The following is a 576,716-nucleotide window of genomic DNA, read 5'->3' as shown; positions in this document are numbered from 1 at the left end:
GTGAATGCATTGTTGTTTCTTCAGCTTAACACACAAAAGATGAGGCAGATGTTATATTGGGATGTTTTAATAGGAATATCATATTTAGAAAGATCAAAGTGTTTTTCCTACTCCACTCTGCTTGGTTTAAGGATGAATTGAAGTACTATATGCCATGTAAGGTACCATTAAAAATAATTAAATGGACAGAGTTCTGAGAGATTACAGAAATTAAGAACTGTAAGGAAAGGTTGAGAGGATTGGCCCTACTCAGACAAGACACAGAAAAGATTTAGTGGCCACCTATGTATAGGTTGATGAATACAAATATATCCATGTAGATTTAAGGGGGGGAGGGGAGGAGGAGGAAGAGAAGAGAAATAGGGTCAGTTAGTCAAGAAAGACAGAACAAAATAATAATCAGCCTTAGCTGCAACAGAGAAAATTGAGGTTATGAGGAAAAAACAAAAACATTATTTGAACAGTTAAGCAATGAACTAAACCAGCGAAGGAGGATGTGGGGTCACCACTACCTGATATTCAAACACAGAGCTGACATCCTCTTTCAGGGATAACGGTCACTTCTGCCATTGTGCAGGATGATGGACTTTAAGGAGAACCCATTTCAAGACTTAGTGCAGTTATATTTTGAACACTAATGCTGCCTCACAATAGCATTCTAAAAAAAAAGAAAAACAATTGTCTTCTACAAAAGAGAGTCACAAGGAAGTTTCAGACAAAATATATATATTTTAAAAATGTTTTACAATAAGTCAGGAAACATAGGAGCTTGCATACAAAGTTTATTATTATAGCTCAATTCTCAGCTCCCTACAGCTCAGATAACCCTGGTGACAGTGTGTACAACTTCTAATTTTTGCTTTCATAACTTTAAAGCAAACAATACATTGAGTGTATTTTACTCTGTGCAAATAAGACAACTTTTGGAATCCTTCAGAGGAACTATCCAAGATTCTGTTTGCAGAGGTCCTTTGTTTCTCAAAGATGATTAATTAGTGTTTTTGTTTTTTTAAGATAAAGTGCTCCTGTCCAGCAGAACCCAAAGGCCTTTGAGAGTTATCCTAGTAAGTTTAATTCAGATAAAAAAAGTTGGTCATACAAATTCCAGCTTTCCATGCCCGCTGTACATTCCCCAGTGGACTAATGAAAGAATTTTATCATTGGTGAGGTCAGTCTGTCTCATTTTATCACAGGTCATGCAGCAGTTCTCGTGACCAGTTACTGGCACCATGCATTCCAAGTCTAACTTTGCCACCTGCCCTTTTTTCGAATGATGTCCATGAAAACTGTAGTGCAAACGGGAGAGCATTTGCTGTCGTTGATCTTGCAGTCTTTTGTTTTCACTCCTGAGCATCCGCAAAGCTAGCATGATAAGAAGCACTAAGATCAGCCCACCAGCTATCGGAACAGCAATTACAGCTGCTCGGAACCATAATTCTTTTGAAGAGGTCAACTCCTGAACCTTAGTGATGAGATTTCTGCTGTTGTCATGCTGATATCTGCTCCCCTGTCCTGAAAAAAAGAGTTAAAACAAAGATGTCAAGTTTATTTCAGTCTCTGCTGAACAATTGTTTCAAATTCCTTAAACCACACACATTGAAAGGTGCAGCTAATCATTTAACTTCATAATGGAAAGTTTTTACAAACAGTATCTCTACAAATTGATCTGAACCTTTTCTAAACAAGTTAAGATTAGAATATATTTATTACACTGGCATTTGATCCAATATGAATGAGTACCACTGTACCATTGCCTCAGAAATATTGAAAAGCAGGCATGACAGACATCTAATGCTAATGCAGACATAAGAGCTACTCAGCCGAGATACATCTCTGCATCCATCTCGCCACATGCTTCTCCCTCTGGTATCTCTAATTACATTAACAACAAATCAATAGCAGACATACAAGGTCTTGGCTGTCACAAGCCTACAGATCAGAGAAGGGATTTAGTTGAAACTGCTTTCCCTACCTGAGGTCTCACCCTTGGGAGGAGAGAGAACATCATGCAGTCCCCTATAATTGCACATATCTTCATGACAGCATTCCAATGTGGGCATGGTGGTGCCAGAGTGGTTTTGTGCCTGTTTAGCTTGGCAGATGTCTGCTGCGCTTGCAATAGAGTCCAAGCAGCCATGAGTAAGTGGGGAATTCGTGTTCTGAGGGTCAAGCAGTCTGGAGAAGCAGGCATTAAGCTCAGATTTGCACATATAGCCAGTTGCAACACAGTGTGCAGCATCACAGTAGCATCTAATTTCACCTAAAAAAAGTCAAGTATTTTATTCCTAGTTAGTACATAAATTCACTTGCTACCTCACAGATTAACTGTGGGTGATTACAAAATGAACAAACTCAATAGTGCTAACTTTTGGTCACTGTAGATTGTAAATCCTTCACAGCAGCCTTGTCTGTTTTGTCTTTGTATAGTGCCTATCACCCTGGGGCCCTACTCCCCATGGGGTTTTTTGGGCACTATCACCATACCAATATTTGCTACTACTACTAACTATGAGATACTGGATTAAAGCAGAAATAATTGAAGTGTCACACTTTAAACTCCTTACGAAGACTAAGGGGTTTGGGGTCATACTGCTAGATAAGACATACGTAACCACATCTGCATACCAGCTAGGTATTTTTTCTACTTACTAAATGTCAGCATTCAACATGTAATAAAATCCGTCCTTGTTTAAGAGGCACAATCCCCTTGTCCCGCCCTGTCTCCCACACACCCCCCAAAAAACCCTACTGTTTGAAACAGTGTTGCCACAGTGTTTTCAAATGAAGATCACTATTGTTGAAACTATTGTTTTTATTAAGGTAAGTTTGCATTACTCCTTTTACTTGAACAGAAGTACACAGCAACATTTCTAGAGGTTTTTTTTTTTTATTTTTTTCATATCTATTTAATCAGAACTCCAGAACAGTTTACTATCTCTTGGGGCTATGCCATGGTTTAAGAGTTTTAGCTAACACCCTATAAAGCTATCAGCTAGAGCCATTACAATCTAGCAATTCCAAGTCAGGAAGTCTTTTACAATGTGAAACTGGGCAGCTATTTCTGACCTCTTCAGAAAAGGAACTTTTTCTGTAAAGAGCTTTTCGTGCAACAGGGCTTTTTAAGTTAGTTTTATAAAACCAGGAACTGTGCAGTTTACAATTAGTGGTTTGTTTGCCAAAGTCAATTTCTTTCAACCCAAATGGAAAATCATAAGAAGGGGTGCTACTGCAAGGCTGAAATCTCCTCCCCCAAAACCCCTTGGATTTTGCACTCAATCCAACATGTGGTCAAAAAAGGGGAAACATTTAGACTGAAAAAATCTTCTACCGGTTGTATAAAAAAAGCTCTCTCAGGAAACCTCAAAAATTTCTGAAGGAAGCGATAAAAAAAAGTTCCCTTCATAAAACGCTTCATTTTGTGCTCTCCAAACCACTCTTATGATTATACACGTCTTGTGCTGTTGGAAAAATGTATTCTTTGTATTCTTTCTAGGCACGTTATAACTCAAATCTATTTCAATGTGCCATCAGCTCAGAGAATTAGAGGAAGGCAGATTCTGGAACCATCATTACAAGTGTGGATTTACTGAAATGACTTCCAATTCTGTTAGCTGGTGTACTTCCTACCACAGAGGCAATGAGCCTTTAAAAGTCAGTTGAATTGTCAGACCTCTTGCATTAGAAACATTGAAAATAAACCCTAGTAACTGCCTTTTAACTACCCTTCCTTTGTCCCCACTTCTTAAGCTTAAAGAAACTCCACCAGTTGGACTGGGAAAGGACCCTCAATCAAATTAGCTTCCAGGCTTCAGCCCACCTTCGGCTCAGCTCTCCCCATCATGCTGCTGGCAGGCTCTGGGCCCTGAAGTCACTACTGCTCTTTGATAACTACTTAGAGAAGCCAAATGACAGAGCCTCTCTCTCCAGTCTACATTAGCTCCCTTGAGCCTCTAGGCCAAGGAGCCCAACTTTCTTTGGCTTCATAAAAGTTACCCTTCCAATATATTGGTGAACTGGTTTTCTCTGCTTTCTTATGTACAATCTCTTAGCTTGCTACCTTTTTCCCCCTGCAAAAAGTGTCCACGGCAGCTCGAATTCAGTTAGAGCAAGTTAATAATAAAAAAATGCAAACAGAAAGAACAAAGTTGACTGTCCTTTCACTACTCTAAGCTCAGCATGGGGAGGAAAATGAAACAATAAGCACGCTTCTATTTTAACTGTTTATATGACCCTGTTTAAAATTCTACATTTAATTGACCTAAGACAGTCTTATAAACAGAATCTGACAGGCTAGTCATCAGGTTATTACAACTCCATTTTAATTAAAGCCACATTTTTTGGAAGAACAGAATCAACTTTGTATTACTGTATTAAACTGTATTTCTGTCAATTCATAAAGTTTCTTCCTGTGCTATGCAAAAGGCCAGGAAGGGTATTTGGTATTTTGAATTGAACAATGCCCTTCTGTTCCCTCCTCTTTCTTGTTACTGTATATAGCTATTAAAGAAAAATGTCTGCTTTTAGTCAAGATGGCTACAGGAGAGACTCCAGGCTTCTCTTAAAGCTTTTGAAGTCAACAGCAGCCAGAAGTCTATGATCCCCTAATTATATCATTATCAGGCACATAGTTTCAGTATCTGTGACTTCACATCACTCAGTCACTCCCTGTTCTGCCTGCCTTTGATGGGGCCAGAAGGCTTCCCTCTGCATGCTGCAAGGGCTGTTATTTAGGATTAATTACACCCTTACTTCCAAAATAAATAAATACTGTAGCACATCATCACTGTGCTAGTTTATCCTTTAACCTCCTCCATGGATCTTGGCAATTATAGGGAGCCAAAAAGGTGACCTTTCCCCTTTAAAAAAGGCCAGCTAAGCAGTCGCTGAACTGTATGGAGATATTTAGATTAAATTAACACTGTTTAAACTTCAAATCTATTTACAGGAATGTAGCATGTGCAACAGGAAGTTATACAAATCTTTAATCCACTACAAGTTTTAAAAGTATTAGAGACGGGGAGGGGCGAGGCTGGAATTAGTTCACTCTGATTTACCTTCCTTGGTTTTTTTGTTTTGTTTTGTTTTTGGGGGGGAGGGGGAGGTTGTTTTGTTTTTTAAAAAACACACACAGACAGAAGTGCCCGTGTTTTTAAAAAACAAACAAACAAACAAGGGGAGGTGAGACTATCTGCCCTATCCAGGCATTTGGGGCACCTCTGTTCCACGCAGTAAACCTGGCCAGGGTTCTAACAGGGGCAGTGTGTCTGCCTAAGATGGCCCGGCTCCATGGCTGGAAACGTTCAGAAGTTCATTAAAGACAGACTAACAAAAACATTTTGACAACCGCTTGCCCTTAAGGTCTGACTTATTACATCAATGAACTAGGGCAAGGATCTAGCTGCGAGGTGGGGACCGGGAAGGGGGGCAGAAGCAAGCAGAGGGAGAGAAAAAACCAACCACTGCTACTTCCAAGAAGAGGCGAGCTCGCCCTAGCCTGCGAGGCTCAACAGAGGAGGAAACATTACACGCTAACAAAGGCTTGGCAATGGGCTTCAAAGCCAGCTCGGAGAGTCGGAGCCCTCCGCATGGAGCTCCCAGCGGAGCCTGGGAGAGGAAACCACGTTCGGCGGCGCCGCTCCGAGGAGGCAGCCGGGGCTGGGGGAGCGGAGCAGAGCTTCTCGGGGGCGGGGGGGCTGCGAAGGACCCAGTGCTACTGAAGTTTCTTCCCGCGGGCACCGCAGGTTCAGAGCCGCCTCCCGCAGCACCACGCGCTGAGCGAACCTAGCCCGTGGCAGCGCCGCACCCCGACACCTAGCCCGTGGCAGGCCTCCGCCTGCCACCCCGCGCACCTAGCCCCGCACCCCGCCAACTTAGCCCCTGGTAGTCGTTACCCCCACCCCGCCCCCCAGCCACCTAGAGCTCCGGACAGCCCCGCACCCCGAGCACCTAGCCCATGGCACGCCTCCCCCGGCACCCCCGTCTAGTCTGACTTGCCCAGCACCCCCGTCCTAGGGGCACCCCGCTACTCCCCACCGCACCCATTGCCCCGCCCGCCCGCCAGTGCCTGCGCGCACAGCTCTAGCCCCCCTGCCCCCACGCAGCCCCCTCACCTCTGGTCAGCAGGATGGCCATGGCGCACAGCTCCAGTTGCAGCCAGATGAAGCTGTAGCTGGAATGGCGATCCATTTAACCGCCCCGCCCGGCCGCCCCCCAGCCGGCCGCCCGGGGCTCCCTCCAGGGCTCGCTTCAGCGCCGCACCCGAGCGCCCGGCCGGAGCAGGCAGCGCCCGGACTCCAGCTGCCCGCACAGCCCACCCGGCCAGCCTCGGCAGCGCCGGCCCGGCCCCGCACAGCTGATCACACGCGGCGGGGGCCGCTCGCCAGCCACAGCTGCGGCAACATCTGGGAGCGGGGAGAGTCCACAGCTGGCTAGCAGCGCTTCCCCCGACCCGGCTCTACGCGCCGCGGGCGCCGCTCTGCCCGGCCCGGCCCGGCCCGGCCGAGGCTTCCCCGCCTCCTACCCCCGGCACCGCGGGGCCAACAGCAGCAGCGCGCCGCTCCGAGCACCACTGACTCCGCGCCGCTCCGACACTGGGGCAGGGGAGCCTCAGCCCGGCGCTGTAAATAGAGCAGCCCTCGCCTAGCCTGCCCCGGCGCCCGCCCCGCCTCCCCCCTCCATCGCCGCTCTCATAGGTTACGCTCCTCTGCCACTCACAGCAGCCGGGCCCCGCCGCGCCTGGGACTGGCTGGTGGCGGAGAGGCTGCGATCGTCCTCCCCCCCCCCTCCCGTTTGCAAAGGGGGATTGGTGCGCGTGGGGGATCTGCAATGAATGCCGAGGGGAATGAGGGGCGGGGCGGAGGAGGAGTGCACCACTGCCCTGCCTGCCTGTGTCTGTCTGTCCTAGCAGGGCAGACCGTCGCCGCGGAACGCCACTCACTCACCTCACCCCCAGCCTGGCCCAGATTCCTTGGACGCTCTTCCCCCCACACGTTTTCCAACCCACTCCAATACTTTGACGTCCCCGCCCCCCCCTGGCTACTCACTACCCTGATCAGAAAACTATCCAGAACCCAGCTGCCTGGGGAGGACAGGAAACCTTCCCGAGCCTACATCAAGCACTGTCTCACCTGAGGAGGAAGGGTCTGGGCAGTACAGCGCCGTTCACGGGGAAAGATCATTAAAGGCAACGCCAACAAAGTAAGCCGCTGGCTGCGGCGAGTAAGACGCGATCGGAAGAGACTTTGCTGTGCTAAGAGACACGGCAAACAAGCCGGCCGGGGTGAGACAGGGGCGTATCGTTTTCATCTTTTATGTATTTATTTTTTCGTGATCAATACAGCCCAGCCAGCCAGACGGTTGGCGAGGAGGAGCGCCGGGCTGCTTGTTGGGCTAGATGTAGTGGGAGTAGCCGGCCAGAGACACTTAGCGAAAATTAGCAAATCCAAAAGCACCAGGCGCCAGTGAGACGACACAGACAGAGACTGACACTCAATTATCCTCCAAACAATCCCAGGCAAACACGCTGATCAATATCAGCCTCAAAGTGATCTCCTTACTGAGATGCTAATTCATTTATTAGTACATTGTCTGAACTCAGCAAAGCAGCCCCAACCAAAGCAGGTTCGCTATTCCCCTCCCCGCCCCTTGAAAACTTTGAAACGTTATAGAATCAAACTCTAGACAGTAGATACCGCTCCTGAAAAACTACAACTGTATGTATTGATTTACAAATGTAATGCTGTAGCATCTATTTTATGCACTTATAATACTTCCATCACAGTGATGTAGGCGCCACATTTAATGTTTAGGTGCCATAAGCCAAAGTCGTGCTATGGACTCTCTTAACAGAACAGGGTAAACTCGGGAGACATCACCCCGCTCATTTGCATGCTTGGCTAAGGGGTTTGCAGGAGCTCAGAGAGAGGGGATAATCCAGGAGTACAGACAAAGCTCTGAAACGAAAAAACTGAAAGAATTGAAAAAGTTGGTTAATAGACATTGCCCTGCATTGCATCCCGCTGTTTCCAAAGAGAGAGACCTCGAAGGACTGTATGTTAAGTCATAGGAACTAGGGGTGTTGTCGCTCCCCCTGGCTTGAAGTGGTTTCCATCATATACAGGGTTTACAGTTTGGATCAGGGGCTCTCAGCAGCCCCCCATCCTCCCCCCTACAAATTGTTCCAGCACCCCTGCAGAAGTTAATGCAGATGTTTACAATTATTACAGTATATTTACCATCTCTAGCATTAGTTGCATCTCTCTAGGATGTTCGTTTTAGAACTCAAACATTGGTTCATTTTAAATTCCACCGTTTCCAACCAGATGGACTAAAGAAGAAGCAGGGGAGTTTTCAGGCAAAATCAAGGACAGGTAAGGGGAGGAGGGATGCTTAACACATTGAATGTAGTAGGATAGGGGGTAGTCAGGGCAGGCAGTGTGGTACAGTGGAGTTCAGGGCTAGGACTCAAGAAACTTGTGTTCCATTCCTGCCTTTGCCACTGACCTGTTGTTTCAGTTGGACAAGGCACTTCACCTCTCTGTACCTCTTATGGCCCGTGGGGATCCGTGGGGCAGACATTCCACTTAGGAGAAGGAAAAACTCCAATTTCAAACCAAAAAGGCCAGATCCGGCCAGCAGGTTTGTAAAAGGCTGTGCCAGTCACACACGCTATTCAGACACTACCATGGATTATCCTCTTTGCTTTATAAACAGAAAGACATATTCAATGAAGAATTAATACATCTGTTTGTTTAATGGTCAAATGCAAAGTTTAAAACAAAATGAGCTAATCTCCAGTTTCTGTGTTGAATACCCATGCTAACCAGGCTGCAGAGGAGAATTCAGCACTGAAATAATTCTTAACTGACCTTTTAACAAGTTCTTTTCCTTCACCCGCACTTCCTCTTTCACCACAGTTATCCTAGAATGCATAAATCTGTCATGGTCAGCAATGGACTACCACCAGCAAATGGATTCCAAAAGTTTCATTGTATCAAGCTTTTTAAAAGGCTAGTGAGAAATCTATGTTTGCTTCATGTCCCTCACAGCTAAGAGGCAAATCTTATTTCCATTGAAGTCAGAATTTTGCTATCCACCAGTATTAGGAAGACGCTTTCCCTAGAAACTGGCTATTTCATAATTGTCCACTATGAGATTTCTTGCACCTTTCTCTGAGGTGTCTAGTGCTTGCCACTGTCAGATAGGATACTGGTCTAGGTGGAATACTGCTCTGATCTGGTATACAGAGTTGTTTTAGCCGTGTTGAGCCCAGGATATTACAGAGACAAAGTGGTGAGTTAATATCTTTTCTTGGACCAACTTCTGTTGGTGAGAGAGGGAAGCTTTCAAGCTTACAAGGAGCTCAGGTCCTAAAGAAGAGCTCTGTAAAAGCTCAAAAGCTTGTCTCTCTCACCAACAGAAGCTGGTCGAATAAAAGATATTACCTCACCCACCTTGTCTTTGTGATCTGATATGACAGTTTCTATGCTTCATGTGATTTCAGTGGGAGCAGCAGCAGGCCCTGGTTATTGCATTCAGCAAATATAGCTTCAATTAACTCAGTTTTCCTTTTAATTTTGCCAGCTACATTTTTACAGAGATGCTGGAAAAGGAAGTTATAATAAGAAATTATATTCAACGGAGGTCATAGTTTTTCTGTAAAGAAATACTATAGCACACACTGAGTTTGGATCGTTTTCCTTCACATATTGTTCTGAAGGCTGCCTCACAGTTGAAATATATTTACTAACTTTATTTTCTATTTTGCCATTACATTTTATAGCCCCTTATTTCTACAGTATTTGTACACTGACCGTTTTATTTGCCATTTATTGGCAAACTGCTCTAAATATTTGGTTTTACAATTCATGCATGTACGCTGGATGATACATGAATAATAAGTTAATGGCAAAAATTACGTTTGAACTCTAAATTTGAAATGATCTGTAAGTCCTTAAGGATGTTTTAAATTCAGGATATAATACCATGTGCAACAGAATCATTCCTCCCCTGAAAGAGAAAGGAGGAAATATGAAATATCAGACTGAGATCACTCAAATTAATTTAGCAGGAGGGGACAAACTGAATCTAGATCTAATTGGTGATGATGCTATCATATATTATAATGGTTTTATTTAAAGTCTCTTAGGATTTTCATATGTATAATATATTTGAACATGTGTTGTACCACAATTTTTACAATTCTGCAGCACGTATTTGCAATCTACCACAAAGTAATTTTCTAATGTTAGTTTCTGTTTAGAAATTACAACACACCAATTCAGCGATGCCACATCACCCACTAATGGCATTACAACTGAAGCAATGTGCTGCTGGTGCCTTTTATTTGCACACACAGGAAAATCTCAATTTGCCAAAGTAATTTATAATCTTCTAGCTCAGTATTTCCTCTATGTTCTCAGTGCTGATGACAAGTGTATTTAGCAGGCTTCGCTCTCATGTGTGGCACCTATGCTCTGGAGCAGGTTTGTGTTCATTAAGTCACATTGTTGCACCAAAGTAATATGAGAGACTATTTCTGAATATTACAAATGTTCTGTCAAACTGAACATGTATAGACTTTAATATCTTGTCTAGAGGGCAATGTATTTGAAATCAATTTTAAGAAGCAAAATTTCCTCAACAGCTGTCATGTTTGAGTTGTGATCTAACATTTACTATAAAACATGTCAACTTCTGTTTTCAGGCTATACACATACTTGCAGTGCCACTGCTGGTAGGGAATTGCTGGGTGCAAGTACTATTCCCCAATCTTCGCTCCCTGGAAACCTGTGGAGTTAATTCCCCAGTGCAGCTTGAGCCATGAAAGGATATGTCATGAGGTATGGCTTTTGATTTACTCGGGACTACCACATTTCTTCCCTGTTCTGATTACTAACACAAGCATTCCGCATAGAAAAGTGTGCAGGGTTTGTGTGGGGTCCCACAACAGACCATACACACACACAAAATAATTCAGCTTTTGCAACACTAATTTGCTTCTGTTTTAGAGGCTAAAGCAAACAGGGACAGAACTGGCCCATAAAAAGGACAGGAGACAGGCCCAGCTCAAAGCAACAATAATGACATGTTCTGCAACAAGAAGGAATGTGGGATAATAACTACAAGGAACCAGCAAGCAAAGGACCTGAGGCAGCATGATGTGTCTGTAACAGCTATGAGAGAGCAGCCTGGAGCCTTAACTTGTAATGACTATGTAGCCCACATATCAAAAGGCTCTCCCACCAACACACACAACTACAAATACAATGAAGTCCTTTGAAATGAATACTGAATAAAGGAATAACAGTTTCAAAATAAACTTCCAGTGCACCTCAAGGTAAAATATAATAGAAATCTGACCTGATAAGCGTCTCTGCCTGTCAAAGGAATACATTCCATCTGGTCCAATTCAAGACGATATGCAGAGACATTCACACAGCAATTGTAAATACAGGGATACCAATCAAAGGAACAGGCCTTTTCAGAAAAGCACACAAATCACATGAACTGTGTTTGGGGTTTTTTTTGTATTGTTTTGTAGGCTGATAACTTCAGCCCCAAGTTTCAGCCAAGGCTGTTTAAAAACAGCCATCATATAAAGCAATGATCAGTTAAAAATAAGCCCCTAGATGCTATAACACAACATTTGAAGCCCCTTGCGAGACACAAAGGTCCTCCTTCTACACACAGTAGCCCAGATCCTGGTCCTGCTTCCCCTTAGCTTTGTCCTCAGATGCAGGAGAAGGCCCAGCATCTTCCATCAGGAGCTTCTGGACAACTCAGTCTAAGTGTCTCTCTTTCATCCTGGGGGGTTCCCAAGTGGCCAGATCCCATACGCTCGTGTTGTGCAAACAACCCGCCCTTGACTCTTTAGTTTTAACAATCTCATTGCTTTCAAATCTACCGCCATCTGGCATTTACATCCCAGAGAGCACTGCCCTATTATGAAATTCCATCCCACAAATTGTACATGTACTCCGATCCTTTTCGGAAGCCCTGCTTCCAGAGAGACCAGACGCAGGCATTGGAAGGTGACAAAGTGATAAGGAAAGCAGTAACCACCGGACTAAAGAGAAAAGCAAAGCAAGTGAACTTAGAGACAGAGGCCAGGCATGGTATTTTTTTGACTTGACAGTGTTTACAAATCGCATCTCTTATTCCTGAAGAAACTACCCCTTCCTTCCTTTTCTGCATTTGGAACGGAACGACAAAGACATTTCAGCTTCTTCAACACCCTCCTTTCTTCTTTTCAATGTAAAACAGCTGCAGTGCTACTACAAGGGCTGGATTTCCAGTTCAGCACAGTAGGCACATGCCTACAGGTGCCGGCATTCTAGGGGTTCCTAAACAGTGGCAGATTACCACACGAGCCAACAGGGTCCCTCTGCTCCTCTTTCTTTCTCCCAGGAGCCAACCGCCCTGCTCCTTCTCTTCCCCCTGAGGCTTCGCTCCCTGGCCAGGCTGGAGCCAAGCCAGAGCCCAGGGATGAGCATATTCCCTCCCCTGCCCCGCCGGAACTGGCTGAGCCAGTCACCCCAGCCCCTCTCTCCACACACACATATACACACACACACACACACTCCACCCTGTGGAGCTGGCCCAGCCAGTTCCTCTTTCCCCTGTGGCTCCCTCCACCCCCGCATGGAAAACACAAAGGTCATCTGTAGAAGTGGGGCGGGGAGGGGGAGGGCTGAAGATGCTGTGCCTGTCACCAGAACCTATAAGCAGCCTTGAAACCTGACTAAATAAAGCTACAATGAAATTTCAGTCTGCATGTGCCCCTTGTTTATTTTGGGTTTAAACTATTGTCTCCTGAAAAGTCCTTTCCGGTTGGAAATTACTCCTTCATCCAGCAGTTTTTGACATTACAACACACTCCTGGTCATTTTTTAAACTTACTGAATATTGGCAATTTTCCACTCTTAGCCCAAATATTTAGACTTAACCTCTCAGTCTAACTTGATTAAATAGCAATTGTGTCTACACAATATTTTGTATTTGTTGAGATGAAAAATAAAACATATTCCAAGTAACAAAATAAATTGATAGTTGCAGTTTACTATAAACACTCTGAACAATCATCATTAGTTATCTGATTATTATTGCAGCGCTGCCTCAGAGTAAGTTGCATTCCTACCTATGCAAATACAATATTTCCTTGTATATCTTCCTGTGCCACAGCTGCATTTGCCTGTATTGCAATATAAGGAATTAACTTTATCAGCAGAGAAAGATTACTATGTATTTGGCTGATTAAAATTAGCATCAGAAAACAATCAGTAAACAAACTGTACCCTTTCCCTTTTCTGCCCTGAAATTATTTTTTGGGGCTGGAAATCTCATCTGTGCTGATGCTAAAAGTAAACAAAATGCTGGAGAAATGCTTAAAGAATCATTGGTGCAGCATTTATTAAATTACTACCTCCGTTATCCACTTTAGGCAATTTTTTCCTCTTGTAACATATTACACAGAATGGGAAGTCCACTGCCTGCAATTTCTGTCACTACAGGAAAAGACAGCCTGGCACAGCTGCCAAAGCAGAGATGATCACTTTTTCTCCAAAATCATCCCTTCCCATTGAAGAAATTCTAGTCAATGCCCTCCTGACATCTCATCTAGAGTATTGCAACTTTCTACCACCTCCAGTCCATACAACACTGCAACCAAAGTCACTTCTCTTGTTTGCTATACTGATCATGTTACCAGCACTCCCCTTTCCATCTCTGCTAACTTCTTTCAGTCAAGGTTCTGCACAAAGTTGCCCATTCCTATATCTCAGCTTTTGTTTCCTACCCACACATGCCATCTGTTCTGCTAACGTTTCCCCACCTCACCAAATCCTTTGTCTCCCCCTAATGGTAATTCCATGCCATCACTATTCTTGGGACACTTCTTTGCCCAAAGCTGTATTTCTCTACTCTAGGCCTATACTAAAATCTCACTTTTGTCCACTTATAAATATAAATACAATTCCCATAAATGATTAACAGTACACTACAATTATAGTTAAAAAAAAGACTCAAAACACTTTCAAACCCTGCAACCAGCAAGAAGGCTGCATAAAGTAAACAATCCAAATCACATGACTTGATGTCATGTGTTCCTTTTCTTTTCTCCTGAACATTGTCTAATTTAGGGCCTGACTCTGCAAAGTCCTACTCCTATGAAGTCAGTGGGGCTAATCACATGGACCAGGACATGGTCCTTACATTGTAAGCTCTTCAGCGCAATATCTGTCAGTTATGAATTACCTTCATCAGAGACTCTAATTGCTGTTATAGGCAGAATATTAAGGCTCACAGCTGTCAGTATGGCCTAGCTGTGCTCAGAGCGAGAGCTGGAGCTCGGTGACTCTCCGCCACCTTTGGGGATTCCTACTTCTGGGTCTCGTCAAGGGTTAGTTCAGCCAAGTAGCCGTTCCAGCAGCTGAGAATAGCCAGAGTGCAGAAGTGCAGAGCCACACCTTCTTTCTCCCAGCCACACCTCTTATGCCAACAGCCTTCAGGGAGCAGTAGGGCTTCAGTTCTGGCTGCAGGACAGCCCTACAATGCAAGCAGAGCAAAGGAGCCAGTGAGAACCTGGTAATTGTGCCCTAGCTAATTTTCAAAAGGGTGACTGAGTTTCATGTGGTGCACACTAGAGCGTTGGTGTCTGATCCTGCAAGGTGCTGAGGACTCTTGTCTGGCACTGCGCCTCACAGGATCAAGCCCTTCATGGCTCTATATTTGCCATCCAGATGGCATCGATCAGCTCTCCTCACTGCCATCCCGCTTAAACTGAAGTAATGAATTATCCCACGAGGAGGTTGGAGAGAAGAGACTCTTTAAAGATTCCAGAAAATGAATAATTTGCCTGAAGTGCTCATCGATGTACGTTTTCCATTTCAAACTAAAATCCCAGCTAGCACCGGCGCACTTTGCTTTTGTCCTCATGGAGGAATCACTGCTGGGAGCTGGGCCAGGGAGATCGATGGAGGGAAGCCGGAGTGAGACTGGAAAAAGAGGCAGCCTGAGAGATTCCCCCAAGGGGAAATGTAAAACACTGGAGAGAGACAACAAATATTGTAATTGGAGGTAATGAGGCTGAGGCGCCAGCTCCAGGTCTACTTAGCATCACTCAATACAGAGAGAGAGACACACACACACAGGAGACTCCTACCCAGCCCAAACTCTCCCTTCTGCAACGCAGCCCTAGTCGCCTTGTTCCCTGCTGGCAGCCCACATCCAACTTTCCCCATTGTTGTGCCCAGCCCCTGATTACAGGTTTCCTCTCTGCAGCTCCCTACCCAACTGCAGCACAGCCACTCGCAGGGCAGGTGTCCCTTTCCTGTGTTAATTCATTGACACTGATTTTGCCCGAGGTTGTGGAATCCAGAGAATCCAAAGTGAACTGGGGTGGGGAGCCAGTTAGGACCCACTTCTCTGTAGGGCTGCCAAATCCTTTCTAGCTTTCTTTAGGTAGTTGTATGTATGTATGTTGTTGTATGTAACCCATCAAGTATCTGAGCACCTCACAATCTTCAATGTATTTATCCTCCCAGCACCTCCATGAGGTAGGTATTATGATCAGCCCCATTTTACAGATAGGGAACTGAGGCACACAGTGACTTGCCCAAGGTCAGGCAGCAAGCCTGTGGCAGAGCAGAGAATTGAACGTCATTCATCATCATTAGCTCGCCTAGACAGCAGAGGTCCATAGCGACAATCCTCTATGGCCTCTACCTATGGCTTTGTGCCATTTGCAAGCATGTCATATAGGACCGTATGTCCCTACTTTGCCAGCTTGAGGCAGAGGGGACAGGAAGCACAGTGACTGAAGCCGGTTTCCTAACTATTAGTACTTCACCTTCAGCTATATGGCCACCATTGCCTTTGACCTGGTGGGTTCATCCATCACAGGTGATGAAGACACTGCTGTTACCCGATCATCACCAGAGCCTTGTTCGCCAATCATTTCAGGGTTCATGACAGGCCCTCATGGGTACCGTAACAGCTCAGGGGAACAAGCCCCACCATACTTCATCCTGCCAAGCAATCCCCTACTTTGGTCGTTGCCCACTCCCCACGAGCCGGGTCATGAGGTTGGACTTTTGGGGTAGAGAATTGAACCCCCGTCGCCAAAGCTGCTGACCAGTGCACCATACTTCCCCTCAACCCCTTTGGGTCAGAGAACCTTTCTCTTTCCCTGCCTCCCACAACCCTGTTCCTCTGGTATTTATCTGGGACTTGGGGAAGGCTGTCATTTGATCTATGTCAGGAGCAGACTACTTCTAGAGGTGATAGAGGCCTAAGAGACTGGATTTCACTGGCCTGGGCATTTATTTTGTGACACCAAATGCATCAGTATCTGCATCAATATCTTATCAATGCATATGCAGTTCAGGTAATAGTGCGGCGATCACAGCAGGTCTTACTCAGGTCTCAAGGGGAAAGCTATTTGTATTTGCACTCTCGATTGAGTCTTCATGGTGCACAGAGAAGCCCTCCAATTTTTGTTTTAGCAAAGGAATTTTTCTCCTTGTTTTACATTGTGTTGGGGGCCTGATTCTGCTATCCCACCAATTTTATTCCGAGGCACCTTCTTTGACAACTGTGCAGTTACTCCACATTGATTCCAACAGGACTTAGGGCTAATCTACACTTAAAACTTACAGCGGCACAGCTTTATCAATAGAGCTGTAAGAGCACATGTGTAGCTGTGTTATGTCAATGGGAGACAGCTCTCCCGCAGACATAATAAAACTACCTAAACAAGCAGCAGTAGCTATGTCAGTGGGAGATGCTCTTCCACTGACATAGCGCTGTACACACACGCACTTATGCCAGCAAAACTTAAGTTGTTTAAGGGGGTGTTTTTTCACACCCCTGAGCAACAAAAGTTTTGCCAGCATAAGTGCAAGTGTAGACAAGGCCTTAGGGGAGGAAAAGATTTTTTTGACTTTCCTTTTTCGCAGGACTATTTGTAGGAGTATAGAACTATGGGAAAATGGAATCACTGAAGCCTGAAAGGCTGCCGTCATTTAATTCTCATTTGAGAGGAAAGAGGTACTTAATCAGACTAACTTTGTTTTGTTAAATCCCACTTAACTCAAACTCCTGACAAACAATGGGGAAAACAGTATTCTGTGAAAGTTTATCACTCGCCTGGTCTACACTTGAAATTTAGGTTGACCTACCTACATCAGTCTGGGGGTGAAAAATTCACACTTCTGAGAGACATAGTTAAGCCAACCTAAGCCCCAGTGTAGACACCACTAGGGAGAACCCCACCCACTGCTGTAGTGTCTAGGCTAAAGTGCTACAGCAGTGCAGCTGGAGCTATGCCACTGTATCATTTTAGGTGTAGACACAGCCTTAGCCTTAATGTCTACTTCAACAGAAAAAGTTACAGCTCAGCTAGCAGCCTGATGTGGTGACACATGCCTCCTCTAGCTCTCCAAAGATTCCTCCAGCAAGTACAGGGAATTTAAGACTTGACATTACTGATCTACCTAGAATAAAGAATAAGCAGATTTTTTAACATTATGAGGTTCTCTTGTAATAAAGGATCAATAAAAGCCACAAAGAAAAACTCCTTCATAGCTGACCTTTAAGACTTTGTTTGTGTGTCCATTAGAAGTTCCTAATTTATAACCACAACAACTAATAAACTTTGCCATATAAGTTCTTGTGTATTGAAAACTGTATTAAAATTGCAAGCTATCATTTTAAATTCTCTGGGGTTTCCTGGGCCTGCTTGCAGGCTGTGGGGCTCTGTAGGGAAGTATACAAACTGAGTTTTCCACTGTCAGGCTGCAAAGAGCCAGCCTAGAGCAAAGTGACTGGAGTTGAACCACTCTGCCCTACAAAGCAGCCTGCTTTGTCTCTCTCTGTTTTTTGGTCAGTTGTGTTAAGGTTCTGGACTCTAAGACATAAATAGTGTTACATTGCAAACTTTCAGAAAGAATATTTTATGTTTTTACCTGACTTCGCTGTTTGTAGTTCATGAACATAACAGGTCTCAGTTTAGAAGGCTTTAGTTTATTGTTGTTACACTAAATCTGATTTAAATATTGCAGCTGTGGCTGGAAGATGGGCCTGTGATGTCAAATTTAGATTCCTAGATTACCAGTCCACCAAAAGTTTGGGCATGGTTGGATCCAGGTTTTGGCTCTCTAATTATTTTTTAAATTACAGAAGTGCAAAGAATATTATCTGTTCTGGGATCCCATGTGCTGTTCTGTGCTCCTTTAATTCAGAACTAGCTTTATATGAACTTTCTTGCCACTTCATTGTAGTCTAGGTGTATTGTGTTAGATAGTGCTTGGCACAGAAGAGCAACTTAACAGCCCAAAAGAACCGTCCATATTGAATTTCCAGGCTTTTTGTGGGTTTAAGTCAAATCTTTAGTAATACCTGAATGTATTTGTAAGGGAGACAGATGATGTTAAATGTATTGGCAGCTTATTATTGTTAATAGTACAACACCACTTTGAGGTCCCAACCAACCTCATGGTCTCATTGTGCCAGGTGCTGTGCCAACATATAGTAAGAGAGGTTTCCGGCTCCAGAGCACTTACAATCAAGAACGACAAAGGGTGAAGGGGGGAGGCAGAGATTACAGTGACCCAGGGACCAGATGTGGAATTTAGAAAGGCAGGCAAAATGACTGAGCTTCAGCTATGATGCTGGGGTCACAATTAAGATTTTAATTAAAAAAACAAGTCAGTTTCAGCATGATTAGACAACACAAGGTCTGCATGGTCTGAATATAGAAGAGGATTAAATACTGCAGGGAACTCCCTGACACTTCCTATACAGGGACCAGGCAAGGCAGCAGTCTGTTAGACACACCTGTTAAGTCCCTCATTCTGACTATGAAATTTCTGTTTGGGGCTTCTTTTTGTGTTGGTCCTTCCAAGAGCATCAGTCTCTTGCTCTAGCCAGCTGCAGCCTGTTGGCAGAGGTGCTGCCAGGCCTCAGCTCAGGAGAGGTCTCTATGATTACAGTCCTCTTGACTGGGAAGGACTTCAAGTTCCACCTTCACCAGGAAGGAAAGGCTACTCTCCTGGATCAGCCAGAGGGGGGTCGCCATTGAGTATTAGGAAGAGCTTCCCATCTCTTTCCCATTCATGCTGAGAATGTGCTCTCTGCGGCAATGCCTCCTTCAGAGAGAGAAACAAGGACCTTGAATCAAACCTAAGTCTCCTCACAGAGCATCCTCCCTGAGCTGCTCTGGGTGTTTCATCACACCATCGAGCAACACAGCCAATTCTTTTCCCCGCACAATACCAGCTTTTAAACAAAGGAATTTTCAGTTGCTGCAGGTGCCTTTGAAAGGTGTTTGACAAAATATTTCTTTGATAAATGTTGTCTGGCTCAGACAGTGGAGCCTGTTTAAGGAACCAGCAAAAATCTGTTTGCCTCTCAACGGTGATTTCTAGCTAACGGTTGAACAAAACAGCACAGGAAGCCTGTGGGATACTTTAACGGCCACTTAGGACGGGGGGCTGCGGGTTGGAGGTGGCATCAGTGCATTGTATTGTAACCAATTCTTGAACTGTGGAAAAAGCTGAGGAAACCAGCACCACTGTAGGGTATTTATTTTTGGTGCAAGCTGCGGCCAAGACATTGCAGTCATTGTCATTTGGTTTGCTTGGGGGGTAGGTGCTCCTAAAGCATAAAACACACAAACATTTCAAAGTAGCTGTAAGTGTTTATTATCTCAGCTGTGCAGTTGGTCTCATGGACAGCCAGATCTGTCAGTTCACACCATGTATGCTGTGTTATTGTAGCCATGCTGGTCCCAGGATATTAGAGAGACAAGGTGGGTGAGGTAATACCTTTTCTTGGATCAACTCCTGTTGATGAGAGAGACAAGCTTTCGCGCTTGCACAGAGGTCTTCTTCGAGCGTCACACCGTGTGTGTTTCTTGCCCTCTTGTGGTGAGATGAGTGCTGTCATTCAGGCACGATTTCAGAGGAGGGCTGGAAACTGCTGGTTGTAGCAAGAACAATGCCATGTCAGAGCAGGCTGATGTATCCAGCAACCTTGTGGATGAGATCAAAGCTATCTTTAGTGCTTATTTACAAGTAAAAGTGGTACCACTGGTATGCGCTGGTATAGTTAAGTGGTACAATCTTCCTAGCGTGGATGCAAGTATAACACTATAAAAGTGCTTTATACTGCTACAGCTATTCCTGTATGGGAGGAAGAATAACTTGTCCTGGTATAAGGTACCTTTAGACCAGTAGGACTGCATCCAGACTAGAGGTTGTACCAGTACAACTATTTTGGTAAAGATCACACCCCAACCAAAATAGTTATAGTGATACAAATGCTATGTGTAGCCAGATTATTTTCTCCCTTGCAGAGAAATTACAATACTTCAGTTCCCATATGCAGTCAGAAATTAACTTTGGGGAATCAGACATCAGCTCATAAGATAACCAAATAAGGTGTTATGTGTCAGAGTTCATAAAGTGCATAAACAAAGTTATGCACCACATATCAGAGGTAAGACATGTTATCAGGTGTCAAGAGACAGGCAGTAACAGATATTAGGAGACTCACATCAGATAGCATGTTCCATGACCCAAGCATTAGACTTTAGCTGTGAGAAATCATAAGCCATACTGTGGGCATGTGTCTAGTTGAGCATGGTGTTAAATGTGGAATAATGACAATGTTAAATCTGTGGAAATTCTATGGACAAAAGACTACATGCTTTGGTCACCATGAAAAACAAGGTATAACTCTTGGAGCTCAAGTGCCATTTTGCTCAGGCAAACTTTTGGTTTTAAAACAGGGAATCTCTAGTGAAAATTAGTCATGCAGCAAGATCAAACCGATTACATTGGTATATGAAGAAATTTCTCAAAATCCTTATGCTCATGTTTTTCACCCTCAGATATTCATGACAGGGAATCAACACTCTCCTCAGATCATATTGATCTCAAAAGAAAATTCCCTCAGAGGAATTGTACTTGTTAGTCCAAACCTAGTGTTTGCTCTAGGGACCATGCAAAGATTTTCTGTGCTCTTACAAACACATTGCTTGCAACCATGCCAAGATGGCACCTCTAAAAGCTTTCAATGCTTTGATTAGTTGGGATAAGGGAAGGCTCACTAAAGTTATATTATTACAGTAAATGTTTACTTTCTTGCCTGACTTCCGCTTTCCCCTCCATGCTATACAATAGTTTATTTCTCTACAATGTATTTCAAAGCAAAGTACCCAAGACACTTCACAGTCTGAGGGCTTGTCTACACTTAAAATGCTACAGGAGGACAGCTGAGACACTGTCGGGCTTCAGTGTAACCAGCATCTAGGCCAACAGGAGTGGATCTCCCATCAGAATAGGTAATCCACCTCCCTGAGGGGTGAGAGCTACGTAGACAAAATAATTCTTCCATCAACCTAGCGCTGTCTACACAGGGACTTCGGTCTGCTTAACAGCGCTACTCAGATATGGTTTTTTTCTCACCCTGACCGATGTAGTTAAACCAACCTAATTTTCTAGTGTAGGCCAGGCCTATGAAAATCGGTTCCTGCAAACAGAAGTGATAGAGTCTGTTATGAGAGACTGGGCCAGATTCTCAGCAAGTGTTAACAGGTGTCACTCTATTTTAGTTTATGGAGCTATGCAGATTTATATGGCTCTGTACTCAAGTGGCATTTGCAAGGGACTTGGGCTGGGTGAAGGAGTATAAAAGCTAGATCTCAAAGTGAATGACTAAGTCAAATGGGGAAATGGGAGCCTCAAAAAAGAGTAGTTCTTGTCTGTTTTGTTACAGAATTAATAGTTGTAGTCTGAAGAAATGGGATTTGAAGAGAGTAAGGGAGTCCTTTAAGTGCAGAGCATCATGAGACAAAAATCTACCAAAACTGTGGTGACACAAAAAGAAGGGGCATGTAGAAGTTTGGAAATCCAGGGGCATGAGGAATGGGGGGCAGAGTAAAAAGTTCAGGCTTGGCTGGGGAAGCCCATGGAGGAGTATTTATTAATGTATTCCTAACTGGACAGGAAGTCAGCAGAGAGACAGTCATGTGCTCCCTCCTCCGGTTACAGGAGAAGACAAATCATCACATTTGGGGCAAACTAGTTTTGAGAGCTGGGCTTTAGGGAGGCAATAAAGTTGGGAATTACAGAGAGGAGATGAAGATATAACTAAGATTTGGCAGATACAGGAGGTTAGAGCTGACAGTGGAGATACAAAACGCTCACATTAGCTGAAAGATTACATCTAAGAGGACACTGGGAGATGAGATGGGGAAAATATGAGAGGATGAAGGGATAGTGTTGGCAAAAGTGATGTAAAATTAAATGGAAAAACAGCAAATTCCTCACACTTGGAGTCTGAAAAGGAGATAGGTGGAAGCAAGCTCAGGGTATTAAAGAGGGAACAAGGTTTGCATACCAGTGAAATTACGTGACACACTGAAACATAAGGATAAGTTCAGCCTGGTGTAAGTGTGTGCAACTCCTATACTCAGTTACCATTAAGGAGAAGATTACAGTGTGACAGGCTGCTAGACTAATAGATCAAGCTGAGAGAAAGTAGTAATGATTATTCTCAGTGCATTTTTTATTATCTTATTAAAATCACATACTTTATAGCATTAGCATAACAGTCAGCGTAACAGCAGAATTGGTCTAATGCATAGCCCTTTCCCACAAAGTTTACAACACAGATCTAAAGTCACTTGCATCCAATTTGGGGACAGAAAATATCAGTTATCCTACACAGAGTGTCAGCTAGTGGTACTTGAAGAAAAACTGTGCACAGAACTCGATCCATTAAAGGCAACCACCTCTCTGTGATTTAATTTCCACATCTGTAAAATAGGTATAGTATTTCCTCTCATTGCAAAGCGTTTTAAGAAATACAGACAAAAATATTATTATTACAGTTTAGCGACCTGTAAAATAGAGATAATGTTATTTACCTTGGATATTGCAAAACTGCTTTCAAAGCACTTTCAGACCCTTAGATGTTAGGTGCTTTGTCAGGGCAAAGTATGATTTTATGTCCTAAAATGTATGCCCTAATAGATGCAAATTTAGCTAGAAAAGTCAGTGACCCTCTCATGACTGTTTCTGGGACCAAATTCTGCAGCAATGGACGCTGTAAGCTGTGGTGTGAATTGCAACTGAATGTAAAATGATCAGAAAATGAGTGTCGATATATTTTATTGTACAGCTTTCTTTCTTACAATAAATCCCCTTCTACCCACTCAGTGTGTACGTTACTCATTTTTCACACCCACAAGTTACCACTTTCACTTCAGTTTGTCTCTGGATTTATACCACCATTGAACAAAGATGGACTGAGTTAACTTTGTTATTGGAATATTTAACTCTCGCCTTTCCTTACTTTCTGTAATAAACTGTGCACTCCTAGCATGTCCACACACTAAACTCTAAAACCCATTGATGGAGAGGGAAGATAAGAAGCCGAAAGGAACCATGTTACAGATAATGTTACAAGTGGTACTGAGGGAGGGGAATCCTTTATGTAAATCTGGCATTAACTTACCTCCCTTGCATGGGACTTGTGGTGGTCTAGAAATTGTAGATGGAACACCCTACTCAGATCAAGACTAATGACTTCTGTTTTATTATCTTCTCTTAGGATACCTTAACTTACAGAACCCTAATGCGCAGATTTAAGACCATAGACTAGATCTTAGCAGGTGTAAATTGGCATAGCTCTGGTGAAGGCCATGTAGCTATGCCAATTTACAGCAGCTGAGGCTCAGGCCTTAAATGAAGAACCCAATAGGCAACTCATGTTTATCTCATGTTTATTGCTAAATTATGCTACTTCCATCTATCTGTGGGCTGGCCTACATGGTGGGTTAGCTCACATTAGAGGAGTGTAAATTTTAGTCTGCACTAGTGTGTTGAGCACTAACTGGCCCATCATGGACCCTGCCGGCATGCACTAAAAGATCCCTAGTGTGTGTTAATATAGTACTGTTTGAAATGGGAATACATTAATGCACACTAGGGAACTTTTAGTACACACTGTTATGAGTGTGTACCCTAAAGCCCTGAAGCTAGTATGGGCCTGAGAGGTCAGTTATGAAGGGAAAGCCAGGCTTAACGGAGCATGAAACCCAGCTGAGCAGGAGTAGGCTGGTTAGCATAAAGTCAAGAAGTTGAGAGCAGAAGGGGACTGTGAGAAGAGAGTCTGCAATCACTCTCTGGGAGCAGAGAAGTGGGGAGGAAAAGACCCATGAGGGGGAATAAGCCCTGGGATCCTAACCCTGGAAGGATTAACCCCAGAGGAATGTTGGGGAAAGAAAGCCTGAGAGGGTTGGGTAGGAAGAAGCCTAAGGAAACAGCAGCAAGGAGTAGGACTAAGAAGACCTTGGCTGCTGCTTTAGGGTCCCTGGGCTGGAACCCAGTGTAGCTGATGGGGCTGGGTTCCTCTAGCAGCCACAGAGAAGTGACACAGGACTCTTGGTGATGCCATCTGGACAGCTGGTCCAGAGGGACTTTGTTACCATGGAAAGGGAGGACCAGGTTACAAAGAACGAGCGCCCTGAGTCCTGGAGAGAAAGAGGAGGAGTCACAGCTAACCAATGGAAGGGGGTGCCACGCTGGTCGAGAGCTGATCCCCAGGTGCAGCAACAAAGGTACCTCACTTGCAATGAGTGTACCCTGTCCCACACACCAGTAAGGTCCATACTGGCCACTTAGTTTGCAACATGATAGTGAAGACTAAAATTTGCGCCCCTCTGTTGCAGACTAAGGCACCATGTAGTATATCATCACACTGTGTATGGTATTCAACATTAATACATGTTTTATAAGAGCAGGAACTTTGTTCATCCCTCGTGCCCACCAACATCTTAATCACCTAGCAAGTTTTTGTTGGCTTTATTGGACACTACTGGTAGGAGCAGCTTGTCTCTTCTTTCTCCAGCACCACTGAACCAACAGTGCCTCTTAAGGCTAGATGCACAAAGAATAATGAACAGAGTTTTTTCCTGAATGGATATATAGCATGTGAAGGCCCTGATCCTGCAATGAGATATGTGTATACAGAGCCCTGTGCCTGCATAGTACACTATTACAGTCAGGGGGCTACCTACAAACATCATTGCAGGACTGGGGCCTTCATCCTCCCCCCCGTCTATATTTTAGTGTTGATGGTTTAATTTCTATATTTTTATAAAACTGACTCTCATAAGTATTTTATGATGATCTGTGCATTTATAGAAACCCATTTTTCTGCTGCAGAAATGGGTCTTTTCTCCCTTTATTCCAACTTTGGGATTTTTCACTGTGTATAGGAAACAAGTCTCATTCATGGCCTACTGCATTGCAGGAACATTTGGATGGAGAAAATTTTACCATTGCTTATTGAAACTGACTTGTTTTCTTTTCCAATTAAAATGACATAATTTAAAAAAAATATACACACAAAAGATTTGGCTTTTTCAAAAAACATGTTCCTTTTCCTCCTGCTGACCCAGCCAGCTGGGAATGGCCCTAAATACAGGGCCTGTGTCAGAGATTTATTTCATTTGTGTTGAAAGAAAAGGGTTGTCAGGAATCTGGAAACGTAAGCTTTGCCAGGTCCCACCTTAATCCTTAAAGCTACACAGCTGCTTTACAGTCTCATAGTGCAGATCTCGTAAAAATACCTTAGTATGTAAACGATTTCCTACCAACAGCTAGTAGAGATCGGCAGATAATCTCTTAATAGATATTTTTGATTGATATAGCATGTTTCTTCCAAAGGATTCCTTAAGCCCAGGACAAACGTAAGCCAAAATGATAATTAATTCTTAATAAGTTACTTTACTACAGGCTAGTCTACACTAGCAAGTCAAGTCAAGTCAAGTCAACATAACTATGATGCTCAGGGGTTTAAAAAACTCGCATCCCTGAGAAACGTAGTTAAACAGACCTCAGCCCTAGTGTAGACAGCACTAGGTCAATGGAAAAACTCTGTTGAGCTGCCTACTGCCTCTAGGAGAAGTGGATTTACTACAGCAACAGAATAATAGAATCAGAGGGCTGGAAGGGACCTCGAGAGGTCATCTAGCCCAGTCCCCTACACTCATGGCAGGACTAAGTAATATCTAGACCATCCCTGACAGGTGTTTGTCTAACTTGCTCTTAAAAATCTCCAGTGATGGAGATTCCACAACCAGTGATTAACCACCCTGACAGTTAGAAAGTTTTTCCTACTGTCCAACCTAAACCTCCCTTGCTGCAGTTTAAACCCATTGCTTCTTGTCCTGTCCTCAGAGGTTAAGAAGAACAATTTTTCTCCGTCCTCCTTGTAACAACCTTTTATGTACTTGAAAGCTGTTATGTCCCCTCTCCATCTTCTCTTCTCCAGACTAAACAAATCCAGTTCTTTCAGTCTTGCCTCATAGGTCATGTTTTCTAGACCTTTAATCATTTTTGTTGCTCTTCTCTGGACTTTCTCCAATTTGTCCACATCTTTCCTGAAATGTGGCACCCAGAACTGGACACAATACTCCAGTTGAGGCCTAATCAGCGTGGAGTAGAGCAGAAGAATTAGTACTCGTGTCTCACTTACAACACTCCTGCTAATACATGCCAGAATCATGTTCACTTTTTTTGCAACAGCATTACACTGCTGACTCATATTTAGCTTGTGGTCCACAGTACTCTTTCCACAGTACTCTTTCCTAGGCAGCCATTTCCCATTTTGTACGTGTGCAACTGATTGTTCCTTCCTAAGTGGAGTACTTTGCATTTGTCCGTATTGAATTTCATCCTATTTACCTCAGACCAATTCTCCAGTTTGTCGATATCATTCTGAATTATAATCCTATCCTCCAAAGCACTTGCAACCCCGCCCAGCGTGGGTGCAAGAACCCTTTCCGGCATGGTAGTAAGTGTCAACCTACAGCAGTGCAGCTAGAGCACTGCAGCTGTGCCACTGGAGCATTTCTAATGTAGACATTTCCCTTCCCACAGTGATGGTGTGGGTGACAATACTGGGTAGAAATACATGTGCCAGAACTGAATCAGGTGAATACATGGAAATATGTCCATTGATTTTAAAAAAATATTATATATTAAAAAAATATTATAACATACTTAGTCCTAAATCCTAACTCTCACTGTAAAAAACTTTATTGAATCTTAACCAAGAGCAGATATGCAGCTGACTTAGCAAGCACAGTAACTCCTCCACAAGCTTCTCGTTTCTTCAAATTCTAATAATTAAGACGGGGGTTTTCAAAGGCCAATGGAGTTAAGCACCCATTTTCCAAGGAAATGATTTATTATTTACCTTACTATAGAACGTAGGAACCCCAATCCTGGACTGGAACCCTATTGTGCTAGTCACTCTACACAACCAGAATTGTCCCTGCCCCAAAGAGTTTACAATCTAAGTAATTCAGTGGAGTTTACACACCTAACTCCTTAGGCTCCAAGAAAATTCCAGTTTAAACCATAGTTATTCCAACATATTGTTTACCTTGGTAATAAACAGGGCATTGTAGGCAAAATGTTCACACATTTGGAAGCTTTAGGAGTCCAGCAGATCTTAACCAATTGGATCTGCTTTCTACTGGCTCTCTTGAGCAGCAGACACCAAGAGTACATCTACACTATGATAAAAGACTGGCAGAATGGCAGCAGGGCCTGGGTCAGCTGACCTGGGCTTCCAGGGCTTGGGCTGTGGGACTACAAAATTGCAGTGTAGACATTTGGGCTTAGGTTGGGCTCTGAGACCACACGTGGGGGGAGAGTCTCAAAGCCTGGGCTCCAGCTTGAGCCCGAATATCCACACTGCAATTTTATAGCCTTGCAGACCAAGCCCCACAAGTCCGAACCTGAATCAGGTTCTGAGACTCAATGCCGCAAGTTTATTGCAGTGTAGACACACCACAAGCAACCCAGTAGAAAAGTCTTGGGGAAAAGGAGTTGTTTTCGTGTGGAAGCAATTTGATACAACTTGTTTGCCTCTTCAGTCTAAAAGGGATGGAAGCAGTCGTGAACTAGATGTCACAAAAGCAGACTTCAGAAATTCTTCGTTAATATAGAGTGCTGCTCTGCCTCAGGCGTCAGCTGCAGAATATGAAACCATATGTGAGGTTTGTTGACTGTTCAATATCCAGAATTGAAGCCATCCACTCAACAGATGTTGGGAATGTTTATAATCTTCTGGTGGAGATGTAGATCTCATCTGGACGTGACACTGAGGAAGCTGGAAGATGTTTCAAAGTCTCCACTGCAGCCATCGTCATCTGCAGAATCAGAAGACCCATGATGGGAGTCCTCAGAAGAGAATCACATAGGGATGATACTCCTGTGAAGTTGATAAGGCTATCCAACTGGTAAGGAGAAGAAAGATTCTGGTCCCACAGATTTTTCAGCTATATGGGGAGCCCCTGAAGGCTAAACCCAAATAGACCCTGTTTCTTTGGATTGCAAAGACTACAAGAGAATGGTGATTCTGCATAATCCCCAGAAACAGCCATCATGATCATCTAGTCTGTCCTCCTGCATATTGCAGGCCACAGAAACTCACCCTCCTACTCCTGTAATATACTCATCACCTCTGGCTGAGTTACTGAAGTCTTCAAACCATAATTTAAAGACTTCAAGTTACAGAGAATCCACCATTTACTCCAGTTTAAACCTGCAAGTGACACATGCTCCAGGCTGCAGAGATAGGCGAAAAAACCCCAGGATCTCTGCCAACCTGACCTGAGGGAAAATTCCTTCCCACCCCAAATATGGTGATCAGCTAGACCCTGAGCATCTGGGCAAGACCCACCAGCCAGACACATGGGAGAGAATTCTGTGTAGTAAGTCAGAGCCCTCCCTATCTAGTGTCCCATCAGCGGCCTAGAGTGTGAAGCCCAAGAAGGAATTTAGAGCTATAGAAGAAACCCTTCACCATTTTCTAGAAGGAATAGGCTTTTTGGCCATAGGTCCCACATAGATGTGAGAATCCCCAGAGAAGGTTTTAAACTAACTTCTGGATGGCAATGATGCTGACCCAAGAAGATCTGCTTAGCTCCACCACAGAAAAGCAAGAGAGTTACTTTATAGGCTTAAACCACCAACTAACTTCAAACCCAAACCCAAAGAAGATCTGCATCCACATGCCCAGCTGTCAGTGAGAAGGGACTCTTCTGCAGAATAGCACTCAACATGTTCAGTATGTTCCTGTAGGCAGAAGTGCCAGACAGACTGACTTTTCCAGACACCTGTCGGTAGTGTCCAGCTCTGTGATTCCCTCAGATCCATGCCAGGATGTGGAAGCCTGGGGTGCCTGCACACCAAGGTTTGAGAGTCAGTGCAGAGGATGTGCTTGTGCTAGGCAAAGGCAAAATTGCACACTTTTACAGTGATTCTTTGGGAAATGGCAGAACTTCCCCTTGTATCAAGCTGATCAATTCAGCAGAAAGACAGCCTAGGTTTCCCCATTGGAGCCATTTTCTTTCTTTTAGGCAGGCACATACACATCTCTCACCTGCTTACAAAGTGTATCTCATTTTAGACTCATATTTCCCTCCATCCCATGCACACTGTGTGTTTGCTCACTGCTTGTTGCTAAAAACGATTGACAAAAGAAAGACTATATCACAAAAGCAAGATGGTAAGAGACTTCATGCACATTCAGAAAAATAATTCCACTTTATTTCAACTACTTCTGTGACTTTTGTTGGACATACACTGCAACACATTTTGAGATGTGAGATTTGAGAGATGTGTCACGTAGCTGAAAGCTATGAAAATGAAAGGCTTTACTACAGTGCTCAATTTTTCAGGTTGGAAACAGTTGATTAAGATTAGGGGATATACCTCCCTAGCATGACTGCGGATATAGGACCAGCCTTACAGACCTACGAACAAAGCATGCCAGGGCAATGCCATTTTCAAAACAGTATATACCCCTGGCATTTTTGTGGGATATAAAATTATCTCCACAGAAATGGGGATAAGATCTCAATTTTGCACCTCAACATCAGGGGGCAGTGAGCAGCAACTGTACAGGCTCTGGAATCTCTGATCTCATCAGTACAAGAGTCTATGCGCCATTTTGTAGGGTTCAGAGATAGATTGCTGAGAGAACAGACTGGAAGGGTGGGGGAGAGTAAGGCTGTAGGGGATTAGGTAATGAACAAGAATTATATATAGGTAAGTGGGGGTTTCAGGGCTTGAGGGTTTGGATTAGGCAATGAGTGAATGTGTAAAAGTAACCAAAGAGAAAAAGGCTCGAGGACACAGGCTTGCACTATCCTGGAAGGTAGGGATAGGATACAGAAGGACCTAAACAAACTGGAGGATTGGGCCAAAAGAAATCTAATGAGGTTCAACAAAGAAAAGTGCAGAGTCCTCCACTTAGGAAGGAAGAATCCCATGCACAGCTATAGACTGGGGACCGATGAGCTGGGCAGCAGTTCTGCAGAAAAGGACCTGGGGGTTACAGTGGATTAAAAAGCTGGATATGAGTCAGCAGTGTGCCCTGATTGTCAAGAAGGCTAATAGCATAGTGGGCTGCATTAGGAGGAGCATTGCCAGCAGGTCATGGGAAGTGATTATTCCCCTCTATTCAGCATTGGTAAGGCCGCATTTAGAGTATTGTGTCCAGTTTTGGGCCCCCCACTACAAAAAGGATGTAGACAAGTTGGAGAGAGTACAGCAGAGGGCAACAAAAATGATTAGGGGGCTGGAGCACAGGACTTATGAGGAGAGGCTAAGGAAATTGGGCTTGTTTAGTTTGCAAAAGAGAAGAATGAGGGGGGACTTGATAGCAGCCTTTAACTACCTGAAGGGGGTTCCAGGGAGGATGGGGCTAGGCTGTTCTCGGTGGTGGCAGATGACAGAACAAGGAGCAATGGTCTCAAGTTGCAGTTGGGGAGGTCTAGGTTGGACATTAGGAAAAAGTTTTTCACTAGGAGGGCGGTGAAGCACTGGAATGGGTTACCTAGGGAGGTGGTGGAATCTCCATCCTTAGAGGTTTTTAAGCTGCGGCTTGACAAAGCCCTGGCTGGGATGATATAGCTGAGGTTAGTCCTGCTTTGAACAGGAAGTTGGACTAGATGACCTCCTGAGGTCCCTTCCAACTCTAATATTCTATGATTCTATCCCCTAGAAGATGCAAATGGAGGAATTCAACATCTACATATATTGTTAAACAAGATGAATATCCATTTGGCCTTATTATTGTAAAGGTCCTTCTTCCTTCCCCTGCCCCATCGTTTGTTGCTCTCACTGTGTCTTTTTTTATAATAGACTAAGATCTTCAGGGCAGGAGCTGTGTCTTTCTTATTTGTTTGTGAAATGCCTAATACCCTTTTTAGTGCTCAGAAATAATACATCATTCTCAGTGAAAAATTATGTGGAGAGTTTCCATCATGTCTTTCCAAAACCAGATGAAGAACAGGTGGCCTAAGCAATGATTAATGGTCCTTTACAAATTTAAGACAAGAAAGACGCTCGTCACCCATTCTGGAGCTGCTATTGCATAACTATGGCTATGGCTACACTTGTGTGCCTATATGGGTAGTTGTCCATGTACTGCTAGTGCATGTACCCTGTAGCCACATCAAGTGTCCGCATATGCTATGCTGGGCACAAGTACACACAGTGTACACATGTGGAATCACATCCACATTGTCCTTTGTTGGTTCATGATGTTAGCTCTAGCATTCCAGGAATGTTTCCCAGAGTTCTGTGCATCACCGGAGGTGCTCTAGGAATGAGCCTGCTGCATGTTGCTGGAACTGTCTCATTTGGTGACAGCATTCATTCACTTGGTGATGGCAGCTACCATTCATGTGTCCCTTCTGCATGAAGATATGGCCAAGAAATGCACAGACACATGGGCACAGTAACAGTTGGTTAATATTTTATGATAGTACCCAATAACTGCATAACAGTGATTTCTGGAATTTCAATAAAATCATTGATTTACAGTCATGTCTTCCCTGGGGACCATTTTGGAGAGGAGCAGAGTGGGGGCTGGGTTTCAGGGATGTAGCACTGGAGCAAGAGGGGATATTGGCAGGGAGGATGAGGGCTAACTGTAAAACTTACTAGCCACAGATTATGGTTCCTGCTGCAATTTGGGGTTCTCCGACAGCTCCTCAATGGGGGGTTGCTCAACCAGCTCAGTCGGGCAGAAGTGCAGAATCACATGGGACTCCCGGGGCTTCCACCAAGATCCCTGCTGCCTCCTCACCCTGCCCCACATTGGAGTCCCATTGTACAATGAGGATGGCAGGGTTGAGGATGGTCATGATTAACTTCAGGCCCTGTACTGGAAGCCCTAGAGATCACCTAGTCCAGCTCATCATAGCATGGGCATGTACCAGGGTCCCTCCCAGAGCAACTGTTTGAGTCCTTCACCTTTCAGTTAAAGAATCTCAGGTGCTTCATCCATTCCTGGCAATGGGACAGCCCTTGTGAAATCTCCCAGGAGAGGTGAATGATTTTGCCACTTAAAGCCAAGTCATGGATGATGGTGTACTGTGACCCCACATTGGTCAGCACCCAGGCGTGCTAGGTTGACTAAGTGGCAGCTCTTTGAACATGATCCATGGTAACCTGTGCTGACCAGACTGTAGTGGAAAACTGTTCAGAAGTGGTGAGCACAGCTCACTACTACCACTGACAATGGGGGTCCAGGGACCTTTATACCTTGGGTTTGCATAGTAGGGAAGAAAGGGTTCAATGCATTGTGGAAATGCCTGGAGGACTATAGAAACTCGAGATCTGGTACATGCCCTCTTCCCCCATCTACACTGCACTGTAGCACAGACATGGGGCCATGCCACAGCGGAGGCATGCACATAACCTCACCCCTCAAGCATGCTAGCTTCCTCACTGTGCATTCTTCTTCACACACATGCTGCAAGGGTTCAGTTGTGGACAACTGGGAGGTTATGGCAGAACACCACAATACTCGTTGTGCTGCCAAGCAGATCTGGTCAATATATTAGTTTTCCCTTAGATATACATGCTAGTGCAACTAGCAAGCTAGACTGATTTTTCACCTGTTCTGGGAACCATAGATGGTGTCCTAATAAAATGTTATCTCATTTAAAATATGTTCTAGTTAAATGTATTGTGTGGAGCAAATTCATGTAAATCAGAGGGTCAACCGACCCCAGTCGGTTACAGGGTGTAGTTGTGACCAAATGTGAATTTTGAACTCAGGGCTTCAGAGGTAAGATGTTCGTGTAATAAGCCACCATGCTACAAACTCTCTCTGGCCAATCAGCAACTAATATCTTTGTATTAGTTTATCATAGTGGGAAGTCCTGGCAAAGTGGTGTTAACATGTCAGGATAACCACAACAATTAAACAGTACATGACAGCCCAGTGCAAAAGCTGTCAAGTGCTATGTGCCTATAAAGTGCAACTCACATAATCTCGAGCAGTAGTAAAAGAGCTGTTAACAATTCTGTAATTCTTTCTCTTTAAGCTTGTAACAGCTTTAAGGTCAGCTGGAAGTCAAGCTGCATTTCTTTGTAGCAGAGATGGCCAGGCCCAGGTTGGCCATTTGCTGTCCTTTCCCTGATCCTTCAGGATCATCAGAGGGTGAGTGTCACACCTTAAGGCGTTATTCTTCTCACTGTTACTATAGAGAGAATGCAGATAACATGTGAGCAGAAAAAGAAGCAGGTCTTATTGTAGGAATGTCTAAGGGGATTGGTGGGGATAGATCTTTCCATTTCTCAAATTTGGAATATATTAGCAGTGATCATAAGCAACTATTACTAGATGGCTACTTGGTTGGCTGTATGAAATGAGCTGGTAGTCTCAGATCACTTCCTAGTGACTCGGCAAATCATTTAATTTAATTGTGCCTCAGTTTTCCCATTAGTAAAATAAAAATGAAAGTACATATTGACCTTTACAAAGTGCCTTGTGACCTTTGGATGAAAAGGGCTATGTAAGCATAAACAAAACAAAACAAAAACTACTTTAAGGTAGAACTAAGGAAAAAACTATTACATATTCACTAAACAAACAGAATCTCTTTAGACCATTGTAATTAAAAAAAAGAGTGGCCAGGATGTGGCTGCCTTTGGATTGATACTCACCAGGCACAACCTGCATGCCTTTCTGAGTGTGAAACATGGGACTAGACTGAGGTAACTGTGCTCAGACACCTAAGAAAATTAGTTGAGGAAATAGGCACAGAGGAAAATGGCAGGTAGAGAGGAAAATGTGGTAAAACAGAAGAAAAAGATTAGTCAGCATCCCACTATCACAAGGCATTCATTCTCTAGCCTGGCATCTGGGAAAAGGTGGCAAACCTTTTGTATATTTCTCTAGCATGTCTAGGTCAAAAGTCTCTTTATTTAAGTCTTAAAATTTAAGGGGGCAGAGTGGCCAATGTTTATCACTAAAACATCTGAAATACAAACATTTGTTTCCTTGGCCAGTCATCATGGCACAGAAGTTATCCTAGAATGTCAAGTGCTCCCTCAGAAGGCATCTAAACCTAGGATCAAAACCTGCTTCCACTAACACCAATATAACCAAAGCAGTTCCCATGAATTCAGCAGTCATTGCAAGTTGACTCTGGTGCAACTGGGGGCAGACTTTGCCCCATATTTATGAACAACAACTATAAAACGTATATAAAAGAGTCTTTATCATCTTAACACTGGTATCTTTTACTGAGACTGATCATTGCAGTTTCTTTATCCATTTCTTCAGCTGTAAAAAGTGAAAAGAAAAAGGGGTACAGGCCTGCAAAAACAATACTAACATGGGCTTTAAAATCAAACATCTGCTCCAGCACAGTCCAAGTGTCTCCAAAGCAGGCCCCTTGCTAAGAGACTGCTGCTCAGGATTATTTAGCAGTAGCTGAAGCCTAAGTCTGCAGAGCCCAAGTCCCCTCAGTGCAGAAAGGAGGAAACTTATCTTTCAGATCTATCTGCAGCAGCACCCCGACCCCAGCAAAGACAGTATCACAATTCAGGGCAACTGCACCTGTATTGCCCTTCTCTGGCCCAGCAAAGCCACCCACTCTAGGCTTCAGGATCCCCTGGCTGTCACCAGTCTTGCGTGGAGACACACATCTCACTCCCTTCTGGATGGGGTATTTCCAGCCTGCACAATTCTCTGACTATACTGTGATATCCCTGCAAGAGACTCTGCCTAAGCAGGCCTACTTACTTTCTCCTCAGAAAGCAACAACAGAGTAATTGCCCACATTTATAAAGCACTGCACAGCACTTCCTGTGCAAGCCTCTTTCTTTCTAAAGGTAAAAACCCTACAGAGACAACAATAAAAGAACCTATACATATGCTAATACATTTAACAGAGATTGCCCCAACCCTAATTTGACCACAGACAGGAGCCGCCCTTCATAACACCACCCAAAGGGTTTCCTTGAGGTTTCAAATTCATCACAGCTTCAGCTTAGAACATGCTCAGAGTCTTCTGGGTCCTCAGTAGGCCCAGTCCTTCCACTCCATCCCTAAGGATTGGGGCCTACATTGAACCAGGGATCCATGATCCAGCAAACAGACAGAAGAAGGCCCTGAGCCTGTTTAAAACCAGGCTATTTACCCCAAAATCCTTTCTTTGTCTGTTAGTCCTTGGAGAATCCAGTTTGAAATAGTATATGCGCACCTTTCCAGAGGGTGGCTTCAAAGGGCTGAGAACCACAGCAATCACATTAAGCCCCCTTCCTCCTAGAGCAGTTCAGAACTGCATTTTAAGTACAAAAGACCACTATGTATTAAACCTAATTCAATATGGTTTAACTTAATTCAGTAAAGATTATCTTAATTCTAGGATATTATCAGTCTGGAGGAATACAAAGCACTCGCCTTTCCTTTCAGGAATGTCAAATGCATTTATACCAAGAAAAATCCAGAACAAGCAACAGACATGACTGCAATCTCTCACACACACACACAGGTTTAGTCTACACTTACCTCCGCGATTTGGCAACAGTAGACGGGAATTACGCAAAGTATGCAAAGAACTTGCGTAACTCCCATCGACTTCTGTGCTTCTCTTCTGCGTGCCGTCTTCACTGCACTGCGCCAACAGGAACAGCATTCCCGTCGACACAGCGCTACGCCACTTGTGGGGGTGGATTCATAATGACGACTTCTGGATCAACTGAGCGGGTCTTCACTGACTGCTCAGTCGATCCAGATAAGACGATCTGACGGTGCCGTCAGTGTATACATAGCTACACACACACACCCCTTGTGCAAATTCAAAAAATCTAAAATCCAGAATTCCCAGAAAGTTCTCAGATAGAATTGTGCAGAAGTTTATTTTTGTAACGTTTTTATGCTTCCGCAGAAACAAACAGCCATGCAGCACTAACTCTTTCAGCTTACTTACTTTAAACAGTCTTCTAGAGAGAAAAATAATTTAAGACCCAATCCTGCAATCATTACTTAATCTTTACTTAGGCAAAACCCTCACGGAGTTCATTGGGTTTTTCCCCCTGAGTAAGGACTGCAGGATTACAATAGGCCAATTGTAACAATGAAAAGAATGTTGGGTTTTGCCAGTGGGAATGAATGGGATTTTCAACTGCTAGAGAGACACAATGTTTCTAATTAACTACATCAGGGATGAATTTAGGCACAACATTTCTGCTTTCTCTTCTGCCAAAATCCCATGGAAGTGTGACAGAGGAAAAACTCAGGAGCTGAAGGTAATGCGGATTGGAAACAGTGCAATAGCTCAGAAAATAGAAACCCTTCCGCACAGCATTTAAAACTGTATTGAGTCTTAAATGAAAGCCCGAGGGACACTTGCTTAACTGGACCCTTCAGTTTTGCTGGTTGTTCCAATCACAGAAAGAATTAATAGATTTGGCATGGACACAACTCTTTCGCCATTCTTTTGGTGAGTAGGTGCTGGGGTAGTTAGGACCTTGTAGATTAGACATCTGACCAGATTCTTCCTTCTGGGGTCAGGTTGAAGATCCAAGGTATCTGGCATTCTTTTAACCACGTCAAAATGACCAAGAGACAAAGCAATGACACAAATAGGAAGGAACCAAAAGGAGACAGATAATCTACATTTTCTTCTACTTGGCATCTGTGCATTTTTATGTTGTTTTACTAAATCCTTAACAAACTAGTGACATCTAGTGGCTTTGTGATATTATTCACTGGGCTTAGAAAGAATACATTTGGTTTGCTTGACAGGTAACAGCAAGGCTGGCAAAATACCCACACAAATATCATTGTATATAATAACAGGGTAGAGACTGTCTGGGTCTTGTACAATGCCAAGAATACCAGCACTTAATAAAGTATGCGTCAGAGTCAAATTATGTTATATCACTGCAATCCCACCCCACTGATTTAAATAAGGTTTTAGCTGTATAACTAAAAGGAGAGTTAGGGTCTTTATTCAGTAACAGTGATCTATTTCTGTATTGTAGCATTTAGGATACTGACACTGGATCAACCAGACACGGTTTGATTTGTTTGCCTATTTTCCAAATCCAGTTGTTTTTTTGTGGCATAGTTTGTCTCCTAATCCTTCCAAAAAAGGAGCATGGTCACAGTTTTAGCAATTGAGAGTTTGGCGGTCACTAGTTCCCAGGCCTGCGATCTGTCTGTCTATCCAAAGACTACCATGTGTTTTGTATCAGAGGAGTAGCTACTTTCCTACCACCTGTAGAACTGACATGGCATGTCTATACATGGAAACTCAGGAAAATTAACATGAATCAACTAAAGGTGTGAAGTCAATGAGTGTAAGTTGAGGTGTGTTAAAACCCAGTGTGGCTGCTGTCATTTAGGAGTAAAGTGATCTTAGTTCTCTGTAACAAAAATCCTCCTCTGATTTAATGTATGCATATTGACTCTACATCTTAAGCTGATTCCCCTTAACTTTCCTATCCCTGTGTAGATGTGGCTTAAGTGAACTGATTTAGGTGTAATGTTAGTGTGGTTATGTGCACGATGCTTGGCTCTTTCCAGCATTATTAATTTCACATTTCATAAGTATCAAATTAGCCCAGCAAATTTAAATGACATCCAGTCTCATGGCCTGTGTTTCAGTGACTGCAGGAATGACCTCTCTCATTCTCTAGGCCATCACTGTTTCTTCGTTCTTCTCCCATATAGTATATTAGTTTATAAAAGCCTCCCTTGATCTGCTCTCACTTTCTCTCATGATAGCTGTTGTTTTTGAGCTTCTCCAGGTAACACAGCAACTTGGTATATTTTCTCTTGTCAAGGAGCTGATTCTCTTGTCAAGGTAACAGGAGAGGCAGGGCTCCAGTATTTGCAGAAGTAGAACGGATTTATGGAGATTTCCAAAGTATAACTACAATTATAAAAGTGAGGGTGAAGAAAACTGAAAACTCAGGATGCTCATAACTGAACATTTCATCTCTAGGTCACTGCTACAGGTCAATAATGTCTGAAACCGATGACTGTTCACCTTGTTTCACACTGGACACTGGTGATTTCAATCCACATTCTACTGTACAACCATCCATGTGATATAAACCACAACAAGTATTGGCATCCCCATCTTTAAACCTGCAAGGAGAAGTGAATTGTAAGTATTTTGGGGAAAAGAAAGTGATTGGTCTAAAAAGTCAACAGTATCTCCAAGAACACGTATTTTTCCGTTAAAAATAAGTGAATGTAGTGCTAGTGAATGTACCAGATTGACAGCATTAGAGATTCAAACCTTGTTTACTCTCAGAACAGGGGCAACATGAGCAGTTACACGCTTTCTCACTAATGTGCCTTGGCCCCAGACCTGCAGTGACAGGCAACACAGTTAAAACAACCTGAATAGTTGAGAGTTTCACAGTCTTCAAGCTCATTCTCTGACTACCAAAAAAGGGGCTAATTAGTGCTGATCGGGATAGTAGTTTGTGTGATGTGGACTCTTGTTCAATAAGCCCAGGTAAAACTTTTAAATTACTTTCCTTCACCTTAAGATAGAACAAAATTGCAAAATCTGGATTTATGACTCCTTTTGCCATTTTTCTGGGCCAGCCAAGACCAAGATGCAATGTGAATCAAGAAAACTAATCCCTGTCTAAAACAGACTACAAGATGGGTTTCTATGAATGATCACAGAATTTCTCTAATTGGGAGAGAAGATCTAATTAGCAAAGAAGATCAAAAGACTTTCCTTTTTCACTGAAGAACAGAATGACATGATCAAAACGTTAGGTAAAGATGTCTTTTGCCACAGCATATTTTATGGATTGAAAGTGGGGCAATGTATGTGTTAGGGAGGCCAGAGAGGAGTCATTAAGACAGTATGCAATGTGTATTTGAAGAAGAGATTTAAATGTGGAGATGGAAAGAAAAAGAACAAGTCTTAGAGATATTAAGGAGGAAGAAGTGACAGGGTTTGACTCTGGCTTGGATGTGAGAGCTGAAAAAATTTGCCCAGAGGTGCCCAGAGGCCTCAGAAAAATCTTTTCTGAGGTTTAAAAAAAAGTTTTGTTTTATTTAGGTGGGTTTGTAATCCCTGAGTTTTAGACTCTACTGAAAGGGTCAGACTCAGACTCAAATAAACCTGCTGAATTTTTCATGATTTCCGTAAGGAACTAGAAAGCCTTTTACTCACTCCAGGAAAGCCCAGGTCTGTTTGAAGAGTAGAGGGGACAGAGACAGAAAAAAAGGAAAATCCCATGGGGCAGGAAGAATATTGTCTTGAAACTCAGCCCAAATGTACTGAGTTCAAACCTGAACAGAGTTTCAGGAATGTAACAAAACAATCAGACAAGTCTGACTTAATTTCTAGTTTTGTTATAAGAAAGTTTCACAAAGTTCTATGTCAAATTGCTTTTCCAAAGCTGGAAATCCAAAGCTGGAAATTTTAGGATAAATATAATCTGTCAAAAAGACATTTTTCCTCATTCATTTCTTTATTCTTCTTAAAATAAATAAATGTATTCCAAAATGTCCAATAACTTTAAGGCAGTATGAAAAAATGTTATATATGTGTAAAGACACTCAGGTGGAAATTCTTCTCTTTGAAGAACAGGATGTACAAGTGAATGAATCTCTCCTGGCTACATGGAAAATTGTCTCCTGTAAGCCCTAGTGTAGAGAGTTCCAGAATATAAGAGCATGTTAACTGTTATTTGTCCAATAGTAAATGAGCACCTGTTGGAAAATCTGTACAAAAAGTTTTCCTTCATAGAAAAGTGCAACAAACACTCGCTATTTTTTTCTGCATTAAAATGCATATTGTATAAAAGAGCAAACTCTTAGCAAATGAGATTGGACTATTTGAAAGAACCCACCTACTTAAGAGATTAGTAGCAAGTTCCGGGCTGGTGATGCCAGACTGTCTGAAACTATTTGTGTTCATAGAATCATAGAAGCTTAAGGTTGGAAGGGACCTCAGGAGGTCATCTAGTCCAACCCCCTGCTCAAAGCAGGACCAACCCCAACTAAATCATCCCAGCCAGAACTTTGTCAAACCGCACCTTAAAAATCTCTAAGGATTGAGAATTCCACCACCTCCCTAGGTGTGTGTGTATATAAGACATTCTCTGCCACAGGATAACATCTTCAAGTCTTTGATGCTTCTTGTATTGGTATTTTCCACTGGATGCTCAGGTTTTCACTGCTAGGAACTGAACACACTAGATCGGAGCACATAAAATTCCTGTTAGTGATAACTAAAAATTTGAAAGAAAATGGCTGCAACTCATTGATTCCAATGTATTTATTTTTGCATCAATGCATAGGGATGGGAACCAGTTTTTAAAAATTTAGAAAATATGTGGGTGTATTAGATAACCAATATAAATTAAATACATGCTATTATTAAACAAGAGAAAAAAGTATTCAGCTAGGTTATAGTTTGTATCCTATACATTTCATTACAGATTTCTTTGAAACCTGTACCTGCTATACTTACATGCTACATATGTGATGGGAATATCCCTATATTAAATTGCAAAGTCATGTGACAAACCATTTATCATGGATCTTTTACCATTTCACTTGCCTTCTGTTCACTAATTCATTAGGATTTGTGCCAATAGTCCAGACTTCTGAGTAATTTGAAACAGTTGTTATTGTTTTAAAAGTCAACCTCCTAGAGAAATGTTTGTTTCTCTTCCACCAAGTGGCACACAGATATTATTATAAATACCTACATGGATAGAAATGTAAAAGCACCACCTCCAATCAAAATTCACGGTGGCCATATACCCAAGATGAGCAATATTCAAGTTCTGCACCAGTGAATTGATTGAGCTCTAATATTTCATGACTTTGGAGAGTTAGAAACAGGAGCTTTATACAAGTGGAAAGAGGATGCGTGACATTCACCATTAGCCCAGGAAGGTCTCAAGACATTAAAATTTATAAATGTAATTTTGATCATTTAAAAATATATACATTTCCCCTCTAGCTCCAACGTCTGTACAGGTGGATTCTTGATATTAATGCACCTGACTTTGTTGCTGAAAAAAATACAGAAAGAGTTCAATAATTTTTTTCAGTTATTTTCAAGTATTTCTGCAATAGTTTTGCCAACATGTGCAAAATACATGATAGCATGGTAAATGTTTTATCAGCACTCATTTGAAAGATCTGCATAACTTTCTTGAGGCTTCTCTGTTTTTGAATAGTGTACGTATAAAACCTTCCTGCATTCTCTATATACACTTGACTATTACGGAACAAGTAAGAATAAAAATACATATTTAAAATATCCAGTTTCTAAGAAGCAAACAGAATAAAAAAAAAAATGCAGGACAAAAGTAGAGGTAGGCCTGTTCAATCAATCACACACATCCTTCTCAGTTTTGCATCAGGACAGCTTAGCTAAACTGCATCAAGAGCTTTCCTATTTGTCTACTATTTGACTGGCATTAAGATTTCCATCATGCATATTCAATCTGGTTGACTTTGCAGATGGCCACTGGTCCAGCCCAATTCCACCTGGGCTCTTTTCCTCTGAACTGTAGAACCTATTTCCCTTTTGTTTATGTAGAAGCTGTGCAAACAGTCTCATCACCTCAGGAGTTACAGTAACATTGTAGGAATCACTGTAGGAATATAAAACAACCTTCCATCACCATCTTCCCAGCCAGCATTTTTACTGCAAACTCTGAGTTCTTATAGTTTTAAAGTCACGTACTGTGTACCAAGACTTTCAAGCAGAATTGTACTGACTATTCGCCTGTTAATACATATGGATAAGTACAATACCGTATTCTTTGATCTTTGCTAAAAATAAGTATTAAACAAATATGCAAAATAAAGTATCTATCGACAAAACAATTTTCTGCAGCTATAATAAAGTTGCCTGTACTATTTATGCCATTTTAATGTGTAACCCTTCTGCCAGGTAGAGTCGGCAGCAACAAGGGCCAGGTTCAACATTCAGGGGTCCCTTTTAATAATACAACACAGAACCGGCTCAAACCCCACCCAGTAATTTGGGAAAATTAAACATCACCTTTGGGCACCCGTAAGAGGCAATGCTTCCCCTCGCTGCCCACTGAGTCTGTGTATAGAAAAAAAAACCCTTTTAATAAAAAGGAAAAAGGACCCAGCATTAATTTGGGAAAACACCACACTCTTGATTTGAAAGCATATGACCACAAGCAAAACACCCAGGCCAGAGCATGTTGGGCAGCGTCCTTTGCCTCACTCTCTCACTTTGTGGCATGAAAGTCCAACAAACAAATGTTCCATTAAAACACCACTCCCCTCTCCCTCCAATGCAACCCACTCACAGTTGAAGACCCAGAGTTCAGAGGGCCACCATTCACTGTGCCAGTGCTGTCATTCACTCTGCCACTGTGCCATCACTTCCTCAGCTGCCACCTGCCTCTACTGCAACCTCTGAGAGGCCATGTCTCGAGGTCCCATCCAGCTCAGTGATTTCAGCAGTTAGTGGGGGAACCTCACTGCTACTGCAGGCTGGGCAGTCTTTCATTCAGATGCTGTTCCACAGCAGGTCTAAGACTTTCAGCTCCAGTGATCACTTAACAAAAGAAAAGTCTCATCAAATCTGTCTAAGCAGTGGTGAAGGGGAGAATCAAATGGTGCCTAGTATTCTTTAGGCAGAGCCCACACCACCAGATAGAAACACCTGTCCCCGCCCTCTCTCCCCTTTTCACTGGGATTTGCCATCCCGACCCTCTGGTTAATGAGTGCAGCTGTTCAACTGAGGGTGACCATCTCAATCAGGGCAGGATAGGCATGGTTCTGTTGCCCTCTACTCACACAATAAAGAAAACAATATTTAATTACACCTGTATTGAATACTAAAGTCATTTGTAATCCAACACCAGCCAAAATTGATCTCTTTAGCAATACAGCTCTGTCTGCTGAATACCTAGACAGATTAGGTGTGTTCGTGTAAATACAATCTGGCCCTAAAGTCTTTTCCCCCCAGCTCATCACTAGATATCAAGGGAGAGCTTATTCAGACCCTGCTTACAAATGTTTACCTTTCACTCAGCTTCAAAAGTTCAAGTAAATCAGTGAGTTTCACTTTCCAGTTCACTTGCATTAGAACATGTAGAGATTCACAATGCTGGAAGGAATGTTTTCATGAAAATTTTCTGCTAGGAAGTGTAACCGTTTCACTATTCCCCAATTTCCCCCAAAAAACAATTTTAAGTCCTACAATTATTTGACAGTATCAATAGAATACAAATTTAAGAACAAAATACGTTCCAAATTAATGAAGGTATTTTAAGAACCACCACACTGGAGCGGGGCACAACATATGTGTTTATCTTAAAAGCATATGAGAAACAGTCTCACAAATGAACACAACATATTGGAATTTCCAGTCCATTCTCCTGACTTTGAAGAACTGTTCCCTACTCTCTAGTGCTTTCACCACTTCCCTTCGAAGACTATGTCACAGCCTAAAATTTCAACAGGAGATGTTTTTTGATATGCAGCACCCATCAAGTATATGCTTAACTTGATAGCAGCAAACAACATAGCCGCTACTGGCAGGAAATATTAACATGTGATTTCTCCAACAAACTGAAGCTATGGCCTGGTCTACACTGGCGACGGAGGTCAACGTAACGTAACTTATGTTGATCTCCGAAAGCCTGCGTCTACACTGGTACAGCAGTTCAGTCAACTTAAACCACGGCAAAAGTCGACGTAATAAAACCACCTCCACAAGTGGCGTAGCACCTAATTCGATTTTATTGGGTCGATTTTGTGTCAGTGTAGACAGAGCATAACGTAATTCGACGTTAATGGCTTCTGGGATGTATCCCACAATGCCCTGTTGTGACCGCTCTGGACATTCGCGCTCTGCTGTTACGTGGTCACGCTACCCAGAAATGGCCCCTCCCCCCATGCCCTGGGAAAATTTGAATTTTCATTTCCTGTGCAGCCAGCATGGAGAGAGTTTTGTCGCTGGACTCCTCATGGTTACTGCAAGGCCCAAACGCGCTCCAGCATGGAATCGACCAGAGGTCTTAGATCTCATCGGTTTGTGGGGCAAAGAGTCCGTTCTGGCTCAGCTCAGAGCCAGCAAAAGGAATTTGGACATTTACAGGAAGATATCCCAGGGCATGCTGGAGAAGGGACACAACAGGGACACGCAGCAGTGCCACATGAAGATCAAGGAGCTGCGCCAGTCATATCAGAAAGCCAGGGAAGCTAACAGCCATTCTGGCTCCTCGCCAAAAATATGCCGCTTCTACTATGAGGTGCATGCAATTCCGGGTGGCGATCCCACCACAGTGCCGCCCTGCAGCATCGATACCTCCGCTAGGTCACAGTCCATGGACAAGGATGAGGACTCCATGGATGAGGAGAAGGAGGAGTTGAGGAGAACAGGGTGCAGGAGAGCAGGGTGTCCGTTCTTCCAGACAGTCAGGACCTATTCCTGACCCCAGAGCAGTCCAGCAGCACACAGGACAGCAATAATGATCCCAGGGAAGGCACATCTGGTGAGGTTTTTTTTCTTCTTAGCAGTTCTGTCCTTTTAAAGGGGTGAGGGGGTCCGGGAATGGGATTTCAGGCGTTTAGCAGACTTTACTGGGGGTTTACCCTGGAACAGATTACTTATGTGCAGAGAGATGCTCCGAGAATCATCAGTTGATATCTCACGGAAACTTTCATGTAGGTAATCAGTTATCCTTTGCACAAGGTTTCAGGGGAGGGCAGCCTTATTCCTTCCTCCCCAGTAGGATACTTTACCGTTCCACGCTGCAATCAAGGGAGCTGGCATCATTGCGGAACACAGCACAGCGGCATAAGGGCCAGGCCAGTACCCCGCTGCATGCAGCAAATCTTCCCTTTCCTCGTGCGTTACCCTCAGGAGACTGATATCGTTCATGGTCACCTAGGGAAGACAGTTCATGTTTAAAATACCCGAGATGTACAACAGATACCCTGTACCTCTGTATTCCCCATTGTAGTGACCTAACAAGTCACTTTATTTTGATTTGGTATCAGAAGAGACTATTAACTCCCCAACACTGTCCTCAGATCCCCTGTGGCCACCTCATGACAAAACGGTCATCCAAATTAAACCATGTTGCCCAGGCACCTCTCTAATACAGGGCATTTGAAATGAGTTTTTCAAAGATCATTAATTCTCTCTATAGCACAGTAAAGTGCCCCTGGCTTCCCATCTCTGTAACGGCACACCCAGTCGACCCTTCTGGGATGTTAGGAATGGAATGAGGGTCTGGGTTTGCCTTGTGCACTGCAAGGGAAGTATTTTATACCTTGTTGCAGTTGTTTCATTTTCCTGCGTCTGCTAACGATGGCAACCTTGTGCATTTCTTTTCATTCTGTAGACACCTTGGCCTTGACCCAACCCTCTAGAAATGCTGCAGAAAGACTATCGCAGATTAGAAAGAGGAAAAAAAAAATCAAAAGATGACAAGTTTGGCGAGCTCAAGAATGCCTCCGCGACAACAGAGACAGAGCTCCAAGCTTGGCGGCTTGTACCAGAACATGGACATGGACAGGGAGAATCACAGAGCAATGCAGGAGCATACCACACAGGAGATGATGCGAATCATGCGCAACCAAGGAGACATGCTCCAGCAGCTTGTGGAGCTTCAGGAGGTGCGGAGGCCAGACAGAGTCTCACTGCAGCCCCTCCATAACACTCCTCTGCCTATGGCTTTGCTGCCCTGCCCCTCCCGCACCCCCAAGAGGCCTCAGAGGAGAATGGCTGGCTGCAGTACGTGATGCACTCTACCCCGGTGGAGGTGAGCAGAAAGCCGCAGCGGCCCCGCTGACAGCTGGCCTGCAAGAAACCACGCTACCCCTTGAGACTGTGAATGAACACTACCGCCCCTACAACTTGAATGCTCATAAATAAAAGTTTGCATAATTTCAACACGTTTCTTTATTAATTCATATCTTGTTTGGAAGGGATTTGGAGGGTACTGGTATCGATGATGGGGGGGATGTTGAGCAAAGGCAAATAACATACAGGAACAGAAATCACTCTTGCATCTCATCGCAGAACCTGGTTTTCAATGCTTCCCTAATGCAAAGCGCTCCACGGTTAGCTCTCAGCGTATTGCTGGCATCTGGCTGCTCAGAATTGGCAGCCAGTCTTTCTGCCTCCACAGCCCAACCCTGGGGGAAACTCTCCCCCTTCGCTTCACACACATTATGAAGAACACAGCACGCAGATATCATTGACTGGAGGTTCTTTTCACTCATGTCCAGCCTAGTGAGCAGAATCCTCCATTTGGCCTTTAAACGCCCAAACACACATTCTACAACCATTCTGCAAGTGCTTAACCTGTTATTAAAACACTCCTTGTCACTGTCAAGGTGCCTGGTGTACGGCTTCATTCGCCAAGGGAGCAAGTGGTAAGCAGGATCCCCCAGGATCACTATTGGCATTTCCACACCCCCAGTGTGAATTTTTTGGTCAGGGAAAAAAGTGCCCACCTCCATGTTAGAGAACAACCCTGAATTCCAAAATATGCTCACGTCATGCACCTTCCCAGACCACCCCACATAGATGTTGATGAAACGACCCCTGTGAACCACAAGGCCCTTTAGGATCATGGAAAAGTACCCCTTGCAGTTTATGTACTCTGTTGCTAGATGGGCAGGCGCTAAGATAGGAACGTGCGTCCCATCAATGGCCTTCCCGCAGTTTGGAAACCCCATCGCAGCAAACCCATCCACTATGTCCTGCACATTTCCCAAAGTCATGAGCCTTCATAACAGAAGTCTATTGATGGCCCTGCACACTTGAATCACGGCAGTGCCCACTGTAGATTTACCGACTCCAAATTGATTCCCAACCGAGCAGTAACAGTTGGGGGTTGTCAGCTTCCACAGAGCGATGGCGACTCTATTCTCCACTGTCACAGCTTGTCTCAAGCGAGTGTTCACGCGCTTCAGGGACAGGGCCAGCTCTGAGCAAAGTTCAAGGAAAGTGGCCTTTCGCATACGAAAGTTTTGCAGCCACTGGTCATCATCCCACAGTTGCATAATGATGCAGTCCCACCAGTCTGTGCTTGTTTCCTGGGACCAGAACTGGCGCTCCACAGACTGCAGATAATGTGTTATGGTCTGCAGCAATCAGGAATTGTTCTGCTCAATGGCTTGTAGCAGGGCAGCCTCGGTGGCATCGCAGTTGCCTGTGCTTCAGCTTCTTGCTGTACTTCGAAAATACTCAATGATAAGCCGCGATGTATTTGTGATGCTCACAATAATAGTGCAGAGTTGAGCTGGCTCCATGTCTCCGCAGCAATGGCGAGCACGCGGCATAAACAAACAGTGTGAAAATCGTTTTCCTGTTTGTTTGGGCGAAGAAGGGAGGGGGAAGGAGCGTTGCATCATGGGATGATGAAACTCGTCCCAACAGCCACCGCGGCTAGTTGCACTGTGGGATAGCAACCCACAGTGCACTGCTTTGAATGTCGACACAAGTGTGGCGAGTGTGGACACGAGTCCAGTGCAAAGAATGTGATGTATACATGCTCCAGCGACTTCTAAAAATCGGCAGGTGAAAGTCAACTTCACTCTGCAGTGTAGACATACCCTCAATGACCTATTTCAAGAATCTCCAAAGTTAGAAAAACAGTGTCATTAGAAAAATCTATGCTAATTTCACAAGCAATTGCAAGCACAACAACCCCAAGAGTTGCAGGAGAGGACGCCTCTCTTATGATCCTTACAGAAATAGACCCCAGAGATAAATATAAACTCTCCTTCCCATCCATCTCCTACTCTTTTTTATCATATTTTCCAAATATTACTGTACTTTGCAGCCCTTTTCCACTCTAGACATCACTGCAATGACTACACTCCACAAGCATGAGAAAAGCGCTAATTATTTTTGACCCAAGGAGATAACATGCTTTTAAATTAGGAAGTGAGAGTTACCACCAGGGAAGTAAACTTACAGTTTAACCATAGCTAAGAACTCAAGGAAGGCAAAAGTTTGTGATCCTATTTCAAACATGCAAAGATTATGTGATTTCAAAGTCTGGCAAAACAGTTCACCCATATCTAACAGTGAGATGCTGGTGGACACAGTGAAATCCATCTTCTGGAATATACAGCAGGTATCTGGTGTACAGGGTACCAAGTAAAGCTTGGTTACATAACTGCAAATGAAACATTTTGTGTCCTACGTTTACCAAATATTAACAAGTCCTAATCTCTTAACAGTCAACCCTCTCCCCTTTAGAGGCTTCTCCTGCCAGAGACATTTCTTTAAAAAAAAAATAAACACAAAGATATGGCAAGTCCTTCTGAGTTCAGGAATACAAGACAGTTTTGATTTAAAGAAAGGATAAGTGAACTAGCCATTTCCAATGTTGTGTCTTTCAGGCTTGGAGTTCTTGCTCCTTGGACTTTGCTCCCCTTTGCCTGGGTCATTAATTTTAACTCCTTTGAGCCTCTTGCCCCCTCAAATCCAGATCTATTGAGGTGATTTATTTGAATTTGAATGGGTTATATTACAAAATTACCAACAGGCTTATCAGCGGTCAAGATCCAGCACACGCCAGGCTGAAAATTCACATAACCGTTAATACAGTGATGTGTTAAGTACCTAGATACAGTAACTTTAAGGTTTGTTATCAATCACGCGACTAAAAAAATATTTGTATCTGTTTCCTGACCATTTAGATTGGGAGTTTAAGAGTAAACAACATCTAAGGAAGTCCTGGCCATAAATTAGACATTTCTAATTTAAAATTTTCAAAAGATATTCAATACATATTGACTTCAATTTTCCATTGTCAAGTTTTGTTTTTTATAGCAATATTGACCTTGGGTTTGCATCAGTGAATATTGAACCTACGTCAAAAAATCTTGGCATTCACCTTGAAAGTCACTGTCCATCTGTTATTTTATTGATGATTTTATTGATGATTAACAAGTTAAGAATTCGGGTACTGATTAAAAATAAAATTGAAGTGGTCTGAATTAACTGCACAATATAGTTAAATATTTAATGTGATTTTTATCCATAACACTTCAAATACAAGAATGTAAGTTAATTAGGAAAACCAGCATATCCAAACCACACACATTGTCGGTTTAAGCCCTTACCTGTAGTTGGTCTATTATGTATAGTGAATTTTCAACATTAGAAATAGTTCCTTCAAGTTTAATTAATAAGGACAGAACAAGGAAAGAATAGTTAATGGCCTTTTATTAACTGTGATTCTTCAAGATGATGTCATCCATGTTGATCCCACTCCACGCGCATGCATCAGAGATTGGAATCTTTTGAATGGCACTGTCTGTTAAATTGTGCCTGCAACCTGCATGTCCTCATGCTCACCACTTGAGGACATAAAGGGCAGATCATCCACAACTTTCCCTCAATTTCCTTGCTAATTCAGAATGCCAGACAAGGAGGACTCTGAAAGAGCAGGGATAGAGGATGGGTCATGAGATCTACACAGATATCATGATCTTGAAGAACCACACTTACTATAATGTAAGTAAATGCAAGTTACTTACTTGTAACCAGAGTTCAAGATGATTCTTCATATTCACATTTATGGGTATTGCACTGCCTGGTGCAGCCCAATGTTAGGAATGTCTCCAAGCAGAGCCTGTTAGTATACATAAGCACCCTTTCCTTCCCTTCCCCCCTCACCATCTCTGAATGTTCTCTGACTTCTTCATAAGTCTTCTAACCATATACTACACAAACAATGATATACCATCAATCAATGCATGCTAAGCTGAAAAGAGCCACCGGATGAATTTTAAAATAGGAATTAGGTAACCTTTCAGATTCTAAGTGCATTAAATACTTTAAAATACACGGGATAGAAGCTGTAACTGGGGAACCAGACTTTCCCCACATCCAAGAAACAAATATAGTCATTTCAAATAACAATGCTTCCTTGCACAGTGTTTTCTTGAATGGAGCAATACATTTTGAACTAACAAGGAACAGGATTGTTCAATATCAATCAAGGTCCAATAGCCCAGGCTGTCAAATGAAGAGGCTGAGGATCTGGATGACAGATCCTGCCTGCTGCTGTGAAACAGATCTGTTAACAAAGGGAGATGCTTGCAGACTCTGCCCAACAGTGGAAGCAAGTCTGTGTACCACAGCTGCCTTGGCCACCCTGGGGCAATCAAGATCATCCTTGTCCTGTCCTGGTGTATCTTCACCACTTTCTGAATTAATGGAAAGGGGTGAAAAGCACACAGAAAGCCCCCCATTGTGACACAAAGGCCTACTTGTGGTTCACTACTCTGTGTATGTAGCTCTGTCAGGCCTGACATAGTGAGTACACCTAACACTCTGTTACCATAGTTTGTATCTAAAAGGTGGCATGTAAAAGTTTACTGAAAAACTAATAACTCACTGATCATTAATGTTCTTGCAGGATGCACGCACAGGGGTGTACAAAACATTATAAATATGTGCTAAAGTTATATTTTTAAATACATTTTGCAGGCAACACATAAACATAGTCAAAGGCATGTGGGTTTACCTCAGTTTACCTATAAGCAGTAAACAGAACTATCAAACTATCAAGGAGGAGATTGCTAAAATGCAAATTGTTCTGTTTCTAACAAACACCAGTGAGGGGGTGAAAGAGCAGGGAGTTTAATTCACCACCAGACTCCATGTCACCTTCTTCACTGTTTGAATAAATTTCACTTTGAGTGGGTGACCTTCAAAAGAATCCATTTCAAAGGTTTACTGGTCTATAAAGACTGGAGGGCTGAATCTCAAACAATAAGCAATTGAATCAATTGATTATACACAATATTACTATATTATAAAAGTATAGAATGAAGTCTTTTCTAAAAGCTAATGACACACTGATGACACATAATATCATTGTGAAATGTATGTATTAATACTATAAGAGGAAATATGGATCCTTAAAGATATTATGCTTTAAAGTCTGTGACCAAACAGGAGGAAACAAGTTCCTTCCCAGACAAGAAAGAAGGCAACTATTTAGCTGTCTCCTATGTAAATTAAGCCTGGTGTAATCAAAACAGTGGAAGCCCCATTTACATAAGGAGGATGGGAAGTCCACAGGAAGGGAAAAAGAGCATGAGGACATCTTGCCTCTTGAAACAATGTAATTGAACTTTGGAAAATATAAGCAAAGACAGAAGCCTTCTCTGGGATCCATCACTAGACAATCACAAGAGGTCAGAGCTCTTGCAAGCTCTGAAAGATGCATCCTTCAACCACGGAGGGGTCGAGGTCTCTGGAAACTGATTATAGGTGAGAAACCTGCTTATGCATAGACCTTTCACCTAGGAAGAAAAGGGAAGCCAACACCTTGAACTTCTGTGAAGGCCCTGACTGAGGGAAAGTCAGCCATGGATGGGAAGAAAGATCACCGGTGAGCGTAACCATTATGAACAAAGCCTGTACCAGGCTAGATGAATTTTTAGACTTAAATGCATGTTTGCACCTTTATTTACTTGTAACCCCTCCCAATATTATTCCTTTTGCTTGGCATCACTTAACATATGTCCTGTTAATAAATTTATTTTTATTTTTTACTATAAACCAATTTCATGCTGTGTTTGCAGGGAAGGGTGTATTGACTCCAGTTAAGTTAATACACTTTGATGTGCTTGTGACATACCGGGGCATAATCCAGACTAATGGTGGGCTGTGTCACCCCTGCCCTGCAACCTTGGGTGCCTCACAATGCCTTGCTGCAGTAGCTCCTGCTTGGGCTGCTCACAAACTGTCTTCCAGCATGCAAGCCACACTCTGAGTGTCTGTGTGTAGCTGAAGCCTGCCAGCTACACCCTTGCTCTCACCAGCCTTGGTTATACTGCAGGGTGACCCCAACATGCCCCCAGTCCCAGATCTTCCCCCATAAATGTATGTCCTCTCCTGGACAGTTCAAATATATTAAATCTGTTATTCTTTTAAAGGTATAATAGGTCATCTTATTGCTTTAAATAGAGTTGCCAAGCCAGTTCAACAAAAACACAATGGATTAGATAAAACAGTAAAAAACAAGGTGGTTTTTTTTATGCACACCTCGGGAGTTTCAGGGGTGGGATGATCGAAAGGTCCAGCAACATGCTGAACCAATGCTGTCTCGGCCAGGCTGACTGATTAGTATGATGTCCGCTCTGTCCCTCTTCATTTTCAGAGAGACCCTGAGCAGGAGCAGAATGGGTGGGAACATGTACATGAGGCTCCCCATCCAGTCAATGAGGAATGTGTTGGAAATTGACCCGGTCTCTCGACCCGGGAGAGAGCAGAACCTTGGACACTTCCTGTTCCAGGCTGACGCAAACAGGTCCACTTGGGAAACACCCCACTTCCGGAAGATCATAGATGCCACCTCTGGGTGTAGCAACCTGTTGTGGTGGGGTAGAAACAACCTGCTGATGCGATCCACCTTGTCGTTCCTCACTCCCGGAAGATGAGAGGCCTTCAAGTGGAACTCGTGTCTCACAGCAAAGTCCCACAGGTGGATAGCTTCCTTGCAGAGGGCTGAGGAGTGGGGTCCCCCCTGCCTGTTTATGTAAAACATGGCTGAGGTGTTGTCTGTCAGCACCTGCACCACCCTGCCTGACAGGAATTGGAGGAACACCTTGCATGCTAAGCGAATGGCCCTCAGCTCCTTCGCATTCTAGTGCAGGTGCTTCTCTTCCCTTGACCAGATCCCGAGTGCCTAGGTTGGCGCTGATGCAGGCCCCCCAACCTACGTCCAAAGCATCGGAAATTAGGGTGACCAATGGGACCAGTTCCTCGAATGGAGCGCCCTTCAGCACTGCCCAGGAGGTCCACCACCAGTCTAAGGACCCTAGGATGGGCGGGGGAACTGTGACCACCCCGTCCAGTGTGTGTCTGCTCGGGACATATACCGAGGCTAACCATGCCCAAAGTGGTCTGAGTCTCACTACGTAAGTGCAGGCAGCCGTGTGACGTAACAGCTGCAGGCAGTGCCTGGCTGTTGTCGTGGGGCATTGGTGCAGCTGAGAGATGATGGAGACCATTGCCTTGAATCGTGGTTGAGGCAGGAAGGCTCTGGCCTGGGAAGCGTCCAGGGTAGTCCCAATGAACTCTATGCGTTGCACTGGGGTTAATGTGAACTTCTGTTCATTTATGACTAGACCCAGCCTGTGGCACACAGAGCAAATAACGCTGTTCTGCACTTGGGACCTGGACCTGCCTCTGGTCGACCAGTCGTCCAGGTAAGGAAAAATGTGCACACTTTTTCGTCTCAGGTGGGCAGCCACTACCGCCATGCATTTGGTAAACACCCTCAGAGCTGAAGATAGGCCAAAGGGCAGGGCTGTAAACTGGTAGTGGGAGCCAGACACCATGAAGCGAAGGAAGTGCCTGTGGCTGGGGAGAATAAATATATGAGATCAAGGGCAGCATACAAGTCTCCTGGATCCAGGGAAAGGATTATGGCGGCTAGGGAGACTATTCGAAACTTGAGTTGCTTGACATATTTGTTTAGACGACACAGGTCTAATATGGGCCTTAGACCCCCCTTCACCTTGGGGATGAGGAAGTACCTCAAATAGAACCCTCTCCCCCTTTTGCCCTGAGGGACCATTTCCTCCGCATCCAGGCCAAGGAGGGTGTCCACCTCCTGTAAGAGGAGTTGCTCATGAGAGGGGTCCCTGAGGAGGGACAGTTGTTGAGCCTGCTGTTGCGTAGCTTGAGACCATGGTGCCCAATACTAGCTCTGCAGGTAAAGCAGATGGAGAAATGCCATGGTGCCATCGAAACCCTCTGGTAGTCATGCTGCATCATCCAAATCCGAAGAGGCAGAAACCTCACCAAATGGTGCCGCCAGAACCATTGGAATGCAAGGCAGCAGGAGCATAGCAGGCAACAGGTGCCTTCAACTTGGGGGTCATGGGGAGTGTACTCCCTCCAGTGCAAATAACATGTGGGGACCCATGGTGCTTCCAAGTCTCCCAGGGATCAAGAGTATGTGTTCCGCTATAGGAGTTGGTATCGGAAACTATGTCTGGATACCGCTGGTTTGTGAGACTGGTGGAGTCACTGGATCTGTGACTGGTACCGGTGGATCTGGCAATCAGTGTGGTCGTTTTTCAGCCTTGTGGGAGTTGGAACACATGGCTCCTTCGTGGCTGGACCTCGTGGATGGTGCCAAGTCCTTCTTGGACTTAGAAGACTTATTGCCACACTTATGTGCATGCTTCCTTGGTTTATGGGTAGGTCCTGGTGTATGGTCCTAAGCACTGGTACCAGTGGAGCCCGACTGAGATTCTGTAGCAGACAGGGTGCTTTTTGCCTACTCAGGCCAATGTATGGGGGGGGAAGGGTTCCCCAGCCTGGGTCGGACATGGATCTCATGGCAGACTCTATAATGTGTTTCCTGAGGTAAAGAGTCCGGTTCTCCCGAGTACGAGCAGGAAAGGAGAAGCAGATACTGCATCTGGACGCAACGTGGGATCCACCCAAGCAGTACTAACAGTACTGGTGCTCATCCCTGATTGAGAACAAGTGAGGGCAGGAACCATAGGTTTGAACGCTGGCGTCTTTGATATAATCCTGATACAAGCCTTGGTCCTAGAGCTGGTACGAAGTAAGAATCAAACAAAAATAATAATAAATGCAGAAAAAATATGAAATCTAAACTATGAACAGTACCAAGGATAGTTTTTTTTAAAGTTTTGGGAAGTGCTACAGAAATGTGAGGAAAGTAGCAGCTCCGACTCGAATCATGCAGCAGTGAGAAGGAACTGGAGACACTGTCAGCCTGCCACACCCTTTATCACCTTGGGCAAGACCACAAGGCACTTGCGTGGACCACCAAACAGTATTACTTCAAAAGCTCCAATTCCAGGCACAAGGTGCATAACCCTCAGTGGAATACAATAGGGACCATCACTAGAAGAATTAAATCATGGCAGTACAGGCACTGTTTGGAGGCTGAGGGCTTTGAATCTGACATTTTTGTGCCAATAGAGGTGCTAAGTAAAACATTATTTTTTGGGGGGTATGACAATATAAGATAAAATAGTAAAAAGCAGGTTGAAGGAAATAAACCCCAACTAATCACTAGGCTATCAGATGGTTCCATAAAGGGGTAGGGGGAAAATTCCACTACTTCTGTCTCACTGCCACAGGTGGCAAGAGGATAGTTGCAGTTGCTCTTCCCTTTATGCTCTTAAGTCATGAAGAGGATGGGGGTCAAATCCAAGAACCAAGGCACAACACTTGGAGCAGAGCACCTGGCCCAACCCCACAGGACAGGAACTTCCAGAGTGTCTGCTGCAGAATGAAGGCAGGACACCAGCTCTACCCCTGCAGGATACCAGCAGCAGGCACCACTGCCTGATGTGAATGAAGGATGGGCTCACTCCCCCACCCCACCCCGTGCCTCCCCTTGTCATTGGGTAGGATTAAGGTCACAGTGTCTGGGTGGACAGTGCTGCAGAGGGTTGCCAGTGAGCCCTAAGTGGGGCAAAATGGGCATTTTTAACATAAAAAATCAGGGAGCAATTAGTCAATTTAGCAACCCATTATTCTTACTAAAATTACCATGACTGCTCCCTTATTTTTTATTTAAAAAGTGCCATGACAAATCTGAAGCATTAATTACAAGGTAAGTAACCTTCCTTTCTTCTTTGAGTGCTGCTATCTATGGGTGATCAATGTGTGCAACTCACAAGCACTACTCATTGAAAGAGGAATGTGCAAGAGGACACATGAAGCCCGACCGATTGCAGGACAACTGTTTCCACTAGATGAGAGAAAAAAGACTTACTTTCCTCTTGTAACTGTTATTCTTCGAGATGGGTGCTGATGTCCATTCCATTCTTGCACTCTGGTGGGATGGGCTGTGACAGTCTCCCAGGGAGATAAGTTCACTTGCTTGTAGCAAAGCCTGATGCAGGAAGATATCCATGAGGCAATCCTCTGAGAGGAAATAGGTCATCCCTTCATCCTTTCTGCCACTGCAATGAAGAGCTGTGCGGTCCTACGAAAGTGTATAGTCCTCTCAATATAGAAGGCTAATGCCCGCCTAACATTAAATGTATGCCATTTATGCTCCTCACTGGAGTTATGCGGTTTAGTGTATAGAACACTGGCAGGAATGTAGCCTGGTTGTTGTGAAACTGGGATACTATTTTGGACAGGAAAGCTGGATGGGGTTGCAGCTGTACTTTATCCTTATAGAAAACATGTACGGCAGTCCTGAGGTGAATGCCCTTATCTCAGAGAGACTGCACGCCGACGTAACAGCCACCAGGAAAGCCGCTTTCCAAGAAAGGAGCAATAAGGGATAAGTCACCAGGGACTCCAAGGGGGGGCCCCCCGTTAGCTTCGACAAAACTAAATTCAGGTCCCATAAAGGTAGCGAGTCCCAGACCCGCAGCTAAAATCTCTCCAGGCCTTTAAGGAATCTGGCTGTCATATGGTGGGAAAACACTGGCTTCCCTTGGATTAACGGGTGAAAGGCTGAAAGAGCTGCCAAGTGAACCTTTATTAATGAGACTGCTAGGCCTTGTCCCTTGAGATACAAGTAGTCCAGAATAGATTGTATCGAGGCCTGCAAAGGTGGGATATTCCAACCCACTGCCCAGCAGGAAAATCTCCTTCCATTTGATTAGATAGGACGTTCTAATAGAAGGTTTCCTGCTGCCCATCAGAACCTGCTGGACCTGAGATGAACACGCCCGCTTGTCGGTATTCAACCATTCAGCCTCCACACAGTCAGGTGCAGAGATACTAAATCAGTGTGTAGGAGCTGGCTGTTGATCTGCAACAACAGATCTGGCCACCGTGGCAGTTACAGCGGGGAGGGAAAATACTTGAGAGTTTCAGCAATGTGCTGAACCAATGTTGCCTCAGCAACGTGGGAGCTACTAAGATCACGTCTGCCTTGTCCCTCTTGATTTTCAGCAGGATTCTGTGGATTAGAAGTGTTGGTGGGAAGACGTACACAAGTGTCCCTGTCCATGAGAGAAGGAAAAGCATTGGGCAGCGCCCCTTCTTCGGCCCCGTGAATCGAGAACAGGTTCTTGTTCAGACTGGAAGCTAACATTTCCTGTTCAGACTGGAAGATCATATTGGCAACCTGGGAATGGAGCGACCACTTGTGGTAAGGTACAAAGGATCTGCTGAGCCAATATGCCATGGCATTCCTTGCCCCCATCAGGGGCGACGCTATGATGTGGAAGTTGTTCTGAATGGTGAGGTCCCACAGAAACATAGCTTCCCGAAAAGGTTCAACAAGTGAGCTCCTCCCTGCCTGCTGATGTAGAACATCAAAGTGGTATTGCCAGTTAGAACCTGGACCACTCTTCCCTCCATGTAGGGGCGGAATACTTGGCAGGCTAGGCATATCTTCTTGAGCGCCTTGACATTTATATGGAGATTGGGGTCTGCCAGAGATCAGATCCCTTGCGTGCTGAAGTTGCCATTGATGTGAGCGCCCCATCCCAAGTCCGAGGCATGGGACACCAGGGTAACTGAGGGGATGAGACCTTCAAAGGGCATGCCTTACATCACTGACTTACACCACCAGCTCATGGAAGACAATATGTAAAGGGGTACCATAACCACTCAATCCAAGTTGTGCCTGATCGAGGAGTACACCGAGGCCAGCCATGACTATAACAGTCTGAATCTTAGGTGGGCATGCCGCACCACGAAAGTGCATGCTGCCGTGTGACCTAACAGCTGCAGGCAAGTGTGGGTCATTGTGAGGGGAACAGCATGAATGCTAACGATGAGGCAGGACATGTCTGGAAATAAGACTCCGGCAAGAAGGCTCTGGCTCAAGTAGAGTTGAGAACCGCTTCCATGAACTGTATCCACTGAACTGGTAAGAAAATCTACTTCTGCTTGTTTATCAACAGGCCCAATCGATGACAGATGAACCTTACAAGACATATGCTGTGGTGTACCTGGGACTGGGACTTTCCTTTGATCAGCCAGTCATCCAGGTAGGCATAAATCTGCAACCCCTAGCATCTTAGGTGCATGGCTACCACGGCTATTTCGTAAATACCCTTGGGGCAGAAGAAAGGCTGAAAGGTAGCACTGTGAACTGGTGGTTGGCACAGCCCAACACAAATCTAGGAATCTTCTGTAGCTGGGGAAGATCGAAATGTGAAAGTACACATCCTTTAGATCGAGGGCACATACCAGTCTCCTGGATCCAGTGAGGGAACGATAGAGGGTAGAGACACCATGCGGAACGTCAGTCTCTTGAGATACTTGGTTGAGATGCCACAGGTCTAGGATAGGTTTGAGACCCCCTTTTGCTCTGGGGATAAGGAAGTAGGGGGAATAAAAACCCTTCTCTCACTTGTCTGGAGCAACTTCCTCCACGGCTCCAACACTCAGAAGAGTTTCCACCTCCTGGAGGAGAAGTTGCTCATGAGAGGGGTCCCTGAAGAGAGACAGAGAGGGGGGTGGTGAGGAGGGAGGCGAGGAAAACTGAAGGGTATAGCCCTCTGAGATGACCTTGAGGACCCATTGGTCCAATGTAATATGGTCCCATGTTGGGAAGAAGGGGGAAATGCAATTCAGGAGAGAATGGAATGTATCCTGTTGAGAGACTTGGCATTGGACCATGGCACTGAGCCCTGCCCATCCTTTAGCTCCTCCGCCTCCAGGGCCCAAGTTGGAAGCCACCCTCTTCAGGAGCTCCTGCTGAGACTTGATGTCATCTAACGGAGCTGAGGACTCTGCACTGGCGACCATCTTGTCTGGAGATGAGGAGGAGGATGGCAGAACTGGAAGGGAGGGGACTTCCTCCTGCACCTCAGCTGATGCAGACGGGCAGGGCTCAGTGCCATCATCCAATGCCAAGCCCCGAGCCTCTTTCTGTAGTGCTGGTACCATGGGGACTCTTCCCGAGGAGTGGAACAACTGGGGACCTGGTGCCATGGGGAATGCCCACGGGCTCCAATAAGGTCATTGTACCGGCCATCCCATGAGTGGAAGGGCTGCCACACCTCTTGTACCCCCTGTCGCTTAGAACAGCTAGCTCGGGGGTAGTCCTGTTCAGAATCTGAACAGTAGGACTCCTCATGCAGGGACCACGGAGGGGCTGTAGGTGCCTCCCTGCTGTAATGTGACACTGGGGAGCGACATCGCGAGAAGGGAGACCAATGTCTTAAACCTCTGGAATGGTGGTGCCCCAATGAGCGCCAGGGATCGGGATGCTGTTGACTGGTGCAAGTCATGCAGGGCTTGAACCCTGGGGAATGGGGCATGCCCCACTGTGGGTAAAGTCCTAAATTGGATCACGAAAACTAACCTAAATTACAAATGTGAAACTTGAAAACTGAACTACTGCTAAAGGCTAACTGAGTACGTGCGACAGCAAGACATATATTGGTTCCAGCAACTATCACAGGCAGAAAGAAGGAACTGAGGGGGCACAGGGCTAGTGGCACCCATATACTATAGCATGAGCATGAGGCTCCAGAGGGCACCAGAGTTGGCTCTATGAATACTGCTAAGGGAAAAAAATTCCAACAATTGTGCACGTGGATGTGCACACACCTAGAATGGAATTGATATGAGTAAGCACTCAAAGAAGAACAGAATGCTCTGTAGAATCATGAGTCTTTTGTCTAATGTGGTCTGTTTGGAGCACAGACTGTGAGTAGCCATGTCTGAAGACGAAGGTGGAGCCTTGCAAAGGTTGTTATGTATATGCAAACTGCCATGGGGTCTAGAAGAACTAGACAGGAGGAATAACCTGGATCATTCAGAGTTGGACAATGAGGTCCTTCTAGCAAAGAACAGGTAAGCAAACTTTAGCTGAAGTCACATCCTACATTTCTCTAATAGATTCTGTAATATTCATGGGGATTAAAGGTTTACTTGAAGCCCTAAGGATTGCAGAAGACTGAGGAGGAAGTATACTGACAATTGATTTTCCTGAAAGGAATGTCCTGTGATGAGCAAGTTATTGAGGTAAGGAAATACTGGGCTGCTGTAGCGATGTGTGTGCCACCACCAAGAGCACTTTTGTAAACACACTCAGGGCAGTTGAGAGATTAAAAGGAAGGACTTTGTACTAGTAATGTTGCAAGCCCACCAGAAAGCTCAGAAACCTCCTGTGGGCAGGGTGAATGTCTGTGTGAAAATAGGTATCTTTCAAATAGACAGCTGTAAACCAGTTGCTTTTGCTGAGGGAGGAGGAGGGGGAGGGGGGGGTTATACAGAATCCTGAATCTTGAGTATTGTATGAAGACATTCTGTTTCCTGATATCCAGGACGGGCCTCCATCCACCTTCTTTTTGAAAACAAGGAAGTGTCTCAAACAGAAGCCTCTCTCTTTGCATTGAGGAAGCACAAGTTCTACAGCTCCTAGCTGAAGAAGAGTCCAGCTCTTGTGAGAGGGGTCCCTGAAGAGGGACAGGGAAGGTAGTTTGATGTAAGGATGGAAAGAAATTTTGTTGCATAGCCAATTAGATGATTTCCAGGACCCAACTCTCTGAAATAATGCATTTCCACATGGGGAAGAAGCAGAACTAATGACCACAAAAACGGGTGTAGGTAGCCGACTGCGTGGAGCTTAGTAGGTAGCTCTCAGAGATCCTTCAAAATGACTTTCCATTAGGAGATTGCAATGGTGGAGTATTCTTGCTGCAACTGAACCTCTTTATGGGAGGTTCATAAGCCTCTTGATGGAAGAAAGACTGTGGAGTGGGACGCTATATGTAAAGAGATGGCTTACAGAATACTTCTTCTAGAGGGCCGAGGCATAAATCCCCAGTGAGTGAAGGGTAGCTCAGGAATCTTTGAGAGCATAATGACTGTTCTTTCGCTGAACAGAATGTTATCCTCAAAGGGGAGGTCCTCAATTGTCACTTGGACTTCCTTAGGAAACCCTAAGGAGTGAAGCCAGGAAGCCCACCTCCTGACTACCAAGACCACACACACCATATTACCATTAGGGAAGAGTTAAAGGAAAACACACACAAATGCTTTTGCTATTGTTGAAGGGTAAAAGGAACTACCGAGCACGGCCGAGGGTGTTCAAATCCATGAGGTCCAGAATTGGTCTCCGTCCCCCATTTTACTTCAGGACCAGGAAGGACGAAGAATAGAACCTTTTCCTGATGAAGTCTGGTGCAACAGGTTCCATTGTCCCTAGCATTTATGAAGGATAGTACTTCCTTCCTGAGAGGATCTTTTTGAGATGGGTTCCGGAAGAGGGATGGGAGGAGAGAGGGAATGAGAGGGTGGCAGGGAGCTGAAGTGGATGGAATAACCTGTAGGAAGCACCTCCAAGATCCAGCTGTACAAGAGATAACTTCACAGGAAGGTAGAAAATGGGAAAGACAATACCCACACAGGTGGTGAAGTGTAGGACCTGCAGCAGGCTTTAGTTCATGACCCTCGACTGACTGCTCAAAATGGACATTCTGAAGATGTTGCTGATTGGGAGGTTGCAGTAAAAGAGAGTTCTTTCTTAGATCTGGGCTTCTTCCTATGCGGGGTAAAGTAGGGATGTTCAGTCAGTTTCGTGGTCTGGTGGTAGACTGGATGAGATAGCTGAGATGCCTGTGACCTGATGTTTTTCTTCTTTGTTGCAGGTGTGTAAGTATCGAGAGATCGTACCATTACCTGGAAGTCCTTGAGAGACAGAGGACCCATCTGTAGCATTAGTAAGCAATTTGTGCCCCTTGAAAGAAGAGGCTAGGGGACTGCAACCACAAAGTTCAGTGCATAATGACTGCTGTAGCCATGGAGTGTGTGGCTGTGCGGCAGCATCGTACAGCCTTGGAAAGATGCTTTGGCAACTGTCTGACCTACTGTAATGAGGACCTGAAAATGTTTCCTCTGAATCCTGTTCATTAAAAGATGCAAATTTGGAATAGTCTGTGAAGATGTACTTAGCCATCAGAGCTTGGTAACTGGCTATTTGGAACTGTAGAGAGGTTGAGTCATTGCTCTTATGACCCAGGAAGTCCTGACATTTTAGCTCTTTATCCAATGGAGTTTAAAAACTAATGTTGTTTGTTCCATTTGTTAACTGCTTCAACCCCCAGAATTAGATGTAGGGTGAGACAAATACTCAAAACATCTGAAGGGGATATTATACTTCTTGTCAGCCCACTTGCATGTAGGAGATACAGTGGTGGAGGTTTGCCACACAGGGCAGACAAAGGCCAGTAAAGATTGACAGTGCAATCTTACCCTGAGGAAATGTATGAAGTATGTTCAGAGAGTGTATTTCCTCCAGTGGAATTTGTGATATGTCTGCTACATGTTTCACAAGGTACTGGAAATCATTGGGGTAAGATGGTGGGGGAAGCATGACATATAGCGAGGAAGAGAACTTGTGTGAAGGTGGTGTGTAGAAGATTCCCTGGTAGGGGGTGGCGCCGGCAGCTCTCCCTTGGTGTCAATCCCTGAGGGAGGCCACATCTCCCAGCGCCTACGCCCCTTGGAAATCCAAATTAAAGGGGCTGCCTCTGGCCCTTAGTAGGGTGAGCCTGGGGTTCAGGACGCTCCTAAGGGGAATAGTTTCTTGCCCCGTGGGTGGGCAAACAGTCTAGGGCCCGGCCCTCATCCAGGGATGGGCCAACAGCAGGAAAAAGCAGTCTCTAGCCCCAGAGGGCTAGGAACAGTCTATCGCCCAGCCCTTCGGCAGGGCAGGCTGGCCAGCACAGGCTCAGGCCCTTGGCAGGGCGAGCAGCAGTCTATGGCCTAAGCGGGTGAGGAAATGGTCCAAGGCCCAGCCCATAGGCAGGGCAGGGCAGGGCAGAGGGACAGCAGTCTCTAGCACTTAGCAGGGCGAGTAAGTAGTCTATACTCGGCCTTCGGCGGGGCATGGCAGGCAGGAAGAGACAGGCTCTGGCGCTCAAAGGGCATTCACCTCAGGTCGGGGTAGGGAAGGAGGGAGGGGGACGCAGGCCCACCCATCTCCATTGCATCCCAGCCCAAGGCCCTGTCAGTGATGGGGTGTCCTGTCACTGGGTCAGCGGGACTCCAGCCGAAACGCGCTGACTCACAGCGAGTGTCAGCTCAGCTAGACCGTAGTCGGCTTCCCTGGGCTTCTTCCTCCCACCATTTCCCTGGAGTACCTGGGGCTAGTTGTCTCCCTCTGGGTTGCTGGGGTAGATGGTGTGCGGGAGTCCCACAAGTCCCTCACCATCAACTGGGGGCAGGTCCGGAAACTGTGCGGGGCCCTCTACAGAGGGCAGTTCCTCTAGGTCCCATGGTCCGGGTGTCCCTTCTGCTTCGCCAGGGGTTGGTAGCTCGGGCAGCTCCTCCAAGTCCTCAGGCCCCAGGCAGTAGGCAGCTCTGGCAGGTCCTCAGGGTCCCAGGCAGTAGGCAGCTCAGACAGGTCTTCCTCCAGGTCGTAGGATCCGGGGGTCTCCCTCCGCTTGTCTGGTTCAGGCAGCTCCTCCGGATCTGCAGGGCCCCACGCCATGGGTAGAACCCAAAGCTTCTCCCCTGGGTAGAAGTTGGACACGGGCATAGGCTCAAGCACCAAGGGAGAGGCGTCCTTCTCCCTCAGCCGCTGGCCCCTCACTGAGCGAGCAGGCCTGGGTTTTAAAGGCCTAGCCCCACCTACTTGTCAGCTGTTGCCTTCCTGTTGCCTTCCTGGGTTCCCACCCCCAAGGGGGGTTTGGCTGTCCCTTGGTGTCAATCTCTGAGGGAGGACACACCTCCTAGCTACATTGTATTTCTTCCTCCTCAGGTGGTACATGCTCCTCTGTGGGATGTTCTCGTTCAGCAATACTCAAAGTTATCAGTTGTTGCTCCTGATGTGTCCTCTTAAGAGATGGGACCTGTGGAACTGGTTACCATAGGAGGCCCACGGGCTTCAGAATGCCCACTGAAGTGGGTTATAAGGGAAGGGGAGAGGGCCCCATGGAGATCCTTGCTAGGGTCTCTGGATGTGTCTCCTGCTAGAAGTTTGTCCTCAGGATGAACCTCAATGGAGGGTGGCTGGAAAGTTGAGAAGTGTTAAATAGATACCTCCAAGTTGGATGAGATGTCATCCTGTGTCCACTGCAGGGGCAAGTGGTGCTGGTATCAGTGGTCGAGTCACTACCAGGCCCCGTGGGACTACGTGAACATGCACTGCTACCAAGGTTTGATAAAGGGTAGATTGGTAAGAATGACCTTGAGGATATGTTGGTACCAGCAGGGAGGCACTTTCAATGCCCTTAAATAGCCTGCATGGACATTGTGATGGTCCCAAATGAGCCATAGTCATCGATAGTATGGATGGAGGGTAAGCAGGCTCCAGGAAATGAGTGGGTACTGGTGGGGAAATCCTTTCAGTATCTGTCAAAAATGGTGATTCAGATTCTTTCATGGGTCTAAGGTCCTCATGGGATACCAGTCTGGACAGTACCAGGAACTCTAGGTACAGATCCTCAGTTGATTATATCAAATGAAACAAGGGACAGGTTTGGTTGGTATGTGATGGCAGCCTCTGTTTGACTCTAGGGTCTCTATGCTTTGAAGGCACTGAGTATGGTGCCGAAGACTGTACAACTCTAGATGACTTCTTAGTATGTGGCTTCTTGGTCGGGGCTGCATTGCTGGTACTGGAAGGAACAGGAGACTCAGTGGTACCCTTATGGAACATAACGTATCCTAAGAACTAAACTGTATGGGTGACTTTCCCCTTCTCTTGTTCTGAGGAGTGGGGTCTTTTCCTCTTTGAATGTGTGGGCACAGTATTGTAGAGCCCCTAGGATCTTTACTTACTGAAAAAATATAGGCAGGCGGCTGGTGTGAAATACAGGGAGATGACTTAGACCCCATGTTCAGAGATCACTCCATCAACAGAAGTTTAAGTATGTCCTCCCTCAAACTTTTAGATCTGCTCTTAAATCCTGAGCAGATCTCACATCTGAGGAAATGTGGGTTTCCTGAAGGCAGCTTGAGAATCTGTCACTGTGGACAAGACCTATGGCAGGTCTGACAAGGTTTGAAGTCCAGGATCTTCGACATAACCCATACTTGAGGCTAGGGATTAAAGATCAAGAAATAACAGTTACTAACCTTTCCATAACTGTTGTTTTTTGAGATGTGTTGCATATGTCCATTCCACTGTAGGTTTGAGCGTGCCCTGAGCACAGTTGCCAGAAATTTTTCCCTCAGTGGTACCCATCAGGACAACTCTGGCACCCTCTGGTGCCATGTGCTCATAGTGCCAGTATAAAGTGCCCAGCTGATCCCTTGCCCTTTCAGTTCTTTCTTTCCAGCCAATTCCAATGTAGAGGGATAGATGGGTGGGTCGTGGAATGGACAGGTGAAACACATCTTGAAGAACAACAGTTACAGAAAGATTAGTAAACCATTTTTCTTCGAGTGCTTGCACATGTCCATTCCATGATAGGTGACTCCCAAGCAGTTGCATAGAGATGAGATCGGAGTCCATGGACATGTTGACTGCAAAACAGCTCAGCTGAAAGTGGCATTGTCCTTAGCCTGTTGAGCAATGGCATAATGAGCAGAAAACATATGCACTAATGACCAAGTCGCTGCTCTGTAAATATCCTAAATAGGGACCTATGCTAGGAATGCCGCTGATTATGTTTGCATCCTCATGGAGTGCGCAGTTAGAATAGCTGGTGGCACAACACCTGCCTGCTAATAACATGCAAATGCACAATGTGATCCAGAATGAGATCCTCTGAGCAGAGATGGGCAGACCTTTCATTCTGTCAGCTATCACAATGAAGAATTGGGTGGATTTACAGAATGGTTTGATCTTTTCTGTGTAGAGTGCTAGGGCACATCAAACATCCAGTGTGAAGATGTTGCTCCTCCTTATTTGTATGTGGCTCTGGGTAGAAAACCAGTAGGAAGATTGCCATAGAACAGGGAAATCACCTTCGGGAGGAAACTGGAGTGAGGACATAGCTGAATCTTATCCTTAAAAAAGACTGTTTGGAGGTTCCAACATGAGGGCATGGATTCCCAAGATCCTTCTGGCCGAAGTAATGGCCACTAAGAATGCCACCTTCCATGAAATGGGCACATTACCAATGGCTCAAATAGGGGACCCCTAAGTTTTGATAAGACTAGGTTTAGGTCCCATGGAGGGACGGGTTCTCATAGTTGGGGGTATAGTCTTTCCAGGCCCTTAAGAAATGTGAAAAACGGGAGTGGTTATCAACCTGGGGGTGGAATGCTGAAATTGCTACAAAGTGAACCTTATTAAGGAAATTACTAAACCTTGCTGTTTCGGGTGTAAGAAATACTCAAGAATGTCCTGCTGAGACGACTGCGTGGGCGAGACTCTGCAGTGGAAAGTCCATAGGGAGAACTGTTTCCATTTTGAGAGGTAAGTAGCCCTAGTGGAAAACTTCCTGCTACCTAATAGGACTTGCCAGACCTGCCTCAAGCAAGCCAGCTCCCCAGGATTTAGCCATGGAGCTTCCAGGCTGTCATGCAGAGGGAGCTGAGGTTAAGGTGGAGCAATCGACTGTGGTCTTGGGAGATCAGGTCCAGATATAGATGGAGCAGAATTGGGGTCACCACTGAAAGGCCTAGCAGAGTGGTGAACCAGTGCTGAAGGGACCAAGCAGGGGCTATGAGAATGACCCAGGCCTAGTCTCACTTGATTTTTAGCAGAACCTTGTGCACAAGCAAGATGGGAGGAAAGCGTAGTACAGCCAGTCCATGGGAGTAAGAAGGAGTCCATGAGTGAACCCAGGCTGTGGTCTCACAGGGAACAAAACTGGTGAAACATGCTGTTGTGCCAGGTTGTAAACAGGTCTATCTGGCAAATCCCCCATCTCTGAAAAATGTTCCTTGGGATGTCTGGGTGAAGGGACTACTCATGACGACTTGAGAAAGACCTGCTGAGGCTATCTGCCAGCTCATTCTGTGCGCCAAAAAGATGAGAAGCCTAGAGGTGGACAATGCAGAACTCTCACAGCTAAATTTTTTCCTGAAATGAGGGAAGAGCAAGCCCTTTCCTGCTTGGTGAGGTAAAACATGGCTGCAGTGGTGTCCATAAGCACAAGCACAGTCCTGCCCGAACGTGAGGCAGGAATGACTGACGGGCCAAGTGAACTGCCCCGAGCTCTCTAACATTGATGTGTAGCAAGAGCTCTGCCAGAGACCCTAGCCTAGCACTGATGCGTCTGAGATCAGGGATAGATGGTTGGGACCATGAGAAGGGAATGCCCTCACAAATCACCTGTGGGTCTAGCCAGCAGTTGAAGAAGGCAAGGACCAAAGAGGACACCTAAAACAGCCACGTCTGAGGTGTAGTCTTGCATGCTACACTACATATATATGAGGCCATGTGACCCAAAAGCCTCAGAGAAAACCAGGCTGTTTTAACAGGATGGCCCTTGAGGTGTAACAGGGATGTGATCATATGAAAATGACCTTCGGTGGAGTCGAGCGCTGCTCCAATAAACTCTATTCCCTGTACCGGAGTGAGGGTAGACTTCAGTACGTTTATTAGCAGGCCTAGGGCCTGGAATGTCGACTGGATGAGGTGGATGCTGGACTCTACCTGAGCCCTGGACCCACATGTTGAAGTCGTATCTGCCTAGCAGTGCCTGCTGGTTAGCGATCCTAAGCTGCAGCTTCCCCAGTAGAGTAAATCTTTCTACCGAAAAGGTCCAATTTCCTGGAGTCTTTTGCCTTAGGAGTCACTCCCTGCAGATACTGTCCTTCCCATTCATTGGCCGCAGACACCACCAGAGATCCCGGGTAAGGATTGTGGGTAGGGAAGATGAGTGTATAGGGACCCATAATGGCCTCAGCGAGAAGCAGGACCTGTGACAAGCCACTGTGGCCAAAATGTCAACCAGACTATGGGAGGATTCTTTTACTACCTCCACCTGTAAGCCCACATTTAAGGCCACTCTTCAATAGCTCCTAGTGGGCCTTATAGTCATCCTGGGAAGACGACACACCCACCCAACAGCCTTGTTGGGGGAGGTGGTGGCCAGCACTGGCCGAGGGCACTCCTCCTCCCCCCCTTTGGTGCCAACAGGATCCTGCAGAGCCAGTTCCGGGCTCAATACTGGAGTGCGGATTGGGTTGAATGGAGGTACCCTTCTCTCAGAAATCACCGAGCAGGAACATCTTGAATGGGGCCCCGAGATCAGGGAAAAACCCACAGGTTCCAAAAGAGCCACTGCATTGGTATAGGACAGTAATCACTTATCCAAGCACTCAATGGCTCTCCTGTGCCAAAGTCCATGGCAGGGTAGGGATGATTAGAGGAGTAGCAGGGGTGACTCCTTGGACAAGAGGACTACAACTGAACCTCCAATTCCAATGACAACGACCCTCCCCCACAGTGACCATGCAGGTTCAGTTCCCACTGGTGCTGGAGATCGGTGCTGAAGCAGGCAAGCTTGCGCCAGCCTGGCCAGTTTCCCTCTGCATGATACTGCAGGGCCTGGAACCGAATGGCAATTGGGGGCTACATGCTCCCTCCTGCCTTCTGGCATTGATGCCGACTTCTGTACTGCTAGCAACACCAGTACTGACAGAGCTAACAGGTTTCTGGCAGCAGCAAATGACACTGCAATGGTGCTGGTGCTGTGCTGTCCCTCTGATGCTGACTGTTCGTCTGGTACCGGACTCAATAGTGCCTGCGTAAAGGCTGGAGTCAATGGTGCCAACTGCGATGTCAAGGTAGAGGGGTGGCCTACGTTAGGTCACACTCTGCTCCCCATGGGGCCTTCTTCGGTGTTGAGGAAGAGAACCTCAGTCACTGCACAGGGTGAGTAACTTCTTCAAGTGCTGTCCCTGTGGGTGCTCCACTTCAGGTGACTGTAAACCAGTGCCCTGTTGTGGATGGGGAGGAGGGGGGACTTCAGAATGGTTTGAATAACTGATGTTAACACTGTGTGTCCATACCTGAGCTCTATGTGATTGCATAATGTTTTATGAATGTATGTTCAGAAGCCCAGATTGCAGCTCTACAAATGTCCTTAAGTGTCACATTGTCTAGAATGGTGACAAAAATTGCCATTGACCTAGTGGAGTGGGTTCTGATCCCTCAGTGATTTTATTTTGTTTTGCTTGTAACATAGGTGGATGCGGTTAGAATCCATTTGGAGAGTCTTTGTGCATATATTGTGGAGCCCTTGGATTGTTCTGTCATAGAGATGAATAGAAGGCTTGGTTCTGTCTAGATAGAATGCCATCGCTCTTCTGACATCTCACATGTGCCACCTATTTACTCTCATGTGCTTTGGGTAGAACATAGGGAGATAGATTGATTTGGGTTTATAAGAAAGGATGATGTTACTTTTGGTAGAAATTTAGGGTGAGGGCTCAGTGATTTAATCCTTAAAGAATATAGTATATGGAGGGTGAAGCAAGAGCGCTCCTATTTTACCTACCCATCTTGCTGAGGTGACAGTGCTACTTTTATCAATTGGTGTAATAGCAAGCATGTACCCAATGGCTTGAATGGGGGTCCTGTGAGAATTTTTAATACCAAGTTTATGTCCCAAGTTGTTGTGGGATCATGGCTGTCCGGGTATATATTCTGTAAACCAGTGAGGAAATGTTTGATAATGTGTACATAATGACATCCCTTCGATTTTGTGATGGAACGTGTTGATGGCTGCAAGATGTACCCTCATGGAGCTCATGGAGAGTCCCAAGATTTTTAGTTCCAGTACGTAATCCAGAACTAACAGAAGGGGTGGCAGAAGTGCATTAGTGTGTTTGTTTTGGCACCATATGTAGAATGTCTTCCATTTTTGAAGGTAAGTCTTACGCATAAGTAATGCCCGTTTCACTTGTTCTGAAGTTTGCGTCATCACAATGGAACCATGTAGGAACCAGGGCTTCAGGTGAAGTCTGTCCAAAGCAGGATGGAGAATCCGATCATTGTTCAGCGAGAGGAGGTCCCTCTGAAGGGGGGAGCTGTCAGGCGTAGACTGTCACTCTCATCAGGTAAGAATACAAGGCTTGTCTGGGCCATGTTGGGGCTATAAGCATTACTTACGATTAATCAGTCGTGATTTATCTTGTGTATTACTCTTGATAGTAACGGGATTGGTGGCAACGCATATAATAATGTTGCTTCCCATTTGAAGAGAAAGGCATCTCCCAGGGAATTGCATCCCATTCCAACTTTTGAGCAAAATTGTGGGCATTTCCAATTTTTTGCTGTAGCAAATAGGTCTATTGATGGGAATCCCCATTGTTGGAATGTCAGAACTGAATTGTCTATTTCCCATTGTGACCCTGAAAGAACTGTCTGCTCAGTGTGTCGGCTGTTGTGTTTTGACAGCCTGGGAGGCATGAGGCTGAGATGGTTATATTGTGACTTAGGTACCAATTCCACAGTCTCATGGCTTCCATACACAGGGAATGGAATCGGGCTCTACGCTGTCGATTTATGGAGAACATACAGGTGATGTTGGTCATTACATGTACTGTTTTATCATCTGTGGGAGGAACTGTAGGCTGCCCATAATTAGAGCAAGTTGATGTGTAGTTGTGTTTCTGCGGGAGACCACTGTCCCTGAATGGTGTGTTGTTGCATGTGGGCGCCCATCCAACTAGCAAAGCATTTTTCATATACTGATGATTGTTCTTGTTGGAAAGGTATTGCTGAACATACATTTTCTGGTTTTGTCCACCGCTACAGTGATGACTTGACTTTGTTGGGTATTATGAGGTGTCCATTGAGGCTGTTTTTGTTTGGAATGTGGACTGAATGCAGCCATCATTGTAGGCAACATGTGCAGACATGCGTGTTTTACCAGTAAAGTAATGGCTGCCATACGCCTTAATAGCTGTAGGCAGGAATGTTATTATATATGGACTACTGCTAGTGAGGTAAGATCTGTCAGCGTTTTGAAAGCTCTGTAGCAGTAGTGAGGCTTTGACCTTTATTGTTAAACTAGAGTTAGGATGGACTTCTTCTTGTTTATCTGTGATCCAAGGCTTTGAAAGAGGTTGATGGCCCTCTGAGCATTGTCTATTGTCTCTGAGTGAGACTTCTCAACAGGCAGTTGTCGAGATATGGGAATATTATTTCTTGTTTGCATAGGTGTACTGCTACTACTGCAAGGGTTTTGGAGAAGACTTGTGGCGCTGGGGCGAGACCAAACGATAGTACTCTGTATTGGTAATGTTCTTTTCCAAATGTGAAGTGAAGAAATCGTCTGTATGATGGGTGTATTGCGATGTGGAAATATGCATCCTGTAGGTCGAGGGCTGTGAACCAGTCCCCTTGTTCCAGCACTGAAATTATCGTGGCTAATGTGGCCATCTTGAATCTTTGGACTCGCGCATGTTTGTTGAGTTTTCTGAGGTCTAGAATGGACCTCCAACGTCCACTTTTCTTCTCTATTAAGAAATAATGGGAAGAGAATCCCTTCCCTCTGTATTGTGGAGGAACTTGTTCCACTACACCTAATTGTAGATGATGGTATATTTCTTGTCACAGGAGGGGCTCATATGAGGGGTCCCTGAAGAGTGACAGGGAGTGGGGTTAGATAGGTGGAATCAATGTGAAAGTGACTGAGTAGCCCACTTGTATGATTTCTAGAACCCATTTGTTTTATGTAACTGATTCCCATATATTGTAAAAAGGTCATCAGTGGTGTACAAATATTTTTGAGTTGCTGTTTATTAAGGTTGGAACATAGGGGAAGTCTTTCAGAACCTTGACAAATACTTCAAAAGTAACTCATTCGCTGACATCAATTGTCAAGATGATTGTGTCTGCTGTGGATTCCAGCTTTGGAGTCTCTGTCTTTGTAAGTATCATACTGTCTCTGTTGCTGGGGGAATGATGATTCCCTACGTTGGTACTATTGGTATTTCTTGCGTTTAGGCGCAGGTGTGTATATGCCAAGGGTTCTTAGGTTTGCCCTGGAGCCCTTCATGGAATGGAGGACTTCATCAGTTTTCACTGAGCATAACTTCTCCCTATCGAAAAGAAGGTCTTCCACTTTCATTTGTAGGTCTTTTGGTATTCTGGAAGACTGTAGCCATGATGCTCTACACATGACCACAGCTGTGGCAGTTGTTCATGTTGCTGTGTTATCTGAGAGATGCTTACAAAGTTGTATAAGCGATAAGCTGCCCCTCAATTATTATGGCTTGGAATTGTTCCTTTCTATCCTCTGGCAGGTCGTTGATGAATTCCCCAAATTTATTATAGTTCTCAATCATATTTTGCTAGTAGTGCACTATCGTTCACTAACCTAAACTGTAGGGTTGCAGAAAAGTATACTCTGAGCCCGAATAAATCGAGTCTCTTTCACGCATCATGAGGGGTGCATTTATTTTGTGCTTTCTTTCCCTTTTGGTTCGCTGCTTCTCCCATTTAGGAGTTTGGTGGCGGGTGAATTAATAAAATTCCATGCCTTTAGCAGGAATATAGTATTTTCTGTCAGCTCTTTTGCATGTTGGTGTCGCAGTGGCTGGAGTCTGCCACACGACTTCCACTGGCTTCGTGAGTGCATTGTTTATTGGTAATGTAATTTTGGCAGTGGAGGATGTTTGGAGTATCTGAAGTAATTTATATTGATTTGCCGATGGAATTCCTTGGCTATGAGCTACTCTCTTGAAAAAGGTCTTGGAATTGTTTGGTTGTCAGCCATGGTGAGAGGCAGGGGCGTTATGGCCTCGTCAGGCAAGGGCAAAGAATTGTGTGCGTCCTGTTCCTGATCTCCTTCCGGTTTCTTTGTGGATTTTGGAAGTTTTAGGCATAGGTGATGGTGCTGGTGATCTTAACTCAACATGGGGTGGCATTGCGGGATGACTGAATTGACTCCTGTACACCGCCCATGGGTCCCATGGTGGTCATTGCATCAGGAAGGGCATTGGTGGACACATCCAGGATTGGGTGAACCGTTGTTGATTCTCTGCTGTTAATGATGTTTTGGTTGTGTGTCCCTGATGCAGACTTGTGTCTGATGGTGGAAGAAGGGTGTAATGAAAAGGCACCTTCTTCTTGTTTGTCTCCATCATTGCTTGAGAATAGGGTAGTGATGGGTGGTAGTGTCTGCTCTGGTGCCGTGTGTTCTGGGGAACCGTCGGTACCGAAGAGAAGTGAGTGTGGTACAGAAGGTACACGATGTCTTCGGTTTCTAGCAATTGTTGTTGTGGTGCCTTCTGTTTCGGTGCTAGTCTGGTTTGCTTAGCTGGTGTCGAGATCGCTGCTGTTTCTCACTTTGACTAGTTAGGCGCCATTACTGTCAGTGCCGATGGAGCCGTTGGCATCAGTGGTAGCGTCACAGTCCTGGTAGAGGTTCTTGAAGCCGTTTTTGTTCTTTCCACTCCTTTCCTTTCAGTTGGGGCCTAGCAGAAGTCCTAATACAGACAGTGCCAGATGTGCCTGATGCCTCAAAGGTGCTCACCTGGGAGGTGATTGGCACCAAGGATAGCAACCTGGCAGAAGGCCACTTCTTTTTAGGTACATCTCTCTTCTGGAAGGCCGGGGCTCTTTTCCTTGCTTTTGAAGAGGAATTAGCCTTGCCTTTGTTTGTTTTCCCCAGGGAGTCTCCTGAGGCTTGTCCCAGATCGGAGGCTGGTCCACAGGATTTTTCCATGAATATCTTTAGTCGAGGACTCTCTCATGCCTAACCCTGGCTTTAAGTTTGTGCAGTGAATGCATGTTGGAGGTATGTACCCTTCTCCAAGGCACCTAACAAAGAGAGTGACCATCTGAGATGGGTATCGCATCTCTACAGGAGGTATATCTCTTAAAGCCTGTAGAGACGCACTACCTGTCTCCGATGGTCACACTCTGTTAGGTAGTAGTTTTCTCATACTCATTTCTGGGTAGATTCACTCTTGCATTTGAGAATTTTTTTTTTTTTTTTTTAAGTAAAAAGTATTTAAAAAAATTTTAAACTAAGAAATTAAGCAAGTTACACTAAAACTAACTTATTTTGACAAGCTATTCTACTCTACTGCTATCTAAGCTATTTTAAACTATTTTTGTTTTTCTAGATTCATGAGAGCGCGCTGTGGAGCTTCATCTCAGGCTGGAGACAGTTGAAAAAGAAATGAGGGGGGTCGGGTCATGCACACTGTGGTTGAAGCGCCAATGGCACTGCGAAACCACCACTGCTGCAAATGCACAACCCGGACGAGCACGGCTACTAAAAATCTCCAATTGATGGCCCCAGGATGCACTGACACCTGAAGTGGAGCACCCACAGGGACAACTTTTGAAGAACATCCCCTCTTGGCTGACTACTTTCTGTATTTCTTCCTCAGCACCGGGGATGGCGACAAATGCCAGGACTGCCGCACGGTGAGAGAAGCACTCCTCACCACCACTGAGATGCTCAGTGCTGAGTCCAATGGGCTGAGCTTGGTGGAAGGTCTCAGCGCTGTCTCCATTAGTAGGAACTTGAACTTGGCCTCCTGGGTCCTTCTTTGTACAGAGTTTAAATTCACAGCAGATCTGACAGTGATCCCCGATGTAAGCTTCACCCAAGCACTTTAGACAGCTAGATTGTGGGTTACTAAGAGGCATAGCCTTGTTGCAGGAGGCACAGGGCTTGAAGCAAGGTGACCAAAGCATGCCTCGGCACTGGGAATGGACAAAACCCCAGTAACTAGTGGAATGAGCCAACTATACTAACTGACTAATACTAAAATCTATTTACAAACACTAACTATACACAATGATGATGAAAAACAAAGACCACTGAGAAAAGCTTGCAATAGCAAGGAGAGCACTTCCAGAGACTGTCACAGGTGACAAGAAACTGAAGGGTGTGAGGTTGGCTAGGCTCTTTATACAGGCACTACGAGCCCACATCATCAGAGAGTACCCGAATCACCCTGAAGGGTATCACGGAGGGAAAAATTTCTGGTGACTGCGCTCAGGTCATGCACATACCTTCAGTGGAATGGACATGTGCAAGCACTCATAGAACAAGAAGGCCCAAAGTGGGCAAAGAACAAGAAGGTGGGAGGAAGGGGAACAACCCTTTGGTATCTCCCTAAGCACAGACTGCTAAATTAACTGAAAATGAATAAAAACAAAGAAAATACTAAGAAAAATAAAATATAAACAAGAGGTGGAGTGAGTTACAGTGCTCTAACTTAGGCAATAGGCAGTTGAGAAGGAATTGGGGTTGTGGTTGAACTGCCCCGCTTATATACCCTTGTGTCAGAATATGAGTTTTCTGGGATGCAGGTGTGGACCCAAGCACACTGTCGACAAAAAACCTGACACAGAGCACCCATATGGATTTGATTTGAAGAACAGCTGTGATGGAAAGCTTACATATTTTAGGTGCTGCTGGTCTAGACAGCATTCAATACCACTTTCACAAATAAAATTTAATGAAATATTCCTGACACTAACTTTTAATGTTATAAACTTTGAAAAGATAGAATCACAAAAAGCAACTTCCTAAAGTCCAAACTAAATATAAGAACTATTTTGCAGTCTTAACTGATGTTATTTGTGTTAGTTTGTTTGGGAGTGTTACAGTAATTTTGATTTCTGAGAGCACTGCCACAGGGACTTAATTTCCACTGGTTAAAAATTGCCTTTTTGAGACTGCTTGTAAGACTTAACAGGTTATACAAAGAATTTAGCACTCTTTGGTGCTGAAAAACATGATTCTGCAGAAAATAACTTTGGGTGCTGGCAGTTTTGAATATAAGTGAAGGTGTATGCGTCAACAGAATTAGTATTTTAAGAAGAGAACTTTAGTCTACTTTTAGCTTCTTCAAAAGATTTTTTACCTAATACACAAGTGTTTGAAATTTACACATTTCTGGCAGCAGCAAAGTAGCACTAAAGTCATGACTTTAGAAGATTTTTGTAAAAGAAAAAGCCAAATTTATTTTGTAGTAGCAATAGTTTCTTTTTTTTATTTTTAATATACTTTAGGAAACAATATACAAAGCTGAGCTTTCCCACCATTTTCAAACAGTGGGTTGCTCCAATTACACAAATTCAGCGTTTTGTGATGGCTAAGAACAGCAGTCAGCACCAGACTTGAACAGTTAGCTACAACACAAACATCCTTCGAAATGAAATGTCATAATAGCAAGACAGGTAAACCAGGAGATAACATATGACAACTGTTGGGGAGGTGTCTTAATCATCCTTGTTGAATTTAATATTTCATTAAATATTTTATACACAATTTCCTGTTTACAAGTTTTAAACAAAACCTCCCTTGAGAAATTATTTTAATTAAGTACAAAAATGTTCAACAAGAATAGTTCTGATAAAGAATCCCCAAACAGACCAAATTCTAATATGCGTTGACCAAAGGAAATGAAAACCAGTGTTTCTTTGTTTTAACATGTTTATTACAACAGATACAATTCACATCTGACTAGCTTTTTCCTCTTTCCCCTCCCACAACCATGTTAACATGTTCATTGGGCTATTTCCTTATATTTGAGCAAGTAATGTACTTTCAGCACACATGCCCAGCAGTACTATAAGACCATTCTTACAGGGTGCAAATGGAAATACGTTTCAATAATTTATACAAACAGTGGGTTATGCTCAATCACTGCAATTTTAAGCTACTGTACACAGGAATGAAAAGATTATAGAAAAAGTGCCATAGCAACAGTGCCTTAAGAAAGGAGAAAATTAGAAGCATTTTAAAAAAATGATAAAATCAGATCTAGGATTTCAGGGGAAAATGGAACACATAGAAAATGAAACATGTTTCTCTGTAAAACAAATGGAGAAGCACTGCTCTTGATTCGGTGCAAGTGTGGAAACAGTTGTTTCATGATATTTTGTACATTACCCAAACTGTTCCAAATTGTTGCAGCCTTACATACAGATCACCTGGTGCTCGCATTGAATTTTAGGAAATGCAAGATTTCTGAATGATAAATTAACTAAAAAAGAAAGCTAATTTTGCAGACAGGTTTACATGTAAAAGGCTAGGTATTTAACCACCTCAGCATTGATTAGTTTTGGATGTCTAAGCTCTGATACACATGGCTTCCCATGGCTTCACTCTACAAAACATATTTACAACGTGAAGAATACATCTACAAGAAATCTACATTTCAAGGGTTTTACAAATCATCCTTGTATCTTTCCCTTGAATGGACTCCCTCCTGTCCCCTTCCCCATGTCATCTCTTTTGCCCAGCTCAATGGTCCAAAGTCTACTCAAATGCAGCTCAAAAATGTTAAGACTGGGCAATCAGTTTTACAGTTCCTGTACTCAAAACCATGTGCAATTATTCACAACTTTTCACACCATGAAAGAATTCTGATTCTTTAGCTTTTCAAGTTCTTTAATTTGTTGCCTCAAAAATAGTATTCTGCAAGACAAAATACAGTTAGATTAGTATAAGAACTTTCATTATATTCTTAGATTAATACTCATATTCAATAAGTTACTTAAACATTTCAGTAAAAGCCATGCCCAAATAACACCTTAGTCAAATTAGACATTTTTTAACTCTACTAGACTGATAGATTTTCCTTGGCAAAGTATAGCTACTACAGAATGCAACTGCATAAATCTAAAGTATTTATAGATTAAATTTTTGGTTTTTAAAAAGGATAATCATACTTAGATGCAGTAATTTTAGCATTTGACACTTAATCTTAATATGCATGAGTTAAATTAGGGTCCAATGGAACACAAGGAAAGACAACCTTCAGTATTTGAATTCTACAGAGAAAGGCCTTATGCCTGTACATATCACCACATTATCCGGGGTGCTGGGCTGCAACTTTTAGACATCCAAATACATCCCTCTCAGGCAGCCCCCCTGCCAATGCACATGGGCACGGGCATAGCAACACATCAATCTAAACTTGCTCTCTATTTGACTGAGTACTGCCAGAAGCACTGGCCAGACTCTTCCAATCCTACTCTTCACTCACAAGATATGCGAGTGGATGAACTACTCATGTGCTCTTATTTCTCAAGCACAGCTGCAATGGCTAGCATAATCTGGCCCACAGTAAATTTTTTAAAAGGTATTTTGTATTCCACTGTACAGCAAATATCAGTTTAAAAACAATGGAATCCTTACGGGCACCAATACAAGAAAGCTCTCAAGGCAGTTTACTTTTTCAGGCTAGCAATTTTCTGGCATCCCCATTATAGAATTGCATTTTCTTCTATGAACTTACACATAGTAACTGAAGTTACATGAGTCTTTGCTTTAGAGACTGTTTTTACAGAAATAATGCATATTTTGTAAATTGGTACTAAAGTGCAATGGGGGCTGAATGAATTAGGTAGATGCCAAGATCACCATGAAATCTCATTATACACAAAAGTTCCATAATCAGCAGTAATTTTAACAAATACTGAGAAAGTTTCAGCAGAATTTTGATAAAACGTATTTTGAAATTTGCCCAAGTAAGATCAATTAAGACAAATGCCCTTTGAACCTTGATATCTTATAATGCAGATGAAAAATAACTAGAAATGCAGTTTATACATTTAAAACATAATGGATGTGCTTGTGAAATGTTCTGGCTGAGGAGTGCTATATCATAAACTTCCAAAATGGAAAGGCATACTGATGCTCTAAAAGACATACATGACACAAACGCTTGCTTTGCCTGCCTGGAGATGAAACACAGATTTGATTTTTTAAAAACTGTAATTTACATATTTTGTTTTTCTTCTGTATCTGAGGCTAAAGCTCCGAATGCATATATATGAGATATATCAGTTTTGAAGATACCAGACTTTCACAAAGCTTCCTTTTCTGGACTTGCCATTTGTGCCATCTCTTCCATTCCTTTGTGATAGCTGCAAAGGCAAGCTGACACAAAAGATGTAGATACAGTTTTCTAGGAACACAATGTAAATACAGCAAGGTGTCACAACACGGAATCCTAAGTGTCCAGGTTTTTTCCTAAATTTTGCATTTGATTTTGATTTAACTAGAGTAATTTTTAAAAATCTTCTTATTGTTACCTTATGAAGCAGTAAAACATGCCTCCAGAGATGGGCTACAAATGATTCCTGTAGGCTTTATTTATCCAAGAGAAATAGCTTGTTCAAACAATGATTTACAATAAGAAGATTTAAATAAATTACTCTAGTTAAATTAAAATCAAATGCAAAATCATTTAGAAAAAACTGGACATTGTCCTTCATGAAAATACTGAAGTATTTTACAAACTACCCATTCTGTATGCAGCCATTTCTGGTGTAGAGCACAGCAGCTGTTTAACAAACGCACAGCATCACTACAGCTGTTTAGGAAAGGCAATGAAAAACTATGTTTGCAAGTGAAACTGCAGGAAGAATTTTAGTAGTAAGAATTCACATGGAAGAAACAGGAAACCAGGACTAACATCTCAGATCATAAAAAATGCCATCTGTTCTAATATGGACCTCAGTTTTGTATCTTATCCTAATGGTATCTTTAATAGCACAGTGTCCTTAGCACTATGCAAGGACAATCATCCAGTAATGACTCAAAAGGTGATAATGTCACATACTAAATCACCAGTATTTACTGAAGAATCTTGAAATCTTCTTGGAGGTCTCATCTAAATACTGACAAGAACCACTTTATTTAGCTTTTGAGATCAAACAAGAGCAGCTCAATTTGCTGTGGCTTGAGACCTAATAAATATTTCAAGTGTACAAATCCCATCAAGTGGAACTATATACACTATACCCAATTTACAGATGTGATTTATGCATAACTAGATATTTTGTAGAAACATCTAAATGTGTGTAAGCTGATCAGATTTTAATGCCTGGGGAACACAATTTCTTTTGTATCCATGTAATAAAAATATATACAGACTCTGCACATCTGACTATTCACTGGAGATTGTCAAAAGGCATCTGTGTGGAATTGGCTAAAATGTATACCAGGGAAGGTAGCTTTTATACTTGAAAAAGGTAAATATGCTAAAACTTAAGTTGTCAGTAAACCAATCTCATGCAAAACAGAACACCAGAATGAGCAATTTAGAAATATTTTGAAGGTAAGTGTCCAACAAATTCTTACCTTTGCTCACGCAATGTTGCTTGAATTTCACATACTCGAACTAAAGATCTTAAATTTTTTAATTCAGTACAAATTTCTGACATATGAACACTTCCCATATTATGGGCTTCCTCACGTAATCTTGATGCCTGCAGGAGTTAAATAAATAAAAAATGATATTCAAAGTTAGCTCCTGGATTTTGGGACATTTACTAGAAGCAAACCGACATGTCCAAAGGAAATTGGACTCCTGATTAAAAAGGAATTATGGGGCTTTGAAACAGCAAGGCACATTAAAATTTTAATGTGAAAGCTAAATCATAAGAAAATATTAAATTATGTGCTACAATCTTAATTACAAATGTAATGGACAAAGGAAATGTAGAAGGATGTAACATATCTACTTTGACACATCTTAGATTGTCTTTCAATAGCTTTTCTTTTTAAGTAAGTTTTCAATTAGCCTGGAAATAACATTGCCAGATGAAATGAAAGTTGGCTGAAATGGTAATGATAAAATAGTGGACAGAGCTGGGTGTTGGGATAACGAAGTGACAAGTGGAACACCTAACAGCTGAGAGTTAGTTCTGTTTAATCTGAATGCCGTTATTATTGATACTGGAGCGATAAACAGCCTATCATTTACAGATAATATTACACTGGGAGGTTTTATGAACATTAGTGAACGTACAAATGGATCGAGATAAACCAGAAATATGGGCAGCCCAAAATGATAAAATAATTCAAAACAAAGATGTGATACAAGAGAGTTATTTCAAAAGCGTAACACTGACCATCAGGCCAAACACAGAGAGCAAGCATATATATGGACTTGCAATTTATCGTGGGACAGAAAAAGTGCAATAGTAGACCACAAATGAGGGGTTGTATCACAGATCAAGGAGACAAGGAACTTTACAAATTGGAGAGATATTACTATAGTTTCTGGATACCCTAGTATCAGAAAAATGTAGACTAACTGAAGGACTTACAGAAAAGAAAAGGGAGCTGGAAAGAACAACTGCGGAAGGTTAAAACAACAAAGTATGTATCAATTGGTCAAACAAAAATGAAGGGAGACAATCATGCCAGGTAAATATTAAAAGAGTGTAAACATCGAAGAGGGAGAGGTTGCTGTTTTTTAATATGGAAATGAACAGCTTGAGGCTCCCCAACAGCCATAACTTTGTCCTGTAATGAAATCATAAAATAATTTATGATTAAGGCATATTAGTGTTTGTAATCCCATATTAAACGATTTTTTTGGGGGGGTATTTCCTGCTCATGGTGTCACTACAGAGCAGACATCCAAGTAACTTTAATCCTAACTGTTCACTTCCATTTCTTAGTATATTTCATTTCTTTTAAGGATAACCAACTCAGATTTTTTTTTATAGGTTCACAATGCTTAGTTCTGGAATAGCTTCTGATTTTTTTTTTTAAACCCTTAAGTTAATGATACGCCCAACCATAACTCCAATATAACATTGTGCATAGGCATAATTTATATATATTGAAGCCAATAAATAAAGAGATTGATTCTAGTCTTAAAACAGACTAAGGACTCTTGTCTCACAGCTATACCTGAACTGTTACAAGAGCACTAAAGTGATAGAAAGGGAAAAACATGAGGAGAGCAGAAATTCAGATGTACATTTTTATGTTTGAAAGTTGAGTATCCCCATATGGCATCCTAATGGTCTAAACGTGCAAGATTATCAAGGTTTCTCTTATAGCCTTGTTTTCCCCCTATTACAACTAGATTATCAATGCAGCCGTGTGCAGAAACAGTTCTGAAAAATTTTCAAAGCTCAAATGCAAGCTCGATAGTTCTACCAAATACATATGAGTTTTGACATTACCCAGGACTTGAAAATCAACAGCTTTCATAACAACCACATCTGCTTCACAGTACATTTTTATTTGAACAGCTAAATCACTGCATGACAGTAATTTTGCATTCACTCTATTAAGCAGGTATTTCTGACTAACAGACATTCAAAGTAATAAAAACCAAGGTGTTTTTATCATTTTAGACTGTACATTCACAGGACAGTTTACATTTTCAATATAATCTGAGTGTGTACCCACCTGCTTTTCTGCATGATCTGCAGGCCAGCCTTGAACATGTTTTATAAGATTTTCATTGAAGTGTGCTGCTAGTGTAGGTGTTAATGAACACGTAGGCCGAACAGATGCATTCTGTGGTGCAGTTGCAGAATTTGATGCACTACTGCTGGAGGTATGATTTGGAGCTGGTGATGGACTTCTCTGACTACTGGAAGAAGGAAACAAAGATTAAAAAGCACAGACTTTCAAAGGGTTTCTAAATATGTAGTGAATGAGTTAAACCTACAAACTTCAGAGCATCCAGCCACAAGCTGTATTATCAGATAATCAAAATTGATACTCTAACCACTTGCGAACAATAAATCCTATGGCACTTTTCACAAGAGTATGGTCTGTGTCCTGTTTTGATAATTACATTTTTCTTACTTTTCTACTGGACACATTCTTTTCTTTTTGTCCTAAACTATTTCACTGTTAGTTGTTTTAGACATCCATGTGCCACCCTAGATGTGGCAGTCAGGAGTGGGTGGAGTGTGTATATGCATACTTTTTACTTGTATATAAAAGTTTATAAAGCACTCCAAAACAATCCAAGATGATTAGCACTATGTAATATAAGAGATTATCATTCAACCAAAAATTATTGCTAAAAATGTTTAAGCTCTGATGCGCATGCTCACCACTGAGTACTGAGTCACCTGTCTCTTGCACTGAGACCAAGACTAAGTATGTGGCTGCCTGGTGAGTTATCAAGAGCCTCTGCCCCAAGCTAACCAATCCTTGAGGCCAGAAACTCCAACATAAGGATACTGGGGATGAAGACCAAGTTTCCACAAACCACAGGACTCAATTAAGTACTTCAGGACAAGAAATTCTCTTGTATTTTTGTAGGGCATTAGGAATACTTATGGTACTGTAAAAAAAACAAGTTGCATCTATTATGTTGGCTGGACTGTGATATTAGCTGTCAGTGTCTTACTGTGGCTGACACTCCTCTATTACTTTTTTCTCTTAACCTCCATCCTGGTTAGAATGACTCCTGTTTACTTGGGGAAATCCCCATCATCATCCTGAACTTGAGGTGCCAGTAAGATCCCTCATGGGTTTTGCCCCTGGACATGCTCTTAGCCAGTTTCACCAGTACACGATCTTGGTGCGGAGTAAGACGTAGTGAGAGCAAGTCCTTGGCTGCTTGAAAAGCCTCAGGTGTCGACAGCACTGTGAGGAGCCAGGTACCCTTACCACTCCCAGGAGTTAAAGGCAGGTCCCAATTAGGGCTGGGAGTTCTAATGGGTGGGGCCAAAATCAACTTGAGTTCTGGGGAAGACGAGCGGCCCAGCATGGGTCTCGGCTTGTATTCCACTCCCTTTCTGTCCTTAGGGGCCGGGAGTACCTTCTTTCGGCATGCAGCTTCTTGTGCCGCTTTTTTGGCACGGGGGATGGGTGAGTGGTACCGGGATGAATTTGGTACTGGCAGCGTGCTTTTGAATCAACGATGTGCTGGGCACAGAGTCCAAGCGGCCAGACTCAGACTCTGGTGTGAGAGCAAACGCCATCAGGAGTGCTATTAACCTGATGTCCCAGTCCGTTTTAGTGTGCGGTCTGAAGTTTCTACAGATCCTGCACTTATCCTGGATGTGGGTCTCACCCAGGCACTTTAAGCAACTTTGGTTAGAATCACTAATGGGCATGAAGCACATAATTTAAAAGGGAACCAGGGCATGTCCCCGATCCCTGGAGTTAAGACCATGGCGGGACTAAACTGCAACTATGTCTAATTAACTAATCTTATCTAACAGAACTATACACACTAAAGCTATAGAAGAAACCACTGGTATTATGCTTGCCAAGACAATGACATTTCCAGCACCGTCACAGATGGTAAAAAAGGAACTGAGAGGGCAAGAGGATCAACAGCGCTCCTTATACCACGGAAAAAAACACAGAGGTTGCTAGAGCTGGCCCTACGGATACCACTGAGGGAAAAATTCTCCAGCAACAGCACATTGGCATACACACACCTACATGGAATGGACATGAGCAAGCTTTCAAGGAACCAAGCTGACTAGTTGCACTGAATAAAATGTATGTTTTATCCAAAGTAATAGCAACATGGCAACACAAACAAGTATTTCAACTTGCCTTGAGCGTTGAAGACTTCGAGGAGAGGCAGGCTCATGACCTGCCTGCTTGTCAGCTATTACTGGCTGTTGAGGTGCTGACTGTGAAGCTGGTCCTTGCTTAACACCTGGAGTAGTAACCTGCAATGTTCAAAACTAGGTCAGATTTCCTTTGCATTGTAAATCTCAAACATATGAACTAGAGAGAGAAACGTGGGAATTATCAGGTATAATCCTATCAGTGATCTCTCTTGCGTGGCATCTTGCCAGTCCAGTACTTTAAGTTTTATAGGAAAGTAAAATAAAGCCCATTTCTTTACTGGCTCTAGATTTACAGCCCTTTCATTTCATGCAATGTGCGTTTCTTTAAAATGTAACTTGAAAAATAGCCATCTGCCATTTTCCTCCATGCCCCACCACTATAGTCACCAATTTCTTTGAATAAATTTGACATCGCACAAACTTTCAATTTTTAATAACTACCCATTTCCTCCAAAGCACTAAAGTTGCTTCCAACAGTAACTCTGCTGTACTACGTTATACTTCATTCTCAAGAGGCATTATTCACTGTGAATGCCATGCTTCCATTTTTAAAATATATGTCAGGCCTTTGCTTCTAATAACGTATTTCTACATTTTCCAATAGGGACATTTAACAGCTTTTTGAAAATCTAGCTATATTCTTACACAAACTAGTTAACAGCAAGTATGACATCTCTATGGAAAAATTCACATTTTCAAAATAAAAAATGCATATAAATTTGGCCCCCAGATGTGATTACATTAATTGTTTTACAGACCATCCCAAAAACAGTAACTAGAGTTCTTTGGGATGAGCTTCTGAACAATCACACTTAAGAAACCAAGGTGCCTGCACTGCAAGCTACAGGAATCTTTTGGAGATCAGTGTCTGTTAGAGACACTTGCCTTTCGCGCCCCTCCACCCTCCTCCCAGAGAGTTCCTTTCAGTTCTTTTCACCAGAAATTTCACTTAGAAATTCCTAAACTCAGACAGTGAAGAAATGAGACAGGTGGGTAGTGCAACTGTGAATATGCAGAGGCTCATCTCAAAGAAAAAGATTACTTACTTTATAATAACGAGCTCTTTGAGATGCTTTTGTCTGTTATTATCCCACTGTATCAAGTATGTGCACACTCCAGTCACTCAAATCTGGAATCTTTTAGTCAGTAGTGTCTGCTGGTGTCATGCATTTGCGATTGTTTACTCTCATGCCCTCTATAATGATAATATAGAGGGCAAAGGAGCCCCAACGCCATTCAGTTTCTTCATTAATACAAAATATTCAGACGAAGACTATAAATGGGCAAGGAGGGTGGATCAGGGGATCCTTATGTAAAACAGCATCTTGAACTCTGGTTACTGTAAGCTAAGTAACCTCTTCAAGCATCTGTCCATATGAATTCCCGTGGGTGACTGACTAGTAGTAACTTATCAAAGAAGTAGGCAGCAAGAGTTCTAATCTAAATGAGGACTGCAGAACAACTCTGCCAAACTGGGGTTTGTGATCTAGAATCTGCCACAATGGAGTAGTGATTGGTACACATATGCACTGAACTCTAAGTAGGTTCCCTACAAATCTCAGAAATAGGGACTCTCCCTGAAACAAGCCACATGTTTACTGAGCCCAAATAGAGTGAGCAATAACTTGAGAGAGAAGAGGTAATTTATTTAATGTATAAGAAATCTTAATGCAGTCTGTAACTCACTCAAAATCCCAGAGGAAAGGCTTGCCTTTTAGACTTGTTACTAAAAGCCACAAGAGGCCTGGATGATTAACAAAATGGTTTTGTTCTGGTAATGACCCTGAGCTCTACTACGCATTTATGTATACCTGACACTGCTTGGGACTGTGTACCCTTTATCTGGAGGCAGTCCAAATGTGCATCCCAGAATAGCAGGGATGCATCTGTCACTGCAGTCTTTGAAGGGGAAGGTGGATGAAATCTGGCAGATGTTTTGAGGGTCTGCCCACCAAACTAGAAAAGTCAGCACTTTCAGAGAAATTTTACAGGTAAATCAATCCTGGCTTAACCAACCTAGAAGAGAGTGGAGGCATAACCTTGCATACTGAATCACACACAAGCTGCTATATGATCCCGTATGAGGCAGACTCTGACAGTCTCACTCTGACAAGACTAAAGGTGTGAAAAGAGGTGATCCATCATGCCCCTATAAACTTTATGTATTCGGTAGGAGAGAGAGCAGACTTGTCTCAATTGATCATGAGGCCTTGTCTGGAGAAGAGCTATAGAACTGAGCGAACAATACTTGCTATTGTGATGAATCTCGGCAGATACTTTGGGCTCAGGAAAATGGTTGAGAAAGATTGGAAAGGACCAATCTCTGACCACTGGAGGGAGCTGATTGTTCAAAGTATGGTTTTCTTGGTTACTGATCCGCTCAAGCAATTCTCAGCCCAGAAAAAAAGGAGTGATGAGATCCCTAACCTTATAGTAGTCTAGAAGCATCTTTTTCACGAAATCTGAGACTCCTCTTCTGCATCAGGAAGAGCCTCTTTCACCATGTGTAAGTGTCTCTCCCCTTCATACAAGCTTGTTTTACTGGTCACAGCTCAGAAAGCGAGATACTAGCTCAGGGAACAAGTGTGCTCCCATGAGCAAATTTCTCTCCCCATTACTAATAGGCTGGTTTTGTTGGTCATAGCTCCAGAAATCACTTTAGACACAGCCTTGTTCATTATGATAATGCCAATTCCTCTTGGAGGTTGAAGGGGGAGAGAGATTAAGGTCCTGGGAGAAAGTGCTAATGCAAGAGGCACCACTGATGATAGTGGGAGGAGGGGTTTGCTTTAGCCTTCTGAGACACAAATGCCAGCCAAATACAGCTGCAGCTGTTCTGCTTGTTGCTCTTATGATGTTGGCAGACTAGGTCCCAGATCATACTAAGGCCCCTTAGACTCACACTGAACACTGACAAATGCATAGCTAGAAACTAGTCTGGCTTACATGTGTGCTAACGTCCGTTTTAACAATGCTAAGTTTATAAGAATATGTTTGGACTTGATTAAATGCTTGTAGGACGCTGCATGTCTTGATCTCACTTATAACATCTGTGTCCCATCGTGTAAAGTCATATTGAGGGTTTGCATTGTAAACCTCTGTAAATGTGTAACTCACCAAACAGGAAAGAAGCATTAATTAAAATAAAGTGCTGGTCCTGCACACAAGAAGGTCCACTGAAACCAAATGAGCCGTTGTGAAACATCAAAGGATACTTTGTTGACTGTCCCCTCCGAGGAAGATTAGATGGGCACAAACACTTGTCCCATCAGTTTGCACTCTGGGGGAAGGGAACAGAACCCCTGACCAGAAGGAACTGTATCACTATGCTGCTTGGAATTTGGAGAGTGCAATATTTCTAAGCATAAGCAAGGGATCCTCAAGCTGCTTCGCTTGGGTTACACTTCTAGAGCTTGCATATTGCAGCAGTTTCTATTTTCTTTTGGAAACCTAAGACTAAATCATCTGTGTGTCTATGTTTACCTGTTTTAACTTTGTAAACAACAGTTCTTTTTCTTAGTTAATAAATCTTTAGTTAGTTTATTACAGGACTGGCTACAAGCTTTGTCTTTGGTGAGAGATCTAGGGTGCAACTGACCTGGGTAAGTGACTGGTCCTTTTGGACTGGGAGTAACCTAAATATTATTGTAATTTTGGTGTAAGGTATCGTCTATCACAAAGACAGACTTGTCTGGATGGCAAGACAGACTGGAGAGCCCAATGGGACTGTCTGTGACTCCATGTTAAGGCTGATATAGTGCTTCAGGAGTTCACACTTGATACTTGGCTGGAGAAATCTAAAATACAGAACTCACAACCAGTTTGGAGATTGTGCCCTGGTTTGTAACAATCTGCACTGAGGTTGGCACTCATGCTCATGAATTATTCCAGACAACTTGACAGCTGAGTAAAATAAGAATCAAATTGGAAGAGAAGAAGAGGGAGGTACAAAGAACAGGAAAATCCTGAATGATGACTGAAACATTCCAATATCTGTTCTGTTCAAACCATGACACTGAAGAACATCTTTCCCCTTGTAAGAATAACAAATTTCACATGGAAATCATCAAGATGACAGAAAACTCCATAATGACAGTTTTGCAGTCTCTTAATGGAAGTCCAGTTCTACCATGAACGTTTTTAGTGAACAAGAACAGCTCTTTCTGCTCAACATTTTGTACGGACAAAACTTCTGTGGCTTATACTGATATGCTTATAATTCTATACATGATTACGTATCAGTAATACAGAACACTAACGGTTTCTTTATCCCTTCTTCAAATCACAGGTTATCACCAGTCAGTCCTTTCTGTTCACCACTTGCACATAAACCATTCAGCATCTTACCTTTGGTTGGGATGATACAGGGGGTGTATTCATCAAAGGTTTCAGAGGAACTGTGTTGGTTTGAGGCGTGCTTATTCTTGGAGAAACATATGACCTTGGCGATGAAGCATCCGATGTTAAAGACATTGGAGACTGATTAGATGGCTGCGCTACAAAAAGAAATCACAACAGTATTTTATAGCATCTTTTTCCACCTCAGTGGAAGCGAACTCAAAAAGCATAATAAAATAACACACTTTTAAAATGCAAAGAAAAACAGATCCAACTTAGTGAAAAGAAGAGAAGTTACAAAGCTGTCAGATTTTCAAAAACACTCAGCTCCTGAGACCGACAGGAGTGACTTGGTGCTGAGCACTTTTGAAAAATCTGATCCGTTTATTTAGGTATCTGCATAGAAGCAGACCTCTTTTTAATCTGGTTTCAACTGAGTGCGCTAAGCACTTTTGAAAGTCCAGGCCTTTAAATGTGGAGAGAGGAATTTTAGTCTCATTCAAAAGTCTTATTTTAAAGTCCTCAATCCAATTAAACAGAAAAACTTTCCCAAGATACTTCATCTAGCAGAATGAAATATATGTAGCAGCTACCTAAGGCTCTCAGCATCCCATTAAAAAACATTTGCTGCCAGTATTTCAATTTAACAGTTAGTAAAAAATAAACAAAATATAAAACCTCACCACACACACACACACACACCATAGAAACACACACTACTCAACCGCAAGACTCCTTCTATGAAGCTCTACTGTATGTAAACCATCTCCTTCACAAAATGCCTCCAAAAACAGAATTTGTACTGTGCCTGGTAGGTAAACATCAGAACTCTGGCAGACCAAAGAGGTAGGGGTAAGGAAGTACATTCCAGAGTCAAGGATCCCGCTCAGAAAAATACTCTTTCACAATCTCACTTAAACTGAGGTTCAAGGTTAAATTGATGGACTCCAGGTTAAGTGACTCTACTGATCGCATATACTGTAGTATCATAAGAAACAGGTATTAAGTAACCAGCCTCTGGTACTAATGCTTAATAGTCTGTTCTTCCTCTGTGCAACAGATCAATCTAAACCATTTACCCACACATTATTTTCAAGTTAGAGAATCAGAGAAGTTAAAACAGAAGAGACCTATTAGAATTCAATAGCTCATCATCCAACTATTCTTTGAGCATAGGCTTTTAGTCACATTTTATGTTTGGAAAAGCCCTCAACTTCTAGTGTATCAAGCATCCTACCCTCAAAGGGAGAGTAACATACAACTTCAGCTGACAGTTAACTACCAGTGTTGTCATTCACTGACAGAGTTTTAATTATACTGGCCCTTGTAGAGTGTAATCTGACAACTTTACATGAGAGGGCAAAAATGAGACTTTAAATACCTTGTGCAGACAGCTGTGCAGCTTGAGAAATCAGGGAAGTAATATTGAAAGCAGATGGTCCAGCAGTGAGAATCTTATGGAGTATAGACTGCAGAGAGGCTTGTGTCACAGCTGCTGTAAGAACTAAAAAACAAGTAAGTTTTAGTGGTGTTTTCTCAGCTTCTGTTCAAATGTAGAAGATGTTCAAAATTGTAAAGGAAAGCACAAAAAAAACCGGTCTAGTATGAGTGCTTAAAATTATGCACCAAAATTCATATTTATGCATTTGAATAAGTGGACTGATTTTCACTGACAGTAATATGGATTCTATACACAAAATGTTAACTGCCAATGAATGATTAATATTTAACTTAAAAGGTTAAAGTTAGAATCCAAAGATCAAATGACCATTTACTGTGCCTTGCTCTAGACAGTACTGAATGAGGGCCTGTTGAAGGTTTTTCAAGTTATTTTTCCTGTTTTTAAACTCTGAGGAGAATGTGTTCCCATCTCCATTGCCAGAATGCAAAAAGTGTCATTGGTCCCTGAAAACCTGCAAATGCTCTACAGCTCACTTCCTGTCTTCGTTCTACAAAGCCAGAGAAGATTCTGTTTCATTAATAAAAAATCTAGTAGTTCAATGAGCTTTAAGAATCATTAGAAACATTAGCACACATGAACAGTGATGTAACTACATATTAAAATGTGAGGATGAACTGCAGAAGATTGAAGGAGCATCAGCTGAACTAGCTAGCACCAGTAACAAGAAAAGGTAAGAGAAAGAGGTTACTCACCTTGTGCAGATGTTTGCCCCATAGGTAATCCACTCAGGTGCACATATGCCTCATGTGCCTTTGATCAGAGGTTTTCAGTAGCAGCACCTGTTCAGCCAATGCATGCACTCAGAGACCTCCTTGTGCCCCATATACCAAGTATATATAGAGCTGTATGGGTGAACTGCCATCAGTTCTTTCTCTATCATAAAGTCCCATGACATGAAACACTGAAGCAGAACGGAAGGCCGGCGGGTAATGGAGGATCCATAGAGGGACACAGTTCGAATAACTCCAGTTATTGCACAAGTAATCTCTCCTTTCAGTAGTGTCCCTATAGGTGCCTCATGTCCGGTGACTCCTGAGCAGTATCCCTGGAAGGAGCTTCTCAGTCGAGTCCAACACTGAAGACAGAACTGTATTATCAGCTGCAGCACCTGATCTGACAGCGTGAACCAAGACATACCGTTTGAATAAAGTATGCACTGGAGACCTGGTTGCCCCTCTACAATATCAACCACTGAGGCATCTTTTAATAATATCACAGAAATAGACTTGTAGAATGGGCAAGCACCCTAAAAGAAGGTTGAATGTTGGTAGCTTCACAGCAAGAGATAATACATCCAGAGATCCATCTTGGGAGTCTCTAAGTGGAGACTGTGGAATCTCTGGATCTGTCTGCAAAAGAAACAGACTTTCTGAAAGGTTTGGGTCTATCCAGATAGAAAGCTAATGCCCTTCAGATATCTCAAGTGACAACATCCTCCCTGGTCTGGTACAACTTTGGGGCAAAGACTGGAACACGAATAACTTGATTAATATGGAATTCAGAAGATACCTTTGATTGAAACTTAGGATATGGGTGTAATGAAACTTTCTCTCAGAATACTGTAAAGTGAGGGTCTGCCATTAAACTCCCCATTTCCTAGACTCTTCAGGAATCAGTGATGGCTATGAAGAAAGCTGTTTTCAGGGATACAGGTGAAGGGAACAGGTAGCCAACGGCTCAGAATGAAGTTTAATGAGACAATTAGGGACAGGGATGGGCTCTCTAATCTGTGGAAAAAGGTTAGTCAGTCCTTTGATGAATCTTGCTGCCATGGGGTGAGCAAACACTGATAATCCCTCAACAGAAGAATGAAAGGCTATTATAGCTACTATGTGAACCTGGATGGAACTCTTGCAGAGACCAGACTTTTTCAATTCCCACATGCAGTCAAGGATAGTGGAGAGGAAAGAGTGAATGGGTGAAAACGGTCACTGGGTATACCATTTTCCATTTCTTCCATTTCTGAAAGTGTTTCATGAAGATATCTTCCTTCTGTTTGCTTCTGTTGTACTTCTGCAGAAAAGGAAGTCTCTATCCCTGAGAACCACTGAGTAACCAAGCTCTGAGATGAATTCCCAGGATGGGATGGAGAATCCATCCGGAATTCTGAAACAGTAGGTGAGGAATGAACGGAACACTCAAAACCGCACAAGAAGCAAGACAAATCAACTAAGGGTACCAGAATTCTCGGCCAGGCGGGAACAACTAACATGGCACTAGCTGTGTCATATTTGATCTTGAACAAGATCAGCTGCATTGGAGGATATGCATAAAAAAGGCCCAAGAAATGAGAAAAGCATCCTAGAGTCGTCCACTTTTGGGAACCCCCAAGTAGAGCCCTGCAAATCCACAGATATCTGATTTATATCCATGGATATGGATGCAGATATCTGCAGATCATTTTTTGGCAGATAGTGGAGTGGATGTGGATCTCAAAGGCAGGGAAGCAGCTCTCTGCAGCTCATAGCCTTTGAGGCTGCTTCCCTGCCTTTGAGATTAGGATGGTAGCTGTCCTCCGATCAGCTGTTCTGTTGGGCTCTCTGGCCGGCAGGGGAAGCCTAGCGGAGCAGCTGACTGGTGGCCAGCAGGAGAATCCTGCTGAACAGCTCTTGGGGGGAAAAGGAGGGACTCCCCTGTTGGCTGCCAATCAGCTGTTTGCCTGGCTCCCCCGCTGGCCGTCAGGGAAGCCCAGCAGATTAGCTGACTGGTGGCAAACAGGGGAGCCTCGCTGAACAGCTCTGTTGTTCTGCAGAGGCTCCCCTACCGGCCACCAATCAGCTGTTCGGGGGGCTTCTCTGCGGGCCAGCAGGGGAGCCTGGCAGCAAGCAGGGGAGGCTCCCTCCCACCTCCCAAGAGCTGTTCAGCGAGGCTCCATCTTGGTTAAATCTTTGGAAGCAGCAAAGATGTAACCTGGTATGTTGTGTCAGAAAGGTAACAGGCTACCATGTGACCCAGCACTTGGAGACAATTTCTTGCTGATGTCTGGGGGCTTATTTCAATATTGGAAATTAAAGTTGTAAACCTGTCCACAAGAAAGTAAGTTCTAGCTGTGATGGCATCCAGATAAGCCCCTATGAAGTCTATTTGTTGTACGGAGGCCAAAATTGACTGTTCAGTGTTGAGCTGAAGTCCTACCCTGTGGATTAGGGACATTATGCAGGTGCAGAGTCTCAAAGTAAGGATGTTGTGGACCCTCAACTAGACCATCAAAACTGATGCTTAGTTGAGGATGATAGCTGGGTAATAACATTAACTGCCAGCCTCCATGACTAAAGAATTTGGTGGTGGGTGGGAGAACACAATTTTTGGCTAGCAAATAATATTTTGTCTGCCTATTTATATGTAGGTTTTGCTATAGCAGCAGGGGTCTGGCAGATAGTTTTAGCAGATTCCAAAAGAACTTCATTGACTGGTAATGCAATTAGTGCAGGGACTGTAGAATGTAAGATGTCCAAAAGTTTATTTTGCTACTTTTGGACCTTCTCTAGAGGAATCTGGAATGAGTCTGCAACACATTTCATCAGCTACTGAAACTGTCTAAAATCATCCATCAAAGAAGGTGGTGGATCCATTACAGTCTCATCTGGTGATGAAGAAATATTTGCATGGGGGGAAGGAGTCACCTCTTCGTCAGCTACTTCCTCTTATTTTCAAATGTTTCTTTCTGAGGCTGCGGAGGGAGAGATGGAAAAGGAGAATCTCCCTCTCTCTTTCTGCTCCTGAGGGGAGTAGAGAGGAGGTCTTGAGAAGTGCTGGTGATAGAGAGCCCAGGGTCCCAATACGGCCACTGAAGGGGAACCATACAGTTGAGGAGAGAGCATCCAATGTTGATCACAGAAATGAGGAATGCACTGAGGTTGTTTCTCCCCATGCACTTTCCTCTCAGGGTAGGTGACTGGGAAGATGTCCTCTCCATGGCAGATAGGAGATCTCTGGACAGAGATCTGGGAATCAAGAGGAATCCACTGCATACTCCAGCAGTTGTGCAGATAACAAAGATACAAGTCGTTGTCTACTCTGTGCAGCAGGTAGTGGAGAGAGAATGCACTGGAGAAAGACAGGGTCTCAGTGACCCAGTAGATATCAGCACCAACAAGTGCTCGGTACCCGTTAGCAATGGGGATTATTTTCTCTGTTCTTTCTGGATCTGCTCATAAAAATACAGCTCTTATGCATGGATGGCATGGGGGTATCCCCTAAACAGCAGAGGCACAGAGAGGGACTCTTTTTCATTAGGATGAACTTCCGGCAAGAAGTGCAGAAACCTGGCACGTAAGGAAGGCCTCTCTCTCTCAAAAAGAGAATGACTGTTTCTCATCGGGCTGAACTTCTGGCAAGAAGTGCAGGAAACTGGCATAACAACCAATGATAATCCTTAAGGAAGTCCTCTCTCTCTCTCTCTCTCTCTCTCTCTCTCTCTCTCTCTCTCAAAAAAAAGGGGGTGAGTAAGAGATGGGGTGTTTAATGGAAAAACCCCCAACAGTGGAAAGGGTCACAACTAACAGTGACAACTAGCTAACTGAACTGAACTAAACTAATTATACTAAGCTACAGCAAAGGTGAACACCAAGAAAAACAGAGTGAGCATGCTTAAGGCTCCAACTCAGGCCACTGAAAAAGAATTGAGGGTGGTTCTCCTGCACAGCTCTATATATGCTTGGCATAGGGCACAAAGATATCTGGAGCACACCAGCAGGCTGAACAAGCACTACTACAAAAAATCTCCAATCAAACGAATATGGGACACATGTACACCTGAAGTGGCGCATCCATAGGACAGTATTAAAAGAAGTCTTTAATTTAGCAAGGTCATGCAGCCTACCCTTTCCATACTGACAGCCAGATACATGTCCCAGACAGAAGAACACAAAAACCAACAAAGACCCCAATCCCAATGAGACTACTTGTGCACATAAATTATTTTGCTAATTTGCTAATTAAGCATTTATATATTATATTTTATATAGTAATTTATATGGCAAGTTTAAAAGTTAAATTAGAAACCTAAACAGCACAAGGAAGTTTACCCAGGTATTATTGATTTATTTAGCACTACTTTACTTCTGTTATTTTAAGTAGGACCGCAGCTATGATGGTTTTATATTCTGTTACACATTGGATTTGTTATAAAGTAAAATTACATTACATTTTTGTAGAAGTCTTACCTTCATTTATTTTGGATATATCTACACTAGAATTATTAAGCTGCAGGGTAGCTTGAAGAGCAGGTAGCAGCTGTCGAAGGAGATTCGGATCCTGAAGTAATGGAGGAACTGGTGATTGTGGGACAGGTGAGACAGGGACTGTAGAAATAGCAGGTGCAGAAGCTGGATTCAGTCCAGAAGCAGAAGATGTGGAAGGAGTTGTGCAAGAATGGGATACAGACTTGTCCACAGATGCAGATTCTGAATAGAAGACAAACATTAATTTACAGTTTTTCCTTCCCAATAAAGTCTTTTATTACAGATTCTCACCAATATGCACTACTCACATTAAATATGAAGAATTAGCTTCTAACTTATTGCCTCACACAAGGAATAGTGAACATACAAGTGTGTATCCTGGAAACTGAAAGACCTTATGACATCCTGTTACTGGGACTTATTTTACTGCAGCTTAATATAAAAAAGGAATAGAAATCTTTTTTTTGAACCTGCAATGTTTTAGGTATAACAGAATAAAATACCTTACCATGAATTCCATTATTATAATGGCTTCCAATGTCTTACTTGAAAGAATTATAGTGAAAGTTGCCAGTGGTACGACCAAGACACACTGAGAGGACTTTTCATGCAGCAAGATGTTTTATCTTTATTGCTACGAAACGGCAGCTGAAATTTTTCTTGTTAATTTTTTTTCCATTGTGTACCTACTCCAGTTTATTGTAGGTCTGCCCGTGACTACAGGACATTTTATTTTAGAAAGCATAGGTATATTATACAAACACGCCTAAGAACTCCATGGATTTGGCAAAAAGGTGGGATGACTTGTCAAACCAAGACCATAACTACAGACCAGAATACAAGCAGCTAAAAATACACAGATACACAGATGCCAAATGGGATAAGAACAACAGTTCATATAGTGTAGTATCCTGTCTGACAGTGAGCAGTACACCAGATGTGTCAGAAAAAGCTGTCAGAATCCTCCTAAAAGGTAGTTATAGAACAATCTACCAACAGAGAAAGTTTCTTCTCTATTTCTATTTAGAGTTTGGTTTATGTCATGAGGCATCATCAGAACTTACATCCTTTATATTTTTTTATTTAATTTTACCCAAGTGTCAATACTTATTACCCAAATAGATGTCGCTCTGTTTTGGAATCCTACTAAACTCTTGAACTCAAATTAGAGTCTGTGGCAATGGATTTCTTTGTTTAGGAAACGAGCAGTCCAATTCAGTTAATCTTAGTTCAGTTCCTTCTTTAGCTCAAATTTGACAGTAAATCAAATATGAGTGGGGAAAACATTAAATCTAAATTCTTTGAAGAACTTATTTTGCATAGCAAAATTTAATCAACTGAAGCTTCTAAATCTTTTAATGAAACTCTGTAATAGAACTACTGAGTTAAACAGTTACTTATTATGAAATACTGAACTACTATAATATGATCATTCTTGCAGGCCTACAGTTCATTGGATATATTTTTGGATTTGTTGCTTTTTGGAAGGGGACAGTGAAGTCCTGATAATTTTTCAGTCTAATTGCAACTGAATTTGAGAAACTATATTGATTAGAGTGAAGTTCGGTCTTCCTGTGGTTGAGTTGAGCGGAAAGAGTTCATTTTTACAGGTCACTTAAGAACTCAATGTGCTCTTACAGTCATGTAGTAGAATTCTACACTACAATGCAGGAAGTACCAGGTTTGACTTCTAGCCTTGGTCTCTAGCACCCATGGAGTCTGAGAATATTTTGAATACAGTACAGCTAAGGCCCAGGATAGCAAAGGGAGACTTTAGTTACTCAGTTGATTAACAAGCAGTGTTAACAGGGTTCAAAAATAAGTCCAATCTAGTTCATCTAGGAACAGTGGTTTTAACATGTTACATATAACAGTGGTTATAACCTGGAGAACAGGGAAAAGAACCTTCTTATCCACTGCCCTCTACCTTTGCAACCAAAGAAAACCATGATGTTACAGTTCTTATAAGTTTGAGATCTATACAGCATAAGAGGTACTTTCCCCAATGTCATTGCCCAGAAAAGTTTGCCATGTATTTTCATACATAATGCAACAAATGGACATCAAAAGCGGAGGAAAGAGTGGTCACAGAAATATTATATAGCCACCTAATGACAGGTGCACAGCATAGCTGATCATTTATTACTCCCTTCCCCATGTAAACAGCAAGTCATTACTACAGGTTTTACTCAAATACTATGCATAAAACTTCAGAGTTCACAAAAAAAAAATTGCAGGACAGACATGTGCCAAAGAAGAACCCTACTATAGCAAATAACTTTACATTTTTGTAAAGGTACATGACTAAAACCGCAAAAATATCATACAAAGAAGCCATCCAAAGTTAGTTGCAACAGACAAAGCAAAGTTAAGCACCATGCACTGTATTGGTGGTTATACACAAACTACTACTCACTGTTCTGAGATCTTTAAAAGAAGATACCCAATGATAGTCCAAGGGGGAAAAAAGCAATAATTCAACTGCCAGGACCAGTTTCAAGCAATGTTTAGATTTTTTAAGTGTAGTTTCAATTGTTTGCTCTTAAAACCACAATTCAACACTATTCAATGAAACGTACAAAGTTTCTGAATTCCAGGAAACCTGTATAGATATTTTGGTTTATTTGAACTCATTTGGAATTACAATAATTCATACAATCTTATTGGGTCTTTCAGTCAAAAATGGAAGTCAATGGAACCATTGCTTGACTAATATCTCAGACACTATTCTAAATATAGTACATATTATAAAAACTTTATATATCTATAAGCTATACTTAAAAGCTAAACAACCTATCTTAAATACTGAACAGAAAGAAAAATATGTACTCAAAATTACACTTTTATAATTAAATATTATTTTAGTTTATGTTAATTATTGCTGCTGACTTATCATACCTGTTCTGTGAAGAGAACTTAAGAACATAAGAACTGGGTCAGACAAATGGTCCATCTTGCCCAGTATCCTGTCTTCCAAGGGAGGCCAATTCCAGGTGCTTCAGAGGGAATGAACAGGTAACCATTGAGTGAACCCCAGCTTCTGGCAGTCAGAGGTTAGGGAGACCCAGAGCATGAGGTTGCATATCCCTGACCATCTTGGCTAATAGCCACTGATGGATCTATCCTCCATGAACTTATCTAATTCTTTTGTGAACCCTGCTATAGTTTTGGCCTTCACAGCATCCCCTGGCAACGACTTCCATACCTACTGTATGGTGTGTGAAGTACTTCCTTTTGTTTGTTTTATTATTTCATTGGGTGACCCCAGGTTCTTATGTTATGTGAAGGAGTAAACAACACTTCCTTATTCACTTTCTTTATGCCCTTCATAATTTTATACACCTCTATCTTATCCCCCTTAGTCGTCTCTTTTCCAAGATGAACAGTCTGAGTTTTTTAATCTTTCCTCATATGGAAGCTGTTCCATACCTTTAACCATTTTTGTTGCCCTTCTCTGTACTTTTTCCAATTCTAATATATCTTTTTGAGATGGCACAACCAACCTACATGCAGTATTTAAGGTGTGGGTGTACCATGGATTTATATAGTGGCATTATGATATTGTCGGTCTTATTATCTATCCCATTCCTAATATTGTTAGTTTTTTTTTTGTTTTTTTTTTTTTTTTACGGCTGCACATGGAATGGAAATTTTCAGACAACTATCCACAATGACTCTTTCTTGAGTGGTAACAGCTAATTTAGATCCCATCTTTTGTATGCATGTATAGTTCGGATCATGTTTTCCAATATGCATTGCTTTGCACTCATCAATAATGAATTTCATCAGCTATTTTGTTGCCCACCTAATTTTGTGAGTTCCCTTTGTAACTTTTCCCAGTCTGCTTTGGACTTAAGTAATTTTGTATCATCTGCTAATGTTGCCACCTGATTGTTTTACCCCTTTTTCCAGATCATTTATGAAATATGTTGAACAGCAGTGGTCCCAGTACAGATCCCTAGGAGACAGCACTATTTGCCTTTCTCCACTGTGAAAACACACCAATTATTGCAACCCTTTATTTCCTGTCTTTTATCCAGTTACTGATCCATGAGAGGATCTTCCTTCTTATCCTATAACTGCTTACTTTGCTTAAAAGCCTTTGGTGAAGGATCTTGTCAAAGGCTTTCTGAAAGTCCATGTACACTATATTCACTGGATCATCCTTGTACACATTTGTTTATCCCCTCATTCTAATAGATTGGTGAGGCATAATTTCCCTTTACAAAAGCCATCTTGATCATTCCACAATGATTTGTGTTCATTTATCTATCTGTCCAATACTTCTGTTCCTCACTACAGTTTCAATCAAGTTGCCTGGTACTCGTTAGGCTTACTGCCTTCAATCATCAAGACAGCTTCAAAAGCCTTTTTAAAAAAATGGTGCTTACAATAGCTATCCTCCAGTCATCTGGCACAGAAACGGATCTAAAAAATAAGTTACATACCATACTTTAAAAAAAACAAAAACAAAAAAACAAACAAAAACAAGGAGAGTCCTGTAGCACTTTAAAGACTAACAAATTTAATTTCTGCAGGCATAAGAAAGCTTATGCAGAAATTAAATGTTAGTCTTTAAAGTGCTACAGGACTCTCGTTGTTTTTGCTGTATACAGACTAACACGGCTAGAACTCTAGAACTTTATACCATACTTAGTAACTGTACAATTTCATATTTTAGTTCCTTCAGAACTCTTGGCTCAATACCATCATTCTGATGGTGACATAATTGTTTAATTTATCATTTTGTTCCAAAACCACCTCTACTGACACCTCAATCTAAGACAGTTCCTCAGATCTGTCACCTGAAAAGAATGGCTCAGGTGAGGGAATCTCCCACTCCTCTGTAGTGAAGATTGATGCAAAGGATTTATTTAGCTTCTCCACAATGGCTGCATCTACCTTGAATGCTTCTTTAGCACTTCTATTGTCCAGTGGCCTCACTGACTGTGTGGCAGACTTCCTGCTTCTGATGTATTTAAAAATTTTGCTATTAGCTTTTCTGTCTTTTGCTAGCTGCTCTTCAAATTCTTTTTTGGCATGCCTAATTATACTTTTACACTTGACTTGCCAGTGTTAACGTATCTTTCTATTTTCTTCAGTAGGATTTAACTTAATTTTTTTAAAAGGATGCCTTTTTGCCTCTTACTACTTCTTTTACTTTGCTGTTGAGCCATAGTGGCCCTTTTTTGGTCCTCTATATTTTTTAATTTGGGTTATATATTTCAATTGAGCCTCTACTTTGGTGTTTTCTAAAAATTTCCCTGCAGCTTGCTGTCATTTTACTTTGGCAACTGTACTTTTTAACTTCCGTCTAACTAGCTTCCTCATTTTTGTGTAGTTCCTCTTTCTGAACGTTTCCGGTGGTATACATATGGCACCCTTTACTAGTACTAGAACTGCTGTAGCTCATTTCTGACAGGGTGGATAAAATTCATGGATAAAAATACTCAAACTCATTTATAATGAAAATTACTTTAAACTGATTTTAATTAGAAATTTATCTTTTTATTTACATGTTGCCAGTTCTTTATTTTTTCCCCTATTTTATAATCTTGAATTGCTATGATGAATGTTTAATACCTACTTCTTTAATAATTTTTAGTACAGGTTCAAATTTTACATATTTTCTTTTCTACTGTGAAGAGTGATGCATAAAATGCTCATGCATACTTGAAAAGGCAAATCTAGAACCTCATTAACATGCTTACTTACAGAACAACAGAAATTCAAAACCAAGATTGATAAGCAACATAGCTATATTTTCAACTGGAATCACCTTCTGATACCCACAAGGCAAAAAAGCTGAAATTCTTTGACCAGGCTATGCTCCTCCATCAGAGTTTGCAGTGTGAAGTAAATGGAAGTTGTGCTCCTAAGTCACTATGGCACTTTTGAAACTCCCACTGCTAGGTGCCTAAGATGGGCTTAAAATCTTAACACCCCCCCCACCCCCCCTTTTTTTTTTTAAAATGTGGCCTGTATATAAAAATTCACATTAACTTTGCTAATGTATTGAAAGTCTAAATAATTTTCCATTGTTAATCCTGGAGTAGTTCTGCTGTGAAGTGACAGATTTTATACCACTTATGAGAAAAATTAAACAATTTTAGCCCCTGATGCCGCAGGCATGCTTAACATTAAGTACATGAGAAATTCCAAATCAACGTGAATAGTTATATCAATGAAGTTATGTACCTGTCTAACAATTCTGCCTTCAAGCCTTACTTTGTAATATTAGTCTTTTGATCAGAGCAGGGTTTTTTCATTAAAAAGAGATACCTACTACAGTAACATTTTAAAAAACAGTATTTATAATTTAATGCACCGAATTTTAATCTAGAAGTTACAAGAGCACAAATTTACACAGTTTTACAAAACCTCAGCCTGATTTAAATCAGTGACTTTTATTGTCTTTATTTAAATCACTCCACTCTGGTTTACACAACCATCCTAAACTCTTAATGATAAACCCTTATTCCATACAATCATCTATGAGATCATGTATTTCCTGTTTTATGTATAATTTTTTTTAAATTATTCACTTTTTAAGATCTTTCTTTCTTGCATTACTGCTGTATAGTGAAGTAACTGGACTCACCACTAGAGGGGAGCATGCTTTATAATATTTAAATAAAATTATATACACATACATAGAGCACAAAGAACCAAAATTTCCCCTTATTTTGCAGCATGTTTAGTACTAGTAATATCACAGTCAAGACACACAATTTGTTTATGAATTTAAAGACTTACCGGTTTAACTAGATACATTTGATAGAAGTTCCCTAGAATGCAAAATTTAAAATATTGCTCTAAGATTATACCCTGAGTACGTCTCTTCCAAAAGAAGTTCTCCATCTCTCAAGTTCTCCATCTCTCAGCAAGAATATATCTGAAGAAAAACCTGGGATACTCAAATGACATGGATTCCACAGAAGCAGTTATCAGAGAAGTTGAAAATAATATATATAAACTGGCCATCAGGAACTTGAAATTAGATGAAGGTTTCTAACCATTAGAGGAGTGAAGTTTTGGAACAAACTTCCAAGAAGAGCAGTGGGGGCAAAAAACCTAGTTGGCTTCAAGACTGAGCTTGATAAGCTTATGGAGGGGATGGTATGATGGGGACAGTCTAATTTGGCAATTAACTGATCTTTGACTACTGGTGGTAAATATGCCCAATGGCCTGTGATGAAATGTTAGATGGGGTGGGTTCTGAGTTACTAGAGAGAATTACTTCCTGGGTGTCTGGCTGATGAGTATTGCCCACATGCTCATGGTTTAGCTGATTGCTATATTTGGGGTCAGGAAGGAATTTTCCCCCAAGGCAGATTGGCAGAGGCCCTAGGGGTTTTTCACCTCCCTCAGCAGCCTGGATCACGGGTCACTTGCTGGTGGATTTTCTGTATCTTGAAGTCTTTAAACCATGATCTGAGGACTTTAATAACTCAGTCATAGGTTAGGGGTCTATTACAGGAGTAGGTGGATGAGGTTCTGTGGTCTGTGTTGTCTAGGTCAGACTAGATGATCATAATGGTCCCCCTCTGACCTTCAAGTCCATGAGTCTAAAATTCTTTTGCAATAAGATTAGCAATCTGGTTGCATAACATAGTCAAAAAATACACCTCATTTAGCAGCCTATATACTTATGCTGTTAATTATTCTCAATATTCATCCAACAGCAGAAACTAAGATTCCCTGATACAATTTCTTTGTGACTAGTTATCAGTTCTCTAGCCACTTGCTAGAGTTCAATTGTGTCTTCAGAACTACATAAAATCCTTTAAATCAGTAGCATGAGAACACAGAGTTGAAATGATCCAAATTTGGATTGACAGAACATGTCCAGAATAGCTTTAAGTCCTCAGGTCTGCTGAGAATTTGATCAACTGATCCCTCTTCACCGCTGCCAACTTAATGTTATCTTCAGAAACACTGCTATCTAGAGGAGTGATGCAAAAACATGGCTTTTTGTAAAGTGAAACTACCCACATGTACGTCAAGTTTTGACTCTGAAACACAGTCTTTCCCTAACCAACCATCAAAGAAAGATCAGCCTGCAATCCGCAGGTGAAAAGCCGAGATGTTGGCCAAGTGGGTCTTAACTGACGACACGGACAGACCCTGTTGTTTCAGGTATAACATAGTCCAAAAGAGGGTATTGAAGACAGGATAGGTGGGATGCCCTTCTGAATTGTCCAAATCGAAAATCTCTTCCACTTAGCTAGGTGAGTGGCCTTCATGGAAGGTTTTCAGTTGCCAAGGAGCTCACTCTAACTGGTTCCAAGCATGCTAGTTCCAAAGGGTACAACCATGGCTTCCATGCCATGAGGTGAAGAGACTTGAGGTTGGGATGCTGAAGGTTATTGTGATCCTTGGTGATCAGGTTCAGAACTAGAAGTATGGTCTACCAGTGTTGACATTGCCAGGCTGGGGTTACCAGAATCATGGAGGATCGATCCTCCCTTCCTGATCTTCAGCTGAACCTTGTGAACAAGAGGGGTAGTCAGGAATGCACAGAACAACTGACTGATCCAGAGGATGAGAAACATGTGCGCAACTGATCCCAGACTATGAGTCTGGAAGGAGCAGAACTGCGGGCACTTCCTGTTGAGCCTTGTTGCGAACAAGTCTATGCTGGGAACTCCTCACTGTTGGAAGATGTTGCTCAACACATACGGGCAAATGGACCACTCATGACTGAGAAAGGAACTGCTGAGGCGGTCCATCAACTCGTTCTGAGCTCCAGGAAGGGAGGATGCCTCCAGGTGAATTGATTAAGTGATGTAAAAATTCCATAGTCTGAAGGCTTCCTGGCACAGGGGAGAGGAGTATACTCCACCCTGTTGTCCATATGAAACATTGCTGTTGAATTGTCTGTCATAACCAATATACACTTGCCTTCTACATGAATAGGCCAGGCATAGTGCTCTCAGTTCTCTGACACTGATATGGAGTAAAAGTTCTGCGTGAGACCAAAGACCTTGGGTCTTGAGCTCCTCAGCCCATCGCCGAGATGTCCATCACTAGGCAAAGTGAAGGGTGAGGTGTGGAGAAAAGCCGTATAGGGTACGTGCAGGAGGATCTGAGCCAACAATCTAGGGTCTCAATCACTGAGGGAGGAAGTTAGACTACTCTGTCTATGTGGTACACTAAGACTAGCCTTGCCTGAAGTGGCTTAAGGTGTAATCTTGCATGCTGAACTACATATGTGCATGCCACTATGTGCCACAACAGCTTCAGGCAATTCAAGTCGTGATGATGGGGTAGCACTATAAGTCCTCTATAATGCCACATAGGACAGGAAACGAGATTCCAGGAGGAATGCCGTGGCCTGAACCGAGTCTAACATCGCCCCAATGAATTCTATCCTCTGAGTGGGCATGAGAGTCAACTTCTGTTCATTGACCAAGAGCCCCAGACTTTTGAACGTTGACCGTATCAGGTTCACATCTGCCTCCACCTGCCCCCTGGTGCATCCCTTGACTAGCCAGTTGTTGAGAAAAGGATAGACGTGCACCTTCCGCATCCTCAGGAATGCAGCGACTACTGCCATACATTTGGAGAATATGCGAGGGGCTGGAGATAGGCCAAAAGGTAGGACTGTGAACAGGTAGCGAGTCCAATTGACTATGAACTGGAAGAACCTTCTGTGACTTGGGAAGATGGCCACATGAAAGTATGCATCTTTCAAGCAGAGAGCGGCATACCAATCCCCCAGATCCAGACAGGAAATAATGGAGGCCAAAGAGACCATGAGGAATCTCAGCTTCTTTATGAATTTGTTGAGGTTTTGCAGGTTGAGGATGGGCCTGAGCCTGCCTTTGGTTTTCGGGATTAGGAAATATCGGGAATAAAATCCCTTACCCCACAGCTCCTCCACTGCTTCTAGTCTTATGAGAGCTTGTCCCTCTTGTAGTAGAAGTTGCTCATGAGAGGGATCACTGAAGAGGGATTGGGAAGGTGTGGATGGGTAGGAGGCAGGGAAGAAAATTGGACAGAATAGCCCAGTTCCACCACGCGTAGTACGCAACAGTCTGACATGATCTGGGCCCACGCATGGTAGAAATGAGACAGATGGTCTGAAATTAAAAGGGGTCTGAGTCTCTGATTGGTGCACCGTCCTCAGGTGCACCCTTAAAAGTCTTGTTTGAGAGTGAAAGACTGTCTTATGGGTCTGGGCCTTTGACTGGAGAAAGGTGGAAAAGGCCACCTCCTGTGATTCCTGCCCCTCTTTCAATTATAGTCTGCTTGGCTAATTTTGATAAAACCAAGGCAGGGATTGAGGTCTGAAGTGCCTCCTTTGAGGTGCCCGGGTGTGAAGACCCAGGATCTTCAAGGTAGCTTGAGAGTCCTTAAGGCTGTGAAGTTTGCAATCCATCTGTTCAGAGAACTGAGTTGGTTCCTCAAAGACAAGGTCTTGAATAGTCTGTTGGACCTCATGAGAGAGGCTCAGGGCTTGTAGCCAGGAACTTCCTTGCATGACAATGCTGGATGACATAGTATGGGCTGCTGCGTCTGTCACGTCGAGTACTGTCTGGAGTGAGGCCTTTGCCACTGCTTTACCCTCATTTACTAGGGCTGTGAATTCCGGTTTGGAGTCTGGTGGTATTGACTCCGCAAACTTGGACGTGGAACCCCAAAAGTTAAAAGCATATCTGCTTCGGATAGCTTGCTGGTTCACAATGGGGAGTTGGAGCCCCCGGTAGAGTACACCTCTCTACGAAAAGGTCCAGCTTCTGAGTGTCTTTGGCCTTTGGTGTGGGGCCTTGTTGGCCCTGCCTCTTACACTCATTAGCTGCCACCACCGCAAGTGATCCCGGTGGAAGGTGAATATAGAAGTACCCATGGTCCTGGAAGGCACAAATTACTTTCTTTCCACTCTCTTTGTTGTGGGAGTCAAACAGGTCGGAGCTTGCCACAGTCACTTTGTGGTGTTGCATATGGTCTTTATTAATGGCAAAGCGACTCTGGAGGGAACCACCGGGGGTAAAGTATCAAGCCTGGGGTCTGCACTCTCCGAGACCTCCTCTATTTGGAGCCCCATGTTCTGTGCCACTCTGTGCAACAGCTCCTGGTGAGCCCCGCTGTCCTCCACAGTAGGCACAGCCACTGCTCCCACTGCTGCTTTGTCCGGGGATGAAGAAGCAGCAATTCTGACTGGCACCGTGCCCTATTCTTGCCTTTCGGCACCCAACGGGTCCTGCGGTACTGGTTGCTTGTCTTCGGTGCCAGGCCTGAGCGCAGTGATCAGGCCCTGATTTGGTGCTGTGTCCGTTGCCATGTGATATGTACCCAACTGCATAAGTTGATACGGTTCTGCTCTCGGAAACAAGTGAAAGCAGCTGTCCAGAGTGCAACCCCTGCACCTGGTGGAATGCCCACAGGGTCCAGAATGGCTATTGGGCTGGCATCTACCATTGAGGAGGCCAAGGCATGGGGAGGGGTTGTGCCAATTCAACCCTCAGGTGCTGTCTGCCCAAATGATGCCGGCTCCTTCTTGAGCTATACGACTCTGCCTCAGAGTCCAAGGTGTACTGTTCACTTCTAGGTGACCAGGGTGATGTGGTGCCGTGGGGAGGGTGACTGTGGCATCATGAAAGGCTTGCTGGCTCTGGGAGCTTTTGGGAACCTGCTGGTCTGGGGTCCTGATCTTGATCCCACCTAGGAGGAGGTGTCAGTGCTGTGCCCTCTATGAGCTCTCTCGCTGCCTCAAAGGTCTCTGGCATGGAGGGAGCTGCAACTCCTCTTCATGGCTCTCCCTGGGTGGGGAGTGCAAGGACACCAGATTTGACAGAGTCCTCAGCAGAGCTGGAGTCAACAGTACTGCGCTCGAAGGTCCGGGACTGGAGTGGCCCAACGTAGGCCACACTCCAGATGTTTTCAGCATTGGCAAGCGTCCCCTATTCATCATCTTTGGTTTTTACGTGGGTCCAGGGATTGAGAGTGGTGCTGCATCTCTTCACGTGCAGCGTCCCTCAGTGCTGGTGAGGCCTGCCGGTGCTGAGTGTCTCTATGCATATATAGTCTCTCTTACCGATGCCAGTGCACTGCACACCGAAGCTGAAGTGCTGAGTCTTGGCTCCACCAGACTTTGTTCCGGGAATCAGAGAGCTGCCTCCATTAGGATGGATTTCCTTTTAGATTATGGGGCAGAAACCTCTGCAGATCTTGCAGTGAGTCCTCTGATGGGTCTCTCCCCGACACCTGAGACAAGTTGAATGCAGATTACTTCTTGGCACAGGTTTTTTACAGGCCTTGCAAGGCTTAAAAGGCAGGAGATTGAGGCATGCCCTGGCGCCGGGGACAGTGGGGAAAAGACTCTGATATGCAGGATCCTAACTACTCTAACTATACTAATTTATCAACTATCACTACTAATGATAAATCTCAACTATTTACTTATTTACTCAATTATTTATTTATGTATGAACAAGCCCACTGGAGAACAGCATGCTGAACAAAAGAAGAGCTATGTTCCAGCGATCGTCACGGGCGGTCTGAAGGAACTGAAGAGGCAGGGCGTCAGCAGGGCCCTATATATGGCGTCATAAGGGAGTGACTCCAGGGGGCACCAGAGCCGACCCCACAGATACCACTAGGGGAAAAATCTTCTGGTGACTGATGATGTGACAAGTGCACACCTACCTGGAATTGACATGAGCAAGCACTCAAAGAAGAAAGAACGAAAATTTGATCCTGTTAAGGAACAAATTTACTCTTTAAAAATACTGACATATTAAAACTGTAAGGACAGTCACAGAAGCCTGGGATAATGATGGTGAAACTACTGAGGAGTGCTGCAGAACTCTTTATGGCTGATACACTTGAATAGAAATTTGTAAGACACAAGACTTTTTAACTTTTTTAAGTAAGGTTAAAGTAAAGAAGTGCCTTTAGACACAATCCTCATGAAAGTACTTTGTCCATGGAAGAGCTTTCACTTATTGTGAAAATGTAAATTGGAGCTAAGAGCAGAATTGCTTTCCCATTATATCAATTCGACTAAATATCTGTAGATGAATTTTTAACATTAGCAGACCTCCAGATCTGTGAGATATGTACTGCTAATGCACTCATCGGAACAGTCAATCCATCTTTCCTCTCTGATCATGCTTCCACTGAGACACTGGCTTTCAGTAACCACTTAAATATCTCCTGAATTAGTCAAATTAAACATATTAGAGCTCACCTTTTTGGGCTACAGACATTTTTCAGGTTTTGTTTGTTTAAAGACTACAGAAAGACCAATCACTTTTAGTTGCGATATACATGAAATTATTTTCCTTACAACAATGTGGGGAAAAAAAAGGCTAATGTGTCTCATTGCCAATAGTCTAGACAGTTATCGAGCAACTAGAAACAAGATGTCTGTTCCAGATTAACATATATTTAGTAAACAATGGGAAAGTTACAGGAATTTATTTATATGCAAGTTGTAATATAAGGAAGGCAAGAATAAGCAAGCAGAGGAAATAGGATTGAGAAAATAAGAAAAAAATATATTTTTAAATATAAAGAGTTAAATAATTTATGATGTGATGTAAAGAACTTCTTTAAACAGTATCTAGACCAGATTGGAGCAGAGAATTACTTTTTAAGATTTAGGGCTTGTCTACATAACCCCAGCAAAATACAATGGAGGGGTGTTTTTTTGTAAAGCACACTAACTGCTCTGTGTACACCCTGCTCAAAAAAGATACCTAGTTTACGTTAATGTAGTCCTGTTGGTACCTTTTCAGAGTGTACCAGCAGGGTCTACATGAGACAGCTGGAATGCAGAACAATAGTGTGCTTTACAAATCACACTCCTCTGAGAAGATACAATAGTTGGAATCTGACCGACCAGTGATAATGTCTGTTTGACAGTAGTTAAGAGGTCTATGTTGAATTAGGTAGTCTTCCTAGGGACAAGTATACATATCACAAAATTTATCATAAGAGGCAGCTTGCTGAAAATCTCAAAAATGGGTCTAATAACTGAAATGACAGGCTAATATCTGCCCCAGCAATTCCTTTCAAGGTCAGGGTTCAAACATTATGTAGGGCACTATTTCTCCCACAGACACATTTATGCTTTTTCCCATGCCACCCCTTTCACACAGTCAAAAAACTCACTTAAAATCCATGAAATCAACATTTTATCCTCTAAAAAAAATCACCCCTGCTGTATTGCTTACAGAAAGTTGCCATCTAATAATGGCTAGGCAAGTAACCAATTGTAATTACTGTTACTGATTACGAACTGTACAAAACACTAGATTGGGCTAGAACATTCCTATTATTTTCTGTTATTCTGTCCTCTCATTCGCCCGAAAACCTATTATGTCTGGTGTTTCAGTAAACTAAGGTCTTCGGGTCAGGGACCGAGATTTAAAAAGTTTTTATAGGGCCTAACACAATGGAGCTATGACCCAATAAGGCCTCCAAGTGCTATCACAATATAAAATATTCATCAACAGCAACAACTGGAGATACTCCATGCAAGATCCCAGCACTACATTTCATAAACAGAGCTAGCCAACTACAGCTGACACTGATTATTACTGGGATACGCCAATTGTGCTCAGATTCTCTTAAGTACTGAAGTAGTTTATTTTGTTTTTCTTGTGTACGATTACTGAATCAATGATTCCAAGCACTGATATTAACTTTTATTTTGACAATAGTAAGACAAGACATGAAAAGTAAACTATCAGTACTAGGCAGATGAGTCTGAAAAAATGTAAAGAATTCTGCAACACCCTCTATAGTGTAATTTTTTCTAACATTGTGGGAATGAAGTGATAAAAAGGCAGCCCTTCAAAGACACACAAACTGCAAAGACGATGCAATAGAACTGTCAGTAGAAATACAACTGACTACTCCAGAATGTAGAGGTGCATCAAAGAAAGGTGAGAGTTAGAGAGAAGCTCATCTGACACTCATCAATTGCTTTAAACTGCCAGTATCAACACCAAAACCAACATGACAATATTCCTCTGACCAACATGCTAAGTTGGTACACAAAGCAAATTGCTGTCTATATATAGGAGCGCTGAAAGAAAAGTACCCCATACATATAGACAGACATACAATGCTGGGATAAAAAATATAGCATTCATTCAATAACTGAATTAGAAAGGGGAAAATAGGTAATGCAATCTACAGATAAAGTAACCAAAAGCAACCCCACACTTTAGGTTGTTCTTGTAGGAAAAGCAACCCCACACTTTACCTGCATAAACAGCACTCAGAGAACACAAACATAAGCAGTAGATTTTGACGAACATTCAAATCAAAGCGCAGAGGTCAAATAATTATTGAGGAACTCTCCACTACTACAAGCCACTGAGTGGAAAGAAGACTACTTGCTAACAGCTGAGCTATAGTACAGCCAGAGATTTCATGCAATCTCTCTGTGGGATTTCAACATACTCCTGAAGCAAAAGAGGCTGAGCTGAAAAAAGTGGTTTGGGGAATAAATTACTGCATAAACACATTGGGAAGATAACACAGCTACGAAAACAATATTATATACACACTGGCTTAAACCCACTTGACATCAGGTCACTGATAAGAGGAGAAAGTTAATGAAAGGTTTGACATGGCAGATCAGTGAATTAAACAAAATATACTTTTAAGTCTAGCAAAGCAACCTCAAATTATTTTCAAATTCTAGAAGAGACCATAAAAGAATGACTGACTGAATTGGATGTCTGATGACAAAATTAAATATAGTATTTTACATTTATATGATGCCTTTAATTCGAAAGTATTTTACGAACTGCATATTCTATATCTGTAAAGTGCTTTAGAATTAAAGGCATCACTGTATTGCATTTCACAAACAATTACCTATTGAGATATATATCACTAATAATATGCACCCACCTCTGGGACATAAGCAACAAAGACAGACAAATTACTAGGCAGCATTATATAGGAATGTGGAAGGGTACTTTTTTTTTTTTTTTTTTTTTTTAAACACAGTAGGTAGTTGTCCTTGTATGTCTCTTTGGCCAAAAAGTTCCATGCAAACTAATGTCCACAGAAAACAGGAATATTGAGTGGATCTTCTCAATGAGCCTCTACACACCATAAATGACCTGGAATTTTGTTTATACCTGAGAAATATTAATGGTTGAGTTAATTTAGCTATAATTCAAACTTGTGGTTTTGTGTATGTTTCAACCTGACGTTTCAACTGATAAATAGCTAATTATGAATGTGAATACTTTCTTCGAGCAATTTTGATCAGTTTTCTGTCTGAAGCCCAGGAAGAGTAATTCTTGCTCATAATATAGTATCATGGGAAAAATAAGATTAGATCATCAACAAAATTAGCTAGAATTTTGACAAGCAGTACTGGATTTACTTGCTAGCATTCAGTCTAAATTTCAGGAGTAGAAAGTCCATGATTTCTCAATGCTGACACTGACTCCCAGTGAAGTGAGGAAATTGACTGGGGCTGAGGAGAAGGGAGAGATCCACAGAACAGGCTGGAATGCCGTCCTCGGGCGTATATTCAAAATGACCGCCTCTGATTACTGGATCGCCCAGATGACCCTTGCCGAGGGACTGAGGTGGACCCTGGTGTTCATGGACATCTCCTAGACCCCCTATTTCTATCCCTTTGTCTGTAGGGCGTGAACCACTGTGGCTGGTATCTCTGGCTGTTGCTGGCCCTGAGGATGGAACTGGCGCCTTGAGGCTTGAGCATATAAAGACCCAATGAGTGGAGCATGGTCCTCGAGTCTTTCAGACCATGCAATTTCGCATCTGTCTGGTCCAAAAACAAGGCCGACTCGTAAAAGGGGAGGTCCTGGATGGACTGTTGGCCCTCCTGGGACAGACCTGAGGATTGCAGCCACGGTCACCTGCACATACAGATGGCGGAGGCCATGATTCTGCCCAACGAGTCTGCTGCATGCAAAGACGCCTGCAGTGCTGCTCTAGCCACCGTAATTAGCACCTCCTGGAGGTGCTAAAGTCCAGTGCCTGGTTCTGGGGCAAAGCGTCTGCAAAGTGCTTTAGAGAGACCCAGAGATTGAAATTGTACCTGCCCAGGAGAGCCTCCTGATTGTCAATGCGGAACTTCAGGCTTGTCATCGAATAAACCTCTCTCCTGAACAAGTCCGATTTCTTGTTATCTTTATTTTTGGGTGTGGAACCGGGCTGTCCCTGCCCATCCTACTGGTTGGCAGCATCTACCACCAGGGTACTAGGAGAAGGGTGGGTGAAAGGTACTCAAATCCTTTGGCTGGGACATAATATTTCTTTCCGGCCGCCTTAGAGTTTGGGGCCACTGATGAAGGGGTCTGTCACAGGGCCTTCACTATCTTTAATACCCCCTCATGCACGGGGAGGGCAACCCAGGCTGGAGCACCCGCTACCAGGACATTAAAGAGACGGTCTGATGCCTCCTTTAGCTCCTCTGCCTCCAACCCCAAGTTGGAAGCCACCCTTTTGAGACGCTCTTGATGCACTCTGAAATCATCTAGGGGCGCCGTTGGTCCCTGGGTGACCGCCTCATTTGGAAAAGAGGAGGAGGATTGGAGAGGTGCGGTGGGTGGTGGCATCCCTTCCCACTGATGAGGGGCCCCAACAGAAGTCCCATCCTGGGGGTCCGAATCGTAATCATAGGCCTAATGATGGCCCTTCTCCGGTGCCGGTGGTGCAGACTGCACCCCAGATGACTTGAACGACAACGGACCAGGCCCCAATGGAAACCCCCAAGGTTCCCAATATGGCCACTGGGGTGGCCACTGCCCCTGAGGCCATCCCGGGGCTGTCTGAGCAGAGAGGTGCTCTGGCATCTTTTGGTGGCAGCGATGACTCTCTCAGTGGCCGTCCCCTCAAGAGCACACTGAGTCACTGTCAGATGACCACGGTAGGGCTGCAATAGAGGCTCCCACTGTACAGTGCGGAGTGATGGGGGAGCAATGACTTGATCTGTGGGTGGTCCGGCGCTCTGGAGTATGACCTCTTGGCACAGTCGATCGTAATGATGACAAGCCCTGGTGCCACAACCAGTGCTGATGCAGAAAATCATGCTCCAACCATGAACTAGAACACCCAGAGCGGCGCCTGGGCACCGATGACTTACAGTGCCGCTTCCCCCTCAGTGCCAAGTCTGCCTCTGGGTTCTGCACAGCACTGGTGTGGTCAAACTCCTCGGTGTCAGGGAGCGGGAGTGGTGCTGGCTTCCTTCTATGGAGCAGCCTCTTGTAGGCAACCCAGACAAGCGCCGCCTCCTGGAACGAGCTTCGCCTGGTGCCAGAGACTGCGACCAGTGCAGAGAGGGTGACCTCGTTCCGTGCCCCGCCAATGAGGGGTGCTCTGGTGACCGTGACCCAGAGTGACTTCTCGGGAAGCAGCGCCTTGTCGACCCTTCCACTTGGGGCAACTAGGCTGTTGGAGATCGTCCCCCAGGCCTCGGAGATTGCCTAAGCCAACCAGGGGGCCCCAACGCAGGCTTCCCCTGTGACACCAGCACCTGCTCTCTGGGCAGAGGCCGGGGAAGTGTGGGCAAGGCCAACAAGGTCCGTGCCACATGAAATGTCTCCAACGTCGACGGCAGGGGCAGAGACGCCCTCCCACTTCCAGGAGTTGGGGGTGGCTCTTTGGTTGGAGACATAGGCTCCGGTGGTAGCAAGCGAGTCTCCATTGTCTGACCTCAGTGTGGCCTCATGCTCGACCCTGCTTTCTTGGACAGTGTGGGGGAGCGAACTCGCTCTGCACACTGCTTTCGCTGTCTCTTCCTCGACAGAGAGAAAGAAGTCCGGTGCCAGGGCAGGGCCAGTGCTGATGGTGCACTCTGCACCAATGCCACACTAGGTACCGAGGTAGAACGGGTTGGTTCAGAGGCCAGTCTGAGTGCTGCCTCCATTAGTAAGGCTTTCAAGCAGATCTCTCCGTCTTTTTGGGTTTGAGGTCTGAAAGCCTTACAATTCTTGCATTTGTCCTTACAATGCACTTCCCCCAGGAACTTTAGGCAACTATCATGGGGGTCACTCAGTCGAAAGGCCTTCCCACAGGAGGCACAAGGTTTGAAGCCCAGTGACTGGGGCATGCCCCGCTCCAGGCAAAGTCCCAGCTGGGACTATCCTAAGTGACTAGCTACCACTATTAACAACACTTAAAGACTAATTTGCCTAACTAAGATAAACAGCAAATGATTAAGGAGGAGAACAAAAGGGACTAAGAACACTTGTAATGAAAGTCGTCCAGCAACCGTCACAGGCAAAAAGAAGGAACTGAGGGGGCATATGGCCAGCAGCACCTCATATACCGTGGCATGTGCACGGGGCTCCAGGGGACACCAGAGACGGCCCTACGGGTACTGCTAAAGGGAAAAAAAGTTCTGGTAATGGTGCACAGAGACACGCACACACCTACAATGGAATTGACATGAGCAAGCACTCAAAGAAAAACAGTATCTTATACTGAGAGTCTTGAATCTCCTCCAATGGGATCTGGAGTTCCCTCACAACTTTCATTAGAAGCTCCTGGAGTTGTCTGAAGTCATTTGGTGGAGAGTGAAATGATACAGCTATATCCGGTGAGGATGGGAACCTAGCTGGCTCTGGCAGAACCATCGGGACTGGGTGTAATATTCTTCCTCCATTGCTGAATCAGCAAACCTGCTCAAAGGGGGGTATTCTCTCAAGGATCAGGTGGGCTCCGAAGAAGGATGCTGTGCCCAGGGCCCCTAATATGGCCAGTAAGCCAGATCTGCAGGAGGTTGTGAGGCTCCCCATAGCATGGGGTAGTAGTGGCTCTGGGGAGAGTGAGGGGGTAGTTGTTCCCATGGAGCTGCACATCTTCATGATGGTGCATAGGCATGGTGTGGAAGAAGCAGGTTTTCTCCCAGTTCCAATTTGTCGGAAGAGGAAAAGGTGGACTTAGGTTCTAATAGTGGTACAATCAGAGCTGATGGAACTATGTACAGGACAGGCAAGTAGGGTGAGAGACACCCCCATATCCTAGGCACATCCCAGCAAAGGGATCTGATTTCCCTGGAAGTGGAGGAGCCCAATGCAGGATGAGACTCTTGGTCTGGTAAGGCAAAGACCTCTTGGGGTGCAGCCACGGATCTGGAATTTCTTGGTGTGAGAGGCATTTTCCTTCCTAGCCATGGTTATTGGTGCTCAGGACTATCCCAGTATGGGCAGGTCTTGTGCTGTGTGCGTGCTGGGGATGGTGGTACCGATGGTTCGTCACCCAGAACTGCTGGATCCCATTGTTTCTAGGTCGTCTTCTCGTGCCTGTGGAACTTGGAACAAGCTCTGTCCCCCTGGGCCAACCTAATGGTGAAAGCGTCCATTTTCTTGGACTTAGAGGAAGACTTAGCACCCTGCTTATGGAAATGCTTCCTATCCTCCCAACTAGGCCCCACCACAGGGTCAGTGGGAGTAGTCCCACTGGCACTGGAGTCGGATGTAGTAGTGGGAAGAATGCTCCTCACTGAATCAGGCCGATGTACAGGAGGAGTTTCCAGCCTGGGTCTGAGTGCAGTCTCATGGCCATCTTCATGAGATACTGGCAGAGATGAAGTGCTCAGCCTTCTCGGGTCCAGTTGGGGAAGGACCGGCAAATACTACACCTAGCTGCAATGTGAGCTTCTCCCAGGCAGCAGAGGCAGTGTTGACTGTTACTGCTGACCAAGAAGGACCATGAGCAAGGAGGCACGGAGTTTGAAGCCCAGAGTCCTGGGCACAGTCCAGTATCCACCTTAAGATATGAGGGTGGGGAAAAACACTGAAATTACTCTAAAACTAAGGTTAAAATATTAGCTATTGAAACTAGAAAAGAGAAACTAGTAGAAACTACAGATAAAACTGGTAAAACTATCTACAATTATTAATTTTTAGAAGTGCATCAGACAAGGACAGAAAGTTCTGACTCGGACCATGCGGCGGTGAGAAGGAACTGGAGATGCAGTTTGTTTGCCCTACCATTTATCGCCTTGGACAGAAGCAAGAGGCGAGACAGGGCATATGCACGAACCAACAGACATTACTTTCAAAATTCTCTCTGGGTGCATGACGTCCATGTGTAACCATCTCAGTGGGGTAGAATACGGACCATCACTTGCCATTAAAGGGATGGCTTCCCCAATTTAAGAGGACACATCAACTGTTCATTAATTTACTCGTACTACAAGAGATAACGGTACAACACAGAAGTAGAGTTTTTTGCTTTTCATTCCCCTCTAGCATTAAGGAATGGGGACCACGTGGTGCAGCTTCTATACACAGGAATGTCACCTGAATCCTTCTAAAAGATCTTGATGAAATTTTCATGGCGGTATTCTGCAATCCTCTCCCAAAGGTTTCTATGGATAGAGTTGCCAACCTTGCATTTTAGTTTTTACTGACATGTAGATCTGACGTTGATCTCTTTTACTGACATGGTTAACTTTTTACTGACATCACTAAAAATACCATAAACAATACAATGTCACAAAAGTGTGTACTCACTCTCAATATTCTGTACACAGGAATTTGGAATTATGCAATTGATTAGCTGCAGTTAATTGATCAATCAGTTTCTTTGGACATGTGCAACAACAGAAAACAGGAAATTGATAAAAGTCATGGTCAGTGTAGTTTTTTGACATAAGAAGTGATTCTGAACGACAATGTCAAAATACGTTTTATTTCTACCCAATTTTACTGACACTTTCATTTATTCATGGATTTACTGACAGTATTAAAATTGTACATTTTTTTTTCCAGCTGTCTATAAATTTTCAGACGGTTGGCAACCCTGTAATGGATGGCAAACTTATTTCTTCCTCCATGGTAAGACACTTTCCCATGCTAGTAAGTGATTACTGCAGTGGTGCCTGCTGAAGTTAACAAGCTAGCAACAACTGGGCCCAGGGGGCTTTGGGACATAAGCAGCAGCTGTGCGCTCTGTCTTTGTTACCCTCAGGAGTGAAATATTAACTAAAATCACTATCGCCTGGGGAAAATGGTGCTAGTATCCACTGCCACTATCCTATACTCATAGTTAGAGACCTTCAAATCCACAGACAGCCGCAGACCATTTTTGCGGATCGGATGCAGATCCAAATATTGTATCTGCACAGCTTTAACAACAAGTGGTGGCCAGAGCCGGGCATCTCATCACTGCCCCTGCCCTTCCAGGCTTAGTGGTTTGATCTGAAGCCAGCCAGGCGAGTCCAAGTCAGATAGAGCAAGAAACCGTGTTTTAAGACCAAATGGTGTGGTCCTGAGTCATGGGAGAAGTGGGCAGGACAGCACCAAGTGAGGAGCTGGGATATGGGATGTGGGGAGGGGCCAAGACACCTGTATGGGAGCTGTGGGAGTCGGACAGCTAGGTGGGAGATGAATCTCTTCCCCATATCCCCGATCAGGTGACTCTGCTCCTTCCCATGCCCTCCATTTTTCAATGCCTTGGGATGAAGGTTTGATTCTCCATTCCCCCTTCTTTTGGCAGTGGATACAGGAGCCAGGGACTGTAGGCAAGGGATCTCTTACGATCTCATCTCAAAGACAGGGAAGCAGCTGTCTGCAATTCAGCCTATGAGGCTGCTTCTCTGCCTTCAAGATCCTATGTTCCCCTCTCCCCCTTTATATAGAGAAAGGGGAGGTGATAGACCTGCAAAGTCAGTCCACTGCCTCCCTTTCCAACTGATCTGATATAGCGGTGAAGTTGGGAGAGATTTCCTAAATTGCTAGGCTGCTTAAACTGCAGTGATAGGCACATGGGGGATTTTGCTGCCTGTCTTTATCTATCACTTCTCTTTCCTCTGTATACAGTGGGGAGAGAGAATATAAGATCCTGAAGGCGGAGAAGCAGCCTCATAGGCTATGAGCTGCCAACAGCTGCTTCTCCACCTTTGAGATCCTATATACAGTACACACGCTTGCACACAGACACTCCTCTTGAAAGGCACTGTGAGATAGTATGCTGCTGCAGGTGTGGATGCAGATACAGATAAAAGACCCAGTGCAGATCGCGAGTCGATACAAGGTGATTCTCGCGGATGCAGATCCACATTTTTGTATCTGCGCAGAGCTCTACTCTCAGTTTCATGCAACTGAGCTATCCTTGTCTCATTTCCCTCATACCTGGTAGGCCATCATCACCATGGCTGGTGCTGTGAGTGGTGCTGTACACAAAGACTCCAAAATACAAGTGCCAATAACCATGTCTGTCTTAAAACTGCAGGGGAGCAAGGAAAAAGATGTTTGAATCTTAACTCTAGCTTTCCATTGTGACTATATTGACCATGGCACCTCTGTGTTTTTATCTGCAGATGCTGCACACCTGTGGAACACCTGAGCCAGCTAGGGAGAAAGAAGAGGACTTGGAATGACATGTTCAATGAGTTCCTGCAAGCCAGTACTGCATCAAACCATGAACAAAGGGCTTGGAAGGTGAACATTGCAGGTAGTGAGCAGAACGAAAGAGCAGACAAGAGACAGGCCCAAGAGTTTCAGCATAAAAAGGAAAGAGAGATGCATTAGAATATAATGGGGCTTCTCAGGTAGCAAACACAAATACTGCACTTTTGTGGACCTACAGGTTCAACAATCATGGGCTCATATGTCTTTGCAGTCCAGGGAAAAAGAACTCCATTACAGCACCTTCCTACACATCTGTCACATCAACATTCACACAAATACTCCTGGTGAGTATGCGCAGTTCGGACGCAAGGAGCCAAGTACGCACACTAACAAGAAATACACTAACTATGATGGGCTTTATATGCTGAAGTACCTTTCGTCGACTAAAGTTTGTAGTGTAGACACGGGCCTATGCTGAACTGTAGTACCTCATGCTCTCTGATATCAAGCACCCCTATTCTCACATTCTCAATCAGTTCTTCCTCTCTATAAATATGTCAAACTAATTATTCAGGACATTCAAAATTCTAATTTGGACAGTGCCAAGCATAATGGAGTCCTGATCTTTGCCTGGTACCTCTAGAAGATGCTTCAGGAACAAACAGTTAACTTTAAGCCATTTTAAGATTGAAGAATCAATACATTATAAAGACAGTTAAAATTAAATACCACCCATTTCTTCAAGATCAAACTTCTTATATACAGAAGAGCATAACTGCTCAGCTGATTTCCACAAATGTAATAATTATATTCCTGTGTAGTTTTATAGGGAAACTTGAGTAGTTTCTTATTGGAATCCCAATGAAATACAACACTTGATAAAGAATGCATGGGTCCAAGATGGCTTTGAAACATTAATGCTACAGTTATGTTGAAAACTGGAGGAAATGCAAACTTCCAAAATAGCATAGAAAGGATTTTATGCACTCTTTTAGCAAAGGTAATTTGAAATACAGTTTGCAGAATATGCATGAAAATGGCAAGCCTGGAAGTGTCAATGTTTTTTTTAAAAGACACGTTCTAGTTCAAGTGAGAATTAATTTAGGGAAATCCTACGGCCTGTGTAATAAAGGAAGTCAGACTAGATGACCACAGTGGTTTTTTCTGCTTTATCATCTATGAATTCAAAGTTCAGTCAGATCAGCAGATTGTGACAAACATGGTTTAATGTGAAACTGACAATCCGTATCTTAAAAATCATGGCTGAATTAACTGTTTCAAGCACAGGTCAACAGGAAAAACGTGTTTAAGTTCTAGAGGTCATACTTTCTAATCAACAACTCAAATTCAACTTGTAACATTGAGTAGTATAAAACAGTTTTATCTGACATACCTTTTCTCTCTGTTTTCTGAGAAGGGATGGAAGATGTGGGTGTAGGCAGTTTTGATAAAGTAGATGCTCCATTAGCATCAAAGGATTTCTTTGGCTGGTGATCAGATTGTAGAGAAAATGGTGTAGGAGGAACAGTGCTTGGGGTAGCAGTTGAATGAACCACTGGTTTGATGGGATGTTGTACTGGAGTAGAACCACTGTGAGTCTCTGCTCTTGGCAGTCTGTAGTCTCTGTCATTGTGTCTGCTTGTCTGAGACAAAATATTCTGAGGGAGTATACTACTGGCATCACTGGAATGCTTGTCTTCCACTGTAGTTCAGGGTTCACAACGAACATTGCAATAAGGAAAAAAGATTAAATTAGAAACTTCACTAACACTGCAAGGACTATGAGTAATTCAGTAGAATACCAATGTTTACATTTGATTAGGCTTTCATTATTTAAAAAAAAAATCTCAACTGTCAACACAATAACTACTAGCAGCTCAGTACTATCAAGCAAGACAAAATCTGATTTTACTCACTGACAACATGCACCTTCCCAAACACTTTTAGACCTTTGCTCAATTTAGAATTCCAGTTAAGTAATTTGCTTAAGGACAAACTATTCTGTAGTTTTAGGTCATTTCTAAAGATTTCGTTTAACACCTGGACCAAAATGTAATATTTGCATATGCTATATTTAGTCCGAGACACTAAATTATGGCAGACCTCTCAATGCAAAATGTTCATGTTTTATTAATTTCTCTTCTGTACACTATATTTGTCTCATGTTTAATTTTTTTTAATACAACCAAATTTTGAATTCTTGTTTTTAAAGGATAAAAACCAGACAAATTCAGCTTTAAGCCACTTTTGACTATTAGCATATAAAACTTAAAACAGTTTAACATATATTAACTTCTTAATTTGCATGCTGTCACACAATAGTGACTTTAATATGTTACACTGGGGCATGACAAGCATCTATAGAATGCTTCATCCTTCCTGATTTCTAGTTTCTCATCTGTCATGCAACCTTACCATTGGTAATATTGCAAATTGATCTGAAATACACAAAAGCAAATATTTTTTGCAATATGCAATTTCTGTTTCTATTCTTCTTGAAATATGCATTTTATTTAAATAGTGCAACACCTATTAAAACAAAATGTGTTTTCTTCAGACATAGCATGTTATTCACCTGTGATTTATAAAGAAACAGGGATAATAGTCAGGCCCTTTGTAAATATTTAGTTTCATAAGCACTCAAAAAAAAATGCTGCAAGAAGACTGTCACAGGATTCACAGAACAAGACTGTCTTCAAAGTTGAAGAACAAATGCTGCACACGTATTAGCACACAGTGAGTGACAATTACAAAAAAAGGAATACTAACATGGAACAAAGATGTAACTGAATGCTCTAACTGGATAGGCTCAAAGCTACTCTGAGACAACATAGATGGGCAAGAACATTTGGAGAAGTTGTCTGTAGTTACGACAGGTTTCAGAAAAAACCTGTCTCACTGCCACAAAAATCACAGGTTGGGGAAAAGAGATTTCTTTTTCAGTTTGTCAAAGAAAAGCACTGAGAGGAAATAATCAATGCACACAAAACAAAAGCATTTAACTGTATAAAAAAAAAAAACATACTTCCACTGGCAAACCCACTGGCAGCTGTTGCCTGCATCACCTCTCTTCTGTAGTCCCTATCTTTTGGGAAACTGTTAACTGATATTTTGCTTGCTTCTTTTTGTCTCTGCTCTCTGCAAAAACACAAATAAAGTAAGACCTCAAATCAAGTACAATATTTTTTAGATTATATACTTTGATTATAAAATAAAAGCATATCTATACCTTTCAAGCCACTCTTTTGGTTTTTCCCATTGTGAAACTTCTGTTCGGCAGTTGTAGTAGTATTTTTTGCCAGAAGAACTGATGTGTTCAGACCAGTCATCCGCAGAATCATAGGACTTGAAAACATGAACAACAAAGTTGGAAAAAAAGACTACTTGACTGTTTTTAAATAAATTACACAGATTCCAATATATTCAAAGTTGCAAAGTTCCTTCACATCCATTTTGAAACATTACCACTGTACGTAGGGGACAAATGTTCTCGCTATGTTAGGGCTTAATACAAAGATCCCTGTGTCACCTAAATGCAACAGTACTGTATTCCAGCTGCTTCAAACAATACACAGCTTCTCCTATCTCCTTTTACAAGCCCTGACTAAATTACAGCATAAGTTGACGTGGTGCAACATTCATTGGATCATTGTAACATCAATATTGTCTAAATGAAGGTCTCAGATATGTTAGTGATTTTGCGTTTTATATTTCTGCAGCTGATGAACCTCCTCAAAATTTCCAGATGATGTAAATCAAACCTTTAACCTTTTTGTTATGTAAGATTTTAGAAAATAACATTTGGAGTATTAGCTCTGTTTTTCCCCATACTCCAATACAATTTTTAGCACAAACCTGTGTAATCACAGCAATTTTTAGCAACTGAGTGCTTAAAACATAGGAAGTGATGTGTGCTAACCAGTAAGCGAAGACACTCAAAATCCTATTACTGCTGCCCATAAGGGTCCAAAAAAATATAAAGACTGGGGAGTTACGTGAGTCTACTGCTGGGGAACCAAGATAACAGAGTGAGATCCTTGCCAATGATATATTTAGGGAAAGTACTTTTTTCCATAGCTATATGGTCTTTTTGGTTAAAACTGTCAAAGGCAAGACAGGTACATCTGGAAACCCTAAAACAATTAGCTATACCAAAACCATCTAACAACATATAATCTCTACCAAATGTAATTTGGAATGCTGTTCCATCCATCTTTAGTCTATAATCACCACTTACTAATTTAATACAATGTGCAGAACTTCACCCTCCATTATGTAATCAAAAATAGCAAAAATAGTGTATATAGAACTGCGTAAATCATATTTGGACACTGATGACCATTAATACTTACTGCATCTGAAGTTTTACTTGGATTATTGCTGGGATTAGAAGAATGTGAATTTGAGCTATGAAGAGCACTGTGGTTATGCGAGTTTTCTTGTGGAGAGTAACTGGTCCCTAAAACACACAAATATAGTTCACCATGAATGCTTTTATACAAATTAAACATATCTGTATTTCAGAGCATGGAAGTATGTCAATGTTTTAATTAAAAATTGCCATATATCTTATTTTTATGCTCCCTCACATCCACATATCAGAGACACTTCACTATCTATCTCTATTAAGTGAAAGTTTAAAGAAGTTTGTGGAATTCTCTATCAGTCTTTGATTTACATATAATTTATATGGTGCAGCTATGTGAAAATATCTTCCTCACATTCTACCAATAATTTAACTATGACATTTAAAAAAAAAATCGATTGGTTAGATGCAATTCATGTATTTGAGTAGTTCAATCCAGGTTTCTCCAGAAGAGACTCAACTATCGGGCCCATTAGAATTTAGGAATTTGAAAGCAGATGAACTGCAGCTCCAACTAAGCGAGGCCACAAAAGCAAGGTTATCAACTGATCAAATTGGGACTGAATAACATTTTTCCATCCATTCTGATAAAATGAGCTAAAATAACCTTGTTGTATCTAATATAAGGAATATGAAAAACTACAATTTAGAGAAGTGATAAGTTTCAACAAAGATAGTCATAAAAATGATGGAAAATCTGAGTCATGCTGCAATACTCACAATTTAAGTATACTTTACAGTATTCAATTAAAGATTATATAGTATTTGACTAGACAGTATAAAACTGGTGCTCAATCCTAGAAGATAAAGTGAAGTCATACCCTATAAGGACTAACAGCAGCATTGTGGAGTTCCATGTTTAAATTTCAAAAAGAATTTTCTTTTTCAAGTAAAAAAAGATAGTTTCCTAACTTCCATCCCTACAAACAGCCTAAAACCTGAAAATAAAGTAGTAGTATTTCCTGACTGTACCTCATGACTAAAAGATTATGGCGGTACAAGGATAACAGAGGATAGAAAATGGCTCAATTATTTGGCCTTAGTTAACAATTTCCTTATGATACACAAACCACAACAGACTCTAAATCACTCATTGTTCTGCAGAACCAATGTGATCAGAAAAAAATAGTAAAAAAAATCACCACAAACGGATTATTTTTACATCTAACATTGCATTTGGATATTAAATGAATACATATATGTAGCAGATTTGTTCATTAAAAAGGTTCTTTTTACATACAAGTGATAATAGTAAAAAATTATCAGTTTTATAGAAACAAAATTTTAGTTTCTTCCCAGAATTCTAAAAGTTAGATAGTAAAATTACCTTAATAAGCTATTCCACGCCCTTGGAATGTTCCCTGACCTAACAATATTATAGTGACATCAAGTCTCTCAATAATTAAGTTCAAAACCACCTTTCCCTCAGAAGGATTTTAACCACCCTCCTAATTTTGCCAGAACTATATATGCCTGAAGTTTTACATATATGGTCTTGTGCCAAGGTAGACTAATGAGTCTGAGGTAAATCAGATAAGGATTTTCTGGAGATAAGAAATCAAGAAGCATACTTCCTGAAAATAAAAATTCTTCCTAACTTTATTTCTCTAAGAGCACATCTACACTGCAGCTGACGGCGTGACTTGCAGCTCACGTGGACAACACTGCTGCATCCTAACCACTCCTTTTGGCAAGCTAGATTAAGGATAGCCCATTTACGTCTATAGAAACTGCAAGTAACACCCACTGCTACAGTGTACATATACCCTAAGTGAAGCTTCAAACTCTAAATTGGCTTCCTTCACTTGGTCTTGGGGTAGACGAGTGTCTTTGCATTGTTTCCATGAAGCTGACAGAACGGTTACTTACCTCGTAACTATTGTTCTTCAAGATTTGTTGTTCATGACCATTCTGAATTAGATGTGTGTGCGTGCCACATGCACTGGTGCCAGAAATGTTTCTGTTAGTGGTATCCATAGGGCCAGCTCCAGCTCCCCCTGCAGCGGCACACATATGCGCCCAGGTATAGGGTGCCACCAGCCCCCCTTCCCTCTCAGTTCCTTCTTGCCGGACTGCCAACTAAGAGGAGTTTTATGAGTTGTGGAATAGACATGTAACTGTTCTTGGAGATGTGTTGCACAAGGTAAGTAACCATTCTTTCTTCTTCGTGTGCTTGTTCATGTCCATTCTGAATTAGGTGACTTAGCAGCAGTACCACCTGAGGTAGGCAGGAGCTCATGGACATGATGATTGTAACAGCTCTGCTAAAACTAGCATCGTCCCAAGCTTGCTGCATGATGGTATAGTGGGACATGAAGGTATGTAATGAAGACCATGTAGCGGCTCTGCAGATATCCTGTATCACTACATATGCCAGGAAGGCCACTGAAGACGCCTGAACACTCGTGGAATGGGGTCCTAACATGCTCGAATGCAGGCAGTGATCCACGACAAAATATGCTGGGATGACACTGGACACCTCTTCTTTTGGTCAGCAATCACGACGAAGAGCTGTGTGATGTGGCGAAAGGGCCTTCCTAATATTGAGAGAATGGAGATGCTTCTCCTCACTGGAGCGATGAGGTTTTGGACAGAAGATCTGTAGAAAAATGTCCTGGTTGACATGGAAGTGGGAAACTATCTTTGGCAGGAACGAAGGGGTGAAGTCGAAGCTGGACCTTGTCCTTGCAGAAGACCATGTACGGAGGTTCTGAGGTCAGGCCTTTAATTTCTCACAGAGGTGACTGCCACCAGGAATGCTACCTTCCACAACAGGTGTGTGATGTAGCAGGAAGCTAACGGTTCAAACAGCGATCTCATGAGCTGGAGGAGAACGAGGTTCAGATCCCATTGGGGAACCGGGTCTTGAAGTGGAAGGAAAAACCTCTCCATGCCTCCGAGGAATCTAGCCACCATCTTGTGTGAAAAAACTGTTCTGCCTTGAATTGGAAGGTGGAAGGCCAACAGCACCATAACGTGTACCTTAACAGACGAGACAGCCAAACCTTCCTGCTTCAGATGCAGCAGATAGTCCATGATCACCTGGATAGGTGATTTTGTTGGCAAGATGTTATGGTGAGCTGCCCAGCAAGCAAAGCACTTCCATTTGGCCAGGTAGGACGCTCTCCTACAGAATCTTCTGGATCTGAGCTGAGCAGTGTCGTTCTCCCCCACTCAGCCAAGAAGCATTCACGCCATCAGGTGCAGGGAGGCCAGGTCTGGGTGCAGAAGCCGAACCTGGTCCTGGGAAAGAAAGATCTGCCCTCCCTCCCCACACTGCCTGTTGATGTAATACATTGCAGCCCTATTGTCCGTGAGAACCTTCACAACCTTGCTGAAGACATGGGGTAGGAACACCTCACAGACTAGTCGAACTGCTCTTAGTTCCCTGACATTGATGTGCAGAGCTAGTTCATCCCTGGTCCAGAGGCCCTGGGTCTTCAGCATACTAAGATGAGCTCCCCATCCTAGTTCTGAGGTATCTGAGATGAATGACAATGTCTGTCACGAAGCTACGAATGGCACTCTTGTCAGTATATGATATGGTTTTGTCCCCATGACAGGGCAGTAAGACCTGTGGAGGGATCATGAGTATCGTGTCCAGAGGGTGTCTGGATGAGGAGTATACTGTTGCCTGCCACATTTGCAAAGGTGTGTGGTGTAGTTTGGCATAATGGACCATGTAAGTACAAGCTGCCATATGGCCCAGTAGGCTGAGGCATACCCTTGCGGTGGTGAGGGTGGACCAAGAGTTGGGCTATGAGTTCCGACATTGTCAGGAACTGGGTCCTTAGTAGGAGTGCCTTGGCTCATGTAGAGTCTAAGTCTGCCCCAATTAACTCTATCCTTTGGACAGGTGTAAGTATTTAGTTCTATTAATTTATTAGCAGGCCCAGCACTTGACAGGTGGCTTGCACGACCTCGATGCTGCATTGGACTTGCATTCTGGACTGACCCCAGATGAGCCAGTAGCCCAGGTAAGGGAAAACCTGCATCCCTCGGCGCCTGAGATGGGCTGATACCACCGCCATGCACTCAGAGAATATGCAGGGTGCGGTGGACAGGCAGAAGGAGAGCACCGTGAACTGGTAGTGATGCATGCCCACCACAAATCATAGGAATCTTCTGTGGCCTGAAAAGATAGAAATAGGCATCTTTTAAGTCAAGGGTGGCGTACCAGTCGCCAGGATCCAGAGAAGGAATGATGGCTGTCAGAGAAACCATACGGAACTTCAACTTCTTGAGATATCTATTGAGGCCTCACAGAACCAAGATGGGTCTTAACCCTCCTTTCACCTTTGGGATCAGAAAGTATTGGGAATAGAAGCCTCTCCTACTCAGTCCTTGAGGGCCCTCTTGTACTGTGCCCACCTGCGAGAGGGCCTGTACCTTCTGTATAAGGAGTTGCTGGTGAGAGGAGTCCCTGAAGAGGGACTGGGAAGGGGGGTGGGAGGGCAGGGTGTTACCAGTAGCTACTGCATTTAGTACCCAGCAGTCCGATGTTATGGCAGGCCAGACTGGAAGAAAAGGGGCAAGGAGGGAGGAAAATAATAGGGAGTCTGGATCTTGGGTACTGGCTGGTAGGTCACTCTTGGGTGCACCTTCAAAAGTTTCGTTTTCCCCCCGAGGGGTGGTGGCTTGAACTCAACTGAGGAGCAGGAGGAGGTGAGTGGTCCTGGCAATGTGTACAGACCCTCTTCTTTTTCTTGTAGGGCTTCCCACAATACTGCCCTCCAAACTACTGCAGCTGATAGAGCCTAAAGTGCCTAAACCCAAGGAGCGCAGTGTAGCCCTCGAATCCGTCAGCCAATGTAGCCTAGTCTTTTTTGTCAACGAACTGGGCTGTACTGTCAAAGGGGAAGTCCTGAATGGACTGTTGGACCTCCGTCGAGACACCAAATGACTGGAGCCAGGATGCTCTCCTCATTGATGCCGCAGAATCTGCTGCGTCTGATGCTGCTTGTAGGGAGCCCCTAGCCACCGTTCTTCCTTCTTCCAGAATGGCCTCCAACTTCCAACTGAATGGCCTTCAACTGGAGGCCTGCAGCAGAGAGTCAGCGAAGCTTTTCAGTGGCTACCAGATGTTAAATTGGTATCTTCCGAACAGTGCTTGCTGGTTGGATACCCCCAACTGCAAACTCACAGTCGAATAAACTTTGTCTCCAAATAAATCTAGCTTCTTGGCCTCTATTTTTTGGTGTGGAGCTCATTTGGCCCTGACTGTCACATCACTGATGGCCGCGACCACCAGAGATCATGAGATTAACCAGAGATTATACTAGGTATTCAAACCCCTTGGCCAGCACGTATTTCTTTTCTGCCCACTTAGATGTGGGGGGCAGGGAGCTGCCACAATGCCTTGGCCTTCTCTTCCCCCAAATCCAAGGACACACTCCTAAGTGACCAAGGGGTGCCAACGATGAATGTCCCTCTAGTCCACCTCCTGCATGCCAGTGTTCCAGTGCCAGGGAGCTGTGCCAGGAGCCTGAATGCCGTGAGCTCTGCGACCACGTTTTGTCTTTAAGCTTTTTATAAGGACTCGGCGAATGGTGCCAGGGCTCCAGGGATCCGTTTCTGGAGTCTGTGGATCAGTGCCAGGGTCTCAGGGACCAGTGGCATTCTGGGGATCGGCGCCGTCGCTCTGGGAAGTGGCACCTATCATCCGGAGATGTGATCCCAACCTCTCCTGGTGTGGCTCTGGGGATCAGCACCATAGATTCAATGACCGCTGCCAGGCTGGTTAGCGGTGTCTCAGTGATGGGGAACGCTGCAGCCATCTTAATGCAGGTTTTCCCCTTGATGAGCCCCCTCAGGGGTGAGTTGTTCCTCGGTACGCAGATCTCCCTTCTCAAGGTGTAAGCAGCACCGGGATCGCCTGGGGGGTCCTTTATCACCTGGAAAGCCTCAGGTGTATTGGGGACCATCAGGTGCAGAGGGCCCTTTCCCCTCCCTGGAGCTAATGGCGGAACACAGCGGTGGGGGATAAGTGGCCCGACATGGGTCTCATTGCAGGCCCCGTATTTTCCTTCACTGGTTTCAGTGCCAGGGAGCAGCCCCCGGGATCAAATGCAACTAACACTTAACAAGATTAACTATATACATTGTAAAGACAGACTGAATTTCTGGTTGGCTATGACTACCATGTCACAGGCTTCTTAACATGTAGGCTTAGCCTGCTGGCTTCCTTAGGTCCAATTTGAACTGCCAAACCATATACAATTTAGGAAACCCAATGTGCAACCATTTCACTACAGATTTTCACCCTTCATTCATGACTCCGTTGTGTTAATTGATTCATTATCTATTGTGTTACCACAACATAAAGACATGAGCCTTTTCAAAATACTGGATATCTGCATCACAAAATGTTTAGCGTAGACTATAACTACAATGTGCTGTTGCAGAATTCTTACAAGTAAAATTTATCTACTTTTAAGCTAGATGGACAAGGTGGATGATACAGAATTAAGATATTTTGGGTGACCTTAACTCTACACGTCATAACTTAAATTTTATATAATGTAAATTTCATTTCTTGACTTTTCAATGTTAGTTTCTTAAACTGCAACGTTTTTCATGTTTCACATTGCAATTAGAGCCTAAATTCCAACAAAATTTTAATTTGGGAATTTTTTTTTAAAAAGGGCTTTGTCAAAAACGTCAGTTCACAAATTTTAAAAGGTTTTTTTTCCTTAAATGTCAGTCCTGTAAACTGAAAATGGGTTAATTCCTTCTTGTGCAGTATACCACAGCAAAAATGATGAATGTTGGTGAGCTCTGCAGCAGCATTTTGAATGGGGAAGACTGCATTTGTCAAGGCCAGAGATGAGACTGCTGCAGTAGCCAAGATGCAGGATGATGAGGGCTTGAACGAGAATTTTAACTGTGTGGAGAACAGCAGAGAGAAGGGGGATAGAATCACATCATATTTTGTCTGTTCTATTTTTGAATAAATCATAAGGAGATTAAGTGTCTCAAGCATAGCAGAGAAAGGAAGAAAACATATTAAGAGAGTCAAATGTGGTAAAAACCGGGGCATAGCTCGGCCGCTCTAAGTCCCCGCAGGGACTTACTTATCTAACTAAACTTACTATACTTAACTACTGTGAGATAGCGAGGGCAGAGGACAGTAGGAGGGTAGGAAGGGAGGTATGTGAGCCCAAGAATGCTCAGGGCTCTGTTCCCTGCTGATTAACTAAGTGCCATTAGGGGGCAATTAGGGGCAGGTGGGGCCAATGAAGGACCAGCCAGGAGCTTCATAAAAGCCCTCCGCCCCAAACAGTCAGGGCACAAGCTGGAGGAGTAGGAGTGCCGTGCTGTGCTGTGGAGTGGAGTGAATTGAAGTGGAGGGCTGACTTAAGTGGAGGAGCAGAACAGAGTGCAGAGTCCTGTGGACAAACGAAGGTATCTGGCTCAAGGAGCCAGAAGGAGGGGGAAAATTAGCCCAGGGGAAGACAGTGCAGCTGGGAACACGGTGCCAGCAGCACATAGCTGCCTCTCATAGGGCCCCTGGGCTGGGACCCAGAGGAGCGGGTGGGCCAGGGTCCCTACCCCCTCCTTAAGGAAGACGGGGTAACTGGAGATGCCCTGGCCCACTAGAGACAGTACATGCGTGGGACCCACTAGAGGGGAGCCGACGGCTGCCACACTACTTAAAGCTAACTAAACTACTTTGAATAACAAACAGTTCAAAGAAGGGCAACAGAACTTGCAGAGAGCAAGGCTAGTTCCAGCAACCATCACAGGCGGAAAGAAGGAACTGAGGGGGCGTAGGGCCGATAGTGCCTCATATAGCGCGGCTTGTGCGCAGGACTCCAGGGGGCACTAGAGCCGGCACTATAGGATCTGCTAAAGGGAAAAAATGTTCCAGGAACCGTGCATGGTGGCGTGCACTCATCTATAGTGGAATGGACATGAGCAATCACTCGAAGTACAGACATTGGGTGAGCCAGGGATGGGAGTTGGCAGACCAGACCTTACAATGGAAGAGAGTGTAGAATAGAGAGATCCAGGTCAAAGGAAGAAATGATGGGCAGGAGAGGGCTGAGAGCAGAAGAGAAGTCATCAACATAGATGGACTAAGAGTCATGGAAGCACCAAGTGACAAGGTGAGAGGGTGCAAGTGGATGATGTTGAAAGAGACCAGGTGGTGGTCAGAGAGGGATAACACATTAAAGGAGAGATCAGAATAAGAGTAATGCCTGGTGAAGACTAAGTTAAGTGAATGGTCATTTTGGAGAGTTGAACCAGCACTGCAGGTCAAAAGCAGTGTGAGGGTGAAGAGAAAAGCAGCTACAGGATAGGATGGGTCATCAACACAGTACTTGAAGTGCCAAGGATAAGTGTAAGACGAGAGGAAATGAGAGTCAGGGTTTGAAATCAGAGAGGAAGGTAGACAAGGAGAAGCTGAGCACAGGGTAGATGAGTGGGGAGAACAGTATGATGCAATGTGGTTCAAAGGACAAGAGTTGGAAAGTGGAGGGAGAAGAGGCTGGAAGCAACGGGACAGGAGAAGCCTGACACCCCCGTTATGGTCTCCAATCAAGTCACTACTTCATAGCAGGAGTAGAAACGGACTCACCTCAGAAACTGGCTTCCATCCTGCCAGTGATCCACTGGGGGAGAGTAGCCATCTGGAAAGGAGCTAGAAGTAGTACTTGGAGTGCATGTCCAGGTTAACAGGGCAGAAAGGAACTGGATAATAAATACAGGCAAGCAAAGGGAAAGACTGACCAGGTAACTAGGCAGGTCTGCAAGTGAGAAAGAAACCATGCATACAGGCAGAACTGTCCTTACAACTAAACATAATAGACTAAGAAAACAATAGGTGTCAATTACTGACTAGTAAAAGGTGTCTAGATTTTTACCCTTTTTCCACTGTGAATGGGATTAGGGCCACCAAAGTCTTCACAATCCACATTTGAGTTTTAAATTATCTAGCCAATTCAGCTCTTTCAATTGAAGTATTTTCTGTCCCCTTTCCCTTCTATTTTATTCTGAATTAGCTGCAGTAATATGAAATCAGTACATATCTAGTTTTCCACCAAAACTTTACCACTGACTCCACCGTGGATACAAGCAGCAACCACCCACGCATACAACACTTCTTTCTACCTTGTTCTCTCATAGTTGCAGCTCAGGACATTAACCCTAATCACTCAGTGCAGTGGTTCTCAACCTTTCCAGACTACTGTACCCCATTCAGGAGTCTGCTTTGCCTTGCATACTCTCAAGGTTCACCTCACTTAAAAACTACTTGTTTACAAAATAAGCCATAAAAATACAAAAGTGTCACAGCACTCTGTTACTGAGAAATTGCTTCTTTTCTCGTTTTTACCAGATGATTATAAAATAAATCTATTGGAATGTAAATATTGCACTTGCATTTCAGTGTACAGTATATAGAGCAGTATAAACAAGTCATTGTCTGTATGAAATTTTAGTTTGTCCTGACTTTGCTAATGATTTTTAAGTAGCCTGTTGCAAATATCTAGATGAGTTGATGTACCCCCCTGGAAGACCCCTGTGTACCCCCAGGGGTAAACGTACCCCTGGTTGAGAACCACTGACTTAGTGGCTCACATCCACGTTTGACCACCAATTATGCTGCAGCAACAAGAACTCTGTGAACATAATAGAAAGCTTTAGCTTTAAAGTTTGCTCACAGACCTGCATTGCAATGAAACAGCATAACTTTGATGAATATTCTGAAGACTGGAATGCCAAACTTTCAGCTTCACTTCAAAATTTGCAAAGTCCAGTTTTGCTATAGTGAGAGAAATCTCTTGAAGCAGGGCAGCTTAATGTTTACTAGGCCAAGAATGCAATCATGGACATACACTTACTATTACATGTCAGTACTCAGAACAATCTTGCATGTAATAGCTGTTATCTAAAAACATTTGAGTCCATGTCCTAATAACAAGTTAAAAAGATGTGGGTGCTTGTGAATATACAGAATTCTTTTGTACAGCAATCATTTGCAATCATGAATTATATAAAGGTTCCCACCACCCTTACACAAAAAATTGCTTCCTTTTTGCATTCATACTTTAAACACCTTATTTAAGAATAAGACCTTATGTTCTTTGAAGAATGAAATATTCTATGTATCTAGTTCTGCTATATTTTCTTTAGTTCCTCCTCTCCATTTTATATTTGGCACATTCACATAAAATAAGTAAGATTTCCATTAGTTCCTGTTGCTTATTTTGACTCAACTCTGATAGCAACAAAGCTTTTGTTATCACAGCCACAGCTATCAATACACTAGGACAGAGTGCTACTTTTTTTGCATTTCTCCACCTATTTGAAGAAAAGCAGTCTTAAATCATCACTCATGAACATGACATCCCAACCTCATCAGAATTACCACATGTTATATCATGATCAACACCCAAAAACTATGCAAGGTCCTTGCAAATGGTTACAGGGACACTTACCAAACTGAATACTGCAAGCACTCTATATTAAGGAGCAGGAGACCTTTTATGAGGATGAAACCATTTAAATAAAAAATTTAAATCACCAATTTTAATCACGATTTAAACCAGCAAACAGGAAACCTTGATTTCAACCATCCATTTTAATTTTGTTTTACCATTTGTCCTTTTAAGTTATTTTACCAAATGAAGGTTGATTCTGATTGGTAACCATTAAAACATGTTAATTTGCAACTAAATATAACCTTTACACTAAATTTGGTACTACTTTTTGCTAACCAGGATACACTTGAGCTATATAAATGTATTTAAGAAGTTATACTATATAACATACATTTAGATTCTTGTTTTTTACATTTTTGTTAAAAATGGTCAATATTGCATTTCTTATTTACTAGATTTTTTTCATCAAGCTCTTTTTGCATGGAAATTAGAATTTAATTAAAGTGTATACAAACAGCATTTTGTTTTGTTTTTATTAAATAAAATTAAATAAAAAGTACCTTAAATGTGCTGAACACACACACACACACACACACACACACACACGGATCAAAACATGTTTTACATTTAAAATTGTTTTATTAAACCAAGGAAGTATCTGTAATTAGTGAACTGAACTGTGCTTCTGGTCACCCTGTCCTTCAAGATATTAGAACTAGAGGATCCTCTCACAACAAGTTTTTTTTCTTAGTTTGTAAGAGGAAAACAACTTTCTTCCTTTCATAGCTCCAAATCAGTTTCTTAACTTTGAATGAACTAATCACTGACCCGAACTAGCTGAATAAACAGAAATGAAGAAAATATTCTCTCTGCATCTGCAGAAGAGATGATTCCTTTGAAAAGCTAGTTTTGCACTTGAAACTCTGACTCCTGATGAATTCCACAAGCTCAGTAGTTTTACTTTCTTCAAAACTTCAGCAATAAACATGTACTGCTTAATTTTTTTAAATTTAATTTAAATTATTTACATTTAATTTAAATTACTGTAATAGATTATAATAAATTTAGGCCTTAATATAGGTTTGCCATAATTTTAAACTGGTTCATTTTAAGAAACAAAAATGAGTTTAGCTTAAATAAAGCTTTTGAGTTAAATAAAAAAATTCAATATTTTAAAAAAATCAAGAAAGATATTTTGGATTTTTTTTTTCCAGATAATATTTTTTCCCCATTCTGCCCTTGATGTACCATGGTTAAGGCTGAATGGAGCTTCGTTAAGAAAAGATTTTCAAAGTACTCTAAAAATCTCCATGCATAGACAGAATGAACTGAAAATGGCTATGCCCACAGAGAAGTAAGGTGGTTTGTGGTGCAAATTTAATGTCATTTGGTCCAAGAGTTCCCAAGATAGTGTCCCTCATAAAATGATCTGCTTTTAACATTTTCAGGTTCTTATACCTTTTTTGCTCACAAGTAAGGAAAATCTGGCACATGAGCACAAATGTCCACTATCTACAGTGAATGTATGCAACATCTGGGCACAGATCCGCACATGCTGATCCACACGTGTAAGTAATTGTCAGTCTTGATGGGACCCTGAGCTCCTCTATTGCCTTGTCTACCATTCATGCTGCTTTCATCTTAGATAATGTGAGGTCAAGAAGACTGTGGGAAAGGCAAAAGAGAGCATCTCAGTCACAGATACTGCCATTCTCAAAACACGTCATCTGTGTCTATGCCAATGCTGTGTGTGTCTTGTGAGCCTAGTAAGTGTGAAAACTGCCACACAGACGCCTAGCTTTGTCACCAAGTCACCCACAAAATTAACATACTTTGATCTCATGTAAACAGTAACAGATAGCGCAGGCTATTATTACACATTCCACATATTACATAAAAATCCATGTTAAAAACATTAGGTTGCAAAAGTAAAATTCTCGAAATGTAGAGACATGCCAGAATTTAGATTGTGTAACCTTAATTCTGCCCCTTTGTATGTGCATGCATTATGATATAAAAATATTCTATTTTTTCCACAGGACACCTGCCTCATTTGAGTTCACAGGATAGATACTAAGAAAATGAGGCAGCTGCTCAGTATTTTTTTATCATCAAGCAAATTCTGCAATTAACACACTATTATTCATTTCCTTACGGGCTTTTCTAAGGCACTTTTCACATAAAATATGAGTGCCTCACAAACATTAAATTTCCTCCACTGCCAGATAAGGCTATCCCCATTTTACAGATGAGGAAACTAAGACAAAAATTTATCTGAGGGCTTGTCAATACACAGTTTTTGTACCTACTTAATTAAATCTGCATAAAAACAATTTAGCTAAGATGAAGTCCCCTATTATGGATGCAGTTATACTGGTATAAAGGTATTTAGACTGATATAACTTGTTTCAGCCTAGTAAAGGCACAGACTGTGGAAGTGCATTTTAACTAGTAACGGTGTTTCAGGGGGAGCTTCATGAAAGCGCTGGGGTGGGGAAAAAGGGAGTTAAGAGACAGAATAATGAGAGGGGGACAGGAAAACATCTAAGAATGAAGGGAAACACACTGCAGAGTCATAACAACTGTATTGGCTCCATACAGCATAGCTACATGTACAGAAAGCACATGGTTACCCCCTCTCTCTCTGAACCTTGAAACTTCACATTTAACACAAAGGGGAAAAATCCAGAAATTAAGTTACAAAAAAGAATGTATGGCATCTCTGCCTTCACTCATGCTACTCCTAGGGAAAGGGTAGTACTGAACCCCTTTCCCCTCCCAGAGTCAGATGTGATATAATATGGTAGGCCATCTGGGTCTTAGCTAACCCCTCAAAGATGCCTCCAGCTTATAGCTAGAAGATTGAGAAGTCCCCAGAAATCCTCTCACATCCCTTCCTCCCACATTTGCTCTTCATTCAAACATTCCTTGCTTATTCCTCTTCTGACAAAACCTGAGGGAAATTAAGAGTTTATCTACATGGGAAAGCTATACTTTTCCCTACATCAGTATAAATTTAAACCACAATAATTACAACAGTATAACTTCCCATGTTGACACTTATTAGGACATAAGACTGCTTTTTTCCCTCATTTAGCTTAAGTTACTTTTGAAGCAGTTAAACCAAATCAAAATAGCCATTCTTACTCCACAAAAGTAGTACAAAGAATGGGAGTCAGAGTAGCATAATTACAGCAATATAATTATGAGGTTATAACTAGTGAAATTTTCCTCTATAGACAAGCCCTCACTAACACAAACCTTCATTAGTTGTGTGTTAAGGTTGTTTTAGCCGTGCCCCACACAATACCCACACACAGATCCCCTATACCTTAACTTTGTGCCCTTACCTTAACATGGCATCACTGCCATAAGGAGGCCCTCAAGGGAATTACAGCATGTGTCCCTAACACATGGAAATTGATAAGGAAGGTGAAGAAGAGCAGTGTTATGGAACATGAAGAGAGGTAATATTTTTGGAAGTCTATTGGTGCAGGCGCAAGCCTTCTGAAATATCAGTATCAGCTCTAGCAAGCTGCTGCAAATACTACCAGATGAAAACCGCTGCACATAAGAGTATAAATAGGAAGGAGGATTTGGAGTAGTGGTATACACAGAAATGGCACGTTCTGTTATAGCAAGGTAAGGTTATGTCATATTCCTAGGCCTTAATGTCATCTTTCTCAGGGCAGACTTAAAATTGTGTGGGAAGTGATCTGAGCATGACTTTCGCTCTGCATTTTCTTACTTTAGGTTATGCCTTCGTTGCCATAAAGGGACCTGAGGAAGGGACCTGTTCTGTGGTGTGGCAGGTATCACCTTAACTCTGCATTTTCCATTTTTTATCCTTTGCATTTTATTGTGTGTGTTTCCTGCTTTTCGGACGTTGTAATGTTCAAATGTCAACTTCCATGTTCTAGAAGGGTACATGGGCACACTGATAAGCAATTTGGACTTATATTTAACCAAGGTTTATGTTAGCCAGTTGCATTTTAGCCCATGAAATTAACAAAGGGTGAGCATTCTTTGCTACTTTATAGTAAAGGGAAGTCTACTCCATAACCAAAGCTGAACTTCTTACCCTCCCTTTCATCTTCCAAATGGAAGATCGATTTTTTATTCTTGTTTTTATTTTAATTTCCTCTCTTTCACTTTGCCTTTAGAACCAACTAAGGATACATTGCGTTTTTCCCTCTACCTAGAACAGAGCCTAGTTATTTGTCCCTTCAGAACTCTCCCATTGCAAATATCCCCGCCAGCATAATCTTAAATGAGCAAGTGGGTGGTCCTTAACTTCCTACATCCTCATACACTGTCACAAGGCTATGAAAATGATAGTTCAAATGCCACAGTAAAAACACTAGGCAACACGACTGCAAATTAAAATAATCTGCAACACTGACATTTTCCATTATGCACTATAAATGTTTCCAGTTCACTGAACAGTAGAGAAGTCCTAATTTCCCCCATTTTGAACACGTGTTCAATGAAGTAACTCATTTTATTCATACAGCCATACCATAAAAATGTGTAAGTCTCCACCCACTTTTGGGAAACCAAAATAGTGAAAATTCTACTGAAATAACATGAACAACTTTTAAAAAGATAAACTGACATTGAAAGGGGGAATATGACATGTACTGTACATGGATAAAGTGTATTAGACATTGCAAAACTAACTCCACTGTACAGTTTATATCATATTTTCATTGCATTTCTGTGACAATTGTTAAAAAAGCTTCATTTACTAATTATGATGCTTAAGTTGTAAACAGTCTAAAAATAAATATTTAATTCAAAGGAAGTAATGACACTTCAGTTAAGGTTAACATAGCTGACAACTAAGTGTTTCCATTAGTTACTCTGGGCTCAAACAGAAAAAGTCAACACCTCAAACTCATTTAGGCCAATTTATATGCTATGGACTAAAGTAATATGACTTGCTAAATGACCTGCATCTTTCACCTAATATGGAACTGATTTGTTAATTGATTGAGACAACTGAGAAAGTTCAGTTTCTACTAAAGCACAGTGATTCCAGACTCACTGACACGGAGTATTTATTAATGAGGTATGTATAATAGCCCATGACATTTCATGGGGATAATTATCTTGCTGCATACAAAATAACTAAGTTGATATTATTTCACGCCTTTTGTTATTTCTATCCAAGGAACTGTGTGAATACTATTTCAAAATAAGATATGAATGAAAGCCTATAAGTTATTTAGGTTCAAATCTGTGTGTCAACCAGCCCCAAGAGAAAAATAGATACAACTGGGAACTGAATACTCCAAATCTCAGCAGCATTTGCAGTATTTTAATATCAAATGTCTATTAGGGTCATGACTAGACTAGGAAAAGAGAATAACTTGTTCTGTAGGCCTTGTCTACATTACACAGAGAGGCTGATGCAAGGCAGGGTAGAATGACATAGCTGTGCATCTGTCTACACTTAAATCTGGCTCCTGCCAACATAAATACCCCATTATGACACCTTAATAACACCACTTCCCTGACTGGCATAGAGTCATGGTCAATGTACTTTGGTCAATGTACTGTGAGTGTACATGCTGTATTACTTACGTTGAACCTAACTGTTCTCAAGCAGCTGTCTCACAATACCCCACACTGACCACTCTTCACCACTGTGAACTCTGCTGCCTAGGGGTCATGGAGATCAGAAGCCCACCTCTCACCACTTCTAAAGCACTGAGAATTTTTGAAATTCCTTTTCCTGTTTGCCAGGGCTTGGCAAGCACATCAACTGTTCATTGTTGAGTGCAACTGCCCAGCTGACCATGCTGACTACATGCTTCAGAAGCACTCCTGCCTGGAGCAGACTGGAGACACTGGATCTCCTGGGCCTGTGGAGAGAAGAGGCCGTGCAGGCACCATTCTGAGCCAGCCATAGAAACACTGACATCTACAAGCAGATTGCTCAGGTATGCAAGAGAAGGGGTATGACAGGGACCAGTAGCAGTGCCGCATGGAAGCCAAGGCGCTACCGCAGACATACCAGAAGGTCATGGAAGCCAAAAGTCGATCCAGTACTGACCGCAGACCTGCTGATTTACAAAGAGCTTCATGTCATACTTGGCAGAGATCCCATCATCCAAAAACACCACTTTGGATACTTCTGAGGAGTCCAAGTCTCAGGCCCCTGCCATGAACAGTGAGGAGGCAGTGGTGGACAAGGAAGAGGAGGAGGAATAGTATAGGGGATAAGTGACCAGGGGATCCAGCTGCGCAGTGAGCCAAGCCCTATTTTTGATTCCTCCCCAGTCCAAACTGTCTAGCATTGATGAGCCGAGCGCAGGAAAAAGAACCTCGGGTAAGTGTGCAGTTTAATTTTCAATTACAGGGAGCGCAGCCCCAAAGTACAGGACACATCTTTGGACTTGTCATCAACTCACATATGCTAAAAGAGATTGTGGTAAAACCAAGAGAGGTAGATTTGCTATCTGCTTTTCCCTCCCTCTCGACTTAGTCAAAAAGAGCCATGCAGAGCAGTTTATATACACAGAGCTATCCTGTTAATCCTCCAGAGATTTCAATGACACTTTCATAGAAATACTCTCCAATCTTCTCCAGAAGGTTTCTAGGGAGGGCTGTCTTATTTCTTCCTCCATAGTAGGACACTTTCCCATGCCACTCGATATCTTCAGCAAGCACCATTTCAATAAACAGACTAGCAGCACATGGGTCTGGATAGATTCACCAGCAGCAGCTGTGCTCTCTCTGACTTCGTCACCTCCAGGAGTGAGATATCAGCTAAAATCATCACTGCCTGTAGAAAACAGTGCCAGTATTCAGTACCACTGCCCTATACTACTAGAATCATGCAACCAAGCAATTTCCTCCTCATTTCCGCAAATCCCAGAGGGCGATGCTCACCATGGCTGCTGCTGTGACTGGCACCGAGCACAAGCAATCCAAAGCAGAAGTGTTAATGTAGCACTTAAAACATCAGGGGAGCAAGGGGAATGATTTCAGCCTCTTTAAGTTTAGCTTTCCTTACTGAATACACAGACAATGATACCTCTATGTATTTTATCTGCACCTGCTGCCATTGTGGCCTTCAGGGTCTCCCCCTCCACACCCACAGAACTCCTGCACCACAAAAGGAGGAGAAAGAAGAGGACTTGGGATGACATGTTCAATAAGATCCTGCATGTCAGTGCTGGACTGGACAGCAAGCACCAGGCCTGGAGGGTGAACACTGCGGGCAGCCTTGTGAAGGACAGAGTGGAGAGGAGAAAATCACAACAGGAAAATGAGAGGGAGATGCACCAGGACATAATGGGGCTTCTCAGGCAGCAAACACAGATGATGCAAACTCTGGAAGACCTATAGGTTCAACAATCCCATACTCACCCCCCTCTGCAGTCCACTGAGAAATTAATATTGGGACCTCCCCATAACCCCCCACCTCAACATTCCACATGGCATCAAGGGTTTCCTGCACTACCCCACCACTGCACCCTGCGGATCATTAAAGACAATCACAGCTTCACATATACTGACCTGTAAAAGCCACTACGGTGTATGCATAGCTGAAATGGACATTAATGTTCTTTACCCTTCATAATAAATTAAGAGAACAGAACATAGGGTTTATGATGTTTTTAATGTATTTGCTTTTAAATTGCCCAGGGTTTGTTTTTTTTTGCACTGATTTTGTTACAGAATAACATCTATTATTTGGAACATAACATCTTTTTATCAGTTCACAACATATGCTTGCTGGTGCTCGTCAATTCTAAAAGCAACCAATTTTACCTGTTTTACTACAGTGCCACACAACTCATGAGATCAGTCACAAAGACAATTAATAGGTGCACTGACAATTATATCTCTGCGTGTACAGCAATCACCACGACTTGTACCAGGCTGCAAAAAAGATAAGGGCCAGGTAGAGAACACTACAACAACACATGCCATTCTGGCTCATTAATAAAATGGTACTTCAAAGCCTCCCTGAGCATTATAGCGCTGCACTGAGCTCTTTTAATAGTTCTTATATCTGGCTGTTCAAATTCAACAAACTCCACCTCTGCCTTCCATCCCAACACAAACTTTTCCCCCTTTGTTTCAGATATTATGCAGAACACAGCAGGCAGAGAGAAACACTGGGATATTTTTCTCACGGAGGACCAAGCTTGTGAGTAAACAACTCCAATGTCCCTTCAAACGACCAAAGGCACGTTCAACTATCATTCTGCACTTGCTGAGCCAGTAGCTAAAGCATTCCTTGGAGCTGTTGAGGTGGCCGGTGTATGGGTTCATGAGCCAGGGGAGCAACATGTAGGCTGGGTCCCCAAGGCTCACTACTGGCATTTCAATATTTCCAATGGTAATCTGCCAATCAGGAAAGAAAGTCCCTGCTTGTAGCTTTCCGAACAGTCCTGTTTTCTTAAAGATATAAGCATTATGCACCTTCCCTGATCAGCCAACACTGGTATTTGTGAAGTACCCCCCATGGTCCACCAATGCTTGTATACCATAGAGAAGTAGCTCTTTCTGTTCATGGATGCTATGGCAAGGTGGTCTGGTGCCAAATCAGGGACATGCACGCTGTCTATTGCTCCACAACAAGTTTGGGATCCTCACTGCAGCAAAGCCATCCACTATGTCCTGCACATTGCTGACAGTCACATTCCTGCATAGTGGCCCTAAATACTTGCATGACAACAGCCACCACAGCTGATTTTCCAACTCCAAAATGATTTCCAATTGATCAATAGGAATTGGGCATTGCAAGTTTCCACAATGCAATTGCCACTTGCTTCTCCAGTGTCAGTTCAGCTCTCATTTTGGTGTCTCTACACTGCAGGGCTGGGTTTAGCTCAGCACACATTCAGAAATGTGACCTTATGCATCCATAAAATGTGCAGTCACTGCTCATCATCCCAAACCTATATTATGATGCAATCTGACCAGTTACAGCTTGTTTCTCAGACCCAGAAGCAGTGTACCACCACCTGCAGCTACTCCGTGAATGTCACCAACAACTTTGAATTTATTCTTGCTATGTCCCACAGCAATCCGTTCTCCAAGGAATATTCATGTTCCCTGCAGCTCTGCAAATACTGCAGGATCGTTTGTCCTGTGCTTGCAATAGTGCAGAGCTGTGCAGGATCCATTGTGGAGTATTGGAAAAAAAAAAAAAAGGCTTGAAAATGATGGGATATGGATGACTTTATGAGATGGAGACAGTAACAAATTGGCAAGTTGACTCTATGCTCCCAGTAACCCTTGTGCGACTCATTTCAGCTCCATCAAACTTCCCAAAAGATAGTGCGCAGGACGGTGATGAGTTGCACACTAGGACACATACACATAGTGCACCGCATTCTGTATTGATACAAGCACTCCTGGTGAGTGCACATACCATAGATACAAGGAGTCAAGCATGCAAATGCACAAATAATGTGCTAACTGTGGCATCTGTATGAGTTAGCATAAGTTTGTAAGGCAGACATGGCCCACACAAGGAATTTACAATATGTGAGGTATATTATTGTAAAAACACCATCTTTTTTTCCTAGTGCACACACGGCCCTACGGAACATACTGATAACGTAGCAAAATCCTTCGTAAGTTAGCAACACACTAATCTCGATGTTCAGTGCTCTGCCAAAAGATGGAAATTCTGAGTAATAATGGGATAAGACTAATAAGCTTACTCAAAGATGTACCTGTGAGTAAATACAGTATTTACACTGATCAAAAATACAAAATTCTGTTTAAAATGGTTTAAAAAGGCCTTCACATCTCAAAAGACGCAAAACGAAAACAGTAAACAAACCCAATCAAATGGAGTGCTGTCAGTGACAAGGGAAGTATCACTTTTAGCTGTCAAGGCATATCTGGTTAACAAAGAGCTTGTCAGTTTTCATATAGAAACAAAGAAACACTTCAAGGTGTTATTCCTCATAAAAAGCAAAAGATTAACTGAAAGATTTATCCTATCTCATGAGTTTGCATAGTGTTAGACTAGGTACGCTGCATTCTGCTTAACTTTTAAATTTATATTTATTCTTATATTAACTTACGATAACTAAGGTTATCATTTGGTGGGGAGAGGGGCAGTAACTGGCAACCAATACTGAGAATTTAGAGAAGTCATTATGACGTTAAAGAGCTTCTCTTCACTTAAGCATTACCACTGTTATAGTTTGAGTGTTCCCATTAACAGAAAAGACTGCAAATGCTCCACTTGCAATAGGCAATAGCAAAACTAAAGAAATTCTTGCAAGTTTACTATGACACTGCTTAGGAGTGCCACAGAGCAGGATAATGTGGTAACAGGGAGGAGAACAAGAAGAAAGCCTCCTATTTCCATTATTCTCTATCATTTATCTACACAAGCAAAGGACTGAGTGCCTACCGCAGCTGTTCATAGCATTCCTGAGCAGCAACATAAAAATGTAGATTAAACTTAGTTTTACTATTGCTCAGAAAACACTGTGGCAGTGGTACTGAAATGAACTATGTTTTTGTAAATTTAGCTCTATAAAGCTCTATAAGCAACACATTTTGAGAGTGGGGTGAAAGGAGGGAAACTAGAACGCTCCTTCTATCTCCTTTCTCTCCCAGAAGTTCAGAGGAGATTGGAAAACCTGTCCTCTACCACTAATATTCGAGGAAGCAGGGAGGTGAGAAAGAGAAGCTTTCCATTCCATTGCCACAACAGGAGTGTGGAAATTCCATTTCAGACAACTACAAACCAAGACCAACAAGAAATGGTGGAGCACTACAAAAATAGTCTGGGGGGTAGCATCTCGGAAGAAAGTCCTGCTTCCCTGAACTCCATATTACTTCTAGGTAAAAGGCATTGATTTTAAGGAAACCGAACTGCTTTCTCTGACTCAGAAACTCAAAATATCTGTCTATTGACCAATCTACCTATGACAGCCTTTGCTGATAAAATAACCATTAAATACTATTTCTACCTCTATGCCTACAATTTGTGTCTAGATTACAGGAAAGGTGGTTTTAACAAAAAACTTAATCCCCATTTAAACATTACTCTGAACCTACAGTAGGCAGTTTAGCACCTTCAACATGTTAGCTAGTTCACAGGTCAACCTTGACAAGCTAACACATCCACTCATGTTTTATATGAGAGTTAACAGGCTCTTTTCCCCCCCTAAGCCTCAGGCTACCTTTTTCTCTTAATCCATACACACTCAGTTATACTAGAACTGTCCCTCAAGAGAAGAAGAACTGAGCGATTGCTGACTATTACATACATTCAAAAATCAAACTGTCAAAGTTCTTGTTAACAAAGAATGAAGTGGGAATGTGATACACCACTAACAAATGACTGCTTGATTTGCACAATAAAGCTCCAACCTTAAATGAGACACTTCACAGGTGTGGACCCTTGCTCCCATGTGAAGTTCCAAGAAACTTAATGGGGGCAGGAGTCAATGTGTGCATCTCATTGCAGAATAAGTGCTTTCCTCTTAAAATAAGGGTCCGATGATACATTAAGTTATTCTGGTGCCCCACAATGTGGGTTTTTTTCACTTAAACATTTGAAAGACATAAAATTCAGAGCAGTGCTTAATTTTAAGTATCTTTAAAGGACTTAAAAAATTTGACACTATAATACTAATCAAAAGACCAAAATTAGTTACACTGCTAAACCAAAAAGGTTATTTAAAAAAAGAGGCCCTATAGCAACTCCCCATGGACAGTGGTGATGCATCTCAAACTCTCAGATTAGGTTAGACAGAATTAAGATATGTAATTTTATTCATTTGAAATAGACTGAACTCTAACAAAGGAAAACATTCAATTTATATTTGCAAACGGCTACAGTATATAAATCAATATCAGCCATAGGTAAGTAGATGTCCTAGGAAGAAGGGAGTTTCATTTTTTCAGTCGTCTCTTTTTTGACAGATCTATTCTCAGTTTTCCCCCAGCCTTTATAAGGGAGCAATAGATAAAATTTGTTCAGCCTCTAGGCACTCCATTTCCTAATATGCCTGAAGGACACAAGCAGAGGAGTGAGCACAGCAGTAATAAGAGAATTTAAAAAAGGATAGGTTACTCTGTTCAACCAGATACACGATCTTATTATAGGTGCTCCACATGCCTATAATTCCAGGAACCAAGCAAAGCCACCAGGGAGGCAAACTGCTGAGCTTCATTCACCAGAGATATAAACTAGCAAATGCTCTGGAAGCGCTTCATACAAGTACTAAATTGCAACAAGGATGCTGATGGAACCTCATATCATTGGTCCTCTAGCCTACTAGAAAACAGTCACTTCTGTAACAGTTAATGGCTAACTGCACCGCTGCCCCTTCTCAGGGTCTCACTGAGTACAGTACCCATCCCAGGGTCAGGCCATGGGCCTCTCTCCTGGAGTGGAATTCCTCAATTTGCCCACTTAAACCAGGACCTGGGTTATAACCATAACTACTTCAGCAGGTCCAGCTGTGGTTTGGACTCTGCTGTTCACTTCTTTCCAGGAGCTGTGACTGGTAGTTAATACACAGGGACCACACAGCCTTCTCAAACGTATCATTCAGTATTAATAACAGGAGTACAACATTCAGAGACACAAGTTAAAAATAACACAAAAGGCCTAACCGTATGGTTTTTATCCAGCCTCAACTGCTCCTGGCCTAGATGCATAGGTCGTACTTAGAGAGAGCTAGTTTGCCTGAAACTCCTACCACTCTTCCCCAATCTGTGGGTATGTCCTCTCGACAAGGTTAGTCCAGGCTTTAGCCCAGTTGTTGACCCTAACCGCCCTTCTTCCATTCACAGAACAACCTCTAACCCCAGTTTAAGGGTGTGAAAACAGGCTAGCAAGCAAGGTTAAGAGTGTAGGCTTCAGGGTGGGTTTCACATCAGCCCATGATGTTAGTCTTCCAATCCTATCTCACAATTCCACCTGATCTGTACTTTCTTGTCTAACTCCTCCCTTCTTCTGAACCAGAAACTAGGAATGGGAGACGGGATCGATCACTTGATTACCTGTTGTGTTCATTCCCTCTGAAGCACCTGGCATTGGCCATTGTTGGAAGACAGGATACTGGGCTAGACAGACCATTTGGTCTGACCCAGTATGGCCATTCTCATGTCCTTATGACCATATTTTAACCACATTTGCCTGCTTCATTTCCATTGAACTTTCACAGCATTTGAACTGAGATGCCATCCAAGAAGTTCTTTTCCTTTGCTGCCTGTTGGCCAGAAGCTGACACGAGTCTTCTGGTAAAGCTACCATGTGATGCCCGTAAAACCTACAAAAGCTCAGAAAGGACAGACAAGTTTTCCCACAATACAATGCAAATTAATTCACAGACTAGGCCCCCAGTTTAATGCACTGCTGAGAACCAAAGGATATTCTGGGTAGAAATCCAGCCTGGCATACTGACCAAAGCACCACTGTGGATGCAGCCACTCAGGTCTAGCAAGGGTAGGGCTTTGCAGGGGGGGACGCTCCAGCAGTGCTGGACGCTCCAGCAGTGCTAGGCTAGCCCGAGCTAACTGCGGTAAAGACATACATACCCTATGTGTTAACCAGATGGCATGCTGACCACTGCTTCCCACCTCTTCTGCCAGAGGCACCTTTTGGTCACAGTCTTTTGATCTCTAGTATCTTGATAAACAAAATCTGTTCACTTTGCTAGTGCCTGGCAGTAGCATCTCCATTGTTTTCTTAGCTGCTCTGAAAATATATGCCTGAAGCAGTTTTATCTAAGGCTATACCTACACTACACAACACTTTAAATGGTGTGTAGGGTATATGGAGCTACATGTCACAGTGAAATACAAGTTGTGTCCACACTGCAGCGTGAAGCCACATTATGTCACTGTAAGGCTCTGATAGGGGGAGGCAGTGGGGAGCTGCTACAGCCTCTCTCCGCTGCTAGAGTCTTTTCTTGAGGCATGGAAAGGCTCCAGCAGCTGGGAGTCAGAGAGCCACTACATGGCTAAAAATGAGTAGTTATAAACAGGAAGACAAGTGGGGTTTGTACTCAGGCATATACCCACTTCATTCAGGTGTCTGTACACCACTCGCTTAAGTTGTGCCTCTCAGTCTACACTGCTACTTAAACCTGGGCTGGGGGCTATTCAAGTGCATAGTTTACAGGTCAACAAAAGAAAAATGCAGGGTAAACAAGGGGTATTTCCACATTACAGCAGCTACTGCGCTGCTATAGTATAGATGTTTACTACATCAATGGAAGGGGTTTTTCCATGGATGTAGTTAACTCACCTCTCTAAGACATGGCAGCTAGGCCAATGGAACAATTCTTCTGTTGACCTAGCTGTGTCTACAGCAGAAGATAGGGTGCTGTAACTATGTCATATGGGCCATGACATTTTTCACAGCCCTGAGCAATGTAGCTAGGTTGATCTAATTTTTAGGTTTAGACCAGGCCTGAGTCCTTGGTTATTTCCTGACTAGGCTCATCCCTAGCTTGAGTCTGACTTAACCCTATGATTTCAAATAGGCAGCAATACAAAAATTAAACAGGGAAAGCAAGTCACAAAATATTCATCTCGAAGAACCTCAGTTACCGCACAAGGTGAGCAATCATCTCTTCTTCTTTGAGTATTGTCCCTGTGGGTGCTCCACTCTAGGCGACTCTCAAGCAGTGCCCTCATTAAGAGGAGGGAGCTTCGGAGTTCTTAGGTTGAATAGAAAAGAATACCGATAGTCCAACTGCTGCATCAGCCCCTGATGCTTGGTCGATAATGTAATGCCTTGTGAATGTGTGAGCTGATGCTCAGGTGGCTGCTTTACATATTTCTAAATTGGGACATTGTGCAAAAAGGCTATGGATGTGGAGACCGTCCCGGTGGAAGGCGTTCTGACTCGTTGTGGTGGTGATACGCCTGCTTGTGCGTAACAGGAGCGAATGCATCCTGAAATCCACTTAGTCTTTGTGTGGAGATAGCTCTCCCTTTGGAACATTCTGCCACTGATATAAACAATTTGGGTGATTTCCTAAATGCCTTTGTTCTTTTTAGACAGAAAGCTATAGCTCGTCTAACATCCAGTGTGTGGAGGACCACTTCCTGCGCACTGTTGTGAGGATTTGAATAAAATGTAATGGCGACTAGAAATGACACCTTCATAGACATATGTAGTAGAAAGCAAGTCGCCAGTGACTTGAAAGGTGGCTTAATGATGGTTGTAAGCACTAGGTTGAGATCCCATAGTACCATGGGGTAAGGCGAATGCCTGGGTATACGTTCAGCATACCGCTCATAAAACTATAGAGTGTGTAAAGATTGATTTGTTGTCTACTTGGTTGTGGATAGTGCTGATGGCTGCTAGGTGTACCTTAAGAGAACTGATAAATAGAGCTGCCTCCTTCAGGTTGAGCAGATAGCTGGGATTGGTGCATCAATGGCAGAGATCTGTTTCGTTCAGCACCATGTGGCGAACCTGTGCCATTTTTGCAGGTAAGTCTTCCTTGGGGCAGGTTTCCTATTATTTAGCAATATGTGTTTTACTGGTTCTGAACATTGTAGTTCTGTGTGTCGGAACCAGTTAGGAGCCTGGATGTCAGATGTAGTTTCTGTAAGTCCAGATGAAGAATGCGGCCACTGTCCTGAGACAGGAGATCCCTGAGGAGTGGGAGAGAGATAAGTTTGCATGCTGACATTTGGAACAGGTAAGTGAACCACGTTTGCCTGGGCCACAGGGGAGCTATCAGAATTACTCTTGCTTTGTCCTTGCGTATTTTGTGCAGAGTTCTGGGTATCAACGGTATGGGTGAGAATGCATAGAGTAGTTTCACATTCCAGTCCCCCATTGATGCTTTCCCTAATCCTGCTCTTGAGCAGTAGTGACAGCATTTGCGGTTCTGTACTGTGGCAAATAAGTCGATTTTGGCATAACCCCATTGTTGGAATATTTTACTCAGGACTCCTTTGTGGTTGCTGCAGAAGTGCCTACTTAGGATGTCTCTGGTGGTGTTCTGAATTCAGCGTAAGTAGGTGGCTGATATAGCTATGGTGTTGTGTATACACCATTTCCAGAGTTTTATTGCTTCCGTGCATAAAGAGTTGGATTGCACTTCTCATCGACTGATGTAGAACATGCACGCGATATTGTCCGTCATGATTTTTATGGATTTGTTTCTTATTATAGGAAGGAAGTGGGAACATATGTTTTGGACCGCATGTAGTTCCAGTAAATTTATGTGGAGACTTGTTCCCTCTGTGGACCACCTACCCTGTATGGTATGTTCTTGCAGATGTGCTCCCCAGCCTAGCAGGGATGCGTCCGTAGTTACCATAATTGAAGGTGATTCCCGTGTGAATGGGATGCCTGATGTCAGGTTCATGCGTTGCGTCCACCATCTTATTGTTTGACTTTGTTTGGCACAATTAGCGTTCTGTGAATTGAATGCTTTTGTGGTGTGAAGACTGTTGAGAGCCACAGCTATAGGGGTCGTGTGTGTAGTCATGCATTTTGCACTACAAAAGTGGTGACCGCCATGTGTCGAGCATTTGGAGACGTGCGGACAGTCACAGTTCGGCTGTTTTCTATTGTGGCTTACAGATTTACTATTGCACTGAACCTGCAAGCCGGTAGTGATGCCTTGGCTGTGCGGGAATCCAGATATACCCTTATGAATTCACTCTGTTGCACAGGAATTAGGATGGATTTTCTGTTGTTTAATATCAGCCTTAGTTTTCAAAAGAGTGTTCTTGTAATCTGAACCATGTGAACGGCCTGAGGTTGAGTGCGTGCCCTTATGAAGCAATCGTCAAAATACGGGAATATGGTTATGCCCTGACTGTGTAGATACGCCAATATGAGTACTTTGGAAAACACTGTTGGGGCAGTGGATAGACCAAAAGGTAGTACTGCATATTGATAATGGTTGGTTCCTAATGCGAACCTGAGGAATCTGCAATGTGCTGGATGGATTGCAACATGAAAATATGCGTCTTGGAGGTCGAGGGCTGCAAACCAATCCCCCTTTTCCAACGCCTGTATTATGGTAGCCAAAGTGACCATCCTGAATTTTTGTACCCGTCTGAACTTGTTCAATCTCCTGAGGTCTAAAATCAGTCTCCAACCTCTGTTCTTCTTTTGGGTCAGGAAATAATGAGAATAAAATCCTCTGCCCTTGTGCTAAGGTGGGACGTGTTGTATGGCACCTATCTGCAACAGGTGACTGAGGAGGAATGGGGAGGGGGGCTGGGTTGTAGGTTTGGAGATAAAGGGGATAGTATATCCCGGATGGATAATCTCCAAGACCCATCTGTCTGTCGTGATGTTTGTCCAAGTTTAATAGAACGGGCGTAATCAATGGTCAAAAAGAGTGGTAATTTGGTATCATTTCTGGCTCTGGAAATCGGGGGAGGTCGAACCAACCCTTGACCAAAACCTCAAAATTGAGGTTTCAATGGAGCAGCCTGAGATGTTGACAGCTGCTGATTTGATTGTCTGAGTCACTGGGGTCTTTGTCTATTATGTGATGGACCATATCATCTGTACTGTGACTGATGCTGGTATCTGGAATTGTAAGGTTGTTACCTAAATGGTTTTCTTTTTGTCGCAGGTATGTAAATCCCAAGGGCACAAAGTGTAGTCCGAGAATCTTTCACTGTATGCGTCACCTCCTCCATTTTCTCCACAAAAAGTTGAGGTCTGCAGAATTTTGAGCAGTTTGTGCTGTGATTCTGGAACCTCTTGGAGGATCTCAAGGTTGTAAGATACTCTCTTACAGAGGTCCTGAAACTGCTTGAAGTCGTCTACAGTCATTTGGGGGGGGGGGGAGGGGGGAGAGGGGGGGATTATGGCCTCGTCAGGAGAAGAGGACAAATTATTTGCAGGTGTTGTAGAGACCTGCCGTGTACTGTCTTCCGAAGTTGAGTACCCATGGGAATGGATCTTGCAGGAGATCTGTCCCTATGGCTGTCAGAAGAAGATGGTCTATTATATGTGGAGTAGGTAGACCAGGCATCCCAACCAGACCAATGCACGCAGTATGGGAGTGGCAGTCCAAACCAAGGGGGTGCCAGCCCTAGGCGTGCTGGACGTCTGTAGTGTAGTCGAAGTCTGGATGCTTCCTGCTTAGGTGAGAAATGTTGGGGAGAAAATGTCGCTTCTTCACCTTCATATTCCTTATTGCTGGAAAATGATACAGGTGAAATAGGTTTGTCCTGATTGAAATGCACTGGGGAAGTATGAGTGCCGATTAACAATGATACAGGGGAGGACATTAAAAATTCCTGAGTTGTGGTGTCGATGTTTCTCCAGGCATTTTCTTGGTGCTGAGGTAGTCGGTGCGATTGTCAGTGCCAGTGCCGAAACTGGATCTGTGCTGAGGAGCAGTGCCGCCATGATGTTGGTGGTGCTGATGATGCCATAGTGGTTATTGGAACCGATGCACTGGTGCTGGCGGATATAGGCGCTGTAGTATTTGTCAGTGCGGGGGGTTTTGTTAGTGCGGAGCTAGTGGTGTGTTTACGGGCCATTGATTTTAATGGCGCTGTGTCTGAGTGGAGATAGTAAGATTTGGCTCTTGGTTCCATAACGGAGCTATGAGGGTCAATTGGTACCTCAGTAGCCATTGTCCCAGAGAAATCTGCAGCCTCTTTGGTACTGTGTCTCTTTTCCTTAATGGGTGAGGACCTCCACTTTTTCCCCGTGGTTTGCGTCCGGTAGCATGGAGTGTCTTTTCCTGCTGGAGCTTTCCTGTGACAAGTGTTTACTCTGTCCAGGGTCCAAAGCAGGTCTGAGAGATTTCTCCATCAGAATAGGCTTCAGGCAGAGATCCCTATCATGCCTGGCTCTGGCTTTCAGGTTTCTACAGAGAGGACATTTTTGAGAAATATGTCCTTCACTGAGACATCTAATGCACTCTGTGCGCCCATCGGAAGCTGGCATTGCATCTCTACAAGAGGTGCAGCGCTTGAAGCCGGGTGAGCCTGGTATGTTGCACCGTCCTGAGGAAGAGGAATAACTAACCTAGTCTAAAGGGAAAGTAAGTATTGAAGAAATTATTTTATTTTTTTAAAACAAATGAACTGGGGTAACTACAACTAGGGAAAATATGACTAAACTTGCTAAAAAAACTAGAATATAGAGATTCTCTATCGAGCTCTGAGTAACTGCTGGAAGCTCCGTCTCGGACCGCAGACAGTTGAGAAGGAACTGAAGGGGGTTGGGTTGCGGGTGCCAAAAAGGGCTCCAACAACACCACAAGACACGGATTGTGCATGCGTGAGCCAGATGAGCACTGCTGGTAAAAAACTCCAATCAAGGATGCGAGGATGCGCCAAGACCTAGAGTGGAGCACCCACAGGTACACTACTCGAAGAACAACAATAGAATTATACACCAACAGAAATGGCTGTACAAATAGATACGTAGCTGAAGAAATGGACTTCAGAATATAAGCTTTCATTTTAAAACAAAATTATAGTCTATGGTTGTGAAGATTAATTTCTTGTTTTAAATTTATGCAATGATGAATGGCTGAATCTGTAGAAAGTCTGAAAAACAAGAGCTGTGAACTGCTCCTTTTCATTTCAGTGTGAATATTCAAACTCTTAAGCCTAATGAGAGCAATTAAGGTGTTAGTTATTTTACTGATGACCATTTTAGCAGAAACCTAAAGCATCTATGGTTTGTGTGACAGTTAAACTTTGTCAGCATATACGTGAATATACTGTCAAAATAACACAAAGGTAATATACAATTATATATAGCCTTGCCTACACTTTTAATAAGTTATTTTGGCTCTAGCATTAGCCAAAATGAACTTTTTTACTTTTAACAGTTTAAAATAGTACTAAAATCACTGCTTTTAAAAAAATAATTTTTACACTACTGAATTCATTTGCTGATTTTAATAATGAGGTGTTGTCACCTTATTTTAAATTAGTCCAACCTAATTGGAGTAGATTAATTGAAAGCAGAACCCATAGGAAAGGAATAATAAAAGAACTCAGTTACAGTTATTTCAAATATATGCAATATTAAACTACTTTACCCACTAATGCAAAAACAAAACTTTTTTAAAGCAATGCTGCTTATATATCAAACTGTTTTTTACTCTCCTCCCCTTTTTAAATTCTTGTGGACACTAATAAGAGGGTATTAAGTTTTTAAAGATCTTAAAATGTGATCTTGTCTCCCCTATCACCATTACACAAATACACATACATACTGGTGTTTCATAATACGAGGCCATCCCTGAAACACAAACTGAGTAGGGTTCCTCACAAGGTGTCATTTAATTTCTAGACCCTGCCTTTTACTCAGCTGTCATCACTAGCAGAGTAGAAGTAGATATCACCATGGATAACCAATTTATATCCGTTCTCACCAATTTATATCCGCTCCTCTTCTTGATCCATTTGTAGTGTGAAGATGAGATATGGAGTGATGCTTTTGCCACAGGTAACAGAGAGAAAGCACCTTCCCACTCCCTGCCCTAGAAAAAGATCAGATTCAGTGCACCTATAGCATTGAATCCACTTGGACTCATGGATTCCCTTCACAGGAACTGCTACATGTTTTCTTATGCCTTTCATCTTCCCAAGTTGAATTCTTGGAGAAAGGCTTAGGGGTAAAAATATTCAATTCTTGTTGTTTCACAATAGTAGGTGTAACACTGCTGCAAGCTGTCCCTTATCAAGTAATAAATCACAGCAACACACAAAAAACACCTTCTATCAGACCCTCTCTCAACGCACAATATATTATCTACTTAATTCTGTGCTTGAAGAAAATTTAAAGAATATGACGACGTTAAGGTCATCCACCAAAAAAACAGGAATTTTGGGGAGGAGCAGTGTAAAAATGGGGTGATGACCAATGAAACACTACAGTTTCCATTTCTTCATTTGAAGTTTTCTTCTATAACAAACCATTTCCAGAGCAATCAATTGAGAAGTTGTAAACTCAATAATGTAACTCCAAGCAAAGAAACGGAAGCAGCTAGAAAAGACAATTATTTGGAATTTCTATTAGCCAAAGGTAACCTTAACTCTTGAATCTAGACTGATGCATGTTGCTGTATTCAGAATACCTCATTAAAATTATGAACTTTTCAATTTCCTCAAACAAGTGATGCACACTTCACTGATCAGTTCCTTTGACCACATCAGTTTTAATATACTTAAAAATAAATATTTTATTAGGACATATTAGGTATACAATGTGGTAACATGGTATCTTCTACCAATCCCAGCCTCATTCTGCATTTCTTAGAGCTCAGCTTTTATCTTGGATAAGAGTCTCACTATACAAGTATACACATCAAGACACATACTCTACACATCCTGCAGCTAAGACTACAATGAAGTGCCACTGCGGAGCTGATCCAGTTGGATCACCACCTAAGTTAACTGCTCTACGGGGGATCTAGATTTCCAATAGGGCAATCACAATAGCATGTAGTCTTTGGGGAATTTTCGGAGATCTTTTGCACCAGTTTGAGCTATACTGTCTAGAAGCTTTACAAGAAGCAAAGCATAGTCTAAAGTGCTTGTCAAAAACTCACCACAGAGAAGTTAATCTTACAACCAGATACACCATGTTTCTCAATGGGACAGAAAAAAATATTTATGATCTATTTTACCATAGCACCTACGTGTCCTAGTCATGGATTAGGTCCCCAATTGTGCTAGCTGCTGTAAATGGAGAACAAGAAGACAGTACTCCCTTCCCAAAGGAAGCTTACAATCCTGTATTTGCTCATGAGGAAAAACTACATACACCTACAGCAGTGCTTTAGAATACTGGATTATTTCAAATCTACGAACTTTGCTTCTAAACAAAAAGAAAAAGAGTCAACCGCCCAGAAAGACGCGAGACCTCAAAGACAGAAAAGTGTAGTTCAATTATAAAATTGTCTTTGCAGAACAGATGAAGTATAAAAACAACATCATTATAGAAAATAAATACTATAAGCAAAGAAAAGTCTAAAACCAGTATTTTTCATGTTTTCCCCCCAAAACTTTTATGCTATCTGTTACTTGGAATTCAAAATACTTCATAGAAATGTCACTGATTTTACGTATCTACCCCTCTGGGGTCTTCTGGCATTGACACATCATCCTTAACTGCCAGATACAAAAGGGAAAATGCAATTTACGTAATATTAGCTAGAAACAATACAGGTGTCTCAGAAATTCTTACTAAGATCTAAATAAAATCCATGTCACATTTCATCTAATTTCTCATTCACTATGGAATTCTTCTAAGTATTCATTTCTGACAAAAAAAAAGTGTTAAATTGCAACCCATCTGAAACTACATTACATAAAATGGAACATGCTCTTTTAATAAAATAAGTCCAAGAAGCCTTTTTGTTTTGCTAATTTTGAATGGAAAAAGAACTCTAGTATTTGAAAGATTTTTGGATCTCTCCTTCCATTATAATAAAAACAGCCTATCATTACTCTTAAAGGTATAAAGTATTTCCACTTTAAATTTTTTTTAGAAATGAGGAAAAATGTTTTTAATAGAACAGAAATAGTTAACATATCTGAAGCAATATACTAACTTCTTTTAAAGTAGAAGCAGAACAGTGGAACTTCTTAAATTAGTTTATGAACTCTTTCTGGTTAAGATCTACTTGTAATGTTATATGACTCCCAAAATGCCCCCCAAAAATCACAGTTTTAAAACAATAGCATCCCACAACCTCCAAAGTGAAATTTAAGGGATATTAAAGAGTTTGGAGATGAACTCCCATTGTCACTCTCCAAATCTTCCCCACCTCTTTATTCACTTTCTTCCTTCTTTTAGACTCAAAACAGCAGATGGAGTTCGGTGCTAGCAACTCTCTCCAACACTGTTTAACACATCAGTGGCACCTACTATAAGAAAAACTGACTAGAAACATGCAATCAATTTTACTCACAGAAGGCACCACAGGTTAAGTACTTCAGTGCAGGAGAGCAACGTTACTAACTCTACAGCTTCTAGCGCCAGCAAATATCTGTGGGAAAATATAGAACTGCTGATGACTGCCAGTTTGAGAATCTGCATTTCCTCCTATATTATGTACATTACCTCCTATTTTTAATAAATACATTGAAAAATCATGAATACTCTACAAAGAGTAACAAAAAGTTGGATGTCAACAAAGCAAAACCATGCATACATTCCTGACAGTAATACAGGCAAAAATTCAGATCACTGACAAGATGGGACAGTGGTCACAGGTGAGAAGCTCTGTTTTCCTTAGTTTAGAGAGAGAAAAATAGAAATAAATTCTTTAATCACTTGACAAACTACAAGATAATGGTGGGTGACAGTTTGACAGCTAAAGTTCTGAGAGTCACACTGAAGAGCCTAAAAGACGTCCTTATAGTTATGTAATGCTAATTACTATGAAGAAAAGAGAGGGGATAAGTAGCAGAGAGAACACTGATAAAAAATATCTTCATTATCAGTATTCTATCTTGGTAAACCTCTCCTTTTCTCCAGTAACAAGTTATCATATCCTGATGCTATTAGGCAGTGTGAGATTTATCTCCAACACACATTTTCTAACAGAACCCCTAATAGTATTACCAGCACCAGCACATACTACCTTTTGTCTGAGAACCCATACCATCATCATCTTGATCAGATGGGGAGTAAGTTCTAGGTCAGGATATTCTATCGCAGTTCCTGCCCTTTACTAGCAGATGAGACTGCTGAATGAATCCTAGTCCATGTTACTTGGAGACCATCTTACTACAGCACAAAGTACTCTTTCAGTAATACTCTTGAGACGGATGTAAAGATAATACTATTCTTCTGCCCAGCCTCACGTGTATTTCTATTTCCTCCCCCCTTCTTCACCCCAATGAGTAAATAATGCTTTAACACCATGATAAAAAGAAGTTTCTGACTCAAATACATAAAGGAAGAACAGATTTCAATGTTATTTATTACATTTCTCATTACTAACATTTGTTTTCCACTAGAAACCTCCTTGTCATAAGCAACCCACTGCCTGAAGTGCCCTCTGCTTACAAGTTTCATGATGACAGGTGTGTTTGCCTCAATTTCCCCTTTGAGAGTTCCCTGACACAGTCCAAGCAGTCTTAGTGCAAATAACCCTATGGGGTTAATTTGTTTCAGAAAAAACCCTAAGCACATAATAAATCCCAGCACCATAATCCAGGCAATATATCAAATACAGCCCCAGCTCTAGCCCTCTGGCTTCAGCTCTCTAGCTTTGAGACACATCAGGCATCTCCCTCTGCTGCTTTTAGTCTTCAGCCTTCTCCATTCTCGCTCAGAAAGGACAGCTGGCTAACCCCCCCAACTGGCTTTCAGATAATCCCTCCCCTCTTTCCAGGAAGGGCTTGCAGAGACTTTTCTGCTCTCTGCAGCTTTCCTCCACTTTCCTCATGGACACTCACCAGTATTTTCTCTCTCATTATTTCCTTCAGGGACTTTCCTTCTCTCAAATTTTCACTGATCCTTTATAGGTCCCCAGGTCCTGCCACAACCTCTTAATGGGCCAAACTGGAACCACCTATTCTGGCTCTGGGGAGCTGGATCTGCTTCATTTTTCAGGGTCAGTCATCCTACAACACTGTTTTCAGTTGGTTATGATTTACCAAAAAACAACCTTTTTCGACAGGAATTTTCCATACTCTGATCTGTACAAAGTCAATTTTTAAAAAGTTTAAGCAAAAACCAATAGTATGTTTGAGATGAACGGGTTGAAATGTTTTTCTACCATTGTAAAACAGTGCTGCAATCTTTTTCTCCAGAAGGGAAACTCAAAAGACTGAACTTTGAAACTTGGTATGTTCCCAGTCCATGATGAAAGAAGTACATGGCTTTCCAAAATATTAACAGTTCAGCTAGTTAAAGTTGGTAATGTCTGTATGTGTGTACAAACTCAGAGCCTTCTCTAGTCATAGGCACAGCAGGATTTAAAACACCCATCTACTCTCTGGCTACTCCCACCCTGCAGATTAGAATTTTTTGTTATGCAATTTCTTTTAAAAGTCAGTCAAAGTGAGAAAATATAAGTTTTCTGATAATTCATCATTCCTTACTCATTACCTTTCAACTGAAAACTGATCAAGAAATTTTACTCACATTCTCAAAAAATATTTGGTCAAACCAAATATGGAAAAAAGTGGTGACCACAAGGTGAATGCTAAAGACAGGTACACGTATCTGGAAATAGGAGGTTCACAACAGAAACCATATGTGCTATATATATCCTCTATAATAAAATACTGTAAAAATGTATCCAAAGGAGGAAATGTTTATATGTTTTTATATATATATATATATATATATATATATATATATATATATATAGATAGATAGATAGATAGATAGATAGATAGAGAGAGAGAGAGAGAGAGAGAGAGAGAGAGAGAGAGAGAGAGAGAGAGAGAGAACATCTACAGTTAACACAACAGCTTTTTAAAAATAAATGTATTTCTATAAAGCAAGTTTAAGTCACTAAGGCAACCAACTCACAAGCTGGACCTAAACTCTATGTCAAAATTCTTTTGTTTCTGCAGCAGTCCAGCACTGATTTCAGTGGCAGACTGGAAATTAGGCTTCAAATCTTCCTTTAAAAGGAAGATTATACCAAATTTAATATCTGAATGAACTATAAAAAAAGTAGAGTATAATTGTGTTATTCTGATGTGTCAATACTATGCTATCCCACCCCAATTTTCAGTTTCACAAATGTTAGAGTTGACAACATAAATGCATTTTATATATCTCCCCAAATCACTCCATGACAAGTTCAAATTCTACATTAAACAAGCATAAGTATTAAAAGCTTATGCTTTATTCTACTTTTCAAATTACTGCTGACAGACAACCAAAGTGACCAGGTTATAAGCGATAAGTCCATTTCCCAGAAAAACCTTATCACCACAATCATTCTGATGGGACAGTGGCAATCTTTCTATTCGCTGCATCCCAAAGCAACTAAAAACTTTATAAGCTGTAATTAACATGCAGAACTGCAGTTGAAAGCAAATGTGTAGCTAATGCAGAGCATGACGTACTGGTGTGTGTGTTCACAGCAAGAAACTGTACTCAACATTAGTTGTGCATTTTTCAGCCAAATTTTACAGGTGGTTTTCAAGCATAGCTCCCCAACCCTCCCTCTATTTATCACACTATGCAGTAATTTAGCTTTGAATTTATAAATAAAAAATTACAATGGCTAGGTCTGCAAACTAGTTGTCTCAAATTGACCACTTATACATGCGGTTATTTTGTATAGTATGAAATCAGAATTCAGAGCTTTTCCTCTGCAGTGACCACTATCATACTTTAAAAAATGATTTTGTCCCTTTCAACACAGTGCGCTAAGATGCATTTAAATGCTAGATAACATGTTTACATAATTTAAGTACCATACATTTTACCCATGTAAATAAGGCTATACAGGGCTGCAGGTTTGAGCAGCAGCCCACCAGCGTGAACTTCTCTTATCTACTTCCATGACACTCAGCTTACTTCCACAATACCAAAAGCATTCTGCTGAGTAGGAGAATGGGGCAGGGGAGATCAGAGCTACAAGAAAAGACAGTGGAGTGAAAACAAGGCATGTAAAAACAGAGGAAAAAATATTGTTAAAGATACAACAGAAAAAAGGATAGAAAAAAGAAAAAAACAGAAAGAAAAAAGATGAGAGGCTACAGCTATCATGGAAGGATATGATACAAGGCACCTGGAGGAACTAAAAGGGGCAGTGTATCAATCCATCCCAAATGGCAAGACAATGATATGAATTCCATGTAACACAGACCAACAATACATTAATGACTCCATGGTTATTGGTTATGTATTTTGGCTACATCTGAAAGCTGTTACAGGACACAGACCAACAACTCCAGATAGTTTAACATCCAAAACTCATGTATTTCTTCAAAGATTCTAAATGTACATTCATAAGAATAGGGATATTAACTCAGGAGTCCTGACCAAATACCAGCTCAAATAATTATATTCTAACTACCTAAATTTTCCCCTGTAATTTCATTAGGAAAATGTATTTTTCATTTCTTGTCCTGTATTTCCTAATTTGTTGAGGAGAGCCACTGAGCACTGCTAACCAAAACTTTTCATCTCAGAGATGCTTGTGTTCCATTGGTGGATGAAGTGATTCTTGTGCATAGTTGCATATCAGTTTAAAGATGTAAAATAATTTGGAATGAAAGTACTAAATATAAATGGAAGATCTTTTTTAAAAAAAATTAAGTTTATCATATTAATCTTAACTTCTATCAAAATTAGTATTTGTTTATTTTAAGACTGAAGTTAACATAAAAAAGCTAAAGCTTACCCAGCCTCCAGCAAGTGCCATTTTGTAGGAAAAAAGCAAAGTGAGCTAAGTCCTATCTTCTCACAAACACAACACATACACCAGCCAAGTTCTGATTATAGCGCCTACGTTTGCAGCAGGCTGTCCTCCACAGTTGACACCCTTTCCCTTCCAAACAGAAAGCTTCCCTCCTGAAGAACCTGAATTCCAGCTGACATTACCCCTGAATTCTGCAAAGCCATTGCCTACCTTCCTCCACTACATGTACATAATAGCTACATCACTCAACACACATAGGTGCTCCCCAACTTCAACATGTCTGAGGTGAGAAATGAGAGAGGCTTACCAGAATCTACAGGTTAAGTCAGCAGGGGATTCAAATTTAAGCAGAGTTAAGTTTTCAGTCTTGGGAGGGAAGAGACAGCAGCTCTGAAATACAGTGACATATACTTCTACAAAAATTGAGGTGTAGTCAGAACAATGCAGGTTGGAAGTGGTGGTAGTGAACAGATAAAACCACAAATTTTGCTGTCTGGTAACGATAGCAGTCGCATAGATATAAGGTCAAAGTTACCCGCAGCTGTGAGAAGCAGAGCAGTGCAATACAAAGTGAGCAGTCAGACTAAAACCAATTTGTTCAACAGTTTCACAGATCACGTCGATGTGGGAAGAATTTCCTCCTCTGAGGAGGCTAAATGGAGAAAGATTGCAAATTTATATGTTATGGTACTATTTTTTTCATGTTATTTGAGACATTTTAAATTTAAAAACTGTAGGAATCTCCGTTATCTCCATCTGTCATGCTACTTCAGACAACCTTCTTTCTGCTATGTTTGCCACAGAGGATAGACAGGAATTCTTCTAGCAACTGTAATTTAATTTAACAGGAAGAAAGACAGAGGGTAATTTCCAGTAAGGGTATGTTTTCACTGCAGAGTTAACCTGCCCAATTGGTACTCAGTTGTAAGCATCTGGGTTGACCTCACCTGGGTGTGACTAGCCACACTGAAAAGCCATACTTGAGTTCCTCCATCAACGCTTGTATTGCATTCACTCAAGTATGTTATTAGCACTTTGAGGGGGCATAACCCATGGCTCTCAGAACTGCAGTAAGTTGAGCCACTCTACGAGTCTCTTCGTGAACTTGGTCTGACCTTCTGGACACAAGGGGAGATTGTGGGAAGGCACTAAAGGACTATTAGCACTCAAATGTGTTAGCCTTCTTGCTCAATGCAAAACAGGCAGTTTATCAGCCCAAGTGCAAGAAGCATGCAGGGTTTAGCCCATTCCCCAGGACAGACTAGCTAGCCCAGTTTAAAGCACCAAAACTGGGTCAGACGTTTGTGTGCATGGACAGGAACTGAGTTAGGGACAACACTCTAGTAAGAGTCCAGTTAACTCTGCAGTGAAGACAAGCTCTAACTAAACTTTACTCCCATCAGGTAAATGCAGGTAAAAATACAATGGAAATCTGTGCTCTAGAATTTAACAGACAAAATTCTCCTAACGTACCATTCTGAAATGGAAGAAAAATGAAAAATGTCTAATAAAGGTACTATATGTATCTATGAGGTTTAGATTCCATATGTGTGGGTATGATAAGAGAACCTAACTGGAAGGATAGAATAAATGAGGTAAACTGTCCTATCAGTTTCTAACTGCAGCACAACATGAATTTGTGTTCTTGCCATTTAAGAAATTAAGATAATAGGAATAAAACTACAGGAGTTGAATAGTTGAGGCTTCCAAATTTATTTCTTCGCTAATATTTGTTTTTGTAAGTTTAACATATCTTTCTCTCTACAGCCTATTCAATTTTTTTTTTTTTGAGCTACTCTAATTCCTCCTCCAACACTATACCTGAACAACTATTACACTACATGAACAACAGCTTGTCTACACTTCAAATACACAGATGCATCGCTGTAGCACTTCAGTGAAGACACTACCTATGCAGACGGGAAGGCTTCTCCCATTGGCATAGTATGCTACCTCCCTGAGAGGTAGTAGCCAGGTCTACAAGAGAATTCTCCTGTTGACCTACTGCTGTCTACACCAGAGCTTAGGTCGATTTAACTGCAACACATAGGAGTGTGGATATTTCACACCCCACGTAGTTACGTTGACCTAATTTCCTAGTGTCAACCAAGCCCAACATAAAAAAGCATTTAGAAATCTGGGCTTCAAGTTACAGTAGTGCAGAAGAGTATATGGAACAACTTTGCTTTATAATCTTATAACAAACATGAGAACCAGTTTTCCAAAAATAATGGTATCATCAAACCATGCCCCCAGACCAAGACTTCATACAACATTTTTAAGTAGGAATGCATTGTATGGATGAATTCTTGATCAGATAAACAGAAGTGCAGACAAAAGTGTATCAGCTTTAATTAAACAAAAACAAAAACAAACAAAAAAACAGTACTCAAGTTAATAAAAGTACCTTTTGTTAAATCTGACACAAAATTCTGCTCCCTCAACCACTAGTATTTCAATTTCAATTTTGTAAAGAATATGGCTTGATCCATAAACCTAAGTAAATTAGGGAACAAACATAAGAAAATGCTGAAAAATAAGCTTAAGGCTGTAGTTAGTGGCTTAAATTTTCAAGTTGACTAGCGATTTCTAGCGTATACTTTGAGACACCTTTTAGGAGTCTGATCTTCAGTGGGTGAATGCTCAATTTCTGAAAATCAGGTATCTCAAAGGTGTCTCAAATTGGACACCCAAAAAAATTGACTAGTCATTTTGAAAATTTCAACCAGTATTTTTATCTTACATCTAAGAGGCTCCCAAAGTGATACATAAATGCTGACATACTAGAATAATACTTGTAGAATATTGTTATATAAAATGTATGTAATATAAAAATAAAAATAGAAAACTGATGTGCCAGTTGGGGCTATGGTAGTGTGTGTGATGCAAATTTGGGTCTCTCTGGTCAAGAGGTCCCCAAGACACAGCCCCAAAAGTAGCCCACTGTCACATGTTGCAAGCTATGTAGGGAGGACCAGCAGAGTGCTGTAACACTGAAAGTACCCTATTCCTACACAAAAAAACCTGTCATTTTTTCCATGCCAATCAGCACACCTATTTATGCACTCCAACAGACCTTCACTGTGCTCTCTGAAGCACTAATGATTGGAGGACACTTGCTGCTTGTTGGAAGAAGTCACCCTAGACTGACAGGATGAAGAATGAGTAAGGCATGGCAATCTTGGATAATCTTCCTATACATGTCCAAAGAGTGTAACATGATGTGGTTGCATAGTGCGAAAAGTATCACCCTAAGTCCGTGTTTACTGGTTTTCTAACATTTGTTTTGGTGTTTAGTAGGATTCTTATGTACTTGCAAGGCAGTCACAAGGGATCTTAACTCCACGCTTCCTGGTTTTCCAACTCAGTTGGGGGAATGAAACTCATATTTGGGAACAGCAGGAAGAGCACAACACAGCTATGAGTGTCTGCAACCTTAACTCCATGGTGAAGTTTTTTTGCATGTGAATTAGTATCCAGAGGCTCCACAAGGGAGCCAATTTACTCAGGGGCCCCAGTTGATTAATTAGAGAAAATTTAGGTTGTTATTCAAGTTGTATTTAGGTTGTAGAGTGAGTTTTAAGATAAAGTCAGCACCTTGAGTTTACAAATTAGGGCCCCAATAATCCAAATATTTTTACACATGTGATTAACTTTACTATCATTGTTGTCAATACAATGAGAGTTCGGTAGCACCTTTAAGACTAACAAATTCCTGCGGGCATAAGCTTTCATGGGCTGCAATCCACTTCGTCAGATGCAAGCCCACGAAAGCTTATGCCCGCAGGAATTTGTTAGTCTTTAAGGTGCTACCGAACTCTCATTGTTTTTGCTGTATACAGACTAACACGGCTACTCCTCTGGAACTTTTCATTGTTGTCAATGGGTCTACTCTTGATAGTAACATTAAGCATGTGCATAAGTGCTTGCAGAATGAAGGCTTAAGATGGTAACATGCAATAACTCAAATTAACATTTAGGTAGGCCATTTATCACCTTTATTGCTACAAAATGTGCCAGGAGCACTTCAAGTACAGGTGGTCAGGACCTCAGTTTTGCAACTTATTAGAAAGACTTAATTTCCCACAGCTGAGGGCACTCCAAAGATATTCTTGGTATTGGTTCAGTACTGATCCAATATCACCTTCAGAAACAATAACAGAAGCGGAACAGTTATATTTTTCTTTGGAATTCTTACTCAACTTACCAACTTTGCTTAGCTTATGAGATCAGACAAGATCACAGCTTGAAGTGGTATAACTGTCAATTTTTGTCCAACCACAGACTATCAAACACTCTTAAAATGGAGAAACCAATCTGAATTTCACTGAAACATTAGAGTCCAACGAGGAATGCAATGAAGAAATAATTCTTTGCAAATTAATTGTTAGTGTCTAACAGTAAATATTCAGTAAAATCCTGAATTTGGGCCTCATATAGTAACAGATTATATTTTGAACTGAAAGATATTGAGAGCTGAGGATTGTCTGTCCAAATCTAAAAGTCCATCAAGCCACAAGAATAATTTGAACCCATAACACAAGTATAAAGCTTTTCACTTTTATGCTAATTTTAAATTAAAATAAAACACAATAAAAAGTCATCTAAAATGCTTAAAGCAAGTTAATGATTTAGAAAGAACCAAGTCAAATTCAAGACTACAGGCAAATCATTTTCTCATTTGATGATTCTACATTTGTAAGAAATCCCATGCAGGGAGACATCAACCAATTGCATTTAAAGACTAGCCACTGGCTATTGGTAGTAGTAACACTGACATCTTCTTTCAAGGTCCAGTCGAATACGACATTCTTCCTCTTCCTCAATTTTCAAGTACAACATCCCTTGCTTGCAATTACTGATCTAAGAATAAACTTGTATATCTACTGGTTTGTATTCTTACTGTAGCTTTACAGTCTTATAAATAAATGTGCAAACTGAGGGGGGCATTGATCACTAAAAGTTTCCAAGATCTGTAATATATGAAGTATGCTAAATAATACATCAAGAAGTATTTTCCTTCTCTCCACATTAGACATAGGTCTTGGAATGTCCGTATGAATAGCAGAAAACACGGTTTTCAAGCTAAAAATCTATAATTATGTTTAATAATCAAGAAACCCCATTTTGTCACCATTGCCTATTCAATTAAATCAATGATTATTTAGATATTGTAAAATATTTCAATTTCAAAATGGATGCCGGGGTAGAACGTTCACTGGCTAATTTAAGTGTCAATAACTTTCTAGACAGGCAGAGTAAATGGCCCTCTACCAACCATGCAAAATAGCTGTCGATCATTAAAACAGACGTCAGTTGGTCATTAAAAAGTTGCCTTTGTTTGTATTGTTCTAATTCAAAAATGCCTCAAAAACATTTTTTTTTCCGAATTAAGTCAAGCAGAAGTTGAGTGTTAAAAGGAGTGAAAGGATTTTAATGTAAACACCTTATAAACCTTAGCTACATAATTGCTAATGTAATGCTATACTTAACTAGAGAAACCTCATCCACTTGGCTAAACAGACTTGAATTAACATCCATGGGAATTCAAAGGTGATGTGTGGCCTCTGGAGCAAGTCATGATGCATGAATATAATAAGAACACAGTCACAAGAAATAAAAAAAATTAATGGGACAGATCTCAAACAAAGTGAATTCCTAGCTTATGTTAAAGTCTTCAAGAACACAATTGCAAATTTATTATTTTGCTTTAACCAAATTTAAAGTCCTACATTTTGTCTATGTATTTCTTCAAAAGTGGGCACTTATTCAAATGATTTTTCTTTATGTTTGAGAGTGAGCAGGTCTGTACAAAATGTAAGAGTGAATTTTTAATGCGTGCAGCAAGCAGGGCAGAATCCCAGTTTCCCTCATAAAGTTATCCTTTTTTTTATTACCTTAGATCTGAATCACTACTGTGATTCAATAACATTAGTGATGTCAGTAGCATAAGTATTTTTCAATAACTAAAAGACCTTGATGCATAAAAATGCTGATTATTCAAAGACATGAAAAGTTTGGTTTGTAACCCTACATTCCCTAATAGCTTATCTGGAGAGAAAGGATTGAACTATAACTATTGCTCCTTAAAATCCTTCCTTTTTCCTGACTTCCACTGAAAGGCCAACATTTTTCCTGCAAAAATAAATAGTCTGTCTTGACCAGGAGTCTGACTATTACAACAGTCACCGAAAGCATCAGTTTTGGCTAGTGACAGATCCAAAGTTAGATTTTTTCCATTTCATACTTCACCACTAAGACTATTCTCCAGGTATAAATGTACCTTCAATTATATCTGTGGAAAGAAAAGTCTAGTTGTCAAGTCACCAGACTGTGATTCTGGAGATCTGGGATAAATTCTACCATATGTTGCCATAGACTCTGCCACAGATTTCTTGTGCGATCCTATGGGTAAGTTATTTATCTATTGTGTGCCTTAGTTCCTTATGGGTAAAATAGGAAGGAAGGTATTATTCCTATTTCACAGGGTATCCATTAAAATCATTAACTATTGTGAGGTGCTCACTCCTTACAGTCATAAGGGCCATACAAGTGCTTGGAAAGACTTATCTGTGCAAGCCTACTAATCTCCAACAGAAAATCACAGGTGTTAATAGCAGCAGAATTCTACTTGTACACTGGGCAAATTTGATAGTCATATAGAGAGTCATGATCACATTTCTATAGGATCTTTTTTTATATATTTATCTTCAGTCTCTGAACAAATGACATCCTAAGAAGGATTTTAATGTAGTAACTGGATTAAACTGTGAGGAAAATAAACTGATTTTAAGTAACAATTCTGAGTTATTCAATCGTCTACCCTACCACTGTGTGTCCTAAAACTGTGGATCTTTGGGAGACGAGCTGATCCAATACAGATTGTAATTAATCTCTCACTACAACATTTTAGTCTTGAATCACTGTATATGCCAAAGCCAGAAAGGACCAGTGGGCTCATCTAGTTTGTCCTCCTGTGTAACACAGTCCACAGAACTTCCCCAAAATAATTCCTAAAGCATATCTTTTAGAAAAACATCCAATCTTGATTTAAGATTGTCAGTGATGTCAAATCTACTACAACCTCTGGTAAGTTGTTCCAATGGTTAATTACTCTCACAATTAAAAACGTATGCTTTGTTTCAAGTCTGAATTCATGTAGCTTCAACTTCCAGCCAATGGATCTTGTTACATTTTTCTCTGTTAGGTTGAAGAGCCCATTATTAAATATTTGTTCCCCATATAGAGACTCTAATCTCTATCACTCTAAGTCATCCTTCAACCTTCTCTTTGTAAGCTAAACAGATTGAGCTCCTACAGTCTATAACTATAAGGCAGGTTTTCCAATCCTTTAATCATTCTCATGGCTCTTCTCTAAACCCTCTCCAATTTATCAACATCCACCTTGAATTGTGGACTCCAGAAATGGACACAGTATTCAAACAGCAGTTGCACCAATGTCAAATATAGAGGTAAAATAACTTCTCTATTCTTACTTGAGATTCCCCTGTTTATGCATACTTTATATCTAATGTTTTACACTGATAGTTGTAAAACTATGCGGAAAAGTATTAAAAAATGTCAAGAGCTGTTCCCCTATAAGGACTCCTCTTTGCTTTATCTAAATGCAACAGTTGCAGTTTGTAAACAGATTGTTAGTTAAACTAGTGTAAAAGGCTGTGTGGACACACTTCCATTTCAACCAGGATTTAGATTAAATTTGATTAAACTGATGAGCTATATCTTAAACTAAACAAAAAAAAACCCTGGTTTAAACAAAAGTAAAACCCAGTTAAAACAAAAATAAGAGTATCCGCCTTCTGCATCAGTATAACAAAATCAATTTAAAAATCATACCTTATGGTAAACCAGCACAGCTTTCTCATGTACACAAGCCCAAAAAAATACCTCCAAGAAGCTCCCAAGAATGTCTGCAGGAAACATCTTGCTACTTACTCATCTCATTCATAGGGACCCCATTTTCCCAAGAAAGATCTGGGTTCAGGGACTGCAGTGGGTGCTCTCTTTTTCTCACAGATATACTGCTGAAACTGAGATCAGGGACCAGAAAGGAGTGCACCCTTAGCATTTTGCTTGGCGAAGGAAAAGTGACTGCCGCTAACAGCAAAAAGCCTAAGTAGGTAGTCCAGCAGACCTCAGCTGGGAACAGGAAGAGAGCCAGACAATGGTTTTACCAGAGAGAGTGATGGGGAACTCATGACTAGTAATCAGTTTTTACATTTTGAAAGCTATGTAGGGAACACAGGGCTAAACCCTTAAATGAAAGCATCGTTTAGGAACAGCAGAACTTTTAATGTTCATCAGACCACAACTCTAAAATACATTATATAAGATTATCTCAATTAACAAAACTTTTGTATTACAACTCAAGTGAAAATAATTTAGTGCAGTAACTCTTGAGAATTAGACACAAGTTAGGTTTTTTATATCATCAAGCTGGTTTCAAGTTATTACTGAAAAAGACAGCAGAACAAATTTGGAATTGGGAAAAAAATGATCAGTCTGATAAACTAAAACAGTTTGTTCAATTAGCCTCACTTTCCAAACAAAAAGTTTATGCTCTCATCATGCAATCAATGCATGTCAGACAACCCTGAAACCACACAGAAACCAGTATAGGAGTGAAGCCTCAATCTGCACATGTGAGCAGTTTTTTGTATAAAAAAATCTTTCTAGGCAAGGAAGTTCGTGCACAGGGAACACATCTTTCACATTAAGAATTGGGTTTATGATGAAAACTGTATAAAAACCACAACTCTGAAGTCAATAACTTCAATAGTTTGGAGAAAAAACCCCAGAAGAATTGGATTATACAAACTTTTCACCCTAAGTGTTTTGAAGATGACCCATTAAACAAACAAACCAAAAAAAATCCTTGCATAGGAAGCACTTTGCAAAGGCAAAATTAACAACTAATACCTTCAATGAAAGAAGTAGTAGTGGATATTTTTAAATTACTTAATCCCTACAGGTGAGACAACAAACCAAAAGCTGTACAACCACTCTGGTAAACTGACAAGTGTGTGTCACCCAGTGACTGGGCAACAGACAAATCTGCACAATTATAATGCCCAACACGAAAAAAAATATGCCTAGTGACACCACCTTTCACTGAAGCCAATTAATGCCAAAAACATACAACTTTCTTCGAAAAAAAATGTATTATGCCTGTAAGTAAGACACATTAGAATTACAAAGCTATCAATCTGTGGTTTAATTGAGAGTGACTTCTCAGGTAAGAAGCACCAAAACCCAATTGTCTAGATTTCCCAACTATACCAAAGGGGATGGCTTTCAGGATGATTACCCTCAAAAGATTGAGCATAAATTGAGAAAACATTTCTGAGCAATACTAAATAACATGGGCCAATACAGCTAGCATTGTTATCAGCAGTTATAGATACTGAATTCTACTGTTGGTAAATCCGCAAGTGTCGTCTGGATCTCTTTGGGCCATTTTCCCCATTGACAGAACTACAGTAAGGAACAGATTATCCCAAAGTAACTTAGATTTCATGTACAATGCTATATAGTTTAGGCCCAAATTACAGTTCCTATACACAATCAAAAAACAATGTCTTAAAAGTTTACCAAACACCTACTAACCAGAGACAGATAAAGACTAGGCTGCAAGAGAAATCTAATGTCAATGCCCTAGTGAGAAGACCAGACCTCTCTACCATTACCGGTAAGGTTGCAAGAGTTTCAACCTGAGTACTATTCCTGCCTTGGACACTGCTTCGGGGCTCTATTTTCTGCATCAGCCTCTGGTTAACAGTGTCTGATAATTTTGAAGCCCTAACCTCTTCAAGCTGCTAGAAAGGAAAAAGATTTTTGTCACCTTCTCAATCCAGATGTTCCCAGCTATCAACCAGAGGTAGAGATCCCTGTGAACAGGGCTAAACAAGTTCCCCTCTCTCTGTCCTCTCCCAGAGCCACTAAACTACACGAAGGATGAGAGTTTTTGCATCTTTCCTTCACTCAGCCTGTTTTAGGTGGTTCTTCCTCATTAATAACACTAATGAGAACCTCTGTTGTTGCTCACAGCTTTAAAACATGATTGACACCCTTCACTGTTATGCAGTTTTCTGAATAGCAAAACTGAAAATGACCTAACTTGCGAGTTTCACTGTACAGATGCTTTGAGAAAAACTATGAGCAACAAAAGACAAACTGGAACCAACTTTAGATTCAGGAAGACAATGTGGAATTATTTCACGTTTGGGAGATTCTTTGCAATCATAAGTTTTTCGTTTTCAATGAAGGCTTAAGATCTGCAAATATTGATGGTATACCACCCTCCAACACATTCATCAGGAAAAGTCTTTCATGTGCCTTGGGTGAGTGAATTTCAAGCCAGGTCATTCTGTGAACTAACAACATTTTAACCTTGGTACAAATTAGACTAAATTATTTCTTGTCAGATAAACAGAACTTAAGTATAATTCTATTTCTACCATTACTTTCTGTACCAGTACCGACAACCATGGACAGGTGAGCTTCAATTTAATTGGGGACTTGTTAAATATTTTAACAAAAGTGGCTAGAGACAATTGCTGTTTTACTATAAAGAAGACATTAAAATGTGTACTAGGATAAATACAGGACCATGGGAAAGCACACAAAGAGCTTTAATGCATCATTAAAACAAGTGCTTTTTTAAAAAAAGATGGTACTATCTTGGGAAAGCTAAGGATTCTGTTACAATTCAAGCAAAAGACGTGGCAAGTTTTAAAGTTAGTGTTACAGTACAGACACCTCAAAGTAGTTAAATAAAGTGAAATTTCACAATCTTTCAGTTAATTTAGTCTACTGACTATGGTTCCCATTTCAAATCAAGTGAAAACATGCAAAAAAAAGTTCTTCTGTTTCAGAAGCATTGTTCCATAGGAAAAAAGCAAAATCAATGCAACTTGCTGGCTTTTGCCAACTCAATTAGATCTTGCAAATTTTCTAAAACTTCATTTTAGTGAAAAAACAATGTCGTTCAAAGCTTCACTATTAAATGCCTGCAAACTGTATTGCAACCAAGGGATTTAATGAATATTTCCATGAAACTTTTGGTTTGAGGATACTATGCACAATATTCTACAGCAGATTTGAATATGCAGCAAAAATACACTTTTAAAAGCATGAGTCAAGATTCATTCCTTTGTTCAAGGTCAAATATATCTTAGAATTTTTTTAACTGTTTTTAAGTTGAGATTTTTAAAATGCTTTTGACAAATCTGCATTATCAAACATCAGAACTATTCTAATACTACTAACATGAAGGGACAATATGCTTGCTGAAGTTCTCCTAAAGTATCTGACCATTAATTAGGTGAGGAATCCAGAGGTTTTGCAGAGTAAAAAGGCAGAACAGCAGGTCATAGCTGGTGCATTGAAAGCCCTGGGAGACAGTTGTCTCCTCAGTCCGATACAGCTATATTCAGCTGGGAACCAGCTATACTGGGCTTTTGTAGCAAGCACGAACAGATATTTTAGAGCAAAAACTGCCACATTATTTTCTCTGATGTTTGATCATTCTTGGAATTCTTCCCATAGACAAGTGGATTTGTTTGTAGATTTCAAATATTTAAATACTTTTTTTAAACTACAAAAGCTTTGCAAAATATGCAAATAATTATACAACAGCTCCTCTAACTGTGCAACCAAAATTACATTATACAACCTAAATAAAAAATCAAAACACTTGTTTTTCCAGACAGAAAAAAGAAAAAAAAGCAAAGTTTTACCTTACAAATCACAGTTCTGTTATTTGGAAGCTGAAGTACTAAGACCTGGAACTTTCCTATTTTAAAAAATACTACCAATTTATTAAAATATACACTTAATTTTTAGAATAGACAGACAACATTTCACGAGAACAAGAACATACTTTATGATATTCTCCCACTTGAAAACCCACTTTGGAGAATGGCAAGACTTCATCTGCAATATTAGCAAAAATGCTGGAATTGTAGTGTACTCTCTCTCAATGACATCACAAAGAAGAAAATTAGAAGATACTCAATTCAGCTCAATATAAAAATAAAATAAACTGTCTCTTGAGCACGTGCTCTTTTAAAGGGCTGTATTTGGGTACACCAACATTTTTTTTAAAATTTACTACTACTGCTATTACTACTGCCAAAATGTAAGTTCCAAAGTATCAGAGTACTAAGTCCTGATATTCAGTACCAACACAGCTTTCGCCACCAAAATTCTTAGCAAAATAAGAAAACACGACACATACAGAAAGCAATCCTCTACACTCTAATACTGGAACTTTTCCCCTGGAAGAGCTTGTGAAAATTATATAAAAGTTTGACTCTATAAAAAAACAAGACACTAAAGAACACTGTTTCATTGCATTACTACTTCCATGAAGTGAACCTACAGCATGTGGAGCCACAGGATGCCTCTCAGGGGTTAACATCACACCTCAATAAAATCAGCAATTTAAAGTTAAGACAGTTAAATGATGAGAGCAAAGAGAACAGGAAGGGAAATAGGAAATAAAACAACACAGGAGAGAGCCCAAACGTAAACTGGCACCAAACAGGTAACAAGAGGTTCTCTTTTTGGAAAAAAAATTGAGACTACTGAGACAGTTTCCCACCCTGGGGTCAGGGGAGTCAGTTTAATCTGAGGGGGGTGGGGGGGCCACGAGGCAGAACTGGTCGTGGAGAACAATGAATATTTGCTCCTGCAGTTATAGGTCTAGCAGTGGGCAACTCCCTGGAAACCACCTACCTCTCTCCCTGTTTCTTCAGACTACTACAAGAACAGCTCACAGGTACAAGGCTTCAGACTCAGGCAATGGCCCATATGTCCATGCTTCTCTCCTTTGCAAACACACAGAATAGAAACTTGAACTACGAAAGCCTGAATTCTGCAGAAATTAAAGGAGCCATCCAATCATCAGGGAATGCTTTTTAAATACCTCTGGCAAGCAAATTTAGCAAGACCTGTTTATAACCAGTATTAAAAGACATTACTTCCCTTTTTCAAAGGGTAAAAAACTTACACACTAAAGCATACTACACATCTAAAAAATTCAAATGTTACTGAATTTCAAGAAAAATCTAAAAGCAATTTATTAAAAGCATTTAGAATACTGACTACTTTGGATATATTACATTAATATCAAAAGTGAACCTGAGAAAATACAGCTCTAGAGACATTTTCACCTTCATCTACCCCTTTTTATTTATTATCAGCTTTACAATTGCTTTTCAAATTAACTTCGAAACTAGTAATTTTTTTTAAAAAACGATGTAGTTTCAGGACTATCACCTGACTGGTTTTGCAATCACATTTTTCTGGTTTTAACAACATCTCTCCTGTTACGTGAAAGACCCACACAGAAGGGAAAACGAACTCACTGTACAAGATATTCAATAAAACTTAAGGAGGGTGGGGGGGGGGAGGGGAGGGTACAAGCCAGAATAGGGAAAGAACAGGTTACAAAATATTTAGAGAAGTTAGATTTAGTCAAGTTGGCAGGCTCTGATGAAATTCATCCTAGGGTACTTGAAGTAGCTGAAGCAATCTTTGAAACATTAATGATTACTTTTGAGAACTCATGGAGAACAGGAGAGGTCTCAACAAGACTGGAGAAGGGTGCAAATAGTACTTATCTTTAAAAAGGGGAACAAAGAGGACCCAGGAAATTATAGACCAGTAAGCCTAACTTCAATACCTGGAAAGATTCTGGTACAAAATATCAAACAATTTGTAAGCACCTAGAGGATAAAAGGGTAGTAATAGCCAACATGCATTTGTCAAGAACAAATCATGCCAAACAAACTAATTTCCTTCTCTGACAGGGTTATTGGTGTGGGGGGAGGGAGGGAGATGATGACAACAGTATATGCCAGACCTTGATTTTAGTAAAGCTTTTAATACAGTCTCACATGACTTCTCATAAGCAAACTAGGGAAATGAAGTACTATCAGGTGGTTGAAAACTCATTGAAAGACTATACTCAAAAGAGTTATCAATGGTTCACTGTCAATCTGGGTAGTCATATCTAGGGGGTCCTGGAAGGGCCAGTCCTGGGCTTGGTACCATTCATTATTTTCATTAATTACTTGAAAAGTGGAGAGAAGTTTATACAATTTGCATATGACACCAAGTTGGAGAGGATTGCAAGAACTTTGAAGGACGGGATTAGAATTCAAAATTACCTTGACAAATCAAAGAATTGGTCTGAAAACAACAAGATAAAATTCAGTAAAGACAACTACATAGAGCTACACGTAGAAAGGAAAATAAATCAAAAACAAATACAAAAAATACTGGCTAGGCAATAGTACTGTAGAAAAGAATATGTGAGTTCTAGTGGATCACAAACTGAATGAGACAAATGTGATGCAGCTGCAAAAAAGGCTAATATTCTGGGGTTTATTAACTGTAATATGGTACATAAGACACAGGAAGTAACTGTTGTACCACTCTACTCAGTGCTGGTAAGGCCTCAGCTGGAGAACAGCATTCAGTTTTAGGCTCTATAGTTTAAGAAAAATATGGACAAACTGGAGATGGTCCAGAAGAGACCAACAAAAGTGATAAAAGGCTTAGAAAACCTACACTATAAGGAAAGGTTACGGAACTGGGTATGTTCAGTCTTGAGAAAAGATGACTCAGGAGAGAGCCTGGTAACAGTCTTCAAATATATTAAGGGCAGTTATAAAGACGACAGTGATCAACTGTTTTCCATGTCTATTGAAGGTAGGACAAGAAACAATCAGTTTAATTTGCAACAAGTGAGATTTAGGTTAGACAGGAAATACTTTCTAATTATAAAGACAGTGAAGTACTAGAACAGGCTTCCAAGGGAGATTGTGGAATCCCCGTCACTTGAAGTTTTTAAGGCAGGTTAGACAAACTCCTGTCTAGGTATACTTGATCCTCCCTCTGCATGGGCATGCTGGACTAGATAACCTCTCGAGGTCCCTTCCAGACCTACATTTCTATTAAGTGCTGTCAAACACAGAGTAAAAGTGGGGGAGGGAAAAAATTTTTTTTTCCTCTACTGTATCTTCAGTGTTAATTATAACAGTAGGTAAAAAAAATTCATGGGGTTTTTTTTAAGCTGAAGATATCCCTTAGCAGTCTCAGAAACTAAATGTGATGATACACAACAGAAAGTTTTCCCCCAAGAAACTGAATTTCTGATTGGTCCAGAACATATGTTTGCAAAAGTTTATTGGTCCTGGAAGTTTTTTTGTATTCAATCTGCCAAATAATTATTTTTGCAACCATCTTCCATATACTCTTAGCAACAGGTACCTCAAGAATTGCTGAAGTCAAAAATTAAATCTTTATACCATTCAGAGGCTGAGAGAGTTTACAGCCTTCAAAGTGTTTCCTGGACCACCCACCATCTCATTCATAATCACAGACTTCTCCTCCTTCCCATCTGTGACTGAGCAGCATCCTGAAGACAGTACTTCCATTGTAGTTGAAAAAATACTTCTCTAACATTAACTGCTTTTAATGTATTAAGCATACTGAATGCTGTCTACTTTTTCCCATTTCCTTATCCCCTCTGCCTCACATGCTTTGTTACCACCAGGTTTCCCTCTGTCTGCCTACACCTAGGTTTTCTTCTCCTCTGCATTTATGGCTCAGCCACCTACTCTTCTTTCCAAACTGCTCTTTTCATTTTCCCTGCTGGTGGATATCCACTCTACCAGCTGCTCATTTCCTTTCCTCCATAGCAATGGCTCCCAAGAAGGCAAGCGGGCTCCCTGCATCCACCTGTTTCAACAGATATTCAGAGACTTTTTTGCAATGAATATCCTGGACTCTTGGTAGACAAGGCAAGCCAGCAACCTGTGACATACAAGCACTCTGCAAAAGCTCCACAAACCCCTGATGTAAAATATTCCATTTTAGCTTTGATGTGTATTGTGAGGCGCCTCTGTTCAATAGTGATTGATTGTTATTTTTATATTACTAAATATATCACATCCTACAGTTTAGATCAATAAATTTCTTATATCTAAAATTCTTCAAGTCCATTTAAGTTTACAAGTCACTAAAGATAACCAACATTAACTATTCCCATCCACCTTCAGTAAAGTTTTAGTATTTAGATAATATCAATTTAATCAGTCAGTGAAGGGAAAAAAATGTGATATGATTTACAAAGTTTCATATGCTAATATTATTCAAATTTTATTATTTAAACAGTCATCTATTCACCTGCATATTAGGAACATGACAAAAAAACAAGATCCTCTTAAACCTAGATATAGCAGGATGCCTGAGATCATTCCACATCAACTAATACCTGCTTTTAGATAGATCTGGAGTACTCATGGCCAAAACTTAACTCTCTATCTAGCCTCAAATTCTGTTTCCTAATATTTTCCATCACTTACGACAATACCACCATGCTCCCTCTCACTTAGGCATGACCAGGAAGTGATTTTTCACAACTCCTCCCTTGACCTATAGGATGCATTCAAATTTTGCAACTTCTTTTCCCCGTTTTAAATTCAGATCTCTTCTTCCCATTCCCACATCTAAAGTACTCACCAGGCTTCATTACCTCCTCTTCTCAGGCTCTCTGAAACTAATTTCTCCCCCTCCAGTGCTCTGAAAACACAACTGCTAGGATCATTTTCCTTGCCTGTTAATCTACCCCTCCTCTAGACTCACACATTTTGAATCCCTCTACTGATTTTCCCTTTTCCACTAACTCAAATTCAAGTGTCTTCTCACCTTCAAGACTTTTCATGGCTCCCTCTTCCCTGCCAACAATGTTACATTTAACTGCCCATTTCCCTCAGTCTGGCTACTCCTAAGCATGGAAAGCTCTCCTGGAACTGATGGCATAACCCCACAAGACCCAAATCTTTGACTACTACAAGAAACTGGTTAACAAATAATAGATTGGGGGGCTGTATGGTATAGTTATTTTGTGCACTGCTTGCCACCTTAGATTTTAAGCTCTTCAAGACAGGGACTATGTCTTCATGTGTGAGGACCTGTATACAAACACAAGATAATAATGTTGCCACTCATAGCTGTGAATATTTGCTTTTATTTTGCCACTCTAGAGGTTCTTTTTTTTTTTAACTACTGGATACATTCAGTCATATTACTTCCATGACCAGTGGTAATACAGCCAAATCTTTATGCCGCATGTTTAAAAGTTGATATATTGTAGTGCAGTCTATGTGTGATTTTCCTTGAGTCATAAAAGGAGAGAAAAGCCTGCAATAACCCAGGTAAAGTTTATTCCATGGCCAGAGAAAGACTGAATACTCAACCTAATATAAAACATGCTTAACTTGTCTTATACCAAAACGTAAGGCTTGTCCACACAGGTTTTTTCATTAGTTTGTTTTTTGTATCACTGTAATTATATTGATTTAGAAACCAATACAGTTACAGTGGTACAACGTGCTACTGTGGATGCAGTTATATATCAATACAAAGATAATTATACCCTTACAGCTTATTTTGGAAATAAATTATATTGATATAAGCATTTTTAGACCGGTATAACTGCATCCGTACTAGATGGCTGTACCACTTTAGCTACACTGGTCTCTAAACCAATATAATTATAGCGGTACAAAACAAAACAAAAAAAACCTTATGTATAGACAAGCCCTTAATAAAGTTAGGTCAACTCGACTCAGGACTGAAAAAATTCAAAACATCAGCATACTGCACTACTTAGTCATCTTGTTTTGCTCAAAGAAGAATCGGAAACCAGGAGAATGAAAAATTGAAGTAATTTTTAACACTAATTTTAAAGGGAGAGGAATGGGTGAGTTTAGGCTTTTAGTTTAGTGTTTAAGACTCTAATGTTGTGTGGTGCACGTTGTTTTTTTAAACAAAACTCAAGGTCAATGAAAATACTCCCATGATCTTTTTCATTCAACTAATTTGTTTAGATGTAATCATCCCCTTGCAGTAATTCCAATTCAAACACTCTAATAGCATGATAATTAAATTGACTAGAAAGTGAATAAATATGAAAGTGAAACCAGTCTATTTTCACTGTCCAAATTAAGAGAAAAAAAGAACAAAAACTCAAATAGTGAAGAGAAAAATTATATTACTAATTGTACTTCATTTAACAGCCTTAGGTCCTATTAGCATTTAGTAAAGATTTTGTTTTAAAACATGCTGTCTAACTTGACAATATCTATCCATTTAAACAAAATATGTTCTGGGTAAGTTTCCTGTAATCCTGAAATTGGAGGTACATGGGAAGTACTGAGTAACTTTACTTCTGTATTGGTATAATTAGTGACATATTGGAACAATTAGCAGTATACTTGAGTGCAATTATAGTACACACTAGCCTCTGTTTAAAATCAATTAGCCCACTACATTTATTGGGCATTATGGACATGGGTATATCAACAACACCCAGTCAAGAAGTTCCAGTTGTGTTCAAACACCTGATGCCAATTCATAAAAATAGTATGAGCATGCAATACATCTTAATAGTGTCAAAGTAAAATGCATGCAGTTTAAACTTTTGCGGAGCTATTTCAGAACACAGGTTTATCTGCATAAGAAGGCTCTGCCAGTTTGTTCTATGCACTTTGCTTTACTGGACACAATTTATTATTGTTTCACTCAATTATACCATATTTATGTAATGTAAGCTAGACATGATTTCTGAATAGATAAAAAAACCTAAGAATTATTTACAACACAAAATCACTTCAGTCTATTTCATTATGTGTCATTTAACAAACACTCTTCATTTGAAGGGCTCATATTCACTTATGCAAACATTTAAGACTAGTTGTTACACATACTAAAAAAAGCCACTTTGCATATGTGACCTTTATTAATCATAACACACTGCATTTTTCAGTCCATGAAGGATTGAGAGGAGGAAGAAGGGTATGGGAAACATCCTTCTGTTCCCTTTAGATATTCCAGTATCTACACTACATTACCCCCCAACACCACAGTATACATCCATGAGGCTCTGCATCACCAAACCATGCACTCCAGGTGGACTCAAGAACTCCAATGTATTTCTCCTACGTTTACATAGAGAGAGAGTGTGTGCTCAATACTCAGCTGTCACCCCTCCCTCTGCAGTGCTCCTATATAGGGCCTTAATCCTCCAAACATTTACACATATGGTAAGTTTACATTTACACTTTACTATGATAAGACCCATGGAAATCAATGTAACTACTTTCATGGTAGAAATAAATTAAGAAAAAAGCACAAGTGTTTGAAGGATCAGGGCCTTGAGGAGCAAATAAGTAGAACCAGGAACTAAACTCAGTTTCCTGAATGGCAGTGTGGAACAGACTCTTATCAGGCTGGCAAAGAACTTCATATATAGAAGTGAAATATTTAGAACAGCACATTAAAAAAAGAAAAATATTAATTCAAGTTAACCTGAGAACATTTTCTTATGCACTAACAAATTAGTAATTTAAACAAATGAACAACAGAAGACATGGACAAATAATAGTATCCAGAACTCTGAAGCTTCAAAATCTTTGGAAGAATAAGTAAAAATATATTTTATTATGAAAAAAATCTAAAATGAAACCTAATTTTAAGATGTTACCATATACTACTCTTGCCAAGGCCTTCAGAAGTCAGCTTGAAAATGCACCAATACAAAAAAAAAACCCTAAATTTGTTTAATCTCTTGGTGGCTTCACTGAAATTTAATACTAAGAATTAGTTCAGTTTTAAAACCCAGGGCAATTACCTTCAGTGCAACTAATCACTATATTTTGGTCTCAGTGCACAGTCTTCTCATCATGGTGTCAGGCATGTCATTTAACATGAAGTTGTGCTCATTACAGTGGTAACTATTTTACTTGTTACTTAAATACAATTTAATTCAGATTACTACTGCTTAAATAAAGGTCAATTAAAAACAACTCACCTCCATCCCTCTCTCTAACTCTGTGAGCATGCACACTTTTTGCTTTACTGTGCCCTGTGCTGTCACCATATTTGTTTTCAGGGCTATCAGATCGCCGCAACATTTTATTTGGTGGTGAAGGATCTGTGGTGTCTCGCATCTTGTCATGACGGTGATCACCACCACTGGGGTGACTCTTTGATGAGTATTTAAGAGTCTGCAAAAGATAAGAATATGCTTTTAAATTGGATTTCATTTTTGTAGCAGTTAATATCACTTCGAACTAATACAAATTTTAAATTTATAATATATTTAAGATTTTTCACTTTCTAGTGTAAATTTTAGTGATAAAATTATTTCTAAGGTATATTTAAGAGAAATACCAGTATTTTAGCTAGACAAATAGCATAAGGCTTCCCAATTTTAATTACCCATCTAAAATAAAAAATTGTCTACCAATTTAGCTCTAATACCACATTCCCCCACTATGGTCTCAGAGGTGAATATCTGCCATAATAGGGTATTAAAATTGAATTGTAATTCCTTGAATTCTTCTTCTTTTGCTCTATTCACATTCAACACTATGTAGACTGCTGACTTTCTTCTTTTTTGGGGGGAGGAGGAGGTATTTAGTTATTTAATAAATAATGGAACAGAAGTTATCATGCATGAACTACAGTATATGCACTGCAAGTTTCATTCAAAGACACAACCTCATCCACCACTTTGAATTTCCATAACAAATTTTATTTGAGTACAAGAACATCTCAGATAGTATTAAAAAGGACATTGAACTGGGGAGGGGGATGTGAGAGGGGGCTTAAATTGACTGTGTTCATTCTGAAATATTTACACATTGGAAGCAGCATTGATTAGCAACTTTCACCTGCTTGCTTTCACTGTGCAAACCTCTGGACGAGGAATGTTTACATTTAGATGAACTACCTGTAACAACTGCCTTCAACTGTAACATTTTTGTTTCACAAATCATCAGCCAAATGCCCAGAAATTTCATAAAATAACCCCTCAAATGTGTACCCTCAGGAGAGCACAATATTCCACTCCCCTATCCATTGGAATAGGTATCCTCAGGAGAACACAGTGCACTACCCAGCTCTCCCCAAAAACTGGGTTCCCAGGGGCACAAGGCTAGACAGTGTGTGTTACACATCTCAGAAATACAAGTCGTTTCTCAGTGGCACAAGGATTTGATGCAGGTTTCTGAGTGCAGTTAGCAGCTGGTGGCTGCAGAGTTGCAGCCCCAGCGATACTGTGCTTATTGCTGCCCTGCTTAGGTCACAGTTCACTGCCAGGGTTTGGGGAGCAGGAGAGGGGCTCTCTCTGGCCTGTGGAGAACACGTTTTACTATCTGTTTTTCACTAAACGCGATACTGACTCACTCTCCCGCCCCGCCCCGCGGGCCGAACCCTTTACAGGACCGCGGTAGGCCTCATCTCGCCTGCCTCTTTGCCCCTCCGGGCCCCAGAGGGAACCGGGGCCCCACTCCCTTAACATACAGCCGCCCCCCTCCCCGGTGCTGAGGGGCTTGTGAGGGGAGGGAGCGGAGAGGTGGCTGCACCGCGGCCTGCGGCGGCAGCCGAAGCCTGCGCTGGAGTAGCTGCCCCCCCCTCCGCTCTCTCCCCTGCTCCTCCTCCTGGGCCTAGCGGCCGGCGCTGCAGGTACCTGGTAGGGCTGCGAGTCCCCCCTGCGGTCGTGACAGCTAGAAGAGAGAGAGAGAGACGTTAACGAACAACCGTTACCGGCCACCGTGGGGGGGAGGGGTACCACAAACATGGCGGAGGGGCTGGGGGAGCCCCCCGCGGGGTGAGGGGAAGGGAGGAGGGGATTTACCCATCACTGAGTCTCTGCTGTTTCCTCGCATACATTACCATCAATGCCCGGCCTGTGTGTGTGAGTGTGAGGGGACCAGGAGGGGACGGCTGCGGCCGGGCCACAGGCGCCGAGGGGGGAGGAGGGGGAGGCAGCGCTCCGCCTCACCACAGACCGGGACAGGGAAGGGGAGGGAGGGAGGGGGCGGCTCAGGCAGCTCGGCTGGCAGCAGCGCTCACGGGCCCATCTCCTCTCCGCACAGCGAAAGGGGAGACGCCACAGCTCGGCCCCGCACACTCTGAGACACTAAGGAGCAGCACAGACTCCTCCGCCGCTGCCGCTGCCTCTGCCTCCTCCCCCCACTGCGCCCACCGCCGCCGTCGTCGCCGCCGCTCCTCCAACTACATCCGGGAAACTCGGGCGACGCGGTGTTCGGTTAACGTCGGGTGTTTCCGGCTGTTTTCGGCACGCTCCACCCTCTCGGTCCCCTCTGCTCTCGGCGACTCTGTCTTCGGAAAACATCGGCTATTTCCGCCCAGTCCAACGCCCTTAACCTGCCTCTTCGGACAACATCGGCTATTTCCGTTACCAGCCATCCGCCCCCTCCCGTAACGTGCCCCACCAGCCTTCGCAAAACATCGGCTATCGCCGTAGAACGCTCCTCGGCACTCGGACGTTCTCGGGTATTTCCGTGACCCTTCACCCCTCGCCCTGTGCGGGCCAGTGCCACTGCTGGGTGGAGGCGCGCTCGGAGAAAGCAGCTGCTCGCAGAGCCTTCTTGGCTGATTGGCCAAGAAAGAAAGAGCGAGCCCCTCGCTTCGGGTGGCATGGCGGCGTGCTCCTGAGACAGAGGCGTGCTCCGCTCTGCTGCAGACAGCATGGGGTGAGAGCGCTGGTAGGCGCAGCCTGCTTTCCCGGCTGGTGGGAGAGGCTCTTCGGCCGGGTTGGGTACAGCATGGGGCAATTGCAAGGGAGAGGGTCTTACCCAAGCCCGACTGAGAAATCGGAGGGTGGGAAAGGGTCTGTATCAAGCCCCGATGTACAGACAGGAACCATCTTGTGCACGTCCTTGGAGGAAACGGGGGGCGAGAGGGGACTCGGGGAGAGGAGGTGAAAAGGGCCTTGTGGGAGGCTTGCTGCTGGCTGCACGGGTTGTGTGTGTCCGGTGTGCTGCTGGCCTTGGCGGCGCTTGTTTGTCTCTTAGGCAGCAGCCCCAGTGGATGTTTAAGTGTAAGACTCGATGGCTGGGGCTTTGTTCCTGTCTATGTTAGGAAAGTGCCTTGGTTGTCACCGCCATAGTTGCTGTGGGAGTTGGGGGGGCAATAATAAGAGCCGCCCCGGTGGGGTTACCCCTCTCAAATTGCCAGGCTTTTGGCGGTGGTGCTGTAGCGTTCATAGCAGCCACTGCTTGAAGCCCCCGAGAAGACGCTCTTTGTCTACACTTAGCAGTAGGAAGAGGCAGTGCCGCGAGGGTAGGGATACGTCCCTTGTACCCTCGCTCGCCCCTACAATCAGTACCCATCGCAAGCATATAATGCTAATGATACGGTTCTTCCATAGGGACAGTAGGCACTTTGGATGAGAGCACGCTGAAGGGTAGGAGGCAGACTGTTTCCAGTATCTTCCTGAGGCGAGTGCAGAAAAGCAGCTCTAGGGGCAGGCAGCTAGCTTGCACATTACAAAACATACTCATCTAGTCTGAAAAGCTAAGTCTCCTTTTGACCCCTGCCCACATTCGTTTGAAAATAGGTACTGGAGAGATTCGCTATAGGCAGACCTAGAAGGTACTGAGCGTGGAGGTGGTGCGTGTGGTTAAGTATCAGAGGGAGAAAATATCCTTATTTGTCCTTCACTTTGAGTGAATGTTTCTCATGACAATCACTAAATTTGTCTTCCAGAGAAAATACCATATTTGTAGTTGACAGTTTTATATTTGTGACCAAGCACTGAAATTTTGAGCCAAAAAGTTTTTTTTCCTCCAGAAAGTCATGAATGAATAATAGGCAGTTACAATGAAAATGGTTTTATGATGTTAACTGTAGTATTCACTGTAACTGCTATAATGAAGGATTGGGCTTCAGTAAATGTAAAAATTGAGTAACTGTCAATAAACTCACTTAAGCATTTAGTAAATAAATGGAAATTCAAAGACCTTGAATTTTGGCCCTGCTCTCTTGTTCACTGGACAGAAAGAGGCTGGGAAGGCCACAGAGGCTGTATCCTTGGGTGCATTAATCTTCAGTCTTGGGGTTTTTTGTTTTAAAGCAGAACGTTGTTCTATCATGGCTGTACCCATACTGGTTTGTTAGTGTAGGATTGTTCACAGAAACCCAGCTACAGGCTTTTTTGTTATGTGGTTTTTTTTTTTTTTTTTTTGTTTTAAATAAAAGTGCTGAAGGGTGTTCCTGAAAGTGGTGGGAGATGCCACTAAGAGGGTGGAGCCTGGACAATGACTCAGCAGGGAGCCATTCTGCAGGGTTATAATAATGAGCTGGTGAAATGCATTGAAGACTTGTGCATGCAAAGGGAAGAACTGAATAAGCAGATCCAGCAAACGGAAGTGGAAAAGAATAAACTCGAGCATGAAATCCGAATCCTGTCTGAGCAACTGAAGTGTGTCTGTGAAAAACTGACCCAGACGACAGCCTCACGAAACAAGCTTGACAAAATCCTTGCTGAAACTGAAACTGCTTATATGAAGATTTTGGATAGTTCTAGAATGCTTCTAAATGTCCTGAAGAAAGAAGTGGGGAATTTAAACAAAGCTGTGGAGTTGAAAAGCAATGTGACCTGAAACAGCCAAACGCTTGGACTCTAACACAACTGCAATTACTGTTGTTCAGAAATGTTAACAACAGAACCCTTTGATGAGCATATATCTGAGAAAGGGCTGTACCTTAACTTTTATACATGTTTTTAGTGCATTTAAATTCAAGGAAAATAATGTACAATACAGACAAATAAAAATGTTGTTTTGCTAAAAATATCTATATAATTATTTATCTAAACAAACCAGCACATATGAAGAATTAAGTAGACTTTGCGAATAGATCCCAGGAAAACAAAGGTCAAATTCTGGACCAACCAATTTTGACATGCCTCTTTAATAACTGTAAGGGAAGGTCAGCAAGGATTTCGATTTACCACTCATGCTCTGAATGTTTACCGCTGAGTTTCAATCCGATTTATTAATACTCCTTAAATCTGAGATGAAAGAACACTTTTGTCTCTTTTCAGTCACTCTTCCAGCAATGGCAAGGATACGTGTTTATGACTTATGTGAGAAATCCTATCCAGTTCTCTCTTACCTGGGGAACATTGCCACTGTGGACTTGAAGAAGGGATGGTATAAAAGAAGTGAGCAGGTGGTAGATTCTGAACATGAAAAAATATTTCTGATTCCTTTTGGCTGAGTCAAGATTATGATTGATTGTTTTAGTTGTTACTGACCAAATAGAAATCTGCTAATGGTTTCCTCTTTTAGGAGTCTATTCTCCATCTGAAATGTCTATAAATCTCAATATTATTTATTTTTATTAAGATGGCATCCAGACGCTCTGAACAGTTTGGTGTTGCTTTCAGGTCCACCTACAACCCCTCTAAAAATAAACAGGGAAAAGGAATGCTTACATCAAAATATGTTAAAAGAACTAAAGGGTGAAAAACATACTATTTAAAAAGTGCTTTATCAGACACCGAATATTCAAAAATTCAAGTGATTGAGGGGCAATCTATCAATAAGACAACTATATCATATGACATAAGCAGTGTCTCCTATTACTATGTTTAAGCAATTGAAACTTTAGTCTCCTTTTACAACTTAGGTACAACTTTGACTACTACAGACAAAATTAAAGTACTGGCAGCTTTTTTAAAAAAAAAAAAGATGTGATCAGCTTACAAAAGCAAGCAAATACATCTATTCTCCAGTATCTTAACACAATAGGATTCCAATTTAACTTTAAGTGGTCACATGCTGCTGTTAACAAACTAGTGGAAAGTTCCAATACACAAATGGAGGGCAGTAGAGGGGCTTCTTTCTGCTCTGTTGGAGAATGTTTTTTGCCTTTTAATAGTGCTTATCTGTGCTTTTTAGTCAGATTTCAAAACCTTTTTAATGTATAGCTTTTCCGTGTGACTTTTCATGATTTTTTGAGATACTCTAGAATCCTAACACGCTTGACTCTTCTTACCTGATTACAATAGGATTGTGGAACATTATGTTCTACAGACTACATTCTAACAAATTCAGATATTAAAACAACTGGATTCTGCACAGCAGATCCTGCTATTTGAGGTGTCGAGTGTTCCTTACATAGGTTTATTTGTTATCACTATGTGTATATAAAGTCAGTGTGTAGTCTTAACTTTTCACTGCACGTTGAAGAAATACAGACACAATAAGGCAGTGGTCAATGATTCTTCAGAGAAAGAAGCCGAACCAGGATTTCTCTTCTTAAATATAAAAATGTCACTGAAGAGGAAGAGCCAAAGGATACTGCTTTAATATTCACTTTTAAAATAAGGGTGTAATAGATGTTCACCATCCAGATATCTCTAAGGTCAGAGAGCTCAGTATGGTCTTGTCAATTTTTATGGCAGATTCTTCCCTCAAATTCACTGTTCGTGCTCCCTCTTGAGGCATCAGCCATTTTTGCCTGACTCTGTAACTAGGGGTAGGTGGGTTCTTGTACGTGCTGTCATTGACATCTGACAAGCAACTTTTCCTTTCTTAACCTGGGAATAAGATGAAGCATGTCACCCTCACTGCAATGTGGGTGTCTCAAATTTGAAGCACCTCTGTCCTGTCTTATTTAAATTGAAAAATCATCTATTTTTCCTCCATTGAGTGAAGTCTTGAAGATAACAACTTGTTTTGGTGAGAGGTAAATGAGCACAAGGGACACAACCTACTAGCACCTTGGCTATTAATATAATATGATGTAAACTTTCAGGCTTGCAGAATAGGGAACTCCAGATAATTCAATCATAGCTACAGGTACGCAGTTTAGTTTGTGTGGTACTACAAGAAAAGCAGCATTTCATTTGTTTTATATTACAGAAGTGTGTTGAGGGACAAAGTTGGAGAAACAAAATAAACTTTTAGGGTTGCCATTTTGTCAATCAGAAGATGCTTGTGGAAGCATATTGTTCTATTCCTCTATGGAAGCTCTTTGGACTGTAGATACAATGTAACAGTAATTTATTTACAATAAATGAAAAACAGTTCTCCTTAGCACAGTCAAGAATGGTTAGATGTCTTGTAACTTTAGCAATACGTACAAAAATAGTGGTGTAAAATCTATGCCTTTTGATTGTGTAGTGCTGTAACACTGCTACTACATATGTATAGTACTAGGAGGTCATTCAGAGAGAGGGTAAGGTGCATCTGAGAGATGTGCCTAACTTGAATAGTGTTCCTTCAGCAATTAAAAAAAAAATGTTATACTTGGCATTTATCTAACATTTCTTATCCAGGATTCTGAGTCTTTTATAACAGTGGCAAGTATCCTCACATTTTTACAGATGTGGAATGAGACACACAGATCACTGAAGGGAATAGCCCAAGTCTATGCAACAAGTCAGTGGAAGTGAGGAGGATAGCATTGAGGTACCAGAAAACAATTAAAGTTAGCCTTTTATTTCCCATTTTGTTTTGAATAAAATCATGATGTAGAAAGTGTTGGTCATAGTATACTTTTAGTCTAGTATCACAGACAATTATTTTTCTCAGATAATTCTGCTTGAGTTCTCATGCTGTATTGCATTTTTCTCCTCTTTACTGCTGTTAGACAGCTCTTTTACTAGCAGGTAATGAACCTGAAGTTCTCCTTGTTACCAGAAATGTATTCCTGCTGGGACATGAGGCATCTTTTTCTGTATTTGCATCGAATATGCAGATTAGACATGATCATTTTTATTAAATCAACTGATGGAGTTATTTCTACTTTGCTCAGTTGACTCAAAAGCAGGTTTCTGTTAAGCAATTGTTTAATTCTGCTGCAGTCTTTTGGATAATGCTTGTCCAATTTTTCTATATACTTTTTGGACCACTCAGGTCCAAAAGTCCTGTGGCGATGGAGGATTGGCGATGGGGCAGTGCTGGGATACCTGGAAGCCCCCAGCCAAAAATCTGCGTACAGGCAGCAGATGTGTGATGGTCGTCAGGCACCTGTGTCGGGACAGGGTGTCCTTGAGCATCTGCGACTGAGCAGCCCTCTTCAGGACACCTGCATAGGAAGAGGGCTGGAAAAGGTGCCCCAAAAATAGGCTGTCCCATCTCTCCTGGCTGGGAAACCGCATCCAGCGGGTGAATTGCTGAGGAATGTGTGCATCCAGAATCAGGGTCCTTAATCATCTAAAGACCCACCAAGCCTGATGGACGTCATCCTAAAGTCGAGGGACTGTGTCCAAAGATATACTTTTTGCTTTGTACAACAAAGTACTTTATATGTAAAACTAAGAAGAGTAAGGAAAAGCAGGTGACTAACCTTGCTGCTTTGATATTTTCTGTGAGAAAGTGACCTTCTTTCTTATGTACTTTTCCCTAAAGAATTGCCACTGGGGCTGCCACCAGTCCAGTTCAATCATTCAGAGCACTGGAGGAAATAAAAATGTTCCAGCGTTTCAATCACTGTATCCAGACATGTTCTGATCAGGGTTAGATAACATGGCCTAAACACAGTGGCCACCAGTGATCTAATTTGCATTAGCAGTTTCAGCACTCAAGCCTAACTGGTGGTGGCCATGGTGTAAAAGTTTAGGAGGAAAAGACTAGGGTAGGCAAAGCCAAAGAAGAATCCAGTTCCTCTATGTTTAACTGATATGTTATTGGCATTCAGTTATTTTGGAGCAATTAAATTACATACCAAAACAAAGCTGAGGCTCTTAAATGTAAATAGAATTATATTGCAGAATGATTCCCTATGACAAAATAGAAAAAAGGTTAAATGAAACGTACACAAGTGCAATAATATTTTTGTTTATTTATTGAATACATTTTATTTATTTAATATATATTGCCTCAAGGGTTTTCAAGGGCAGTTAGTTTTTCTCAATTTTCCATTGATGGTATATGAGGGATCTGTTTACAGTGAGCAGGTTTAAGAACTGAATAACAGTTGAAGGAGGCATGTGTGGATGAGGAATTGGTGAAATCTTGACTCATTGAAGTCAATGTGAGTTTTGCTACTGACTTCAAGGGAATCAAGATTTCATCCAAAGTCTCAAGAAAGCTGTCAGTATCACTTGCGAGGAGATAGCCTTCCATCCAAATCAGATGTTATAACTGGTCGAAATATTCTTTTTAACAATTATTTACCATAGAGCAGTGTCATTTTCATGATGGTAGCTAAGGTTATGAAAGCATTTACACTGGCTTGTGACTGTTGCATTGGGCCAAATCTTGAGGTGCTGATTACTTCCAGCTTCCATGGAATCCATTGCTCAGCACCTCCCAATATCTGGGCCTTTGTGAATAATGCAATTTCTTTTTAAAAAGCTCTGTTCTGAAACATGATTTTGTGCTTCACTCCTCCCCCCCGTTCCCCTAACCCCACCATCACCTTTTTAGTCAATGACTAATCTGTTCCCTGTATGTATCCAGAGTCAGATCTGCTTACTATAGCTACAACATTTGTACTTTTTTTTTATTTACATTGCTGCTACCAATCCAATACAACTTTGATAGAGAGAGTTCTATCATGTTCCGGCTGGGGCATCAATTCCAATTTCAGGGGCAAATTCTGTGGCATTTGAAGACATCTGGATTACACAGGTGTAAATTGAGTTACAGAATCTGGTGTTGATGCATAAGACAGAAATAGCTCAACTTGTGGAGGGAAGGGGGGTTGTAGCTTTTTGCAGGCCTGAAATTTAATAAAGCATTCTTTTTATTTGTATACTGACAGAAGTTGACTCAACTATGGAATCCCATGATGCCATTTTTACACAGTTGATATTCAGAGTGGAACCACACTTGAAAGATATGAGAAGTAAAAAAACCTAGGGAGAATTTTTTGGAAGTGTACTTAAGCAGTTCTCTTTAACAGAAATGCCATTTAATAGTGATTTTTAACTGTGTACTTGGTGTATATGTGTGACACATGCAGGGGTGCCCTTTAGTAATTGCTTCCTGTATCTTGTCACCTGTATAGTATTAGAGACAAGGTGGGTGAGGTAATGTTTTACTGGACCAACTTCTGTTGGTGAGAGAGCTAAGCTTTGTTACCTCACCCATCTTGTCTCTCTAATATCCTGGGACCAACATGGCTACAACTACACTGCATGCAACCTGTGTAGTGTACCTAAACCATACACCTAAAGGACTGTGTCAGAGGGAGTAGCCTTAATGCCTCTAGCTTGCTGTTCTGGGAGGCACTCAAACCATGCTGAATGAGTGAAATAGACTGAGAACCACAGATACTCAGGAGAACCTGAGTTTGCTAAGGGACTGTAAATTCTGTTCTGTTCCTGTAACTTAAGTGGAAAGTCTAACTTGGCTGATAGTGAAACATAAGATTAAATATGCCTAAAAGGAGTTTGTTTTAATTTTTTCCCCCTCTAATGCTTTGTTATAGGGGCTAAATATTATACTTTATTTTAAGACGGTTGTTGGTCAAGATCACAGGTTGCTGAAGGGAGGAAATGTAGGTGTCTGAAACAGGCAGGTTGGTACATGGTTGATATACACAGGTTGTTTACCTGGGTCCTTGTCTGAGTGGAGGAATAATAAGCTTTGGCCCTGACATGTCAGTACAAGAAACCAAACAGCTCAGGTGGCTACATGCAGGAGTATGTATACATCACAAAGCCAGATGTAATTGGACCCCAGGTAAGCATACCTGTGTTAACTTGAACTATCTGTGATGCTTCCTGGGGGTATCCAGTGCTGTGAGATATTTCACTATCTCCTGCCCTTAGTGTGAGTGTGTGCCTACCAAAGGTCATTTCACCAACTCCATTGGCAATGGGCAACACAAGCACACCTCTCTAGGCCTTGCAGGCACCACTGTTTTATCTACAGGTTAGCAATAGGCATGCACCAACCTCCGAGCATCAGGCTGAAGTGTCTAGTCCCTGTTGCACTGGATGCTTCCTTTATTCTCAGATTCGCTGCTTCCAAATTACCAGTTCCACCTCAGATCATCACTCTGCTTAATACACAGCATTTAGATATCTTTATAGTGACATTAAGTATGTTTAGTTAACAAAGCATAGAGATTCAAGTAATAGCAAGAAGTAGTACTGTAAACAAAAAGAGTACCTAAAAAATCACAACACACATTCTAAAGCTTTGATGTAATTAACTACATATTCTCATGTCTTGCTCTCCTAAAATCATTGCAATCCTCCACAGCAAGGTTGGCTGTGACCCTCCTTTCATGAGATAAGCTCCCGATCAGTTTTCCTCCTAGGTGAGAGACCCAGTATGTATCTTTGCTTCCCAAGATACACCAGAACAATCATTTGTCTTTATTCATAAAAAGGATTCCACTCCCCTGCTGTTTGTTTCAGCTTGTAGATTTTGCCATCTCCTACTTTGCCTGTGGCTCAGTATGCAAATAGGCATACACTGTGAGGCATACAATACCCAAGTGACCAGACAGAGAGACAGGTGTCTGTTACCTCCTGCCTGAAAGGAACATTTGAGGCATGTCACCTCCTGGTCACCTGTCTTAAGTCCAAGACCGTAAGAACATAATTATTAGGATAGATATTTTACCATGATGTACTGAGTCATAATGTGAGCTAACTCAACACCCTGTCACCCTAATACCCACCCATATATAGCAATTGGGACCTAACTGGAAGACAAGTAGTTGACAGTGGGTGTCAATTAACTGAACAGAGCTTCAGATAAGGGTTAATTGCAGGAGAAGCAATCCCAGTAGGTTGGATTATATAAATTGATAGGAAGGAAGAGCTGGGGAGGGGGAGCTCAAAGGAAGGCAGAGGACTGGCTGCGGCTACTACTACTAGTGTTCCTTTTCTTAGAAGCAAGTGGTGAAACTGGCTATGCAATGTAAATACCACTACAGGCTGTAGCCTGCTGAAAGAATATAATAAAGCCCAGTGGTGCTGAAGGAGACATGGAGTGGTTGTGGTCTGTGATTAAGATCTGAAAGGGCACTCAGAGACCACCCCATGCCAGATAGACAGCTCCTTAAATATTATCTGAGCATACATTTTGCACTGCTTATGATGACCAGTGGGCTATTGGTTCTTGGTAGGCACCTCAGATGCCATACTTTGAACTATTTTGAATATATCCAACCCAGGGGATCCCTGTAAAACCCTATATACTACTGGTTCCCAACCTGTGTCCCTGGGGGCCAAAAGTGGCCCACCGCTCTCCTCCCGCTGGCTGCAGAAGGGAGCCGTTGCCTAAGGACCCAGGCAGAGTGCGTTGCCTCCGGGCTAAAAGACCAGTGCAGGCTACTTGCTGCAGCCAAGGGGAGGGGAGATCAGCGCTTCCCTCCTCCAGCTCCAGCAGAGAGTAAAGCACTCTGCCTGGGTCCCTAGGCGCTGGGGTCCCTGCTTGGAGCCAGAGGAAGGGAAGCACTGATCTCCCGTCCCCCTGGCTGCAAAAGGGAGCCACTGCCTAGGGACCCAGATGGAGCATATGGGGCTATAGGATGCATGCGGTTTCCCTGCTGCAGCCAGGGGGATGGGAGATCAGCGAGGATGGAGGCAACCTCCTCGCTGAATTCTTTTTGTCTGGCTGCAGGGGAGGAGGGGCTGCTGGCGGAGACTGGTGGCTCTTCAGGGTAGTAAAAATTGTATCTGTGGTCCTCGAGCCAAAATGGTTGGGAACCACTGCTATATACCCCCTGTGCCCTCTGCCAGTTGGCAGCCAGGGATCTGTGGGTCACTCTTGCTAGTGCTGGTAACAATGGTGAAGAAATGGCAACATGGGCTTCACTGCAGGCTAGCCACCCAGTTCCTCTGCTGTACAAATCCCACTATGTGTTTTGTACTCAGGTTGCTGTACTCTGGCTATGCACTCAGGTTGCTAGCTCGCAGCAGGGTCTGTGCCATTGCATCATCGTTATTGTTGCCCATGCTGGCTAAATTAAAGCTAGAGCAGACATGCCTACCCACACTCAATTACATCTTGATTTTACAGGGCAGCTGTACCCTCAGAGACCAGAAAGGGGACAGGGGTACAGCTAGCCTCATAACTGTGACAGTGTTTTTCAAAATACTTCGTTTTACCAGGATATAATCCAACCTCCTACAACCTATGGTAAGGAGGAAACATGAAATTTTTCCCACCTTTTTCTGGAGCATCTGGTACTAGTCACTGTAAGATGACAGTGGACTAAATGGATTATTGGTCTGATGTGACATGGCAGTTCTTGTGCTCCTATTTAAAACTAAGAAGTGACTTAATATGCAGTATAGCATTTTTTAAATATCTGTTTCTTTGGTTCAGGAGGGGAGGAGATGGGGGTGTTGTAAGGGCTGAAATTCTCTTTAGTAAATGTTTTTAGAAGTATTTATTTATTAACCAAGAAAAGTCTCTAAGGCTGGTAGATTATGGTAGCCTGCTGCTTTAGTTAAAGGACAAGCCTAACCAGTCAATTGTTCACTCCTAAGACTGTACTTAATTTTTTCCCCCCTCAAGTGCAAAAAGTGTTCTCATTAGAAGATTACACTACAAGTCACTGCTGAGTGAGGACTATGGTCCATCTCTTCTGAGTCTATGGAAATAAATATTTTATTTCAGCAATGCACAAGCCAGAGAGGTGAGACATCAAAGAGGGGGAAGAGATGCTTGGTTCTGTATTAGCCTGTGAATCCAACTAAATGGAGTTATTTCCTAGTAATTGTCTCATTCTGGTGCAAGTGCAACTTTTTCTAGAAAGCTATAGAAAATATCTTTTCTAATGGGATAATTTACAGAATTGTTGTGTGTTGCCTAAATTGTTGGCATAACATTAAAATTAGTTGTAGAAGAATAAGGACAGATTGGGACCAAATGCTCCAGGGGAGTAATGGGTACAGACTAGATAGCATCATGGAGGGAAGCAATCTCTTCAGAGCCAGGGCGGAGCAGTGCACACTGCCTGGTACTCTGGAGAAATTAGTCTGATATGTATAAGGCAGCCTCCCATTCACCCCTACCCCCACCCCCCTCTCTGTGCAGCAGAGGAACTGGAAAGTTAATTATAACAGAGTGAAAAATCTAATAAGTGGTCTGCTCTTGGGGTAGTACAACTATGTGCTGCCCCATTGCTCGGGGCTTGTAGCAAAGCCACTGATTTACACATGATGGATAAAAAAGGATGGACAATGACATTTCCTGTCTTCCTTGGCTATATCAAAATTTACAGTAGATACAGTGTTAAATTTGAATGAACCTTTAATCCCTATAATCTTTTATAAGAGAGGGGGAAAAAATGTTCTGGGCCCAGATCTTTTCCCTTTTTATGGCAATACACAGTAACTGAGCCAGTCTAAACTATAAATGCACACTAGACTGAAATGGCTCCAGTCCCCTGGCGTCAAGCTGTCGTGGACTAAACTGCAATCCTTTTAATCAAATACAAAGTTATAGTGAGAGCTTGGGGGTGAGGGGCTTTAGCATAAGGAGTGGAGTCTGGCTCTTGCTTGGTAGAAAATACTTTCAGCCTTCTCTGAGGCTGGACTTAGGCAGGACGCTACTCACCCAGACAGCTGTTGCCCTGCATATGTGCTTGCCTGTCAGGCGGCTACTACATGGGAACCCCCCTGCTGTGTTTCTACTAGCTTCAATAGAAGTAGTATATGTGGGGAGATTGACCACATAGGCTACATGCCCCTGCTCCTTTCTGAGCAGCTATCAGTGGCTTGGGGAAACCTCCCTATTTCCCATATCAGATGACAGACTCTAGCAGTTGGAGAAACCCATTACCACAAAACTCAAAGGGCATCTGTGACCCACACCTCTTCCAGCCTTGACCTTTCAGCTTCTCCCATTGCATTCACCTGCTGCAGCCTGAACAAATATGCTGGGAGCAGACCACTTTTGCCATAACCCTGCCCTGATGCTGAGAGGGAAAAGGTTCCAGAAACTCACAAACCCTAAGAGATGCTCTAGGGCAGCAGTTCTCAACTGGTGGTACACATACCAGCGGTGGTACTTCACAGAAGGCTGGGTGGTACGCGAGCTGAATCCGCCGCCGGAAGTGCCCACCCACCCACTCCTGGGAAACCCTGCCGCCGAAAAGGGGCAAATGGTGGAAGGGTTTCGGCGGAGGGCATTGTTCCCCCCATGCAACCCCCTGCCGCCGAAAGTCCCCCCCCCCCCTTTTTTTTCCCCGAGTGGTACTCGGGGGGGGGGGAAAGATTGAGAACCGCTGCTCTAGGGCAACGGTGTTCTCTTGTGTTTAGGGATGTCAGTGAGGAATTACCTACATATTAGCTCTCTGATTTAAAACAGAGAATGGAATTAAAACCATTTTTAAATGTTTGTCTAATAATTCCTAGCTCTTATAGCACTTTTCAGCAGTAGGTCTCCAAGTGCTTTACAAATGTCAGCATCAGTATCCCCATTTTACAGATGCATAAATAGAGATACAGAGATGAAGTGACTTGGCCAACGTCACTCAGCAGGCCAGTGCCAGAACCAGGAATAGAATCCAGATCTTCTATGTTACAGGCCAGTGCTCTATCCACAATTCCTCCCCTAGATTACATACTTAATCTGTCACTTCCTATAGCTAAAACAGTCTCAGCTTGGGAACTGTGCATGTGTGTTGGGGCTGCGGGCAAAAAAAGTGAATAGCTATACACCCCTTGAAAGTAACCCCCTCAAGTTAGCCTGTCAGCATCATGCTGGTTTTTAGAGATTCACCTCTTGCCTCATCATAAAGCCTCCCTGAGACAAAGGAGCTGCCCCCTCTTTCAAAACCTGCTTTTTCCAGTCCTATGTGCACAAAAGGAGTGGGGGGACTAGCTATGTGTTCTAAAAGACGGGACAGACACTGAGGACAGAGATTTTTTTTTAATGATAATAGCCATTTGCCTTTCAACAGCTTAATGACCTAGGTCAGATACCACCTTTAACAGATCAAGCTGGTTGTATCTAGTTTCCATCAGGCCTCTTTTTTAAAAGCATGTTCCCCCACCCCCCGCCCCTTTTATTGTGAATTCTGGACGGATCCAGACCCTCTAACAGGATTCACTTCCTAACTAACCGTCCAACTCATAACCAGCAGGCACCTGGTGCCCAGCTGACTAGTTACTCTATGGCTACAGAATTCTAGACAATCTGCCTACCTCCACAGCTGATCATTGAGCTAATGGGAATGAAAGAGCAAGGTGGATCAAGAGGGATGGAGTGGACAAAATAGCTTTGGGACAAGGAGAAGCTACAAACTTTTATTTCATAAAAAGTAATTTGATAAAGACATTGGGCGTTTGATAGAGGTGCTCATATTTTTCACCAAAATAAATAGATTGTAAACTGTTCTAGGCACAGACCTGTTATGTCTGTATAGTGTCTAGCACAATGTGGGCACTGTATAAATAACACAACTCCATTTGCAAAGATAAACAGGTTTCACTCAGTTCAATGGTAGTAAAGTTACCTTTATATAGTGGAAGAATGTTACAGAAATTATAGAAAAAACAGCAGGGTGGATTAACTTTAAATCACAATTTAAATCAGGAAGCAGGAAACCTTGATTAAAATTATCATTTTTAATCTGGATTTGTATTTGTACGTTTTAGTTACTTTCCTAAAGAGAGGTTGGCTGGCATAACTTCTAAAACATGTTGTTTTGCAATCATTATCACCTTTACACTAAATTTGGTACTTCTGCTTGTTAACAAGGAGGATAAAAAAATGCATATGGATAAAGGGTAAGATTAACATACATTTATTCAGATTCTTAATTTTGTCCATTTTATGTTGAAATATGGTGAATGACTCATTCCTTATTTACTGGGTGATGATTTTTTACTTGGGATTTCTGTCACGCGGCATTTGGTTGGAAATTGCTGTTTTTATACATTTTTAATTTAATACTATTTTACATTTTTTTAATATTAGTTAAATAAAACTACCTCAAATGTGCTGGAAACAAACTCCCATTTTTCCCCTCTCAGAACATATTTTTCATTTAAAACTGATTTATTAAACAAAGTAAATATTAGCTGCAGTTGGTGAATTGACAGATTGAAAAATCAGAGCCATAGTGACCAGAAATAAAGGTATTTAGTTGACTAAAAATCCCGGCGGGTGCTTGATGGGTAAGGTTAAGATTCTGTCATGGGTATTTTTAGTAAAAGTTAGGGACAATTGTGGGCAATAAACAAAAATTCACAGAAGCCGTGACGTCCCCAATTTATTAAAAATAACCTGGAGTGGGGGAAGGGGACAACAGAGCATTGCCAGGCCTTACAGCTGCTCCAGCCCCACCATGGCTCCTGTGGCAGGGGCTGACTGCTGCTGCTCCAGACCCTGGGGGGCTGCCCCAACCCCAGCCATTGCTCCCTCAGCCTCAGGGCTGACAGCTGCTCCAGCCCTGCCCCAGAAGAAATCACGGAGGTTCCAGAAAGTCACAGAATCGTATCCTTACTAATGGGATTTTTAAAAATACCCATGGGAGTTAGGTACTTTTGCAAATTGCATGTAGCACCCATTTGGATTTTTAATCACCAAAATACCTTTGAAAATCAGGCCCATAACCTTAAGGCTTTCATCAGTTTAATCTTCTCCTACCTTTTTTTTTTTTTTTTTAACGTGATTGGAAGAGGGAAAACAAACTTTCCTGCTTTTCCAGCTCTCGGTTGGTTTCTCAACTTTGAATTAACTTATCCAAATGAAGAAAATATTCTCTCTTTAGTTTAGCTAAACTAAAACCTAAAGTAAGTAAGGCATTAAATGCAAAAGCTTTTCTGCAAAACAAACTGAAAGAACTTAACTTCTGGAAAAATGTAAATACCAGCATTTGCTCCATTTTAAAGACTGAAAATAATATCAATATTTTAATGAAGTATAAGACATTGTAACTTAACTATTAAGCTTGAATTGACCTCAAAAGTTAGATGCTACCTACTGGTTTTGTACGTATTTTAAAAAGCAGCACCCTTTAATTCATTAAACTCTGAGATAGGCTCATTGATGCAGCTTTAAATGTAAATGATTGATTTTATTAAGTAGAGGTCTTAACATAACTTGTCAAATTCAAATTTAAACAGGATTACTGTTTTCAAAACTGTATTTATTTACTTTAAATAAAATCTGATTTTTTTTTTAAATCCCTCTTGGAAAAAATAGGTATCATATCTAACAGGAGTTTCATCTTATGAAAAATATGCCATGGAGAATAATTTCTAGGATACAGCAAGAAGATGGAATATATAGGGAAGTAAAGCAGACCAGCAAATGTTAATAATAGATACATATCATCCACTTAAAACAAAAATTGTAGAAAAGTAACTCTCTCCCCCTCCTTTGCTAAAATTCAAGAGGAGAAATGTACTGTTTGTCAATATAAAAATTGTGTATAAGTTTATTGGGACCAGGAGTGTCTCTTCACTTGTATTGGGCTTAACACAATTGGGGCAACAGCCCTTGTGTGTGGACTCTGTGACACAATAATCACATTTTCAAATCACTATATTCAGGAACATTCATATTTATTCTAAAAGTTGGTTGACCTGTTGTGTAGGAAAATAATAGAACCCAAATAAAAAAAACCACCGTCATGCCACTGGACCAACGGTAGACTGAAGTCTCATTGAAAAATAGATCGGCTAGCCTGTCCTTTTAGAGTGTTGTATTTACCTATGCAGCACAATGTCCCTAAGAGATCCTCAGGGTATATTCACAATAAACCTACTTCTAAAAGTTAGATTAGAACATCATAGGTATTCAGTGTTTTGATTTGCAATCACACTCTATTGCACAAGCTCAGATATTCCCAAATTAAGTGCACAAGACAAACAGTCCAGATGCCCTCATCTGCAAAGAGGAAGCGGAGGCAATTAAAAGTTTGCATGCTGTGAAATCTCTGGGCGCCAACAGTTTCTGCATAGAATTTTATAACATTTTAAAGAACAATTGGTTTTCCCACTGTCTGGAGCTGATGAATGCAAGCAGACTGTTTTTGAAAGAAGGCTACATCTTGGTTATTCTCAAACTTGCTAAAAGGACTGCTGCTTTTCATATGGGTTTCTCTCTCCTGAACTGAGATCAAGGTCCTGGCAACAAACTGGATCTTATAGACTGGTGAAAGTTCTGCCCCCTTCTACAAGCATGCCTCAGTGGGACTTTGTAAAGGAGAGAGAGGCTTCTGATAATGGAATGTCAACCTGTATCTGGGGCTGTGGGTTGGTTCCTAAGCTCAGTTAAACAGGAGTAAAAATACTTAATCATGTGCTTTGACCTGAATCAAAAGGGGCTGCATGCAAAAGCATCTAGTCAGATTATGGAATGCCCTCCCTGCAACATTTACATTGTTGGGTAGGGAGACTGTACTCATCCTCCTGAAGGGTGTGTGTCAGAGGAAATGGGATCACCCCTCCTAAGAAGTCTCTGTTCTACACAGGAAGAAGGCAATGCTGGTCCATTTGAGCTCTGTTTTTTGTCTTTATAATGGCAACTTCATCATGCAAATTCTAAAATAAAGTTGCTACTAAAAGGGAAAGGAGAGAAAAATAAATGTGCTGTTTGCTGCTGATTACAATGCAGTTATTTGATCATTATACATGAGCACTGTTGTATGGAATTATTTCAGGGCACAAGGTAAAACATCGTAAATCTGAAACCTGAATTCTGTGCTCAGAAATGTTTAACTTAAAACCCTGTTTTTATTTTTAGAGGGGCATGAAAAGGAAGTGTATTTAAAAGCGCTTTTTATACACATGAAACTCAGCTGCATACATTTGTTTACTAATCTAGTGAAAACTAGTTTTTGTTGAACAGCAATTTACTACACTAGTAATATGAAATGAAGCCTGACTTCAATATGCCCTTTTTAATCCATTTATTGCAGCATGTATGATTTATGGTTTCAGATGTTAGTGAAGTCAGTAATGTCCAGACACAATGAGGTGTGATAAGGATAGAGTTAAGGCATTAACTTGCTTCTGTGCATTTAAATTAGATCCTTCATTGTTACTTTGAAATGTAGATTTATTTTAAATAACCTTTGCAGCTGGCTGTTTGGCAAGGATGTGTTGCCAAGCATTTTAACAATGGGGTCCTTCAAATTTTCCACCTGGGTTAGCGATACAGGGCACGTCTGTTGGATAAAACACTCTTTCCTGCACCTCCCAAAAACTTAATTCACTTCCAGACAGAACAAAGATTGTTGTCATCCCATGAGATGGGTTAAAGGCTGAATGAAAGATATAAGAAAAGCCAATAAGACAGTAGCTGCCCACTCAATGTTGTTCTCCTCCCTTGTCCCTCCAAAAGGTTGGTTTTAGATAGCCAAGAAGTTCTTAGTCAATGGAAGGACTGCCACCTACGTAGATATAAAAGGCATCTTTCCTTCTCTGGGTAAGACTTTAACTACCTCCTGCCTTAGTGCCTTTACCAGCCAGGAGAGACTCTAAATACTGCACACAATCAGTTATTAACATTCAATGGTTGCTGCAGCCTCATTCCTAAACGCTTTCTTCCCCAGAGTTAATCAAGGAAGTTCCAGTTTGTGGATGTTGGTAGAGAGCAGATGACTAAATAAAGCAAGCCAACAAATACAACACAACAGTGGTCTAATCTTGGTAATCCTGAGGCAGTAAAAGAAGAAATTGGGAAGTTCTTCTATGCTTATGCTCTGTGGAAATGTAAATAAAAGAAAACAGAATACACTGTCAATGCTCTTCTGGAGAACAAAGGTGAAAGTGATAACTTAGCTTTCTTTTCTACAAAGTAAAATATAAAGAAGCAGAAAATAAAATACTGGGAAGCAGAGTTTAACTTCATAAACTCTTAACTGTGATTTAAGCGTTTTTGATAACTGCATAAATCAAGTAAAAATGGTAAGGAAAGTGCTGGATTTCAATTTAAATGGCATTTGCTTCTAGCTTTATTTGAACTGTGGTAATAATGAATTATGCCAGCTAAAAAGAAAGTAATGAAGTTAATTAAAACTCATGCCCAGACATTTTTTAGGATAATATAACTATTAAGGTCTATAGCCCAATAATACATAGTGTATTTACTGATTTAAATTAGTCACCTTTTAATAATAATGTGATAATCCAAGTGATTATTTAAAATAAAGGACAAGGACCTTTACCTGCGTCCCAAACTCCTTAATATTATGAGTACTTTCTGTATATATAGCATATATTGTGTATATATACTGAATAGTCTTTGCTTACACAGCCCACATATCCTGTTGCTCTCTTGGAAAAAGTCATTGAAATATTTTGAGACTGTTAATTTATCAAGTTAAATGAGGTCATGTTGGTTTCATTGCATGTGATTATAGCAGTTGTTGAGTATTGTTATACTGGAAGCCTCAAATGATTAACAGTTGCTTTATCACCACTATTAAAGACACTTAATAATGAAAGGCATGTTCTGTCTTACACATTTGTGAGAAGGAAGAGCTATCTTTATGTCACCATTCTTACTTTGGCAGTTTTGTAGGGAGTTTAAACCAATAGTCTTGCTTCACTTTAGAATATTATTCCCTTGAAGAAGAAAATTAATTGGATTGGTTGGCAAGCGGAGCAGAAATGGACAGCTAAGTAGGGGGCAGAGATGGCTCTAACCGTGATCTCTGGAATAGATTGTCTCTAGCCTTAACATGACTGTACAAAGGAGTAAGTCCTGCTATGAGCCCCTATTTTGTAGCTGTGTCAAGTCTACCCAGCCCTTGGGTTTGGAACCTGCATGTAGGACAGAGGCTTCCCTTTGCCCACTCATCCCAAGGAGCAGAGAGTGGTAGAAAAGAGTTGAAGCTGACTGGGTATGCAGGAGGAACTACTTCTCTTAACCTCACTCCCCCGGGGAGCAAGGGGGAATTGTGCCAGTGCATAAGAATTCCTACTCTGTGGGCAGTGCTGCTAACACTCCACCCCAACACAGGGCTGTGTTTAAGGAGTGGGCTTTTCTAAAGTGACTAAAGTGAGTTTAGAGCATGTCTGCCTGAAAAACAATGGATCTTGCTCCTGTTGCCAGTTTGCATGGTTTTAGTATGAGTCTTGTAATTTTAAAGTAATTTGCTACACATCATGGTTGCAGAGAAAAGATTGAAAACATGAAGCAAGTGAATCCTAAATGCTCAAAAACCAGAAGGCAAATAAAAAGAACCCCAAATATATTATCTTTAAAAAATGCTCTTCAAGCCAATCATGATTTTTGGATGCTTGAGATTGGTAGTACTGAGTTCATTTGAAAAATCCCACCCAAGGGTACGCTCTAACCCTACACATCTAAGGGTGTATTTATGAAAGTGCCTCTGAATTTTACAACTAGAAGTGTTATGGCTCAGACATTTTATATGAATGACTTGAATCTCTTTCTCTCCAGCTGTAAAACCTCCACCCTAGCCCCTGTAGAGATTCCTAGTTATTGAAATATTGTGCACTACAAATTAGTTCAGTGAAGGCTTCTGTAGGGCAGGGATATGGAATCTCTTCACTATAAAGCATTAGGTTGATTTGGCATTCTCACAGAGAAACGTGTGCTTAAGATTGAGGTCTTGAGCTGGTAGGCATTTGAAGCACCATGGCAATAAAGAACTCCCAGAGAGAGAGTGCCCCCATACAAGTTCACCATTGCCTTTGTGGATGATGTGGTGTGCATGAGCTCTGGAGGGAGTTGTACCCAGCCCTTCTCTTAGAATAACTGTCACTGTGACATTACCCCTTATAAGAAGGGGGAGATGGGAGTGGGCCCATAAAAAGTGGGAAAGCAAGAGTTCCAGGGCTATAAGAGAGGTTTGGAGAAGATTATATACTAACTTCATGACTTATTTAACCAACTAAAATGGAAATATGAAAGATCAAGAATGCTACTAAATGGGAAGGTAGTTGAGAGAGAACATTGTCTAATATTTGGGAAGCTTTCTTTAGAATCTGTGATGCCAAATAATGACACCATTGTGACATTCCCCAGGGTACAATCTGGACAGTTGAATAGCTGTGTCCTCTCAATCCTCCAACCTGGGCCTTTCACACTGCTTTGCTATTAAAACAACCATCCTGGCCTATTCACACACAGCCTCTAGCATGCAAAGTCGCTCCCAGCTGAATTAAAAAATTGGTTACCAAGAAATAAAAGGTAAAATGCAAACTAATACCTAACTTAACAAGCTAATTGAATTCAAAGCAAAATTTTTCTCACCACATGCTTTTATTGGCTGAACTCCTTCAGTCAGGACCACTCCCCCAGTTAACTGATGCTTCTTTTATCTTCCAAACGTTGATACTTTGAGTGAAGATGAGGGCAGAGAGGTGATGTGTTAAAGCATTTCTCTTCTTTGAGAATCATCTCTAGCTGGGGTTCAGGTAACATCAAGTCTGTTTTGGCTGGGAACCCCCAGCTGTTTATTTGCCAATATGTAAATTTTTCACACCTTTCTTCCTGCCAAAGAATGGCCACTTAAGCATGTGATAGTCTGATTATGTAGACACCTGGCTGAGGTGCTGACTAGCCTTTTGCCTGAGGAATTGGATTGGGCTGTTTCCCTAGAATTGGAATGTGCCTTAGTAACATCATACAGTAGAATCTTATAACTTTACATACAATGTTGCCACACATTTTACCAGGACAATAATGATCAGTGAATTACGAGGTTTCAAATGATACCTCAGAAGGCATTCTTTGTACAAAATGTATCAGTTTTGTAAAAGTGGTGAACATAAGGATGCAGTCTGCCACAACATAGATCTGTAGATTAGAAAATGGATTGAAATGTTTTATCCAGTTACAATAAATACAGAAACAGCTGTACAATGTGAGTAATGCTTGCATGTAGCAGCAGAGAGAGAGCTGAGTGAGAGTGATACTGGAAAAGAGACTATAATCTTGAGACTATCTAGAGAGATTAAGAAGAATTTCACTGAGAGAAGAATCTCAGAGGAAAGACTGTCAGTTTCCTCTTTTTTAATTTTTTTGTTTTTTATTGAAAAACATACAGCATATAGCATAAAATATAAACTACCATGAACGAGAAAAGTAAACTGATAAACCAGTGAACAAGACACATACAAACTATTTGTTCCATTCCATAACCATGGTAGACATGTGTTTAAGTAGGTACGGACAAGGGCAAGAAGGGTTGTTTTGGAAACTATGGTATGAGATCTAGAGCTGAGTGGCTCACTTCTGTCATCATACAGAGGGGGATGAATAAGAGGAGAGAACATGATGAAAATGTATATATGCTGAGGGAATTTTCAATTTTAATATAATTTTATATAATTTAATTTTAATATGTCAGATATTTGGTGTCTTTTTTAAAGCTGCAGCTCCTGGAGTCCTGTGATTGTGAGAATGTCAGCTTTCATTTAAAAAAAAAGGTCATCTTCGAGTGCTTGCTCATGTCCATTCCACTATAGGTGTGTGCACGCCTCCATGCACAGTTACCCGGAACTTTTTTCCCCTTAGCAGATCCCATAGGGCCGGCTCCGGCACCCTCTGGAGCCCCGCACACATGCCGCGGTATATGCCTACGCCCCCTCAGTCCCTTCTTTCCGCCCGTGATGGTAGCTGGAACTAGCCTTGCTCTCAGCAAGTACTATTCCCCTTATTTGGACTTGTTTGATATTCTAAGTTAGTTTTAGTTAGTTAAGTAGTTAAGTGTTGTTAAGAGTAGTTAGACATAAGGCAAGTCTATGCGGGGACTTAGAGTGGCCAGGCTTTCCCACTCAGTGACCCCCACGACCGCTGCCTTAAGTGCTTGGGGAAAGCCCACAGAAAAGAGAAGTGTAAGATCTGCAGGGCTTTTAAACCGAGGCTCAAAAGGACCGAGCGATCCGGTTGAAAGCCCTGTTGATGGAGGCAGCGCTCTGCTTGGTGTCCGAGCCAGCCCGCTCCACCTTGGCACCGAGCGTGACCTCGGTACAGAGCGCACTGCCAGCACCACCCTCGACTGAGCACCGCACAACATCGCAGGCACCAAAGAGGAAGAAGCAGCGTGCGGAGCGTGGACACTCCCCTGCGCCATCGGTACGGGCAGGGTCGAGTATGGAGATGCACCGGACCCGGCCTGTCAAGTCTTCTCCGGTGCCTGCATCTCCGGTCAGGGAGCCTCCCCCGACTCCTGGGATTGGGAGAGTGCCCCTGCCGATGCCATTGGCCCGGGAGGCTTTTCAGGCGGCAAGAGCTTTGTTGGCCTTGCCTAAGCCACCTCCGCCCCCGCCTCCACCAAGGGAGAAAGGGCTGGTGTCACGGGGGAAACCCGCGTTGGGTCCCCCTGAATGGCGGTGGAGATCCCCTGTACGGGGAGGAAGATCTCTCGCCAGACGGTCTCCAAGGGTAGAGCAGAGCCACTCCCCCAGTAGTCACTCCAGGTCAGCGTTGTCAAGCCTACCTGCCCCGGCACAGGACGTGGAGTTTCCCTCTCAGCGCCCACGTGGAGGTAGCACCAGTCAAGGTCTGCCAGGTGGCATTCAGACAGCTCCTATTCCAGATCCCCAGCACCGAGTTTGCCCATACCTAGACGGCACAGAACCCAGTCGCCATCGGAGGACCCGGTACCGCGCAGTCCACGAAGTGGAACCAGGTCGCCGGAGTCCGGCTCAGCACTGAGGAGCTTGGAGCGGTGCCGACCTCTGTCACTGAAGGTGTCTGCAGGGCAAATGGCAGTGGAAATCATCGGTACTGAGACAATGCTCCAGTACCTCTCGCTCTTCGGAGCGCACCTCCATTCGTTGGCACCGCTCGCAGCGACGGAGGCAGTCCTCGTCGTCCTCCAGGTCGGAGGCGTTGAGAGGGCGGTCCCTGACACGGAAGGGTGCCCGGGACCGAAGACGTCCACGGCACCACCGGTCCAGGGCCTCTGACTGAGGATGGCTCGGTGTCTCTCAAGGGGGGAGAGTCGTCGGGAGAGCTGACGCCCCCACAAAGCGTCACAGCCTGTGGTGCAGTCAGTCTCGGGTTGGCCCCAGGGACAATGGCCTTATTGGGCCGCATGGGGTATTCAGGTGGGGCCGGGGCCCCAATCCATTATGTCATCGGGGATGCAGTCGGTGCGTCTGGCACAGGAGAAGGCCCATAGATACCACACATTGGACGAGGAGTCGGACCCCATGGAGGGACTCTCAACGGCTGCAACCCTTCACCAGGAGAGGGTGCGCCTGCAGGACACACCTCGGCAGTCTTCTTCCTCCTCACCTGACGAGGCAGTCTCCCGGAACGACTCAGTACCACTGGAGGATTTCAGGGCGCACCAGGAGCTGCTTAAGAGGGTGGCCTCCAACTTCGGGCTGGAGGTGAAGGAGTTAAAAGAGGCTGCAGATAGCCTCTTTAATGTGCTGGTGACGACTGCCCCAGCGAGAGTGGCCCTCCCATTCCACGAAAGGGTCCTTAAGATTGTAAAGGCCCTGTGGCAAACCCCTTCCTCGGTCACCCCTACATCAAAGGTGGCTGAGAAAAAATATTAGATCTCAGCCAAAGGGTTTGAGTATTTATTCACTCACCCCGCCCCGGGAACCCTGGTAGTAGATGCGGCTAACCAATGAGACAGACAAGGTCAGCCAGGATCCACTCCCAAAAATAAGGACAATAAGAAGCTGGACTTGTTTGGGAGACAGGTTTATTCCACAATAAATCCTGCAGTTCAGGATTCCCAACAATCAGGCCCTCCTAGGCAGATATAATTTCAATGTGTGGGATTCCCTCAGGTGGTTTGCTGAGGCCCTGACTCAGGACCAGGCCGCAGACTTTAACACCATCGTGGAGGAAGGAACCACGGTAGCTAGGACAGCACTCCAGACGTCCTTTGACACTGCTGACTCGGCAGGTAGCTAAGGCAGCACTCCAGACGTCCTTTGACACTGCTGACTCGGCAGGCAGGGCCCTAGCCTCCACCATCTGTATGAGAAGGTGCTCGTGGTTGTAATCCTCGGGCCTGTCCCAGGAGGTGCAGCAGTCTATTCAGAACCTCTCCTTTGATGGGTTGGCTCTATTCTCTGACCAGACCGAAGCGAAGTTGCACCGTCTGATGGACTCCAGGGCCACGCTTCACTCCCTGGGCCTTTACACACCTCAGCTTTCCAGGCGTCAGTCACGGCCCCAGGCGCAGCAGCAGCGAAAGCCTCCGTCCAGGCCTTTTCAACCTTATAGGAATAGGGATGGGGGGTTAAAAGGAGAAACCAGCCCCCCAGCTCATCCTTAGCTCCCCAGCAGGAGCCTCCCCAGGAGGTCAGGCAACCAAAAGAGACAATTTTGATGGTGCGCCTGAGGGTGGCACCCCGACTGCTCTCCTGGATCCGCCCCACCCCTTCCTGAACAGGTTAAGGCCCTTCTACCCCGAATGGGCAAAAATCACTTTGGACTGTTGGGTCCTTGGGATAGTCTCAGGGGGCTATGCCCTATAGTTTACATCTACCCCCCCCCCGCCCCCCCAACAACCCTCCCCCTTCGTCCCTCTTCAGGGACCCCTCTCATGAGCAACTCCTCTTGCAAGAGGTTGGCACCCTCCTCAATCTGGGAGTGGTGGAAATGGTCCCTCAGGGCAGAAGGGGGAAGGGGTTCTATTTGAGGCACTTCCTCATCCCCAAGGCAAAGGGGAGGGTCTGAGACCCATATTAGACCTGCGTCCTCTAAACAAATATGTAGAACGGCTCAGGTTTCGCATGGTCTCCCTGGCCTCAATAATCCCTTCCCTGGATCCAGGAGACTGGTATGCCGCCCTCGATCTCAAGGACACATACTTTCATGTGTCTATCCTCCCCAGCCACAGGCGTTTTCTCCGTTTCATGGTGGCTGGTTTCCACTACCAGTTTACAGCCCTACCATTTGGCCTATCTTTGGCTCCAAGGGTGTTCAGCAAGTGCATGGCGATAGTGGCTGCCCACCTGAGATGAAAGGATATGCACATTTTTCCTTACCTGGACGATTGGCTGATCAAGGGCAGGTCCAGGTCCCAAGTGCAGGAGAGCATGACCCTCACCTCCTCCACGTGCAGCAGGCTGGGACTGCTCAAACGAGCAGAAGTCCACACTAACCGCATTGCAACGCATAGAATTCATTAGGGCCACTCTGGACGCTTCCCAGGCCAGAGTTTTCCTGCCTCAGCCACGTTTTGAGGCAATGGTCTCTATCATCTCCCAGCTGCACCGATGCCCCACGACAATAGCCAGGCACTGCCTACACCTGTTAGGCCACATGGCGGCCTGCACTTATGTAGTGAGACTAGCTCGCCTGAGGCTCAGACACTTCAGGCATGGTTGGCCTCAGTATATGTGCCGAGCAAACACCCATTGGACTGGGTGGTCACAGTTCCCCCACCCGTCTTAGCCTTCCTAAACTGGTGGCGGACTCCCATGGCAGTGATGAAGGATGTTCCGTTCAGTGAACTGGTCCCGTCAGTCACCCTAATTTCCGACGCTTCGGACGTGGGATGGGGAGCCACATCAGCGCCAACCTAGGCACTCAGGAGGAGGAGAGGCTCCTGCACATCAATGTGAAGGAGCTGAGGGCCATTTGCCTAGCGTGCAAGGTGTTCCTCCGAATCCTGACAGGCAGAGTGGTACAGGTGCTGACGGACAACACCGCAGCTATGTTTTACATAAACAGGCAAGGGGGAGCACACTCCTCAGCCCTCTGCAAGGAAGCTATCTATCTGTGGGACTTTGCCGTGAGGCACGATTTCCGTTGGACTGCCTCTCACCTCCTGGGAGTGAGGAACGATGAAGCAGATTGCCTCAGCAGGTCGTTTCTACCCTGCCACGACTGGTTGTTGCATCCAGAGATGGTGACTATGATCTTCCAGAAGTGGGGCGTTCCCCAACTGGACCTATTTGCATCAGCCAGGAACATGAAGTGTCCGAGGTTCTGCTTGCTCTGGGGTCACGAGACTGGATTGATTTCCGACGCGTTCCTCATGGACTGGACAGGGGACCCTCATGTATGCGTTTCCGCCCATTCCGCTCCTATCCAAGATTCTGCTGAAAATAAAGAGGGACAGGGCAAACGTTATACTCATCGCTCCGGCCTGGCCGAGACAGCACTGATTCAGCATGCTTCTGGACCTTTTGATCGCCCCACCCCTGGAGCTCCCGAGGCGGCACGACCTGTCCCAGGACCACGGTCGCCTGTTGCACCTGGACCTGGACTCTCTGCACCTCACGGCCTAGAGGCTCTGTGGCTGACGGAGAAAAAACCTGCTTGGTGCAGGTCCAGCAAGTCCTGCTCGGCAGCAGGAAACTTTCCACACAGGTCACATATCGGGCTAAGTGGAGGCAGTTTACCTGTTGGGCGGAGTCCCGGGGTATTCCGCCCAGCCTCTCGCCTATACAGGCAATCTTGGAGTACCTGCTCCAGCTAAAGCTCCAGGGTCTGGCGCTGGCCTCGTTGAAGGTTCATCTGGAGACCATTTCTGCCTTCCATCAGCTGCTAGAGGGGAGATCACTGTTCTCCCATCCCATGTCGGTCAGGTTCCTCAAGGGGGTTGAGAGGCTTTATCCGCAGGTCCGTGACCCGGTGCCTCCCTGGGATCTCAACCTGGTCCTCTCGAGACTCACAGGGGCCCCCCTTCGAACCCATGGCTTCATGCCCTCTGCTCCTGCTTTCATAGAAGGTAGCCTTCCTGGTGGCCATTATCTCAGCCAGGAGGGCCTCCAAGATTAAGGCTTTGACCTCGGAGCCCCCTTATACAGTATTCAATAAGGACAAGGTCCAGCTGAAGCTGCATCCGGCCTTCCTACCCAGGTTGGTTTCCCAATTTCATTGTAACCAAGATATTTTTCTCCCCATGTTTTTTCCCAAACCTCACGGTTCAGAAGAGGAGAGGAGATGGCATTCGCTGGACGTGAGATGAGCCCTGGCCTACTACATCGAGCATACAAAGTCGTTCCAGAAATCGACGCAGCTTTTTGTCGCAGTGGCCGACCAGATGAAAGGCTCCCGTCTCTATCCAGCGCATCTCCTCATGGATTACATCATATATCAAGTTCTGCTACGAGCAGGCAAAAGTGCCACTTCCAGGAACCATCACAGTTCACTCAACCAGAGCTCAAGCCTCATCTACAGCCTTCCTGGAGAGAGTGCCCCTGCAGGACATCTGCAAAGCTGCCACCAGGTTGTCAGTGCATACCTTCACATCCCACTACGCCATCGTTCAGCAGGCGAGAGAGGACCCGGGATTCGGCAGAGCGGTGCTGAAGGCAGCTCACTGGTAACTCCTACCCACCTCCAAAGGTATTGCTTGTTAGTCACCTATGGTGGAATGGACGTGAGCACTCGAAGAAGAAAACAAGGACACTTACTGTGGACGTGCCCTTCTGGGGGAGGCGTCGGGGGTTCCCCTCTGAGTCCTTCCTAGAGGGGGACTGGTCTTCCTGGCTCTCCCCTGCCGGGAGGTCGCCTAGTCTTTCACCCCGGCCCGTAGGCGGGGCGGGCGAGCCAGCAGTCAGCCTAGTGCCCGGCCCGTAGGCGGGGCGGGCGAGCCAGCAGTCAGCCTAGTGCCCGGCCCGTAGGCGGGGCGGGCGAGCCAGCAGTCAGCCTAGTGCCCGGCCCGTAGGTGGGGCGGGCGAGCCAGCAGTCAGCCTAGTGCCCGGCCCGTAGGCGGGGCGGGCAAAGCAACAAGCAGTCTAGTCTCTGGGACGGTAAGGAGGGTAAGGTTCTCCTGGGGTGGCTCGGGAAGTGGGGAGGGGGACGCAGGCCCACCCGTCTCCACTGCGTCCCAGCCCAGGGCCCTAGCAGTGGCGCCTGCCACTGCGTTGGCGGGGCTCTGGCCGCAACACGCCAACCGGGTTGCCCTGTACTCCGCCCGTTTAGGGTGGTCCCTGGGCTTCTTCCTCCCCGTACCCATAGGTACCTGATTCCTCCGGGTCGCCGGGGTGTGGTAGTCCCATCAAGCCCTCCTCATCCACTGGCGGCAGCTCCAGCAACTCCATGGGTTCCTCCTCGGAGGGGAGCTCCTCCAGGTGCTCCGGCCCCCAGGCTGCAGGCAGGGCTGGTAGGTTCTCCGCGTCCCAGGCTCTGTACTGCCCCGATCTATCCTCCTCCTGTTCCCTGGCAGCGGGTAGCCCAGACGGGCTCCCCTCCGACTCCCAGGCAGCGGGTGACTCAGGTGGGCTCCCCTCCGACTCCCAGGCAGCGGGTGGGTCAGGTAGGTTCTCTGCCAGTCCCCAGTCTGGGGTTAAGACTGGCCTCTCCCCCTCAGCATGGGCCTCGGGCCTGGTTCTGGCATGGAGCCTCCAAGGAGAGGCATCCTTCTCCCTTGGCCGTCCTTGCCTGACTGAGCTCGCAGGCCGGGGTTTTAAAGGCCTGGCCCCGCCTCCCTGCTTCTGGCCAGGTGATCCCCTTCTGGGCTCTAGCAGCCAGGGTGGGTTTGGTTCTCCCTCTGGGTCCCTCTCAGAAGGGAACCACCCCTCTCGGCTACATTACCAATAACTGATCTTTTTTGAGATATGTTGCTCATGTCCATTCCACAGCTCACCCCCGGTCCCTACTGCCAGAGTTGGCAGAAAGAAGGGCCAGCTGCGCCTCATATACCGCGACATGTGCGCGGGGCTCCAGGGGGCGCTGGAGCTGGCCCTACGAGATCTGCTAAGGGGAAAAAAAGTTCCAGGTAACCCTGCATGGAGGCGTGCACACACCTATAGTGGAATGGACATAAGCAACACATCTCAAAGAACATCAGTTACTGGTAAGTAACCTTGTTTTTCTAGTCCTCATGGTTCTGGAGAAAGTGTGATCCCCTTACGGCTTAAAATCCTGAAGGCAAATAAATAAACACCTAAAATGTATTATTTTTATAACCTTATTATTTTTAAACCCAATCGTGATTTTTAGATCTTGATTTATTATTTTTTGAATGTGTGAGGCTGGCCCTATTCCCAGAGTGCTCAGTACTTTGCAGGAGAGAGTCCTAAATGCCTATTATTATTTAAAAAAAAAAAAAAAAAAATCTGGTTTCTTTCCTATACTGTGAGACTTTCATCAAGAATCAGAAGAACAGTTCTGAGGGGTATATGCACTTAGATTTACTCTAGAATGATATGGGTGAGTATGCACTGACACTATATTGGTTCTGCTGATTAAACAGAGAATTTCAGACTTCAAAGCTATTAGGTTGGTACCTTTGATAGGGTACTAAATTCATTGTGTGGGAGTGAGGGAAGAACAAATCTTTACTAAAATATTTCTTGATTGCCAAAAAATGAGAGTAAGAACACACATTCAGGATCGAATCTTTATCTTATCTATGAAATGTGACTGATTTTGAACCCACTTTTCTTTTCAGATAATGTTTTATTGCCTCCATCTCACATAGGTGTGGTGTATATTACTGACATCTGAAATAATGAATGCTTAAAGTGAACTTACAAAAACATTGCAAATGCTAAGGAAATTAATCTCGCATTATTTCCATCTTCTATATATGTCCCCCTCTTGTTTTGAGTATTTGTTTGACAGTTAGGTATTTGTCGGGGGATTTGACTCCCAAATATCTATATTTTCCACCCCACAAAACAAGAACTAGAGACAGTTGTCCCAGCTGAGGTAAATAGGCTGTATTTAAACCACTGCTTCTAAATCTTTATCTAGTTGAAAGGGACACCACTAAGTCCTCCCCTCTCCCCTTCCCCCCACTTCCTCTGTTGTCTGCAATGTCCTATTAGAAGCTTTAAAACAAAATGCCTTTACCTACGTTTTGTGTTCCTTTAAAAAAATTCTGCAAACCCTGATTGAATCAGATTCTGATTTCTGCTGGACAGTTTAAATTTTGGAATAATTCCACTGACTCCAGTTGAGTTACTCTGGATTCGTGGTGGTATAAGTGAGTGCAGAGCAATCCACTGCTTCTTTCCTCCTTTGTCACTTGCAGAGTAGAAGCCAGCACTATTCTATTTGTATTCATTGCTTTGTCTGTGTACCAGCAGGACTTCAACTGAGAAGAACTCAGTTTGCCTCGTTAAAATAAGTATGATATGAGAATACAAACGTGAAATAGGGTTCCACTTTAGAAATGTTTACTACTGGAGCCTATGCACTGAAAATGTCCGCACAGAGCTGGGAATGGGAATTAATTAGCAGGGGCTCCATCTACCGGTTCTACGGCAGCAAACTACAGCAGGCTGGATCTTGTGTGCTACATTCTGTAAACATTAACAATATTCAATTAATTTCTCAGTAACAGATGGAATATATATTCTGAATTCAGGTGGCATTTCCAACAGATTGTAGTAATTTCCCTGTAGTTAATATTTATTAGTGCTACTTTAAGGTCTACAACTTAAAGTTATATTGGACAAAATGCTGGGGTCCTTACTCAAGCATTTAATGGGTGTTTTGATCAAGTAAAAACCAAATAAGCACCTCATTCAGATTCATAAAATGTCCCGTTAGCAGCTGCACTATGTTACTGAATGGTGTGGTCAGCCTGCAAAACCAATTTTTTTTTTAAACAAGTATAAACACTGCTGTTGGTATAAGTTTAATAGCTTCTTCTGTTCAGCTCCTTTCCTGTTGTATTAATGTTTTTGTGAAAGGTTTAAATAAAAGATTACTGACAATTTCATACTTGAATAAAAATATTATATCATCCTTTGTTTATCATGCGTCTCCTTCATATTTTCTTTTTGGCAAAATACAAAGTGCTCCAGCTAAGATAAAATGTCATTTCCAATACTCATGGTAAATTTTTTAAAAGTTTATATGCAGTCAATCTTTTAAATAAGGGAACATTAGTAATTCTATCTAATGGGCTTCTTCAATACATAAACATCCAGGGCCAGATTTTCAAAGATGCTCAGCACCCAGCACTTCTCACTGTGATGCTTGTGACAGGTATGGCAGTTTCTTGCAATATCCTTGGTATACCTTACTATATTCAAGTTTATCTATTATTGTGGGCCAAGACTATATACAACCTCTCCAGTGGAGAAATGTGAAACCTGGCAGTTCAAAAGACTTCACTGAAATTATGCCAGACATGTATGAACTTTTGGGAACCTAAATGCTAAGTGGAGTTCCTGGGGAATCCCTGCAAATTCCCCAACTCTGGTTATGCAAAATCCCAGGCTTTCAAAGCTACCCTCTGAGGAAAGGGTCACGGTCCGCTGATTACATGTTAGAGAATACCAAGATCAAAGGCCTGAACTGTGTAAAGAAATAGCTGATCTGTCCAGGCTGGGTTCTGGATCTAAGATGTAACCATGGGGAAAAGCCAGGTGTGAGTTTTAGAGCATTCAAACCTAGCAGAGCCCTAAGATGGAGTTGGGGGTGACCTCTGCTATGCTTTTTAGCATGCATGTAGGTTCTCTTACTGTTTTAATAGGTTCTTTCTCTAATGCTTTTACATGAAGAATAAACATGTTTGTCACATTCTGGGGTGCAATCCAGATCAGTGAGGGGTTGTGTCACCATCTGCCCTGCAACCTGGAGTGCCTCAATGCTTTACCCTTCTAACTTCCTCTCAAGCCGCTCAAACAGCATGCAGGTCACACCCTGAATATGTGTGTGTAGCTGTAGTCCTGCTCCAACAGCTCTGACCCTAGCAGAGTGTCAGCAACATGCCAGCGAGCTTCAACAGCTGTTGTTACTACTTCCAAAGTGACCCCAGCACACTCAGAGTCCTGAATTTTCCCCAAATGTGTGAACTGCACTGTCCAGCCCTCTCCTGGAGGATTCAGATATTATAGGTCTGTTGCTCCTGTAAGAGGTCAGTATCTAAACAGTTTGCTACATTAACTAGAGTTACCCAAACAGTTCAGTTTCACCACAACACTGCACTAGTTCTAATTAAAGAATAAAACAAATTTAACTATAAAAAGATATACTCATTTAACTTAAGTACAAGCAATAAGAGTCAAATGGTTACAAGAAAAATAAAGAAAATGCCTTCTAGCAGTTAAACTTAAAGTAGGCTTGGTTCAAGGTAAAATTCTTATCAGAGGTTCCTAGCAACATTGCTAACCAAGTTTTCATGTCAGGATCCCTCTCCAAGCCAGTAGGCTGATTCTTTTGTCATCTTAGGTGAAAAAGAGAGGTGAGGAGATAGTGAGTTTCCCTGGGGTGTTTTTTGCCCCTCACTTTTATAGACCAGTTCCCCTTTGAAGTGGATTCTTCTGAAGAATACTCCTCAAAGCAAATTTTATTCGAACTGTAGAGACCACGATCCGGCATCTGAGGGTCAAGATGATCCCATGCTCCTAGCCTGTGTATACTGAGATGCAGATTTGCCTTGTCTCCTTGCCATCTCAAGGACTCTGTTTACTACTTATATGTAATTTGAAGTAAACACCCATTCCTTTGTTTAGGATAGACCTGTTTAATTACTCCTGCCTAGTTAGGATTGCGCTACCAACGTAAGACGGGGAATTTATAACTTTACATATAACGTTGCCACATACATTTCACCATATTATTTATGAGTGAGTAGTTAGTTTTCAAATGATACCCCACAAGGCATATTTTGTACAAAGATTATTACACTAGTGCATAGCGTTTAAGTATAGGAGTGCCTTTGGTCACACTTGTTTATAAAGAGCTATGTGGTCATTTATAGTGGTGGCCAATACACTGGTCAGAGACCTTGGAGAGAAAGCAAAGTGCAGGTACTGGAATTTTAGGCAGTCTGGTTTGCTGAGAATATCACAATATGTGGCAGGGAGCCATGAAGCCTTAAAACTCTGTTCAGGAAGGTTTCTGCCCAAGAGAGGTTACAGCTGGAAGCCAGAAGTCTAAAGAGAGTGTCCGTGGTGAACCACGAAGGAGAAGGAATACTGGTGCAATTGCTCTGAAACTGTGACAATGCTTTTGGGCAGATTTTCAAAAGAATCAGCTCTCAACATGCTCTTTTGAAACATCTGACATCTTTTTTGGTGCCTAAATGAGAGCCAACCTGTCCTGCAAATTTGGCCCAAAATGTGTGCAGAATGTTCTGTGTACTCAGGGAGTGACAGTCACAGGGTTTGAGGAGTTGTTTTTATTCGGGTAATCCCCATGTTGCAGTAGGCACTGTGTATGTACTGAAAGGCACTGTCCCAACCCAAAAAGCTCACAATCTAAAAAGACAAACAGATAAGGCCAGGGGAGGGGCATAGTTAAAAAATGTATGTAGTTTATACATTAACACAAACTGTATTCACTGATAGCTAAGGTTGATTGCATGAGGACACAAACTGCCCACCTAAAACCTCAAAAGCATGGAATATAAAGGGAAAAGTCTCCAGCGTTCCTTTTCACCTTCATGTTGCCTATAATGCTATCAGTTATGTGCTCGGTCACTCCATAAGGCATTCACTTCTGTCATTAAAGCATATGGAAAAGCAATACGTACCCCAACGTCTCACGTCCTCACACAAAACCTTAATGGAAACCTCATTTTCTTGTATCAGATGGTCACACAGTCCATTAATTTGGAAAGCTTTTGCCCTAACATGGCTGCATCACAGCAACCTCAAAACAAACAACTCCCTGCTATTTAGAAATATGGTCATAACCCCCTCCCCCCCCCCAAACAAAACCACACACACAAAACCACAGTCCCTGGTTGAGAACTCATGAGATACACCTAACCGCAACTAGAAAGAAAATACTTTGGCAGCTGTCATTACTTTCCTTGTGAAGAAAAATATAAAGTCATCTACAATCCATCTAGGTCAAATTATCAGACTTGCTTGGTTTAAAATTAGGCACATGAATACACATTTAGGTTCCTAACTAAATGACTTGATTTTTTTCAAGAAGTGTTCAGCATATCAATCCCAGCTCCCCTGAAAATCAGATCATCTATTTTGGCACCTAAAAGTGAGCTTTAGTTCCTCACTTCTGGCAGCTAAGTTTGAAAATGTTGGCCAATCAGTGCAATAGTGAACAATAGATAGGGTGGAAAATTTCTTCCCAGCCCTCTAGGAATTCTGTTATTTGATTACCTCCACCATTACGTTACCTTGCAAATAATATTTATGGCCATAACATTATCCAACTCTAAATAAAACCTAACCATTTATTTCTTAGTACTCCCATACTCAATTAGCCTGATTCTCTGCTGCTTCACACTTTGTGTAATCATTTATTTATACCTATGCAAAGCTGACATAATGCTGTCAAATGAGAATTCTCTACAACAGTACACTCACTCTGCAATATATACACTCACTCTGAAGCAGGGTTAATGAGTGTATCAGATGTGAGGCAGTGGGGACTCAAGGAAGGTGTGCACAATTTAGTCACAGAGGGGTAGCCGTGTTAGTCTGTATACAGCAAAAACAATGAGAGTCCTGTAGCACTTTAAAGACTAACAAATTTTATTTCTGCAAGCATAAGCTTTCGTGGGCTGCAACCCACTTCGTCAGATGCAAGAAATAGAAATCAGATATATACATCCAAGGGTAAGGAACAACAATGGGGAGGGTAGGTGTTAGCAAAGTCCTCCCCATTGTTGTTCCTTACCCTTGGATATGTATATATATACACCTGTGATCTGATTTCTCTTTCTTGCATCTGGCTTATGCCTGCAGAAATTAAATTTGTTAGTCTTGAAAGAGCTACAGGACTCTCGTTGTTTTTACAATTTAGTTAAAAATACAAATCAAGGAAATGTAATTCCTAATAATCATGGGTGTGCTTTCAGCCATGTTCTGCATAATGATATCATTTCTAATAAGAACATCTGCTATTCCCACCCTCTAGGGAATAAAGTCTGTAAGAGATCATATTAGAGTGAAGACAGAATACTTGGAGGATTAGTTACTGACAGATGTCACCTGGTGGGTACTGCAACAGGTTGTTTAAATGAGGGGAACCAAATCGGTGAGTTAAATGTTAGATGTACTCAAGCCAGCACAGGCTGGCAGCATCACAGAAGATCTATTTTTAGTCACAGAAAGAAGGTTAACAAAGCTTGCACTATGTTCCAATACTCTAGCCAGCTATAGATGATTTAGCCTTGAAGGATACCAAGCATTATTAGCTGTAAGGAGAGCTCATCATTGGAGTGTAGCTGCTCTGTGGTAGTGTGATAAATGAGGAGAGGTAGCTAAGAAGTGAAGGAATAGCTAAGGACCCTAGGATGTACCCCTCCTCTGAACATCTATACCCCAACCCCCAAAATTGCTGCCTCAGGGAGGTGAAAAGTCAGCCTTGTCATAAATCTTGATCAGGATCAGATGTGCTAGGGAAAGGCCATGGTCAAATATCAAAGGATCCCTAAAGTGTTGAAGTATGAGAGAGCAAGCAGGAGGACACAGAGCTGTAATTTATGATTGGCTTTCATTCTTAACTGGAAAAAGTGTTCTTGAATTGCAATACTCTTGTGAATGCATGTTCTGTTTCAGTTCATTAGGAATCTTTGCTGCAGCATTATTGATCTAAGCTACTGAACAATGAACTCAGAATGATTAACCACATATGCATTCCAGAAACATTTTTCTGTACAAGACTCTTTCAGCAATGACAGTGCTGTGCTTTGTCTTTCAATTCCGCATTCCACAAACCAAGGGCAGCTCTGCCTTTCATGGCATAGTTCTTTGTTTTTTGCATCATCATTTGGCTAAGTGACTCCACATTTTTGCATTCTCAAGAGCCAAGTGCCTGGATTTGGAAGCAAGAGAAGATTGAGGAGATTTTTTGCTCTGAGTAACATTTGATATCCATGTAAGCGCTCTGTCATTTAAGTTAAAAGGCCAAGTATTACAAGAGAAAAGCAGCATATTTCATCCTTGCAATCAAATGTAAAACAATGGTATTACAGTATCAATCCTGCATTTTATAAAGTGACTAACAGAAAACTAGGCCTGGCCCTGAAAGCTGAAACCCTCTGAACTCTGGTTTGGATTCAAATCTAGACCTAAGTGTATCTTTAATAGGCCCAGATTGGAATGTGAATCCAACCTGAACTTTGGGAAAGTTCAGTGCCAGATTTTATAGCTCAATTTTAGCTCTTATTATAAAGTTTCTTAAACTGCCGTCTCCTGAGCAGTCGTATTGGATACCCCTGGTTCCCTCTCAAATATCCTATGGTAAATCAAAGGCTGATATCTGAAATAAGATTGACATAATACTTTCCTTAATTCCAGTTAAACACTTGGATTTAAATATTTGTTTTTCATTTTTCTGCTTTATGCTTGACGTGAATCTTAATGCATCACACTAGTTGAAATATTTTCCAGACAGCATATACACAACAACAAAAAATCTACATAAAGTAATGATGCACAATCATCCATAACAGGAAAACCTTTCAGTGATATTAGAGATATTTGTAAGACTTGCAATTTGTGCTCCAAGAATCAGATAAATGTGTTGCTGGTATAAAAGTCAAATGCTTAATTACTTTCCCCTTTCACTGTACAGTGCAGAAGGCTGTCAATATACATAATAGAGCTTAATTCTTTAAAAAAAAAAATAACCTACAATCATGTTTGATATATGACATTAAATAAAATTCATCTTTCAAACAGATCATTTGCAGGCAGCAAATCTAAATTAATCTGATATCATTTCTCATCACTGTAAGGTTTTGCCGTCATGAAATAGACCTACTTATTGTAAATATAGGGACATCTGCAATAAATTAAATTCTGAGTTTTAGAAACATATGGGATTGTTTGTGCTTTCCCAAAAGGCTAAAATGTAGCATTTTCTGTAATGAGATCAGAGATTTTGGCTGCCATGTTATTTTTAGGAACTCATTCACCCCCACCTTTTCTAATTCACTAAGAAAAGATAGTCAGCTTTACAGTTCATCTTCAATCAAGCAAGGAGATTAACAACATTATTTTGTCACTTGCAATATGTTTCTGCTGCCTCCAACATTTAATTTAAAAGATGTACCTTTTCAACAAAACTGATGGATTGTGTACTCTGAAAAGCAAGCCTCAGCATTCAGTAAACAGGAACATGAAAGAATTTGTGATGGGACACAATGGCCAAATCCCTTGATGTTAATGAGGCTAGGATTTGGCCCTAACGCTCTATCTTGAGATCCTTACTTATGCAAACATACTTCCACAACTAATGTTCACAGAGAGCTGTCTCAAGTCCTATTATTTTGCCATTTGGAAATAGCAGATTCCAGTCTTGTGGTCATGTATTTAATAGCAAACTTCTCCCTTTATTTTAAACTTTGAGAGTTAAATGTACTAATCAGAAATAAACGTTATGATATATCTGGAAAAGTAATAAAAGACTAAAATATAATGCAAGTGAAATGGATATTGCTGTGTAATGGTCTTCTGCTTCTCTTTCTCCTGTCTTTGTACGATGGCACTTTGCATCCTGTAGGTGGCATGCTTCTACTTCCGCTTTTATGCTTTGCAAGCTACTGCCTCCTATGCAATACAGTTAATATTCAATTATTCACTAAAACAGCAAGTGTGGATACTAGATGCTGCTGTAGCAAGCAGAGAAAATAGTGACTATATATTTGGATCCAGCAGACCCACTATGGGAAACTAGTTTTACTGAGGAGTTTCTTAATGCATGTTGTGAATTATTGTTAAAGAGGTGCAAGATTTGGGAGCTAACTAACCCCCAAAATTGAGCAGATTTAGGGCTTGCCAGCAGGCAGATAGGTGTGCAAATGCATATATAATCTTGCATGCACACGCTACTGGACGCACTCATGCAAATCCCTTTTGTTTACACATGACTAAATAGGTACCTACCAAGTTATGTTTAGATACAAATCAAGAATTTGCACCCATATACACTCCAGTAGTGTGCATACTATGCAGACACATTTTCATGTGTAGGAATACATGCCGCCTTCCTACCTGCTGAAAATCAGGCACTTAGTCCAAGATTTCCAGAAGTGACTAATGATTTTGGGTGCCTCAGTTTTTGGGTGCCCAACTTCAGCCTCCATAGAGAGGCCTGATTTTCAGAAAGTACTGAGAACCCATCCTCTGAAAAAAAATCAAGCCTCTTTAAGATATCCTAATTTGGGCACTCAAAAAACTGAAGCACTTAAAATGACTAGTCAATTTGAAAGTACTGGTCTTAATGTGCACTATTGGGCAGTTGTTTGTAAGAGACTATTCCTCTACATTCATTTTTAGTTGCTCCAGAAAAATTCCTACAACGGTGAGGAAGAGACTAGGAGGAAAGAGACTGAACTGGTTTCAAAAGTAGTTAGCGTGATACTGGAAATCATGGCAGGTAACAAGTTTGTGTTTTGATGTAGATGTAAAAAGAGGAATAGGACAAATAATGTGTTTAAATGTAATTTGGGTGAGTAACTGCACTTAACATTTACATAGTAAGTTTCAATGGGACTTGTGCTCCTAAGTCCCTTGGTTGCTTTTCAGAATCTCACCCTTCCATCTGATACAGAGCTGCAGAAACGTTCAGTTTTCACAACATTCTAGTGAAGGGACACATCCTACATCCAGTACAGGAACTCTCCAGCTCTCCTGGGCCTGCTCAGCACTAATGAGGAACACCTGCAAGGCTTATTCTGCCTGGAGGGGGAGGAGCTTAACAAGGGACAACCTGCTGCAGGAAGGGGTGGTGACCAAGGGGAGGGCTGTTCCACCCCCCTCAGAGGCTGGTCAGCTGAGAAGGAGAATCATGGGCCTCACTGCTCCTGAAGCTGCAGGCACCAGCTGCAAAGCAGTATGCCCCAAGAGGAGGGGCTGGAGGTAGACCATACTAAGGGACAAGAGACTCCGATAGACCATCTTCGAAGAGCTGAATCTAGAAAGACTGCCTGAGAGACAGGCCACATTTGCCTTTGTTTTTGCCCAGAGTTTCCTCTCTCAGAAGAAAGGGGAAGAGGACCTTTCTCTTGTCCGTTTGCTGAAAGAACCCCTGATGTGCTCTGAACTGGGGCAAGGACAGTGTAAGTGAATGGCTGTGGGGTTTTGAGCAGGGTTTGAGGGAGCCTTCCCCCCCAGGAATATTATTTTCTTTCCAGTACAGATGGGGAAACTGAAGCAGAAAGATTACAAAGTCACTTGTCCAAGGTTACACAGTAAATCAGTGGTAGAGCCAGATTAAGAACTGAGGAGCTTCCTTCTCCCAGGCAGACTCTATGATTAGACAATTTCACCTCTAACAACTTTAATAGTGGCATGGCAGACACATTAAACTGCAAATACAAATTTATACTACACAAAGTTCATCATACTTACTGGAGTTCAATTATCACATTATGAAAAATCAGCATTTGATCAAGAACTCATCAATTGAATTTGCCATCAGTATTATTAATACACAAAGCGACAATTTTTATCTGAAACTGATGCAGCACTGGTGCCAACTGGAGATCATATAGTAAAAATCACTGATCTATTATTACATTAGTGTAATGTAAACATACAAAAATATAAGATATCTAGCAAGAAAAATATAGCTGCAGCCACATTTTAAGCAGTAAGAGAAACATGCTTCCTGTGGAACTGGCTCCTGCAAATCATAGATTAATTACAAAAAAGACTGTAAAGGTCAGGAGTAAACTCATACAACCAAAGAATCCAGGATTAAAAATAGTCTGTTTCCAGAAAGGCCTCAAACTAGAGTGTGAAAGTCTTACATACACTGGGCCAGATGCTGCTTTTGTGTACGTACTTAACATTCATATTAGTATTCGGGAGTTGTGCATGCAAATATGAGGGTACAACTTGCCCTTAAATAAGTTGCTGTATATAGCTAGAATAGGCAAGAACAGAATCAAGATATGCACAGCCCTCTTCAAAAACTCCCAATCCTTAAGCTCCATCACACACACACTTTCAATATTTGTCAAACCCTTTACAGATCTGAGTTCTTGTAATGCTGTATGGCATTTGGATCAAATCCCTGCCTGCATTTGGAGTCAGATTTTTAAAGGTATTTATGCACCTAAAAAGATACAAGTAGGCAGGGCTGGTTTTAGAGCAGGCAAGCAAGGCAGTTGCCCCGGTGCCAGCTTGCAGGGGGTGGCACACTGCTGTACTGCTTGACTGACCGTTTTTGCTCTGCTCTGATGAGCTATCCATTTTGGAGGGGGTTTGTATTGGCTGCTTGGGGTGGGGGGTAATGACAAAACAACTAAGGCTGCTCCTGCAACTAGATGCCTAATGGGATTTTTCAAAAGCATCTAGGTGCCTATCCCCAAGGGAGTTGAGCACTTGAATACCTTTAAAAATTTGGCCTTTGGTCATTATGCAAACTACTCTATTTCCAGCAGTTGATAAGCATCTGATTCAGCCAGGAGGTAGGACCCCATGGTGTAAAATCTGGGGTCCAGATTCATATAATGCCATTGTGCATGTATTGCTGAGAGGACAGGTACCCATTAAAAATGCCTGGCAAATTATGCTTGTGCTACTTAAGTGGAATAACCTAGCTAAGTCCTGCATCATTTCCAGTGACAAGTCTTGTGGCATCCTCAGAATGTCTTGGGATGTCAGAATCCTTAGTGGATAACCTGGATGGATGGACGAACAGGTCTGAATGCAGCCTCCTGTCTTTCTTGGTCTAAGAAGCCTGTGTTGGCAGAACTCAGGAATAGGAGCACTCTATTTGTAGAACTGGTCCAACATATCAAGTATGGAATTCCCCTATATCAACACCTCCTGTTTCATATGGTGGCAAAGAAGCTCAAGCTTGAACAGAAGCTCTTGAAGAATGCAATGCACAGTGTAAGACCAGCTAAAGCAGGTGCAGTTCCTTTGGAAAATGGTAAGAACAATGACCATGTTATTATAATACATGGGAATGGTGCGAGTGTGTAGGGAGAAAACCAGGAAAGCCAAGGCAAAGAATGAGTTTCAGCTGGCAAGAAATGTAAGAGACAACAAGAAGTAGTTCTACAAATATGTCAGACAAAAAAAGAAAAATCAGGGATGGTGTGGGCCTACCGCTTAATGGAAAAGGTGAGCTGGTAACAGAAGATGATAGGAAGGAAGAACTATTTAATGCCTACTTTGCTTCAGTCTGCTCACAAAAAATGTGATCAGATGATTAGCAAAGTTACCATAGACAAATAAAGGGAAAGGGTTGCAGATCAGGATAAGTGCAGAACACATCATATCTTGATGTATTTGAATGAATTCAAGTCAGCAGGGCCTGATGCTATTCACCCCAGGGTGTTGATGGAATTAGCTGAAGAAATCTCAGAGCCACTGGCAGAAATATTTGCATATATAGATCTGGATGACAGGAGAGGGCCTGGAAGACTGGAGAAGGGCTAATGTAGTGCTCAGCTTTAAAAAGGGGAAGAAGAGGACTCAAGAAACTGTAGACCAGTCAGCTTGATCTCAATACCCAGGAAGCTACTAGAGCAATGTATAAAACATTCAATTTGCAAATACCTGGAGGATGAAGGGGTAATCACTAGCAGCCAGTATGAATTTACTAAAAGAAAAAAAAAATCATACCATACCAACCTGATTGCCTTCTTTGACAGGGTAACTAGTTTGGATGGGGGAAATGCAATGGACATCATAGACCTGGATATCAGTAAGGCTTTTGACACAGTCTCACATAATATTCTCATAAGTAAGCAGGAGATATGCAGACTCGGTGGAGCTACCATTAAGTGGATACATAATTGGTTAAACAACCTCAAACAAAGTAACTATTAATGGAATGATGTCAGATTGGAAGGTGGTCTCAAGAAGGGTTCCATAGGAATCTGTTCTTGGTCCGATGTTAGACCTGGCTATAGGAAGAGAGAGCATGCTGATTTGCAGATGACAAAGCTGGGGAAATTTCAAACACTGGAGGATAGAGCTAAAATTCAAAGGGATCTTGATAAATTGGAGAAGCAGGCTATATATAGACAACAAAATGAAATTCAACAAAGAAAAATGTACTTAAGAAAAACCAAATGCACAAATACAGAATGGAGGATAACTGCCTTGGCAGCAGCACTTCTGAGAAGTATCTGGGAGATGTGGTGGATCACAACCTCAACATGAGTCAGTGTGATGCTGTTGCAAAAAAAGCAAATATAGTTTTATGTTGCATTAACAGAGGCATAGCATGAAAGTCACAGGAGGTGATAGTATCACTCTATTTGGCGCTGATTAGGCCTTAGCATTGTCCAGTTTTGGTCACCAATGTACAGAAAGGATGTTGAGACCCTGGAAAGGATCCAGAGGCATGTAACAAAGATTATCAAAGGGATGGAATGCAAGCCATATGAGCAACTCTTCTCTGATGTCCCACAGTTTATCCAGTGTATTGCTGGTGCCTGTTACTGCTACAGTTAACTCATTTGCTAGTGGACTTGCAATTAGTCTGCAGTGGTGTTGTAACCACGTTGGTTCCAGGCTATGGGAGACAAGAAGGGTAAGGACTAACTTCTATTGGCGAGAGGTGACCTGAAGAGCTCTGTGTAAGCTCAAAACCTTGGGTCTCTCACCAACAAAAGTTGGTCCAATAAAAGATATTACCTCATCTTCCTTGTCCCCAATAAATCAATAGTTTGACCAATGGTCCACATGCTTGGGGTCAGGTATCTTTTCAGTCTCACGTCCCTCAAGGGTATGCTGAACTGGAGCCTTCATTGCTCCCCAAGTTCTGGGGCAACCTATCTGACAGTAAGGGCACCTTAAGCTTGGCACCTGCCACCGTGGAGCACTAGCAATTCTCAGAGAAGAATATTTCAAGTACTTGCATCTTTGTACAGTTAAGAATCAGAAAGGAAGCCTGGGGGCATTTTTGGACTTTTCTAAATATTTTCCATCAAGATTTACCGAGTTCTTCCAACACTGGCCTTTCTCTGGATGCTGATTTAAGGTGCATGTGGCATGCAGCTCTGCTATGGGGATACACTTCCGAGAGTTCATTGTGCTCAATTCTTGAATGCCTTGCCCCTTGTATAGTCATTTACACTTGTGCAAACTGGGTGTAAACACTACTACTCTGGAGTGCAGAATGCTACCATGCACTTGTGTGTAAGTGACAACACAAAATGCAAAGCAGTGGACAATCAAGCCAATTTTTTATATTAACTTTCCACACAACGTCCCCTCCACCTTCTGCACCCTCAACTGTAAAAGATGAATTCACTTATTTTCTTCAGTGTAGGTAGCAAGCAATGATACATTCTTGTGCTGTTGTTGGTATACATTTAGATCTTGTGGTAGATAGAATGGAAAGAATCCCATTAACAGTGTAAACTCCTTTGTCTTTTCTGATGTTCGTGTTGAGGTAGTACAGAGGCATGCAGAACTGGAAACAAACCAAGAAAAGAGAGCTCCTGTGATAAAATCAAAGCAAGGGTGTTACATACAAGGATGAAATGGTCAACATCAGTTCACCTCAGACATTTATAGCTCATCTTCTACCTAGTCATCTATGCCAGGAAGCTAGAATACAGCTGCCTGGGATGGCAAAGACTTTTTTTCTGTTCTCTAAATAGTGTGGGCCAAATTCACCACTGGCATAAGCAGGTTGACTTCACTGTAGTCAAAGGAGTTTTGGCTAGTTGTGTCAGTGGTGTATTTGGGCCTGTAGTACTATTATGCACAGATGGTAAAATTCACTCCTTTGTGGAGAGACCCCACAAGGCTTGTGCATCTGTTAAGTCCCATTTAAACCCAATTTTGAGAGTTTAAGGTTATGCAGGCTCCCTATGTAGGAGTGAGTTTCACTGAATTGCTGTTGTTTCAACTACTCCAGTTACTGGTTTTGTCCATTAAATCATCTTTATAATCATATTATGCTTTGGGGTGGCATTCTGAGAACAGGACTGCCTTCTAAGAGAGAATATTTTGATAATGAAGATAATTTTCTCTTTTGGGAAATGGGAGTAGGTAAGATTGGGATAAGAGGCATCAGCTACTAGGTTTTGTTTCAGCAATATTGTTAACAAAACCACAGCAGGTGGCAGTGTAATATATTCTGCATACTTCAATGAAGTACAGTCAGGAAATGCATTTACATTAATGAGCCCAGTTGTCAATTTCTATTTCTTTCACTGATGTTTGAGACTTAATTATAGCTCTGTATCTGTGCTGGAACCATTTGAGTATTTCCAGACAGATGTCTGGGCTTCTTCAACATTAACATTCTAACTTCTTAACTTTCAAGTGAAAAAGAACTTTAAGGGGAGACTGACAACTTAAAAATCCCATATCTACTTGAAAATAGCTAACCTGGTAGTGTTATAAGCTGCAACCCTAAAACAACAAGTGAAAGTTAGGAAAGAGAAAAACAGCATTTCCTCTATCCCCTTCCTCCTGTTTCCTTATTTTGTGCATTGGACAGCACTTGGTCTAGTCACCATTTCTTTCTGTATGGTGAATCAGTTTCCCGTTTCTGTGGCTCTTTCACACAGCATCATGGAGAGAAAAACCACTTCAATGTGATTGAGTGGCAGGGGGACTCATGGAAATGGGTAGTGACTGAAATAATGTGGCTAGATTTCACACTGAAGGTGTTCCGTTAGTCCCAAGTTCTCAATTCCCAGTGTTCTATAACTATAGCACTTTAATCATGGTGATATCTTAACTATATAACATTGAGTCTGTTGTCACTAACACCTTTGTCTGCAAATCCCCATATTTCAATAAATGTGGGACTTCTGCTTCTTTCCTACACTGGGCCTGATAATCACCCAACACAGATATATGCAGGAGGGAAACTTCACAAGTTCTCATTTGGCAATTCCTCTTCATTCTCAGGTGAGAAAAGTGAGGTCAGGAAGTGGAAGGAATCTGGCCTCCAAAATGCATGGAGCTCATAGGAGTTATTGGAAGGAGAAGGGTGTGTAAGACCTTTGTCTTTGCACCTACTGTCAGAGACCCTCAGCAGCATGGCTCTGAAATCACCCTTCCAGGGACACTACCTCCTGGCCAATGCCATCAGAACTTCATGTAGGACAGGACACTGAACTTAAGCAAATTAATGTGACTTGTTCAGTATTAATTTGCAGAGGATTGGCCCACAAGTTTGGTGACAGAAAGTTTTATGGAGGCTTGCAATCTCAGTGACTCCAGCCTTGCCACACCTTTTGCAAACAGAGGCTTCTGAATGTTTGCAGTGAATGGGACAGTATGTTGTAGAGCCAGAAATCCGATGTTCCACTCCTCTCTATGCCAGAACAACTAGGTTTTGCGCTTCCGTTTGTGGAGCAGAGAGGAGTACAAGGCAGTAATGGGGACACACCTCTTGAGTACCACCTAGTACTGGGTATGGTGATACAATCCTTTTCTCGCTCTTGGCATCAGATCTAGGTGGGTCTCCAGGGGCTTGGCCCTCCAGCCAAGTCACAAAGTCCAAATGAACCCCTTCCAGGGTGTTAGAGTCAAACAAATAAAAGAGTCCCATTGCCCACACAAGAGTCTTCATCTCCAGCTCTGGGCCCTTTAAATTCAGCCCTTTTTTCAGGCTCTCCAACAAGTCCTTTCCCCTTTTTTTGGTTTATGCCACTGTAGCTGGTAGGGGAACCCAGGCTAGCCCACTACTCCAGGTTCCAACCCAGAAACCCTATAAACACACTGCTTGACTTCAGTTCATTACTGCTTCTTACCTCGGCCTCTTCCCACCTGGCCCTTTTAGCTTCACCCTCACTTTCGGTTTAAGGTGTTGCAATCCTCTTCCTTCAAACCCAGCTATGCAAAATACAGCCAGACACAAACTCTGACGATCTTCAAGCTGCTGGCCAGAGCACAACACACTTCTTCACATCTCTGTTCCCAGGCAGGAACTGACCTGTTAGGCCCTGCAGCTCCTTTTATCTGAGCCTGCTGGACTCTGATTGGCTGCTTCCATAAGGCCTCTCGAGGTAAGCCTGGAGTACCCAACTTCGTTGCTCCTTTCCTGTCACTTAGCTTAGCTGCTTCCTGGGGCAGGGTGTAGTAGGACTACAGAGCCTCCTGTAGGGAGCCACAAAGGCCACGTATATCCTGCCACAGATGCTCACTCTGAGTGCAGTGTAGCCTTAATTAACCTCCATTCCCTGAAAGAGGATCATGTTTCTGCTCAAAGAGAGCAGCAGTGCCTGGCATTGCATGAGGCAGTTGTAAACTCTTTAGAAAAGAACGCATAGAGCCTATAAATTTTACAGGCTCTCTCCTGTGGAGTTCACAAACTCGTGACTCAAGCAGCCTTTTTTTTTTTTTTTTTTTTTTTTTTTTTTTTTTAAAGAAAAAGTCTATGGGGACATGTCCCTGTTTCATAGAGGTTTTTAATGTCCATCACTAGAGTGCTTCATGGCTTATAATATCCACAGAGCTCACAAAATTCTCAGTTTCAAAATGAAATAAAAACTTCAAATTACTCAAAGGCATTAGCCCTGGCTGAGGACAAGCACATAAAACAAATAGTAAATTTCTAGGCCAACCTGGTTTTGAAATAAGATGTTCCAATAATGAAAATAAAATCTTTTCAGTAAAATGCATGCAAATTCATTTAAGAAAAACCACAGTAATGCATGTAGTGAGGAAATCAAAGTAAGCATTATAATGGGAAGATAATAAGATAAAACCTTACCTATGAATTATTGTGCCCCCATAATTTGGACCATTTACTCCTTTATGCAAACCTAGTTTGTCTCATCTAGAAAGTCATTAACAATCTGTACCACAGCATTGTTGTGTTCCTTCATTAATTCTTCAGAGCACTACTGATGGCATATAGCAGAAAGGAAAGGCGAGCACAATGGGCTCTCATTCTTGCACTTACTTCCAAACTTCATAAAGCTATCATCTCTCAAATCTGACCCCTTCTGGGAGCCTCAGGGCACTTCTGAAGGTACACTCATTCCTTTGAACTCTTGGGTTCATCTATGCTTTATTTTCCTTAAAAATAGCAGGTGAGGAATTAAGCTGCCTTCTCTTGTAACTTCCTTCTGCTTAGTGTTTCTGAGAGACAAGGAGGTATGTTTTTACATAGCTTGCAGACTGCTGGTTACACAATTCCCACTGATTTTAATGGGAAGTCAGTTAAGAAAACAAGTCCCGGCAACTCCTTGTACATGTAGGTGAAGATGGCCATTGACACTGCCCTGTCTGAGGTCTAAAAAATGTATGCTACATAATACACCATTCACTGGCCATACTATTAAAAATAAGGGGTCTACCTTTAAATCACAGGGGTCTGGGTAAATCAAGGCATGCAAATACAATTAGTAACATTTATATAACAAGTTAATTTGTTCTAAGGTTCACGACTGCAACAAGCAAGTATCTCAGGACAACATTTTGTCATTGAATCCTGGGTATTGAATAGTGGATGGATTACTTGACCGCTGTGAGTCACTGTCTCATTTGTTCTTTCTCTGTGATAGTGAGAGCATATATATATAAAGCAATCTATGTCAGCTCCATAAATACTAGCCAGGTAGCAGTGTATTTTTTTCAGAATTAAAAAAAAAAGTTATATCTGCATTTGAACCAAGACATTTAAGAACTGGTTCCTATCTGACATCAAATACCTAATCAGAGCTCTCCATGCTCTTTTATATGTTTGTCATTATTTAGTTCAGGAAAAGCAAGGAATTGTGAACTTTGGTCTTGGCAAATAAGTGAATTGGGAAATAATTTTCAAACTTGGTTTTAAAATGTGACTTTCTAATTTAATCTGCATACATAGTGGAACTGATTCTCCTCTCATTTACACTGGCATAACTCCATTGACTTCACTGGGAGTTACTCATTCACATGAGTGAGAGTGGTGAATTGGGATCCTAGGTACAAACTTGAGATCTTATACTATTTAAAATGATATTTTAAAACTATTTGCAGCTCTTCTTTTAAAGAGAAAAACTAAAATAAATGTAGGGAGGAAAAAAGTTCTGTTTTCTCCTATTGGATGCTAAAAGACTTGATTGGAGAAAGATAGAAAGTAGGCTATAACTGATGTGCTGAAAGTGAAATTGGGAGAACGATTGGTTGCTGCTGCCTAAATGAAAGTGTAAATCCCCGTCTGTCTGGGGCTCTGAAACAAGTCACATGCAAAAGTTCCCAAATATAATTCTTCTATATAGTGTCATAGGAGTAGGCTTCTTTTTGTATTATAATGGCTCCTTGTGAACTGTTCAGTCAAAGACCTTGAGATTGAGCTTGTCTCATAAAACAAACTATAAATCAAAGCAAATTCCTTAGGGTGGCATTTACATATACTGCAAAGCATTTTACTGTTGAAATAAATCACTTAAATGAAATAGAGCATTTGTGTCAGTATTCAATCAGCTATATGGTACAGTTCAACTTAAATTTGCTCAAAAGCACTAGACAATACAGTGGTACAAACAAAATTATATAATTTTGAATGCTTAGATTCTGAAGTCATATGGTACATGGTTAACTGCTTTGAAATAATATGGAACATGAAAGGTGTCTATTTGCCCTCTAAAAAGGAAATTATTAACTTATCTAAACAATTCGAAAACGGATCTAGCCCTGTGGCGGGAAGCTCATTAATTTCATACGGAAAATAAATAAACCAGTTGAGAAAAGGATGGGTGGGAATTTGACTTCCTCTGTTTCTGGAAAATCAAGAGGAGCAATGATTTAAAAAAAATATATGTAATGTATTTAGCAAAAGATTTTTAAATGGAAAATTGAGACCAAGAGCATATATGTTTGTTAAACCTTTGAAAATAAAAGCCTCTCAATACATGCATGCTGGCAGCACTGCATATTAAGGTTGCCCGACACTTCCCATTATAAGACCCTATTTCAGTGGTTTATGACTGTTAAACTTCACCCAGTTAGGCTAACATATTACATGCTGTGTGGACATATTTCTGGAAATGTTCAGCCAAAATGGCTCAGCCATTTCTGGGAATGAAGTTAGGGAAAACTACATTGTTTCCCACATGTTAAAAAGAAATTCTGACCACCTTTTCTTTTAAATGCTTTAGCACTTCCATACTTTGAAGTGGGCCCTTGAAATGTGCCAGGTGGATGGCTTCTGTGTCAAGGATGTGTGTTTTGCTATCACTGTGAAAATCTGCTCAAATTTGACTTTGAAAAGTCAGTTTGCCCATGCTAAGTAGAAACTCACTAGAGTTTTGCAGCTTAATTCCTCAAAGATTCTATCTGCAAGAGGCATCATCCCGTCCAAGGTGAGCAGGCCTTTCCTTCCAATTGCAGTTCCTATCTGCTGTGGGCTATGCAACATCCATGTCCAGGCCCTGGAAATGAAAGCAAGAAGACTATTTCTCCTAGGCTCTCAATGCCTTGCTGAGGCCAGCCAGTGACATGGAGGAAGCCATCTGAATCAAATGTAGAAGAGACTAGAGCTGGACCTGGAGAGGAAGTAGATTAGGTTAAGGAACCTGAGGAGATATGGGGGAGGGGAAGACTGGCAGGGACTGGGGTGTTGGAAAAGGAGACTGGAAGCCAAGGTGGAAAATGAGGGGGCCTGGGAACCAGTAGATGGGGGGAGCCTGAGATCAGATGGGGAGCTGGGAGAGACTGTGATAGGCTGGGCAAGGAGCCTGAGACTAGGAACCAGTGAGGCAGGGAAGAAGGTAGCGAAAAAGAGAGACAAATCTGACAAGGAGCCAGGGTGTGAAGGGAGAACTGGGAGTGGCTGGGTAAAGAGAGTGGGACAAGGAGCCGGGTGGAGGGGACACAGACTGGATGAGGAGCCCAGGGAGTGAGATTGGGAGCCAGTCAGGATGAGGAATGTGGACATGGGAGTGACTGGAGGCTGGCCGGGGGAGAGAGATGAGAAACTGTGATGGGGAAACTGGGACTTGTTGGGCAAGGAAAGTAACCAGAAGTGGGTGAGAGTGGGAGTCGGTGGGTAAGGAGACTGGGAGGGTAGACTCAGACTGGGAGTGGTGATGGGAGACTGGGAGTCCAGGTGGGGCTGGGATGAGAAGCTTAAGGAGTAGAGACTGGGACTGGTGAAGTGAGAATATTGGGACTGGAACAAGGACTCGGGTGAGGAAGAGATAGGACTGGGACAGTTTGGCATGGAAGGGCAGAAGGGTCTTTGCCTATATTAGAGGGATTTAATGAGTGAGATGCATGCTGAAAAATAAGGTCTGAGATAGCTTATACTGCTGCACAATAAAGTCTGAACACCCTATGGGCAGCCTGTCATATTTTCACAGGTTCATTCTCTTAGCTCACCATCTGTGGCCTCCCTGGAGGGTTCTGGCAGTGAGTAAGGAGTGTAGATCAAGATCATTTCCAATCCCTAGAGAGTTAGGCCCCAAGTTCACTTTTAAGGTATGAGCGTATGAGAGATTACAGAATATGGGGCAGGTACGTGCTGGGAAGGGTGCTGACAAAGGGCCCTTTACTTTTGGGAGGCCACACTTTACCTCTCTAGAGCTGGCACTGCAGAAAAACATGACAGTTTTAACATGAAATACAAGGGAGACATTGGATGAAAAGCTATCTGGAGCCAAATTCTGTACCTATTTACACTGTGTACATCCCAGCTTGGAGCTGCAGGTGCTCAACATCTTGAAAATTAGGCCTTTATTTAGGTTACTTTATGGATATGTCTACACAGCAACTAGACACCCATGCCTGGCCTGTGCCAGCTGACGTGGGCTCAGGCTGTGGGGTTGTTTCATTGCTGTATAGACTTCGGTTCTCAGGCTGGAGCCTGAGCTCTGGGACCCTGAGAGGTGTGAACAACATATGATAAGATGCCTAGTTCTTATATGTAGATGCAATGGAGCACATGTAACTTTTACTCTCTGATTTAGGCATAAAGATTTTCCTTACTTATTAAAAGTTGGCCTAGTGAAATGAAGAATGCAAAATAAGAAAATATACATACATCTGAGCATGCTGATGTGTGTCTGAAGAAGAAACTATACCACACTTTTCCCAAAACATAAATGGGTAATTAAACAACGTCATGCTCTGTGACTTTTGAATAAAAAATATTTCATATAGGACTGAATTAATTTTATATGGGTACTTTCAAGGCCCATCTCAGGGAAAAGTTCAGTTTTTTCTTTTGCGTATGTGTGTGTTGCTATAAAAAAGAGAAGGGAATAATAACCCAACCGGAGGCTAACATCCAGGATTTGCAAGGTGGTAATCTTTGAATACTTAATGAGGGGCTTACGACTAGGAAAGCTTATAATGAGATGTCTTTTTAGTTCAGAACGTTGGACATTAAAGAGATACTATAAACCTGATTTTAAGAGAAAAATCTTTACATAGCATGTGTGGAATTAAAATCTTTCAAGAAGATACATAAGGATTTTTCTGCTCCCCTGCTGACGTTTAGAAAAAGAGTAGACCAGCCCCACAGCACCACCGCCAAACACAGTTGGATAAACTCCTTTCCCCCACCCTGTCCTCCCTGTGTACGTGTTTACCTGTTGCCTCTTCAGTTTCAGATCTGCTGCCGTATTTCTTATAAATGCCCTCCCACAGATTCTGGAGATGAGTCTGAATGTGAGCTCCCACTGGAGCAGTACATTAAGAGTGAAGACAACATGCCAAAAACCATCAACAGAACAGTGATACTGACTATATACAAAGTGCTGTCAAATATGCAAATAAACTGCCAAAAATTTCTCTGATTTTGTTCAGTGATAATTGTGGAGGTTATACATAACCCCCAACAGGTCTTCCATTTTCAAACAGAAGTGATTTTTCTGATTCAGTGGGTTTCAGTGGTGCACAGGCTTTGTATAAGGTGAATTTCACCCTTTGTAAAAACCAAACATAAACCAGAGCCTAAATTTGAGATGGCTAGTTCTAATGTTTGCTTTGCAGAGCCTCCTATTTCAACCCTTTTCCACCCTTTCCCGAGAGAGAGGCCCACAACTCCTTCTCTAGTGTCAACTGGAGCTACCAAAGCTTACCTGTTCTGGCTGCCAGATGAGCTACTGCAAGTCAGCAAAATAGTTCTGCTTCTCCCTCTACCCCCTAGCACTTGACTGTCTGTCACAGGCCTGTACTCAGCAGCCTTTGTGCAGAGAAGGCATGATCTGATCAATGCCATAGCTGCCGTTTATATGTATATTCACCATTTGAGGTGAACTAGCAGCTTTTGAAATAAAAACTATATAACATGCAATAAGGGTCAGCTGTGTAGGCTACAGAAGTGAAATAGGTGCCATGGAAAAACCATATTTTACAACCAAATCTCTGGATCTAATTCACAGCCTCACTCCTCTCCCTTCATACTGCTCAGACAGTGAAAATTCCACAGACATAAGGGTGTAGGGCCCGCATAGCTAGTTCCTAAATCATCACTCACTGAACGCCGGCATAAGGGCTATGTCATGGTGGGAGGGGAATGTGACCAGAGATGATGAATGACTCCTTGTGGATTGTTGCCAGGTGCCACATGTTAGAACCGTTATAGGGCCAAGGCCTCTGACAGGCCACCTTGCTGCTACATTAAGCAGACGTTGGCTGGACCATAAAATCTGGTCCTGTGTTTCTTGCTCTTAGGCCAGCACGGCTCAGCCCTTAGTGGGAAGGGAGAGCCCTGCATAATTTTCTAGTGATCCCTCTACTTGATTCTGGAAGAAATTGTGTCCATTTTTTGGGAATTGGGCAATCAAGAAAATGCAAGTGCCTTGTAAATGATAGCTAAAGCAGGAATATTGAGGCAGTGTGTGGAATGTTCAGAGGCCTTAGACAGTCTTGGTGGAAAATAAATACTCAGTTCTGCTTTCTTGAGACATCTAGATGATTATGTGGTTAATTTTATCACTTATTAATGCAGTGTCACTTTTTCAGGGACAGCGAATGAGACGGTACTCCCTCTTGCCCTTCATCACATGCACAAATGCCATGGGAGTGACTGAGGGGTCATCACTGCTGGGATGCTGTAAATCTGGTAGTTGCAATATTGATGCATTTTCACTTGTTCTGGGCTACCATTTTCCCAGCAGTGTCCTCAGCTCTCTTTCCTAAAATACACAGTCACATGCACAGTGATTTCTGTGCATCAGGAGTGGCAGGATGCTCAGTTTCCTCCAGAGTGACTTCATCAGTATTGAACATATTGTCTGTTAGGGACTCACAAATATCAATATGAGCTACTTCCTCATTTGTATAATGTCACTGGGGGTCTTTTTATTCTCATCAAATGTCATACTTATTTCACAGTTTATGAAATTTTTACCTGAATCAGCATGACATGCCTCTTCTCTTCATTAGGCACTGTGCACTTACAAAGATTATATCAATCTTTCAGTTGGCATCTTGGTAGCATGTCTTAACATGAAAAGTTGTCTCTTTCATAATACATTCACTAATTATGCGGCAACTCCCCAAAGGTTTTGTGCAATAGTGTCAACTGTATACGATTATAATTTAAGATACCACCAGAGAGCAGTTTATTCTCATTTCTATATACATGTGTAAATCCCCTCCAGAACCCCACATGCAGAAGGAGCAGTGGACTATGCTCACAACTGCAGCCTATGGATTGCACGGATGCTCTGCACCCTGCCTCTGGGGTGTAGGAGAGGATTAGGATAAGACTTAAGGGAAAAAGTATAGGAAAATGAAAGTTGAAATTACCAACAGCATTAAATAATTGTCTGACGAGGTCCCTGGGATGCAACCTAGACTATGGGACTGCTGAGTCCCCTGTCCCAACCTGGGCTGCCTCTTACACTGTGATGCTGCTGGCAAGCCACTAGCCTCTGGCAGGTACTGCACTTACACAGTCATCCACAGGCAGGGACACACCCAACTGAGTAACATGAATGACCTCCCAGGTACTAATGGACTATCAATAGGGAGGCTCTAGTCAATTCCCCCCAGCCTTGCACCCCAGAACTGTACCACCTTACACAGGTCAGAAGCCTGACCAGTGCAAGTTCATTACCCAGACCACCCCTCCCTCAATATGGAGAAGGATACATATTAACCTTTGTAAACTGAGCTGAGATTTCCTAGCACTTCAACCAAAACACACTATTTTAGGTAAAATATAAAACAGATTAACTACAGATGGATTTTAAGTGATTATAAGTAGCAAGTATAGAGATCAAAGTTGGTTACCTAAGAAATAAAAATAAATTCTCAGTCTAATTTCTATAAACTAAACATGATTTGAATCAAACAGTGTCTCACCCTGACAGATGGTATAGTTCCACAATACACAGGCTAGGACCCCCTTCCTCTGTTCAAAGTCTTTGTCCTCCAGGTGTTGAGTTGGGGTGGGGAGACCAAGTGATGTCACTTCTCTTTTATAGTTTCTTCCAGCTTGGAAAAACCAGGTTTGGAAAGACCTTTGCCATGATGTGGGGATCAGGCAGTCCCCATTGGTCAAGCAGCCTCCATTGTTTATGTGCTCTCTCTGAGAAGTCATCTGGGCCATAGGGAGAGTGGATTCCCTTTAATGGGCCATCAGCATGTCTGGCTACTCCATTGTTGTACCTGAAAGTCTGGTTGTGAGGCCCAACCTCACAACATATGTCAGTAACATACAAAAATACTTCATAACCACATATGATTGCACATACAACCCAACAGGATATTAGTGTTCAACAGATCAATACTTTTAAAATGATACCTCACAAGGCATACTTTGTACAAACCATATAATAATTATGTGACAGTGGTGAGTATAGGGGCTCTAGGGTGCTACTCTGAGGAATAGTGTCACAAATTGCCCTTCAGATACAATCAGCTTCCAAGTGATCAGTAGTTGAGTTGAGAGCCTGGGTACTCATCCATCCAAACTCCTATCACCTATATAACCAATGCACACCCAATATCCTGCCTAAAAAACCCATCGGTGGCCCCTCTGTTTTCAATTGTGATTTTTTCTTCCTTAGATTTCCCCTTATCCTCAAAATGAATTAATAAGATGCACATGCAGGATAATGCCTATGAAAAAGAACACTCCTGGCTTGCAGCCAAGTGCTAATTCATTAATAATAGTAATTCACAGTAGTTTGCTAGGAAAAAACAAACAAACAAGCAATGAGATTTTAACTATCTTGTGAAACAAACAGTTCACCCTGCCAGTGAGCTCAGCAAAACAAAGAGTGAGCCTTATTAATGACTGTATATCCCAAGCTTCACATTTCACTACATGTCTAGTTCCAGCTCATCACCTCTTCTAAACTTCCAAGTTTCTTAATGGAAACATTGGCAATACTGGCCATAACTATAAGTATCAGAAAATAAATGCACCTTTCCTTTGAAATATTAGGAACATTTTTTTTTGTTCTTTTGGTTTTATTTCTAGCTGTGCATTTCTTTCCCCCAAAACAATCAAATTAAACTTTTAAAATTCTCTGAACATTGATAAATGTAAAGGATACATTTAGCTCTGGTCAAGAAGGCTGGTGGGACAGGAGAGAGAGGTGCGTGTACAAAGGTGGGCCTTGTGCTCCATCTGATATATGTACCAGTCTGGTTTCAGCAGCCTCAGACTGCTCTAAATTATACCCACTGCCAACAGACCCTACAGGGACAAAATGGTAACCAAGGATTAGTTGTATCGAGGTACACGTTAACCAGGCTGCCTATGCCAGCAGCAGGGAGGTGTGGTGGAGTGGGAGTTGCTACAGAAGTTCTATGCCACTGGAGGACTTCCTTACACTGGGATGATCCTTCCATGGGCAGCTATGCCAGCTTTAGGATCACTCTGTATTATCAGCGCAGCACAAAATGGCTGAAGTACTGCCCAGGATCTGGGCCTCTATTTGTACATTGTTGCCACTCCATAAAAATAAATGAGTCACTATGACACTTTGCACATCATTACTGTCCATTGTGATATCAAACAAGTGCATATCATATAAAACATCCAAACATAATATTAATTCAAATTATTTCTTCAAGCTCCACATATCCCACACAAATGTGATGGGCTCTTACCAGCTCCATGGGAAATCTTGAATGCCAAGATCTCTCTTTTGCTTCTGTCTTCATGCTAGGGTTCAACTGTTAGCGAGCTGTATCTGTAATATAAAGATTAGTCAAATAATATATACACATGAGTGTGCATGTTCTTGTGATAAAATCATATGAATAATCCATTCATAGTACTTAGACGCTTGGGTTTTCCTGGACAGCTAATTTTAGTGGGTTTTGTTGATCTCCTGGAGTGGAGGAGAGAGAAAATGAAAAAAAAATTGCTTTTTAATACATTAGACTATTTTTTAATAATTATGACTGAAATACATAATTTTTTTAGTAATTAAATGAAAATTCAGCTAGTTCTGCATTCTAGCTACACACCTGCCTGCTCATCCTAGCATTCTGGGATGAAACAATTACATACCAAGGCTGACCAGCTTTTCCATGTATTAAAAAAAGGGTGTGTCACATTTTATTCATTTGTCCCACATTGACAACTTTGGAAGCTGAGAGACATAGAATTGAATGATATTGACTATAATGATACTCGATCCAAGTTGAGGGAGTAAACTACTGCTGTCCAGAGACAGCTCTAATATATTTAATTAGCTTTTGGACACTCGGATATTTCTAGTTTTGTTCCTCTGTTTCCTAGGAAATCCCCCTTTTCAGCAGTGTGTGTAAATCTTTTGTAAAATGTAACATGATTCAAGATGTGTGCCAAAATCTGAAGAATACAGCTTGCATGCTCTGTACAGAGTGGGAGACACCTGAGATGGCTCCCTGTTAAATTATGCAAGAATCTCAGCTATGTGCTGCAAAAGCATCAGTGTCAGGAGGTGAAGAGGGCCACATCAGTATGTATCCAGATAAACACACTAGAGTAGGAGTTCTCAAACTCTTTCATGAGACTGAGCATATGTCAATAAAGAAACTCTCTCATATCCATTACCCTTCCTGTTAATAATCACATAACATTCCTCTGTCAAATTGCTTATAAGGAAAAATAATATTAGGAAAATATATAATGCATTTTTAGTTACCTTTAATTACTATTTAGTAACTGGAAATAGAGGAGGTGTTAGCACCTGGTTACCAGCTGGTTCTCTCTGTAAGCTGCCAGCAAGAGCTCTGCAGACCACCAATGGCTGTAGACCACAGTTTTGAAACCTGCCCCTAAAACAGTGGTTCTCAACTAGGGGTATGCATACCCTGGGGGTACTCAAAGGTTTTCCAGGGTACATCAACTCATCGGATATTTGCCTAATTTTAAACTGGCTACATAAAAAGCACTAGCGAAGTCAGTACAAACTAAAATTTCATACAGACAATGGCTTGCGTATACTGCTCTATATACTATACCCTGAAATGTAAGTACAATATTTACAGTCCAATAGATTTACTTTATAATTATATGATAAAAATGAGAAAGTAAGCAATTTTTCAGTAATAGTGTGCTGTGACACTTTTGTATTTTTATGTATGATTTTGTAAGGAAGTAGATTTTAAGTGAAGTGAAACTTGGGGGGTACTCAAGACAAATCAGACTTTTGAAAGGGGTACAGTAGTCTGGAAATGTTGAGAGCCATTGCTCTAAAATACTGCCATCCATATAAGCAGCTCTTGTCCCTAGTTTGGTAGATTTCTAACCTATCCAGGGGAAAGGAGAAAATTCCCCCAGCTCCATCATAAGTCATTTTAAAGTTGTTTTGTGGCTTGGAATGGAATGACAGCTTCCCACAGCTCCATGCAAGTTCCCATCCTTTTCCACAAATGAAGCCACAGTATCTGTGGGAGTTACTCCAGCAGAATCCCAGATCAGAGTAACTCCCTTCCCCTGCATTCTCTTAGTAGGAGGACCACCAAGGGCCAGATTTTCTAAGGTACTGAAAAGCCTAAAGATGTCCATAGGCATCTACTGTGATTTTCACAAGAACCTGAGCAAGTTAGGTGCTTTATTCTCACTTAGACCAATGGGAGTTAGGCATCTAACCTGTTTAGGTACTTTTCAAAATCTTATTAGGTGCTAGATTAGACTCAATATTGCAATGCCTACCTGTAGGCACCCTGCCACCCACGGGACACTACAGCCCCAAGATAGATACTGTGGAATCAAAGAATTAATCATAAAATTGAATAATAGAATGCCTGGTCTGAAACTGGTCATGGAAGGCCTGGCCTGAAGTTGTAGCCTGAAACTGAAATAGAAGCCCCAGGCTAAACCATTAACAGAATGCCTCAACTGAAATTAGGATAAAGATGTTAAAATCCCACAAGAGGTCTCTGAACCACACCCGAGAGGCAAGTCTCTGTTATGAGCCTTAAGCCTTATTGAAGTCTGAACAGACTTCACCTGTTTTGATAAGTACCAGTACCTGCCCCCCTTTGTCTTACTGGCCCCATAGAAACTTACTCCATAGAAATTAGCATTTGAACAAGTATTGTGTCACCACCCATCTTCGGGAGTTAACCAGGGTCCCTGAAAACGACATTGTATACTCAAGTGACTCATTGGGCATTCCTGTGAGGGCGTCTGATGTGCCCCACTGTGCATTGTGATTGTCTTTTCTGTTAAGTATAAATTGTTAATCAAATTCCACTATACGATCAACATGTGAATGAACCTAAGCAACCCCTATATAAGTCTTTTGTATCTGGTAGCCAGGGGAAGTACATTTGCCCAGCATCCAGACATGCTGCTTGACTTCCCTATAGCCACCTGGGTTTTCCCTATGGCTATAATATTCCCCATAGCTATGGTTATGTGATTGTGTGTGTCACAATTAAAGCTGCACCCGATCCAACTCTAAAATGTAGCAGTGTGATTCTTTTCCACGACAATACCCAAATACCTCATACAATTCATGGGGAGAGTTAGGTGCCAGAAACGAGATACACTAAAGCCAGCAAGCTGAGGGGGGCAATGCCTAGACTAGGCAATAGGAGATGCTGAAAAGGAGTGTGGCCTAATCCCTGCCCCTCAAAGGAAGTTAGGTGCCAAACTCCAGGTCAGAGGGAGATGCCTATCTCCATTTGGGATTCACAGCTATGAACCCTCTCCTGGAGTTAGGTGCCTAAGACAGGTCAGCTCTTTCTCGTAAAAACACAATAGTCCAGTGTTTAGAACACTCATTCATTTAAATATTAATTGGTACAGGGACTTGAGCCTGCCAGTGGCAGATTTAACAACCAGCAAGGTCAGCAAATGCAGACCAGGCCCAACCTAGTTCACCCCCCAACTCAATGAAGCCGGTCAAAGCAGTCTTCCTGCTGAAATAGGTTTGATATTCCCATCTGATAAAAGTCACTTTCAAGATTCAGTTTCATCACCTTAGCAATTGCCTATGCTTGTACATATTGGTACTTGCCAGTCCATTGAAAATGATAGGCCAGATGGACAGTCTCCTTTTCCCCCTACAAGCTACCTTTTTCCATCTTCATTTTACAGAATGAAAAATGGAACACATGGAGATTTGCATGTCAAGTGGCCTAGTATATTCATATCTTACAGTTTATGCATAATGTCACATTTGTTGGTTACTCAGGAATACAGAAACTTGAAGATCAATGTGGATCACCCTGTTTGGAAGAATATGCTGAAGTCAATGTCTGTTCATGGGAGGAGCAAACAACATGCGTACTCACATATAGTAGGTCTACAGTGCATGAAGGTTCATAGTATCAATGCATGTTCTGATAAATGAGCATCTAAAAATATTAGGAAAGAGCAAGTAGTACTAAAAGCATTGTTTGACAGTCCAAAATTTAGCTAGTTTAGGTCTCCTTATGAAGTGCTAGAGAGCAACAACTGTGATATTTACTTGAGCATCATTTTAAACTACTTGCCAGCCATAATACAACTTTTGCCCAAAATATCAGCGACACCAAGAGAATTAAATACTCAAGCAAAATCTTTACCGGTGAACTTCTAAGTCTTTTAGCATTAGAAACCAGCAGGCGCATACACCAGTCCTCTTTAGATATCTGCTAAGGTACTCTGTATACCATAAGCTTAAAGGGAAGTGCTACCGATGCTCCAAGCACTAGGTTCTATGGCTCTAACTCACAGCAGGTTTCCATAAACAGTTGCACACTTTGAATAATGGAGGATTCCCTTCCTAGGGATGACAGAAACTAAAGGGTGCAAATACCCTAGGCATAATTGCTTTGTTACATTAAAAGATAATCCAGGCTCTAGGCACAGTCCAGTACAAGGTATAAAGATAAGAGTCTCATTAGGGTGTTCTCTGCTTAGTTCCTCCAGTGCACACAGTTTGTCACCCTCACGCTTCCTGTCTGGAGCACAATGTATTACATTCTTCTGCTGAGGCAACTGCTGCTCCATCAGCAACAGGCAGTTTTCCTGCCCATCTCTCAGCCCTGGTGCCTGCTACTTAGGCTTACCTCACCTGCTACACCTGATCCCAGGCAGCCTCCACCTCCCACCTGAGCCTGGTCCCCTCCAATTTCATATTACTCCTTTTCTTATACTACCAGTGATTTTGGAGCCCTTTAATGGCTGGATGTTGAACTGGGTAGTAGAGTGCCATTTGTTGGCTAGATCTTTCCCTCCCATTCAGCCAAGGTGGAGGGGAAGTACCATGAATGAGCCAGCAGTTTATATGTTGGGTCAGGGTCTATGAGTTTATGGAAAAAGGATTGGTGGAAATAGAAGCCATTAGAAGAAACCATTGTGCAAAGCACCCCGTCAACTTCAGAAAACAATAATGAAATCATAAAGTACTTGTTAAATGTAAAATATAGCTTTTTAGATTGGAAGTGCAGCTAAGGGTGGCTATACATGCCAAATGCACGGAGCTGCAGGAAGAAGTAAATATGAATCTCTTATTACTCAGTTCCTAAACAAAATTTGACAACCTTGAATAAAAGACACAGAATGACCACATCTTACGAAGGCTTGCAGGAATAACTCTAGGTAAAAGGCCAAGAGATGAGTATCCAGAGGCTGAGATATAACAAGCAGCATTTAGTATCCCGCTTGGCGCTCCCGGGCACCATCAGCAATAGTTACCGCTACAGAAGTTGAGGTTTTCCGAGTGCAAGGTTAGAAGTGAAGCCTGCCCGCCTTTGAGTTACGCAGGCCTCCTCCCTGACCGCTCTTCATAGCCACCCCCCACGACTGATCCCATTAGCGACCTCAACCCGCACCTTCCTTCCACCTGGCGTCTTCTTGCGGCCGATGGTGGGCGGGGTAGAGTGTGTCCAGGCAACCAATCGGAGCACGGCTTTGGTTTACCTCTCCCAGCCAATGAAATGGCTGGCTTTGGTAGGCGGGACAGGACCAAGCTCGCGCCATTCCGCGGCCAATCAGGAGGCAGCTTTCAGCAGCGGCTGCGGCGCTGGGCGATCCTCCCCCTCGTCAGTTCCCCGCCTCTGAGGGGAGGAGGCGCTGTCTGGCTCAGCCAGCCCCCGCCCCGGCCAGTCCGGGCTCAGCGCGGTAGAGGTGATGGCAGCTGGCTGGGGTAGGAGTCTCCGCTAGAGGAAGCCGGAGCCGTCTTCCGTCGCGGGCAGAGACTGCGGAGGCCTGGCTGAGCTCGGAGCAGGTGAGAGGCAGAAGTGGAGGCCGAGCCCCATCGGCCGGGACTGCGCTGCCTGGTTACTGGATTGGGGGAGTGACGACGGGAGCGGTTGCGAGCGAAGCGCCGCGCTGACAGAGGGGACTGAGACACTCGGCTTCCCCCCCTGCGGGGTGTGAGGGTCTGGAGGTGTGAGGGGGGGCTCCCTGCGCGCGCCTCCCGCCCATCGGGTCGGACTCAGGGAACCGCCCTCTGAGGTGAGGGAGTGGGGCTGGTGGGGGGCCGCGGCGGTGGGGGGATCGGGGTTGTCCTGTGGGGGGCCCCGCTGGGCCGGGATGTCCTGGGGACGAGGTCTGTGCAGGGCTGGTGTCTCTCAGGTGTTTCATAACGACTTCAGGGTCGGTCAAGCTACGCCCGTAGCTCTGTGAGCTGGGATCCCTGGGTGCGGGGGAAGGGAAGACTGTCACCTGGCTGAGGAGGTGCGGTCAGCGGTGGGGAAGAGAAGGCGGCTGCTCTGCAAAGGCTCTATAGAAGTGGCAGCCGGGGTCGGGGTGTTATTACGGGAACAGGCTAGAACTGGTGTATGGGATCTGTCGCCAAATCTGGATTTATTCATTTTTTTTCTTGGTGGATGGGAAGAGTGAATCGTCTCTGTGTGGGCTGGTAGGAGGAGACAGGAGGGAGGAGCAACAGTCCCACTTGTCAGGTGTGTGCAGGTTAGGGCGAGGCAGCATCCCTTGATTCCTGATTAACTTCCCATTAAATTATCGTTTCCAAACAGAGATACTAAAGCCTAGTTTGTCAGGGAGAAGATTCCAAGAGGTCCCCAGTAATTCAGCATCAGTTCACTGATCTGAGAAGGCAGATGTTACAAGGAAATGCTCCTGTTAGTGTTGAGCAGATTGAGTGTTTTGTTAGCACAAAGATTAAATGCTGTTCTACACAACAGAGCTAATTTATATTATACAATCTCACTTTCTTTTTATGAATGATGGTTTATCTTTTCTTTCAAATTATACTTTATATTTTAAAGTGCTGTGATACAGGGAGATGGTTGTAATTTGAATACTGCACTAAATTTTGTGTAAAATATAATCATACCTAGCTCTTATCTCTCTAATTTTCATCTATTGATTTCAAAGTTCTTTCCAAAGGGAGTCAGTATCATTATCCCCATTCTATAGATGGGGAAACTTAAGGTACAGAAAGGTGAAGTGAGTTGCCCAAGCTCACCCAGCAGGAGGCCAATAGTAGAGCCAGGAATAGAACCCAGGGCTCCTCAGTTTCAATCTAGTGCTCTCTTCACTAGATTACACTGCCTCTCAATGGTTTATGAACTGTAAATTTAATCTGAAGAGTCAAAATGTAAGGGGAGAAGTTCCTTTAATTATGAATAGTGCTGCAGACATTTCTTGTTTTAAAGAGTAAGGCACCACTGGGAATAGTCAAGGAGAATTAATTTATAAGAAGTAATGGATGTGACTAAATCATTGAATGACATCAGACTACATAGTTAAACCCAGGAGGCCTATTAACTTTAATTTATCGGTCATTGGTACCATGAGGTATTTTTCTGAGTTGCTTAAAAATGAGCTTGTTTCACAGAAGTGAATTAAGGTCTTACAGAGAAAATATGTGGACATTAATAAAACAAATATCAGGCAAGTCTTGACAAAATTTATAAATAAGATTATTAACCTAGCCAATAGTGTGCAAAGAACACAAATTATGTTTACTGAGAGAGTTGGAAAGGGTGGCAGACTCAACTTTAATTTTCTGTGTTATCTTTCCTGAAAATATAATTCCACCTTTATTTTAGTTTATAGTAATAACAAAGCATCTCTCTACATTTCCAGGCTACTCTTAGGTCAAGCTACAGACTTTTTAATAACTCATTTCCTCCCTATTTATTCTAACAAAAAAAAAGTGGGGAAACTTGAATGGCAGTAAATAAGTATTTTTCTGTGTTGAAAACTTACCACCTTGGCCCCAACTTCAGACTTCACCATATTCTGATAATGGAGAAAATCAAATATTTTACAAGCCCATTTAAAAACAAAAACCCTTTCCTCAGCAAGTAGATTTTTTCAAAGTTCGCTAAATGTATGTAATCTGCTTGGTGGTCTTATTAAATGTACATGTTTCTAACACCATTTGCTCTTAAATATTTTAATAGTTTATTAAAATCCATTGGAATACTTCACTAAACTCTTAATTACTTTGCTCATTTTGTGGTACTTAACAAATAGAACAACAGTTCTTGAAAAGCTCAACTGCTCAAAGTTTTAAATGTCATTTAGTGAGATTTACGGTTTTATCTTCTAAATTGGTTATCTTGATAGATGACTCTCAGATCAGCAGGATTTACTTACTGGTATAGCAGCAGGTTGAACAGATATGTTTGCTGACTATGTGTAGAAATTCAGTCACTTTTAAAATAAGTACAGTATCCAAAAGCTTTCAGAAAACAACGCTTGGTTTAAGGCTCTTGACTTTGTTTTAATAAGAGTTGGTTTTCACTGCTGTGGACATTTCAGTTAGAACTTTTACTGTGATCCAACATTTCCATGCTGTGTTCATAAAACAACCATTGTAGCACTGGTGTGGAGTTGAGAATGAGAGTGAAATTGACTAATCAGTCTATAGTATGTCCAATCTGATCAGAATGAAAATATGCAAACCACCAGCATAGAGAAAAGTAAACTAGATTTTCTTTAGATTTGGGTGCAAGGTGAACATGAGTGTTCCTTTAAAATAAAAGGTTGCTTCATATGTACAGATATAGATGGAAAAATAAAGTACTCTAACGGAATAATGCTAATTCTGGAAACTTTTTATACTATACAAGTGTCAAATTTAGCTGATTGGTATTTCATAAGGTCACAGTGTGGAATTCAACAGTTTGGGATATTAAAACAAGGACAATAAAGTGTACATCCATTTTTAAATTTTATTGCATTTCTGGCAGATGCTAAAATACTTACAGAACCCCTGTTATACTGGATATTTGTCTAGTAGCCAGAGGCCATTATGAAAGCTGCAGCTCCTCCTTAGCATTGTGCTTGTAAGAACCAGTACACTCCTCTTCCCTGACCACCTGGGGGAGTGCACTGGCATCTTGCTAAGGCACCGTCACTGGAATCTGCTGAGATACCTATCTCTTCTCTTGACTGTGGCAATTCAGGAGTTGTTTCAATTTTATATATCTTTTCCTGTGCTTAATCCCTCCCCTCTTTTCTAATCCTCCCACTTGTCTGACAAACACCCAGTGCCCTCTGCCCCTGGAGTCATTGATTGTCCTGTGGGGGAGAGCAGCTAGGAACTGTGAGCTCAAGAGGAGCCTCCATAATTCAGGGAGAGGGCAGCCTTCCTCTGTACAAGGCTCGCTGTGGAACAGCAAAGCTTTGGAAGTATAGCCAGTACTATAGTGGAGAAATTCCTATGCTTACAATTTGTTCAGAGCGCTCTGTATTTGTTTTACTGCAGTATTTTTTTTCTCCTTTTCTTTGAGTTGCTTCAGTGAATTCACTGAGGGATTTTATGTCACTGGCTTCAGCAGGCACATTCTATGCAGCAGCCATGCAAACTTGTACTGGCACAGCTGCAGAATCTTATTCCTGACCTTCAGTAAATGTGCTGTTCCTGCCCTATGCCTCCAAAAAAGAGGTTGCTGTGTAAATGACTGGTCTCTGGCTTGGTTGAGGATCGTCAGGTGGCTGTACTCAGAGAGGGAGGATTATGGAGAGAGCGCTTGTTGGGAGAAGAGTTGCTGCTGCTTTAGCAGATTTTAGGATCAACAGGGCAGGTATCTCCGGCTGTGGAACACCTCTCTTAGATTTTTAGGAGCCAGGCCTGATGAGAGCCAGAGCAGGTTGAACCCTTTCCTATGTATCTAAGGAGTTCTGCAGATGCAGAACAAGGGTTTGGTTTTGGTGAAGATTAGTAGCGCCTCAGGCTGGCACCTCCTACAAACTTCCACCAAACACTCATTTTTAACTCTCTGCTCTTTGGTTGCACTAGCCATCTCAGGACTCTTTCCTCCCTTTGAGGCATAATTTCAGATCCACCCTTTTTTCCCTGTGGAGTAGAGAAGCTTGATGCCACAAGGGTGCTCTAGTTTTAGAAGCAGGGTTTATTTGCTGTTTGGCCTTTCCCAAACTAGAGAATTTTGGTATTGCACTCCCTACCATATGAAGTAATTTGTATGTCAAGACTGCATATAATGGTACACAGAAATTCATATTGCTGTTGGTATGGTATTTACTTTGAGCAAGGTTTGCACTGTCACTTTCCATTGACACTTTGTATCATTGCAGCATTGGTATAAGAGCTGTAACAATGCAATTAGGCTTCCCAATGCAATACTCCTACCAGCCTTCGACAGTTCAGATCATTAGTGTGGTCACCAATCAAATTGAGTTCTGAGAGTAGGTGAGGTGGTAGTCTGTGGCTTCGGCTCTGTCCATTTCTCTCTCCATGTCTGCTCTCAGTTGCTTCACATCCAGTGCAGCAAAGGAGGGGGCAAGCATAGAATTAAAAATAAGGCCTTATTTGGGACTTGAATCCCTGTGGGGAATTTTTCTAATCTGGAAAACAAAGGACAAAAATTAAAGGCTAGTTAGGAGATAGATGGCCCTTTACAAGCAAGCACTCCTCTCTCATATGTACTTGCTTTACTAAGGGTTACTACAGCAATCCATCTCCCTCATCAGCATCTCCCATGATCCTTGTTTCTTAAAAAGAGAACATAGAATAAAGTCACTAGCTAAGATATACAGAAAAACTACTTTGCTCTCCAAGTAGATCCACTTCTACTTAGCACTTCATTATCCCCTTGTCCTATCCTTTCAGCCCCTGAGAAGAGGTACGTCCTGCAGGGTCCATATTGCATATTGTGGTTATTTTTTGTTTGTTTGTTTTGAAAGGCAGATGAGAGGGAGGGGAAAGTGATTTGGTCACATGGGAAGTGTGTGTGCTCCCTCTGGGCCTGGATCCTCCCATCTTTGGATCCTAGGGAAATTGAAAGCATTAGCTTAGATGCAAAGCAAATCAGTAATTTGAAAGAATAGCAAAATTGAAATGAAAAGAGAAATCAAGCTCATTGCTTTCTTAGCACTGGTAACCAAGGTGTTCAGCATAAGAGACTGGGGCTCCATTGTTTGAGTCACTCTGACAACTGATGAAGAGGAAGCTGCTGGTTCTCCATCTGATCTGTTAAGTATCCCCGGCCCCTCATAGTGCATAGACAGAACTACTTGAAGCATCCATTGGAACAAATGTTCTGTGAATGGGTATAAAAGTACACTGTGTAGTAGACCCTGTGCAGCAAACCACAGGTGCTAGAATGCTTGTAGTACACGCTACTGTAGATGGGCAATCACTGAATCAGGATAATTAGTGTTGATGAACTATACTGGTGCAAGTTGCAATAGCAGAGTTATTTATTTGTATTATAGTAGTGGGTGGAGGCTGGAGTGTCACTGCATCCATTGAGGAGTGAGGGAGGCAGTAGCAATGGACAGTGAGTCAATTTCTTCAGTCTGCTGGGCTTTGCTATGGAATGCATCTTGTACCTTGCATAGTACAAAGCAGTTAAGAGTAAATGTATTCAATATATAGTTTAAACTTGGTTATTCAGTATCATTACGAAAGAGGTAGGTTGTTCAACAGTTTTAGTGATCTGTAACAAATAGTTAAGAGTTGTGTACACAAATTGCTGTGACTTTAAAGTTGAGAGTATGGAGCAGTTTAAAAGCTAGGAAATAGCCACTTGCTGTATTGATCACAGGTGTTCCCCTTAAATCCATGGAAAACATTCCAACTCTTTCATACCAACCACATAACAGTTTCTGTATAACTGTAAGTGTACTCTACTAATACTGTTTTCAATATTATCCCCCGACTTTCCACAAATGGAGTATGGAGTTACCTGAAGTTGGCAGAGGATTGAACAGTGGTACAAGTAAAACAGAATCCAAAAGCAATATAAAGTGGCCAAAAGGATTTATTTGCAATATAGTATCTTCCCCAGTGGAAGAAAGCTTTCACATGAGAAGTTTCTAGTCAAGATTTATATCTTACTACATGTGCTAGGGTAAAAAACAAGCATATGAAGTCTTGTGAATTGTTTTGACTATATGCCTGTCTTGAGTGATTTCACTGAGAAGTAGCTGGACCTCAATTCAGCATTCAATTAGCAGATATGCATTTAACTAGAGTAACGACATTTACAGTTTTCTGGAACAAAATGGGTCTTGGGTGGTTTTTAGATACATTTGAATTCTAAACAATCTAAGGAGTGCCTCCAGCAAAGAAGAGTTTTCCTGAGGTTTTCATACTTCTTTGAGAATAGAAACACCATCCCCCCCCCTTTTTTTTGTGTGTGTGCTTAAAAGCATGGGTTAAATAGCATGAACTAGAGCGCTGTAATTTCTTTATTGGTATGGAAAGGAAAAACAAGTGTCTAGTGAGTACCATCATCGCTCTGTAGAGGACTTTCCTCTGTTTATTTCAGACCCAGAAGATTGACTCTTGTGCATGTTTCCAGCAGTGGTGGTATCTTCAATTTATGTTGAATGCTCAGAGTAAGTCAGTCTTCCTGGTAGGATGATTACTTAATAACTACTTCCTGAACCCCTGCTTTCTGATAACATAGCATTGGATTCAAATTTCTCCATTAATCATTTATAAGACTCTTAGCATAACAATATGGATTAGTATAACATCAGAAATTATCACCTGTTATACTTGGTGCTCACTTAAAACCTACAGGTTGTTCATAAGATCAGCTGTTTTAATGATCTTCAACATTTGATTAAAGTGCCACAGGTGCTTTGTCTCATGAGTTAAGATGCAGTTCCTGCCTTGTTAAGCTTGCAATGATCGTGATGGTACATGTTCCAGTGGGGGACAGTCCCATTTTGATAGTACAAAGTTGCACAAAAAAGGAAATACCAACTACATCAGCAATATACCATATTGCAATCTGTGATCATCACACTGTAATATGAAAATATTCATTAGAGTGCTATCCCTATAGAACTGTTTCAGAACTATTTGTCTTCAAATTTGCCAGTGTGTCAATCCAGTTTTATTATCTACAGAGATTACAAAAGTTTTCCTGCTTTCATAATAAACTGTTTTCTGTACTGATCTCAGCTTCAAATTGGAATAATTCCAAATGGAATGGTGTAGTTCCATGTGGAGCTCAAACACACAGAACTACTGTTTCATAAGTTATTATTCATGGAATATTATTTGTGGCAAACAGCCAGCTTCTCCCTAGTGGGTCTCACGCTTTAACCCCTTGTAGTGGGCTAGGGAGTCCCCAGTAACCCTGTCTCCCCTTGGAGGTACCTTGCTCCAGCTTCCTTCTGCTGGCTGGGGCCAGGGGTTTTCTCCTTCTTTTGCTGCAGAGAAGTACTGTCTTCTGGCAGCTTCCTCTTCCTGTGCTTCTCCCCCTCCCTTTAGGGAAGGCAGGGTTTAAGAACACCTGGACTAGCCCTTCATTGGGTCCAGGTGTCTCTAATTGCCCTGCAATCATCTCTCCCCTGCTTTCAGGAACCAGGGCTTTAGGCATTCTTGGGCTCACAGTCTGGCCCTGGCCTGACTTTATCACATATTGTATAACACAAGTCTGTTTCCTCTTAGGTATAATTTAACACTTTACCAGATATATTATAAATACAGCAGATTATAAATACTCTGCAGCTTTCAAGTGCCCAAAACAGAACAGTAATTTACAAAATAGTATTAAACTGCTTTTTTGTCTTTATGCTGTATAATGACTTATTGGCAAAATAAAATTGGCCAGGCCTGTCAAGAGAAATTTAGGGCCCTGGTACATCATGTTTGCTGGGGGTTGGGACCCCATCATGTTTCACTCCTAGGGTATACTTTATTGCAGATGGGTTCAATAAGAGTTATCTAAGACAGAAACTTTCACTAAAACCATATTCTTGAAATATGAATTCTGTTGTAAAAAGCTAACGTAAGGTGTGTTTAATTGTCAGTTCCATCAGGTTAGGAAAAATGCATAAGTAGATAGTATATCTGACAAGTCCCCTTTTCACCTAACCAATCAGTCTGTTCCCATCAATTCAGACAGCTGTCAATTCTGCCCATCTAGCCTCACCTCTGCTCCTGGGATTCTTCACAATCCCACAGGCAGGGGTTGGAGCCACAGCAAGGTCTCTAATCCACTGTTCCCCACCCAGGGTGGCAGCTCTAAGTGCTCTCTCCTTACCCCCCCCCCCCTTCCCAGGTGCCTCAAGCTGCAGGGAGGAGGAGGGAGCACAGGAGCTGTCCCCACCCACAACATGGGAAAAGGGAGTGGGTATGCCCTGAGCTGTGTGGCTCTTTCTGCTCCCTCCTCCCCGACTCCCATTTTGCTACAATGGGAGAACGGGGAGAGAGAGCGCACTCTGCTGCTTCCTGCAGCAGCTGTGTTTGGGAACCACTGTTTGGGAACTGCTGCCTAGATCTAGGCAAATTTATTTGATGCTGGTAACGCTGCACTGAACTTCGCTTACCCTCAAATAGTCAAATATGAAGCATGTATACAAGTCAAGCACAGAAAAAAGAAAGGGAAAGCAGAGAAAAATTGCAGAACAAAAAGCAGGGAAAAGAACTCTAGAATGTTTTGGATGGAAACCACGGCGTTCTGAAGAAGAGAAAGATGATGGTAATCCTTTGAGACCTGGTCAAGATGAAGTCTATCTGTGGTAGGAGGAAGAACGTTTAGAAGATAAGGATGAACATGAATCACTTCATTTTTCTGTTAAGAATATTCTTTCACATGCAGGGCCTGTAAAACAGGGTGACATAGACAGACTTGTGCTTCATAACTGGAAGATAAAAATCCATCCGGAAGGGATACCGAAGGAAAGATGCTTTTCTTTCTAAAGTCTTTCAAATGGAGAAAAAATTGAACTGGATAGCTGTGATGTAGCATGCTATTTATTGTATTCCATGTTGACTTTTCCCCAGGATGCAGCAATTCAAGGTGTTCTTCCTATCTTAGTTCCACTAACTGGGTTGACTCTGGATCACAGCTGTATAAACAAAATCCCGATTATGAAAAAAGCAATGCACACAGAATATGCTATATGAAACGGATGGCTGTAAGAAGAAGATTAAAAGGTGATAAAACCATCCACCCACTATTGGAGACAAATTTTGCAAATGAAAAAGAAAAGTGGAAGTAAACTCACACATTTTAGATGTTGGTTTTTTTCTTGGAGAATGAGGATTAGTTTTCTGTGGCATAAGTGGCCAGCTGGATGATACATCCAATGGCAATTTCTTGGGTGTTACTGAGTTGTTAGCCAAGTATGATCAGATTTTGGGTGATCATGCTGATCATATGGAAAAAGACAGAGGTGCAATATCAGAGAGTTCTATGTGCTACTTATCACTTGTGAGCCAAAATGCATTTATTCAAGAATGCACAGGGCAAGGCGTGAAAACAGTCCGAGGTGAAGTTAAAAAAACCAAATACTTTTCAGTAATTTCCGATGTAACGCCACGCAGCTCACACAAGGAACAAACACTGTTGATCAAATATATTCATCAAATACCTGCTGATAATTTTGTGATTTAGGAACATTTTTTTTTGTGCTTCAGAGACTTTACCAAGAAGACTGCTGAGGAAACAGCTGAAATGATTCGCAGCACTGTAGGTGAATCTGGATTAGATTTCAAACTGTTGTAGACAAGTTTATGGTAATGGTGCCAATATGTCAGGAATGTATTCTGGCAGTCAGGCAATGCTTCAACAGAATCCTCGAGCACTTTTTCCCCCATATGCATTGCATACTTTGAACTTGATTTGTGCTGATTCAGATGAGTTATTGATTATATTACATTTTTTGGATACCTTCAGCCATTATATGATATTTTCAGCGCATGTCCAACAGCAATGGGAAAGTCCCGATTCACTCCATTCAATGTCAGTTATGCAGTGATCTGCATATATTGATTGTATATGTGTTCTTTTGCCAAAAACCTGAAAGGCTTACAAGTGGCATTGAATGAGTTGTCTGAATTAAGCCTGACTGCCAAAACCAGAAGTGATATTCCTGGACTAATAAAATACATATTAAATTTTTTATATGTTCTGCTTGCCTCCGTTTGGCTGAAAATTCTAATCCAGAACAATGAAGGGAATCTGATCCTCCAGCATGGAAATGCTATACTTGATGTTGAAAGAGACAGCATTGAGAACTTTTCACTGAACTGGCACAATTGTGAGAGAAATGGAATGAAATTTATGATGAATGTGTTCATGTTGCATCAAAACTTGATATTTATTCTCTAGGGGGGTAACACGTCCATCCAAAAACAAAGGTGCTGGTGATCAAGACAAGCCTGTAAAAGACACTTTTTTGGGGACTGTATTTTCTTTTCCATCACGGACTTTATCATAGATGGCCTCAAAAAGTGATTTGCTACACTTGTTATGTATCTGTCAAAAACTTGAATTTCCATGGATCTTCCTTGAAAAGGCTGAAGTTGTCTTCAATGTGTTTCTGAATGTTTATTGCACTGACTCTGGTAATATAAAAGAGGAATTGGTTTTTCACAAATGCATTTGCAAAGAAGACATTTGTTGCCAAAAATACTATTGCCATTTCATTTACTAAATAAACTGCATGAAATCTCTCTGTAAAATCTCTTTCCCAACCTGATTGTTGCACTTCATATATTTTGCTGCGTACCAGGCTCCATGGTCAGTGTGGAAGGATCCTTTAGTGGGCTGAAATGTGTGGAGGACTGCCACCGCACAACTATGGGTCAGTCAAGAGTTAATGGTCTAGCAACTCTTGCAGTTGAAAGTGAGCTGGAAGATTGGTCAGTTTCAATGATATTATTGATTCATTTGCTACTAAAAGCAAGAAAAGCAGCATTATACATTGAAAATATTAAAATAAATAATACAGAAACCTGTCTTTCTAACTTCTTTACTGCATTCTTCTTCTCACAGACTGACAGTGTTCTCCTTGCTTATATTTAGCTTGTACTTCAGTCATGAATTCACCATCTCTTGTTTGTATTCCTCAGTCAAATTTATTTCTGGAGATCCAGTACTTTATTCACACAGACTTTTTGGGACCCCCTGAGCTTGGCGCCCTGGTACAATTGTACCCCCTTCTTCTCCTCTTGTCAGACCTGGAGGTGACTCACTATTGGCTGTAACATTGTATGATTGAGTGACCATTTATAATATTATTGATATCAATATTGCAAAATTGCAATAATTTGTACGAGATATGCTGTGTCAGGTACCATTGGAAAGGTTATAATTTGCTAAGTATGATATTGTTTTTGTATGTGTCATTTTTGTATTGTAAGTTATGGATATGTGTTATATATCTGTATCCAAAAACTTGTGCTGAGCTATTGGGTGTCACCCCCAACAGATTAGCCTCAGCACTGTCCAGCCTGATTGCGGGCCAATCAAGGGTCATCAGCTATACAGTGATCCCAGGGAGAGAAGCCAGGGAATACGCCTATAAGTCATCAGGACATATAGGGACATGCCTATGGACAGGAACTCTAAGAACTTTTCACTGCCAATCCTGTCTATGTGCTATGAGTTGTGTTTGAAACACAGAATGTATAAGCCATATGGCAGAAACAATAAAATACAGCTTCACCCATCTCCATTTTGTCGTCTTTCCTGCTTCCTACTTCTGGATCAACTATTCTACATCTGAAGCTGTGAAACCCATCCAGGTACTGGATGTTCCAGAGTATCCATACAAGCCTGCAAGCTCCATACTGCTAAGAAGCTGATACATATGGACTTTGAAGTCATTTGTATGTATCTGATTGCTTTGTTCATTTAACATCTCTCATCTTGTTTATTTTCTCTTATAATAAAACTTTAGTTTGGATTGTCTGGCAGCCTCGTATTTGGGTAAAATCCTAATCAATATTGATCTGGTAATGTGGTTGACCCTTTGGAGATTAGGAGAACATTTTTGTAAAGTGAATAGAGTTTTAAATAACTTCTCACTTTATTAGACCTAGTTGCTGATTGGGAGCCAGAGACTGAATGCAATAGAGGAGGCTGTGTAATTTCTTGTTTCAGCTTCTTGATAATCATTGTGGGGAATCAGGAGCACTGTTTGTGACTGGCTGGGGAATCTAACTTTGGTGTTAGCCAGCAATTTTGGGAGAACCTGCTTTCCTTTTTCAGCCTACCCCGACCTTGGCATTTTCAGGTGGCTACCCTAGGCATGTATGGGTCACAATTGCAAAAAAGGAAGACTGCCTGAAATCACTTCTTATGGGTGTTCATTGAAGAAAGAGCCTAACATTTTTTCTAATTAAAATTGTATATGTAGTTAAAAACTTAGTCTGTCATGCTCTTTTGAATTGCTTTGGGGTGTTGCACAGACGGTCTTTGTTTTAATCACGGCCGGCTCTTCTGCAGTATTTTCCTCTTCTAAATATGCCATTTCAGATTTTTGACATTTCACTTCATATTTTTAGCATGGTTAGGAACAAAAAAATTCTAGCAATGGTACTATTAAATTGACAATCCCATTATTAGGTGAAGATGCAAAATCATGAATGATGCAAAAAAAGGCAGAAGTGGTCAATAAATATATATTTATGTATTTGGAAAGAAATAGATGATGTACTTATATCACATGAGGATTATGAAGTATTTTCCATCCCTTTAGTAAATGAGGATGTTAGACCACATCTGGTAGGGATAAATATTTTTAAATCAGCAGGCCTGTATAACTTGCACCCAAGTATCCTAAAAGATGTTTTAGGAGACTACCCATACATATACCCAATTCAACATGAGCTTCAACTAAGATGCTATGACAAAAAGGGCTAATGCAATCCTCAGATATATAAATGGGAGTAGGAGTAAGGGGGTGATTTTTACCTTTCAGTATTGAATTGTGTAATTGGTACTGAAATACTGTGTCCAATTCTGGTGTCTGCATTTTAAAAAGGATGCTGAAAAATTGGAGAGGGTGCAGAAAAAAGTTACAAAAATATTTCAAATACTGGAGAAAATGCCTTAGAATGAGAAATTTAACAAGATCAGTCTGTTTATTATTTGTATTACCATAGCATTTATGAGCATCATGGATCAGGACCCTGTTATGGTAAGAGTTGTACAAACCCAGAAGAAGCAGCTTATCAAAAAGAGGAAATGATGACTTGAATTAGCTTGTAAGTACATTCAGATGGAGCAAATACTTGGTGCTAATGGGCTCTTTAATATAGGGGGATAAGCCATAACAAAAACCAATGGTTGGTATCTGAAGCCATACAAAATCAACTTAGAAATTAAGTGCACACTCTTAACAGTGATGGTGATTAACCATTTGAACAAACTACCATGAGAAGCAGTGATTATTCCATCTCTTGATATCTTCGAATCAAGACTAGGTGCCATTCTGCAAAGTATGATTCAGTTAAACAAGTTATTGGACTCAGCACAGAGGGAAATGAATGAAATTCTATTGTCTGTGTTACACAGGAGGTTTGATTAGATGACCTAATGGTCTTTTTTGGCTGATCACAGGAAAAAAAAATCAGATTTGACCCTCTCCTATTTCCATCAGATTTCAACTCCTTTCAGCAAGTAAGTTGAAAAAATGCATTCTGGTTGAAGATATCAGTTTGCTGAACTGGCCTTCTTCAACTACCTTTCACTAACTATTCAGAATAAAATATCCCGACCCAGGAAAAATCTTTCATCTGTCCTCTGTACCTCTTTTCCATGTATCTGTCACAATTCAGGGTAACTGTACGTGTATTCCCCCTCTGTGGTCCAACAAGGACAACCACTCTCAGGCTTCTGGCTCACCTGGTTGTTGCCTCTCTTGGATGGAGATATGTGCCTGTCTCCCTTCTGACTGGGGGTATCTTCAGCCTGAACAGTTCGCTACCTTCACTGTGTTAGTCCCAGCCAAAAACAGACTGCCTAAGCAGATCTTCTTGCTTTCTCTTCAGAGACTAAGATTACTGTAATTGCCCATAGTTGAACAACAACACTTCTCTTTCTATACAAGTTTGTTTATTCTTAGGGTAAAAGAAAAATTACAATTCTAGAAAGAACATATTAAAACAATAAAAAAGAACCTACATGCATGCCATACATTTATCAGAGATCACACTCCCTCCCACCCGCCCCCGCCCCATCCAACACGTGCTCTGGCAGGCTATTAGACCCCCCAAATGGATCTCTTCTATGGTCGCAAGTTCATAATAGTCTCATTTCAGAACTAGCACACTCATGAAAAGTTTAGTCTGTCCTTTATACGGTTCAGAGATCTTTGATCTAGAGTTTCTAGGAGTAGGTAATCAGTACATAACAAGTTTTTCTCCCCAAGGTCTTAGCTTCAAAAGGCTTAACTTCAAAAGGTTGGAAGGACCTTACATGTGATGAAATTGATTTTCAGTAACCACTCATCATAGAGTCTAGTATCTGGATGAAATAAGGGCTGGAATGCCTAAGGAGACTGCATTATTGACTTCTTGTTAATGTGGTGAGACAGAAGTTTCTTTTGTTACTGGCTTGGTATAATCTAATGACAAATTCACCATTAGTGTTGGGCGAGCCTGCCGCATTTTTCAGCAGTTTATCCTGAATATGGCATCCTCAGCTGTGATCACTGAGGCACAGTGACACCAGCATCCTAAAAACTCACGTGCTGTAGAAATTTACTGTTGTGTAAAATAAAGTGGAGACAATTATGTGTCCACTTGCTAAGAATGGGCTGAATAGTGTCCTTCGTTAGATCAGCAGCAAGAGAACCTAATGTCCCAAACAAAGTCAGTTTCCATTCTGTTTTAATATCCTTAGCAATTGGAAACAGTTGTGCAAATATTTGATATTTGCCACAGAATGTTTAACTACTTGAAATACTGCAATATAAAAGCAGATTGATAATATCTCATTGATGTTGTCCTTCTTCCAGATTGTTTAGAAATGCCATTTGGATTCAAGCTTGCTTTTTCACAAACCCATATGTGCATTTAAAAGAGCCACTTTTACTCTTTCTGAAAGAGAGCAATAGATTCTCCAAGAATAAATTAACCGAGTACAACTTCCTCTAGATATCTTCCTAGTACTGCCTCTTTGAGTGATAACTTTCTCTTTCAGCTCTAGAGGAAGCTGTGCTCCAATGTGAGTGAAACCAACAACACGCTAGGGTGTTTAGGGAATACTAACACTTCCTGGTTCTTGGAGGCTAGCTTGAATTGATCTGATTTGGAATTATTTGCAAGAATTTTACTCAGATATTTTGATAAATATTAATATCAGCAACCTGTGCATGGGCTATTAAAGTTTGGTGCCAGCCAACCTAATTTTTTGTGAGATTACTAATTCATTAAGGTCATTGTAAGTCATTATTTAGAACAATGTAGGAAAATGTTCCATGGAACTATGTAAGAAATCATTTTGACTGTTGGGTTTGCACAGACATCCTAAGTCATATGGACTCCTCAATATGTAACAAAATTTACTTTTAGTGGTATGGGCCTTACTTGTTTAAATATAGAATTCCCTATTGCTTTGTAAACAGTGATATTTCAATGCTAGATAAGCTGTTACAAAAAATCCATGGCTTCCTGTGATGTGAAACACACAAATGAGATCTCTGAATTATCCTTCTTGATGGAAAACATTAATGCAACATGACCTAAAACGTATAAAGGGTTAAGTGTGTCAGACCCTACATTAGTATAGGTCATGAGTGTCAGATGATAGTAGAACAGCATAACTGTGGACAAGCAGAGTACATGATTTTAGTACATGCCAGGGGTATGAGTAAATTGGACAGCTCTCAGAGGAGGCAACGCGTGTTCAGCTGTCCTGATTTCACTTAGGAGCTATAAAAGTTTAGAATGCCAGAGGAATTCTTTTTAAAAGACAAAGTATAAAGGAAATTTAATGGGGAAGAGAAAAATAAACATTTTAATGCCAGCAGTATGATTGAGTCCTTTGAGATGAAAATTTCTTGGGTTTAACTTCTGAAGTTGAGGAAAGCTTTTGTATAATGCATTTGCCTAATACAGAGGGTACAGTCCATACATTTGACTTGGATGACTTTGTGCCTTAGGGTGCTTTAGTTTTCACACTTGGCACTGTTCACTCAAAGGAGCGTATGTATGGTATCTTGGATACTTCAACACACTAGCTTCTGCCAATTTTCACTCAGGTTTCCAAATGTGATATTACACTTATGTCCTATCCTTTCTTTAGCACTGAATTCTAAAAGCAACTGTTAATCCTGATCCCGAAGATACACAGAAGGGGATGCTTGGGGAAAGAATTTAAATTCTAGACTCTGATTTCCTGCCTAATAAAATATTTAAATGGAGGTCTCATGCTTTCCTTTTGTTACAAATCTAATTAAGTGCCACTTTAACATTTTTGTGATTTTTGCCATATTAAAATCTTCTGGCTTGAATTAATATTTACAATTGGCATTCAGTTCAAGCCCTCTTAAGTAGTAAAATTGAAATAAATTGGAGCTTTATTGTTGTACTGGGAGATAAATGCTTTTCCTGGGATCTTGCAATTCCTTAGTATATTGGCTGACATTATCTACTTTGCATTTGGATCAGCATGTAGAGAATTCAGTGGCTCATTGATATTCTGCTTCAGTTTGACAGGTGAAGATGGAAACCAAAATCATGACTATTAGGTTAAGGTTTATACCATATGATCTGTAAGCAGATCTGCTGTAATATATGTAATGGATGGTGCTTGTTGGCAGTGTCACCTAATGGTTAGTGGGTTGCACACTCCTTAATGAGGAGGAGGTTGGTAGGGGAGATTGAGCCCTCCCACTCCACCAGGCTCAGGCCCAGGGCTGTTTAAGGGCTAGCAAGGATCCAGCACCCAGGAGTGCCTTAAGGCTGTCCTCCTTGGGCCACTTCCTACCACCCACTCTATAGTCCAAGTTTTGCAGTCTATGGTCAACTGGTAATAAAGAAAGGTACTGAGTGTCTTTCTGTCTATCTGGGTCCAACAGTTAGGCTCTTCTTCTCCAGAGGAAGGCTCCTATAGCATCCTTTCACAAGAGCTCCCACGGCAGGTCCTCTCCTGCCTGGTCAGCTCCTTTCTGAGCTGTCTGGCTTCCTTTGAAGATTCCTTCTCTTTCTGGAGCATGGTCTGCAGGTTTTGCTGGGCAGGGTCATTTGGGCCCAGAAGTGCTCTTTAATCTCTTTAGTTCTAGTTTGGGGTTTATACAACCCGTCACATGGTACAAGAAAAGACTGGCAAAAAAACAAAGACCAAAGCTGTATTACTGCACTAGTCTATACTTCAACCAGTGAACACTAATTTATTGAATGTGATCCTACTTTTGGTAGGTGTGATACTGTCCAAAAGCCATGTATGTGATTGTGTCTATAATTTAAGTGCTACAGTGCCATAATATGTATATAGTTATGTAATTTAACAGGTTGTGATCTACTAAAGTTTCACCACCCAATCTCTTAGTTCTGTTTATTACTTTGAAACTATTCTGGAGTACATATCCCTGGGTTTGAAAAACCCACTTGCCCTGGGAAAATGCCCATTTTGGTCAACTAAGCTTTATAGAGCTAGGTACAATCACAGTCTTTGTCCTTGGAGCTCAGGCTAGCCTTCCCAAAGAGTGGTGAAGGGCTACATGATTTTTCTTTATGATGTAGCAGCCCCACCCATCCCTGCTATTCTCAGGAGGAATATGTGCTCAAGATCAGCAAACTTGCTCCTGTTTCTAAGAAGTCTTCTGTGGTGGTTCCGCCACCAAATATCAGGTATTCTACCTTGATCAGTTTCTGATGACCTCTAATTCTTAAAAGGCAATGTTGCTATAAGCTGATGTCCTAAGAGTACTAACTAGATATACTGTCACCTTATCCTATGACCATTCCCTGGTATCCCAACCAATCAATGATCTGGGCACTGATCTGTCCACACGCGACTCCTTTTGATCCTTTTACACAGAAATAAGACCAAAATTACTTAACTCTGCCACTTTTGACCATAGCTTTGGGAGAACTTCTGCTTATTTCTCAAGAAATGCCAGATACAAGTCCCTATTGGTCTGTTAATGAATGGACTCCATAATACCTGGACAGCCCTAACTCAAGGTTGGCCCTCTCCTTCAGCTAAGTTCTACAAGCTTACAGCTGTTATGGCAAAACAATTCTTTGCCACCCATAGTAGAAGCTGCAGAGTAGTGTTGGGCTGCAGCTATGTGCTAATTGGGCCGCAGGGCTGAAAACCACTGCACTACATTGCCCTTTTCACAATTCTGCCATGCTATCTGCAAATCATTACAATGGCAAGGCAGTTGGTGTAAAGTGACTGCTATCTTGTTGTCTTTCCACCACTTATTTGTTTTATCCACCTATTTGTGTCCAGCCACAAATGAATTGTAAACTGTTTGGGGCAAGGACTCTTTCATATGTGCAGCAGCTCACACAGTTTAGGTGATGATCCTTGATCAGGGCCTATAGGCACTACCATACAATAAACAACTCTGAATACACAGAACTTCTGCAATACATGAGCCTTCTATGGAAGTTTCCCATACACACATTGCCCAGGCCAACCGTACATAGTTAAGAGATCAGAGATCACAGTTGTAGCAATTTCAGGTTTAGCTGCACCTTTAACCTTCTCTGCCTCCATCCCATCCTCTCTCAAGGACGCCCACTTAAGGTTTCAGGCTCCCAGCCATCACCTTGCATGTGTGCAGACTTGTGTTTCTCTCCCTTCAGACCAAAGTTTAGGTTTGCCTTTCCTCTGCATGTCAGTGTGTTTTTCTCTACAAGTCTGACCGCAGTCCAGCGGATCTGGGTTGCTCTTTCTTCAGGGACTACAAAAGTGTACACCAGTTACCACCCAGCCTTCACATGCAAAGAACATTTATCCTTGGGGCAAAAAAATTAGAGAAGAAACATAAAAACAAAAAGATTTAAATGCTCACTAAGCATATCAAGAGTCACCCATCTTCCTCATGGGGAGCCTGGTAGGTCCAGGTCTTTCCAACCCTTCTGCAAGGGTTGAGCCTGCCCTTGGACCAAATATCCTGTCCATTTGCCGAATCAAAAGGAAGGTCCAGCATCTGCTTTAACTTAGCCTTTTATACCAAAAGTATTGCTTTTTCCCTAGCTTCCTGAAAACAGGCTAAACAAATCCTTCCTCTTGTTCCTCAGGAGGTCAGACTTCAAAGGCTGGGAATGTATATAGTCAGACTTGTGATTTTTGTATTAATCACCCCCTTGTGATTCCAGATTTCACAGGGAACCCAGCACCACCCTACAAGACCCCCACCGAGTTAGGAACACACAAATATACATCACCTTGCACTATGAATATTCTAATGCTCATGTTGTCTGGCACTTCTCAATATAAAGGCTTTTTGAGGTGCTCATGCTTTAAACATAAATTACAATATGGTTCCCAAAGATTCTGCATGTGGTTGCAATATCTGTCACAACAGTGTTTGGTTGTATAATGCAGGACATAAGATATTAGGAATCTGAAAGCTTTTGTACATAGGAAGTCTGCACCAAGCTGAGCATTGCATTTAGCAGCACAGATCTGTGTTGGATCTAGCCTAGTCCCAGCCTAGATGAAAAGGGAGAGCTATTTAGAATGGTTTAATTGTTTCAGATATAGAGGAGCTGCAGAAGTCTTAAAGGATCTAGTTGGTAGATCGTAAAAAGTTTTATGTATGGTCAGAGGAATAAAAAAGTGAGAAATTTAAAGCTAGGAAATTGAAGCAGTAAGTAGCATAGTAGAAAGAATAAATGGAATAATACAAATAGTAATTAAAAAAAACATTTTCTAGTTCCCATTCTTGAAAGCATCTTGTGAGTATCGGTTTGCTGACTTTTATAAATCATTTGCATTTGACGTTCAAAGGTACTACCAGATATGATGGGATCTCATACCTTGCTGCTGATGTTGCACTTTGGATTTTCAGGGGATAAGTGCAGAATGATTCCTAGTATACATATTCATCCTTGCAGAGCAATGTATTGATGCATCAAACATGAAAATGCACTACCTTAAAAAGCATGTTTTTGAATTCCAGTATGAAAGAAGAAATGATGATTAAGGCCCAAATTTGATCCCTTCCCTTATGTTCCTGTGACATGGAATAAATTTCATTATAACAAATTAAGGCCACAGCAGTACATTTAAGGACCAGAAGGGAATAAATTGGCCAAGGACTCCAGGGTCCATGGTGTATACTCTATGCATGTCATACAGAGTTTCTGCAGAGGAGAATCCTATGCCTTGCTGATTTAGAGTGTAGGATCCTTCCCAACTTTATATCCTGCCATCTCCCAACAAGTGAGCCAGCCAGGAGAGCAGAGGGATGGTGTGAAGTCCTCAACACTAATGGAATACTGTTGTGGGTTGGTGGTCTAGTCTGGCTCATTAGATTACTTCGGTAATGTTTACCTTTATTTCACATTGGGGACATAAAGTAACTTTCTCACATTTTGGTGTTAAGTATGTGTGCACTGCTTATCTTTTGCTGTCTTGCAGTACCTCAGGTATAGAGAGTTGGAAGTGACAGAGGGCATGACATGCATATGCCTATAATCAACACTCATAGATCTAAAATTACTTCCTATCTGCTTCTACAGCATCACTTGAAAATGTAATAATTGTCCATTTTATATAACATTTGTGTGCGAAAGTAGAATAATGTTCAGATTATTTATTTTTTACACTTTCCTTTTTTGCACCAACTCATCATGTTACAGTAATGTAAGAAAAATCAGGATCAAGCATTTCATCTGTAAAACATGGCTTAACGTGGAACAGACATAATTCTTGTTCTTCATCTCTTGGAGTTATAATTTGTTTCCTAAAACAAACAGGCTTTGAAACCTATCTGAGTCCTTCTAACAGGAGGAACACTAAACACATGGCCTAGTTAATATAACTACCTTCTCTTTTTCCATATCCTTCATTGAACGTCCTTTGGTTTGTCAGAAAACATTTGAACAGACAAGTTTCTCAAGATAGGAGAGAACTCAGATAACTTATTGGCACGGGTTGTTCAATAAGAAAAATTTAGCTGTTCTTACCATTAAAACAAGGTACCAAGGAGAATAATCTTGGATTTACAGGGGGATTGACTAGATGACCCTAATAGGTTTTTATTCCATCTCTAACGTTTATGTTTCTTCTATTGAGATTCAGAGGACAGACTATATTACGGTGATTGTCTAGTTGTGGTTGTCGGAGTTCTTGTTGATGGTTCATAAGAGTTGGCTGGTCATATGGTGCTGGCAATCACTGTTTCCCGCAGTTAAATTGCATTAAAAACATTAAAAATGTTACTATTTGGTGTAAAAAGTTGCTGTAGTTTCCACAAAGAAGTTACAAGGGCACAAAAAGGACGGGTGGCTTATGTTATCATAAATGGGAAGGAAGTGCTCCACAGAACAGTCTGCTACTGTGCAGATGATGCTGTTTTTAAAAAAGATGAAAAGTTCGATGTAGTATGACACTTGGATAAAGTATAATTTTGTTAGACTACATCCAACTTGGCTTCTTATAAAGAAAAATATACTCTAACCTTTTGATTGTTTGAAAACTGTAATATAATTTACCTGAATTTTCAAAAAGATTGAGAGGATCATTTCCTTACTCTTAGTCCACTGATAAAAATTAGGTGGAGACAAAATAGTCACCTGTAGCTGCTTAAACCTTGAACTAAATACGTGTTTTGCTGTTCAGTGAATTTACGTACCAAACTGCATGCACTTGAGATTGAAAATTTTGTTTTATGGGCTCTTTTATTAGCTTTCCTCTGAATTATTCAGTATTGATTGCTGCAGGGGACAGGATTCTGAACTAGTGGTCTACCTAGTGGCAATATTCCTGTCTGTCCATCAATAGATACTGAACAGTATATGACGAGTAAGACTTTAATTTTTGGTTAAGCACAATAGTTGTTTTTTGTCATTTGTTCTTGGTAGAAATGCAGCATGTTTGTTGAGTGCTTGAGCCCTTCTTGTTAGGAATTCAGCTTCATTGTTAAGGTCATCACAAGGAGGTGTGTATATATAACAATGTTTTCTAAATATACTGAGGTAAGGAATACTCTATTTTATTTTTAAGGGTTCTGTTTCTAGTTTATAGCCTGTGTTCTGAAAGGAGATCACTATAGCTGGTTTGGGCCGTTAGAGGGAGGCTTAACTCTGTAGTATTATGCTTAAATGACACGCTCTAGAACAGTGGATATTCTTCGAGTGGTGTCCCTATGGGTGCTCCACTGCAGGCGTTTGGCACTGTGACGTCCGTCCCCCCCTTGCAATCTGGACTGTATGTAGCTGTGTCACCCCAATTCCTCACTCCTAGGCCCTGATTTACCCTGCTTTGCTGTGTGAACCACCCACGCCTGGATCAGCCCACGCCCAGCCTCCTGCGAGTAATCGGTCCCTGACATAGTGAAGCTCATTTACATTTGTCCATCAATTTATCAAAGAAACTGATATGAACCAGCTCTGTCCCTCTAACTGAGGTCTCTGCACGCACTCAAGCCACATGCACTGTTTTAGATAAAACAAACATAAGTTTGACTATAGCAAGATTTTAAGTGCATCTGAGTCAGATTAATATAGATCAGAAGATTAATAATGAGTCAAGGAGTTAATCACAATTAACTAAAAGGTAACTCGTATCCTGAACTAAGATTAATATTTCAGTCTCTTTCAGTCTATGAAATTAATTTACCACACAGTCTGGTTGCGCTGCATCTTGCAACCAGGCTCCTCCTGAGAGACCCAAGACAAAAACACCTCAGCTTTTAACAAGTTTCCTCAACACCCGGTGGGGTCAGGTGATCGGCGATGTCCGGCAATGGGCATGATTTCTTCCACTTGAGCCAAAGTCCTCAGAGGTGCTTAGGCCAGTCCATTGTTTCAGTATGCATGCCTCTTCTGGGCATGGAAACACAGTTTTGTGTTTGTCTGCATCTATTCAAGCCATGTGAGAAACACCTTTTGGAGATATGATATAGCAGGGTTTCATATCTGTACATATGTATGACCTTGCAGGAAACCTGCTACCACAACAATAATGTTCAGTATGCCAGGAGCATTCCAAAAACACCTTACATGACATACTTTGTATCAGACAATACATAGTTACACAGTAAGAGTGAACATGAATGATACACAGATTACAGCATAAGGGTGTACATGGGCTACAGCGTGTCACAGGCACGTCATTGCATCCCACATTGGAGATTTCTGTCAGTGGTGCCCATCCAGGTCGCACATGCGTAGCTTGTTTCGCAGTGCTGTTGGCACCTCTAGCCATGCGCACAACCCAACCTCCTCAGTTCTTTCTCAGCCGTTCATGGTCCGAGATGGAGCCCTGTAGCAGTTCTCTCAATAGCTCATCCTAGTGCTATATAGTATATAATTAGTATTAGTTCAATATTAGTTCAGTCAGTAATTAGTTACTTATCCTTTCCCCAGTTAAAAAAATTGTTCCCTCATGAGTTGATTGGTTCTCTCCCTCAGAGGACTGACTGTTATGACTGGTTCTCCAGGCTTCAAAAGATGCACATCCTGCAGAGATGCCATGCTGGCATCGGATGGGCATTCCCAGTGCATCTGATGCTCGGTGAGGGACACAGTGCTCAAAAGCATTCCCACTGTAAAGATCTAAAGGCTAGGGCCTGAAGAGACAGGTATCTCCGACTCAAACTAATTCTGATGGAGAAGTCATTGAGACCCGCCTCTGACCCTGGCCATGAAACTTTGCCTCTATCTGTAGAAAGTGTCACAGAAAAGGGTCTTAACTTCCCATTAAAGCCCACCAAGAAAGAGGAGCGCACTAACCAGATTGACTGTCGCACAAGGTCCTTCTGGTGCCATTAATGTAGAATGCTCAAAGATCCCATGAGGAGTCGAGGTCGAAGATGAAAATGACTTCCTCCACTGTGGCACTGATGAGACGAACCTTGGCACTGACAACTATCATGGCGCTGACCTGAAAAAGGGCACCAACCTCTAGGGTGGCACTGACAACTATCATGGTGCCGACGACATTGGAGCCAACCACTACATTTGTACTGACTCCGCTGATGGCACCGAATAAAACGACAACACCAATATCGCTACCCTGACAAAAAGCACAAAGTAAAAACACATCACTGCCATCAGAAAGATATAATGGTGACTTCCACACTGCAGTCACCACTATTTGGGACAGATACATCCCCACTGCTGCATGAAGCCATTTATCCAATACCATTTTCCAGTGGAGATGAGGACTACGAAGAGGAAGGTGTATTTTCACCTCAACACTTCCCACCTCACAGGTCATCTTTCATGTCCTCAAAATATAGGGCACACACGAGATATCACGGAAAATTGTGATATGCAGTACCATGGATTGGACCACCCATGCCATACCCTGTACACTGGCCTAACAGTGCATGGTCGCTCTACGCAAGGGGCTACAGCAGACCACCGAGCTCCTATAGGGACAGAACCAGATCACTGTCTTGCTCGGTCCCACCAATTCCGTAACCATCTCCCAAATCCATTGAAGAAATGGAAGACGGAACTGAGCAGGAGACATCACCCACAATGCACGACTCTTTTTTGTTGCTGGACAAAGCTATAATACCACCTCTGCCCAAGACAGCTGATGACTTCAAACAGTTCCAAGACCTATTCAAGAGAGTTCCACAAGACCTTGAGATACCATTCGATGAAGTCTCCAAGACTCACCTCAAGCTCCTTAGAATATTACACACTACTGCTTCGTCTAAAATAGCTCTACCAGTGGACGAAGTGCTGATAGACCCCGCTAATACCATCTAGCAAACCCAGCCACTACCCCACCACCATGTAAAAGGGCAGACAAGAAATATTACATCCCCTCCAAGGATACGGAGTTTCTTGTTACTCCCCTCCCCTGAATTCCCTCATCATAGAGGTGGCTAACCAAAGGAGCAAATAGCCCCACCATAAGTCCACACCTCAAGACAAAGATTGTAGAAAAATGGCCTTATTTGGCTGCAAGGTATACTCATCGGCCACACTGCAGCTACGTGTAGCCAATTATGCCGTGCTGTTATCGAACTATGACTACAGTAACTACAAGGTTGATGGATTTTATTGAGGTCATCCCAGAGAAAAGATGAGAACAATTCAGATCTCTCATAAACAGAAGTCAGTTTGTGGTTTGGACCGCCTTACAGGCTTCCCTCGATGTAATGGACATGGCTGCGAGAACAACAGCTACTGTGGTTGTAATGCACAAAGCATTGTGGTGCCATTCCATGGCCTTACCGAGGGACTTACAGTCCACAACTAAAGATCTTTCATTTGATAGGACCAAGCTATTCACCACAAAGACTGATGAAGTTCTCCACACAATGAAAGACTCATGAGCTACCTTATGAACACTTGGAATACATGCCCCTGCAATAAGGAGGCAATTTAGATATCAGCCATACCAACACAGATATCCACAATACACTCACCATCAAAAACAAAATGACACACAACGAAATAGACAGAGACCACAGAGGAGACTACAAATCCAGCAGCAACCATCAACATCACAACCATCATCATCCAAACAACAATTTTGAAAATTAATCAAGGGTCTGAACGACCTCCCTCACCATCCAGTGCTAACAACATCTACCACCCAATTTGGCCATCGTCTACACCTGTTCCAAAACACCTGGGTGTCTGTCACATCAGACCAAATGAGTTTGAGCTCATATCATCAGGATAATCCATCCCTTTTATTACCATCCTTACTACGCAGCCCCCTTCCCCATCCCTCTTCAGGGACCTATCTTACAAGCACTTGTTACAACAAGAAGTAGACCATCTGTCACTTCTAGGTGCAATAGAACATGTGCCACAACACAGAGGAAAGGGTTTCTACTCCAGATACTTTCTAACCCAAAAGAAAAATGGAGGATGGCGACCATTTTGGGTCTCAGAATACTGAACAAGTTTGTAAAAGTACAAAGATTCAATTCAGGATGGTCACATTAACTACGATACTACCAGCACTGGAACAGGTGGAGTGGTTTTCAGCCCTTGAACTGCAAGATGCTTGCTTTCACATCACTATACATCCAGCACACAGATGGTTTTTCAGATGTGTTGAGACAATCATTACCAGTACAAAGTTCTCCCTTTCCGTCCTTTTATGGCTCCAAAGGATACTCACAGTGGTGGCAGCATATCTATGCAGGCAAGGGATAATAATATTCTCATACTAGCTGCTTGATAAAAGCAAACAGCCAAATACAAGCCCTACAAGCCACCCAACAAATGAGATCACTATTTTAGGCATTAGGACTCATGATAAACTACCAAAGTCCACTTTGAACCCATTAAAACAACTGGAATTTATAGGCGCACACCCAGACTCAATATTAGCAAGGGCATCATCACTGGAGAACAAGTTCCTCACTATAATAAATCTAATTTTATCAATAAGAAACAGCCTGACTTTGACTGCCCACACGTCTCCAACTGTTAGGACACACGGCGGCCATCACTTTCGTAGTACAGCATGCATGCTTACATATGTGCTGCCTACAGGCGTGGCTGACAGTCTACAAGCCATGCAAACATGGACTGAACAAAGTACTTACAATGTCCAACAAGGTCAAAGCCTCCCTGCTATGGTGGACACACCTCACCAACATGATGACAAGTATCCCGTTCTCACAGGAAGCACCATCACTTATGATCACCACAGATGCATCATTAATAGGATGGGGAGCACATCTACTGAAGCATACCATACAGGGTAGATGGTCAACAATCGAAGCATGCCTACATATAAACTTATTGGAGTTTCACCCGGTGTGTGCAACACATACTTCCTCCATCCATAAAGAGCAAAAAGATAAAAATTATGACAGACAATATTGCATGCATGTTCTACATAAACCGGCTGGGAGGCGAGGCACAACGAGGTGGTGAGACTTTGGAACTGGTGCATCCATCACAACAGCACTGTATCAGCCGCATACTTACTGGGATGCCAGAACACAATTGCAGATTCTCTCAGCAGACACTTCCGACAAAAGCATGAGTGGGAATTGAATGACACAGTCCTGCAAAACATTTTTCGACAATGGGGTCACCCCGCCATAAATCTTCTAGCAACACCACAGAATCGAAAGTGTCCCCGTTTCTACTGCAGAGCAGGTCTGGGGATCCAATCGATGGGAAACGCATTCTTCCTCAACTGGAATGTGTTCCCTCCCATACTGATGATACTCAGTCATCTGCAAGATTTACACAGACAGGGTCAGAGTAATAATGGCCGAGACAAATTTGGTACTCTTAAATGATCCAGATGTTGGTATATGTACCGATCATTCTTCCACTGTGCAAAGGTCTCTTTTATACCAGGACAACGGACAGACCCTGCACCCATGTCTGGAAAAGCTTCATCTGAGATCGTGGCTCCTGCATGGTTCCAACAAGAAGAATTAGAATGTTCTGAAGAAGTCAGAAATATATTATTAAACAGTAGAAAAACAACAACTCATAGTATTTACCTTAAAAATGGCATAGATTCAATGTAGAGTGCAAAGACAAATACAGCCTAGTTACATCTGCACCAATTCTAACCGTCCTGGATTATATCCTCAAACTCAAAAATCTGGTCTATCGAGATCCATCAAGGTTAACCTGGTGGCCATCACTGCTTTCCACAAAAAAAAAAAAAAAAAAAAATCGAGGACAGGACACTGTTTACACATCCAACAGTCAAATGCTTCATCACCAGAATCCAAAACATATACCCAGATATATGTGCACCCACGACACCATGTGACCTAAACCTAGTCTTGTGCACTATTCCTGAACCTCCATTTGAATGATTGGCAACATACTCTTATACACATGTCCATGAAGGTGTCCTTTTTAGTGGCCATTAGGTCTGCGCGATGTGTGGGGACATTGGGGCACTTATGATCTACCCACCTTACACAGTTTTCTATAAAGGCAAAGTCACTCTAAGAACTCATCCAAAATTCTTACAAAAAATCGACTTTCACATTAACCAACCAATCCACCTACCTACTTTCTACCTGAAGCCAAACATTAATGCACAAACAGCACTATTGCACACATTGCATGTCAGACGTTTAATAGCGTTTTACCTAGACAGGATGAAACCTTTCAGAAAGATGTTGAAACTCTTTGTATCCATATCAGAACAATCTAAAGAGGTAGCCATCTCTGCTCAAAGGCTGTCAAAATGGATAATGGGTTGCATTCACTCAATCTACAATTTAAAAAACGTGCAAGCTCCTCAAGGGTTCAGAAACCATTCCACCAGGGCAATGTCCACATCCACTGCTTTCCTTAATAATGTTCCTATAGCAGACATATGCAGAGCAGCTACCTGGGCCTCAGCACATACCTTTACCAAACATTACACCATTGACCAGGCTTCCAGATCAGATGCTTTAATGGATGACAGTACTGTCAGTTCCATGGATCATGACAACTCCGAAGTCCCCTCCGTCCAAAGAATGGTCCTTCTCCAGAATCATCTGAAGTGGAACACCCATGGGGACACCACTTGAAGAAGGAGAGAGTTAATCACTTTTTCAGTAACTGAGGTTCTTAAAGATGTGTTCCCCTGTGGGTGCTCCACTACTCACTCCCCTCTACTTTGGAGTATAATAGTATCACGCTATGGTAGAAAAGGAACAGAGGGGATTGGGACCAATGGCGCTGCATATGAGCCCCATATGCGCAACCCGGATGGGCACTGCTAATGGAAATCTCCAATCTGGCACATGAGGACACACCGAACACCTGAAGTGGAGCCCCACCCAGAGGGATGAACATTTTGAAGAACCTCAGTTACTGCGCAAGGTAACTCTCTGTTCCCAAACTGCAGCATAGAATCAAATTAGGGTTGGAAGGGACCTCAGGACGTCATCTAGTCCAACCCTCTACTCAAAGCAGGATCAATCCCAACTAAATCATCCCAGCCAGGCCTTTGTCCCAGGACTCCTGGGGGGTGTGTCATGGGTTAGGTGGCGGTTCAGCCATTGAGCTAGGGCTGAAATGTGATGGAATGGTGTTCTGACACTTTTGCTGCCTGGAGGATGCCATTTTGTTCTCAAAAAGATGTCCTCTGCACAGCGTGACCTCTCACACACCGTGTATGCAAGGTCAGGCTGGCAGGGGTATTCCAGTATTACTGGAAATGAAAGGGGTCTGGAACATTTAGTAAGATGCCAAAGGGGTCCTTGGCAGAAAATATTTTTGGAACCAATGCTCTAGAAGTTACTTCATTGTTGAAAACCAATTACATTTCTCTAAATTAAATAGCTTTCACAATAATAGCATAAGATCTGAAATACACGCAAGTTCCTAGCATTGTCTTAAATGGTACTTTCTTCATTGCATAAATCTAGTATTGCTCCCTCAGGCCATCATTAACTTGTTTGTGTATTGGGGCTGGTGAACTTGGCTCATGTCCAGCACTCTCTTGCAAATACGCAAGATAAGTTGGATCTTGCTATTTTCTGTCAGAACTTCTCATGTGATTTTTCACAACCAACTTAACTAAGTTCTGCCAGCTGTCAAAAATGACTTTTCTTTCCAATTCGGTCTCTTAAAGGCAAATTGCGTTTTAAAAAAAAGAAATTAGAGCACTGTGCTACATGCTTCCAATAACAAGGCAAAATGGACATTCAGTACCCAAATTAGCCTAAACGTATTTCTTCCCCTGCTTCTAGTTTTAGCCTAACTTGTTCACTAAATACTGTTTCATTCTGTTCTTTGGGCTGTTCAGTCCATAACAGTCAATAAGGTTCTCTTTTAATGCTAGTCATATCTAAAAAGCAAGATAAAACAACTCTGCAAGGAGGGAAGGAAACATATTTTTTGCTTGCAAGTTCATGTCTAAAATGGAGGTTTCCCTTATAGTGCAGAGAGAACTTTTTAGAGAGCTTTTATCAAAGAGATTTATTCTGAATAAGTTTTGAAATATCTGTGTGTATTCTTTAGTAGCTGGCCAAGGAAATTTACCTTTTTATATTTTCTAGCTGTAGTTTCTTTCCATTTCTCTCTCCTCTAGTCAGTTCAATATTTATGAAAGGCACGAGAGCGCACTGGACACAGAAGTCCTCTATTTAAGGAATTACAGCACTCAGCAAAGGTGATTTCCCCACACTTTCCACCAAGGAGCCACCTTTGGGAAAAAGGGATGGGAGTGAGATGATACTTTATGGTCAGTCTTTAGCTGTTTTGAGTCTTCTGAGAATGGTGCCATGTGATGTCAGTTGCATGGTCGTTTTGTGATAGACAGTAGGGACTGAACTTAAACTACCAAACAGTTGATTGCTATCATATGGCAACTTTTGGTTACTAATAAGGGCTACCTTTGAATGAGTGACCTAAGTTTTTGTATTCCATTAGCCATCCAATACCTCTTATTTTCTCTGAATGGCAACATCCATATAATGTCAATAAACTAAATAAGCAGAACTTGTGACTCAATCAGGAATTCAATGTGTCCAGTCAGGTGCTGCTTTTTTTTTTTTGTGTAATATATTTATTTGGCATATGCAATCCAGTCAAAGCAAGCCGCAGCATTCTTATCAACAATGTTCAAGGCACGAAGACCTCTAGGAAGTTGAGTCATTTTGCAGTCCTCAGCAATGTGTGTTATGGTTTGTGGCTGCCTACATTGACATGGTGCTGAAATTCCCCTGTACCACAAATTTGAAACCAGTTCAGAAAGTTCCATTGCCTCTGCGGTAAATCAAACCTGGATTGATGTTGAGTGGAGTCTGAGACATGATAGTTATTTGTCATTTTCTTTGTGGACCATGAAGTTCGCCATGCGTCCTCTACCGTAAATCCTTCACCTGGTAAACTTTTCTACAATGGATGCCATGAGGGCAGATGACTGTGGTGGATTAAACAAGCCTTTAATTAGCAGTAGATGTGGCATATCATGCAGTTCTATCATGAGCTTTGCTACACTTTCTTCTCTATGAACACTGGGTGGAGTAATATTGCAGAGAACCAGTAACCGTGGTAAAAAAGTAGATTTAAGTGTGCCTGAAAATAATATGCATGGTGGAATTTAGTTGTACGTCAATCATCTTTGTTGAGATAAGCGAGCCCATGCTGGAGTGCATTACTCTGCCTAATAACAGTGTGCCAAGGCTGAAGTGCATAATGTTTGGGTACTGGCACCCCGTGTCATTCCGGCCAGTTTTCCGAATAGGTTGTTCCACTTTTTAACTTTAGTTGCTGCCTTTTTAAGATGGTCACCATATGTGAGAGTTCTATCCAACGTGATGCCTAGATAGACTGAGTGTGAATCATGATTTATTTGCTGACCCCTAAGAGCTATATTCAGCTCTCTGCCCACTTGTGCATGATGTAAGTGGAAGACACTTGATGCAGTCTTACGTCCACTTGGTATCACGCCCCACCAACAACAATCAGCCACGCAGTAAAGCACAAATGGCACTATTGCACACATTGGACGTCAGATGTATGATAGCGTTTTAACTAGACAGGACGAAACCTTTCAGAAAGATTGAAACTCTTTGTATCCATAGCAGAACAATCTAAAGGGGTAGCCATCTCTACTCAAAGGCTGTCAAAATGGATAACGGGTTGCATTCACTCATGCTACAATTTAAAAAACATGCAAGGTCCTCAAGGGGTCAGAAAACACTCCACCAGGGCAATGTCCACATCCACTGCTTTCCTCAATAACATTCCCATAGCAAACGTATGTAGAGCAGCTACCTGGGCCTCAGCACATACCTTTACCAAACATTACGCCATTGACCAGGCTTCCAGATCAGATGCTTTCATAGGCCTGACAGTACTGTCATCCATTAATCATAATAACTACAAAGTTCTCTCCCTCCAATGAGTGGTACTAGGTGTCAGATAGAGAGCCCTTAGCTAGCTGACTGATGGCATTTACTGTTCTGCCTGGATGTGAACAAGTCCACTTGGGGAGTTCCCCACCTTTGAAAGATCATGGCGGCAGCCTCTGGGTGGAGAGACCATTCATGATGAAGTGAGAAGGATCTGCTGAGGAGATCCTCCAGTGCATTCCTGGGCCAGGAAGATTAATGTTGTTCTGCACACACAAGTTCCACAAGCAGAGGGCTTCTTGGCACAAGGCTGACGAGCGGGCTGCGCCTCGCTTGTTGATGCAAAACATTGCAGCGGTATTGTCTGTCAGGATCTGGACCGCTTTGCCTGACAGGTAAGGGAGGAACACCTGACAAGCTAGACTTATTGCCTTGAGCTCCCTGACATTTATATGGAGGAAGCAATCTTTCTGAGACCAGCACCCCTGCATATAGAGATCATTGAGGTGGGCTGCCCACCTCAAATTCAAAACATCAGAGACCAACATCACTGAGGGTGACAGCCCCTTGAAAGGCATCCCTTTTTCCTTCCGTAGGGTAGTACTCGTTTTTATTGGATTCATCTTTTTGAATTCAAAACATTTCTGCAATTTGTGTCTTGAATTCTAGTCCTTTCCTTCATAGAATCATAGAATATTAGAGTTGGAAGGGACCTCAGTAGGTCATCTAGTCCAACCCCCTGCTCAAAGCAGGACTAACCTCAGCTATATCATCCCAACCAGGGCTTTGTCAAGCCTCAGCTTAAAAACCTCTAAGGATGGAGATTCCACCACCTCCCTAGGTAACCCATTCCAGTGCTTCACCACCCTCCTAGTAAAAAACTTTTTCCTAATGTCCAACCTAGACCTCCCGCCCTGCAACTTGAGACCGTTGCTCCTTGTTCTGTCATCTGCCACCACCGAGAACAGCCTAGCCCCCTCCTCCCTGGAACCCCCTTTCAGGTAGTTACAGGCCGCTATCAAATCCCCCCTCTCTCTTCTCTTTTGCAGACTAAACAAGCCCAGTTCCCTCAGCCTCTCCTCATAAGTCCTGTGCTCCAGCCCCCTAATCATTTTTGTTGCCCTCCGCTGCACTCTCTCCCAACTTGTCCACATCCTTTTTGTAGTGGGGGGCCCAAAACTGGACACAATATTCTAAATGCAGCCTCACCAATGCCGAATAGAGGGGAATAATCACTTCCCGTGACCTGCTGGCAATGCCCCTCCTAATGCAGCCCAATTAGCCTTCTTGACAACCAGGGCACACTGCTGACTCATATCCAGCTTCTTATCCACCGTTACCCCCAGATCCTTTTCTGCAGAGCTGCTGCCCAGCTCGTTGGTCCCCAGTCTATAGCTGTGCATGGGATTCTTCCTTCCTAAGTGGAAAACCTTCAAAGGTTTTGCAGCTCCTCCCAGCTTGGTGTCATCTGCACATTTTATAAACATACTCTTCACTTCATTATCCAAGTCTTAATGAAAATATTGAATAATACCAAACCCAGGACTGACCCCTGTGGGATCCCACTAGATATGGCCTCCCAGTTTGACAGTAAATCATTATTGACTACTCTTTTAGTAGCATTTTTCAAACAGTTGTACACCCCTTAATAGAAGTCCCTCTAGACCACATTTCCCTAGTTTGCTTATGAGAATATTTTGTGGAACAGTGCCAAAAGCCTTATTAAAATCAAGATATATCACATCTACTGCTTCCCCCCAACCACTAGGCTAGTAACCCTGTCAAAGAAGGAAATGAGGTTGGTTTTGCATGATTTATTCATGACAAATCCATGCAGGCTATTTCTTATAGGTGCTTACAAATTGATTGCTTAATAATTTGTTCATTTCTTTCTAGGTATTGAATTCAGACTGGTCTGTAATTCCCTGAGTACTCACTGTTCCCCTTTTTAAAGATGGGTACTAGTTTTACCCTTCTCCAGTTCTCTCAGTCCTCACCTTTCCTCTGTTGTTTCTCGAAGATGACTAACGGTTCCAGGATTGCTTCTGTTAGCGCCGTAAATACCTTAGGATGTATTTTGTCAGGCTCTGTGGACTTGAATACATTTAACTTACCTAAATATTCTTAAAACTTCTTTCCTTATTTTAGCTTGTGTTCGTTCCCCCACATCAACATTAACTGTGTTAAGCATGTGATCACATTTTACCTTTTTAGTGAAGACTGAAGCAAAATAGGCACTAAACCCTTCAGCCTTCTTGGTGTCATCCATTATTAGCTCTTCTTCCCTGCTAAATAAGACCTAAGCTTTCCTTTGTCTTTTTCTTGCTCCTAATGTATTTAAAGAACCTCATTGCCTTTTATGTTCATTGCTAGAAGTAACTCATTTTGTGTCTTAGACTTTCTGATTTTGTCCCTATATGCTTGTGCTATTCTTTTGTACTCCCTCTTTAGCAGTCATCCATGTTTCCATTTTTTTGTAGGGTTCGTTTTTGATTTTCAGGTTATTAAGGAACTCCTGATAGAGCCATATGGGCCTCTTATTATTTTTCTTATAGACTCAGGCTTTAAGGTCAGAAGGGGTCATTGTGATCATGTAGGCTGACCACATGCGCATTACAGGCCACAGAACCTCACCCACCCACTCCTGAAACAGACCCTTAACCTTTGGCTGAGTTGCTGAAGTCCTCAAATCATGATTTAAAGACTTCACTTTGGGATAGTTTAACATAGTGTGTTTAAGACTTGTCTCCCTGAGAAACTGCCAGCTCTCTTGAACCCCTTTTTCCTTAGATTTTCTTCCCATGGGACCTTACCTACCATTTCTCTGAGTTTCTTAACGTCTGCCTTTTTGAACTCCATTGTCCTTATTTTGCTGCTCTCACTCCTTCTTTTTCTTAGAATCGTAAAATCCATCATTTCATAATCATTTTCATCTAAATTGCATTCCACCATGAGATTCACTGTCAATTACTCCATTTTGGACAAAATCAAGTCTAAAATGGCTATCCCCCTGGTTACTTCCTCATATACTGGAAATTATGTTTTGCATATTACATTTCCAACAAGTGTCTGTGTAGTTCAAGTCCCCCATTACTACCAGGTCTTGTTTTGGATATTTCTGTTATTTGTTCTAAAAATGCCTCATCCACCTCTTTTTCCTGATTTGCTGTTCTGTAGCAGATGCTTACCATGATGTCACCTGTATTTTTAACCTTTTAATCTTTACCCAAGGACTTTCAGCTGGTTTGCGTCTGACCTGCTTTTGGACCTCAGAATAAGTGAATGTATTTGTAACGGGGTGCCCTCACCGCTTGCCAGCGCTCCCTGGTCAAGTGCGTGCCTGCAGTCTTTCCAGATTTCCTCCACTCTCTATGCCTTGTCAGCCGCTGCGCTTGTCAGTAAGGCCTTCAGTGACTCAGCCCTCCAGCCAAATCACAGTCCATGTGTGAAAACAAGCAAACCTCTTCCGTGGTGTACAGTCTAACTTAGCCTATCTCAGTGCCCTTACTGTCAGAGCCCTCCCCGGGCTCAATCCTTTAACAATCCAACAGGGTCCATCATGGTACCCTGAGTTGGTTGTGTCCCTGCAGCCCTCCCCGGGCTCAGTCCTTCAAAAGTCCAACAGGGCCCATCAAAGTACCTTCAGTTAGGGTCTGCCTAGCCTGCAACAAAGGTTCCTACTGTGGAGTGGAGCAGTGCCCCAAAGGCTTCATCCCTGGAGACCCTGCCTCTCTCTTGAATCCTCAGTGACCCCAGCTTTCCAGCTGTCAGCCTCAGTTTTGGCTTCCTTTCGGGGAGGGGGAAGAGGGATGTACAGTCCCTTCCCTGTGCCTGTCTAAATTCCCTTCTCTCAGGGTGTAGCCACTTCCACAGTGTCTGTTGGGGGGGACCCAGTCCCTCCCAGTATTCTGGGCCCCAACCCAGGTACTCTCTAAGTAGCAGTCATGTGCCACATCCTTTTAACTAACTGCATTTCCCTGGGCCACTTCCCCATGGCCCTTATCTTTGTTGAGTCCCAGCAGCCAGCCAGGGGCAGCTTCCCTGCTCGCCTGGTCCCTATCTTGGTCCTTGCAGCTCCTGCAGCCAGCCAGGAAGCCCTTACTTGCTCCCCTGATCACTCCATTCTCCAGCAGCTGCTCTGTCCAGCCTTTCAGCTCCTGCAGCCATTCAGGAGCACCTCTTGCCCCAGTCCCTGCCAGCAGACTGAAGTCACTCTGGCCCTGCAGCTCCTTTTATATGAGCCTGCTGAGCCCTGATTAGCTACATCCAACACAGCCACTCTAGGCAGCTTGGAGGACCCTCTCCACTTTCCTTTTCTGGAGAGGGATGTGGTAGGGCCGCAAGGCATCCAGCAGGGGGCCTCAGGGCATAGTCTCCCCCGTCACAGTATTCTTGATGTATAATGCAACATCAGCTTCCTTTTCATTCTGCTTGGCCTTCCTGAAGAAGGCTATACCTGTCTGTACCAATGTTCCAATTATGAGACTTATCCCCCCAGATCTCCATGAACCCAATTAAGTCATAATTTAGCTTTTGTATGAATACTTCTAGTTCTTCCTGTTTATTCCCCTTATACCTTGCATTTGCATATAGCCATCTAAGATGTTGAGCAGATTTCTCCCACTGCTTTTCCCCCTTGTTGTTCCTATGAACCTATATGTAATTTTCCATGTTCCTCCTACCATCTACTCCTCTGTTAAGGTTGCCTTTTATTATGCTTTTGTCTGGGCTTTTGTCACCTGTGCCCTTTGAATCTAGTTTAAAAGTCTTCCTTGCTAGGTTGGCAAGTTGGTGTGCAAAGGTGTTCTTTGCCTTTCTGAGGAAATATTTGGGGATACTCCCATATGAGTACCAGAAAATGTCATTAGCTTGTGAAAATTTAGGAATCTTTTGAACAGTTCAAACGTATTTTCCTTATGATCTAACTTATGATTTTTCTTTAGATATGACTTCTTGCACAGTAGTCTGATTTTCATTATGAGCCACCACTGTGATGCTGCTGTGCAAGAGGCAAATGTGATCCTAGGACATATTATGTGGAGACATTTCCAATAAAGATAGAGAAGTATTAATGCCATTGTACAAGGCACTGAGTGGTAAGACCTCATTTGGCATCCTGTGTACAGTTCTGGTCACCCATGTTCAAGTAAGAGGAATTTAAACTGAAACAGGTACAGAGAAGACCAGCTAGGGTGATTTGGAAAATGGGGGGCCTATATTATGAGAGGGAAACTTGTAAGAGCTTGGCTTGTTTATTCTAGTAAAAGGAAGGCTAACAGGGGATATGATTACTCTCTATAAATACATCAGGGGGATAAATGCCAGAGAGAGTGAAGAGCTATTTAAGCTAAAGGACAATGTTGGCATAAGATCAAATGGATATAAAAGTGCCATGAACAATTTCAGGGTAGAAATTAAAAGAAGGTTTCTAATCAGCAGGGGGCTGAGGTTCTGGAATACCCTCCCAATAAGAGTTGTGGGAGCAAACAACTTAATTAGTTTTAAGAGAGAGAATTGGATAATTTTACATGTGCCATTGTGTGGTGTATTGCTTGTGGTGGTAGGGTGCAGGCTCAGCAGCCTAGGGACTCACTTCTGGTTTATGTCTTATGTTCCTAAAAGCTTATGCTTCAGGGTTTCTGCTAGTCACTGACAGTAAACAGAAAGTGACTTTGCCGGCTTCTCCCAGTCTATTCAGGTTTTTTTCTCTCTTTCTTGTGAAGCATCAGGGATGGCCACAGCTGGAATTGGGACATTGGGCAGGGTGGGCCAGGTTTCTGAAGTGGTACTGAGTATTCTCTGTCGTTGAGTTTAGTGTGCAGGTGCTCGGTGGTGATGGTAGCCTTTATTGTATAGGAAATTAGACTAGATGATCTGATGGTCCTTTCTGGCCTTAAACTCTATAATGTATGATTGGTGCGCTGTGTTATAGGCTGAGCTGGTAGCATTCCATATAATTCCCATTGTAAGACCCTCTATTCAGTTGTTTACAGCTTGTCCCAACTTGACTGTTTGTAGTGAAACTTTCTATGCCAAGTATCTGCTGTGACCCAGAGACCTGTTGGTCCCAATTGGCAGAGGGCATAGGATTTTACAGAGTCCCCTTCAGGCAGGGGGTAACAGATACTTACCTCCCTGTCTGGTCATTGTGTATTGTATGCCTCACAATTTGCATAGTGAGCCAGATGCAGATTATGATGTTGCAAAAACTACAATAAAGGAGTAAACAGGAAAAAACAACCAGCAGAAGAGCTTCCTGTTTATGAACAAGAACAATGGATTGTTCTGATATATCTGGGAGTGCAGACAGATATTATGGATCTTTCACTGAGGAGGAAAGCTGACAGTATGACTTAGCTATGATCTTCTGTTCATGAGACAAGCCTGACTTTAAAAAAAAAAAAAAGAAGTTGAGGTCAATGGAAGCTATGCTGTCAACTTACAAAGTGATCAGTAATGCTAACTACTCTGAAAAATGAGGTCCTAGGTGTCTGAAATCGGGCACTCAAAATTACTGGACAATTTCGATCATATCTTTGTGCCTCAGTTCCCCACTGTAAAATTATCCCACAGGGCTGTTGTGAAAACTGATCAATGTATGTGCAGCACTCAGATGATATAATGTTAAGTGCCAAACAAAAACCCATGAGGAAATTAATTATTCTGTCTTCAGAGCAAGGTTTGAGTAATCTGCATTAAATAGGGCCTATGGCCAGACATTGTTTTATCCTCATTGTTTGAATTATTAAATACTGTCCACTCCTTGCACTGAATTAGGCAGGGGTCCTGTAGAAAAAAAACATGTGATCATGTACATTAATACTCTCCTAATGCATATTCACAAGGGAATTAGGGTTGTAGGGTCTTATTAAATTGGTTTTATTATTGTAGATTTTTGGATTTATTATTTTCTGATTTCATTTTTTTCATTTAAAAAAAGTAATTCCATTTTTGTTTTTTAATCAAAATTGTTTGATACATTGACAACAATTAAGTTACCTTACTATAAATGCATAAAAATGTTCAGAATTGGATTGCAATGGGAAAAACTGATTTTACAAAAAAATTCATACAATTTAAATAAACATTCTGCAGATATACAGTATACACAAAAATTAACACATTTTAAATTACTTTTTAAAGTAACACTCAGTGATATGACCAAACTGACACTGCTGAAAAGTAACAAAAGAAGTCCACAAAACTAAGAGCCTCTTACAGTGTCAATGTAACTTAATTCAAATGTGAATATTTAAAAAATGCACTGAACATAAATAATTCATCCTTGCAGCAGGGTGTTGCCATTTTAAATTAAACTCCATATTTTCAAGCTTCCTATATTCTGAAGGAATGCTTAAATTAATTTAAAATTTGATTAAATAATTTCAAATGATCAAATCAATAGTTTATTGCTGAGGAACATTACAAATTGACACACTTAAATGACATTTATTTTTGCCATCTTTGGCAGACATCTCCATTGTGATACATTATTGTTAGCCTTTTAGTATTTTCCTCAGAAAGTGATTCCCTCTTGTCTGTAAGTTGATCTTTATATTTATTAAAGTTTCTCTCTGTATCTACAAAAATGACTGGGAAAAAGATGTAAGGTAGGGCAACCTCTGTTACTTGAGGCACTTGTCCCTTCATAACCTTTCAGTAAGCACGAAGATCTAGTGGATCTGGGATGGGCTCATTCTGAGTGCTGCACAGAAACACAAGCCATTGTTCACACAGTTCTAATGCGGGGTAGGTGAGAGTTGGTAGCTTGCTGTACTGATCGATATTTTGTTGTATGGCTGGTGTCTGCCTTGGATCAAACACACATATCAGTTGATAAACGTCTTTTGCAGGTGGACATCCCAGTGTTTAGAGAATTTGGTAAAAGCAAGCTGATAGGCTTCTTGCAACTTGTCCACAATATTTCTCTTCTTTTATTGAGAAATCATACAGAGTCTGCCGGTTTCTTCACCAAACCCACAGATTTTGGCTGTTCCAGAAATCAAGCAATATTGAAAGCTAAGATAATTTAGGGTGGTGGGTATCCTCAAAGATGATCAGGGCTGTTATCAATTTGGGGCAAGCTTCAAATATGAAATCTGTCTTAAGTTTCAGCAAGTCTGATTTCGCCTGTCTAAGTAATGTCAAAAGGTTTGTCACAGCCTGTGCTGATGACTTCTCTTTTTCAAAAAAGTCCTGGGAGAGATCAGTGTGTTCTGCATGATATTTTACTGCCTGAAACCAACTATTCCATCTTGTGTGTACTGCTTCAGGAGGGACCTTTGTGGTGTGCACATCTTCTTTGGACTTAAGAAAAGCAACCAATCTTTGCTTTCTAGCTGGCTTTTTGAAGAAGGCCGATTTCATCCAAGTAACGAAAGATGCCCCCTCACTAAAAAAGTGAAAACGCTGCCATGTCTCACCTATCAAATTGATTGTGACATAGACATGTCACATATACACTGTTGGGCATGACACATTTCGGTGCTTCTCTGTATGCTTTGATGCAGTATGCTGCATTGTCAGTTACAAATGCCCAAACATCATTGAGGTTGAGCTGGTTCTATTCATTGACTCCAGTACAGCCTGTGAGAATGTGGAGTGGTTGCAGCTCTCCATGAATATAACATCAGTCAAGTATTACTGATCTTCAACACTTGAAAAAAATATTCCGTTGTCATAATTTTTCTACTTATTACTGGAAGATTTCATTAAACAAACTTAAAATTCAGTAATGGGGAAAAAAAATTCAGCTTCAGAAATCCCAGTAGTATCATTTCATATTAAAAGGTGGCTTTTTAAATATTATACAGGAATAATATTACACGTGCATTGTGGTACACATTTACATTTCCTAATGCATATTAAATAAGAAATGCTTGATAAAATTATTAACAAGCATTTTATAGACTAGCTTCAAAATCCCAGTGTGGTACTTTTTTTTTTTTTTTTTTTTTTTTTTGTGAAGGGTGTTTTAAGGGGTTAGTGTCCTAAACGTTTTTGTTAAATTATCTATACTTTTAATAGTATAAGTGGTTAGTCTTTTCTTAGTGTAACAAACTTTTTCCTAAATGCCAATGCATATGTTATAAAAAAAAGCATCTACTTAAGGATCTGTCATTATAGTAGAAGAAAAAAATTACCAATGACAATATTTAGCACACTGCAGTCTCGGATATCTGTTGTCTTGTTGATCACTACTGAAGTCTTTTTCCATGAATTTTGGCCAGCACTGCCATCATGTACTCCTCACATATTTGGTGAATCTGCTGAGGTCCCTCTTTATTTTCAGGCAAGTCCATCCCCCTCCACCCCTTGCCTGCAGGGTTTTAAGAGGAAAGGTCAAAGCTTCTTCATTTTTCCAACAGGATGTCAGCCTCAGCACGTCACGTCCCCCACTGCACTCTGGACTGGTGTGTAGCTGTCACCCCAATTCTTCACTCCTGGGCTCTGACTTACCCCGCTTTACTGTGTGAGCCACCCACTCCTGGATTAGCCCACGTCCAGCCTCCTGCAAGTAATCGGTCCCTGACCTAGTGAAGGAGCACTTCTGGTCAGCCACTCATGGGATAGATCCCAGCAAACACCCCCAGTCTCAGATGCAATCCTGGGAATTGCCGTCTTGCAGGGTTTAGTGCTGTACACGGCACCCTGCAAGCTCATTTACATTTGTCTGTCAGTTTATCAAAGAAATTAATATGCACCAGCTGTGTCCTTCTGAGTGAGGTCTCTGCACACACTCAATCCACATGCACTGTTTTAGATAAAACAAACAAATAAGTGTGTTGACTACAGCAAGATATTAAGTGAATATAAGTCAGAGTAATATAAATCAAAAGATTAATAATGTGTCAAAGGAGTTGGTCATAATCAACTACAAGGTAACTTGCATCCTAAACTAAAATTAATATTTCAGTAGCTTATCTGTGATGTGAGCTTACCACACAGGCTGGCTGCAATGCCTCTAGCAACCTGGTTCCTCCCCGTGGGTAGATTCTCAGTCTTTGGTGTTGCTTAGAAGATACCTCAGCTTTTAACAAGTTTCCTCAACACCCGGTGGGGTCAGGTGATAGGCCATGTCCGGCAATGGGCATGATTTCTTCCACTTGAGCTAAAGTGCTCACAGGTGCTTTAGGCCAGTCTATTGTTCCAGTATGCTTGCCTCTGCTGGGCATGGAAACACAGTTTTGTGTTTGTCTGCATCTATTCAAGCCATGTGAGAAACACCTTTGGAGATATGATATAGCAGGGTTTCATATCTGTACATATGTATGACCTTGCAGGAAACCTGCTACCACGACAATAATGTTCAGTATGCCATGAGCATTCCAAAAAACACCTTACATGACATACTTTGCATTAGACAATACACAGTTACACTATAAGGGTGAACATGAATGATACACATATTACTCTATAAGGGTATACATGGGGTACAGCGTGTCACAGCACAGACCACAACAGAACTTTCAATAAACTCCCGTCTGGTATCTGCAGATTTCATACTATCTGCCATTGTTCTCGTAGAGAGTGAGAACCTCGATGATTCTTGTCATATTTGACATGATTTTTCAGATGGGTTTTTGATATTAGATGATCATTGCAGGTACCTTTTCTGGTCCACTCTATTATATGTTGGCAGCATTTGTAAACCATCATGCCTCCCGATTCATAGAAGTCATTATGGAACTGACTAGCTCTTAACTTTGGTGTCATCTTGACATTTCATAGCTTTTTGGATGAGCATTTTCCAGTTGTATAATGTCTTTGAGACATATTTCAATCATGTACAGAACCGGGGGCTGGAGGGTAGGAACTGCACTAGTAGTAGCAGGCCATCTCTCTAAGCAACAGTCAGTTAATCTACAGTGGTGGAGAAGGGCAAAAACGCATATACAGTACATCCTTGCTATACCGCCCTCCGCAGTAGCAAACCTTGGGCTATAGTAAAACCATCCCTGGATTTTATCTTGAGTGAGCGGGGGGCAGAGAGCTCCTCCAGGTCCAAGGCCGCGGTGGGGGCACTGAGCTGGTTTCCGTGTTATTGTTTTGATTCCATGATTCTGTCCATTTTCTCATTAACGTGGATTTCATAGGGCCCTAGGGTTGTGTGGACAACCTTCATTCTGTCATTTTATAAATATTGAGTGTTTGACTTTGCATCCTTAATGTCCTTTTAATGTAGCTTTTTTCCTGAAAGAACTTAACTTGGCATTCATGCTGCTAATTACAATGACAGTAAACCTATTCCCAGGCTGCTTTAACACTAAATGTTCAGAAAAGAATGTTTAAATACTTTACTCCAGTAGTAGATATTTAAGTTGAAACAGCAGAAACATTCATTTCTGGAGAGGTATACACACATTCCACTAAGATATTGGCAAGACAGAAGAATAGTTTGAAATAAATGTATCTGTACTAATGCTCTTACATTGCCAACCGGGGACATTTCCGGTGACAGGTTATTGCTGGGGACAGAGTACCTAAATCAGGGACTGTCCCCAGAAATCGGGGACGTCTGGTCGGCCTACTTAAAAGGCATTTTCAAAGGGCTTTCTGTGGGTTCTGAGTCTTTTAATTCTAAGCTTTATAGGCCAGTGAAAAGCAAGTCCATACTTCCTGGAAATGGAACACATTATTAAAAAGCCCATTCCTCTGTAACTTCTTCAGTTGACACTTGTATCTAGAAAGCTGATAAATTATATTTATCTATTTTTTCCACTTGGAGACTGTTGAAAAACTGTGTGTGAATGTAAGATTCCCCCGACTTTCACACTTACTTCCCCACCACCCACCCACACACACACACACACACACACACACACACACACACACACACAAAAGGCGGGGGAGAAGAAGAAAGGAAAAAATGGGAAGAGGAGAGTGGAGACCCTGAAAATCCATAAGTGGAACATGGAAAACGAAAACTTTGTTTCCAAAAACCAGAACAGCACAGCATTTTAAAATGAAATTAAACATTTTTGTTTTGTCCTATCAAAGCCAAACAAAATTTTTCATTTCAAAATTTTGAAACTAAATGAAATGAAAATTTTCATTTTGAAAAATGAAACTGACAACCTAAAATTGGTCAAAAGATTTCAAAGGGATTTTTCTGACAAAAGGAAAAACTTGTTTGTTCTGACCTCAATAGCCCACTTGCTTGACAACTGAGGCTTCCAGGAGTATGTCATCCCCGTGTTCTTTGCATTTAGCTGACTTCCCATTGAATCCTGGATTAAATGCCAGGCTTCAGCCCTGCTCTTCAGAGCACTTTGTGGGATTGGGCCAAGCTGTTTCTCACTGTAGTTGATCATAACCGAAGAACAGCTCTGTGGCAGTGGATCGGTTGAGTGAAACTTGTGTGCAGGAGACAAAAGCATTTTCATGAACTAGCCTGCAGATAGGAACTCCCAGTAAATCATTAGGATATCTATAAACCTCAGCAGCTTAAATTCACAGTGCAAAATCTGATTCTTTGATCTAGCCTGCCCACAGTAACACCTGTGTAAAACAAAACCTCTCAGACTGCTGGGTTGGAGAATGGGACGAGATTGAGGGAGAATCTTTCTGTACTCCTAATAATTTTGGTAAAGTATTTGGTTACCACAAAGATAAGTGCAGTATAAGGACATAGATAGGATTTTGAACTTTATTCAGTGTCAAAAATATTTTAAGTAGTTTCTGTGGTATGAATGTCTAGAAAAATTATTGGGTATAAGTCAATCATACTTTGTCTAAAATGTTGCTAACCATCTTCCTGATCAATATGAGTATTCCCTGCTTGGTATATTATGTGTTAATAGTGATTAAAATGCCCTGAACATCTTGCCACTTTCAATCCTTTTAGAGGCTGCTCATGCTACAACTACAGTGTGTTCACATTTCATTGACCTGTAGCTTGGGATCTACAAGTAATTTATGACAGTACAACTAAGTAGACTAAAAATTATTTAAAAAGGTGGTTCTTTCTCTTTTCTGTCTTTGTGCACCTTGCCCCTCCTCCGCTTCAAAAGAAAACAGTCTTCTTGGTAAGGGGTATCTTTCTTCAACACTGTAAGATTTTCAACTGGTAGGCTGCATAATGAGGAAATACCATACATTAACTGTACTTAATCCACATCATAACTTTCAGGAATTTATAACTTTTACTGTATTTTAGGACAAAATGTTTTATTAAAACTAACTAGTACCTCTGTGAATAACATTTACAGTATTTGTGAAAAGTAAGCTATACTATCTGTGACCTGTCCGTGTCTAGGGTAGCCACCTGAAAATGCCAAGGTCAGGGCAGGCTGCAAAAGGAGAGCAGATTCTCCCAGCACTGGTGGGTGACACTGAAGTCAGACTTCCCAACCAGCCACAAACAGTTCTTCTGATTCCCCACACTGGTTATCAAGAAGTCAAAACAAAAACATACACAGCACCCTTTACTGCATTTCAGTCTCCGGCTCCCTGTCAGCCACTAGGTCCAGTAAAGAGACCAGTTATTTAAAACTCTATGCTCTTTACCAAAAAGGTTCCTTCTGACCCCAAAGGGTCAGCCACAGTACCAGATCAATATAAGTTTGGATCTTACCCAAAATACCACGCTGCCAGCCAATCCTTTAGTAACTAAAACTAAAGGTTTATTATAAAAAGAAAGAAACAAGCTATAAGAGAAATGTTAAAGGATTAAAGCAATCAGATACATACAAATGATTTGAAAGTCCATATATATCAGGTTACTAGAAGAATTGTGGAGTTTGCAGGCTTGTATAGTCCCTCTGGTATACATCCAGTACCTGGATGGGTCTCAGTCCTTGTTTCACAGCTTCAGTTCAATTGGTTGTAGATGAGTTGATCCAGAGGTAGACTGAAAGACTGGTGACTGAAGACAAAATGGATCCCATGCAGCTGCATTTTATGTCCTTTGGTCTGTGCCATGCTGCTTGTGGAATTTTACAGGAACCAAAATGGAGTCCAGAGTCACATGAGTAAGTCCTGGTGACTCATCAGATATATCCCTGGCTTCTCTCCCTGGCCCTTTGTACCTGCGGATCTCTTATTGGGCCATTAAGCAGGCTGTTGTTCTGCAGCTATCCTGTCTGGAGTGTGACCCAGACACAGCACAATTTGAAATACAGATATATCAAAAACAACGAGAATTCTGTGGCACTTTAAAGACTAACAAATTTAATTTCAGCAGGCATAAGCTTTCATGAGCCTCAGCTCACTTCCTCAGATGCAGTAGATAGAAATGATACAGCAAATGGGTAACATATAGGAGGCATCATGTACATATACAAGCTCATAGAGAACAATGGGGTAGGTGGATAAAAGCCGGGTACTTGAGGTCTAATGACAACCATTGAGTAGGTGGTGAGAATGGGTGATCAAAGCAATTTACCTCTTGTAATGAGAGAGCCATTCCAAATCTCTGTTTAAACCCAGTTTAAATGTGTCAAGTTTGCAGATCATTTCTAACTCAGCAGTTTCTCTTTGAAGTCTGTTTTTGGAGTTATTTTTGAGAAGTACAGCAACCTTCAGGTCAGCGACAGAATGCCCTGGGAGACTCAAGTGTTCTCCGACTGGTTTATGGATGTTATTATTTTTTATGTCTAATTTGTGTCCATTTATCCTTGTGCGTAGTGATAGTCCAGTTTGGCCAGTGTACATGGCAGTTGGGCATTGCTGGCACATGATGGCATATATAACATTAGTGGATGTGCAGGTGAATGAGCCTCTTATGGTGTGATTGATGTGGTTAGGACCAGTGATGTTGTCACTAGAGTCCATGTGTGGGCAGAGCTGGCAATGGGGTTTGTTGCAGAGATAGGTTCCTGGGTTGGACTTTTTGTAGGGTGTATGGTTGCTGGTAAGTATTTGCTTAAGGTTGGGGGGCAGTCTGTAAGCCAGGATGGGTCTGCCACCCACTGCCTGAGCGAGAGACGGATCATCTGCTAGGATAGGTTGTAGATCTTTAATGATGTGTTGGAGAGATTTTAGCTGGGGACTGTAGGTGATGACCAGTGGTCTGTTGTTTTCTTTGTTGGGTCTGTCCTGTAGTAGGTGACTTCTGGATACCCGTCTGGCTCTGTACATTTGTTTCTTCACTTCTCCAGGCAGATATTGTAGTTTTAGGAATGTTTCATAGAGATCCTGTAGGTGTTTGTCTCTGTCTGAGGGATCGGAGCAAATCCGGGTGTATCTTAAGGCTTGGCTGTAGACAATGGATCATGTAATGTGTCCAGAGTGAAAGCTGGAGGCATGAAGATACGTGTTGCGGTCAGCTGGTTTTCGGTATAGGGTGATATTAATGTGACCATCCTTTATTTTTATTGTAGTGTCCAGGAAGTGGATTTCTTGTGTGGACTGGTCCAAGCTGAGGTTGATAGTGGGATGGAAATTATTAAAATCCCGGTGAAAATCTTCGAGGGACTCTTTCCCGTGGGTCCAAATGATGAAAATATCATCAATGTAGCATAGGTAAAGAAGAGGAGTAAAGAAGATATATCAAACATATCCATAACTTCCATTACACATATAACACATGAATATAAACATTATCATCTTACTTAGCACATTATAGCCTTTCTAACTGTCCCTGGCATGGCATATCTCACATGAATTACTATGATTTTGACATATTGGTGTTAAATAACATAATAAAGGCCCTCTCCTCCCACCCAATCCAACCAGCGTGACACCATCAAAACCCTGTTAGCAAGCTTTGATCATACTACTGTACCAGAAATCAGATGTGACAGTGACATTTTGTCATATAGTATACCATGAAAAATAGGAGTTCCATCCCTATAAAATTTTTCACAGGTCTGAAATCTACTGATGAGTGAGAGCAGATTAGTTATGAAAGTATATTACATTTTAGACTACATAATTGTATTACTTTCCTGGAATAGACTGATGATATGAAATTTGGCAATGAATGTATTACTGATTGTTTTGCCCTGCTTTTTATCCTTAGTACTTTTTTTCCTCTCTTCTTCCACTATCCTCTTTAAAGGTCAGAACAGTTGTAATGGGAAAATTGTAAGCTTCATTTTTATATTGTGATGCCAAATTTCCAGAATTTGTAGAACAGACAGTTACAGTTAAACTGATTTTGCCATTGCATTTGTGCTGTGTATCAATTCCCCTTTCAAGCACAAAGAGCCATTGATTCATGAGTCTTGGTAATAACATTTTGAAGTTTTGTTTTTAAAAACAAAAAACCTGGATGGCTCAGAACTGACAGTGGTCTATGAAGACATTAATCTCTAGATTGTTGGTTACAATCCATTTTGGGACAGGAGTGACAATTACAATGTGGCTGCTAAGGGGCCTATGAGAATTAAGCTAGGTTTTGATTCAGTGTCCAGTAAACAAGGGACCACACCGCAACATATAATATGTCTTGCTGTACACAAGTCTGTGCCCCCTCCCATGCTCCTCCCCCTCATATACACATTTACACACATTCCTGTGCATTCTTCCTAATCCTTTTGATTGTGGTGGTGAATTTAACTCTGTTTATGGGTAGCACCGCTGAATTTTGTATATATACATTGCTGGAAACCTGGGGTAATTAGAACTGAAATGACTCCTAAGGTGGTAATGCTTTTCTTCGGAGATGCTGATGTTTAGAAAAAGGCATCTATGATCCACGAACAACTTGATGCCAACTGGCAGAGGGCACAGGGGGTCCATAGAGGTTTACAGTGATCCCTTGGGTCAGATATATGCATACTAAGTTCACCAAAGGGTAAAGTCTCTATCAAGAGCCAGTGGCCCACTTGTCATCATAATAATTTTGAAATGTATTTAAGGACTATATTTAAGGACTTATTTATCTATACTGAACATTATGTTCTCAGAACCTTGGAGTTAAGTCAGGTAACTAAGAGGTGACATGTCTTAAACAAGTTCCTTTCAAGGAGGAGGTAGCAGCTGCTTATCTCTGGCTGGTCATGTGTGTATTGGACATTGTATGTCTCACAATGGAGGCCTATTTGCATATTGTGCCTGATACCAGTTGAAAGATTGCAAAATCTACAAAAGAAGAAATTTATAGGAAGAATCAAACAGCAGGAAAGGCATCCTGTTTATGAGTAAAGAAAAGAGACTAGGGTGACCAGATGTCCTGTTTTTATAGGGACAGTCCTGACATTCGGGGCTTTGTCTTATATAGGCACCTGTTATCCCCAACCTCTATCCTAATTTTTCACACTTGCTATCTGGTCACCTTACAAGGAATTGAGGGGGTATATTTGGGCATGCAAAAGTACACTCTGGATTCTCCACCTAAGAGACAAGCTGACAGATAGCATGGCTTATCTCATGAAAAAGGGATCACAGCCTGTCTAGCAGGAAAATGCTGGCGACCAATAATTTATTAGGGATGAGCATCTTGTAAATTAAGTCTAGGCTTTAGAATGTATGTAATGATTTGATTTTATATGTAGCCATTTGTTTCCAATACTTTTACTTGCTATCACTCAATTCTCTCTCTTTTTTAAAATACATTTATAGTATGAAAACAAGTAGAAGTTTATCTAAGCTTTATGTATTAAGTGGCATGATCAATCTGAAGTGTAACTGATGAAGTGGATTTTACTGCTCCTTTAAAACAAATCTGTGAATACTGTGAGTGGCCTGTGGATCAAGGGCTGGATGCTCCTGGGAGATTCCTGAAGGGGTTGGCCTGTGCCTATCGCCAACCTGTAATGAGACAGCAGGGCCTGTGTAGGCCTAGAGGTCTGTGCTTGTATTGCCCTGGGCCGGTGGATTTGGGGAGCTGACCCCTGCATGCATAGATAAGACTTCCTCATGCTAAGGTGCTTCACAGCCCTGGGTACTCCTAATAAGTGTTACAGCAGCCTATATTGGAAAGTATCTTAAAACATTTAGCATAGATAGTTATTAGGCCTCTATTTCTATTAAAAAAAAAAATTACCAGATAAAGAAGCTGCTTTTCCAAAAAAGTCACAATCTTATGTATTCCTCTAAAGATCGTGGGATTGTTCCCTCACAGCCTCTTCAGTTTTAAATTTAATACAGAGTCTTAACACACAAGTAGAATCTAGCAGTTCTGCTAAACACATTATAGCTATCTGAGTTTTGTGGTATTGAAATTTCTATGAACAATAAAAGTGAGAGTAGGTAACCTAATTCAAAGTCCCACTAGGGATACACATCTGGTAATACTGGCCTTGAAAATAACTTTAAATTTGAACTGTTACTACTTAGTTCATTGATATACTGGTATGAACAACCTTTTAAAAAATTGATTTTAGAATTCCAGATTTTGTTGGTTCCAGTTGTGTAGCCACGGTAAATACAGAATACCCATTGTAGTCAATTGGCACTCTGCATATTGCGTTATAGTAGAAACAGTCACTAATTAGCCTAAATACGTTATTCTGAAAGAGGGAACTTTTGCTCTCAGCCACTTGAAAAAAGTGTTGTGTAGTTCTATCATAGTAGCAAAATTCTTACTGTAATATGAAAGGCCTGATAAAGAGTCAGTTACATAATGTTCTTTTAAATTAGAAAACTGAATTTATTCAGAATGATCCAACTTGTTAGATCAAAACAACTCATTTTGACAGTCAAAATAAATACTGAAATCCTGAATACTGCCTCCTTTTCCTTCTATCTGGTCTCTCCCTTATATTAGGCAAGGCTTAAATCTGATAGTGAAGAGGCTGACTCCAGAAGTTGTAAAACATTTCTGATGTTTCCTCATCAAAAAAACATAAAATAGAGTCCTCTGTGACTGAAAAGTTGCTGGGAGCCATTGTGTGGAATGGCAGCTTTTATCTTTTCCCCACCTTTTCCTGAGTATTGGTGGCAGCTCATGGCAGAGGCTATTTATTAACAGCTCTAGCTCCTGGCAGACTTTAAGTTGAAAGGAAATGGGGGAACAGACTTTATTCTTAAAATAACTTATGCTGTAAAAATCCTTCTGAATGAGAACTTTTTTAAACAATCAATTAATGCTTAAATCATTCCCCTGGAAAGTACAGCAAGGCACAGGGATATAGGTTTATCTCTATGTGCAGTGCAGGATACCTGTACATGGTATTTTGTTGCTTTCAGGAGTAATTGCCAGAGCCCACGTGCACTAAAGGATGAATTTCTTAATATCAAGAACTTAATCTGAATTGATGGCTTCTTATACTCTTGTAATAGAAAGCAGCAGTGGCAGTACTAAATTTTTGGCACTTATTAGTTGCCAATTTTTCTAGCTTTCAGTGCTTGCTTTCTTTATATATTCACAAAAGTGTTCAGAAGTTGAATATGGTTGCAATTTTGCAGTACAGCTGTGTGCACAAGAATAAAATATTTGCACTAAAGAAAAATGGCTGTTCTGTGTGTATTTTCCAGTTAAAGTGGCTGTTTTACTTTACATCAATTTGGTATAATAAATCATCATGCATTTTATAATTGTCATATGACTATTGTAACGATTTTCTGTCTATGTTCACTCCATAGGCAATCAGGGACAACAGTTTGTGTGTCGGAGATGTGGTGAGAAGAGAGCTGGCATATACCAAAATGTTGAATGTTAGTATGTTGAGTAAATTATCCAGATTTCTTAAGGAGCAAGAGCTCCCTCTTCTGGCTTAGAACTATTATGTTAAAATTGGAAAGCTCTGTGAAACTTTCCATTTTTACCATCCTAAATGTTTTAAGACCTTCACTGTATAATGGCGATTATTTCTTGAAATGCAGAAACATCTCTCCACAATTTTGGTAATAGTGATGTTAAAACTATGGGATGGTGGAATGAATTTTGGGACTGACAATGACTTTGAGATAATTTTCAGGATTGTAAGCATGCTTTCCTTAAGTGCCAATAGAAGCCGAGTAGACCATCTAAAATAGCACTGAGATTAGCACTTTCTTGATAAATGTTTACCAAGTGGTTCTAATTGTAGATCTACAAAAAATTTAGTATTTTGTAAATAAAGGGTTACAATTCAAGAGAGTATCCAAATTTAGAGAGCATCTCATGGTTTAATTTAATTTGATAGCTTTTACATGTTTCAGTAAAGTGCTAAGTTGATGCATGGAAACTGTCCATTATTTTTCAAGATGATCAGAGTAAATAGTGCTGTTGTCCTGTAGCAAAGCAGTGTGTGACAGGAATATAGGTTTGCACTAGCAGGGGGAGCCTTTCTACCAGTGAAATGTTGCTAGTGTGACCAGATAGTGAGGATGGGGATAGGGAGTAATAAGGCATCTATATAAGAAAAAGCCCTGAATATCGGTACTGTCCCTATAAAATTGGGACAGCTGGTCACCCTAAATGTTGCTGCAGTGGGCATGGTAGGAATAGCTACTATGTTGCGTTTAAAAGATGTGTTGCTGTAAGTCTCGTAAAACAAGCTGTTCACTTGAGACCCACCTCATCTTTGCACAAACCTTCATCACAGAATTATAAAATGTAGGACTGGAAGGGATCTCTATAACTCAGCTAGTCCAGTTCCCTGCATTGAGGCAGGACTAAATATTAATAGGTATTTAAGTCCTTGATGAGGCTTTGACTATGGACCTTGAGTCTCATAAGAAGGTGGTAGAGCGCAGGAACTTTTCACGGTGCTGAAAAGATTTTTAAGTCTTGGGTGTCACAGTGCTGCCTACCACCCCAACCCTTGGGATCTGAGGAGGACTTGTTTCTGTTAACTCCCACTAACCTCCCCTGCTAGCCCACTTCCGCTTCAATCCTGCAGATCTTGAGAGTCCCAATTATATGGATGTTTAAAAAACTGTGGGGCAGGATCTGGATTCTTTCATGCCATCTCAGCTCTGCAGATAGGAAACCTAACTGAAGATGCACAGACCATTATTGCAGATTTTCTGAGGCATTCACACTACAGTGGGGTGGGGACTGTGATTAAGAGGACACTAGATGACCAGTAGACCATCGGGTCATTCCTTCCTTGCTGCTGACATCCTAAATCCTGCTCTGCTGAACTTGGATTGCCACTTACAGACTTTTTAGGTGTTACAGATCAAGGCGCTTTCTCCAGTGACTCTTATTTTTAAAAACTTTTAAGTGTGGGGTTTTTTTGTTTTTTTTTTGGTTAACTTTTGACTTTCTAGAAAAAGCTAAAGGGTGAGTGCAACCTTAAGTGTTACTTTGAGTATGTTAGTGTGGATCCCCCTACAGGACCACGTGCATACAAAACATTTTTATAGCAGAATCCATTGGGGTTGGACATGTATCCTGTGCCTCCTCATGCTCCCTCAGTGCTCTCTTACTGCCCTTGGCCGTGAGATGGAACTCAGTGGCTGTCCGACCTGTTAGTTTCTTAGGGACCATAAACCAGTTCTTTTTCAACCTATTTGGTGAAGAAATCTTATTTTCATACTTTCTTGTATAAGACGTTCCCCACCCCCCCATATCTATTCTCCCTGCTCTGTGAGATGAGGTCTTCACCACATGGCAGAGTCCAAACCTCAGGATTCAAACTCTGCTCAGCCTGTGACAGGTTGATTTTTGTCTTTTTCAAGGATGCATACAGCAAATGCCTCTTCTGGCTAAGAGAAACATCCCAGATAGGTGCTCTGGGTTTAAGTCCTCCTTTGCCAGGACCCACAAATCCACAGATGCTTGCCTCAAGCTCCTTGAGCGGTCCAAGATGGCTACTTCAGACTCAGATAGTGGTTATAAGCAGATTGAGGGCTAGATAAACTAACGTGAGCCAGCGCTTCCTCAAGTACTTACTCTTCATGCTCAAGGATTGGGCATTGGAAAGAAGACAATGCTGGCAGAATTGGCACTAATGATGTTGATGCCAGCCACCTCAACACTGGTGACTACCCCAGCACTGAGAGACCTGGTGCACAAGACTGTGACTCCATACTGTCTGCCCTGATGCTGGCAGTAAAGCCAGCACCTATGCCCACTCATAAACAGTACACCAACTTGTGTGGTCGGTCTGAGTATTAACAAAGCTCCAAAACTGAAGAGAAGTCCTGGAGGAGAGAGCAAGACACCACTCTTCCAAGGACAAAGCCCCATAGCAGTCAGGCAGTATGAGTGACATGGCATGGATCCTGGTGCTGATGTCTGTGAGAGTGCCAAGTAAGGAGGTTAGATATGCTGCAGAGGCACCCATGTTGCCTCTGGAGATATTCCTGGAAATGTAAGTGGTAACCAGCACCAGACCCAGTGCTGTCCTTTGAAGAAGAGAGATTCCTCCTGACCATCACTAATGTATGCTTTCTTGCCAGCACTGAGTAGAGATCTCTATCCCCTGCAATAAGAGAATGGCTCATTGGAGGCTTTTGGGAGCCTTCATTCAAAATGCTGTCTCAACCAATGTGTGGATGGCACTGTGCTGGCCAGTGTCAATCAGGTCAGTACCCTTACTTTGGCCATGTTGGCCTTACTGGAGACTGTTCTCTTATGCCTCAAGGAGCAGATCTCCTTTTAATTGACCTGCATGACAGTAATCATGCTCCCTGGTGGCTTCTCTGGCTAGTCCACCCACACCAGAACTGGATGTGAGCCTATAGGAACAGGAAACAACAGAGTGATAACAACCACTGCTGTTTCCTCCCAAGGAGTCCTCCTCACTGCCTGACAAGGCAGTAGCACCAGCAGCTGTCTCAGCAACAGATGAGCATGCGGAGAAAAGGTATTGGGTGCCCAAGAAAGGCTTTTAAGCACTTGTATGCCCATCCCATTCCAGTGTCCTTGTTGTTTCTGTAGTACAGCAGAAATTGAAATCCACCACAGGCACTCCAAAGGACAAGCACCGTAAGAATTTAGGGCTGTCTTGGCAAAAGGCATATTCATCAGCCTCATTCAGGTGGCAAACCATTAAGCACTGTTAACTAGATATCTTGCATGGGAGAGAGTCACCCCTTTCCTTTTGAAAATCCCTCAGGATTACAGGGATGAAATGAAAGAAATCAAACAGGGACAGATGGTTGTGAGAACATTGCTGCAGGTAGCTGTATCAGAGGTACCCATGGCCTGCTAAGGTTGATGGTCATGGCCATCACTGATTTGAGTGTTGGGACTTCAGGCATACTGTGATAGAGGACATGCTGTTCAAAGGAATGGAGCTTTTCAACTAAAGGACATATTAAATGTTTGATTCCTTCAAGGAGTCAAGGGCTACATTACTGTCCCTGGAAATTTACACACTGGCTCCGCATAGAAAACCTTATTAACATCAACCCCAACACAGGTAGAGGATGCCTTCTTGTTCCTGGGGCCAATATCTGGAATACTAGCAAAAGAAGAAACCTTAGATACTCTAGGGCAGTGTTTCTCAACCTTTTTGATACTAGGGACTGATTTGCTGCCTTCCTAAACTGTGTCAGGGAGATCTCAGGGACTGGAACTGGTCCACGGACCAGTTGTTGAGAAACACTATTCTAGGGGATGCTTATCTTCCCCCTCCTTAACTAAGCTGACTCCCACTTAACGGCAGCAAATCTGACCAGAGTGTCAAGCCATAACAGAGCTGATCTGAAGTCTTCCCCTACCTTTGGGAACTGTCTTTACCCATTTCAGTGGGCCTGTGTGGCCATCACAGCCGACAAATGGGCATTGGACATCCTTGCCCCAGGCTACCATATACAGTTTCATTCAGTCCCCTTCCCCATCCCTTTTCACAAGAGCATGTTACAAACAGAAGTGGCTTTGTTGCTTTGTCTGGGAGCCATAGAAGTAGTATTGCAGAAGTACAGGGGAAGAGGCTTCTATTCCTGATAATTCTTTATCTGGAAGAAAAAGAAAAAAAATGGAAGGTGCGAGGTGAGGGGGTCTATTTCCTCTCCTAGACCCGATGAGACTAAAGAAATACATATGCTGCAGGGTACATATTTCCACATAGCCATCCTTCTGGCCCACAGGAAGTACCTAAGTTCACAGTGAGGCTCAATCATTACCTGTACAAGGTACTGCCATTTGGACTGTCCACAGTACCAACAGTCTTCATGAAATGCTTAGCAATAGTAGCTGCACACCTCAGAAGAAAGGGCATTCACATCTATCCTTACCTAGATGATTGGCTGATCAATGGCAGATCCCAGCAGGAGGCAGCAGCAAGCCTAGAATATGTCTTTTTTTTCTTAGCTGGGCCTCCTTGTGATTTATGATAAATCTTATTCCATTGCAGGTGATAGAGCTCATAGGAGCCCTGATAGACTCCAGGTCGCTGAGAACATATCTTCCCAAAAACAGGTTCCTGCTGATGCAGTTGCTAGTATGAAGGATAGAATCAAATCAGACTACAATGGTATAGATGTGTCTGGGGCTGCTAGGGCATATATGGTAGTGTATAAACACGTGATGCCACTTGCCAGACTTCATCTGCAACCACTCCATCTCTGGCTCAGGTCGATCCATTCTTCAGCCAAACACTAGATGAACTAGCAGTTGGTGGTCCCACCTAACATTGTCATAGAACTGAGTTGATGGAAGGAACCCAGAAACGTGCATGGAGTAGTACTGTTTACCACTCCCACCCTTTCCCTGACAATGACTTTAATCATGGATGCATCAGGTACAGATTAGCAAGGCTCCTTGGACCATCTACAAATACAAATATGGGCTTCCACACCAACATCCTGGAGCTCAGAGCCATCAGGCTAGCCTGCCTGGTCTTCTTACCTGTTCCAAACTCCACAGAGCGATCCTGACGGACAACATCTTCATAATGCATTATGTAAACCAGGGGTGGGGAACCTTTTTTATGTCAAGGGCCTGATGGTGGCCCTGGCGGCGGGGGAGAATTCGGCGGCGGCGCGGTTTCATGGCGGAGGTGGGGTTCCGCGGGGGGCAGTGCCCGCCGCTGAAGTCCCCCCGCCGCTGAAAAGGGGCAATCGGCAGCAGGGTTTCGGCGGCGGCCACTGCCAGCCCCCCTTCCCCCCAGAATCCCGCCGCCGCCGTGAAACCACGCCGCCGCCGAATCCCATCCCATCCCATCCCCCCCGCCGCCAGGTCCAGATCAAATGATTTTGCGGGCCTTATACGGCCCGCCGCGGGCCGGACTAAATCATTTTGCGGGCCATATACGGCCCTCGGGCCGGACGTTCCCCACCCCGATTAAAGGTGCATGCTCATCTCCCTTTTTCCTTGAAGACATCATGCTCTGGATGCGGTTCCTCACCAACAGAAGATAACCTCAATGACTCTTCACCTTCTCAGTCTCAGCAACTAGCAGGTGAACTTTCTGGGCAGACAGTTGGTCACCCACTCATGAATAGTTGCTAAGGAAAGCTATCATATTCCTTCATTGGGGGACCCTGGTGATAGACTGTTTGTTTGTTGCCAGAATCAACACCAAATGCCAGAACTTTTGTTCCAAGAAGGGTCATGAGTCCCAGATTGTTACTGGATGCCTTCCATTCTTTTGCAGGGGTTCCAAGATCTCGTACACCTTTGCCCCAATTCCCCTTTTGCTTTCCAAAATCAAAAGACAAAGCTATGATTGTTCTTGCAGCTAATACTGATTGAGGCAGTTTTGGCTGACATCTACAACAAGTGTCCGTCCAGCTCCCAAACTGTTCAGACATGATCATAGCAATAGAGCCCAACACTCCATCAAAATCCAAAGTTGCTGTGCTTGATGGCATGGCAGGTGACTGGTGGAGTTCCATGGTACAGATTGCTCCCTGAAGGTCCAAGAAATACTGATACAAAGCAGAAAAACATCTACCAGAAAAACACAATAATCTAAATGGAAGAGATTCTCAAAATTGGGTAACCCAACATGGGCTGAACCTGGCAAAGGCCTCCATACTGAACTTGAGCTGAACAAAATGCCAGTTTTCTTAAGGTCCATCTTGCAGCAGTCTCCACTTCCGATCTGCCTGTACCGTAGTTCTTGGTTCTTTCTCATTCCACGGTGTTGAAATTTCCTAATTGTGTACTACACACTTACCCTACCAGTTGAAATCCTCCTACTGCCTAAGTCTTCAGTTTAGTCCTTCTGAGACTGGTGCAGCTTCCATTTGAGCCTCTGATTGCTCCCTATACAATTGCACTTGAAAAAAAGGTCTTCCTAGTGGCTATTTCAGCCAGAAGAGTGTGTGTGCTTCTCTTATGGCATAACACCCGCTATATGACCTTATACAGACAAGATGGTGCTGGGACCTCACCTGAAGTTTATTCCTAAGGTGATCTTAGTATTTTATCTAAACCATTCAATCAACCAGTATGTCTTCTTTCGAAAGCCACACTTTGCATCGGGAGAAAAAGAAATTGCACGTGTTAGATGTATCCAGGCCTTTGCTTTATTACATTGACAGGCCCAAATTGTTCTTCGTTGCCTTGCTATTTATCATACCATTATCATACTAAATGTCAAAATAGTATCAATACCACATTGTTCCTCCAGTTAAATGTTTACCGTTCTTCAATTTTGTACTTTTAAGTTTCCAACAGCAACGTTAACTTGGATTGTTTGTGTATCTTCCTGTGTTTTCATGATATACATTGGGACATAAAGTAATGTATTAACTGGCGAGTAACAAGAAAAACAGAAATAAAAAATCCTACCGACATAAAGCAGAGTTAACTACTGTTTGGAACCCTGGCTTTGGATTTCTTGTCTTTTTTGTGATTTTTAGCTGTGCATCTTTCATAGAATTATAGAAATGTAGGATTGGAAGGAACCTTGATAGGTTATCTAGTCCAACCACTTGCATTGAGGCAGGACTAAATATTATCTAGACCATCCCTGATAGATGTTTGTATAACCTGTTCTTAAAAACCTCCAGTGATGGAGATTCTACAGTCTCCTTAGTAATTTGTTCCAGTGTTTAACTACCCTTGAAGTTAGGAAGTTTTTCCTAATGTCCAACCTAAATCTTCTTTGCTGCAATTTAAGCCCATTATTTCTTGTCCTGTCCTCCGTGGATAAGGAGAACAATTTATAACCCTCTTCATTATAACAACTTTTTATGTACTTGAACCCTGTTACCATGTTCCCCCCATCAGTCTTCCATTCTCCAAACTAAACAAACCCAGTTTTTTCAGTCATTCTTCATATATCATGTTCTTCTAGACCTTTAATCATTTTTTTGCTCTCTTGGAATTTCTCCAATTTGTTCATCTTTCTTGAAATGTGGTGCCCAGAACTGGACACAATACTCCTGTTGAGGCCTTATCAGTGCTGAATAGAGTAGGAGAATTACTTTTTATGTCTTGCTTACAGCACTCCTGCTAATATATCCCCAAATTATGTTTGTTTTGCAGCAATATTATATTGTTGAATCCTATTAATTAGTGATCAACTATAATTCCCAGATCCTTTTCTGCAAAATTTATTCTAGCCTGTCATTTCCATTTTCTATTTGTGCAATTGATTATTCCTTCCTAAGTGTAGTATTTTGCATTTGTCCATATTGAATTTTATCCTATATATTTCAGACCATTTCTCCAGTTTATCAAGATGCCTGCTTTGAGCAGGGGGTCCTGCCCTCCCCAGGTCCCTTCCAACCCAAATCTTCTATGGTTTTGAATTCTAATCCTGTTCTCCAAAGCACTTGCAACCCATCCCAGCTTGATATTGTCCACAAACTTTATAAGTATACTATCTATGCCATTATCCAAATAAATTATGAAGATATTGAATAGAACTGGACTCAGGACAGATTCCCTGCCGGACCCCACTTGGCCCTTCCAGCTTGATTGTGAAACATTAATAACTACTCCCCGAATATGGTTCTCCAACCAGTTATGCAAACACCTTTTAGTAGGTTCATCTAGGCTATATTTCTCTAGTTTGTTTATAAGAAGGTCATGTGAGACAGTATCAAAAGCCATACTGAAGTTGAGCTATATCACGCCTACTGCTTCCTTCCTGTCCACAAGGCTTGTTACCCGGTCAAAGGAGAATATTAGGTTGGGTTAATATTATTTGTTCTTGACAAATCCATGTTGACTCTTACTACCACCTTATTTTCTTCTATGTGCTTACAAATTGATCGTATCAAGGTATCTAGGTATCAAAGTTTAGCTAGCTGGTCTATAATTCCCTGGGCTGTCCTTATTACCATTTTATCGATAAGTACTATATTTGCCCTTTTCCAATCCTCTGGGATCCCTCCCATCTTCCACAAGTTCTCAGAGATAATCCCAAATGGCTCAGAGATCTCTTCAGCCAATTTATTACATATTCTAGGATGTGTTTCATCAGACCCTGCCAACTTGAAGACGTCTAACATGTCTAAGTAATTCTTAACTTAGTTCTTTTCCTATTTGAGCCTCAGATCCTACCACTTTTACATTAACATTCACTGTTATTTGTCCAATGACTTAACCTTTTTGTGAAAACTGAAACAAAAAAGGCATTTAACAATTCAACCATTGCTATGTTTTCTAGTATTGTCTTTCCCTTCTCATTGAGTAAAAGGTCTATCCTGTTCTTGGCCTTTCTCTTTCTTCTAATGTAGCATGAGCAGGTTTATTTGGCCAAGCAAAGTGAAATCTAAGGACTTGTCTTCACTGCAGTATTAGGTGCACGTATAACTGAAGTGTTGCCCCTAATCTGACTCGTATCTGCACAAATTTCTAGTTTGAGTTAGGCGGTGGCATACCGTGGGTCTCTGGCGCCCGGAGGCCAAGCCTACATTTGCGCCTCCCCCCAGGCCTCACGTGGCCCCTCCCCACGAAGGGCAGGAGGGGTCCCTGGCTCCCACCAGAGGGTGCCATCCCCCAGCTGCTGTGGGGTGTGTGTCTGTACCTGTGAGGGGAGAGGGGGATGACACGCAGCTCTACCTCCTCCTTCACAGGGAACTTTCTGGCACCCCTTACCTGCTTCATGGAGCCCACCTCTCCCGCCTGGCACTGGCTCGGGCAGGGCGGCCTCACCCCATTGCCAGAGGGTAGTGGGGGGGAAGCTCTTTCTGGTCAGCCACAGCTCCCCACCCCACCTGCCCCTGGGCTCCGTTCAACTGCCCCTCAGAGCCTCTTGTGCTCCCCATCCCCTGCGCGTTGTGAAGGGCTGGCCCAGCTCCCTACCCCACTAGGATGGCACACAGGGGCCTGGCCCCCTCTCACCTCCCCCTTAGTACGCCACTGAAGTTAAGTGGAGCTTTAAACTCAAGCTGACTGGCCTATTGGAAGTGGGTTGAAGCTTTAATGCTACTGACACTCTAGCTAGTAATGTAGTGGGATGGAAATACGGGCTACAGCTTGAATTAGCACAGTTTATCAGATGCTGATCCAGTAACTCTAATTTGAGTGATTTATAGTGTGGTCACTGTTAATTGAGCTAGGCTTTCTTGAATGACAGCAGCTACACAGTGAAACACTGGAGTTAGTGGTAGGATTAGTGTCTGATGATTAAGGCTATGTCTACACTGATGGCGGCAAAGTCGCTGCTGTCAGATTGACTTATCTGGATTGACTGAGCGGTCAGTGAAGACCCGCTCAGTCGATCCAGAAGTCGATGCTGTTAATCCACCCCCGCAAGTTGCGCAGTGTGGTGAAGACAGCACACAGAAGAGAAGCACAGCAGTCGATGGGAGTTGCACAAGTTTTTTGCATAGTTTGTGTAACTCCCGTTGACTGCTGCCGAATTGCCACGGTAAGTGTAGACCAAGCCTTAGCTTAGTTGGAGTCTAGTAACGTGCTATTGCAATGAAAACAAGCCTTCACACTTTGTGGCATTTCTTTGTCTTTCTAATGTAATATCTTTGGATGGCTGCATTCCATCAATTCCAGAATTTCTGAATATGTTTTAGGCATCTGTGGACACAATCCTATTAATTTTTTGGAGCAAATCAGAACACTGGAAAAACCCCTCAGACTGCCTGGTGCCACAGGTCATGGAATCTTCTACCTTCTGCTGCTGCTTACACATCATAGATAGTAAGTTAACTTGTTGCTTGGAGAGAGTGTGTCCTGGACTTTTAACAGAAATAAGAGATCCTTCCAGGGAGGATTTGAAGGGGGAAGTGGGGACCTAGGGTACTCAATATCCTAAACATTATTTTAAATAACTTCTTGAAACATTTAATATTTTATTAAGAATGGGCTCAATCCTGCTTTAATTGATTTCTATTGGAGTTTAGTCGCTAACTTCAGTGGGACACGGTTGAAGCTTCATTAGTTATTGTACTAAAGTATGAACCAGATTGCTAAAATGTGAAGCTGATACAGCACTTTTCAATGCAAAGCAAGCATCATTGTATTTTGGGATATATAGATGTGATTAGACAACTCTCAACATTAGGTTTATTAAGGAAGTTATGCATTAAGAAACATTTGATGCACCTTCTCATTTTAAGAAGTCCGTTTAAGTCATCAGTTTGTTAATATATTTTTAGTGGTTACAGTTTAGTAGAGAAATCTTTGATCTGAAACATAATTTAGGTCACTTTTTAATTAATAGCTTTATTAAACTAGCAAATATTATTCTGTCAGTTGTACATTTAATTTGCAGTAAATTACATCCATTTAAGGATATCTGACATGCACTACTTTTATGATGTTTTAAATTAAAGTTATAGCCATAGTGTATATAGATGAAGGAATTTTTTTAAAGTACCTTAACTTCAACATTGACATAAAAATCTTAACTTGGACAAAACTGATGTAGATTTTTGTTTTGAGAGATGAGGGAGGAGGTTGAAGCAAGAAAACACCTTGTTACCTTTTTCACTAGCATCTCTTGTGATGCTGTTTAACAAACTTTTTTCCTTTTTGCAACTTGACCATAATTGAAGGTAGTACATGTCTGATAACTGACTGTTTTGTTTGGGAGGAAAATGCATTTGATTTTAATATATAAGAAATATAAAGTTGTTTTAAGGGCGATTTTAACGTAGGTCACCACTTATATAGTTGCTAAATTTTCATGGTCTCTTGAACACAGTGAGCAGTATCTTTATTTGCCCCAGTGTTCATCCAAGGCCTTATTCAAAGACCATGGAAGTCTGCAAAAGGGCTCCCATCATGGTTCAATTTATGCAGCACCAAGTTATTTTCTTTTTTCTAAATAGTTGGAGGAGGCAGTGGGTTACCATGCAGTTAGCCCTAATAATGTGTTTAACCACCAAAAAGTAATTTAGATAATACGTATTTCGCATCCATAAAAGAGGGACAGGAAAGTCCAAGAGCCAGTCTCTCACTATGAATTACAGGTTTAAAGTGGTTAAAAATTCCACTATTTGACAAAGATTCAGTAGTTTATATGAAGGGAGTGTTTGTGTCAGTCCAGTACTTTGTGAATAGGTAAGTGTCTGTCTATATATATATATATATATATATATATATATATACATATATATATATATTAAAACACTTGTGGCAGTGTGAACAGAAGGGCGAATGACTGACTATTCATGGAAACTGTATTATCTTATCCCTAGAAGTGCACTTTCCAGATTAGAGTTGAGACATACTGGCAGAGCAGTATCAGAGAAATTTGATACCATGGCCTATGATCTACCTCTTTGGTGATTAAATAAATGACCTGATATTTTTTCAGACCAGCTGAGCATCCACAACTCCTGTGGAAGTCAGTGGGAACAGTAGGTGCTTGGCATCTATGAAAATGAGTCCTAAATCTTCAGTATACAGTATTTTCTACAAGTGCTAAGATCGCTTTGAGAAAAGGGCAGGGGGAAACAACTGGAAATTAAAGATTTATACATACCAGACCCAGTGGTCTAGGTTTTATATTGCATGGTATGTAAAGTAGTTCATTGTTTGGAGACATATGCTTTCACCTACATGTTATTTTGAGTGTCCCAAGATATGATAGATTCTTTACAGATACTGCTAAGCTGATATAGTAAGATACTAAAGCCAGGATCTCTGCCCCAAAAAGTTTACAGGCTAAACTCACATGTGACGTAAGATGTATGGGTTATAAATGTATGGGTTAGGACAGAAGTTGTAATAATATTGCTCAGCTACTCGGTTAAGATATTTATTCATCTTTGTTACATCATTTTATATATTCATCTCTTTATTTTATACTATAGAAAACTCACTACTTATAGGCAATACTACAAAAGTGAGTGTTTAGGAAGGATTTCATTGAGTAGATGGTGACTTGGTTAGCAGGCCTTAGAGTGGTGCTACTTGCACAGGGTCAGCATGTAAAGACATGGAGACCAAAGCAGAAGGAAACGGGATGTGAAGGCTGATGTTGTTAGTGGTTAGCTTGGGTGATGTGAGAATCTGATAGATGAGGTCAAAGAGGCAGATGAGGGCTGAGTAATAATGGCAGGACCTTAAGGGTGAAGTTTCTTTAGCCCCTGTGTTAACTAAAGGTCCTTTATGCTTCCTCAGTTGCCCTGATTAGTGGATTCTTGTGGAACTGTGGAGCAGCTGAACTCCTTAAGAGAAGAAGCTTTTTCTTGAAATGGTAATGTAGCTAAACGTTTTTTCTTAGAAATCTTGCAGCATGCTAATGAGGGTCAATATGTCTCATATTTCTCAACGTTTCATCTGTCTTCTCCCATGTCCTATCTCTCCTTGCAGAATATCTGTAGTCTTTATGATCTTCACCTTTTCCACCTTTGGTGGTAAAGATTCCTTGGAACTATAAAGGGATAAAAATGTTCTTTTTCTGTTTGATACCTTAGGGGAAAAAATGGGGGGTTGGAATGGGTTTCCTATGAAGGTAAACTTCAGCTACAAGGCTATGCTATGAGGTACAAAAAGTTCAGATGTGTGAATACTTCAGCTTGATTAGTCCCTAAAGAAGTTCCCACAAACGTCTCTAAATTAAAAGTCAACCAGTGGAATGTGCTAGTTTGAAAATATTAATTGGACTCTTCAGTGGACTAAGAATTCTCAGCTACTATTCTCAAAGCAGGTTAGTTAATGTGGTTACATCTAAAGCCCCTCTGGCATGAGCCAAGAAATTAAATAACTTAAACAAAACAAAAAATACTGATCAGATATCCCCAAAATTATGCAAAAGTCTTCAGTATTCTGCTGTTAAGAGAGAATGTTTAAAGGCAAAAGCAGGAGACTTTCAAGGCATCTGGTTCCATTTACAGCTCTTCCATTAATTTGGCCTTTGAGCTTAAGAAGATCATTATCTCTGCCTCAGTGTATCTATTTGTAAAATGGGTAGGCACTATAGAAAACTGTATTTTTTATAACACTATTTACTTAACAACGTTTCAGTTATTCTTTTATTTTCCATAGTTTCCTGCTGAGTCAAGAGGGTCGCACATTTTTCCTTGCTACTGAGCTGATTTTCATGTCATACCTCATCTGTTTACTGTTTAATCTGAGTGGAAATTTCAGAAATGTTCTACTAGTTCCTGTTGACAGTGCCAGTGTATAGGCTCTTCGGGCTACTAGTCCTCCATGGGAAGCCAATATTGGTCTGTAGGCAGACTCTAAGAAAGTCCACTGGAACCCAACTACTTACTAGGTAGAAACTTCCTCAGAAAGGTAAAGGAAGCAATGTATCTTATAGTTACAACTTCCAAAAGAGGAGACTACCACTTTCAGTCCAGATTTTATCCACCGAAGGCCAACTCTCCTCTATCTAGGAAATCTTCTTTGGCAATTTCCTTTGCTGAATAGGTTTGGAGACCTACATCCATGTCCCTAGTCATTCAGCACACTTTAATTATCTGAGGTTCCATAATGAACAAGACAGAATATCTGTCAAATTTTCCTGTCTCCACATGAAATATCAATCTAGTGCTTCAAATACTATTTGTAGGCATGCCTTTCTACATTCTGGAAATCAGGGTCAGATTCCTCAAAACAGTAGCACCCTTTAGAAAAACAATTTAAGTGGGAATCCTGTGTATCAAGCAACCTATTTTTTAGTTTTCCCTGGCAAACAATGTCCTAAAACAATTGCCAGATTTAATACTTCCCTATCTTAAAATCTATCTATCAATTCATATTAATCAAGGTACTTCTTTCTTCTAACTAAGAAATGCAAAAAAAGTCCATTTATACTCACTAAAGTGTGAATAACTCAGCAGAACAGCAATTTTTACAAATCAAATTCTCTAAAGTTTACAGGGGCCACAGGACAAGGGGAAAAAGATACCTTCTTAGGCCACATCACCATTTCCTGGTTGATTAAGCTTGTCATAGAAAGGCATATCTGTGTCCCAATCAGCCAACTTTAGTTCATGGAAAGAGAGCATTTTAGGATAAGATACTTGGGGTAGTGCCAGAATAATCTCTTCATTCAAAAAAGTACAAAATATAGGTCTCCCTTGAGGAAGCCACTTCAGCAAAAGGCTGGCTTTCCTTGTAAATGTTTCCAATCTCATTCCTCTTTCCTTTTCTCTTACTGCATCTGGCTCAGTCTTCCCAGTGCCTCCAGACTAGATGAATGAGAGAAGGATCATTTTCCCCCTCTTGTCTGTTGGTTGGTTTTACAATATCTATCAATCCGTAGGGGGCCTCTGTTCTTTTCTTACATCTGTATTTGCAGCATGTACTTCTGCTTCTTCGGAGAGCTATAATTCTAGGATTATTCATCTTTGAAAGTTGTTTCCTGGAGGTTTGTGACACATGCCTGGCCATTTATAACAAGAGGATTTGGTGCCAAGATAAGTTAGTAGGCATGTGTTTGTGAAGTTGGTGGGTGGACCTCATTAAATAAAGCTTCTAGATTGGTGAACATGCTTGTATGGTGTGTAAAATTAATTTAAAAGTAGGACAGAACCTTTCAATATTGATCCCTGGAAATAGAGGGATCATAATGGAAACCCTTATTAATATAATTACAATAAGTAGCTATGAAAGTAGAAATTAAATTACATTAGTACAGTCTTTACGAAGTAGGGTTTTTTTGTCTTCAAAATTGCATCATAATGCTTCTGAATATAACATTACATAATCCTTTTTATAAAGAGAAAGGACATTTTCTTTTTATGCAGGAATAGAGTTGCCTTTTGTAGTCAAATATCCTTATGTAAATGAATGCACTCCACCATGTAACCACTAGATGTCACAAGTACTACAGGAGCCTGAGAGGTGACTAAGGGCCTGGTGGAAATTCAACAACATATCACAGGACTTCACATATTTCAATGTTTCCACATGGTAGATGCCAGAAGAATCTGATACAGTGTGATATATAGAAGCAAGGTACAACTGGAATAATGAAATTTCAAAAATAAGCCCTTTTTAAAGGCTGGTTGTAACAGTCCTGCTGGGTATTGTAAATGCCTCAGGTGCACTTGATACTGCTGTTACGTTCCTGGCTTTTGGTTCTAATTTTTATGGAAAGATGGATTGAACTTCAATTTAAGAATATTCGGTAATCCCTCTCAGGACATACTGTAACAGCTGGTATTTCTGTGTTGCACAAATTGATTCCATACAGCAGTCAGCAATACTTATGGCTGGATTCTGACAAAAACTTCCAAAGCATTTTAAATAAATTGAGCCAAAGAAAATAGCATAATCAATGCAAAAATGTAGCTTAATTTGCAAGTTTGGGGAAAAAAATCCCTATTTCACTCCAACAAAATATTAAGCATTTTACTGGTAAGGATTTCATCAGGTCATTTATTTTTCATTAATATATATATAGGTTCTGGAGGGAATAACTTTATGCTATATATGCATTTCTTAAATAATAAGGGAGTTTAAATTTTTTAATATTGAACGATTTACCATGAAATAAAGAAAATGAGGAATAACATCCAGACTTTTTAATATATTGAGGGCGTGTAGACCAACAGAATTTTCATCTTTACTTGAGGAATTTTCTTGAGGTACCTGCAGTTTTAATTAGTAATAATGCAGTGCATTTGTTGATGAAAATGCCTTTGTAATGTTTACTACGCTCATTTTTTACATGGGAAAAATAAAGTTGCACATAAATCAGAGGTATGTAATTGATAATGATTTGAGCTATTGCTGCATTTTTAACAAGTTTAATAAGGTAATGGAAACTAAAAATCCTGTTCTGTATCAGATGGCTGACATCCTTCAGATAAGAATAGTCATACGCTGTTTGGGGGATCATAAGTTTCCTTTATGAAACTTATGTATAAAAAAGTAAAAATCGAATCTCTGCTTTTTCTTAATTTGTGGAACGTGTCCTTGGCGTGTTATTTTTTCCCCCCTAAACTGAAGTTTGGCTTCAGTTGCATATAGATGTTTTGTAACTTTAGCATCATAAGGAAATCTTAGATTAGCACTCAAATCTGACTTTCTTTTCTAGGTTTCAAATTTTGTATGTGTTTGGTAAGAATTAATGGCGTTATCATTGACTTGAAAATAATGCCTTTGTTAAATATTAATACAATATATTTGTTTGGAAGTTGATGCATCTTTTAGTGAAAACTTATTTTTCTCTTTCCCACAGCTTCTTAAAATCAAATCTTCAATGTGCTGTCTAATTCAAGTAAAATATATGAAATATAAGATCTTTATTTTTTATATTCTTAAAAATCCACAGTATTTATAAAAAAGTAGATGTTTCTGCTGGTGCAGTAAAGCGTCTCAATCTTTACAATTTAAAACAAGTTCTCAAGGAGAGGTAACTTTACCCTGTATGTGTAATTTAAACAAACAAAAAAAATCACTCAATTCTGAAAATTAGCATATAAAACTTTACTTTGGGTGAACTTAAAGAAAACTTTTTAAAAGACATATTTTAATAACAAGTTCAGTTTGGAGCATATTGGCAATCCTGCCTTGTAACTAAAAATGGATTATAATTTACTAAACAAAATCTGACAAACAGTCCATGATAAATTATAATACTTGTTAAAGGGCTTTTTCATGTGTGGAGGACAAAATACTGAACAGTTTGCAATGATTAAGGCACCTGTGCTTTAAGCTTTCATAATGACCATTAATGTCACATAATACAAGTGTGTCCAGAATGTGCATCTTCGGTACCAGGACAACTTCAAAAGAGAACCATTCTGATTAAAAGTATGGATGTTTAAACAAAAACAAAAAAGCACCTTTCCTGTATATATTCTTATGAAACATTGGAGTCATTCTAATTTCTTACTTTAATAACATTTTATTTTCCAGAATCTAGAGAAAATATAATCTCAACTTCAAATCTCCCATCCCCACCTTTGTCTACTCCACTATGAGTTAACACTACCTACCAGTTAACATTTCAATTACATCACTTTCATAATGGATCTGTTTTTTCTGAAGGAACTGATCAGAACTAGACCAAAAGTTTGTAGCAGTTTAAATAAGCAGAAATTAAAAAAAAAAGAAAAAAAACATTATCATTATGACTTTCTAGTAGCAAATATACAAGCACAGATCCTCAGCTGGTGTAAATGGTCACTATGACCATTTATCCCAGTCGAAGACCTGCTCCACACAGTATTATTTGTACAATTTCACTTGAAGTTTTGGATCTATGTTCCAGGCAGTAAACACAGATCGTGTTTCAGATTCTTAATGAATTGAAGAGAGATGATGGAATCGGAAGTTAAGTGGAGGCTTTGTATAAATTAGTGTTAGAATAAATAGAGGTTCTTCTGGTAAAGTAGTCATAAACTTTGAGCAATTTAAAGTATTTACAGTTTTGGAAAAATAGCCCTTTTATTTCCAAAATATTTGACATTCTAGGGTTAAAATGTGTAATTTTAGTGAGGGAAATAAATGATTTTTACAGCAGCATAGGATTAAAGATTAGATTGAAGAAAACAAACTTGCTTCATCTGGGAAAAAATCTTAACAGTCTTAATATAAAAACAGCATACTCTTTTGTTTTAATTGAGCGTCAAATTAAATCAAAAGCTCATTTAGTAATAATGATTTGAGTTGGTCAGTAGCGGAGTATTTCAAAGAAACTGCTAGCCACTCAATAGATCAAGTTTAAAATTTTTTTGACTTACTTAAGCTGCAGTAATTTACAGTTTAACAGTGTTCTTTATTAAATTGTTTCTGTTCTTTCTAGGGGAATCTTGGAGATTGCATAAATCTTTGTAGAAAACTTGGCTTGACTTCAGCTGAACTGAAATTAACTGCTGTCTTCTGCTGTGGAGCACTATTCTAACGTTCCTGCGTGATAGTCTGCAGACTAAATCATGCCTGCTTTATCAACTGGATCTGGAAGTGACACAGGTACGCAAGTCTAGGAGGACGGACTATATGTTCCCCCCCTTGTCTAACTTGTGAAGTCTACAATGTTATCTACAGAATTTATCAAATAAGATAATTAATTACGGTCATCTAAATGAACACATTTTTAAGTTTAACCTCTTTTGTCTATAGTTAATGTAAATATACTAAACATCCCACTTAAAAAATAAAATCCTTTGAATAGATTGGGAATTTATTTTCAGTCACTGACTTCTTTTACGTTAATTTTTTTTAGAAAAAGAAATGAAATAATTTTACGTGGCCCATTGTGTGAAATAGTCTAGATCAGAGGTTTTCAACTGGGGGTACACGTACCCCTGGGGGTACTTCAGAGTACTGCAGGGGCTACGTGGGCAACTGCAGCCTGCCTCCCGGCTGGCAGCAGATACTAGGTGGATGGCTGCAGTCTGCCTCCTGGTTGTGTGCCGGACTGGGCAGGAGGCGGGCAGTTGCCTACCAAGGAGGCCTCCAGGCACCGGCCTGCGAGGGGGGGAGGCATCGGGCCATGACACACAGCGGGGAGGGGAGGCACAAGAGAGTCCCAGCCGGGTGCGCCCCTAATGCCGGGGTGTGAGGCCGCCCTGTCTGAGCCAGTGCCGGGCTGCAGGGCTGGAGCAGAAGAGCCAGGCGCCACGTGGCAGGTAAGTGCAGGGGGCGGGGGCGACGGGTAAGTTCAGGAGGGAGCAGCAGGTAAGTTCAAGGGGGTGGGCGGGTAAGTGTGGGGGTGGCGGAGACCAGCCAGAGCCAGGTGCTGCTCAGAGAGTAAGTGTGTGGGGGAGGGTGATAGGTGAGTGCAAGGGGCTTGGTGAGTAAGTGCGAAGGCCAGGGACAGCAGAGCCTGGGTAAGTCCAGGGGGCGGGCGGCAGGTAAGTTCAAAGGGCTTGGCGGGTAAGTACAGGAGCAGGGAGTGGCGGAGCCCAGCCAGAGCCGGAGGGCGGCAGAGTCCAGCAGGTAAGTGCAGGGGGGTTGGCGGGTAAGTGCAGGGGTAGGGGGCGGTGTGATAAACATTTACAGCTGATTTCACAGACTCTGATTAGCTCTACTCTTGGACTTCCTTACCTAAAGTAAGATAGAGTAGTCCAATATTAGTAATAATCAGGGACTGTGAAACCAGCCAATACAATGCAGAATATATGTGTATCCAAAGTTGTAATTAAGAGCTTTAAGAACTACTGTTTGGAATTCTGTCTTAACGTAAGTGTCAGTTCTGTTGTGATGTAAATTATGTATTTTAGATACATGAAGAAAATGTGTTAATTTTAGGCCATTATGCCTTTTATTGCATGGTAACATCAGGTAGAATGAAAACCATGAAGGGATACTTCAGGTGAAACCTTGAGACTGTAGGGTTGTAAGGTTGAAAACCCTTGATCTAGATTGTTATTTCTGAACACAAACTATTTAGTTTTGGTTTTTCTCTTAGAAAATAAAATAGTTTTTTCCTCCTCCTCCTATTCCACATAAAGGTTCAGTTTCTACCATTAAGTATACGCAGTGGAAATGCAGTTTTAAATATTTTTCCTAATGTACAAAATTTTTACCCTTTTCAGCAATTCTTAAGTATCTTGAATATAGACAGAGGCTTAAATTCCACCTTGCTGACACGTTTAGGAAGTAAAAATCAAATGTCCAGATACAATATGGGGAATAACTAATTAAGCAGCAGTGCTGCAGCAAAGGATCCAGGAGTTATAATGGATCCCAAATTGAATCTGAGTCAGCAGTGTGGTATTGTTGTGAAAAAGCCAAATGTTGTTCTGGGATGTATTAATAGGAGTGTTATATGTAAAACATGGGAGTTAATTGTTCCACTGTCCTTGGCACTGGTGAGGCTTTAGTTGGAGTATTGTGTCCAGTTTTGGGCATCACTCTTTAAAAAGATGTGAACATATTGGAGAGAGTCCAGAAGAAAGCAACAAAAATAAGAGATTTAGAGGAAATGATTTATGAGGAAAGGCTGCAAGAATTGGGCATGGTTAGTCGTGAGAAGAGAACACTGAGCGGGACGTAAGTCTCTGAATATGCAAAAGGTAGTTGTGAAGAGGACTATGATCAAGTATTCTCCACGTTGATGGCGAGTAGGACAAGAAGTAATTGGTTTTGTTTGTGGCAGGGGACATTAGGTTACAGATTATAAAAAAAAAACTTTTCAACTCTAAGGATATCTAAGCATTGGAGTAGTTTACTTAGGGTGATGTGAATCTTCCTCATCAGAGGCTCTTAAGAACAGGTTAGGCACATACCTGTCCAGTGTTTCATCTAGGTATATTTAATTGTGCTTCAGCATGGGGGATAGACTAGATAGACCTCTTGAGACCCCTTCCAGCTCTCTATTTCTTTGATCCTATGTAGTAATAATATTTATATAGTAGGTTCAAAAGTGAATGAATACTGACTAATCTTCATAGCAGCCCTGTGCAGTAAATAAGTATTTTTATCCCCATTTTAGCGTAGAGGAAACTGAAGCAGCAAAGTAAAGTGAGTAATTTTGCCCAAGGACACGCAATAAATCAGTGACAGCCAGAATTAGAACTCTGGAATTCCTGCCTCGTACCCTTGTGCTCTTTCCTCCACATAACTGTTTAATACACAATAAGAAAAGGGAGGATTTGAAAAGGGGGGATTCCAAAATTTATGAGGTGTCGTCTTTGGTTACAAATCTAACTAGATTATATGGAGCAGTGATAGTTAATCTGGATTGGTAGTAAAAAAACTTTCTCCAAAATAAATTAAAATTAACCCTTTCCTTCCTTCCTTCCTTTGGCTCTTCCTGCTCTTGCCGAATTTCAGGAATTGGTTTCCCTCCCTCCCCTAATCTACCACATTCCACTAGCGTGACAGCTGGGGCCAGCTAGTTTGCTCATGTTGATCTCTAGACTTGAATTCGCGAGGACTAGTTATGGAGTGTCTGTTGTGGAGGGTTTTCTGCTTTGATGCTTTCTTGCTTTTGTCCACCCACCTTTGCTGACCTTCAGAGCACCACTTAAGGCTTATTTATTGGTATTTGGCCAAATATTTTCTAGACTTCAGCGTATTTCAGGTAGTGAGCAGAGATGGGTAGCAGAGTGATGGGTGACCATTGGTATCTGCTATAAACAGTATGGCTTATTTTATTACCTTAAATAAGGTAAATGTATCTAGAGGTGATGGTGAGGGGGACATAATGAATCTGTGACTAAATAAAATGGGTTGGAAAAAGGTGCAAAAAATTAATTCCTCAATATTAAAATGTGTGGCTTTTTCTAAAGTACATGTATTGTAATATTTTATACATGTGAATTTCAAAACACCCATTTTATAATTATGATTAATGGCAAAAACTTAGTCGTCCCCACAAACCCAAGAAATGTATTAATAAAAATGATTTTACCATCTGTGTCTTATTGTTGAAATAATTTTCTGACTTTGGGCCAGATGCATTTTGCTTAGCACTTCAAGGTTTAAATTGCATCTCTTTATTCGAGCAAAGGCTCAGGTTCTGGAGGAAGGGATTATCCTCCCCCTGTTCTCTGCAGGGAGAGCAGCTAGTGTTTGCAGGATAGAAAGATTGTTTCAGGTTTTTTGGGTGTGTGCATGAGTAACTAAGGTTTCTGTCCTGGTTTTAATATAACCCTTCCAGACCCCAAACTGATCCACGCTGAAATCATTTTGCTTCTAATACTCCAGCTCTTTGACTTAAATCAGAAAAGAGAGTTCTGTTGTCTGTGCTAGTCCCTGATGGATGAATACTTTCTCCCACCTCGCTACATAAACAAAAATGAATCGTATATTGTGAAATGTAATGGAATCTGAGCTGCTACAAACTGTGAGAATTTGATCCCCGAATTAGTGTGCTGTTTAATGGGGTCAAATAGCAACTGGGCCCAAATTTACCTTTAAGGTAGGGAAGGCAATTTCATACATGAACATAGCTAGCTAAAACACCTAAATTGTTTCACTAAAAATGAAAACAAACCTCTTCACTCCCCCATACCCTTCATTAGCCCTTACTTAGTTAATGTGTTATCTTTGTGATATCACGTTGTCCTTCCTTCAACTGCTTCCCTACTCACTTATTATCCTTACGTTATATCTTGAATTAGTTTATAAGCTCTTCAGAAAATAGATCGTAACTCTGTAATCTGTTTTGTAAAACACCTGGCAAAGTTTTGGATGACAAAATATGAGGTACAGTACAGTATACAGTGCTTGCTGGAACTTAGTAATGAATTTGGTTTTATGAAAGACACACGAAACAGTAATTTCAGTAACTACCACCCTGATCAGAATTTGAATTAGTGATCTAGAGGTGAAAGGCTCGATCTCTTTACGGGTCCCGAGTCACCCAGTCTTCCCTTATTTTCAGTCTTACTTTCAGCTTTCTTGGTGACATTATGATAGTATTCTTAAATTACACTACTTTTTAAAAACACAGTAAATGCTTCTAGAGAGATACTCAGAAATGGCAGTTGAAATTCAGTGTTTTAAAAGATGAAGATCAGTGTATTCCTGGTGATGCATTGTGTTATAAACTTCCTTATTGCTGGACTGAGCAAAATTTTCTTTTAAATGCAGATTGAAGTAAAACTTTAATTCAATACTACATAGAACCATCTGAGAAGCTAAGAATGCTCTTTGTTTAAATCTTTTTTTCTTTGTGCTAAAGGAGGATTTAAATGATCATTAATTTTACACTTTGTTGTTAGTGCATATCTTTTCAAAGGGTTGTGGCTCCACTCTTCCCTCAAGATTTGGAATACCAGGGGGCTCAGTTCCATGCTGACTCTTAGCAGCCATCTTAAATTATTTCCAGAGACCATACCTATCCACAGATAATGTCTATCTCCAAAGTCTTAAAAGTGTTTCTTTTTCTGTTGAAAAAGTCTCTCTGAATGTTTTCTTCTACAAAACTAGAAAACAGAGCTTAAAGGCTTGGAAAGTAGGCACACACCCTTAATCGGGTGAAGTAAATATAAGACTGTGCCTGTGAGCTCCCATCTATTTAGAAAGACTTGGGGTTGGTATCCTGACTTCATGGAAGTCCATAAGAGTTTTGATATTGACTTCAATGAAGTCAAGTTTTCATCCTTAAGCTTTAAAGTGTAGTTTCTGTGTGAAAAATGACTGTGTAAAAATGACATTGTGGCATTCCAGGTTAATGTCTGTAACTCCATATCAAATTTGTTTAGTTTACAAGTTAAAAATGTTTTTCTAACTGCCTGCCAAATAATCTCATCCTGGGATCTGAAAGTCAAGCTTTGTATTTCCTGACTGATGCATTATCACCACTAAATCCAGATTTAGAAAGCCAAATTTTGCCCTCAGATGATCTGTGCAACACACTTGCCAGAAGTGGAGTTGCACAGGTATAATGGAAGTCAGAATTTGGTCCTGAAATTGGATCTTTTACTAATCCAGTTCCAAATTAACAAATTGTCAGTGTGCAAATCAGAATGGAATTGAGCATGTTCTCCCACTGCATGGATGGACTATGCAGTGCCAGGTAGTACAAACTTTGTCAGAATTGCAAGCATACAAATTGAGTACACAATGGATGCAGATCTGTTCAGTAAAAAGGTACCATTTTTAGTCAGTTAAAAATAATACATATTTTCAAATAGACTTTAAAACAGAAACCCTTCTCTTTCTCTGTTTTGTAATACAAAATAAAGCTATGAAATTTTCAAAAATAGTGTCATTTTTTCCCTAGACTACTGATAGTGGTATATTTTATTATTCTTGCAGAATTCTGATCTGAGCCCTCTGGAGCTGCAGCGCTGTTTATGTGGCTGCATTGTGAACTGCACAAACATACCAATGTAACATTCTGGTGAAATAACACTTTCTGCTTCATTATGGACTTGTGGATAGCTTCATTTTCCAAACAGAGAAAACTGCAAACACTGACAAAGTTTAAAGATTTCTGTGTCCACTGGCACTGAAAGATTTTTACTATCACCTTAGTACTTTGGGGGCTTAGAATTTGCTCCCTTATTTAATACTACTTTGTTCATTTTAATTTATTTGGTCCTAATTTTAACTTACCCCTTTCATTCCCAAAGAGTCACTGAAATCTTTGGGTTGAAGGGGAAATCCAGTGGTGGCAAAGCTGAGAGGGAGGCATGAAGGAGGGAGATACCTGGGACTCTTCAGAGGTGAACAGAGTGGAGGACCCAAAAGAGATCACAGCAGGTCCTGTCCTGCTAATGCACTAGCTATTAGAGAGAACCAAGAGACTGCAGATAAGACAGTTCCCCAAACTGTAAGATATGTTGAAGAGGTGATGGCCAGAAGTCTAAGTACACTGGTGTGAAAAGGGGAGAAAGGAAAGTGAGGAAATGTGATAAATGAAAGGCCTGTCGTGGGAGGAGCTGCTTGTTCCCTAGTGGATTGTCAGGTTAAAGGGTTGCCGTGCAGTGAAGTCTTGAAACCCTTGGTAAGAGCAGCTGAGATCTGCTGCTAAATTTCATATTACAGCAAAGTGGTAAAGCCTGTATTTGCTATAACAAGGAGCTGTTAATTGTGCTTTATTTATCATGAAATATTCAAAGGACTACTGTCAACATTTTCTGGTGTGAAAGTCACATAGGTGCTCCACAGCAAATGTAATATGCAACTACCTCTAGATACACCATAGTTCAGGTTACAACACCACTTTCCTAAATTTCCAGACCACTGGAAGTCAAATCAGCTTGAAAATTGATGCTAGTTGAGACAAAACTCCCATTGGCTTGAGTGGGGCCAAGCTGTCATCCTTGATTCTGGAATGTTCTCTATTTCCAGCTGCCAGAGGCATTAAATGATCTGTAGGATTGCACTAATATGAAAGACATAGGAAGCTAAGATATATCTGGCTAGCAGTAATTGTTATCAGATTTAATCTTTAAAAATTAACCTTAGTGTGATGTTGTAAAAACTGTACCTGAACCTGTTATTGTATTAGCAACATCTTCATGGTGGTTAGAGTAATTTCATGCCACTCTGAACAAGTTTTCAAAACTTCTCTAAGTGAGTTAATCCTTTTTAAAACATCTGTGATAAATTCAGTCAGCAATGTGGAATTAAAGATGTGTGCAGTTATATTTACCAATGGTAAGTATCTTAAAACTATTAAATTTCTTGGACACAGATTTACCTTTATCTTGACATTTGACAACTGGAACAGTTTTTACTTAATCTTCTTTTTTAAAGAAGCAGCAAGGAAACTTTAAATGAAGTTGGGCAGTAAGCTTTAACCAATAGCAGAGAAGGTTGTTTTTTGACCAAAAGACTTAATAAATTGCTGTTTTTGTTAGACAGAAAGCTATAATCACATGAACAGTTTTGACAGTTTCTAATCATGCCAGATGTCCTTTGACAGGAGCAGACTATTATGTTGTAAGTGTAAAATGTAAGTGCCAGAATTTAGATTAGATCCAGAGTATTGTGTACATCAACTGTCAGTGGAAAGGTACTGTGGCTTCTCAGCCCAGCTTCGGGTCAAGGACTGGCTGTTTTATTGTTTAGTCCTAAAACTGTTAATCTAAGTACCTACTGAAAGCCTGCCATGCAAATTTCCAGTTGCTCAACATGGAACAGCTACAAATGTTCAAATATTCTTTTGCTCTCTTGTGATAGAAAATCTGTGTAAAGAGAATTTAATGTATTATATGGATTTCAAGGCTAGAAATACGTTAAATATTTGCCACTCATTCAAATCAGTGTTGTATTTTGCCTAAACATACCCTTGAGACATTGTCTAATTGATTATTTTGAAATGTGGGTATATTTTTCTATTGATTTGAGCACATAACTTTTGCTTGTGCTAAGTGGTATACTCGTTCAGTGGGACATTTTTTCCTTCAGCATACTAAGTGATATATCCAACTTCACAGTAAATTTGTAATGCCTGAAATACAACTTATATCAACATCTTCCTGACTGATGAATGAAATCCTACTGATCATAGGGCCTTTTGAGACACTGGAATACAGTATCTTTGGGCTCACTTCAGTAATAAATAGCTTTGGCCTCTGCTGTTGGAAGGCTTCATTCAATCTCTTAAAGAGAAATGTTTTCCCTTTTTTGCAATTATAAAATGCCACATTAGGTATTCCATACCACTCCTCCGCAGTGCCCAGTCCCTCACTCGCCCTTGCAAATGCTGAGAATTTAGAGTTAGTACATTGAGTTTACTCAGTGAGTCTCTCTCCCAGACAGCCTAATGCTGGATTGAATGTTTTTGACCATATGCTGGATACTTGTCTCTACCTTTTTGGTGTTGATGAGGACCTAGATGCGAATATTTGGCGAATGACCACCACAGCTGATGTCTATACAAGTGGCCAATCAATTAGTCAAAGGCATTCAGGATGCCACAATATGCAAACTTCTTTTGGGGGTTGAGGGAGTAAAGCCACTGATGTTTTAAAAAAGATAAACATGGGCTCTTTGCATGAGCCGTTCCACTTTGTTAGTTTGTGCTCATTAGGTCATATTAAGTCCATATCAGTGGCGTACCGTGGGTCTCCGGTGCCCAGGGGCTAAGCCTGCATTAGCACCCCCTCCGCCCCCCAGGCCTCACCTGCCCCCCCGCGCAGGGCAGGAGAGGTCCCCTGCTCTCACCAGACGGTGCCACCCCCCTGCTGTCTTGGGGAGGAGGGGGTCTGTACCTGCAGGAGGGGGATGACATGCCGCTTACCTACTCCTGCACCCATTGTGATCCTCCCCCCACTCTTACCCACCGTGTGGCACCTGCCTCTCCTGCCCTGTCCCCTCCCTCGGTACACCACTGATCAGTATTATCATTTTTGTTGCTGTTGCAGCTGTGCATGGTGTGAATGATGTGATAGGAGTATTTTAAAGTGGTAGGTCAAGCAGACTTGATTGATCTTCCGAATATGATGCCTGCTGATATTTTGTCTGGCAACTATATTTTGACCTTCTTATTTTAAAACCGCATTGGTGATCAGTTGAGTGTAGGCATAGAGGACTCTACAGTGTTCTGTCTTCCACTCTGTGAATACAAATGGGGATCAACTTTTCAGCTCAACTCAGAATGTAATGGTGAATCTGAAATATACATGTTAAGACAAATCCTAAAAGACCAGTAATTGTTTCAAACAACTGCAAATTCTTTAGCTCCTGTAGCCAAATACTAAAATTAAAGACATTCTTTTTACAAGGAAGAGAACTCAAAATAATAAAAAAGGGCATAAATTATCTGAAGTACTCCCTTTCAACATTTTCTATCGTAATATTGTTTTAAGATACGTTCTCAAATTAATGTCATTCAAAGTCATGAAAGATAGCTACAAACTTCATATTTAAAAAAATACTGCATGTTGGATTTTACTAACCTGGGTAGGTTTGCAGTCTTGCTCTTTGAAATCATTGGACAAAATTGCTGATGAATTCATTATACATCAGAAAACACCAATATGAAGTTTAAATAAGATCAGTATTAACACTCAAATTTTGGTTACAATATGCCACTCATAAGGACACCAAAATTTGACTATTTCTTAATCAGGCTATTGGTCTTTGTTTAAAAAAAAAAAAAAATCACCCTCAGCAGTCATAAACTTCATTAGAAACTGTGGTGTTCAGTTCCTCTGAATATCATGCTAGTAGTGAATTTGCAGAAAAGAAAATGTGCAGTGGTTTAAAAAAGTCACTTTTAAATGTAGAACTGAGATAATCACTGTGGCCCTGATCCTGCACGTGTTTGAACTTTATGTTCTTTGAGTAGTCCAACATATGTTAATGGGACTGCCTACAGTGCGTAAAATTAAACATGTATGCAAGTCTTTGCACAGTCGAGGCCAGACAGATTAGTGCATTATGTCTGTTTTAATGCACACACATACTGTATCACTAATCTTAAATTTCATCTTCACAAATATTTTTTTCAGATAGTCAATGTTAGTGACTTTGACTACTGTATAGAAGCAGATGATGTCAACATCACAAGCAACAGAAGCACAAATTTTGTTTCATTTAGGGTAACTAAAATGTTGTCTGATCCTTTATACAACCGTAAAGTACATTTTAAATGTGAAAAAGTAAGCTTTTTATAAATGGCAGCAAACAGTGCTGATTATTTTACCTTTGACAAAGTGGAAAATTTAAAGGTTGGTGTGTCCCAGTTTATTAATACAATAAAATTTTACAGTGTTATTCTGGGCTTAAATATATGTTCTTTACTGTTTATTATCCCTTAGTTATAGTAAAAAGCTTTGGTTTTTAAGCCTGCCGTTATTGTACAGAATACTAATTCAGAAAACTAATTAACAAGTGAAAGCAAATGCTCATCCATTTGTCTCAGCTTTTTGAAGTTTTTTCTTATACTACCCTTAACAATGTTAGTGTTTTCTTGTAATATGTAAGAGTGATGGAACGCAGAGACCATATTTTTTATCATTTAGCACTGGTTTATAGCTTCCACAGACTTGTCCTAATAATGAAGCTATGAAGGATATGACAAGAATGGTGATATTAAATTTCTCTAGACTAACAGTAAATTTTTCCATTCTGATGTCAAGAATGTTGAGCATCTGGAAACTGCAATATGAGTGGTTCACTATGGGAACACTTTCATCAATTACTTAGCCATTTATTCTCCTCCTAAGAACTAGTGGTCTTCTACAGAATATAATACTATATAGGAAACAATTCTGTAGAATTGGAAGAGTCTATGTGTCCTGTTGCTTCTGATTTAAAAGCTTTCCATTATTTTTGAGATTTAAATTGTATTAGATCTACAATTTAATTTGTATTTAATGTAAATGTTTTAAATAATAAAACTTGCCATTCTGACACATTGTTCTCCAGACTCAGTAAGGCAAAATTATATTAATTAGTTTTAGAAAAAACAAAAGAGAGACACTGTAGACAGGAACAGATGTGAGTCCATAAAATAGCATACAGAATTTACTCTGTTAGCTGTTTAACCAAGGACTATCCTGAACTTTCAAATACAGCTGAAACTTTCCCTTGAAATGATTTCCTTTGTTCCAGTTGACAGATAGCTGTGATCCCTACTCTGCAGACATTCCCTTTCTTTCACAAGTAGTGAAAAGATTGCAGGGATAAGTCCTTTAAATGTGCATCAGATTGATTTAAATCTTGGTCTAGGTAATATAAATTTTGTACTGCCATAGTTAAAACTATTTGATACAGTGTAATTGTATCTGTGTTGGTCTCAGAATATTAGAGAGACGAGGTGGGTGAGGTAATATCTTTTATTGGACCAATTTCTGTTGGTGAGAGAGACAAGCTTTCGAGCCTACACAGAGCTCTTCTTCAAGTAGGCTTTCAAGCCTACACAGAGCTCTTCTTCAAGTCCTGAATCTTGTCTCTCTCACCAGCAGAAGTTGGTCCAATAAAAGATATCACCTCACCCACAGTGTCTCTAGAATAGGCAAAATTATGTGGTCTTTAGGTTTTAACCTTCTGTACATTCTTTTTGTCAGTTAAATTTAACTTCACGTTAAGATCTTTGCAGAATCCAAAGTACTGATGTAATTCATCATTACCTTTAAAGGCCTTTGTTCTTGAATTAATAAAAGCCTAATGAAAATATAATGTCAATATTTTTTACAAGAATGGTACAGAACTACCTACAAGGCTTTTTCTCCTCATTCAGTCTTTCCAGGGCATTGTTCAGCTTATGTATAATATTAGGTAGCGGTGTTTAACTAAATGTGACAAAAATCAATAATATGCATTATCTAGAATTAGGAGCACTTCATTATTGAAATTGGCACCTGTTGTCATTGGATTATCTCTATTTAATTTAGCTAAGTGAGCTAAGAGCAGGAATGGGTGTCTTCTTCAAGTGCTTGCTCATGTCTATTCCAAGTAGGTGTGTGTGCTCCGCGTACACAGTCATAAGAAGGTTTTTGCCCTGGTGGTACCTGTTGTGTTGGTGCAGGCACCCCCTGAAGTCGTGCCTCTATGGCAATGTATATAGGGCCCCGCCAGGCCTCTACCTCTTCAATTCCTTCTTACCGTGCATGACTCTTGTTGGAGCTTTTATCTTCTCTTGCTTTGGCAAGCATTTCCCCAGTGGTCTTCTACAGTGATTCTTGTAAATAGTTAGATTAGAATTAGATGTTAGTAGCTAGCTAAAGTTTTTTTGGGAGGGTTCCCCCCCCCCCCCCACACTACATCTTCCTCCCACCCAGGAATTGGACTATGCCTTGATCCCAAGGATTCAAATTGTGTGGGTTCTACCATAACCCCATGCCAAATGCTGATCACCATGAATCCTTCCTGAAGTGCCTGGGGGAATCCCACCGGACTGATTGCTGTAGGATTTGCAGGGGATTCTGTCCTAGGACCAAGCAGGAAAGGAATGTCAGACTTAAACACCTCCTCATGGAGGCAGTTCTCCATCCCCAATTGGCTCCAGGCCAATCGGGGCAGTGGCAGGGACTTCAACTGCACCATCCCCAGTGGACAACAGGGCTCACCAGGATCTATTGCGAAGAGTGGCTCAGAACCTACGACTCCAAGCAGAAGAAGTGATGGAGTCAATGGACCCTATGGTGGACATCTTAGCACTAGAGGGCCCCACAAGGGTGGCACTGCTCCTCCATTAAAACCATTCAGAATACCACCAGAACACCAGCCTTTATCCCCCCCACAGCTAAGGGGATAAAAAGAAAGTACTTTTTACCCTCCAAAGAGCAAGAGTTCCTCTTTACCTACCCACAGCCAGGGTTACTGGTGGTAGTGGAAATAAACGAGAAAGAGAGGCAGGGGCTGCAAGGCCCAGTGCCCAATACAAAGGACTAGAAGAAGCTGGAACTCTTCAGCAGGAAGTTGTAGTCCCCTGGGGTGGCTCCAGCTTCACATCGAAAACCAACAAGTGATATTGAGTTGATATAATTTTAATTCGTGGGAGATCATGACCGGGTTCAAATAGCTCCTCCTGGCCAACTCCAGATCAGAATTCAGAGTGGTTATGGAAGAGGGCAAGGCAGTGGCAAGGACCTTGTTGCAGGCTGCCTTGGATGCAGTGGACTTGGCCACGTGAACCATATCATTCACGATTGCCATGAAAAGGAGCTCTTGGATGCAGCTGTCGGGTCTCCCCCCAGAGGTCCAACAAACAATTCAGGACTTGCCATTTGAAGATTTGTTGTCATTTTCGGAGCAAACTGACTCCAAACTCCACAGCCTGAATGATTCAAGGGCTGCACTGAAATCCTTAGGGCTTCATATGCCATCCCCCCAAAAGAAGCATTTTAAGCCACAGCCTCCTTGGTGGTTTTTCCTGTGCAGCCTAGACAGGACTACTCTAGGAAGTTGGGCAGAAATATCAGGCATAGGCCACCTCAACCTCTGTCCAGCCAAGGCCGGGGCTTAGGGAGGCAGTCCTCCGGCTCCAGCCAAGCATTTTGAGGGTGCGCCCAGGGCCAGCACTCCAGACCAGATCTTGGATCCTTCTCCCTGCTTCCTGAATTATCTATCCCATTTCTATTGTGCATGGGCTCAGATAACTTTGGACAGATGGATACTGCACAAGGTAGAATTGAGATATTCTCCCCAATTCTGTACCTCCCCTTCCTCTCCTCCTTCTACCCCATCTCTCTTCAGGGACCTCTCTCATGAGCAATTAAGAGCAGGAGCAGTAGAGGAGTTCCTCAAGAACTAAGGGGAAAAGGGTTTTACCCCTGATATTTCATAATCCCAAAGAATAAAGAGGGTCTCAGACCCATTCTTGACCTGTGAAACCTCAACATATTCATGGAGAAACTGAAGTTCCACATGGTTTCCTTGGCCACTATCCTCTCTTCCCTGGATCTGGGGGACTGGTATGCCGCCCTCGACTTGAAGGATGCTTATTTTCATATATCAATAGTCCCGTCCCTCAGGTTCGTATTAAACCATACTTATCAGTTTACAGTCCTCCCCTTTGGCCTGTCAGTGGTCCCTCGTGTATTCACCAAGTGTATGGTGGTTGTACCTGTCGTATCCTTAGGAAGGCAATGACAAGTGTTCCCGTATCTAGATGACTGGCTTGTCAAGGGCTGCTCCAGGGAACAGGTAGAGGCACATGTCAACCTTATCCGGTTGACCTTCAACAGATTGGTTCTACAGCTAAACGTACCCAAGTCGACTTTGTCTCCTACCCAAAGAATAGAGTTTATAGGAGCAGCCCTAAACTCGGTTCAGGCCAGGGTCTTGCTTCCAGACCATTTGCTTCATCACAGAGGACTTCAGATGTTTTCCCACCACGACAGCGCAGAGCTGCTTGAAGCTCCTAGATCACATGGGCTCCTGCATGTATGTGGTCCAGCACATGAGGCTGCGGCTCAGATCTCTCCAGGGTTGGCTGGCATCAGCATACGGGCCATACAGAGTCAAACTAGACAAGGTAGTTTCATTTCCCCCTTGGATTGTTGACTCCCTTCTGTGATGGCTCAACCCTCAATCAGCATGCGGGGAAGTTCCCTTCTCCAGACCCCAGCTGTCGTTGTATCTATCCACGGATGCATCAGCGTTGGGGTGAGGAGTGCATCTAGAAACATTCAGGACACAAGGCCTCTGGTCTCGAGCAGAGCTATCACACCACATCAATGTCAGGGAGCTGAAAACAGTTTGCTTAGTATGCCAAATCTTCTAATCCCATCTACAAGGCAGATGCATATCAGTCATGACAGAAAATAACAGCAATGTTTTATATAAATAAAACAGGGTGGAGCACACTCCTCTCCCCTGTGTCAAGAAGCCCTCAAACTGTGCGATTTCTGCATCAGTCACTCCCTACATCTAAAGGCATCTAACTTCCTGGATCCTGGAATGAGCAGTGGACCATCTCAGCAGATCCTTCCACTGCCATGAGTGATCTATTCACCCAGATATCATGAACAGCATCTTTCAGCAGTGGGGAGTTCCTTAGGTAGATCTGTTTTCAACAAGACTCAACAGAAAATGTCACCAGTTTTGTTCATTCCTGAACCACAGCATGGGCTCAATCACGAACGCATTCCTCCTTCCTTGGAAGGCCCACCTACCTTATGTGTTTGCCTTTCCTGCTTTTTCACAAGTCCTGCTCAAGATCAGGAGGGACAGAGCATCTGTCATACTGATAGCCCCAGCCTGGCCCCAAGAGCATTGGTATATGATGCTACTGGAACTGTCGGTAGTCACTATGATCAACCTGCCTTCGGTGCTGGACTTAATCACACAGGACTATGGTCGCCTCCAACATCCCAACTTTGAGTCTATCCACTTCATGGTATGGAAGCTTCATGGTTAAATCCCACGAAGTCAGTCGGGACCTGTCAGAGAGGTCCTTCTCGGCAGCAGGAAATCGTCCACCAGGTCTACATACTTGGCCAAGTGGAAGATGTTTTCCATATGGGCATTGCAGAAGGTTGCCCCTCTGATGCAAGCAGCATTATCCTTCATTTTGGGCTATCTGCTGCACTTGAAGCAGCTAGGTCTGGCAGTGTCATCCACAAAGGTGCACCTAGTGGCAATCTCTGCATTCTATCCTGGGTGGATGGTTGATCAGTCTTCACTAATTCTATAGTGACCCGTTTTCTCGAGGGTCTGGACAAGCTATACCCCCAAGTTCACCCTCCAATACCAGCATGGGACCTTAACCTGGTGCTCTCCAGGCTAATGGGGCCTCCCTTTGAGCCCTTAGCAATATGCTCATTCTTCTACCTCTCATGGAAGGTGGCATTCTTGATCGCGTTAACCTCAGCTAGGAGAGTGTCTAAGCTCAAGGCTCTGACATCTGAGCTTCCATACATGATGTTCCGTAAGGAAAAGGTCCAGTTACAACTGCATCCAGCCTTCTTCCTAAGGTGGTATCCCAGTTTCATATGAGCCAGGACATCTTCCTCCCAGTATTCTTCACTAAGCTGCATGCCAAAAGCAGGGAACAGTCTCCATTCCCTAGATGTCAGGTGGGCATTGACTTTCTACATTGAAAAGACAAGACCATTATGTAAATCAAACCAACTCTTTATTGCAGTAGTGGACAGGATGAAGGGTCTTCTGGTGTCATCTCAGAGGATTTCATCATGGATCATGTCCTGCATTAGGACTTGCTATGTCCTGGCAAAGATGCCAGCCTCAGCACTGACAGCGTACTCCACAAAGGCGCAGACCTCCTTGGCAGCATTCCTGGTGCATGTTCCTACACAGGAGATCTACAGCACTGCAACATGGTCATCGATCCACATGGTCACTTCACATTATGCCATCACCCAACAGGCCAGGGACAATGCAGCATTCAGCAGAGCCGTGCTTCAGTCAGCGATTCTGTGATTCTGTAAGCTCTGACCCCTCCTCCTATGTTCAGTTTAGGAGTAACCTATTTGCAATCGACATGAGCAAGCATTTGAAGAAGAAAAAGCTGTTACCTACCTATTCGTAATTGTTCTTCAAGATGTGTTGCTCATGTCTATTCCAAGACACCCTCCCCCCTTGCCCCACATTCCCTCTGTTGGAGCCAGCTGGCAAGAAGGAACCAAAGAGGCAGTGAGCGGGTAAGCGATGCCCTATATACAGCACCATGGAGGCATGACTTCAGGGGGCACCTGCACTAACCCAATTGGTACCACTAGGGGAAAAACCTTCTGATGACTGAGCACGCGGCACGCATGCACCTTCTTGGAATGGACATGAGCAACACATCTCAAAGAACAATAGTAGGTAACTGGTTTTTGTGATTTGAGATCAGTGGCTAGAGTTGAGCGGGAAGTCTTTCCCTTTGCAGGTTTGCAAAGTTATCTTTTTTTTCTCTCTGTGTGTGTGCAAAATGGCTGGTATATTTAATATGTCAGTCACCTTGAGCCTTTGAGGAGGTAGTTTGTTTTCTAGAAATCTAAATGAATATATGTGTTATATGTAATCTGTTTAGTGTATTATGTCTCGAAATGTGAAAGTGTTTTAATTCAGAGAAATCACTGTAGGTACTTTTTTTCTTGTTCCAAACTAAGAGCTGGCTCAGCTTACAAATTCCTCTTTATTGTTCTTCCTTTTCCTAGCTAACTATATTTTCTTTAACTTGATGGGCATCTGACCAGAACAACTGAAGGGTAGAAAAAGAAACAGTTCTCTGCAGAGCTATTTACAGCATTGCCAAACCCAGATACTAAAAAATCATGTCAAGCCCTCCAAAATCTTTTTTTTTTTTTTAAAGGAGGTTTTAAAAAATATTTAACTATCTGGCTTTTGAACCTTTAGGATATGCTCAGGCTAGATTTTCAAGCTTTCTCCACAACTATGAGGTTAGAAACTTTCATTCAAAAAACAAGCTGAGATTCTCATCTTCCCATATGTCTAGCAGTTGGGGCTTTAAGAGAAATATCAAATTTATTGAGACTGTCCATAAAATTGTGAGACTGGACAGAACTGTGTTTAGTATAAAAATGGTTAGTCAATATGGTCAATGAGTATAAAAATACTTAGTCAGTTTCATCAATGTGGTTTAGTTCCTCCTTTTGTATACAGGAAGTGTCCTGTGGAGTGTTATGGCTCCAAAAGCCATTGCTTTGTGGTGGAAAGTTGTCCTCAAGGAAGAAGAGGAGGTGAAAGGCAAGAGTGTACATTTGATCTTATCTGTAAATTATTTTGCTTCTAGAAACTTGATCTCATATGTGGAGTACAGTACCATTTTATGGCTAAAATTACTGTTGAAGGGATAACTTTAAGAAATGTAAACTTGTAGATGGCTCAGAGGATTGACAATATATATAGGACCTATAGAGTTAATGGCAGTCTTTTCATTAACTTCAACAGACTTTGGATCAAGCCTATAAAGCGTTACGCATCTGGGACACCTGTTCACATTGGGCCCATAGGTTTGTAGTGACCTGAAGCCATTACCATCTAATGGCAGTTTGGTGACCATGTGAAATGATTTGGGGGTCTCTATCCATACCAAAAAATTACCACCACATTTGACAATGATAGGTGCTGTTTTTGGCAGTGTTAGCTGAAGATTTGAATAGGCAAGGTAAACTTAACCATTCTTATCCCAGAGGAGGTCTCTCTAGAACTTGGTAGAGAGGCATTGTCTTGGCAATGTGGGGAAGTTTGTGCAGCTGCTGACTGTTGCTGCACTATGCACTATGAACTCTCTTGATAAGTAGAGTAAACTAAGCACATTCGCTAATATCAAGTGCAAGACACTCACCTTTCATCTTACAGTCACTGTACAACAACAACAACAACAACAAAAAACAGCACAATGTACATAATAATAAAAACAATTATTCTATATATACCCATAATTTCTCCCTTGGGAGAGAAAAGGAAAAAGAACCACAAATGGCACATGCTAACTGTATTGTTTAATGCACTTCTGGAAATTGTTCAGATACCCTGGTGTTGGGCATAGTATGAGAACCTATTCAGAATAAAACCAATCTATAAGACTATTAATTTGGCATCTCTTGCTAGCCCACAAGCGAGTTTGAAGAGCAGGAACGGCTGAATTAGGTGACCTGGACTTTGAAAGTTCAGCTTTGGAGATACAGTATAAAAAAACCTTTTTTTGTTTTGTTGGAATGGAAGTAGAGTTGAGAACCAATTACTAAAACTGGAATCCTGTTCAAACAGCACCATAGCTGATCGCTTAATTTCTAATATTGAAATCTTTTTATATAAAAGCTTGGGGCTGCCCTAATGTAAACTATCAAGTGGTATGATTGTCTTTTGTTTAGTCTGTGTTTTCTGCCTGTTTTGCACCTAGATCTGGTATTTTGTCTGTAAATAAAATACAAATTTTACACCATTTGTGCTATAGCAAGTAGTATACATGCTTATCTCTTCCTGAATGACCCATCTTTTGAGATTATTAGACAATCCTCTAGAATTCCACCAAAAGTTGAGAGAAGGAAAGGGTTTCAAAACAAGTCACTTGATCATCTCCACCCTCAACCTTCACAATCCAGTATCAGTGGGACAAAAACGTGTGTGTCAGAAACTGTTTTGGAGTTGTCAGAAGTGACAGCATCCTTGAATGTTAGAAACTAATTGTTCTGTATATGTTGTAACTTTTTTGCAATAATGGTCTACTAAGGATTTTAACTTGAAGATACTGAATATGTGTAATCTATGTCTGCTTGGTGTGGTGCCCTTTTAGTGGCGCCTAGCCTAGCTAGAGATTGATAAGTCTGCGACAGCCTTAGCTAAGCCATGTGGCTTTTAGTTCGTGCAGCAGAGGCTCAAACGCTAAGCTTCAGAGGTCCCAAGTTGATCCTGCCCGCTGACGATTGGGGTCTGTCGGTGTTACATATGTGTGGCAACCAAATACAATGATACAACAAGACATAATAGTTTATTAGTTCAGAAATTCTAGCTACAGCTGTAATGGTTGATGAAAAGATAAATTTCTGTGTATAACATCATGTGTTGAAAAGGCCAGATATGTAAATCCTGGCCCTACTGTAACAACAAGAAACTCTTTTAAAAACAGCCCCTTTCTATTTTGCCAAGTCTGAACAATGCATTTACATTAACTTTTGGTCTTTTTTAGTAGAGTCCCTTACCAGCTATACAATTTGTCAGCTGTTGTATACTTTCATGTCATATCTTAATGTTAAACCTCCATTGCAATAAAAATAGTACATTTACATACCAAAAAATTCTGTTTAAAGAATGATGTAACATGTTATTAGTTACACAGAAATTCTGAGTTAAACTAGAACTACTTCATCAGAATCTTCACTTAGATAGTCATAGCACAAAATATACACTGATCTCTTAAATGTGACCTGAAAGGGAATTTTAAAAATTGTTTGTCCATTCTGCTCCTTTGTAGCTTCCTGTGTGCCTCCTCCCTGCTCCCCTTACCCCACTTGGTAGCTTCTCCTGTCATGCTGTCTGGAGTGGCTCATGACCATGAGTGCCAGCTTCAGGGCAGACTATCAAAAAGCAAGACAGAAACTCCAAACTGGTTGTATTTTCTATAATTAGATTTCACCAACCCAGTAACAAGTATGAACTCTTAAAGCACTATAACAGTCTTACCATGTAATAACAGACAGTCCCCAGGGGCATTCCAGTCTAACGTGCCACCCTGGCAAGTTGGACTATGAGAGAGATGGTCGATTGATACCAAAAATCACAATAATATTCAGGTTACTCCCAGTCCCAAAGGACCAATTGCTTACCCTAAATCAAATGTATCCTGATCTGAATCAAAGACAACACCTGTAGCCAATCCTGTAATAAACTGACTAAATATTCATTAAGTAAGAAAAGAAATAAGAGTTATTTGTAGGGTTACAACAGGAAACGTACAAACACAAATAAGTTAGTTTTAGATTTAAAAAGATATTTGAAGCTTCTATAATAAGCAGCTTTATATGTCATTTAGGGCTGCCCCATGCCAAACAGCATGGGAATCTATTGCTTATGTTTAGGAATCTTTGCCCCTCAGAGTTCAGACAGCATAAAGAGACCCAGTTTTTTGTTTGTCAGGGATTTTTATCCCCTTCACCCCAGAATCCAAGATGATAGGTTGAGTTCATGCTCAGGCCTCCCCTTCCTGGAGGGAGTAAGGAATGCAATCAACAAGTTCTCTTTGAACCTGTGATGCTACACAATGCCTCATTTGCCTTCAATGGGCAATCTTGTTTCCAGGATGAGCACTTTGCCCTAATCAATGCTTCTTTTTTTTGTTTGGTGAGTTACACAAACAAACAGGTTTACAATGCAAACACTTGGTATGCAAACACTCAATATAACTTTATACCCACTAGTTTTTTACATAAAAGTATAAAAAATGCCGCTCTGGTCTTCCTGGAGGATCTGTTGGGTGGTTCAGCATGCTTTTAATTGAAGGGGGCTCAGGGAGAGAGAAGGCTTAATTAAGCCATCTTTTCTCCAAAGTGTTGCTTAGTCATTGGAATTAAATATGTATAAAACAGTCTAAGAATTTCTCTACCTTTCAGCCCCTTGGTTCCGGTGATGTCATCAGTTCACTAGTTCTTTAGCCACTATGCTGCCCTCCAATGTAGATAGGACCTGAATTTGTAATATAACATCCAGAGAGGAAATTCCTTTATAAAAACAAAACCAAAATACCTTTTCCTCTTCTAAGTCAAATAATTAGGCACAGCAGAGTAAGAATGACAGAATATCAAATTAGTGGTATTAGCATTAACTTTTAATTTCTTCTTTGTGTTGGTGAGAGAAATTAACAGATAACATCAAACTTGGTTTACAGCGTAGCACTGATAATATATCATATTCTAAAGAAGGTATACAATGCCTGCCCTGTGGAATCTGTACTGTTGTGTTACACTTTAAGATTTAAACTTAGATTTTTGTGAATAATTGCATTTCATTTTCTTTTGAGGATTTAATTGTCTGAGAGTCAACGAACAGTGACCTGATACAAGTACAAAACGAGTGTATTTTTATCATGTTTTATGGAAAAATAGGAACAGGTCTATTAATCAAGAGAAAATTGTTACTCCATCCAGCATCTTTCCTTAGAGGAAATGTCTTAAATTAATATTTCCTCTGAATGGTAGATATGTTGTGTTCCTAAATGGTGGTTGTGCAACAGTGTAAGGCTAAGTCTTCTATTTTCCACTCTTATTTTCAAGCAACCATCTTAGTTTATTCTGAAGAATACACGTGCTACTGTGATAACACAATTAGCTGGAGAATTAAGTGTACAAAAACAAAACTCTCTGTATAAATCCGGATATGCAGGCAATCTTAGTCTTCAATAAGAATTCAGTCAGTGCCTAATTAAATTGTTTTCACTTTTTCCAATTTTAATTTTTTCCTTTTATCAAGCACTTGTTTCCCCAATCAGAATAATGAATCTAACTTTTTGCAACTGATAACCACAGTGACGCCCTATCAAACTTGCATGAATATGCTTAAATAACAGTCAAATCTATGCTTAAACCACACAGTGCTGTACATAATCTATTTACACTAGCTGCCTAGCTTCTATTAATCCAGAGACTAAAAGCCAAACATCCTATTTTGAACTTCTGATCTTTGGGTGTTAGTACAACCACTGATACTAGGCTGCACTTGGCTAAGGCTCTGTTTTTTTAATATCCGTGCAAAACTGTAGTGGTTTTAGTTATATCCTCTTTTTATAGTATTTCTGAAATATAAACAAGAACAGATTTAAATAAAAGCAAGATTTTGAGAGAAATGAATGTCAACCACCAAAAACATTTGGACCACAGAAAAGAATGTAACTGAAAGGAACATTTTTTCCAGAATACTGTACTCAAAGCCAACAAAAAGAGAGAGAATGTTAAATAATCAGATCCCAAAGGTGCTATATTTAATTTTAGAAGGGACAAATGATGCCTTCAAAGGTTGTGAAATAATGCAGATTAATAAAATATTTAAATCTTATGTTTTTGGGAGATAATAGGTATAATAATGATAGGCAACCTATAGTTTACCATATTGTACTCTACTAGTTAAATATCTTGTAAAGCTGTCTTTGTGAGGAACAGCAGCACTTACTCAGACTAAAAATAATACCAGGATCATGTATAGTGCATCCCAGGAGGTTATTGGTGTTTTTGTAGACAGCAGACAGGAGAAAAAGGCATTTTGTCCTTTTTACCCCAAGTAATCCCACTGGAAAATTAAACATGTGCTATGAATTGATATCAGCTCATGCCAGGTTACCTCCCTAAAGAGCGCTGCTGCAAGCACTGTTGCTACATTTCTTGGACAGCAGTTTGATGGTCTGTGTGCATGATGGATAGTTTATTATGTATGCTACTGTGGAACACTGTGCTACTGTCTGCTCCTGGGAGACTGTTAGAGAGGTGTGCCACTGGGAGCAGCAGTTACTTTACCACTTCTAGAGAATCTTGGATAAATCCTGCATACCTAAAATCTTAAAATGTAGCTTAGCCATGTATGTGTTGGTGTACTAAAGACCTGGCTATTGCATAACTAACCATGCAATTTCTTTTGTCTTCATGTAGATGTCTGCTGGAAGCAAGATAAAAAAATATATTAAGCAATATATTAGCAAGAAATATTTAGAGAAACCATGAACCCTTTTTAATGGACCACCCTATCCAGTTTCTGTTCTTTTAAGGAAGTTTTTCCTATTCATGACTCATTTCACTCTTTGGCTAACATCAAGGGAAATGGAATAACGATTAAGCCCAGGAATGTATGGGGTTTTTTTCAGTTTTTGTCCTTCTTCAAAATCTTTATGAATTTTCTGCATAGTCTTTTGTAAATATATATGGATATAAAAGCTTGACACCATGACAAGGTAAAAAGTACACTGTTAATATCTGCTTCCTAGTAATTTAAAAAAATGTTCCCTTTGATTCTTTAAGTTAAGGTTTTGCTGGATACTCCAGACTCCCTATCCAGTTCAAATGACATGCTCCAGGCAGCCAATTACACAGAACTGTTAAGTGAAATTAATGAGATCACCCTTAAATTACACTTTGTTTTATTTTCATTTTATAGGTCTGTATGAGCTGCTGGCTGCATTGCCAGCCCAGCTGCAGCCACATGTGGACAGCCAGGAAGACCTGACCTTCCTCTGGGATATGTTTGGTGAAAAAAGCCTTCATTCACTGGTAAAGGTAAACCACATTTAAGTCAGATTCTCTTTGAGAAGAGCATATGGAAAAATGTTTTGAGTGCCATCTAGTAACCAGTGATCAAACTGTTGCTCAGCGAAAACAAAACAGCCTTGTTTCAACTAACTCTGCTTCTGTCAGGGGTGGAAGTTGTTAAATAAGACTCTACCAAAAATACATAGATGATTTCATTTAATAGTGATGTTCTGGCAGTATACACTAATGCAGCAAACATATGTTGTTTGCCCTTGTTTAGAAAGAGAGAATACTAAATAGTAGCAGGAAATCTGAGATGTCTTTATGGTCAACATTCAAGACCTGGAGTTTAGCTTAAATAAATAAATGTTCACAGCAAAAATTAGAAGGAATATGTTTTCTGAGGTCGAGTATGGCAACAGTTCAGTAGCCACATTAATTTAAAATAATTTCCTTTAACAAAGTCAACTGAAATTCTAGTAAGCTGTTTCGTTTATTGGCTTGCCTCCATTGAAAATTGTGTTTTGCATATAAATATATTGAACTAAAGCATGATTATAAAGTTAGTTTGGAAGAATACTTAAGTAAAGTGCCCTGCTATGATATGATCAACAACCAGAAATCAAAGCATGCCGTGGGAGTATGGAAAGCAATCTCAATAATGCTCAGACTGCTCAAAGCAGTAAAATGGGACCAATGAGCTGGTTAGAAATGTACCATGTCTACACTGATATGTCTTGAACCTCTAATATAGGGATAACTTGTAAGAAAATTCTGAAGTCTCAGCTGAGGTAGTGGGAGGTGTAGTAATCCATACAACAAGTATATCCAAACTTGCTCATAATTCAACAAAATGTGTAGCAGTTGTCAGTCTGTAGTACCAGTCAATGTATTGTCCCACTGATAGTATTTTAAGCAAAATTGAGGAAATCTTTATGGGTAGCATTGTTCGTAAATCCTTCACAGTAACAATGAACTAATACTTAATTTATAGCAGTCCTCAAAGGTGTGACCTAAGATGTTTTGTATTTGGTTTACTGATGTGGAAACACTTACCACAGACACAAATTTGCCATCCTGAGTTCATGGAAGAGGTGCAGCTGTTAGTTTAGCCACAGTAACTTGAAGGGGTGGAGGTAGGTAATGAAACTTGATAAAAGTAGGATGACCTCCAAAAGTAGTACAAATTTAAATCTGACAAATTGTTACTATGAAAAATGGCTACTATTTGGTAATTGAACATAAGAAGAGAAGGTAATTTCCATTGTCCCATTATACAAAGGATTAAAATGATTAAAATATCAGCATTCAAAAATCATAAGTCATGTCCCAACAACTGAGAATCTGACTTAAAAATAATTGTGTTAAAAACAAATTTGAAGGTTGTTTTCTTTTTTGAGGCCATAGCACAGGATTGCTTGAGTCACACTGTCGAGCTTCTTTCTACAATCATGTGGTCTGGAAACTTTTTTTTTTTTTTTTTTTTTTTTTTTTTTTTTTAAAGCCAAGATTTCCTACATAATCACAGGTCACTAGGTGCAAAATCAAATATCACAACAACTGGTAATTCTAAATATGAAAAGGAGACTGCAGTGTTTTCAAATTAATTTGTTGATTAATTTCTGAGTGTTACAGTACAAGCCAAAGAAAAAAGGATCTTTTTTGCATTGGTTTACAGGGAAAAGTTTCTTTTCAAATTGTAATTTTGTAAGTACCGAGGATAATTTGTTTTGGGGAGACAGGCAGATGGTCTGTAATGATGGTAGTAATTAGTAAATCAAGTCTTTAAAAGAATTACTTTTTACTCAAAAATGGACAGAACTCTTTGTCGTTATTTAACCAAAAATATCTTACAAAATATTTACATAAAATAATATTAAATAATTAATATTAATAATTTATTAATAATAAAAAGTATTTACATATCTTAATATTCTCTGGTAACAGATCAACAACAGCAACGAACTAGAAGGAATGGTATTCAGTTGTCATTCTCACTTGCCCTATGGGCATCACTCCCAGTGCCCCACAGACTTTTCTAGGAACTGTGGATTTCATTACATGTCAAGCACCGTACTGGTTGACTTTAACTGGTCAGGCTGCCAGTAGGATCACTAAAAAGGTCTGAATTGTACACTGGTGGTTGTTCTCAACCTGGTTCTGCAATTATGTGCTAATAACTAAACTAATCCAGAGATGAAACTGGTACTGAGGAGTCCTCTCTTAGGACACATCTGCACAGCAATGAAATACCCACAGTTGCCCTGGGTCAGCTGACTGGGGCCCACAGGGTGAGAGTTGTGAGGCTGTAAAATTGCTTCATAGATGTTTGTGCTCGGATGGGAGCCTGAGCTCTGGGACCCTGTTAGGGGGAAGGTCTCAAAGCTTGGGCTCCAGCTCGACCACAGACGTCTACACAGTAATTTTTAGCCTTTTGAACCGAAGTCTGCTGACCTGGGCCAACTGCTGCTGTGCCATGAGTCTTTTATTCCAGTGTAGACGTACTCTTAGACTTTGATCCTTCCAGAAATTAGACATATGTGTAACTTCATACATGTGAGTAGTCACATTCAAGTATAGAGATTTTACTGTATGCTCAGCCTCTCCAAGGTAAACTCAAGGAAGATTTCATTCCTGAAACCTGGTTTATCGATTCCTCTAGCCCCACACTTCCTTTTGTATATTAATTCAATTCAGAAAGTTATGTTTCATAAACTTTTTTTATGGCCAAAAGAAAAGCCATTGTGATCCTCTAGTCCTTGCATAACACAGGCCATAGAATCTCATTCATTATCTTGTGTATCAAGCCCGTAACTTCTGTTTGAGCTGTAACATATCTTTTCAAAAGATTTCCAGTTTTATATCCAGTTTCAGGGAAGGTAACACTTAGTGGAGGTCTACACTAAAAGCGCTACATTGGTGCAGCTGCACTCTCTCTCATTGGCATAATTACCCCACCTCAATGAAAGGCGGAAGCTATGTCGGTGGGAGAGCGTCACCTGTCAACATAGCACCGGTGTGGACAGTGCTCACGTCACTGTAATTTGCATCACTCGGGGGCTGTTTTTTTCACACTCTTGAGCGATGTAAGTTAGATTGACTTAAGTGGTAATGTAGACCTGCCCTTAGATTTTATAGACAAGAACAGTTAATACAGTTAGGCATAGGAGTTACTGTCCTATCCAGCCCTGCTGTTTCTCCTGCTTCAGAGTTTCAGAAGTGTTAGTACTTTGTTCTAGGGTCTGGAATGCAATTTGAAAACAATAGTACTTTGTGAGGACAAATGCATGCAATCAAGTAGGCAGTGGGAGGATGCTGATATACTAAAGCAGAGGGATGCATTGGACCTTAGAGCCAAATAGTGTTTCGGTACTGATGTGACTTTTCTTTTAAATCTGCACAAAGAGAAGAAGGAAGTTAGAGGAGAAAGCATATTGAATTAGTAGTAATCAGATCCTAGTAATTCTGTACTTGTGGTGGACAGAGTTCCTCATTTAGCGATAAAAGCTAATTTTTAAAGGGAAAAGTTTGCTTTTACCAGTATTGGTTATTAGTGGTAAACATACAAGCTGCAATTTGTAGAAGCTATTCTTCAGGGATGCAAACTGGTCAGAAGGCTTGTTTTCTAAAGGTCAGATGGCTTAAAAAGCTGCAATAAATAGAAAATTTTTAATTTTAAAATATAAAATTTTAAATTTGTCTACAGGTGTTTCATGTATTCATATATAATTACATCATTTTCTGTGAGAATGTATGCTATTGTGTATGATTTGCTACACTGGCTTTCTTTAAAATACCACTTTTTTGGATCTCTTTTCATTCAGTACTATTGGATAGAAATATCCTTTCTGTGAACTTGGACCAGTGTATGCAGCTCTAAAAAGTAAGAGATGGAAAAGTTGTATTAGATCATCCAATCCATCCCCATGCAAATACTGGATTGTTCCCTACAGTACATTCCTGTTATAGTAAGTAAAACCAGCAAAAACTGATGCAATCATTCATTCCTCCCTCTTTCGCACAGACCAGGAATCAGTCAATTTGATTTTAGTTTGCAAAGTACAGAGCAGAGAAAGCCCACAACTACTGTTGATAGTTTTGGAAGTCAAAACGGACTCTCTGAAAAGTGAATGTTTGAAGTTTGTCTTTGTCTGTTTCACTCAACTGATTGTTTCCTCATTTCATTACATGACTCACTTAAGTCCTAATAGAGGCCTTCATCTTATGATTTCTGCATGATGGAGGAAGCATAGGTCCCAGTGTTTGTGTACAGACTTGTAGCAAAGCATAGCGAAGAGATGACCTCTAGGATTATTAGAGTACTTAGATGATCACAGTCCAAAATAATACATACATAATACATACAGGCTCACAGCCTGGTTAGAGAGCTGTTTGGGGGGGAGAAAAGGGATCAGTCCGTTCTGTATTAGTTACTCCAATAGATTTCTTTAAAGAATTAAAGGGCATCACTTTCAGAATATTTTCATTTGGCCTTTAATGCAAATTCTACTGTTCTTTTCAGTTTGGAACCCTGACTGTGAGTGAGCCATTTTACCCCCTACATAGTCTTAAGCATCTCTAGTTACGATAGAAAGCAAAGTAGGATTGAAAAAAATAATTATTGGGCTTCTAGCAATCCATGCATTACCCTTAAATACCCTTAACATTTGTGTCTCCTCCTTTGAAAGAAAAATGGTTCAATTTAGAGGCTTACATTTTTCTGATATACATAGATAAATACTGTAACAGAATGAACTAGGAAAACATGGTAGTGGTAAATTCATCTTTGAATTTTAGAGTAACCGAAGTACATAATGCCATTTCTTGGGCATATGTGCTCAGTCAGGTGGTTAGTATGAAACCTGAAACATTAGAATTGCAGTGGTATTGGAGCACCAGAAACTGGGTTATTGAAAGAATTGTCAGTGTGAGATTTCCAGAGATTTTCAAGCTGCATATTGCAAATTCCATGAAATAGAAGCTGAGAAGGCTTGAGGCTGTTGCTACTTTTTTAATTTTATAGAGAAAAATAAAGGAAATATTTAGGAAAAATAAGAACAATCTAGAAGAGGCTATTGTGGTAAGGCTCTTACAAAATCAAATAATTAGTGAACACTCCGTGGATCATGGTAGGCATTTCTGCAGTAACAATGTCAATGTGCAGCAGCAGTAGATCATTTTAATTGGCCAAGGTATTATATTGTAGTGTATAAAATCAATACTGTATGTATTGAAATTGCAGTTCAATTTATCTCTTATTGCTAGTCTCCACATTAAACCTATGATCTGGACTGGCATGACCAAGTTTACGGGAGAAGAGGTATTTTCTTTTAGATTTATAATATACACCTCCTCCCAGAAACTGTAAGAACTAAATACTAGTCTTTAGAATCAATGTGCCTGAGAGTGCTGCCCATGCTGCAACTCAAACAGTAGTTACAAGTTTAAGGCAGGAATTATTGGGTCAGGTTCTATGGCCTTTGTTATGCTGGAAGTCAGACTAGATGATCATAATGGTCCCTTCTGCCTTTAAAATCTATGAATTTATTAATGAATTACCTTAGAAAGCTTTACAGATATAATTAAATCTATATTCTGTTTATTCTGCTTTTGTGTTCCTCACTTACACTATGTTTCTGGACTCAGTTTGTACATCATTAGCCTCATACTTTATGGTGAAAAAATATCTGGATTTGTAGGTTTACAAATATTCTATTATTCTGTTTAGTTATTTACATTGTACTGAGGCATCATTTTAGCATCTGAGCCTCGTAAGCAATTTTCATACAAATTTACCATTTGCTCAGAAGCTGAGCCCTTAAATAAAAGGAAAAGGGGGGCATAATGAAGAACAAGATTATATTTTTTAATGTGAGGTGTAGTCATAGTTTCTTGAGATACCAGTTGGCTATAAAGAATCTTAAGCAAATTATGCCTCCCATGTGAGGGAAGTAGGCCATGTTTCTGTACCTTCACAGCAAACCCTTTGGTAGAGGTTGTTAATTGTCTAAAGTGCTATTTGCTTTGGCCTTGGGGGAGAAGGGGAGGGAAGAAATCCAGACCATATGAGTGTAAGCATCTACCACCTGGCCCTATGTAGAGGGAGTGTGAGTGAGTTAGATGGCAGCAGCTGGTAACAATCTATGGCCAATGAAAGATAATTGTTCAGCATGCTCTGTAGAGGAAGCAGGCAAACTTGCTTCTTACGTTATAGTTTACATTTTTCAAGCACAGAAGGCATGCAAAACTTACTGAAAACATAAATTCTGAAATTCCAGAGTAAAGCTGTTACTTCTGTAATTCAGACTATCCAAACAATGTACATATGTGGTCAGTTTTACAGGATAGGGGAGAGAATTTTACTGCAGTTAAACTTCTTAATATTGATTCATGAAAGTTCATAGACAAAAATTAGATGGGTAATTGAAGTGTATCCCTTAAATCCAAATCTCTCTAAGTCTAGGAAATGTTTACCTTTCTCAAGGTGTCTCTCTTACCCTTACTGTTCAGAGAACTATTTTGGCAAGTCAGACTGTTGTCAAAAGAAGCGCCACACAGCCTGGTTTATAAATCTCATTGGTGTTTTCAGCCCTTCAGAGAATTGAAATTCTATAGAGTGATGGTAGTACTCTAACCTAGACCATATAAAGGAATGTATTCTAGTAGATCAGGATAGTTATTTTACCAGTGGAGGAAATTAAGATTTTTGTCATTTGTTGATATAACTCCTGATTTCTTTAGGATTGTGGGCACTACCTTTTCTTTTGGAAGGATGAGGTTAAGTTAATTCCAGAAATTCTCCTTTTGTATAGTTTTTAAAAACAGAGAGTGGTGCAGTGGAATTTGACTATTTCCTTGGTGTAAAATATTGATATGAAATGGTCTGGCTCCAACACTGAAATGTAAAGTTGACTTTTATACCACTCTTCCTGCTTACATTAAGGTAAAAACTACTTATTAAATGGACCTCTAGAAAGGAGGACTCTTAATGGCTGACAAAAGTGCAGACTGTGTGGAGTATTAGGAATAAACTTTCAGATCAGAATATATTCGCTAATTTTGCCTTCCTCAAAAGTATTACACCCAGCAAAGGTATATATGTTTTTCTGTATTTTGTACATAAGTTTCTTCAAATTTAAAGTGCTGCAAACTTTTATATCCAGTGTAAGTGATTTTTGGAGACTGGCAAAACTCGCTTGCAGATTTCATATGCTGGCTGCAAACTAAGGAGGACCTGGAGGCTATTGGCTGACTTTATGCTTAAATTTCCATGGAAACAGTGATCAGATCAGTCAAAATAAAGTAATTGAAGTTTTATAGAAGATATTACGGAATCTTTACCCTGTCCAATCTGGCATCATTGCCATGGAAACATGAGGGAAAGGCAACAGGTAGCCAGCAGATGTGAGATCTATCTTGTAGATTTCACATTCTGGCTGTTAGCTGGATGATGTACATGTGTTGATCTCCTGCAGCCACTTGGGCACTGGCTTTAGAAGTCTAGTATTTTAATTAGAGGGGTTTTTGTTTTGTTGTGTTTTTTACTTGGTTCTCAAAATTTAAAAAAAACAGTAAAATAGGTTACTACTTTAAACATGAATTAAAAATAATAAAATCAGTTTTTCAGGTATTACAATTGTAATAAGTAATCACACTTCTTTGATGATTGACAGCAGAATTGTTGCATTTAGTGTACGTATGTGCACAACTTTGTTTCTTTAAAAATGTGTATATAGAATATCGTCCTGAAGTTCTCAAAAGGTCTGAATAGTTCAGTAAGGTCAGATGATTCCTGTGATGTATCATTCTTAATGTCACTGCATTTTCACACCAGGTTGTATAAAGATCTATACTAGCTTTCTGGGATTAGACTCCTGTCACTTGTGCCTTTGAAGATCTTTCCCTTGATTTTTTTACATTTTGTTAGTCTGTGTCACCTTCAATTTATTCAGAATAGTTGAAACAACTGTCAAACACAGTTCTGATTGGGAAAATAACTTATATTTGTAACAAACTGAAGAAAGATACACTAAAGTTAGTTGCACATGGATGCATCAATGCAGGTATGATGTAACAGAGGTCATACATGATGTCACTACTAAATAATTTTTACATTATAATTATAATTAATGTACACTTACATTATGGTCATGCATGAAGCAGTGGATTGTATGTTTGTATTTCTTTGTGCTGGTGTCTGTTAATTGTTATATTAATGTTAAATTCTTGTATTTTTAAAAGCTTGTATTTGTTTTTTTCTTAAGAAATTAGAATTTTTGAAATTGCATTATTTTTTGGAGGTGGAAATTTTTGAATATAGGACAAGATATCCATCTTAAATAGAAGACTCAGTATGTTAGGTTTTTTTCAGAGGTTTTCAGAGGAAAATAGTAATTGACATTTAAAATCTCATTGTGAACAGGGACCTTTTGATGCCAACTGGCAGAGGGAACAGGGGTTGCCTAGGATTTTACAGGGATTCCTTGGGTCGAATATATACATAATAAATCACCAAAGCGCAGTGTGTGAGGTCTCTACCAAGAGCCAGTAGCCAACTGGTCGTCATAATTATTGTGAAATGTGTGTATGGAGAATATTTAAGGATTTACGAATCTGTAGTAAACATTACATTCTTAAGGTGTTGGAGTTAAGGTCGGTCACCAGAAGGTGACATGCTGAAAGGAATCTTTCTGAGGTAACAGACACTTATCTCCCTATCTGGCCGTTTGTGTATTGTGTAATGTATGCCTCACAATGTGTGCCTATTTGCATACTAAACCAGGGGCTAAATAAGAGATTATGAAATCTACAAGAAAGAAAATCTACAGGATGAAACAAAAATCTGGGATGCCCTGCTTATGAATAAAGACAAAAGTTTGTTTTGGTATATTTTGCGGTGCAAGGAAATACAGACTCCTTCACCTAGGAGACAAACAGACAGCATGCTTGTCTCATGGAAGGAGGGTCAGAGCCAACCTGCCTGTAAAGCTGTTCAAGGAATTTTGGATAAGCAATATTTTATTAGATACAGAGAGTGTCTTGTTAAGTCTAGGCTCTGTAAAGAGTATTCTGATTTTATTTTATATATAACCATTTGTTTCTAATACTTGTACTTTCTACTACTAGACTCTTCATGCTTTGATAAATAAACTTGCACCTGATTTCTACCTACGCTGGGAGGAGTTCTCCCATTGGCCAATAATTCACCTCCCCAACAGGTGGTAGCTAGGTCGATGAAAGAATTTTTTCATCAACCTAGCATTGTCTGCACTGGGGGTTAGATGGACTTAACTACATCGCTCAGGGGGTATGGATTTTTCACACCTCTGAGTAACTTGACTTAACTTTTTTGGTGTAGACCAGACCTAAGTGCTGTGTGTTAAGCAGAGCCGTGATCTTGGATGAAACTGGTAATGCATTTCTTTAGAAGCAGTGAATCTGTGAATACTGTAAGTATCCAGTGGATCAGAGGCTGGATGCTCCAGGGAGACACTCAGAGGGCTTGAGAGTTGGGGTGGTCCAATCGTTAGCCTGTAGGGCAGTGGTTCTCAACTTGCACTCATGGGCTGCTTGTGGCCCAATCAGCACACAGCTGTGGCCCATGGGACGTCTTCAGGGCCTTTCAGGTAGTATATATAGTGTGGTTGCGGCCCACATAACACAGAGAGAGCTGCATATGTGGTCCACCATGGTAAATAGATTGAGAACCACTGCTGTAGGGTAATAGCAAAGCCTCAAGGCCTAGAGGGGAGAGCTTATGTAACTTGTGGCCTGGGGAGTTGACTGCGGCAGGCACAGACAATACTTCCTCATGCTGAAGGCAGATAATAGCAAAGTACCTCATGACCACTGGAGAAGCATCACATTCATATACCCCAACATCATACAATTCCTATGGCATATATCTTTGTTAGCATCCTAAACTGTAAATAATTTTATTTTTTAATTACTAATTTTTTTTAGCTAGACATTCATTAGGGAATCTCTTTTTTCCCCCATCCATCACTTCACCAAAATATTTCCAAGTTTAGTTTTAAAAACATCAGTAAAATTGGCTAGTTGACAGCAATTGGAATTAAATAGCTAAAAGCCCTTACAGGTATGGAGTCAATATACAAACAAACTTGTGAAAAGCAAAATGAAGAGGTTAAGTATGTTCAGCCAGATAAATGCCTCAAATCAGAGGTGTGAAAAGTTGGTTTATTGGCTATTTACTTGAAAAATTGTGAATTAATTCTCAGTGCAGTGTAATGTGAGAAGACTCTTTTGGTTTAGGTTAAAATCCAAAGAGAGACTTTTTTTTGATCAGTTGTAATCTATTTACAATTTATGCTGGGGGACCTCCAAAGAATAGCAGTAATTCAGCCAAAATGTAACAAATAGAGAAGTAAATCTGCTGCCTGCTGGGACAAATAGTTCTGCAGTTTCATTGTTTCAAGGAAGGCAAAATGCCAGGCTAGTGACAAAGTATATGCAGTAATTAGAAGGTCAGAAGCCCAAGTCAATGTTCACATCCAGTTTTTCCTTCCCTACTGAAGACATTGTGGTGGGGTTTACCTAAACTGTAGTAGAACACTTCTCCTGTGGTATCAAGGGCCAATCAAAGGCAGCTCATGTTTCTAAGTGTTAATAATCTGATACATCTGAGACATCCAAGTTTAACCTAATTAAAATCTCTTTGAACTGGGATTTTTTCCTTATGACTAGGAGGCATTCTTGGTGTAGTAAAGGAAAATTAATTTTTATAGGAGAACATCTCAGTGGGTAATTAAAAAAATTGTTTAATTACTATATTAATCTACTTTGCTTGTAGAATTAGAAAGTGTTGGCTAACCAAGCACAATGAGAGAATCTTGTTGGAGCTAACGGTGGTGGATGATACTTTTAGGGACATCCTGGGAAACAAGAAAATGGAAACCAGTGAAGCACTATCTAATCAGATAATGAGTTGCCATGCATATATTTTTCATTAGTTAGTTTCACTATTCGTTAGCCTAACAGTCTTTTTCTCTCAAGTCTTTCTTGCATTCATTTTTCACTTAGTCCCGGTGAAGTGAATATTAAGTGCTCACCAACATGACCAAGGGTTCACAATGTGATCGTGTGTGTGTGTGTGTGTGTGTGTGTGTGTGAGAGTGACTGATTCTTATATTCCCTTTTTCTGACTGTATCTTTTCTCCAATCTTCTGTCCCTCTGATGATTCCTCATGCACATATTTACCTCTTGCACAGGTCCTATCTTTTCCCTTTTCAGATCAGGGAAGAAGGAGAGAAAAGTGTATGGTATGCCATGTATATACTAACTCTTTACATCTATAGCTAGCGCTGTTAATAATAGCTCAGTTTCTTAACCATAAGTTTATTTTTAAAATAATCATCTCTGTGCATCTTTGTAGAAACAACTGTTCTCTTTGCAGGTGGGGTGATGTCATTGGAAGTTCACTTCAAACACAACTCACATTCAGTCACAAACTGTGGTATGTGAGCACTTAGCATATTTGTACTGTACATATGGTACCCATTCACTGTGGAACATCTAACAAGGTGCTCAAGGAATGAGATTTGAAAAAAGTTCATAAAGCTTACTTGTCTAAGTACTTTGAGGAGGAGTAATTTTACATTCATTATTATGACTTGACTACCTTCAGAATGCAATAGACAGACTTAGTTTATGGGATTCATTTGGCAGTAGCAGCCATCATAATGGTGGCTTCTTTAGTTTCTGTGCTGTTTAAAAAAAAAAGTTTCATATTTTCCCCCTTAATTGAAGTGCTCCACAATATACATGATGCAAGCATCTATCTAACCCTATGTTTCCTTTAGCTAGAGTAATGGCTTTTAAAAAATGTCATCCTGAGCCTTCTGTTTTTTAAAATGAAATCTTTCCTAAATTAAATGTGCTTAAAAAGACTGATGCTTCAAAATGGGCTATTCAAAGATTCACAAACACACACTACTCCGGGTAAAAGAGATTCTGACTCCTTTTTACTGGTATGATATGGATTAGTTTACTTGTGAGTCAGAGACACTCTGAGGTAGGAAAATACTGAGAAATTCCCTATAATTAATGTTCCGTAGAATTTTGTTAGTGAGTTCTGAGGAGGCTAAAAAGGGAGAGAAAATAATAAAGAATACAAGTGTCCATATTGTTGCTGCTTAAAGTGCACGCTTCCTGAGCTGTGCCAGCAGCATATGCATTGCATCTGAGTGTGCAGTTCCTGATTTAATGGAATAAGAGTGAAAATCATCCTTGTACAGAAGCTTATGCACCACTTAAATCTGCCATAAGCATGAGTCCCTCTGGGCAGAGATGAATTTCATACAGCACAATCTTTCATTCTGCAGATTTAAATTTTTCTGATCTATCCTCAAACCCATTTTTTTTCCAATCCAAAGGGACTAGTCCCCAGGGACAAAGTCCCATGCTATTTTTTTATTTTTCACGCTTCAGTTCTGTGTGCTTATTATTCTCATGATGATTTTTTAAAAGCTGTAATTATTAACAAAAAAGATGTGATAGGGTTGGTCAAGAATTTTTTTAGGAAACTTTTTAAGTTGGTTTGTTGATACTGAAGGTTTTTGTGGGAAAGGGTCAGATATGACTTATTTTTCATTTAGAAAAAATATTCAGAAAAATTCAAAATTTTCAAAATACCCAGGTTTTTGAGATTTTGTCTTTGTCCCAATTTGGGATGGGAGCAATTTTTTAAATCTCAGATTTTTGTGGTGTTGGAAAAGTTTCCCACCCAGCTCTAAAAATTACAGTTTAGTTCTCTCATAATTCATAATGGTTGAATGGATTTTGCTCAGGCTTTCCTAAAATAAAATTTTAAATAAATTTTGGGGTGAACTCTAGGAATTGCAAATTTCAGTCCCAAAAGTGAATATTTCAGGAAGCTAAGCATGTGAAAATGGATGATGAGAGGCTTCCTATAGACGTTTTCAAATGTAGATCTCCAAACACTTCACAAAAGTGTAGGAGAGGGAGGATGGCCAGGGATTATGGCTCTAGCCTGAGGATATGTCTACACTGCCGGCTCCGCTCTATATGACCCGCTCAATCGATCCCAGATGACCTCTCCGGTTGATGCCAGTAATCCACCTCCCCGAAAGGAATAAGGCGTCGACGGGAGGGCATCTCCTGTCGATGCAGTGCCATGAAGATGCTACAGTACGTCAATGTAAATGTAACATAGATTGCGTATCTCCTGTCGACCATTGGCGGCAGGTAGACCAAGCCTGAGTCTTTGGAGATCTGAGATTAATTCTCTACTCCATCACAGACTTCCTTTTTGTCCTTGGGCCTCAGTTTCCATCTCTAAAATGGGGATAGTAGTACTTCCTTAACTGACAGGGATGCTATGAGGATAACTATGCTAAAGATTATTAGATGCTTCAATACTGCAGTAATGGGGGCCATATAAGTACCTTAGGTAGACAAAACTATGTAAGTAACACCAGTTTGCACATGGGAAAACATACGTAGGCTGATTTCTTCACTACTGCTGTATATTTAACATAGATATCTATTCTTTCCATAAAATAATTTGAGTTGTAATATCCTATAGATTAGGTGGCATAGATAATGAGCAATTGTATTTTTATTGAGCTCAAGTACATGATTTTAATCAGGAGCAAACCATAAATCATGGTACTACTTGAATTCCAAAATTTTTCAAACATTCTAGAGAAAAGTGTTTAGTGGTTGTAATCATGTTAATCTGACATCTGAAATACTAAGATACTCATATTGAAGTTATCAATATGTCATTACAACTAACTACTGCTCTACCACAGCACATGCCAAGCAACAAAATGTTTATGGCTGCATGCACATGCTCTTATATTTTAAACATTCACTTTTCACCAGCTTCTCCTTTCTTTTTTTTAATTTTGGATATTTGTCTCTCCCAGTTGGACATAATGAGCTCCTCCCTTCTTTCTTTATCACAGTGAATCATTTAACAGGATCTTTGGCTCCATGGTTTTCTCTAGTAGTGGCTTTCAAACTAACACTAAACTAAGTTAAAGTCCCTGGGATGCATGGCAAGTAACCAGAATGCAGTCTTGATGTTGTATTTTGCCAATATCTCTCCAGGGCTGCACTCCTTAATCATAGCTACTGCATCATCAAATGATGAGTATCTTACTGAACACAGTTGAGGGTCAATATAGTCATTTACCAATGAGCTGTGGTAGTAGAGAGGTGGTGGATAAGCCTGTTTTCCCTCTTCACCTTTGGTACTACATCCAGGGCACATATGTTGGCATCGGTTTGCATGGGAACTTGCCTGACACTCTCCCTGCTGACACTTCTGAGGTAATCTTTGCCTTTACTATATGCTGCAAGGCTTTAACGGACTTCAGGATCTTCCAAGTGCTTGCTCATGTCCATTCTGAATTAGGTGTGTGTGTGCCATGTGCACTGGTGCTGGAAACTTTTCCTAGCGGTCTCTCTAGGTCCAGCTTTAGCACCCTCTGCAGCGGTGTGGGTATGCACCCGTATATAGGGTGCCCCTGGCCCCCCTCCCTCTCAGTATCTTCTTACAGCCTGTGATGGTGCTGGAACACTCTCTTGCCCTTGTGAGCATTAGTAATTCTAGTGGTCTTACTGTTTGTTCTAGTGTAGATAGTTTTGTTAGTACTTAGAAGTTAATTAGTGAGTTGCCCAGGATTGGGACATGCCTTGGTCCCCAGAGTTCAAACCCTGCATTTCTTGCGAGAAGCCTATGCTGCTGAATGACCCGCACCAGAACTATTTAAAGTGCTTGGGGGATGTTCACGTGTGGAAAAAGTGTAAGATCTGTAAGAGCTTTTGCCCATGGACCAAGAAGGACCAGGACATTAGACTTAAGGCCCTTCTGATGGAATCAACACTCAGACTCGGAGCTGAGGTCAGACTTGACACCGAGCACTGTGGCCTCGGTGAGGAGCGCTCCCGTAGCATCGGCGTCCTCTTGGCACTGCTCAACATCTGTGGTGCCAGAGAAGCAGCCAGAGAAGACTCATGCTGAAAGAGAACCATCGCCAGCACCGAAATCAATTAAGAAAAGTTCAGGAACCTCAGGAAAACCTGAGTCAGGCCCCCTGCCGACCCGAGAGGATCTTCACCTGTGCCGCCACCAACTCCAGGGAGTGGCAAAGGCCCCCGCCACTTGGTGGTGCCTACACCTGAGACATTCCGGCCAATGAAAGACCTCTTGGCTATACCAGTGCCGCCTACACCAGAGGAAGAGAGGCTGATGAAGCGAGGAACAAACACCCCTTCAGGAGGTCTGTTGAGGAGAAAGCCGGCGCTGATATCCCCAGAGCACTTCCTGTCAATGGGATGCCATTCAATCCCCCAATGTCGCCAGATCCTTGGTACTGGTCACCGGGGTGATGCCGAGAAATGTTGGGATTGCGCCTCCGGTCACCGTACAATAGACACAAATCCCCGGAGCGTTGGCACCAATCTCAGGAGTGTTGGCACCGATCCCCAGAACGCAGTCGCTCCCCAAGCCCCCGGCACAGTTCGACAGACTCTCATGGCAGGTCTCCAGGTCCTCGGCACCGCTCCCCAAGTCCTCACAAAAAACCTAAGGACAAGACGCAGTCAAGGGTCACCCAACTCTCAGGCTCCCGGCACTGATCACTGATGCCTGGTCCTCTGGGAGCACTTTCTTGGACTCAGAAGGGGAGGTCATCGTTCCCCCAAAGGGGCAGGGACCCAACCAACCCAGCGGCTTCCCCATGCTGCCACAGATGGGAGTTTGGCCTCAGGGTCAGTGGCCTGGCCCCTGGCAATTTTGGAACCCATGAGGGTTCCCACAGACCTCAGTGCTGCAGCCCCATTCGTCCATGGGATCCTTGGTGCTGCAATTTTCAAGGGACCCAGTCATGGCATGGAATTTAGATGTGTGCTCAGACCAGGAGAGGGTGCTCTCAGTCACCCCTTCAGGGACCACCCCAACAAGGGAAGAAGAACCAGTCTCCCCACAATTACCAGCCTCCTCTTCCTCCTCACTGGATGAGGCTGTGGTAGGTGCCTCCCATACTGCCCTGCTTGATGACTACAAGGTGCATGACGAACTGCTGAAATGCATGGCAGCCAATTTAAGCTTCAAGATAAAGGAGCTCAAGGAGCCAGTGGATGAACTCTTCGGCATCCTAGCTTCCACAGCCCCATCCAGAATGGCCCTCCCGGTGCATGAGGAAGTAGTGAAACTGGCCAAGGCACTATGGCAGACCCCTGCCTCTCTACTCCCCACATCTAAACAGGCGGAAAAGAAATACTATGTGCCTGCTAAGAGGTTTGAATACCTCTATACCCACCCCACCCCTGGATCTCTTGTGATTGTAACTGCTAATGAGCACTATAGACAAAGCCAGATGAGCTCAACTCCAAAGAACAAGGAGGCCAAGAAATTAAATGTATTCAGTTGCAAGGTTTATTCGACAGCAAGCCTACAATTGAGGGTATTCAACCAACAAACACTGTTGGGATGGTAGCATTTTAACATCTGGCAGTCGCAGGAGAAATTTACTAACTCCCTTCCATAGACCTCCAAACAAGAGTTTGAGCAATCCTGGAAGAAGGAAAGATGGTGGCTAGAGTCTTTACAAGCGGCATCAGACGCAAGTGATTCTGTGGCATGGTCAGTAACTTCTTGCGGTGTCAGTAGGAGAGCATCTTGGCTCCAATCGTCCAGTCATTCGGCAGAGGTCCAGCAGTCCATCCAGGACCTTCCCTTTGACTGCTCAGCTCTGTTTGCTGTTTCCTTGGCAGCCATCATCCCTTCTCTGGATCCGGGCAACTGGTACGCTCCCTCGATTTCATCTACTGTCACATCTCTACCTTCCTCGGCCACAGGAGGTTCCTGTGATTCGTGGTGGGCATGCGACACTACCAATTCGTAGTCCTCCCATTCGGCCATACTGCGAGTATTCACCAAGTGCAGGGCTCTGGTGGCGGTCCGCCTCAGACGCAGAGATGTGCGAGTCTTTCCTTATCTGGATGATTGGCTTATCCGGGGTTGGTCGAGAACACAAGTCCAACACGGCATCGAGGTTGTAAGGGACATCTGCCGATCACTGGGTCTGCTAATAAATTAACAGAAGTCAACACTTAAACTCTATCCTTTGAACTGGTGTATTGGAGCAATCCTAAACTCTACACAAGCCAGCACTCTCTTGCCTGAGGCCAGGTTCCTGATAATGTCGGAGCTCATAGCCCATCAAGCGGCCCACCCCATCACCATGGTAAGGATATGCCTCAGCCTCCTGGGACACCGGACGGCCTGTACTTATATGATCCGCTATGCCAACCTGTGCCTCAGACCATTGCAGATGTTCCTGTCAATGGTATTCTTGCCATCCAGGCACTCTATGGACGGGATACTCACCATTCCCCCTTGCATCCTTTCCTTTCTGTCATGCCGACACCACAGCACATATTGGCCGGAGTACCATTCGCTGCCTCTCAGCCAATGCTGACTCTAGTCTCGGTCGCATCGGAATTAGGATGGAGAGCCCACCTCAGTGCACTACGAATGCAGGGCCTCTGGACCAAGGATGAACTAGCTCTGCATATCAATGTCAGGGAACTCAGAGCAACCTGGCTGACCTGCGAGGTGTTCTTGCCACATCTTTCCAACAAGGTTGTGTGGGTTCTCACAGACATGGCTGCAATGTATTACATCAACAGACAAGGAGGAGCCAGGTCCTCAGCCCTTTGTCGGGAACCCTTATGTTTGTGAGATATCTGCATGGACCACAACATTCAGCTGGAGGCCACTCATCTTCCTTAGGTCAAGAATGCATTGGCAAATCGCCTAAGCAGATCCTTTTGCTCTCACTACAAATGGTCACTCCACCCGGAGGTGGCCGGCTACATATTCCGGAGGTGGGAGAATTCCCCGAGTGAACCTCTTTGCAAGCAGGGAGAACAGGAAGTGTGACCAATTCTGCTCCCTCCTGGGGCGCGGGGATGCCTCCCTGACTGATGACTTTCTCCTGTCATGGTCGGGCGGGTTCATGTATGCTTTTCCCCCGATACCTCTAATTCACAGAGTTCTCCTGAAAGTCAAGAGGGACAAGGCATGGGTTATCTTAGTAGCCCCGGCATGGCCTCAGCAGCATTGGTTTGGATGCTGTTGGAGCTGTCAGTGGCCCACCCTTGCTCACTTCCACTGCGGCCAGATTTCCTCTCTTAAGACCAAGGTCAGTTGCTCCATTCGGACCTGGCCTCCCTCCACTTGACAGCATGGATGCTTCATGGTTGAGCAGAGAAGAATGTGACTGCTCAGCCCAAGTTCTGAGGGTCCTATTGGAAAGCAGGAAATCTTCCATCAGGGCATCCTATCTAGCTAAGTGGAAGCGCTTCACCTGCTGAGGGACTCGCCAAAACATATTACTGACGAAATCACCTATACAGGTAATCTTGGATTACCTGCTACATCTGAAACAAGAAGGGTTAGCCTTCTCATCTGTCAAGATACATCTCATGGCTTTTCATCCTCTGATTCAGGGCAAGACATTTTTTCCCCATGAAATGGCAGCCAGATCCACAAGGGTCTAGAGAGGCTTTTTCCTCCACTGCGGGACCCATTTCCCCAATAGGACCTGAACCTTGTCCTTTCCTGGCTCACTACATTGCTGTTTGAACTGCTGGCTTCCTGGTCCTCATGTACCTGTCCTGGAAGGTGGCATTCCTGGTGGCTATCACCTCTACACGGAGGGACTCAGAGATTAAAGCCCTGATTTCAGTGCTTCCATACACAGTCTTTTTCAAGGACAAGATCCAGCTTTGTTCTCACCCCACGTTCCTGCCAGAGGTTGTTTCCCACTTTCATATTAACCACGACATTTTTCTGCCAGTTTCTGTCCAAAGCCTCACAGCTCCAATGAAGAGAGGCGTCTCCACTCTCTCGATGTAAGGAGGGCTCTAACCGTCTACATAGACAAGACCAGGCCTTTTCGCCGCTCCATGCAGCTCTTCATTGCAATCGCTGACCGAATGAAGGGGCATCTAGTGTTGTCCCAATGAATCTCATCCTGGATTATGGCCTGCATTCAAGTCTGCTACGAGCAACTGGGGGGTCACGCCCCCAGCATCCCTTTCAGCCCACTCCACAAGGGCTCAGGCGTCTTCAACAGCCTTCCTGGTGCATGTACCCATACAGGATAGCTGTAGAGCTGCTACATGTTCTTTGGTACATACCTTCATGTCCCACTATGCCATCACACAGCAAGCTCAGGATGATGCTGGGTTTGGCAGAGTGGTGCTACAATCATCACATCCATGAACTCCTGCCTGCTTCCAGAGGCACTGTTGGTAAGTCACCTAATTCAGAATGGACATGAGCAAGCACTCGAAGAAGAAAGAACGGTTACTTACCTCATAACTGTTGTTCTTCGACATGTGTTGCTCATGTCCATTCCACAACCCACCTTCCTTCCCCTCTGTCGGACTTCTGGCAAGAAGGAACTGAGGGGGAGGAGGGAAGGTGGCAGCCTATATACCTGTGCATATGTGCGCTGCTGCAGAGGGCACTAGAACCAGCCCTGCAGATAGCACTAGGGGAAAAATTCCAGCACGTGCATGTGGCTCACACACTCCTGATTCAGAATGGACATGAGCAACACATTTCGAACAATAACAGTTACAAGGTAAGTAACCATTCTTTCTTTGCTCAGGAATGGCACCTGGCTCGCTCATATAGGATTTGAAAACAAGCTGAAAATCCATTCCATAAATAAGCTGCATCTCTTTTTAGGGATTAATCCAATAACAAATTCCACAACACTTCTATCTTATCCGGAGAAGGAGCCTTTCCCATGGTTATTGCCGCTCCCTGTAGTATCTCATGAAGCATTGAGACCTGTGAACCCCCTTTCTTACTGCCCTCATGAAACCACCCTTTACCCCCATAAAAGGAGAGTGCACTATGCTGACCCCCGTGGTGATTGTACCTATGTTGGGAGTGGAAACATTTTCCGTTAAGTACAAAGCACACATTGGCTTTTAGAACTGTATTTTGAAAACAAGTTTTTGGCACTGGCAGCCCGCTGTCTGCGAATGCCAAGTGAGCATGGCAATAAGGAGTCAGACATTTAAGCCAAAGTTCCTGGTTTATTTTACCCTGGGATAAATCAGGCTCCTCTGCTGCCTTCTCTCTACGTTTTCTGTCATACTTTAACTATGTATATAGCATGTGTAGCATAATTATAAACCACCATATGTAGCATAAGCCCTTGCTATTAAGTCCTCATTCTTGAAGAAGGAAGTACATCTTTCAGGCGCCTCACAAATTATACTCACATAAATGCGAAAGGCCATGGACCAATTCTCGAAAGTTTGAGACACCTTAGGTTTGTGAGGTTTGTCCTTTTTTTTTTTTTTTTTTTTTTTTTTTTTTTTTTTTTTTGGTACATTTTGCCCCCTTCCTCTGTCTGCTCTTCCCTGAACAGCAAAGTAAATAAATCCACCAATTCCTTCTTCCAAGTCTTTTTCTTAGCTTACTTAGCCAGATGATTCCTCAGTGGGCAATCGGCTCCCGCATAAGCTCTAGGGGTGTTAGCCACCTTATCTCCTGCTGTATTTTGTTAGGAATGCTGCCCCTGTATGAGGGGTTCAGGATCCCATTCAGGAGGAATACACTCTTCTGACTCATCACTACCTGCAAAGTGAACTGTCCCTTCCAAAGTCATGGCTTCTGCCCACATGCTTCCCTTATCCTGGGTCGGTTGCAGGCCATTGCTCCTCGTCTGATCTCCATTCCTGTGAAGAGTGAGCACATCCTTCCCTATGGGGCAAGTTTCTGACATGTCAGATACCAGGGTAAAGGAGTAGGTGATGGTGCTTCCCTGCTCCATATATGCCATGCTGGGTCTTTTTTAAGCAAGTGCAAGTCCTGTCTTCTACCTTTCTTATCCCCAGGAAGGAGTAATCAAACAATAATACAATAGGCCATGACTGTAAGTGTAATAATTGGAGGGAGTAGTCCTCAGCCACCTAGTTTTTAGCATCCTCCAAACAGAAGACGTTACTCCTCTGATAACTCGTCAACACACCTGTGGTCAGAAAGCTTAAGTAAATGTTTCGTTTCTCCTCCACGGGGGGAGGGGGAGGAGAAGGGAGTAAATTTTTTCAGCCCTGGGGCTTCAGTCATATTCATTTGTTGGGTTCTGTCATATTCTGGAACTGAGATACTTTGCAAATTTAGTTTCATCCCTCCAAGAGGCAGATTTGTGCCTTTCCCAGCTCCTTCAAAAACAGATTGCTTAACAAGTGGTAGATCTTAAGATGTGTGTCCTCTATCAAGACAGGCTCATTTCTCAGGAATGTGCTTTTTATTGTCCCCCCTTCCTCCCCTCCCCCCCCCAAAAAAAAGGTAGGGTTATTGAGCTGATCCTGAACTTGGAGTAGCTTGATTATTTTGTCACGTAGAGCACTTCAGAGTGGAGCGAGTCTGATCTCTGACAGGGTGCTGAGGGTTCTATTTAGTCACCATCAAACCTGGCTTTTGCCTTTTGCCCTGTCAATGTGCTTAAGTGAAAATAATGAGGCAGGGATAGAGGCTGCAGGCCAGTTAGATTCCCTAAGAAGAAGTCAAACGTGTCGTTAAATGGGAGACAGGAGGTGAAGATGCCTTGGAGTAAGGACTTCTCCACAGGAGTTACAGCTACGGAAAAGAGGGATGGTAGTCCATTTGCGTTTTTTACTTCTGTCTGTATAGGATCAGTTTTGTTTGCAGTAAAAGCTGTGCTATAAGCATCTCAAGTAATTAAAAAAAAAAAAAAAAGATATGTCCAAGAAAACTGTTCTTGGTGGTCAGCCTGCTTACTATCTCCTTTCTTAGGCTGAGCTCCCATTAAAGTAAATGCGAGTTCTGTTGGTGTGAGAGTTATTGAATGGAGCCCCAATTCTGTTGGCAGAAAACTTTGCCACCTCACTATTCATCCAACCTTCCAGACTGTTTTAAATCTATTAAACTCTAAGACTCCTAGTGCTGATCTCTTAAGCACTTTATTTTTAACTTCTTATTTTAGATGCTGGATGTATTTTTCTACCTGTTTTGCCTATTGCTCAACCAGTCTTTTATCCATGAGTCACACTCCTCTAGTGCTTACCAGGTTTCTTAAAGAGCCTTTTGGTAATAGTGCCCTTTTATCAAGTGCCCTTTTACAGTGTACATGAATTAGTTCTACTAGTTCTCCTTTTACCGCTCAATTCTTTAAGCACATTTCTAGGAACATGGGCATAGTTCACCCTTGGGAATGCCTTGCTGGTTTGTTACCTTTTTGGTTTATCCACTGTCTTTAACAACTTTCTAACCTGCTCTGGTTTTGTATAGAGGTAAGGTTCCCCAGTCTAATTTCTGGGATCGTGATTTTCCAAAGACAGATGCATTTAGTACCGTGTAAAGATATTTTTTGTGAAACTGAAGTAATCTAAATTTGCTCTTTGAGTTTGTGGAACTTGTGTGAAAGTGCATTGTTTTTTGCATCAATTAAAATGTCATTGAAACGGAATAAATAATTTTTCCCCAGGATGAATATGGTGATGGGAGAATTAACATGTGTTTTGTTTTATTACCCTTGTAGTACGAGAAGTAGGGCAAGAAGTGGAAAAGTAAAGTGGTATTTCAGTTTGGGAATTAGAATTGAGCTGAGGGAAGTTGGAGAACAAAATGCTCCTTATTTCTATTGGCCATGAATACAAAACCAAACCACCTCACTTAGTCCCATTTCTAGTTTTTGTGTAGCTGACCAACAGTTGTATTGGGTTGCTCCTTCATATGTAAAAATATCTTTGCATGGTTTGGATGAGAGTGGTCTGACTTTTGGTTCCCATTACTTTTATGTGTAACACATGTGCTTTGTTACTTAAAATTTGCTCTGTCTGAAACATCTGTGATATACCATTATGGTGAAGACAAGCTTATCTGCTTCTGCTCCTTCCTGATATTATTTAAATCTACATCTACATGTAATCTTCAGTTTTTGTGCATTTATGCAATGTAAATCTTTCATAGGTCACATTCTGTAGTGCTTTGGCTACACACTGAAAACAGTGGGAAGAGATCCTGTTTGGAGACCATGCCAGGAGGTCTGTGTAACTCTTCGCTGCTGTTTACCCCTGTACCATATGTGCATATTTCCATAGATCCTTGTTGATTGTAGAATATCATCCCTAACCTAATTCCTACATTCTTTGTATATACTTTGTATAACACTGGAAGCCTCATCAAAATAAAGTATCCACATATCTGTGACCTTGCCTCCTGCCCTTCACCATCAACTGCATTTATATCTTCTTTTTGTCTTCATTTTGTATCTCTGTTCTCCATCATAAAAAATGTGACATACACCTGTAATTTTGTATATGCATAAATACATTTTACCTGACTTTCTTCTCCAAGTAAGAGTCATTTTTTAGTATGGCTTTTGACTGAAATTTCTTGTAAAAATGGGTTTTCATGGTTTTATATGGTTCAGTGCAGAAACCCGTTGCTCCCCAGTTTTAAGGAAAAACAAAATGTCATGATGTGAAATAATCTGAAAAGGAACAGACATTTTATGCACAAAATTCCAAGAAAGAGTCCTTACTTTTCATAGAATTATAGAATATTAGAGTTGGAAGGAACCTCAGGAGGTCATGTAGTCCAACCCCATGCTCAAAGCAGGACGAACCCCAAAAGCAAAGCTTTTGATACTGTCTCCCACAGTATTCTTGCCAGCATGTTAAAGAAGTATGGATTGGATAAATGGACTGTAAGGTGGATAGAAAGCTGGTTAGATCATTGGGCTCAACAGGTAGTGGTCAATGACTCAATGTCTAGTTAGCAGCCGGTAACAAGCGGAAGGCCCTAGGCGTTGGTTCTGAGGCTGATTTTGTTCAAGATCTTCATTAATGATCTGGAGGATGGAGTGGATTGCACACTCAGCAAGTTTCCAGATGACACTAAGCTTGGGGGAGTGGCAGATACACTGGAGGGTAGGGATAGGATACAGAATGACCTAGACAAATTGGAGGATTGGGCCAAAAGAAATCTGATGAGATTCAGCAAGGACAAGTGCAGAGTCCTGCACTTAGGATGGAAGAATCCCATGCACTGCTACAGACTGGAGACTGACAGGCTAAGTAGCAGTTCTGCAGAAAAGGACCTGGGGGTTACAATGGACAAGAAGCTGATTTTGAGTCAACAGTGAGTCCTTATTGCGCAGAAGAAGGCTAATGGCATATCGGATTGTATTAGTAGGAGCATTGCCAGCAGATCGAGGGAAGTGATTATTCCCCTCTATTCGGCATTGGGGAGGCCTCATTTGGAGTATTGTGTCCAGTTTTGGGCCCCCCACTACAGGAAGGATGTGGACAAATTGGAAAGAGTCCAGCAGAGGGCAAGGAAAATGGTTAGGGGGCTGGAGCACATGACTTATGAGGAGAGGCTGAACTAGGCTTGTTTAGTCTGCAGAAGAGAAGAGTGAGGGGGGATTTGATAGTGGCCTTCAACTAATTGAAGGTGGGTTCCAGGGATGATGGAGCTAGATTGTTCTCAGTGGTAGTAGATGACAGAACAAGGAGCAATGGTCTCTAGTTGCAGTGGGGGGAGGCATAGGTTGGATATTAGGAAAATCTTTTTCACTAGGAGGGTGGTGAAGCACTGGAATAGGTTACCTAGGGAGGTGGTGGAATCACCATCCTTACTTTTGCACAGGTCTAGGTGCAAGATTAGACAACATAGTTTATAGAGAATGTTTTTAATGATGGATAAATTACTGCACATACTTTATTAGTTTAGTGACCTAATATTTCCTGAAGGACATGTAAGTTAATATCATTTAGTCATTATATACTAGTACGATTATTTTAAAATTATTTTTATTATTGTAATAAGTGTGTGTGTATTTTTACAGGAGGCTTAGTACAGGTCTACACTACTGCTTAAGTTACATCTGTCAGGGATGTGAAAAAGATACCTTCCTGAGCAATGCAATTTAGAGCGACCTAATTCCTGCCAACATAACTTCTGCCTCTCGCAGAGGTGGAGTGATTATGCAGTGTTTCTAGTGTAGACCTGTCCTCAGTAAAGGCCTTAAAAAGAAGTTGTTGGTTAAAGGACCGGGGATGAGGGCAGAAGAGTTTGGGCTCCTATGACTAGTAGAACAGGCAGCCAACCCCCCTTTTTTATAGCCCACCTTAACCCTTGTTCAAGGGGAGGATAGTAAGGTCTGCATTGTACATTTTTATCTGTGAGTGGTCCCGGACATCTAACAATAAAGTTGCAGTCTGATTAAAACCATATCGAGTGTTTTCTGTCCTTTCAGTACAGCTGGACAAAGGGAAGGATGTGTGAGAAAACCAAATGACAGATATCATAAGGAGGAGTGGAAGATTATCCTTATACATTTATTTATCAGTCTAAAGTACCTTTGTATTTTATTGCCTGTTCCTTAAAGACGAGAGGTGAAATCCTATTCTACCTGAAGCTTGTTGTAATTTTGCTGTTTACTTCAGTGGGTCCAGGATTGTATTGTAGAAATTGACCTGATCATCCATATCCTACTTGTTTGTCCCGATTTCTTTGTAGAATTCAATTCTCTATGTACCCCCAACCCGTCCTATAAGAAACAAAGAACAGACTAAAATCTTAGTTCAAAATATATGACCTTTTTTTACATCCTCAGGTGCCTTCTGACTTAGGCACCATTCAGCAAGGCAGTTCAGTACATGCTTGACTTTAAACTTCTGATAAATACTATTGAAATCAAAGTTAAGCATGTGCTTATGAGTGTTGCTGAATTGGGACTTTTAAAGCTGAAATGTAATCAAGAGAAGGGGATAGGAAATAGTAAATATATTTTTAAAAATTAACCTGCCTATTGGCAGAGGCTGAGTAAAAATCTGCCTTCCATCTTAGTTTTGCAATTAAGCAAAACTTCTACTCGTTACTTGCTAGACTAACTTTCTTGCTGGCTACTGGTGAGTGGGAGACCACCTCTTCTACCTGTTTTTCTTACCTCGTTGCCCATTTGGTTACGAATTATTAAGTCACCATAGATTTTTATAGTTATTTAATATGAAATTTGCTAGAAAATCATAGTATGCTTACAAAAACTCCCTATTTAATATAGGTCACATCTTTCTAATGCAATTAACTTTTGCAGCTATAATTTCGTTAGCATTTTGAGTTTATTGCAGTAATGTTTGTGTCATTTCAGTTTGATCTGAGCAAAAATAATTAGTGCTTTTAAAGATGTAAAAAATTCAGATTAGTCATCATAAACAAGCTATACAGAATAGGTACTCTGATATTATGCTGGTAGAGGCCTTCTCAGTACCTAGGTAGATGATAGATCAGATTATTTTTGCCACTGCTTATTCATTGATTCAGGAAATATATTTTACTTGGCATAAAATATATTCTTTGTAGATGTCTTTTTTCCCCCCATATTTGTTGTGCTAGGAAACACAGGTTAAATTTCAAAATGTTCGGTTTATTTGCAAATGCTCAAAATTAAAAACAAAAGTTTGACTATGTGTATGTCTCTTTAAATTATGGGAAAAGTATTATTTTTTCCTCTTATGAAGTACAGTTTGTAACTTTTCAAATATATGTACATACATACAGCTTTCAACTCCAGCAGGTGTTCTCTTATTAGTGTAAGAATTATCTTATTTATAATAAAATTGTGGTGTCTTTTGAATATTCTGCTTTTATGTCAGCATTTGAATCACTACGGTTCAAATTATTTAGAAAATGTGGTATTGTTACTATGAATTTTAACAATTATTTTACAAATGAACTCTAATTGGTGACAGAATTAAAGAAGCGATCTGAACAGTGAGCAGCTTTTCTCACACATACATTGCACTGATCCCACTAGATGGTGCTAATTGATTAAAACATTTTCCTTTACCATGCCAAAGGCAATAAGTTCTTCTCTGTAACTGAAGTTTGCTAGTCTTGGAATTTTGGATGGATTAATTCTGCACCAATGAATTGTAAAGGAATGATCTCCGCAAAATAAGGAACTTGTGAAGCTGAACTGAACTGAAACTAGGGCTAACTGCATTGAATATAAGACTGTAAGAATGCTCTTTACTGTACCAAGCAGAATTAAATCAAACTCTCCACTCTTTAACCGTAGCAAGTTTTACTTGAATAGAGAAACTGAAATTGTGTAAGGCTGTGACAAGGTTGGATAGTATGTATATGTGGAGGCCTGCTTTTGTATCTCTTTTCCTTGTTGAATGTTTTGATCAGCATTTTTACAAAATCTTAAATGTAGGGAACAGAGATTAGTGAAACTCCATTTGACTGAAGGAAGAAGAGTTTAGTATTCAGGCATATTAAAAAAATCTTTAACCATTGATATGGATCACAGAAGTGCTCCCCTTTGGATGAAGTTAATTTAAATATTTTCATTAACAGAAAGGTGAAACCAGTAAATTATTGAAAAATGTACTTGAAATTAGGTTCCTAGCACTGATGAAAGGAATGAAGACATAGTGATTGAAAGCAGTTGTGATGAATAGCTGAGAATACTTATCAGAAAATGTGAAAGTTATAAAGGAAAATATATGTAGTTTACCAGACAAAGTACTCTGGCTAGGTGAGATTACATACCCTTTAAAAGGCTTCCTTTAGTCTTCTAAGACAAAGGGATGGAACTGACAGTAAACAATAACTTAATTAAGAAATTTATTATACCTAGAAATCCATTAGTTTTGCTTCTAGTCTATAAATGATATTTTAAAATCTATGTAGAAAGAAGTTGCCTTTTTAGCAGTTAATTAATGGTACCTGTTCTTACTGTTACCACATTCCGGGTGCAGTCCACACCAGTGAAAGGTTGTGTCACCAACTGCCCTGAAACTTGGGGTGCCTCACAATGTCTTGCTGATGTAGCTCCCCACCTGGGCCTCACAAACAGCCAAACAGCATGCACATCACAACCTGAGTGTGTGTGTGTAGCTGCAGTCCTGGGCTAGTCATACCCCAGCAGCATATATCAGCCACACTCTGGGTTCCACGAGCCTTGGTTATTACTTGCAGTGTGACCCCAATACATTCCTTGTCCCATATTTTCCTGAAAAACGTGTGTTCTGCACTGCCCAACCCTCTCCTGGACAGTTCAGTTATTAGAGGTCTGTTGCCCCCGTGAGGGATCAATGTTCAACAGCTTGCTACTTTATCTGCAGTTACCAAACACTTCGGTTTAAATACAACACTAAATTAGTTTTGATTAAAGAATAAAACAGATTTATTTAACTACAGAGAGAGAAATTTAAGTGAGTACAAATAGAAGGCATTACAATCAGAAATGTTTACGAGAGAAATAAAGATAAAACACTTTCTAATTACTAAATTTAGCAAACTAGACTTGGTTCAAGGTAAAATCCTTACCCCGTGGACCTAGCAATAGGGCTGACCAAATTTTCTGGTCAGAACCCCTCCCAAAGTCCAAAGGGTCTAGTTCCTTTGTCTTCTCAGGTGAAAAAGAGAGAGAGAATATCTAGGGTGTGTAGGATGTGAATACAAGGGTGCATTTGGTCACAACTATATAGTGCTTATTTTCCATAGCTTTCTTTGCGTTCCCTTTGGAGCCCTGAGAGATACCAATCCCTTTTAATTATCCCCCATGGTATACCTTTTCCAGTTACAATAATTTTGGCATAGGACCATATCATATTCCTTTTGGAATATGTTATCACTCCTTTAGTTGAATAGGTCATTTCCACTGACCATTGTGTGTGGCTTTCTCTCCCCACTCCCATACTCAAAGTATGTTACTTCTGGCTCTGGAAATATGAAATTAACATGGATCAGCATCAGCACAAAAAGCACAGCAAATGAATGTCTTCATGTCATAGTTCTTTGTTTTACTAATCAATGTGTCAGAATAAAATAAGTTGGAAGTAGTGTGCCATTAACTTTCTGTTTGCCATTCTAATAGTACTGATTGCAAATCATTAAATATTTAACATGTCAGTCTTCATAACTCTCTTACCAGAAATCATAAAAAACACAATGTCTCAGGGATACTTTTATGTGTTGAAGGACTTCAGATAACAAATCTAAAATTAAATGCATCACATTTCTCTCTGAAGGGCAACAGATTCAGTGCTCTTGATCTGGTCTTTCTCTTCTTGAGCACCGCTTCAGTTGGATAGAAAGTTACACTGATATTTCTTTCCTTTTTTGTTTCTTATTTTAACTAAATACGGTGAACTTCTGTTTCTTTTAAAAATAGATCAAAGTTGTTCATTGCAATATCCTAATCTATCGTCTTTTGAGAGTCGTGTGTGTCTGAAGATGAGTGTTTTGTTTTATACTGAAGAAGGTTGACTTTTTGTGAGAATACCTTCAAAAAGTCTTGTAAGTAGAGGATTTTGAATTCTAAACCAAATGAGATCCTCCTCTTAAGGGTGTATAAGAATACTTATTTTCAACTTGTACTATTTTAAAAAACATGCTTGTAGAATAAATACATTATATTTATTTTGTGTGTGTATACATACACATATATGTGTATATATAGTAATCCTTAGTTACTTGCTTCAGATTTTCAAAACAGGCTGAAGTTTTTTTTTCAGTTCAATATACTTGAAATCTAGTTCTTTTAATTAGTTTTGATACATTTGATTTTGAATTAGTGATACACCCTATTTACAAGTAACTTGTCCTTGTGTACGGGATTTCTAAAATTTAAAATCAAACCATAGCCACAGAGGAGTTGTAAAACGGTATTTTGGTGAAAAATTGTAGAGGCTTCTTAAAAATGGAAAACATTTAATGATATTGAAGTACAAAGGAAACTTTTTTCTTCTGATCGTCATAAGTTCATCACGATCTCAAAGTTAAATTGTAGTTTTTCTCAAGGTATTTTGTATGAAAATATTATTATAAAGTTATCAGACATTTGGCTGCTTTTGTAGGGTTATTTCCATCAGTATTTGATTACTTTCTGCACAGCCTTACTTAATATAATTTCTCAGGACAATAGCATATGGATGGAAGTTGCTGTTTTGTTTTAAAAAAACACCTTTAATTAGGCTTAAGTAGAACAATTTGACAGGTGATAATGCATGAAATGCCATTTGTATGAGGATGTGACAGCAGCACAGATACCACAAAACAGTTAAAATATCTCATTCTCCTCTATGTGTGTCTGTGTCTGTTACGAGGGCCTGTAGTTGTAAATAGATTTCTGGTCTTGTGTATTTTTGGGAAATGTTCTTAGTCTTATTACACAAAGGGAATGATAATACATCAGTGAACTTGTTAATGTAAGTGAGATAATGTGAATATGATTTAACAACAATCCAGTTAACCATTTCCTGTAGCCTGCATACTGTATCACTGTGCCAATTTGGGGTGGTTTTGGGACACCTGAAAACAAATCACTAACGTGTGTGGGCAAGTCTGTATTGTTGAGACATCCTTACTGTTACTTCTGCTTTTCTCCTCCTGAGTTTGCAGGTTTTCAGTTAAGATGTCTAGCGTAACATATAAAAAGATCATAAAATGATCAGTTTTAGTAAGTTTGTTCTTAGAATTTGACATAGAAAGAAAGGACAGACATCTGTTATGCAGTAATCCTGGCTGAACCCTGCCTTCCAACATCACTTGTGATGTCTGCCAATGAGTCTGCGGCTCAAGGATCGGACTCCTCAGTCCCCAAAGGACCCATATAAAATAAAACCTGTGAAAGAGATAATCCTTGACTCGAGGGATTGCTGACGATATAAGAAGTATACAATACAGTAGAAGCTTCTATTAATAATTATGGTATCTCTCAGCATAGTATCAAAAAATCTGAAAGCATTTTTTTATATCAAGTACATAGCTTTTTCCCCCTTCAGTTAAATAATTGATTAAAACTTAGCAAGAGTCATCTTATTTTTGGGGTCAGTCACTGTCAGTATTTCAAACGTTAGGTTAGGTTAAGTTTGTTTCATATGTCAAAATCAAGAGATAAAAAGAAAGCTGGGGATAAGACGATAACTACATAATGTAGAAAATGTGAACAATAACGTTCACAGTGTAAACCATTGCAGTTAATACTTAAAGCTTCCATTAATACAAAAGGGATACCTTTTCTAAGCCTAAGGGCTTATCTACACGGTGAGTCAGTGCATAGCAAATTGATGTGCCATAGATTGCCACTCATTAACTCGACATGTAGATAAGCACTAAGAAAACCGAAAATAGTTTGATCGTCCTCATGAGGTACAACTATACAGAATTTTTACGTTGCAGTTACATCTCAAAATGTATTGTATACAAGCAATGACACTGTTACCTTTTTGAGATGCATAGTTTAGCCATTTAGAGTGCATCTGTAGGAAAGATGTGATACTTATTAGTCTGCACAGATATATTTAGTCAGCTGACATTTCTCTAAATTTAACTGTCATCCAGCACAAGCACCCAGAAGTAGCTGGGTGAATATTGCAAAAAAAAAAAAAAAAAAATTCTATTAATTTGAATTTATGAACAAATTTGTTGCATCTCTGCTGCCTGTGTTCACCATCTGAAGATATTATAGGAAATGTCAAACTTTAAATGACTATTCTTGGAAAGGCTTCTTGGGGCAAAGGAGATGTGGGGCGGATGGGCAGTAGAATAGGGTTGATTCTCATGATAGGGTTAGCAAAAGAGAGTCAGATACCTTTTGGAGCCAGAAAGCGGAGATCAACGAGTGAGAGGGAGGGACTAGGAGAAGAAGGTGAAAGGTCATTGCAAATGATGTCAGTTCTCTCTTTGAAAAAACTGAAATCCTAGGTATAAAACAAAGAATGGAAAACCAGGAGGATGAGCTATTTAAAAAGAGAGATGAAGGGGGAGAAGAGCCAGAGTTTATAGGTTCCAAATTCTTAATGAGGAACAGAAATCAAATTGTTTAGCAAGGAGAATAGCAGAGCTAAAAGGATGTGACTACTTGTAGCAGTGCGCCACAGGGGCTTCTCTGCCCCTGCCTCCACTTTGCTCACAAATCACTCAGAGATCTTCCACTTCAGCAATCACTGGTGCAGTTTATTTACAGCGTGCATTTTCACCACCTTCTTACAATATGCGGCTTGGGCTAGCAGCCTCAAGAATCTCTCAGTTTCTGTAACCAGACCAGGAAGAGACTCTGCTCGCCTTCCACACCCTGGCTTCCCCCCTCACTCCTTTCACCTGGGCCTGTATATAGGCCCTAGCTAATTAGGCTGACAGCTGCTTCTCATTCACCAATCAGGTACAGATTTCTCTAGCTAGCTCCAATTTACCTTGCTTAATTAGGGCTGGTGTGATGTGGGGGGCTGGTTAAGGAGTTGCTGCCCAGCACCCTGTCACACTGCTACTATGTAGTGTAGGAAGCCTGCATGTTTCCCTAATCTTTCTCCAAAGGCATCTATCAGCACAGGAACAGGAAATGAGGAGCTGGATATGATTAGTCAGACCTGGGATTTGACTTGATGATCAGAACAATGGGAGAGAAGAGAAGAGCAATACAGTTGTAAACTCTGGACTATCACTACACAAAAGGATAAATGGACACAAATCAGACATAAAAAATAACATCCATAAACCAGTTGGAGAACACTTCAATCTCCCAGGACATTCTGTCTCTGACCTGAAAGTTGCTATACTTCTACAAAAAAACTTCAAAAACAGACTTCAAAGAGAAACTGCTGAGTTAGAAATTATCTGCAAACTTGACATTCAAACTGGGTTTAAACAGGGATTTGGAATGGCTATCTCATTACAAGACGTAATTTGCTCTGATCACCCATTCTCACCTCATACTCAATGGTTGTCATTAGGCCTCAAGTACCTGACTTTTATCCATCTACCCCATTGTTATCTATGCCCTTGGATATGTATATGTTGCCTCCTATATAAGTTGCTAATATTTGCTGTATTATTTCTACCAACTGCATCTGAGGAAGTGGGCTGAAGCCCACGAAAGCTTATGCCTGCTGAAATTAAATTTGTGAGTCTTTAAAGTGCTACAGAACTCTTGTTGTTTTTGCTATATACAGACTAACACAGCTACCCCTCTGGAACAGTTGTAAACAGAGTCACAAAGTCAACTGAGGAGAACAAATGAGGGAAGATGGGTAAGGGAGAGCATCCACAATCAGACACATTTAATGCTAGGTAAGTGGAGGGCAGATGATTTTGGTTTTGTGGAACATTGGTTCACTTTTTAACGAGAGAGGGGGCTGTACAGTTTGGATGGCCTCCACCTCAGTAGAAAAGGACCAATCTCCTTAAGGACAGGCTGGCTAGAGTAGTCAAGAGGAAGAGGGGTTAAACTAATAGCAAAATGGGAGGGTAAAAAAGGAAAGAGATTAGCACTCAGCACAAAATCCTGACGTTGAGAACAAAATTAATCAAGGAACCAAAGGACGTAAGAATAGATTCTTGAATTGGCTGTACACCAATGCTAGGAGCTTGGGTAACAAACGAGGAACTGGAATTGCTCATTTCTGAGTATAAATTCAATCTAGTTGACTATTGGTATTACTAAAACCTAGTGGGATGATTCACATGATTAGAATGTTAAAATCAATAGTTATTACCTATTTAGGAAGGCCTAAAGGGGAAGGGGAGGGACACTCTGTCAGAAATGGCATTACATGTTTCATCATCACCGATAACTCGGGAGAAAATTATCTTTAAAGCTAATGGATTAGTGTCCTAAGAGAGAATGCACAAGTGCATAAGATGGGATACTAGTTTCCTGTCTGTTACAGACCACTTGAGCACGTTAGGGAACCATCTGTTTATGCACCTGTCTACAATGTATAGGGGAAAAAAAGCTGTGAAATCATGGGGGACTTCAGTTTGAGTGTTGCATGCTGGCGGTCTCATGTTGCCAGTATTAAAATATCTTTGTAATTTCTAAACATTATATATGACAATTTCATAATTAAAAAATTGTTGCAGCAACACAGAGGAATTCTTTCTCAGAGTTTTTCCTAACAGATAAAGGGGAACTGATCACAGAACTAAAAATTAATAGTAGTTTAGGTACAAAATGAGCATGACTTAATCACATTTATAATGTGTGAGCAAAATGAAGTCCAGACCAGTAATATATATACTTGGTACTTCAATAGGGCCACTTTCATAAAACTGAAAACAATTATGAGCCAAATGAGCTGGGAGGAAACATTTAATCAGAACAATGTGAATGATAATTAGGAATTGTTTAAAAACACCTTGCTGGATTTCCAAAAGCCACAATTGAGGAAAAAGGCCATACTAGTTTAAAAAAAAAAAAAGTGGTTTAGAGGCCAACTGCAGACAGTTGTAAAAAATAAAAAATAACATTTAATAAATGGAAGAAAGGGGAAATTGATGGGAATGAATGTAAATCAGAAGTTAGGAATTATAGAAGATTGACGAGGGAAACAAAGGGACACAAGAAATCTATGGCAGGCAGAATTAATGACAATAAGGAGTTATTTAAATATATTAGGAACAAAAAGAATCCTGATAATGAATTATCCATAATAATGAAGAAAAGATAGAAATGATCAATAATATTTTAGTTCTGTATTTGGGGAAGAAAACAGATGATAGTCTCATTATATGGTGATGATAGCACTCTCCATTCCATTAGTGCTACTAAAAGCTACTAAAGTTAGACATGTTTAAATCAGCAAGTGAAGGTAACTTGCATTCAAGACTTTTAAAAGAGCTGGCTGAGGAGCTCACTGTATCATTAATATTGATTTTGAGTAAGTTGTAGAGCCTTGAGGAAGTTCCAGAAAACTGGAAGAAAGCTAATGTTGTGCCCGTTTTTAAAAAGGGTAAATGGGATAACCTGGGTACTCATAGGTCTGTGAGCCAGACATCGATCCTGGGCAAGATAATGGAGCAGCTGATACAGGACTCAGTTAATGAAAAATTAAAGGAGGGTAATCAATGCAAATCAACATGGTTTATGGAAGATAGATACTGTCAAACCAATTTGATGATTTTTATTATGAGATTACCAATTTGGTTAATAAAAATAATAGTGTTGACATAATAAAGTGTTCGACTTGGTACTGCATAACATTTTGACTGAAAAGCTAGAAAAATTGACATGGCACACCTTAAGTGGATTAAAAACTGGCTAACTGATAGGTCTCAAAATATAATTGCTTGATGATTCCATGTTTACAGTTTGTTTACAGTGGTTCCAGTGGAGTCCTGTAGGGATTGGTTCTTAGCTCTACACTATTTAAAATTTTTATCAGTGACCTTAAAGAAAACATAAAATGATCATTGATAAAGTTGGCAGATGACACAAAAATTGGGGGAATGGCAAATAATGAGGGGCAGGTCTCTGATTCAGAGCAATCAGTGACTGAAAAAGATTTGGGTGTCATAGTGGTTTATCAGCAGACCATGAGCTCCCAGTATGATGCTATGGCTAAAAGAGCTAATGCGATCCTGGGATGCATAAATAGGAGAACCTCCGACTGGAGTAGAGAGGTTATTTTACCTATGTGTTTGGCACTGATGTGACTGCTACTGGAATACTATGTCCAGTTCTGGTGTCCACAGTTCAAGAAGGATATTGATAAAAGGGAGAGAGTTTAAAGAAGATCCACAAGAATGATTAAAGGATTAGATAATATGCCTTATAGTGATGCACTCAAAAGAGTTCAATCTATTTGTCTTAACAAAGAGAAGCTTAAGGGGTGACTTGATTATAGTCTGTAAGTATCTTCATAGGGAACAAATATTTAATAATGGGCTGTTCAGTTTAGTAGAGAAAAGTACAATATGATTCAATGGTTGGAAGTTGAAGCTAGACAAATTCAGATTGGAAATAAGGTATATGCTTTTATTAAAAAAAAAAAAAAAAAACCCAAAAAAAACCAAACAAACAAACAGTGAGAGTGGTTAACCATTGGAACAATTTTCCAAGGGTCATAGTAGAGTCTCTATCACTGACTACTTTAAAATCAAGATTGGATGTTTTTCTAAAAAATACATTGTAGGAATTATTTTGGGGAAGTTCTATGGCCTCTGTTATACAGGAAGTGAGACTAGATGCTCACAATGGTTCTTTCTGGTCTTGGAATCTGTGAATATGAATGGTTTGGAGATCACTAAAGTGAAAGTGGGGGAGGAGAGGGGGCAAGCAATGCTGATAGAAAACTTTTGTCAGTTTCAGGGTAACTGCACCTGTATCCCTGCCCCTGCAATAAACTCCAGGAGTGCCCAATCAGGTCTCGGGCCCTGAGCCGTCCCCTTTTGTAGGCAGTAACCTGTGTCCCACTCTCCTTTGACCAGATGTTTTAAGGCTGCACAGCTCCATGACATACACTGTGGTATCCCCAGCAAGTCATTGTGCCTAATGGCCAGCATTTGTGCTTTGCTTTCTCTTGGAGGACAATTACCAGTATGTGCCAGGAGTTACAAGTTACTGCACAGCTCTTTCTCAGCAGAGTACATTTATTTATTCATAGGATGAAAGAATCAGAGGAAACAAAAAACACAGTAAGCTCCTACACGTTATTAAACATTCCAAAAAGTGCTCATCTTCCACATGAGGAATCCTGTAGCCCTTCCAATCCTCCAGCAAGGATTTAGGTCCCCTTAGGACCTCAAAAGTTCTATCCATCTGCTGAATCAAAAGGAAAACCCTGAATCTGCTTAAACTCAGTCTATATATCACAAGTTCTTTGTGTGTGGAAAACCCCATTTGAACCAGTATGCAAACTGCTTCGTAGTTGGTCCTGCTGTGGAGTCATTTACTATCTTAGTGACTTGCCTTAATCAGCCCCCACTGGTTTTTGTTTCTGGAGAAGCTGTTGTAACCCTTCCCCATGCAAAGAACACAATCCTGCATAAACCATTCATAAATTGAATACAGTATTCCCCAAAGATCCTGCATGGAGTGGCAATATCTGTCATAGTTTGTACAAAGAAAATTTCTCTTGATAAATTACAGAGAAAATGGGTCTAAGAAAAGAAGGGGGTGTTGAGTGGGATGTGGGGATTTGTTTGTTAGTCAAGCTTTTGTATTTTTCTTTTGAAATGTTGATCTATTTATGATGTTTTTTTGTTAACGTTCTCAGACAAGGGCAGACTGGCGCAGGGTGCTTGGGATCTCTGACAAATTACCCTTTTTGGGGGGAGGTGGGGGGGCGGTCTTATTATTTATTGTGGTGGTGCCAAAATGTACTAGGTGCTGGATCAACATTTGGGAGGAGACATGTTCTTTGTGACCTGTGCTGAGCATAGCATTCTGGTCTGTGACTCAGCTAATCCATTCCTCGCTTGGATGAGCGTTTACAATTTAAAAGGCCAAATTTGGCGTGGTTTTAGGCTACCATTCCTATATCACTGTATATTTGGAGGGAATAAATGCACTTCTGGTTATTTGGCCTATTTTTAAGACTGGCTGCCTCGCTTAACTTAAAAAGTACAATCTTTCTTCATAAGAGAAGTGAAGCTGTTCTTAAAGTAGTCAAAATATTTATCTGCACAATATTGTCACTCACTGTCTGATGTTAGCAAACTAAATCCTAGAAGTAGAAGCACATATACTTCAGCAACAAGTTTCACCATCCCTTGACTTATTTCCTGGATTACTGAAGCTTGGATCAGTTAGGTGACCTACATTACTTGGACTTCAAGGGAAGATGATGGCTATCTTCTCTCTACTTGCTGACTTGCAAAATTATATTACGACTCATGTCAGAGAGAGCTATGGTCTCTGTATTCCCAGACAAAGTGAAGATGCTTTAATGGCGGCATCCTAACAGAGAAAAGATAAATAGAATATATTGAGCGGCAATATGAAAAATCCAGGATCACAGGGGAAGCAAATTTCCAGTTAAAGATTTAAATTGGCCTTAGAGTTAATGCCAGGTGAAGAAAAAGAACCACTCCAGTCAGATGCTTAAGAACTCAACACCATGCAATCAAAAAGTTAGACTGTGTTCGTAGATACCTGAGTGACTGTAGGCTAAGATCAGATCCTTTACCTTCCAATAATTCTTTTGAAGTTTATCACTTTTCGTCACATCTTAAAAGATTACTGTAGAGAGCAGCCAGTTCAATAGATAGGGCACTGTAGACCAGGCTTGCCACTTACTCACTTTATGGTCTTGGTCAGTTTATTTCTTTTCCTTATTTTATTTGTTTATAGATGGAGAAACTGGTACTTAATCTCCCTCATAAAGTGCTTTGAGATGTCCGAATGAAAAGTGCTATCAAATGTCAAGCATTACTGTATTTTATAATGGTAATTGTTGCATAAGTTTGACAAAAGCAGATTTATTGTCCATCACTTCAGTTTACTGAATCTTTGACCATGCCACACAATCACCATGTTTTTAGAGTGGAATGTGCAGCTCATGCTGGAGCACAAACACAAAAACTGAATATACACACACACTCTCCCACCCACCTCCTTCTCCCTTGTACCTAATCAAATGATTTTTCTCACACCATTTGTTGTCTGAATGTTAAAACTGATTTCTGTTTTTCTGGGAAGAAATTTAATTAAATTGTTTTTATCAGCCCAGGGGGTTTTGTTTGGTTTTTTACAGCTAGGCCCTTGATTTATAGAGAAATTATAGTTTTAACTCATGTATTTAATTTATAACTGTATCCTGCTCCATTTCCAAAGTTAGTGGGAACATGATTACAATAAGCAAAAAACTTAAAATTTCCTATTACAGGGAATGGGAAGAGGGAAGTGGGTTCTCATTGTCTGAAGATAGAGGAAGGAGGGGTGAGAAGCAATAAAAGGTTGATAGAGGGTAATCTGGAGTCCTGCTTTAGGTAAACACTACCTTATTGCATTTTATTTCCCCAAATTTAAGGTAAACGTTGGTCTTTATTATAGTCTTCACTGCACTTCAGTGGGGAGGCAGAGAATTGGAATAATTTATTTTAAGTGACATGAATCAAACACTCTCGAAGCAATTCAAGATTGAAACTAGTTAGCAGTTTAATCTCAGGTTTGGTTCTGATAAGGCAATCCATTCAAGACTGCTGATACCTTAATGATGGCTATTCAGACAACCTGTTCTACCTCATCAGAATAATTCCTCTTAATGATGCTTTAAAAAAATCCTACTATTGCTGGCCATGGACACCAATTTGAGGGCCACTGTTTTCAAAGAAGAAGAGGTTTGTTGGTGTTCTTCTCCTTAAAAGCTGATATAAAAATAGATTTCTGTTTCAAGGACTTCATGTCCTTAGCTCACATGAGAAAGTAGATTAACTCAAATTTGGAAATGTTCTGAAAAGAAAAAAGCCCTAAGAAATCTCAGGTTAAAAGTACAAAAAAACAATTTTGAAAATACTTTATACAGTACTGGTGTAGGGTGTTTGGCTCTGAAGGGGCAGGAAAATTTATTTTGGATCAAGTGTGACTTGTTTGGCTTTGGTCTGAACTTCCTCTACCCACCCGGGGACCCTCTTCCTAGAAGCAAAGTCATCAAAACTTTTTCTTACTCCTGACAAAAAAGTGCACTTGAATGAAAGACTGTGAAATCTCATATAATAGCAGCTTTATTTTGTTGTATAGGGAACAATGAATTCAAAGTGAAAAGTATTTCTTATAGAAAGATAAATATTTTAAGAAGCTCTGCAAGGAGTAAGAGGGGTTGTAGACAGTACTTGTTCTGTTCTGCTTAACCTTGCAAAAATAGGATAGCTAATATATTAGTCTCAGGCTTGTTACAATGCTCTTTCATACTCATTTAGACATCCGTGTTCTTACACTGTTCCTAGTACTAAATAAAAATAAAGGGTAAAATTACGAGTAGAAAATCCAACGTAGATAATACAGATATAATGGTTTAAAACAGAAGTCAACATCTAGCTGATATAAAAGAAGGAAAAAATCAAGGGCAATGTCATACAAGTTGAACAATAAATAAAGGATAAAAATATTTCAGCATGTATTGAGTGATGCCAAAGTACCTTGTTTGTAAGAGGGGAATGAATTAAGCAGGTTAAATAGAAATGTTCTAAATGCATTTGTCAAACTATTGTCTAACAATGTGCCAACTAGGAATGGGAAATACAAATATACTGTATGAAACAATGAACCATACTGCAGCTTATGTCAAAGAGCAGATTTCCTTTTCACAGATCCTTAAAACCCTTTTTCTGGGAATTCATATGAAATCAGTTTTTTAAAAATGCAGTGGTGTGGTATCAGTGCTCAAACCCAAATGACATTTTTTTCCCTCCAGAGCAAAGCTATGATGGCTACAAAAATTAGTTGTATTACATGTAGATATGGTGTAATGAATAACTACTATGCAAACACTGAGGCCTGATCTACACCTAAAAATTAAGTCAGCCTCAGTACATCAGATAGGGCTGTGAAAAATATCGTACCCTGTGTGATGCAGTTAGGTTGACTTAACCCCTGCTGTAGACATGGATAAGAATTCTTCCATTGATTCCTGACTTGTTTTCGTCCATTCAGTCCTGCGTCTTCAAATCTTTCTCTGAGATCATCTCCTGGATGTCTCATTTCGATTTAAGCTTAATAAAGCCAAAACTGAACTTTTGATCCTCCATATCACTCCACTCCCCCAAATCCTTAGTTATTGATGTCACCAACAAAACATCTTCCTCCCCTTCCCCCTGTAGCCTCGGGATCATTTGAGACTCCTCTCCCTGCTATTGCCTTGCCCATCCAGACTTTGTCCAAATCTTGCTGCTGCTTTCTCTTTAAAATGTTTATGGTGAGTGCTAGTCTCTGTATATAGAGAGCTGCAGCCTTTAAAGCATACAGTTTTTAATTATGTAATCACATACTGTTTTTTCCGCAGGACCTCTGCCTTATTAAGTGCACATGATGAATGGTGCTAACTTAGTGAGCAGCTATTCAATGCTTTGTTTTTATCTTCATTGTTCAGTGTCTGGCCATGGCTCTTGTTTACTGCATGCTATTTAAAGCCTACTATGAAGACCTAAATAATAATTTCTTCATATGCTTTTCTTTGGTCCTCATCACTATAGTGTCCATTATATTATCACAAACATTAATTTGTCTTCACAAAACCCCTGTAGTATGAGGAGGTGATGCTCTCCCCATTTTATAGATGGGGAGCTGGGACACATTAAAAGATTCTCCTAATTTTGGGTGTTCTATTTGAGATGCCCAGGACCTGATTTTTCTCAGTTCTTAGCATTATATAGCACTTTATGTTATCAAGCAAAGGTACCATTGACTTCTGATGCAGCTATGAATGCTCAGCCTTTCCTGCAAATTAAATCAAATGGTCTCAAGTTGGGCATCCACAGGAACACACAATCAGTGAACACCTCTGAAAAATTTGGTTTAAGTGACTTGGAATCACACACACACTGTGTGGCAGGGGCATGGATAGAACCTAATTCTCCAGGCCATCATTAAACTCTTAACCATGAAACCCTCCTTTCTGTTCCTGCAGTCTTCTGCCTCATTCACTACAAAGCTTCCAGCTTTTACAACATATGAGGCAGGAATCCTGTAGTCACCAGCCACCTCTACTATACAACCCTGATTCTTCCTCAATGAAGATCAATCATCTGCACTGAAAGAGGGAGGGGCCCATGGAGAAAAACCAGTATGTAGTCATGTAAGTGAAGACTATATTGTAATGCATATGCACAAAGAGGCTGCATTAAGGTTGCACAGGCAAACTTAATTCTGGCATTTCCTGACTTGAGTGGTTGACTTTGCAGCCTTAATAAGGTTATTTTAATGTTATTTGTAGGTTTTGTAGGTTGTAGGTTATTTGTATTTAATGTTAATGTAGGTTTTTTGTAAGTAATTATATGTATACTGGAGAAAACAAATTGGAAGTATTTTTTTCAGATGAGAAGAGATTACACTGCATATCATATTAGTAATAAATAGGAGGCTGTGTGCCGCTACTACATCAATTACTGAACCAGAAATATCAATTCAGTTATCAGATATTAAACATGTCAACATTAAAAAAGACCATGCTGAATTTTAGGTTGGTAGATCCTTCTTGCACCATCTCTAATCTCTGCACAGAGTTGGAGAGTCTACTTTAATGATCAAAGCACATTCTAATGTAGTTTATCTTATTAAAGAATTATAAAGGGAGCAGTTTTATCTGACACGTTTGCTATTTATCTTAGTACACCTGGCTTTTAAAGAATGCAAATATAAAATACAAATGTATTAACTTGCCATTTCAGGTTCCTAATTCAGTTCAGAATTGTCTTCTGGGTTTTCAAAACTTTCATGGATTTTCTACAAGCTCCCTTTATACAATGTAGCTCTCTACTCTCATGTAGTACTCACCAGCTATTGTCTCTTCCAATTATTACTTTCCTGCAAAAGATTTCTTCTTGTGCTGCTTCTGCAATTGGGGACAGCCTCCCTATATCTCTCTGCTTCATCCACTCTCCATTTCATATTTCTGCTGAAAATATCTTCTCTCCTTTATCATGTACCTCTTAATTTCTCTTCCCTGTCAGGTAGTGATCCTATGACTGAATACTTCAATTTTCACTATCTCATCTGTTATTCAACTATTTTCTGAAATCTTTATATATGCAGTCTCTTGTAATTTTCAGTGTCGATTTTTGGGGTATCATATGTATGAAATATTTTCTACGTAGGTATAACTGATCTATAAAAGTGGCATAAAGGCAAATATTAAAGCAAGAAGATATGTTGCCTTGGTTGTCTTCAAGGCAGGAGATCTACATCTGGAATGAACTAAAGCAAGGGTCACCTTGGAGTGTCAACCAATTTTATATACATTTGGGCTGCAATCTATAAATTGGTTTTATATCAATCTTTGTAAGATTTTGGAGGGTGTTAGGGTCATTACTGATGGACATGAGTCCAGGCCTCCTTCTCAGAGAACAAATTGCCCATATCTCAAGCATCAGTTAGGCTGCTGCTCAATAAAACCTTTGCTTGATATGGACATTCTTTTCATTTATTGCCCGCTCTCCAAACTTTCTCTTTTGAGGAAATATTAAGACAGTTGGTAGGCAGTTTAGGCTTTGTAGTTCTCAGATTTCCATGACTCTTGTTAAATGTGGGTTTAGGCCTGGGAATTCTGTTCTATTTTTGGTCATATATCTACTAAAATGATTGACATAGACCAAGTGTACATGCTGACTCTGTACAGTTGCTACAACACTACAAAATGGTGGTGATGGTAGCTGATGGCCAGAGTAAACAAAGTTGCATTGGAGTGTCTCCATCTTTTTCACAGAAGACCTAGTAAGCTCAGAGCTAGCTGATACTCAGCTTGAATTAAATCAAGAAGAAGATGGTGGGGAAAACAAACAAACAAACAAAGGAAATGGAGTTGTGACTTTTTGATTCAGAAGGTCCTTTTAGCTACTCAGATTTGTAATCTTAGAAACCTGTTGGATTCCGGGATTCTTACAGAGGTCCAAATAGCAACTGTAGCAAAGATTTTTTTTCATCTTTACTTTACGAGGTGATTGTGAGGCAGAATTCTCTACAGTCATTTTTGTTTTAGTCACATCTAGGTTGTATTATTCCAAAGTTCACTAATTGGAGCTATTTCTGGAAAAACACTGGGAAATCTTAGTTAGTGTGGATTGTGGCTGCCCATTTAATGAACTTTTGGATACAGAGTAAATTATACTTATATTCCAGAGAATGCACTTGCTTTCCTTTAATTTCAAGATGCAGTACAAGGTGCTCATGAGAAAAACAAAAAATTTTATGGTGTGGGTACTTAGTACTTTAGATGGCTGCTTTTGTCTTCTTATTTCATCTTGACAGCTGAGATCATTTTTTACACTTCAGAAAACTGTCCTGAGATTGTAGCCGCTGAGTGCTGGTTGCAACATGTTCTCAATGAAAGGCTGGCAGCTCTGGAATTCATTTCCTTTTCTCTACCCCACCCAAGACCCCATAGTTCAACATCTAACAGAGCCCTAGCTTGTCTAGTCATTATTATTAATCACTTTTATTACGATAGTTCCTAAGGGCAAATCAAGAATGGTAACCCCATTGTGCTAGGCACTGTACAAACACAGAGTACCTGACAGTCCCTGCCTAAAAGAGCTTACAATTTAACTGGACAAGATAGGCACAGGCTGGAGGAAAGGGTGGAACATGCAAGCAGAGTGAACAATGTGATTGCAGCAAACATCATGTTAGTTACATGATTTTTTGGTGGGGGGTGCCAGAGTGTGGATTTCGGTAGGAGGGGGTAAGCTAGAGGGGACATTGAATTTAAAAGGAGCCAAAGAGAACAGGGCAGGGAAGACGAGGGTAAAGGGGCCATGTGTGGAGTGAAGCTGAGGTGAAGAGACCATGACGGAGGGGATTGGACCAACCAATCAAACAGGAGAGAAAGTCCAGTCAAAAAAGTAGAAAGTTCTCTGAATGTCCCTTTTTTGGCTGTTTCAGCTTTTGCAGTTGCTCATGCTAGCTGGAATCTTTGACTAGTTCCTTCGTATGGTTTTTCCCCAAGACTGAATGGGGTGGGGTAGAGGGGGTGGAGGGAGACACTACCTGGGTCCTACTGCCCCATAGTGTGTTTGGCATCTTCCCTGCACAGTTCTGGGGGTGTGGGAGCTTCTGGGGAGAGGAGTGGCCCTGACTGGGCCCCATTTTGTCCCTGCTTTGAGTGCTTCTGCAGCTGTTCCTATTGGTTAGAGTCCATGCTTGTGCTGAGGAGGGAGGCAGTATTCTAGTGGGTTACATGTTTTTACGTGTTAATGGTAATTTAGATTATAACGAGAGTTCTGTGGCACTTTAAAGACTAACAAATTTAATTTTAGCAGGCATAAGCTTTCGTGAGGCTCAGCTCACTTCGTCAGATGCAGAGGTAGAAATGAGAAACATAGGATCATCATATACATATACAAGTGCATAGAGAACAATGGGGGAGGTGGATGAAAGCCGGGTACTTGAGGGCTAATGACAGTCATTGAGTAGGAGGTGAGAATGGGTGAGCAAAGCAATTTACCTCTTGTAATGAGAGAGCCATGAGAGAGCCATGGTTGCTGATGAGTATTTGCTTAAGGTTGGGGGACTGTCTGTAAGCCAGGATGGAGAAGCATGGAAGAAGCACCAGCAAGCATACACCCTACAAAAAGTCCAACCCAGGAACCTATCTCTGCAACAAACGCCGTTGCCAGCTCTGCCCACACATCGACTCTAGTGACAACATCATTGGTCCTAACCACATCAATCACACCATAAGGGGCTCATTCACTTGTATATCCACTAATGTTATATATGCCATCATGTGCCAGCAATGCCCCTCTGCCATGTACATTGACCAAACTGGACTATCACTATGCAAAAGGATAAATGGACACAAATCAGACGTAAAAAATAATAACATCCATAAACCAGTGGGAGAACACTTTAGTCTCCCAGTCTGATCTGAAAGTTGCTGTATTTCTCCAAAAAAAACCCCTCCAAAAACAGACTTCAAAGAGAAACTGCTGAGTTAGAAATGATCTGCAAACTTGACACACTCAACCTGGGTTTAAACAGAGATTTGGAATGGCTCTCTCATTACAAGAGGTAAATTGCTTTGCTCACCCATTCTCGCCTCCTACTCAATGACTGTCATTAGCCCTCAAGTACCCGGCTTTCATCCACCTCCCCCATTGTTCTCTATGCACTTGTATATGTATATGATGATCCTATGTTTCTCATTTCTACCTCTGCATCTGACGAAGTGAGCTGAGCCTCACGAAAGCTTATGCCTGCTAAAATTAAATTTGTTAGTCTTTAAAGTGCCACAGAACTCTCGTTGTTTTTGCTGTATACAGACTAACACGGCTACCCCTCTGGAACTCTAGATTATTTATGTCATCTTTTTATTTTTTTGTATTTTATTTGTGTCTAGATAATGGTGATAAGAAAAAAAATGGGGTTGTAAATGAAATATTCTCTAAGATAGGAAACTTATTGTTAGAGGCTTTTCCAAAATATTTTGGCTATTTTAAGATTTAGCAATGGAAATTCTACTTAAAATGTCTCACTGATGGGTGGAGAAAAGGTATTTAAATATGTACGTTCTCCCTTTGAAAAAAGCAAAGAACATTGTATTCTGTAACTATGAAACTTTTAAATTTTGGCAACGCTATTCAGTAAAAACTTAAAATAAACTCAAAGTATTTTAATTTGCTGAAATACAGCTTTTTCTTGAACTGTTAGGCTTCGTATTAACACTATTTTGCCCTTCTTTTTAAATTATTTTAATGACTGCAGCAAATCCACTGAACTATCTTTCAAAAAGTGGGTGGCAGGCTGTTCTTTCACTTCATAAATCATAATTTACAGGGGGGGTTTATATCCATTTTGGGGATAAACACTTTATGCTTTGTATTTTCAGCAGCAGTGTAAAATGTAATAGATACTTAAAGCAATATGTCAGAAATACAGGCATAGAAAACTCAGGGAAAAATCACAAATGTTTAGTTTTTCTGTGGGTTGGTCTACATACTGAACATTTTTTCCATCTGATTTCATGTTCTTTGCACTTCAACAGAGGTGGTTGATGAATTGCATCTATATTATTGCCTCCTATAGATTTATATAAGGAAGTTTCTTTAGTTATAGACACTCAACAGATCAGTTAACTCAACAGGTTTGTGTTGTCATATTTCTTTGCTGCTAAGCAAACTTATCTTTTTTGTGCAATTGTCTTCCAGATTCATGAGAAACTGCATTACTACGAAAAACAGAGCCCTGTGCCCATACTTCATGGTGCAGCAGCCTTGGCAGATGATGTAAGTGTCCCCTGCTGAGATCACTGGTACCAAGTCTCCCAAAAAACTGTCTGCAAGCAGAACTCATAGTGCAAACATATGAATGTAATCCTCTGAGCTGAAATCATAAGAAGCTGCAAATGTTTCCAAAGGTGCTGTCATCACTGGGCTTATTGCTGATATTACTTTGATTTTATTCACTTTCCTGTTGTAAAAACATTGCAAGATAGCCTCTTGTTCGGCTTTGGTAACTACGTAATAGAAATTTCAGGTTGGAACTCTAATGGGAGGGAAAAGCTGTCAACTATTAGTGTTTTGAGAAGGTCACGGACGAGGAATGCTTTGGAAAAATAAAGGCAAATGAGATAACTGTACTGTTGACAGGACAAGAAAAATGACAGATAATATAGAAATGAGGCATATGAAGTATATAAAAGGGGGGGGGTTGTTCAAAAATACCTGTTTTAAAAAAAAAAGAACAGTAGTGATTTATGGATATTAGAGCTTTCCAAATTACCTTCATAACTAAAAAATAAATTTTAGAAGTGGTCGGCATTGATGGAGTAGTTAATTTCCTGTTACTATAATTTTTATTTTAAAGGAAAAAAAAAATCCAACCTGCCATTTCTTATTTGGTTAATTCTAGGATTCAGATGAATTTTGCACACACCTGTATAAACTATGACTGAACCTGGGGTAGGATGGAGAGAGAAATATTTATTAAACTGTGGTTTAAGTGAAATCCTGCAGTCTTTGTTGTAATTGGTGATCTCGGGTTTTTTTTCTTTTGGAAAAAGCAATATGTTTTAGGATTAATTTCAAACATGAAGGCTTTGAATTTTGTTGCATTTCATGAATGTTCTTTGAATGCTTAGTTATTGTTTTTATATAATGCCCATACATCTTAAATAAGCCATCTGTTTATCTGGAATGAAACTACTGACAAATTTAGGATTGCAACATATCTTACAAAAGCAATAATATCAGTATATTTGGAAAATTCATGAAAAAGCCCATTTACAAGAATTTAATCATGTTTCAGTAAGGAGATATCTACATCCTGTGATGTACCAAATATAATAAAACATTTACTATGACTTCAGACATTTATATTAACAATGTTTTCTTTGAAGTAACTCTTTTTAGGCAAATAATTATTTTGCACACTAGAAAGGTCATAAAAGTGTACTCCCAAAACTCTGTTCATTAACCTCTTGTCACACAGTGTAAACCAAGTTAGACTTTGGGTGCCTTATCTTTTGAGTGCACAACTTAAAACACTTGAAATGGGCCTGATTTTCAGACGTGCTGAGAACCTGCCCTCTAAGTATCAGGTCACTTTAAGATGTTTCAAGTTTGGGCACCCAGAAATAAGGCACTCCAAATCATTGTTCAGTTCTGAAAATTTAGGCCATTGATCTTTACTACGCTAAATGTGTAATGAAAAATTAATTGTGTATGTTCTACAAAAAGTGTATGCATTAGAGACGTGAATCCTTGGATTTCTGCGTAATTCAATTTTTAAGATTTGACTATGGTAGATACTTGGGGCTTCTGTTGCTTTAGACATTCTTTTAGTGTACTTTGAACAGTTGGCATTATGGGCCCAGTCCTGTGAGGTGTGGAGTACTACTGAATTCAAGTTAAGCACTTCTGAGAACCCAGTTTTTATGCATGTGAATGTTATCAGTATATTTTTATGGAATTGTAAATTAATTTGTACGCAAAATAGTTTGTATAACTTTAAAATACATGGAATTGGGGGATCACACTTGCATAATATTTTTTGGCTCTCTCGTTGACAACTAGTAAGCCTTCAAAGATTTAAGACTGTGTCAGTGATATAACAGAGACAAGGTGGGTGATGTAATATCTTTTATTGGACCAACTTCTGTTGGTGGGAGAGACAATCTTTCGAGCTACACGGAATTCTTCTTCAGGTCTGGGAAAGGTACTAAAAGCATCACAGCTAAATACAAGATTGTACAGATAGTTTAGCATAAATAGTTAGCACATATTCTAAGGGACCACTTAAGGTGAAATTGCCTATTAACACCCCTGTGACCATAGGACAAAAAACGGGGCTTAGTGGGTTACAAATTGTTGTAATAAGCCATAAATGCAGTGTCTTTATTAAGACTATGATTTTTAGTGTCCAGCAAGGTTATGAATTTAAGCTCCCAGGTTCGTCTTTTGAAACCATTGTGCATTTGAGGATGAGGATGGATAGGTCAGATATAGAGTGATCGCTTTGTGAAAAGTGTTCACCCTCAGCTATCCATCCCCATCCTCAAAGGAGTCCTGCACAACACTATGAAAAGACAAGCCTGGGAGCTTACATTCATAACCTTGCTAGACACTAAAAATCATGATCTTAATAAAGACACAGCATTTATGACTTATTACAACAATCTGTAACATAGTAGCCCCCTTACCCCCTTTTTGTCCTATAGCTACAAGGGTATTAACGGGCCACTTCACCTTGAATGGTCCCTTAGAATATGTGCTATCTGATCGATCTTGTATTTAGCTGTGACGCTCTGAGTTCCTTTCTCAGACCTGAAGAACACCTCTGTGTAGCTCAAAATCTTATCTTGTTCACTAACAGAAGTTGCTTCAATAAAATACATTACCTCACCCATCTTGTCTCTTTAATATCCTGGGACCAATACATCTAGAACAACAATATATACTAGTAAGGTTAAGATTCTGTCACGGTATTTTTAGTAAAAGTCGGGGACACGTTGCTGGCAGTAAACAAAAATTATGGTGACCTGTTCCTGACTTTTACTAAAAATACCCTGAGGCAGATGAGGACCAACAGAGCACTGCTGCGGCCTAGGGGGCTGACCCAACCTGGGGGGCTGACCCAACCCGGCTGCTGCTCCAGTGGGCTGGACCCATGCTTTGGTGGTCTTGGGGGCTGGCCACTGATCAGCTGTTCAGCAGCAGCTTGCGGGGAGGGGTTGGCTGGTCAACTGTTCGGGGGGTCCCGGGAAGCTGCTGCTCTGGCAGCCCTGGAACTGACAGCTGCTGCAGCCCTGCCCCAGAAGAAGTCACGGGGATCCCAGAAAGTCACAGAATCTGTGACTTCCGTGATCTCTGTGACAGAATGATATCCTTATATATTAGCAACATAGTAAACATTGTGTTTCAATGGATTTTGAATGAATGGTTCTTTTCTGTTTGTTTTATTGTTAGAGAAACAAGGAAATGTTCTTATTAATAAAAAATGCCATATTTCCTGTGTGATATAAAACCAAAACATGGAAAAGTGCTCCCAAAAATACTCGGAGTTTTTAGGAGTTTGTTTTTTACTCTTATGATTGGTAGTAAGGCTTTTGATAGTAAATATGAAGGAAGCAGTTGCAGCCAAGCTTCTAGTCTAACATTTTCATGCATACTCCAATATATTAGAAGGTGAAGTTTTTACACCAGAGGCCTATCCACACCTTATCACAGAGCCAAGCTGTTCAGACTATAATGTGAGGTTAACATAAAATCAAAAACCTCAGAAAATAATACTATTATAATGCAAATGCTCACCGAGAAACCAGATCCCTTTAAAGCTGTTATTTGAATGAGTACTTTGCTGATGTAAGGGCCTTTACAACTTTCTTTCTAAACCCCCAAATATCTTGACCCCCGTATCCCATCTCCATCCTATCTGTATTCTGGCATGGCTTCTCCTCTTCTTCTTCAAGTGCTTGCACGTGTTCATTCCAATGAAGATGTGTGTGTGTGCTGAGCACAGCTGCCGGAATTTTTTCCCTTTGGGTCCCATTGAGTCAGCTCTAAACCGCTCTGGTGTCACACACTCATAGCACCAGTATAAAGTGCCCTGCCGACCCTGCTCCCCTTCAGTTCCTTCTTACTGCTCAAGACAGCTGCTGGAATTCCTTATTGCATCTGCAATCATTCTCTTAGTGTTTTTTTCTGACAAATTTAGTGTAAATAGTAAATGCAGTTTTAGTAATTAGTGTAGTTTAGCTTTTGTAGATAGCGTGGATGCTTCCACTCTTAGATAGTGGGGTAGTCCACCATCCCGGTGCTGGGACATGCCTCAGTCACCGGGGTTCAAGCCCTACACATTGTGCAGTAAGTCTTTACTCTTGAGTAACCTGCACTTGAGCTGTCTCAAGTGCTTAGGGGAAGCTCATATGAAAGACTACTGCCAAATCTGCAGGGATTTCCAGTACTGGACCAAGAAGGACCGCAGTGTATGTTTGAAGGTACTCCTTATAGAGGCAGACTGAAGATTGGCCTTGGAGCTGCACTTGTATTCGGCACCGAGCACTTCAGACTCGGTGTAGAGTGTTCCTCCAACAACTCGGGACTCTTGGCACAAATCATCTTCACCAGTGCCTAAAGAGAAATACTGCAAGCATCAGGAGAAGAATCAGTCTCCAGTACCTAAGGACAAAGGGGACAGGGAGAGAGCAAGACCCATATCAAGCCACTTTTCATCCCTAGCACCGCAGCATCAGGTGCCTGCAGCCCTGGTACCTCAGCAACCCCTGACACCGGCACAAGGGCAGAGCACCAGCCAGTTTGCGGTGCCATCAACCCCCAAAGTTTCACCACAGTTAGGGACCTTCTAACCCTGTCAGTACTGAGCTCACTGGAGGGTCAGGACTTGGTACCACTGGTGCCTTCAAGTGGCAAGGAATTGTCACTAGGACCTCGCTTTGTACTGTGACAGCTATCCAAGGAGAATCCCATGTTGATAGCCATGAGATCTCCTCGGGGACCCTCCCCAGCATCAAATGGCATGGTGTCACTGTGGTCTCTGCAGTGTAGCTCGTTGTCCTCATCAGAGTCTGAAGTGCAATCGTGTTCCCCCGCAGTGGACCTCACTGCTCTCTGGGCCATTCTCATTCTGGCACAGCACCAAGCTCATTGGTATCCCTGGACATCTAGCCACCAGGTTTGTGGGGGCTAGCAACCATGCTGTGGTCCTTTTTGAACCCTTGGGGTTTTCCCCCACATCAGGATACCTCTTCAAGGTTGTCATGTTTAGCCGTCTCAGAGGCTAGGGTGTCACAGTACCATGCAGAGATACCTTGGAACCGAATGCCAGTACTGAACATAGCACCAAGCCTCAGGAGGAAGCCCCACAGGCACCTGTGGATACTGAGGAACCAACTGAGGCTCATCAGCCTGTATTAGGCTCCTCATCCTCCTCTCCGGATGAGGCAACGGTGGCACCCGGGGTCTCCCCAGCACAGGGCGACCAGAAGGCTTACCAAGATTTATTAAGATGGGTAGCTTCGAGCCTAGTCATCCAAATGGAGCTGGTCAAGAAGGTGACACACGGCTTCCTGAACGTTCTTTAGCCAGTGGGCCCATCTAGAGTAGCTCTTCCATTGAATGATTTCTTCATGGACCTGATTAAGGTCCTGTGGCAAACTGCTGCCTCCCTTCCCCGTGACAGCAAAGTGCACAAAGCGCAAAATTTTGTTCCTGCCAAGAGGTTTGAATTCCTTTTTTCGCACCACCCCACCCCAGGATCCTTGAAGTTGTGGTGGCCAATGAGCAGGATCACCAGGGACAGGCAGGTACTACACCCAAGGCAAAGGACCCTAAGAAACTGGACCTCTTTGGGCGGCAGGCATACTCGACAGGGGGCCTTCAACTTCGCATAGTGAACCAGCAAGCCTTGTTGCGGGGCTCTGACTTTAATGTGTGGGAGTCTGCAACAAAATTTAAAGAGCTACTCCCCCAAGACTCTAGACAGGAGTTTTCCTCCCTAATTGAGGAAGGGAAGACTGTAGTTTGGGCCTCCCTACAGGCAGCCTTGGAGGCCACTGATTCCACAGCCAGGTCTGTGGCGACAGCAGTTAAAATGCACAAAAGCTCCTGGCTGCAGTCATTGGGGTTCCCTCAGGAAGTACAACACATGATCCAGAACCTCCCATTTGTGGGATCATCATTCTTCTCAGAGCAGATAAACGTTAGAGTGCATGACCTTAAGGATTCCGAGGCAGCCTTGAAATCCCTCGGACTTTATGTACCGGCACGTTCAAGGAAGCAGTATAGGCCACAGCAGTCAAGCCATTATTTCCCTCAGACAGCTAGGCATGACCAACAGAGGAGAAGGAGTAGAGGGTTCAGATGCAGGCCCCCCCTCCCCAATTATCCTCAACAGGCCCAAAACAGTCTGCTCTAGGCAGTTGGAGTCATCAAAGCACTTGTTTTGATGAGATGCTCAAGGTTGGCATCGCAATCCCCCCCTTGCACTACACCCCCTGTTTTCCAACCGCCTTTTCTATTTCCTGGATGCCTGGACCCAGATCACTGTGTTCTCAGCACAGTAGAACTGGGTTACACCATCCAATTTCTGTCCACTTCACCTTCCCATCTACCTCCCCCTCTCTCTTCAGGGACCCTTCTCACGAGCTCCTGTTGGAACAAGAAATCCAATCCCTCCTTCAGGTGGGAGCCATGGAGGAGGTTCCCTTTCACATGAGAGGAAAGGGTTCTACTTCTGCTACTTCCTAATTCCGAAAGCCAAAGAAGGGGCCTCAGACCCATTATAGACTTGCGTTGTCTCAACCAATTTCTCAAGAACCTAAAGTTCCACATGGTCTCCTTGGCTTCCATCATCCCTTCACTGGACCCTGGGGACTGGTATGCTGCCCTTGATATAAAGGATGCCTATTTCCATATTTTGATATTTCCTGGTCACAGATGTTTTCTAAGATTTGTAGTGAACCAAGGTCACTACCAGTTTGCGGTGCTTCTATTTGGCCTGTCAGCTACCTTGTGAGTTTTCATCAAGTGCCTGGTGGTAGTAGCGGCCTTCCTCAGGAAAAAGGGAATCCATGTATTCCCATACCTCAATGACTGGCTTGTCAAGGGCCAGTCCAGAGCTCAACATCCATCTTATTTAATCTGTCTTCAATGCGTTGGATCTTCTGTTGAATTTCCAGAAGTTCACCTTGATCCCGGTCCAAAGGACAGAGTTCATTGGCGCACTACTCGATTTGGTGCAAGCGAGAGCTCTACTTCTGAACGACTGGTTCCTCTCAATTATGTCCTTGATAAGATCCCTCCAAAGTCATCCCATCATGATCATGTAAAAGTGCCTGAGTCTTCTGGGCCACATGGCATCGTGCACATATGTAGTGCAACATGCGAGGCTACAACTCAGTTCTTTTCAAGCTTGGATAGCCATGGTCTAGTCCCCTTCTCACCATCACCGGACTCAGTGCTCATGGTTCAAGGTCCTCGAGGCCCAAGTCCTAAAGTCACTGCCATGGTAGCAGGACAGCCACACGGTAAGCGTGTGAGAAGCAGGGTACCCTTCACAAAACCCCAGCCATCCTTGTCTCTGGCATGCGACATATCAGCCGTCGGTTGGGGAGCCCACTTAAGGTCCCTCAGAACTCAAGGTTTCTGGCACAAAAAGAGCTCTCCCTGGACATCAATGTCAGGGAACTCAGGGTAGTACATCTAGCCTGCCAGGCATTACTCCCTCACCTAACAGGCAATTCCATTGCGGTCTTCATAGACAATACGACAGCTATGTTCTACATAAACAGACAAGGTGGTGGCTGTTCTTCCCCACCTGAGTCAGGAAGCAGTCTGTCTGTGGGAGCTCTGCGTCAATCACTCCATCAATCTAGAGGTATCTTCCCATCCTGGGACTCAGAACCAACTAACCAATTGCCTCAGCAGGTCTTTCTCCTCTCACCACAAGTGGTCTCTCCATCCTGACATTGTAAGGCACAGCTTCCAATGGTGGGGAATTTCCCTTACAGACCTGTTCGCCACCTGAACCAATAGAAAATGCCACCAGTTCTGTTCCCTGAAAGGTCACGGCCCGGGGTCCCTCATAGATGCGTCCCTGTTGCCATGGAAAAGGCATTTGTTCTATGCATTTCCCCTGTCCCACTGATTCACAAGGTTCTGATGAAGATCAGGCGGGACTCAGTGTGGGTCATCCTCATAGCCCCGGCATGGCCCAGGCAACATTGGTTCTCCACTCTGTTAGGCATCTCCATAGAGACACCACAACAGCCTCCGCTGCACCTGGACTTGATATCCCAGGATCACCGGTCACTACTGTATCTGAATCTCACTTCTCTTCACCTGACAGCCTGGAAACTCCATAGCTGAATCTGGGGGAGCAAGTTTGCTCAGAGCAAGTCCGTGAGATCCTAGTGGGCAGCAGAAAGCCATCTACCAGAGCTACCTATCTTGCAAAATGGAAGCGATTCCAACGATAAATGCTGCCCTTGCAAGTTATCTCTGCAACTCATTCTAGACTACCTGCTATTGCTAAGACAACAAGGTCTAACCCTTTTCTCAGTCAAAGTCCATCTAGCGACCATCTCAGCCTTCCATCCCAAGACAGACAACCATTCTGTCTTTCACATGATATGGTCGTCCGGTTTCTCAAAGATTTGGAGAGGGTGTACCCCCAGGTTAGGGATCCTGGCCCCCATGCAACCTAAATCTTGTTCTGTCAAAACTCACAGGACCCCCATTTGAATCACTGGCAATATGCTTGCTGTTGCACCTCTCCTGGAAAGTAGCATCCCTGTTGGCGATCACCTTGGCCAGGTGAATTTCAGAGATCTGAGCCCTCACTTGGGAACCTCCATATGCAATCTTTTTTAAGGACAAAGTCTAGTTGTGACCACACCCATCTGTTGTTCCTTCCAAAAGTCGCCTCACAATTCCATTGCAGTCAGGCAAGGTTTCTGCCAGAGTTCTACCCTAAAACACATGCAAACAGGGAAGAACAGCACCTCCACTTGTTCGATGTAAGACGGGCCCTGGCCTTCTACATACAAAGGACCAAACCATTCTGCAGATCCACTCAGCTGTTCATAGCAATAATGGTAATTCTGAAAGGTCTCCCCATTTCTGCGCAAAGAATCTCAATGTGGATTACTTTGTGCATCTGTGTGTCCGAACCCACCTCTGGTGTAACTACTTGTCAATCATCTACATTGGAATGGACACATGCAGACATTCGAAGAAGAAAATTAGTTTCTAACCTTTCTGTAACTGTTCTTTGAGATGTGTTGAACGTGTCCATTTCAAAACCCACCCTCTTTCCCCTCTCTCAGAAGTCTGCAAGAAGAAACTGAAGGGGAGCAGGGTCGGCAGGGCCCTTTGTACCAGGGCTATGAGCGCATGACACCAGAGGGCACTAGAGCCGACCCAGTGGATACCACTAAGGGAAAAAATTCCAGCATCTGTGCTCGGGTTGTGCGCACACTTACATTGCAACACATCTTGAAGAACAACAGTTACAGAAAGGTTAGTAACATTTTTTTTTCACACTCTCTGGCTTTGGTTTGCTGTTCCTTAGGATTGCCTCATATTCTCCTCTCTGTAGTGGCTGCCCTCTATAAAATTAGGTGAAGATGATACTACTAGGTAAGATGTATCAGTTCCCGTAAACGGGAGAATTTCAGAAGAGCTTCTCACATGAGACTCATGTTCCTGATCAGTCATGACTACAAAACATGTACCCAAAGTACACCATCCAGGTCACAACAGAAATAACCCCTTACATTTAAAAAAAATAGAAAATAATGTATGACTTCAAAAAATGTAGCAACAGCTGTGGTGCCCTCTATATACATATCAGCAAACATTCTCTTCAGTTTCTGTTTCTCTATAGGCAACACCAGTGATGTTATAGATGCTTTACATTTATATAGGAATAGTACTTCCTTCTGAAGACTTTAGGTGAGAACAGGATCCGTTTTTTCTATTTCAACTGTTCAGAGCTTTTTTTTTTTTTCCCCCCCCTGAAGTTATAAGATGTTTTTAAAAAATTCCCTTTAAAAATTGATTCTCATGATTTTTCTGTTTCCTTCTCATTATGGAATACAACCCGTTCTGAAACTTGTTTATTCACACTTGTGCATATGTCCATTATGTCAGAGGATCAGCTTTGCTATAGTTTACCACTTGCGGGTAACACAATTTAAAGGAAAAAAAAACTGATTTGAAGCTGTTAACAACCTTACTCGTTAAGGAATGTATCTTTGTCAGTGAACCTGCCACTGGTAGACTTTAATCAATAGTAATGAGCAATATGAAGCCAGGGGAAGAAAGAGTGCAAAGGGAACCTGCAGTGCTTAACTGCTCCAGAAGACACTGGGAGCAAGTATTGCCACAGATCATATTGAGCTTCTTAAAACTAACTGTTTGAAAAAACATACTACTCTAGACCTTATACTACACTAGACCTCAGTCACTAGTTTGTGTTATTGCTTGGTTTTATGTGCCTGAAACACTTCACTCTGCTGACCTCTAAGTTGATTTCCCATTGTAAACTCCTACAGTATAAATATATGAATATAATAATAATACCTAGCTCCTATATAGTAAAGTACTTTATTGCTGTATATGATGAACAATTTTTGTTTGTGTGGGTCAGAATTAAACAGTTATTGGAGTGTGTACGGTGAACTTTCATGGCAATCTTTTTAAATCTAAATCTGAATTATAAGGGTAATGGAAAATATATGCAAATTATTCTTACTAGCTGTTTTCATATTTTAATGCTTAGGATTATATAATTATATTCTGGAGATATATATTGGATGAAAGTTATATTATTTACTATAGCAGCTTGTTTTGAAAATCTTTGATTTCTGTGAACCGATAGTCATTTTAACTTTAGTATTTAGATAAATAAAATTACTTGATGCAAATAACCATTTTTCTTTGAGACATTTTTATAGTACTGATTTAACATTAAAAAAGTGATTATATGAAATCTTTTTGGATGAGATACTGTGTAATTTCTTAATTCTAGATTAGGCCTCAGTGATGTGAAATATGTTTTGACTTTTCCCTGTCCTGGAAAAATACTGAAGTCTGAAATCCTGTAGTAGTAAAAAATATGCATCTTAAACCCATATTAGTGATAAGAAAAACTCAAACATGAGAAAACGAGCACTGGAATTAAATGTTAGACTGTTGCTCTATTTTTCACCAAACCACAACTTTGTAATATTACTAGATATGTATTACTGATCTAGTCGTTAGGACACACTCTGTACGTTTTGGGTGCTTGAATAGCTGGTGACCTGTTATAGGCGGTATTATGAGTAACCTGTTTTACATTTTAACAAGCTACTTGCCATGTATGTGTAAACATCATAAAAGGTTTAGACTGCTTGCACTGTTGGGGCACTCTGCTTTCCTACACCAGCTCTGTGGAACAGCACAGCTACTGTGGGTTTTTGGAAGCAGTGTGGATTTCACCACCTCATTCAGAAGCTGTTTTTTATAGACAGTGTCAGAGTTTGATCCAGTCATTTTTACAAGCAGTCCTTTGTCTGCACGCAAAGGACCATTCACTTAAATGAAGTGCTGGGATTTGCTCTCATTGCTATAAATCAGAATGTGATCTGGCTGCACTGTTGCCAGATATGATTACTTGAGTTAAACTGAGCCAAAAGGCCTGGCTTAAATCTGGTCCACTGAGGGCCAGAAAAGAAGTGCAATGATTGATAGTCTGTTTTTCTTCATGCTGGCTTCTGTTCGAACACACTGGAAAGTAATAACCTTGAACATGATAGATTCTCAGTTGTCACTGAGGCACTGGGTAAAACAATGCTCTTGCTAATGTTCTTTGCGTCAATTCAATCTCCCTCACAGCTGTCTGAGGAGTTGCAGAGAAAGCCATTGAACCCTGAGATTGGAGAGCTGTTGAAACTACTGTCAAAACCAAATATCAAGGTGAGGATGTATTACACTTGCAAAACATACACACACACATCCATTTTGTAAGGCTCTAGAAGGTTTTGTCTGGTTAAGTCAACTTTTTCAAATACAGGGAAGAGGGACTCAGTATTAATTGCAAAAATGTACTACAAGAAAGGCAGTTATGACCAATAGATTATAATGTTGTTACTGCCATTCACAAAAGTATATCAGTGGAGAGCTGTTGGTTATTTACAATCAGCTGTTCCAAAAAGAGGTATTAAGAAATTAAACTTACACAATAAAAAATTAAAAAATATTTTAGCAAATGTATAAAAATGTTGAGACCACCATTATGATTCAACTGTAATTTGCTTCTTAATTGATGACTAGTACAGAATACATGAATTAAGGTGAATTAAGGTGAAAAGTGTGAGTATACATTAATGGTAGGATTGATGCACGTAGTTAATATAGTAATCAAAAACCCTCCAAAATTCTCCAAATTAGCCTACAAAACCTCATAGGACTCCATAAAATGCCCTGCAGCAAAGATTCAGCACATATTTGAGTAATATATGTATACTGTGATCAATGTATGCCATTCTAGCAGCTTGCTTCTTGTCTGTTTTTCACTAGGGATGGGATGAAAAAACAAGTTAAATAGGTATACAGTAGTATATATGTTCCTGTGTCTGAATCAATGATAGTTTAGATAATAGCCATTTTGGTGGTGAAAGAGCAGTAGTAGTTCCATCTAGCAGAGTTGCCTCTTTATAGTCCCTCTGATGATCAGTTATGTTTTGGCAGTGGTTCAACCGTTAAGGTACTGTAGTACCTATAAACTGTTATAAGACTGAAGGCATAGAGCAATGAGGCTTTCTATTCTAAAGGCCTTGCTGTGCACATATCATTTTTGTGGTTCCACACTTCTGTTGCAAGGTGACGACTTGCGTTTGGTCTACGATGATGGACAATGCCTAAACTTTCTTAGCATGTTTCATTCAGCCTGCCATTCAAAAAAATGCTAGTTCTTCATCATCCACACCTATACTTTACTGTATATTTTCAGGTGGTGGTGGACTGCATATTTTTCAAAATTGAGACCTTAATGGAATGAGTATAAAGGCTGTTCTCTGATCTCCAGTTGTATTGGTTTAAGAAACTAAATCACCACCTTTCATGACAAGATATAGTGGGGTAACCCATTCTGTCTGTGTGTGATTTGTCCTGCTGCAGTTGCTAGGTCAGGTATGGAGGCTAATGAGTCTGCTAAAGTTTGGTGGCAAGAGTGAAGTGATAAATCTGTACATGTGATGTAGCCTCTAGAGGGAGAACAAAGAGTTTTAACTTTTAATTGTTTCAACATGGGTTACAATGGCTGTCTGCTCAGATAAATTTGGTCAGCTCTACACAAATTCAGCTTGTTTTCTTTGATGATTCTTGAGTGGGATATCTAGGTGCTACCACAAATCTGGTAAAATTCACTGATTTTTTTTGTCAGCGTGTTCACCCACTAGACAAAATACCACTGATGAAAACTGTCTTTCCCAATTAATGATCTATACTGAAGCAATTATCTTGTTCTTCTTGCTGAGTGGTTACTAGGATTAAGTGGATTACTTATTTCCAAAGTTTATATTGTGTATGATGTAAGACTCTTGGTTGATAGATGACTATATACTCATGTACTAGCTGAGTTGTTATTCTGAGCTGGGCACTTTTGAGGTATTTGGATAGGACATAACTGACAGAATTCAGTTGTTACTGCATTTCTCTTACAATGAGGATTTCTGGCTTGCTGCCTTTATGTTCCAAACCCTTTCCTCCCGGACTGCAATGTCAATGCAGCATGGTCCCTGTGGTGCTTAAGCCTCTAGCCTTTTTATTTTACCTACCGGATAGGGGCTCTGCGGTAAGACTCTTAAGTCTAGCACATTCCATCACAATTATGTTTACCAGTATGTGGCATCCCATTCTCCTGATGAATATGCTAGCATTACATATTGATTACATGCACCCATCCTAATACTTAGACGTCATATTAGTCTTAGAGCCTCTGTTTTTAATTTTAACTAGCTAAATTCATTGTGAGTGTCTTAATGGGATTTCTGGGATATTTTACTATGTGTAACTTTGCCTGTTACTACTCTATTATGAATCTAACAACTACATTAACGTAGCTGAATACCCTTCTTGGCAATGAAGAAGGGAATGGCTGGACAGAGTGTAACCAATTCTTTGTGTAACCCTGTTGGTCAATCCTGAGTAAGACAGAAACTCCTCACCTCCCTGCATGGCTGATCTTGCTGGACCTTGAGCATGGGCCACGAGTGGAGAGAAGGGACTGTGTGCCTGATATTCTTGCCTCACACCTATCCCTAAGCAGGTGGGTAGTGAGGGGAGAACCTTGACATGTTGGCCAAGAAAGAATATGCTACATTCAGTAATGTGCTATTTAATAATTATGTCCTTTCAGCACTTTCTGCTGGGGAAAGGGGGAAGTGGGGTGGGAGCTGTGATTCCCTATAGTCCTAATTCTTCCCTAGGGCTTCTCCTTGGACTGTGCAACTGTGTGCTGCCCTTATGCAATTTATTGAGCAAAGTCTAGCCCTTCTATATTATTACATACAGAATTGATATTGACTCCTGAAAAGTGGTGGGTTTTAGTTTTTTTGGTGTTTAGTCTGGATACGTGGGGGAAAATGTTCTATAGAACAGCTAAAATCTCTTGGGGTAACAATATTTTTCAGTAGTGGAACCTAGGTTTTACTTGTAAAATTGTTCAGGACCTGACTTTTATGTAGAGCCCTGCACAGATACAAAATTTGGATCCGCATCTAATCCACAATCTGCAAACATAGTCTGCAGATATCCGCATCGACAGATATAAAGTGGATATCTGCAGATATGCAGGGGTCTACTTATATGGTAATTGGAGGTTATTGTTCTGTTGGGCGATCTTTCTCTCCTGATCCAGTTTATAACTGCAACTGTACCTGGGGTTGACTGGAGTATTTCCTGTTTTCCTCCATCGCTATTTTAATCCCTTCACTCTCAGGCTGCATTACATCAAGATCATGTTCCCATCAACCTGGTTGTGGAGAGGTACAGTCACAGGTCAGTGACTATAAGATCAGTGGCACCTAGGCTGTACAGGATTAATTAGAAACCAGGTATAGCGGTGTTTAGCAACTGTGTTATTTAGGTGAACACAATAAAACATTATGAAGTTCAGCTTTTACTGATAATATGTCTGAGTATGTGTACTTCTAAATCTTGTGGAAAATAAGGATTGTCACATTTGTATCTGTTGGTTTTGTAAAGCTCTGACAAATTCATGTTATTCAGTGGGTTTCCCATTCACAAAGGAACATCCTGAAACAAGAAATACCTTCCATAAGAGACATTTAATTTGTTAGAATCTCAACTTTAAAATGTAATGCAAACATATTCCAAGGATGTTCTTTTTCAAGGGATACATTTTAAATAAATGGGACTTGGCTAGTATTTTAAAAACTACACATAATAATCTACTGCACCAAATACTACACCTACCCTAGAATTCCTCTTCTTATACTGTAATTAAATGCACTTGAAATGGAGGCATTTATCTCTTCCAATTAAAACAGAACCCTGAAACAGATCAGTGTTTGACTCCAGAAAGAAATCAAGTGGTTTTCTTCATCTATGCATAAAATATCTGAGAGTGGATTAGGACCAAGCATTACAGTTTGAGGAAAGACCATGTGCTTGTTTGATAATACGGATTTAAAATACAGCTGCAGAATCCTATTAATGTGGACCATGCAAACAGCTAGTGTTCATTATATTTGCAATATTGGATAGTGAGTTATAATTTAAATATTGTAATGTTATTGATACCTAAAGCATAAAAAATATTTTCATACCTTAGAACTTATTCTCACTTTGCCATCCTGTTCATCACATATTTATAACACAGACAGATTGTCTGAGGAGTAAGGCGAGACTATGTTAAAAGTCTATGTTAATGTCTAATGTTAAAGTATGTAGTGAGGTGTACAACTTCTGTTACTACTTTGTTGTTGTTATATTGATGTTTTCAAAAATTAAGATTATACTGCATTTGCCAAATAAAAATAAAATACATTTGTGATATATCTCTGCTGCTTTGTTTTTTCTGTTTCTTTTTTTCAGTTGCTAACTTGTCAAATTCAGTCATTTGTAGTGGGTCTCCCAGTCAGTGAAAATTAGAGATTCTACTATGTAAAATTTTAAAACAGTTTTTGATAAATTAGGTGGGTAGCTTCTTTGTAGGCAAAATAATTCAGAATAATTTAACTCATTAATCTATAGGTCAATAGATTCAAAAGGTCTATTTAACATTAGTGTTTTTGTTTACAGTTTGATATCTGGCATCCTGATAGTCATCAGCATTGGCTAGATTATTCACCAACATGAGTAAGTTTTATAGTCTAGCTCTGTGAAAAAGGACATTATATGTGGAATTGGCATAATGGGAGTTTAAATTCGCGGAGTTTGTATTTTGTAGATTATGTAACCTTGTTTCCAGCACTACTATAACAGTAATGTAATTAACACAAGCCATACCTTAATGGCCTACAGTATATGACGCATTGTAGTGTGGTATGAAGATTCAACATAGCAAGAGAGCTCTGAGCTAATATTTATTCACGTACATATATAATAGTTATAGGCAACAATCAATCCACTGGATCCTGGTGTACAAGTAAAGATCTAGTCAGATTCCTGGTGAATCCAGTTATGGCTGACAACCCCAATTCGAGAGTGACACAGCTTGTTACAAATTTCATAGATCCATGTGTTGTGTGAGTTGGAGTCCAAGATTTCTTCTTTCTTCTTTCTTGCTTTGCTTCCATCTTCTGAATCAAAACTGGTTTGTGTTGAGTTGCACCCAGTAACAGATATTCCTTCCAGATTGGACAGGATTCTTCGTGCTCCTCCCAGCTTTCTACATTGATGTTGAACGACTTCATGTAATTTTGCACACATCACAGTACTGCCACAAAGGTTGACCCCGCTTTCCAGAGCTGTATCGAATCTCACTATACAAAATATTCTTGGGGATATGATCTCCTCCCATTCTTCTGATATGACCAAGCCATCGCACCTCCTCTTCTTGATAGTAGTTTCTAAGTTTGTTAGTCCTGCATGCTTCAGCATCTCTGGGTTTGGTATTTTCTCTTCCCAATTTATTTTCATTATCTTGTGCAGGCATCTCATATGGAAATTGTTCAGTTTCCTGATGTGCCTATATATATTTATCTTTATATACATATATAATGGCAAATTATATGATATAATGAACCCACTTTCTTTAAGATATACAGCTTTGTTTTAGGCTGGTGTTTATGTACAATGTATATATTTGTTTACTCAGTGGCAGTAAATAAAACCCATATCATAGAATCCTGGAAAGTGATTACCTTGTAATCTGTGTTTCCCAGCTGTCTATTTTTAGTGTGTATTACAACAGAAGAATTCAGAAATCATGTTCTGGGACTCTGTTACTATCTTAGCAAAATGGATCTCCTACAAAATTGCCTTCTGAAATTTTAATACACTGAGATTTCACTACCCTGTGCATCTTTTTCAAAACAACCACCCAGAAGTACTAGTTTAGTGCGTTTTAAAAGGCTTTATTCAGTGTACAAAGTATTATTACATTTCAGTTAAACAGAATATAGAACTGTTACATCTTGGCAGCTGCTTAAACTATTCTGGGCCCTTGTTTAGCCATCACAAATCAAAGACAGACAAAACCTGCTGCTATGACAAGAAACCTCTTGAGAACACTCAGTCTCCTGGCCCTGATTATTTCTGGGCTTTCTTATCATTGGATTTTATATTTTATCTCTTTAAGATGTTTGTTAATAAAAATGAAGCTTGCCCTTTAAATTAGTTTGCATACCCCTACACCAAATTAGCAGCTACCCTCCATCATTTTCATCATAAGCTTTTGCTCATATGTATCAGGACCTCAGATAAACAAGGGATGGAAGCATGTATGTCAAGACCTCAGATAAACAAGGGATAGTGTTGCCATACTTACATTTTATTCTGGATATTTAAGGATAATGAGCTGCATGTGAAGGTGTTAATTCCTGGCTTGTTTAGAAATGGCATACTGCATACAGTTACTTGTTTTTCCTTTACAATTCCTGTAGTGACTTTTTCAGAGTTTTCTAATTCCTGAGATAAAGCTCTAAATTAGATATTTTTAGCTCTGTTTCCAGCTGACCTTCCTTCTTTAGTAAGAGAACAGTTTAATGAATAGTTTGTACTTTCAAAACTAGTATTTTACATTGCAATTGTGCTGCTGGATCGGTATATAAACTGTGATGATATGGTACTGTGCATACTCAAGTGAAACCTATGCAGTTACATCTTTATCAGACCCGTGTTTAAAACACCCCCCCCCCCCCCCAAGAAAAAAAAAAAAAAAAAAAGAGCTTTTGTCAAGAGTAACCCTAGATTCCCACCAGGGTCTGAATACTGCATATAAACAATGAGCCAAAGATATGTATTGTTTCACCAAACTATACCAGATTGAGACCTTTGTCTCTTTCCAGATGAGTCATACATAGTGGATTTTTTCCTACTTCTGAGAACTGGCACACTATTTACGTATTGCCATTAGCCCAAGGAACACATCGCCTTTGTAATCTCTTTCTCAAGGGAGGGTATCCTTCAAGAACGTCATTTTGACTCTCAACAGAATTTCCGTTTTACACTAACATCAAAATATGCAGATCTTTGTTTTACATAGAGCCTGTATACATCCTGAGAGGTCCAGACAAAATGAATTGTTCACTAAAGTGTTCCTGGTTTATATACTTGTATATATTTTAGAGTGACATCTATCTGCAGATTCTAATGAATTATTGAAATAGAAATAGCGTCAATGTTAGATACTGTATTCCCTGTTTCCCACCCTTGTGTTACTCAGGAATGGTAATATATATATAAAATATGTTTTTTTGTTTAAATAAAACTTTTCCAAAACTCAGCAGTCAATTACAAATTATTATTTGGGCCAGGAAGAGAGTTTTACACTACTGGTTGGAACCGTCTCCTTCTACAATCCTTTTTTGGCTTCAGCTGTGTGATGAGATGTTCACTCCATACTTGCCCTAAAAGGTTTAATGTCGATCGAAAAGGGGACTAATTGACCAGAGAGACCACAGCTGAGGGGAGTCAGGTGGCTAAGTACTCCCCTGACCCAGGAGCTGGGTTTATAAAGATGGGAAATAGGCTGCAGTTACTCCATGGGCAGAAAGATTTGTGAGGCTGGCAAACCCAAGAAAGTGGGGAGAACCAGATGGTAAGGGAAAGGCTCTGGGAAAGGCAATAAAGTCTAGAAGGGAACAGATCTTTGCTGTTGACTAGAAGGTCCTACAACCGAAACCCAGAGTAGAGGGCAGGCCTGGGTTTCCCTGACAGCCGCTGAGGAAGTGGCACTAGGGCGCAGTGAATGGGAAGGCTGCCTATGATTGAGAAAGAAAGACTTTGATGCCCCAAAAGGGAAAAAGCACATAGTGACCTGGCTGGAGGGCCAAGTCATGAAGAGGAGGCTGCAGCGCCTGCAGCAAGAGAGGCTGCAGAGAGAGAGAACAACAGAAGGGAGAGACTGTAAGGAAAAGCTTCAGACCTGGCAGAGAGCTATTCCCCATTGTGACCAGGAGGAAGTGCTACCTGTGGTGAGTGAGCACCCCCTCTGTGACAAGTTGGTACAGAAGAAGCATTCAATAGATGATCATGCATTTAAATTAGTGATAAATCAGATACTCTCCATGAGTTGTGAATTGTTTTCATCATTAGGCTTCATTTGAAATATAGGATATTTACATAGTGTTCTCTAAGTAGAGGATGTTTCTGCTTCCATCCCTCACTCTCTTTCCTCATCCATCTTCAAGGTGAAATATCTTTCTGTTTATTGAAGGCTACATCATGATGAAAATCCATCTAAGTATACACAGATTTGTCTCTGGTTTTGCAACATAAATACTCTATATTATTCTGTACTGTAAGTATGATTGTAAATAATAGTTCATGCCTAATGGCTTATGTAATAGTTTATGAAAGAGCTGGTACTCAGTATTATGTAATGTGTGTGTGGTCTTTGTGTGAAAAAGCTAGGTTTTACAAAAATTATACCTATTTACAAACAAAATTCTATGTCTTACAAAAACAGTGGAAGATAAAGCTGAATATTATTATAACCTGGATATCCCAAATGACATTTTGAAGGTTTCAATTTTTATTCCAGTTTTAACTGGAAAAAAAAAAAAAAAACAGTTCATGACTAAAAACTCTCCATTCCTTATCTAACAAGCTGGCAAAGCTCTGTTCTGTTTGATACTGAACCATGGCACATAAGTACCATTTTCCCTAATTCTTAAAATTTTAAATTTTAAAAACCAAAGTAGTAAACCATAGGAGTTAATATTTCAGGCAGCTTAAATTTTGTTACTCTAGCTCCAGGCCAGAAAGACTGCTCTGTCACAAAAAGAATGCCATGCCTGATTTAATCCATTTTTTCTTGGTTTCGATTCACTTTGAAATGGAGACGGTTAGATATGGCGGAGGATTCAGATTTTACTTGTATTTAGCACTGGATTTTAATAACAGCAGACGCATACCTGATTTCCTACATATCACACTGTTGAATTTACCTCTTAAAATTAATTCCTGTCAGATTAAGTTTAGTGTGTTTTGATGTGTCTAAAATAAGTGCTGTTCTTGTTACCAATGGGCTACTGACCAGTTGGATTCCTATTAAAAAAATCTAAGCCACTATGCTGAAAATTATTTTAAAAGATGTTGATATCTCTTCTGCTTTGGAGGAACATAGACTTTTTTCTAACTACTTAAGAATGTCTATTATAGTTCTACCTGCTTGTAGTAGAATTCTCCACCTGCTCTTTGTTTGGGTGTATTAAAAGGATTGCCAACTCCCGTGATGAAGTGCAAAAGTACATAACAAGAGCACAAGGCACAACTGTGAATGACTGAATGTATCTAGATACAAGAGAATCTAAACTATTTGGAATACTTCGGAAACTGTACCTGTAGCTGTACTGAGAACAAGCACTGGACATTCCTATAAGTATTTTTCTTGGCTACTCTTTTATTACTCTAGAGTGAATGGAATTTTGGAAGTAATTTTAAGATAGCTTAGAATGAAGAGAGAACCAGTCTTGCATGGCTGGGAATACTTTCAAATTAACTTGTCCATAGGCAGATTTTACTGAAAAATACTATTCAGAGAAGATATAGACTAGAAATGTTGAGGTTATTTGTTTTTTAATTGTTTTAAAACAGAAAACTGAGAAGGTAGATGTGGTACTCAACCACGGGTTTAGCGTACAAAGCCATAAATGAGATATGTGCTTCCTCTTTCATTATTTTCAACAGACTTTAAATTATTTATAATGTATTCAGACCTTTTACTTAACAAAATGCTAACAATGTGCATGTTTAAATAGACTCATTTTTCATCACCTTTGTGTACGTCGGCTTTATCTATACTATAACTGTTTAGGATCTTGAACAAGACAATACTAAAACTTGCACACATAGTAAAACCTGAGCAATTTCACTGCTTTTAGTTTAACTATTTCTTGCATATTGGAACCTGAGTTTTTAAAACATATTTTTGTAGGTAGTTTTCATGGATCCTTACAAGTTGTTCTGCACTTTCTTAGTAGTCTGGTGGTGGTGGTGGGAACCCTTGGTAAATTGTGTCACCTATTAGATGGCTTGTTGCCATCATCACAGCCATTTGCTGTTTACATGGCTCCTTTGGAGGCCTAGTGGGTTGTCCTGATAGGAGTGCTTATTACTTTGAATGATTTATTGAAGCTTTTGTCCAAAGAGCCTTTTAAGGCTGCATTACATTAACCAGTGGTTGTTTAGCAGCTGCATTGCATGGACCAGGATCAGTACAGCAGGCCTGAAATCTGTCATGAACTAAAATTTATCATTCCCTCAGTAGACCATAAAGACAGCATGAGAAAAAGATATGTCCTACAGGTAGCAACAAATTATGTAAGATGTCTCTAAAAGAATTAGACACTGAAAACTCTCAGAGAAAATTTATCATTGGTTAAATGTAAATAAAATCTGGTTTTGAGGTGGTCACAAAGAATATTTTTCATTATCTATAATAAGAGAAAATCCTGATCTAAACTTAAAATTTCACAGGCCTTTTTCTTTCTTGCTTCCTTTTCATTGGAATCAGAACTGGTTGAGAATTTTTCCTCAATGTTTCTTTGCAGCTGAAAAATGTAGTTTCTGCAAAATCATCATTTTCCATGGGGAAAATGTTGCATTTGCTTGAAATTACTTGATTTTGTATCTGGGAAATCTGAACAAATAAAACATTTCAGTGCAACATTAATCTGTGTTTACCCGAGCTCTTGTGTTGTCTCATATATTCACTATGGGCTGTGCTCCTTGGCTGGACTACATCGCCATGATGCACCATGATCTTCCCCTTTGGTTGATCTCTGTAAGGTATCATGGGAGACTTTTTTGTCCCTCTCTTAGACCTTGTCTACACTTACCTCTGAGATTCGGTGGCAGTCGACGGGAGTTACGCAAGCTACGCAAAAAATTTGCGTAACTCCTGTCAACTTCTCTTCTTCTCTTCTGCGCACCATCTTCACTGCACTGCGCCGACGAGAACACAGTTCCCGTCAATGCAGCGCTATGCCACTTCTGAAGCTGGTCTTAGCATGTCAATTTCTGAATCAACTGAGTGGATCTTCACTGACCACTCAGTCGATCCAGAGAAATCGATCTGACGGCGGCAACTTTGCAACCGTCAGTGTAGCTGTAGCCGCCTTCTCATGCAGTATCCTCTGTTAGCACATGGGAAAACAGAATATGAAGCTATCACCTGTTCAGGAAGGCATAAATTTGCATATTTATGTAAATAAGTTGGAAGTGTCATCAGTAATCTTCTAGGTTCACTGGTAGGTTTGTCATATGATTCTTTGTATTATAAAATATTTTATTGTCATATCAGAAAGGGGAATTTGAGTGGATTTGAAATAGTGGCTACTGTTTTAAACAGTCAGCAAAATGACATTGTGGAAAATGGCTTTTTTATACTCAACAATAGATCTGCTCCCCATGTGTGATCCAAGTTATACCTTCTTTCTGTACTGACAAAAATAGAAAGTTTCTAATATTTTTACTTCTGTTACAGATATGCAGAAAAGTGAGACAGATTGTTTTGCCTCTTCTATCAACAGAATTGTTAACTCATCTTTATTTGTGGAATTCTCATTACTGAGATGATGCATGAGCCAGAAAGAACTCAGCTTGACCTCAGATGGCAAGTTGAGTTTGCAGTATTGGCATTTAGGGAAGAAAACCTGTATTTTTCTGAGCAAATATCATATGTAAGTTATTGACACAGTACACATGGAACTCTGTAATATCCTCTTAGGGTATGTCTGCACTGCAATTAAAACTTGTGGCTAGCCCATGCGAACTGACTTGGAATAAGGGGTTGTTTCACTACACTGTACACTTCTGGGCTCAGGCTCCTCACCCTCTCCCACACCACCTTGCATGGTCCTAGAGCCCAGGCTCCAGCCTGAGTCCAGAAGTCTACACTGCAGTGAAACAGCCCCACAACCCGAGCCTAAGTGAATTGTCATGGGCCATCCATGGCGTTTTAATTGTGGCATAGACATACCCCTACAATTACTTTTCAGGAGATAACATATAGAGTCCCCACACATTAACTATGATGGTGAAGTAGACAGTAGTTGTGAAAACTTTTGTGCAGAGAGTGGTAAAGAAAGAGAGTTCCTCTCTTTCAGAAACTTCCTCCTCTTATGTGGAGGAGACGAGGATTAAAAAAAGAAAGAAAAAGGAAACTTAGGATGAAATTTATGTTCAATTCTTTGTTTTATATGCTTATTTTAAAACAACTTTTCCCAGTGTTCTGCAGGAGAGATTGTTTGGCTATAAAAAGAATTGATCCACCTACATTTTTTGTAACCTAATCTAGGTTTTTATTGTGTACTGTACTTATACTGTGTTATCTGAGTCCATCTCATCTCCCTGTCATTTTGAAAAAAATAATTGTTATGAACTCGATGCAGGAATTAGTGAGTGAATCTATGGTTGATGTTTATGCTGGAGGTCAGGCTCAATGATCATAATATTCCTTTCTGGACTAAAAACCTGTGAATCTATGAAAAGTAGGGATATTGGACATGTTTTCCTAAAAATGATCTACCGAATGCTTCTATTTTGGTCCCTCCCCCACTTTCTGACAGCCTTCTCAGAAAAGAAAAGAATTCTAAACTTGCACATTATCAGCTTCAAATCTCAAGTTCTCATTCTGTTGGCGGCTTGCTCCCTGTAATGATAGAGATCCTTTTTTGGGGGGTGAAAAGACTCCTTACTGTCTGTTTGTGTGTTTTATTATGGGTTTGGGTCCTGTGAATCTTTTATTCTCATAAGTTTTTATTACTGTACATATATAAGAAATATTTAAAAAGGAACAAATCAAACATAAATCTAATAGCTAAAAATCACTTTAAAAATAAAGCAACAAGCCATGCCTTAATTTCCATGTATACTAACTAAGAGAAATCAACAACCAACCATGGCATATTCTTAATGTGGTAGGAACTGACAGAACATACTGTAATAACATAAAGGAGAGGAAAGAATATAATTTAAATATTTTTTTACGAAAAAATCCTCATGTTACCTTAGTTACACTATATACTATTAGCCCTGTTTCATGTGATAACTTAATTGCTGTCAAAATGGGGCAGCCTGAGCTGCAACACTCTTGAGGTATGGAAATGCAAATGTTCGCTAGCAGCCAACTATATCATAAACAAGAGTGAAGCCAGGCAGATTGGCAGGGGAAAATAGAAGATTTGAAAAGCAAATCAAAGAAAGTCTTCAGTTACATGACACAAGTTCTACCACATAAAGTAACGAATGCTAATCTATGTACTGAATGCTGAATTACATGCATTTAACGATGGTATTCATATAGCACAGAAATGGTTGGCATCATTAAGAAAATATTTGGCAGTTTAGAAGGAGAAACATTATGCACGGTAAAATCACATCATGATCAAGTAGCAATTCTGCTCAGCTCATGTAAATGGAAAAACATAGTAATTTTACAAAGACATGACTGTCCAAGTAAACAGATACTAAGTAAATTGTCCATTCTGTCAATGAAACTTGATGGTCCTTTTGATTATGTTTGTGACTACCCTTTTCTTCAGCAGTCTCCTGTCTCATGCCTGGAAGGCTATATCCTGCAGCCTCCATCTCTCCTCACCATTCTCCCATTTTCCAGATCACTGGAATATATAATTAAAACCAGTCCAGTTCACAACTTTGACCATTTATTTATTCCTGCTCTTTTTCTGTTTCTGACAGTTGCTAATCCATATCAATGCTGTATGTCTAACTCCATGACTTTTTAGTTTTCCATAATACTATATGAAGGATTTATCACTAGCTTTTTGAAAATCCATATATATCATGTTAACTCAACGAGAGTCCTGTAGCACCTTAAAGACTAAAAAATTTCTGCAGGCATAAGCTTTCGTGGGCTGTAACCCACTTCGTCAGATGCATGAAATGGAAATCACAGATAGGAGATATATATATCCGTCCAAGGGTAAGAAACAATAATGGGGAGGACAAGTGCTAACAAAATCAATTCAGTTAGTGTAGATGAGGCCTATTAACAACCATTGATTAGAAGGTGAGAATGTGTGAACAGTGACCATCACTTCTTGTAATTAGTACTACTTGTAATTCTTGTAGGTTATCTCATTACAAGAAGTGATTGTCACTGTTCACTGCTTCAGTCTACCTGTTTCTTCAAAAAAGAAGCTGATGAAACATTGCCTGGACATTAGAAGGATGCTCATTTGTTCAGAATATAGCTTCCAGCAAAGAGCTCATCTGTTCGTGCTCTGGGAAGATACTTAAGGAGGAGGAGGGGATTAAAGCGTCAAGAACACTTTAGCTAAATGAATCAGGTTGTGAATTCAAGAGGCACATTGGTCAGAAATTCTTCATTGTTGGTTTAAAATTAGGGCTTACTCTGCCATAATAGCCATATGTGAACAGAAAAGGCAGAGGCCACAATTGAGGAAAAACATAGGGCTGACATCTGGAAGAATATTAACACCTTTACCAGATGACATGGACTGGCTGTGTGTTTCTATGGACAGTTAGAATAGTTAGACTTTGGAAGTGTCTCCTGGGGTTCCAAGCAATGAGCAAGAGGAAGTGGGAGTCTGAAGATGTGAAAAGTCTAGCCTTCTATTGGCTATTGCTCTCTGAGTAACAGCTACAGGTAAACCCATCAGTTCAGATTGGTGGATCTGAAACTACATTTTCAGGCAAGGAAATTACCCTTTTGTGAAAGGAAGTCCATATATTCAAAAATAAAAATCCACCATGGTTAAGAGGAAAAGGTAAAGCGCATCGGCTGCCGCTGGACATGGTGCGAGGAGCGCCGGGAGCTGTCGGTCCTGGTGCCCAGGATCAGAGTCGACGGCCACACCATCGTCACCCCCTGCGCCCGGTGCATGCTGGAGAGGTGCCTGAAGGCGTCCGTCCACGCGCTGTACCTCGAGAGCCTAAAGAAGAAGCCCGACCAGGGTAAGGCCTTCGAGGTGACCAGCAAGTGGGACGCCAGCAACCACTTCCTGGCAGGGGGCGGCTACACCCGGTTCGCGGACTGGCGGTTCATCCACCGGGCCCGCCTCAACTGCCTCCCGCTGAACGGGGCCGTCCACCACGGGAACCGGGACAAGCGCTGCAGGAGGTGCGGGTACGTCAACGAGACCTTGCCCCACGTCCTCTGCGGCTGCAAGCCCCACTCCCGTGCCTGGCAGCTGAGGCACAACGCGGTCCAGGACCGCCTGGCGAAGGCCATCCCGGCCCACCGGGGCACGGTGGCCATCAACTGCACCATCCCCGGGACCGACAGCCCGCTGAGACCCGACATCGTCATCACCGACGAGGATCACAAAAAGATCGTCATGGTGGACGTCACGGTCCCGTTCGAGAACCGCAGCCCGGCCTTCCACGCCGCCCAAGCCCACAAGGAGGAGAAGTACGCCCCCCTGGCCGACACCCTGAGGGAGCAGGGCTACGACGTGCAGATACACGCCCTGATCGTCGGAGCCCTGGGCGCCTGGGACCCCCGCAACGAGCCCGTGCTCTGGGCCTGCAGTGTGGGTCGGCGCTACGCCAAGCTCATGCGGCGCCTCATGGTCTCGGACTCCATCCGGTGGTCCCGGGACATCTACATAGAGCACGTCACCGGCCACCGACAGTACCAGGAGGAGAGGGACGGAGCACCACCGCAGGACCCTCCTTCCGGACCGGCGGACCCAACCGACGACCACCACGACAGACGCGGCGGAGGACGCACCGGAGGACGCACCGGCGGACGCGGCGGTGGACGCACCGGCGGACGCGGCGGGGGACACACCAACGGATGCGGCGACTGCTGAAGCATCGGACTTAATGAGGGACGCCCCACTTTGTATGGACTTATTTACTCCATTTGTTAAAACCCCCACAAAGTAACCCATAAGCATACTTAGTGACGCTCCCCCATTCCCATATATTCCCTTGTACCTTTTAACGCCCACACCATCACCCCCCCATCCAGGACCCCGCAGATTATCCCTTGTTATTCTCCCCAGACTCTCAGCCACTTCCCGATAACCTGCACATAATCCCTGGATGTTATATATAACTTTGCCCCTTTAAACTCTATGGGTTACCTGTTTGTTATTTTTATTTAAATATTTACTCAATATACTTAATATTGACCCAAATGAGATGTTACTATGCTAAGAACATTAATATACTATAAATATTAAGAATACAAAAACACACATGTACAGTATGGATTTTAAATATTTGTATACAATTGAGTATTAGTGATTCATATTTTAATCTCTAATTTTATTGTTTACCCCTGCAGTTTTACTGTCTTTGTCTTAGCTCTTCAGCCTAATTGATTGCTTCAGCTAGTATGTTTGATTGTTCTTGCAGGGTTAGCTGATTTGCGTATTCCTACTTTCTACCTCTCTCTGTTGCTCGCACTTAATCATATTCTGCTATTACTCCCTCGTGGGTCTCACATAATTTCTCCTGTGTCACTATCTCCTTTCTCCAAGTCTTTCCTCCTGTTTCTTCTCCTGCAATCTCTTTTCTTCCTGTCTCTGTCCCTTTTTACCCTCCTCCTTCTGCTGCTCTCACTAGCTCCACTTCTGTCTCTCTCTTTTCTCCTATATGCTGTCAAATCCACATCTCACCTTCACTTCCTCCTCACCTCTACTGGTATTTGCTCCAACTTCACCCTTCTCATTTCCTGCACCCTTCCTTGTCACCATCTCCACATCCTCCCTTTCAGACCACACACTCAGCCCTGCCTCTCCATTCCATCCCCTTCAACTCTCTCTGAAATACTTTCTACATCTCAAAGATGATCACCGTCATCCACTGCCTTTTCGCCTCCTACTCCTTCCATCTCCTGGCATTCTCAGAAATTTGGAATCCTCCCTTTGACACTGCTTATGCAGCTACTCTCTTCTTGTCTCACATCTCATCCAGATGCAATTACATTCACAAAGGAACGTGGGTGATGGTGGGATTGGGCTTCTCCTCAGATCTTGTTGCTTCCTGCCATGGCTAAGTTAAGGAACATGCATTATTGGCCTGTATCTAGGACTACAGTTCCTTTCATCATGTGATTACAATGGAATTCTCAGCTGCTTCTTCGAGTGATGTCCCAGTGGGTGCTCCACTTCAGGTGTTGGTGTGTCCCTGTGCCATCAATCAGAGAATTTAAGCAGCAGTGTCGATCTGGCTTGTGCATGAGCTGTGGGTTGTCTTGCAGTGCAGTTAGCGCCTCATCTATCGTGCGCGTGCCCCATCCCCATCTCCTCAGTTTTTTCTTAACTGTCCTTGGCCTGAGACAGAGCTACGTAGTGGTATCCCAACGTCTGTGACAACCTAGAAAAAGTAGCAGAAATAGTTAAGTTTCATAGTATAGTTAGTAATAACTAAGTTAATCTTCATTAATCTTAGCTAGTTAGTTAAAACAAAAAATATGTTTTTCTTTCCTCAGGGTGGGAGACACTCAGCCCACTCACCAATGCCTGGTTTCCCAGGTTTTAAAGATGTGGGTCCTGTTGAGATGCTTTCCCCATCTCAGGTGGTCATTCCCTCTGTGTCTGCTGCCTTGGTGAGTCACACATCTCCCAGAAGTGTACTCACTTCCGCAGTTTGAAGGCCAGAGTTAGGCAGGATCAAGACCTCTGTCTGAAGCTCATCTTGATGGAGAAATCTCTCTAACTGGCCTCTGACCCAGGGCAACAGACTCTCTTTACGGGGTTATCCCTCAATACATCACCCTCACCTGAGGACAAGGCTTAATCCTCAAAAAGATTGAAGACAAGAGCTACGACTTCACTGCAGAGAGAACTGCCTAAAAAGAAACGGTCTCCTGGAGGTCATTGTCCTCGGTGCCAACCACTCGGTAGGTAAGCACCTTTGAGGCATCAGGCACTGTCTGCACCGGGACCTTTGCTGAGCCCCACCGTAAAGACAAGGAGTTGAAGCACATATCTAAACTTGCCAACTCCTCTACGGCACTGAAAATGCCAGTGAAAAATATGGCGCTGAGGCCCTCATCAGTGCCAACAACTTCCTCTGCACCAATAGACATGGCACCGTCCGCTCCAAGCAAGTCAGATCACAAACCACCGGCGCCGTCCACGGTACCGTCAAAAACACGGACATTGGTACCAGTGCACCAAAACCGATGGCGCCATGCCAGTTTTGACACCACAAAGACATCACAATATCCTCAGTACTGCACTTGCTGCTCTTTGGCACTAATGGCTCCCCGGAGAATATGTCACTGGAACAATCAACCTTGTACACTTCCCCATTCTTGAGCAATGAGGATGATGAAAAAGAAGAGGGTGCCTTCTCCTCACACCACTCTTCACATATTGAACTCAGATCACCATTGGGACCCACGAAATCAAGGGCCCAATACAGGTGAGATATACAATGGTGGTACAGACAGCCATGGCTGTGCCCATCCATGCCTTTCCCCATGCAGTGACCACCCTGGGACTCATAGGCAGCATACAGGGCACATTACAACCGACCTCTAACCCCACTTAGAGGTGAGATAAGATCAGCACCACCATCCCCCCCCACCAGAGACCACTGAAGTCCATGAGGAAACGGGGGTTGAGAGGGAAGAGGGCACAGAACAGAACACGACACCACCTGCGCATAACTCCTCATTGTCACCAGACGAGGCCATAATGCCCCCACTCCCACCTCTGCTGATGATTTTAAGCAGTTCCAAGAACTGTTTAAAAGGGTGGCGCAGAGTCAGGAGATCCCACTTGAGGAAGTGTCTGACACACAAACTTTTACAGATTCTCCAGACCTCTTCAACCTCAAAAATTGTGCTACCTATATATGATGCCCTGATGGAGGCAGCAGAGATTGTTTGGCAAACACTAGCTACTGCCCTGCTGACATGTAAGAGGGTGGACAGGAAGTGCTATGTGCCAGCCAAGGGTATGGATTTCCTTTTTTCTCAACCCCACTGCCCCCACCCAATTCCCTAGTAGCGGAGGCCACAAACCAACATGGCAAACAACCACAGTATAGAACCACTCTGCAGGATGAAGAGTGGAAGAGGCTCGACCTCTTTAGACAAAAAGTCTACTCTTTGCGACCTTACAATTCCGTGTGGCAAACTAAAGTGTGCTCCTAGCCAAATCTGATCATGACAACTATGGCAAACTGTATGACTTTATTAATGACCTTCCAGAAGAGAGACAGGAACAGTTCAAATCTTTAATAAATGAGGGACAACTTGTTGCCAGAACGGTGCTACAAGCATCCCTTGAGGTGGCAGACACAGCGGCAAGAACAGCCATTGTAATGCGCAGGGCATCCTGATTACAATCATCAGGCATTCTGAAGGACCTCCAACTAAAGGTGGAAGATCTTCCCTTTGACAGGGAAAAACTCTTCTCCACCAAAGCCGACGAGATCCTCCATTTTATGAAAGATTCCTGGGCGATCCTTCATACTCTCGGGATATATACACCTGCAACAAAATGGAGATGATACCAACACAGCAGGGACACCTCATTCCTACGTCAACAATGACATTACGATCCTCAGAGGCAAAGACAGAGACCTCAGAGAGGTAGAGCACCTCAGATCTAGTCATCTGTCACAATCCACACTGGCCAAACAACAAATTTGGTTGAGGGCCTGAATGACCTCCCTCAGCTGATAGCCCAATCATATGATCTCTAGGACCCATCTGTCCATGGTAATTGATGCCCAGGCATGATAAAAAGGACATAATTGGTGGCCAAAGACCTGGCTGGTAATCGATATTCATGCTATTTCATTCCCTTCACTTCAGTACCACCCACCTAACCTCCCTCCCTGTCTCTCTTCAGGGACCAGTCTTATGAGTACCTCCTGCAACACGAAGTAAACCACCTTCTACAGTTAGGTGACATGGAGCCAGTATCTCCACAACACAGAGGGAAGGGCTTTTACTCCCATTACTTCTTAACACAGAAGAAAAGGGAAGGATGGAGACCCATTCTAGATCTCAAAAATCTCAACAAGTTTGTGCGAGCCCAAAGATTCAAGATGGTCACTCTGGCCATGATAATTCCAGTGCTGGAACAGGGGGAGTGGTTTTCAGCCCTTGGACCTGCAAGATGCTTGCTTCAACATCACGATACATCCTGCTCTCAGAAGATTCCTTTGCTTCACACTAGACACGGACAATTATCAGTACAGAGTCCTACCATTCAGCCTTTCCACAGCGCTGAGTGTTCTCCAAGACCCTTGTGATAGTAGCTGCACACATACATGACAAGAGATAATAGTATTTCCATATCTCAACGACTGTCTACTAAGAGGCCCCACTCAATCAGAGGCAATCGACATTACTCAAAAGACTATCAGTCTCTTTCAGAATGAAGGGTTACAGATAAAAGAACAAAAATCAACCCTAACTCCCATGATTGGACTTCATCCAGAGCACACCTTGACTCCATAGAGGCCAGAGCATCACTACCAATGAACAGATTCTTGACATTGACAAACCTCATTTCGATAGCCACAGACAATCCGTGCATAATGAGCTGTACCTGTCTACAGCTACTAGGACATATGGTGGCTATCACTTACATAGTAAGACACGGGCCACTGTACATACACCATCTACAGAGCTAGCTATGTTCTGTGTACATACTGAACAAGCACAACTTGAACAGAATCCTGACAATGCCCAAAGATCAAAGAGTCTCTAAGTTTGTGGACACAGCCATAAAATGTATGCATGAGGAGCCCCTTCCACTAGGAACAATCATTCATATTGATTACAACAGACGCCTCCTTAATAAGCTGGGCTTCTTACCCACAACCTCACAACATTCAAGGGCAATGGTCTTCTGTGGAGACACAGCTACATATCAATCTACTTGAACTACATTGTGTGGTTCACAATGCATGCCTCCACTTCCTCCCACTCATAAAGAACAAAATAGTATGCATGATGACCGACAACATCACCTGCATGTTCTACATAGATCAACTGTGCACCAAAGCCATGAGACTGTGGAACTGGGGCATACACCACAACATAAACATCTCAGCCTCCTACTTCCCCAGCTGTCAGAACATGACAGCAGGTACACTGAGCAGATAATTTTCCCATGATCATGAATGGGAACTAAACAAGACAGTCCTACAATCCATATTCCAACAATGAGATTTCACATCCATTGACCTGTTCACGACAGCACAAAATCAAAAATGCCCATACTTCTTCTTGAGAGCAGGCCTGGGACCCTGATCACTAGGGGACGCCTTTCTTCTCAAATGGGAAGCAACATTCCCCTACACATTTCCACCGATCCCCTTACTGTTGAGAGTGATACACAAGATACGCCTTGACAAGGCCAGAGTCATACTGCTAGCTTTGATGTGGCCCAGACAAACTTGGTACTCTTACCTGATGCGGATGGCAATCTGTGCTCCACAACATCTTCCTCTTCAGAGGGACCTCCTATCACAGGATGAGAGTCGGATTCTTGACCCGACTCTGGAGAGAGTCCACCTGAAGGCATGGCTCCTACATGGTTCCACCACGATGAATTAGCTTGTTCGGAACAGGTTGAATATGTATTACTAAACAGCAGGAGGTCAACCACCCATAAGACCTACCTTCAAAAATGGAGGAGATTCCACTTATGGTGTCAAAACAAGCACATTAATGCACTTTCTGCACCCCTCCCATTAGTGCCGAACTATATACTGGAGCTAGAGACCTCAGGACTATCCACAAGTTCCATTAAAGTATACGTTGCAGCTATTAACGCATTTCGCCATAACTTCACTGGGGCATCACTGTTCGCACACCCCAGTAACAAGCACTTCCATACTGGTATACAGAATATTTACCCAATAGTACGCGATCCCACGCCAACATGGGACTTGAACTTGGTATTAAGATGCCGCACCGATCCTGCATTCGAATCGCTAGCTACGTTTTCTCTAATATATCTATCAATGAAAGTGTTCCTGGTTGCTATTACATTTGCACAGTAAGTAAGCAAGATAGGAGCCCTCATGTTCCACCCTCCGTATACCATATTTTTAGGAATAAGATCACCCTGAGATCTCACCTGAAATTTGTGCCCAAAATAGCATCATCTTTTCACCTAAACCAACCGATTAATCTCTCTACATTCCATCCCAAACCACATGGGAGCACGCAAGACCGTATTCTACATACTCTAGACGTCCATCAAGCAGTAACATCCTACTTGGACAGAGCTAAGACTTTCTGGAAATCTTAGTCTCCACGACAGAATGCTCTAAACGTTCTACTATATCCACAAAGAGACCACCCAAATGGATCTCTAGCTGTCTCCGCCTGTGTTACCAACAGAAGAAAATACAACCCCCATTGGGAATCAGAATTCATTCTCTGAGATCGCTAGGAACTGCAGTTGCCTTTCTGCCTTTCCATGAGTGCCTTTTTGCCACTCATGGACATATGTAGAGCTGCAACCTGGGCCTCTGAACACACACTCACAAAACATTACATGATCATTCAGGGCTCAGGTTTGGATACAGTGTTAGCTTCACAGTGCTATCTTCAATCACTCAATGAACTCCAAAGTACCTTCCATCCACAGTGGGGCACTGCTCTACAATCACCTGAAGTGGAGCACCCACAGGGACATCACTTGAATAGGAAGAGGTTACTTACCCTGTGCAGTAACAGGTTCTTCAAGATGTGTGTCTCTTATGAGTGCACTATTACCTTCAGTTCCTTCTCTACTGTAGAGTACCTATGGTAGAGAAGGAACTGATGGGGTTGGATCACATGCATGATAAATGAGGTACCAATGGTACCACGAGACAATTACTACACATGTGCAACCCAGATGGACACTGCTGCTTAATACTCCAATCGACGGTGCAGGGACGCACCAACACCTGAAGTGGAGCACCTTCAGGGACACACATCTCAAAGAACCTCAGTTAATGCACAGGGTGAGTAACCTTCTCTTTCATTTTTAAAATAATGTAATGTGTCTGCTGGGTACATACTGTGTTAACTTCCAGTGCTACAGCTAGCTATGAGAGGGCTTCATAATTCCTCCAACACAAGAAAGAGAAGTACAACCAGATATTAGAGAGAGTCTGGCGCAGGAGGGAGCCAGAGACTGTGTGTAAGCAGGAGCTTGGGAGCTGGCTATGGAGGGTAGGCTGGATAGCAGGTAGCTTGAGATCTTGGCCTGGAGAGCTAAGACTGGGAGGGCCTGAGAGCATGGCGAGTATGCACTGTTGCCAGAAGGGTGCCACCAGTAACTGCAGCAGATAACCAGGAGTGGTCTACAGACAGGAGGACTGTGAAGATGGTCTTGAATAAGAGTACAGATGATGGTCAAAAGGACTGAACCCTGGTTGGGTGATTCTCAGGCCACCAGAAAAGAGTGCTCTAGAGTGAGTATCCTTGGCACTAGCCCTGAGGAGCCAAACATTTGTGCCCTTTTATTGGTCTGCCTTTAGAGGGTATATTAGAAGCTGTTGAGTTTATCACTTCTCCTGTGTTGTAATTAAAACAAGTCTGCCTACCCTGTTTGCAGCTTATTTCTGGTTGTCTTAGTAAAGAAATATCTGTTATTTGAAGTGCCAGTGATCTAAGGAACCCACCTAGAACTAGAGCTTGAAGAGCCTAGTGACTGAAGAGCCTATAGCACTTGCTTCTGAGCATGTTGTATACTTATTATGTTACTAGGAGCTGGCCTACCACAACTCTCACTGTGACACCCTGCAGAGGGCTTGGTTACAATAAGTTTGTAGCCCTTAAAGTTGCAAAGATATACTTGAAAATGTGACCCAGGTATACAGATGCATTGATGTCTGTCTGAGTCTGCAGACAGGGTGAAATAATCGCTCTGAGAAATGTGAACTTGTCCATTCACCTTAAGGAGGTGATTCTACATCTAGCACTAATGAGGAGCCATGTCGGTACTACCACAAATGAGGACTGTGTATCAAGAGTAGAGTGCAGCATTCCTGGCTCACCCGCCTAAGAAGATACACCTAAGTATTGGGGGACCCCCTGCACCTATCTCTGCCTCTCTAGAGAATGGAGCCCCTGACTACCAGTCTTTCTGGGAGGAGAAGGGGACTCCCTGCCACTACCACTCCAAGTAAGGGGTGGGATTTCAGGCAGGGCCATGGAGTTGAAGCTATGACAGGTCCCATGTTGTTGTTGGCTTTGGGCTTTAATCCAAATCTCCTTCTTATGCTACTTTACCACTCTTTCTGCAAACACCACTCTATCTAGCTCTTCTCTCATCTTCCTCACCATGTAGTTGTCATCTATTCTGCCCTGACCATCATCCTCTGAGTTCTGACTTCCAAATCTTTCCCTCTTTACCTATACTGCCATCTCCCTTTTTTCTTCACCTGCGTTAACTCAGTTGTGTTGTGTACTCTTTTTTGAACTCTTCTTCAGCTCCATCCTGGATCCCCTCTTATTTGACTTCCTTTCTCTTTACTCCACCAGAATTGTTCTCAAGTTTTCTAAGTCAGTCTTCCCCTGACCAGATCTCAGGGTCTGTACTTCATCATCATTTTCCTCAATGTCTCTGCAGTTTTGACTCTGATCATGCAATTCTAGAAGTCTTGTCCTTGCTTGGTTTGTGTGACTCAGGCCTCTTGTGTTTCCCCTTTTCTCCCTTTGATTGCTCCCTTCAGTGTCTCTTTTGGTGGGTTCATCTTCCCAGTCTCGCAAGATGCTATCTTTGGTCTTTTCTTCTTTTTCCTTTACAACCTCTGTCTGGATGACCTCATCAGCTCAATTTTAACTTTATACAGATGACTCACAAGTCTATACAAACCTGAGTTGTCTCCTTCCATCCAGCCTCGCATTTTGACTTATCTCTCAGATCTCTCCTCCTGGATATCTCTGCTCCAGTGAAAGTTTGACATGGTCAAAACTCTGTAGAGATGTGTACAGACAGCCAAAATTGTCATCCAGATTTCAGTTGTCTCATTTTAATTATTGTAACAATGCAAATTAAAGGGCTATTTTTGTTTGTTTCTCGAGACTTCTGTTTGTTCTTTTATTTAGCTCTTAATGTTTTCTATTTTCCAGAATGCGCCAGTGTTAGGGAACTACACTGCAAAACATTTCTCCAGTGTAAAGTTCAAATTGAAGCTTAAATTGAAGAATATTTTTGAATAAGGGGAAAAAGCTAAAAACGATTTTAGAAGGCACTGCATTCAAAAAGCAGCAATGAGGTGTTTTAGACTTTCTTATTCCAAGTGCCAGTCATAAAATTTAAATGGTAAAATTATCATTGACAGCTTTAATATAAAAAATACCGCACTCGTTTCTAGACATTTTGAAGAATTTTTAAAAGTATTCATTTTCAGCTAGATCATGTCTAAGAATTTAGCTGAACATCAATATTTATATTTAGGTACTGTAGGAATTTGAATCATACCTTCTTTGAGTTCTAAATATCGACCATGTTTACATTAGGGAATCATAAGCATAAAACTTAGCTACAACGAAATCTTTTTGCCAGAGGTGCCTAGGTGTACATGATCTGGGTGGCTCTGAAGAGTTGTTTAAAAAGTTCTCAGAATTTCTAGCAGCTTCCTGTGGTGGATATGAACATCAGGGTATACTACAATGATTAATCTCTCTGTTAGTTCCTTTTAAAGCGTTGTAAAAAGTAAAACTAAGTGTGGTCAGTTTGCATTAGGTAGATCTTACCTAGGGATTTTGTTCATAATAGCTTCCTGACCTCTTGGCCCTCATGTTAGTGTGCTTTTAAAGAAGTCCCAAACTTTTATGTCATGTTCAATATGTTTATTTTTATAAACATTTCTTGTGATGAGTATATTTGAAATTAAATATAAGTACAAACCATAAAGAAGTTGTTGCAGAAATGTTTCTGTACTAGGTAATTTTTCTCATATATATTTTAACTATGAAAAGATTCTCTTGAGGAGCTATACTACATGTCCTTTTTAAACAAACAAAAAAAAAGACATTGTTTACTTGTAGTTGATAGCGTTTTCTCTAGATTTACACTTATTCGCCTTTCCTCTTTTCTTTGAGAAATTAATGGATTTGTAGATGGTTGAATAACTTAAGTAAAAACAATAACTTTAAACTGCACTTCTGGACATCAGTACCTGTTCAAGCCAATGACATGTCTGATGATAAAAGATGCTTTATACGCAGAATTACTGAAACCAATATTTTTAAAAAAGGAGAAATTGGAAACTGCAATCTTACTGGAGTTCTTTAAAATACAGTTGTCTACATTGATAAAGATTTTTTTTTGTCAAATGCTTGGTATTATTTTTATCTAACACTCAAGATGAAGACATTAATCAAGAGCAAGAATGGACAGGTATGTTGTGTGCTTTTCAGAGAAGTTGTAAAAGAAGCTTCTATCATCCCATATCATATTTGTTTGTCACATATTGCATGTTCAGTGTAACATGACTTTTCTATCTGTCTTTTGTCACTGTGTTTCCTTTACCATTCTATTCTACCTTCACATTAGTTACTATGGAAAAATTAATAATCATAGTGTTGGTTCCGTCTAACAGTCTTGCTCCATGGTTTAGCTAGACTGCATGGCCAATAGTCTGATCTCACAGAGTTTCAGCAGGGAAATATCCAGTTGACACTATGACATAGTTCTCTTTAGAATTCGGGGGAATGTGTTTGTTTCATTATCAGAGGTGTTTAATTTTGAACATATTTAACTTGTTGCCTTTTAGTATAGGTATGGTACTTCAGATTATTTTAATGTCTTTTTTCATTTGTTTTCTCTCTCTGCCTGAATATTTTTTTAAGCTGAAATATAGAACCTCACTGAATTGGACCCATGAATGAATGTGCTCTTGATTATGTGAAAAAATGTTGTTAGAGAACACTAGTTTGAAAAGTGTTTTAACTTTATACAGTATGGTTAAAACAAATCAAACCCTTATTTTGTTTTAATATTTCATTTGATAACTTACATGCATCTCTAGATACAGTCATATATAATTGTATGATATTTGTATGTGCAATTCTTCATGGCACATCTTTCAAATGAGAACCATAATTGATAGCATGGGGCCACAGCTCATGTCATTAAAAACAGAATTGATCTTTTAGGGCTGGTCACTTGTTTCTGAATGCTTAATTGCTCTGTGCTGGTGAGCTAAGGTAAACAAGGAGACTTGGTATAAAAAGTCACTTGGTAGGCAAACTTGAGAGCCATGAACAGAAGCAGCTAAAAGGATAGTGTGAGCTGGTATGTTTTAATGTAACAGTGCCCCGTTGAATCAGACCGAGCACTGCACAGAGTGCTCGATCTGGTGGGGCGGTCAGTCAGCTCCTCTTGCCTGAGTCCCTGTGGGAGGCCATTCTGGGCTATAAAGCGTGGTAGTCTCAGTCCTGCTGGGATTTGTGGGTTTCCCCATATAAATTGGTAGGATTAGCAGGTCCTCAGGGTATCTAAAAACCCCTTTGGTTCTTAAGTCTCTGAGGGAATCAGTAGGAGACCCAGCCCCACCCACCTCACTAGGTTCCAACCCAGGGCCCTAAAATCAGGCAGGCAGAATCAAGCCTCAGCGGTGACTCCTGCTGTGCCCTTAGCACCTTCCTACTCCCTTGATTCTGTAGGCTTCTTCAGCCTGGAGAGATGGTCATCCCTTCTCTGGGATGTTGTCTCTGGGTGACTTCTCACCAGCTTGCTGGAAGGACTTGCCTTCTCCAGCCTGCTTGTTCCTCTGGCAGCCATCCCACCCTGTATTTTTCAGCTCTTTTATTCTCCCAGTGCTGTGAGGATTCCAATCAGTGCTGGCTGGTGGTTACTGCATTAACTCCTTGGTTGCCTGGTCAGTATGGGGTCTATAAAGGGGTGATAGTTTTGCAGGGAGTTGAAAGAGGGAGTGTGAAAGGCCTTCCTATTAGGCACAGCCTTATGTTCAATTCCACAATGGCCAGCAATGGAACAGTGGTTGTGCCCTGCAGCAGATGTGCCATGTTTTCTTTCCAGCTTGAAGCCAGAAGGAACTTCCTGTGTATGAAGTGCAAATTGATGGCAGTACTGGAAGAAAATGTTCTTATATTAGAAGGGCAAGTAGAGACACTATGTAGAATCGGAGAAGCTGAGGTGTTCCTGGACAACCAGGTTGGGAAACATCAATACCCCAGACTGAAGGAAAAATAGAGCTATCCACTAGGAAGCCAGAGAGAGAGGGCAAATGAGAAAGAAGGCTTAGCAGTTAATAACCACCAGAGGCAAGAAGATGAGGTGTCATTCTACACTTCTGGAGGCAGATGAGAATGGGCAGGCTCTGGCCACCAGAAAAAAGAGGACCAGGAAGAATTCCACACCTCTAGAACTTTCCAATCAATAGTAGGTCCTCAAAATGGAAATAGTGGAAGATCTCTCTCAAGATCCATCAGGATCTTGAATGGAAGAGGGAACTAGGATGGAACTTGAATGGAAGAGGGAACACTAGGGAACAGGATGATCGGCTCCTTAAGTACCTATCTATAATGTGTAGGAAAAAGATGTGTAATAACAGGGGACTTCAATTTGAGTGACATGCTGGAGCTCTCATGCTGTTAGTACTAAAACATCCATGGAATTTCTAAATAGTATAGATAACAATTTCCTAACTAAAAAAATGTTGCATCCAACATGGGGGAATTCTGTATTAGACCACATCTTGTTAGAGGAATTGACCACAGAACTAAACATTAGTGGTAGCTTAACTACAAGTGATTATGACTTGATAGTAATGAATATAAATCAGAATCTAGGAATTGTGACAAATTGATAAGGGAAGCAAAGGGGCACACAGAAAAATAGATGGCCAGCCGAATTAAGGGGAATATTAAAGAGTTTAAGTATATTAGGCACACAAAAGAATCCTGACAACGTATTGGTCCATTACTAGAAGGAAATGGTAAAATTATCAATAATAATGCAGAACAGGGAAATATGTTCAATAAATATTTCTGTTCTGTATTTGGGGGGAGAAGCAGATAATGTGGTCATGTCATATGATAACACGCTTTCCATTCCACTAGTAAGAGTTCTTGATTAATAAAGTTCTATATCAGCTCCTACGTTGTCTTGCCTGAGATCAATGTCAGACTGACAAGCTTGTAATTACCTGAATCATCACATTTACCTTTTTTAAATATTGAGAAAACATTGTCTTTCTTCTAGTTTTCTGGAACTTCCCGATTGAAAATCAACATTAACAATTTAGCAAGCTCCTGAGCCAGCTCTTTTGAACTCTTAGGAAATTCTTTATTGTCCTTACCTCTGCTTGCTATAGATTTATGTATTCATCTAGGAACAAAGAATGTAGGCCATCTTACAGAATGGGGGATTCTATCCTGGAAAGCCGTAACTTTGAAAAGGATTTGGGGGTTGTGATAGGTAATCAGCTGCACACAAGCTCCCAGTGTGACGCTGTGGCCAAAAGAGCTAATGCTCTTGGATGTATAACCAGAGGAATCTCAAGTAGGAGAAGAAAGGTTTGTTTACTTCTATATTTAGTACTGATAGGACCTGTACTTGGAATACTGTGTCCAGTTCTGGTATCCACAATTCAAGAAGGATGCTGATAAATTGGAGAGCTTCAGAGAAGAGCCATGAGAATGATTAAAGGATTAGAAAAGATGCCTTTTAGTGATAGGTACAAGAGCTTGATCTATTTAACTTATCAAAGAGAAGATTATGCGATGACTTGAGCACAGTCCTTTTGGGGTGGGAGGGGAGGGGGAGAGTTTAATAGTGGGCTCTTCAGTTTAGCGAAGAAAGGTATAACAAGATGCAATGGCTGGAAATTGAAGCTAGACAAAATCAGACTGGAAATGAGGCATACATTTTTAACAATGAGATTAATTTACCATTGGAACAATTTATCATGGGTTGTGGTGGATTTTTTACTGACAATTTTTTAATCAAGATTGGATTTTTTTTATATATATGTCCTAGTTCATGAGGACTTATATGGAGGCGTTTGTGGCCTATGTTATACAGGAATTCAGATTAGATGATCACAAAGATTCCATCTGGCCTTGACATGAAACTATGTATTAAGGATTTGTTTAAAAAAACATGGAATCCATGTCATCCCTGACAAAATACAGCTTGAAGTCAAAGTAGATTATAAACATGAAAGAGGTAATTACATACTTTGTCTAACATTACCCATGTCCCCTTAAATTATCGGAGAACTGATATCAGGCAAATTCACAGGGTTCTTTTATTGTTTTATAAGAGTTACGGATTTCCTGTTAACTCTTTCCTAAATGTAAGTTCCCTTCACTTCCTCTTCAGGTTGTCACATATTTACTGAATGTAATATTAGAGTAATTGAGCAAATGTTTTCAGATAACTATCCACAATGTGCAGCAGCAGTCAGAAAAGCTAACAGTGTTAAGACCCACTAGGAAAGATATGTATAATAAGACAGTATGTATCATAATGCCACTATATAAATCCATGCTGGCCCACCCCTTGTATACTGTGTGCAGTTCAGATTGTCCCTTTCTTAAAAAAAAAAAAAATTAGAATTGGAAAAGGTGCAGAGAAGGGTGAAAAATGATTAAGGGTATGGAACAGCTTCCATGTAAGGAGGGATTAAAAAGACGGACTGTTCTGTTTGGAAAAGAGATGTATAACGGGGGATATGATAGAAGTCTATAAAATCATGAATGGTGTGGAGAAAGTGAATAAGGAACCCTTTACATAACACATGTCAGGGATCACCCAATGAAATCAGCAGGGGCAGGTTTAACACTAACATAAGAAAGTACTTCACGCAATGCACAATCAACTTGTGTAACTGATTGCCAGGAGATGTTGTGAAGGCCAAAAGTATAACTGGGTTCAAAAAAGAAATTAGATATGTTCTTGGAGAATAAGTCAGCAAATGGCTATTAGCCAAGATTGGTCAGAGATGCATCCCCATGATCTGTATGTCCCTAAGCCTCTGACTGCAAGATGCTGGGACTGGACGATGGGACAAATCACTCAATAATTGCCCTGTTCTGTTCATTTTTTCTGAAACGTTTGGCATCAACCACTGTAGGAAGACAGGATACTGGGCTCAATGGACCATTAGTCTGAGCTAGTGTGACGGTTCTTATGCACCCATAAAGTGTCATTCTCCTAAATTAGGATTCAGTGCAAAATTTCAACTTTATAGTCCTAATCATTTCAGCACTAGTATGATTTAATTTTTAAAATTGTAGGATTTTTTTTTAAGTGATTGGGAATGTATGTTATTTTCAGCCTAATCTTTCTTAAAAACAATTCAGTTTTTTTGGCTAAAACGTTGCAAATAGAAAATCATCTTTGAGTACAAAAATGTTAAGTTAAAATGTGAAACACTTAGAAAGTTATAAGCAACTAAAAATAGATCATTATAATAAAAATACTTAGGCAGTGATAGTTACAGCTGTTACTATGGTTCCAGCTATAATTTATAGATTTAACTATTCACCAATTTAGAAAGCTGTTAAAAGAATCCTGAAAATTTTTTTGACAGACTTCCTTTAATGTGGTCTTTAATAGTGCTATATCTAAAAAAGGCAGCAAGTTTGGTATAGATTATGGCTGGGATTTTCAAGTTGTCCTAAAGGACACCCATTTCCCATTAACTTGCCAGGATTCAGAAAATCTCAACATGTAAATTTATAATGGATTAATCTTTTGAAGTCTTTGAATCATTTTTGTCAGGAGAGAGAGTAATATATTCTTCTTTGAAAGAATCTGTTATCTGAACTGTGAGCATGAACTGAGGAAGCAATTGTGACCCTCTTACAAGAAGGGAATTTAGTTGATAAGTATCACATACTGATACATGAATAAACCAAACGCTTACAAAGTATGTGTTCCAATTTCAGTAAGTAATTTTGTGAGAGAGTGATTTGTGCTGTTGGAACTGGAATGAAAGGAACGCAAGAACCAGAAGCAAAGAAGTTGCTAATATCTGACTCCCTATTAGAAAGATAGTTCTGTAACAGTTTAGCGCCACACCATTTGACACTCAAGAGCGAAGGGCAGAAATTAATTATCTTGCTTATCTGAACTCATGGCATTCTCTGTTGTGTTTCAAAAACTTCCATGTGACAATAATGGAATGGCACTCCTGAACTTATATGAGGAGAAACAGTAATTTGCCTTCAAGATTTTTTTTTCCAGACTACAACTTTTGTAAGTTTGGAATAAAAGTACTTAAGTGCTCAACATCCCAGTTTATGCTTAAAACACCCTTTCTTCACCACAATGTGTAGCTATATGCATAGTGATCTTAACAAAAGGTATTGGGTTGTTTTATTACTGTTTAACAAGCTATTTAAATGACATAAACAAATAGCAGGCACTCTACATAAATTGTTATGACACTGCAGCAATCAGATTATGAATTGTCCCCTTTTTTATTTTATAGGCTTTTCAGACTAATATTTATGTTGACCATTGTCATTTCCAGGCTTTGCTCTCGGTACATGATACTGTTGCTCAGAAGAGCTATGATCCAGTATTGCCTCCTATGCCTGATGACATTGATGAGGAAGAAGACTCAGTAAAAATAATCAGACTTGTCAAAAACAGGGAACCACTGGTAAGTTACCCTGCCTTTTGTTGCTTTCTTTAATGATGATGAAAATGATTAATATGACTAAATAGTATGAGTATATGAGTAAATAGTCATTTCAAGTTTTTTCAGAACGCTGAGTAATACGTTGGTGAATTCCACCTTTATATTATTCAAGTAAGTCAAATGGGTGAGCTTCATGTCAATATTCTTATTTCATGGTTGTTTTAACACCACCTGCAGGTCAGTGTTACTACTTAAATCAATGAAATAGTCATTTTTAATTTTGAACCTGAAGTATGAGCTTGTTTGAAAGAGTGAAGAGGATAGGGAATTCCCAGTGAAATCTTGATCTTTGTCACAAACTGTTCCTGTTAGCATTAATATGGAGAATGTGACCTTTTGGTACATTGAAAAGGGAGCATAAAATACATTTTAAAATATGTGGAATTGAAGTCTGGGCAAACTTAAGTTTTCTGTTGTTGTAGTTTGGATTATGAGCACCAGAAAGTTGATATCTTCATGGGAATATCTGGAAAAATGAAAACTAAACCAACTATGTATTACAGGAATATTAAAATATTGCACTGATTTGCTATAGACAGGGAGTTGACATTATGTAAAATGTAACTAATTACTTTTTTCTCCCTGCTAACCGGCAAGTGCTTTGTTTTAGGTTATGCTAAAGATTTGTTTTAATGGAAAGGAATCTTGAAGAAATAACTGCAGAAGTTACTTTTAGAGACCTGCGATTCTGTATCCAGGATGGTGGGGAGAGAGTGATGCCTAAGTTAGACATACATGGTAGCTTGTCTCAGAGTCAATATCTCAGAAATGCTTTGTCTTGACAGATCTCTGGCGTCATTCAACAAGAAATGAATTTTAGTATTGATTGACTCGGGGGGCCCATGGGTGCATTTAAAAGTTTGACCATATGGAAGGATTTTACTTGGTATTAACATTCTAAACAGTTTTTTCCCCCCCAAATATTTAAATCACATGCCTATTTACAAAGTTTTTCATTTTTATCCCATGAATTCCTTCTGTTAGAGAAGAAACTTACATTAGGACTTAGTGTCAGGAATAATCAAGAGAAGAAAGTGTAAGTACTTCTAATTCTGAGAAGTGTGAAAAATTGAACATGCCATATAAAATGAGTTCAAGTTAAATAACTTATTTTTAGTATTAATGAAAACAATATCATTAACCCATCTGAGTCTATATCAATAGCTTTGAGTCACAGAAGCTTAAAAATATAAAAACTCAAATTTGTGCCATTTTCATGAAGTTTAACATTTAAAACACTTACAAATTGGTTTGGGGCCAGACTTAACATATTAACTTGTAGCAAATTTTAGTTATCAGTAAGTTAATATGGTCTCAAAAATTGTGATTTTATGTTATGATTATTCATGTAAATACCATTTTTATAAAAAAATACAAAGTTTGAAAAAGTAATGCTGGAAGGGAGATGCTTGAAAACTTATGTGAAATGTTTATACAGTACAGTGTATTTTTCAGGAACAAAGTTGCTGTAATTTTTATGCATACCTATCATTTTGGAGAGAGGGAATACACTAACTAGACACTGCAAAGTATCAATGTTCCCTACTGTCTTAGAATTTAGGATTCTTAATGTTGGATTTGTATAAATAAACATATTGCAATGAAAAGGTGATTGACTTGTGCTAATAGGATTGATGGGTAGAAACAAACATGATGGCTAACTAACCAATGAAATAAACTAGTTTTTGAAGCTCTATGGGAATTTAACATTTAAAAGGGACAAATAGACATTAATACAATCTTATCTAAAGCAAAGATTACATTGAAAAGTACATTGAAAAATAGGGATTATATTAAAAATGTGGTTTATTGAAGCATTCATTTTTATACATTGCCTGGTTGCAACATACCTTTATTTAACTCGTAGAGCATGGGAAATAAACCTGAAGACTCTGATCTTCTTTATTAATAACCTGCATTACAAGCCAAACTCACTTTGATTTGTTGTTAATCCTTGAAAAATAAGAGCTTATTTTGTTAATATTCTGGAACCAGCAATATCCAGCAGATGAATGGATGGAGTAGTAACGCTCACCTCTGTGAAAGCAAGTGACATAAAAGTAAACAAAAAAGGGTCTAGCAGCTGGAGAAGTTGCATTAATATTTCAATATTTTTGCATGCTACATGCTACTATACCTTAAAACACATTCTCAGTCTCTGATGTCATGTGGTTCCCAAACTCCTTATTTTCCCTTTAAAAAAATATTTTAAATTGAACTATACTGTTATATCTATGTATGTCCCATTTTGGCCAACTGACTCCTTTGGCAGGCAACACTTAAAATATTTTCCAGACTCCCAAGATCCAACATAATGGTCTTTACTTTTTAAAGCACAGTATGAGGAGCTGCAGTGCACGTGCCACTGAAAATGCTGGGGCTCAACAATTCATAAGAATAATTGTTCTTGCCAGATTATACACATCTCATGAATTAGGCAAGGCTTGCAGTAACATGAGAGAATCTGCTTTTTCAGTATTTCAGCAAAATCAAAAGTACTTATACATTTAAAAACAAATTAATTAAAGTTTGAGGATTTTTTTTTAAGAACTCTATAATGGGCAAAGGTCTGGAGAAGAGTAGGAGAAGCCCTTGTTTTCAAACCACTTTGCCTTTTTATAATGTGCTGTACGTGGGCTATCCTTGAAGACCAGTCACAAGACTCAATTGTGTTCTATGTAGCTGCCTGCTCACTTGGGCCTTGTCTTCCCTGTGAATAAAAGATGTGTTTTTATTGATCAGGACATGCAGTGGAATGAAGACAGATACAGGGGTAGATTTAAGCTGAAGGACACAAATATATTAACACTGAAGTTAGAGGGCTCCCACCATATAACTCATATCTCAGGGTACACTCTTCTCAGCCTGCCCCCAGGACTCAGTTCACTTTTTTGAATCATTTCACCCTCCATCTGCAAGGGAAGTAGAGGGTACCATAAGGGGCAATGTCCTACAAAGACTTCAGGTCTGCCCTTTCTCCATAGGCACAGAGCCCATCAATGAAATCTCCAGTCTCTTTTACTTTTGGGAGCTGGCCCTTTGGCTTTTATCCTTACTGGATGCTGGCCACAAGTTGTGCTGAACTAAAGATTACTACAGATTCCTAACAGTAATTTCTCTTATTTAACCTATCTGTGTTCCATGACGCTGCGAGGAACGCAAAAGAAAAAACCACCAAGCTTTCAACAATTTGTCTCCAATGGAAAAATTCCTTCCTGACTCCAAAACAGGCAATTGGTTGGACCTGCATCATTCTAAAACACCACTACTATGCTAAAACTACAGGGAGGAAGGATGGGGCAACTAATAAAAACAAGAGGCTCCAAAAAGCCTGGGCATAGGCTTAAATTAATGGAGAGGGGAGAAGGGGAGAGCAAGGAGCCAGTCAGCTCCTATTTTCCTCTGGCTGGCCAATGGGAATTGGAGAGCCTCTGGAGGAAATGCAGGCCACCCCTTTATTCCAAAGCATACACCCTTCCTCCTCTGGGATTGTCTACCACACTGCAGGTCTGATCAAGTTTTACAACCAAGGAGATGGGTAGAAGGCAATTGGACTTAGCTAATTCGAGTTAAATAACTAGGTTCCCCATAACTCATGAAATCTACACACTCTCTTGTCTTCACTAGGATTTTACTTAGATTACTTGAGTTAAAAACACACCATTTTTTCATAGCAAAGATGGCGTTGGTGATATTAGTTGCTCAGAGCATATTACACCCATTCTTCAGCAATACAGGCTTCCCATTGTTTCCAGGTGCAATTCAAAATGTTGGCATTGGTCTTTAAGCCAAGGTTCCTGGCTACCTGACCACCTCTTTCCCTAGATGCTGTCACAGTTAAGGCCAGTTGTAGTGATTTTAACAATCCTTAGATTTAAACATCATGGGAGAGATGGCTGGGCATTCTTAGAGGAAGGCCTTGGGTTCTGACTTTCAGTTTCCATTCTGGTTCAATGGAATTCAAGGTTGTCCTCTTTTAGGGTAAGAGGATAAAGCCCCTTCCTTTCATAGCCTTTTGCGTGAGGGGTGGAAGCCAGTGTAGCATGTGGATGGTTGTATTGGAGATGTCTTGCATTTTTATTTGACTTAAGAATGCTTTACTAGATGCATACAAAAGTACAGTCTCACAATTGAGAATGAAGGCTGTATTGGTTAAAAAACTGATTGGTTAAGAGGGGAAATGAAAGCAGCTATAAAAAAATTAAAATATATATGTATATTACAAAAGGAAGAACAAGGAAGTTGTAGTAATGAATATAAATCAGAAGCTAGGAGTGGTAGCAAATTTGGTAAGGGAAGCACAGAGACACAAAGAGAGTTTAGGACACCAGAGTTTAGGACACCAGAGTTTAGGACACCAGAGTTTAGGACAATAAGAGTTTAGGACAATAAGAAGTAGTTTTTAAAGTGTATTAGGAACAAAAAAAAAATTCCTGAAAAAGCATTGGTCCATTACTACATGGAAATGGTAGAATTATCAATAATAATGCAGGAAAGACAGATATGTACAATAAATAGTTCTGGTCTGCATTTGGGGAAAAAGCAAATGATGTAGTCATATCATATGATAACACTTTCCATTCCACTTAATCAGTTGAGTCCCGTATCAGCTGCTCCATTATTTTGCCTGGAATCAATGTCAGACTGACAAGCCTATAATAACATGGGTCTTCGCATTTACACAACATTAGCTTTCTTACAATTTTATGGAACTTCCCTGGTAATCCAAGACTTATTGAAAATCAACAATAACGATCCAGTAAGCTCCTGAGCCAGATCTTTTAAAACTCTTAGGAAACTCCTTATTGTCCTTACCACTGCTTGCCATAGATTTCTCAATGTGTATTCATCTAGGAACAAAGAATGTAGGCCATACTTGCAAGATAGGAGACTCTGTCCTGTGTAACAATAACTTTGAAAAAGATTGGGGTGTTGTGGTGGGTAATCAGCTGAACACAAGCTCCCAGTGTGACACTGTGACCAAAAGGTCTAATGCTCTTGGATGAATAACCAGGGGAATCTTGAGTAGGAGTAGAGAGGTAAGTATATGTCTATATTTGCTACTAGTGTAATCTGAGCTGGAATACTGTAACCAGTTCTGGTATCCACAATTCAAGAAGAAAGCTGATAAATTGGAAAGAGTTCAAAGAAGAGCCATCAGAATGATTACAGGTTTAGACAAGATGCTTGTTAGTGATAGATTCAAGAAGGTCTATCTATTTAGCTTAACAAAGAGAAGGGTAAGGAGTGGCTTGATTGCAGTCTATGTGGGGAACAAATATTTAATATAGTGCGTTCCTCTGTCTAGTGGAGAAAGGTATAACAAGATCCAGTGGCTGGAAGGTGAAGCCAGACAAGTTCAGACTGGAACTGAGGTGTACATTTTTAACAATGAAAGTAATTAAACATTGGACCAATTTGTCTTGGTTCGTAGTGGATTTTTCATCACTGGCAAATTATAATCAAGATTGGATATTTTTTTCAAGATATGGTCCTATTCAAAAGGAATTACTTTGTGGGAGTTTTTGACCTCTGTTATATAGAAGGTCAGACTAGGTGATCACAATGATCCCTTCTGGCTTTGGTGTCTATGAATCTATTGAAAAGAGCACATTACCATTGATTTAATTTTATGGTGGATTGTTGAGGAAGCATATTTATTATTTGAAAACCTTGATGTCACAGTGTGGCTGGCCTCTGAATGAAGTAGGTCCAGCTCCCCTGTGCCAGAACAAGTGCTCCCTATTTGGCCAATTAAAAGGGCGGGGCAGCACCTGTAGCTGTAAAGGGTCAGGGCAACTGGGTGTGAGAGGAAGAGCCATTGAGTCGGAGCAGACTGGTTCAGTCATGGGCAGAAGAGAGGGGCCAGTGGCCTGGAGGAATGGAGGAGATCCCAGAAGGAAGCAGAAGGTGTTCCCTTGGAAAAGGTTGAAGGCAAGGAGAGTAACAAAAGGAATTTACTGGCTGGGGTCTCCAAGCCAGAGAGCCATGACCAGAGGACTAGAGAGAGCTGAAGGCAGAAGGAGATGCAGAGGAAGTTGCCTGCAAGCTGTAAGATGGAGAGCCCAAACCAAGGGCCAGAAATGGTTGAAGGCAGGGGAGCAGTAGAGGAGCTTACCCACTGACCTCTTCAGAGCCAGAAAACTGGACTCCAGAGTAACTGTAAGAGAGCCAGGGGGAGTGAAGGATGCTGCCCAGCAGAGAGGCGGTGGGAAGGTTCCCGCTGGGGAAAAGTGAGGCTGTACTCCATTTGGAAGGGCTGGGGTGGCTGTCCTGGTACAAAGACAGAGGAGGACTGTCAGAGGGTCGAGGCAAGGACGCCAGTGTGTGATATGTGGGGCATCAAGAGGCGAGATAGCTTGAGCTTTAATTACAGTTTGCACTGCAGTGAGAAATGGACTGCATGTTTGAAGACTTATGTTTTGGATCATTTGCACAAAGTTTTTATAATAAATAGGTCCCAAGGAGGGAGTAGTATTGAGACAAGAAAACCTGAATTGAAGTTATTGAGTAATAGCATATTGGGCTGCATTAGTAGGAGCAGTTCCAGAGGGGTAGCCATGTTAGTCTGTATACAGCAAAACTCTTAGGATATGCATATATACACCTCCTATCTGATTTCTGTTCCTTACGTCTAACGAAAGCTTATGCCTGTATTAGTAGGAGCATTGCCAGCAGATTGAGGGAAGTGATTATTCCTCTCTATTCGGCATTGGTGAGGCCGCATTTGGAGTATTGTGTCCAGTTTTGGGCCCCCACTACAAAAGGGATGTGGACATGTTGGAGAGAGTCCAGCGGAGGGTAACAAAAATGATTAGGGGGCTAGAGCACAAGACTTAATGAGGAGAGGCTGAGGAAACTAGGCTTGTTTAGTCTGCAAAAGAAGAATGAGGGGGGATTTGATAGCAGCCTTTAGCTACCTAAAAGAGGGTTCTAGGGAGGATGGAGATAGGCTGTTCTCAATGGTAGTAGATGACAGAACAAGGAACAATGGTCTCAAGTAGCAGTGGGGGAGGTCTAGGTTAGATATTAGGAAAGAGTTTTTCACTAGGAGGGTGGCGAAGCACTGGAATGGGTTACCTAGGAAGCTGGTGGAATCTCCATCTTTAGAGGTTTTTAAGCTGTGGCTTTAAGCAGGACGGCATTCCAGACTGGGCTGCCTTGTGATACCTGGGTTAGCATCCAGTTACTGGAAATAAGTTTAAAACTAACATTTGTTACTGTGGTCCCAGAACTTAATACTGGGATAGGGTAGGTGTTTTAATGATTGATTTTATCAGTTTATATACAGTAATATTGAAATCAGTAGTATTTCCTTTCTGTGTAAAAATACTCATTTTAAAATATGTGACTAGAATGGCTGCATCATAATCCTTATAATTTTTCTAACTCAGGCATATTTGCAGCTGAAATTAGACCATAATAAAGAAGTCAAGCAAATGTCATAGCAATATAATTTTATTATAAAACTGTAAAAGCATATTTTAGCAAATTACAGAAAGAATGCACTACTTAGAGATAGGATTTCATATAAATAAATTTAAAATGTAATATCATGTACAATACACAGACTCAGAATTCTACTAAGAGTGGTGGCTGCTGTCAGAATTTCTACCAAAGAAACTCTGAACATGTGGTGGCGATTAATTTTCTAGGGAGTTTTCCTTTTTGCAGTAAATATGGCCTGTGTGTAATAAACAAATACAAATCAAATTCCCACATGGCATTTTTCCCTTAAGCATTATGTTGTATTTTAGATTTGGATTTTTTAGCGGTAAGTTTTACTTACAACCATAAAAATGTTAAACAAGTACCAAGCATTTGACACTTGTTACTTATTTGTATATTTTTCCACTTTTATGCGCCTGAAATACTTTACATTTGAAACGGTGATGCACCTTTTGTTCTGCTTTTTTTTTTTTTTTTTTTTTTTGAAGAAAAACTAAGAAAGGCAGACATAAAAACAAATTCAATATATACTGAATTTTGTGAACAATTTACTCCCACCTTAACTGCAACTCTTCTTTGACAAAATAACTCTAAGCAGTTGATACTGATGCCCATGTTTCGGAATGAGAAATTTTGAGTGAGAGGTGAAAATAAATAAATAAATGCTGGTTCACTAATGAAAAAGGTGGACGTTTTTCTCGAGAAGTGACTTCTACAAGTCAGATTCCTGGACTGTTGTTATATTGACTGATCAGCAGCGATATTGCAAATAACCAAAGATTGCATTGACTAAGCCAATGTTAGACAGTTAATACTGTGCGAAGTTGAAAAAGTCTGCCAATAGTGTTTCTTTTCAGTGTCTGTTAGTGCTCAAATAACTTTTTCCAAAAAATAGATGTTTAGCACTTGTAAAAACTGCCAGTTCAATTATCTGTGGTGCCTGAAGTTGTATCCACAGAATAGGGTAACAAGTGTTGGGGGTAAAAGTTGGGACTCTGAGTCATAAGTCCACCCAATTTAAGTGTTATCAATTTTGGCCTTTATTTATACAATTTCAGACAGAATTATTGTCACTTATTGTGTCTGGACATAAATTTATGGCAGGCAAATAACAACAGACCAGACGGAATTGGTAAATGGACCCAAGTTACCACATTCTGGGGCACCAGGAAGTTCTTCCATGTTAGTCGTTGCCTTTTCTGATCCCTTGGTCTGGCCCTTCAGTTCCATTCTTCAGTTTCTGGTCTGGTGTTTCTCCACTTTGGGTCCATGTTCACATTGGCTTTTTATATGGTTCTACAAAAAGATGTGGTCAAATTGGAGAAAGTCCAGAGAAGAGCAACAAAAATGATTAAAGGTCTAGAAAACATCACCTGTGAGGGAAGATGGAAAAAAAAATGGGTTTGTTTAGTCAGAAGAAGAAAAGACTGAGGGTGGACATGATAAAACTTTTCAAGTACATATAGTAGAACCTTCAGTTACAAATACCTCAGGAATGGAGGTTGTTTGTAACTCTGAAATGTTTGTAACTCTAAACAAAACATTATGGTTGTTCTTTCAAAAGTTTACAACTGCACTTTGACTTAATGCAGCTTTGAAACTTTACTATGCAGAAGAAAAATGCTGCTTTTAACCATCTTAATTTAAATGAAACAAGCATGGAAAGAGTTTCCTTACCTTATCAAATCTTTTTTTAAAACATTTCCTTTATATTTTAGTAGTTTATTTTTAACTGAGTACTGTACTATGTTTGCTGTTCTTTTTTTTTTTTTTTTTTTTTGGTGTCTGGTGCTGCCTTTTTGCATACTTCCTGTTCCAAATGAGGTGTGTGGTTGACTGTGGTCAGTTCATAACTCTGGTGTTGGTAACTCTGATAATGTAAAAGGTTGTTACAAGGAGGAGGGAGAAAAATTGTTCTTGTTAACCTCTGAGGACAGGACAAGAGGCAATGGGCTTAAATTGCAGCAAGGGCGGTTAGGTTACACTAGGGGTTCTCAAACTTTTTTTTGCTAGGACCCCCTTTGAAAATATTTCAGACTGTGATGACCCCCCCCAAAAAAGTGATGAACCCCGTCATGCCGTGCTACCCTTACTGGCATGCATGGGGGCTGAAAATTCATGACCCCCCCCCCCCATAATAACCTTATGTCCCCCTGAGGGGTCACGACCCCTAGTTTGAGAACCCCCGGGTTAGACATTATTGTCAGGATAGTTAAGCACTGGAATAAATTGCCTAGGGAGTTTGTGGAATCTCCATTATTGGTGATTTTTAAGAGCAGGTTGGAAAGACACTTGGCAGGACTAAGCCCATCCCTGACCTGGGTGCAGGGGACTGGATTAGAAGACTTCTCGAAGTCCCTTCCAGTTCTATGATTCTGTGTTTATAGATTAACTAATCTTTATCCAGTTGTCTTTTAGCACATCAACAGTTTGGATTTTAGATAACCCACACATTACACACGTGCAAACTTCACTTATCCATCTTCTGTATTTTTCCTGCGTTCTTTTGCTGTTTCTGGGTCATGTTGTTTTGTGTCACTCTGCTCTGGGTCTTCCCAAAAAAAAAGGGAGGGTGTATTTATTATTACATGTTTGTGTATCTCTTACTTACGTCTTCCAACATGACATGTTAGCTTTGTTCTATCAGCAATAACGTTTTAAGCAGATTAGCAATTCTATGTAAAAGGAGAATTGGCAAAATCTTATTTATGCCATCAAAACCTTGGCCTAAGTGTTACCTCATCAATACTCATTCACTATTTATAATTACAAACTATTAAAAATATAGCTATCGAAGCTTTTCATTTTACTATTAACAATTCTTCATTTTATATTTCAGTGTTATAAGTCAATATATGTTATTCTGTGTTATTAATCTATTTGAAAGGGGAGGGGAATTATGGAAAATGTAATTCTTTGTCAGCATTTCTTATTTTCTTTAAACATGGGTTTTTCATTCAAAATTCAGTTGTGTTTGTGGATCATTACAAAGAAACTTCATTAGCAATGTTCCTGTGAATGAGGGGTGTCTCAATTTTGGCCCTTGTTATTTAGATGCTTTTAATGGTACCCCAACAACAAGCATCCCCTCTATATCTCCTACCTTCGTGCTTTCACCCTGTTTGGAAGAAATACCTCTCGAAGAGAATCAGGAGAATCAGTTGTTCAGACTCCATACAAACCCTCTTCTATTATTTATTACTTTCTGTCTCTGTTGAAAATACGAACAAGTTGCTAGTTTTGATGGTAGTTTTTTGTGCTATAGACAACACTCACTAGAAGCTGAACTGATATAAAGTCACCAGACACAGGCTGCTAAGCAGCCATTGGATGCAAAAATGCATTTATTTATGCTTCATTTATTTTTTGTACCTATTTCATAATTGTTAAAACACAGTTATGGCAGATACAAGAAATGTCCCACAAATCTGAACTGTATTAATTCTTCCTCACATGTTCCAGATCAGTGCTACAGAAAAGGATGATTTTCCAAAGCCATGTTTGTTTCTTGGATGATTCTTAAAGACTCCTTTGCCAAAGAACAAATAGGCATGTGTGTGTGTCGGAGGGTGGGGGGGGGTTCTCTTTTGAAGCTAATATTAGCTAAATATGTGCAAAATATCTAATGTGTTAGGCAATTTGAACTTTTTATATGCAGGAACTTTGCTATACATGTTGTTTTTCAATTTTTAGTGGTACTTATGCAAAAGTCTAAAAGCTGACCCAGTACAAATAGCATAGCTCTGTATACTTAGGGGAAATATTAAAGTCCAAAATTATATTGTTTTCATGTTATCCTTATTATGCATCTGAGGGTATGTCCACACTGCAATAAAACACCTGTGACTGGCCCATATCAGCTGGCTTGGGCTGCAGTGCTATCAAATTTCAGTATAGGTGTTCAGGCTCTGACTGAAGCCTAAGATCTGGGACTCGCCTCCATCATGGGGTCCCAGAGCCCAGGCTCCAGCCAAGCCCGAAAGTCTACAATTCAGTTTTATAGCCCCATAGCCCAAATCCAACGAGCCGAAGTCAGCTGACAAGGGTCAGCCACAGGTGTTTTACCGCAATGTAGACATATCCTGAGTACATAAAACCACACTTGTACAAAATGGATGGGTTATTGCTAGCCTTGATTTTATAGGATAGAACGAAAGGGACAGATTGCTATTAACATGAAACAAACAACAACATTTTGTATGTAATATTCATGAAATACTTATATTTCATCAGAGGCGGTGCTACCCCATTGGGGGCCCTTAGCACGAATATTTCCCCTCTTCCCCCCGCCCCCCCACCACATACTAAAAATGCGAATAGGAATACCCACTTGAGCTGCTCAGGGCCCTAAGCAATTGCTTAGTCTGCTGATGCTTAGGACTGGCTCTGATTTCATGTAGTAACTGATATTTATGAACAGGTGCCATTTTTATTTTTGGACTACAATATACATCTCTACAACTTAAAACAACGAGAGTCCTGTAGCACTTTCAAGACTAACAAATTTAATTTCTGCAGGCATAAGCTTTCGTGGGCTGTAACTCACTTTGTCAGATGCAAGAAATAAATCAAATGGCAGGTATATATACATCCAAGTCTAAGGAACAACAATGGGGAAGTAGTTGAAGCCTATTCACAGCCATTGATTAGGAGGTGAGAATGTGTGAACAGAGAAAATTACTTCCTGTAATGAGATAGCCAATGTAATTTTCTCTGTTCACACATTCTCACCTCCTAATCAATGGTTGTGAATAGGCCTCAACTACTTTCCCATTGTTGTTCCTTAAACTTGGATGTATATATACCTGCCATTTGATTTCTATTTCTTGCATCTGACAAAGTGAGTTACAGCCCACGAAAGCTTATGCCTGCAGAAATTAAATTTGTTAGTCTTGAAAGTGCTACAGGACTCTCGTTGTTTTTGCTGTATACAGACTAACACAGCTACCCCTCTGGAACATCTCTACAACTTGAAATTTTACATTTTAAATGTTTTCTAGTCCAATATATTTAAATTATGCTAAGACTTACCAAGTATCTTTTTTTTAAAGGGGGCTACTATTAAAAGGGATGAACATACTGGCACGATTGTGGTGGCTAGAATAATGCGAGGAGGCGCTGCAGACAGAAGTGGTAAGAGAGGTCTTTCTTGGCACTAACCATTCAAATTATTTATCTCAGAAAAGGGCAAGGGAGGGTAGGGGGTGGGGGGCATGCGCATAAAAGGTAACTAGGAGTTGGGCCATCTTCCAAGGTGGCATTTCAGAGCTGGTGATGGTATTTCCTGTTGAATAAAATGTGGAAATGATTTTTTAATTATTAAATAAAAAAGCACAATAGGTTTTATCAATTATTGTTTATTACTTGTCTTATTTATTCTTAGAAATTATAATACATGCAAAGATTGGTTTAGTTCAGATAAGAAATTCAAGGATTTGTTAGAATCAATTTTTTTTTGTAGATTTCTCATACTTTCTGTTTCTGGATGAATGATAAGTAGCCCAATATAGCCTTACTATGTGTGTTATCTTTAGACTGAAAATAGGAAGTGAAGTGTGAAAATATTTTAAAATATCATAGCTTTTCAAAGGTTCTTTAAAATGGTCAGGTTCAGTTCTTATTTTCTACAAAACAGTATGCCCATCTGTAGTACAGATATTTAATGCAGATAGTAACTTCGTCTTAGGTGATGTCTTCAAAGAAGAGCAGAAGTGGATGGGTTTAGCGATACATAGGATTTTAATTTGATTGGTGAGTGAGGGACGGAGGGAGGACTGGTCTACACTGGCCGTCAACAGGAGATACACAAGCTACATACTGTAGCTTGCATATCTCCCCTCAACTTACTTACGTTGCTGTACTGCGACGTCTTCACTATGCTGCGTTGATGGGAGACATCCTCCGGTTGATGCAGCCTTACTCTTTTCAGGAGGGTGGGGGAAATGAATTAATTGCATCGACCGGAGAGCGCTTCCAGGATCGATTGAGTGGGTCTCCACAGCCTGCTCAGCCGATCCTACTGCATCAATCTGTGCAGCCCTAGCAGTGTAGATATACCCTTAGTCAGTCAGTCATAATTTTACATATAGATATCCTGCATAAACTAATCCTGACCAAAGAATATATTTAACATGCAGTAAAATTATATGTAGGTTATATATTGTTTGCTGCATGTTAAATATTTGAAGGGAATGCAGAAACCTCAGTGCGGAGAGAAAAGTACTTTCCAGTAATGAAGAGGGATAGCCTCTTACAGGCTCAGAAGAATTTAATGGATGTAGAATTGATCTTGAAACCTAATCTAAATGCACCGATACTTGCTGTTATGTTTAGAGTGTCTTGTATTTAATTCTGTATCAATGGGAGTTCTCCACTGACTTGGATAGCATAGAAAAACATTTTACTGTCTCACCTGTATGTGGCGAATATCACTGGTATCACAGACCCCAACACACCTTCAGTTGTTGGATTCCTTTTTTCTCTGCATCACCATTATTGTTTTCCTTTTACTTTTGTCAGGAAAGTGAATTTTACCTCCCACTTTCTGCCAGTAGTTGTTAGTGTAATGATTTTGAACCATTTTTAAAATGCGTGGAACTTTTAATGTTTCTGTTACGAGTGTAACTTAGTAATTCTGAGAAAGTTGCTACATGATCAATTTTGCAACATGTCACTGACTCACATTGATTAGTTGAGGGTGCTCAGCACGTTGCAGGATTGGACCGTTAATTAGCACTCACTGTCGGGTAGCAATAGGAAAGCGGTATAAGTTGAAAGAAAATAAATATACGGTATTTCTAATCTCTGTCTCTGAAAGACTAGAAATGTTGGAAATACACTGTTAACTTTTAGAGGGAAGGAAGAGAAATTAACTGTCTATCAACTCAAGATTGTCCACGATGATATTGGCTACGCTGGTGTTCACTATATATTCATGTTTCTACAGCATTTGGAGGAAAGATGCAGAGATCAGTGACTAACCTAGAGGGGTGAACATAAAAAAAAATATAGAAGGGCTTGAATGCTGACTATGTACCTTTTATATTAAACACGACCATTCAACAACAAACGAAATATTTTTCAATGCATAGGTCTTATTCACGTTGGTGATGAACTTAGGGAAGTCAATGGGATTCCTGTAGATGATAAAAAACCTGAAGAAATAATACACATTTTGGTAAGTAACAAACACATTTTAAAATCTTTTTAGAAAAAAATTAGAAAAAGTAATTAGTTTGCTGTTTCAGAGGTGCCTATTTTTAAAAGGTATATCAGTGCTGTTTTTCCCCTGTATTATCATTTGCATCCCTAAGTCTCTCTTGATGATGGGTTGTATTATTATATTAATATTTTGTTTATAAATGGTTAATAAAAGATGAATAAATGTTATAAGCATGTTACATATCTAAGTAGTTTGTGTTGTAGGCAGTTATGTGCACATTGGTCAGAAGTGATGCAGGTGATTATAAACTATGGTTATAGAAACATACTGATCTGCTGGACTCCAAATTTATAACAGTTGATTAGTTATTTCTTTTTTAAATCGATTACTTATTTATTAACCTTTCATAAACTATTTATAAATGGAACCTTAATATAAAGTGTTACTTGATGAGTGTGAATAGAATTAATGCTGTTGTACTTTCCCAGCTTATGCGCCTGTAAACCGTACCATTGCTTATAGCCATAAAAACTTGTAGGTGTGGAAAAATATCACACAACTCATAATTTAATATATTTTCAGAAATTTTTACTGTGGAAGAACTAAATCTTTTTGAAAAAATGTATTGCTAAGTCTTTCTGTTGTGGAAGTAGACTTTGCTACGCGAGTACATGTGTGATTGCCCCCATTAAACTGATTGACTTGCTTTAAATGTTTTATTCAATAGTCAAGATGATTAATTTCAAATGTTGACCTTCCCAGTGGTATTCTCTAGCTGCTCTATGGTTTTGTGTTCCCTATAGAAGTGTATTTTCCTGCACAATTAATATTTGTTAAAAAAAATCTCCAGAAACCCAATAGCAAAGGTGTGAACAGTTTCCCCATTTACTTCATGGAAGTACAATATAAACATCAGAAGCTAATTAGAGCCCTTTTCAATGGTAATGGTATTATTGTTTCCAGTCCTGTTGCTGGTGAAATAAGAACTTGGCTGCTGTTTGTCAAACAGTGAACTTTTGAATGCAGGCTTTCACGCAGAAGTATATCTCACTTGGTAGTGAACAGGCCTGTTTCAATTTTTCTTGAATCATTTGCTGTCTGTTGCATTGTACTAGTTTTTATGGAATGCATCGTCTGCATGTAATAGTAGCAGATGTCCAACTGACTAGCACTTTCTTCAATAACAAAATGTCAGTAAGGCAGTGGGTCTATATTGTGGTTTATAAGTAAATGTGGCCAGACACACACATTTTAAATAGGGTATAGGGAAAGAGGAGTGGATGAGGCGGTTGATAATGGTTAACTTGTTTGAAGACTTAGGTTTTTTCCTCTCTAGTACACAGTCTGTTAAAAAAATCTTTCCTTGTTCTGGATTTTTTTAACTTGCCAGAAGTATAAATCCCAAGAAAAAACATTTTATGCTACAGTTGTGGCACAGACCTATTTGAAAGTTTGTCATTTTTTGAATGGTGAAATGTTAGTTGGAGTATTCCAACTTTGCCAGGAGCTTTGGGGATGTACCTGATGTACATAAAACTGAACAACTGCATTTGCCCTCATCTTTAATATGGAGCTTCAGCCTCTGAAACTGCAGGTCCCAGCTTCTAAGGTTTCATCTTTACCTTGAGCAGCAATACACATATCAAAATGGAATATTGCAAACTGGGACCTGTGATCTTTACAGTTCGCAGCTCCATATTGTGGCATTACAGAACTCCATGGGCTGCATTTTTACTCTCCCTGCATTAGTTTGGCTTCCTCTTGTTTGCTTTTAGACTTACTATATTGTTTAAAATTTTGAGAATGTAATTCTCAATTTGTTTTCTCTTCAAAATATTAATTAGGCTCAGTCTCAAGGAGCAATTACGTTTAAAATTATACCTAGTATCAAAGAGGAAACACCAGCTATAGAAGGCAAGGTAAGCCCTACTTAAGGATGTTTCATATGATGGTTGCAGTGACTCTTACGCGGCATATAAACATTTGAGCCAGACATGGGTGGATGAAAGACAGACACAGAGATGGATTTAAGCAGCAGATGCAACTTTACTAACTCAACAAGGCGGGGGGATGCTATACAGGCATGCCTTCACATTCCAGACATTTAACTGGATCCAGTGCAGGATTATAAGGCTTACACCATATAACCAATAACTTGGGGAAGACTTGACTAGGCCAACCTCTGGGACTCAACTCACTTCTGAATCCTCTCTACCTCCACCCATGTGAGCAGGGAATCAGAAGGTTACCAAGAGAGTACCATAGTCCATGAAGATTGTGTGTCTCCACTTTTCCTTACAGGCATGAAGTCCACCAGTGAAATCCCAGGTCTCATTTTCCTCTAGGAGTAGGTCATTTTCATCTTTTTGTGCACTGCACACTGGCTTCAAGTTATAACAGACTAAAACATTCCCGAATTATATCCTAATGTAGACTTCCACGTAAACGTTTTAGAGCAATAAATGTTTATAATAGTACATAATTTAGTTTAGAGTTATTAGCAGTAAATACAAATAAAAAATTGGATAAACCTATGGATTGTATTTAAGGATATTGTTCATTTTAAAGAAAATACTCTTCTTTCCAGATGTTTATGAAAGCCCTATTTGACTATGATCCTAATGAGGATAAAGCAATTCCTTGTAAAGAAGCTGGGCTTTCTTTCAGAAAAGGAGATATCCTTCAAATCATGAGCCAGGATGATGCAACCTGGTGGCAGGCCAAACATGAAGGTGATTCCAATCCCAGAGCAGGCTTGATCCCTTCAAAACATTTCCAGGAGAGGTGAGCTACTGCGGTACATAGCTTCATTTTTCTTTGTATACTAATACATTTATTTTCAAAGCCTTGGTTGTCATATAAGTGCTCATGTTATGGTTATAATCAGCTTTGAAACCTTGCATCGTGGTAAGACAACTGAACTTGGAATCGCGTTATCCAAATAGTTTGGATTTCCTTCCTTGTCTGGCTGGAATGAATAATGACAAACTGATAGGATAGTGTTGATCCAGTTTGGAAAAAAAAACATATGGAAAATAGCACTTCAGTATCTGTACCCACATTGATGTACTATTCAGGAAAAAGAGCTGCAGCAGTTTTTGGAGTGCTTACAAAAATTTAAGACGGTAGGATTTAATTTTGTAGAACTTGAATAGACTGTATTGTTTTACAACAGTTTCATGATGCTGAGTGTTTATTAATCCAAACTTGCACTGAAAACTGAGGAGTTTTGTGTCTTGTTTTTCTCTCTCCCTTTACCCCTTCCAATTTTATAGGAGATTTGCATTGAAAAGACCTGAAGTACATATTCAGCCACAGAAAATTTCCAACAGAAAGTCATGTAAGTCTGTTAACCTGGCATAGAAATCATGCTCCTTGATCTCTAATCTTAGAACAACATTTGTTTCAGCCCAGTCAAGAGGATATACTACTCCAGGGTACAATAGCTCCTGGATCACATTATCTCAAAAAGAAAAGCAAATATATATATATATATGAAAACTGAAATTATTATGATTGACTCTTATAGTTCAAACTACAATTGATCTCAACTTTCTGATTTGTTAAAATATTCAGAGCCCAACCCTTAGACTTTGGATACGTAATGCCTTTAAAATGGGTTTTTGCCTGTTGACGTCCAAGAAAAGTTTGTATTTTCATACATGTAAATACTGTGGGCCCCATTCTGTAGCATTTCATCACCATCATGGTGGAATTAATACTGAGTGAGATAAAAGGCCAAATACCATTATGTCTGTAAATATTGCTTTTCTGTCACCCGCACAAATGGCACATATGTATCTTTTAAAAATAAAGACACACAGTTTCTTCACAGGCATCAATATAAGCGAGTGGTTCCCAAACTATGGGTTGTGACATCAAATGGGATCACATCAGCAGCAGATGGGATCACAACGATCCTTACTATGTGAAGGATGCTTTTTTGCTCTGCACAATATGACCTTGCATGTATGGTGCACATGAGGTCACAATACATGGAAGACACCATTTTGATCTACAAAATTTCATCCTTCACACATTATGACCTTGCACACACCATATGTATGAGGTCACACACTGTGACTTTTTGCTGTCTGCATTCCCAACAGGAAAGACTTCATTAAAATGAGATCGTGTTGGCAGAGTTTGGGAACCCTTAGCCGTAAGCATTTCTTACCTTCTGTTTTAAAAAATATATTTTTAATGGTCTTTTATATACAGTAGTTATACTATATAAGGAAAAATAAGCTCCAAGTAAACCTATACATGGAAATAAATATATTCTCTCCACTGGAATTTACATCAACATCTGTTTTAAGTATTGTTGCATTTTTCACTTGACCTGTTGTTTCTTTCAGTTGTACAGGCTCATAACAAAGTGAGCACAGTATGAGAAATAATCAGGCTACAGTAGACTCTAAATCTTAAATGCAAACATGTTTTTTTCTCAGTTTAACTAGAAATATTCAGAATCCAATGCCCAATGGTTCTACTATTAAAACTACAACAAAATCCAAGAAGTTTGGGGATATAGTAGCAGACAATGGATTTTATCATGTATGGTGTCACATTGAGAAAGCAAAGTTAAATACATCTAAACTTTTAAATTTTTCAGTGTTGAGGTTAGAATTTTCCTTAACTCACCCTCTGGCTTTTAGGATAGATACCTACTGTTATTTAAATAGCTTTTGTATTTTAGTAATCTTTTACATATAAAATATTATTGACTAAAAATACCCCAGTAACATGCTGTGGAGCTGAAAGGTCTAAATTATAGCTGTAATTGACATAATTCTGCGTCCAGTCTTTGTAACATTGTTAATATGCTGCCACAGCATAACCCTTTATATAGGGAACACCCCCATCTGGCAACTGATCTGCAGCTTCTCTAGGTTCCTGTTCAAGTTGCTCAGCCTCAGAGTTGCTGACTTTGTAGCATCCAGTTTGTAGCTGCTAGTTTCCAGTTGTTCACAACCCTATGGCTGAACAGGAGGCTCCTTAAACAAGTCAATTTGATTATGGTGGCAGTAGTGACTTCCAAGAGGTGCATTAGATGCTACAGCAAGTGTAGGTCTACTGTGGTTCTCTCTGTGGCAGGTTCCTGGCTGGAGATTTACATGAGAGAGAGAGAGTGTAGATGTCAAAAGATGCATATCTCCTTACCATGTAGACACCAGGTTGGCAGACCATGCAGAATGGGAAATGCCAACTCTGTGACTTAGAGAAGGCTGCAGTCTGGTTACTGTTGCTCATTCTTGTCTTGATCCCACCTTGCCCTAATTAGCCTTTATAGCTCTGCATTTGCAGAGTCCAGATTATAGAACCATAGAATATTAGGGTTGGAAGGGACCTCAGGAGGTCATCTAATCCAACCCCCTGCTCGAAGCAGGACCAACTCCAACTAAATCATCCCAGCCAGGGCTTTGTCAAGCTGGGCCTGAAAAACTTCTAAGGATGGAGGAGATGTGCAGATGAGGAGAGCCCCCCTCTTATTCTTTGCTCATATCTCCCTGAATCTGCAGCACTTCAGGGTCAAGCAGTAAGCTTTAATTCCATTCTAAGAAGGTCTCTTTTGGGAAAAGTAGGCCGCGGTTGCCATCCCCCTGGAGGCTGCAATAGGTCCTTGGAAGGTGGTGATGTCTTCATGAGAGGGTAGGCAATGAGATGTCATGTACATTTGTCCTTCAGTTCTTCTCTTCCTCACCTCAAGTGTTCCAGAGTCAGTCTGTCACTAGCTGCCATCTCCAGCATCCTCAAGACCTACATGGAAGAGGGCGAGTGTGTTTCTGACAAAAGGCCATTCTCTTCCACAAGAGCAGGCATGAGTTTTTGCTATGGAGAGGTATTCATATCCTTCATAGAAAAGGTTACTAAAGTCCTAAAATCCTGGATTTGTCTAGGGAGAATGCTCAGTACCAGAACACCCCCTCAGTTCAAGTTTTAGGAAACACTTTCCATCTGTTTCCGCTTCCATGAGGACATTCCATGAGCTATGAGGGGAGAGGCTGTTCTAGATTTGATTTTGACAAATAGGGAGGAACTGGTTAAGAATTTGAAAGTGGAAGGCAGCTTGGGTGAAAGTGATCGTGAATGGTAGAGTTTGTGATTCTAAGGAATGGTAGGAGAGAAAACAACACAATAAAGATAATAGATTTCAAGAAGGAAGACTTTAGCAAACTTGAGGAGTTTGTAGGTGAGATCCCATGGGAAGCAACTCAAAGGGGAAAAACAGTTCAAGAGAGTTGGCAGTTTTTCACAGACACGTTATTAAGGGCCCAAGAGCAAACTATCCCACTGCGTAGGAAAGATGGGAAATATGGCAAGAGACCACCCTGGCTTAACCAGGAGATCTTCAATGATCTGAAACTCCAAAAAGAGTCCTACAAAAAGTGGAAACTATATCAAATTAGAAAGGATGAGTATAAACAAATAACCCAAATGTGTAGGGACAAAATTTAGAAAGGCCAAGGCACAAAATGAGGTTAAACTAGCTAGAGACATAAAGGGTAACAAGAAAACATTCTACAAATACATCATAAGAAAGAGGAAAACCAAGGAAAAGGTAGGCCCGTTACTCAATGAGGGGGGAAAAACAGTGACAGAAAATGTGGATGTGGCAGAAGTGCTAAATAACTTTTTTGTTTCAGTTTTCACCAAAAAGGTTAGGACTGATTGTACATCTAATATAGTGAATGCTGGTGAAAATGAGGTAGGATATGAAACTAAAATAGGGAAAAAACAAGTTAAAAGTCATTTAGACAAGTTAGATGTCTTCAAGTCACCAGGGCCTGATGAAATACATCTTAGAATATGCAAGGAGCTGACTGAGGAGATAATCTAAGCCATTAGCGATTATCTTTGGAAAGTCCTGGAAGATGGGAGAGATTCCAGAGGACAGGAAAAAGGGCAAATATAGTGCCAATATATAAAACAGGAAATAAAGACAACGCAGAGAATTACAAGCCAGTCAGCTTAACTTCAGTACCTGGAAAGATAATGGAGCAAATAATTAAGCAGTCAACTCGCAAACACCTAGAAGATTATAAGATGATAAGTAACAGTCAGCATTGATTTATCAAGAAACAATTCTGTCAAACCAACCTGATAGCTTTCTCTGATAGGGTAACAGACCTTCTGGATAGGAGGGAAGCAGTAAATTTAGTATATCTTGATTTTAGTACGGCTTTCGATACTGTTTCGCTTGACCTTCTCATAAACAAACTAGGGAAACATAACATAGAGGGAGTTACTAGAAGGTGGGTGCATAACTGGTTGGAACACCATTCCCACAGAGTAGTTATCAGTGGTTCACAGTCAAGTTGGAATGGCATATCGAGTGGGGTCCTGCAGAAATCACTTCTGGGTCTGGTTCTCTTCAATATTTTCATCAATGATTTAGATAATGGCATAGTGAGTACACTTATAAAGTTTGCAGATGATACCATGCTGGGAGGGGTTGCAAGTGCTTTGGAGTATAGGATTAAAATTCAAAATGATCTGGACAAACTGGAGAAATGGTCTGAAGTAAAAAGGATGAAATTCAATAAGGAAAAATGCAAAGTACTCCACTTGTGAAGGAAAAATCAGTTGCACACATACAAAATGGGAAATGACCCCATAGGAAAGAGTACTGCAGAAAAGGATCTGGGGGTCATAGTGGATCACAAGTTAAATATGAGTCAACAGTGTAACACTACTGCAAAAAAAGCAAACATCATTCTGGGATGTATTAGCAGGAGTGCTGTAAGCAAGACACAAGAAGTAATTCTTCAGCTCTACTCCACACTGATTAGGTCTCAACTGAAGTATTGTGTCCAGTTCTGGGTGCCACATTTTGGGAAAGAGATAGACAAATTGGAGAAAGTCCAGAAAAGAGCACCAAAAATGATTAAAGGTCTAGAAACCATGACCTATGAGGGAAGATTGAAAACAAAATTTGGGTTAGTTTAGTCTGGAGAAGAGAAGACTGAGGGAGGGACGTAACAGTTTTCAAGTACATAAAAGGTTGTTATAAGGAGTGAGAAAAATTGTTCTCCTTAACCTCTGAGGATAGAACAAGAAGCAAGCAATGGGCTTAAATTGCAGCAAGGGAAGTTTAGGTTTCACATTAGAAAAAACTTCCTAACTGTCAGGGTAGTTAAAAAGTGGAATAAATTGCCTAGTGAGGTTGTGGAATCTCCATTGGAAATTTTTAAGAGCAGGTTAGACAGAAACCTGTCAGGGATGGTCTAGATAATACTTGGTCCTGCCATAAGTGCAGGGCACTGGACTAGATGATCTCGCAAGATCCTTTCCATTTCTACACTTCTATGATTATATTCAGAGGTCTTGGGAGAAGTTCAGTGCCTCATCTGCTGTTTCCAAGATAATGTACTCTCTTATCATCTTCTGAAGGACAGCCATGAGACTGAGACATGTGACTTTCTTCTACACATGGGCACAGGAATCACCTTGTCATTATAGAAGTAGGTGGGAAATCAAGCACTGCAGATTTGAATGAACAGCGCAGTGGCAGACATCAGCAAAGCAGGTTACATTCGGAATTAGGAGATTGACTCAGGAAGTTTCAATCCCCATAAAATGGGCAGCACGCTATTTGACATCCCTTGTTATCTACCCATGTGGCCATGTCACTCTGTCTCCAGGAAGGCTAGCAAACATGAAGGTTCTTTTCTTGAGGGAATGGGAGTTGCACCAGGAAATGTTCTTGAAAGCCAGCAAATACTGGGTGGACACCAACATCAGATTGTTCACAGCAACCAAGAAAATCACGAGTCCCAGGTTTTGCTGCTGTTACTAGAAGAAGGGAGCCATTTTGCTTTTGGCGCAGGTTAAGAGTGAGTGCAGAAGCTTCTAATATATGTCATCCCCTTTCATTCTGATTCCTTGGGTGCTGAGGAAACTCAGATAAGGCAGCTCGGATTGTGCCATGTGGGTCCTGCCGTTGATGATATTTAAAATGACTAATTAGACCAATGTGAGAGATGCCTTCCCCTCACTCTGATCCCCAGCCTTCTGGCTCAGGCTCTAGTGTCTCACATATTCACCAGTGACTTCTTACTGTGAGAAACAGTACATTTAAAGGATTGGCTTTTGAAGAGAGATCACTAATTCACCAGTGGACTCTCAGATAGAAAGGATAATGTCTACAAGCCTAACGTCAAGCATAGCTTAGACAAACAGAACCTAACATCACATTTGGGAGAAGTTCCATTTCTGGTTCAGAGGTAAAGGATGGCAAGTAGATCTTTCCCTCTTCTTCTAGTGTTTGAATTTGCCCAGGAAGTCTTTGAGTAAGGGACAACCTATGAAACCCTGAGGAGACAGACATCTGCTTTAGGGATGCCAACAGGGGTCCCATTGAAAGGTTTTCCTGATGGCATTCATCTTTTACTCACTAGATTCATGAGGTCAGCCAAAAGTGGTCCCAGTCTAGAGCTTCCGTTTGTTTTTTGCAAAGGTTCTCCTTATCCCCTTCATGTCCATAGTTTCAGTTTCTCTTTCCTGGCTGTTGATTAAGGAGGTCTTTCTGGTGACCATCACTTTGATCATGAGGGTGGTAAAAGTTTAGAGGCATTGTTCTGTAGATCCCTCTTCCTGATTCTTCATAATGATTCTTCAAGTGCTGGTCGCTAAGTGTATTCCACTGTGCGTGCGTATGCGCTCCATGTGCCTAGAGCTGGAGAATTTTGAAAGCAGTCTCCACTGGTTCACACATGCACCCATGTTCACCTCATGCCTCCAACAAGCAGATAAAGGGCGGGGAAGACTGGCTGCCTCTCCAGTTCCTTCTTGCCACTGCATAGTCCAGGTCGGAACCTTAAGGGTCCCAAGCTTCGGCTTTATTCCTTTATATGTAAATATATATATATATATATATAGTTTTAGAAGTTTTTAGAATTTAAAGGTTTATCTTATAGTTTTAGTGTTTTATAGTTAGTCTCCCCGATCTTGGGAGTGCCTCCCACCTTGTACCCATTTTGGGTATTGGGCTGTGCCCAGGACTCTGGGCTTCAAATTTTGTGTTTGCCTGCCCGCAGTCCTTCCCAGGCAGCAATTTCCACCAATACTGCTTTTACTGCCTCAGGGAAACCCACGTTGCGGCAAGGTGCAATGTCTGCCATTTGTTCCCCAGTCGTACCCAGGAAGGGCAGGAACTTTGCCTTAAGAAACACCTCATGGAAAAGGTCATAAGGCCCAAATGAGACCCAGGCTGGTGGACATTTGGCTAAGCATTATTTTTTATGGGAGTTCAAAACCTGCAAACCACTCAAGCCAACACCTGCCAACTTCCACGTCACTTTGGGGGACATCTAGCACTTTTTCCAGACCTGCAGCACAACAAAAATGAACAAATAGGTGCTGGATGTCATCCATTCTGGCTATATAGTAGAGTTGACATCTCTCCGCACTCCAAAAGCCCCTCCTCCACCTCCTTAAGGGGGTCAGTCTCATGAGAAGATTCTCAAACAAGTAGAATCCCTTACAGCAGGGAGCAATAGAGTGTGTTCCTCTACAGCAGAAAGGGAGGGGGTTTTGCTCAACGTACTAGCTAGTACCCAGAAAAAAGGGCGGTTGGAGAACCATTTTCAATATTCACCATCTCTCAACTATTTTTTTTCACAAACTCTGTTTGCCCAGCTCCACCTCTGTTGCTTGCAGCTGTGGGCTCAAACAGCGTACTCACCAAACTAGCAGTCCATGAGCGTCATAGTGACTGTTCTCGCCAAAGAAATATCATCCCTGCTATGGTCTAAGAATCCCCGCCAGGTATGCCTGGGTGTTCCCTTCCCTGCCTCCACACCGGACAGCATGATCATTGGGGTGGGAAGCTCACAAGGAAAACTGTACAGCTCAGGGCATCTGGGCATCTCAAGAGTCCATGATGCACATCAATATTCTAGAATTGTGAGCAGTCTGAAGGGCTTGCAAAGCCTTTCTCCCGTTCATTGAAAATCCTTATGCCCTCATAATGACGGACAACATCACTGACCATCTTTTACGTCAATCAACAGGAAGGTGCAAAATATTTCCCCGGGTGTGCAGACACAGTCAGTTTATGGAACTGGTGCACTGGCAGTCAGATCACCCTAACCGCAGTCTACCTCCCAGGGACCCAGAACCTGCTAGCGGACTCTTTCAGCAGACATTTTGCTGTCAGCTACAAGTAGGAGCTATGTGGCTCGTAGCGAACCATATTTTCACTCTATGGAGGACCCCCATCAGGGATCTGTTTGCCTTCCAAACAAACAGGAAGTGCAAAACATACTGCTCCAGAGGAGCTGTGTTTCACCACTCACTGGATAATGCATTCTTCCATGGCCATAATACCTGAACTATGCTTTCCCTCCACTACCACTCCTATCTTAGGCTTACGGAAGATTCAGGAGGACAGGACATAAGTCATCCTCATTATCCTCAACTGGCCCAGATAGTTTTGATTTCCCAAACTCCTACACATATTGTCTCATAAACCGATCATTCTGACATTTTCCGATCTCCTGACCCAGAGAAACAGCAAGATCAAGCATCCCAGTCCCTGTTTGCTTCATCTCAGGGCATGGTTTTTGGATGGGCATCACCCTTAGAATGATCATGTTCCATAGATGCATAGAGCATCTTTTCTAATAGTAGGAAGGAGTCTACTAGAAAATGGTATTTGAACAAGTGGAGGGTTTTTTTATCTGGACACCTCAAAGATGTATACCCCAAGAAAGTGCAGATATTCTTATTTTGGACTATATTCTTTTCTTAAACTCAGCATGTTTGTCCATCAATTCATTATGGGTCCACTTGGCAGCAATCAGTGCATGCCATCCACTTGCAGAGGATTACTTGATCTGACTGGCAGATGCTGGAAAGGCATAATCAGAACCTTTCTGCCAATAAGAAAGACTGTATTCCTCAATAGGACTTGAATCTTCTTCTGTCAATACTCATGAAACCTTCAAACCATTAGCTTTTTGTTCCATGTCTCTCCTATCTATGAAGGTTACACTCCCAGTAGCAATAATCTCAGCTAAGAGTGTTGGTGAGCTTGGAGTACTTAAGGAGGATCCTCCTTAGACTATATTTCTTAGGGACAATGTTTAATTACTTGTACACTCTAAATACACCTCCAAAGTAGTTTGAGTTTCACCTGAACCAGTCAATTCACTTAGTGGTGTTCTTCCCCAAACCTCACAAATGCACAGAAGAAAGAAGGCTCCATTCCTTCGATGCTTGGCAAGTCTCGGCCTTTTACCTGCAGAGAATGAAATCAATCAGAAATTCTCCCAGATTATTTATTGCCATAGCAAACAGAGATCAGATTCAGGCCAAGTACTCTCAAAGAATCTCAAAATGGAACTTGGGCTGTATTTTGCTCTGCTATCAGCTGTCTAATCTTCTTCCATGTCATGCAGTAAGGGCTCATTTCACAAGCATGCAAGCAACGTCTAGGGCATCTCTTCAAAAAGTACCTTTACTTGATATCTGGAAAGCAGCTGTATGGAGTTCTAGCCACATGTTTGTGAGACATGCTTTCATACAGAACTGTTCCACTGCTGCATCCATTCGAATGGTGATTCCTTGTTTAGCACTGCCATCTGCATCCTCGCACTCTCCTCCTATTTGAGTACTGGTTTTCAGTCACCCATACTGGGATACACATAGGGACCAGCAATCAAAGAAGAGAAAGTTACTTACCTTGTAGTAATTGGAGGTTCTTTGAGATGTGTAATGCCTATCTGTATTCCACTTCCCGCCCTCCTTCCCATCTGTTTCAGATCACCTATTGATTTGTTGTAGAGAAGGAACTGGAGAGGTGGTTGGTCCACTCCGCTCTTTATCTCCACAGTCAGGAATTAGGTAAAAAAGGGCATGTGTGTGGACCAAAAGACACTACTTTCAAAACTCTCCAGCTACGACACATGGAGCACATGCCTACCCACAGTGGGATACAGATAGGGACCACACATCTTGAAGAATCTTCAGTTACTATAAGTAACTTTCTCATATCTGCATTACAGTCATTAACTTTTGTCCCTGAAGTTCCCATCCATCTTCCCTCCTTTTGTCAATAAAGAGCCTTTGTGGTATTCTTTAGACATAGGGCTGCAAAATTCGGCCTGCCTTGAACCCATGACTTTCTAAGGCCTCAAGTCAAAGGATAAGTTAGCCTTTCATTCTGTCATAGTGAAATTGCTATGTACTTGCATTTAGGAAACATACATTGTCAAAGGACATCTCTCTAGGTGTAAATGCCCAGTTCCTTAGGGAAAAGTTCTTTTTGTAGTCTGAAAAAGAAACTGCCTTAGTTGGCAAGATCTGCAACAGTGACCTGGTGGCCGTTCCACAAGTAGCCTTGTCATTACAGAATTAATGTCAATGCATCAGTGGACAAAGTTTTTCACTATAGTTTGCGATGATGTCCCCTAGGTCCCCTTTTCAATTAGCCACAGATAAGTCTATTGTGAAGTATTGGAAGGTATATCCTACTTCCAGTTATTACTGGGTGTGTGTGTGTGGAGCGGGGGAGGTGGGCGCAGGAGAGAAAATGGGCATTTCTTGTAAGTCATAGGATTTTGGGATCATAGGTAAATTCACTTTCTATGAATGGAGACCATTACAAAACCCCCATTTAGGACACATCTTTCTCACTGTATAGTCTCTTGTTTTTTTAGGGTTTGAAACTATAGAGGCTCCACATGACAGCATGTTGGGCTGCATTAGGCACAAATTGCCAACTAGCATACTTCTAGGAGCTGGAGCCACCTAAACCATAGACTAAAGAAGTGGTTCCAGTCCTATTGGGCGGTGGTTTCCTTCACAGAAATATTTTACGAGGAGAGATCAAAATCCTTAAGTGACTTCCTCTGAGTGTATGCTGGAAATGTATGTAAGGTAATAGTATTTGCTTGTATTCCATCCATAATATCAAATATATGGCAAAACTCTTTAAGTACATTAACAGTGTTTTTCATTTAATAATATGGATTCATAATACAAGCATCCTTAAGATGTACTGTGTGCAGTTAGTCAAATTTTTAATATTTCAAGTCTAGGCTTAATGTCCGTCAATCAGGGATTGTTTAGTGATAAGTAAATGTATCTTCTGGTGATGCAAAGGAATAGAGTAAATGACTTTTGGGAAGTTCCTATTAGCCCATATGATTTTGATTCTCCATATTTACAGCATAAGAAAGCATGTTGTGAATGCATATTAACTCAGTGACACATATGTATATCATACCCATGAGCTTAAATGAGTTGGCTTGTTCAGTAAAACTGGATTTTTTGGTAGTTCTGGTTGCAGAAATGTATAAACATCTATTTTCTACAAAAATCATTCCGCTTTCAAAAACTTTATGATAAAAATTTCAATTTATATATGCAGGTAAATTTTGGGGTATTTTTGTTTTCAAAACAACAGCCTCATTATAAATTATCAAAAGAATGTGTTTATAATGGCAATGATAACAGAACATAGGTATAGTGCAGTAAACAGGTAGCAGTTTAACATATGCTCTGATAGACATAGTCAACTGTTTGTTAGATAAATATTTACGTTACCTGAAGATAAATAAAAGTAAATCCTATAGCATTGTAAGAGGGAAGAAAATCCCTTCCATACACACCTTCCCCTCTTCCTTGAAGAAATCATTGTCACATGACATTGGTGGAGGTGGAAATATCTCATCCATGTGGCATGGTAGAGTGGACAAAACCATATACTAATAACAGTGGATTCTGCTTATTAGAGACCCTTTGTCTGTCAGCAAAAAGTTGCCTTTATCTGGCAGTTGCCAATAACCAGAAGATACGTTTCCAACTGAAGGAAGTGCTGGGCTGTGCTTTCCTTAGCTACGGACCTGCAAACCTGCTTGCAGGCACCGCAGCAGTGGAAAGGTGACCTGCTTTCTATGGTAGTTGAGGCATTGGTGGCCATACTTCTTCCTGCTATCTCTGGTGGCTGGGGAACAGCACATCCCATTGCTCCCTTCTATGGGTGCAGTGACTTGCAGGTCACAACCATGATAGTTCAGGGAGAGGTACTGTGCAGCTCTGGTATCCAAGCTGCAAATCCCCTTCCCGCTACTGCCCTGCCACAGCCTCCTCTTCCAGCCCGCAGCGCCTTAACTCCTGTGCAGTCCCTGTGTGCAGGCAGGTTTGTGGCGCTCCAGATACAGAATGAAGCACTGGTACAGGCTGAGCAATGGCCAGAGGCAGGTTTGTGAGGCTGCAGCTGGGAAGGCATGTCCCCACACTTCCTTCCCTGGCTACAGCCTTGCATACCTGCCTGCAGCTGGAGCCTTTCTTCCAAAAAATGTTGTTAATAAGCAGTATGCTACTGCCCATGTTCCAGTGCCATTAACATTAAAATCAATAGGATGGGATTAGTTCCTGGCAAATGTTACTATTAATAGGAAGTTTGTAAATATCTGGGCTGCTGTCTACTGTTCTTTGGAAGGTTGATGAAAATCATACTCTCCTCTTGGAAGACGGGAAAGTAGGTAGTAGTGGAGTGACTATGTACGAGTAATGGAAGGGAAGAATTGGCAACACAAAGAAGAGGCATTGAGTGGAGATAAGGTTAATGAGTTGAAGAGTGGGAAGAAGAATGAGAAATTAGGGATGGGGAAGCATGGAGAAAAAAGTAGGAAAGTGATATTGAGATGGAGGATGGAGAGAGAGGAGAAAGCTAGAACACAGGAGGATAGGAGAAACAGAAACAACTTATAGTTCCAGAGGGGTAGCCATGTTAGTCTGTATACAGCAAAAACAACGAGAGTTCTGTGGCACTTTAAAGACTAACAAATTTAATATTTGCAGGTATAAGCTTTCGAGAGACTTCAGCTCTCTTCTTCAGATGCAGTAATACAGAAAATAGCTAACACAGAGGCATCTTATAGATATCCAGGTGCATTGAGAACAATGGGGGAGGGGGAGGTGGAGGTGGAGTCTGGTACTTAAGACCTAACATTGTTCTCAATGCACCTGGATATCTATAAGATGCCTCTGTGTTAGCTATTTTCTGTATTACTGCATCTGAAGAAGAGAGCTGAAGTCTCTCGAAAGCTTATACCTGCAAATATTAAATTTGTTAGTCTTTAAAGTGCCACAGAACTCTCGTTGTAGAAACAACTTACGGATAAAGGAAGAGAACACTGTAAATGCCTTGGAAGATAGAAAATAGAGCAGGAGCAGCAGTACCTGTACCAATGTTAAGGTTGTGTTACAGAGTTCAGTGTTAACAGGATCTTTAACCTTTATTTTGTAAAAGTTTCATTGAAATGGCAAAAATCAAAACATAGACTATAAACTTTGAGCACTATTTGGATTTTTCATTAATGGTTTGGTGAAATGCAATTTTTACTCAAAATCTAAACAGTGACCTCAGCAGTGTTAAAGCAGAATAAGCTCCTAAATGTATGGAATGTGTGACAGTCCACTGTGTTGATCTGTTGATGTAATAGGTGTGAAAGCTGACAGAGGTCACTGTTTAAGGTTTTGTGTTAGAGTGTAAATTTGATGAAGTTGAGGTACTGTGTTGTTTCTGGATATCTGTTGGAAATGGATGTGTAAGCCTTATGGGATATTAGATTTTATTATTGAGGGCATTGTAGACATGATGATGGAAGGGAATGCACTCTTATTTCCATTCTTTGAAGGTGCTGGGTGGATAGAATGTGCCCTACACACAACCTTCACTGCCTCTCAACATAACTTTTATCGCTAATTAATACTGCAAAAGAGTTAGACTGATGAGAAAGCACTGAAGAAAGAGTGAAAAGATAGGGCAACATGTACAATAGAAATTAAGAAAAATGCAGTGAAGGAAAAGAAAGGGAATAGAGACATATGAGACAGAGTAATTTAATTATATGTTTGTTAATGTACAGAAAAAATGAATTCTGCAATACCCATAAATAATGTTTTATTATTTCCACACGTACACTAGATTTTGGCAAACTTACAAATTGAATTTGTGGACTGCTCAAAAGTTATGTTCATCTCCTGCTCTGCTTCCCAAACCTCTGTTTCTTTCTTCTTCAGCTTCTGCATTTTCTGCTCCTCATTTCCCAGCTCCCTTCTACTCTTTATCCTCATCCTACAGCACAGTCAGTCTGAAATTCACTGGACCCTCCCCATTTCATTTTCTTTAATGATCCCTAATCTTAAATCTGCCTCTCATGTGGAGAGCCTTGATGTGAAGACAAGAAGCTAAAACTTGATGTGGAAAGTGAGGGGAATCTTATGATTCTTGTAAATATTTCACTGTTTTATTCCATGAAGTGCACATGTACACTTCAATGTACTGCCAATGTAGTATTTACAAGAATCATACTGATTCCTCTAGGAAGTCATCCATTTAGGATGTAGTGCCACCGAGCACAGAAAATTCAATTGGCATATGTGATCCAGTGAAACATATAAAACCAAAATCCGTTACTGGTGAAAGAAGAAGAGGGAATAACTCAGCCAGGGGCTTTCTAGGGGTGAGATAGTCCAAGTTCAGAGGTTGCAATTGGGCTGTTAGCTTTTTTTGAAGTGCATTTCTAGAGTTGTGCATACATGTGCAATGTATCTTCCTGGAATTGTGCACTTTAAAGCTGAGCAATGTTCAGCAAGGTATTTTCAAATGTTAATAACTTTGCTAAAAGTTTGAACTGACTTTTGAATTTACAAAATGGATCCTGCTTTTCAAATGAAAGTTACACGTTGTGCCTGAAATTCTGAATTTTTAAAATTCAGCTGTTTGAGTTAAGTGAATAAAAATATAGTGAGATAAGCTTTGCTGGGAGAAAATTGTGTGTGCACGCGCGTGCGCACATAGTGGGAGGTGTCACACTTCCAAATGTCAAGTGACCGAACAAGATTGTACTGAAGGCGTTCAAAGAGTTCATATTTAGGCTGAGATTAAATGTAACAAGTTTCTGTCCAAAAGGAAAATTTTTCAGAAAACTCAGGGTGGTAGAGTTTAAAGTTGGTCACTGCCAACAAATGCTACAATGCTTCCATCTGTACTTTATTTTACAGTTCACCCTGTAGATAAAGCAGTTATCACCTAATCACTCATAAAGGAATAATCACCAAATTATTTCATTTTTGTGCCCAACTATACAGCTAATACATAACCTTCCTTCAGCATAAACGTTAATTTTGCCTTAATAGCACACACTGTGTTTGTTCTAAAACTAGAATACGTGTGGTCTGAGGCATGAACAAACAGTTACTCATTCACAGGGTATATTTTACACTCGCTGTAGCCCATAACTTGCATTAATTAAAGAGAAAAATGTATGCAAGGTAGAAAGAGATGTTCAAAAATGTCTGCGCTTAAAAAAACATTCATTCTGTGTTTTGAGGCTAAATATAGATACTTATTGTGAGCAAAGTCATTATTATATAGTCTTTCTAAGGCTTAAAAACATATCTCACTCTAAATTTTGATTTAACCATATGTGATTGACACCACATGAGCAAGAGGAAATATTTAACTGCAGCCAAATGGTGTTCATTCAAACAAGATGTAACCTAAGTTTATCCAAAGACAAGTCTTTTGGATTCAAGACCACATTCAAAACAATTTAAACAGAATAAAAGAATGAGTGCATTGTACATAGTACCATTTTATTTGAGGGACAAAAATTTAGGAGAAATATACAATAGGACTTTACAGTTCATTACAATAAAACTATTCAAGTGTGAGACCTGATGCACTTTCAGTATCTGTGTGCTTAGATACTAGAATACCCTGTGTACATGAAGCTAATTCAGAAACAAAGATAGTTTTACTGTTAATTTAGCATGGTAGCATCTTTATTCTCACACATAATTTTTGCATTTGTAGTATCTTTTGTCTTAGGATGTTATAGTGCTTTACAACATTAGCCTCATCACACCACTAGGAAATGCAACTCAAAGCACATAGTGATCCAAGTTTCCCAAGGTCACATGAGAAGACCCTAGCAGATTTGGGAATAGATCCCATGTATCTCTGCTCCCAGTCCTAAGCCTTAAGCACAAAGCCATCCTTCCTCCTTGTCCTTCACTTTGTCATATGCGTTTAAATCTGAACATATGACACAATCAAGTTTGCTCACCTTAAATTTGCTTTAACGCTTTCCGATCCACAAAAAAGCTAAAAACCGATCAACACAGCAAAATAGTTGAAATGTGAATTGTATAACATTAATAAAAATATTAACTTTCTAAGTTTCCTTTGAATATATTCTTTTTTTTTTTTTCCGTTCCCCATTATTTTCTGTCTTACTCCAGTATATCTTGGTGTCTCTTCCTCCATCTGTTTTAGAATTTGTTCCTTCAGTCTATCTTTTTTATAACTTTTCCCCCCTTTCTTTCACACTGCCTTGATTTATATTTTTCCTCTTTCTTTTTAAGTGTTTTGTTTGCTACCTCCTTCCCCATGCTCACTTTAAATTCTTCCCTTCTTTCACTTTTCTACTCTCCATTCTGTCTTTCTGTATTACATAAGAACAGCCATACTGGGTCAGACCAATGGTCCATCTAGCCCAATATCCTGTCTTCTGCCAGTGGCCAATGCCAGGTGCTTCAGAGGGAATTAACAGAACAAGTAATCATCAAGTGATCCATCCCCTGTCACTCATTCCCAGCTTCTAGCAAACAGTGACTAGAGACACTTCAGAGCATGGTTTTGCATCCTTGCCTATCCTGGCTAATAGCCATTGATGGACCTATACTCCATGAACTTATCTGGTTCTTTTTTGAACCCTGTTATAGTCTTGGCCTTCACAACATCCTCTGGCAAAGAGTTCCACAGGTTGACTGTGGGTTGTGTGAAAAAATACTTTATTTTGTTCATTGTAAACCTGCTGCCTATTACTTTTCATTTGGTGACCCTTATTTCTTGTGTTATGGGAAGGAGTAAATAACATTTCCTTATTTACTTTCTGCACGCGAGTCATGATTTTATAGATCTCTATCATATCCCCCCTTAGTCATCTCTTTCCCAACCTGAAAAGCCCCAGTCTTATTAATCTCTTGTTATATGGAAGCTGTTCCATACCCCTAATCATTTTTGTTGCACTTTTCCTGGACCTTTTCTAATTCTAATATATCTCTTTTGAGATGGGGCAACCAGATCTGCATGAAATATTCAAGATGTGGGCGTACCATGGATTTATAAAAATACAATATATTTTCTGTCTTATTATCTATCCCTTTCTTAATGATTCCCAACATTCCATTCGCTTTTTTGACTGCTGCTGCACATTTAGTGGATATTTGCAAAGAACTATTCACAATGACTCCAAGATCTTTCTTGAGTGGTAACAGCTAATTTAGACCCCATCATTTTATATGTATATGTTTAGGTGGGATTATGTTTTCCAAAGTGCATTACTTTTCATTTTTCAACATTGAATTTCATCTGCCATTTTGTTGCCTAGTCACACTGTATTGTGAGACCCTTCTAAAAGTTTTCGCGGTCAGCTTTGGACTTAACTATCTTGCCACCTCTCTGTTTACCCCTTTTTCCAGATCATTTATGAATATGCTGAACTGTACTGGTCCCAGTACAGACCCTTGGGAACACCACTATTTACCTTTCTCCATTCTGAAAACTGATTATCTTAATTGCTTCCTCTCTGCAGTGTTCTCAGTCTGTCTTCTCTTGCTCATCCCAATGCACCACACAGTTCAATTAAATAATATATTATTCATGTGACAAGCTGTAACTGTGTTGCCAAAATTTAAAGACTGACACGTATGCACATAAATACCTGTTGCATGCTTGTACACACACCTGCTTCACACATGCAGAGCTGCTAGTAGCTAGTGGTAATTCATGCTTTAAGTCTCCTGGTAATTAGCTTCTAACTTTGGTATGGGTATGTAATTATCCTGTTAAATTATCTGATGTTCAAATTGGCAACGAAGTTTACCACCTGGAGGTAACTGTTACAACACTTAAGAATACATCAGGACCTGTTAATATCCCTGATATTCTCTTTTCACCACAGACTAGATTGTGCTCAGGCTTAGTCCCCTTAGCAGCACCAAAGAAGAGAGACAGCAACAGCTGTAGGGGAACCAGGAGTGGAAATTCCTCCTTAACTGCTCTTTCTGGCTCAGCACCACACTTTCCCAATAAGTATGATGTCACTTGTTTCCACTGTTCTTCTTTGGTGACATCTAGTACTGCCCCAGAAAAGCCAAGGATCCTTAATTTATTACAAGGATGATTGAGACCAACCCCTTCGCTCTAGGGGTCTGCACTCCTGGGCAAAAATCATGGAATGCATAGAGTTATTTTCAGCTGATTGGTATATGGTAGACTTACAGTAACTCTTCCATACTACCATGCCAGTTTTTAAAGTGGTAGCTGTCTTTTGTGTAGAAATGACTCAGCTTCACTTCCTCCCCACAAAAGTTTGGTGGCTGTCAATCTTAGGCATAGACAATAGAAACAGGTTTCATGGTTTGGTACTCCTGAACTGTGATTCTTGATTCTGGAAAGTCTTTGGATGTTGCATCAGCCCTTGAAGCTTTCTGCCCACATTGGGAGTTACTCATCGTACATGGCAAAGCACCAGATTGAACTGTCAAAGAAAGTTCTTCAGTTCACTCTCAAAGACTAGTAAAGAATTCAAGGAACTCTTTATTTAGGGGCATTGATATGAGCTGTCCTTGAATATGGGTGGTCTTTTCCTATAATGTGGTAGCAAGTTTCTCCTTCCAGGAGATATATTTGCTGACATTTGTGGCTTTGCCTTTTTGGGCCTTCAACTGCAGGTACAATAACAGCTTGTGGAACCTGCTGTATACCAGAGTGTGTATGGAGAGCAACCTTTACCAATATGAAGAAATGCGAGAATCAGTTATCCAGCCTTGGCCTCAACTTGTCACTATGGAGGGAGAGGAATGAAACTGACTTACCATTTTAAGTCCAGCTTCAAGGGGACTCATTACTTCCAGAATCAGGATGCTAGTTCCCACTGTTAAGAAACACAGAATAATCTCAAGCCTTTTACCTCCAATCATCTAAAACATCCGTGTTTCCGAAAGGCTCCAGAGCATAGTCAGCCAGCCAGCATCCACTTTAGAGAATTTTCCAGCCTTATGATGCCCAATGGTCACTTCAGACATAAGAATTCCTCTGTATCATCAAATGGAGATTTTAAATGTGGCTCAGACCATTTCTTCCAGATTAGTCCCTCCAAGAGTGCTGTCAAGATGAGCAGTATCGAAAAGTGATTCTGCAAGAAATCCACTCCTTCCTAGCAAAGAGAACTTTTGTGTCCATACCATAGGGCAGAAGGGGAAAGGTGCTTCCTCATACCCGGATAAACAGGAAAGTTATAAACCGTCCTGCATCTGAGACTTCAGTTAATAACTGGGGAAAGAAAAGTTGAAAGTGCCATCCCTGGTATCAGTATTGTATTTTCTGTTGGAAGCCACTGGCTATGCACTCTGGACTTAGTAGACATTTACATGAACATGGTTATACATTCCAGTCACTTGTAGCAGATCTCTGGTATATGAACAGCACTACCAGTTCAGTGTATTGCCTTTCCCCATTCACTCTTCCACTTTCTCCACAGAGCTAGAGATATACATCTTCTCTCAGTATAAATGTATTCTACCTCTTCCTTTGTTAGAGAAGAAAATTTAAGATCACCAGCTCCAGTAGAAAGGACAGGCGTGCCCTAGCTAACTATTGACAGCAGAAAGACTTAAGCAGGTAATTCCCCCAGTAACATGCATGGACCCACACAGACATGAGTCTGCAGTGATAGGGCAGCATGAGAACAAATGTCACAGGTAAATAACTTTTTTGCAACATTTGTCAGAGTTATGAATGTAGACAGGCTTTTTTTTTTTTTTTAATCTAAAAATGAACATGCAGTAGCAGCTCCAGAATGTGGAAAATTAGAGAGATCACATTTATAGTATTGATTCTTAAAAATCCTGGATTGATTGATTAAACCAGTCACATGACCATGTGAGGGGGTTTAGAACCATTACACAGCTCTACACGTCATTCCAGATAGATGATTCATCACAACTGGATAAGATTATAGGTCATCATTGCTAAATCAATAGCTGAAAATTCTCAGATAAGGATTTGAAAGGGCATATGATAATGCTGTGCCTTTTATTGTCCTCTTTCTTTCAGTTCAAGCATACCTTCAATATTTAAAGACTAACTCAATATAGATAAATTGAAGCATGCCTATTGGAGAAGTTTTTAGAGCAGCTAAATATTGGTGTATTTTTTCCTATTTATAAAGTATTAAATAATAATACTTTGTTTTTTGGCTGTTCTAAGATGAGGAAACGGTTGAGTGTGGTAGGTGCATTTTTTCTTCTTAGATTTAACTTTTCATTCTTCATCTGTGTTTTCAGCCTATTTAATGATTTCCTTTCCTATTTTTTCCTTTGTGCTTCTCAGAGGAAATTGAAGGTATATGTACAAAAGTTTCCCTGCATAGCCCAGTAATTTTATTTAGAGAACATGTGTTCAGAATTAAATTGAATGTAGTTCAAAGTTTGTAATTGTTGTTATATGTACAAAATTTCCGTATTCCCTCTACAATACCAAATATATTGAATCAGACCATCTCATATTTAGAAAACAGTTTTCAAAGTATCACTAAAACTAATCTTAGGTGTTTCACTTAGTGGTCAGGGTTTTATCTTTATTTGAATATTTGGAAATACAGATATTTACAAAAAAGAGAAACAGTGCTATAAAATAATCTTGGTAGAATTTGTGAAGGTTAATTCCATGCCCCTAAAATGTCTTACTTTTCCGTTCATGTGTTGTGGCAAAATACAGTAGCTCACTAACTGCTTACAAACAGAGTATAATTAGTACTGAAGAATGTATTTATTTGAAACATAGGAGTAAGTTTATTCATGTAACATATCCTTACTATTTTTCCTCAGTATATAGCCTAGGTTGCAGTAATAGTCACAGCATATGTTAAAGCAATAGCAGCTGATATCTTTTAGTTTTAGTTTACTTAAAAGGACTTCTGTTTATAAAGGCATTAGAAATTATAGCTCCTATTTTTGATCAAAAAGCCTCTGGCATGTAAAAATATACATTATAGCTATTTTATATCAAATGAAAGGGCATGTTTTTGATCAAAAACCTTTCTGTCTAATCCACTGAGCCAAAATTTAAGCTAAAATCTGATATGTAGTTTACCAAAAAGCTTGATTTACATAAATAAAGGGTTTTTAGTTTTGTTTTGTTTTTGCTTTTTTTTAAATGGCATCATATTTTCTATTTTCTTTAAGTGATGAAGTATAAATAATGTAAAGTTATTCTTTTTAAAATATTTGATTGCTGTCATGAAAAAGGCACTATATGCAAAGGTAAAAAGATCAAAGTTTCAAAAATTCCAGAATACCTCCAGCTAAAATATAAAACAATAAAAGTTGTTTTATGTTTGTAAGCCATGGCATTTTAAAGGCTTTTTTATGCTATGCTTCATATAGTTGTTATTTAAGTAACTTTTCTTTTGCATTTGTGGCTGGGCTTCTAACTATTCTGCTTTATTTCTTGGCTTTTGTTCTGTATGCTTTTACACTTCGTCCAGAAGATGCTGAATGTGCTGGTCACAACACTGGAACCTATATAGGTGAGCAGTTGGTTATGAAAGACAATTTCTTCCTTTCTTTCAGGTTCTTTTTCTTGTAACTTTGTTTTTCTGGTAATTAGTCACTTTGTTTTTCTGGTAATTAGCATCAAAGTTACCCCACAGTGTGTGATAAGAGCATGAATTTTGAAATCAAAAACGGCTCACTGGATTTGACATAAAGGAATTACTTATTTACTCTGACATGTTTTTATTATTATTGATGTTCAGGAGTTGTTGAAATACTGTCTTGATTTTCAACTTAAATAGTACAACTACCTGATTCAAGTTTGGGAAGAAACTAAAGGGACTTCAATCTGTTAAGTAAGTGAGAAATATGTTTATTTTAAAATCCCTACCTGAAAAAGGTGAGCGAAGATTTAGAGAGAGATTTTTAGATTGATCCAAATTTCACTTACCTTTTATTTCTGTATATCAGTTTGTGTAGTCATTTTAGGTGGGATTAGGTGGGGGTTGAAAGCAAATATGCATAGCATCCAGGATTTAAGTTTGACCGTAAAATAAAGCAGTGCTCAATGTATTAGCGGAGAAGAAAACACCATTGATAAAGACAACAGTTCCAACTTCAGGATTAAAAATTATAAACAAAAGTAAAATTAAAATAAAAAAAAGACGGTCCCGAGAGGTGTTTTGCCCTTTTGAACAGTTTTACGATTTTGTGATTGCAGTGGCCTACTGCCACTTTCTGCCACCTCACTGAAGCAAATTGAGTTTAAAGTGGCCAGAAATAGCCAGCAAATAATTTCCCTCTGTGCTCAGGAGTTCTGTGCTAGGAGAAAGCTGTCTGATATGGATTTTGCACCAGCCCACCTTTCCCACATCTCCACTGCTCCTTTACAGTAAGGGGAAGGAATGGGGAAGTACATGGCAGAGAGCTCTGCTACACCCAAACCTACACTGGTTTAAGATCACTGACATTGGTATAAGTTATATTGGTATAAGTTAGAGCTGCTCCTCAGCAACCACAACTAGCTCCCTATGACCTGCTCTCCACTGTAGGGTAAAGCTTGGGCAAGGTGGAGAATCCAGCCCAGTGAGTTCAGTGACTTAGCAAATAGAGTTCACAAGCACATGCCAATGAGTGCTGCAGGCATCTACTGCATGACTGAGACACTGGTTTTAAAGCCCTCTGTATATAATGGATGAGGAACACACAAACTATACAATACAAAGTACCCATGATCTCTTGCCAACAAGCTGAGGACTGTGTAACTAATTTCCTTGGGTATTTTCAGAAATGTTCGTTAATCGGTATTCTCTTCTCCCCAGTTAGTGAGTGAAAAATGAAACATTTTACATCTATGAATAAGTCAGATTAACCCTTAAAGTATGGTTATATGGGAGCCTGAATAACAATTGGAAAAAGTATTTTGGGAATAATTGTAAATGTACCATATCTTGATGACTTACATATTAAATTGGCTTCTTTTTAAAATCAAAAGATGACTTCTCTTAACTGCCTGTGCTGCAAACTTAGCATGGGTTCTGAAAATCAGGCAGTGGTGTTTCTATAATTATATATTAGCAGTTGCTTTGTTTTATGATGGGTGAAGTATAATAGAATCTACCTTAACTACAGAATCATAGAAATGTACGGTTGGAAGGAACCCTGAGATGTCATCTGGTCCATCCCCCCAGGCTGAGGCACAACCAAGTATATTTAGGAAAGGTGTTTTGTCTAACCTCTTCTTAAAAACCTATTCCAGAACTTAACTACCCTTATAGTTAGAAAGCTTTTCCTAATATCTAACCTATATCTCTCTTGCTTGAGATTAAGCCCGTTACTACTTATCCTAGCTCCTGTGGATATGGAGAACAGTTAGCTATCATCATCTTTATAATAGCCCTTAGTATATTTGAAGACTGTTATCAGGTCCCTTCTCAGACCTCTTTTCTCAAGACTAAACATGCCCAATTTTCTTTTTAACCTTTCTTCAAAGGTTATCTAAACCTTTTTGTCTTCTTTTTTAGCTCTCCTCTGGACTCCAGTTTGTCCACACCTTTCTTAAACGGTGATGTCCAAAACTAGACACAGTACTCTAGCCACAACTTCACCTGTCCAGAGTAGAGCAGGGCAATCACTTTCCTATGTCTTACATAAAATTCTCCTATTAATACACCCCAGAATATTTGCCTTTGTTGCAACTGCCTTACATTTTTGGCTCATTTTCAATTTGTGATCCACTATAACCCCCAGAACCTTTTCTGCATACCATGGTGGTATTGCTCTTGCAGTGAAATGTTTTTGTCGGCAGTTAGCAGATGCGTCTAGTCAAATAGACAGCAGATTTGTTGAGTTAAAAAGTACCTTGTTTATGTAGCTTGTAATTTTAAATAAACATTAAAGCTTTCTCTCCATACTATTATTTTTCCATTTATTTTTATCTTTGTTCTTTCCATACGATTTTTGTTTTCTCATTTTCTCAATTCTTTTTTTCTTTCTCGTTTGCCTTATCTCCACGTTCTTTCCCTCATCCTTTTCCCTCTCCCCACTGCTGTTCCCACCCAGACATGCATTTTTCTCTTCCTCTAGATTCCCAACTTCCTCCACTTTATCTCTCCTGCCCTATCGCTTGCTGCCGAAATTTGCTGGACATAAGGCTCATAGTAAGCAAGATCTGTAACTCAGATTCTGGGTGGGATTTTGTGCAACTGTTACTTTTTGCAACCAACTTCTCCTTCCTGTGGCTTATGCAAGTGTTAAGATGTCCCTTTCAAACTCCGTGGCAAACTATAATGCATTTGAGGTGCATAGTCCCATACCTTAATTATAAAAGATGTAATGGAGCCAAAGGTAGCCATAGGAACAGTTAAAGGACTGCATTTCGGACAGCCAGTGAATAGATACTGTTTACGATGGCATATATATACTGTGTTTGTTTTCTCTGAGGAAAGGCGTTGACTCTCTCATGAACTTTTGTACAAAGAAGTTTTCATCTCTATTCAACTCACTCTTACTAGAAAAATCCATCACTTTATATAGTAAGAATACAGAATACTATCTTAACACTTGCTCTTAAAATCATTGTTCCCCTACAGATCTTGTAAGTGCACTGAACATTTAAAATACCAATCGCTCATATTGAAATAAGCATTCTTCATTACATGAATAATAAGCACAATACAGCGAAACAAAATTATTAGAATTGTTAAACGTATAAATGTAACAGCTGAATAAACCTCATGTATTCATTTGTTAGTGCTGCACACAATGAATTCTTGCATAAATTAATAAATATTTTCAAGCATCAAAGTGACGTTACACTAATACTATGCATTTAATAGATTTCCATTGCTATAGTAAATTAAAATCCTGCTATGGTACATGACTAATTTTTGCTTTTTTTTACTATTCATTTGTTGTCACTTTTTTCACATACTGTATCAACGTCATTTATTTCCATTAGGCTTTATGATCTGTCAATAGTTCCCTTATAAACTCTGATTTCCAAGAGTTCATTTATAATTCAGTGAGATAGACTATACATAACGCTACATCTCAGAGCAAATTTTTTTGCCCCATAATTTGATTGGGAAGGATGAAAATGGGAAATATTCAGGGTTTTTTTTATAGTTTTTAAGGAGTTTTTTAAACGTAACTGTCCAAATACCTACAAATCTGAAACTTTAAAGCCTCTAAAGGAAAAATATATATTAAAATTCAGTGATGTGCAGTTTAATGACTATTTTGTGGGGATGGAAGATATACTAAAATAGACATAAGCTTCTAATTTTGAAAAGTAGTCTGCTCTATATGCCCATCAGTATTTTTAAATACATTACTTTGATGACTCTGTAGTACCAGCATACAGTATACCTGTTCTACAACCATATTATCAAGTGAGTTGCAATATGTAAGCAGTTTAGGGTGATTTAAGGCTTCACTTCCAGCTTTAACTTTAAATTTTCTGTCTTTTATTAATTTATTTCTGAAGCCATAATTCAGTCTTTTTTGAGTGCAGAAAATCCAATGGTCAATGACTTGTTATTGGTAAAAGCAAATAATTGCTCCCATAAACTACATTGTATGTATAAGAAGATTGGAAAAATACTGTTTTATTGCTGTTGGTGATCATTAGCATACTATTCCAAATAATAGTTAATAAGAGTCCAGAAAGTTGTTATATAGATAGGATATATGATGTCTTTTTGCACATCTGAAATTCTTCCTAGCTCCATTTTTATAGCAGGTAAGTTTGTGTGGCCTCTTGTATCTTTAGAATTCTTCACTTGCAGAATCCTAATTTGTTAATCGGGAAGTTCCTTTTGGGCCTGCATTGAAAGGGAACATTCTTTAGAAGTGAATAATTTTGTAGAAGAGATGAACTTTCACCAAGGAACTTTTCAGCAGTTAATGTAGCTGGGAAATATATGCATGTAGGTTTACATGTGGAAAGCAGAATGTCTGTACAATTTTGGTGCAGAGCAGGTTTCATTTCTAAAATCCTCTCACTTTATTCTAATTAGTATATGAAGGCTTTTGAAACTTCTGGTAAAGAGACGAGAAAAGACAAACCTGGCATATAATACAAATTGCTAATTGGACTCCAGTAGATTTTTGTCTGCTTTCTTTAAGGATGCTTATGCTGCAAAGGCTTTTAAACTCAAAAAGACACTGTGAATCTTATACATTTTCTATAGCTTCAGATTACTGCTAATTTTAACTTTCCTTCCCAAAATGACCAAGGTTAACCTTGATGTTAATTTGCTGAAGAATTATGGAATCTTGTATATTTCTGAAGTTAATTATTTCCTGAGAATAAGTAAGGAGAATTTTAAAGGTTTTTTGTCCTTGCCAAACACTCTTAATTCTATCTACATTACAAGAATCTTTATGAATAGTCAATAAATATAGATTAATATCATCTGTTTACTGTTTTCAATTTTGATTGAAAAATCCAGACATAATCTGAGTTTTTATTAACCGTGTCTAAATGTGAAAACTGGGAATCAGTCCAGAAACAAATGAAGTTAGAAATGTGTTATGTGTTTGTGCAGATTAATTGGAAACAATAGAAATACTGTATATGGGAGTGTTCCAAATATCTTGGAAAGAAATTTCAAGTAATAGTACAAAAGTTATACTTTACCAACTGTGCATAACCTTCATTGGACCAAAATCTTTTCTGTATCTATCTTACATATAATTAAACTGTATGTACATGTTGCATATATAAGCTGTGCATTATGAATACTAGGCCCAAATTCAGCAAAGTGCTTAAGTACATGCTTATAGTAAAGGCATCCTTAAATGCTTAGCTGAATGGAGATAGACTTAATTAAGCACATATGTGAGAGCTTTATTGAATCTCATGGCCTAAGTTTACTATTGGTTAACTTGCAATGTTTAGGCTTGGCGAAATTCTAATGTTTGTTAGTATTGAAATTTATCTGATACTAAACGGTGCACTTTCTACTTGCACATTGTGCATTTGGAATTACATGTGCACACCTCTTAAATGTACCTCAGTCACCAGTATTTTTTCTTCTATTTTCTAGAAATACATTAAATGTAAAAGGGAGTTAATTTTTTTGTATACTATAATATTATCATTCTTTTAAAGGTCTTTAAATAGAAGACACCATTTATTAGTTTACACATTGGCTGGTTTGGGTATGAATTTCAGTAGAGGGTTTTTGTGTATGCCTGCTCAGAAATCTGTGGCTGTTGCTTTGAGGTTGGGGTTCCAAAAAGGTATTACTAGTTATATGTAGTAGTAGACTTTTGAAGAAGTTCTTTTGTTTTCTTCATCTCAAAAGTGCAAGCTGCTTGTTCTTTTATATTCTGGTGGGACCTTGATCACTTTTATTAGTCTTAGTTTTTGATTTTGTCTCTGTTTTGAGAACTTTTATGAAGTTTAAAGGCATTAGTGCACTATATGCATTTGTTCTCCATGTTTTTCTCATGACAGCTGTTCTTCATTTCATGAAATCTGTTACATTCCAGAAGTGGTTTATAGATTAGCTAGTTCAGTAGGCTTCTTGTCATGTACTTGAAATCAATGAGCATGTACAAAGTTAATATTCAATTATGAGAATTTTATATTCCTTTGGTGATTGGATTTTTTCACTTTACTGTACAGTCTGTATAGTTGGCAACAAGGTTTAACTTCTGCTGATGTCTGTGTATATATATATATATATATCTTTTTCTTTCCTTTTGATAGAAGTTTATCTTTAAATTAGTTAAGATTAAAGAAATATTTTTATAGTGTATATCAGTAGTGTTTCTTTAATTCTCTGTGGTGCTTTGCACTATGTTGTTTTATGATCATCTGTAAATTCTAATGCATAACAATAGTCATTAGTTAGAACTTTTGTCTTTTGAAATATTTTAAATGTGGGATCTTTTGTTGCTCTTTCATAATACTACAGATTTGCAGATGTAATGCTGTTATAATAAGAAGTAACCTATTTGTGTGCTTTCAGATGCCCAATATGTCTCTTATTTCTGACTTTCTGTCAGAGAGGTGTAAACATACACAGTAATGCATAGTTATACTCATTTTGATATGTGTTTGATTGTGATATAGGTACTGTCTTCTTAAGTATGTAATATACAGTATTGTTTTCTTGTTAGACAAAATTTCAAGAGCAGCTAATGCTTTTGGTGCGAAAGACTTTTTTCTACATCGTGTTTCAGCTCTTGTCTTTTGACTGGCAGATCTACCTCAGCAAAACAAAACAGAGAGCTGGCTTCAAAAAGTTCTTGAAGACAGAGATTTGAAAAGACTTGAGTTATCATCTTTTCCAGAGTCAGGAAGTCTTTTTATACTGCATACACAGCTTCTGCCCTCTATATCTTTTCATAACTAGTTAAATTGTTCTAAAAATAAAAAGACTGATTTTTTTTTTAACTTACTTTAAGGCTCTTAAATCTCAATCAACTTGTAAGGTTGCCAGCTGCCTTGTTTTAAGTAAGACATTTTTATTGTATTCTTTTATTCTCAGTCACCTATCCAAAAGTATTTAGATGAACATATTACCTACTAAATGCAATCATTGTTGAATATTTACTAATGATACCTCATAAAACTGCTTCTGAAGGTTATTAAAAAGTCAAGATGCATATGTGAGAAGTGTAATGGGAGACATGGGGGAGAAAATGTTTTCAGAAATGCAGTAGCAACTCAATAAAAATAATTTGTATGGATTTATTGAGAGCATCCCCATCCCTCCTTTTTTTCTCCTGCACACTTGCCTTCAGAGTGGATTGATTTAAATCAAAGTGGTTTTAATAATTTGTTTTAATCATGATTTCTTTAAAGTTTTGTCAGCAAACAAGTTTTAGTTTTCACAAAAGAGATTAGCAATGATTGGATAACTAACATAGTGTTCATCAGTGTAAATGGAATAGGATCAGAGGCAAAAATATGGAAAGAACAAGTTAAGAATTAGTCACACAAATTAGAAGTCTTCAAGTCGACAGACCCTGATGAAATAAGTCCTAGAATACTTAAAGAATTGGATGAAGAGATCTCTGCAGATCAGCAATATATTTAAGAACTCATGGAGAAAAAGAGAGATCCCAGAGGACTGGAAAAGAACTATCTAGAAAAAGGGGAATAAGAAAACCCAGGGAGTTATAGACCAGTCAGCTCAACTTCTATACCTGGAAAGATAATGGAACAAATAATCAAACAATCAATTTGTAAGCAAATAAAAATAATAAGGTAATTAAAAGTCAACATGGATTTGTCACGAACAAATCATGTCAAACCAACCTAATATCCTTCTTTGACAGGTTAACAAGCCTTGTGGAGAGGGGGAGGGAGTAGATGTGATATATCCTAACTTCACTAAGGCATTTGATACTGTCTCACATGACCTTCTCATAAGCAAAATATAGGTTGGACAAACCTACTATAAGGTGGGTGTACAACTGGCTGGAAGACCAGTAGTTATCAAGGGTTCACAGTCAAGCTGGAAGGGCATATTGAGTGGGTTCTGCAGGTTCCTGGGTCTGTTTCTGTTCAATATCTTCATAAATGATTTGGATAATGCCATAGAGAGTACACCTTCAAAGTCTGCAAATAATACCAACCTGAGAGGTGTTACGAGCACTTTGGTGGACAGAATTGAATTCAAAATGATTTTGACAAACTGGAGAAATGGTCTGAAATAAATAGGATGAAATTCAATAAGGACAAATGCAAAATACTACACTTAGGAAGGAAAATGCAACTGCAGAAATATAAAATGGGAAATGACTGCCAAGGAAAGAATACTGCAGAAAAGGATCTGGGGATTATAATGTATCACAAACAAAATATGAGTCAACGACATACTAGTGCAGCAAAAAAAGCAAACACCATTCTGGGATGCATTAGCAGGAGTGTTGTAAGCAATACACAAGAAGTAATTCTTCCACTCCATTTAGCACTGATAAGGCTTCAACAGGAGTATTGTGTCCAGTTCTGGGCACCGTACTTCAGGAAAGTTGTGGATAAATTAGAGAAAATTCAGAGGAGAACAAAAAATAATAATTAAAGGTCTAGAAAACATAACCTATGAAGAAATATTGAAAAAACTGAGTTTATTTAGTCTGGAGAAGGGATGACTGAAGGAAGCCATGATAACAGTGTTCAAGTACATAAAATGCTGTTATAACAATGAGGGTGAATCGTTCTCCTTATCCACTGAGGACAGGACAAGAAGTAATGGGCTTAAATTGCAGCAAAGGAGATTTACTTAGATTATACATTAGGAAAAACTTACTAACTGTAAGAGTAGTTAAACCTTGGAACAAATTACCTAGGAAGGTGGTGGAATCTCTGTCATTGGAGGTTTTTAAGAACAGGTTAGACAACCACCTGTCTGGGATGGTCTAGATAATATTTAGTCCTGCCTCAGCTCAGGGGACTGGACTAGATGACTTATTGAGGTCCCTTCCAGTCCTCTATTTCTATGATTCTATGTACTGCTCAAATATTTTTTTTTATTTAAATGATTTAAATAGATAAAAGTAAGTTTAGGCCTTAATATAGATTGTCATAATATTAAATTCAAATAGATTTCTTTTTAAAATGAAAAATATACTTAAACAAAAAAAATCCAATTTAAATAAAATCCATTTTTAATTTTTTTTTAAAGAATGGATTTTTATTCACTCTGCTTTCCTTGTTTTAAAAAGATGCATAAGGTAATCTTTACTAGGTGTATATACAGTACTAATTGGAGGTGACCCTTTGAAAATCAACTTGGAAATTAAATTCATACAGATAAGCTAAAGGTGACAAGGCAATCCAGATCTGGTTGGTACTGAAGTTCTACAGTTATACAGGGCCATTACTATCATATTACAGAGGAGTTGGTCTATGTAATAATTTACATAAGTTTATCCCTGATTCTTGTAGTAATAATTTAAAATACCTATATAGGCTTTTCTGTAGTGTTCACCATTATAGTATCTTAATGAATTTATCCTTTCAGCATCCCTAAGAAGTAGGGAAGTATTAATATTCTTATTTTACAGGTTGAGAAATATTAAATGATTTGCTCAAGGTCGTGCAAGAAATCTGTAACAGAGTTGGGAACGGAACCCAAATTTCCTGTGTCCTAATCCAGTGTTTTATAAGCTGACCTGTAAAATGGGGAAACTGTCATAAGGAAGCCATTAAAGGATTTTAAAACATTTTTACTGCTTTATTTTTACATTAGAAATTCAGATTTTCTCTGTCCTGAAGAACTAAAATGATGGGACATTTGATGATATTCCACTAGTTGACTGTGACATCCGAACAAATAAAGGGGGTGGGATTTTAGTCAGATGAGGCAAAACTTTTATAACACATTCAATTTGTAATGAATATTTTGGATAAAGGATATCTTTGTTAAAAATTCAACACCCTGACCTTTCAGTTGGGACATGAGAACTCATAATAGATGTGCTGTGAGACATCTACCAAGTCCTCAAGCAAAACCAGAGATATGATAGTTGCAGTACTTTGAAGGTAAAGAACAAATGGGGGATGGGGAGAGGTTAGGTTTTATTTAATTTTCTATGTTTATAAGCTTCCTTTATTAGAATAAATATGGCAGTTTTAAAAACTCCACCATAATCTTAAATTTTTCAAATGTTTTCCAAGTCACCTTTAACCACAAGGCCATACTTCCCCTATAGATCTAGGCACTGTGTTTTGTGACAGAACTTCATACGCTAGCAAACCTTTAATATAATGTGAAGAATTCATTTCTGTTTGTGTAAAAAGATAGTACAGGAGAATTTTCAGGTACTTTGAAAGTAGCTTTGGTATGCTTAGGTCTGGGGTTTTTTTAGCTCAAGAAAATAGTTAATCCTGTTCCTTTTCTGTATCTTTAATGTTATTTTTAGAATCTTCATTAAAGTCATTTAGTGTGGTTTACTAGGTCAGTGACATTAAATCAACAAAATATCTGTGTGCGATGGCTGACTTGACTTTAGAACTGAACCAGTCACCAGAGACCTTTTGCTGAGTACCTAGTTGTTTTACATTACCAATAACATAGCAGTGCTTTTACAATAGAAATCTTTTAAAACTATAGTAACATTTTAAAAGATTTCTTTATTGTCTATATTGTTATATAAATGCATAATGGAATACAAAAAATTGTTAGAAGAGAATTAGTAACTTAGCCTTCTTGCTTCTTACTCTTACCAAATTTAAACTCTGATGTTTTTATTGTGTATTTTATCCTCCCTTATCTTCCTTTAGCATGGGGAAAAAATATTACCACAATTTCTGCTAGTGTTTGGTTTTTATATCTCCTTCTTATTAACTTTCACTGTAATTGTGCAATCTCATTTTTGTAATGACCTGGGTAACACCACTTGTATTCTCAGAGAGCCTATATACTTATCTTTGTCTCTCTTATGTGTATGGGAAGGTGACACAAACACTACTGGATATAACACTTTAAATCAACAGGGCAGCTTGGGTGTTAAGCCCTATGGTCCCGATCCTGAAAAGATTTATGTCAAACGGGATTACTCATGCAAAATAGTAAGCACAAAACTAAATCTATGCAGTATCGTGGCCCAAGTCTGATAGTAATTTGCAGGATTCACCCTTACGTTGGCAACCATTAATATTAGAGATAAATAGTAATATGATTTCTTCTCATATGCCTATAAATAAATGCTTTAAAAAACGTATTAAAATATACAGCTGAAATTACAGGTGTCGTCAGAAATTTAGACAGGCTAATAAAGAGAGCCTGCTGCTCTGCTTTTAGTATTGTGTATGAAGTGTCAGGTTAAATATTTAAGTCCATAATGGTTTAGTTGTGAAGAAACTTTATAAATTGGCACTTGATTTGAATCAACCAGAAGTTTGAGTACTGAAGTACTGAATATATGTTCTTAAAATATAGGTGTTGGAATTTTTTTCAGTCATTTTGTTCAATACTTTGTGTATCTATCAATAACTCCTCTAGTATACCCAAATAATGAAGTTAGAATGGTGGTGTGGTCATCCAGTTCCTAAAACCACAGAAGATATGGCACAACTGTAAAAATCTATTCAAAAGAATTAATCTTAACGGGAAAATGATAAAATAATGATAAAAGGTGGAATAATTAGCTTCCATACCCAGGTTTAATAGAGTCAACTTGCAACTGTGAATTGTTGTATTATTCTACTACTGAAGCACATGAGGTTGTACCAATTTAAAAATCTTTAAAAACAACATGAAATTTCCATCACCTGCAATTAAGCACTATGGGCATAACACTATATGTAAAATCTTAGGCCAATTAGGAATGCAAAAACATGATAGAATTATAAATGAAAGTATGTTTAATAGGAAATGTCATCCTAGTTTAGCAAAATTCAGTATACAGTATGTGTGAAATGGCTTTCCATATTTGATTGTGTTGTGTGATTTATATAATGGTGTGTGTGGTTTTATTTTCAATGTATTTGGGAGCATTTGCATGCACTTTTTTTAAACTTCTATTTGTGATAGAGAAGCGTTGAGCCAAGGTAATAAAATCGTTCAAGGCAATAATGGTATTGACTCTTTCACCCCTGTGCTCTGCTGCCAAAGATATAGTATTGTTTTAAGAGTCCACATCCCATGGCAGTTCAACTGGGATGTGTCAGATATGGTATATGATTCAGGACTGAATGTATGTTTTCCTTATATATGTTAGTGTATGCAGCATTCAATGTTAGTTGTGTTATCAGTTTATTGTAATTATTATAACACTTTTTGCAAATGACTTACGAAAAATTGCTTTTCCCCCTAATTCAAAAATAGGAAAATTAATCATTTCACTTATTGGGAATATTGTATTTTTAGTTGAAATGATTGCTGTGATGTAGTTTAGGACTTAAATGTAAATTATCTCCAAATTGTTATTGTCTGGGAATCTCTTCTGGACCATAAGGATCTGTTTCTCAAAAAATGCATTTGAAATTTCATGTCTACATTGTGTGTACAGCTTAATGTGATTACTCATGGAAATGGCCAGTTTGGTATTACTTGATTAGTCATTGCTAAGGTTAGGATTTGTCATGGTTATTTTTAGTAAAAGTGAAGGAGAGGTCATGGAAAATAAACAAAAATTCACAGAAGCCGTGACCTCTCCCTGACTTTTAGTAAAAGTAACTATGGGTGGACTTTTACTAAAAATAACAAAACGGGGCTGACTGTGGGTGGGGCTGGGATGAGAGCAGCAGGACAGGGCCTCTCCTGCTACCTGCAGAGGCTGAGAGCTGGGGGCCAGGGCTGGGAACTCTGGGTTTGTGGACCCCACACCGCCCTGTGAGGCCCCTAGCAGTTTGAAGCTCTGGGGGCCTTCTCGCCACCCACTGCAGATTGGAACTGTCGGGGGTCCCCCGCTGCCCGGGGTGGCTGGGAGCTGTGGGGGCCACCAGTGGCAGCTGAGAGCTCCAGGGCACCCCCGCCGTCTGTGATGGCAGGGAGCTCCGGGGATCCTCTAAGGGCCCCCAGTGCTGGCTGCGGCTCAGAGCTCCAGGTCTCCCCTTCCCCCTGTCCACAGGGGCAGGGAGCCTCCGGCTGACAGCTCTTGCTCTTGTTATGGATTCCATGACCTTCCGTGACCTCTGTGACATAATCTTATTCCTAGTCATTGCCCTCCCCAGAAATGGATCTTTTCTGGACTTTTCAGATATTAAATTGCTTAGTTTAAAAAAAAATCTTATTGTTATTGCAGCTGGTTTTAGGAGAAGCTTTCGTCTTAGCAGAAAAGATAGAAAGACAAATAAATCCATGTATGAATGCAAGAAGAGTGATCAGTATGACACAGCAGATGTCCCAACATATGAAGAAGTTGCACCATATCGACGGCAGCCTAATGAGAAATACAGGCTTGTAGTTTTGGTTGGTAAGTTATTTCTTTAATTTCTAAATTAGGAAACTAGAGTAAATATTAGTGCAATAATATTACAGAAGTTTAAAATTTAACTTTTCTGGCCCTCAAAATGAAAAATTTTATGATCTAGAATATTATGTTGCTGGGTTTGCTCATAATTTCTCATCTTATTTTTTTGGTTATTTGAGTTTTGGAAAACTGCAGGTGAAGAGCTATTTGTGTATCACGTATTACTCCTGAGAAATATTGTCAACCCACTATTGAAAACATACAGATAAGCTGCAGTATTACCTTGATCTTTTTGTTGTCTAAAATTGTGCTGAAGCCCTGAAACTAAATCTTACTTTGATGCAATGAAGACTCCTTATGTGGCCTACAGTTTTAGTGAATTGGCTGCAACTTTATCAACAGAATGTGGCTTGCAAAGAAATCTCCTGAACATCTATTTCTTTGTGGGAAGAACTGGGCTCCAACAAGGGATGCCTCTGTGCTCAATGTAAGGGGCACCCTCACTATCTTACCACTCATATCTCGTGTCCCACTTGCTCCCTGTATAGTCTGATGATAAGCTGTGACACAACATGCCCTTTTACTATAAGGTCTCCTGCTATAAAGAACATCAGTTAAGTGTCCTGGTCATTCATCCCCACTATGCCGAACAAGGCTTTCACTAGATTCTGTTGGTCAGAAATATGTCCAAATGTATCTCACACAAATGAAACCCAATTGTCCAGAAAAACTTCTGGGCACTCAAGTGCAAATAAGTGTCAGTGCTCCGCAGGAATACTGGATCCTTCCTGTCTCCCAAGGCTGTAAACTTGTCCTCTTGGAAATGAGAAGAAACAATTTCATTGTCACTGTCTGGGATGTTGTAAAACAGGTGCTCATTGTTAGTACATTAACATAAGTAGGTACTAGTTGCATGATCCTTGGGGATTTGCTAGACTGCCTATTGGTAAACTGTCAGACCAGACCAGACTAGGACCCACTTCTTTTCAGAAGTTCTCTTTTCCATACTGGACCCATTCTGATCACCAGAAAGAGATCATTTACTTGTTCCAAAAGTTGCTCCCAAATAATCGTATTTCACTTCTCCCGTTAAACACGTAATAAGGTATGGCTTTCTGGCACCTGAAATTGTTGCTGCCAGGTATGCACAAAATGCACAAGCTAGGGCAGTGACTTGGCATGTGAAATTCAGATATCTGATCAGTGATTGCAACTGTTGCAGGTCTAACCTGCATATCTCATGGACAGATAGAAGTAATGAGTTGAATTTCTTGACCGGGGAGCGAGACATGCTGGCCTCTGTATTCAGTTCAGTATTGAAGAGATGCATAGCCTTTTCGCTAATACCTGGAATGCTGCCAAGACGTGCTTTTGTCCCACCCTGTTTTCCAGTGAATACAAAAAAAATCATGATAGTGAGTAGACAAGTCTCCCATTTCACTGCCCACTCCAGAAAGGGTCTGAATTGCACAAATGCTACATTTTATGTAGAGCAGCAGTCTTATGTGTACATCTTTATAAAAAAAATATTTCTGGAAAGAAAAGTCCAATGATTAAAAACAGCAAGGAGAATGGAAGGAGGTGGCGTGCTCACTTGATGGTTTGCCAAAAAGGCCCATTTCTTGAAGGCCCTAACCATAATGACAGTGGAATCAAAGGAATGGTGGTCTGAGCATAAACCAGGATCAATATAATCACTGACAAGCATGACTGAACATGCCAATATTCACCAGGATCCTTCTTCTGAATCAACCCTAAAGAGAATGTAAACCTAATATGTACACCTAATATCATCTTTGCCCGGGCAAACAGTACAGTCAATGCTTCTCCAGATTTAAAATGTATTGCATTAATTGATTATTATGAAATGTGTTGAGATCTTCAAACCTCAAATTGTTACAACATGTACATCTGCAAATGTAGAAATGTGCTGTTAGATTATTTTTTTATTTTGTAAAAACCTCAGAGTTTATGATTTCTGAGGGTTTTAGCCTCAACTCCCAGAAAAATTTGATTTGCATAAAAGACAAAAGTGTAGAAAATTTGTGTCTACAATATAAAGGGTTGGGTAATACACAGCAAAGAGCCCAATCCTGAAAACCTCACTCATGGATTTAGTTCCACTGAAGTCAGCTGATGTTTTTATATTTCTTCTTCGAGTGCTTGCTCATCCCGATTTCATGTTAGTAAGCGTGCACCAACATGCATGCCTGCCAGAAATTTTTTGCCTTAGCAGTATCTCTAGGGTCGGCTCTGGCGCTCTCTGGATCCCCACGCTTATGCTGCAGTATAAGAGGCACTGCCAGCCGCACGCCGCCTCAATTCCTTGTTTACGCCAATGATGGTTGCAGGGGAGCGCCTTTCTCCCTTGTGGTAGCAAGAGCCATAACTGCATAGTTTGCCTTTCTGACTGTTGTATATAGTTCTAGTTAGTTTTGTTAACAGATAACTAAGTTAGAATTAGTTATCCCTCTCGGGACATTCGCTCTGTTCCCTGGGTTTCAAACTGTGTTCTGTGTGTCATAAGCCCTTTCCACTAAATGACTCTTGCGATAGTTGCCTGAAGTATTTAGGAGAGAGATGCACCAGGGACAAGTGTCAAATTTGCAAGGGCTTTTGACCACAGACTGAAAAGGATAGGGATATCCCTCTGAAAGCCCTGTTGATGGAGGCGGCACTCAGACTGGCCTCTGAACCATCTCGCTCGGAATCAGTGCCAAGCATGTCAGCCTCGGCGTGCAGTGCCCCACCGGCACCAAGCCCCTTGCAATGCCGTTCGCTGTTGCCAGTGCTGAAGAAGTGGCAGAAGAAGCAGCGAGCTGACCAAAGGCGTTCCCCTGCGCCAGAGAAGGATAAGAAGGCGAGGTCGGGCAAAGGACCCATGTGGGGCTAATTGCCCATAGAGGAGGAGCTGGAACAGCTCCTCCCAGGGTTGAGAGCCCATTGAGGGAACCACCCCCAATTCCTGGGATCAGAAGGTTGCCCCTCTGCCTTGTGGTGCCTTCCACTGCAGAAGCATTTCAAGTGGCTTTGGACCGTAAGACCCTCCCAGTGCCGCCCACCATGAGTGCTTTGGCTGGGGTGACCGAGCCAGTAAAGGCACCCGCCTCCAGGGGGAAACCAGCAATGGGGCCACCACAATGACCACTTGACTGGCGCCATTCCCTGGAACCTCGGCACTGGTCTACAACACATCAGCACTGGTCACCTGCACTGAGAAAACGGTCCTTGCCCTCTCGTCCCTGCTCCAGCTCCATGGTCATGGTCTCCAGCTTTGAGGCAGGAGTCACCAGTTATGGAACCACCAGTTTAGATCCCAATACTGATCTTCCGCATGGCACCAGTCACCTGTTTTGTGGCATCAGTTGCCGGATACCTGGCATTGATCCCTGCCCCGCTCCGCCCCTCAACGCCGCACAGCTTGCTGCCCTCTAGGCATCACTCCCCACCTACATGGCACCACACTTCACCTGCACAGCCCCGCTCTCCACCGGCATGCCGCTTCCCACCTATGTGGCACCACTCCAAGGATGCCTATTGTCGGTTGCCCTCCTTGCAGTACCGCTTCCCGGCACCCCACTGCAGCAGGCAAGAAGAGGCGCCATTAGTACCACCATGGTCCCCAAGGGAGGAATTGTCCTCCTTGGGTTCTGAAGCAGAGCCTAGCCACCAAAAGCACAGCTCAACAGGCTTGTCGATGTTGGGAGCTGGCCCTGCAGTGGAATTCAGACCCCAAAGCCAATGGCCAGCACAGTGACCATATTGGAAGCCATAGGAGATTCCAGTGATGCCAAGACCCTTTTCCCATCAGTTGTCTGCAGCCGCATCCAAGAAGTGGCCTGTAGCACTGAAAGTCCCAGCACAAGATTCGGACCTGGAATCTGAGCCTGGTACCAAAACCACGGACCCAGCAGCAGAGACCGTTCCAGTAGAGGAAAAGGAGGTGCCTCTCCCTCCCCCCACTTTACAGTTGTCCTAATCTTCCCTGGATGAGGCTGTCACCAGTCCAGCTCTCCCAATGCTACCAGACAACTTTCGAGCCCACCAGGAGCTCCTTAAAATGGTTGCCTCAAACTTAGGCCTGGAGGCTGAGGAGCTCTTGGAGCCTATGGACAACCTATTTAATATTCTAGCTGCTGCAGCACCAGCTAGGATAGTGCTCCCATTTCAGAAAGGGATGGCTAAAGGTGGTCAAGGCCCTGTGGCAGACACCATCCTCCCTGCCACCAGTATCAAAATGGGACAAAAAGAAATATTATGTCCTGGCAAAGAGTTACAAGTATTTGTTCTCGCACCCATCCCTAGGATCCCGGGTGGTAGCTGCCACGAACTAAAGAGACAGGCAAGGTCAGACTCTAGCTTGACACCAAAAATAAGGACGCAAAGAAGCTGGACTTGTTTGGAAGAAAGATCAATTCCACAGCCAGTCTTTAACTGAGGATCTCTAATCAGAAGACATTGCTGGGGTGATATAATATCGGATATTCAGTTATTAAGTTTAAGGAACTTCTGGCCACAAGGAGATAGGGCAGGAGTTTGTGTCCATTGTAGAGTAGGGAAAGGTGGTAGCTAGGGCCTCTCTCCAGTTAATGTTAGACACGGCTGATTCAGCAGCTAGGTCAGTGGGTTTAGTGGAGTCAATATGCTGGTGCTCCTGGCTGCTATCCTCGTGCCTGTCGCAGGAGATGCAGCAATCAGTGCAGAACCTCCCCTTCAAGGGCAATGCTCTATTTTCAGAGCAAACAGACACCAGACTTCATGGTAGTAAAGATTCTAGAGCCACCACGTGATCATTTGGGTTGTATACTCCCCAGTCTTCCCAATAGCAGTTCCATCCCTCACAACCATCACCCAGGTTCTTGGGCCAGTCAAGGCAGAGGTCCTATAACAGGAGAGACAAAAACAAAGGGTTTAAGTGCTGCCGCACCAGCCCACCCTCCTTTGCGACCCAGTCGGGCCCCACGTGTCACCAAGATGGCCTCTGTCAGTCATTTTGAGGGTGCGCCTGAGGACGATGCCTCAGTTTAACCACAGGATCCATTTCCCCACATGTTCTTCAGTCGCCTGTTTCCCTTCCATTCTGCATGGGCCAGGATAACATCAGACTGTTGGGTCCTCAACCCTATATCAACTGGATACACCCTGCAGTTTTCCTCAATACCTCTCTCCCAATCTCTTTCCCCGTTCCTCTTCAGGGACTCTTCTCATGAGCAGCTTCTTATTCAGGAGGTGGAAACTCGTCTGTAGGTAGGGGCTGTGGAGAAAGTCCCTCAAGATATGAAGGGAAAGTTGTTCTATTCCCGATCCTTCCTTATTTCAAAGGAGGCCTCAGGGCCATCCTGAACCTGCCTCACCTCAACAAGTATCTCAAAAAATTGAAGTTCTATGTGTTCTCCCTGGCCTCCATCATCCCCTCTCTGAATCCAGGCAACTTGTATGCCACCCTCGACTTAAAGGATGCTTATTTCCATACTTCAATTTTCCACAGATGTAGGAGGTTCTTTGTTTTGTGGTGGGCCATCACCATTATCATTATTTACAGCAGGACCATTTGGCCTCTCATCCACCCCAAGGGTTTTCACAAAGTGCATGGTGGTGGTAGCTTCTTACCTAAAGTGTGGGGCACTTATCTCTACCTTGACAATTGGCTCATCAAGGGCAAATCGCAAGCCCAGGTCCAGCACAGCCTCAGTCTGATATGAGTAACATGCCAGGATGTGGGCCTGCTCATAAACGAGCAGAAATCAATTCTGGTCCCAGTCCACTAGATAGAATTTATAGGAGTGGTTCTCAATTCCACCCAAGCCAAGCCTTTCTTCCAGAGCCCCAGTTCTGAATCACGACCGACCTCATCTCATATGTGCAAGCCCACTCCCTCACAACCACCCAGACGTGCCTCAGGCTTCTAGACCAAATGTCTTTGCCTCAAAACCCTGCAGTCATGGCTGGCATCAATTTATCAAGTGGGACAAGGCAGCCATGATTCTGATAGCCCCTGCCTGGCTGCGATAGCACTGGTTCGGCATGTTGCTGGAGCTCTCAGCAGCACCCCTGTGGAAGCTTCCACTTTGGCCAGACCTTGTCTCCCAGGACCACGGCCGGTTGTTGCACCCAGACTTGATATTCCTTCACTTGATGGCATGGCTACTGTGTGGCTGAGCACAGAAGAGTGGGCTTGCTCACTGCAAGTTCAGCAGGTCCTCATGGAGAGCAGAAAACTTTCCACCGTGACATATCTGGCCAAATGGAGGAAGTTTTCCTGTTGGGCCTCAGACCGGAGCCTGTCCCCATTCCGGAACTCAATTCAGGACATATTGGACTACCTATTACACCTTAAGCAACAAGGCTTAACTCACTCGTCTCTGAAAGTCCACTTGGGCAGCATTTCGGCTTTCAATCCTCCGATTCAAGGTAAATCAATCTTTTCCCACAATATGGTGATCAAATTCCTAAAAGGACTGGAGAGGCTGTACTCTCAGGTCAGGAATCCGGTACCACACTGGGACCTGAACTTAGTGCTGTCCAGGCTCACATGCCCCCTTTCAAGCCGCTAGTTACCTGCTCTCTCCTGAAAGTCTCCTTCCTGGTGGCAGTTACCTCAGTGCAAAGGGTTTCCAAAATCATGGTGCTCACCTCAGAACCATCTTACACAGGGTTCTATAAGAACAAGGTCCAGCTGCATCCCCACCCACCCTTTTTACCAAAGGTGGTATCACAATTCACAATAACCAGGACATATTCCTATTGATGTTTTTCCTGAAACTGCACAACTCTAGTGAGGAATGTAGGTTGCACACCCTGGATGTTAGACAAGCTTTGGCCTTCTACATCAAAAGGACTAAGCCTCTCCATAGGTCATCCCAGCTCTTTGTCTCAGTAGCAAATAGGATGAAAGGCCTGTCAGTCTCCTTCCACAGGATCTCCTGGTAGATAACCTCTTGCATTAAATTCTGCTATGAGCAAGCAAAGTTGCCTCCAACAGCGATCATAACAGCCCACTCTACCAGGGCACAAGCATTGTCGGCAGGCTTCCTGGCGCAGATGCCGATCCAAGATATCTGCAATGCCGCTATCTGGTCTTTTGTCCATAACTTTGCAACCCATTATGCCATCACCCAGAAGGCATGAAATGACTCCAGCTTTGGCAGAGCAGTGTTGCAAATGGCACATCCATAAACTCCAAGTGCACCTCCAGGGATACTGCTTGTGAATTACTTAACATGAAATGGACATGAGCAAGCATCTGAAGAAGAAAAATTTGTAACTGTTGTTCTTCAAGATGTGTTGCTCACGTCCATTCCATGACCCACCCTCCATCCCCACTGTTAGAGTTGATGGCAAGAAGGAACTTATGAAGTGCGGGGCCGTCGGTGCCTCATATAACACGGCATGAGTGTGGGGTTCCAGAGGGCACCATAGCTGGCCCTACAGATACTGCTAAGGCAAAAAATCTCAGGCAGCTGTGCTCCTGGGCACACACTCACCTAACATGGAATGGACATGAGCAACACATCTCAAAGAACAACAGTTACGAAAAGTTAGTAACCGGTTTTTCTTATAGAATGATACATTTAGTGAATGTTTCCATCAGTGGGACTACCCATTTGAGTAACAGTTGCAATAACAGGTCTATATATTATAGCTATCCTGTTTTCAGTAATGTATTTTTTGGATTTGTATGACCCTCTGAATATAGTAAACAAAGTACACTGAGTTTGGGATGTTGGCAAAAATATAACAATGTAGCCCTACAAACGTTCAGCAGCGTTATTTAACAATTTTTGCCATTCTTCTGGAAAAATCCTACTCCAAATGTAAAAGTAAAAAAAATTAATTGCATTTTTGTCATTTAGTCATTTTGTTCAATGACCGTTCCAGTGAAATTCCTTTCCCTACATGGAAGACTGAGGTACATGTTTTAATCAGGTTTTTTGTACTCTGTGACGAGAGAACAGTTTGTGGCTCAGGTGAAAAGGACGTTTAGCTTTAAGGCTCTGATTCTGTAACTCTTTGTTTCATAAACTGTTTAAGTCCCATCTGTTCCTATATGGGTTTTATACTTCTTGCATGGTACAGTCAGGTATTTTAATACTCAGATCAAGCAAATAAGGATATAATAGTCACTGCTGCTATTAACTCAACATATGTGTTTATAATCCTTGTTGTATGATCACTGCTGATATAATCTGTGGATGGATCCTATGGCTGCAGGTCTCATAAGGGTCAGATCAGAGTACTCTAGCACTTGTTCCAAGGCACTCATTGTGCCTCGGGGAACGCAGTCTTGTTGGGACAGGAACAGGAGAGAAGGAAGACACACAGGAGGTTGTGAGGGAAGGGTTAAGTGTGTGGGAAACAGATGAAAAGCTTATGGAGCACATGGGTCCATGTGGACCTCTTATGATCTATGGGGAGAAGATTAGCAGCTTGGAGATGCATTTTAGTCGGGTTCTTTGAAACTCCCCTGCAGAACTCTAATAACATATCTCAGTCCAGATCTAATTCAGTTCCAGCCTTTTGTACAGAAATCTCATTAATAACAAATTGTTCAGTTTTTGTAATGTGGTTAAATGTGTCCTGGTGGCTAAGCTGAGACCTAGCAGCTTTGTGATTTGGAGTAACATTTTAACCCAGGTCTCTCAATTTACATTAACCTTGTTCCCTCAATGCCACTTTACAGTATAGATTGAATAGCTCAATTTCAGAAAAAAAGGCATCAATGAATACAGTTGTATGCTAAGGCCACAACTTTAATAAAGTATCACCTAAAAGCAATGTATCCTGGCAGTTGAAAGGAGTTGAGAAAACAGCAGCAGTCCGAAACGTCCACTGGTCTTTTTCCCCATTTTAATTTATTACTGTTAATTGTAAACATGCAAATAGGTAGGTAGATACTATAGAGAAGAAATAAGACCCAGTCCCTGCATTCATGAGAAAACTGTCTAAGTATAGGCTTTCAAGTAAAAGAACTGGAGGGGTTTGGAAAAGAGAGGATAAAAGAAAAATGAACAGGTTATGTAGTTGAGTGAGGTTGCTAATGCTATGTACCTCTCTTGATGTGCTGTGTTTATTATATATGAACTTAATTCATGAGATTGAAGGTGTGGTGGCCACATCATAATGGGACTGGAGAAATGGAGTAGATTAGTGCTGGTAAAAGGTATGTCTACACTGCATCTGGGAGCGATCCTCCAAGCCTGGGTAGACAGTCTCATGTTAGTGAGGATTAAGGTAGCGCACTAAAAATAGCAGTGGGGATGTTACATCTTGAACAGTGGCACAGGCTCTCAAGCCCACCCAACTCCCTGGGTCTCAGCTCACGTGGCTAGCCTGAGAGTCTGCTAGAGCCACAATGTCCGCACTGCTATTGTTAGCGTGCTAGCTGGAGCCCTGTTAGTGCAAGTCTGTCTACCCACTCTGAGAGGCTCGCTCCCAGCTTCAGTGTAGACAGCTGAAAGGAAATGGAGGTGTGGAAGGGGCAAGGAACTAGAAGGTAAGTGCAGGAGGTAAGGTTAAATTGATTTGGTAGGGAGTTAACAAAAACAATAAACTGGCAGTGCAGACAGACATTAATGATTATGGCACTAGGGCTGGAAAAATAAATGGCAGTGCTAACAACATTTAGCTCTAGGTGAGAAAGGTCAAAATAGTTTGGTGTTCTTGAAGTGAGGTGAGTTTAGGGGATTAGGGAGCTTTAAAGTCTTCGTAGGGTGCTGGTGTCTGCAGTTGCAGTATGACTCCTCAAAGGAGCAGTAGCCATTTTTAGGCAGCTCCTGGGTGTTAAAAGTTCATCGGAGTGCATTTGTGGGAAGAAGCTTCTGGATCCATTTCTTTGCTAACTCCTCTTGGTGCTCATATATTGATTCTCATGTACGTAACTACCGACTTCATAGGCTTGCCTAATTCGAAGGCCAGATAGGCCCTTAGTCTATGGCATGATGAAGTCCTCAAGCTTTGCACAGAATCCACAGGCACTCCTGCAGGCCCAGGCAACTCCCATCTCTAGGGAAGATAGATTTATGTCCTTTCCCAGGAATTAGGCATCTCTTCCTGGGATTTAAGAATGGAAATTCACCACTGCCTTCCAGTAATTTTAATACTGTCCTGAGAAGCTAATCTGTACCTTGTGGCCAGAGCATCATTGAAATTAGCAATCCTGGGAAAAAGCAAGAAATGAAAATGGAATCTGATTAAACCCATCCTGGTGTTCTTAAGAAAAGTCCACAAAACCCATACAAAAAAAACTCCATATAATGTGTCTGTGATCAAGATAAAGAAAGCACATAAAATACAAAGGAACAAAACTACACCCTATATTACAATAAATAAGTAAATTCAGGGGAGGGTGGAGAAGCGGTGGAGCATACAGAGCCTACTTTCTTAGGTGGGCTGATGACAATACCAGTATCAGGATTGGTCAGATGCAGACATTTTACTAGGAAGGAACTGCAAACAGGTAGCAAGATGTGATCTTGGATCTGGCTTACACCTACCTCATAATTTGGCTCCAGCCTGGGTGTTAAGTGTTCTTACAAAGTTTCTTAAGAATATGTAATTAAAATGCATTACTTCAGTCTCTTTTTAGAAACTGTATTGCATAAATCCTATTTAAAATACAACAATATGTTAACTTAGTCTTTTCAAAGGTAACCAGAGCATCTGTCTCACTACTTTTTGTTTCTATGTGGTAGCAAAGAGGTTGGTGCTTCATTAGTAGAGTTTTCTATACTATAAAAGCAGCAGAACAGAAGAAATATGACCCTCTATCAGGGACTGTTATGAACTGTTGAGTGGCTGTGTTTTTATAAAGCTCATATCCAAGGGAGCATTAAATTTAGTTTTTAATAAACAGTTTTGTCACTCTCCAGCACTAAAGTTCAGCCATCTACCAGTGTGATCACTGTGAGATTGTGGGCTATATACAACAAGTAATAACATGATCAAGTTGACTTTACAACTATATCAACAGAGAATGTAGTGCAAAAGTGTGATAAGTAGACTTTTTATAACAAATTGCATATGTCTGACCTGAGGAATACCTAGAGATTTCATTTGATTTTTGTTGTAATAAATCAAATGAAGAAAGTATGCTTTCTCAGTAACAAAAGCAGTTCAGAAATTTATTGCAAACTTCAATAATTGTGATGTTTTTCTCTGGATATTAGGAGCAGTTTAAGTCTGGCCAATACCATAAATATGTCTTGGGTGAAATGTGGAAAAACTAGCACTGTTAAGCAATACAGGTACAGTAGAAGCAAACACATTTTAAAGACTTTGTGCATGCCAGTAGCAGCATTCAGTGTAACATGTCAAATATAATTTTGATATTAGTGCCAGGGAACAGAAGGACAAATAATTAAATTAGAGCAGTAATTGGTCAGAGCAGAAAATGTCCAGTATGTTACTCTATGACTGGAAGTATAATTTACTGTTGGAAGCTGTTTAAAAAAAGAAAAAAAACCTGCCAATTGGAGATTTCTACTGATCTAACATCACTTTATTCTAGTTTACAAAATTCAAGTTGTATGCATGATCTTTTTTAGTCCTATTATGTGTTCTCTTAAAACAGTGCGTTGAAATAAGTATTTTAAAATTAGTTCAATTAAGTTGGTTAGGCAGTCTGTCGAGCTTTTTCTCCATAGACTTCATATCTGCTTCCTACAAATGTTCACCCATGAGTGAAGTTCTACACGTCTTTGCAGTTAAAAACACTGCTTCTTGTGCATTTCCAGAAAGATGGAAGATAACGGCTGTGGAAATTACTTGTTCAATCCCTTTTAGCTCTTATGAGCAGGACCACAATTTAGGAAAATGTCCCTAATCAGGGAAGTACTTAAATACATGCTTTCCTGAATTGGAGACTACACTGAATGCTTCAGAGAATCGAACTTTGTCATAGCAAGGACCACATCTTAATGGAAGGATGAATAGGAGATATTCCATGTCAGTTTGCAAGATACCTCCCCTCCTTTTTGCGATCATGTAATGTTCCTATGGCAACTACAGCAATTGATATATGGAACAGTAATATAGGAAAACACTTACTGTACTTTTAGCTATCATGAATGTGATGGTATCAACTGGAAAGAGAATAATCGGCTTCATGTGACCTAAACCTGAGACAGGATTTCTTTATGTGGATGCTGCTTTTTCTTGGCTAATGGTGCTGCTGAGATAGGGTGAAGCTAAGCTGTGTCTGCTTCCCTGATAGTACGTTAGGGTCACCATCAGAGTAAAGAGGAACCTGAGATTCAAGCAAGGGAGCAGGGATGGAAAGGCCTCTGTATTGCTCTGCTCTTCAGCAGATCATCAGAAAGCAGCCCACCACCTTTGTACTTCTCATGGCTGACTTCTGTGGAGCCGCAGGAAGGGATTAAAGATGGCTGCTGCTGGGTCTGTCCCCAAGGGTGAGGGAGTGGCTCCTAGCTCTCTCCACTTACCTTGAAGATCAGAAAAGTGTAGCAACCTGTTTTAAAGCCCACCACCCACATTTGGGACTTTGATTCATGTTCATTCCTGCAGAGGCCAAGGAAAACTTCTGTAGGAGCACCATTGGCTTGCACTTCTCCCTGCCCCCCGAACCCAACTGTTTCACTTAAACCAGCTGGAGGAGAAGAAAAGAATCCAGGATCAGCAGACTCCCTTTAAGTCATCCTGTCTCAGGGAGGTCAGGGTAATGTGGTGGTACTGTCTGATTTGCATAGAATGTGGTATTTACATTGTCCCTGGTCTTGCCCTGCAATATCAGTTTGACCTCCCTGATTCATGTTTCATTGAACAGCAAACCTAGCCCTCTCATTGCTAGTTGTAGTTTACTGAAACACAAATTAGTGAGGCTTTACATTAATATCTCTTACCTCATAAGAGCTAACAATGTTATTGTTGACAAACATACACAACCACAGCAACGTAGCAACCAACTATACAACAGAGATGGTAAAGTGAAAGTTTAGCCTTTGAAGCAAATCTCTGTTTCTGCAGATTGACATGGGAATTTAGTCATCCAAGCAAACCAGATGGCACCTCAGTTTTTAAGTCTTTACTGAAAGACACCTTTCCTCCTTACCTCCAGAACAAATATACTGTATATGGCTCAGCATAGCTGCTTGTGAAGAATGAAGGGCTGATTTGACTTTGCCAGCTTTTGAACCTGGGTAGACTTAGTCCAAAGTGTTGGTTAAAACATTATTTCCAATTTTCTTCGAACACACATGTCTGGTGTGAGTTTTAATATAAATTCTAATGATTTGCGACTCAATCCTGCAAATGCCTATGTCAGTGGGTATGTCTACACTTTGAGCTAGGGCACGTACTTGGGGTGGCTAGCCGCACCCACTACTCCCATTGCTTCAACTACACTGTATTTCTAGCTCACTGGTTGATCAGAGCTAATGCAGGTATGTCTCATTGAGCTGGGAATTATACTCAATGAGATACAGTTGTAAGCACTAGGCATATCAGTAGGTATGTGCTGGATTGGGCCTTTAAGTAGAATGATTCAAAATGGGCCAGTAACTGACATGAATGTTCTGATTTTTTTTCTTAAAATTGTTGTCAATAAGTAGAATGGAGGATCATTCGTTTTTAGAAAAGTTCATTTGATTGTTTGCACCAAAGAAAAATTTTTCCTGGAATAAACACTACTGGCATTCCACTCAAGAACCTGATTTTTTTTTAATCCTAAAACTTCACTCCCCTCCTGTTGTGTTTAAATTATTTATTCCCAAATACAACATTTTTAGAAGTACATATCTTTCTTGGTTACGTTAAAATGAAAAGAACAGAATTGTGTTCTTCACAATTCAGAGTAAAACTGTGTATTTCACTCAGGAAATATAGTATAATAAAAATGAGAGTAGACAGTGTACTCTCAGTGTACATAATTGCCTGTACTAATTAGGTATCAGTGCTCTGTCTCTCTCTCTTACAATTACACATGTCAGCAATTGCACAAAGAAAAAAATAACTCTGGAAATTCTGTAAAATAGCCACTGAAACAGAAGAATTTACACCTTTCATTGCTGTATTTTATAGTGACACAAAAATGGTGGGTGGGGATGAGAGACAGAACAGAGGTAGTAGTTGGTTTTTAAGTCTGGAAACAGATTGCTGTCACATAGTAAGTGAAGCTTGAGTTCTATATATAAATAGAACTAAAAACAAAGCATTGATTTTACAGTATGTAGGCTGAGGAAATTACATTTGTGTAGATCTAATAGGAAAGATGTCTTGCTTAAAAAAAAGTACAAAGCACAGATTTTTCTACTTCAGTTCTTATTGATCATTTCAGTCTGCAACTTTAATTAATCTGACACACATACAGAATTTTAATTACCTTCCCTATAAAAACCTTACTTGCTTAAACAAATATACTACTAATTCTTTGAGTGCTGGTCCCTATGTGGATTCCATACATGGGGTGCACATGCACTCGCCACATCTAGAATCCAGATAGGGATCACACATCTCGAAGAACCTCCAGTTACAGTAAGTAACTTCCATTTACAGACAAAATTTAGAAAAACCTAATGCTATTAGCACCATGACACATTACATTTCTCTACAGCAATGCACCAGTAGAGACTGCTGTACACTGCATTAAATAAACATTTATATATAAACTGATAGATTAATTTATAGGCAGGTCAGAGATGGGACTTGAAATGTAGTTGTGTGTTTAACTTATATAAACATATAGAAAAATTATAAATGCAGAAACATTAAGTTTTTACAGAGAGACCATAGTTTTGGAATGGTAGAAAGCTTTTGGTCTTTATCATTCCATCTTGCTACACTTGAGATGTGGGTAACCAGTTATTTTTGTAATTATTACTTGAAGGTTCTAAAGCTTCATTCTTAATTCAGGTACGTAATCTTACTAGCAAACTATGGATAGAGGCCCAGAAAGGCCTTCAAGTTCCATTAAAATATGTATCAGGTTGGTACTTCTGAAAAAATTTTTACTTTATAAAATGTTCTGAATTATAAAAACTCAAGGCACATGTACAACTTCTGCTGTATTGTCAAGATCCTTCCCCAAACCCACACATATCACCTTCATTTTCTGTGGGTTAAACTTTAGACGACTCTCTCTCCTCAAAGTCCTAATCTTGATCAGGTACTGGGAAAGCACCGCCACTCCACCATCTGGCTCTAATGAAAACAGAGTTGTATATCTTCATATGTTAATGATGCTACAAAGAGATCTCCCCCAAAGATGTCTCATACAAATTGGATAGGATGAGTGACAGAATGAAACCTGCATGACACATCTTTTGGAGCTGATGAAGACCACATGGAGTGAAAAGAACAAAATCATTTGAAACCACCATCCCAGTTAGAATCCATAGGCAGGTCAGTTTTGCATATATTATCAAAAGTTGTTGACAGATCTAGAACCTCTGTGGGCATCTCTCCTTCATCATTTTGTAGGCGATACTCTATGGGATCACTATCTCCATGCCAAAATCCAAAGACTCCCAACATCAGAGTTGGCTTGACACTGCTTTTTCATTAACCTTTCCCAAGAAGACAAAGGTTAAAGATAGTGATACCTGGCCATTAAATCTTCTGAAATTTGTATAAACCATATAATTTAGAGAAGGCTGTATCCATGGGCAACTCCAAAAGACTCTGATTACTAGAAAGCCAAAATCTGTTCTTCCCTTGTGTAGTCTCACATTGACCAGTAATAATTCCTGAACACAAGAGAGAACTTCTGTTTGAAAACAGTGTAATTTATCTTTCAGGTCCTGTGGGTGTAGGGTTGAATGAACTGAAGCGAAAATTGTTGATCAGTGATACCCAGCATTATGGTGTAACAGTGCCACGTAAGTAGAAATGCATTTTATGAGGTCCTCATGCTATATCAGTTTTTTTTATTCTTATGTTAGCCTAATGTCAACATTGTGAAACATGGATGCCTAAACCCATATTTAGGCACCAAAATTGGTGCAGCAGCATGTTTACATTTTATGACACTTACATTTTGAATAAACATTGATTAAACTGACTAGAAAATTATGGCCCAGATTCTTTGCAGTGGATTTTCAGTATATATTTGATGCAGCTGGTGTCAACAAAGTAAATGAAACTCCCATTTAAAAGCTCCTTGGGAATTGGCATTGTACTAGTGAAATGTATTTCACCAACACTCCAGTTTGAGGTAGCAAAATCTTATAGGGACAATGGAAGAATTCACACAACACAGACCTGATTGTTTCTTGCATATATTCAGAGAAACACCGTAGAGTTTTCCTAAATTATTAGCTCCCAGATTGGGTTTTCTTGTAGAGCAGCATGTTAGCTCTTTTCTTATGTAATTGTCAGATAATCATAGGCAATATGACAGATAAAGAGTGAAGCTGAAAGCAGTTCTGATCTGTAAAAGTCATTCAAATTCCTAATAATTTGGCCTTAGGAAAATGCATCCAGTCTAAAAAACCTGAAACCTAATGGGATGATTCATACTACTGGAATGTTAAAATCAATGGTTATAACCTATTTAGAAAGGACTGAATGGGCAAAAGGAGAAGTAGAGTGGCACTCTGTCATAAATGGCATTACCTGTTTCCAAGTCACTGATAACTTGGAAAAAAAATGATCTTGAATGTGTCTGGATCAATGTCCTAACAGATAAGGCACAAGGTGGAGTATTGGTGTCTGCTACAGATCATCAAATCACACTAGGGAGCAGGATGACTGCCTCCTTACACACTTATCTATAATGTGTAGGGGAAAAAAGTTGTGTAATAATAGGGGACTTTATTTGAGTGGGCATATGCTGGAGGTCTCATGTTGCCAATAATAAAACATCCTTGTAATTTCTAAACATTATAGATGATAACTTCCTAACTCAAAAATTGTTGCAGCCAACACAGGAATTCTATATCAGCCCTTGTCTTAAGAGATAAAGAGGAACTCATCACAGAACTAAAAATTAATGGTAGCTTTGGTACAAGTGATTATGATTAGGTCACATTTACTATGGGCAAGCAGAACAAAGTCCAAACCAGTAGTAGTAGTGTATATATTGGTACTTAAGTAGGGTCAGTTTCACAAACCTGAAAACAATTATGAGCCAAATCAGCTGGCAGAAAGAATTTAATCAGAAAAATGTGACTGATGATTGGGAATTATTTAAGAACAACTTGCTAGATTCCCAAAAAGCCACAATCGAGGAAGAAGGCCTGTACTGGTTAAAAATATTACTTGGCTTACAGGGGAAGTGAAGACAACTTTAAAAAGGTGAGAGTACGTGTTTGTGTAATAAAACAAATGGAAAAAAGGGGAAGTTGATAATGAATATAAATCAAAAGTTAAGAATTGTAGAAAATGACAAAGGGAAGCAAGGGGACACAAGGAGAAATCTACAGCCAGCAGAGTTAAGGACAATAAGAAAGAGTTTTTAAAATATATTAGGAACAAAAAGAATCCGGATAATGGTACCATTACTGGATGGAAATAGTAGAATTATCAATAATAATGCAGAAATGCAGAACTGTTCAATAAGTATTTCTGTTCTGTATTTGGAGGAAAATAACATCATATTGTGATAACACTCTTTTCATTCTATTAGTATCTATAGAAGATGTTAAACAGAAGCTACTAAAGTTAGACATTTTTAAATCAGCAAGTCCAGATAACTTGCATCTAAGAGTTTTAAAAGAGCTGATGGAGGAGGTCACTGGATGGCTAATGTTGATTTTCAATAAGTCTTAGAGCACTGAAGAAGTTCCAGAAGACTGGGGGAAAGCTAATGTTGTGCCGGTTTTTAAAAAGGGCAAATAAGATGACTTGGGTAATTATAGGCCTGTCAGCCTGACGTTGGTCCCTGGCAAGATAACGGAGTGGCCTATGTGGGACTTGATTAATAACTAACTAAAGGAGGGCAATGTAATTAATGCAAATCAACATGGGTTTATGGAAAATAAATCCTATCAAACTAACTTGATATCTTTCTGTGATGAGATTACAAGTTTTGGTTAATACAGGTACTATTGTTGATGCAATATTCTTAGACTTCTGTAGGCGTTTGACTTGGTTGCACATGACAATTTTATTAAAAACGTAGAACAATATAAAATTAATATAGCACACACTAAATTGATGTTAAAAATGGCTAACTGATAGGTCTCAAAATGTAATTGTCAGTGGGGAATAATCATCAAGGGGGTGTATTTCCAGTGGGGTTGCACAGGGATTGGTTCATGGCCCTACATTATTTGACATTTTTATCAGTGACCGATAAAATGATCATAAAACATAAAATGATGAATGATAAATTCATCAGGTGACACAAAAATTGGGGGAGTGGTAATTAATGAAGTGGACAGGTCTCTGATTCAGAGTGATCTGGGTCACTTGGTAAACTGGCTGCAAGCAAACAATAAGCATTTTAATATGGCTAAGTGGTAAATGGCCTACTGGATGGGGAGAAGCAGTAGACATGATACAGCTTGATTTTCATATGGCTTTTGACACAGGGCCACATAACATTCTCATAAACAAATGAGGGAAATTCAGTCTAGATGAAATTATTATAAAGTAGATGGACGACTGGTTGAAAGACTGTACTCAGAGTAATTATCAATGCTTCACTGTCAAACTGGGAGGACATATTTAGTGGGATCCCGCAGGGATCAGTCCTGGGTCCAGTACTAGTCAATATTTTCATTTATATCTTGGATAATGGAATAGAAAGTATGCTTACAAAATTTGCAGATGACACCAAGCTGGGAGAGGTTGCAAGTGCTTTGGAGGACAGGATTAGAATTCAAAATGACCTTGACAAATGGAGAATTAGTCTTGATTCAACAAGATGAAATTCAATAAATATAAGTGCTAAGTACTTCGCTTAGGAAGAAACATCAAATGCAAAGCTACAAAACAGGGAATAATTGTGACAGTACTGCTAAAAAGGATATGGGGGTCATAGTGAATCACAAATCAAATATGAATCAACAGTGTGTTGCAGTTGTGAAAACAGGTAATATTCTGGGTTGTATTAATGGAAGTGTTGTATGTAAGACACAGGAGGTAATTGTCCCACTGTACTTGGCACTGTTGAAGCCTCAGCTGGAGTACTTTGTCCAGTTCTAGGTGCTACGCTGTGGGAAAGGTATACAAATTGAAGAGTGTCCAGAGAAGAGCAACAAAAATAATAAAATGTTTAGAAAACCTGACCTATGTAGAAATGGTTTCGGGGTTTTTTGGGAGTTGTTTTTTAAAAAAAGGCATGTTTAGTGTTGAATAAAGAAGACTGAGAGGGGACCTGATAAGTCTTCAAATACGTTAAAGGCTGCAGTAAAGAGGATGGTGATCCATTGTTCTCTATGTCCATTGAAGGCAGGACAAGAAGTCGTGCTTAATTTTCAGCAAGGGTGATTTAGGTTAGATATTAGGAAAAACTTTCAGACTGTAAAGGTAGTTGAGCTTTGGAACAGGCTTCCAAAAGAGGTTATGGAATCCCTATCATTGGAGGTTTTTAAGAACAGGCTGGACAAACACCTGTCAGGGATACGGTCTAGGTTTACTTGGTCCTGCCTGAGACTTGTTGACTTTTAGATCCTTTCCAACTCTACATATCTCTGATTCGATGAAATGTAAATGTAGACATCTAGAACAAAGAATGCAGGCCATACTTACAGGATGTGGTCCTCTATCCTGGGAAGCAATGACTGAAAAAGATTTGGTGGTCATGGTGGATAATCAGCTGAACATGAGCTTCCAGTCTACTACGATGCCCAAAAGAGCCAATGTGATCCTAGGAGGTATAAATGGGAATCTCCAGTAGGAGTAGAGAGGTTATTTTAACTCTATATTTGGTACTGATGTGACAGCTGCTGAAATACTGTGTACAGTCTGCTGGCCATTATTCAAGAAGAATGTTGATAAATTGGAGCAAAACCACAAGAATGATTAAACATTTAGAAAACATACCTTATAGTGATAGACTGAAAGAGCTCAATCTATTTAACTTAACAAGCAGAAAGTTTTAAGGGGTGACTTGATTACAGTCTATAAGTATCTACATGGGAAACAAATATTTAATAATGGGCTCTTCAGTCTAACTTAGAAAGATATAATTTTGATCCAATGGCTGGATCCAAGTTGAAGCTAGACAAATTCGGACTGCAAATGAGGTGTAAATTTTTAACAATGAGAGTAATTAACCATTGGAACAATTTACCGAGAATTATGGTGGATTCTCCATCATGGACAATTTTTAAATCAAGATTGAATTTAAAAAAAAAAAAAGAGAGAGAGAGAGAGATACATTGTAGAAATTACTTTGGGAAAGTTGTATGGCCTGTGTTATACAGGAAGCCAGACCAGATGATCACAGGCCCTTTCTGGCCTTGGAATCTATGGATGAATTGAAATGTTAACTTTTTAAAAATCTGATTAAGTAAATGTGTTTTATAAACAGTGGATTCATATTCATTGCTATGCTTATGGAACAGTTCAACATAAGACTGTGTTGTATTTACTAGAAAATAACACCTTTTAATAAAGGGGGTTTTGTTTTCAAAACTTGATGTTCATAAGTTAAGTAGGTTTTAACTTTGTTCTAAGAATTTTATTTTCATAAAAAATGTGTCGAATTGCACTCTTTCAAGCAAGCTACTGTAGCTGTGGCTGTTGTGTGCACCAGAAGGAAAAAGCTGTAATCCGTGTACATAAAGATAGTGAATTTTAAACATTAGAATTATTTTCTCTAAATTTATTTTAGAGTTTTTGTTTAAATTAGTGTAATCTAAAATCCAATATGAAAAATATACTAAATTAGTTATCGGTAAAAATATATTTGTTCCCAGTATTAAACCCTCTGGGATCCCTAGTGTAGACCAGGCTCTTGCAGCTTCAGGCATTTTTACTACTGCATTAAAGAACCTTGAAAATTAGGTTTAACACTATCGTTATGGAACAGCTCTGGTCATTGGAGTCTTACCCATGCTAGGGCGTCCCGCTGATGTTAGCAGTGATAGGGAATTTTTTTTACAATTCCTTAATATAGACATAGTTGAATTCTGTTGTTATTGCTCAGTTTCTGTGACATTACTGCAAAGTATTAGCCTGTATTCAGAGAGCAAATTCAACTCATGTACCTTGTTATAGAATGTAGCAGTTGTCATATTTCCAAAACCAGAAGCAATCTTTTGTGTAAAACTTTAAAAATTAAAAATAAAAGGGTTTTCTTTTGTTGTGGCTGAGGGGCTTCTCCAAATCCACACAGCTTTCCATCTCGTTCCTCCTGTATTTTGTCTCTTACAGTGAGGCTCCTATAAAAACAAGGGGGTCCAGCACCTTGTATCCAGGTATCAGTACTTTCTCTAATACAGTGTATATTCTTAAACGTGTAGATATGAGTAAGTTTGTAGTTGGAAAAATTAATACATTTGTTCTCAATTATTCACTGTAAATTCATAAAAAAAAATAACCAGATGATTTCTGATGCTCAACTGATTGATGAACATGCAAACATCTGCACAAGATTTCTCTCCCCCCAAAATTGCCATTTTTCATCAAGTAACTTTGTCTATCCAAACTTTTGCTTTTCTATTGCTCATCAAAACTTTGGGGGGGGAGGTCACTTTCAACTGAAACTTAATTATTTCAAGTGGTAGTGGGGCCATCTTTGAAATGTTTCTTTTTATGTTAGCCAAAGAAGAAGAGTATGACAAAAATACCTAATATATACGCTGTATGTGAGTCTTTTTCAGTATATCCATGAGTAAGTGATACAGAGTTCTTAGCAGAACGGTACAAAGGTTTTATTCTTATGAGTTTAGAATGATCACATTAGTCACATATGAGTGAGTTACACAGGTAGTAAAAACCTTCATACCGTACCACACCATTAAACATTTTGACCCATTTGTACCTAATTTTATAGAAAAACTATTACTTGATGCTTGAGAGGAAGTAAAAATAAAATTAAAAAAACATAATCCATGTAGTCAGTTGTGCAAGGCTGTAGACGGGGAGAAAGAGGAATTCCTTTCTGACACCAGAGGCAATCAGCTCCTAAAATATGAAATGTAATTTTCCATTATAGTAGTATCAGACCTTACATACTGTAGCTGCAAATGTTCTTAATGATCATAAAATTATTTGGCTCTCTGATAAATCCAGTCACTAAACTTCATTTGCCTTGATGGTCTCCTGTGCCAATGAATTCCACAAGTTGCTTATATGATGAATAGTGGCAGAGGGAACAGGGGATTGTTCCAAATTGCTGCTCATTTAATTTTTCAATAGCCTCTTTGTTCCCCTTTTAGTTAACTCTTTTCCACTAATAAATAAAATTGATAATCTGTCATTTATGTGCAATGCAGTTTTCTTGTGCATGCTTTAGGCTCAATCCTGTGACATGCTGAGTGCAGCCTGCAAGACTCTGAGCACACTCAACTCCTTTGGAATCCAGTGTCAGATAAGAGCACTCAGCACTACACAGGATTGGGCCCTTTATATTTTTCCTAAAACTGATTTGTTGTTTTTAAAATAGTTGGTGTTTTGTTTTGTTTTGTTTTGTTTTTAATGAAACCACAGACACGACTAGAGCAAGAAGAGGCCAAGAAAGTGATGGTGTTGAGTACATTTTCATTTCCAAACACTTGTTTGAGACAGATGTACAGAATAACAAGTATGTTGAAAAGACTAACTAGAGCTATAGTCAGAACAATGGTTTCATTTTAAAGTTTTAGTAGTTGATTTTTTTATGTAGTAATTTAAAATGGGTATACACTGCATTGATTTTAAAATGTGTTAAAGTATAATTTTAATGTCTTAACAGTCAGCACTTCAATTTCTTTAGATAGTTGAAACAAAATAAAAGTAATGTGAAAAGAACATAAACAGTTTTAAACCACCTAATACTTTAAATGCCTGTCCAATGAGCTAAACATACAGAGATTTTTTCAGGTGTTGAAGGTAAAGGCCCCTTTTAAATTGGCATTATTTGTCTTACTAATTGATCATTGCAGCACAAGGAAAGAGGCCCCAGCAATTCTGCATTTCAGATGTGCATTTCAATTAATGGTTTTGTATAGTTATATTCCCTTCCAGGATAGGTGTTTCCTGTTCTTTTAAATCTTTTGAATACCTACAGAGAAGCCCCTCCCCTCAAGCACTCCAAAAAGTTAAAATAAAATAAAGATAATGGTAGCATCATGCTCTCCAGCAACCTGTACAATATTGTAAGTTTAAATCCTGTCCTAAGTTTTTTCAGAGGGCAAAGTGTAGTAGACACAAAGCTATAGGTTTAATTGAAACATCAAAATGTGCTTTGCTTTTTATCAAATTGTATTTGTAGCTCATAACCAGCCGCCTTGGTTCTATTAGCGCTATCATAGCTGCTCCTCCCATTTGGAGACAGAGATTTCGGATATTCTGTAACATGCAGTGAAATTTCAGTAGTTTCTATTGTTTAGCTTATCCACTCTTTTATTGCATTGCATTAGTTCTGAAAAAGAGGTGATGGAAAACATTAGTGTGCTGTTGGATATAATACTTTTTCTCTTTAACTGTAATATAAGCAGGTGTTACTGATTTGAAAATAGTAAAAAAGAAGGTTGGGTTTTTTTAGGTTGACATGCTGAAGTACTTGGCAGCATTTCCTTTTATAAAACATGGCAAAAATCACATGTAGAGTAAAAATATTTCTGCTCATGAATTAGATCTTATAAACCAAACTGATAAGTATTTGCTAAAGAAAAGAGAATGATTCTGACTTTTTTTTTCATTTTCTACCACAGGTTTATTGAATATGGTGAATATAAAAACAACTACTATGGTACAAGCATAGACTCTGTTCGATCTGTTCTAACTAAAAACAAAGTTTGTTTGTTGGATGTGCAGCCTCATGTAAGTAAGCACCTCTTGGCATTGTATAATTTACTGTATTCCATATTAGGATTCCGGAAGAAGACTTTTAATAGAGCATTCTATTTTATTCCATGTTCAATTTATATTCCACACACTTTCTGTGTACACTTATTGTACAGAACGTTCCTAAAAGAAAGGGAGAGAAGGAAAATTTCAGCATAGACTGGATGATATTCAGTGCAAAAACTAACTGCACTGAAAGATTGCACTAACATAAAGAAGATTTAATTACTCACAGAGTGCCCCGACATTTGTATTCAGTGTTGTACTGTTTGTTCTTGTTTAGAATTTTTCTCAAAAACTGGATATTTAATTCCAAAATTTCCTTGAGAAAGAGTCCAGTCCTGCAACCCTTACTCACATGAGTAATCCTTTGATTTCCACAAGACTGTTCATATAAAGTGTTGTAGATAGGTGGTAATGTGAAGAATACATTAAATATGCAGTACACTGAATAACCGTTATATAGAGTAGTATTCTGTAGAGGGAAGGGGCTGCTGTCATTATTTATCTTTTGTGTTCATGTTTCTCTTCCAACTAAACTCTGCGCCTGCCAATATTCAGTATTGTCTCAGTGCAACTTTAGTTTGTGTAGTAGAACATTTAAATAAAGTTTGAATGAAATAAATGTATAAAATAAGATTTGAGATAAATTGTTCAGAACAGATTATTCCATTTCTTTTCTGTTCTTCTCCCTCACCTTTGACTTGTTTAAGTATTGTTCAGATATCCTGTAGTGCAGCACAAAATTCAGGACCCAGAAAAATAATTTTTGATGTTAAATGGAAACAGTTGAAGTCTTCCACTTTTCCTGACTTACCCAGTGCACAAGTGCCTTCATTATGAAGCACTCATGCTGTTGGTTTAAAGAGGGTTGTGTAGGTAATTGGACATGATTATTCTCTATCTAAATAGTATTTTCTGTCAATGGCAAAAGTTTATTCACATTAATCCAAATATTATGTCATGTCCCTTATTAGAAAATTTGCAAAAAGAGGCTTTCTATAGGAAAAGGGCCTGGCACAAATGTATGCTGGTTGAATAATGGATTTAGGAAACTGATGTCACAGAGTCAAAAACCTAGATCAGTAGTACTTTTGATGGGTCACCAGTAACAATGTGCAGTTTTGGATTCAGTTGTAGAATTGTTGCTATTCATGCAACATTGCACTTACAGTGAAAACTGCATTAGTTAATATTAACAATTTTTAAATCATCAAAAGGAAATTTTGATCGAGTAGTATATGGTAAATTATTGTGAACAATTTACTTTTTTGTAGCTATTATAATGAGAAGATATCATTGTCTTCTGATTAGAAAGATGTCAGTTGGAAATAAGCCAAATGCAAATACTCAGTTTAAGCTTAGGGACATGTGCATTTGTCATTTTGTGGTTTCAACCGTATACTGTACAAGTAGTTGCTCCTGCAGCTACTGCTAGGATTGCAGAAGGAAGAAAGTACTTGATACTGTGGCTGTAAATTATCTGGCAGCAACTTGTAACTGTCTAGCAAGAGCTACACAGGAATATGTTTTAATTCTTCGAGTATGTGTCGCTATGGGAGCTCCACTGTAGGATGTTCAAGCTCCCATGTACTCTTGATCAGAGACTGCAAAGTAGTATCCACTGTCCTGCACCTGTGCAGAATACCCCCTTGTACTTTGAACGAGGGCATATAAAGAGGTGCAAGCCAGCCACCTCTCTGCGGCTTGAGACAAAGTATTCAGTTGTCTGTTGTATTCAGCTTCCGAGCTTTCACCTTGTGAATCCTTTTTACCCTAATTCCTTATTTACTTTATCGTGTTTTTTCTTTTTTTATTTGTTTACTCCATTTACTTTATTTTGCGCTGTTGTGCTTGTAGTGGGAGGGGGCATCTTCCTTCCCTCTTCTTTTCTTGGATCTTTCATTTGCACTGGAGCACGACTTGTTATACCCAAAATCTTGCGGTTCAAGCCCTCTGCCATGCCACTGGTCTTCTCCCCACAGTGATGGATACTCCAGTTGCCTGTGGTGTTTAGGGGACTCCCACAACCCTTCTAAATATAAGATTTGTCTGGGTTTCAAAGGCAGATCCAAAAAAAGACAGGGAGACTAGACTTAAGCTCCTATTAATAGAACGTACTCTCGTTCTGGCACGGTTTGGTTCACTGCCTCTCCCCTTTACATCAGCCTTTACATTGGACCTCTTGTTCCTCTAAGGGTACCATAGAGGCTCCAACTGAATCCAGTACTGAGACATTAGTACAGTGGTTCTTAACCTTTCCAAACTACTGTACCCCTGAAGCCTGAGTCCCACCCCCACGGGGCTGAGGCATGTAACTTAGTTTCATGGCACCCCTGTGGCTCCAGGCAATTACCTTTCTTGCCACCCCCAATACCAGCTCTGCACTTGCGACCCCTCTAAAACTCCAGGTTAAGAAACACTGCATTAGTAGCATGGAAGAAGATACATTCAAACCACATACCTACCAACAGAGCAACTAGTATGGCGGCACTGCCTGACATCTTGTTGCACTGTAGTACACACAGGGCTGCCATCCATTTCCTGGGACCAGCATCTCACTGTATGTCTGAGGTGAGAGATGACCCTGCAGCCACCTCAGTCCTGCAACAGCTTCCATCTCACCAGTTGGCATTTCCCCTTCTGTTACCAAATCAAACCTCATCTGCAGGCTATTAGAGCCCTCCACCTCCTTTCAGATTCCTTTCTTCAGAGGGTTCAATCTCCAATGAACCTGAGTTTTCGATACTGAGGTGATCTACTAGAGCCACCTGCCCAGTATTGTCCCAACAGGCACAAATTGAGACTTGCTTAAATCTCCAGCCTTCAGTACCAGTTAGTGCATTGGGGACTACCCCTTGCCCTTAGCTCAGGGGAGGAATCATTGTACTCATAGATCACTGTAAAGGGATCCATCCTCGTAATGTGCTATCCTACTCCCATGAGTCCCTTTCATGAAGAGGATCTTAAGGAACCTACCAAACATTGTAGGCCCAGACACTATGATTATCATTGAGGTCCCTTCCCTTTTCTTTCTCCCCAGTAATGTTACTGAGACCCAGGGGTCAGTACAACGACCAGTTCTATTGGATATCTAAGGAAAAGCGATGGCATCTACCTGTATCATACCAGTTATCAAAAACTGCAGACTTGTGCCACACACTGCATGTACCACACACCTCAGAAGCACACACTTCTCTGGTACCAAACAATATATAGGAGAAGCAAGAGTCTCAGGGCCAAAAAGATCTTGCTTCCCTCTGCAAAGTTCTCTTCCTCTCCAGATGACACAGTAATGCCACCACCACTTTTCTACACAGATGATTTCAGAACCTTCCAGGACCTCATGAAGAAGCTAGAGGATTCTCTTCAAATCCCACTAGTGGAGGTCCAGGAGTCAAAACATTCCTTGGTGGACATCCTGAATATTAACACACATGGAAAGGTTGCCCTATCCATCAGTGAGGTGTTATGTCCCGCACACATCCTGTGGCAGACACCTGCCACAATCCCACCAAGCAGTAAGCGGGCAGATAAGAAATACTATATCCCCCAAAAGGAGTGAAACACTTCTTCTCCCACACTAGCCCCAATTCTCTTGTAGTCAGTGCAACCAATGAGAGCATGCTGTCAAGATCATTCTAGGTCTTCTCTATCTGACAAGTAATCCAAGTGGCTGAACTTGCTGGGAAGGAAGAGCTACTCATCGGCCACTCTCCAATTTCATATCGCCAACTGTGACCCATCCTGTGCCCAGGATAGCCACCTGAAATGCCCATATCAGGGCAGGCTGTAAAAAGGGAGCAGATTCTCCCAGCACTAGTGGGTGGCACTGAAGCCAGACTTCCCAACCAGCCACAAACTGCACTTCTGAATCCCCACAGAAGCCAGTATACAAATACATGCAGCCCCCTTTACTGCATTTCAGCTTCTGGCTCCCAAATCAGCACTAGGTCCAGTAAAGAGACCAGTTATTTAAACTCTATACTCTTTACTAAAAAGGTTCTCTCTGACCTCCAGGGGTCAGCCACAGTACCAGTTCAATATAAGTTTGGATCTTACCTAAAATACCATGCTGCGAGCCAATCCTTTAGTAACTAAAACTAAAGGTCTTTTGTAAAAAGAAAGAAAGAAACCATAAGAGAAATGTTAAAGGGTCAAAGCAAATCAGATACATACAAATGATTGAAAGTCCATATACATCAAGTTTCTAGAAGAACTGTGGAGTTGCAGGCTTGTATAGTCTCCTCTGGTATACATCCAGTACCTGCATGGGTCTCAGTCCTTTGTTACACAGCTTCAATTGCAGATGACTTGATCCAAAGGTAAGTAGGTGGCTAAATCTCAGGATAGTAGAAAAAATGGTTTCTGTGGTTTGGTCTTACATACCCTCTATCCCTGGCCATGCGGCCTGTGGAAACTTACAGGAACTAAAATGGAGTCCAGAGTCACATGGGCCAATCCTGGTAAGTCTTCAGGTATGCCTTTAGTTTCTTCCTGGGCCCCTTGCATTCGTGACTGTCTTAATGGGCCATTAAGCAGGCTATCGTCCTACCGCCATCCTATCTGAGGTGTTGCCCAGCAGCACAATTTGAAATACAGATATCTCAAATATATCTATAACTTCCATTTCACATATATAACACATGAACATAAGTATTGTCATCTTACTCAGCACATTACATCCTTTCTAACAGTACCTTACATGGCATATCTTACGTGAATTATTATGATTTTGACATACTGATGTCAAACAATATTACAAATGCTCCCCCTCCCCCCCCCATCTACCCAGCATGACACCCCCAACGCGAGACTGGTGTAGAAAGGAGTAATCAGAGCTCCCTCATTCAGACAACGTGACACCAACTACCAGCCTTGATGGCAAAATGCAATTTTAACACATACTCCAAATATATACACTTTATTGAGCACTTGCCATAAGACCAGAAAGGTCATTACCAGCCTATTGTTGCTGAAGGACAGTTGATTGCAAAAACCTCCCTGCAAGCTACTTTATATGCTGCTGACACAGCCTCTGTAGCTCCATGCCACAGCAGGTTCATGAGGAAAGCATCTTGGCTCCAATTCTTAGGTCTTCCAATAAAAGTTCAAAACACCATGAAGGACCTCCCATTCGAAGTGCCTAAGCTCTTCAGTGAACACACGGACTCCTCTCTCCATATGCTCAAAGATTCCAGAGTAGCATTGTGATCGCTGGGGATTTATGTGCCTGTAACCAAAAAGTGCTGTAGTAGATCCCAAACTGCTTAAAGATCAAGACCATTCCAGTACCGAGAACACACTTTCCCTAAGCCTCAGGAGCCCTTCCGGAGAAAACCAACCACAGAAACGGGCCACTTCTACTCAATCTGCCCCTGCTTCTAAGAGGCACTTTTGATACCTTGGTGGAGGGCATCAAGCAACTCTCTCCACTCTGAATCAGCTATTGTGTGACTACTTGCCCTTTGGATATTGACTGTCCCACTATTTAGCTGCCTGGGAATCTCTTACCTCAGACAAGTGGATTTTGGAGGTCATAAAGTAGATTACTCTATCCACTTCCTTTCTATCCCTCCTTCCCACCCCCGTCCCCATCCCTCTTCATGGACCATTCTCACAAGGAACTCCTAAGTCAAGAAATTCATTCCCTCCTCCTGGGAGCAATAGAACTGGTTCCACCAGGGTTCATCGAAAGGAGATTCTATTCCAATTACTTCCTTGTTCTCAAGAAAGATGAAGGGTAGAGTCCAATCCTTGACCTCAGGATCTTGAACAATTATGCCATAGCACAACATTTCAGAACAGTGACACTAGCTACCATAATCCCATCCTTACATCTGGGAGACTGGTTCATGGCCCTTGACCTAGAGGATGCTACTTTCATGTAGCCATCCATTCCTCCCACAAGCACTTTCTATATTTTGTAATAGGAGCAGATCACTATCAATATCAAGTTCTCCCCTTCGGACTATCCACGCCCCAAGGGTGTTCTCAAAGATTATCTCAGAGGCAGTGGCTCAGCTCTACAAGTAATATCAGCAGTCCCCTATTTGAACAGTTGGCTTCTCAGATATCACCCAAGAAGTCCAGTTGGCAATGTGCAGGACATTACACTAGTCCAATCTCCGGACTTTGAATCAACCACAAGAAATCCATGCTAACTTCAGTTCAGAGAATAGGCTTTATAGAAATTACTCTATACTCCACAACAGCAAGAGTGTATGTACCCGAGGAGATATTCTCCACCCTATTCAGTCTAATCTCAACATAACAGTTCAGGCCACAAATAACTGTAAGGACTTGCCTACAGATGTCGGGCACCTCATATGTGATTCTCCATGCAAGGAAGCACCTCAGATGCCTCCAGATATGACGAAGAACATTGTATACCCCAAACAGACAAGGCTCTCCAAACACGTTACCGTGCCTCGGAAGGTGTTGGACTCTCTTACATGGTGGAAAGAACCATAAAGGGTCTCTGTTGGAACCCCCTTCTTACATCCATCACCTTCGAAGACCCTCACAACAGATGTATTTCTGTTATGGTGGGAAGCTCATCTATATGGGCAGACAGCACAGGGCAAATGGTCAGCATAGGAATTGGCATTCCATATCAATATGGATATGCTTGCCAACACTTCCTCCATGCCATATGAGGTCATATGAGTAATGCTGGACAAAAGGGCAGTGATGTATTACATCAACTGCCAGGATTCAGCAAGATTCCAGTCCTTATGCACAGTCACTAAGGTGGTGGAATTAGTGCATCTCTTATCAGATAGAAATATCAGCAGTCTGTCTATGAGGCCTCCAGAATGCAAATGTAAACTCCCTGAGCAGACACTTCTGCCAATATCACGAATGGAAGTTCAAAGACTCTGTATTCCAGAGCATCTGCCTGACCTGAGGTATATCATGGTAGACCTCTTTGCCAATTCATACAACATGAAATGTTGTCTGTTCTGCACCAAGGCTGGTTATGGCCACAACTCTCTTAGAGATGCTATGATAACACCATGTCTCCGTACCTTTCTTTATGCTTACTCACCTATACTGCTAATCCTTAAAAACTGCCTCAAGCTGTGCTCAGAAGGAGCAAGAGCTATCCTCATACCACTTGCTTGGCCAGGACAGGTGTGGTCCTCAAACTTCATCCACCACTCAGAGTTAACTCAGGGACCTTCATCCTTTCCAACCCCTCCTCCCTGAATCTGAGAGAATGACACCTCAGTGGCTCTCAAGCACAGAGTTAACCTTTTCAGATAGTGTTCAGTCAGTTCTGTTATCCAGTAATAAGCCAAGTACTCTCAAGACTTACCTCCAAAAGTGAAAATACTTCCAATCCTGCTGCTGCCTCCCATCTTCTCAAACCTTGGAAGTTCCACTTTCCAAGACCTTTGACTACCTATTGGAATTAAAAACAAAGGCTCTGTAATGAGCTGTATCAGGGTACATCTGACGACCATCATAGCCTTCCACTCATCCATTCAGGGCTTTTCAGTCTTTGTCCACCGTACAGCAGCCAGATTTCTCAAGAGTCTATACAGTCTGTTTCCTCCCATTTGCTACCCAGTTCCTCAGTGGACCTCAGACTGGTTCTAAACATCCTAAGTAAACCACCCCTTTGAACCAGTGGCTACCTGCTCCCTCCTCCACCTCTCCCTCCAAACTTCATTTCTAATTTCCATCACCTCAGCAAGATGAATAGGGAAGCTGGGAGCACTCATGGCTGACCCACCGTACACCACCATTTACAAAGACAAAGTTATACAGTGTCCCCTCCTCGGAATATAACATTAACTAGGAGATTTGTCTGCTAGTGTTCCACCCAAAACCTCATGCCTCCAGAGAGGAATCAAGTTTTCATTCACTGGAAGTCAGAAGGGCCCTTGCCTTCTATCTGGACAGGACTAAAACCTTCTGGACCTCTTTTAGGCTATTTGTACCGTTTGCAGAAAGGATGAAGAGCCAACTGATTTCCACACAAAGGCAGTCCAAGTAAATTTCGGTTGCATCTTGACCTGCTATGAAAATGCTGTTGTGCAGCCCCCTCACAGAGTAACAGCACATTCTGTTAGAGCCCAGTTCATATCTATAGCTCTATTCAGGGATGTTCCCATCACAGAAATCAGCAGGAATTTTACATGTTCTTCTATACATCCATTTACAAAGTATTACACCATCTTACCTGCTTCCAGGTGACACCATCTTTAGTGATGCAGTCCTCCAAACTGTCCTAGACTTATCACCTGAGCACCCACCTCCTTGATGAGTTACTGCTTAGGAGTCTCCTACGATAGAGCACCCATAGGGGCAAAGCATCTCAAAGAAATCAAGTTACTATAAAGTAAGTAACCTCTCCCTTAATAGGCAACAATTATCTGATCCTCCTGTGAAGCTTAGATAGCAGCACAAAAGGAATTTAATGAGTCTTTAAAGATTTGAGGAGAACCATTGTCCTCTTATCACAATGCCCTTTGCTCTTGGGCTACAGAAAGCCTTTTGTATTACCTTTGGAATATGGCAGTAAGAAGCCTTACCCATCCTAGAATCAGGTATTAAGTAAGATGCTACTCCTCCCTAGTGCTTAATCTAAAAACCGTTTTGTCCAACTTCTGTTTTTCTGACTACTAGTGCCACCTCTTTGGATAACTCATTACAGTGCTTTGCTTCTACCAGACTGACCAAACATACCAACACTGGCAACTTTTGTGGAAATCAAGATTTTCTTACCATTCAAGTAGCAATAGTCGATGCATGGAATAAATGCTGTTCAAGGAAGCACAATGATAATGAATGAAAAATATACTTCACAATATGCTTTATAGGTTTAGTGTGATAGCAGAGGCTTCTTTTGTTGTTGCAAACTCCGGTGCAAGGAATGAATTCCAACTCTGTTACTAATTAATTATAATTTTTCCCCTTCCCAGACAGTGAAGCATTTAAGAACATTAGAATTTAAACCATTTGTGATATTTATAAAGCCTCCATCACTTGAGCGTTTGAGAGAGACCAGAAAAAATGCGAAGATTATTTCAAGCAAAGATGAAAAGGGGGCTGCAAAACCCTTTACAGTAAGTATGTTTAGACTCAGTAAGAATATGAGAAGCAGTCAAGAGTTTTTATAACTGTTTCTAACTGTTTATATTCAGGAGGTCTCTGAATGCCTTTAGAACTTAATGAAACTTGTGCCTGAAAACATTTTAAATGTGTGTTTCTGTATGTATACATATTATTTATGTGTTTTGATATATATCATGCTCACACTCCCTTTAACCATAAGCTTGGTAGGGTGGTTTAATTGTGTGATTCATTTTTGCATAGCTATAGTGTGCTTTCTTAGCTTCTTATTTCATTTCATGCTACACAGCACTCAAACAGGCAAAACATTAATTGTTATAGGAAATAATGCTATTGTCATTAGCATAAATAATACTTTTACAGTGTTAAGAAAAATCAGAGATATTTTCCCGGGGATATTGGAACTCTTGTTTTATGAAGGTACACTGGATTTTCTTTAATTTAGACATTACTGTGACCCACAGGGCACAGGGTGCATTGCATTTTACAGGGATCCTCAGATGTATGTATATTTAAGTTTACCAAAGGGTGGAATGTGAGATCTCTACCAAGAGCCCACTGGTTGTCATAATCATTGCAAAATGTATGTATGGACAGTGTTTAAGAAATTAAGTATCTGTACTTAAAATTATGTTCTTAAGGTATGTGAGTTAAGTCTTAAGGCATGTCACCAGAAGGTGATAAACATGCTCCTGGTCAGGTAGGAGGGGAAGAGATGCTTATTTCTCTCTGGCTGGTCATGTGTCTATTGTTTGCTTCACAACAGAGGCCTATCTACAGACTGAGCCCAATGCTAATCAGGAAATTGTAAAATTGATAAGAAACAAAGAGGCACACAGGAAAAAACAACCAGCAGGGGGCATCTGTTTATGAAAAAAGACAATGGATTGGAGTGGGTGGTATAAATGGGGGTATAGGGAGAGAGACTCAGGATCTTTTCTACTGAGAAGGCAAGCTGACAATGTAACTTGTTTCATGATGGAAGATCATAGCCTAGCCTAATTGTAATGTGCTGAAAGGATTTTGGGTGAGCTTTTATTCTACTTTGAGTGATTGCTCATATCCATTCCAATATAGGTGAGTGCAGGCCACCGTGCACGGGTTCCCGGAACTTTTTTCCCCTTCGCAGACCCCGGAGGGTCGGCTCCGGTGCCCCCCGGAGTGCCGCGCACGTGCCGCGGTATATGAGGCACTGCTGACTCTACAGCCCCTTAGTTCCTTCTTTCCGCACATGAGGGTTGCTGGAACGTCTTTCTTCTTGCAAGTACCTTCACCTTGTAGAACTTTGTTGTGCATAGTTAGCTAAGTGTTAAGTAGTCTTAAGAGTTAAGTAGTTAAGTAGAGTAGTTTAGGATTCAATAGGAGCCTTTAGGGACTTAGGGTGGCCATGCCATGCCCGGGTCACCTGGCTTTAAGCCTTGCACCGCTTGCGGCAAGGCCTTTCCAGTTAGTGACCCTCATGATCGCTGCCTCAAGTGCCTGAGAGAGCAGCATTGGAGGGAAAAGTGCCGGATTTGTAAAGCTTTCAAGCCCAGTACTCAAAAAGAGCGGGACATTCGGCTGAAAGCTATTTTAATGGAAGCGGCGCTCCGATCGGCCTCTGAGCTGCCTCGTTCCACCTCGACACCGAGTGTCTCGTCGGTGCAGAGCGCACCATGGGCACAGGAGTCAACTTGACGCAAGGAAACGTCTCCAGTGCCGAAGAAGAAGAGGCGGCAGCACACCGAGCGCATGCACTCCCCTGCACCATCGACACGGGTGGGGTCGAGTGCGGAGGTGCACCAGCCACGGCCTGTAGAGCATGCTCCGGTGCCTGCATCTCTGAGCAGGGAGCCTCCCCCTACTCCTGGGAGTGGGGGAGTGCCCTTGCAGGTGCCGTTGACACCACAGACTTGTCAGGCAGCATGAGCCTTGATGGCCTTGCCCACGCCTCCGCTCCCCCCTTCGCTGAAGGAGAGAGGACCGGTGTCCCGGGACAAATCCACTCTGGGTCCCCCTGGAGGCTGGTCGAGACCACCGACAGGGGAAAAGTCTCTCGCCGGATGGTCACCGAGGGTGGAGCGTGGAAGCTCCCCTCTTAGCTCCGAGTCTTGCTCGTCGAGTGGATCCTCCCCGTGGCACCGAGGCCGGTCGCTGGCACCCGAGGCAATGCATTCAGGGCGGCGCCGCTCGAGGGCCACCTCACGGCATAGAGACAGCTCTCACTCCCAGTCCCCAGCACCGAGACGTTCGTCCAGGTGGCATCGGACCCAATCACTGGCACGAAGCCTGGCACCGAAGGGCTCGCCCACCTCAGCGCATCGCAGATCCTGGTCTTCGGAGTTGGGTTCGGCACCGCAAGACTCCAGACGGCACTGTTCCCGTCTTCTAGGGGCTAACGGCACTGCAAGTCGTCGGTGCCGAGACGACGGACATCGTCTCAAGCTCCTTGGAGCGCACCTCCTCGTGTCGACACCGTTTGTGGTAGCACCGGGGTTCTTCGGCCTCCTCGGAATCATCAAGGGGTCGGTCTCCGGCACAGAGCGGCAAGGGCCGGAGACAGGCTCAACGTCACCGCTCCAGTGGCTAGTGATCCTGGAAAGGCAAAGATGACCAAGGGTCCAGCCGACGCCACCAGGAGGCTCATCAGCCGGTGCCGATGCCAGCACCGGGTTGGCCCCAGGGTCCCTGGCAATGGCCCTGTTGGGATCCATGGGAGGCTCATATGGGACAAGGAACAGTGTCGGTCCCATCCTCAGGAGCACAGTTGGTGCCCCCTGCACCAGACAAAGAACGCAAGGACCATTCCTCAGACGAGGAATCAGACCCAGGGGAGCGACCTTTCATGGGGCCCCGCCAACAGGGGGTGAGCACCCACAATCCTCCTCCTCCTCCTCCCCAGATGAGGCAGCTTCTAGAGACCACAGGGCGCACCAGGAGCTCCTGAAAAGGGTGGCCTCCAACCTCAATGTGGAGGTCAGGGAACTCTCAGAGGAGGAGGATCCCCTTTTTGGTGTTTTGGGGGCAGAGGGACCATCAAGGGTGGCCCTGCCCGTGCATGACAGAGTCCTTAAGCTGGCTAAGGCCCTGTGGCAAACCCCTGCCTCAGTCGCCCCTACATCCAAGGGCGCCGAAAAGATATATTATGTCCCAGTGGAAGGGTTTGAGTTCCTCTTTACTCACTCAGCCCCGGGAACCCTGGTGGTGGAGGCAGCCAATCAGAGAGACAGGCAGGGGCACCAAGGCTCCACTCCCAAGAATAAGGAGAACAAGAAAATGGACTTGTTCGGAAGAAAAGTTTATTCCACTAGGGCCTTAGAGTTTCGAATTGCAAACCACCAGACCCTATTGGGCCGGTATAACTTCAACCTCTGGGACTCCCTCAGGCGGTTCGCTGGGTCCTTGGAATAGTCCTCTGAGGATACGCCTTTCAGCTAACATCCTGCCCCCCAAACAACCTCCCCCTCGTCCCTCTTCAGGGACCCCTCTCACGAGCAACTCCTCTTGCAGGAGGTAATTACCCTCCTCGACCTGGGGGCGGTGGAAGAGGTTCCCCAGAATGAAATAGGGAGAGGATTCTACTCCAGATACTTCCTCATCCCCAAGGCAAAGGGGGGCCTGAGGCCCATATTAGACTTGCGCCACCTAAACAAATGTATCAAGCGGCTCAGGTTCCACATGGTCTCCCTAGCCTCCATTATCCCTGCTCTGGATCCAGGAGATTAGTATGCCACCCTTGACCTGAAGGATGCATACTTCCATGTATCTATCCTTCCCAGCCACAGACGTTTCCTTTGGTTTTTGGTGGCTAGTTCCCATTACCAGTTTACAGCCCTACCCTTTGGCCTTTTGTCCGCCCCCAGGGTATTCACCAAGTGCATGGCGGTAGTGGCCACCCACCTGTGACGCAGGGGGGTACAGATTTTCCCTTACCTGGATGACTGATTAATCAGGGGCAGATCCAGGTCCCATGTACAGGAAAGTGTCCCTTACCTGTGCCACATGCAGCAGGTTGGGTCTGCTCATAAACGAGCAGAAATGGACTCTAACTCCGGTGCAGCGCATAGAGTTTATTGGGGCTACCCTGAACGCTTCCCAGGCCAGATCCTTCCTCCCTCATCCTCGGTTCGAGGCTATGGCTGCGATTATCGCCCAGCTACATAGGTGCCCCATGACGACAGCCAGGCACTGCCTACAGCTGTTAGGGCACATGGCAGCCTGAACATACGTAGTGAGACTGACTCGCCTCAAACTCAGGCCTCTCCAGGCATGGTTGGCCTCGGCGTAAGTGCCGGCAGACACCCCTTGAACAGGGTGGTCACAGTTACCCTGTCGGTCCTGGCCTCCCTGAACTGGTGGAGGACCCCCAGGGTAGTGTTGAGGGGCGTCCCCTTCAGGGATCTGGCCCCGTTGGTCACCCTGATCTCCGACGCCTCGGATGTGGGGTGGGAAACCCACATCAGTGCCGACCTGGGCACCCAGAGGCTATGGTCGGAGGAGAAGAGGCACCTCCATATCAATATAAAAGAACTCAGGGCCGTCAGACTGGCTGCAAGGTGTTCCTCAGGTTCCTGGAGGGCAGGCTGGTGCAGGTGCTGACGGACAATACCGCAGCCATATTCTATATCAACAGGCAGGGGGGGCGTGCACCTCATCCCTCTGCCAGGAGGCCATTCGACTGTGGGACTTTGCAGTGAGGCACGACTTTCATTTGTCTGCCTCTCACCTCCCGAGGGTCAGGAACGATCAGGCTGACCGCCTCAGCAGGTCATTTCTACCCCGCCACAACTGGTCGCTGCACCCGGAGATAGTGACTTTCATCTTCTGCAAGTGGGGTGTTCTCCAACTGGACTTGTTCACGTCATCCTGGAACAAGAAGTGCCCGAGGTTCTGCTCGCTCCAGGGTCGCGAGCTAGGCTCAGTATCCGACGCGTTCCTCATCAAGTGGAAGGGGACCCTCATGTATGCGTCTTGTGTCTCTCTCTCCCTCTCTCCTCCCCCCCGTTCTGCTTCTGCCCAGGGTCCTGCTGAAAATCAAGAGGGACAGGGTGGACATGATACTCATCGCTCCGGCCTGGCCGAGACAGCACTGGTTCAGAATGCTGCTGGACCTTTTGATTGCCCCACCCCTGGAGCTCCCAAGGCGGCATGACCTTATATCCCAGGACCATGGTTGCCTGTTGCACCCGGACCTGGATTCCCTGCACCTCACGGCCTGGAGGCTCTGGGGCTGACGGAGGGGGAGAGAGCCTGCTCGGCGCAGATCCAACAAATTCCGCTGGGCAGCAGAAAACCCTCAACCCAGGTCGTGTATTGGGCCAAGTGGAGGTGGTTTACCTGCTGGGCAAATCTCGGGGCAATCCCACCAAGCCTCTCTCCAATCCAGGCGATCCTGGAGTACCTGCTCCAGCTGAAACTCCAGGGATTGGTGCTAGCCTCTCTGAAGGTCCACCTGGAGGCCATCTCGGCTTTCCATCAGCCGCTAGAGGGGAGATCCCTATTCTCCCACCCCATGTCAGTCTGGTTCCTCAAGGGGGTGGAGAGGCTGTATCCGCAGCTCCATGACCCGGTGCCTCCCTGGGATCTCAACCTGGTCCTCTCCAGACTCACAGGGCCCCCTTTGAGCCCATGGCTACATGCCCTCTGCTCGTCCTTTCTTGGAAGGTAGCCTTCTTGGTGGCCATTACCTCGGCTAGGAGGGTTTCTGAGATCAGAGCTTTGACCTCTGAGCCCCCCTACACCGTGTTCTATAAGGATATGGTGCAGTTGAGACCTCACCCAGCGTTCCTGCCCAAGGTGGTCTCCCAGTTTCATTATAACCAAGATATCTTCCTCCCCTTGTTTTTTCCCAAACCACACGGTTCAGAGGAGGAGCAGAGATGGCACTCGCTGGACGTGAGACGAGCCCTGGCCTACTACTTTGACAGGATGAGGCCTTTCCAGAAAACGACGCAGCTCTTCATTGCAGTGGCAGACCGGATGAAAGGATCACCTGTCTCCACCCAGTGCATCTCCACGTGGATCACCTCCTGCATCAAGTGGTGCTACGAGCAGCCGAATGTGCCACTTCCAGGAGTCATCACAGCGCACTCAACCAGAGCTCAGGCCTCGCCTGCGGCCCTCCTGGAGAGGGTGCCCCTGCAGGACATCTGCAAAGCTGCCACCTGGTCGTCGGTACACACCTTTACGTCCCACTACGCCATCGTTCAGCAGGTGAGAGAGGACGTGGGATTCGGCAGAGCCGTGCTGAGGGCAGCTCACCAGTAACTCCTACCCACCTCCAAGGTATGGCTTTTTAATCTCCTATATTGGAATGGACATGAGCAATCACTCAAAGTAGAAAACAGGTTACTTACTAGTAACTGTTGTTCTTCAAGATGTGTTGCTCATATCCATTCCACACCCACCCTCCAGCCCTGCTGTCGGAGTTGGCAGAAAGAAGGGACTGAGGGGCCGTAGGGTCAGCGGTGCCTCATATACCACAGCATGTGCGCGGCACTCCAGGGGGCGCTGGAGCCGACACTACAGGTCTGCTAAGGGGAAAAAAGTTCTGGGAACCCGTGCATGGTGTCATGCACTCATCTGTATTGGAATGGATATAAGCAACACATCTCGAAGAACAACAGTTACTGGTAAGTAACCCTGTTTTCTACAACACAGGACAATAAACTGTTAAGTCTAGGTTCTAGAGTATATGTTATGTTTTTATTTTATATGTAGCCATTTTTTTCTAATATTTCTACTTGCTATCATTTGCCTCTCTACTCTATTAAATATACTTTTGCTTGTTTTCACCATAAACATATGTAAGTGCTTTGTGTTATGTGGAGCTGTGATCTAAGGTGTCACTGGAAAGCTGGGTGAGATACCGTTCCTTTGAGAGCAGTGAATCTCTGAATTCTTTGAGTGTCCAGCGGACATGGGGCTGAATGCTCCAGGGGGATGCCCAGGGGTTGGTGTGTGACTACCTCTAATTTGCAGAGGGACAACAGACTCTGGGCACAAGGGGAATGCTTGTGTTGCCTGTGGCCTTTGGAGTCAGAGAGCTGACCCCCAGCAAGCACAGACAATGTTTCCTCATACTAAAGACACACAGTAGCGAGGTGCCTGGCAACCAGGGGTACCTCAGGAAGCGTCACAGTTGGTTTTTTTTAATTTTGTTTAGTTTTAAATAAAAAATCCAAACAAAACAAGACAAAAAACTCATACCCGTAAGTACAGAGAAAAATAGAAAACATTTTGCAGGTACATTTGAAATTTTATTAAGAAATTGAAAGCAACTTGAAAAAAGAAAAAGAGCAAAATAAAATTGAGACAAGAAACAAATGCTGATTTTTTTAAGCAAAAGGCTTTAAAAAAAAACAAACAAAAAACAAACAAAAAAAAAAAACCCTGAGCTAATCGTTCCATGAGATCTATAAACTGTAATAAACTTTCTGAAGTATAACAAAATCAGGATTAACAGAAGATGCAACAAAGCTTATCACAGAGTGACTTTTATATCAGCACGTTTTGTTTATTCTAGTTTCTTTGATTAAACTATTCTTTATATTTAAATTTCACGTTTTCGTGCAAAATTATTGATGTGGAATTTAGTATCTGATTGAAACAGTTTTAATATTTTGCACTGCAGTAATATATTGCATAGTATGAGAAATACCAATGTGAACTTTCAGGGGAGAGAAGGATAATGCAGTTTTAGGACTTTCCTCATTTAAGCATCACTCTGTCTTAGTTATGTAACGAATTGAATATTTAGGGGGTCACCCCCTCCAAATGAACATAAACCTACTGAACCAGCTCTAATGAGACACAGGAATCCAGTAGGAACTATTCTTTGGATATCTACCAAGGTCTTAAAAAGTAAAGCCTGTGTTCTGATAAATCCTTTGCTAATAGCAACCTGAGACTTAGGTAGTACAGTTGTTAGTGCACCATTAATGTAAACAGCTAAAAACATTTTTCCACTGGCATTTCCAGCACAGAAATTTCTCTGTAATAATCAGTGAGTGGCTAATTGTGCTGCTATAAGGGAGAAGAAGAAAGAATTGCCTTTTCGGGCCAGAGCTAGTTGTGAAAATATTCATAGAGAATTGATTTTGAAATGATGGTTTCTGAAAAGTTCATGCTCAATGGCACAATTTACGTCTACTGGCTTATCGAAAAATAAGCTGAATATATGAAATTAAATAAAGCAATCCCTGTAGATTTGCATTTGAGACTGATTTTGAATTAATTCATTTGTACTTTTGACTGACTTCTTATACTGACTTTATTAGGAAGAAGATTTTCAAGAAATGATTAAATCTGCACAGATGATGGAAAGCCAGTACGGCCATCTCTTTGACAAAGTTATAGTCAACGATGACCTCACCACAGCTTACAATGAGCTGAAAATAACCTTTGACAAATTGGAAACAGAAACCTATTGGGTTCCCGTCAGCTGGTTGCATTCATAACACTATAAATAAGGAATATATATGATGATATTTCATAATCTTTTTAATAAAGTGCATGGTTGGAATTCAATTAGTTGCCATTTAATTGGTGTGAGGGTTTTCTAACTTTGGCAAACTGACTTGTAGTTAAAGATATGGTGCAGTCCTCTTTTTCTGTATCTTAAACCATCCTATTCAGAATTCGGGGACAGTAAGGTCACATTTAACTCAAGTCTTATCCGATACAATATACTGAGCTAGTAATGCACCCAAAACTGCTAAACGCCTTGTTATCGTTTACATATAAATCTCCAAGTTGAGTTTTATTAATGGAGGGGTAGCACAAATTATTAATTTCATACTGGATGCTGCAGTGGCCTCAAACATAGCTACTGCCATATAAAGTTGCACATGAGAACTTGGAGGTTGTCACCACTACTTTAACTAAGGGAGCTTAAGAGCATTGAAACAGGCAAAAGTGGCAAATATTTCTCTGAATAAGAAGGACATCAGAGTTTTAATTGGGTTAAGTATCAAGAGGGTTTTTTTTACTTTCCTAAAAGTATGAGCTTTATTTTATGTGTACAGAATGATCTTAGTATTCATTTGTATTTAAATTTTTCACCAGAAGAGAGAAGTAAAGTACTCAGTGGCTTACTTGTAAAATGTTCTCTAAAAGAGCTACATTTTCCTGCTGCTATTGCTCTACTGTGAGTATGCAGGTCTTGAAACTTTTTGCATGCATGCTTTGTGGCATAACAACTTGGGAATATTTATCTGAGTAAAGGAAAATATAGGATACTTATATAATTTTAAAAATCTTTGTAGGTTAATAATCTTCTATAAGATAAGATATGTATTTGGCATAAATAGCAGTTAGTAAGGGTTTTTTGTTTTTTACTTTAAATCAACTTCAGACATTTCTAGTGTCCTTTAAAATACTTCTAGCTTATTAGAGATTTGCAGATAATTATTAAGTAAAACCTTTGAGATTTGAGAAAGCAGTAGCACAATGCATGAATTGCTTTTATTAGTAAATACATAGCAATATTTGTTTTGAAAAGTATGTAATTTGTCAAAATGCATTGTTTTAGATTTGAAAGCTTTTCTTTGAGTTTAAACTTATAAACTTCACTATAAAGAAAATTATTCTCTTTTAACACTGGCCAGATACATTTGAAACCTCAAATAGTATTTTGTGTGATGGAGTAAGCAAATATATGGTAGTTCAAGTATATTTAATGTACATAACCTTGCATTTTTCCTGTTTTACTACTGATATGCAGCAAGTGAGTACATGTGTAAAGAAAGAATAAAGCATGTGTATTAATTGTGTAAGTGAATTTGTATTACAGGTACAGTGTGTGGATGAACATGCTAATTTAGAACATTACATCTGTGCCATTCAAACATGAAGCAGAGATATTTTGTGTTAACATATAAAGAAAAAAGAATTTAGTGAAACCTATATTTATGAAAAGGTTGGAAAAGAATATTATGTTTCTGAATTTCTCACCAGTGTAATCATTTCTGCATAACCGATTACTAGGTGTCTGTAATAAAACACTGTCTTTGTAAACTAAGTCAACATTCCATGTAAATATTATAGTTTATATGCTGATAAACCCATCAGTTCTTGTCAGTTGTATCCTAAACACATATTTGGTATTTGGATTGTTGCATTTGGTTTAAAATTATGTAAAACAAATTAAATGCAGCAACAAGAAAAATTAGGAGTATCTGAATGTTAAGACTGGAATTATTGACACATATTGTATCTCACTATGGACACGTATACTATAGTTGAACAGCCTAATGTAACTTCAAACATATCTGTCAGATCTCACTATTTTTTCTGGTGGACTTAAGATTGTTTGTAAGATAAATAATTGCTCAGTAATTGGATTAAGTGCATGAAATCACAATCACAATGTGGGTTGGAAAAATGTTCTCTATGTAACTATTTTTACAGGGGAATGTTCTTCAGCACATCGCAGGAGGCCTGCACCTGCAAGATGCTGAGTCCCCTCACATTCTCTTGCAGACAGCAATAGCTGAGGGTGCTCTGCATCTCTCAGGATCTGGTTCTTTTTTATCAGGGGAGGGCCAGTCTTATTAATCAATATGCTATGACTGCTAATAAACTGGCCTCTCCGACATTATTGTAGTTTATCTTTTAAAAAAGGGAACTGTTTTGTCCTTTGGGAAACAGACACTGTAATGGTTTGAAAACCCTCTGTTAGAAACAGAGTGGCCCTGGCTACCCTGCAGGCTTGATACAGGGAGCTGTAGTGTCCTTTTAAAACAATTTTAAGACTTGTTTCCATGTTGGGGGGTCTAGGAGAGCTGCACACAATATGCTTACCTTGTGGGATGGTAGACTGTAGTCTCTACAATGCTTTGTTCCTCATACAGAGAGACTTGCTTTTGGATCCTCTGTGTAGCAATGGCAATAATTTAATACATGGGTAGTCACATACCCGTTTCCTAGCAAGAGGTTAATTTCTTAATTGTACTGGTGTTGAAAGAACAAGGAAAAATGAAACCATGTATACACACAGCAAACAAAAGGAATAAAGTGTGTGGGGGATCTTTAAGCTTCGAGAAATAAAAAATGTAATGAGTTATTAGAAAGGAGACTGGGACAGCCCATTCCAGTAGATATCTCTTTAAAAAGCTAGCATTACTGCAGTATGTTTTCACCAAGAAAAGTACAGGCCATTGGTCTCTGTGAGGTGTCATATATGGTCCTGGGTCAAGACAGAAAATGTTTTAGTTTGACAGTTGTATTAACTGGATTAGAGCATGCCCCATTTTACTGAATTACAAACCCACTTGTTGATAAACATCCTCCATTAAGAAAAAAGTAATGTATTGTGTGTTTCTGACTTGTAAGGTTTTATGGACAAAGGTGACAAAACATGTCTTAAATATTATGCATATTCAATTTGTGCTATGTGGTTTTTAGATAATTGAATGTTTTTACATCCAAGTACAGATATTTTTATTGTATTTTTGCTGTTTTGCCATAGTAAAACAAATGTTAACATTTTATACTATTGTATCCAGCTCTATACTTGAAGTTGCCATCAATTCATTCATTGATGTCATGCCTGAAATCTCATTTTACCTTCTTATGCAGAACAATAAATTATTGATATAATTGATCATTGTAGTTGTTTTGTTTTTTTTAAAACCTGAACAGTTATAATTTACTGTATAACTCGTAAGAATAACTGAAATGTAAAATATAATTCAAATAAACTGCCTCGTACAACTCTTCATTCTAAATGGAGCTATTAAAACAATAACTGTTAAATTAATACAATGGAGTAAGGACTAAACCCTTCATTTATCAATGTTGTTGAAATTTTCTCTCAACAGACTTTTTCCCCTTTTTTCCCCCTCCCAAAAGTTAACCCTCCTCTTTCAGAGAATAAACGTGGGAAGAAAGTGCAGCATCAGGACAATGGGCGAAATGCAGAAGTGGCATGCAAGATGCAGTTCAGGTAAGATACACACCAGTATTAGATATAATAGAGTCTAAGTGAGTGTCAAAGCTGGTGTACTTTCATGCTGTAATATGGGGATGTATAAAGAGAAGAGTGCAGAAGGAAAAGCAACCAGGAAGGTATAATTGAAATTAAGCCATACCATTCCTTACTTCAATATACATCTTACTACTGGCCCTTGGTATGTAAATAGCCCAAGTTTAGACTGAGTTACACCTACTTACTAGCATGTAATTTACAAAATCTTACATGTCATTGAGATTCATAGTTTAAATAAAATCTAAAATATACTTTTGCAATCCCAATTCCTATAGTGATTTCTCAGGAGCATCAAGATGGGTTTTTGTCTGTTTCAGTGTTGAAAGTCTTTTGTACATGCAAGTTGACCAGTTTACTTTCTACCATCCGAGATCGATAGTAATGTTATCACAGCAGGACCTCTGATTGAAAAACAGCAGAAAATAGACTGAAGAAATAAATATTTTTTTTATTTAAGAGTGTAGTTTATAAGATTTCACATATATTTAAATAATTTAAATGTTTTAGATTTTTGTCTTGTTACATTTAAATAGCACAATACAAGTGAGACGGAATGGAATTATGGAAAGATGAGCACTTTTTTCTAACAAGTATCTGTCTCTGAAAAAATAGCCATATTGATTATAACCAAATTACAAACCAGCTTGGCTTTTCAGAAGATTGCATGGAATGATTGAGGTTTCTATAGCATTTTGAGGTGCTGATTAGTTATCTTTTTTTTTTTTTTTAAAGTGGGTAAATGCTGACTTAATAATCATATTTGCTGTTGCCCTTCTTACAGAGATATACCTAAATCTGTTAAAATTTAATATTTTCAGCACTTAAGTTAGAATGACTCAGAAGTTGTAAAATGTCCAATTCCAATACCATGAATATTCAAAAACAAAAACAATAGCTTCGGGACTCTCAAGAATTCCAAGCTGGCATAATTAGGTTTTGAAAACTTCTTGATAAATTCCAAAATCAGTTCAAAGAGAAGTAGATCATATTACCTTTCTTCTTTTCAATGTCCACATTGATCATCAAGAACTGAATATTATAATACAAATTAAAACAAAGTGGGTCATGATTCCCTTTAAGCAATTAATTTTAGATTCACACTTCAGCAAAGGCATTACTACAGTGTCATACAGACAAAGGATTATGGAAGTGTGGAATTTTAATGGATTATGTATTTGCTTTAAAGAATCCAGAGGGTAGGGGGCAGAGTAAATGAGAGGGGAAGTTAAGGATCAAATATTTTGGATAGCCAATGAAAACTTGCAGATTCTATTGCACCTTTTGATTTGAGTGTATGTCTTTATGTTTGGAGATCACTGCACGACAGGATTAGTGAGTATCAGGACCCACATTTGTGACAAATTTATAGGGCTCACATTTATATGAAAGCACGCAGACCTGAAATGTATGGTTTGATACTTCACCATGTACACAGAACTTTCCATCCATGCGTTTCCCAAAGCACTTCTCAAGCTGTTTATGGGCCATGCATCATTATTATATAATTTGTAGCACCATAGCACCTAAGAGCCCTAATCATGGACCAGGACATTATTGTGCTAGGTGCTTACAAATGGAACAAAAAGGCATCCCCCGCCCTGAGAAAGCTTACAGCCTAAGTATAGGACAAGAGACAACACATAGATACAGACAGACAAAGTACAAGGAAACAATGAGACAATATCGGTCAACACACTAGCTGTGATAAGTTGCAATCGAATCATTGTCAAGTGTTTTGTAGCCATTATGGCAAAAGAGAGTTGTAAGGAGGGATTTGAAGAAGGAAAATGAGGTAATTTTGCCAATGTTTACAGGGAGCCTCCTCCCAATCATGAGGAGCAACATAAAAGAAAGTATGAAAGTGCTTGTTTGAAAATTTAAATAGTGGGCAATGGAGGCTGGCATCATGGGCCAAATGGAGGCAGGAGTCAACATCTCGATAGCAAATGAGAGATGATAGGTAGGGTGCGGGGTAGGTCACACAGGAACTTGAAGACAAGTAGTTCTTGCTTCGAGTGATTGCTCATATGCATTCCAATTTAGGTGTGTGCGCGCCCCGTGCACAGATTCCCGGAACCTTTTTCCCTTAACCTGCCCGCAGGGCCAGCTCAGGCGCCCCCTGGAGTGCCGCGCTCATGTCGCGGTATAAAGGGCACTGCTGGCCCCGCGGGTCCCCAGTTCCTTCTTTCCGCCTCTGACGGTTGCTGGAACTTCTGCCCTTGCTATTGCAAGCAGCAGTCCTTAGCCTTCGTCTACAGTCTAGCTTCTAGCTTCAGTATTGTTGTTTAGATTTAGTTGACTCATCGACACTTCATTAAAACTGTTGATTGCCCTTAGGGGCTTGTAGCAGAGAACCATGCCGGGCTCGGCTGGTTTCAAGAGCTGTTCCATCTGCTCCAAGCCATTTGCGGTGAGTGACCCTCATGACCGCTGCCTCCGGTGCCTCGGAGAGCAGCACCGCAAAGAAAGATGCAAGATCTGCAAGTCCTTCAAGCCCCGCACCCAAAAAGAAAGGGAAGCCAGGCTGAAGGTCTTGCTCATGGAGTCGGCACTCCGTCCGGCCTTAGAGCCATCACGGTCACCGGCACCGAGCGGATGCTCGGTGCAGAGCGCACTGCCGGCACCGACAGCGGCACCGAAGCCTTCGGTGCCGAAGAAAGCAAAGCGGTCCGGCACCACCTCCATGGACTCCTCCCTGCGACCACAGAAGCAGGGAGAGCCTCAGGAGATACCCCAGCCACGTGCTGTGGAGGTTCCTCCGGCACCGGTGTCTCCTCGCAGGGAGCCTCCCCCGACTCCTGGAAGTGGGGGAGTGCCCTTGCAGGGGCCGTCGACGCCGGAGGCGTTCGTCGCGGCAAAGGCTCTCTTAGCTTTGCCAACGCCTCTGTCCCCCCCTCGGCCAAGGGGCGCGGGACTAGCGTCTCGGGGCAAACCCGCGCTGGGTAGCTCCGGTGGGTGGAGGAAACATCGCTCCCCATCCTCACCCAGACGGCTACGGAGGGTGGAGAGTGCATCCCCTCCGAGCTCCGACTCGAAGTCATCGAGCGCCTCGGCACCGCGGCACCGGGGGCGGTCAGGAGGTACCAAGAGCCAGCGCAGAAGCGTTAGCGCGGACTCTGACACCACCCACAGCTTGGGCTCGAGCTTTCCGGTGCGGGGCAGGTCACGGCACCGCTCACCAAGTAGAGCCCAACCCGAGGCCCTCTTAACCCTGGCAGCAACGGCACCGTCTCCTCCGGCACCGACTGCGGCGCAGACCATGCCGGCACTGGTGGCGATGCCAGCCTTATCTACGGCGTCTTACGTCTCCGTCCCATGGTCTACCTTAATGGGCCAGTCCATGGTACCTCCAGAGCTGCCGGCACCGGGGGGTGCGGTACCATCGGCACCAGCGTGCCCACCGGCACAGATGTATGCGGCCTACGCGGCACCGGGGCTTCCGGCATCAGCACCGCTGACTTCGGCACCGCTGACTTCGGCACCGGGTAAACCGGTGCGCTCCTGTTCAGCTTCGTCGGCACGCAGCAGGACGAGCCATCGCTCCCGGTCCCATACTGGGAAGCGCCACTTCAAACAGTCGGGTCGCCGACGCAGGAGGTCCACTAGCTCCTCCAGCCGATCCTCCTCGAGGGGACATTGTAGACGTCGGCACCGATCCTACTCCTCGTCCCAGAGCCGTTCCCCGCCGAAAGGTCGCACGAGACGATCGGGGGGCTCCAGTCATAAGAGACAATATGGGGACACCCAGCAGCCACCTATGCCAGGGTGGCCGCAGGGGCCGTGGCAGTGGCCATATTGGGGACCTTGGTCCGCTCAGCCTGGTCAGGCTGCTGAGTCACTCCATTCTGGGGTGGCACAGCCCCCACCTCCTCCTACACAGATGCCCCCTCAAATCCCCTCTGATAGGGAGTCAGACCCGGAGGAGGGTCCTTCTACAGGGCCTGTTCCCCTGTCCTCCTCTTCAGCTTACGGCCCGTCCCCCGGACTCCCCGCCCATTCTATCCCCTTTGAGGGATCCCGTGCATAAGCAGCTACTCATTCAGGAGGCACATTCACTCCTGAACCTAGGTGCCATTGAGGAGGTCCCGGAGAGAAAAAAAGGAAAGGGATTTTATTCCAGATATTTCCTGATCCCCAAGGCCAAGGGCGGCCTAAGACCGATCCTGGACCTCCGCCGTCTGAATAGATATATCAGACGTATCAAATTTCGTATGGTTTCCCTAGCCTCCATAATTCTGGCATTAGACCCAGGGGATTGGTATGCGGCCCTTGATCTAAAGGACGCCTATTTTCATATCTCCATTTTGCCAAGGCATAGGAGATTCTTGAGATTCATGATAGAAGGAGGTCACTATCAATTTGCGGCCCTCCCGTTTGGCCTGTCATCAGCCCCGAGGGTTTTCACAAAGTGCATGGCTGTAGTGGCGGCCTACTTACGCCGTAGGGGAGTTCAGCTCTTCCCATACCTGGATGACTGGCTCATTAAGGGCAGATCCAGGTCTTAAGTGCAAGACAGCCTGGAGTTGGTCTGCGCCACATGCACCAGACTGGGGCTTGTCATTAATGAACAAAAGTCCACTCTTACCCCAGTGCAGCGCATTGACTTTATCGGGGCTATGCTTGATGCGCTTCAGGCTAGAGCTTTCCTGCCACGATCGCGTTTTGAGGCAATGGGTTCCATCGTTGCAGAGTTGCATAGGTCCCCCATGACGACAGCTAGGCGCTGCCTGCAGCTGTTGGGACATATGGCAGCCTCCACCTATGTGGTGACACTAGCTCGCCTCAAACTCAGACCCTTACAGGTCTGGTTAGCTTCGGTCTATGTTCCCTCTACTCATGTACTGACCAAGGTGGTCACGATTCCCCCGCAGGTGCTGTCCTCCCTTCGTTGGTGGATGATCCCGAGGGAGGTGCTCAAAGGAGTCCCATTCAGAGATCTGGCTCCGTCAGTAACCCTTATCACGGATGCCTCGGATGTGGGATGGGGAGCCCACATCAGCGGCAATCTGGGCACCCAAGGGGTATGGTCACCGATGGAGACATCCCTACACATCAACGTCCGCGAGCTCAGAGCGGTCCGTTTGGCCTGCAAAACTTTCCTCAGATTCCTGAAGGGCAGGGCGGTACGGATCCTCACAGACAATACGGCGGCCATGTTCTATATGAACAGGCAGGGGGAAGCGCGTTCCTCGGCCCTGTGCCAGGAAGCCACGCGTCTCTGGGAATTTGCAGTGAGACACGATTTTCATTTGTTTGCCTATCACCTCCTGGGGAACAGGAACAACGAGGCGGACCGCCTCAGTCGGTCGTTCTCCCCCAGGCACGAGTGGTCGCTGAACCAGGAGGTGGCAGCTTTAATCTTCCAAAAGTGGGGAGTTCCCCAACTGGACCTGTTCGCGTCGTCGCGGAACAAGAAGTGCCCCATTTACTGCTCACTTCGAGGTCGAGAGCCAGGCTCCCTTTCCGACGCGTTCCTAGTGGAATGGGGAGGGGCCCTGATGTATGCATTTCCCCCCATTCCGCTCCTCCCTCAGGTCCTTCTCAAGGTCAAGAGGGACAAAGCGAATGTCATATTGATTGCCCCAGCGTGGCCGAGGCAGTACTGGTACAGTACACTGCTCCACCTATCTATCGCCACACCGATTACACTCCCCAGGCGATACGACCTGCTCTCCCAGGACCAGGGGCGCCTTCTGCACCCGGACCTGGATTCCCTCCATCTAACAGCCTGGAGACTCTCTGGCTGACGGAAAGTGAAAGGGCTTGTTCCTTACAGGTCCAGCAGATTCTGCTTGGTAGCAGAAAACCCTCCACACAGGTTACATACCGAGCTAAGTGGAGGCGCTTTACGGGTTGGGCAGAGGCTAAGGGTATCGCACCAGCCTGCTCACCTATACAAGTAATCCTGGAGTACCTCCTATACCTTAAAACCCAGGGCTTAGCCCTGGCATCCCTGAAGGTTCACCTGGCAGCCATTTCGGCATTTCACCAGCCGCTGCAAGGGAGGTCACTGTTTTCCCACCCCATGTCGGTTAGATTTTTGAAAGGGGTGGAGAGGATGTTTCCTCAGGTCTGAGATCCTATTCCCCCCTGGGACTTAAACCTGGTCCTCACCATGCTCACAGGACCTCCCTTTGGACCCATGGCCACGTGCTCCCTGTTACTCCTATCCTGGAAGGTAGCGTTCCTGGTGGCCATCACTTCCGCCAGAAGGGTCTCTGAGATAAGAGCTCTTACTTCGGAGCCCCCCTATATGGTCTTTTACAAGGATAAGGTTAGGTTGAGGCCTCACCCAGCCTTCCTTCCTAAGGTGGTGTCCCATTTCCACGGTAACCAAGACATTTTCCTCCCTGTGTTCTTCCCAAAACCCCACGGGTCGGAAGAGGAACGGAGATGGCATTCACTGGATGTCAGGAGGGCCCTGGCACACTACCTGGAGAGGACCAGACCCTTTCGTAAATCGTCACAGCTGTTCGTAGCTGTGGCAGACAGGATGAAGGGCTCTCCCGTCTCCGCCCAGCGGATCTCTTCTTGGATCACGTCTTGCATTAAGGCGTGTTACGAGCAGGCGAAAATGCCTTTACCAGGAATGGTGACGGCACATTCGACTAGGGATCAGGCCTCTTCGGCAGCCTTCCTAGAGAACGTGCCACTGCAGGACATCTGCAGGGCTGCCACCTGGTCATCAGTTCACACTTTTACAACCCATTATGCCATTGTTCAACAGGCTAGAGACGACGCAGCTGTTGGCAGAGCCGTATTGAGTAGAGCTGCTCGTCAGTGACTCCTACCCACCTCCATGGGTATGGCTACTCAATCACCTAAATTGGAATGCATATGAGCAATCACTCGAAGAGAGAAAACAAGGTTACTTACCAGTAGCTGTTGTTCTTCGAGATGTGTTGCTCATATCCATTCCAAACCCACCCCCTGTCCCCACTGTCGGAGTCGGCAGAAAGAAGGGACTGGGGACCCGCGGGGCCAGCAGTGCCCTTTATACCGTGACATGAGCGCGGCACTCCAGGGGGTGCCTGAGCTGGCCCTGTGGGCAGGCTAAGGGAAAAAGGTTCCGGGAATCTGTGCACGGGGCGCACACACACCTAAATTGGAATGGATATGAGCAACACATCTCGAAGAACAACAGCTACTGGTAAGTAACCTTGTTTTTTATGTTTGATGAGACAGAGAAGGGTGAGACAGTGTAGGGGTTCAAACAGAGGGGTCACATGATCAAAGCAACAAGCTAGGAAAATTATCTTTGCAGCAGCATTCTGAATGGTTATGAGTGGAGCAAGTCTGGATTTGTTGAGGACATTACAGTAACTGAGACATCAGATGGTGGGACCCTGGACGAGAGTTTTAGCTGTGTGGATGAATATGAAAGGCCATATCTTTCAGATGTTATGCAAAAATAGTGTGCAAGATTTAAATGTAGCCTGGATGTGAAGACCTAAAAAGAGGCTTGAGTCAAAGATGATACCCAAATTGTGGGCCTGAGTGACAGGCAACCAAATGCAAGACGGAATGCAGCTGCCATGCATCAGCCAACAGGCAAAGTAGAGAAAAAATGTTGCCAATAACAAATGTTCATTTCCTGTTCTACAAAGATAAATGGATAGGTTTTTTTAAAAAACATGTATTGAAGGAGGTTGAGTGAGGGGTTGTCTGCATGGAGATCCCTTGCATCCCCTCTGCTCCTGGTCCCATTGAAATTACCTAGTTTGTACAAGTAGGATTCTTGCTCTTGTGATAAGTCAGAGCTTTAGTGACCACAAATAGTGAAGTCTGAAAGTTCCTTTTGCAGCTTTAGCTGCTCTTGGAAATTTTAAGGTGGGGAAGGATGTTTTGTAGGTAGATAAATCAAGTGCTTCTATTAACAGGTAATACCGATGCTATACAGTAGAACATTATGCAATATTAACCTTGTTGTATACCTTGTCAAGATTATTCCAACTACTGTTCATGTTATACCAACACAAATAACCTCATTTTAACAGCATATTTATACACACATCCCAAAAGCTGCAGTTGTCAGCAATCTCTTATTTCATTTCCTTGAAAAGAACATGCTTGCAAAAGTTTCTTTATTGTTTAATTGAAGGATACTTGCATTTTTCTGCCTAGCAGAGCAGTGAAGTTATAGGCCAGCAAAAATATATGTAATTCTACCCAAGTAAGACTTTCACACATCTCAAGATGTTTAGGATTTTACATTTCAAATAACAGTACTTTTCTTTGTCTGATGGAAATCAAGAGAGTATGATTGAATGCAGACTGCAAACTTATCCACTGCAAGCCTAGTTTAACATGAAATCTTGCAGGAATTAATGTAATTGTTTTCTAAATAAAAAGGCTGCTTTGTACATAGAATATCATTTTATGCTTGCCAGATAAAAAGAAATGTAAACCTGTGAAGAAACTTAGGAATTTGTTTGTGTAAGAGTGTCTCTGGACCAAACGTTTTGTCCTTTTGTATAATACTTTAGTGTAAAGCACCAGTGTGGTGATTGGCATTTACATAAAATAGCCAATATGGTGGCATTCTGTGGGAACTGAAGTGTCAAGTTTTATTTTGCTTGCAAAACTGGGGATGAACTTCAGTCTGACTAAAAATGCACCCGATTTTCTGAAAATGTAATATCTACTATTGGCACCCAGCCAAAGGGTGTGTGTGATGGTGTGGGGGTAGTGGAGATAATTCAGGGAAGCTACTCTGGAGCTAGAGGCATCATCCTTTGTCTTTCCTGGGTCTATAGTTGGCTGTGACCATTTTGCTTAAAAATCAGTGATATAATTTGTGATACGTACAGGGAAATATGAGTCCAGAGGAGATTGGAAAATTTTCTGTTCAGTTCTTTATTTAACCAGATAAATTTTAATGATTTAACTCTTCTGAATTTCAACTGTTGTATCAGTTTGGAGATATTTCTGGTCTTATATTTGGCTTACCATTTAGACCGATCAGGCTGGCGGGCTGAATAGAAATAATTTTTCTTTAGTAACTTATGATTGTTTCCCATTTGCTGGGATTTTCTGTTTCACTTTTAAACATAGTGTGTTGGTTTTGTCCATTTTGTTTCCTGTTTGTTCTCAGTTTTGTGGTCATTCCTTCAATGCCAGTAGAAATTACCGCAAAGACATTATTTATAAATCTTAATTGACTTTTTAATTTCAGTTCCTTTTTTTCTCAATTGAAGTTCTTGAAAAGATTCTCCATGTGGGAAGGAGGGGGAATAGTTTAATGAGTGGAAAGGAGAAGTAGAGAAGCTTCCCTGATCAGGAGTTGCTCTGTGGGAGATGCTCCTCTGTTGCAGAGGTTACTGCAATGTAAGGCTTTGGTGAACTGATGTGGAGTTCCTAAAAAGATTTAGGAGGAGAATATAGTTTGTGACACTAAAACTATATGCATTATGATGGATGTGTGCAGTCAGGTTCTCAAAGGAGGTTACTGGATACAAAGGCACTGAAAGAGAAGCGCCCCCAAGCAATTACTTGCAGGTAGGTTAAGGCATATTATGGGATTTTTAATGCACAGACAATAAGTGCACTACTGTGCTGTAGATTTATGCCCCAGCTTGCCACACACTAACTCTCCATCGAGACAAGCCAAAGGAGAAGGATTAAGGGACAAGCTGCAACTTTACTAACTTAACTATGGGGAGGGGTACTATACACACACCCCCTCACATACAAAGCAATTAGCTGGGACCAGTGCAGGTTTACAGGGCTCCCACCATTTAACTAGTAACTCAGGGTAGACCCTCTCTAGCCTAATCGTGAGGATACAGCTCACTTCTGAATCCCCTTATCCTTCCACCTGCAAAGGGAGCAGAGGTTGCCAATGGGAGGTCTCAGTCTGAAGGACTTTGGGTCTTCACTTCTCTGACTGGCACAAGATCCACCAGCAAAACTGGGTCTTCCTTTACCTCTGGGAGCTGGCTCCTTTAAGCTTTATCCTCACTAGACACTGGACACATGCTGTGAATCACTAAATATTCCTATATTATCTCCTGATGTTAGACTTCCTGGTCCTACTCTATTTAACCTAATTGGTACCTCCACATTGCTGTGAGAAAGGCCAAAACCAAACTGACCTTTGCCTATTTGATCCAGCAGACAAAATTTCCTTCCTGATCCCAAAATAGGAGATCAGTCGAACCCACAGTATCTTGAAAACTCGGTTCAACAGACTACTACTACAGGGAAGTAGGATAGTGGGGCAGCCGAATAGCAAGGCAAATGTCCCCCCAAACCTGAGAAGACTCTAAATTGGGGAATGTGAGGGCCATTTGACTCCAATTATCTCTCTCCGCATCTGGCCAATGGAGGGCAGAGAAACTTTTTCCTTCTCTAGTAAATTTCTACCTGTTTCAGAGGTATGTGGAAGGAGCCATAATCCGTTTTCTGTGCACACAGTCACACGCCTCCCTGCCTTTCTGAGGGTTGGGCTTCATTGCTCCTACTCTGATCAAACACCACCCTGCTGAGCCAGAGAGGGGCATTTTTTAGTGTTCTGATATACAGTGGTGTATTCTCTCCTCATTGCTGTTTCCACTCTGTCAAATGCCATTTCATAATGTACACAGGGTTCTTGTCTTTTTCAGTCTTCTCCAGAAGCTGATTTATGAAAAATTACTTAAAATCATGTCTATTCTTCTGTGGTTTTTTTTAAAGTCTAGCAGTCCTATAGTCTCAAATTACTAAAACTTCTGTGAAGATTCTATATAGCGTTGATTAGACTGATGAATTTTTTAATTCTTAACATGCTTCATATTTCCTAATGGAGGTGTTATCAGTAAATAATGGCATGCATTTAACATAATAGGCCATGTAATCACATTAAGTAGTTCAACTGGGACTCTCAGAATTTGATTGTCTTCAGAAATTCCAATGTCTCCCATTCTTTTTTCAGTTGAGTTTGCAAGTTCTTTCACATTCCCTCACCACAACTGCAGTAATTTGCCTATTGCAAGATCTTGGTGGAAATCCTAAAAGGCAGATTATGTTCAGAGTTGAGAGCCACTTAGCTCAGGAGAGGGAAGGAGTCTTAATTCTCTGTCCTGCACAGCTCCAGCCCTGGTCCTAGCATTCTCTACTCTGGTACAAAATTGATATGTTTCCCCGTTATTTCAATGTTCAAGATTTACTTTGCTTTCCTGTTTTTCCAGCATCTTGGGAATAATTTTGTTGTTATATCCATACTAATGTTACTCCATTTCTTCCTGATATTTTGCCTCATTTCATGCTCTTGGAAAGCATTTAATTTTGGACTGCTTTGCTGGTCATCTGTAAAGTCTTATGTTGCTTTCTATATTATGTATATGAGACAAGAATGAAATATTAACAGACATCTGGTACTACTTAAACTTCTGAATGAACAGATAGCAGGTAGAAACTTTTTCTACAATAGATGTCAGATGACATTTCATTGTATCATGTTGTCATCTAAATGATTATTTATTAATTTAAATAGTGCCATAAACATACATGGCACTTCACAGACAAAAGACAATGGGTAAATCCTGGTCACGCTGAAGTCAGTGGGAGTTTTTCCATTGCTAACATTTATTACCAAGTGTTAGGTTACTCATGATGGTAGTGTTTGCAAAATTGAGCCCTTGGGCCCTGATCCTGCACCCTTTAGTCAGTGGCAAAACTCCATGGACTTCACTGGGGTCAGCATCTGGCACTGCGTTCGACATTATTCACTGATAAACATTGTGGGGAATGATTAAAAATAATTTTTAAAAACTATTGAATTAACAACTTTGGATAACTATCTAATACATATGAATACCATAGGATGAATTAAGTACAAACATTTCTGTTTTGAAGTACTGATAAGCAAATTAAATTATCCTGATAAATCTAAGAAATCCAGGCCTAAAATCTATAACGCAAATTGTAATTTTTGGCATCCCTCTGTTGCTGCTTAGTGTATCACCCAATATTTCAATTTCTTTTACACCTAAGACACATTGCTCTTTAATTTATTCTTTACACCTTTAAGTAATTTTCCTAATGTTCTGAGAACTGAGGCAGCAATGCATATCTTTCTTAAGCAAATTATTCTTGAAATCTTTTATACAATGTTTCAGAATTATTTATGAAGTCTGTAAAATGTCCTATAGTCTTGACCAGTACATCTAAAAGAGTACAGCCTACCTCATCTTTATAACCTCTCAGTTGCCTCCTACTTATCAAATCCTCATAAATTCTTTGTCTATTCTCCCTGCTTTACTTGTTTCTAACTGAGCTGAAGTACTGTACTGTATATTTCAACTTGTAAATCTAATATCTTGGGAGTTTTTGTAGTTATGTTTCTGTATAATACTTCCCAAACTCTCTTTTATTGTATTCCACATTTAAAAAGCCACCTGGATATTCCTTTTCTATTCTTTTTGTTAAACTATCTCTAAGCCTTTTTGTGTGTTTTTATAATCTATAAGACAGACTCTTACAACAAAAGTTTCAAAAGGCTTGTGCAGCTGGTTGCTTTTTGATTATTTCATTTCACAACTCTTTTGGCGTCAGTGTGAGTATAAAGACCAATGAATGATATGTCAGTTGTACTAAATATTGGTGATCTGCTTTACAAAGATATTAACACTTTTGTTGCTGCCATTACACCTGTGCATTGTTCTGTTATACTGCAGAAAAAAATGGAGCCTAGCAGATGTACCTATGTATACAAATGGGGAGTCAGGGAGAAGGAGACACAGAAGTGGTATCATAAATCTATTATATCAGAGTGTTTTGTGATAGCTTCAAAGAACAGATGAGAACACATCCAGGTGTTGTTCAAACCCCAATATATGTTCAAATGTATGTAATAAAAATTAAACTGGCAAAACTAAAGTACGTGATTCAGATTCGTGAATGTAACTGTGGCTTGCAATTTTTTAAAAATCCATTATTGTGTATAAGAGATGTGGAACACAGACATGCAAGAAAAATAAGGACTTGGATATTTACAACTACCTCAAGACTGTAAAAACAGAGGGGATAAGTGGAGAGTGTTCACTGAGATTTTTTGGGGACAATGTAAATATCTTTACGCTGCATATTAAATTAATTGTATACTTGAAGTAAAACATCCTGTTATATTGAAAAGAAAAATAAGAATTAGTGAGTTGAAGGGGTTCAGAAAAGATTATCTGTGGCATCTAGAACTTTCAAGAAAGAGTCAAAATAGTGTCGAAAGGAGGATGATCAATTATACGCATTTTTAAATTAAAATGTTGATCTCTCACATCAGCTATACAGAACAGGTTTTAGAATGTCAAGCAACTATTTGGCATTTACGGAGGACTTGCAGGCACTAAGGGCTTGACTGCATGGGGAAATAACCTGGAACAGCTATTTCAGAATAGCTATTTCACACTAGCTCTCCATGTGGACGCTTATATTCTGCACAAAGAGTGCCTTTGTGTGGTTTAGTTCAATCAATTTTGGGAGAATAATCTGCAAAAAAAGGCACTTGATGCAGTGTACTTTAGTTTTGGTGAAGAAAAAGTGTGTCCACACAGGGAGTTAGCACAGAATTGCTATTGTACTTTAAATGTACACCCTAGCTTATTCGGCATTAACTTCTCCATTCAGACAAGACCTAATACAAATAATTTCTATCTGTTAACCAGTATGTTGAGTGAAACATTGACTCAGTGCAGTTAAAGGACTGTATGTTCCTTGAAGATATAACAGCAGAAAATAATGAACTTTTCTTATAGTGCAAGGTAGAAGCTGTTTTCCAGCTTAGTTATTCTTCCTCTAGAAAAACATCTCGCTTTAAATCAGCCATCTGATAAATATCCCAAGAGAACATAATATACTTGGAATACTAAGATCTGAACTGACATAACTTTGGCAAAAATATATATGAAGTGTATTTGTATGAAGGTTTAAAAATAGAAGATTGTCTTATGTGGCACTGGAAGCCAGGTTGTCTCATGATTGATGTAATTTGAAAGAACATATTGAACTTAGAAAATGACTTCAGAATTAGTAAGATTTAGATGGCTCTCTGAAGCTCTGTCTGCAGCTTGGGTGCTGGGAATCCTAAAAGCCATTTTGTGGATGATACAAAACGTGCTGCCAGACACAATTTGAAAAAAATCCAGAATTACAGTTTTCAGTTTGAGTTAATAAATGACCAATGTAATCTATTTTAATAACTTATTTGTTCTTAAATGTGTGTTTTGAAATATTTTCAGTTTTTTAGATTTGGTATAACTCACTAGTTTCAAGCTGGAAGATTAGCTCCTTCATGTCCTGACCTTTCCCCTTGTTCACACTCTCAACTCACTTCCAGGACAAATTTATCAGAGCCAGGAATATTTTTGCTATTGCCATTAGTTTGCAAATACAGAGGTCTCGTTCAATCTCTCCCTTTCTTCTCCATTTTTTGTGCTCAGATCCCACTGACTATAAAACTGAGCATTATATAGAAAGTCATTACTATAAGTGAACATGTTTATTATTGGAATTTTCTTTTCGCTATGCTTTAGTGACAGCTCTTGGTCTAAAATATCCCCAAACTCAGCCCAAGTTGACTAAAATGAAGGTCACGATTCAAGGAGAGAATGTAAGTATTGTGCCCTTTAATAACCAGAAAGCAAGCACATTAAAGTTAAGCCATAAAATTTGGGTCTACTGTACTCTAGGTATGGGGAAAATATTCTTTGTTCTCAGCGGCAAATTTTCTTGGAATAATTTTCCCTTTTAATTTCCTTTCAGAGTGATTTTCTTTGCTTTTCAAAATAATTTTAGTGTGAATATTTTTAATATAATTAATGTAAGTACATGTTCTTCTTCAAGTAGTGTTCCTACGGGTGCTCCGATTCAGGTGCACACACCCCTGCAATTGGAGATTTTTGGTAGCAGTGCCCAATTTCGTAGCAGTGCCCTGCACCAGGGCTATATATGGCTGTGCAGGCAAATCACTCTCAATTCCATCTCAATCACATTGGCCTGAGGTGGAGTATTCAGGGTGTCTGCTTCCGTCGGTCAAGCTGGCCTCAACTAATTTGTTAGTTATTAAGAGTTTATTAGTTTAGTTTAGTAGTTAGTTAGTAGTAGTTCGCTTTTGTAAGAGAATCATTTTTTGTCTTCCTATTCTTCCCTTTCTTAGGTAGGTATGCCAGGATCATCAGAGTTCAAATATTGCCTTACTTCCTGGGAGGCATTCCTGGTGCATTTGTTGTCTTATAGAAACTCATGTTCTGTGGAAGTCCAACTTCTGTGTAGCTCTTAAGAATAGTTCCAGGAAGAACTGGGAGATTAAGCTGATACTGCTTATGATGGAGATTCACTTTGTCTCATTTCAGACCCAGATCAGGGCCTCCCTACCCAGTACTCCAGTCTCTGAACAAGTATAATGCCCCATCCACCTCATATCGATGTTCTCCTAGACCTTCTAAGGGAAAGATTTTAGACACTCCTGAAAAGGACTCTGAGAAAAGGATCTTTGGCTCTCCTCACAAGGAGATCTAAAAAGACCTCACTAAAAAGACCTCAGTCTCCTCCTAAGTCAACAGTCTTTGAGGCATCAGGATCTCGGTCTGGTACTGTTGAGGCTCAAGGTCCCTCCAGTATCAGTAGCATTGCCAAATCTAACAGCCATGGCTCCAGCTATTTTTAGGTACCACTGGCACATGATTGAGGCAGCAAGAAGAGACAGTATCCTTCTAGCAAGATGGTACCAATGGATATTCTCCTGCCACCTCCAGTACTCAAAATCATGGGACCCTCAATACTTCAAAAAGCTGAGCAACCACCCCAGTTTACACCTGCCTTGAGACATACAAAGTCATTGTCCACTTCCTCTGCAAGAGATTTGCCTAGACAAACTCCCAGCTTGATATCATTACTTCCTGGTACTGCAGGAATTTAGATTCTCTAAAGACCTTTCTGTGTCAGAGGAGCCATAGTCTCCCCTTTTGATCAATATTGAGCTCCTCTCAGTACCGAGATCTGCATGATCACCGGAATTACACCTGTCTCCATTACTGTCTGATCCTCCACCATTCTCTAGCAGAACACCTCCTATGGATGATGATGAGGATCTTTATTCTGCCTCTCAAATCTCTGTCCAAGGTGCTCCTATTTACTTGTATAGGAAGTCTCTTACAAGCACCTACAGAGAGAGGGAAGATGTTCAGGAGAGAGATTTTGAAGCTTTCCTTGATGGAATGAATAACCATGAATTCCACCTCCTATTCCACATGGTCCTTGTAGTAGAAAATGAGAGCCTGAGACATGAGGCCTAGTATAACAGGTCAGGTCTGAGGCCTGAGCTAAAGTAATGATCAAGTCTGTTATAAAGCAAAGTTAGCAGAAGTCATGCTGTGAATGCTGGCAAGCTCACAGTAACTGGCAAGAACAGAGCTGATACACACATTCCTAAAGAAGAACTAGGTACAAAACACTTGCACAAGCACATTTCAGAAAAGTACCAGAACATCCCAATACCCCAAAGTCATGGATGGAGAAGTTTTTGTTGGACCATCTGGTAAAAGTTGAAAGGTGGTATCTTACCATATAAGAGGGTGGCAACTACACATGTCAGAGGGGCAATACACGACCTGCATCAGTATATAAAGGGAGGATCTCAAAGGGAATGTCTTTGTTTGGCTGAGTGAGGAATGGAAAGTCCTGCCGTTTACTGAGCTGGTCCATTGTCAGGGGCATACCTGTATTAAGTATTTGTAGCACATATAGGACACTTTTTACCATGTTCATTTGACAATAAACCTGGCCTGGTGCCTCCATTGCTGAAAGGGATCTGTGGTCTCATTGAATAATCTGATTGTGAAGTGGTGTCTTGGTTATCTGCAGAGCTGGGACAGCATACACACTGGGAGAGAACACACACAGCCAACAACTGACAACATTCCCCCCTCAGTGGCTATATTGGAACCCTGGGACAGCCTACCATCAGCAATTTTCTCAAACCTCTAGCTTCACTCACCAGGACCACAGGGATCTCTATCCCACCTCTGCTATCTGAACAGCAAGAGGAAATTTTCAAGGAGCAGAAGGCTAGAGCAGACAAGGAGGCCACCACAGATTAATATTTCCTCATCTTCTCTGTCTCTCCTACCTTCCATGACTGATAACTTCAAACAGTTTCAGGACTTCATGAAATGAATGGTGGATTCTTTCCAGATATTCCTTGAAGAGGTTAGGGAGTCACAGCACACACTGCTGGATTGTAACAGGGTTCACTCACCACAGTAGCACCTTGTTTCGTGTCTCATCTGGGGATTAGCTCATCAACAGTCTGACACCCCCTCTTTCAGTCACTTGCCCTACCATCTCTCTCTCTTTGTTGGTTCAGGCTACTCTCTTTTTGTGACTCTGGGTGCTCCCTCTAAATGTCTTGGCCCCCTGGCCAGGTCACTATAGTCCTCTTTTGGGGTATCAAAAGTCCCACTGGACAGCTGTCCCAGGCAGTCTATGGCTTTACTGCCCAGTCTGTGCCATTTCCCCTGTGGCTGGTAGAGAAACCAGGGACTCTACTCCAGGTTCCAGCCCAGGCCCTCTACAACCAGCAGCCAACATCTGCAGTGTCCCAAAACTCGCTGCTGTTTCCCAGGGCTGCTTCCTACTTCGCCTCTATCAGGCTTCTTCTCCAATATCTCTCTGGGTACACGCATCCCAAAGAGCCAGGCTCCCAGAGCTTCTATTCTCCCCCTGAGTTTCCTCCCTTCCCTCTGTAAGCCCTGAGAGTGACTGCAGGCCTTCTGTACTGCAGCCCCCGTCTTACTCTCTGCTTCCTGGTTTTATAGCATAGCCTGCTTCTTGCCCACTGGGCTTCATCATCAATTTAAAAGCTTATTAGTCCTGGCTCTCCTCCAGGTGCAGCCTGCCACTGGATTAATTGGCCCTTTCTCTATACTCAGGCCTGGTGTGGGTAGGCATCCCATCACATGTACATTTTGCAGACCGCGTTGTCTGTTCAAGTCGCCTTGTGCATTAATAAGGCACTTTTGGATCCTGACAAGATTATCTGGCAAATCTCTTCAACAGTATCACCCATTTGCAAGTGGGCTGATAAAAAGTATTATGTCCTGGCCAATGACTCAGAATTTTTATTTTCTCACTCCTTTCCTAACTCATTGGTCATTAGTAGTAAAAGCAGTAATCAAATGTGGAAGACAACACCACATTGAATCAACACTTTATGACAAAGGTCAAAATTGTCTTGACCTTTTTGGACATAAGAGCTACTCATCAGCACCCCTGCAGTTCAGGATGACAATTTACCATGCTCTTATGGCAAAATATAATCATGCCAACTATATTACATTTCAGTCTTTTATTGAACACCTTCCAGCAGAACATCAAGCGCAGTTCCATAGCAGAACTTGCTTGCTCAAATGTCTTTACAAGCTTCCCCGGGTGCTGCTGATGCTGCAGCCTTTTCCATCTTCATGACAGTCATCATGCATCTGACATCTTGGATCCAGCTCTCTGGGTGCCCCAGGGAGCTCCAAAGTACAGTTAAGGATCTTCTCTTTAGTGGCTTGAAACTTTTTGTAGAGGACACTAATGAGTTACTGCATACTTTGAAGGACTCTAGAGCCACCTTTGATCTCTCTGGATCGACACACCTGCAAATAAATGGAGATACGGTAGATCCCAGACAGCCCAGAGATTCTGCCCCCTCCAGCTCCCTGGCTTCCAAAGGCCTGATGAGCCACTGAAGAAGAAAGGGAGGTTTCAGAGAAAGAGACCACCCACTACACCTGGCTCAACCAGGAAACCTTCCCCATTGTCAAAACATCAATTTTGGTGAACTGATTGAGGGTCCGAATCATCCCAATTTTTTGAATTTCCAACTGCAGTTTGTCCACTCCCTCCTTTTGGGAACTGCCTTTCGCATTTTCAACAGACATGGGAACAAATTACAACCAACAAGTGGGTCTTGGAGTTTATAACATCAAGCTGTTCCATCCACTATACATTCCTCCCACCATCCCACGCTCCTTCCCTGTCTCTCTTCAGGGACCCCTGTCATGAACAACATGAGACAAGAGGTCAACTCCCTTTTATGCGTAGGAGCCAAATAACCTGTTTCTGCTCAGAGCAGGGGAAGAAGTTTTATTCCAAGTGCTTCTTGGTCCCAAAGAAGAGGATGGAGACCTATTTTAGACCTAAGACTCCTAAACAACTTTGTGAAGGTACAAAAGTTCAGGATCGTAACTCTTGCAGCTATAATCCCAACAGGAGACTGATTTTTGGCCCTTGACCTTTGGAACACACATTTCCATATCACAATTCAACCATCTCACAAGAAATTTCTTCACTTTCTGATAGGCCAAAACCATTTCCAATTCCAGATAATTCCATTCTGCCTTTCCTCTGCTCCAAGAGTATACTCAAAGGTTCTAGCAATGATCAAGCAATTCTTTGGCGAGAAGCAATAGTAATCTTGCTGTACCTTGACAATTGGCTCATCAAGGACTGGTATTAGGATAACAGCCTTGACCCTGTTCCTCAGGTTAGGTTTTCAGCTCAATATCAAGAAGTCTATACTGACCCCACTGCAGAGAACAGAATTCATGGGGGCAGAGGGACATCCCTACATGCCGCAACAGCCAGAGTCTTCCTTCCCATGGACAGGTTCACAACATTATCAAATTTTATCACAAGAAATCAAGTAAGTCTGCAGATTTTGCTCAGAAATTGTCTTAAAACTTTTGGCAGCTTGCACCTTCAAAACATGTCATGCAAAGTTACACCTTTGCTGCTTCCAGGAATGGCTCAGAACAGTTTATTCCTGATCAAACAATCTAGACAGACAGGTTTCAATCCCTTGTCAAGTGAGAGATTCCATCAACTGGTGGAAGGATCCCCACAGTGTAGTTCAGATGTCCTCTATATTCAGCAATCTCGAACTGTCACCATAACAGTTGCAGCTATGTTGAGCTGAGGGGGCACATCAATGGAGTCATAATGTTCAGGGCAGATGGTTGTCTTAAGACACTTGTCTGCACAGCCTTCTGGTGCTGAGGGCAGTCAGGAATACCTGCCTTCCCTTTCTTCCATTGATCAAGGGAAATTCTATCAAAATCATGACAATATAGCTTGCATATTCTGCATCAGTTAACAGGGAGGAGCAAGATCCCCTTCTCTTTGTGCTGAAGTAATAAAGCTATAGAACTGGTACACAGCCAATCATTCCTTATTTCAGCAACTTGGCAGGCATACAAAACACAATGACTGACGCACACAGTAGGTGATTTTCCCAAGATTACGAGTATGAGTTGGACTCTCAGCCACATATTTCTGATATCTGGGGATTCCAGAAATGGACCTATTCACCACCATCACCAACAAGAAATGCAGTCGATTTTATTCAAGCAGGGGACAGCCTTCACTCTCTGAGATATGCCTTCCTTATGCCATGGACAAAAGGGACTTTTTGTATGCATTTCCCCCAAGGTCTCTAATGTTGAAGGCGGTGATCAAGATCAGGCATGACAAAGCCAGGGTCATATTAGTAGCTCCAATGTGGCCAAAGCAGGCCTGGTATCCATACCTGATTTACATGGCCATCTGTCAAGCAATCACCCTTCCAGCTGTTCCTCATTTCCTCTTTCAGGAGGCGGGTGAGATGCTTCACCCTGACCTAGGAGTTTTTTGCCTCAAAGCGTGACTCCTTGATGATTTGTGGGTGTAGAGACTGCTTGCTCTCTGGAGAGGTACAACAGGTATTGTTGAACAGTAGGAAAGAATCCACAACTTCAAAAGTGGAAAAGATTCATTCAGTGGAAAAGATTCATTTGCTTAGTCTCCCCTCTCGGCTACCTTGGAATACCCCTGGGAATTGAAAAAGACAGGATTATCTATGAACCCAGTCAGAGTTCACTTGGCCACTATAATGATTTTTTTATTCTCTAGTTGAGGGATTCTCCGTGTTTGCTCATCCCACAACAGTGAAATTTATCAAGGGATTGGGGAAAGAGAGGTTACTTACTGCAACTGATGGTTCTTTGAGAAGTGTGGTCCTTATCTGGATTCCACATGTGGGTGCGCATGCACGCCATGCACTGGAGCTGGAACTGTTTGAAGTAGTCTACGTCGACCCACGTGTGCATTGTGTTTTCACCATGTGGTGCTTCCGAGGTGTTATGAGATCATGCAGGTCGACTCCCCTTTGGTTCCCTTTTAACCACAGACACAGAGCTTGCAGCAGAGTGGATGGGGGGTGGGATTGGAATCCAGATAGGGACCACAACTCTCAACCATCAGTTACAGTAAATAACCTCCCTTTTTAATTCGAGTGCTGGTCCCTAAGTGGATTCCACACGTGGGTAGCATAGCAAACAGTAATTAGCATGGAAGTGGGGGCAACAGCTCAGCAGATGTCAGTGTTTGGAGGACTGTGCGACCTACTGCCGCATTCATTGCTGCCGAATTGGCTATGGAGTAATGATCTGTGAATGTGTGGATAGAGGACCTGCTGCTGTACAAATGTCCTTCCATGGGATATATGCGAGGAGGGCGGACCTGGTGGCTTGTGCTCTAGTGGAGTGGGCTGTGATGCTTGGTGGTGGATCGACTTTGGCGATTGCCTAACATTTGGTGATGCAGCCTGAAATCCACTTGGAGAGGCACTGAGAGGAGAGGCCGTGGCCTCGAGTCCGTTCTGCTATTGTAAGAAAGAGCCTGCATGAAGACCGAAAAGTACAGGTGTGGTGGAGATAAAAGGCTAGCGCACGATGGACATCGAGGGAGCATGGTATGTGTTGCCTGGTGAAGGAATGTGGTTTCAGGTAGAAGGTTGGGAGATGGATTACCTGGTTGAGGTGGAAGGGGGAGGTGACCTTCGGGAGAAACTTGGGATGGAGTCGCAGGGAGACCTTATCCTTGTGCAATACCGTAAAGGGTGAGTCCGCCATCATGGCTGCTAATTCACTGGCTCTGCAAGCAGATGTGATGGCCACTAAGAAGATCACTTTCATATAGAGGTAGTTGAGCGAACAAGTGGCCAGGGGCTCATGAAGTTAGAAAGGACAAGACTGAGGTCCCAAGAAGGGGTAAGTTTCCTGAGCTAAGGGAAGATGTTAAGGAGACTCCAGAGGAATCGAGCAGTAATTGGATGGCTAAAGGAAGAGAAGCTGTCTGCCAGTGGGAGGAAGGTGCTGATTGCCTCCAGGTGACCCTAATGGAGGAGTGGATGAGGCCCGAGCAGCAAAGGTGCAATAGATAATCTAGGATACTTGGTATAGACACACTGTCAACTCGGTGATGGTTGTTGGATTCCCTATTTGTAAATGGGTGCCATTAGGCCTGATAGCAGGCTCTTATGGTGGGGCGTTAGCTGTGGGTGAATATGCCCTGCACTGGTGTGAAACACACAATGTTTATTTGCAAACCCCATCCAATACCAGGCTGGGAGATGCAGAGGGGTTGTGGGGGGCATATTTGGTCCTGCTGTTGCATGAGGAGATTCAAAAGGAGGGAAAGATGGATTGGAGGGTGGTTGGAGAGATGAAGAAGCTCTGCAAACTAATACTGGCGGGGCTATGAGTATGAAGACTGCACGGTCCCTTCTCACCTTGTGGAAGACTTGTGGGACGAGTGGGATGTGTGGAAAGGCGCAATGAAGCCCCAGTGTCCATGGAAGGAAAAAAGCATCTCTTTGTGAGTCCTGCCTGGAGGCTCCCCTGGAGCAGATGAGGGGAAGCTTGCATTAGGTCCCATGTCGGTGTGCCCCACTGATGGAAGATGGAGCGAAGAGTGGGATCCTGGATCTCCCACTTGTGATTGTGGTGGAAGGAGTGGCTGAATGTATCTGCTAGAGTGTTGTCCGTGCCTGGTATGTGGATTGCATGTAACATGACATTGTTTCGTAGGCATCCGCTCCACAGTTGTATTGCTTCCCTGCACAGGGTTGGCGATCTGGCTCCTCCCTGTTTATGTATACAACTGCCGTCATTGTCCGAGAGAAGCTGCACATGTTTGGAGCAAACAAGGGGAAGATGTCTCTAGTGTACGATGTCTAGTACCCATCAATCGGTGGTAATCTTGCTTCAATTGTGGGCAAATAGAGAAAGATGGCCTCTGAATGTTGTTGGGGAGGCCAGGGAAGGCGGGAGGTGAGGTTCATGCTTCCCTGATGAAGAGTCAAAAGGGCTGTCTTGAGGAGCTTTGGTGGATGGTGGAGACAGCTGAAAATCTGGGCCTTTGGGAGCAATGGTGACCGCGAGGTTGTTCCAGTTGGCGCTGGGGGTATGGTTGGGAGGAGAGTCAAGCAGGATATTGTGGTCAGAAAGTTGGACTGTTTTGGTAGTGGGCAGGGGCCGGTGTGTAGAAACCCAATGACCAGAGTGTGGCTCTGGAGTCCTTTAGTGAATGCAGGCTCTCATCTGTCTTGTCCCTGAATCGTTTATTGTTGTCAAATGGCAGGTCTTCCAAGGTCATTTGGACCTCCTTGTGAAAGCCTGTATGTCTGAAGATAGAAGTTTCTCCGAAGCACCACTCCTGAGGCCAGCACCTACCAGTGCTTGGAGAGAGACCTTAGCCATTAATTTGCCCTCCTCTGTGAGGGCTTTGAACTTAGCTTGTCTGTCTTCAGGTAAGGAGGCTTGGAATTCTGCTTAATGTTCTTCACCAGTATGGCATGATAACTGGTGATGCTGAATTGTAGGCCCACCAAGGAGTAGACCTTGCGCCCTATCAAGTAAAGTTTCTTAGCCTCCTGGTCCGGTGAGGTAGTTCTGGTGTGTTCCTGCCTCGCCCTTTGAATAGCCGCTTGTATTACAAGGGAGTTAGGTTGTGAGTGCAAGAAGAGGAAGTCTGTGTCCTTAGCTGGCACAAAGAAACGTCTCTCTGCCCTTTTGGGTGTTGGGGTGCATGATGCTGGTGCCTGCCAGATTGCCTGGGCTCGTTGTAAGATTGCATTGTGAATTGGCAGCACTACTTGTGAAGGCCCTGTTGGCTGAAGGATATCCAGGAATTCATCCCAGGGGTCTGTGATGTTCTCTCCTTGTAAGCTGAGGGCCGTTGCCATTTTCTGTAGAAGGTCCTGATACTGGCCATGGTCATCTGGTGATGAGAGCGACGGAGGGATGAACGCTTCACCCAGAGAGGATGACACACTGGTCAGGAATGGTTGCTCTGATGGTGCCGATGTACACTGGTGCCCTGTGGTTTGTTGTAAACAGAGAGAAGGGCAGCATACTCGGATGGGAGCCTATAATGTGAAGGAAGAGGTGGCGCTCTCCGATCATAGTATGGATCCCAGCCATACTTGAAGAGTTGGTGTTTCCTTTGGGTCAGTGGGCCCTGAGGGTATTGGAACCAATGCCCCTGTGTCAGTGTATATGTCGGTGGAATATACCATCATACCAATGAGAAAGCTTGGCCCAGATTTGATCACCAATCCGATTTCGATTGGTCCAGGACGGGTGGTGCTCTTGGAGCAGGCAGAACTGATGGTGCAGATGGTCCACTAGGTTGATGTGGAGGGTGATAGTAAAGGAGCAGTGGTTTGTTGGCCAGGGATGGTGGTTGTGCAATGCCAGCTGAATCATGCTATCGTGGGGAGCCTTCAAGGGGCAGGAACAGCTCCACTGTAGGTGTCAGAGGTGATAACCAACCCAGCGTGTGTGATACCAGGAATGATGCATTGGATGGATTCAGCGGAGTGGATGGTGCTTGGGGCTCCAGGGGTGTTCCTGTGGCTGAGGTGGCAGTTGGCACCAGTTTGTCCTGGTGTTTCATCTGATGTTCTGCCTTGGATCTCTTTGGCACTGGTGGTCTAGTAGCCATTCACAACTTCTCACCCAGTTCTTCCTGGCTCGGGGGAAGGAACATTGTGTTTCGATGTGGTCCTTCTCGGGGAGCCAGTCTTGTGCCCATGACTGTGCTTCCTGTGCACATGATGGGTTTTGGTCGGTGCCATTGGTACCACTGGTGCTGTTCTGGCAGGAGACGCACTCACTGCCAGTGCACGTAGGCACTCCGATGGTTCTGTCGATGCCACCTCTTGGTGTGCATGCAGACGCATAGCCTGAGTTCCCAAGCCTCATGAGTCTAAGTTGGGAAGGAGCATCAAATAGAGCAGCGGGCTACGATATGAGTTTCCCCAAGACAGTAAAGGCAGCGCCTATGGTCGTCACTTACCAAAAATGATCGTGGGCATGTAATGCAGTTCTTAAATCTGACTTGTTTGGGCATAATCCCCCAGAATGGGCAGGAAACATGAGGTAAAATGTTTATTGCGTACTAACTAGCTAACTCCTACAACTATCTAAAATATGAGAAGTGCTAAACTACTAAACACCATGTGAACTTAATCGACTTAGAACTACTACATTTTGTTTCCTATGCAGCAGAAAAGGTGAAGAGGAGTGTTTCGTCTCTGGCCATGTAGCGGTTAGAGGGAACTGAAGGGGTGTCAACCCTTGCGGTCTCATACACAACACCTCGGATGCACCACGTGGTGAATGAACAATGCACACGAGGGTTGATGGAGACTACTTCAAACGGTTCTGGCTCCAGCGCATGGCACACATGCAGACCCATGTGTGGAATCCACATAGGGACCAGCATTTGAAAAACCACCTTTTCCTTCATGTGAAGAAACCCAATCCATCTTGGGATTTTAACGTAGTACTTAGGTGTCATATGTCTTTGAACCAATGACAACCTGTTCCCACATTAACCTATTCATGAAGATGGCCTTATTGGTGGCCATCTTCTCAGCCTGAAGAGTCAGGGAAATAGGGGCACTAATGGTGGGATACCCATTTATGGTATTTTTCAAGAACAGGGTTTCACTACAAGAAAAGCAGATGGAATTATCAGAGGGAAGATAGAAGAATCATAGGAGAGAAAAGATTAATGAAAGTCAAAGGAGCACAACATTCCAAGAAGGCGCATACAAGCTACAGTGTCAAAATCAGGAGAAGAGCCAATGACACTGAGGATGAAGTACAGGCCTTGAGTTTTGACCAGGAAGAGGTCATTGGAGACGTTGCTGTGTGAGCAGTTTCAGGAGAGTGGATAGCACAGAAGACAGATTAGAGGGGCTCCAAACTGGAGCTGGAAAACAGAGTTGTCAAGTCTTGTGGTACCTTGGTTTTTGTTTTGTTTTGTTTTTAAGTCTCAGATCTCAAATAAATATGATCTGATTAAAAAAAAAAAAAAGATTCTAACCTTCATGATTACAGAGAAAAGCTTGAAAACATAATCCATTTATACCCTAAAGGTTTGAAAATCAGACAACAATAAAAAGTATCCACAATGTATTATTAATTTTTAATCATAACATTTTAAGCCAGTCATGATTATTGGGACCTGACTCATGCTTGGCAATACTGAGAGAAGAATTTGAGAGAATATTTGTAAGTGGCATGTTGATTGCGTTTTAGAGGTAAGGGGAAAAGTGGAAAAAGAGCGGTAGTGAGAGAGGCGGTTGAAATCAAGAGTGGTGTTTTGTATAACGAGGGACACCGGGGCATTTTTGTATTTTTAGTCAACAAGCCAGAAAATAATGAGAAGTCAAGAGGTAGTGAAATTGGGGGAAAAAAAGGTTAGTCCACCTAATTCCCATCTTTCTATAATGTTTAAGGATTGGGTAGTATCCCCTTAAATAGTTTGGGAGCCCTCTACTAGGGCTCTCTGTCTTCGACTGAAGAAGACACTAGATGCTAACAGACCAACAGTATAAATATGTAGCCAGATCTTGTATGATGGTATACAGTTACTGAAAACAGTTATTTGGATCCCAACTGTATCTGTGTGGTTTCCTCATATTCTTAATGTTATGTAGAGCAAAGACACATCACTTACAAAACACTCTACTCTACCTTCCATACGAGTTGAAAAATAAACAAAAGACACTTCACATATTTCAATAGAAGTTCCTTCCTTCTACAAGTGAAGAGTTATTGTATTACTTTCCTCCCAGTTGGGATAGATGATTTACAGAGCACTATGTGGTGTACCTTTTAAATCATAGTTAATATAAAAACTTTTTGAGAGCAAAGAAAAAAAGCCCTTTATATATATATGTGTGTGCATATATCTATATATACACACACACTATATACTAAGTTAGACAAAATTAAAAATAAAAGCAGCTCTTCCTTCTGAATAAGAGGCCAACGGGGAGAGGAAAATAACAATATTTATGGACGTCTAAAAAGCAGATAGCTTTACTGGCTTCAAAATGTAGTGTTTTGTCATTCTTTGATCTTAAATACTGTAACCAAATGCCAAACAAAGTGATGATTTGTGATGAAAGTGCTATTTACTTAGAAAATTGGACAGAACGTTTTTCATATTTTATTAGAAACTCTTCTATCCTCCAATTTAACTCAATGGGTGTACTGTCTTGTGTAAGGATTTGCAGATTTGGAGAATTTTCTATTCTGTGCTTATTCATTTTCAATAGCACAAATCTTTTTTAAATTTTTTATTTCTATGTTTTCAAATTTAATATAATGTTATTAAACCAAAAGTGTTCCATAGTAAAACAAATGTTGAGAGACCAAAATAAAGTATTTGACATCACAGAAATGTATCACACAATATAGCTCTTTTTTTGTGTGCATTACCTCAATATTAAGAATTCTGTTTTGAAAATTAGCAAGGGGATGCGAAATGCTGGTGTATTAATTTCCACATGTTCAAATTTTATTGTGCTAGGTATAGCAAACATAATACTAATTGATAATAAATTGCTTCAGAACCAATGACATATTGAAAATATACGTATTTCCCAGTTATTTCCAAGTTTACCAAAATCACAAGAAAGTTGCAAATATTAAACTGAAATCTAGGAAGAATTTATTTTCATAAGACTGAGTTGAGAGTACTAAACTCAACTGTAGTTTGTAGTTTTTGGTTTAATTGAATCAGTCTGGTAAAATAGAAGCATTCTCAGTTTTCTCCCCCAGACTACTCTATAGGGGCCAGATTCTTCTATCAATGAAACCAAAGATAAAATTCTAATGACTTCAGTGGAAGGAGGATTGCGCCCTTGCTTTTGGAGATTGTATATCATTTTCTTGTATAGAAAAAATCCTCTTCCATCTTAAATCATTTACTTCAAATTGCACAACAGCCTTTTGGCATCGTAATTGGCTACTTTCCTAATACATTTTTAAAGTACCAAATAAATAGGAGCTAAACCTGATATTACAAGAAACATTTTTAAATAGAATCTGGCAATAATGCATGCAAGGCAGTTAAATTTAAACTATTAATATGTCCAGCGCCATCATCCCTAATTCTAAACACAATAAAAAATTACAGAAATAGATCACATAACTTTGGAACATTCAGAATTAAAGCCCTGTTGGAAATTTGCATTTCCAGTAATAAATAGGTTATTGCACATCCAGCAAGAGATATTAGGGTGTTTACCTCCACTTCTGCATAAATCCTAAATAAAGGCAGAGGAAATAATTACATTTAGCTCTTTCAACAATAAAATATATAATAGCTAAAACCTGGAGAGCCTGAGGGCCTTCAGCACAATTAGAATGGCTCCAAATTTCAACCGCATTGTTTGATTTAGAGAAGATATTATTAGAAAAGGAAATGGAAAAATCAGAGAAATAAATTTACCCGTATAGAAGACTCTCATATTTGTGGCACAGAGCTTGAGAACAATACCAGAAAACTGGCTGAATTAACTGCATCAGAATTTACTCTATGCAGGAGGACACATATATGTAACACAGTTCTCCGTTTCTCAAGCAATAAAAATAACTCTGATAAAAAGGCATCTTTCTTCCCTAATTTGGATCCCTGTTTTAGACGAATACAGAATAGGGTTATAATCCTAATATTAACATTCCCTCTTTAACAGCATGTAGTTCTTATCCATGTTAAGAGAAGATTTCAATATTATGAAAAATATTCGTTGGCATTGAAGAAATTCCACTTTTTGTTTAACTGCTAAAATAACATGATCACTATGGAGCAGAAGCCAAGATAATTATTGTTTTGGTTTTAGTTTTGTTTTTATACTAGTAGCTGGATTCACACTCAGCATAGTTACATCCAACTCTTGTTCCATATTAATTTTACAGCCATTTGTTTTTAGTTTAAATCCTTTTGTCTTTATTATTCTCTACCTCTGACACAGTTCCACATTGTCCTGTTTAATTTGCAGTACCACCATAAATGATAGAAGCAATCTCTTCCATACCAGTAGTTATGCCCAGGCTGTCAAGTTTCTGCTTTACAAATACCTGCAAAAAAGAAAAAAATGGGCTTATGCCCATTATGATATATAAAAAGAAGAAGCCCTTGAAAGGATTTTAATTTTTTTTTCTTTCTTTTCACCTCACAAATCCAATGCCAGTCTAGACTGGAAGAATCTATGGTAACTGGGTAACTAGTGCAACAGGGCTAGCACAAGAACAACAGAGTAAAAGTTGAGCAATTGAAGCAAGAATTTTAATCTGACTTTTTTTGTTTGAATTAATATCTCTTTAGCTTCAATGCTTAATCAACATTTTGAAAAAAGGAAGGCTTTGTTAAAGATTCAGGACCTCAACCTTTTAAGTGTATGGCTAAGTTATATCTCAGAGTAAGTTTCCTTGAGTCCTTCCACAAGTTGTTCAGAAAAAACCAGGGGAGGCCAAATTTAACATTTTAAGGATTTAAAGAAAAAAGCTTTGTAAAATCCCCCAAATTTTGTCTGCCATGCCACTTTTCTATACCACAAAGATGCAATAAAGGGTACAAGCAGGTGACCTTTAAATCTCCACAGGTTTGCATTTAAAACAGAATGATGTGTTATTCTGAATTAAAGTACCAATCACATAAGTCTGTAACATATTAACTTCAGCAGGCAATTATTAACATTGTTCTTCCAGATTTATAACTGATATCCCCTTATCTATACTGTTAATTGTTTGATAAAATATTATCTACTAAACTGGCACATTTCCTTTTCTAAATGTCCAAATAATTTCCCCTTTTTATGTCTGACTAGAATATTTTTACCAAAATATATTATGGCTATTAAGGTAAGTAATGGCTCTTTTCCCAGTAAATTCTTCCAGTCCCAGGGGAACTATATAATCTTTTGTAGTATTTAACTACTGTCTAGCTCAGGTACTTACAGGAGAGGGCCAGTACAAGGTCTATGCATTTCAGTTTGCAAAAATGTTCTATTTTGATGTAAGTTTTTAAAAAGAGAATCTATATAATGAGTCTATGAATTACACTTTGTATGTCACTCTGAAGCCTAGAATGTCTGAGTCAGTGTGATGTGATAGAAAAAGCTATAAGCGTGCTTGATTGAGAGCTCTTTTTTGATCAGACTATCACCTGGTTGAATCATCACTGGGTTTTGCAGTCTGCTACTGTCCAAAATATTAAGTTCAGTCATTTTTACTTTACGAATTACACCTGTGTGACAGCAAGATAGGTAGCCACATCAAGAGTCCTAGACCAATGTGATATCAGAGGTAACTTAGTCTTTACTCTACAGCTAATTTGCATTCAGTAATTTCAGTGGTTGTATGAGGTAGACAGCAGATTGTGAATTACTTGGCTGAACTGCCACAGTTATTCAGAACCACACAACCAGCACCCATAATAACGCCAAACACAGTCTCTCTTAGTAGCAAACACTCCTCATTTGCCAACCACACAGATCAACACAAATCTCCCAGCACAATCCCACTGACACAAATCAACACAACCACCCACACAACAATGCAATCAGCATGCACAATTACCCCAAACACACACAGCCCCTCATTCATCATCTGCACAAATCCATGCAACCCTTCCAACACAGTGCAACCATACACAAATCAACACAGCCACTCACACAACAAGAACATGCAGAAACCCCAAAGATCACTCTGAAACTTAGAATGTTTGTTGAGTCAGGATGAAGTGATGGAAACAGTTACAAACATGGTTGAGTGCTTTTTTGATTTAGAATATCACCAGGTTCAGTCATCAGTGGCTGGGATTCATGGTTTATCATCATCCAATTCTTAATTTCTCAGCCAGTTTTGGCTTTTTTACATATAGTACATTACTTTATTAATTATACCTGCATGACAGCACAAGCTTTTAAGTGGTAGGCTTTTTGTATTCTTTAATATCTATTGGTGCAGCTACTTCCACATTTCTTCATATTTACATAAAATTATCCCTAAAGTACAATTATTTTTATAATAAAAATTAGCAACCACATTTTACATTTGCAGGAACATCCTAAAAGATTCCTGCATATTTGTGACAGTGTTACACAAACTGGTGCAAACTCTTCAATTACATGATCAGTTCACGGTGCTACCTTTGTTGGCCAAAATCTTGTTTTTGAGAAATACATGAAAGAACAGAGCCACAAACACCCTCCCCTCTTTTCCTACCAAAAGGCACTTCAGCCTGACACACTGTAACTTTAAGCAAGAGCTAAACCTCAACTAACTCTTATTGTTTTACCCTTTTAAATGTTCACTTACTTTCCATAAGTCTATTTGTTTTAAAGCCATTTTATCTGTTAATTTTTACTCACTTTCAATATATTTTTATATCTACTTTCAATTGTAAAAGACACTGTCAAAAATGAAATAAGGCTTGCTTTAAAAATAATATGTAAGATCTTCAGCTAGGAGTTGGCCCTGAGTGATTGAAGTGTGAATGGCTGAGCAATTGGGTTGGGTGTAGACAGGAAGAGTGATTGAACAATTGGTCTCAGTAAGGGATATCGAAACAGACATGAAGAAAACACCAGCCTCACCTAAAATGCTTGAAGAAAGAAGAAAGGAGCAAAGATGATCAAATGACCGAAGAGGAACCCACCCTGATAAATTTGGAGCCAGCACATTTCAAAGGACAAAATCTGATCGGGCTTGCAAGAATGTGGGTGATTGAGGATCACACCAAAAATGCAGTTGCAGCATGACAGTGCAAAACCCATAGAGTTACATGGGGTCTTTTCCCTATAAAATGGGACAGAAAGATGAAGGCTGGAGGTTCGGGTCTACAACATCATCACATCAGCCAGGAGTACTGATGCGCATCGGTAGAACCTTGCTCCTCATCCTCATGCTCTGGTCACCTGGCCAGTGACTATCATGAGCACCAAGAGGCTGGTAACTGACATCTGGAAGATCCCTATGTATGTTTGTCTGTCTCCCTGTCTGTGTATGCCTATCAGTGTGTGTGAGTGTGAATGAAAGCATCAATTGAAACGTCTCTGTAATTGTAGTGTCGATATAATGTTAATACTGTTTTCCTAGTGTTTACATTATTATTAATGCTATTTCACTAAGTAAAGCACAATATTGATGTTATTACAGTGTTGATACTTTTCTTTCCTTTGATACTATTTACCAAGTTTCTGTGTTCACAATAAACGTGGCTTGTTGCCTTATCCCCTAAAAAGATCCTGTGATATTTGTTATTTGGATAACACCTTTCAGCCTGTCGGCTGCATCGAGAATATTTACGAAGTGCATGAAGGTAGTGGCGGCTTCCCTCAGAAAAGCAGAAGTGCAGATTTACATCTATCTGGACAATTGCCTGATCAGGAACCGCTCCAGGGAGCTGGTGGAAAGGCACATGAAACTCATTCAGTCCACTTCCTTGAACCTAGGGCTTCTGATTAACCAGCAGAAGTCAACATTCTCACCAGTGCAAAGGATAGAATTTATCAGTGTGGTCTTCAGACTCAACCCAGGCCAGAACCTATCTCCCAGAAAGTCATTTCAGAGCCATCGAAGACCTCATAAATGGTCTATGAGCCTTTCCCATCACCACAGCGCAAAACTGCCTGAAGCTTCTGGGTCACATGGCATCTTGTACCTATGTGATGCAGCATGCTCATCTCAGACTCAGACCCCTCCAAACATGGCTGGCATCGATGTACACACCAGGCTGTCACCCTTTGGACAAGTTGGTCACAATCCTATCGGCGGTGACCCTCACCCTGCAATGGTGGCTTGACGAAGACACGGTGTGCTGGGGCATCCCTTTTTCGAGACCAGTTCCATTGATGTCGCTGGTCACCGACGCCTCAGACATGGGATGGGGAACCCATCGGGGGCCCCTCAGGACTCATGGCCTTAAGGGCGCCAGATGAACTAACCCTTGTCATCAGTGTCAGAGAGCTGAGCGTGGTACACTTAGCATCCCAGGTGTTTCAATCCCATTTGCAGGGCAAATGTATCTCCATGTTCACAGACAATACTATGACAATGTTCTACATAAACAAACAAGGCAGAGCCTGCTCCTCCCCCTTATGCTGGGAGGCAGTGAGTCTGTGGGATTACTGCATAGTCTAGTTCATTCATTTGGAGGCGTTTTACCTGCCAAGCTTGCAGAACAAGCTATCAGACCACTTGAGTAGTCCTTCGACAACCATCACAAGTGGTCCGGACATCCTGAATGTCATTCTCCAGAAGTGGGGGTTTCCCCAAGTGGACTTGTTCACAAGCAGGCTCAAGAGAAAATGTCCCTAGTTCTGTTCATACCTGGGGCATAGCCCGGGATCCTTCTCAGACTCTTTCCTCCTTCCCTGGGGAGAGAGTCTGTTTTATGCCTTCCCTCTCACAGCTCTGATCCACAGGGTGTTGCTCAAGGTCAGGAGGGACAAAGCAAGGATGATCCTTATAGCTCTGGCATGGCTGCAACAACAATGGTTCTCAACTCTCCTGCACCTATCAGAGGACAAACCTATCAGCCTACTGATGCTCCCAGACCTGATCTTGCAGGAACATGGCTGCCTGCTCCACCCAAACCTCACATCACTGCATCTGACAGCATGGAAGCTTCATGGTTAGACTCATAGACTATAAGGTCAGAAGGGACCATTATGATCATCTAGTCTGACCTCTTGCACAACGCAGGCCACAGAACTTCAACCACCCACTCCTATAATAGACCCCTAACCTAAGACTTTAGTTATTGAAGTCCTCAAATAATGATTTAAAGACTTCAAGGTACAGAGACTCAACCAGCAAGTGACTTGTGCCCCATGCTGCAGAGGAAGGCGAAAAACCCCCATTGCCTATGCCAATCTGCCCTAGGGAAAATTCCTTCCCAACCCCAAATATGGCGATCAGTTAAACCCTGAGCCTATATGCAAGACTCACCAGCCAGACACCCAGAAAGAAGTCTCTGTAATAACTCAGAATCCATCCCATCTAACATCCCATCACAGACCACTGGGCATATTTACCGCTAGTAGTCAAAGATCAGTCATTGCCAAATTAGGCTGTCCCATCATACCATTCCCTCCAAAAACTTATCAAGGTCAGTCTTGAATCCAGCTAGGTTTCTTGCCCCCACTGCTTCCTTTGGAAGGCTGTTCCAGAACTTCATTCCCATGATGGTTAGAAAGCTTCATCTAATTTCAACTCTAAACTTCCTGATGGCCAGTTTATCCATTTGTTCTTGTGTCCACATTGGTGCTGAACTTAAATAAATCCTCTCCCTCCTTGGTATTTCTCCCTCTGATGTGTTTGTAGAGAGCAATCATATCTCCCCTCAGCCTTCTTTTGGTTAGGCTAAACAAGCCAAGCTCTTTGAACCTCCTCTCATGAGGTAGGTTTTCCATTCCTCGGATCGTCCTAGTAGCTCTTCTCTGCACCTGTTCCAGTTTGAATTCATCTTTCTTAAACATGGTAGACTAGAACTGCACTCAGAATTCCAGATGAGATCTGACCAATGCCTTGTATAAGGGTACTAACCCCTCCCTATCTCTATTGGAAATACCTCGCCTGATACATCCTAGGACTGCATTAGCTTTTTTCATGGCCACATCACATTGGCGGCTCATAGTCATCCTGTGATCAACCAATAGGCCCAGGTCCTTTTCTTCCTCTGTTACTTCCAACTGATGCGTCCCCAGCTTATAACAAAAGTTCTTCTTCTTAGTCCCTAAGTGCATGACCTTGCACTTTCCACTATTAAATTTCATCCTATTTCTATTACTCCGGTTTACAAGGTCATCCAGATCTTGTTGTATGATACTCGGTCTTTCTTTGTATTAGCAATACCTCCCAACTTTGTGTCATCCGCAAACTTTATTAGCACACTCCCACTTTTTGTGTCACGGTCAGAAATATAAAGGTTAAATAAGATTGGTCCCAAGATCGATCCCTGAGGAACTCCACTAGTAACCTCCCTCCAGCTTGACAGTTCACCTTTCAGTATGATTTGTTGTAGTCTCCCCTTTAACCAGTTCCTTATTAACCTTCCCATTTTTATATTAATCCCCATCTTTTCCAATATAACTAATAATTCCCCATGTGGAACCATATCAAACACCTGACTGAAATCTAGGTAAATTAGATCCACTGCATTTCCTTTGTCTAAAAAATCTGTTATCTTCTCAAAAAAGGAGATCAGGTTGGTCTGGCACGATCTACCTTTTGTAAAACAATGTTGTATTTTGTCCCAATTACCGATAACCTCAATGTCCTTAACTACTTTCTCTTTCAAATTTTTTCCAACACCTTGCATATTACTGAGGTCAAACTAACAGGCCTGTAATTACCTGGATCATTTTTTCCCCTTTCTTAAAAATAGGAACTATGTTAGCAATTCTCCAGTCATACGGTACAACCCCTGAGTTTACAGATTCATTAAAAATCCTTGCTAATAGGCTTTCAATTTCACATGCCAATTCCTTTAATGTCCTTGGATGGAAATTATCCGGGACACCTGATTTAGTCCCATTAAGTAGTTCGAATTTGGCTTCTACCTTGGATGCAGTAATTTCTACCTCCATATTCTCAATCCCATTAGCCCCCCTGCCACTATCCCTAAACTCTTCATTAGCCTCATTAAAAACTGAGGCAAAGTATTTGTTTAAATATTGATCCATGCCTAAACTATCCTTAACCTCCACCCCATCCTCAGTGTTTAGCGGTCCCACTCCTTCTTTCTTTGTTTTCTTCCTGTTATATGGCTATAGATCCTTTTAATATTGGTTTTAATTCCCTTTGCAATGTCCAACTCTACTTGGCTTTTGGCCATTTTCACTTTGTCTCTACATGTTCTGACCTCCAAGAGATAGCTCTCCTTGCTGATCCCTCCTATCTTCCACTCCTTGTAGACTGTTTCTTAATCACCTGAGACGCTTGCTCACCCAGCTTGGTCTACAACTCTTGCCTTTGAATTTTTTCCCTTCCTTTGGATGCAGACTTCAGATAGTTCCTGCAACTTTGACTTGAAGTAATTCCAAGTCTCCTCTGTCTTTAGATCCATGAGTTCTTCATTCCAGTCCACTTTCCTAACTAATTTCCTTAATTTTAAAGTTAGCCCTTTTGAAATCAAAGACCCTAGTCACAGATCTATTTTTGTTTATCCTTCCATTTAGTTTGAACTGAATTAGCTCATGGTTGCTCAAATCAAGGTCGTCCCCTACAACCAATTCTTCTACAAGGTCCTCACTACTCATCAATACCAAATCTAAAGTGGCATTCTCTCTTGTTGATTCAGCAACTATTTTGTGACGGAATCAGTCAGCTATCAAATCCAGGAAAATCTGAGCCCAATTATTATTACTAGCACTAGTCTCCCAGTGTATAGCTGGGAAATTAAAATTTCCCATAATCACACAGTTCCCAGTAGTATTTACTTCATTAAAAATATTAAGGAGGTCTCTATCCATATCCAAATCGGATCCCGGTGGTCTGTAGCACACATCAAGCACTATGCTGGGGAAGCTCTAGTAGCTTTTTTTTCCCCAATGTGATTTTTGCCCAGACTCTGTCTTATCCATTGCATCACTTCTAATTTCTTTACAGTCTACTTCATCATTGATATACAATGCTACTCCACCACCTTTGTCTTTATTTCTGTATTTCCTAAACAGCACATTCCCATCAATACCTGTGCTCCAGTCATGACTACTATTCCACCATGTTTCTGTTATCCCTATAATATCTGGTTTTACTTCCTGCACTACTAGCTCTAGCTCCTCCATTTTGTTACCCAGGCTGCTCACATGGTATACAAACATCTTAATTTTTGCTGTTTGGTTTCGCTCACATGCCTTACACAATTCGTCAATGTCATTCTACCACCAGTATCACCTATTAGACTGGTATCTACATCACCTTCCTCTTAATGTCCATTCTCCTACTGTGATGGGGCCAGACCTGACAGCTATATGTGGGTGCTGGAAGGCATATATATATATCAGCCCCAGGCTTAACAAATCCCTGTTCCCTGGGTAACACAACCGGGGTTACTCCAGGTCAATTAGGTCACCTGACGCCAATTAAGGAGCTTGACACAGCAGGTAAAAGCCTCTGTTTCAGGCAGACAGGGGCACTGAGAGCGAGTTGGGTGAAGGAGTGGAGCAGAGTGGAGTAGAGCTGCTACCAGGTTTGGAGCTAGTGTTGCTGCTACCACAGCACCAAGCCACGGGAGTTAGGAGGATCCCATCCAGGCAGGGCCGGGGGATGCAGGCCTCAAAGGCCTGAAAGAGGACCAGTGCCGCTCAAACAACTGGATGGAGAGACTCAAGTGAGGAAGGGGGAAGCCTGCCTACCTGATCCCAGGAAGTGGACCGCAAGCAGGGGGGCCACAGACAAAGCGATCCAGGGAAGGTAGTAGCTCATGAACTAAGCCGTTTGAGGCTACTCCTCGCAGGGTCCCTAGGTCGGGGTCCGGGGTAGAGGGTGGGACCAGGCCCCCCTTTCCCCTCCCCGCCACGCTCCCACCCAGCCACACTACCGGCATAGCCGTAAGAAACGCAGACCCACGGGGCCGAATAGGCCACCCTCGCCACACTACCCACTGCTATATCCTTTGCTATTTCATTTTCCTCCCTCTCAATGTTAAAATCAGGCATGGAGATTACCAGGGCATCTTCCAGCCATCTCCCCCAACTCCCTAGTTTAAAGTTCTCTTAATCAGTTGTGCCAGCCTCCATCCTAGAAGTCTGTTTCCCTCCCTATTCAGATGAAGTCCATCTCAAGAGAACAGTCCTCTGTCCATGAATGCCTCCCAGTGGCCATACATCCCAAAGCCCTCCTTATAGCACCACTGCCTGAACCATCTGTTGATCATCATAACCTTGTCACGCCTTTGTTGTCCTCTTCTAGGGACAGGCAGAATCACACTGAAGATCACCTGAGCCTTGATTTCCTTAAGAGTCTTTCGCAGCCTGGCACAGTCTCCCTTGATTCGTTCCAGTGAGAATCTAGCTGTATCATTTGTTCCCACATGAAGGACAATCAGTGGATTCTATCCCACTCCTGTTAGAATCTTCTTCAGTCTCAGGTCCACGTCTTGTATTCTAGCACTGGGCAGACAGCACACTCTTCTGTTCTCCGGATCAGCTCTGGTTACAGGCCTGTCTGTTCTCAGGAGGGAGTTGCCAATCACATAGACCTGCCTTTTCCTGGTGACGGTGCGATTCCCTGGCCTCTCCCCTGTTCTTTCTATCTGCAAGTCCTCTAGTCTTCTGTTCTCTTTCAATCTTCAGCAACCCATCCTGGATCCCCCTGGGGCTCTTATCTGGTGGTATCTCCATTGGTTCATCCACTCTGTATAGAAGTAGCTGCTCTTCTCTTCTTCCTTGCCCTCCCACCTTCAGTTACTGCTTGCTGCGCCCGTTCTTCATTTTCCAACTGCACAAACCTGTTCTTGAGCTCTATTTCTTTTTCACTAACCCATCTTTTCCACTGCCTGGTTCTCATAGTCACATGCTTCCACTGGCCACTTTCCTCATCCAGCAGTCTCCCCTCAGAGTTCTTTGGTCCTGCTTCCATCTGCAAGTCTGGGCTTTACCCTTCAGCCTCCTCATGCCTTTGCTCCATCATCTGCTCGAATCTTCTTCTAAACTCAACTAGCTCGCTGAGCAAGGTGGAGCGAGGTTGCTCAGCTTTTGTACAGATGGTTCTTATGAATAGCAGGATATCGTCAACCAGATCAGCATATTTAGCGAAATGGAAGAGTTTCTTGTTGTGGGCATCAAGGAAAGGGGTCCTGCCAAATGAGAAACCCCTGACTCTTATCCTGGACTATTTGCTCTACTTGAAGAAGGAAGGCCTTGCGGTATTGTCCATACAAGTTCAGTTGGCCACAATCTCAGCTTTCAATCCACCAGTAAATGGCCGGACGGTGTTTTCTAATCCAATTTGCTCCCAGTTTTTGAAGGGGCTGGAGCATTTATACCCTCACGTGCATCAACCCCTGCCTCCTTGGGATCTCAATCTGATGCTGTCAAGGTTCACGGGGCCCCTGTTCGAGCATATGGTGTGATATGTTCATTGCTCCATCTCTCTTGGAAAGCAGTCTTTTTAGTTGCCATTACTTTGGCTAGAAGGATTTCAGAGATCAGGGTTCTTACCTCTTAACCACCATATACTGTCTTTTTTAAGGACAAGGTGTGACTTTGACCACATACATGCTTCCTTCCTAAGGTGGTTTTGCACTTTCACAGTAGCCAGGACATTTTTCTCCTGGTTTTTTACCCAAAGCTGCATGTATCAGGGAGGAACAAAGGCTTCACTCTCTGGATGTTAGGTGTGCCTTGGCATTCTACATAGAGAAGACCAAACCATTTTGAAAGACCACTCAACTCTTTGTGGCAACTGTGGAAAGGATGAAAGGGGTCCAGTGTTGGGCCTAGAGAATCTCCTTATGGATTACATCATGTGTACGCACATGCTATGATCTGGCAAAGATTTTGCCTCCTCACCTAACAATGTATTCCATGGGGTTGCAAGCTTCAGCAGCAGCTTTTGTGCCACAGGTCCAGATTCCGGACATCTGCAAGGCAGTAACCTGGTCATCCATACACACGTTCACTACACACTATGTCATCATGCAACAGGCAAGGAGTGATGCTGCCTTTGGACAAGCAATCTGATGGTCCATATCAACACAGACCTCCGATCTCACCTCCTAACTCATGGCTTGGGAATCACCCACATGGAGATAGACATGAGCAAGCACTCAGAGAAGAAAAAACAGTTACTAGCCTTTCTGTAACTGTTGTTTTTTGAGATGTGTTGCTCATGTCCATTCCAAAACCAGCTCAGCTGCCCCTCTGTCACAGTAGCCAGCAAGAAGGAACTGAGGGGGCGGTGGGTTGACAGCTGCCTATATACCATGCCATGAAGGTGCCACTCCAAGGGGCACCAGAGCCGATCCGGCATGTACCACTAGGAAAAGCTTCCAGCGACCGTGCAGGTGACGCACACACATCTATATGGGAATGGACATCAGCAACACATCTTGAAGAACAACAGTTACAGAAAGATTAGTAATAATTTGTCACTGTTTCCTAACTAAATATATTTAGAATTGGGCAGCTGCAATTATCTCAAGAAATACAAAAATGTGATCAGCTGAAAAAAGATAGTTGAAACATATCCTCTCACTTTTCCCAGTCTCATCCATGGTGATCCAAAACTCAGCTAAGTCCTCACATCCTCCCTGCTCCCCAAAAAGAAAATCCCCCCTCAATTGTCCAAAAAATTAAGTGAATTTCAGATTTGTGCAAGATGTTAGGTTAAGATATTTACATCTTGTATTTATGTAAGAAGAGGTAAAGCAAATGCATTACTAGCACAGGATTTCCCCCACTGCTCCACCAAAGTCAACAAGATGACTTTTGTTCTAAGAATGCCAATAAAGATGTCAGTGCCAAATGTGGTGGAGGTTTTTGTGATGACACTTATCAACAGATGCCACTAAATTATTAGTTTCACTTAAGCTACTCAAAAATGGTAACCAGTTTTGATGACAACCTAGTGGGATGGCATTGTATTGGTGACCTATATGTGCTATTTATGAGAGCCTGAGAGAAAAGATACTATGAAAATGCAAACATTTATTATGAATATAAGCAGTAGTCTGTAAATTATATGAATAGGCAAAATTACTATGAATCTACTGAACAATTACTTTTCTGGACCTTTTGCAGACAGCTCTTTCAATTATCATTGATTAACTTAACAGTTTTTCACCTACTATCTCTACACTGTAAATTCAAGTTACAATGTGAAGTTTATTTCTTTTTGTCATTCACTATCTATGAGGTACCATATTTAGAAAAAGATTTCTCTTAAAAACAATATAACATACACCAAAAGTAAATAAATGAAAAGCTGTCAGCATCATTAGAGGGTCATCTGTCTGTCCCTTGAGTACGTTCATGGGCTAAATTTTCATTTAATACTTAACATATGCAATAGCAAATACAGTGTCTTCCTTAAACTCTTTTTATTTTATGTATGTCACAACCTTCCTCAACAACTTTAAATATTCATGCTTCACCTGTAAAACTAATATCTATATTCTTTGCTAATATAATGTGTGGAAGAAAAAAGAGAAAACACAGTTTTTTACACACTCCCATTGCAACTGTTTCTGAGATTTAAAAAATAGTTTAGAAAAAGATTCTCCCATTTCATAAGTCAAGTCCCTGTCACTCCATATAAATTCTTTCCTTCCCATCCTTTGCTCCAATAATTGATTAACTCATCTTTGATTAACTTTGGGTAGGCATTACATCTCTATTTGTTAACAATCTAGCCAATAGTATATAGTTAGTTGTATCTAGTACTACTTATAAAGGTCTAGCCAAATACAGTATATTTACTGTTTATTAACAGGCCCATACCGCTGTCTAAACTACTTGTTAAAAATATATTACAGGTTCACTGAGTTCCATTCCCTGGATGCCTCAAAATAAATACACAAACTTTGTTTCTGAGTTAAGAGCCTCCAAACACAGCTTTACTAATTAATAAACAGATTTTAAACCAGCAAACCCAAACTGTTAATTTAAAACCCAAACTGTCAGACCCGAGGAAAAGCTCTGGGTAGCTCGAAAGCTTGTCTTTCTCACCAACAGAACTTGGTTCAATAAAAGATATTACCTCACCCACCTTGTCTCTCTAATATCCTGGGTCCGACACAACTGCAATACTGAATATAAATATGGTTACAACTGTGTGTTTTTCAGCGTGTGAAAGGGATCAGAAAGCAAGGAGAAAGGAAGCAGACAGAGAGAGAAGCAGTAGTGTATGATCCTGTGAAGAAGCCAAAAGAAAGAAATTCCTTTGGGCAGAGTACTTTCTGAAAAGGCAAACTTTGATTTCTGAACAAAAAACCTGTCTCCTGTTTGTTTTTACTGTGTACAGGGAAACACAACTTTGAGTACATTCTTTGTAAATAAACAGGTTTGCACCAAAGAAATATGTAACACTTATCAATTTCTCCTCCTAATGGAAGCAACCCACCAAAGCCCTGAATGCTGGCTAACTGTTTGGACTAAAAGGGATAACAATACATGGATATAGCATTCCTACAAGTTCCTCCATGCCCTTAATACTGATAAGAGACAGTGATAATTGTTTCTTTCTGCCTTGTGCATCTCCAGCAATAGTATAGATTCTGCTGAGAAAATTCTGTTCTTACTGACTCTTTTGCAAACATTTGCATTGTTTTCAGATTCTGTCTATGGTTCAACCTATGCCACCCAACTGTCTTTAATGAGATTGCAGTCATGTAACAAAAAATAAAATTTGGCAAAATAAAAGAATCCAGCTCTCACACACACCCCTGTGTTGATTCTGCAGTATTAGGAGCAAAAGCATTTCTATCATTAAAGTAAGCAAATATGACTGTGAATATACACAGGGAGTAGATATATCCAGTAAGAAAAAGTCATTTTTACACAGCCACTTTTCAAATTGTGTTTTAAGCATGGATGCGTGGATCCATAGAGGTACTCATGCCCCTAGAAAATCACTGGAACAGCCATACAATCCACAAAGCTTGAGTTAGGTGCCTAGGTTCCCTATACAATGCATGGGGAGACATATGAACCTATGCAATCCACAAAAGCCAGCATTCTAAGTGGCACTAGCTCCCCTCCTAAGCTACCAGTGGGAAGATACCGAGAGGGGTATGTCTAAGCCCCATCCCTCTCACAGAGGTAGGTGCCAAAGTCTGGACTGCATGGAAGTGTCTATAATCCACAACTGGGAACCACTCCTCTGGAGTTGGGCACCTAAGTTGTTTCTTGTGAGGAGTTGGGCACCTGAACCACGCCACACAAAACATCAGGAAGAGGAGGAGCTGGTGGTGCTACCCACCTTATAACTTTTAGCTCAGTGGTTAGAGCATTCGCCTACGATGTGAAAGAGACAAATCCCCCCCTCTGCCTGATGGGGAGTAAGAACAGAGGTCTTCCACATCTCTCAGGAGAGTGCTCCAACCACTGAGCTATGAGATATTCTGATGAGGAGCTCCCTCCGTCTCTCCTCTTAAAGCTATTTGACTTTCAAAGAGTCATCAGAGTAAGAGAACTGGATCTGGGTCTCCCACCTTCCATGTAGGTGCCCTAGCCACCAGACTACAGAGTCACTCTCTATCATTGTCCTCATCAGAATATCACATAGCTCAGTGGTTAGAGCAGTGTTTCTCAATTGGTGTTCCATGGAACCCTGGGATTCCGCGGGAGCACTGTTAGGGTTCCGCGAGCAGCTCTTCTCTGTGCCGCCGAGAGCAGCAGCTGTTCTCCGCGCCACCGAAAAAGGGAGGTTGTCCTGGATTTTTCGGCGGAGGGTATCGAGTATGAGTGTAATTTAAGTGTAATTTAATTGAGAAACGCTGACCTAGTTGTTTGTATATAATTTGCTTATTTCGACATTTTTTTTGGCCCCATATGTAAAAATACTGTTAAGAGTTTGGGGGGTTCCGCAATTATTTATCGAGTTCAAAAGGGTTCCATGGCCAAATTTAATTGAGAAACACTGGGTTAGAGCAATCGCCTGAGACTCATAGGAAGCCCCTCTTCAAATCCTTTCTCCACTTCAGGCAGAGGGTGGAATGGAACCTGGGTTTCCCACATCCCAGGCAAGTGCTCTGACCATTGCACTAAAAGTTACAAAATTGGCTGTATGGCCATTATCCAGATTTTGAAAGGGACCTGATCTGGTAAGCAGCCTCTTAGTACACCTACTAGATCAGGCCCCACATGCGAGATAGGTGGAGGGTGTGATGCTGGCAGACCAGGTACCAGCTCATGCCAGAGCCCAATAGTTCAAAGTGATTGTTAAATGTGTAAGGGTATATTTGGTGTTTATACTTCATGAAAACTAGTGGGATGTTACTTACATTATTTTCCTGTATCTGTATCTCTTTATAATGTAGTAGCAAACATTTACATTGTGTATACTTGTGTGTGAAAGGGTATGCCTGCTCTACACTGGGCCGGAAGGGGTTAACCCCACACTATGGACTAAGGAGGCCATACCCCTTCTTCCCTGCTGAGCAAGCTCCAACTGGAACCATAGTATAAAAGATTTAGTCTGTGCTGACTGGGAAGAAGAGAGAACATGTGTTGCAGGCTCCCACCCAGGAGCTATCAGACTGTCAGACCTCAGGCTTGCCGAGACCCAAACAAATACCTGGCTGTCCTTGGAAGCTCACAAGGGGAAGGAGTCATTGGGACTTCATTTGCTGACTACCCTGGAGAGCCAGAGGACCTGTGGACTATGGAGCAGGAAGACAGGGTAGGAAGGTAGCCCAGGGGAACCAGACATTAATCCAGCTGTGGTACTGAGAACAGAGTCAACATCTTTCAGAAGGATCCCTGTTGACCTAGTGGTGGATATGTTTGCTGCTGATAGGATGCTGGGCTGGGACTTGGGTCCCCCTACCCCTGCCGCCACTCCTGGGTGGTGGCCCACCCCCCTTTTGCCACTAGGCCGTACTGCCTGGTGTGAAGGGCAGCCCTACTGACTCCGACCATTAGGTCATAGAATCATAGGACTGGAAGGGACCTCAAGAGGATTTCTAGGTTAGTTCCCTGCACTCAAGGGAGGCCCAAGCATTATCTAGACCATCCCTGACATGAGTCTGTCCAATCTGCTCTTAAAAATCAACAGTGACGGAGATTCCACCGCCTCTCTAGGCAACTTATTTCAGGGCTTAATTACCCTAACATTTAGGAAACTTTTCCTAATATCCAACCTAAACTGCCCTTGCTGCAATTTAAGCCCATTTCCTCTTGTATTATCCTCAGATATTATTGAGAACAATTTTTCGCACTCCTCCCTGTAACGACCATTTATGTAATAGAAAACTGTTATCATGTCCTCCCTCAGACTCTGTCTACACCAGTGTTTCTCAATTAAATTTGGCCACGGAACCCTTTTGAACTCCATAAATAATTGCTGAACCTCCAAACTCTTCACAGTCTTCAAATGTCGAAATAAGCAAAGGTCAGCATTTCTCAATTAAATTACACTTACTTACACTGGATACCCTCTGCCGGAAAATCCAGGACATCTTCCCTTTTTCGGCGGCGCAGCGAACAGCTGCTCTTGGCGGCACGGAGAACAGCTGCTCGCGGAACCCTAACAGTGTTCCCGCGGAACCCCAGGGTTCCACAGAACACCAATTGAGAAACACTGGTCTACACTTACCTCTGGGATTCAGCGGCAGTTGACTGGAGTTACGCAAGCTACGCAAAAAACTTGCGTAACTCCCATCGACTTCTGGGCTCCTCTTCTGCGCACCGACTTCACTGCACTGCGCTGACGGGAATTGTGTTCCCGTCGACGTAGCGCTACACCACTTGTGAAGGTGGTCTTAGTACGTCAATTTCTGGATCGACTGAGCAGGTCTGCACTGACCGCTGAGTCGATCCAGAGCGATCGATCTGACGGTGGTGACTTTGCCACCGTCAGTGTAGCCGTAGCCTCAGCCTTCTCTTCTCCAGACTAAACTAACCCAATTTTTTAAATCTTCCCTCATAGGTCATGTTTTCTAGACCTTTTAATAATTTTTCTTGCTTTTCTCTGGACTTTCTCCAATTTGTCCATATCTTTCCTGAAATATGGCACCCAGAACTGGACTCAGTACTCCAGTTGAGGCCCTATCAGCGCAGAGTGGAGTGGAAGAATTATTTCTCATGTCTTGCTTACAACACTCCTCCTAATGCATCCCAAAATGATGGTTGGGTTTTTTTGCAACAGTGTTACACTGTTGATTCATATTTAGCTTGTGATCCACTATGATCCCCAGAGCCCTTTCCACAATACTCCTTCCTAGACAGTCATTTTCCATTTTGTATGTGTCTAACTGATTGTTCTTTCCCAAGTGGAGTACTTTGCAATTGTCCTTATTGAATTTCATCCTGTTTACTTCAGACCATTTCTCTGGTTTGTCCAGAATTTTGAATTTTAATCCTACCCTCCAAAGTACTTGCAACCCCTCTCAGGTTGGTATCCTCTGCATACTTTATAAGTGTACTCACTATGCCATTATCTAAATCATTAATGAAAGATAATGAACAGAACTGGGCCCAAAACTGATCCCTGTGGGACCCCACTCAATATGCCCTGCCAGCGTCATTGTGAACCACTGATAACTACTCTCTGGGAATGGTTTTCCAACCAGTTATGCACCCACCTTATAGTAGTTCCATGCATTTCCCTAGTTTGTTTATGAAAAGGTAATGCGACACCGTATCAAAAGCCTTACTAAAATCAAGATATACCACATCTGCCTCTTCCCCCATCCATAAAGCTTGTTACCCTGTCAAAGAAAGCTATCAAGTTGGTTTGACACAATTTGTTTTTGACAAATCCATGCTTATCCATTACTTATCACCTTATTATCTTCTAGGTGTTTGCAAACTGATTGCTTAATTATATGCTCCATTATCTTTCCTGGTACTGAAGTTAAGATGACAGGTCTGTAATTCCCGGGGTTGTCCTTTTCCCTCTTTTTATAGATTGGCATTATACCTCCTTGATGAGAAAAATGGTTATTTGGACTTGACCGCAGGGCCATAATACCCCAAAGGGTTGAGACGGTATACCTGCCCCGTGACACCCTGTAACTAAATAACCCGTCAAACGAGAAAAAAGCCTTGTGTAATGTGAATGAAGAACTTTAACAGAAAAGTGCTAATTTCAAAGCAAGTGGTCATTGCATGTGATGATCGGAGGTCAAAGACTCAAAATGCATTCCTTACTCTCTGTCATCAAAAGAAAAGCCCCTGTGGGTAGTGACACTGTCAGTTTGTTTTCTGTGAGAAGAAGCTATAAGTATGGATTCAAGGAAAGATCCTGCATCTCTGGACTGTTTGGCCTCTTACAGGGAAATGTACCAGAGGCAAAGCGGAGATCCCCAGAGACAATCTGAGTACTTTGAAAAGACATTTGGGAAACTGGCAGTTTATTACATCACTGCCACCATTTGGAATTACAAACTGTGACATACCTGTGCATATATTTTACCTGCTTTAACCTCTCAATAATTCTCATTTCCTTATCTTAGCTAATCAACCTTTAGTTAATTTACTATAGAATTGGCTGTCAGCATTGTCTTTGGTTTAAGGTCTAGCATACCAGTTGATCTGGGGTAAGTGACTGGTCTCTTGGAACTGGAAGCAACCTAAATGTGATGTGATATTTGATGTAAGTGACCTTTTATCACAAAGTCCAGTTTGTCTGGGTAGCAAAATAGATGGGAGAGTCCAAAGGGACTGTTTATGACTCCATGGTAAGACTGGTATAGTGATCCAGAAGTTCACATTTGTTACTGACTTGGTGAAATCTAATTATAAAACATAACACCAGTTTGGGGAGTGTCCTGTTTTCTGACAGTCTGCCCTGAGGTAGGCATTCATAGTCATGAGCCACTGCAGACAGCGTGGCAGATGGAATGCCTATCTTCCCCCAGTTCCTGGATTGTTTTGGGGCTTAGTTCGGAGATAGGCATCCAGTCACCTAGGGGATGTCTACATTGCAATTAGACACCCATGGCTAGCCCATGTCAGTTGACTTGGGCTTGCAGGTCTCAGGCTATGGGGCTGTTTTAATTGCAGTGTAGACATTGGGATTGGGCAGGAGCCCAGGCTGTAGGATCCTGTGAGGTAGGAGAGTCCCAGAACTCAGGCTGCAGGCTAAGTCCAAAACATCTCCAATGCAATTAAATCCCTTAGCCAGAGCCTCGTGAGCCCAAGTCAGCTGACAAGAGCCAGCAGCAGGTTTTTAATTGCAGTGTATATGTACATTAGAGTGAGGCAGCAGTGTGCATGCTCAGAGGCAGAATCTTAGGCACCTAGAGAACTTTCACTCTAAAAATATAGGCATTGAGTGAGGTTTTGCAGATCACAGTGGAGCCTAAACTGAGGTTTAGGTGCCTAAATGCCTTTGTGGAGCTGGGCCGTAATGACTAGAGGACCACTTTATACCATCAGCTTTTAAGCAGAAATTCCCACTGCTGTTATTGACAAATATGGCTTAAAACTCAAAGCACAATCTGGCTGAGAATGAAGGCAGTAATGAACAACGCTGTTGTTGTCCAAACAGAAACTCTGTTAAGCTCCTTTTCACTCTTTAAATGTAACACTTTTTTAACGCAAATGTGGATTTTCTTTTAAACTATTTAACATCCTAATGTATGTAATCCACATCATAGATGAAGAAACTGTAGCAGAATATCAAGATGTCCTGAAGATCTCCTGAATGGCCAATGGTTAGATATTGAAAAGTAGATTAGAACATAAAAACATTGAAATAGATTTTAATAAGGAGAAATTAATATTTCATTTTTGTTGAAGGTGACAGCCTACTAATCCTCAGTACTCTTCAGAAACTAAATGAGTGACAGAAAGACTTACTATATCGATTAGGTTATTTGATTGTATTGTTTTATTTGTTAATAGTTTAACACAACTATTCTAAGCATAAATAGAGGACTTTAATTACCAGATTTTGTCAATCCCCACCCTCTTCCATGAGCACGAATTTCAAGTGATAGTTTTTTTTAAAAGGAAAAGATTTTAAGCATAAAACAAAAGATTTTTAATCAATATTAAAACTGAACTAAGTCAAAGTGATTAAATATATTTCCTTTTAATGACCAGAAACTAGTGAATTATTTAAGTTACCACAGGCTGAAGTCCTCCCTGAAATAAATGTAGTGCTTTTCATTCAGGCTGCAGGGGCAGTATTTCAAATCGCTCTAAAGCCTACTTTATTTAATCCCACATCAAAAACTAAAAGTGAAGGTGGCCCAATACCTTTCCCTCCATCTCAAACACCAGAAAGCATGGACATAGGTCACCCCATCAGTAATTCATTAACCCCCCCCACACCAAACGCCTCAATACCCACCCTACTGCCACCACCCATACCATACCCCCACCCTGCCCTCAACCTCCCCGGTATCCACAACCAACATATCCTTGTCAGACTCCTTGGCACTCAGAAAAGCCAACCTCCCCGTGCCCAGACACAACAAGCACGCCTCCTCATGCTCCCTAGGACACCCATAGCCCTCGCCGACTTCCCAGCACCCACCACAGCCAACCCCTCCTTTGCAGTCGCCGGCAGCCATGCTTGCTCCGCCCCGGGACACAACACCGTCCCCCCCTCCGCCCCATCTCTCGCCCGCACCCAGCAGTCACACGCCCCCTTGCCGCTCTTGCCAGGGGCGCAGCTCCTTGCCTTGCGGAGACGGGTGTATTCCAGTCGCCAGGGCCGTGGCGCTGTGCTGAGGGCTGGGGAGGGAGCCTGGCAACGGCGGCTGGCGGTGGCGCGGGGGACGCGGCGCCCAGTCAGGGGCTAGTCCGCTTCCCCGACAGTCCCGGCTCTGTTTACCCGGCTCTCCTAGTAACCGGCGGCTGCGGGCCCGTCCCCATAGCAACCCCGCCGGCGACTGCAGCCCGCAGAGCTGGCAGCAGAGTGGAGCCGGGACAAGGTACCGGGCCGGTGGGCGGGTGGAGGGGGGCTCCCTGTGGTTCTGTCGCTGCTGCTGCGAGCGGTGGGGCCGGGGCTCGGCCCCCACGGGAGTAAGGGGCCCTGCCAGGTCGCGTCTGACCCCTGCCCCGCAGGGATGGAGCCTCCCCCTACTGAATGAGGGACCCAGGGTGGTGCTGACCCGCTGCCCCACAAAGAGAGAGCCTCCTAGTCAATGAGAAAAGCCCCCTAGTGAGGGTCTGAGCCCTAATCCACAGCGAGGGGGCCTCACACCCAGTGAAAGAGAGGTTTTGGAAACAACCTGTTCCCCATGTTCCACAGTGCAGGAGCCTCCCTCTGCATCTCTATTCACTTATATGGCTTTTATCCCCCCCAGTAGGCGAGGGGGCTTGTGGAATAACAGCCACTGGTTCCCACTATCCTCTTATTTTTGCATTTTAATTAAATGAAGAGTTGGCTATGTTTCACTGCTCTCTGGGTATCCTCTAGTTCTCATAAAGTTTCCTAGCACTAGCT

The 576,716-nt window shown here is 41.4% G+C and overlaps 3 protein-coding genes, 1 long non-coding RNA gene and 1 pseudogene across 10 annotated transcripts; 2 read left to right on the top strand and 3 right to left on the bottom strand.

Moving 5' to 3' along the window:
• Nucleotides 1–709: 709 nt before the first annotated feature.
• On the bottom strand, nt 710–6,593 carry BAMBI (BMP and activin membrane bound inhibitor). The gene is made up of 3 exons (XM_067542563.1): nt 6,111–6,593; nt 1,973–2,260; nt 710–1,512 (listed from the first exon to the last, which is right to left on the bottom strand). Exons 1-3 carry the CDS (start codon nt 6,184–6,186, stop codon nt 1,094–1,096), a joined length of 783 nt encoding a protein of 260 aa, XP_067398664.1. The 5' UTR covers nt 6,187–6,593; the 3' UTR covers nt 710–1,093.
• A 69,531-nt stretch (nt 6,594–76,124) lies between these two features.
• Nucleotides 76,125–183,010, bottom strand: WAC (WW domain containing adaptor with coiled-coil). 3 transcript variants are annotated; one of them, XM_067542562.1, is made up of 14 exons: nt 182,906–183,010; nt 182,387–182,423; nt 180,725–180,920; nt 123,112–123,218; nt 121,989–122,104; nt 121,785–121,897; nt 120,153–120,461; nt 95,436–95,675; nt 90,190–90,312; nt 88,818–88,966; nt 84,451–84,569; nt 82,330–82,516; nt 80,260–80,387; nt 76,125–77,586 (listed from the first exon to the last, which is right to left on the bottom strand). In XM_067542562.1, exons 3-14 carry the CDS (start codon nt 180,861–180,863, stop codon nt 77,517–77,519), a joined length of 1,800 nt encoding a protein of 599 aa, XP_067398663.1. In that variant the 5' UTR covers nt 180,864–180,920; nt 182,387–182,423; nt 182,906–183,010; the 3' UTR covers nt 76,125–77,516. The 3 variants fall into 3 exon arrangements, with proteins under 3 accessions (XP_067398663.1, XP_067398662.1, XP_067398661.1); XM_067542561.1 differs by lacking the exon at nt 182,906–183,010 and adding an exon at nt 182,555–182,673 and having other exon boundaries at nt 82,330–82,509; nt 84,447–84,569; XM_067542560.1 differs by lacking the exon at nt 182,906–183,010 and adding an exon at nt 182,555–182,673.
• Nucleotides 183,011–184,982: 1,972 nt separating this feature from the next.
• LOC137149189 (microtubule nucleation factor SSNA1 pseudogene) lies at nt 184,983–185,327 on the top strand (annotated as a pseudogene).
• Nucleotides 185,328–226,472: 41,145 nt separating this feature from the next.
• LOC137149276 (uncharacterized) lies at nt 226,473–244,482 on the bottom strand. Of its 2 annotated transcripts, none has more exons than XR_010918711.1 (4): nt 244,341–244,482; nt 239,327–239,409; nt 237,569–238,910; nt 226,473–226,800 (listed from the first exon to the last, which is right to left on the bottom strand). It is a non-coding gene; the product is annotated as an uncharacterized lncRNA (long non-coding RNA). The 2 variants fall into 2 exon arrangements; XR_010918712.1 differs by having other exon boundaries at nt 226,473–226,772.
• A 205-nt stretch (nt 244,483–244,687) lies between these two features.
• On the top strand, nt 244,688–526,113 carry MPP7 (MAGUK p55 scaffold protein 7). 4 transcript variants are annotated; one of them, XM_067542555.1, is made up of 17 exons: nt 244,688–244,872; nt 314,564–314,730; nt 338,164–338,282; nt 384,902–384,979; nt 396,593–396,673; nt 428,816–428,947; nt 441,487–441,568; nt 443,527–443,612; nt 445,442–445,516; nt 446,185–446,381; nt 446,873–446,937; nt 481,392–481,562; nt 497,309–497,389; nt 504,114–504,207; nt 505,319–505,427; nt 514,385–514,528; nt 522,794–526,113. In XM_067542555.1, exons 2-17 carry the CDS (start codon nt 314,694–314,696, stop codon nt 522,971–522,973), a joined length of 1,731 nt encoding a protein of 576 aa, XP_067398656.1. In that variant the 5' UTR covers nt 244,688–244,872; nt 314,564–314,693; the 3' UTR covers nt 522,974–526,113. The 4 variants fall into 4 exon arrangements, with proteins under 4 accessions (XP_067398656.1, XP_067398657.1, XP_067398659.1 ...); XM_067542556.1 differs by lacking the exons at nt 244,688–244,872; nt 314,564–314,730 and adding an exon at nt 337,721–337,960; XM_067542558.1 differs by lacking the exons at nt 244,688–244,872; nt 314,564–314,730; nt 338,164–338,282 and adding an exon at nt 342,192–342,223.
• The last annotated feature ends 50,603 nt before the right edge of the window (nt 526,114–576,716 follow it).

The sequence above is a fragment of the Emydura macquarii genome, unplaced genomic scaffold, assembly GCF_026122565.2.
Source record: "Emydura macquarii macquarii isolate MOO-44397 ecotype Brisbane River unplaced genomic scaffold, CSIRO-AGI_Emac_v2 contig_719, whole genome shotgun sequence".
In the NCBI taxonomy this organism is placed as follows: domain Eukaryota; kingdom Metazoa; phylum Chordata; order Testudines; family Chelidae; genus Emydura; species Emydura macquarii.
Note: the sequence above shows the minus strand (reverse complement) of the source record. Positions and strands in the feature narration are given on the sequence as shown.

What these genes read in the sequence shown, in the direction of transcription:
- BAMBI (XM_067542563.1), bottom strand. Translation starts at nt 6,186, where the DNA reads ATGGATCGCCATTCCAGCTACAGCTTCATCTGGCTGCAACTGGAGCTG. An exon ending in GGCCATCCTGCTGACCAGAG is followed by an intron (nt 2,261 to 6,110) that starts GTGAGGGGGCTG and finishes GACTTTTTTTAG; the next exon opens with GTGAAATTAGATGCTACTGT. An exon ending in TCCCAAGGGTGAGACCTCAG is followed by an intron (nt 1,513 to 1,972) that starts GTAGGGAAAGCA and finishes TCTTTTTTTCAG; the next exon opens with GACAGGGGAGCAGATATCAG.
- WAC (XM_067542560.1), bottom strand. Translation starts at nt 182,595, where the DNA reads ATGGTAATGTATGCGAGGAAACAGCAGAGACTCAGTGATGG. An exon ending in CAGTGGGTTTGCCAGTGGAA is followed by an intron (nt 120,462 to 121,784) that starts GTATGTTTTTTT and finishes CCTGAACTACAG; the next exon opens with TGGAAGACAAGCATTCCAGT. An exon ending in TGCACAGCTGTCTGCACAAG is followed by an intron (nt 88,967 to 90,189) that starts GTATTTAAAGTC and finishes TTCTTTTTGTAG; the next exon opens with CGCAGCCATCTAATCAGTCT.
- MPP7 (XM_067542555.1), top strand. Translation starts at nt 314,694, where the DNA reads ATGCCTGCTTTATCAACTGGATCTGGAAGTGACACAG. An exon ending in CAGGCTTGTAGTTTTGGTTG is followed by an intron (nt 481,563 to 497,308) that starts GTAAGTTATTTC and finishes TTTATCTTTCAG; the next exon opens with GTCCTGTGGGTGTAGGGTTG. An exon ending in ACAGATGTACAGAATAACAA is followed by an intron (nt 504,208 to 505,318) that starts GTATGTTGAAAA and finishes TTTCTACCACAG; the next exon opens with GTTTATTGAATATGGTGAAT.